The sequence below is a fragment of the Cololabis saira genome, chromosome 15, assembly GCF_033807715.1.
Source record: "Cololabis saira isolate AMF1-May2022 chromosome 15, fColSai1.1, whole genome shotgun sequence".
Lineage (NCBI taxonomy): Eukaryota > Metazoa > Chordata > Actinopteri > Beloniformes > Belonidae > Cololabis > Cololabis saira.
This window is the reverse complement of record NC_084601.1, coordinates 42,151,742-42,667,978: the sequence shown is the minus strand read 5'-3', so window position 1 is coordinate 42,667,978 and position 516,237 is coordinate 42,151,742. Positions and strand designations below refer to the sequence as shown.

General features: G+C 42.6%; 11 protein-coding genes, 27 non-coding genes and 3 pseudogenes across 42 annotated transcripts; 22 read left to right on the top strand and 19 right to left on the bottom strand.

Annotated features, from left to right (window-relative positions):
- Positions 1–20,041: 20,041 nt before the first annotated feature.
- On the bottom strand, positions 20,042–31,909 carry LOC133460961 (zinc finger protein 501-like). Its single transcript, XM_061741672.1, has 3 exons — positions 31,862–31,909; positions 29,307–29,453; positions 20,042–21,756 (listed from the first exon to the last, which is right to left on the bottom strand). Exons 1-3 carry the CDS (start codon positions 31,907–31,909, stop codon positions 20,731–20,733), a joined length of 1,221 nt encoding a protein of 406 aa, XP_061597656.1. The 3' UTR covers positions 20,042–20,730.
- A 263-nt stretch (positions 31,910–32,172) lies between these two features.
- LOC133460764 (zinc finger protein 665-like) lies at positions 32,173–47,452 on the top strand. The gene is made up of 3 exons (XM_061741531.1): positions 32,173–32,318; positions 33,480–33,578; positions 45,005–47,452. The coding sequence occupies exons 1-3, from the start codon at positions 32,247–32,249 to the stop codon at positions 46,538–46,540; spliced, it is 1,707 nt and encodes a 568-aa protein (XP_061597515.1). The 5' UTR covers positions 32,173–32,246; the 3' UTR covers positions 46,541–47,452.
- A 7,698-nt stretch (positions 47,453–55,150) lies between these two features.
- trnai-aau (transfer RNA isoleucine (anticodon AAU)) lies at positions 55,151–55,224 on the top strand. Its single transcript has one exon. It is a non-coding gene; the product is annotated as a tRNA-Ile (tRNA).
- Positions 55,225–59,331: 4,107 nt separating this feature from the next.
- trnat-ugu (transfer RNA threonine (anticodon UGU)) lies at positions 59,332–59,405 on the bottom strand. The gene has a single exon. It is a non-coding gene; the product is annotated as a tRNA-Thr (tRNA).
- Positions 59,406–60,083: 678 nt separating this feature from the next.
- On the top strand, positions 60,084–60,155 carry trnaw-cca (transfer RNA tryptophan (anticodon CCA)). The gene has a single exon. It is a non-coding gene; the product is annotated as a tRNA-Trp (tRNA).
- Positions 60,156–60,501: 346 nt separating this feature from the next.
- trnas-uga (transfer RNA serine (anticodon UGA)) lies at positions 60,502–60,583 on the top strand. Its single transcript has one exon. It is a non-coding gene; the product is annotated as a tRNA-Ser (tRNA).
- A 12,139-nt stretch (positions 60,584–72,722) lies between these two features.
- Positions 72,723–72,795, bottom strand: trnak-uuu (transfer RNA lysine (anticodon UUU)). Its single transcript has one exon. It is a non-coding gene; the product is annotated as a tRNA-Lys (tRNA).
- A 432-nt stretch (positions 72,796–73,227) lies between these two features.
- Positions 73,228–73,301, bottom strand: trnai-aau (transfer RNA isoleucine (anticodon AAU)). Its single transcript has one exon. It is a non-coding gene; the product is annotated as a tRNA-Ile (tRNA).
- Positions 73,302–78,164: 4,863 nt separating this feature from the next.
- Positions 78,165–102,787, bottom strand: LOC133460780 (zinc finger protein 239-like). 3 transcript variants are annotated; one of them, XM_061741554.1, is made up of 4 exons: positions 102,628–102,787; positions 97,261–97,407; positions 87,389–87,593; positions 87,102–87,141 (listed from the first exon to the last, which is right to left on the bottom strand). In XM_061741554.1, exons 1-3 carry the CDS (start codon positions 102,673–102,675, stop codon positions 87,438–87,440), a joined length of 351 nt encoding a protein of 116 aa, XP_061597538.1. In that variant the 5' UTR covers positions 102,676–102,787; the 3' UTR covers positions 87,102–87,141; positions 87,389–87,437. The 3 variants fall into 3 exon arrangements, with proteins under 3 accessions (XP_061597536.1, XP_061597537.1, XP_061597538.1); XM_061741552.1 differs by lacking the exons at positions 87,102–87,141; positions 87,389–87,593 and adding an exon at positions 78,165–79,357; XM_061741553.1 differs by having other exon boundaries at positions 87,079–87,593.
- A 225-nt stretch (positions 102,788–103,012) lies between these two features.
- Positions 103,013–118,540, top strand: LOC133460960 (zinc finger protein OZF-like). Its single transcript, XM_061741671.1, has 3 exons — positions 103,013–103,051; positions 104,458–104,556; positions 116,685–118,540. Exons 1-3 carry the CDS (start codon positions 103,013–103,015, stop codon positions 117,708–117,710), a joined length of 1,164 nt encoding a protein of 387 aa, XP_061597655.1. The 3' UTR covers positions 117,711–118,540.
- A 7,137-nt stretch (positions 118,541–125,677) lies between these two features.
- On the bottom strand, positions 125,678–128,533 carry LOC133460959 (uncharacterized; annotated as a pseudogene).
- Positions 128,418–160,478, bottom strand: LOC133460765 (zinc finger protein OZF-like). Of its 2 annotated transcripts, XM_061741534.1 has the most exons (3): positions 160,283–160,478; positions 141,727–142,804; positions 128,418–128,537 (listed from the first exon to the last, which is right to left on the bottom strand). In XM_061741534.1, exons 1-3 carry the CDS (start codon positions 160,394–160,396, stop codon positions 128,533–128,535), a joined length of 1,197 nt encoding a protein of 398 aa, XP_061597518.1. In that variant the 5' UTR covers positions 160,397–160,478; the 3' UTR covers positions 128,418–128,532. The 2 variants fall into 2 exon arrangements, with proteins under 2 accessions (XP_061597518.1, XP_061597516.1); XM_061741532.1 differs by lacking the exon at positions 128,418–128,537 and having other exon boundaries at positions 140,390–142,804.
- Positions 136,154–136,225, top strand: trnaw-cca (transfer RNA tryptophan (anticodon CCA)). The gene has a single exon. It is a non-coding gene; the product is annotated as a tRNA-Trp (tRNA).
- trnas-cga (transfer RNA serine (anticodon CGA)) lies at positions 136,573–136,654 on the top strand. The gene has a single exon. It is a non-coding gene; the product is annotated as a tRNA-Ser (tRNA).
- trnat-agu (transfer RNA threonine (anticodon AGU)) lies at positions 137,354–137,427 on the top strand. The gene has a single exon. It is a non-coding gene; the product is annotated as a tRNA-Thr (tRNA).
- A 255-nt stretch (positions 160,479–160,733) lies between the features above and the next one.
- On the top strand, positions 160,734–178,357 carry LOC133460958 (zinc finger protein 501-like; annotated as a pseudogene).
- Positions 178,358–205,754: 27,397 nt separating this feature from the next.
- On the bottom strand, positions 205,755–225,250 carry LOC133460782 (uncharacterized). Of its 2 annotated transcripts, none has more exons than XM_061741557.1 (5): positions 225,005–225,250; positions 223,415–223,708; positions 223,161–223,292; positions 222,610–222,635; positions 205,755–205,950 (listed from the first exon to the last, which is right to left on the bottom strand). In XM_061741557.1, exons 1-5 carry the CDS (start codon positions 225,132–225,134, stop codon positions 205,864–205,866), a joined length of 669 nt encoding a protein of 222 aa, XP_061597541.1. In that variant the 5' UTR covers positions 225,135–225,250; the 3' UTR covers positions 205,755–205,863. The 2 variants fall into 2 exon arrangements, with proteins under 2 accessions (XP_061597541.1, XP_061597542.1); XM_061741558.1 differs by lacking the exon at positions 205,755–205,950 and adding an exon at positions 215,356–215,624.
- A 42,635-nt stretch (positions 225,251–267,885) lies between these two features.
- LOC133460957 (zinc finger protein 665-like) lies at positions 267,886–273,592 on the top strand (annotated as a pseudogene).
- A 7,953-nt stretch (positions 273,593–281,545) lies between these two features.
- trnak-uuu (transfer RNA lysine (anticodon UUU)) lies at positions 281,546–281,618 on the top strand. The gene has a single exon. It is a non-coding gene; the product is annotated as a tRNA-Lys (tRNA).
- Positions 281,619–282,204: 586 nt separating this feature from the next.
- Positions 282,205–282,278, bottom strand: trnat-ugu (transfer RNA threonine (anticodon UGU)). The gene has a single exon. It is a non-coding gene; the product is annotated as a tRNA-Thr (tRNA).
- Positions 282,279–282,825: 547 nt separating this feature from the next.
- On the bottom strand, positions 282,826–282,899 carry trnai-aau (transfer RNA isoleucine (anticodon AAU)). Its single transcript has one exon. It is a non-coding gene; the product is annotated as a tRNA-Ile (tRNA).
- Positions 282,900–283,361: 462 nt separating this feature from the next.
- On the bottom strand, positions 283,362–283,435 carry trnat-agu (transfer RNA threonine (anticodon AGU)). The gene has a single exon. It is a non-coding gene; the product is annotated as a tRNA-Thr (tRNA).
- A 726-nt stretch (positions 283,436–284,161) lies between these two features.
- On the bottom strand, positions 284,162–284,233 carry trnaw-cca (transfer RNA tryptophan (anticodon CCA)). Its single transcript has one exon. It is a non-coding gene; the product is annotated as a tRNA-Trp (tRNA).
- Positions 284,234–287,852: 3,619 nt separating this feature from the next.
- Positions 287,853–299,016, bottom strand: LOC133460956 (zinc finger protein 665-like). The gene is made up of 4 exons (XM_061741670.1): positions 298,996–299,016; positions 298,561–298,707; positions 289,219–289,391; positions 287,853–289,134 (listed from the first exon to the last, which is right to left on the bottom strand). Exons 1-4 carry the CDS (start codon positions 299,014–299,016, stop codon positions 288,054–288,056), a joined length of 1,422 nt encoding a protein of 473 aa, XP_061597654.1. The 3' UTR covers positions 287,853–288,053.
- A 4,735-nt stretch (positions 299,017–303,751) lies between these two features.
- On the top strand, positions 303,752–514,721 carry LOC133460955 (zinc finger protein 665-like). Its single transcript, XM_061741668.1, has 6 exons — positions 303,752–303,772; positions 304,124–304,180; positions 408,709–408,855; positions 430,391–431,412; positions 433,549–434,170; positions 513,066–514,721. Exons 1-6 carry the CDS (start codon positions 303,752–303,754, stop codon positions 514,296–514,298), a joined length of 3,102 nt encoding a protein of 1,033 aa, XP_061597652.1. The 3' UTR covers positions 514,299–514,721.
- On the top strand, positions 349,052–349,123 carry trnaw-cca (transfer RNA tryptophan (anticodon CCA)). The gene has a single exon. It is a non-coding gene; the product is annotated as a tRNA-Trp (tRNA).
- Positions 349,480–349,561, top strand: trnas-cga (transfer RNA serine (anticodon CGA)). Its single transcript has one exon. It is a non-coding gene; the product is annotated as a tRNA-Ser (tRNA).
- Positions 350,267–350,340, top strand: trnat-agu (transfer RNA threonine (anticodon AGU)). Its single transcript has one exon. It is a non-coding gene; the product is annotated as a tRNA-Thr (tRNA).
- Positions 353,993–357,171, bottom strand: LOC133461373 (zinc finger protein 665-like). The gene is made up of 2 exons (XM_061742261.1): positions 357,141–357,171; positions 353,993–355,387 (listed from the first exon to the last, which is right to left on the bottom strand). The coding sequence occupies exons 1-2, from the start codon at positions 357,169–357,171 to the stop codon at positions 354,093–354,095; spliced, it is 1,326 nt and encodes a 441-aa protein (XP_061598245.1). The 3' UTR covers positions 353,993–354,092.
- Positions 380,187–380,258, top strand: trnaw-cca (transfer RNA tryptophan (anticodon CCA)). The gene has a single exon. It is a non-coding gene; the product is annotated as a tRNA-Trp (tRNA).
- Positions 380,611–380,692, top strand: trnas-cga (transfer RNA serine (anticodon CGA)). The gene has a single exon. It is a non-coding gene; the product is annotated as a tRNA-Ser (tRNA).
- trnat-agu (transfer RNA threonine (anticodon AGU)) lies at positions 381,402–381,475 on the top strand. Its single transcript has one exon. It is a non-coding gene; the product is annotated as a tRNA-Thr (tRNA).
- On the top strand, positions 381,943–382,016 carry trnai-aau (transfer RNA isoleucine (anticodon AAU)). The gene has a single exon. It is a non-coding gene; the product is annotated as a tRNA-Ile (tRNA).
- Positions 382,967–383,040, top strand: trnat-ugu (transfer RNA threonine (anticodon UGU)). Its single transcript has one exon. It is a non-coding gene; the product is annotated as a tRNA-Thr (tRNA).
- On the bottom strand, positions 385,339–385,411 carry trnak-uuu (transfer RNA lysine (anticodon UUU)). The gene has a single exon. It is a non-coding gene; the product is annotated as a tRNA-Lys (tRNA).
- On the bottom strand, positions 385,929–386,002 carry trnai-aau (transfer RNA isoleucine (anticodon AAU)). The gene has a single exon. It is a non-coding gene; the product is annotated as a tRNA-Ile (tRNA).
- Positions 436,054–436,125, top strand: trnaw-cca (transfer RNA tryptophan (anticodon CCA)). Its single transcript has one exon. It is a non-coding gene; the product is annotated as a tRNA-Trp (tRNA).
- Positions 436,455–436,536, top strand: trnas-cga (transfer RNA serine (anticodon CGA)). Its single transcript has one exon. It is a non-coding gene; the product is annotated as a tRNA-Ser (tRNA).
- trnai-aau (transfer RNA isoleucine (anticodon AAU)) lies at positions 437,340–437,413 on the bottom strand. The gene has a single exon. It is a non-coding gene; the product is annotated as a tRNA-Ile (tRNA).
- On the bottom strand, positions 443,118–444,587 carry LOC133460778 (E3 SUMO-protein ligase ZBED1-like). Its single transcript, XM_061741550.1, has 3 exons — positions 444,238–444,587; positions 443,852–444,008; positions 443,118–443,508 (listed from the first exon to the last, which is right to left on the bottom strand). The coding sequence occupies exons 1-3, from the start codon at positions 444,565–444,567 to the stop codon at positions 443,144–443,146; spliced, it is 852 nt and encodes a 283-aa protein (XP_061597534.1). The 5' UTR covers positions 444,568–444,587; the 3' UTR covers positions 443,118–443,143.
- Positions 478,448–484,643, bottom strand: LOC133460776 (zinc finger protein 239-like). The gene is made up of 2 exons (XM_061741547.1): positions 484,508–484,643; positions 478,448–480,431 (listed from the first exon to the last, which is right to left on the bottom strand). The coding sequence occupies exons 1-2, from the start codon at positions 484,622–484,624 to the stop codon at positions 479,574–479,576; spliced, it is 975 nt and encodes a 324-aa protein (XP_061597531.1). The 5' UTR covers positions 484,625–484,643; the 3' UTR covers positions 478,448–479,573.
- Positions 514,722–516,237: the final 1,516 nt, after the last annotated feature.

Genomic DNA, 516,237 nt, shown 5'->3' with positions numbered 1-516,237 from the left:
GAATTTCAACTAAATTATTGAGTAAATGATCTGAGATTTTTTTAGGTTTATTAATTTATTTTGGTTCATCATTGTTCAGATTAAGTCCCATTATTTACTGGCTCCTGTGTGTTTCTGTCAACAATGTCCATCCAGCTGTTGGGACATAGTGTGTGTGATGTCATTAGTGATGTCATCAGTGATGTCATCAGTGATGTCATCAGTGATGTCATCAGAAATGCTACTTGTGGAGTGATCAGTGATTGATCAGTGATTGATCATGGCGTGAAAGCTGCTTCCATCATGAACACATCCCTTACTTGTGATTCTTGAATATTTCTGAGTTGTTGACTGCAGTAAAGAATCAGGGGTGAGGGTTGGATCCCACAGATCCACCAGAAAGCTTAGCTGTGGTAGGACGTCCACCAATGATGACGATCAAAACTCAGCCATGAAGGGTTTACTGTATATATCGCTACGACTGGGTATCATTACTACAGAAACTTGAAAATCTTGTTACTGTAATGTGAGGAAGCTCAGAGGTTGATCTGCAAAGACAAAGGTTCAATGTGCAAAGATAAAGAGATATAAACATGCTGTATCCAGTGCAAACAAGTAATACATGTGATATGAGGTGTGATGATTGACAGAGTTCAGAGTCTTGATTAAGTGTTTCTTGATTAAGAAGTCTTATGACCTGGGAGAAGAAAAAAAGTAAAATGTTTCAGTTAATCAGCCGGTTGTTTTTAACCCCGTCTGCATGAACCTCTGGGAGCTTCTGTGTCAACATTGATGCTATTGGAAGTTCAGTCAGAAAGACTTCTGGATGAAAATACGCCGTCAGTAGTTACACAAGCACCAAAGAACAACTTCTTCCAGGAACCAAACTGACTTTAATGCTGGAGACGACGGCTTCATTCCAGGAAATAAAAACACCTCACAGTTTGATTGATGAAGAAAACTAATGATCATTGATCATCACTGTGTCTCTGATCTGTGCAGCAGCAGCTGCCTCACCAGCTCTGGACCAGAAAGGTTTTTACACGCAGCAAACCGATGACGGAAAGGGAAGGTCTTAACGCAAAGTTCTTCTTTTCTATGTTTTGGGGGGGGGGGGGTGTTAAGGGGTGTGGTCCGGAAGGCGAAGAGCACCCAAGGGTAAATATAAATGTGTTAAAAACGGGATATAAGAGTAAGTGCTATAAAAGAAAGTGCTATCAAAAAGTGCTACAATAAATGTTAATAAAAACAGGTTAGTAGAAAAAACACACTAAAAATCACAATGTAGGGTGCCCTTTCCTAATGTGGTGACATCCCAAGGTGGTAGGTTGGGGAACAAAAGAAAATAAATATATAAATATTTTAATAAAATGATGGGGGAGGGGACCCGGATCTCACAGGCCAGTAGGGGGCAAACGCCCCGGGGGCATGGTTGAGCTTTTAAGTGGATAATTCCTCATTTAAGCCCCCCGGTGCAGCAGTCCCCAGCCTATGGATCCGTGAAGACCCACCTGGTACAGCACTTTCAATCACATCCCACGAACCACCTATCAATAACTGGTCAAAATGACCATTGGACGGACGGACAGAGGAGGAGGGCGGAGAGGATCTGACGGCCCTTCTCAATGTTATATAAGTGTTGTGTAAGTCGTGTATAAATGGAATGCTTTATCTCTCCAACGTAGATTTTATTGCATAGTGTGCAGGTGATGGCATAAACTGCGTTGGTGGTCTGATGGGAAAGGGAACCTAGAATGGGATATTTTTTTTTGTGTAGGGGTTGTAGATGAATTTCCTTGCTTTGTAAAAGTGACTGTAGGGGAGAGGAGGGGTTGGTTTATTGTTGGAAAAAAGTGATCGAAACCAAAACATCCTGATGGTTCCGGTGTTTTCTAAATGCGGATATGGGTCTGGTTTGGTGTAGGATGGGGTGGAGAGATTGAGTAACAGAAAAGTTGGGTTTGATAATCCTATCTAGTTGAGTGACATGGTGAGAGAAGGTGGAAACAAAAGGGATGAGATGAGTTGGAGGGGGTTTAGGGTTAGGGGGGATAGATGGAGGTAGAGGGTTGGAGTTAGGGTAGGGGTGGATAGATGGGGAAGGGGGTAGAGGGTTAGGGTTAGGTTAGGGGGAGAAAGGGGGAAGGAGGTAGAGGATTAGGGTTGGCGTGAAGAGATAGGGAAGGGGATAGAGGGTTAGGGTAGGGGTTAGGGTCAGGGTAAGGGTTAGGGTTATGGTTAGGGTTAGGGTGGAGAGATGGGGGTAGAGGGTTAGGGTAAGGGTTAGTGCTAGGGTCAGGGTCAGGGTAAGGGTTAGGGTGGAGAGATGGGGAAGGGGTAGAGGGTTAGGGTTGGGGTGGAGAGATGGGGAAGGGGGTAGAGGGTTAGGATTAGGGTTGGGGTTAGGGTTAGGGTAAGGGTTAGGGGGGAGAGATGGGAAAGGGGGTAGAGGGTTAGGATTAGGGTTGGGGTTAGGGTTAGGGTTGGGGTTAGGGTTAGGGTAAGGGTTAAGGGGGAGAAAGGGGGAAGGAGGTAGAGGATTAGGGTTGGCGTGAAGAGATAGGGAAGGGGATAGAGGGTTAGGGTAGGGGTTAGGGTCAGGGTAAGGGTTTGGGTTATGGTTAGGGTTAGGGTGGAGAGATGGGGGTAGAGGGTTAAGGGCTGTATATACTTGCCGTTCAGAACGCGTACGCGCGACGCAGGATACGTGTGACGTCACGTCACGCGTATCCTGCGTATCCTGCGTACATTTGACGCGTCGACGTGCACGTTCTCAAAAAGACACTGAACCCGTACGCGACCTACAGTTCTCGCTCTGGCCGCTAGTATCGCTGTTCCCGGTCTGATCCCAGCTGGCACGATTATGCTGCTCTCCCCTGGAGAAAGTTCCCCGTGCATATATTTATGCAATATTTAACTTCCCCCCAGGGTTTCCGTTGTCCGGTAAAATATGCCGAAGTCCGGTATTTTATAATCTCTCCGGTCAAAATACTCACTGGTGCTGCGGGACTAGAGTCCCCGGGAGTACCGCGGATGGCGAGCCCCGGCCGCCGAGCCCCGGCCGCCGAGCCCCGGCCAACTCCCGGCGGCCGAGCCCCGGCGGCCGAGCCCCGGCGGCCGAGCCCCGGCGGCCGAGCCCCGGCGGAGGTACGCGCCGAGCCTCGGTGCCTCCCGGAGCCGGGAGGAAGCGGAGCCGGGAGCCAGGAGTCAATTGACGGGACTTATTTTATTTTAAATACTCTGTTTTTCAATAAAAATACTATTGAATGACTTGCAAATGAATGAATGAATGACTTGGAATCATATTAGGAACAATACATTTTTTTACCATGTTAATCTTTCTTATATATTGACATCTACTTCTCCATATGAACCTAAAATTAACTGGATTTATTGTTTCGTCATTCTTGTTGAGATGGGTGAGGAGAATGCTGGATAAATTAGTCTGGAAAGACTATCCACTTTTGATAATAAGCAATAATAATAAGATAAGATAGTCCTTTATTACTCCCTCAACGGGGAAACTCACGTAGCAGAAGTACACACACACACAGGGAAGGGGGTAAAACAGTAATATAAATAAGTAATACACATTAAAAAAAGAGTAATAATAATAATAATAATGTTGTGGTTTTCTTTAGCTTCAGAGATCATTATTCATTCACACACATTCTCCCCGGTGGTAGCTCCGTCTGTAGCCGCAGCTGCCCTGCAGACTGACGGGAGCGTGGCTGCCATATCGCGCCAAACGGCCCCTCCGACCACCACCAAACATTCATACACATTCAAACACATTCACACGATGTTATAATCTCCTACATCATCCAATATTGTCCTGTAAAAGTGTTCGTTTTTCTAATCTGCTACCGCTGCTGCTGCTACTACTTCTGCTACTTAATATAAGTAGCTTTTCCAACTGTTGCTCTGCTTACTGCCCCCTATCGGTCACCATCGGTATGACAGGCTCTACTCGGGTGGTACGCGAGGTACGCAGTGGAGCATGAACAGACACGTTCGCAGAGTACGCAGGATACGCAGCCACCTGCGTAGAGTATATTCCCGCCTTTAGGGTAAGGGTTAGTGCTAGGGTCAGGGTCAGGGTTAGGGTAAGGGTTAGGGTGGAGAGATGGGGAAGGGGTAGAGGGTTAGGGTTGGGGTGGAGAGATGGGGAAGGGGGTAGAGGGTTAGGATTAGGGTTGGGGTTAGGGTTAGGGTAAGGGTTAGGGGGGAGAGATGGGAAAGGGGGTAGAGGGTTAGGATTAGGGTTGGGGTTAGGGTTAGGGTTGGGGTTAGGGTTAGGGTAAGGGTTAAGGGGGAGAGATGGGGAAGGGGGTAGAGGGTTAGGGTAAGGGTTAGGTTAGGGTCAGGGTCAGGGTCAGAGAGATGGGGGAGGGTCATGTTCTGGTAAATCCTCCTTTGCTAGGGTTGCGGGTCTAAATATTTTGAAATCCTCAGTGATTGGTCCGTTGGTTCGCTGTGGGTGGAGCTTGTGGTTTTATTCTGCATTTTGTGGTCGTGTCTTGTGTATAAGTTTATGATGCTTGGGTTTTTTAATGTGTTTAATAGTTATGTTTTACTGTTAATCCTGTGTGGAATTTCCTGTTTGCAGTTGTTATCCAAGTTGGTCCCGGTCGGCTGGGCTGTGATTGGTCCGTTAGTCCGTGATGGGCGGAGTTGGTCCTGGAGTTGGTGGAACTGTGAGTAAAGAGGCTGGTTGATTTCATGGCTACGATGCGTGCAGGTCTGTTGTTAAATCATATATTCACAGGTGTATATCATCATTAACTGGTATTTAACTGATATTTAACTGGTATTTAACTGATATTTAAAGGATTTTAACTGATATTTAACTGGTATTTAACTGATATTTAACTGATATTTAACTGGTATTTAACTGATATTTAACTGGTATTTAACTGATATTTAACTTATATTTAACTGGTATTTAACTGGTATTTAACTGATATTTAACTGATATTTAACTGATATTTAACTGGTATTTAACTGGTATTTAACTGATATTTAACTGATATTTAACTGGTATTTAACTGATATTTAACTGATATTTAACTGGTATTTAACTGGTATTTAACTGGTATTTAACTGATTTTTAACTGATATTTAACTTATATTTAACTGGTATTTAACTGGTATTTAACTGATATTTAACTGGTATTTAACTGGTATTTAACTGATATTTAACTGATATTTAACTGGTATTTAACTGATATTTAACTGATATTTAAAGGATTTTAACTAATATTTAACTGATATTTAACTGATATTTAACTGATATTTAACTGATATTTAACTGGTATTTAACTGATATTTAACTGATATTTAACTGATATTTAACTGGTATTTAACTGGTATTTAACTGGTATTTAACTGATATTTAACGAATATTTAACTGATATTTAACTGGTATTTAACTGATATTTAACTGATATTTAACTGATATTTAACTGGTATTTAACTGGTTTTTAACTGATATTTAAATGATATTTAACTGGTATTTAACTGATATTTAACTGATATTTAACTGGTATTTAACTGATATTTAACTGATATTTAACTGGTATTTAACTGGTATTTAACTGGTATTTAACTGGTATTTAACTGGTATTTAACTGATTTTTAACTGATATTTAACTGATATTTAACTGGTATTTAACTGGTATTTAACTGGTATTTAACTGATATTTAACGAATATTTAACTGATATTTAACTGATATTTAACTGATATTTAACTGGTATTTAACTGATATTTAACTTATATTTAACTGGTATTTAACTGGTATTTAACTGATATTTAACTGATATTTAACTGATAATTAACTGGTATTTAACTGATATTTAACTGATATTTAACTGGTATTTAACTGATATTTAACTGGTATTTAACTGATATTTAACTGATATTTAACTGGTATTTAACTGGTATTTAACTGATATTTAACTGATATTTAACTGGTATTTAACTGATATTTAACTGGTATTTAACTGATATTTAACTGGTATTTAACTGATATTTAACTGGTATTTAACTGATATTTAACTGGTATTTAACTGATATTTAACTGATATTTAACTGATATGCAGCGGTACAACGTTCCTCTGGCTTCATTGCTCTGTCAGCACTAAAACTTAATTGCACCTTTCTGTACTTTACACCTTACTGAACCTCCCTCGCTGCTTTCTGTCTTGCTACCACTGGTCTCATGTACCTGTGTGCATGTCCGGGGGTTTTTGTAAGCAGACTGTTTTATGTATTGTATATACTCTGCATGCCTACTATGCTGGAGCTTCTGCTTTGCATATTTAATACCCCTCATTTTTATTGTTTTGCTTGTCTTGCATTATGAGCATCCGTATTGCATGTTTAAACTTTACCTGACAATGTAATACAAAGGTGACCTGAATGATGTTCTGGCTAACATTATTCATTTTATTTTTTCGCTAACATTATTTTAGTTTTTCTTCTTTCTTTTTATTATTGTTCTGCATGCCTATAAATGAATTGTATTTTTAATCTTACATTTCTGTTTTGACTTTGACTGTTCTGTTTTGAACATCTGTCCAGGGACTACAGATGAAAAATAGCCTCTTTAGTAACTCTGGCACATTTACAGCAATGTTTATTAATGTGCATTGTCCCTGTCAAATAAACCAATAAAATAAATAATAAAATAAAATTTGCACTTAATACATGTATCAGGGTTGTTTTCATTAAACTTGTACAGTTTGACTGGGGTTATGTCCGCATCAGACATTTATACTGAATAAGTTTCAGGTTGTATTAATTGTTTGTTTCTGAGCGTTCCAGTCTTTAGTGATATTAAATCTGCTACGTCTTCCATCCAAAATCACAACAGTTAAATATCAGTTAAATATCAGTCTTTAGTGATATTAAATCTGCTACGTCTTCCATCCACAATCAGTTCATGTTTGAAGATTCATCGACCCGGATACGAGTGAATCAAACAGGGATGAAATTAAACGTTTATCATAGCAGTGTCCTATAATTAATGTTTCTAATGAGGAAGCTTTGAAGGAATTTATGTTTATGTTCATGTTCTGGATCTCTGGAAAGCGTCTAGAGACATCTGTTGTATTAGACGCTATAGAAATAAAATTTAATTTAATTTAATTTGAGCTCTCCAGGATTCTAACGGAGCTGATGGAGCTGATGGAGCTGTCCAGGGTTCTGATGGAGCTGATGGAGCTCTCCAGGGTCCTGATGGAGCTCTCCAGGGTTCTGATGGAGCTCTCCAGGGTCCTGATGGAGCTCTCCAGGGTCCTGATGGAGCTCTCCAGGGTTTTGATGGAGCTCTCCATGGTTCTGATGGAGCTCTCCAGGGTTCTGATGGAGCTGATGGAGCTCTTCAGGGTCCTGATGGAGCTCTCCAGGGTTCTGATGGAGCTCTCCAGGGTCCTGATGGAGCTCTCCAGGGTCCTGATGGAGCTCTCCAGGGTCCTGATGGAGCTCTCCAGGGTTCTGATGGAGCTCTCCAGGGGTCTGATGGAGCTGATGGAGCTCTCCATGGGTTCTGATGGAGCTGATGGAGCTCTCCAGGGTCCTGATGGAGCTCTCCAGGGTTCTGATGGAGCTCTCCAGGGTCCTGATGGAGCTCTCCAGGGTCCTGATGGAGCTCTCCAGGGTTCTGATGGAGCTCTCCATGGTTCTGATGGAGCTCTCCAGGGGTCTGATGGAGCTGATGGAGCTCTCCATGGGTTCTGATGGAGCTGATGGAGCTCTCCAGGGTCCTGATGGAGCTCTCCAGGGTTCTGATGGAGCTCTCCAGGGTCCTGATGGAGCTCTCCAGGGTCCTGATGGAGCTCTCCAGGGTTCTGATGGAGCTCTCCATGGTTCTGATGGAGCTCTCCAGGGTCCTGATGGAGCTAATGGAGCTCTCCAGGGTTCTGATGGAGCTCTCCAGGGTTCTGATGGAGCTCTCCATGGTTCTGATGGAGCTCTCCATGGTTCTGATGGAGCTCTCCAGGGGTCTGATGGAGCTCTCCAGGGTTCAGATGGAGCTCTCCAATGTTCTGATGGAGCTCTCCAGGGTTCTGATGGAGCTCTCCAGGGTTCTGATGGAGCTGATGGAGGTCTCCATGGTTCTGATGGAGCTGACGGAGCTCTCCAGGGTTCTGATGGAGCTCTCCAGGGTTCTGATGGAGCTGACGGAGCTCTCCAGGGTTCTGATGGAGCTCTCCATGGTTCTGATGGAGCTGATGGAGCTCTCCATGGTTCTGATGGATCTCTCCATGGTTCTGATGGATCTCTCCATGGTTCTGATGGAGCTCTCCATGGTTCTGATGGAGCTCTCCATGGTTCTGATGGAGCTGATGGAGCATGAGATTAAAAAGGAAAGAAAAAAAGAAGAAAAATGAACAAAAGAAGAAAAAAAGGGAAAAATTAAGAAAAAAAGAGGGAAAAAAAAGTTACAAACATTTGTGAAAATGCTCCAGCAGATTAGTGGATAAAACAGAGCGGTCACGTGGTTCATGAAGCCCCGCGAGTTCCTATACAGTCTATTATACAGCTGATAATGAATCACTGTGAATACAAAAATGTCAGTTACGTGTATTGAATGGCTGGATGACTAAACCAAAAGCGTAATTTGACAAACTTTTCTGTTATTTTGGGGGAAGGGAAAACTTTGCTTCATGGATTGCAGATACATTAGCAATTGCACTGTAATCTGGTAATGCATCTCTTGTGTAGCTACATGAGATTCATGTAAGTGATTTATTAATACTCCCTTACACTGGACAATGATAAATTATGGTTTTCAGTTAAATATTTGATGATACAGATGTATTTATCTGTAGTACGATGCTGCAGATGTTCATCAGTCTGTGGTCAGTGTGTTAATGCTGCATTTAAATACAGTCTGATGTATTTAAATGATGAATGTGACAATAAGAGCAAGTGTCTGTCTGTGAGCAAGTAAACTAATTAAAAGACAATGTATGAAGGCTCTTAAATCACAGAAAAATATGTTTGGCATTACAGAAGGACAATTTTATTTAACAGTGACTGTATTCCAGCATTAGGACAGCAGAACAAAGGTGGGGCTACGAAATATCTCACATTACAAGTGGAACACAAGCTGCTTTTACACACTTACAGAGAATATGAGCATATATTTTATTAGAATACTGTGAAAAGTGCTTGACGCCACGTCCTGCTCATCAGTGTAGTGTTTGACCCACTCTGACTCCTCCAAAGGGGAACAATTTGAAAAAAAGAGGCGTATCTGGTGTAAAATTTGGCTTTATTAAAATATCCTCTAGCAATATCAACCAAACCTGTGGGAAACAGAAAGAAGAGAAAGTAATCTAGTATCCGAGCATTCACTATCTTAATGTCTATAAATTCATCAATAGCAACAAAATAAAAGTGTCTATTAAATATATACACCACTACAAAGTATTCATCTACACTGTGTTCACAATTTATTAGGCCAGTTGTATTTTTGAGGTTTAATTTTATTATTTAACAACTGCAGTGCTCTCAGTCAATCAGAAATGTTAATAATAATCAAGGTTAGGTTTGTTAAATTCATTATTGTATGTAGAACAGTGATTACACCATGGCATGATGACGACTAGTTGTGTTAGTGGAGCAGGAAAATAAATTATATTTCTATTTGCAGATCAAGGATGAGATGGAGCAGGATCCTCGTCTTCCCAAGGATAATCTGCAAAACTGACTTTAATAATCTGTTGATTTTTGTCTGTTCAAATAAATGTTATTGAATTGAAATGACTAGAAATCTTGGGCTGGAGATCCTGGACCTGTGAGGGAGAAACACGTTCATATACGTCCACTGTTCTCTGATAAAAGAAAAGCAAGACAAGCAGATGATGACAGGGCGGTCACTTTGTTCCCGTTCCTGGAGGTGGAGACGGCGTCGCTTTAGGAACAGAAACCCTGCAAGAAGAAAACATGACTGGCATACACAACTAAGAAAAGGAACAGCCACAGAATGATTTTGCTGCTCATGTTATTTATAGCTACCCACTTGTGGAGTCTATTGACAGCAGAAACTTCACAAGGCTCTTTCAGGATTACCTTTAAAATAATAAACTCAACATCCCATATAAACATGTAATATTCATTTTAAATCAGAGGTTAACAATATCATTAATTCAGTGGTAACCGGTGATCTACTGCGTGTTTAAACCAATGTGTTGGCATATTAAATGTATGAATTTAAAAAACACTCCTTTATCTGCTCTCTTCTTTCTTCTTCCTCTACAGCTGATGGAGGGATCTCTGCAAACACTCCTTTATCTGCTCTCTTCTTTCTTCTTCCTCTACAGCTGATGGAGGGATCTCTGCTTACACTCCTTTATATGCTGTCTTCTTTTCTTCTTCCCTTTACAGCTGATGGAGGGATCTCTGCAAACTCTCCTTTATCTGCTCTCTTCTTTCTTCTTCCTCTACAGCTGATGGAGGGATCTCTGCAAACACTCCTTTATCTGCTCTCTTCTTTCTTCTTCCTCTACAGCTGATGGAGGGATCTCTGCAAACACTCCTTTATATGCTGTCTTCTTTTCTTCTTCCCTTTACAGCTGATGGAGGGATCTCTGCAAACTCTCCTTTATCTGCTCTCTTCTTTCTTCTTCCTCTACAGCTGATGGAGGGATCTCTGCTTACACTCCTTTATCTGCTGTCTTCTTTCTTCTTCCCTCTACAGCTGATGGAGGGATCTCTGCAAACTCTCCTTTATCTGCTCTCTTCTTTCTTCTTCCTCTACAGCTGATGGAGGGATCTCTGCTTACACTCCTTTATCTGCTCTCTTCTTTCTTCTTCCTCTACAGCTGATGGAGGGATCTCTGCAAACTCTCCTTTATCTGCTCTCTTCTTTCTTCTTCCTCTACAGCTGATGGAGGGATCTCTGCAAACACTCATTTATCTGCTCTCTTCTTTCTTCTTCCTCTGCAGCTGATGGAGGGATCTCTGCAAACACTCCTTTATCTGCTCTCTTCTTTCTTCTTCCCTCTACAGCTGATGGAGGGATCTCTGCAAACACTCCTTTATCTGCTCTCTTCTTTCTTATTCCTCTACGGCTGATGGAGGGATCTCAAACACTCCTTTATCTACTCTCTTTTTTCTTCTTCCTCTACAGCTGATGGAGGGATCTCTGCAAACATTCCTTTATATGCTCTCGTCTTTCTTCTTCCTCTGCAGCTGATGGAGGGATCTCTGCAAACATTCCTTTATTTGCTCTCTTCTTTCTTCTTCCCTCTACAGCTGATGGAGGGATCTCTGCAAACACTCCTTTATCTGCTCTCTTCTTTCTTCTTCCTCTACAGCTGATGGAGGGATCTCTGCAAACACTCCTTTATCTGCTCTCTTCTTTCTTCTTCCCTCTACAGCTGATGGAGGGATCTCTGCAAACACTCCTTTATCTGCTCTCTTCTTTCTTCTTCCTCTACAGCTGATGGAGGGATCTCTGCTTACACTCCTTTATCTCTGGAAACACTCATTTATCTGCTCTCTTCTTTCTTCTACAGCTGATGGAGGGATCTCTGCAAACACTCCTTTATCTGCTCTCTTCTTTCTTCTATAGCTGATGGAGGGATCTCTGCAAACACTCCTTTATCTGCTCTCTTCTTTCTTCTTCCCTCTGATGGAGGGATCTCTGCAAACACTCCTTTATCTGCTCTCTTCTTTCTTCTTCCTCTACAGCTGATGGAGGGATCTCTGCAAACACTCCTTTATCTGCTCTCTTCTTTCTTCTTCCCTCTACAGGTGGGGATGATGAGAGTGTCCTGGACGGATGAGTCGTGTCCTGATGGTCCACAGAGTTGAAGCAGAACCAGTTTCTGTGGACAGACTCTGACTGGACCGTGATGACGACGCAGATGAAGATGTATATAGTTTCAGCTCAGTTTGTTTCTGTCTTCCAGCGTTTTACAAACTTCTCAGATATTCATGTGTAGGAGCAATTTATTATGTTGTGCAGGTATTTGCTTTTCCACTTGGGTGCAGTATGATTTCAGTTCCTTTCTTTTACCCCAAGCCTTGCCCCAGCTGCTGTTGATCAGAAGTGTTGATTAGTTTGAGTTGAGTGGTGTTGGGAGACACACACAGTTTTTACACGGCAGCCAGAGAGACAATAGAAACACTTTTATTTGTTCTGTCAATTTACCTTGTTGTTCCAATAAACGGGAACCTCACCCAAAGATATTACTTTTGCAACCTTTCCTTTTTATTCACTCTGGAGTCGAGTCAAGAACAAACCATCCCAAACCACCATCAGGTGGCAAGTTTTGTTTTTTGAGTAGTCACCACATCATGTATTTCATGTTCATTCAAAAAGCCTTTTATAATCATTACGTTGTTAAAACACAGGAAAACAAAATTAAAGTGCTGCTCCCTAAAAACCAAGTTATATTCATGTCCCGACCACATCAGTGCACTCCCCATCCCACCAATAAATACCTAAAATAGGAAATAAAAACATATTGAGACCATCATTTATTAACAATCAACAGAAACAGAATACAAACATATTATTCACAGGTTTTTGCAAATCAGCTGATTATTAAAGTTGGTAGAAAAAAAGGAAGAAAAACCAAGTAAATGTAAACCAAGTAACCAAGTAAACAGATCAGATCCTGTGATTTGTTTTGATTTACATTTTTACATTTCATCCTGAGTTTTCCTGTTGTTGTCATTGTGTTTTCAGCTTCGTCTGGTTTTTAAAGTTTCTGTCTGAGTCACTGATTAAGAGAGAATTGAAAAGATCAGTGAAAATAGCTGCATTTGTACATGAAACGTGAAACACAAATTAACTTGACTTTGTCAATTCATGTTTGTTCCAGAAACATTCTCAATGTTTTCTATTCTCTTGTATCCAGTTGAGGCTTATTGAATCACCCCAATGTCTGTTTGTGGATATTAAGATGATTTTTGAGACTTCAAGTAAAAATCATTGAGTAAAAGTTGGATCAGTTTACTGTTGTTAAAAAGTCTTTGTGATTAGTCTCAGTACCAGGAAGGTCACCAACCATCACAGCTTTTACAGTATTTTCTGGAACAAACTCCGAGAATCTTTAATTGTTCAAAGCAAAGTTCATCTCTGCAGCCCATTTTACACAAAGATCAATAAAGATTCCACAAACTGCTGATCTGCTGGGATCTTCACACACAACCATCTCTAGTTTACAGTACTGATTCACCGATACATCCTGTTGGTTCCATCAGTTAGAACAAAATTAATGGATAGATATTAAAAAATATAAGATCACAAACATACTGAGTGGATTCAACGTTTCTGCAATGAAAGACAACTAAATTTAAATGTAAGTACGACAGATACTTACACTTTTTTTTTCAACTTTCAACCGGCTTTCAACGCGAGCGACGGGAAGAAAATAGAATCAGGGCGTGCGACAAAAGTCCAGCTCAAAACGACGCCGCGTCGCTCGCAACCAGTATAGACAGTGCAATAAAAAATAAAGCAATGGAACTGTTTTTGACGCTGACTCTCGCTCGCGTCGCATGCAGTGTGTATATTTGCAATATACTGTGGACATCTGAATAAAAACCTCATAAATAGATTGAATCAAAGCGCTCTCCAGCTCTGCGTAGCCTTTTTCTCCTCAGATGATGCCGAGCACAGAATCTTCTGACGCTCATTTCTGAGCATTGCAGGAGACACATCTGCTGCAACGTGCAGGAAATGTCATTGTGCGTCAAACCGCTGTGGAACAAGTCCTTAATCAATCTTTAAAAAATAATCCTTAATCTGTTGTTTCAGCGCCGCTATGGTTGCCATGGTTACCCGAACTGCAGCATACAGAGCCATTTTACGTAAACCCGACCAATAAAATATTAAAATCAAACTTCCCCTGGAGAGAATTGTCACAGGAATGCCTGTTAAATATCCAGAACTAAGTTCACTCGGTTGTAAATGCCAGCTTCCGGTGCACGAATATGAATAAACGGTTGTTTTTGGTTCGTTTTTTCGTTCCTGTTGACTAGTGATTTCATTTTTCTTATATGAAATAGAAAACGAAAATAAAAGCGTATTTTGAATCTTTGTTAAATCATATTAACACAGAAAAAGAAAAAATGCAGTGTATTCAATATTTGTTTTTTGTTTTAAAAGGAAAATCAAATAAACCAATCGTTTTTTGTTTTTTGATTCCCACTCATGACGGAAAAATCCAATGACCAAAAGATACACGGACCCGATTTGCATTTTAATTTCCGTATTCAACACTGCTTATTCTTGTACTTAATTCAAATTAAAAAGAAAAAGACGTTTGAGATTTAATTTTCAAATCATGCCTCAGCAAATAGGTCAGTGTATCTTTTGGTCATTGGATTTTTCCGTCATGAGTGGGAATCAAAAAACAAAAAACGATTGGTTTATTTGATTTTCCTTTTAAAACAAAAAACAAATATTGAATTACACTGCATTTTTTCTTTTTCTGTGTTAATATGATTTAACAAAGATTCAAAATACGCTTTTATTTTCGTTTTCTATTTCATATAAGAAAAATGAAATCACTAGTCAACAGGAACGAAAAAACGAACCAAAAACAACCGTTTATTCATATTCGTGCACCGGAAGCTGGCATTTACAAAGCAAGCGCGCGAATGAGCTGTTCTTTACCAACCAAGAGCGCACATCAGCAGCATGTCTCTTTAAACAACAAATGACCACAGTCCCGTTGCTGCTTTGACCTGGTGTTTACTGTTGCTATGACAACTGTAGCTACATCTGGGGGCGTAATGTCAGTAAATACGAGTAAAATACATGCCTCGCGTATAGTGTGAATGCGCCGCAGAAAACACAGGGGGGGGGAATAGTAGCCTAGAGTGGCTGGCTCGAGTGGGACGGGGTGGTACAGAACAACTTCCCCTGGAGAGAATTGTCACAGGAATGCCTGTCAAATATCCAGAACTAAGTTCACTCGGTTGTAAATAGGGTGGGTGTGATGGCAGCTAGTTTGAGGATTGGGGGAACGGTTCCAGTGGTGAGGGAAGAATTAATTATTTTGGTAATCATGGGGGAAATGGATGGCAGACATGCTTTGACAAGCAGGGTGGGGAGGGGATCGAGCTGACAGGTGGTGGTTTTGGCTTTACGAATGAGTTCTGAGATGGTGTGTTCTGATACCGGAGTGAAATTGGTGAGAGGACTGGAGAGGGGTTGGTTGGTGGTGGTTATCCATGGTGGGTCATTTGTGGGAGAGCGTGTTGAGGCCAGTTGATGGTGAATGATGTTGATTTTGGAGCTGAAGAAGTCCAGGAAGGCGGTGCACTGGTCAGTGGAGATGTCTGGAGGGAGGGTTTTTGGAGGCTGAAGTAAGCGGTTGACGGTTGAAAAAAGGACTCTATTGTTTCCTGTGGCAGAATTAATGAGGTTGGAGTAATATGATGATTTGGCGGTATTAAGTGCATTTTTGTAGAGCTGAAGGTGATCGGAGTACATTTGGATGTGCACAGTGAGTCCGGTCCTTTTGCAGAGTCGCTCCAGTTGACGGCCTGTGGATTTGAGCTGGTGGAGGTCAGGGGTGAACCAGGGGGCAGAGTGGGTAAATGAAACTGAGCGGGTTTTAAGTGGAGCCAGGGCAGTGAGAGAGGAGGAGAGACAGTTATTGTAGTGTTGTACCAGATCGGCAGTGGAGGAGGATGAGGGGGGATTGGGGAAGCAGCTGATAAGGGTAGAGAGATCTGTGGGGTTGATGTGTTTGATGTTTCTGAAGGAGATGATCCGTTGTTCTTTGACTTTGTGCAAATGGGTGTGGATGTCATAAAGAATGGCTTTGTGGTCCGAGATGGGGAAGTCCATGATAGTGAGGTTGGCGGGAGTTATGTCTGTGCAGCAGATTAAATCGAGAATGTGACCTTTGCTATGTGTTGCGAGGTTGACGTGTTGTGTGATACCAAGGCAGTTTAGAAGTGATGTGAAGTCGTTTGCTAGGGTGCAGGATGGGTCGTCAATATGAATGTTGAAATCGCCATGGAGGATAACAGTAGGGGACATTGTGCATACAGATGTTAACAGTGATGAGAATTCAGTAAGGAAAGCAGCGGAGGGTTTTGGTGGTCTGTAGATGGTAATGATGATGATGGGTTTGGGTCCAGAGAGTTTTACAGCTAGGCATTCAAAGGAGGAGTGTTGGGGGACAGTGAGAGCAGTGACTTTTATGTTTTTACGGTAGATGAGAGCCAGCCCCCCCCCCCCCCCCCCTTCCAGTGGCGCGGGGTTTACTAAAAAAGGAAAGGCCAGGTGGGGTGGTTGCATTTAACTGAGTGAAATCATTCGGCTGTTGCCACGTCTCTGTGAGGCAGAAAATGTCCAGAGTTTTGTCGGTGATGAGATCAGAGATGAGAAGGGCCTTATTGGTTAGTGATCTGATATTGAGAAGACAGAGTTTGAGACAGGTGAGTGGTATATATGCAGCTGCTTTGGGCAGGGGAGAGAGTACACTGTGATTGACAGGATTGATATGGCGGTCTGTGCGGGGAGGGGGGCGTGGCTCCTTGAAAGTCACATGGAAACGGAGGGGTCTGACAGTTATAATGGTATCGATTGGGCGACCGACAGCAGGGGGTGTAATGACAGCAGGGGCCTGTAGGAGGAGCGATTCACAGATGGCAATGGATGTAGTGACAGCAGAGGCCTGTAGGAGGAGCGATTCAGAGATGGCAATGGATGTAGTGACAGCAGGGGCCTGTAGGGGGAGTGATTCACCGAGGGAGGGGGGAGAAGAAGAAGGCACTGGTGGCACGGGGGAGTGGGCGTGGCATGTAAATAGTCATGCATGAGTGTCCTGTATGTAGTCAATGGTGTGTACAGTGCGCTGTATGTTTTTTGTAAGCATGCGGCTGCCTAGCTTGCTCGGGTGAAGTCCATCGTGCCGGTAGAATGATGATGAGATGCTGTAAATGGCATTTGTTTCACTGAGAAATGGGCAAGTTAAATTGTGGCACTGGAGTTTCAATTTATTGAAACATGTTTGTTTTTGTTAAAAAAAAAACAGAAAAGAAAAGGAAAAACTGAATCTATAATTTCATTTGCACTGATCACACAGCTTATTGTTATACCTGAATGTTTACATTTACTTTATGCTGTATGCAGTAAATGTTTCCCTTATCCACTGTTATGTAGTTGATAGTTTAAACTTTACTTTATATCCCAGTGGAAGCCAAGGAACGATGCTGGAATGTTGTTGTTGTTGTACGCAAGTGTGTTGAGTTAAAGAATCTGTGTACAGTTTGGACTAATTGCCCATTATGCCAGCATGCCATGCTGTGACTGAATATGTACATACTCTGTTCTGTAGGCTGCTGTACTAGCTGCTGTTCTGTAGGCTACAACTTGATTGATTTTCACAGCACACAGTTGGCTAACTTTATTTTCTGGTTTTCTCAGTGTTCAGGGAACAGTACTATACTGCATTTCACAGACCAAGTGTCAGCATTTTATATTTTTTATTTTTACTGCAAATGGCCTTCTCTTTCGTTGCAAATAAATATGCCAAAGTGGGACAAAGAAAATGTTGATGTTCATTATTTTATAACCAGTAATAGTATGTTACACACTGTTTTACAGTTTTAGAGTGTTTTGGTAAAAATTTACCTAATTTTTACATTAAAAATGTATATTTTTTAATGCCCGCGGAATATTAACTTTCAAGCCGCGGAATCAAGAATTCCTCTCCGCGGAATTTAAACTTTTTCTTTGCAGATTCCTGGAGGGTCTAGACCAGGGGTCGGCAACCTCAGGCACGCGTGCCATGATTGGCACGCGGCGGCATAATCATTGGCACACTGGAAAAGGCCCGTTACGCGTAACCATAAATCAGCCTTTATTCACCGCACTACCCGCCCGTGAGCTCATGAAATAAACTCCTAAAATAAAGAGTAAAAAGACAAGTAAAAGATGGGGGATTACTTGTAATTTTCCTACGTTTGTAGTTTCTAAACAGAAAACAAGCTTGATATTGTGATATTTAAATGTTCTTCTATTTTCTTCCTGCTGCTCGCATTGAAAGCCGGGGGAAAGCGCTGTAGGATACAGTCATGATGAGGAACGGCTGATCCAGTTAGTTGAAATGAGAAGTTATCTTTATGATTCCTCCTCATTTCAGCACAAAAACCTCAATAAAGTGGCAGAAAGAAATACTATCCTATTATCATATAGGTCCCGGAACATCGGGAGGGAGAGAAAAGGTCCTGTAAGTGGGGAAATAAACCAACAATTAATAACTGCGTGTGGTGACGCAATCAAACAGCGAACAGCGTGGAATGAGCGGCGTGTTCGTGGTGTTAAATGCAGCAAACATGTCAGTATGTCAGATCATTACTGGGATGTGGGGAAAAAGCAGAGGACACGAGAAATGATCCAGCTCAGTTTAAAACACATTTTTCAGCGGGACAAAAAAGCAGCAGCACTGCTGTGTTGCAGGTAGGCTGTGCAGAGATGAGTATGGGCTTGCCACCCGCCCCTTGAAATACGGAATTGTTACGTAATTGGGAATTAAAAGTTGCGTTCCGTATTGAACCAATACGGAACCCCTTTGCGCTCCGTTGCCTAGTAAGCCTCATTTATGGTTCCGCGTTAAATCGACGCAGAGCCCGCCGTAGGGTACGCGGCGACCCGCAATGTACGGCGTAGGTTCTGCGTTGGTCTGACGCGGAACCATAAATCAGCCTTTACCTCTCACTGCTGCTCACTGCACCGACACACGGGACTTTAAACAAAAAAAAAGTCAAGTCAAGATGTCTCCAGAGGCTCCAGACACCCCACCTCGTCCTAAAGAGCAAACACAGGTCTCCCGGAGGTGTGTCAGGCAGTATGCTGCAGGGACCTCCACAAACGTAATATAACATCCCAGAGGAGCCAGGCATCTGTTGCACAGTTCCTCATAACTGAATCATCCCCTGAGCTTGATATGGTGTGATATGGGACATAATTATGCTCTTATTTATTGGTCATAATATACAGGTGAAGGTCGGAAAATAAGAATATATTGCTAAACTTAATTAGTTTCAGTAAATTCAACTAAACGTGAAACAAATATATTATTTCCCACTACATGCAAAGTGAGATATTTCAAGCCTTTATTTGTTATAATTTTAATGATTATGGCTCACAGCTTATGAAAACCCCAAATAAAAAATCTCAAAAAATTTGAATATTTTATGAAATCAATAAAGAATTAAATAATCAAAATTATAACAAATAGTTCAGTGGAGCTCCTCATCACTGAACTTTGAGCAGATCTGTTCGGAGTTCCACACCACAGTTCTGAAAGACAAGGAGCTGCTTGTCTTTTGTCGTTTTGTCAATTAATTTAGGTGTGAAAGGGGGATTCTGGCCATTGTAGAAGTTTAAGATATGATTATCTTGATTTCAAGATTTATTCATGCATGAAGAATTACCCATGATGCATCATTCTTTGCAAAAATTCAGATTTTTTGTGTGTATTCTTGCATTGATAAAAGATGTGATTATGGAGCTTTGAGACCACCAGAATGCACCATTTTGAGTCTATTTTTCAAAATTTTCCAGGGGGGCATGCCCCCGGACCCCCCTAAAGGGTTTGGGCGCGTTGCGCCCTCACTCCGCGTCAAGAATTTACCTCTTTTTTTAGGACAAGCTGTTCTGATGCCTGTAAAATATGCTTGCATGTGGCCTGTATAGAATATAATTCCAGGTGTGTTGGAAATGTTTTTGTATTTTGTGTCATACCTTAATGTAACTTTGTTTTAGCCTACTGTTGATTATGGCACATTCATTGACAAGAAAATTTCACACTGGCACTCCATGTCAAAAAGGTTGCCGACCCCTGGTCTAGACAGAGCAGAGGAGAAGAGAGCTTTTCCTTTTATAGCTGGCCCAGGAAGTCAAGGCCCCCCCTGTGGCTTGGGGTCTGTGTCCAATCAGGGGCTGTTCCTTATCACTGCAGGTCCTTAGATGCAAATCCTGGTTGAGCTTTGCGTCCATGGGGTTTCCTTTCTTCCAAACCATGCGGTCAGGTATCATAAACTCGAGGCTGGTCTCACCCAAATGCGCATTCACCAAAGTTTGTGGGGGCGTGGCTTTGGACGGAGCGCTGACGGGAGGGGGAGGAGGGGGCGGGGCTTAGAGGAGGTGCCAATTTCAAATCCTGCTAGCTCTCAGAAGTTGCATATTACAACTTTAAATAGTGTTTATATAGAGGGAAATGTAACTGCAAATGGCAATGATCACCCAGGTATCCGCAAATTTATACTCACGTATACCACAATATGTTTACACTGTGTCAAATGGTTAATATTAATTTGTGTAACTTCAATACATCAAGATTTTTGACATCTAACAACAAGGGTCTATGTGAAAACATGGTATTGAGTTCAAGGGGAAGGAGACATTTTTTTTACTTCTTACTTCTTTTTGAACATGTCAAAACTGCTGCTGCTTCAAAAAAAGAATCTCTTGCATTCATTGTTCAAGTATGTTCGAGCATTTCGGTTACTTACACTACCATCATGTTCAAAATAAAGACTTTTGAATTGAGTTCTTCTATTTCATTTTCTAAATCTGGTTATAACTGAACAGCTCTTACAGCTGTAAGAATCTGCTGGGTTTTTTTTTTTAAATATTCAAAATCTTTCCCACAATCAAACCACCACAATTATTTCTTTCAAACTAAATTAACTTAATTGGTGCATGTTAACTGAACTCTCAAAATAAATGATATCAGCAATAATCACAAATGTACAATTTTTATCCAGTGTGAATACGTTGATGTCTCGTCAATTGATCATGCCGGGCAAAAGCCGCTCCACACTGATCACACCTGTAAGGCTTGTCTCCAGTGTGAATACGTTGGTGACTCGTCAAATGACCTTGATGGGCAAAAGCCGCCTCACACTGATCGCATCTGTAAGGCTTTTCCCCAGTGTGAATACGTTGGTGAGTCGTCAAATGATGTGGCCGGGCAAAAGCCGATCCACACTGATCGCATCTGTAAGGCTTTTCCCAAGTGTGAATACGTTGGTGAGTCGTCAAATGATCTGGCCGGGCAAAAGCCGATCCACACTGATCGCATCTGTAAGGCTTTTCCCCAGTGTGAATACGTTGGTGACTCGTCAAATGAGCTTGCTGGGCAAAAGCCGCTCCACACTGATCACATCTGTAAGGCTTGTCTCCAGTATGAATACGTTGATGTCGCTTTAGGTCACTTTGCTGGACAAAAGCAACTCCACACTGATCACACCTGTAAGGCTTGTCTCCAGTGTGAATACGTTGGTGACTCGTTAGGTGACTTTTATGGGTAAAAGCCGCTCCACACTGATCACATCTGTAAGGCTTGTCTCCAGTGTGAATACGTTGGTGAGTCGTTAGTGCACCTTGCTGGGTAAAAGCCGCTCCACACTGATCACATCTGTAAGGCTTGTCTCCAGTGTGAATACGTTGGTGAGTCGTTAGAGCACCTTGCTGGGTAAAAGCCGCTCCACACTGATCACACCTGTAAGGCTTGTCTCCAGAGTGAATACGTTGGTGACTCGTCAAATGACCTCGCTGGGTAAAAGCCGCACCACACTGATCACACCTGTAAGGCTTGTCTCCAGTGTGAATACGTTGGTGACTCGTCAAATCACCTTGCCGGGCAAAAGCCGCTCCACACTGATCACATCTGTATGGTTTATCACCAGTGTGAGTTTTCTTATGGATCTTCAGGTTTGATGAAGTGGTGAAGACTTGCTTGCAATGACGACAGCAGTATCTTTTGGGTCTTCCTTTATGATTCTGTAACAGAGAAGATGACTTACATTATCTTGGATGCATTATCAAAAGCCTTTTCAGTTACAAAAACATTTTTATCTGTGAGCTGAGCTGGATTTGCGCGCGACTTTTGAGACTCCCCTGACGTGACTCGATTCACAAATGCATTTTTTTTTTAACACGGAAGGATCTGCAACCAATCAGATATCTTCCTTTGTTTCAGCCAATCATAAGAGCGCACCCCACGTGGGGGACGATTTACTCGTAAACCAATCAGTATCTGCCACATAGTGTGGGGCACACTGTAATTGAGCCATGTGGATAAATCCTCACATCTCCATCCAGAACTTCTGTACCGGTGTACAAAACCATGAAGCATGTATATGATTATCAGGGCTGTTCTCTGTACACTGTGACCAGATATTAGAGGTTGCAAAACCCATCTGGAACATCCTTTGTCCTCTATAATGTATTCTGTAAAGAACTTTGTACTGTATAAGTTGCAAGTTTGGATTCTTCGTCATAATGAAATTATTTAAACATATTTGTGACCAAGAGATTTGGTTATTGTTAAGAGAGAGGTCAGCCGCCCTTTTGGAAATCGGAAGAGAGACTATCTATTTTGGACATTAACCTGTAGCGTTTCGATAGTAATTTTGGGGTGTTTAGATTAAGTAACTATTTTCTTAGCGGGAAGTTGCAGATCCAGTTGGTTGAGTTTATTTTTTTTATTATTATGGACTTAAGTTGTTGGTATTCTAAAACTTTGTTACTGCTAATTCCATATTGAACAGTGAGTGTGTTAAATGGTACAAAATGTCCACTTATGATTATATGTTGTAGATACTTTATTCCTTGGTCTCTCCATTGAGTAAAGTTTACCATCTTTACATTTTCTTGATTGTTCCAGATGGGTGTGCGATCACATGGAAAAAATTGAGACTTGGGCTATTTTAAGGAAGTCCCACCAGGCTGTCAGAGTTGAGCTAATATAAATGCTTTTAAAGCATTCATGATGTGTAATATTTTGACTGATAAATGGTAGATCTGAGATTTCCAAATCATTGCAAAATACTTGTTCTGAATCCAGCCATTGACTATCTAGTAAGTGGTTTTTGCACCATTTTAAGATATACTGTAACTTATTAACTAAGAAATAATACTGGAAGTTGGGTAAGTCTAAGCCTTTGGATTTTTGTAATGTCTTTAAGCTAATACGTGGTGTTTTATTTTTCCACAGGAATTTTGACACGAAAACTCTGACAGCCTAGGGGAGATGTTTATGCCTAGATATCTAATGTTTCCTGATTGTAATTTAGTAGTTGCTGTATTCTGGAAATTGCAGTTGATGCACAAAACTGTGGATTTGGACCAGTTGATAGAGTAGTCAGACAGAGATGAAAATCCATCTATAAGTGCAATTGTCTGTGATAGTGAGGTTTGTGAGTTCTGGAGGAAGACTAGTACATCATCAGCATAAAGACTTATTTTGTGATATAATGTTTTACATTTGGGCAGCACGGTGGCTTAGTGGTTAGCACTGTTGTCTCACAGCAAGAAGGTCCCCGGTTCGACTCCCAGGCCCAGCAGGGTCTTTCTGTGTGGAGTTTGCATGTTCTCTCCGGGTACTCCGGTTTCCTCACACAGTCCAAAAACATGCATGCTAGGTAAATTGATCATTCTAAATTGCCCAGAGGTGTGAGTGTGAGTGTGCATGGTTGTTTGTATATAAGTGGCCCTGCGATGGACTGGCGACCTGTCCAGGGTGTAACCCCTGCCTCTCGCCTGGAAATAGCTGGGATAGGCTCCAGCAGACCCCCGTGACCCTGCAAAGGATAAAGCGGGTATAGAAAATGGATGGATGGATCTTTTACATTGTATCCCTTTAATATTTAGGTTTTTGCCTAATAGCAGCTGCTAAGCGCTCAATACCTGTTAATAGTGGGGGAGAAAGATGACAACCCTGTCTGGTACCTCTTTGCAAGTTAAAGCTTGTTCAAATTTGTCCTTACCTATGCCTTGAGAGAGCTATATAATATCTTTATCCAGATGAAAGATAAAAGATCCAAATGCCAAATCCAAATTTGTGTAAAGTTGCCAATAGAAATTTCCAACAATTACCCAATTGAATGCTCTTTTTGCCTCTAGAGATATAATTGTAGATTCCTGTTTATTGATATTGGAATGATCTATAATATTGAGTAGTTTACGAGTATTAGTAGAAGAGTGTCTACCCTTAATACAGGGATTAAAGCAAAAAAAATATTTTTGACTGAAAAAAATTTTTCAGGCCAGTTCACATTTCCCCGCCATCTATGCACTGCACCTATTATGAAAAACAGGTTTTCTCTTGCTTTAATATATATAAAGTAGTCTCCCCTCATCCTGCCAATTCACAGAAGGAGGAAAGCAACCAAATTCTGCAGTGTCTGTACAGCCGCCCGGATGAGCTGTCCAGTGTGATGTGGATCTACGAGCCAATAAGATTCTGCTCCCGTCGTTACGTAATGACGGGAGCGATTTACATAGGTTAGCCTCCGATGCGTGAAACGCACACAACTAACTCCGCTGGCCGGAGCTTCCGTCATTTTTTCGTAACGGTGTATCGCGTCATTCAGGGAGCCAATCAGCACATGCCTCATTATAATATGACTGGGATGTTGCAGGCATGGCTCAGAGGCTGAATTTCTCATTTATTTAGCAAAAACAATCAAAAGCTTGTTTTTAAGACACTCAATGCCTGTTCAAAATAGGTACTAGATGCCATAATAGGTCCCCTTTAAGAATGGCCCCTTTTCTGCCGTGTGGTCGCTTCCCAAAAGTTTCAAGTAAAAAAGTTAAATGTTGTATTAGCCCTTCGGTTTTCTAATACAGCATTTAAGGTGTAAGGACACTTTAACCAACACTATTTAATCACTTGAGACCAATAGCATTTTACTGAAGGAAGGTGATTTTGAGCAGTTTTATTATTGTCAGTTTGCTTTTAATTTATAGTCCACATCAATTCATGCAGTCCTCTCATTAAAGCCTTAGGCCTGTTCTCCTAGATCTGAGTCAACCTGGTAAGCTCGCATTTCTTCATCCAGTTGACCAGCTGCTCTGATGTCACTGCATTTGGCAAGGCTTCAAAGTAAGATATTTCAAGCCTTTATTTGTTATAATTTTGGTGATTATGGCTCACAGTTTATGAAAACCCCAAATAAAAAATCCCCAAAAATTAGAATATTTTATGAAATCAATAAACAATTCAACCATCAAAATGAACATGTCTTGCTTTGCATGTATTGAGACTATGTAATATATTCGTTTCACCTTTTAAATTGAATTATTAAAATAAATAAATAAAAACTTTTACACCATATTCTAATGTTCCGACCTTCACCTGTAGCTATATTTATATTTACTATAGGAGCATAGGCTATTTCAGTTGCTATATAGTTGTCCGTCTGTACAGTCGTGCAAGTTCAATGTTATTAAAGCACTTTAAATCAAAGCATTTAGTTTTTTTTTAAATGAAATAAATACATTCCTATGCCGTTTAGAAATTTTAGGGATGTCCCTTTTTTGGCTCCTGCGCAGCGCTGCTGAAATCAGGCGTTCTTTATTTCTATTATTGAAAAGGTGGTAACCCTAGAGGCGACCCGCCGGGGGCCGCGTGAACGGGTCCCCGACGGGCGTCGCAGCTGGGGAGATCCGCGAGAACGGCCCGGTGCGCGTCCAGAGTCGCCGCCGCCAACCGCCGTACCCGATCCCCCCCGCCGGCCCGCCTTCCGCGCGGCACCGGACACCGCCCCGCAGAAAGACCCCCGCCCGACGACGCGCCAACGCCGCTGGACGAAGGCCCCGCGCGACGGGCAGAACGCCGCGCCGTCGGCGGCGGGGAGAGGAGGGCGACGGGGCGACTCCTCCCCCAGACTACCCCCTTGATCCAGCACGCCCTCCTATTTCTGATTGGCTAATACCAAGGCTCTGGCTTGCTTAATTGGTTTACAATAACGTCAGTTTAATGCCTAAAGGCTGATTTATGGTTCCGCGTTACACCAACGCAGAGCCTACGGCATAAGGTATGCGGGACGGTGCACCTCGCCGCGTACCTTACGCCGTAGGCCACGGCGTAAGGTACGTCGTCGATTTAGCGCAGAACCATAATTCAGGTTTAACATGATAACGCACGTGCAAATGTTTTTTTGTTCTTTCTTTTTTTTCCTCCTAATTTTCGAATTGACGGAAATCCGTCTAGAGACGGAGAACTTTAATCCCTGCTTAAGAAAACCTGTTTGATCCGGGTGTATAATAGAAGGTGTAATTATTTTCAGACGTTTGGAAAGAGCTTTACTGATTATTTTGAGATCTACATTTATAAAGAGATATTGGGCGGTAGCTCGATGGGAGCATAGGATCCTTATCTGGTTTCATCCATCCATCCATCCATCCATTTTCCGCCGCTTATCCAGAACCGGGTCGCGGGAGCAGCAGTCTCAACAGAGATGCCCAGACTTCCTTCACTCCAGACACTCCATCCAGCTCTTCCGAGGGGCGTCCGAGGCGTTCCCAGGCCAGCCGAGAGACAGTCTCTCCAGCGTGTCCTGGGTCTTCCCGGGGGTCTCCTCCCGGACGGACATGCCTGGAACACCTCCCTAGGGAGGAGGGACATGCCTGGAACACCTCCCTAGGGAGGCGTCCAGGAGGATCCGGTACAGATGCCCAAGCGACTTCAGCTGACTCCTCTCAATGTGGAGGAGCAGCGGCTCGACTCCGAGCTCCTCCCGGGTGACCGAACTCCTCACCCTATCTCTAAGGGAGCGTCCAGCCACCCTGCGGAGGAAACTCATCTCTAAGGGAGCGTCCAGCCACCCTGCGGAGGAAACTCATCTCTAAGGGAGCGTCCAGCCACCCTGCGGAGGAAACTCATCTCTAAGGGAGCGTCCAACCACCCTGCGGAGGAAACTCATATCGGCCGTTTGTATCTTGTCCTTTCGCTCACTACCCAAAGTTCATGATCATAGGTGAGGGTAGGTGCGTAGATTGACCGGTAAATCGAGAGCGTCACCTTTCGACTCAGCTCCTTCTTCACCACGACGGTCCGGGACACCGACCCCGAGATACTTGAACTCCTCCACCTGATGGCAGGACTTCTCCACGCCACCCTTTCCCGATGGAGAACCATGGCCTCGGTCTTGGAGGTGCCGATTCTCATCCCTGATGCGTCGCACTCGGCCTCAAACCGCCCCAGCACATGCTGAAGGTCCCGGTCCGATGAAGCCAACAGGACAACGTCATCTGCAAAAAGCAAAGACGAAATCCTGTGGTCCTTGAGTCTTGTTAAAGACAAGAAAGCCCTTAAACTGTTTTTCTTTACTAGAAAGATATGATTTAATATGATATGGCCCTTGTGAGTTATTTTTTATTTTATTTTTTTTATTTCATTTTTATTTTATGTTGTACAATAATTAGATTCTCAGTGTATATTTTGTAATACTGATGTTGCTCAACCCAAGGCAAAAGTTTGTAATTCTGATATGTGCCTTGTTTGTTTGTATCTATGTTTCAATAAAAAAAAAAAAATTCTTATGTCAAACTAAGTTGAGGATTAAAGTGAAGATTGTGTATGAATTAGCAGGAAACATCAAGATGAGAATATGTTTTCTCATATTCTCTCCTTCAAGAGTCACGTAAACAAAATTACAAAAACGGTGAAATTTAACCTCGCAAATTTTAAATCAATTAGACCCTCATTAACAACTGAGGCAGCCAGAGTCTTTATGCACGCAATGGTGTTATCCCATATTGAATATGGCTTCACAAACTGGTCTTTTACCAACAAAACCATGCTCAACCAGGCGGAATCTTTGTATAAGAGAGCGATAAAAATACTGGACAAAAAACCCATAACACATCATCACTGTCAGATACTTAAAAAATATCAACTCCTTAGTTTTGACAACCTCACTACTTTTAAATATGCCTGTGCTACATTCAAGATCCTAAAAGGTTTAGCACCGCCCCCACTGTCTGTCTACATAAGACAAAACGAAAACGCTAGCCATACAACCAGGGCAACCTCCAGAGGTGATTGCATAATCCCATTCAGACGCACTGCACATTATAGTATTAATGGTATATTTATAGTGTATTAATGGTGTATTTATAGTGTATAGTGTATGCACAGGGGCAGACCGTACTGTCAGTCGAGGGTAGCCGCATCTGGAACTCATTAGCTGTCGTAGTAAGGGACTGCAACACATTTGCCACATTCAAGAACAGCTTAAAGAAATGGCTATTAAGTAAACAGGACTGTAACCATGACCCTCGGTAAAGATTCATTTGTCACCTTGTCACTTTACTGCATAATAACATCATAGTGTTAATAATGCACTTTGCCACTTTATTTAAACACTGACAATCTGATTGTAAACAAGAGGTGATGCTTCATGCCATCACCTCTTGGTCTGCTATTTTTCTATGTAAATGATTACTCAGCTGACTAGTAATTATCTACCTCTTCTTACTTTTTCCTTTTTTTTTTACCCTCTCACCCCTCCCCAGTTATGTTGTACTTCATGTCCCTTTTTTTTCTTCCCTTTCTCTTCTCCTTCCGGCCCCATCTCCACAATCTGTTTACTCTACAACTGGCATAGAACCTTAAATTCCACAACTGAACAATACATGTGATCTGGTTTTGCTGCAGCCCATTCCATCTTCACTCTCCCCTCCCCTTCCATCCTCCTTGTCTTTCCCCCATTATAGCACTTTAACTTTAAACCCTCAGCACTTTAATCGTAACCAGCACTTTAATTTGCTCTGGCACTTTACCGCCTAAACTTTTAACTGCTAAATGTGAAATGTGTGTAATGTATTCACTATTGCAATATATGTAAATGTCTAAGATCGTGTTAGTAAGATTGATGTGTCAGGTTGTTCTCCTGTTCCTTCTATCTTAAATAGAAGCAAAATAACAAGAACAGAAACTTTTTGCACGCTATATTTGTATTTGTTCTAACTTGTTGTTTAACTTGTCTTTCTTTTATATTTTTAGCCGGGGGACTGCCAATGGAAACTAGCTCTGTAGCTAAAATTGGGTGCATTTGCATTTTTAATTCTAAATGTATATGAATGTACACTGTCCCTTCCCAAATAAACTGAATTGAATTGAATTGAATTTTCAGATAGAAAGTTTGGGCAAGTTAACCTGCATGGGGACCTTTCTCCAGCAGAGAGCAGCAGAATCTGGGCAAAGGAAACGGCGCCAGCGACCTCCGTCGTCACTTGTGTCCAGCTGTTATCAGACCGGGAACAGCGCCACTCGCGGCCACAGCCAGAACTGCAGGTCGCGTACGCGTTCACTGTCTTTTTGAGAACGTGCACGTCCACGCGCCAAATGAACGCAGGATACGCGTGACGACAACGACGCGTACGCGTTCTGAACTGCAAGTAGAACTGAGCCCTAACTGATGACGGTTGGATTCTTCCTGATGTTGGTCCTCAAAGGCCTTCAAGAAAGCAGCTCAGCGTGAAGTCAAGACACTAAACTGTGGTGTTTGTTTCAAGATAACGGAGCCTGGAAGCAGGTTTACCTTCCTCTTCCTCAGCTTGGAGTCGTTGAGCTCCTCCTTGTCGGTAATCTCCTGCTTGGGCGGCAGAAGTTCCAGCTCCCTCTCCTTGGTTTCTCTCAGCAGCTGCTCGGCGGTGATCTGCACCTCGGCAGGAGCTTCGTTCTTCACCTGAAACACCACAAACACCCTGAAATATCTCTGCAGGAGCTTTGTTCTTCACCTGAAACACCACAAACACCCTGAAATATCTCTGCAGGAGCTTTGTTCTTCACCTGAAACACCACAAACACCCTGAAATATCTCTGCAGGAGCTTTGTTCTTCACCTGAAACACCACAAACACCCTGAAATATCTCTGCAGGAGCTTTGTTCTTCACCTGAAACACCACAAACACTGCTGCTGTAAGACAACGGAAACCTCCAACCTCAGTATGTGTTATATGTCCTTGAATAATGTTTGATGGGTGATGTTTCATAATATCCTTGAATAAAGTTTGAGGTTTTTTATCTGTGCTGTATTTATTTGTTCCAAGGGACTGCAGACGCAAATGATCCTAAGGCTAACTCTGGTGCAATGCATCACATGTTTACATTTATGTTTTTAATTGCACATGGTCCCTCTCAAATAAGATTTAAGTAAGTAAGTAAACTCTCTGGTCCTGGTCTGGGTTTAGGGGGTCTTGACTCCAAGTTTACCGACGACTGATATGTTTTCTATGCTGTTGACTGCACATTAGTGCCCCCCCCACCAACTTTGAAACATGTTTTCTCCAGATTTCAGGCAGAAGAACCCGGATGTGATCAAAGTTCTGCTGAAACAAAAACTAACCAAACTAAACTAAACTCTGCCAGAAGTCTGGATTAGGGTCGCCACCCGTCCCGGAAAATACGGAATTGTCCTTTATTTGAGAAAAAATGTTGCGTCCCGTATTGAACTAATACGGGACGCGATTCGTCCCGTATTTTCATTAACGCCCCGTCTGTCACACACACATCAACACTAAATTTAACAATAATCAACTAAATAAAACACAGGAAACATTAAGGCCAGCAAAATCTTTGTGGCGGGACAACAGGACCTGCTGCGTCTGTGCCAGATCTTTATATATTATTATTATTATTATTATTATTATTATTATTATTATTATTATTATTATTATTATATGTGTGTGCCAGACAGCGGGGAGGACTCGGGCTTCACCTCCAGGTCGGGGTTGGGAATTAAAAGTTGCGTTCCGTATTGAATCAATACGGACATTTATTATGCTCTTATTTATTGATGTCATAATATACAGATGAAGGTTGGAACATTTGAATATATTGAAAAACGTCATTTGTAGTAAATTTAACTAAAGGTGAAACAAATATATTATTTCCCACTACATTCAAAGTGAGATATTTCAAGCCTTTATTTGTTATAATTTTGGTGATTATGGCTCACAGTTTATGAAAACCCCAAATAAAAAATAAATTAGAGAATATTTTATGAAATCAATAAACAACTTCATAATCAAAATTATAACAAATAAAGGTTTAACATATCTTGCTTTGCATGTTATAAGACTAGGTAATATATTAAGTTTCACCTTTTAAGTTGAATTATTGAAATAAATTAACTTTTACACCATATTCTAGTTGAATTATTGAAATAAATTAACTTTCACACCATATTCTAGTTCAATTATTGAAATAAATTAACTTTCACACCATATTCTAGTTCAATTATTGAAATAAATTAACTTTCACACCATATTCTAGTTCAATTATTGAAATAAATTAACTTTCACACCATATTCTAGTTCAATTATTGAAATAAATTAACTTTCACACCATATTCTAGTTCAATTATTGAAATAAATTAACTTTCACACCATATTCTAGTTCAATTATTGAAATAAATTAACTTTTACACCATATTCTAGTTCAATTATTGAAATAAATTAACTTTTACACCATATTCTAGTTGAATTATTGAAATAAATTAACTTTTACACCATATTCTTCACCTGTATATTCTACATCTGGGCTGATGTGGACAGACAGACAGACAGACAGACAGACAGACAGACAGACAGACAGGCATGCCTGCCTGCCTGCCTGCCTGCCTGCCTGCATGCATACATACATACATACATACATACATACATACGAGGATATTTCAGTTACTATATGGTTTTTCTGTCTCTACAGTCATGAAAGTTCAACGCTATTAAAGCACTTTAAACTTTAAATCAAAGCATTTCGTTTTTTCATATAAAATAAACACATTTTTATGCAGTTTAGAAGTTTTGGGGCTTTTTTTTTGCTCCTGCGCTGCTGAAATCAGGGCGTCCCTTATTTCTATTTGTGAAAGGTGGAAACCCTAGTGTGGATTAAACTAATTAAACTGAATTAATCCATCAATAAGAACTGATTCCACTAATTCATATGAATGTGAGCCCGACACCAGCCCCAGTTTGACACAGAAACAGTTTAAAACGCTAAGACTTCATGACTAAAACCCGTGCCCTGTCCAAACCCTGCTTAGCTTAGCTTAGCTTAGCTTAGCTTAGCTTCCCTAAGCTCCGGGTTTCGTACCTTCGCCACCTCGGGGATCCGCTGCTTCCCTGCCGCGGTGGACGCCATGATCCTCGGTGTGTCGGGGGTTCGAGCCCCGGAATATCAAACCTGAGCGGGTCAAACAGCAGCTTTTAACGATACATGGTGGTCTTTATATCTATATCTTTATATATTTATATCTATGTATCGCAGCAGCTCCACGGGGCGTCCTAGTTTATATGTCTATGGTTTGTAGAGCAACATTTGCTAATAAAGTTTTTTAAATAAAGGCTCCATAACGCGGAAGTGCTGCCGCCATGATTTCCAACGGAGTCCTATGGAAGCGTCGCCTCTGTTTTATCCACTGCTCTGGTTCAGACCAGAGAAACTCCCGTTACATTGAAGATTGAAACATTTTGGAAGAATGGAGAAGGAGAAAGACCAGGACCAGGACCAGGACCAGGACCAGGACCAGGACCAGCAGGACCAGGACCAGGTACGTTTTTGTTTGAAACCTTTAAAGTTTATTTAGTGAGTCTAACAATGTTGCAAGTGTTGAGCCGCAGCCACGTGTTGAACATGGTAAAGGTGTAACTTCAACTCTGAGGTCTAACATCAACTGTAAGACCACATTGTCTTCCAGTTGACCACATGGCCCGAAACAAAGAAACCGAGACAATGACCCATCTGGTTTCAAACAGAGCACCAGCATCACTCATACGTAGTTTTTGAAAACTTAATCTACACTTATTTTTTATGCCATCTTCTTCCTTCAGGATTATTTTGTAACCCAAACCATATTCATCACCAAGAGATAGAGAACTTTTATTTATTTTTTTATTTTATTTTTATTTTGTGCATGTAAAAAACAACAATTAAAGAGAAGATAAGAAAACAAAACAAATAATTTCATACTTTTAACACTTACTATCTTAATTTACATGTGCAAAAAGCAGTAGGAAGTGTTACATATTTAATTCTATACCCCCATTCACTAATCATTTATTAACATGTATTTATAATAACTAACTATACTATAATTATACTCACACACTTACCTATACATACATACACACATTTGAGTATTTCTATATATTTGTACACACATGACAATATAAATATTTATATAAATATACTTATTTACACCATACTATCTCTATATTAACTCCATCTGCGCTATATCTATATATATATATATATATATATATATATATATATAAAATATAATTTATATAACATAATATGTGTGTGCGTGTGTGTGTGTGTGTGTGTGTGTGTGTGTATATGTGTATATATATATATATATATATATATATATATATATATATATATATATATATATATATATATATATATATATAAAGGCGCTAAACCCCTTCCTCTTTGTACCTTGTGAAAATCATGTTTTTATATTTGTTTTAAACTGGTTTAATGCTCACTGGCGTCCGTGCACTCAGTATGCTCTGGCGACTGTTTACCTTTGGAGAATACGCACGTGGGTAACTCTGATTGCATTGGCTGACAGGAATTATCGACCCTTCTTTCAAAAGTTTACAGTCAATAGAAGAGAGAGGCGTTCTCCAAAATAAATCAGACCAAGCTTTCCGGGGAAGAAAGACGGCCGGCTCCCTCCTGACGTTTCAATTCTGCTTCCCAGGTTTCCAGAGGAGAGTTAGGAGGATTCAACTCCGTGAGGCAAAGCTCCAATCTTGTTGCAGCGGTCTCAGGACCTGAGGCCCGTAACACTGACACCAAGGTAAGGTCCAAGAGACACCGGCCATCAGCAGGCCCACAGAGCCAGGGGGGGCAGGTCTAGAGATGGAGGATATCATCACTGTTCTGGTCTCACCAGCGTTAGGTTACCCAGTCAGTTAAACACAGAGTCCAATAAATCCAGTTGAAGCTGGGACTTGTTTTGGAAGCTTTACTGAACCACAGTGTGAAACTGCAACCCAAAATATTACAAAATATATGTATATTAAATATAAGTACAAAAGGTAGGCAACAGGTAAGTATAACATACCTTAATTACACACAGGTAAGTAAATTAGCTACGTTTGCCTGTACTGCATTTAACAGGAAGAACATATCAAATATGTACTAAATACTACTTCTAAACATACAACGTGGCTGTAACTCACAAATAATGCACTCTAAATGTTAATATAAACCTTATAAACACATGTACTTACAGACATTGCATCTTAGTGAGGCATAGAAAAAGATAGAGAAGGGAGAAAAACACAGAAACCTGTTACGTCCGCTCCACTTCCTGTCTAAACTGGAAATGACGTAACCGGAAATGGGGTAAGTATTACGCGATTTTACCATGAACAGCCACAAAGGGCTCCAAACAACAAAATAGAAACCGCTTATCAGTCTACTGAGTCCTTAAAGAGCATATTGCAGGTTGGAGACCTGTGAATCAATGTGTAGGAAAATAATGTAGGAACTGAATTTTCATTGAAATACGCATAAATATGTACTACAGTGACCTCCTGAGTTGTTTTTGTGAGAGTATTTTACTTCTGCATCTGAGAAAGCTGAACCGGAAGTGACGTAGCGCCGGGGTGTGCGGTGAATTCAACAATAGGAAAAATAATGGATCTTAATGTTAGTTGTGACACTGAAGAGGTTGTGAATGTGTATTCACACCAATATGACGGGCCACAGCCTTATAATTACGAACCCGTTAGGGCCCCCACGTTCTTTTGATTGACAGCTGAAACTCGCTTTTTAAAAGGCTGATTTATGGGTCTGCGTTACACCAACGCAGACCCTACGGCGTAGGGTACGCAGCGACGCACCGAACGCTGCGTGCGCCGCGTAACCTACGCCAGAACCATAAATCAGCCTTTATTCACCGCAGCACCCGCCCGTGCGCTCCTGAAAGAAACTCCGAAAATAACTCCTAAAAGATGGGTGAGTACTTGTAATCTGTCTACGTTTGTACTTTCTAAACAGAAAACAAGCTTATTATCTTCTCTTTTTTCTGATTAAATGCATCCGAAATAGCCGGGTATTTTTAAAACCGAATATTTCCCCCCCTTCGTTTATAAAATAATTTGCATCCACATTACATCGTTGTTAAAAAAAAAAAAAAACCTTCCACACATAACCGAAGATCTGCGTTTTCGACCACATTCATAGGCATTCCAAACCTGTAGATAATCTGTTCTTCCAGCCTTCGGGCCTCCGCTGCGCAGCTACACCGGAATCCGCGTCCCCTTCTCTGTAACGAGCCCGAGTCCCCCGGGGTGTCCCACCACAGAGCTGCCGCGTTAAATCCATGCAGCCCTACGCTGTAGGGTACGCCGTAGGGCTGCGCGTCGCCGCGTACCCTACAGCGTAGGCTCTGCGTCGGTGTAACGCAGTAAACGGTGGTCAAGAGCAGAGACCATTTATTTAATAAATAGCTTGGAGAACAGATGGTGGATCATCTGTAGTTCTGTAGTAAACAAAGGTCGTACGTTAGACGTCAGACTCAGAGCAGATTTGTTGTTGTTTTGGAGCATAATGTGACGTTTGAAAACGCAAAACTCCGGTTGTCTCTGTTTACACTCATCTACATAAACAGAGTTTTCAAAAATCTTCACTTTGCCCAGAGTTTATTTAAACATTAGTTTATTTGCGTTTTCATGTGAATGACAGGTCCAAACGTAGGAAAATATCTTTGGTTTAGCAGATACCGGCTACCTGTGTACGGGGTCTGCGCAGTCAGATGGGGCAGAGCTGTGGAGACGTCTCCCTGCTGCTACGTCATATGACGCAGTGTTCGGAAAAAAAAAAAGCGTTTACAGGAGCTTTGCTAAAATCAGCCACTTTTTCCTCTGAATACGTGCCCTTATGTCTTGTAAAACATATTAAATCCTACATTAACTTCTCACATAGTCATTTTCACATAAGGTCAGGTATAATTTTTTGAAAAAACCCTAACCTGCAATATGCTCTTTAACAATCACCACATTTTTTTTAATCAATTTTGATTTATGTCAATTATCAATGTTAACAAACACATTTAAGACGAATTCCTCAGATCTACAGATCAGGAAATAAACTGTCAAATAGAAAATAATAATAGCAATAATTAGAGATGCACGATCAGGATTTCTTTGAAGGCCGATCACTGATCTCGAAAATCAGTATCTGCCGATCCCGATGTTGCCGATCACCGATCACAGCGTGAAATCCATAAATTCGTCAATATTGTTGTCTCATGTACACAACACTGACATTGTATTATTAGGTATAAAAATTAGGAGATGAGAAAGTATCATGAATTGACTGTTTTATTTCAGGCTGAGGCAATATGCAATATTTCACCCGCTAGAGCAGGGGTGTCCAAAGTGTTTTCTAAAGTGAATGAAATCACTGGGTTAAAATTATGTTCTCCTCTTATGTGGCTGGGGGTCTCCATTTCCCCAATATTCGTTTTGATTTGGGTTTTTGGATATGGAGATTTCAATATCTTTCCTTATCACACCAGCTGATTAGATGACGCAGTTGAGCGGCATGAAAAGACTCTTTTAGGTTTGGGAGTGCCATTCCCCCTTTGTCTTTAGACAATTATAAAGTGGTATAGCGTATTATGGGTCATTTGCCTCCCCCCACACATCTTTATGCATTTATCCCATTTGTTAAATTGTTCTTTTGATATCACAACCGTTAAAGATAAGAACACTTATAGCAAACGTGGCATGATGTTCATTTTAACCACATTTATCCTCAATCAATTAATCCCATAGGTTGGATAGGTGATCCAGCTGATAATGTCTTCCCTTATGTTTTTATCAATGTGTTCATATTTGCTTCTATATAATTTAGAAAGGTCTTTTATGCCCAAATATTTAATTTATTTAGTTTCCCAGTTTATCTGCCATTCCCTCAGTTCTTGATTAGGCGAGCAATTAAACATGAGAAGTTAGGTTTTAAGTATATTTACTTTATAGCCCGAATATAAACCAAATCTTTCTAGAATTTGTGTAAGCTGCTTGAATGAACAACTGGGTTTTTTAATAAATCATAATATCATCTGCAAACAAACTTATATGTTTTTGTTAATTTATATCTATACCTTTTATTGAAGGGTCTTGTCTAACCATCTGGGCCAACGGCTTAATGTGCAGAGCAAACAGTGTTGGACTAAGGCAGCAGCCCTGTCTAGTTCCTCTTTCTAAGGTCAATCTTTCTGACAAAGAGCCATTCACTTTCAGCCTAGCTGTGGGTTTGTTATATATAGACCTGGTACACGGAATTGACTTATTATTAAATCCCAATTTTTCCAGAGTTACAGTGGGGAGAACAAGTATTTGATACACTGCCGATTTTGCAGGTTTTCCCACTTGAAAAGCATGTAGAAGTCTGTAATTTTTATCATAGGTACTCTTCAACTGTGAGTGACAGAATCTAAAAAAAAAAATCCAGAAAATCACATTGTATGACTTTTAAGTAATTAATTTGCATTTTATTGCATGACATAAGTATTTGATACATCAGAAAAACAGAACTTAATATTTGGTACAGAAACCTTTTGTTTGCAATTACAGAGATCAGACGTTTCCTGTAGTTCTTGACCAGGTTTGCACACACTGCAGCAGGGATTTTGGCCCACTCCTCCATACAGATCTTCTCCAGATCCTTCAGGTTTCGGGGCTGTCGCTGGGCAATACAGACTTTCAGCTCCCTCCAAAGATTTTCTATTGGGTTCAGGTCTGGAGACTGGCTAGGCCACTCCAGGACCTTGAAATGCTTCTTACGGAGCCACTCCTTAGTGTCCCTGGCTGTGTGTTTCGGGTCGTTGTCATGCTGGAAGACCCAGCCACGACCCATCTTCAATGCTCTTACTGAGGGAAGGAGGTTGTTGGCCAAGATCTCGCGATACGTGGCCCCATCCCTCCTCCCCTCAATACGGTGCAGTCGTCCTGTCCCCTTTGCAGAAATGCATCCCCAAAGAATGATGTTTCCACCTCCATGCTTCACGGTTGGGATGGTGTTCTTGGGGTTGTACTCATCCTTCTTCTTCCTCCAAACACGGCGAATGGAGTTTAGACCAAAAAGCTCTATTTTAGTCTCATCAGACCACATGACCTTCTCCCATTCCTCCTCTGGATCATCCAGATGGTCATTGGCAAACTTCAGACGGGCCTTGACATGCACTGGCTTGAGCAGGGGGACTTTGCGTGCGCTGCAGGATTTTAATCCATGACGGCGTAGTGTGTTACTAATGGTTTTCTTTGAGACTGTGGTCCCAGCTCTCTTCAGGTCATTGACCAGGTCCTGCCGTGTAGTTCTGGGCTGATCCCTCACCTTCCTCATGATCATTGATGCCCCACCAGGTGAGATTTTGCATGGAGCCCCAGACCGAGGGAGATTGACCGTCATCTTGAACTTCTTCCATTTTCTAATAATTGTGCCAACAGTTGTTGCCTTCTCACCAAGCTGCTTGCCTATTGTCCTGTAGCCCATCCCAGCCTTGTGCAGGTCTACAATTTTATCCCTGATGTCCTTACACAGCTCTCTGGTCTTGGCCATTGTGGAGAGGTTGGAGTTTGTTTGATTGAGTGTGTGGACAGGTGTCTTTTATACAGGTAACGAGTTCAAACAGGTGCAGTTAATACAGGTAATGAGTGGAGAACAGGAGGGCTTCTTAAAGAAGAACTAACAGGTCTGTGAGAGCCGGAAGTCTTACTGGTTAACAGGTGATCAAATACTTATGTCATGCAATAAAATGCAAATTAATTATTTAAAAATCATACAATGTGATTTTCTGGATTTTTTTTTTTTAGATTCTGTCACTCACAGTTGAAGAGTACCTATGATAAAAATTACAGACTTCTACATGCTTTGCAAGTGGGAAAACCTGCAAAATCGGCAGTGTATCAAATACTTGTTCTCCCCACTGTAAGTATACAAATACCAAATTAACTATCAAATATTTAATACTGATATCGGTCTATAATTTTGGCAATAGTCCTTATCGTTAAGGGGCTTGGGAAGAAGTGAAATTATTTCTTCAGTCCAGGAGGGAGGGGGGGGGGGTTATTATCACTCATAACCCAATTGAAATTACTGTGGAGTAGTGGTGTTAGTTCTTCACTAAAATTTTTATACCACTCAGAGGGAAATCCATCGCTACCAGGTGCTTTATTTGATTTTAATTTGCCAATTGCTTTCCGATTTTCATTGATTGTTGTCCTTGTTACTTTTTGTGCCTATTGAAGGTAGGTCTGGGGAGTTGAGGAAAGTTTTAATATTTTCCTGGTTCAAATCTGACTATTCAGTTTAGAGTTCTTTGTAATAATCTTTAAAGATATTTTCAATTTCTTTTGGTTTATATTTGGGCTGATTTGTTTTGGGGTCATACATTTTATTGACTGTAATTTCTGCTTGTTGTTTTCCTAAACGTCTCGTCAATAATTGAATTGCTTTGGGACCTGATTCATAATAGTTCTGTTTTAAATATCTTGCTTTCATTTCTATTTCATATTGTAGTTAGGGCTGTGCGATATATATCGAGTATAGTCGATGTATCTCGGCTTGTACTCTGTGCGATGTACAAATTGACTATATCGTGAATATTCGAGTATATATTGTCACGTATTTGCTTTTAGCCGCGGGCAATTAAATTACAGGCTTTTCGCACGCTCTCGTCTCTCCTTCTCAGAGACATAAAACAAGCGCACCTAGTTACATACGTCAGTTACAAACTGTCGTGCGTGCATCGTTATACGAACAGCAGCTGGTATCGGTGCTAGGGTTGCCACCTTTCAGAAATAGAAATAAGCCCTGATTTCAGCAGCGCAGGAGCCAAGAAAAAGCCCCAAAACTTCTAAACTTTATATAAAATTTTATTTTATATGAAAAAAACAAAATGCTTTGATTTAAAGTTTAAAGTGCTTTAATAGCATTTAACTTTCATGACTGTAGAGACAGACAACCATACTAGCAACTGAAATATCCTCCTATTAGGGGTGAAACTGTTCACAAAATCCACGGTTCGGTTCACATCACGGTTTTGTGGTCACGGTTTTCGGTTCGGTTTAGTTTCCTTTGTTTAAAATCAACACAAAAACAATGTCAACATATTTCAACTCTGAAATTTCTAATTGAAAGATGAGTTTTCTTCAGTCTTAAAAATAAAAGTACAGTGTTTGAAATACAAAGAAATAATGCTGGATTTCTTATAAAAACGTATCACCGCGCCATCTAAAATAACAAAATAAATAATTTTTCCACTTGAAATTAAAGTGTCACTGTGCCATCTAAAATAAAATAATCAGTTTGCCACTTGAAATTTAAGTGCAGCATACACCAAAACTAACACATACACTGCACTATTCAACACTGCTTTGCTCATATTTTCATGTTCTTTTGCAAGAAGATCAATTTGTCCACATTCTCTGCTAAGAGACGAGATCTACTTGCAGTGACAATGTCCCCTGCAGTGGAAAAAATTCGCTCACTTGGTACAGATGTACCTGGGACTGCAAGGTAACGTCGTGCTAACTTAGCAATGTGAGGATACTTATGTTCGTTGCTTTTCCACCAAGCAAGTGGATCTGCATCCACAGGAATGCAGCCTGTGACCCTGTATGCTGTGATTTCCTCCTTAATGATGTGGGACAAAGGCTTGGTGGCTCTCTCCTCTGTTGTAAAGAGCTCTCCAAAGAGCTCTGCCATAGCAGATTTTTTAAGGGGAGGAGATGACATCCCTGATGCCTCTGGCTCTCCAGCTGAGGATGAACTGGCCATCTGGGCTTCTCTGGGTTGACCCTGCATAATAAAATGACAAATAGCAAAGTTGTTTTAAAAATATTGATAACAATACTTTCATAGCAGCAAAGACACAAAAATCATTCTCTTCATTGTTTCTCATCATTGTTTAGTTTAAAAAAATAGAGAAATTGTTATGATGATAAAATAGGTAAAAATTAGTATAAATTCAGTTATAATTACAAAATAAAATAAAAAAAAATACCTTCAATTTCCATGATCTCTCTGGTGACATCACGGTAGATCTTCTGAACAGAGGCTTCTTCCAAGTATGGCAGGGACTGGAATCTTGGATCCAGTGCTGTGGCTCTGTGCAGATAGTCCTGAAGTTCAGGGTTCCCATATCTGCCCTCCAGGTCTTTAGTGATGGCTGCCTTAACATCTTTGGAGGTGGAGCTGTCCTCTTCACTTGGTGTCATGGATTTCAGTATCATCTTCTGCAGAGGGATGATCATGGACACTGAGGGAGATGTTTCTGTGCTCATCAGTGTCGTCACAGTCTTTAGAGGTTTGAGAATCTTTATCAGATCCTCTGCCAGTTTTGCCTCACTGTCAGTCAAAACGGCAATGTCCTTGACATTCTTCTTCATATCCTTGTCCATCAGAGCAGAATAGATGGCAGCCTGCTGTTCTACATAACGCTCTAACATGTCATATGTTGTGTTCCAGCGTGTTGTGACATCATGAATTAATTTGTGAGCTGGTAATTCCAGCATCGCCTGTTTGAGTTTGAGGGCATGGCTGGCTGTTGTACTCTTATGGAAAAATGCTACCACCTTCCTAACTCTACCCAGGAGTCGGGATACCTGATTTACTGATACTGCATTCTTGGCTGCAAGATTAACAGTATGTGCAAAGCAGCCAATTTGTGGCCCCAGTCCAGCTGTTACATTGACTGCATTCACCATATTTTTTGCATTGTCTGTAGTAACAGGGATTGTGCTGCTGCCCCTTTCCAACTTCCATTCTGTCAGTGCTTCTGTCAGTGCTTCAGAGAGATGCTGGCTTATATGGCTGTCATATAGGGGGCGGGTCTGTAAAACGGAACTTTTTAGCTCCCACTCTGAGGTAATGTGATGGACAGTTACAGTCAGGAAACTTTCAGTAGCCCTGGAGGTCCATCCATCGGTAGTAAGGGCTACACACGCTGCTTCAGACAACTCTTTAACAATTCCTCTTCGTGTCTCTTCATAAAGTGCGGGTATTACCGTGTTGCTGAAGTATTTTCGGGAGGGGACGTTGTATCGTGGCTCAAGCGCTTTTAACATGCGCTGAAATCCCCCACCCTCCACCACGGCATAAGGCTGCATATCTTTAGCTATAAAACACCCCACTGCTTCGGTTATAGCTTTTGCCTTGTCGGACTTTTCATTTAAAGGTAGTTTAAAAGCTGCAGGGAGTACAAGTTGTTCTGTACCTCTCCTCTTTGTGCTGTCCAGTGACAGAGTGGGGTGATGTCTCTTCATGTGAGTCAACATGTTGGACGTGTTGCCGGCAGCGTAAATAACGCGGGTCGAACAATGCTTGCACACGGTGGTACTTTTGTCCACAACTTTCTTGCCGGCCTCGTATGTCACCCCAAACCCAAAGTGCCTCCACACTGCAGAGCGATATTGTGCTGCCGGTGCGTCTTCTATTTATGTTTTAACGCCGCCACTAGCCATCTCCACAACTCAGCTGCTAAACTTCTTCTTCGTGTGATTATTGCCGGCTGAGACAAGCAACCGCTACAACTGCATTCCGCCACCCGCAGGTGTGTCCCTGCTACTACACTCCATTACTTCCATTATGAAAAACTGATAAAGTTTCGCATGCATATGAACCGAACGGCACGCACCGAACCGAAGCAGTTGTACCGAACGGTTCGGATTATTTTCCCTAATATAGACACATACACAGGCAGTTTACAATGATAAGTTAAATTACAGTGCTCCACCAGTGGGGATGACCTGAATGAAAGTGGAAAAATAGAGGGACTTACCGTATTTTTGCGACCATATGGCGCACTGTGTGGAAAGGCGCACCCTCAGTTTTGTGTGTCATTTTTGGTTTTAAAACACACATACGGCGCACCGACCCAAAAGGCGCCGTCTAAGGAGACGGAGCTGCAGACACGCGCGCTGCAAAACACACACGCGCTAAAAATACAGCGGAAGCAAAACTTAGTTTGATATTTTGTTTCACTTTTCACATCAATCAAACCCTTCAAAGGTTCATATTCTGTTTCTGCATTAAAGAATTTAAAAAAAACCACCGGGTTGCTGCACATAAACCTGTCTCAGCCACTGATCATCTCCTCATCCATCCAGCCCTTTTCATTTCACTCTGGCTGGAAAAGTCTCTTTAGGGAACGCTTTTCTTTTAAAAATCCCGACCGTGGCGGTCCCGGGTCCCGCTCCCCGTCTGCTCCCTCGCGCTGGACCGGGTCCGCTCCCCGTCTGCTCCCCCGCGCTGGACCGGGACCCGGGACCCGGGTCCCGGGTCCCGGGTCCCGCTCCGCCCCCCCCCGCGCTGGTCCCGCGGCGGTCCCGGGTCCCGGGTCCCCCGCGCTGGACCCGCTCACACACGCGCTGTCGGGGATCCGGTACCGGGTTGTAGCCTATCCGACAGGAGCTCCGTTAATTCAGCTGCGCCTGTCCGAATTTCCAGACCTGTCTCGGCTTCTTGATCATCATCCCTTCATCCAGCCCCCTCTTTCATTCACCCTTATAATGACTCCGGCTGGAAATGTCTTATGCAAAGTTTTTCTTTTAAAAATCACCACAGTTTCTGTCCATCAGCTGCGCCAGGCCAGCGCCACATAAACCAGTAAGTGTGTGTCGCGTCGCGAACACACACGCGCATGTCGGGATCCGGTACCGGGTTTGTAACCGACAGATTTGGCTGCAAATTTCGGAGGGTGAAGCTGATCTGACCTGAGACAGACCCCAGAAATCCCTTCTCGTAAAGCGGCCAGGAACCAGGTGATCGGACCGCTTGGGGAACCAGGAAGTCGGCTGCAGCAGCGCGCTGCTCCAGCCGCTGCTTTAACCGGGGAAAGTCACCGGTTCCGACCGGCCAGGACTGCAGGAGCCCACATGGACTTGTAGCAGGGGCTCCCGGGGAAAGAGCACTGGATCTGCAGCGGGGATGCGGCGATCGGACCCCGCAAACCCACGGCAGGTGCTTCCTCGGTTCCCGACATGCAAAACACACGCGCTGCAGAACACACACACACAAGTGTGCTTATTTAAATAGAGCGGAGCAAAACTTAGTTTGATTGTATTTTATTTCACTTTACACATCAAGCAAATCCTTAAAAGTTTTCATCATCTGTTTCGCATTAAACAGCTCAGTGGAGTCTCATTCACGTCGCAACTCACGGGGGCTTCACCCGCCCCCTTCTCCCTTTACCGTTCTCATGGTGGCCGGCCTTTCATTACCGTAATTCAGGTAATAGACACGGCGCACCGTTTCAAAAGGCGCCCGGCACATTTAAAAAAAAAAAAAAAAAAAAAATGTGCGCCTTATGGTCGCGAAAATACGGTACTCAGATTGTTACGCATCACATAGTCCAGCTCAGGTGGTAGAGCGGGTCGTCCAATGATCGGAAGGTTGGCGGTTCAAATCCTGCTCTGTCCCAGTTGCTGTCGTAGTGTCCTTAGGCAAGACACCTTACCCACCTTGCCCCAGGTGTGTTTGAGACCGCAGCAGAGCAGTTGGCTGTCATCCTGCTCTATGTCGCGATGGGGACAATCTATAGCAGCCAGTTACAAGCTTGGAACATACACGCGCATGTCGTCAAGAGATTCATTTACCGAAATATCTGGAGTAAAGTTGGTGTCGACCCATCAGCACCATGACTGCTGTGTTTGCCCTGCATCTTCAGGCGAGCACAGACATAAATGTTACACAGTTGTTTCCACTTGCTTGTATATTTTCATATCTGTACCAAGGACTGCCAATTTGCCGCCCGCTAATTTGACACGGATGTTTGTCACTGTGCAGTGGCAATGTCGATCATAAATATGAGGATGACAGCTCCTGCTCAGCCAGCCTCTCTCAAAAGAATTCAACAATTTCCCGACTTCCACGTCAAGTCACTCATGTTCAACTGGTCCTCTGAGCTGGACCAGCACCACTCGTGGGCGAACCGAGGACTGCAGGTTGCAGAGGCGTTCAGTGTTTTTTGGACAATGCAGATGTGTAAAACGAATCCAGGATACGCGTGTCGGCCATGCAAGTACATTCGCCCCCCTTAAGTCTCATCTGAAGGTCTCATACTGTTAAGGACCAGTCATAACAGAATATGTTTAACATCATTCCTCATAAGATAAACTTAATTGTTTCACAGCAAAGAACACGAAATGCAGCACTTCATTTGAACTGAAACGGCCAAAATAATCTAAGTCATCTTCTCTGTTTTTTCAGAATCATAAAGTCAAAGGAAGACTCAAAAGATACTGCTGTGACCAGTGCAAGGAAGTCTTTATTACTTCATCAAACCTGAAGATCCATAAGAAAACTCACACTGGAGATAAACCGTACAGCTGTGATAAGTGTGGGGCGGCTTTTGCCCGGCAAGGTGATTTGACGACTCACCAACGTATTCACTCTGGAGACAAGCCTTACAGCTGTGATCAGTGTGGAGCGGCTTTTACCCACAAAGGTACTCTAACGAGTCACCGACGTATTCACACTGGAGACAAGCCTTACAGCTGTGATCAGTGTGGGGCGGCTTTTGCCCGGCAAAGTCAACTAACGAGACACCAACGTATTCACTCTGGAGAGAAGCCTTACAGGTGTGATCCGTGTGGAGTTGCTTTTGCCCAGCAAGGTGCTCTAGCGAGACATCTACGTATTCACACTGGAGACAAGCCTTACAGGTGTGATCAGTGTGGAAAGGCTTTTGCCCTGCAAGGTGTGCTAACGACACATCAACGTATTCACACTGGGGAAAAGCCTTACAGATGCGATCAGTGTGGAGCGGCTTTTGCCCGGCAAGTTCATTTGAAGACTCACCAACATATTCACACTGGGGAAAAGCCTTACAGGTGTGATCAGTGTGGGGCAGCTTTTGCCCGGCAAGATCATTTGACGAGACATCAACGTATTCACACTGGGGAAAAGCCTTACAGATGCGATCAGTGTGGAGCGGCTTTTTCCCAGCAAAGTGGTCTAATTAGTCACCAACATATTCACACTGGAGACAAGCCTTACAGATGCGATCAGTGTGGAGTGGCTTTTGCCCGGAAAGGTGATTTGACAACTCACAAACGTATTCACACTGGGGAAAAGCCTTACAGATGCGATCAGTGTGGAGCGGCTTTTGCCGACCAAGGTGCTCTAACGAGACATCAACGTATTCACACTGGGGAAAAGCCTTACAGATGCGATCAGTGTGGAGCGGCTTTTGCCGACCAAGGTGCTCTAATGAGACATCGACGTATTCACACTGGAGACAAGCCGTACAGATGCGATCAGTGTGGAGCGGCTTTTGCCGACCAAGGTGCTCTAACGAGACATCAACGTATTCACACTGGAGACAAGCCTTACAGGTGTGATCAGTGTGAGGCGGCTTTTGCCCGGCAAGATGCTCTAACGAGTCACCAACGTATTCACACTGGAGACAAGCCTTACAGATGTGATCAGTGTGAGGCGGCTTTTGCCCGGCAAGATCAATTTACGAAACATCAACGTATTCACATTGGAGACAAGTCTTACAGATGCGATTATTGTGGAAAGGCTTTTGCCGAGCAAGGTAATTTGACGAGTCACCAACGTATTCACACTGGAGACAAGTCTTACAGATGCGATCATTGTGGAAAGGCTTTTGCCCAGCAAAGTACTCTAACGAGTCATCAACGTGTTCACACTGGAGACAAGCCCTACAAATGCGATCAGTGTGGAGCGGCTTTTGCCCTGCAAGGTCATTTGACGAGACATAAACGGATTCACACTGAATAAAAAGTGTACATTTGTGATCAGTGCTAAAATCATTTATTTCGAGAGTTCAGTTAAAAGGCACCAATTTAGTTTAGTTAATTTAGTTTGAAAGAAATAATTCTGGTGGTTCGATTGTGGGAAGGATTTTGAATATTTTTTTAAAAAAGCAGCATATTCTTACAGCTGTAGGAGCTGTTCAGTTATAACCAGATTTGGAAAATTAAGTACAAGAATTCAATTCAAAAGTCTTTATTTTGAATATGATGGTGGTGTAAGTAACAGACATGCTCGAACATACTTGAACAATGAATGCAAGAGACTTTTTTTTTTGAAGCAGCAGCTTGTTATTGGATGTTGAGAGGCGGAATATGTTTGGTGTCCTGGAATGCCCTTAATTCAACTTTTCATATTAATTATGCTCATGTATCATGCTTGTTTATTAATTATGCTCATGTATTATGCTTGTTTTTGAATTAGGACATTTCCAGGCCAAGAGGTGGAATGATGGAAGAAAAAACAAGTTTTGTGTCCTGAAATGTCCTTAGTTCTCAAAACTGTCATATCAGCTATGCACCTGTTGTTTAATGTAACTGTGAGAGAGGCGCTTGTTCACACGGGAAGCTCAGTCCCGTGTGAACCAAGGCTTAGCGTGAGAGCTTGCGGGCGGGGGTTGAAGGGGCCCTTTCGCTCCCCCTCCGCGAGCTGTCATATAAAGACGGAGAAAGACGGAAGTCGGGTCAGAGTCAGCTGCGGGTCTAGTGCACGGACGCCGAGCGGGTTGATGGCTGCTCTGCCCCTGGACTGTTCCGGCTCTCCAGTCCTTTGTGTGTCGAGGTAAGAGTTATCAAGCCTAGCCCCTGTGTAATTGTTTGTTGCTCTGCCATTTGCGGGGGATAACCTGACACAGTTATCCTAGCAAAGGGCAGTTGTGTGTGAGTCTTCTTTTTTTTGCTTGCTTTTCTGGCTGGTAATAAATGTATTCATATCTTATAGCAAAAGCGAGCGTGTGTCTGATTCATTTTTGCACAGCCGACCGCTCTCGAATTCTAAGTGAGATTTCTCCCAAAACAGATGTCAAAAATCTTAATGTATTGAGAAGTTACACAAATTAATATTAACAATTTTACACAGTGTAAACATATTGTGGTATACATGAGTATACATTTGCGGATCCCTGGGTGATTATTGCCATTTGCAGTTACATGTCCCTCTATATAAACACTATTTACCCTGTATACCCTGTATTCATCTATACATAAAAGCATACATTATTTACCGTGTACAATCTTATTCATTACGGGCATTCTCACACAAATATTTCTAGATGCATTAAAGCATATATATATATATATATATATATATATATATATATATATATAAAATACACAGATACACACATTTCCACATACATATACACCCACAAGTCCAATCCACCCCACCATCCCCTCACCCAGCGCAGAATGAGGAATTCAGCCGTCCCGATCGGCCAGCACAATACAAATGATGAGAAAAGATATGAGAAATATTTGTTGGGCCACAGTCCGATATGAACTATGGATTGTGTGATTGTATGAACAGTTGAGGCCTTGGGTCACCTTTTGAGGCCCAGTTCTGGGACCTCAGGCTGAGACCAGCCTCGAGTTTATGATACCTGACCGCATGGTTTGGAACAAAGGAAACCCCATGGACGCAAAGCTCAACCAGGATTTGCATCTAAGGCCCTGCAGTGATAAGGAACAGCCCCTGATTGGACACAGACCCCAAGCCAGAGGGGGGGCCTTGACTTCCTGGACCAGCTATAAAAGGAAAAGCTCTCTTCTCCTCGCTCTCTTCCCCTCTGCTCTGTCCGTTTCGCAGCGAGTGGCCCGCAAGTTTTCTGAGCCCAAAGAGGAGCCGAACCAGGGACCCTGCAGGCCTCGACGTGAACGCCTTTGGACCGACCTGGAGCTGAAGGAGGCCCAGCTGCTGTGCCCATGTATTCCCCTCATCCACACTCTCTCTCTCTGGTCCAGATGAGGACCAGAGAGAGAGCCGCTCTTTATCAGGATCCCCTGCTGAGCGTAACTACTCTTTGTTTCATCAAGAAACACTGACCGGCCGGATCAAACCACTTTCTCTTCATTTACAAAGATTCACGTAAGAGGCTGTTCTGTGTCTGGGCAGAGAAACTTAGTAACACATTTTAAAAGTTAGTTTTACGTTGTGAGCCGGACTGGTGATCCCGTCACAACTGTGCTCATTAGTTGAGTGTGTTTGTTTATCCTATTGTTTTCTCCCCTAATTCTGCTCCTACTACCTCCCCCACCCCCCTTCAGGTAATCTGAAGTTTTGTGTACATGTTTAGTTAGTTAGTTGTTTTTGGGTAGTTTAGCCATCACAATTTATCCGAAGTGTTATTTTACCATCTTCTCGACACTTGTGTAAATAAATTCTGATTAATTTGAATGAGAGAAGTTGTTTGTGCTTATTTGTCACAACTGTTGTTGCCAAGGCCTTTGTTCAAACTCCTCCCTTCACTATTATTCTGAAGAATAATCTACCTTGAGACTGATTTTTGCTGTTTAGTTATCTTTTTCTTGATTTAAATCAGGTGGTGCCCCGTTTTGATTAAGTCATTTTGATAATTCAATTTGATAATCTACTTTATTAATTATTAATGATTGTCCTTCGACAATCATTAATAATTCTTTGATAACTGAACCAGCACCCCCCCCTGTGGCACAACATCAATGATATTAGAAATAAATGTATCGCTTTATATAAGTTGTTCTTTTTCTGGTAGAATAAAATATCATCCAGCACTGAGATGTCATAGGTGTGAAAAAAAAACCTTGAGAAAAAAACATTTTTTCCCTCTTTTTATAGCAGGCAGTTAATGTTTCTTTTTCCTGTAAAGTTGGACATTTTAAAGTGTAAGTGAATTATTACTTAGGTGAATTACTTTCCTTTTCAACAAAATTAATTTCTGCATGAGACCCAATGCAAGAAAGAGATGGTCGACCTTCCTGTCCTGAGCACCAAGAACAGGACTGGAGTGGTTTTCCAAGTCCAAATAATAACACTGTAAAGTCTCACGTTTCCACCAAGTTTCAAACAGGGCGTTTCACGTGTTAGGCTAACGTGATAACCGCTACACTACAGAAACTGACATGCTTTGACCTGCAAAGTCGGCGGGCATAACAAAAGAAATCCTGTAAAAAATTCTGCTACAAGTCTTGAAAGCAAGATGGATACTGCAGGTTTTCTCCTGGCTGCTCTGAAAGACTCATTCTCTGGGATATATTTTATCTCTTCCTTTTCTTCAAGTCTTGACTTTTGAAGTTATCTTCATATGAATCATATTAGAAATAAATGTATGGCTTTATATACATTGTCCTGTTGTGGTACAATAAAAAAACATCCACCACAGAGATGTCATGGGTGTGAAAACAATCAAGAAAAAACTTTTCTAAATCTTTTCTAAAGTCAGCTAGTTAATGTTTTTTTGTTCTAAAGTTGCACATTTTAAAGTGTAGGTGAATGGAGAATGACTGACTTTTGGTCAGTTGTGGAACTGCAACAAATTTCATTTCTGCATGAGACCCAATATGAGAAAGAGGTGCTCAGCCTTCCTGTCCTGAGCACCAAGTAGAGGACTGGAGTGGTTTTCCAAGTCCAAATAATGCTATTGCAAAGTCATACATGTTTCTACCCAGTTTTGAACAGGGGCCCTTTCGCGTGTTAAGAGAACTTGATAACCACTACACTACGGACACTGCCATGCCCTGAAATCGGCGGGCCAAGACACTGTTACGTCCCAGACTAGGGGAACAGAGGCGCAACATAAAAATGAGGCAGCGAGAGACGGTTTACAACAAAAAGGCTGTATTTATTTTTGCACAGCTCAAGGTTTTCAATAAAAAAAGTTAAAATCCGTGCTAACTGGGTGAGCACAACCAAAACAAAATGACGAAACGAAAAATGAAGCTTCTCTTCGGGGTAAACCTAGGCCAAAATAACAAACAAAAGAAACTACCTTCTCAACCAGACTACCTAAGCCCTGGGTCGAAACAAAAGATCAAACAAAATTACAATCTCTGAGCCTAACTTCCTAAACTAACAAAAACAGGAGAAAAAGGGGATCAAGTTAAATGGCGGTTTACCCTTACTGCTTTGGTATAAAATAAAAGACAGGCTACAGCCAGTTACAAAACCACACAGCTAACTCAAGCAAGAACTGCTCACAAGCAGACAGCAGACTAACACAGATTATCAAGCACAGAACACAGCGAGGAGGATTGCCACACTGAACAGTAGCAGCCCTCCAACCTGACTGAGGTGTGCTGCTTTTGAGGTGGACCAGCTGCTTTTGAGGTGGACCAGCTGCTTTTGAGGTGGACCAACTGCTTTTGAGGTGGACCAGCAGCTTGTTGTCAGTTCGCCAGTCTCATCTGCCCCAGCTGCGGAGGACCAATGGCTGCGGCAGGAGGCGGGACCTGTCAATCTGAACTGTCAGTGGGAAGAATAAGATGGATCAAAAAAAGGAGTGCTCACTCGCCCAAAAATACAGAAACAAAATATGCTGTAAATTCAATTACACACTAAATCGCAGGCCCTAACGGCTGGGGGCCGTAACAAGACTGATTGCTAAAATGCCCACAGCAAGATGGATACTGCAGGTTTTCTCCTGCATCCTCTGAGAGGCTCATGCTGAGGGACATATTTTATCTCTTGCTTCTCTCTGAACTGCGGAAACTGACATTCTTTAAAATCAGTGTGCAAAGTTTTAAATTCCATGCAAATAATCTCTGGTTGCCACATTTTCCCCGACAGCAAGATGGATGCTGCAGGTTTTCGATTACCTGCTTTGAAAGACTCATGTTGCGGGACATACCGTGGGGCAAAAAAGTATTTAGTCAGCCACCAATTGTGCAAGTTCTCCCACTTAAAAAGATGAGAGGCCTTCAACTATGAGACACAGAATGGGGGGAAAGAATCCAAGAAATCAAATTGTAGGATTTTTACTGAATTGATTGATACATTCCTGGGTAAAACAAGTATTTCGTCACCTAAAAACAAGCAAGATTTCTGTCTTTAACAGACCGGTAATTTCTTCTTTAAGAAGCTCCTCTGTCCTCCACTCGTTACCTGCATTAATGGCCCCTGTTTTAACTGGTTATCAGTATTGATAACCAGTAACACAAGTATTGAGATTAACTTTTGTTATTTATCAAATACTTATTTTAAACTATAATTTGCAAATACATTCTTTAAAAATCAGCCAATGTGATTTTCTGATTTCTTTTTTCATTTTGTCTCTTATGGTTGAGATATATCTGTGATGAAAATTACATATATATCTATACCTTTCTTATCTTATTAAGTGGGAGAACTTGCACAACCGGTGGTCTGACTAAATACTTTTTTGCTCCACTGTTTATATATGTGTTTATATATATATATATATATATATATATATATATATATATATATATAATACACATACTTTGATCTACTTCCAAATCATGTTTCTCTAGTTTGCCCTCTATGATTAGATTTGTGTTAATTAAACAACCTCAGACCACATCAGAAAAGGCTCTGTGGTGCAATGGTAGTGCGTCTGACTCCAGATCAGAAGGTTATGTGTTCAACTCACATCACATTATGAACTTTCAGTTTTTTTTATTTATCCATCCTCACGAGCAGTGGTGGCTTGTCAATAGGGGGCGCTAGGGCGCCACCCCCAATAAAATTACAGGAAAAAATATAGACACAGTACACATAAATTACATAAAAAAAAGTAATTATCACATCTGTGCACTCATAAAATGTGTCTGACTTTTAATTTTTCAAGCCTTCCCATCCCATACTGGGTTTATTCAGAGTTGTTTTTTGTGCAGACTGAAATACATAGGTTTAAATGGCCAAATGAGTGTGTATTGTATGTTCTTAAACTTTTCTTCCATGTGACTTCATGCTGGTCTCTAATCGGTTACTCAAAGACTCTCCTCCGTGGCCAATCAGCGTGTTTTCTGTCATTCTTCATCCAATCTGATTGATTCATGAGCTGTCAATCAAAGTCACACCCTGACAGTGTAGACGTGCGACTGCATCTGTCACTCGCTACAAACGGAGTCACAACGACAAGACAGGAGACAATGGCAGCAGAAAAACTAAATTTGGTTGTTTCATTACAAAATAATAATTTCACCAGGCGTTTGCCGGAGGAAAAGAACCCTAATCTTAACCAGTGTGGACTAAGTAACGCCGTTAGTTTTGTGGTAACTAATACTCTAAAGCATTACTTTTTAAATTCAGTAACGCAATTACCGTTACCAAACGGTGCGTTACTCCGTTTTTTCTGGCTACAGTGAAGCTTTTTTTCCCCACATGCGGAGACCAGAGGAAACGTAGCGGCCATGCGTTCAAAAACATGACGGTCATGGCGAGCCAAGAAAATGCGAGTTTCGCAACGTGGAGATATTGTCATTACAGTAATCCCTGGTTTTTCACAGGGGTTACGTTACAAAAAGAACCCGTGGTTAGTGAAATTCCTTGTATAATTATTATAGAAGGCTTCAAATTGCGGAGATCAGCACCGCTTTGCACGTATTCCACAGCTCTTCTTTACCGCTGCATCCTGACTCGCGCTGTAGCGTCTTTTTCTTCTAAAGCCGCGGTGCAGGTGTGTTTCTTTGAGAGAAGAAAATAGTTATGGGTCGTTGTTGACGCTCTTTTTTCATTCTGGGCAAAAAGATTCTTATAAACTGACATGCCACCATGGATTATATCTGAGACTGTAATGAACGATTCATCAAAGGTTCTTGAGCTGCTGCTGAAGCTCATTGGCCGTTCTCATCTTGTTGCTAAGCGACCAACGTTATTGACACAGGAAGTGAAGAAGCGGGGAGATTGTTTAGCCAATCAGAATGCAGAACACGATGCACAATGTAAATCCATACAGAACCTGCTGAAATGAAGGCTAGGGGGGCATTAAATGGGAGCATTTAAAATTATGTTTTTATTTAAAGTAACTAAAAAGTTACTTTTCATAGTAACGCTTTACGTTTTGGTTTAATTAACTGAGTTACTAACTGAGTTACTTTTTAATGCAGTAATTAATAATAACTAGTTACTATTTTTCAGTAACTAGCACAACACTGATCCTAACTCTAATCCCCACTCGCCAATGCCCCCCCCCAAAATGTTTTTATCACCAGCTGCCACTGCTCTGTACAGTTTGTTTTTTTTACTTTTAGTGCAAATAATTTAGTTTCTATCTCCATCAGGAGCTCTTCTCTGCACTCCGACATCTTGTTCGTAGCGTTTTTTTAAAAACACTGGGAAAAAAACAACCAAACGAGGCGTGTACCTGGTACCTTAAGCCAGTGTTCCCCAACCTTTTCTGAACCGCGGACCGGTTTAATGTCTGACAATATTTTCATGGCCCAATCTAAAGGTGTAGCTGATAAAAACTAAATAAAATGACAAGGTCAGCATTAAAAACTGTGGTATTTTCGCTATAGTAATAATAATAATAATAATAATAATAATAATAATAATAATAAATAATAAAACAATTTTTGAAAAAAATAATTGAAATAATGGAAATTGTAAATTACCTATAATATCAGTATTTCTATAATTGTGTTTTTATGTTTTTTTTCTCATTAACGTTATTTAAAGCCAGGCTTTTATTTTATTGTTATATATTAAGGAGACCAATATTTAGTGCTTTTATTTTGAAGGTATCTCGCCGAGACCTTGTAAACATCCAGCGCTTCAGACTTTAAAGGTAAAAGTTTAACAGCAGTAGAAAGTGTGTCTGAAAGACTAAGCGAGTGTCGGGAATGCTAAATTGGAGCCTAACTGACACTGCTGATGAGGATTTGTGCAAATTTTATACCGTATTTATGTCCAGCTTGAGTTTGGTCGCTCATGTATTGTGGAAGCTTTATTGCCGACCGAGCGAGCAGCTCGGTCTGTATTTAAGTTAAATTAAACTTATATGAATGTAGAAAGGCTAACTATTTTATTTTATTTTATTATTTATAGCTCTTATGGTGTGTTTGCAGTGTATTTACTGTACATTCAAGAAATAAAAACTTTGTGAACCCTCAGTTTGAGAGTCAACCATCATCAGTCGGAGATTCTACAGAAATTATTTTTTCTTTCTGTGCGGCCCGGTACCGGGCTGTACCCCGGAGGTTGGGGACCATTGCCTTAAGCTAGCGCTTCCTCAGTTAGCTTGCTCTCACACGTGTCCGGCGTTACAGCGTTTTTCTCCAGAGTTGGAAAGGTCTTTCGCCGTGAAATAATGTCCATTAATCATCTCCAAATTGTTACAGCACTCACTGGGACGACTTGGTGCATAAGACGTGGACTTTATTTCAGCGGAAGACAGGGTAAAACCATACGGTTGCTCTGAGGCATTCAGTACATTTCTCTGCTTTTTTCCCTCAACTCTAAAAACCAACAAAGAACAAGGGCTTCTTCTCTGGTGCTAACCAGCACTATCATGTTAGTGACACAGTTGCTCTGCTGGCGTTATCTAACAGGCGCTACACATGTAACTCAAGGTTTTGTAATCAAGGCCTGGATCTCTACGTACACATACCTAGATATATATGAAAAAGAACCATGTCCCATGAAGGCCGGTTAGCTCAGAAGGTCAGAGCGTGGTGCTAATAACGCCAAGGTCATGGGTTCAATCCCCATACTGGCCAAACTGGTTACCAGTTAAACTCTGGGGATCTTACAATGTTTCAGATTTTAAAGATCGTATGTTTCGTTCTTGTCTTTACGTGGACCAAGAATTATTCACGTCTGAAGGATCACCTGCCTTGACGAAAAGAGGAAATAAAGATGACTTTTAAACATAAGGAATGTAATAAGTTTATAAAGCGAGGGGAAGTTTATTTGTAATAGACATTCCATGTACAATTCAAAGTGCTTTACATTAAAACATTTGAATAATGAGGATAGAAATATGTCAGTGATAAAGAATTATCATCCAACAATAAAAAAGGCTCTAGATGCTCTGGTTCTGCAGGTTCTCTGACACGTTGTGGTGGTCGAGTGGTAAAGGCTTTTGATTGCTTTATATTTGTAAAAATATGAAGAAAAGAAGAAACTAAATATTCAGACAATAACCTGAGTAGCTCATGTAGCCCAGGCTTCATAAGCTGTAGGATAATTAAAAGAAAAAAAGAGTAAAAGTCAGTTTAGTCTGAATGAGTGTATGAGAGGGATATCTGGCATTTATAGGGTTAACTCCACCACGCAGAGCAGAGAGCAGTGCGTCATGACGTCACGGCTGGTTAAAAACTGAGTGAAATTGTCAGAATCCACCGCGAGTAGAACCCACAGAGTTCACGGGCGATGATACAAGCTCGGCGGTGAGTTTATTGGGCATTTTGACGGAGTTAGCGTCGAGCAAACGTGGGTTAGCCACCAGTGCTAATTTAGCTGCTAAATGCTAAGCTCCCGTGTGAATGTATGGACGAGAGAATGTGTGTGTGGTTTGTGAACACCGTGTATCGGCTGTGCCGCGTGTGTGCCGCGTGTGTGTGTGTATTGTGTGCGTGTGAGGAAAAAAAAAAGGAGAAATTAATTTTATTTCTTTATTTCATCATTTTACCCAAAGAATTGATGCTAAAACGGTTTAATTTGAGTTAGAGAAATTTCATTTGATTTACACTGGATTTACACTGGTAAAAATAGATCTGTAAGAAAAAGTGATATATTTTTTTATTATTATAAATAAATACTTTTGTTTATTTAAATTCATACATAGGTTATATTTATGTTATTTTATTTATCTTGACTAAGAATTTATGACCTATACTAAGTTCATTTAACTGAAATGAATGAATATGACCTGTTCTATAGGTCAGGTTTTTTGAGAGGATGTGATTTGGTGACACTTGATGTCGGAAGAGAGGACATCAGCGACACCAGTAGTCGACGCTAGAGAGAGAGAGAGAGGATACCAGCACTGGATAGCCACCAGGCGGCTTCCAGATACCTGTTGGGTCAACGGATCCAGAGAACCAGATGGCGAGCCGGAACAGAGGAATGCAGGGCAACTGAACCTACTTCCCAAACCTGCGGTGTGGTAGGACAGTGAGACACACCAAGATTAAAGGGCCCCAACGAAATAAAACCACTGAGCTCATAACAAAGAAAGAAAAGACCATACAGACTGAACACAACACTATTTTTTATTTTCTTTTATTTCGCGCGCAGTTTGTTATTTTTCTTATTCTATTGATATTGTCATATTGTTCTGTTGTTGACCAACAATATATTTTGAAACTAAAACTTGTGTGAGTGTATTCAATGTTGTTGTTCCATCCTGGGCTCCATGAGTGTTAACTTTAGACTTCTGATAACTAGTCCAAACTGAACAGAAACTGAAACCAAATATTAGCACATGTAACTTTATTAGGCAAACAGGGGTTACACTCAGCTCAGAGCATCAGACCTTTAATCTGAGGGTCCAGGTTTCAAGTCCCTGTTCAGGTGGATAAACTGCTGACCACAATTTCTAACTCTTAAGAAACAACCGGATTATTTTCAATGTCCATCTCAAGCTATTAAATAAAAAACAAAGGGTGAAATACAGAGACAAAGCTCTCTTGCAAGACCTCGGTAGTTCGGATTCAGAGCATCACACTCTTAATCCATGGGACCTGTATTTTTCCAAACAATAACTGTGCCCAACTCTGCCCAAACTTGACAAACTGCTCGATCGATTGTAGAAGGATGCAAAGGACAACTCAAATCTTCTTACTCCTAAGTTTTTATTTTCTTGAAGATGGGTTTAGTTTGATGTTTTAAATGGGGATAATCAAATAATGGGATGGGACAAAGAAGAGTAGTAGTAGTAGTAGGTTGATAACCTTTAAGATAAACAGAAAAGACATTAATTAGACTCAATTTAAACAACAATCAGTAAGCATTTTTCCTTTAAGATTTCTAAATAATATGTCACTCAGTGTTACTCAAACATTTAAATTAACTTCTCAAAGTTAATTTCTTAACTCAATAGTTTCTCAAATGATCAATATTAACTAAACATAAAGTAACATCATGTTTGACTACTTTCAATAATCTATACATGCTTAAATTAACATAAACAAATTAAGTCAACTTAAATTGCATTGGATTTACTAAACTAAAAAACCCAATCACATCCACATTCAAACTGGTTCTTTCTACCAGTTGTGTCTTTCAATGGATCAGGTGTGTGGTCAGGAGTTGTTACCAGGAGAGAGATGGAGCTAACCGAGACCAGACCAAACATTTCCTGCCATGCCTTCCTGTGCACAGGTGAACATGGCCCCAATTAGTGACTTCCTGGGAGCAGCAGTACTGTGTGTGGTCGCCCTCTGCTGGTTTGGAGTATGAAACTTGGTATTTGACACAACAATAACGGAACAATGTTAATGGCAGCAAAGTGGGACTTGTTCACTCTGAGCCACATGTAGATGATATCAGTGCCAGGACTGAGTGTGTGAGTGACTACATCACCTTCTGTGTGGAAAACATCATCTCCACCACAACACAAAGGTGTTTACCCGACAATAAACCCTGGATCACCAGTGACCTGAAGGAAATCCTCAAGCAGAAGAAAAGAGCCTTCAGGGAGGGAGACAGAAGATTACTGAGGTCAGGACAAAAACTAGTGAAAGTCCAGACTAAAGATAAGGAGGAGGAAGCCGGAGAACAAGCTGCAGCAGAACAATGTGAGAGATGTGTGATCAGGGATGAAGAAGAACAGGCTTCAGGCAGAAGGAGAACCAGATAGATGGAGGTCTCATCTTCCAGCTCATTCATGGTTTTTCTACTGCTCCATCATCGTCTCCTCCGGCACCAGGAGATGCTGGACCCGTCCACCTCCCACCTGTCTGTCTCTAGCATTCTCCTGCTACTTCACCGCATGTTTAGCTGAAACCCAGCTGCTATCTCCACTCCAAGCAAAAGAGAAACATCTTTTATCTGATTATGATCAGAGTATTGTTGTCCATGTAGACAAAGGTGTTGACTGTTAGAACTCATGTTCATAATGACTGCTGAGTTTCCCCCAAAAGAGAGAACTTCACTCTTAACTCCCTCTCATGTTTGCTGCATGGGCTGGAATTGAACCGAGGTCAACTGCTAGCAGATATGCTGACCACTAAACCACCAACGCTGCAGGAGACGTCACAGTTTACCAGCCACATGAGCAGGTGAGCAGTCATGATGTCAGGAAAGTAACTGTTGTTGATGGTTTCTTCAAAATCCCAAGCTACTTACCTCCATTTGTCCTTCACCTTATACAACAACTTCTACATTAACGGTTGCATGTTTGCATGTATATTCAGTTAGACACGTGTTGTATGTCATCCATTGCTTTACAACATCCTCTTAGAAAGAGACCATAGACTTGGAGAGGTTTGATAATGACAACTGTCATTGACATTTGAATGAACAGCTCTCTCTTCGTACCTACTCCTGACTGGATTACAGCTTTCTCAAGAACCCTGGCAGTGACGGTCAGCCAACGACTGTTCCCTTATGAGCAACAATTATCATCTCAATATGAATGAGGCCTGTTAAAATTTCATGAGAGTTCAGTCTGCTTTTACTGCTTAGGAAATGTTAGAAGAAGCACTTGCTACACTGAGAAACATTGTAAGTGTTTGTGTTGACAAACAGTTTCCTCCCAAACAGAGGAGAAGGTGAAGACTTTATCCAACCATGTGGAAAACACAGAAATTGGGTAAATTTTTCCACAAAGCCTGTGGTTTTTATCATTACAGGAGTGATATACTTAATTGTTAGTTTAAAGGCTCTGCTGGGATTTGAACCCAGGATCTCCTGTTTACAAGACAGGTGCTTTGACCAACTAAGCCACAGAACATCCAACGATGTCTTCAGCTTGTTATACAAACCCTGTTGACACAAAAGTTCTTCTCACAATGCTGTAAATACTTCCACTCTCATGTAAATACTGCAATCACCCATGTATACACTATAATTGAAATCTGTGTAAATCATATGGTCACATCTCATCTGTTCATAATATATATTATCATTCATTCATGTCTGACCTGAGCTTGTTATACAAACCCTGTTGACCGGCAAATCGGCAGATGAATTAGTGTTACTTTTTTTGTAATCACTGCCCTCTCCTCCTCGTACGCATCGAAGAGGAACTTACTGCTCCATTTTTCAACCCTCGATAGATGTCTTTATAAAGTCACCGGGAACACGCACAACTCATTCATTCATAACCGGTTTGTTGGAACCAACTGAGCGGGTTTAGTCGTCATGGGTTCAAGTAACCTCAAGATGAGACTTTAACTCAGTGTTTGTTAAACCTCCTTCCAGGAATAATTACCCCCCAGGACGACTGATCCGATAATTTGCAAATACATTCTTTAAAAATCAGCCAATGTGATTTTCTGATTTTCTTTCATTTTGTCTCTCATATATATACACACACACTTACTTTGATCTACTTCAAATCATGTTTCTCTAGTTTGCCCTCTATGATTAGATTTGTGTTAGTTAAACAACCTCAGACCGTGTCAGAAAAGGCTCTGTGGCGCAATGGTAGCGCGTCTGACTCCAGATCAGAAGGTTGTGTGTTCAACTCACATCAGGGTCATAATGAACTTTCAGTTTTTTTATTTATCCATCCTCACGAGTTCACCAACCAGACAAACTTTAGCTGCAACAGAAAACTTTGATATGCACCTGGAATTGTTCAAGTCTGCATAATCACCTGACTTGATGAAAAGAGGAACAAAAGATAATCTTTAAAAAATGAATTTCATTTGTTTATCAGGAGACACAAGGCAAGTTTATTTGTATACCACATTTCATGTACAATTTAAAGTGATTTAATAGCAACATTTAAGATAAAAATATGTGTCAAAGTGATAAAATAAAATCATCCAGTTTTAAAAAGTCTCTAAATTGTCTGATTCTGCAGATTCACACATATAGGAGTGGTTGTTGTGGCCGAGTGGTTAAGGTGATGGACTTGAAATCCATTGGGGATTCCCCGCGCAGGTTCAAATCCTGCCAACAACGATCGATATTTGAATGGGGAAAAAAAGGCTTTTTAAATCTTGTCTGTCTTAACCTCAGACAAAACTGTGATTCAAAACTCATCCATCAGGGGCCTCATGTACAAAGAGTGTACGTGCACCACTTTCTACGCTTACGGTTGGATGTTCAAAAAGGGATTGAATGTGAAAAGTTGTGGTCCCTCACGCACACATGAATTCTGGCGTATGCACATTTCTGAGGTTTTGTATTATGGTGACACTCAGCAGGGCTCCAGACTAACTTTTTTCACTAGGAGCACAGTAGCCCCTAACTGAAATTTTTTAGGGGCACAATCAGACATTTTAGGAGTGCACATCGTTTATTGACACGCTAACCAAATTTTTACATTTCTACTACATTTTAGTGTATTAGTAATACGTATTTCATAATAGATTAATGAATTCAGGGATTAAAGCATAAAAAAATATTTTTGACTGAAAAAATTTTTTTCAGGCCTGTTCCTATTCCCCCACCATCTATGCGCTGCACCACACTTTAAGAATGGCCCCTTTTTTGCCGTGCAGTCGTTTCCCAAAGGTTTGAAGTAAAAAAGTTAAATGCTGTATTAGCCCTTCTGTTTTCTGCTTTCTATCACCATTTGATTCGATCCGATCCGATATTAATGTGGGTTAGTGTTATTAAAAAGGCTTTTTGAGCTATTGCCTGAATTATACGACTGTAAAATAACTAGTGAAATAATAATTTCACAAAAATTATTGTGAAATAACTAAAAAATAAATAACTCAAATGGGTCTTTCAATATCCATTTAAAGTGCAAAAAAGAAGGAAATATCAACAGCTCATGCAGTAAACAAATCATTTTAGCTTGTCTAATTTATTCTGTCACCAGACACACAGCTGTGTTGGGCCGCACCCAGTGATCATGTGGACACTTATAAAATGTATGAACATTTTGTGATTATGAGGACCTGTAAAACCAGACTTTGCCCCTTCTTCCTGAAGTCCTGCGACCCCCTGCTGCTAACTCCTGGTTATCTCGGCCTGGGTCGAGATAGTCCGTTTACGACTCCCACTGCATGGCCGGAGATCAAAACAAGGACCCAGCAGGGTTTCTGCCAGGGAAAACAGACTTCCTTGGGGTTTTGCGACACCCCCTGGGGGGGAGCCGGATGCAGCGGAGCGCAAAACCAGACCTCAAAATGGTACTGCTTCTTTGAACCCCCCTTTTCCGCTTTAATGTGCCTCATAAAATGGCGCCGTTGCCTGAACTACCACCCCCAGCATGCCTTGCGGGGGGGGGGTGGCGCCTACAAGCGCGCGCATCCAATCGCAATGAGGCACCGATGACGTCACCGCAGCGCGCGTAGGATCAAAACCCCTGCCGCTGCTCCTTTTCTCTCTCTTCCGATCAACCTCTCTTCCTGAGCAGCAGGACCAAAGGATCCCATCTCCCTTCTCTCCCCCCGGCTGGGGGGAGGCGGAAGGCCCGCAACGGACCGGGCCTGCGGAGCTCCGGCCCCCTTTTCTCCTCTCTTCTCAACTTCATCTCATCGGCGCTGGATCTTCGGCCCCAGGCCAAAAGATCCCACCTCTCTCTCCCCCCGGGCTGGGGGGAGGCAGGAGGCCTGCTCGGACCGGGCCCTGCGGGGTCCGGTCGTTGAAGCGGCGGTCCCCCGGGGAGCCTCCGGCTTCCACTAACTCTGTCCTCTAAGTTCACAGATCCAAGCTTCCGACGCCCACGCGCTCCCGGCAACCAGATCGGGACACAGCTGCGACTCAGACTGAACCCCGCCTTCCCGCTCCGAGCCCCTGTCTGCGAACCGGCGCAGGGATCGGGGACGGACGGCCGGCGTCTCGCCCGGCGTGAGCTCTCCCGGGGCCCGGACGGCCGCGCGTCGGCGACCGGCGCAGAGAGGGAAGCACGGCAAGGAGAGACCGGTCCCCCCGCCGCGCCTAGGAATGCGTGTGAGCCTCCGTTTGGTCCGGAACCACGGCCCGGCACGAGGCGGCCCCGCCGCTGTCTAATCCGTTTCAGGGGAAGGGGCGGCCCAGTCACAGAACCCGCAGGCATCCGATCCGGATCCCCGAGGAAACGTGAGCCCCGGAACGGTAGATCAGTAGGACTAAGAACGGTTCAGAACTGTGTGAAGTCGGGATCTCTGTTTATCAGTAACTTAAGAACGTGTTACAGAGCTAAATCTGTGTTCAGAGTTGAGATTACATCATCATTGTTATCATTATCATGTTTGATTATTTGGTAGTCGTTGTTTTCTGCCGTAGGCACGTTTTAAATGCTGCGTTCGCCATCCGGTCCGATTGCACGTGGCCCAGAGGGCGCGCCCATCTTTAAAAGACCACAGGAGCCACGTTTGAACTGTAGATGTTCTGTATCTTCGTTGTTATTGCTTGATTTCCTTTTTTTTCATTCCATGCATTTAACGTTTATGTTTCATTTTATTGATTGTTGTTTTTCTTATTAGTTAATGGTTTTATAATAATGTCGTGTGCCATCAGATTTATTCGGGTACTTATTTACATCTCTTTTGATACCCGTATGTAAATAAATTCTGATTGATTTCTTTATGAGTGGTTGTGTTATTTCATGCAAGATTTGGTCACAAATTGATTTGTTTAAGCAGAGCCTAGTGTTCGGATATCACGCCTTCACTGTTATTCTGTAAGATTTGCTGTTCTGCAGGATAATTCAAATCATAATGAGACTGATTTTCTGCTGTTAGTTATCGAATCCCACCGGAAGTAAGGCCCCGGCGGTGGTGCCCCTACGAGAATTATCATTTTTGATAATACAATTTGATAAATAGTCAACTTTATTAATTATTAATAATTCTTTAATAGAATTATCATTAGCCTTGATAACTGGACAGCCAAGCTACCTATGAGTTGCACAACATAAATGGTGCCCCGTGTGAGGCTCTCAATAGAAACATCTGTGACCAAGTTTTGTATGAAATAACAGAACATTAATTTGATCGGGAAAGAACATATTTTTATTTTTATTCCCCTCTCATTATCTGATTCCTACGGTTATTTTAAAACATCCCTGTTCTAATGGCAACCTCGCCTCACTAAAGGGTGATTGCTTTGTTAAGTTCTTTAATTTTATTAATTTGAACTTTTATTTTTCATCACACGATTATTAATCTTGTGATTGATTTCCTCTGCAACCTTGCTTCACTGAAGGTAATGGTTGGGTTTGCTTTAAGTTCTGTTAATTTTATTAACCTGAACTTTTTCTATCACTCAATGTTTGTGAATCTGTTTGAGTAATTTCCTCTTGCAACCAGGTTCCATGGAAACTAATGGTTGGCTCGCTGTAAATTCCTGATTTTTATTAATCTGAATTTTTATTGAGGGATCACTATTTTATTAATCTCTGATTAATCCCCTTTTGCAACCATACTTAACTGAAGGTGATGGTTGACTTAAGTTCTTTAATTCTATTAATTGAACTTTTGCTGATTACCCCATGTGAGTTATTAATCTTCTCAGATTAATCTCTACTGTGTTTTAAGTTGAATCTTTAATTTAAAGTTATTTAAAGATTCCTCCCTTTTAATTCACTTTATTAATTCCTTTCAGTTGGGTCTTGCTTCTAAGGTTATAACCAATACCCCAGTCTCTCAGGGTTTGTTATCGGTTTAATTTCTTCTAATCTGGGTGATAACGTGAGCTGACTTCGTTAATAAGTGTAATCTCTTGCCAGAATCCCAAGCGAAGCGCTGGGGCCTGGACCGTGAGCTGAGGTGTGGTTATTAATGGCAGAGAGCTCATCGCAGTGGACAGAGAACCAGCAGAGGTGACCAGGCTGATGGAGATGGACCGACAGGCAAGTCTGTTCTTAGGCTGGACCCAAAAAGGTGGCGAGCCCGGTCATCTCATCCCCTGAGCCCCCTGGTCAGACGCCACTATGAGTAAGCCGATAAATGAATTACCCGAAAGGAGCTGCGGCCCTTCCCAGTTTTCACTGTTACTGACGCTGAAGAAGCAGCTCAGCGTTTTCTTAAAGTAAACCAGAGAAGAACAACCAAGGCGCAGACGCCGTACCTTAGAGCGAGGGGGGTCCCACGTTTGACCTTTTTTAGCCAAAGAACACTGAACAGCTGCATTACCTTGTATGCAGCGGCCCCCTCACAATTTTTCTGACCCAGAAGTGGAAGTCCGCTCCACACCTGGAAAGGGGGGTAGGATACCTTGTGGCGTTAAAGAAAAATTCACGCCTACACACAACTTTCAGGCTTCCACAGCCAAACATAAGTTAATGTGTGTTTTTGTCGCCTAGCAATTAATCAAAGAGTGGTTAAATTGTTGGCTTTTGATTTTAGGTACAGTGTACATCCTGAAACCTAACTAACCCCTCCTTTTATCTTTCATCTACCGCACTTTAAGAGTGATATCACTGTGTTAGGTAAATGAATGATGTTATTGCTTTGAATATGTTTTTCTTTTCATATTTTTGTGCATTGCTCGCCTAGTGGACTAACCAGGCTAGCCTCACGCCCCCAACCAGAGTTTATGACCACATGGACTGGTGCACCATTGTTAGATTCGACAACCAGACCCTGCATTCCGGTTTTCGATTCGAAGGGGGGATTGTTGGGCCGCACCCAGTGATCATGTGGACACTTATAAAATGTATGAACATTTTGTGATTATGAGGACCTGTAAAACCAGACTTTGCCCCTTCTTCCTGAAGTCCTGCGACCCCCTGCTGCTAACTCCTGGTTATCTCGGCCTGGGTCGAGATAGTCCGTTTACGACTCCCACTGCATGGCCGGAGATCAAAACAAGGACCCAGCAGGGTTTCTGCCAGGGAAAACAGACTTCCTTGGGGTTTTGCGACACCCCCTGGGGGGGAGCCGGATGCAGCGGAGCGCAAAACCAGACCTCAAAATGGTACTGCTTCTTTGAACCCCCCTTTTCCGCTTTAATGTGCCTCATAAAATGGCGCCGTTGCCTGAACTACCACCCCCAGCATGCCTTGCGGGGGGGGGGTGGCGCCTACAAGCGCGCGCATCCAATCGCAATGAGGCACCGATGACGTCACCGCAGCGCGCGTAGGATCAAAACCCCTGCCGCTGCTCCTTTTCTCTCTCTTCCGATCAACCTCTCTTCCTGAGCAGCAGGACCAAAGGATCCCATCTCCCTTCTCTCCCCCCGGCTGGGGGGAGGCGGAAGGCCCGCAACGGACCGGGCCTGCGGAGCTCCGGCCCCCTTTTCTCCTCTCTTCTCAACTTCATCTCATCGGCGCTGGATCTTCGGCCCCAGGCCAAAAGATCCCACCTCTCTCTCCCCCCGGGCTGGGGGGAGGCAGGAGGCCTGCTCGGACCGGGCCCTGCGGGGTCCGGTCGTTGAAGCGGCGGTCCCCCGGGGAGCCTCCGGCTTCCACTAACTCTGTCCTCTAAGTTCACAGATCCAAGCTTCCGACGCCCACGCGCTCCCGGCAACCAGATCGGGACACAGCTGCGACTCAGACTGAACCCCGCCTTCCCGCTCCGAGCCCCTGTCTGCGAACCGGCGCAGGGATCGGGGACGGACGGCCGGCGTCTCGCCCGGCGTGAGCTCTCCCGGGGCCCGGACGGCCGCGCGTCGGCGACCGGCGCAGAGAGGGAAGCACGGCAAGGAGAGACCGGTCCCCCCGCCGCGCCTAGGAATGCGTGTGAGCCTCAGTTTGGTCCGGAACCACGGCCCGGCACGAGGCGGCCCCGCCGCTGTCTAATCCGTTTCAGGGGAAGGGGCGGCCCAGTCACAGAACCCGCAGGCATCCGATCCGGATCCCCGAGGAAACGTGAGCCCGGGAACGGTAGATCAGTAGGACTAAGAACGGTTCAGAACTGTGTGAAGTCGGGATCTCTGTTTATCAGTAACTTAAGAACGTGTTACAGAGCTAAATCTGTGTTCAGAGTTGAGATTACATCATCATTGTTATCATTATCATGTTTGATTATTTGGTAGTCGTTGTTTTCTGCCGTAGGCACGTTTTAAATGCTGCGTTCGCCATCCGGTCCGATTGCACGTGGCCCAGAGGGCGCGCCCATCTTTAAAAGACCACAGGAGCCACGTTTGAACTGTAGATGTTCTGTATCTTCGTTGTTATTGCTTGATTTCCTTTTTTTTCATTCCATGCATTTAACGTTTATGTTTCATTTTATTGATTGTTGTTTTTCTTATTAGTTAATGGTTTTATAATAATGTCGTGTGCCATCAGATTTATTCGGGTACTTATTTACATCTCTTTTGATACCCGTATGTAAATAAATTCTGATTGATTTCTTTATGAGTGGTTGTGTTATTTCATGCAAGATTTGGTCACAAATTGATTTGTTTAAGCAGAGCCTAGTGTTCGGATATCACGCCTTCACTGTTATTCTGTAAGATTTGCTGTTCTGCAGGATAATTCAAATCATAATGAGACTGATTTTCTGCTGTTAGTTATCGAATCCCACCGGAAGTAAGGCCCCGGCGGTGGTGCCCCTACGAGAATTATCATTTTTGATAATACAATTTGATAAATAGTCAACTTTATTAATTATTAATAATTCTTTAATAGAATTATCATTAGCCTTGATAACTGGACAGCCAAGCTACCTATGAGTTGCACAACAGCTGGACATGAAGCATCAGGGATTTTTCAGGTATGTCATGACAAACTGTGTGTCCAATACCAGAAGAAAACAAACAAACAAACAAACAAACAAGCTATGAACAAGGTATGAACTTCATTGAACTTATATAACATTTTGAAATTTAAGCTGAAATATACAAAACACTGAACACTGGTTTTGCACGGGTGGGGGTGTGTCTGAGTGTGTCTGAATGTGTATGTGTGTGTATGAGTGTGTATGAGTGTGTACTTGTCCGTGTGTAACGTGTTTGGCCATTCAATGATCTGCAAGTTTTGCCCGCACACAGTTGACTGGACACGAAAAGATACATGCGAAAAAAGATAATTTACTTTAACGGCGACGTCTGTAGGTGTAATAATCATAATTTTGTATTACAGTATGACGCGCTCTCCTCGCGTGCTGCGCGAGTGAGGTCCATTTACAATGCAGGTGGTTGTCTGTGAGCGGAGATTAACGCACATGGCAGCATAAACACAGGCTCAAACAGCAAGTAATTTCCAGCATTAACAGTCCTGCTCAGCCCGCCGTCTGTACGGGGTAACTCGTGGTTCTGTATTTTCTGCACTGGTTTCTCAGGCGGCCGCTTCGACATGTTTGTTTTGTTCACGAGGGCAGCGGGGGCGGGCGGGGGAAAGAAGCGCAGTGTCCCCGGCTCTTAGTGACCCTTTTTTCAGCATTTTTTCAAAAGAAAACTTAATTTAGTTTGAGTTTTTAAAACCAGCGCTTTGTTAACGCTACCGCTGCTCTTTGACGCCGTGTTCATTGTTTGATAGTTTCACACCACGCACATATGTGAATTAAATGACGTGACTACCGCACATGAAGGGCATGACAGTCCCCACATCACTAAATAAGTTACACAGGAGTCGAAATGCAACAATTTCACAATTAACCAAATGGTCTGAACATAAAACTAAAGGTTGGTGCAAAACAATGTATACCGCAAATCACACTGTCAGCCTTGGCTCTGTTAGAGGACACTGCTGATGGCAGGATGCAGTACGGAGTCTTTAGGGACCACTCTGCTGGTCCAGGATGAAGACTGGATCATGAGCTAATTTTATTCCATGCAAGGATTCACAATTAAATCCATGCACTCTTTGTACATGAGACGCCAGGTGCTGGAAGCCAATCTGGCCTTGCAGCAGAAGATGCTGAAACATCCAAATGAGGTTCTGGAGAGACATGTTCCTGATCACTAAAGATTCAAAACTGTTCTCACAGATCTCATCACCGCACTGGTGTTCAGATAAAATGAATACTAGAGGAAACATTGTACACTAAGCTAGTTTCAGAAGTCAGAAGAAAGTGGGATATGTGTCCTACAACATTTCATTTAACAACATTTAAAAGAGGGTTGTCCATTCAATCAGAAATGTTCGACCTGATTCAAAAGTAACAGTGAGGATTTAGGGTTTCTTTCAGATCACCTACATGAATAACAAAGTTTATAAGGATACACTGAATTATCATAAAATTGGTTACCTGGAAGGGCGTGCCTAATCAGACCTCTCTGAACAGCTTGGTATAGAGATTTTGAGTTCCAGCGTGAATATGACCTTTCAGCTTAGTTTTGCAGTGATTCACTACATGTTCAAACATCCTAGGTGGGACTTGGCCCCACAATTCCTGTTTTAGGAGGCCAGTTCCTTGTCCACTAGGCCACTATGACTTCAGCGGTAGCTTGGTCAACTTTTGCATTTCCACATATAAGAGGCCCAAAGCCAGGAAACTTACCCAGGAACAGTGCACTCTCCCTGCATGTAGGACCCTGGAAGGTGCACATTCCTGGTGTTGGGCCACAGTCCTACGTGAATTATACGACTGTGTGAGTATGTGAAGAGTTGAGGCTTTGGATTAGCTTTAAGGCCCAACTACCACTTTAGCATGAAGGGCGACTAGCCACGAGCTGGCCCCTCCAGGATCGTTGACCGAAGAAGCGTCTTGTCTGGAGCGCTGCAACTGGTGGCCCACGAGTGTTCCTAGCCTCAAGAGGAGCCGAACCAGGGACCCTGCTGCTGTGCCCACGCTGCAGAACCCTCATCCACAGCACGGATAACGGGAGAGAGTGAGAGCCGCTCTTAATCAGGATCCCCTGCTGAGCGTAATCACCCGGCTGTTCATCAAGGAACGCTGACCTGCCAGACCAAATCACCTTTTCTTCATTTACAAGGATCCACTTAAGGGCTGTTTTGTGTCTGGGCAGAGAAACTTAGTTAACACAAGCTTAGTTTCACGTTGTGAGCTGGATCGCTGACCCCGTCACAACCATGTTGTTAGTTTAAGTGTGTTTATTTACTTTATTGTTTTCTCCTCTACTCCTCTCCTACTAACTCACACACACACTCTTATCTTGGTCATAAACCCCCAAGCTTGTTTGAGTCATGTGACACACACACACACACACACACACACACACACACACACACACACACACACACACACACACACACACACACACACACACACACACACACACACACACACACACACACATGTAATCTAACACATGTAATAAGTTTTGTGTTCATGATTAGTTAGTTGTTGTTTTTGGGTAGTTTAGCCAATAGAATTTATCAGAAGTGTTGTTTTACCTTCTTCTCCTTCCTCCTCTTCTCCACTTGTGTAAATACATTCTGATTAATTTGAATGAGAGAAGTTGTTTGGGCTTATTTTACACAATTTCAATTTGATAATCTACTTTATTAATTATTAAAGGAGCTTGAGGCAGGATTTATGAAAAAAGCTTTCTAGTAATAATGTCAATGAAGCGTTCCAAACCAAAAAGAATGAGCATATCTCTCAGTTGCCTTGAACAGGCTGTGTGCTGCAAAATGCGCTGCATTTCCGGACCGGAATTTCCCGCGCTGTCCTGCGGATGTGACGTCAAATGACGCTGCATGTGAGTTCTCCCCTGCCGGCTTCGCTGTTGGCTGCAGTAACCCCGACGACTGTTGTGGCGCTAATGAGTCTCATTTCTTATTCTTGCATCAAGCTCCTTTAAGGATTGTCCTCCGACGATCATTAATTACTCTTCGATAACTGAACCAGCACCCCTCTGTGGCACAACATCTTTGAACATTGGCTTTGAAGTTACCTTCAAATCAATCATATAAGAAATACATGTATGGCTTTATATAAGTTGTCCTGTTGTGTTAGAATAAAAAAAATTATCCACCACAGAGATGTCATGGGTGTAAAAAAAAAACGATTGAGAAAAAACTATCAGTTCCCTTTTTTTATAGCAGGCAGTTAATATGTTTCTTTTTTTCCTTTAAAGTTGGACGTGTAGCTTAATGGAGCATGACTGGCTTTTGGTCAGCTTTGGAACTACAACAAAATTAATTTGTGCATTTAAAGGAGCCTCATGCTCCTTTAAATGACCCGCTTCAGTAGAAGCTGTCCCAATCTGATCACATCTGTACGGCTTATCTCCACTGTGAACACGTTGGTGAATTATTAAGGAACCTGATGTGATAAAAGCTACCCCATACTGATCACATCTGTACGGCTTCTCTCCACTGTGAACACGGTGAGTTTTTAAAGGACCTGATGTGGTAAAAGCTACCCCACACTGATCACATCTGTACGGCTTCTCTCCAGTGTGAACACGTTGGTGACTTTGTAAACCATCTGATCTGGCAAAATTATCCCCATTCTGATCACATTTGTACGGCTTCTCTCCAGTGTGAACATGTTGGTGAGTCATTAAAGCAACTGATGTGGTAAAAGCTACCCCCTACTCCACACTGATCACATCTGTATAGCTGGTGAGTTATTAAAGCACTTGATGTGATAAAAGCTACCCCATACTGATCACATCTGTACGGCTTCTCTCCACTGTGAACACGTTGGTGAATTATTAAGGAACCTGATGTGATAAAAGCTACCCTATACTGATCACATCTGTACGGCTTCTCTCCACTGTGAACACGGTGAGTTTTTAAAGCAACTGATGTGGTAAAAGCTACCCCACACTGATCACATCTGTATGGCTTCTCTTCAGTGTGAACTCGTTGGTGAGATATTAAAGGACCTGATGTGATAAAAGCTACCCCACAATGATCACATTTGTACGGCTTCTCTCCAGTGTGAACACGTTGGTGACTTTGTAAACCATCTGATCTGGCAAAATTATCCCCATTCTGATCACATTTGTACGGCTTCTCTCCAGTGTGAACATGTTGGTGAGTCATTAAAGCAACTGATGTGGTAAAAGCTACCCCCTACTCCACACTGATCACATCTGTATGGCTAGTGAGTTATTAAAGCACTTGATGTGATAAAAGCTACCCCACACTGATCACATCTGTATGGCTTCTTTCCAGTGTGAACACGTTGGTGAGTTATTAAAGCAACTGATGTGGTAAAAGCTACCTGACACTGATCACATCTGTACGGCTTCTCTCCAGTTTGAACATGTTGGTGACTTTGTAAACCATCTGATCTGGCAAAAGTTGCCCCACTCTGATCACATTTGTACGGCTTCTCTCGAGTGTGAACATGTTGGTGACATCTTAGAGTACCCGATTCAGTAAAAGCTACCCCATACTGATCACATCTGTACAGCTTCTCTCCAGTGTGAACACCTTGGTGAGTTATTAAAGCAACTGATGTGGTAAAAGCTACCCCACACTGATCACATCTGTACGGCTTCTCTCCACTGTGAATACGTTGGTGAGTTATCAAAGCAACTGATGTGGTAAAAGCTACCCCATACTGATCACATCTGTACGGCTTCTCTCCACTGTGAACACGTTGGTGAGTTATTAAAGCAAGTGATGTGGTAAAAGCTACCTGACACTGATCACATCTGTACGGCTTCTCTTCAGTTTGAACATGTTGGTGAGTTATTAAAGGTCTTGTAAACAGGAGATCCTGGGTTCAAATCCCAGCAGAGCCTTTAAACTCACAATTAAGTATCACTCCTGTAATGATAAAAACCACAGGCTTTGTGGAAAAATGTATCCACTTTCTCCTCTGTTTAAGCCTGCTCTTCTTCATCCCTGATCACACATCTCTCATGTTGTTATGGTGCAGCTTGTTTTCCAGCTTCCTCCTTGTTATCTTTAATCTTGACTTTCAGTAGTTTTTGTCCTGTCCTCAATAATCTTCTGTCTCCCTCCCTGAAGGCTCTTTTCTTCTGTTTGAGGATTTCTTTCAGATCACTGGTGATCCAGGGTTTATTGTCGGGTAAACACCTTTGTGTTGTGGTGGAGATTATGTTTTCCACACAGAAGGTGATGTAGTCCCTCACACACTCAGTCCTGGCACTGATACCATCTACATGTGGCTCAGAGTGAACACGTCCCACTTTGCTGCCATTAACATTGTTACGTTATAGTTTGGAAAATTACAGGTCGATTGGATTAAGAGTCTGATGCTCGACATCTGAGCTACCGAGAGAGCTTTGTCTCTGTATTTCACCCTTTGTTTTTTATTTAAAAGCTTGAGATGGACATTGAAAATAATCCGGTTGTTTCTTAAGAGTTAGAAATTGTGGTCAGCAGTTTATCCACCTGAACAGGGACTTGAAACCTGGACCCTCAGATTAAAAGTCTGATGCTCTACCAGCTGAGCTACTCAGGTTACAGTCTGAACATTTTGTTTCTTCTTTTCTTCATATTTTTACAAATATAAAGCAATCGAAAGCCTTTACCACTCGGCCACAACAACCTGTCAGAGAACCTGGAGAACCAGAGCATCTAGAGCCTTTTTTATTGTTGGATAATTTTTTATCACTGACACATATTTCTATCCTCATTTTTCAAATGTTTTTATGTAAAGCACCTTGAATTGTACATGGGATGTCTATTACAAATAAACTTCCCCTCGCTTTCTAAACTTATTAAATTTGTTATGTTTAAAAGTAATCTTTATTTCTTCCTTTCTTCCTTTCTTCAAGGCAGGTGATCCTGCAGATGTGAATAATTATTGGTCCACATAAAGTTAACAATGAAACATACAATCTCTAAAATCTGAAACTTTGTAAGATCCCCAGAGTTTAACTGGTAACCAGTTTGGCCAGTATGGGGATTGAACCCATGACCTTGGCGTTATTAGCACCACGCTCTGACCTTCTGAGCTAACCGGCCTTCATGGGACATGGTTCTTTTTCGTATATATCTAGGTATGTGTATGTAGAGATCCAGGCCTTGTTTATCACCTGTTAGATAACGCCAGCAGAGCAACTGGGTCACTAACATGATAGTGCTGGTTAGCACCAGAGAAGAAGCCCTTGTTCTTTGTTGGTTTTTAGAGTTGTGAGAAAAAAGCAGAGAAATGTACTGAATGCCTCAGAGCAACCGTATGGCTTTACCCTGTCTGCCGCTGAAATAAAGATTCAGATTCAGATTCAGCTTTATTTGTCCTTTGCAAGGAAACTTGTTTTCACCCCCGTACGCCACACACAACCTCAAGATACATAAATACATACATTACATCACCCACCCATACACATTAAACAGGAACACACATTTAGCGACGCAATCTATTTAGTTCTGTTATAGCAGAGGGGACGAAGCTTCGGCTGAACTTGACCCTCTTCCAGGTCAGGGACCTGGAAGTCCACGTCTTATGCACCAAGTCGTCCCAGTGAGTGCTGTAACAATTTGGAGGTCCCACCGAGATGATTAATGGACATTGTGTCACGGCGAAAGACTTTTCTAACTCGGGAGAAAAACGCTGTAACGCCGGACACGTATGAGAGAAAGCTAACTGAGGAAGCGCTACCTTAAGGTACCAGGTACACGTCTCATTTTGTTGTTTTTTTCCCAGTGTTGACAGTTAAAAAAAACGCTACAAACAAGATGTCGGAGTGCAGAGAAGAGCTCCTGATGGAGATAGAAACGAAATTATTTGCACTAACAGTAAAAAAAAACTGTACAGAGTCTGTGAGCTTTGTAAAATAACAGGGGGAGGCAAGGTAGGAAGGAAAGTATACTATATTATTATTATTATTATTATTATTATTATAGAAATTGGATGGATGAATGGGATCTGGGGCCCTCCGTTGTCGGGCCCGCGCGAGTGTCGCCCTGTTGGGGGGTTCCCTCTCTCCGGGCCCGTCTCCGGTACCCCTCACTGCCCGTGCGGCGGGGCGCTACTTTGGTCCTGGAGGGCCGCTTTCGTAGGGGCGGGTGCGCCTGCCTTCCTTTCTCTCAGATTCAGTCAGGGCAGAGCAGGTGATCCTTAACTGCCTACTAAGGACCAATCTTCATCCCCCAAAAATGGCTGAAGTTTCCATTATCATTATACCCTCAGACAATTAGTCAATGGAGAAAAAGTGTGGTTTAGCTGGATGACTTATTCAAGTAAAGATGCAGTGTACTGCTTATGCTAAAAACTATTCTCCAAAAAGTCCTTAAAACAGGCAGCTGATGGACAGTGGGATTGGGTCAACATCCCCTCAATCCGAATTAAAATCTGGAGGTCATTGTAACATGGTGAAATGAGAGATATTCTCACATTATAGAGATGTAGTCAGTATTATCCACTCACTGGCATTAAGGAACTTGGCTCTGAGGGGATCGTTTGACACAAGGCCAACGATGGGAACTTTCTTAAATAAGTTGAACTGCTAGCTTAATTTGATCCTGTGTTGAGAAATCATATGAGACGCATTGACAGTGGAGCAGAGCACATCACATACGTGGGTAAAACGATTCAAAATGAATTGATAGCCTGTGTAAGTGATAAAATAATTGACACAATGGTGTCAAAAATCCAAGATTAAAAATTCTATGTCATAATATTGGATTGCACCCAGGGGTGAAAGTAAGCGATCCGAAAGATTCTGTGCTGGTACGCAGTACCGGGAAAAAAAACACACAAATTGCTGACAATAATCTTTGTATACAGCAGGTCTCGAACCCTCGATCTCTCACACCAAAGACGGCGACGCTCAGCCATGACTCAGCTCCGCCTTTTTTGACTGACTGAGTGACGAGAGACGAACATAGCGATATAATCTGACTGAGTCCTGACCTGTTTTTTCGTGTTTTTTTCGTAATTTTTAAGATATTTGTACGATATAAATATTAGTAAAACCCCACTATTTGTCCTTTTGTGAATTGCGTATTACAGTCTTTACTTCTTAAACACACACACTGCATGGAAGGGACCATTTGATTTATTGTTCATGTAACGTTACTTTTTTATTTTTTCACGACCAAACCACGCACTTTATTTATGTCATTTGCACCGACGGACAAGGACAAAAAATAAATGATTCCACCAAAATTCCAAAGATTTTTTTGGTTGGCTGACACATAATCACACGCCAAATAATCACAAATATGATATTTGTGATTAGTTTTCATTCCTCGTTTCAGGAAAAAAAAGTGTCAAAAATGTTGAAGTAACTTTTTTTTTTATGTTTTAATTGTTTTGCTTTGATGAAAAAAATGCTTAAGAAGTTATTTTCCATTTCAATGCACACATTGTAAGAGACATTTTGCTCATCTTTTACTCTTTTTTCATTTATGTGCCCAATGTTCTGAAAAGACAGAGACTTGTATTTGTATTTATTTATTTAGCACAATTTAAAAAATAGTGCAAGGAGGGAACGAAGCCCAGAGGGCTTGTACAGAGTTCCACTCCCATCATCTACTGTAAACAGAAAATTAAATGTACATAGACTTGTTATCTGCTCAGCTGCTGATGAATTTAACTGTGTTTCTTCTAATTTTAAACAAAACAAATTCTTATGATTTTGAAAGTTTTGTCAACATTTACAAATTATTCTGTGACAATCCTTGGTCCGGACTGGCCTTTATTTACACCATTTAAATAAATCATTTGCTATAGGCCTACACAGTGTTGTGTTTCTAATTTCTACACCATACAGGCGTTAAAAAAATTTAATGCATGTTCAGGGATGAAGAAGCTGGTGGTGGGAGGAGAACAAGCCATGAAGGTTGGGGTCGTAGTACCAGCAATAACCTTAATCTACTTTCATCCCTGATTGCACCCCAGACGTAAGTCATCAAGAATAAATGTCTGTTATGTCCACAATTAATCTTGGTGAAAATCCAGACAACAAAGTTAAGAACTGATTTATTTAAATTCATTTTTAAATGCAGAACAAAGACAAAAACTGTGGGAAACGTAACCGAAAAGTAAACATTTCACTTTAAACAAAAAAAAAAAAAAACAAATATTACAAAGAAGAAAAGGCTAATTTAAAACAGTATTTAACAGAATAATACCTTTCGTATGAGAACAGAACTAAACTAATGTCTATCAGGCTGTCTCACCTTTGTGTAAAACATACAACGCAGTTAAAATGGTCATAAAAACATTTTGTCACTCTCGGTAGAGTAAAATATTTCTCATATCTTTTCTCATCATTTGTATTGTGCTGGCCGATCGGGACGGCTGACTTCCTCATTCTGCGCTGGGTGAGGGGATGGTGGGGTGGACTGGACATGTGGGTGTACATGTACGTGGAAATGCGTGAATCTCTCTGTCCGTCCATATCCATATATATATATATATATATATATATATATATATATATATATATATATATATATATATATATATATATATATATATATATATATATATATATATTTATTAGGACTGTCCAAGTTAGTGCGTTAACGACACGTTAACTTAACGTTCTCTTAACGCCGACAATTTTTTTTAACGCACACGATTAAAAAAAAAAATAAAAAGGTGCATATCATTTCAGGCGCTTGACGGCACCCGTAGTTCGAGGAAAAGTTTGGTGAACTGAAAGATGGAGAATGAAAAGCGACTTTTGAACAGCAAGTTCACTTTCAAAAAGATGCCAGATGGTTCGCTGGACAAGACTGAAGTTATTTACATGTACCATCGATTTGAAATGAATTACCACCGAAGTACGTTGAGTCTCAAATACCAGAGAGCGCAGCGCTGCTCCGCTCCCCCCCCCCCCCGTCAAAATCAGACAACGCTGTAGCAGCTTGCAAAAAAGGACGAGTCAAATCAAACTGCATTTGTTAAGCCCTTTTCTTACAAAATAAGAAATGCAACGCAAAGCGCTTTACATAAAACATAAAACTCAACAATGCTCCCCGCCGCCACACACACACACACACACACACACACACACACACACACACACACACACACACACACACACACACACACACACACACACACACACACACACACACACACACACACACACACACACACACACACACACACGCACACACGCACACACACACACGCACACGCACAGACGGGCGCACACTGCGATTCGCACTGAGGATTCAGGTGAGGAAATGGCTGAGTTACTCCTGTTCCGTTACATGTGCACTTTATTTCTTTGTAATTCAGTTTTTGTATCCCCCTGTTTTGATCCCACTTAGGACAGGGGATATTTTTGAGCCTTTTATTTTCCTCCATATGAGAGACATAATTACAGGGAAATTTTAACTGACCAATGCACTTCTTGTACAATGTTTGTGATGCATATGGTTCATTGTTTTACACTGAGCTGCTTAAAACAGGAATCTTAAGTTAGTCTTTACAAGTGTAAAGTTGAGACTACATTGTGTTTGTATTTATGAAGGAATGTTACATTCAGGTCAAAAGATTTTTTTGTGGAAATTGAATAGACATTGGCATAAAGCAGCATATTTGCCCTTTCACAGGTTGTTAACAGTATTAAAAACATTTAAAAAATACCTTGAGGTAATTTAGAACAGCACAAAATGTGTGAATAAATATGAAATAAATATGCGATTAATCGCAGTTAATTACAGAAATCATGGATTAATTAAGATTAAAAATTTTAATCGTTGGCCAGCACTAATATATATATATATATATATATATATATATATATATATATATATATATATATATATATATATATATATATATATATATATATATATATATATATATGCTTTAAAACATCTTGAAATATTTGTGTGAGTAATGAATAAGATTGTACACGGTAAATAATGTATGCTTTTATGTATAGATGAATACAGGGACTCATGGTAAATAGTGTTTATATAGAGGGAAATGTAACTGCAAATGGCAATGATGACCCAGGTATCTGCAAATTTATACTCATCTATACCACAATATGTTTACACTGTGTAAAATTCTTAATATTAATTTGTGTAACTTCTCAATACATCAAGATTTTTGACATGTAATAAGGGTCTATGGTATTGAGTTCAAGGGGTAGAAGTTTTTTTTTTTATTTCTTCTTACTTCTTTTTGAACATGTCAAAACTGCTGCTGCTTCAACAAAAAAAAAAAATCTCTTGCATTCATTGCTCAAGTATGTTCGAGCATGTCTGTTACTTACACTACCATCATGTTCAAAATAAAGACTTTTGAATTGAATTCTTGTACTTCATTTTCATCTGGTTATAACAGCTGGTTGAATAGCTCTTACAGCTGTAAGAATATGTTGCTTTTTAAAATATAACGACCAGAATCATTTCTTTCAAACTAAATTAACTAAACTAAATTGGTGCATTTTAACTGAACTCTCAAAAAAATGATATCACCACTGATCACAAATGAACAATTTTTATCCAGTGTGAATACGTTGGTGTCTCGTCAAATTACCGGGCTGGGTAAAAGCCTCTCCACACTGATCACATCTGTAAGGCTTGTCTCCAGTGTGAATAAGTTGATGTCTCGTTAGAGTACCTTGCCGGGCAAAAGCAACTCCACACTGATCGCATCTGTAAGGCTTGTCTCCAGTGTGAATACGTTGATGTCTCGTCAAATGACCTTGCTGGGCAAAAGCAACTCCACACTGATCACACCTGTAAGGCTTGTCTCCAGTGTGAATACGTTGATGTCTCGTTAGAGTACCTTGCTCGGCAAAAGCTGTTCCACACTGATCACACCTGTAAGGCTTGTTACCAGTGTGAATACGTTGGTGACTCGTCAAATGACCTTGCTCGGCAAAAGCCATTCCACACTGATCACATCTGTAAGGCTTGTCTCCAGTGTGAATACGTTGATGACGAATTAGAGCACTTTTATGGGTAAAAGCCGCTCCACACTGATCACAGCTATGTGGTTTATCACCAGTGTGAGTTTTCTTATGGATCTTCAGGTTTGATGAAGTGGTGAAGACTTGCTCGCAATGATCACAGCAGTATCTTTTAGATCTTCCTTTATGATTCTGTAACAGAGAAGATGACTTACATTATCTTGATTGCATTATCAAAAGCCTTTTCAGTTTCAAGTATGTAGCTTGAACAGTCTCACAAATTCACAAATGCAAAGGACAAGATTCACAAATTCACAGACCGATTCACAAATGCACAGAACAATTCACACGTGTGCAGGACAAGATACACAAATGTATTTCTTTTTTAACTTTGTTTTTATTAGGCAACTTCATATAGAATACAATAGCCACGTATTACAACTGTTTCCTTATACAAAGATGGTTATTACTGTTATTATTATTACTATTACTATTATTATTATGTATAGTATATCTTAGGGGTGTAACAGTATTTGTATTCGTCCCGTCCCGTCACGGTACGGGCGTCACGGTTCGGTCCACGCAGTCATACGACAAATATGTCTGACTGAGTTAAAAAAAAAAAATCAATGTCTGAGTCAGTCCCTAGGTGGCGGTAATGCGCCTAAAAGCTGCCAGCAACCGCCATTACGGAAAAAGACGAAGAAGAAGATGCAACAAACGAGGGGACCTATTATGAAAAGCACGTTTTTTCTTGTTTTAACAATAAAAGTGGTCTCCCCTCAACCTGCCAGCAGAGGGAAGATGAAATCCCATGAAAATCTGCAGGGTCTGTTCACTGAATCCTCCAGTGTCATGCGACTTCTGCGAGCCGTTCAGAATCTGCTCCTGTCGTGAGTCACGACGGGAGGTCGGGGTTGCTCCCCCCCCTCCCCCACCCCCACTATAGATACAAGCCCCACACACACACACACACACACACACACACACACACACACACACACACACACACACACACACACACACACACACACACACACACACACACACACGCACTCACAGTACGTATACACACACACAGTACGTATACACACACATACACACACACATTTACATACACACACACAGCCACACAAACATATACACACATACAGAGACATGTACACGCACGCACGCACACAGTACGTGTATACACACACAAAGACATGTACACACACACAGCCACTCAGTCACATACAGTACGTACACACACACACACACACACACACACACACACACACACACACACACACACACACACACACACACACACACACACACACACACACACACACACACACACACACACACACACACACACACACACACACACACACACACTAGTTTTTGGGGTAAGTTAGCGGTAGCTTAGCTCAGACTGTGATTTGGGTTGATTGCTGCATACAAACCCCACTGGGTTTGTATGTATATATTTATGTTTGTATATATCAAATATAGCAATAATGCACATATATACACCTTTGCTTTTTACCTGCATGGTATCAATCATTAATATGTGTGCAGACAAGGTTATAAAAAAAAAAAAAAAAAAAGGAATGTCTACTGGAAGCATCTGAAACGGCTAGAGCAGCTCAGGTAGGACATTCATATGTATACTCTCTATTCGACCCAGGAGAGAAAGAGGGAGTGCTGACCACCGGTGTAAGTCATCACTAATAGTTTGTATTAATTTCATGTAGTTGGTCTCATATAATTTGTCCAGGCATAGAGGAATACAAATCCCAAGATATTTGATGCCATTATCAGGCCATCTAAATTCCCTCTGAGTCTTAACTGTCTGTGGGATTTTGCTACTGATGTCTAACGCCATCGTTTTGTCCACGTTTATTTTATAGCCCGAAAAATACCTGTAATTAGAAATAACAGATTTTAGATATGGGATTGTCGTTGCCGGTTCTCGCAAATATAGTAACACATCATCGGCATATAAAGAAAGTTTGTGTTGTTCACCATCGATTTTAATGCCCTTTATATTGACGTCATGCCTGATCAACTGTGCAAGCGGCTGAATGCTGATTGCAAACAGTAGAGGCGATAGCGAGCATCCTTGTCTGCAGCCCCGTTCTAAAGTAAATCTGTCAAAAAGAAAGCCATTGGCCTTAACCGCCGCCTGCGGACCATTATATAACGTTTGTACCCATTTTATGAAATTGGGGCCAAATTTAAATTTCTCCAGAGTTTGTACCAAATATTGCCAAGAAACGCGGTCAAATGCTTTCTGTGCATCGAGAGATAGCAACATCACTTCCTGTCTCCTCACCGACGGGTGGGTCATTTTGTTTAGTAGTCTGCGGATGTTGTCCCCATAATATCTCCCCGTAATGAAGCCTGTCTGATCAGGGTGGATAATACTAATGATGACGTTTACCCGTTTAGCTAGGATGGCTGTCAACATACGCATATCTGTATTCAAGAGTGAGATGGGTCTATATCACTGGCATTTAGTCGGGTCCTTACCCTCTTTGTGTATCACTACTATTGTTGCTTCTCTCCAAGAAGGGGCCATGCTGCCACATTGTAATGCATGATGATAGGCATTAAGTAGTAGGGGAGAAACAACGTCCTTGAAAGTCTTATAAAACTCATTAATTAATCCGTCCGGGCCCGGGCTTTTATTATTTTTCAGTATGGAGATTACTTGCAGCAGTTCCTCTACCGTAATTGGGCGATCTAACTCTTTCGCAGAGTCTTCTGATAACTCTGGCAATTTGATGTTTTCCAGGAAACGTTTTAGTTCGTCATTGTCTGTGCACGTATCTCTGTTTTTATACAAAGTTTTATAAAATTCTGCAAATGAGTTTGAAATCTCGTCTGGTTTCGTTAATGTCGACTCACCTGATTTTAGTTTTTGTACTATATTAAAAAGTCTGTTGTTTTCTCAGCCTCAGGGCCAATAATCTACTGGCTCTGTTTCCAGACTCGTAGTATTTTTGGTTAGTGAACCTCAGGTTGCCCTCAATCTTTTCAGAGGGGTGGTGGTTGAGGTCTCTTCTTGCTTGTTTGAGAGTATTTAATACATCCAAATTGGGTGTGCTTTTATGCTGTCTTTCCAAACCTCTTATTTTTCCCTCTAGTTCCTGGCGCTTTGCTTCTCTCTTCTTCTTTCTCGCACTGGCATATGAAGTAATACAGCCCCTCATGTACGCTTTAGCACAATCCCATAGTATAAGAGGTGACGTTTCAGGCGATGTGTTTATTTCAAGGTATTTTTTTAACTCAGAATTCACAAACGTAACAAAATCCTTGTCATTCAGGAGGGAAGCGTTTAGCCTCCATTGTTTGGTTGTGAATCGGTGTCCTATATCCCAATCTACTGAAATTGGTGTGTGGTCTGAAATAGTGATCGGGTATATGGTTGTATCCATTATCCTATGCATTTCAGCTTTAGGGGTGAAGAAATAATCGAAATCGAGAATAGGACAGATGTCTATTAGAAAACAAAGTAAAGTCTTTAGCGCCAAGATATTTGCTTCTCCAAACGTCTGTTATCCCTGTCTCTGTAGACAGATATTTTAACATTTTGTTCATTCTAGAGGGAGGGGTTTTTGGGTATGGGTTGTTTATCCCGAAATTATGACATCACACAATTATAATCACCCCCTTTCAAAAGTACGCCGGAGCTATATTGCAATGTTATATCAAAAATTGTCTTAATAAATTCAGGGTTGTCTTCATTGGGGGCGTATACATTCATAAGTGAAGTTTTTGTGCCATCAATGGAGCCATTTATTAAAATATACACGAATCCGGCGACCGGTTTGTGTGCGCCGCCATCTTGCGGCGGCGCCATTGCTGCGGTGGCAGGTGTCAATCTGCCACCGCAGCGCTGTTATTGTAACATGGCGCTACAGCATCATTTTAGCTGGATTGATGATGTTAGACAGTGGCCTTCCATAAATAATGAAGGTATCTTAAATTAATGCTGATGTTAATTTATAAATAATGATTTGTTTGAGCGATAAGCAGGAAAGAATAGAGGAATAGGGAGATAAGGGAGTGTATGATTAAACACTGTAATATAGCTCTCTCCACCTCCTCTCCTTACGAGGCACGTCTGCACAATTAAATATTACCTGTTTATGTTTTGTTTAATTTTAGGTATCCAAGAATATTTTATTGATCGCCTGGCGTCCGATGACGAAAAAAAACGCAATTACAGGTCTCTAATTGAAGGGCAGAACTATCTCAGCTCCGGATGATACATAATACATACATAACCCCAATCTGCAGATAAAACTAGTTTGTTGAGGAAAAAATATTAACTCTATTTGTAGCTGCAGAAGAAAAAAATAATCTCACGAGGAAAAGAAAAATATTGCTCACGCCTCTTCAGCATAAAAAAAAAAGAAAAGAGAAGTAAGAGTAATAAAAAAGATGTACTGTATGTTGTACTATTATACTAATTTATTGAAACACATGGCGAGTCAAACATTTACCAAAGCAGCTGCCAAACACTAAACAAGGTAGTAAGACGGTGGTTCTGCAGAACTGCGGCAGTAAATCCTCATCGGAGCTTCATTCTTTAGTAGTGATTTCATATGAACCCAAACCGTTAATAATCATTATTTTCTCCATATACCGCTCCCTGGCTTCCTTGTTTAAGGTATCCCAGTAAATTCCAGTTCCTTTCCAGCAGTTTAACATCTTTTTTTTGCGTTCCGTCTGTTCACTTGGTGAAACAGAAAAGTAGTTTTTAAAGTCCATCCCTTCTTCATTCACTATCAAAACAAATGCACGTGACGGGACAGGAGTGTTCCGATGATACAAATACATTAAGAGAGCCTGGCAGGGAGCGGAGTAATAGATCCATACGTATATATGTCTATGGGCTGGAGCGGAGGAGCGCAGCCGCCACCGCAGTAATGGCGGCCCGCTCGACTTCCGGGTTTCGCCGGATTCGTCTATACCTTCCCTCTGAATCCTTAGTACGTGAATCTAGTTTAAAGTTGACCAGTCTATGTATAAGAATTGCTAACTCCTCTTTTCTTTCCAGATTTATGAGACGAGAAAAACCCTTTGTCAGCCTACAATTTTTTTAATTTTTCATGTTCAATATCTGATAAGTGTGTTTCCTGTAAGAGTGCTACCTGACATTTATATTGCTTTAACTGGTTAAGGATTTTCTTCCTTTTCACTGGGTTATGTAAACCCTTGACGTTGTAGCTCAAAACCCTCAGCCAACCCATCTATCGTCATGTTAGGTTGGATATCTAAGGCATTTTTTCCCATATTCAATATTGATATCGTTGGGAGCCTCTGTAGAGGGGAGCGGGATGCAAGTGAGGCACACACGGGAAGGACTGCGTTTGGGTATAATACTAGTATTGGAGGTTTGATGATATAAATGACTGTGGTTGGAGAGAAGAGAAGTACCAAAAGATTATTAGCAAACATAGGGCATGCGTATTGAAATTAGAGAAATCTTCATAAAAAAAACAATAAAATAAAGGCATGAAGTTGCTGTTGCCGAAAATATTTCAAAACGAACCCCTCGAAATATGGGGGAAAGAACACTCAAAGCCATAACGAAAAGAAAACAAATGCCAGAAACTAAAGGCATCTGGAACCAAGGAATCACCGGGACCTAGTCCCAGGCCGCAGGACAAAGCCAGCAGCTAAAGGCGGGAATATACTCTAAGTTGCTGCCTGCGTACCCTGCGTACGTGTCTGTTCGGCTCCAAGCGTACCTCGCGTACCACACGACGAGAGCCCGTCATACCGGTGGTGACCGATAGGGGGCAGTAAGCAGAGCAACAGTTGGAAAAGCTACTTATATTAAATAGCAGAAGTAGTAGCAGCAGCAGCGGTAGCAGATTAGAAAAACGAACACGTTTACAGGACAATATTGGATGATGTAGGAGATTATAACATCGTGTGAATGTGTTTGAATGTGTATGAATGTTGGTGGTGGTCGGAGGGGCCGTTTGGCGCGATATGGCAGCCACTCTTCCGCCAGTCTGCCCCAGGGCAGCTGAGCTGTGGCTACAGACGGAGCTACCGGGAGGATGTGTATGAATGAATAATGATCTGGGTGCTCTTGAAGGAGCTATATAAAACCACTGCATTATCATTATCATTATCATTATCATTATTATTATTATTACTACTCTTTATTAATTTGTATTACTTATTTATATTACTTTTTTTACCCCCTCCCCTGTGTGTGTGTGTGTGTGTGTGTGTGTGTGTGTGTGTGTGTACTTCTGCTACGTGAGTTTCCCCAGTGAGGGAGTAATAAAGGACTATTTTATCTTATCTTATTATTATTGCTTATTATCAAAAATGGATAGTCTGTCCAGACTAATTTATCCGGCATTCTCCTAACCCATCTCAACAAGAATGACGAAACAATAAATCCAGTTAATTTTAAGTTCATATGGAGAAGTAGATGTCAATATATAAGAAAGATTAACATGGTAAAAAACTATGATGATGTTGAATGTGATCGATTTCAATATTATGAATGGTGTCTTGAAACTGAAATAGTTACAATCTTTCCTTACAAATAGACATTCCATCTGGTTTATTGTTCCTAATATGATTCCAAGTCATTCATTCATTCATTAATTTGCAAGTCATTCAATAGTATTTTTATTGAAAAACAGAGTATTTAAAATAAAATAAGTCCCGTCAATTGACTCCTGGCTCCCGGCTCCGCTTCCTCCCGGCTCCCGGCTCCCGGCACCCGGCACCCCCTGGCCGAGCCCCGGCCGGGGCTCCGCCGGGGCTCGCCATCCGCGGTACTCCCGGGGACTCTAGTCCCGCAGCACCAGTGAGTATTTTCACCGGACATTTTGACCGGAGAGATTATAAAATACCGGACTTCGGCATATTTTACCGGACAAAGTCCGGCAATTACCGGACAACGGAAACCCTGAGGGGAAGTTAACCTGCATGGGGAACTTTCTCCAGGGGAGAGCAGCATAGTCGTGCCAGCTGGGATCAGACCGGGAACAGCGATACTAGCGGCCAGAGCGAGAACTGCAGGTCGCGTACGCGTTCAGTGTCTTTTTGAGAAGAGTGCAAGTCGACGCGTCAAATGAACGCAGGATACGCAGGATACGCGTGACGTGACGTCACACGTATCCTGCGTCGCGCGTACGCGTTCTGAACGGCAAGTATATATAGCCCTTAAAGGAACACAAGTTTGACGGGTTTCACGAAACCCAAGGGTTAGAACAAAGAGCTATGGATGATCCCACAGAGCAGGAAGTGGTAGAAAAAATAAAGGTACTAATGAAGCTAAAACGAAGGTTGTGAATGTACTATTCTACATATAAATGCACTTAAAGGAGACATATTATGGCATTTAATGTATATTTTAAACAGACCTTGAATGTCTTAAAAACAATCTAAAGCTTGTTTTTTCTACATAAATCAGAAATTCAGCCTGTGGGCCGTGTCACTAGTACCGCTTCTGACCTCTTTTTCTGTGCTCCATTTTCAGGGTGGTGGGGGTTATGATAATGAGGCTCTGCGCTGATTGGCTGCTTGAATGACGTGTAGGATGGGAGGGAACAAAGCGTTGCTCCGGGGAGAAGTGCTGCTGCTGCGTAGCAAAACGTGTCCACGGTTCTGCGTTAAATCAACGCGTACCTACGCCGTAGGCTCTGCGTTGGTGTAACGCGGAACCATAAATCAGCCTTTAGTCCCCTCGTCTTCACACTAATTCACACAGGAAGATTGAATTTAATTCTAAACAGGTACACCACGGTTATTTACTCCGATTCCTCATCATTTCACTTCTTATGTTACAAGACAAATGAATATTGTTAACTGTAAAGAAATCACAACACTGAATTTTCCCAAATGGCAACTTTATTGTTAAAATATATAAATAAAATGTATGCACTATTGCTGGCTCAGGAAGGGCCGCGCGTCTTCTGAATGTGAACAGCTCCAGCTGCTTGAAAGATCTGAAACCACAGAAGAAAAATGTATTACGGTACTAATAGAGCCCCGCGCCCGGGGGAGCCGGCTGGTTCGGATCTCCGGGCTCGGAACTCCGGGTTCGGAGCTCCGAACCCGGAGTTCCTCGACGGGCCGGTCCGTGAGCAGCTCCGGCAGCTCCGTATGCGGCGCCGGGGCTCCGGAGCTCAGCTAAATACTTAGCCCATGCAAAGATCATACAAATATAAATGACATAAAAAAAACGGAACTTACCGCTGACTCGTGTGCAGTTGCCGGGTCCGTGCTGTGGGATCTGATCCTTTTATGAGGGTAAATGTCGATGCAAAACCTTATTTCCACTCTCCCTCGCTGTGGAAACAGTCACCGCTGCTGAACAATGGAGGAGCTCCAGCGTGCGTAGAGAGCTGGTTGTGGGCGTGGCTTCAGCAGCGGAGGCTGAACCTATGAAAATGAGCGCCTATGGTGACGTCACCATAGGCGCAGATTCAGAATGGCTCAAAAAAAGGTCACGTGACACTGGAAGACTCAGTCAGGGGGGGGAGCAGGCCCTGCAGAATTCCATGGTATTTTATTGGCCCTTTTGCACTAGTATCGCTTCTCCTCGGTTCTACCCGCCACGGCCCCGTTTTGCGCTTTTGCATTCGGGCTGAGACGGGTAGAGCCGCTCCAAGCCGATACTATTTCTGTAACCATTCTGGCGAGGTTCTATCTCAGGGCTGAGCAGGGACTATTTCCGACGTCACCAACCTAAGCGCCAGTGATTGGTCGGGGGCGGGGCCGTCATCACCCTCCGTGCCACTGATTGGTCGGGGGCGGGGCCGTCAGACGTTTGAATCAGGAAGCGGGAGTCAGAGCGAGAGCGACCCGCGGCGATTTTATTATAAAGTGTATTATAAAGGTGCAGATGTTCATAAACCTGGTGACTGACGAGAGAATTAAAAAAGCGATGTAGACGGGCTGTTTTACTCTCAGCCGCTCGCGGCTCCAGCTGATTTCTGATCAGCGCCGACATGAACAAAGCGGTTGCGCAATCGAGTACGTCACAGCAGCTTCACCCCAACCTGCCCACTTCTCCCCTGGCTGTGGAAAAACAAACGAGTAGAGGCGGGTAGAGGCGTGACGAGCCGAGTAAGTCCTAGTGCAAAAGTGCCATATCTTCCCTCTGCTGGCAGGGTGAGGGGAGACCACTTTATATATGTTAAAACAAGAAAAAACGTGTTTTTCATAATAGGTCCCCTTCAAAGCCAATCTCGTAAGTAAAATACCATTATCATCACTATTATTACTTTTTTTATTGTTATTATTTCTTTATTATTATATTTTATTATTTATTTTATCTTCCCCCCCCCCCCCCCCACCCTAAATTAGCCTTAGGACTGTCAGAATAATGATTTCTTTATTATCATTAAGGGATATCTGTACAATAGAAAAGGTCAATAGCAGTATTTTGCAGAAAAGACAGAAGAAAGAGGAAGAAAAACAACAACAACACACACACACACACACACACACACACACACACACACACACACACACACACACACACACACACACACACACACACACACACACACACACACACACACACACACACACACACACACACACACACACACACACACACACACACACACACACACACACACGCAACGGTTGGTACATTCAGGGTCACATCCTGGTACTGGTTATATTAGAACAGACGCACCTGCGCCCTCTCGCCTCCAGGTCACACCCCAGCCCAAGCTAATGAAGGGGACACAGAAGATAGACGAGCAGTCGAACACATAACACACTCCCACGAGTCCGCACGAGCGGGGGAACGAGCACGCGCACGACGTATCGTTATCGTGACCTCAATATCGTGTATCGTACCGTATCGTGAGATTAGTATATCGTTACACCCCTACAAATCAGAAACAGGATTTGTTTGAACATTACAATTTGTTCTCTTACTGCCTTCACTCAAAAAACCAAGGATCTTACCAAGAAGTTTTCTTATTTCTAACCTAAAAATGCCATTACACCTGATAACACACATCACTTAAAAGGTTAGGTGTTTTTACCACGTGTTTCAATTGAACTTTCATTTGTGTCCAACAAATTTTAAGTTCTAGTTAAGTTTTAAAGTCTTAGATTTTGAGTTTTGCCAGTGTTCAAAATAAATTTATGAGACCTGCTGTATTGGAGCACATTTTCTTTTAGTTAAAACTGTAGCGGGAACAGATGTTTAGAGGAACCTATGTATGTACCGGGTTAGAGGGGGAACATATAGAAGAACAGACCAGAAGAATATAACGTGGATTAAAAATAAAAGTTAAGCACTGAGCTACATGTGTCTCCCGTCTGGGCCATTGCAGACTGAGCATGGCATGTTACTAAAACCAAACAAATCATCGCCCTCTTTCTTCTTCCTTTACGTGCGCGGCGTCAGCGCGCTGTGCCACATTAAATGTAGTCCGGATAAATACCGGCTTTGAGCTGCAAAGCACAAGCTCCTCTACTTCCGCTCCGCGACTTAGTGAGTGACGTAATAATCGCGCGACACAACAAATCGATAATGGAATTCGTTGCCAAAGCTTTTAATAATCGTTTTTTATTGATTTTATGGATTCGTTGTTACAGCCCTAATTATAATAGAGTTATAAAAGCCATAGCAGTTTCTCTGAGGTCGATGGTTAAAGAAGACATTCGTCACTCTCAGGTCTCTCCTGAACTGAGACAGCTCTGCATTAAAGGTTTAGATTTTTGTGACTTTAAATGTACTAACAAAGTCATTATACATACATACACACACATATATATATGTATATATATATATATATTAGGGGTGGGGGAAAAAAAAAAAAATCGATATTTCAATATATTGTTGTGCTCTCTGTTTCAATAAATAATCGATATACTGTCGGCTAATATCAATATTTTATTACAACACACATAATGGTTTACGCGGTTCTCACCGCACTATTGTTCAAGCTCTGCCCCGCCCGCCCCCGCTGCCCTCGTGAAAAAAACAAACATGTTGAAGCGGCCGCCTGAGAAACCAGCTCAGAAAATACAGAACGACCGGTTTACTCCGTACAGACAGCGGGCTGAGCAGCACTGTTAATGCTGGAAGTTACTTGCTGTTTGAGCCGGTGTTTATGCTGCCATGTGCGTTAATGTCCGCTCGCACAGACAGCCAGCTGCGTTAAGAAACGGACCCCGCTCGCGCTCCACGTGAGGAGAGCGGCTCGTACTGTAATACAAAATTATTCCACCTATTACAGACGCCGTTAAAGTAAATGATCGTCCGTCTTTTTGTGTTGTAACGTTTATGCTTTCACTCTGTAAGTGATCCTCGCTCGTATCCTTCCGTGTCCAGTCAACCATGTGCTGGGAAAACTTGCAGATCATTGAATCACCAGACACGTTAAGCTTGATTTATGGTTCCGCGTTACACCAACGCAGAGCCTACGCCGTAGGGTACGCGGCGGCGTGTACAGTACGGTGCGTGTCGCCGCGTACCCTACGGCGTATTGTTATTTCACTAGTTATTTTACAGTCATATAATTCAGGCAACAGCGCAAACATTTTTTTTTAATAACACTAATCCACATCAATATCGGATCAAATGGTGATAATTGATTCTGAATCTTAAGAATCGGATCAATTCTTGACATTTTAATAGATACCCAGCCCTAGGAGGCAGTGAGGTACTGTGCAAAATTAAGTTGCTTACTGACTTTTCAGTATTAGAAACAAAGCAGTGCACTGTCCTGGTTTATATAAAACATGTTATTAATGTTCATGGACTTTAATTTGTCCAGCTGTACAGTGTTTACATTTACAAGCCTAGGAAACAGTGAGGAAATATACAAATGCACTTTCTTGTATGAAGTTTTGGCATTGAATAAATGCATAACTACAGACTTTTTCCTTTTTATATTCCGTCAGAGTAACTCCAGTAACAGTGGACGGTTTACTGTTGGCCATAGACTATGTGCTGCCCGAACGCTGGCACCGGGACAGATGATCCGCATCGTGGATGAAGGGCCACGATCCCACCTACATCGACTCAATAGGTGTTCCCCGCGGAGTACCTGACGAGTACAAATTGGTTGACCAAGTCGCCACAGGATTTGAAAGCCTACCTTTAATCTCCGCTTTGTTTCTCATTGTACCAAATAAGAATGCGGACCGCATTAATTACATCCATTACAATGTACAACGTCTAGGAAACTATACCGCGGATGGGTTTGAGGCCGTGCATGAAGAGTTGTCCACAACCTCATTGATGTCATTTCAGAATCGAATAGCATTGGACATGCTGCTGGCGGGAAAAAGGCGGAGTGTGCACTCTGTTTGGTGAACAATGCTGCACTTTCATCCCGAATAATACCACCTCGGACGGAAGCCTGACTAAGACCATTCAAGGACTTCAAGCCTTAAACGCTAAAATGAAGGAACATTTAGGGGTAAATACCTCCATGTGGGAGGATTGGCTGAACGTGTTCGGACGTGTTTGGAGTAGCCTCGGCGCTCACATCCATAGCGGTGTTTGCAGCTATCCTAACACTGTGTGGCTGCTGTTGCATTCCGTGTCTCCGAGCTCTCCTCAACAGGTTGATCGTGACGGCCCTTGGGCCCCAACCGCCAGAATCACTACAGGAGACATATCCCCTGCTGGCCACGGATTCCTCAACAACGGACAACGAGGACGACAACGAAGGAGAAGAGGATGATGACATCGACGACCACCCGCACCTGCCGGACCTGTTCCCTGATCTCGGGACTCATGGAGATGATGAACATTGCTGATCTCTGAGTGTAGATGTGTGACTACAACAGAAATGAACTCCTAGTTGAAAATCTTCTGAGAAGACTAGTTTGTGATGTGAAGTATAAGGTGTTGTATAAGCATGCATGATAAACAGGAGGGAAATGTTGGAACTATTAATAAGTTATCATGCTTGCTATTAACAGGACGTATGATGATTTGCTTACGCCTGTGACGCACTGATAAAACAATGCTGTGTTTAAGTATTATAAGTGCTGCACAAGAAGTTTCCGGATATCAGCATAAAGCAGATATCTGCGGAGAAGAGGAAACTTCTTGTTGCTAAACAAATGAGAACAAGCCTGACTCAATACCTGAATCCGCTGACTGCGACCACTCCTTTTTCCCCTCCCTTTAAGGGCGCAGTCAGCTCTGTAAACTAGGGTACACCCAGAGTAAATAAAAGCAAATAAGCAGCAGAGACAAATTAGAGTATGTTGGAGATCTTACAAATCTCGACTGCTCTCCTTGCAAGTAAATTCTAACGTGTTTGTGTCTTTCTTTGTCTCCAGAGAGTTTGATGTTACAAATGTTACGTGCCTAAACCTAACACACACATATATATATATATATATATATATATATGGTGTTTTTGTTGAAGACAGGAATTTGGACTTTGTCCTTAATAATTTGGTGTTATTGGGAAAGTTCTTCATTCACGAATGTAGATTTTTTTAAGATCAAACCATGTTTGACCCAGTGGAGAAATGAGCTAGAGCTCTTAAGTTAGTCCTTGAGTCTTGTTAAAGAAAAGAAAGCCCTTAAACTCTTTTCTTTACTTGAAAGATATGATTTAATATGAGATTGCCCTTGTGAGTTATTTTTTATTTTTATTTGTTTTTATTTTATGTTGTACAATAATTGGATTCTCAGTGTATATTTTGTAATACTGATGTTGCTCAACCCAAGGCAAAAGTTTGTAATTCTGATATGTGCCTTGTTTGTATCAATAAAATAAAATAAAAACAAAAAAAAACAAAAACATATTCTGTTGTCAAACTAAGTTAAGGATTAAAGTGAAGATTGTGTATGAATTATCAGGAAACATCAAGATGAGAATATGTTTTCAGATAGAAAGTTTGGGCAAGTTAACCTGCATGGGGACCTTTCTCCAGCAGAGAGCAGCAGAATCTGGGCAAAGGAAACGGCGCCAGCGACCTCCGTCGTCACTTGTGTCCAGCTGGTATCAGACCGGGAACAGCGCCACTCGTGGCCACAGCCAGAACTGCAGGTCGCGGACGCGTTCACTGTCTTTTTGAGAACGTGCACGTCCACGCGCCAAATGAACGCAGGATACGCGTGACGACAACGACGCGTACGCGTTCTGAACTGCAAGTAGAACTGAGCCCTAACTGATGACGGTTGGATTCTTCCTGATGTTGGTCCTCAAAGGCCTTCAAGAAAGCAGCTCAGCGTGAAGTCAAGACACTAAACCAGTGATTCTTAACCATAGGGCCGCGGCCCACACTTGGGCCGCGAGCGCCATCTAGTGGGCCGCCAAAAAAAATTCAGTTTTGTACGTGTGGGCCGCGAGGGCCGCGGGACTGCATAGCAACTCCCGACCAAATGAGGAGAAGAAGACACTCAGCTAGCTGTACGTGTAATAGTAAGAGAAATGGTGTGTCTTTACAGAGAAAATCCTTCATTTTGCACAGAGTAGGTTTAGATCCGCCAGGATTAGGGATCGATTAATTGGGTCTGCGCCCAGAGCGAGCGAGCACGGCGTGCTCATTTATCCCGGCGCGTGCCCGCGGCCGGGGAGGTCGGCTGAGGCTGCCGCTCGGGCGGTGGGCTCCGTCGTTACTGCTGAAGGATGGTAGATGTAGATGCGTGGGCTGTCGTGTCTGCTGGACTGGACTGTTCGGGCTTTCGAAAAAGCATCGGAAAGTAACTGCTGCAGCGCGACCAGAGAGCTGCGGTGCGGGCTGTGCCCGTCGCAGCTGATCAGGCTCGGATGAAACCCGACACACTGAGTCCTGACAACTTATTAATGTAAATAACTTAAAGTAAAATCAAACTAAGTTTTGTCCTCGCTGTATTTTTAAATATGCAACCCGGAATGGACAAATTCATCCTGTTCAGTCTTCCCACTGGGACAAAACCAGTGTCTCATACGTTCAGAGACCGTGGCATTCAAAGTGCGAAAGTGAAACGCCACTGAAAGAAAACACAAAGTTTTTCATCAAACATATCCACTCAAGTCTGAACTGAAGTCACAGAAAAATAAACTGACCATCTTAAAACATCCTGAGCATGTTTGGGTCCAGATACAGCTGTGAAGCAGCTTTCTCCACAGTGAACACAATTAAAACTAAATATTGTTTCAGGCTCATCAATGAGCACCTCCACATGCATATGAGAACGTGAACCTGAACCTTAAATTGTTAAGATGTGTTTATATTAATTTAGTATAAAAATGTGTTGAGACAATTAACAAAGAAAAGGGGAAATTCAAACTGCTGGTAGAGAAATAAAATAAGATAGCATTTGAAAAATAAAATAAAATCTACTTTATTTTTAAGAGAAAAAAATGTTTAATTCAAGTTAAACATGTTAATTGGCAAATATGTACTTTTTTTAATATAACAGTCAGATGCAGATGTTGATACAACTATGAGGCTACTTGAATATATATACACACACACACACACACATACATATATATATATATATATATATATATATATATATATATAATGATGTTCTGGACCTTCGCTTGAGTAAATTTTCTCCAAATGGACCTCTTAAAGTTGAATACCCCTGCTATACAGTGTTTATATTTAATGGGCCCCGGGCCACTCTGTACTGAAAAAATTGGGCCCCAAGGTCAGAAAGGTTAAGAACCCCTGCACTAAACTGTAGGGGTGTAACAATATATCGTGCCACGAAATTTTGCGATAGAAAAACGTCACAATACGTGTCGTGGAGGTGACAAAGTGTATCGCGATATTGGGTTATTAATATTAATCTGTTGTGTTGACTAGTAATGCGCATCCGACCGCGACCGCGGCCGCGCCTCGACCCGCGGACCAAAATCTTCCTCCGCTCAGAAGAAACTAGTCCCGTTTTGCAGCCCCGATCACGGGACTCTTGCAGGGTTTTGAGCTCTGAACTTTTACTTATGCAAGTCTGGTGTAGAGTTAAGCCTTACCTTATTAAATTAAACCTTTTTCGGGTCGTGAGTAGGATATAAACGGGGACAACTTCTGCTGAGTTCCAGTGTACTTTAATGTCCCTCAACAGCGTAGGATTTTAGAACATCAACACAGCACCTAGTGCTATCTCACTCCACCCAATCTAAAACCTACTAAACGCTACAGATAAACTGACTAGTGTCATTAAAGTCCCTGATTTACAGAATATAAAGAATATATTTATGAAATAATGAACCCTGAATTACCAAAATAACCTTCTTAACAAAAATAAATCTCCTCTTACACTTATAAGGTGAGCATGAATCAATCTTTTTTATGATGTAAAATTGTATGTATTTCATCTTCTCCCGCTTTATCCGTTACCGGGTCGCGGGGGCAGCAGCCTCAGCAGGGATGCCCAGACTTCCCTCACCCCAGACACTTCCTCCAGCTCTTCCTCCAGCTCTTCCGGGGGGAGTCCGAGGCGTTCCCAGGCCAGCCGAGAGACATAGTCTCTCCAGCGTGTCCTGGGTCTTCCCCGGGGTCTCCTCCCGGTGGGACATGCCTGGAACACCTCCCTAGGGATGCGTCCAGGAGGATCCGGTACAGATGCCCCAGCGACCTCAGCTGACTCCTCTCAATGTGAAGGAGCAGCGGCTCGACTCCGAGCTCCTCCCAGGTGACCGAACTCCTCACCCTATCTCTAAGGGAGCGTCCAGCCACCCTGCGGAGGAAACTCATCTCTAAGGGAGCGTCCAGCCACCCTGCAGAGGAAACTCATCTCTAAGGGAGCGTCCAGCCACCCTGCGGAGGAAACTCATCTCTAAGGGAGCGTCCAGCCACCCTGCAGAGGAAACTCATCTCGGCCGCTTGTATCCGCGATCTTGTCCTTTCGGTCACTACCCAAAGTTCATGACCATAGGTGAGGGTAGGGGCGTAGATTGACCGGTAAATCGAGAGCTTCGCCTTTCGACTCAGCTCCCTCTTCACCACGACGGTCCGGTACATCGACCGCATAACTGCGGACGCTGCACCGATCCGTCTGTCAATCTCACGCTCCATTGTTCCCTCACTCGTGAACAAGACCCCGAGATACTTGAACTCCTCCACCTGAGGCAGGACTTCTCCCCCCACCCGGAGAAGGCACACCACCCTTTCCCGGTGGAGAACCATGGCCTCGGTCTTGGAGGTGCTGATTCTCATCCCTGCCGCGTCGCACTCGGCCTCAAACCGCCCCAGCACATGCTGAAGGTCCCGGTCTGATGAAGCCAACAGGACAACATCATCTGCAAAAAGCAGAGATGAAATCCTGAGGTTCCCAAACCGGATCCCCTCCGGCCCCTGGCTGCGCCTAGAAATCCTGTCCATAAAAATTATGAACAGGACCGGTGACAAAGGGCAGCCCTGCCGGAGTCCAACATGCACTGGGAACAAGTCTGACTTACTGTCGGCAATGCGAACCAGACTCCTGCTTCGATCATACAGAGACCGGACAGCCCTTAATAGAGGGCCCCGGACTCCATACTCACTCAGCACCCCCCACAGAATGGCACGAGGGACACGGTCAAATGCCTTCTCCAGATCCACAAAGCACAAGTAGACTGGTTGGGCAAATTCCCATGAACCCTCGAGCACCCTGCGGAGGGTATAGAGCTGGTCCAGTGTTCCACGACCGGGACGAAAACCGCATTGTTCCTCCTGAATAAATTGTATGTATTTATTTACTTTTATTTATTTATTTAAGTTGTTAAATTTCTGGAAAAGAAAAAAGTCAAATCATACATGAGAGTGTATGAGAGAACTATTCATTTTGTGCCAAAATATTTGTACGAAATTTGTATGAAACTGAAGATGCATAATGCAAACCTGACATTTATTTTTAGTTCAGTTTGTGGAAAATGGTTGGCCTGGCTTTCTCTTTAAAACTTAAACAGTTATAAAGCATTACAAACAGTAACAATAGGGCAAACGCACAGCATTGTTTTGTATTTTGTGTCTTTCAAATAAAAGTCATATGTTCCTCATTCAAGGTTGTTAAAAAAAATACTGCTATAATATCGTTATCGTGACCTCAATATCGTGTATCGTACCGTATCGTGAGATTAGTGTATCGTTACACCCCTACTAAACTGTGGTGTTTGTTTCAAGATAACGGAGCCTGGAAGCAGGTTTACCTTCCTCTTCCTCAGCTTGGAGTCGTTGAGCTCCTCCTTCACGGTAATCTCCTGCTTGGGCGGCAGAAGTTCCAGCTCCCTCTCCTTGGCTTCTCTCAGCAGCTGCTCGGTGGTGATCTGCACCTCGGCAGGAGCTTCGTTCTTCACCTGAAACACCACAAACACCCTGAAATATCTCGGCAGGAGCTTCGTTCTTCACCTGAAACACCACAAACACCCTGAAATATCTCTGCAGGAGCTTTGTTCTTCACCTGAAACACCACAAACACCCTGAAATATCTCTGCAGGAGCTTTGTTCTCCACCTGAAACACCACAAACACCCTGAAATATCTCTGCAGGAGCTTTGTTCTTCACCTGAAACACCACAAACACCCTGAAATATCTCTGCAGGAGCTTTGTTCTTCACCTGAAACACCACAAACACCCTGAAATCTCTCTCCACCCACTTTTATGCTCCCTGTGTCTTTTCAGAATCCAAAGAATTGAAAGGACAATCAGGATCTTGTGTTTCATGCCGTCATCCTGAGTTTAAAAAAAGCAGTAGTGCCAAGTAATGTAGCAAAACCAAAGCTGGAGTTATGATGGGAGACATTCCTTGGTTTGAGGATTTGAAACACTTAGCGCCGCTCCTTTTAAGAGTTCCACCTCCGACCAAACGGGACAGCTAATCACAACAATGTTCATGCTGCTGCTGTAAGACAACGGAAACCTCCAACCTCAGTATGTGTTATATGTCCTTGAATAATGTTTGATGGGTGATGTTTGATAACATCCTTGAATAAAGTTTAGGTTTTTTATCTGTGCTGTATTTATTTGTGCCAAGGGACTGCAGATGCAAATGATCCTAAGGCTAACTCTGGTGCAATGCATCACATGTTTACATGTATGTTTTTAATTGCACATGGTCCCTCTCAAATAAGATTTAAGTAAGTAAGTAAACTCTCTGGTCCTGGTCTGGGTTTAGGGGGTCTTGACTCCAAGTTTACCGACGACTGATATGTTTTCTATGCTGTTGACTGCACATTAGTGCCCCCCCCACCAACTTTGAAACATGTTTTCTCCAGATTTCAGGCAGAAGAACCCGGATGTGATCAAAGTTCTGCTGAAACAAAAACTAACCAAACTAAACTAAACTCGGCCAGAAGCAGGTTCCTACACATTTTTCAAGGTCAAATTCAAGTACTTTCAAGGGTCATTTTCAAAATCTTCAAGCACCTTATCGCTGGGGTAAAATATATATACTATATAATTTTTTGCGCTTTTTATCACAATTATGTACATTGTATTGTGCTGTAAACATCTAGTTATGTTTCATCTTACTGATTTTATTTCTCCTTGTAATAACTAAACTATACAGTCTGATCGCAATTTGGTGAAAGACAGAGTTATAATTTCAAGCACTTAAACTAAAATTCAAGGACTTTTCAGTCCTTTATTTGAGAAAAAATGTTGCGTCCCGTATTGAACTAATACGGGACGCGATTCGTCCCATATTTTCATTAACGCCCCGTCTGTCACACACACATCAACACTAAATTTAACAATAATCAACAAAATAAAACACAGGAAACATTAAGGCCAGCAAAATCTTTGTGGCGGGACAACAGGACCTGCTGCGTCTGTGCCAGATCTTTATATATTATTATTATTATTATTATTATTATTATTATTATTATTATTATTATATGTGTGTGCCAGACAGCGGGGAGGACTCGGGCTTCACCTCCAGGTCGGGGTTGGGAATTAAAAGTTGCGTTCCGTATTGAACCAATACGGACATTTATTATGCTCTTATTTATTGATGTCATAATATACAGATGAAGGTTGGAACATTTGAATATATTGCAAAACGTCATTGGTAGTAAATTTAACTAAAGGTGAAACAAATATATTATTTCCCACTACATTCAAAGTGAGATATTTCAAGCCTTTATTTGTTATGATTTTGGTGATTATGACTCACAGTTTATGAAAACCCCAAATAAAAAATAAATTATAAATAAATTAGAGAATATTAGATAATATTTTATGAAATCAATAGACAATTGATTTCATCAAACTCATAACAAATAAAGGTTTAACATATCTTGCTTTGCATGTAATAAGACTAGGTAATATATTAGTTTCACCTTTTAAGTTGAACTATTGAAATAAATGTACTTTTACACCATATTCTAGTTGAATTATTGAAATACATTAACTTTTACACCATATTCTAGTTGAATTATTGAAATAAATTAACTTTTACACCATATTCTTGTTCAATTATTGAAATCAATTAATTTTTACACCATATTCTAGTTCAATTATTGAAATAAATTAACTTTTACACCATATTCTAGTTCAATTATTGAAATAAATTAACTTTTACACCATATTCTAGTTGAATTATTGAAATAAATTAACTTTTACACCATATTCTAGTTGAATTATTGAAATAAATTAACTTTTACACCATATTCTAGTTGAATTATTGAAATAAATTAACTTTTACACCATATTCTAGTTGAATTACATTAACTTTTACACTATAGTCTAGTTGAATTATTGAATTACATTAACTTTTACACTATATTCTAGCGGAATTATTGAAATAAATTAACTTTTACACCATATTCTAGCGGAATTATTGAAATAAATTAACTTTTACACCATATTCTAGTTGAATTATTGAAATAAATTAACTTTTACACCATATTCTAGTTGAATTATTGAAATAAATTAACTTTTACACCATATTCTTCACCTGTATATTCTACATCTGGGCTGATGTGGACATACATACATACATACATACATACATACATACATACATACATACATACATACATACATACATACATACATACATACATACATACATACATACATACATACATACATACATACATACATACATACATACATACATACATACATACATACATACATACATACATACATACATACATACATACATACATACATACATACATACATACATACATACATACATACATACATACATACATACATACATACATACATACATACATACATACATACATACATACATACATACATACATACATACATACATACATACATACATACATACATACATACATACATACATACATACATACATACATACATACATACATACATACATACATACATACATACATACATACATACATACATACATACATACATACATACATACATACATACATACATACATACATACATACATACATACATACATACATACATACATACATACATACATACATACATACATACATACATACATACATACATACATACATACATACATACATACATACATACATACATACATACATACATACATACATACATACATACATACATACATACATACATACATACATACATACATACATACATACATACATACATACATACATACATACATACATACATACATACATACATACATACATACATACATACATACATACATACATACATACATACATACATACATACATACATACATACATACATACATACATACATACATACATACATACATACATACATACATACATACATACATACATACATACATACATACATACATACATACATACATACATACATACATACATACATACATACATACATACATACATACATACATACATACATACATACATACATACATACATACATACATACATACATACATACATACATACATACATACATACATACATACATACATACATACATACATACATACATACATACATACATACATACATACATACATACATACATACATACATACATACATACATACATACATACATACATACATACATACATACATACATACATACATACATACATACATACATACATACATACATACATACATACATACATACATACATACATACATACATACATACATACATACATACATACATACATACATACATACATACATACATACATACATACATACATACATACATACATACATACATACATACATACATACATACATACATACATACATACATACATACATACATACATACATACATACATACATACATACATACATACATACATACATACATACATACATACATACATACATACATACATACATACATACATACATACATACATACATACATACATACATACATACATACATACATACATACATACATACATACATACATACATACATACATACATACATACATACATACATACATACATACATACATACATACATACATACATACATACATACATACATACATACATACATACATACATACATACATACATACATACATACATACATACATACATACATACATACATACATACATACATACATACATACATACATACATACATACATACATACATACATACATACATACATACATACATACATACATACATACATACATACATACATACATACATACATACATACATACATACATACATACATACATACATACATACATACATACATACATACATACATACATACATACATACATACATACATACATACATACATACATACATACATACATACATACATACATACATACATACATACATACATACATACATACATACATACATACATACATACATACATACATACATACATACATACATACATACATACATACATACATACATACATACATACATACATACATACATACATACATACATACATACATACATACATACATACATACATACATACATACATACATACATACATACATACATACATACATACATACATACATACATACATACATACATACATACATACATACATACATACATACATACATACATACATACATACATACATACATACATACATACATACATACATACATACATACATACGAGGATATTTCAGTTACTATATGGTTGTCAGTCTCTACAGTCATGAAAGTTCAGTGTTATTAAAGCACTTTAAACTTTAAATCAAAGCATTTAGTTTTTTCATATAAAATAAACACATTTTTATGCAGTTTAGAAGTTTTGGGTCTTTTTTTTTGCTCCTGCGCTGCTGAAATCAGGGCGTCCCTTATTTCTATTTGTGAAAGGTGGAAACCCTAGTGTGGATTAAACTAATTAAACTGAATTAATCCATCAATAAGAACTGATTCCACTAATTCATATGAATGTGAGCCCGACACCAGCCCCAGTTTGACACAGAAACAGTTTAAAACGCTAAGACTTGATGACTAAAACCCGTGCCCTGTCCAAACCCTGCTTAGCTTAGCTTAGCTTAGCTTAGCTTAGCTTAGCTTAGCTTCCCTAAGCTCCGGGTTTCGTACCTTCTCCACCTCGGGGATCCGCTGCTTCCCTGCCGCGGTGGACGCCATGATCCTCGGTGTGTCGGGGGTTCGAGCCCCGGAATATCAAACCTGAGCGGGTCAAACAGCAGCTTTTAACGATACATGGTGGTCTTTATATCTATATCTTTCTATATTTATATCTATGTATCGCAGCAGCTCCACGGAGCGTCTACGTTTATATGTCTATGGTTTGTAGAGCAACATTTGCTAATAAAGTTTTTTAAATAAAGGCTCCATAACCCGGAAGTGCTGCCGCCATGATTTCCAACGGAGTCCTATGGAAGCGTCGCCTCTGTTTTATCCACTGCTCTGGTTCAGACCAGAGAAACTCCCGTTACATTGAAGATTGGAACATTCTGGAAGAATGGAGAAGGAGAAGGACCAGGACCAGGACCAGGACCAGGTAAGTTTTTGTTTGAAACCTTTAAAGTTTATTTAGTGAGTCTAACAATGTTGCAAGTGTTGAGCCGCAGCCACGTGTTGAACATGGTAAAGGTGTAACTTCAACTCTGAGGTCTAACATCAACTGTAAGACCACATTGTCTTCCAGTTGACCACATGGCCCGAAACAAAGAAACCGAGACAATGACCCATCTGGTTTCAAACAGAGCACCAGCATCACTCATACGTAGTTTTTGAAAACTTAATCTACACTTATTTTTATGCCATCTTCTTCCTTCAGGATTATTTTGTAACCAAACCATATTCATCACCAAGAGCTAGAGAACTTTTATTTATTTTATTTTTATTTTGTACATGTAAAAAACAACAATTAAAGAGAAAATAAGATAACAAAACAAAGAATTTCATACTTTTAACACTTACTATCTTAATTTACTGTGCAAAAAGCAGTAGGAAGTGTTACATATTTAATTCTATACCCCCATTCACTAATCATTTATTAACATGTATTTATAATAACTAACTAACTATACTATAATTATACTCACACACTTACCTATACATACATACACACAGTTGAGTATTTCTATATATTTGTACACACACGCCCATATAAATATTTATATATATATACTTATTTATACCATACTATCTCTATATTAACTCCATCTGCTCTATATCTACCGGTATGTATGTATGTACATTTTATATATATATATATATATATATATATATATATATATATATATATATATATATATATATATATATAATTCTATGTGTATGTGTGTGTATATATACACATACATACATTTATATATATATATATTATATTCACTCTTATAATTAGCAGCCCATTTCTGTACATAAATATAAACCAGTCTACCCAATAGTGTTATATCAGGCCCCTAAAGGCGCTAAACCCCTTCCTCTTTGTACCTTGTGAAAATCATGTTTTTATATTTGTTTTTAAACTGGTTTAATGCTCACTGGCGTCCGTGCACTCAGTATGCTCTGGCGACTGTTTACCTTTGGAGAATACGCACGTAATAATAAATTAAACTTGTAATGCACTTTACATTCAATGAATCTCAAAGTGCTACACTTAAACTATTAATCATTCATACACATTCTCAACGGTGGTGGTAGCTACGTTTTGTAGCCACAGCTGCCCTGCAGACTGATGGAAGCGTGGCTGCCATACTGCGCCAAACAGCCCCTCCCACCACCACCAACATTCATACACATTTAAACACTGATTGCATTGGCTGACAGGAATTATCGACCCTTCTTTGAAAATTTTACAGTCAATAGAAGAGAGAGGCGGTCTCCAGAATAAATCAGACCAAGCTTTCCGGGGAAGAAAGACGGCCGGCTCCCTCCTGACGTTTCAATTCTGCTTCCCAGGTTTCCAGAGGAGAGTTAGGAGGATTCAACTCCGTGAGGCAAAGCTCCAATCTTGTTGTTGCGGTCTCAGGACCTGAGGCCCGTAACACTGACACCAAGGTAAGGTCCAAGAGACACCGGCCATCAGCAGGCCCACAGAGCCAGGGGGGGCAGGTCTAGAGATGGAGGACATCATCACACTTTTGTTCTTTATCAATTTTGATTTATTTCCATTATCAATGTTAACAAACACATTTAAGACGAATTCCTCAGATCCACGGATCAGGAAAGAAACTGTTAAATAGAAAATAGTAATACCAATAATTAGAGATGCACCGATCAGGATTTTGAAGGTTGATCACCGATCACAGCGTGAAATCCATAAATTTGTCAATATTGTTGTCTCATGTACACAACACTGACATTGTATTATTAGGTATAAAACTTAGGAGATGAGAAAGTATCATGAATTAACTGTTTTATTTCAGGCTGAAGCAATATTTCCCCCTCTAGAGCAGGGGTGTCCAAAGTCGGTCTCGAGGGCCGCAGTCCTGAATGTTTTAGTTGTTTCCTGCATCAACACACCTGATTCTAATTAACGGTCGTCACCACCTCGTCATCAAAATCTGGATAGTTCTGTTGATGACCAAGCTCATTGTATCACGTTTTGATTAAAAAAAAGGGACACATCTAAAACGTGCAGGACACCGGCCCTCGAGGACCGACTTTGGACACCCCTGATCTAGAGACTCTTAGAGACGATTTAGACTCGGCTTACAAAGAGTAAGTGTAGCTTACTAGCTTAAGCTTTCCTGTGGTAATAATTATGTACAACTTGTGCAGCAACACAGACAACAGCAGACATGTCACTCTCTAAAAGTTGAATTTAAAACAGAAAGCTTAAGTTGAATTATTAAGCTTTGTGAAAGTTTTAGCGGTAGCATCCGCCGCATGTGAGGAAACTCTTGTGAGTGAAGCAAAACTCTTGCCACTAGAACTCCACATGTCACTCGTGAAGCGACTGACACGGCTTTGGACTGTAAATAGTCTGGTAAAACTCCGACAGGATTTCATCAGTGAAATGTTTACGACGCGGCAGCGTGCACCGCGGATCCAAGCTAACGTGTTTAAACCCGATGTCTTCTACAACAGAAAGCGGCTGATGAGCAAAGCATATGAATTCATTACCTTACAATGTAGTTCTTTATTTTTCTTGCTGTCGTTTACATGTCTGTGTTACGTTCAGAGGAGTTAGCGGTGTGGCTGCACCTCCTTTTCTTTCTCTGCCTTAGCTGCAGCCAACTTTGACAACTCAATATACTCCTTCGTATGAAAAACTTTGAAATGTCGTATCAGCTTCGTTGTGTTGAAATTCTTTTGTAACATTCCTCCCCGGGGTGTCTTCTCTCCACACACCTTGCAAACTGCAAATTGGTTGTCCTTTTCAGACATTGTAAAACTCCCATACCGGCGAGGCCGACGCCTCCTCAGGACAGCTCGGTCTGAGATAAGATAAGAAATAAGATAATAAATCCTTTAATAGTCCCACAGAGGGGACATTTGCAGATTACGGCAGCAAAGAGGCATCAATAGAAATAGTTATCACACAGTAATAATAACAAACTACAAACAGGAAACTGGTATATACAATAATAATAAGAAGGAGAAGAAAAATAAATAATAAGAAATACTAGTATATAAAGAATAAAAAATAACAGATGAATATTTACAGATGTTATTTACATAATTGCACGTTGTAGAGAATGATATTGCACATTATTTTCCGGTATGTATATCTATTGTCAGGTTGTTATGTTTGTGGTCTACTGTGAGAGGTGCTGGTTGTGTAGTCTCACAGCTGCAGGGAGGAAGGACCTTCTGTAGCTCCTTCACACATTTAGGGTGAAGGAGCCTGTTGCTGAAAGAGCTCTCCAGCGCTCTGAAGGTCCTTCATGGGGTGGGAGTCCTTCTCCATCATGGATGACAGCTTAGCCATCATCCTCCTCTCTCCCACCACCTGTACTATGTCCAGAGAGCAGCCCACGACAGAGCCGGCCCTCTTGATGGTTTTGTCCAGCCTCCTTCTGTCTGCAGCTGTGATGTTGCTGCCCCAGCAGACCAATCCGATATGTGGGAACGCACGCGCAAGCGGCGTTGGTTGTTGTAAACGTCATCAGATCGGCCGCTCTGAACTATTATTTTCTGATCTCCGATCAAAACCGATAGAGCCATTATCGGCCCGATAAAGAGGATAAAACAAATTCATACAAAAATTTCCCCCAGAAAACTTGTGGCCCAGTGGTAGGGTGACTCCGGCGGCGCACCGGCCTGCCCCTAACCTACTGATGGAGCCCTACGTATATGTAACAGATTCATTAATGAAGCAGTAGAATTTAGAAGACATGATTCCATAAAGCCTTGCCTAAATGTTTAAAGTTAAATGGAAATCTAAATACATTACCATAATCATGTATTATTATATAACATGTTTTAACAGCAGCCAAATTAGATTGAGACTGCTTATGTTTATATTTATGTTCATGTTCTGGTTCTCTGGAAAGCGTCTAGAGACAACATCTGTTGTATTAGACGCTATATAAATAAAAATTGAATTGAATTGCTCAAGACACTTGAAATGCTGTTCAACCAATCACATAAATAAAAACAACTGTTTGCACTAAAAAGGACCACTATCTGGTGTAGCCTTATTAGGGCTCTCTCTCTCTCTCTCTCTCTCTCTCTCTCTCTCTCTCTCTCTCTCTCTCTCTCTCTCTCTCTCTCTCTCTCTCTCTCTCTCTCTCTCTCTCTCTCTCTCTCTATCTGAGAAACGCCTCTTTTTCCGGTCAGTTGCCATGACAACGTGACACTCACTGATCAACTGTTTGGACCTGAGTGAAAACTAACGCGAGCTGAAAAATCAAACGACGGATCATTGTCACGTGTGGTGAAAGCATCTTAGCTCACAGAAGCTCTGTGCTAACAGCTACCAGTCATGCTACAGCGGCTGGCTGAGCCTTGTGAAGCCGCAGCTCGGTTCTCATTAACTCGGTGCGGACCTCTCGGTCAGCTGGTGGAGCAGCGGTTTGATGAGCATGACGTCTGTGACTAGTCCCGTTATGCGCGACAATGCTCAACGAAGTTGTGACGTTACCAGGTGATGAAAAAGACATCTGGTCATTTGTTGATGGAGTGCGAAAAATTAATTTAATGAATTTAATAAACAGATCAATAAAACAGCCACCCGTCCCCGCCAAATCTCACACCTACGTTTCTGCGAAAGTTGGCAGCACTGTGTTATCTGGGATTTTAAAACCAAACAACAAATAAACCGTTTGGGATGTAAGAAACAAAAAGACATGCACTCACTTACCACCACATGCTTTCGTATTAGATGTTGATGTCTTGAATGCTGAAAGCTCCGTTCTGCCGGGCAGGCACATTTTACACTGCATTATAATGTTGTTGCCTTTTGTGCGTTTGAACGCGAATAAGTCTTCCAAGTTTGGCCAAGGGTTTTTGTGGTTTTTGTGGCTGGTTTCTGCCCACATTTAATTTTTTCACCATAAATTTTGTACTCAGTAACGTGAGGGGGTTCAAATGTAGCGAAGTAAAATACTTGGGTCAAAATGTACTCGAGTAAAAGTAAAAATTACATATTTCAAAAACTACTTAGAAAATTACAAATTACTCATAAAAAGTACTCAATTACAGTAACGTGAATAAATGTAATTTGTTACTTTCCAACCTTGTGCAAAACACTTGCTCTGAGTCCAGCCATTGACTATCTAAAGGATTTTTTTGACCATTTTACAATATACTGTAGTTTATTGGCTATGAAGTAATACTGGAAATTAGGTAACTCTAAACCTCCACATTCTTTGGATTTTTGCAATGTCTTTAAACTAATACGTGGTGTTTTATTTTTCCACATAAATTTTGATACATATGAGTCTATTGATTTAAACCAGGAAAGAGGGGGTTTGAATGGTATCATTGACAAAAAATAATTTACTTTTGGTAAAACCATCATTTTAATGGTGGCAATTCTACCCATGAGTGAAATGGGAAGAGAGCTCCATCTGGAAAGATCATCTTCTATTTTCTTTATAAGCTGAACATAATTTAATTTTATTAACTCTGACAGCCTAGGGGAGATGTTTATACCTAAATATCTAATGTTCCCTGATTGTAATTGAGTATTGGTTATATTCCTAAAATTGCAGTTAACACACAAAACAGTGGATTTAGACCAATTAATGGAATAATCAGACAGAGATGAAAATCCCTGAGTGCAATTGTCTGTGATAGTGAAGTACGTGAGTTCTGGAGGAAGAGGAGTACGTCATCTGCATAAAGACTTATTTTGTGCTCTAATACTTTGCATTGTATACGTTTTAATATTTTGATTTGTCTAATGGCTGCTGCTAAAGGTTAAATAAATATTGCAAATAGTGAGGGAGAGAGAGGGCAACCCTGTCTAGTGCCTCTTTGCAAGTTAAAACTTGTAGAGATTTGATCATTTGTCCTTACACGTGCCTTCGGCGGTAGCTCGATGGAAGCAAGGGATCTTTGTCCGGTTTTAATAAAAGACTAATATTAGCAGAATTCATATTTAAGGGTAAGCTTTTATTCTCCCTAACATTTAAGATCATTTTATAAAATGTTGGTGCTAATATGCTCCAGAATTCCTTATAGAACTCGGCTGGGAAGCCGTCTGGGCCCGGAGCTTTATTATTGGGCATATGTTGAAGAACTTCATGAAGTTCTCCTATTGAGAGCGGTGAGTCTAAATTCGTAACCTGTTCCTGATGTAACTTCGGCAGATTAATTTCTCCAAGAAACTCATTGATGAATTGGTCAGATGGTTCAATTTGTGACGAGTATAGTTTATAGTAGAAGTCTCTAAAAACTGAATTTATTATACAGGGATCATGTGTAACATCCCCTGACTGGTCCTTAATAGATGTTATGGTTGCTTTTTCTTTGTTTATTTTTAATTGATTGGCTAAATATTTTCCCGATATGTTAGCATGTGTAAAGTTTTCCAGGCGAAGCCTTTGTACTGGTTTTGCGTCAATTATTTTATTTAATTCTATTTTAGTTTTCCTTATTCTATTAAGGATATGTTCATCTGCAGAGGGTCTGGAAGGCCTCCTCTAGCATTTTTATTTCACATTCTAAATCTTTTGTTTTTAAGTTATCTTTCCTTTTCTTATTTGAGGAAAAGGAAATTATTTTGCCTCGCATTACTGCTTTTCCCCCTCCTTGAACCGCCACCTTACCGTGGTGGAGGGGTTTGAGCACCCGAATGATCCTAGGAGCTATGTTGTCCGGGGCTTAATGCCCCTGGTAGGGTCTCCCAAGGCAAACAGGTCCTAGGTGACGGGTCAGACAAAGAGCGGTTCAAAGCCCCTTATGAAGCAAGAAACAACAAGGAAGTGTACGTCGCCCGGACTGGCGTTACCGGGGCCCCACCCTGGAGCCAGGCCTGGGGTCGGGGCTCGCAGGCGAGCGTCTGGTGGCCGGGTCTTGGCCCACGGGACCCGGCCGGGCGCAGCCCGAACGAGCGACGTGGGCCCGCCCTCCCGTAGGCCCACCACCCGCGGGAGGGTTCATAAGGGGAAGGTGCCGTGTGATTTGGGTGGCAGCCGTGGGCGGGGGCCCCGGCGACCCAATCCCCGGACGACGACTCTGGTTTTAGGGACATGGAATGTCGCCTCGCTGGGGGGGAAAGAGCCTGAGCTTGTGCGGGAGGCTGAGAGGTATCGACTAGAGATAGTCGGGCTCACCTCCACGCACAGCCTGGGCACTGGAACCCAACTCCTTGAGAGAGGTTGGACTCTCTTCCACTCTGGAGTTGCCCATGGTGAGAGGTGGCGAGCTGGTGTGGGCTTGCTAATAATAATAATAATAATAATAATAATAATAAATTGTATTTATAGAGCGCATTTTCACCTGAAGAACAAGTCTCAAAGCGCTTACAATAAAGATTAGAAAAAAAGAAAAAATAGAAAATAAAAGAGAAATAAAAATAAAAAATAAAAATAAAATAAAAAAGCTAAATTAGCAAAAAAAAGCACAAGGACATTCTAAAAGACCAGGACATCAGGGATAGGCTTTCTTAAAGAATAACGTTTTTAAGTTTCTTTTAAAACAGTCTGTGGTCTGGGGGGCCCTCAGGTGGTCAGGCAGGGCGTTCCAGAGCCTTGGGGCAACTGCCTGGAATGACCGATCTCCCATTTTTTTTTTTAGCTTTGTTCTGGGGGGGTGGAGGTAGTGTTTGTCAGCTGAGCGGAGGGTTCTTTGGGAGATTTGGGGTGAGATGAGGTCCTTCAGGTAGGCGGGTGCATTTCCATGAACACAGTGGTAGGTGAGCAGGGAGATTTTATATTCAATTCGGTGATGGATGGGAAGCCAGTGGAGGGAACGGAGGATGGGTGTGATGTGTTCATGTTTTCGCACCCTCATCAGGATCCTGGCAGCGCTGTTTTGAATAAGCTGGAGCTTTTGAAGGCTCTTGCCAGGAATCCCGATGAGGAGTGCATTGCAGTAGTCGAGCCTGGAGGAGACAAAGGCGTGGACCAATTTTTCTGCGTCTTGAAGAGTCAGAAATGGGCGTAGCTTGGCGAGGTTTCGTAGATGGTAAAAGGAGGTTTTGCAGAGGTGTTTGATGTGGGATTCAAATGCCAGATGGGGGTCGAACTTGACACCCAGATTGGTGACTGTTTTGGAAAGTGGGATGGTTTGGCCAGAGAAGGAGATGCTGGTTATGGATGATGAGAGTAGCTGGTGGGGAGTACCGATGAGAATTGCTTCAGTTTTAGAGCTATTTAGCTGTAGATAGTTGTGGTTCATCCACGCCTTTATCTCCTCCAGGCAGATGGAGAGTGCAGATGGTGAGGGTGTAGTTTCAGAGGAGGTGGAACCAGTTTTAACGTACAGTTGTGTGTCATCGGCATAACAATGAAATGAGAGTCCGTGCTTCCTAATGATGTGACCAAGAGGAAGGATGTAGAGGATAAAAAGGGTTGGACCGAGCACCGATTGCTAATAGCTCCCCAGCTCAGCCGCCATGTGTTGGAGTTCTCCCCACTTAACGAGAGGGTCGCTTCCCTGCGCCTTCGGGTCGGGGATAGGTCTCTCACTGTCGTTTCGGCCTACGGGCCAAACGGCAGTGCAGAGTACCCGGCCTTCCTGGAGGCCCTGGGAGGGGTACTGGAAAGTGCCCCAACTGGGGACTCCATCGTTCTGTTGGGGGACTTCAACGCTCACGTGGGCAGCGACAGTGTTACCTGGAGAGGTGTGATTGGGAGGAACGGCCTCCCCGATCTGAACCCGAGTGGTGTTTTGTTGTTGGACTTCGGTGCTAGCCACAGTCTGTCCATCACGAACACCATGTTCGAGCATAAGGGTGTCCATCAGTGCACGTGGCACCAGGACACCCTAGGCCGGAGGTCAATGATCGACTTTGTCGTCGTGTCATCTGACCTCCGGCCGTATGTCTTGGACACTCGGGTGAAGAGAGGGGCTGAGCTGTCAACTGATCACCACCTGGTGGTGAGTTGGATCCGCTGGCAGGGGAGGAAGCTGGTCAGACCTGGAAGACCCAAGCGTATCGTGAGGGTATGCTGGGAACGTCTGGCAGATTCCCCTGTCAGGGAGGTCTTCAACTCCCACCTCCGGGAGAGCTTTGACCGGATTCCGAGGGAGGCCGGAGACATTGAGTCCGAATGGACCATGTTCTCCACTTCCATTGTTTACGCGGCCGTCCGGAGCTGCGGCCGTAAGGTCTCCGGCGCCTGTTGCGGCGGCAATCCCCGAACCCGGTGGTGGACACCGGAAGTAAGGGATGCCGTCAAGCTGAAGAAGGAGTCCTACCGAGCCTGGCTAGCTCGGCGGACTCCCGAGGCAGCTGACGGGTACCGGCAGGCCAAGCGGACTGCGGCCCGGGTGGTCGCGGAAGCAAAAACTCGGGTCTGGGAAAAGTTCGGGGAGGCCATGGAGGAGGACTACCGGTCGGCCTCGAGGAAATTCTGGATAAACCATCCGGCGCCTCAGGAGGGGGAAGAAGTGCTCCGCCAACACTGTTTACAGTGGAGGAGGGGAGCTGTTGACCTCGACTGGGGACATCGTCGGGCGGTGGAAGGAATACTTCGAGGATCTCCTCAATCCCACTGACACGCCTTCTGTCGAGGAAGCAGAGGCTGAGGATTCAGAGGTTGACTCATTCATCACCCAAGCTGAAGTCACTGAGGTAGTTCGGAAGCTCCTCAGTGGCAAGGCACCGGGGGTGGATGAGATCCGCCCTGAGTACCTCAAGTCTCTGGATGTTGCGGGGCTGTCGTGGCTGACACGCCTCTGCAGCATCGCATGGCAGTCGGGGACAGTGCCTCTGGACTGGCAGACCGGGGTGGTGGTCCCTCTCTTCAAAAAGGGGGACCGGAGGGTGTGTTCCAACTACCGGGGAATCACACTCCTCAGCCTCCCGGGGAAAGTCTATTCCAGGGTGCTGGAGAGGAGAATTCGGCCGATAGTCGAACCTCGGATTCAAGAGGAACAATGCGGTTTTCGCCCTGGCCGTGGAACGCTGGACCAGCTCTACACCCTCCGCAGGGTGCTCGAGGGCGCATGGGAGTTTGCCCAACCAGTCCACATGTGTTTTGTGGACTTGGAGAAGGCTTTCGACCGTGTCCCACGTGGCATCCTGTGGGGGGTGCTCAGAGAGTATGGGGTCGGAGGCCCTCTGCTGAGGGCTGTACGGTCCCTGTATGACCGGAGCAGGAGCTTGGTTCGCATTGCCGGCAGTAAGTCAGACCTGTTCCCGGTGCGTGTTGGACTCCGGCAGGGCTGCCCTTTGTCACCGGTTCTGTTCATTATTTTTATGGACAGAATTTCTAGGCGCAGCCAAGTGCCGGAGGGGGTACGGTTCGGGAGCCACTTGATTTCATCTCTGCTTTTTGCAGATGATGTCGTCTTGTTGGCTCCCTCGAGCCAGGACCTTCAGCATGCACTGGGGCGGTTTGCAGCCGAGTGTGAAGCAGCTGGGATGAGAATCAGCACCTCTAAGTCTGAGGCTATGGTTCTCGACCGGAAAAAGGTGGCTTGCACCCTCTAGGTTGGGGGAGAGTTCCTGCCTCAGGTGGAGGAGTTCAAGTATCTTGGGGTCTTGTTCACGAGTGAGGGGAGAACGGAGCGCGAGATCGACAGGCGGATTGGTGCGGCGGCCGCAGTAATGCGGTCATTGTATCGGTCCGTCGTGGTGAAGAGGGAGCTGAGCCGAAAGGCAAAGCTCTCGGTTTACCGGTCGATCTACGTTCCCACCCTCACCTATGGTCATGAACTCTGGGTCATGACCGAAAGAACGGGATCCCGGATACAAGCGGCCGAAATGAGTTTCCTCCGCAGGGTGGCGGGGCGCTCCCTTAGAGATAGGGTGAGGAGCTCTGTCACCCGGGAGGAGCTATACATTAGAAATACATAAATTCAGGCTTTGAATTGGCAAGACTAATATTAAATATCTACCCTCTGAGTCAATGTACAGTAAAATTTACTCTCGTATTAATGAGAATCGCTACCCCTCTTTGTCTGGAGTTGTAACAGGCTGAGAAAACATACGGAAACAGTGCCGTGGCCAATATATCTGCTGAAGCTTTAACTACAGTAGGTGGGTTTCTTGTAGTAGGACAATGTCTGCCTGCAGGGTTTGTATCTGATTTAGAAGTTTTAATCTCTTTGATCTGTTCCCGGCTCCATTTACATTCCAAGTGACAAACTTTAATTTATCCATAATCCAATCATTGAAAGTAACATTATATGTAAATGGTAATGTTGCATGAGGAACTCTTGCATATGTGTGTGCCATGTTATTCTAAATGTATAATATGTGTAGTTGTACCAATTTACCAAACAGAAAGTGCAGCAGAGTCAGACATAGAGGGAAAGAAGAGAAAAGGGAACATTTATAAAAGGAATGGGGAAATTGGGGTGAGGTGGGGGGGGGGCGGATAATTCTAATCATAATAAAAAAAAATAGAGAAGAAAAGGAAAGAAAAAAGAAACGATCACCAATGTGTGCCTATGACTTACTGAGACTAGCAGAGCAAGAATTATTAATACAATAATATGTGCCGAAAGTGTTTATGAAGCTATATCTAATCTAATCACCAAGTGTTTATGAAGCTATATCTAATCTAATCACCAAGTGTTTATGAAGCTATATCTAATTTAATCACCATTTAGTGAGAAAGAAAGAGAAAAGAAGAAAGTAAATTTGGACTCATCTTTTAGCAGAGCCAGGGAGTGATGTTGGGGTCGCGGTACATTTGTCCGTTCACTTACAGCTTGTCCACGGTGATGACAGCACGAGCTCCCTCCGTAATGAGCTTCTTCCGGATCGGGAAGAGGACTCGGCGACAGTCCAGGATCTCCCGGGGGAACTGGTATTTCACGGAGAACGGCAGTCCGCGTAGCTGGGGTCCACGGCTTCTCACCTGTTCCTTCTGCTTATAGTGTTCAAATTTGGCAACAATGGGTCTAGGTCTCTGGGCTTCCGATCTTCTTCCTCCTAGGCGATGGACGCGGTGAAACGTGATGGAGTTCACCTGATCTTCTGGAAGTTTCAAGTGGGTTCGGGTGAAATCCTGGACGGTTGGTTCAGGATCTTCATCAGACTTCTCCGGAATGCCAGCAAACACTAGGTTGTCCCTCATGCAGGACTCAAAGCTATTCATCCGGGCGTCGATGGACAGCAGGGCGCCTGTGGTGGTGTTACCTGGGGGTGATATGGCTCCAGATGATTTGTCATCTCGGGATCTCTTGGACGATGATGCGTTCAGGGTAGCTCCGTCTTTTTTACGCATGACAATCCTATTATAATTTTCTTCCATATACTCCTCCAGAGAATCTTAGGTCTCTACCTGATCCAGATTATTTATACGTATATAACCTCTCTGTCAAATAAGTTTTCGCTAATGTATTCTTGCTATTTGTTTGATAACCGGAATGTATTTTTCAGCTCGACATTGAATGCTGCTGTCTCGTGCTCCTCGTGCTCCTACCACATCTCGCAAGAACTCAGCCTCCTCGCGAGAACTCAGCCTCCTCCGACAACTCAGCCACCGCTTCTAAACAATGGCGGAAGCTCCGGCTGGCGGAGATAGTTGAGGGCGTGGTTTCACGCAGTGGAGGCCGACCTATGGAAATCAATCCTGTCGTTACGTAACGACAGGAGCAGAATCTGAACGGCTCGTAAAAGTCACATGACACTGGAAGGATCCTCCGGGCGTGGTGAACGGACACTGCAGAATTTGGTTTATTTACTCCTCCTCTGTGTTGGCAGGGTGAAGGGAGACCACTTTATATATGTTAATAAAGGAAAAACGTGTTTTTCATAATAGGTCCCATTTAAATCATATCAGTTATGAGATAATGTCTGCCTCCACTAAACATCATTCGGCAGAACTGCATTCTCTCTGGTCCCCGATTATAGGCTTCGTTGCCTAGTGGGGGCGGGTGGATGGTGATACATATATAAATATCTCAGCTGTTTCTCATCATCATTTGCTGCATCGGAGGGACTTGGAGCTCTCCAGTCTCCCGGTGGCTCTGGTTGAACGGCTCGACAAACCATCTCCGATCGTGCTGTTTTCTTTACCGAGATCACAAGAAAAGCAGAGCAGTGATCTCCTCTCCATCCCTTGTTGCTGTCGTGTTTATTTATCTTTACTCCACCAACTCTAAATATTGAATCACTTTTCTAAGCCAACGGCGCGACGCAGCTCAAACAGCAGGTGCTCCGCCCCTTTAATCTGATTGGTTTACGAGTAAATCGTCCCCCACATGGGGTGCGCTCTTATGATTGGCTGAAACAAAGGAAGATATGTGATTTGTTGCAGATCCTTCCGTGTTTAAAAAAACTGATTTGTGACATCAGGGGAGTCTCAAAAGTCACACGCAAATCCAGCGTAGCCTACGGACAAAAAAAAGTTTGCAAATCAGGTTATATTTGTGTGTGCATCAAAAATACATGTGTGTATCTTGTCCTACGCACGTGTGAATTGTTCTGTGAATTTGTGAATCGGTCTTTGAATTTGTGAATCTTGTCCTGTGCATTTGTGGATCGGCGTGTGCATTTGTGAATCTTGTCCTGTGCATTTGTGAATTATGAGACTCTTCTAGCTCCATACTTGAAACTGAAAAGGCTTTTGATAATGCAGCCAAGCTAATGTAAGTCATCTTCTCTGTTACAGAATCATAAAGGAAGATCCAAAAGACACTGCTGTGATGATTGCGAACAAGTCTTTACCACTTCATCAAACCTGAAGATCCATAAGAAAACTCACACTGGTGATAAACCATACAGCTGTGATCAGTGTGGAGCGGCTTTTACCCATAAAAGTCACCTAACGAGACACCGACGTATTCACACTGGAGACAAGCCTTACAGGTGTGATCAGTGTGGAGCGGATTTTATCCGGCAAGGTGATTTGACGAGTCACCAACGTATTCACACTGGAGACGAGCCTTACAGGTGTGATCAGTGTGGAGCAGCTTTTGCCGAGCAAGGTGCTCTAACAAGACACCAACGTATTCACACGGGAGACAAGCCTTACAGATGTGATCAGTGTGGAACGGCTTTTGCCCAGCAAGGTAATCTAAAGCGACACCAACGTATTCACACTGGAGACAAGCCTTACAGATGTGATCAGTGTGGGGCAGCTTTTGCCCAGCAAGGTCATTTGTCGAGTCACCAACGTATTCACACTGGAGACAAGCCTTACAGGTGTGATCAGTGTGGAACGGCTTTTGCCCGTCAAGATGCTCTAACGAGTCACCAACGTATTCACACTGGGGAAAAGCCTTACAGGTGTGATCAGTGTGGAGCGGCTTTTGCCCACCAAGGTCATTTGACGAGACACCAACGTATTCACACTGGAGACAAGCCTTACAGATGCGATCAGTGTGGAGTTGCTTTTGCCCATCAAGGTGCTCTAACGACTCACCAACGTATTCACACTGGAGACAAGCCTTACAGGTGTGATCAGTGTGGAGCGGCTTTTGCCCAACGAGGTTCGCTAACGAAACACCGACGGATTCACACTGGAGACAAGCCTTACAGATGCGATCATTGTGGAAAGGCTTTTGCTGAGCAAGGTAATTTGACAAAACATCAACATATTCACACTGGAGACAAGCCTTACAGGTGTGATCAGTGTGGAGCGGCTTTTGCTTGGCAAGGTGCTCTAACGAGTCATCAACGTATTCACACTGAATAAAAAGTGTACATTTGTGATCAGTGCTGATATCATTTATTTTGAGAGTTCAGTTAAAAGGCACCAATTTAGTTTAGTTCATTTAGTTTGAAAGAAATAATTCTGGTGGTTCGATTGTGGGAAAGATTTTGAATATTTTTTTTTTTTTAAAAGCAGCAGATTCTTACAGCTATTAGAGCTGTTCAGTTATAACCAGATTTAGAAAATGAAATACAAGAACTCAATTCAAATGTCTTTATTTTGAACATGATGGTAGTGTAACTAACAGACATCCTCGAACATAGTTGAACAATGAATGAAAGAGATTTTTTTTTGAAGCAACAGCAGTTTTGACATGTTCAAGAAGAAGAAGAAGTAAAAAAAACTTCTCCTACCCCTTGAACTCAATACCATGTTTTCACATAGACCCTTGTTATTATATGTTAAAAATCTTGATGTATTGAGAAGTTACACAAATTAATATTAACAATTTTACACGGTGTAAACATATTGTGGTATACATGACTATAAATTTGCGGATACCTGGGTGATTATTGCTATTTGCAGTTGCATGTCCCTCTATATAAACACTATTTACCCTGTATTCATCTATACATAAAAGCATTTTTTTTTATTAACATACAGTACTAACAGTGACGTGTGTGTGTGTGTGTGTGTGTGTGTGTGTGTGTGTGTGTGTGTGTGTGTGTGTGTGTGTGTGTGTGTGTGTGTGTGTGTGTGTGTGTGTGTGTGTGTGTGTGTGTGTGTGTGTGTGTGTGTGTGTGTGTGTGTGTGTGTGTGTGTGTGTGTGTGTGTGTGTGTGTGTGTGTGTGTGTGTGTGTGTGTGTGTAGAATGAGGAAGTCAGCCGTCCTGATCGGCCAGCACAATACAAATGATGAGAAATATTTGTTGGGCCACAGTCCGATATGAACTATGGATTGTGTGATTATATGAACAGTTGAGGCCTTGGGTCAGCTTTGAGGCCCAGTTCTGGGGCCTCAGGCTGAGACCAGCCTCGAGTTTATGATACCTGACCGCATGGTTTGGAACAAAGGAAACCCCATGGACGCAAAGCTCAACCAGGATTTACATCGAAGGCCCTGCAGTGATAAGGAACAGCCCCTGATTGGACACAGACCCCAAGCCACAGGGGGGGGCAGAGTCGGCGGCAGAACAGATCTAATTGGGGGGCACGTAATAACCAGCGGGGGGGCACAAACTGCCATTCAAGAACGCAATATGATGTAAATGCTTAAAAGGAACCCTGGCTATTGAGACATGTAGTCCCTAATTAGCCACAATTGTTCTCTTATACTAAAATATGTTGTTAGAAACACATAAAATAATCTAATTGCTTTAAAAATCTACAATGTTTATCACATATTTTGACCTGCGGGAGGCGCCATGTTTTACCTGCGCAATGCATTCTGGGGGCGATGACGTAGAGCGGTGGCTCTGGGAAGATAAGCCGCGTTAGTTTAACTGGGACAGGTATCCAAAACATAGATGAGCAGCATCTCCCGGCCGTGGAGGCTGACGAGGGAGCCCATAAGACGTCTCGGTTCAGGCAAACTGGATCAAAGTTCTGTGATGCACGGGAGATCTGCAAAGACGCCGGTGGGCAATATGCACGTTTGGGTGGGCATAGCCCACCCCTGCCACCCCCCTAAAACCGGCTTTGGTGCTGGGTGATGACAGACCAGAGGCTGAGGGGACTGGCCCGGGACTTTGACGAAACGGGAGGCGCAGACTTCGCTTCAAATAGGCAAGAACATCTTTATTTAATTTAATGACGCCAGATCTGGCTGGGGTTTTTATTGTAGCATCGGTTATCTGCTAGTTGAAACGTGTGGTCTGTTAGTCTATCTGAGTTTTATGGTGTTTTTGTACTTCATGCTGTATGGTGCAGCACTTTCTTTTTTATTTTTTATTTTTGTAGGTGCGCCTTCACCTTAATGTTTAGCTGTGTTTTCATCTGTGTTTCTGGTGCGCCGTCACCTGTTTAGCTGTGTTTTGATCTGTTTCTGGGTGTCAGAACAGTGTACGGGGGTTAGCAGGAGCCACCGTCTGACGTCACTACCCAGAATGTAAACAACAATGGCGACCTACGAGTTAAATTATATTTTCAAATTTTATAAAAACGAAGACATCAACAAGGTTTTTTATATCACATTGTTATAATTGATACCAACACTTATCTTTTAAGACCTACATGTCTTAATAGCCAGGGTTCCTTTTAATATGAGTTTACCATAAAAGATCACAGCAAACCAGTTTCAATTACACAACATACTGCAAAATCTCTTAATACACACACACACACAAGAGTATTGTGCACCCAAACTGCAAAAAAACAACACACACACACACAGGTAATCTGAAGTTTTGTGTTCATGTTTAGTTAGTTATTTTTGGGTAGTTTAGCCATCAGAATTTATCCGAAGTGTTGTATTACCATCTTCTTGACACTTGTGAAAATAAATTCTGATTAATTTGAATGAGAAAAGTTGTTTGTGCTTATTTTACGCATATTTGTCACAACTGCTGATTGCAAAGGCCTGTGTTTGAACTCCTCCCCTCACTATTATTCTGAAGAATAATCTACCTTGAGACTGATTTTTGCTGTTTAGTTATTTTCCTGATTACATCAGTCATTTTGATAATTCAATTTGATAATCTACTTTATAATTATTAATGATTGTCCTTCGACAATCATTAATGACTCTTTGATAACTGAACCAGCACCTCCCCTGTGGCAAAACATCAATTATATTAGAAATAAATGTACGGCTTGATATAAGTTGTCCTGTTGTGGTAAAATGAAAAATCATCCACCACAGAGATGTCATGGGTATGAAAAAAAAACATTGAGAAAAAACAATTTTTCCCTTTTTTATATAGTTTCTTTTTTGACAGTTATGGAACTGCAACAAAATTAATTTCTGCATGCGACCCAATGCAAGAAAGAGATGGTCGGCCTTCCTGTCCTGAGCACCAAGTAGAGGACTGGAGTGGTTTTCCAAGTCCAAATAATAACACTGTAAAGTCTCACGTTTCCACCAAGTTTCAAACGGGACGTTTCAGGTGTTAGGCTAACGTGATAACCGCTACACTACAGAAACTGACATGCTTTGACCTGCAATGTCGGGGGGCATATGAAAAAAAATCCTGTAAAACATTCTGCTACAAGTCTTGACAGCAAGATGGATACTGCAGGTTTTCTCCTGGCTGCTCTGAAAGACTCATTCTGCGAGAAATATTTTATGTCTTCCTTTTCTTCGAGTCTTTGCACATTGACTTTGAAGTTATCTTCATATGAATCATATTAGAAATAAATGTATGGCTTTATATAAGTTGTCCTGTTGTGGTACAATAAAAAATCATCCACCACAGAGATGTCATGGGTGTGAAAAACGATTGAGAAAAAACTTACTAAACTACGGACACTGCCATGCACTAAAATCGGCGGGCCAAGAGACTCTGATTGCTAAAATGCCCACAGCAAGATGGATACTGCAGGTTTTCTCCTGCATGCTCTGAGAGGCTCATGCTGAGGGACATATTGTATGTCTTGCTTTTCTCTGAACTACAGAAACTGACATTCTTTGAAATCAGTGTGCAAAATTTTAAATTCCATGCAAATAATCTCTGGTTGCGACATTTTTCCGACAGCAAGATGGATATTGCAGGTTTTCGACTGCCTGCTTTGAAAGACTCATGTTGCGGGACATACCGTGGGGCAAAAAAGTATTTAGTCAACCACCAATTGTGCAAGTTCTCCCACTTAAAAAGATGAGAGAGGCCTTCGACTATGAGACACAGAATGGGGGGAAAGAATCCAAGAAATCACATTGTAGGATTTTTACTGAATGAATTGATAAATCCCTGGGTAAAACAAATTGGTCACCTACAAACAAGCAAGATTTGCCTTTTGCCTTTAACAGAACTATAGTGGCTGATAATGACCCCAATTGATCAATCAACCGGCAGGCTAAGCATGGGAGATACTAAAACTGTCCGACGCGCACATTAATATAATAATCCACTGTCCAAACAATAAACTCAAGTTTAAAAGGGGTTTACTATTTCAGTGCATCAATTATCACAATACAATCAAATACTTGTAATAAATATGTGCAAAATAGCTTGAACAATGAGCCAATGATGAGTGTGAGTTGTTATCAAAATACGTAGTGCGGTCAACAAAGTATGCTCTCTCCCAGCTCACCCCACCTCCATAATCCAGCCAGCCTGCAGACGCGAGCGGAAGAGAAGCCTTATTTATAGACGCCTAAAGACCACCCACAGAGACACTCCTACGACAAGGAGCCACTGAGGTGCCTTCATTCATTAAACCCATCACCCAATCCAGTGCTCAATACTAATAGATTCGGCTCCTACAAGAACTGTAACTTCTTCTTTAAGAGGCTCTTCTGTCCTCCACTCGTTACATGTATTAATGGCACCTGTTTTAACTGGTTATCAGTATAAAAGACACCTGTCCACAACCTCAAACAATCACACTCCAAACTCCACTATGGCCAAGACCAAAGAGCTGTCAAAGGACGTGAGAAACTAAATTGTAGACCTGCAGCAGGCTGGGAAGACTGAATCTGCAATAGGGAAGCAGCTTGGTGTGAAGAAATCAATTGTGGGAGGAATTATTCAAAAATGGAAGACATACAAGCATGCGCGGGTTAATGCACAGGCTTCCCTAGGCTGCAGCCTAGGGGCCCCACGTGTGGAGGGGCCCCGATTGGTCAGACTATTTTTAGAAATGTTAAATACACTGCAATGAAAAAGTGACTTCTATCGGTCCGTGGGGTGATAAACAAGTAAAAAAAGCACTGATTGGGAAAACATGGGTCACTTCTATACAATCAGCTCATTGATTGGATTTGCCGTTCTTCCGTCACAATACTGTCGCCTGTCAATCATACAGCGGAAAAATGTCGAACAAGAAAGTCAGTGGCGCTCAGAAACGGAAAGTGACAAGGAACAAGGAATTATTAATGAAAATTCCAAAGCTGACGGGGTATTTTAAGTCTGGTGGTTGTCAGGGTCAAGATGTGGAGGGAGATGACGCTGACCACGACCACCGCGCCTCGTCTTCGTTGGAATGTCCGACAGTCTCCTAGTCTAAGACCGAGGCGTCGAGAGCAGAGTCGGCAGACTCAGCGGGTTGTGCTTCTGGTGTCCCGGGAGTTAGCCACGATGTGCTAGCCTCCACTAATCCCTCTGCGAGTGTTTCACCTGTTGCTGCAGAGAGTGCAAAATACGGCAGCAATCCTGCCGCTACCTGGAGCTCGGATCCTGCGTGCTGGGAGACAATTGATGAAGGTATGAGGAAATACTGATTTAAAATGGGGCCTGAAACCTGTCAGAATAAAGATGCAGATGTGGCTGTATCTGAAAGACAACACAAACACCAAAAAAGATACTTTTCTAAAACGTTGTTTAAAAGGAAACTGGCAAATGGCGAAAGTGTGGAAAGAGAATGGTTGCTGTATTCCCCCTCAAAAGGATCTGTATTTTGTTTCGCATGCAAATTATTCGGTGACAGTGATTTTCAGTCAGCTTTCACGACTGGCTACAGTGACGGGAAGAACGCAACCACACGCCTCGCTGAACATGAAGGATCGAAGAGCCAAAAAAAGGCCATGGTAGCCTATGTTACACGCTGTGCTGATGCTGAATGCATTGATACTGAACTAAAGAAACAATTTGACAGTGAATGTGAATACTGGACGGAAGTTTTAAAGACGGTGGTTGTGGTGGTTAAGTTTTTGGCGGAGCGAGTACTACCATTCAGAGGACACAGTGAAATTTTTGGACAAGCTGATAACGGGAATTTGGGAGTTCTGGAAACCATCGCTGAGTTTGACCCATTTCTGAAAGCCCATATTGAAAAATATGGCAATGCTGGTAAGGGAACACCTTCCTATTTGTCTTCAACAACATGTTTGGAGTTTATTGAGCTGATGGGGGAGTGGGTCCTTGCAGACAAACCAGGCAAATAAAAGTGGCAAAGTTCTTTTCAATAAGTGTCTATTCCACGCCAGATGTGACCCACATTGATCAGCTGACATTCATCATGAGATATGTGTCACCCGATGGCAGGATTGAGGAGCGTTTTGTTAAGTTTCTACCTATTCAAAGTCACTCAGGAGAGTCACTTTGCCGGTCTGTTATTGGTGTTTTGCAGGACATGGGTATTGATATAAATAACTGCAGAGGCCAATGCTACGATAATGACGCCAACATGTCCGGCACTTTCAGTGGCCTTCAATCACGCATTAAACAGATTAACCCTTTGGCTGAATGGGTACCGTGCGCTGCACACACACTTAATTTAGTCGGGGTTAACAGTGTGAACTGCTGTCTTGAGAGGGAGGAATTTTTTTACTTCGTACAGACACTTTTTAATTTTTCCTCCAAATCCACATCCCGTTGGCAGGTTATTACAGCGGGTTCACAGCCCAATGATAACCACAGAATAGAAACTTTAAAAAGTCTGTCTGACACGAGATGGTCAGCACACGCACAAGCGACAAAAGCACTGCACCAGAACTATGCGAGGATCCAAGAGTCCTTGTTGATGTTAAGTGATGACTCCAGCCAAAATCTTACAACTCGAAATGAAGCAAGGGCATTGTACATTGTATCGTCTGGTGTAAAATATAATAAAGAAACGTCTCGTAATGTGCAGCGTTGTACAGTGATATAAACATTGTATATAAATATAGTCAGATAAAAATCACATTACCGTTCCCGCTGTATGTTTAACCCATGGATGTAAACACTGTGGTTCAGTCAGCAGCTCCACCTGCAGGTTTGGAGCACTTCTGGTTGTACCGGTTATGAAGCATTTTTCTTTTGAAGATGGTTTCTTGTTTTGTGCTTTGCATTGTTTCTCTATTTGCAGCAGCGTTTGATGATGCTGCATTTGTCTTTGTTTTTTGCAGCACGTTTTTTCATTTGCACCACGTTCCTCTTTTTGTACCTCGTTTTGAGTTTGTGAATTTGAATCGTTTCTGTACTTTTGTACTTTTTACATTTGGAAAAAAAATAAGAACATTTTGAAAAAGTGCATTAAGGCCATTTTGAAACTATTACAGCTGGTCAAAAACAACATTTAGGCAAGAAACTGTGAGGTAGGCACCTGTGTCAATGCAAGCTAGACTTGCAGTTTTCTTCTTAAATAGTCCTGTGAGGTAGGCTTGTGTTCTCACGTCTTATTGTAGCTCCAGTGGAAGTCTGTGTAAGTGTGAACGGTCCTGATTAAAATCTTGTGGATCCAGGAGAGATGACCGTCAGTTTTTTAGCCGCTGTTCCTTCTGCAGCATAATTCCAGTGTTGCCACTGTCAAACAATAACAAACAAATACGATAGAATCAGGACAAGATCAAGATCATGTACAATATACCAGCCAAGCTAATGTTTATAAAGCTAATAATACCAGTTCTCTTGCAGCTTAATGTGGCAATGCCAGACTGTTAAAACAACCCATGGACAGAGAGCAAGATTAAAGAGAACTCACAGTTCTATGAAGTCCCATCCAAAATCAAGGAGTTTCTTCAGTGGAGACGTGTGTGTTGACTGCAGAAAACTTCTTGTGGACGATCACACCTTTCTTCTTGGAGACAACCTTGCCCCTTTTGGCCTTTGTCCCTCTCTCTGGATTTATACCAATGAAGCGCCTGAAATCTAAATAGTCTAAGATCAGAGTGGGGTTGCAATGATATACTGTTTTGTGTACATTCAATTAAATTCAATCAATTGTTTTTTTTTGTCTTCTTCATTGCACAAATAGAGTGGACCCGAATGACAAAGTGACATCATACGGAATTATAATAAAACCTTAGTCCAATAAAACACCCAGTGTGTGTGTGTTGTGGCTTCAAATGTACCAATACCATTTTATGCTAAAAAATACAAACACATTAATTTAGTTGTAACAATATAGTGATGACAAGGAATGATGGGGTTCTTACCTCTGAATGAATTCCAGAGTACAAGCTGCCTCATCTTGATACTGAAGATTGAATATGTAGTAGATTGCAAACACAGCAGCAAGTCCCGTTACAAACGTTTGTGTGATGCACTCAGAGATGACACGGCCCTCCAGGGTGATCCTCCAACCTCCAACCACGACTTTCCCTGCTGCACCTGAAACTTCACGTCATAGCAACATGAGAATGCATCTCATTTACATTTGTAAACTCAAGATGATATGCAAAATGCGCCTATCAATGACTGAAATGAAATGTATACCATGAAGTATTAGGCGAGGACTTGCAGGAGGACTGAGAGTTGTCTGGACGTCAGCTGCAGTGGCAGAAACCTGTAGGGAACAAATACATACATACAAGATTTTTAAGAAAACATTATAAAAAGACAAATAATTAGTAAACACTAGGTGAGAGTAACCTAGAGGTGAATTAGCTTCTGATGTACCTACAGTCAAACAGATTGCAAACAAGGGTAACAATTTTACACATTAAAGGTATTGTGACATCATTTTTAACATGCTTTTAACACTATTAAAAGTCTTGGCCAACATCCCTCAAATGTGTCTAAAAGAGTGTAACAAGAAAAACTTCACTCTAGTACTCCATTCTGTCCTTTTTATGACAGTGTTTTTTTGTGCCGTGAAAAATGCTTCCTTTTTCCCCTTTCCTGTCAATCATTGCCCCGCTCCTCCTCCAAACCTCCTCCAACCAACCGCTACACACTTCTGCCGTCTTCACACACACGCGCGCACACCGACCACAAACACCGACACACAGCCCAGACAGGGCGACTAGACAGAGCACAGCAAACAATCACAAAAATAAAGGCATGTAAATAAAGTGTCCCCTTATCTTAAGTCCAGTCAGTGGCCGCGGGTCTTCTTAGCTGTTTTCCTCCGCTGATGAGAACAGAAGAGGCTCTAACAGCTCCGTGTTAAGCCTGATTTATGGTTCCGCGTTAAATCGACGCAGAGCCTACGCCGTAGAGTTCAGCGTACGGTGCGCGTCGCCGCGTAACCCTACGCCGTAGGCTCTGCGTCGGTGTAACGCGGAACCATAAATCAGCCTTTATGGTGCGCTGGAGAGGAGAGGAGGCAGCGAGCTGGGTGGAGGGGGCGGTGATTTAGCGGCCCTTTACGTCACGGCCCGCCACCAAACCAGGTGCGCCGTTTTTGCACAGTTATGCGGAAAATCCCAGAAAGCACACAATACACTGAATGTTAAAAGTTCGTTGTTTTTTGGGTGTAATTGATGTCAAGACACCCAACACAACACAAAAAATCAAGAAAAATTTGTTTTTCATGTCACAATACCTTTAAAGTATGTTAACAGGTACTGCAAATGTCTAAAAGTAGTATGAAGCCTTTTGTGGCTCCAGAGCAAACATTATCTGATAAACTGCCTCCAGTGAGTCACTCTTTAAAACACAGAGTTAGAAATAAAGAAGAAAACTCACATCTGCAAGAAGGAGCAGGCCGGTTAGGTCCTCTCCAAAGTGTGCCATGAGCAGCTGAACAACACGAAGTGCCACATTATCTTCACCATTAGAGATGACATCCTTGACATCTGTGTTAGTAGGTTTTTCCCTGAAGTATTGTGTGATGGCTTTTCCACATTCCTCCATACTGAGTTCCAAGCTACGAAGCACATTGATGTCTGTGAGCAACTCAAAATGTGCGTATACCTTGGTGTGAAAAGAAAAGGCCATTTGCTTTTGAAATCTTCCATGTCAGGTGATGGAAGTGTATTTATGTGGCGACGTTGTAGAGAGAATGTGAGCTCCATTAGATGTTTAACCTCGGCTCTTTCTGCTCCACCTGCACCCTCGTGTCTGTAAACCTCCTCCAGTCTCTGCCGGTGCTGCTCCAGAGTCTCATCAGTTTCTTCTGGGGGGAGCTCTGGCTGAAATCTTGTACATCCATAGGTGTCAGTTGGACCTCTCTTGTATGTGGAGGATCGGTGGTTTGAAAAGCTTCCATTACGGTTCACATTCTCAATGCGGTTTTTCAGTTGAATCAAAAGTGAGGTGTAACCTCCCCCCAGAAGTGACCCATCTGGAGTCATATCAGCAAAACTCTTTGGGTACTGTCTGAGGATATTTGGAACTACAGTTAGACACTGTGCACGAGTGGGGTTAGCTTCACACCTTCTCATTTCATCTGTGAGTACTCGTACCATCTGGCGTCGCGCCACTGGATTTGGTCTCTTTCCATCTGAAATAGCAGAACGAATTTCCTGTGGCATTTTTTCCCAGGGGACCTGGAAAGTTTCTGGCCATGTTTTCAGTATCTGAGATGTGGAAGGTCTGTTGCTTGGATCGCTGTTTCTTGCCTGGGTTGAACACGATGCAACGGCCGATAGCCGTGACGGGGTAGAATGAGGCGTAGTGCATAATGATGGTAATGAAGACTCAGACGCCGACCAATTACTACTCAGAGATGACGAAGTTGGAGTGGTTTGTAAATTTAATATAACTGTCTCGGTTTCTAAAAAACAAACAAAAAAACTAGATTAATTTAGATTATGGTCATTTCCTATACCTGTACCCTATGTTACTGTGGTATCAGCCTGATACAAGATTTTTAAGTATTAGTCCATCCCCACTTGAATGCCACACTAAATTAGCCATACATTACCTAATTTGAATGCATCCAGGAGTTTCCGGCACTGGATAACAGGTAGCAGATCAGCAATGTCTTCCTGCTGGACATATTTTAAGTCTTCTTTTGACTCCAAGCCCGAGCTCTGAAGTTTCGATATTATTTGCCGCTGAGTCTCAGATTTGGCAAGATCTTGCAGATGATCTCTTTGATTTCTTCACTCAAACCCGCCATCATTCTGGAAAAGAGGGAAAGAATGGTGAAGAATTATCATTGGTGTGCCATGGACAGTGTCATAGTTGAAATATGGCTGTGATGAAAATTACAGCCCTCTCTCCTATCTTATTCAGTGGGAGAACTTGCACATCTGGTGGTCTGACTAAATACCTTTTTGCCCCACTGTGTGTGTATGTATGTTGGTGTATGTATATATATTAGGGCTTTGCGATTAATCAATTTTAAATCTAAATCGGATTTATCAATCACAATCGATGTAAAAAAAAGGAAAATCGGAAAATGGATTTTCCTTTTTTGCAGCTGGCTGCATTACAGACAGACCTCGTCTAGTCTTCTTTGTTTGGTCAAGAAAATTGTAAATGTTGTCACTTTACTAAACTCAAGGAGGATTTACAGTATCTTTCAATTGCACTTCATTCCCAATAGGGAAATTTGTATTATATATTATATATATATATATATATATATATATATATATATATATATATATATATATATATATATATATATATACTGTGACGGCCCCTCCATCCACTAGTTGTCCCTCCCTTTTCTGCTGCTGTGTTTTCCTTTGCAGGAAGCAGGGTGGAGAGGTCGCCTGATTAGGTTATGACCCAGGTATTTAAAAGGCTTCACTCCTGCTTGGCTCTCTCTCTGGTCTGGTCGGGCACAGCTGCTGCTGTTTGGATTTTGTTTGTTTTTTCCACACATTCATACATGCTCACACTACTGATTACTGACTTATCTTAGTTCATTATCTTTTGTTAATAAATTTACTTTTATTATACTGTCATCCTCGTCTCGTCTCCCTCCTTGTCGCTGCCTATGACCTATATGGCTGTGACATGTGGGGGCTCGTCTAGTTAATTCGGTGACGTCAGATCAGCTGTAGCTGTAGTAAGCGGTGCGCCTGGTTTTTATGAATGAGTTACGCAGCCGGTTTTGTTGGGAGACGTTTGACTAGCGTGGTAAGTCTGTTTGTTTTGGTTTGGGTAAGCGGCCAAGTCTGTTCTGAGGAGATTGTTTTGTGCCAGGCTGTGTTGTGCTGGTGTTTTTTAGGCACTGAGTTTGTGGGGTCCTGTGTGTGCCCAGCCGTATTAAGTCGCTGTTGCTTCTGTCCCTGTAAGGCTTAAGAGCGAGTTCCCTTTGGAGTTCGTTTGGGGGGGTGTTAGTGTGGTGGGAAAGTGGCTGGAGCAGTTGTCTCGGGGGCACATCCGCAGCTGCAGGTGAGTTGCCATTTAGTGGTTGCTTTGCCGGGCTGACGGGCTTTAGTGCGTAAATACCCACCACCAAATACCTGAAGACTAGGGGGGAGCTTAGCTAGATTCTGGTTAGGCAGTTAGAGGGACGGGGCTACCGTGACGTTTTGGCTGTGGGGGGACTGTGTGAGCTCAATGTTCTACAGGTTAAGCACTGCAGGTTGTCTTTTTTGCATTGGTTTGTATAGTCTGTGTTTGGACTGGTAATTGGGCTGGTTGATAACCATGGCTAGTGTGGAGGATTTTTTGAAAGCTCCATCAGGGGAGTCTTTGGAGTACTACACACGTGATCAGTTGTTGAGGATTGCTGACCATTTCAGGTTGGAAGTGAGTGATAAACGGAGTAAGGATAGCATTAAAGCTATTATTAAGGCTAATCTGTCTGATGTGGGTATTATCAATCCTGGTAAATTGCAGGCTGCCGGTCCTGTGGTGGAATCTGTTGTGTCTGCTGATGCTGGGTTAACTTTTGAACAGAGAGAGAGATTGCTTCTGCTGCAGACTGAACTCAAAAGGCTGGAGGTGGAGGCGTGTAGACTGACCTCAGGTGGCGCTGATGCAGGCCGTGCTCTTTCAGCTGTTCCTGGTAGATCAGCCTCTAGTTCTTTTGATGTTGCCAGTAATTTGCGTTTAGTTCCCCAGTTTTGTGAGCGGGATCCAGATATATTTTTTTCGCTGTTTGAGCGTGTTGCTGAGGGTAGAGAGTGGTCAGATTTAGATCGCACACTGCTTTTGCAATGTGTTTTAACTGGTAAAGCGCAGGAAGCCTACTCTGCTCTCTCAGTAGGTGAAAGTAAGGTGTATGCAACTGTGAGCTCTGAGTTGCCTTTTTCTGAGGAAACTAGTACTTGAGATTATGTTCTGATGCGAGGGATGGGGTTAACGGTGTTGCCGGTTCCATTGCATCATCTAGTGTTGAACTGTGGGTTGGTTCGGGGTGACGTCACCATGGGTGTGCGCCCTGCACTGCCGATTGAGGGTGTGGACATTATTTTAGGTAACGACCTTGCTGGTAGCCGTGTGTGGGCTGATGGTGTGCCACCTCCACCCATAGTAACATCTTCACCTGTTGTTACAGGAAAACTAGATGAGAGTGCTCAATGCTTTCCTGAGGTTTTTACAGCCTGTGCAGTGACTCGAGCTATGTGCCGTGCAGAGTCAGAGTCTGAGCCTGAACTTGAGGGTGGGGGACCAGGGGAGAGTGAGATTTTCTCTGTGGACATCCCTGACTCTTTGTTGTCTGTTTCTCGCAGTGACCTGCTGGTGGAGCAGAGGGCAGATCCCTCTCTGAGCCAGTTGTTTGACCGAGTTCTCACTGTTGAGGAGGCTAGGAGCGCAGTACGTGGTTACTTGCTGCAGGATGGATTGTTGGTGAGGAAATGGTTGCTGCATGGGGAAAACTTTGTTGGTGACCCGGTCTGGCAGATTGTTGTTCCTTCAAAGTTCCGCAGTGAGGTGCTGAGGGCTTCTCATGATCAGTCTGGGCACCTGGGAGTCCGCAAAACGTATGATTACATTCTGCAATACTTTTTCTGGCCTCAGTTAAAGAGGGATGTGTCCAGGTACATTAAAACATGTCATATATGTCAGATGACAGGAAAGCCAAATCAGAGTATTAAGCCAGCTCCTCTGTGCCCTATTCCAGCAATAGCGCAGCCATTTGAACATCTGATTATTGACTGTGTTGGTCCTTTACCTCGTTCCAAGTCTGGTAGCAACTATTTGCTTACAGTAATGTGTCAGAGCACAAGGTATCCAGCTGCATATCCATTGCGTACCATTACTGGTAGGTCTGTGGTGAAGGCTCTGACACAGTTCATTTCCACCTTTGGCATCCCAAAAGTAATTCAGAGTGATCAGGGCTCTAATTTTTCATCTCATTTGTTTGCTCAGGTTCTGAAACAGTTACATGTTAAACATAACCAGGCTTCTGCGTACCATGCTCAGAGCCAAGGGGCTCTGGAAAGATTTCACCAGACCCTGAAGTCTCTGTTGCGTGGCTACTGTGTTGAATTGAATCAGGACTGGGAGCAAGGGCTGCCGTGGCTTCTGTTAGCTGCTCGAGAGGTTGTGCAGGAAAGCACCGGTTTTAGCCCAAATGAGCTTGTGTTTGGACACACAGTGCGTGGGCCACTTACTCTGTTGCATGATGCTGTGGGGCAATCAGAACCACCTAGTAATTTGATTGACTATGTCAATGGTTTTCGGCACCGATTGTACGTGGCTGGGGAGATGGCTAGGGAGAAGTTAAACTCTTCCCAGGGGAAAATGAAGCGTCTTTATGACCGCCAAGCTGAGCACCATCAGTTTAGTCCTGGTGATCAGGTACTTGCATTGTTGCCAATTGCCAGTACCCCTTTTCAAGCCAAGTTTACTGGCCCGTTTACAGTTTTACGCCAGCTGTCAGACCTAAATTACCTGTTGTCGACACCACGGCGTAGGAAATCAACCCAACTTTGCCATGTAAATTTACTGAAACCTTATTACACTCGGGAGTCACAGTTCTCTGCATCTAGTGGTGAGCGGCAGAAAGAGTCTGTTAAATCGGTGGCTGCTGCTGTGGGAAGTTATGTGTTTCTATCTGTGCCAGAGGATGATGGGGTTACTCCACCGGATGAGTGTGTTGCGTGGCAGGCTAAAGAACTCTGAAACCTTGAAAAATCTGGAGTTTCTGTTTGGTCATCTGTCTGAGGAGAGGGGCGCTGAGTTGTCGGCTCTGATTAATGGTTATAGTACAGCGGATTACCAAAAAACTGTGCACTTTTTGAAAAAAGCATGAAACTTCTACCACTGTTAGATGATACCATGAGGTTTATTTTCAGATGTGGAGGACAGTCAGATCTGACCCCTGAGGCCCTGGAGAGGTCAAATTCAAAACGGCCGCCAAAAATATTGAAAAATGCTTAACTTCGGAACCAAGCGCAGTAGAAGAACATTTAAGATGTCATTTCCCACTAATTTCTAGGTGCCTATTCAGTTGGTGATACTTTTGAGACCAATTGAATTCAACAAAATGCCTTCAGATCAATGTCAAGGTCAATTTATCCAGACAAAGGGAGGCGAAAGACGGAGAAAGGTGGTTTATTTCCCAAATAATGAAAGTAACAAGTGATTTTTTTTATGATGACAAGAATTATTATAATAACTTATATTAATACAGCACCTGTCATAAAACCTACTGTAAGGTTGCATAACAATCAAACAAACAATCAATAATGGATCACATAATGGAAATCAAATTTCTTAGTCATGAAGGACTAAACCCTAACACAATCTCCCGAACAAAAACAGAGATCAGTACACGCAAGTGCAGCTTTGACACATGTGACACCCTTTGCGGCAGTTACACCGGATCAGCTCATGGCAAGATTTTGATGCTTCAGGGAGAGCTGTCCAGAATGGCTGCCACCCAGTGGATTCTTTTCTCCAACCCCAGTCAGATGGGTCTGGGATGTTTGGATCCAAGACCAGTGACTGGTTCCATAGGTTGGCCTGAAAGCAAGTCCTCTTGATGTGCTCCTTGAGGGCTGCCTGGGTTGGAGGGATGTTCTCCAAAGTCCTGGACTTCTGGGAGAAAAGATATTTCCTGGCATCGTTTACCTCCATGCATGCACTGGTTTGGTCATACATCAGCACCACAAATCGTTCGATCAGTGACCTTGATCCTTCACTGACCTCACTTGGCATGGCCAGGAGTTCCTGCAGAGCATCAGTGACCTCTGGGAAAGAATTCCAAGTCTCCCAGGCTGTCTTCTTTCCTCGGCCAGCAAATGCAGACACAGTGTCACACCCAGTGAAAGCATGAAAGACGGGGAGAGTCAGGCACTTGGCAGGAATCATTGTGGCAACAATTTGGTGAATAGGAATGTACCTGAAGCTCGGTCCAACACCAAAGGCAACCCACAGCTCATCAGGAGCTATTTTGCTGAAAGAAGACACTGCCAATACAACCACATCTGTATCAACTGTACGTATGGTCACCTTCTTACAACCCTTCTGCACAGCATCTGCCGCATGCAGAAGTAGCCGAGTGTCAGCCTCCTCTTGCAGGCATGGGGCAAGGCAGGCCACACATGAGTGTAAGTAAGAGAGCAGAGCACTCCAGTTCCATCAGTTGCATACTGTTCCTTGCCCTGTGCAACAGGCAGGCGAATGGCTTCTCGTGTCAGGAAAGAAAACAACTCTGTTTTGTTGTCATCGCATCGAAGGAAGTCCTTCCAGTTCTTGGGCATCGCATTAAGGGATGCCACTCTTCTCCTCATGCCCTTCCCCCTTTTATGCCTTGTTGAGGCTTTCAGACTGGCAGATAAGTATACATCCCAAACAAGGTCAACACGGGAGCTTACATCAAGTTGAGCAGAGATGTATGGTGCAAAAACAGTTTCACCATACTCTTGGAATGTTCTTGATGTATTTGGATTCAGCATTTGAACCACAGCTGCACCATCTAAAATAACTGCATCAGCCACGGGGACACTCTTGTTTTCGGGCAGATTTGACTCCAGACATCGAAGCAGATCAGCTTTAACCCCAAGCCGAAGTTTTCCTCCACTTGACAGAGCTGGGGTGCTGCCTGGTTTTCATGGGAAAAGAAATTGTTGATGTCGCCATCTCTTGTTTGACACGAGATGTACATCCTTGAAAAAAGACCACAGTCACTCTTCAGTGCAGCAAGTTGTGCCTTCTCTTTTGACTTGACCTTGACAGGTGGCCTGCTGAACAGTGGCAACTTGTTCTTTGGAAGAGGATGTGTGATAGGTGTTGTAGGAATCATTACTTGTAGCTATCAAGATAGGTGATATCCTTTAAATTAGAAAGCTGAAATTTATGCTGTGTTCAATCATTCAACTGACTTAGCTCACAAATTACTACGTAATTTTAAACATTCACAACATTACTGATAATGTTCAGTTTACCTGTTAGAGGTTTGTCAGAATATTCATGTCATAATATTCCTGCCAGAAGTTGTCTCTCCTCCAGACTGTAACGTTAGTTGTTAGCTTCAGCTGCTCAGGTGTCATCCACCCTACTGACAACTCTAATGGAATTAGCTACTGATAGAGGGCCACCTGGACCTGGAGGTAGTTCTAATGCTAGAAATAAAATCACTACACATCATCATAGTTAATAATAACAGATAGTAAAAAGTTATAGGGCATATGGATACAAATACATATTTATTGCGTTTTTTACATATTTTTTTTTTACCTTGACCTTAAATAAAATGCATTTTCTTGAATTCTATTGGTCTCAAAGATATCACCAGCTGACTGGGCACCCAAAAATCAGTAGGAAATGACACCTTAAATGTTATTCTACTGCGCTTGGTTCCAAAGTTAAGCATTTTTCAATATTCTTGGCGGCCATTTTGAATTTGACCTCTCCAGGGCCTCAGGGGTCAGATCTGACTGTCCTCCACATCTGAAAATAAACCTCATGGTATCATCTAACAGTGGAACAGTAGAAGTTTCATGCTTTTTTCAAAAAGTGCACAATACTTCTTGTTTTGGGGGATATGCCGCTGTACTATTATCTGTGTCTGTTGTTGCAAACTTATTGTTTAGATATCCGCCACATCAAATGAGTTGATACGTTGTGGCTGATGCTCTATCCAGAGCACCTTATTCTTAATCATGTAACTGTGCCATTTATTGTTTGATCTCTCCGGTCTTCTGTGTCTTTCTTTTCGCTGTCGCTCTTAAATGCTTTTCCAGGCGCCGGAATTGCTGGGTTGCAGCGTGGGGGTTGGTTTGCTGACCGGGGAAGGCAACGAAATTGGTCAGTTTGAATTGTACTGCAATTTATTAATTTCATGTAACTAGTGACGGTGGTTAAGTGTTTTAGTTTTGTGCAATGTAGTTGTGCCCTTTCCGGGGTTCCAGTGGGAACCCCGTTTTTATGGGGGGGGGGGTGACAACCCCTCCATCCACTAGTTGTCCCTCCCTTTTCTGCTGCTGTGTTTTCCTTTGCAGGAATCAGGGTGGAGAGGTCGCCTGATTAGGTGATGACCCACAACTGGGTCCGGTGTGGGTCTCTCTTTAAAACGCTTCACTCCTGCTTGGCTCTCTCTCTGGTCTGGTCGGGCACAGCTGCTGCTGTTTGGATTTTGTTTGTTTTTTCCACACATTCATACATGCTCACACTACTGATTACTGACTTATCTTAGTTCATTATCTTTTGTTAATAAATGTACTTTTATTATACTGTCATCCTCGTCTCGTCTCCCTCCTTGTCGCTGCCTATGAGCCGGGCTGTGACAATACACACACACTTTGATCTACTTCAAATCATGTTTCTCTAGTTTGCCCTCTATGATTAGATTTGTGTTAGTTAAACAACCTCAGACCGTGTCAGAAAAGGCTCTGTGGCGCAATGGTAGCGCGTCTGACTCCAGATCAGAAGGTTATGTGTTCAACTCACATCAGGGTCATAATGAACTTTCAGTTTTTTTATTTATCCATCCTCACGAGTTCACCAACCAGACAAACTTTAGCTGCAACAGAAAACTTTGATATGTACCTGGAATTGTTCAAGTCTGCATAATCACCTGACTTGATGAAAGGAGGAACAAAAGATAATCTTTAAAAGAACCAATTTCATTTGTTTATCAGGAGACACAAGGCAAGTTTATTTGTATACCACATTTCATGTACAATTTAAAGTGATTTAATAGCAACATTTAAGATAAAAATATGTGTCAAAGTGATAAAGTAAAATCATCCAGTTTTAAAAAGTCTCTAAATTGTCTGATTCTGCAGATTCACACATATAGGAGTGGTTGTTGTGGCCGAGTGGTTAAGGCGATGGACTCGAAATCCATTGGGGATTCCCCGCGCAGGTTCAAATCCTGCCAACAACGATTAGTATTTGAATGGGGAAAAAAAGGCTTCTTAAATCTTGTCTTAACCTCAGACAAAACTGATTTAAAACTCATCCATCAGGGGCCTCATGTACAAAGAGTGTACGTGTGCCACTTTTTACGGTTGGATGTTCAAAAAGTGATTAAATGTGAAAAGTTGTGGTCCTTCACGCACACATTAATTCTGGCGTATGCACATTTCTGAGGTTTTGTCTTATGGCGACACTCACTGGGGATGCAGTGAAGTCCAACATATGAGGAAAAGTGACTTCAACAACAAGTTCACTACCACACATTAAGGGCACGACAGTCCCCACATCACCAAATAAGTTACACAGGAGTCGAAATGCAACAATTTCACAATTAACCACATGGTCTGATCATAAAACTAAAGGTTGGTGCAAAACAATGTATACCTCAAATCACACTGTCAGCCTTGGCTCTGTTAGAGGACACTGCTGATGGCAGGATGCAGTACGGAGTCTTTAGGGACCACTCTGCTGGTCCAGGATGAAGACTGGATCATCAGCTAATTTTACTCCATGCAAGGATTCACAATTAAATCCATGCACTCTTTGTACATGAGACGCCAGGTGCTGGAAGCCAATCTGGCCTTGCAGCAGAAGATGCTGAAACATCCAAATGAGGTTCTGGAGAGACGTGTTCCAAAACGAGACGAGGTAACTGAGAGGTTACAGAGGCCCTGTGGCTTAGTTGGTCAAAGCACCTGTCTAGTAAACAGGAGATCCTGGGTTCAAATCCCAGCAGAGCCTCTAAACTCATCTGTCTTTGGAGGAGAGAAAGATTAGAGATGTTTCATTCATTCATAGTTCAACCGTGGTGGTGAAATGGTAAAATGACATGTAGCTTAATAAAGAAAGAAAATCACATTGAAGTTTTCTAAACCGAAGTTAGTCAAAGTCAAAGTAGCTTTATTATCGATTCATCACATGTCAGACATACAAAGAATAGAGGACGTTTCCCACTTCCCTCGGTGAAACATATAAAGTGCGCAGGCACAACAGATAAAGATTTAAAAAAGAGTTCACATATACACTACACACAAACGCTGTTAAATACAGAAAATGCACATTTCAAATATTTTTCAAACATGAGCAACGAGAGGCTCCTCAGTCTCTCTGTGAGCGTCGTCGCTCTGACGGATCTGGTCCTGTTGACGACTAAAAAAAGGCTCCACGGAGCAACTTGTAACAGGCAATGCTATCAGAATACGATGCAAACAGTTAATCTTGGATAAAACATCTTTGTCGCAGGAGTCTAAGACTTCAATAATGGACGGGAACTCATGTCCGCCATCCACCTTCCGTTTGATGAGTTGTCTGAAGGCTGATTTATGGTTCTGCGTTACACCGACGCAGAGCCTACAGCGTAGGGTACGCGGCGACGCACACCGTACGTTGTGCGTCGCCGCGTACCCTACGCCGTCGATTTAACGCAGAACCATAATTTAGGTTTAACAGTCCAGCTGCCGCGACACATCGCCTGTTTTACATGCAAAAATAAGATTTTTTATTTTGAATTATTTTGAACATCATGATTACATACTAATAGCCTAGATTTAGAATACAACATGTTAGTAAGACTATACCAAAAAACAAAAAAAAAAGCATCACATTTTTGGGTGTGCCAGCCGTCTCTGTGGGTGGCACTGGCACACCCTGGCACACCCGTGGCTACGCCACTGGTTTGTGGGCATTATTACATTGGCGGGCGTTACACACGTAATCTTAAAGTGAAGCGTAGAAGAAGTTATATTCTTCTACCACTGCATTTGCACCTAGCTTGTGGCCTCTACTTTATTCATTCTCGCAAATATGCTCAATTGGCTGAAATCAGGGAAAATATCAGGTGGGACATCTAAAATCAAAGTTAGTGATGAAGGAGGAGAGGAACCAAGACAGAGTGAGGAATCGGAGAAAACAGAGGAGATAATCGCAACGGATCCGGGAGAAGAAAAAGCGTGAGAATCAGAAAATGATCAGGAGGTCTGAGGACGTAGCAGGCGGGTCAGGAGGTCTGGGGGCGTAGCAGGCGGGTCAGGAGGTCTGGGGACGTAGCAGGCGGGTCAGGAGGTCGGTCTGCGGGCGTAGCAGGCGGGTCAGGAGGTCTGTCTGGGGGCGTAGCAGACGGGTCAGGAGGTCTGTCTGGGGGCGTAGCAGACGGGTCAGGAGGTCTGTCTGGGGGCGTAGCGGGCGGGTCAGGAGGTCGGTCTGGGGGCGTAGGAGGTCGGTCTGGGGGTGTAGCAGGCCGGTCAGGAGGTCGGTCTGGGGGCGTAGCAGGCGGGTCAGGAGGTCGGTCTGGGGGCGTAGCAGGCGGGTCAGGAGGTCTGTCTGGGGGCGTAGCAGGCGGGTCAGGAGGTCGGTCTGGGGGCGTAGCAGGCCGGTCCGGAGGTCGGCCTGGGGGGCGTAGCAGGCGGGTCAGGAGGTCGGTCTGTGGGCGTAGGAGGCGGGTCAGGAGGTCTGGGGGCGCAGCAGGCGGGTCAGGAGGTCTGGGGGCGTAGCAGGCGGGTCAGGAGGTCTGGGGGCGTAGCAGGCGGGTCAGGAGGTCTCGGGCGTAGCCGGGTCCTCGGTGCTGGCTGAGGGGGTTCTGGGACCACCGCCGGAGCCAGAACAGGGGGCGATGCGTCCAGGACCACTGCCGGAGCCGGAACAGGGGGCGATGCGTCCAGGACCACCGGCGGAGCCGGAACAGGGGCCAATGCGTCCAGGACCACTGCCGGAGCCGGAACAGGGGGCGATGCGTCCAGGACCACCGCTAAAGCCGGGACAGGGGGCGATGCGTCCAGGACTACCTCCGGAGCCGGAACAGGGGGCGATGCGTCCAGGACCACCTCCGGAGCCGGAACAGGGGGCGATGCGTCCAGGACCACCGGCGGAGCCGGAACAGGGGCCAATGCGTCCAGGACCACCGCCGGAGCCGGAACAGGGGGCGATGCGTCCAGGACCACCGCTGGAGCCGGAACAGGGAGCGATGCGTCCAGGACCACCACTAGAGCCGGAACAGGGGGCGATGCGTCCAGGACCACCGCCGGAGCCGGAACAGGGGGCGATGCGTCCAGGACCACCGCTGGAGCCGGAACAGGGAGCGATGCGTCCAGGACCACCACTAGAGCCGGAACAGGGGGCGATGTGTCCAGGACCACCGCTAGAGCAGGAACAGGGGGCCATGCGTCCAGGACCACCGCTAGAGCCGGAACAGGGGGCAATGCGTCCAGGACCACTGCCGGAGCCGGAACAGGCTGGGACTGCCGCCGCCGTCTTTTCTCCTGAAACTGGAGACTCCTGGGCCCATTTCAAGCCAGGTGTGTTCCCCAGAAAGGGGGAAGAGACTGGGGTGGGTCCGGGACCACCTCGGGAACAGCAACAGGCTGGCGCTGGCGGCATGTCCCTGTCCCCTTCAACATACGGTGGTAGGACGCCACTTGGTCACCGTAAAAGAGCTCCCACAGATCCATGTTCTTTCCTGGTGGGTCCATGCTGGCTGGGTTCATACTTTTGGCCAGATTGTACTGTCACGGCTCAAAAGTCAGAGAACCCAAATGAACAACATCAAACGGAGTATCAGAGTCCAAGAGGCTTTAATCAGGTCAGAGGTAGGCAGGAGTCAAAAACCGGGAAGACAGGCAGATCAGGCAGACAAATCCAAAGGAGCAGGCAAAAATCCAAAAACCGGGAATCAGGCAAAGTCACAGGCAAGCAGGCAGAAACAGACAGAATCAGGAATGCTGGAAAGCTAGGCATGAACGCTAGACAATCTGGCAACTGGCATGTGGAAATGGGCCGGTATATAAAGGGGAACTGATGATCATGGGAACCAGGTGTGCAGATGGGCGGGGAAGCACAGGTGAGGGGAAAGAGAAGATGTCTGGTTGATGAGGGTGGCAGGATCTGGAACGACAGGAGAGTGATCATGGAAAAAACCTATCCCCAACTGGGAAACCATGACAGGTTGTAGAAGATGAATTCAGCAGGTTTCCTTCTGTGATGTCCGACTGGTGAAATGAATGGTGATGACTTCCTGTCCACTACATAATCTGTGCGAAAGTCATGGAAAGACGTATGAAACATCATAGGATGAACCTGCAGTAGCAACACTTCAGCCAGTGGTGGCAGTGGCTCGGGGTGGAGAGGAGGAAGAGATGTTAGAGATGCGCTAATGTAGTGTTTGTGGAATAGTTAATGCTATAATTAGATTACATTCTGTATCTCAGAATGGTGTAACAATAAATTTGTGCTTTTTGCAGATATATGGATTTTGTCCATCCATCCATCTTCATCCACTTGATGTGGGACTGGTTAGCGGGGGCAGCAGTCTGAGCAGAGATGTCCAGACTTCCCTCACCCCACACATTTCCTCCAGCTCTTCTGGAGGGATCCAGAGACGTTCCCAGGTCAGCCAAAAGACATTCCCTCCGGTGTGTCCTGGCTCTTCTCCTGGTGGGACATGCCAGGAACACCTTCCCAGGAGGTGTCCAGGGGGCATCATATGTTAGTCTTTCAAGTTTTAGGTATGACGTTGTCTGATTATTTTGCTTTTTGTGCTGAGGTGTTTTTTGCAATTCCACACTTCATACTGATCAAATCTTTAGAGTTTATCACTCGTGTGAGTACGTTGGTGCTTCTTTAGCTGACTTGATGTGGTAAAAGCTGCCTCACACTGTTCACATCTGAACGGTTTATCTCCAGTGTGAATACGTTGGTGAGTCCTTAGATGACCTTGTTGGGTAAAAGATGCTCCACACTGATCACATCTGAACGGTTTATCTCCAGTGTGAATACGTTGGTGAATCCTTAGACTATCTAGTCTGGAAAAAGCTGCTCCACACTGATCACATCTAAACGGTTTATCTCCAGTGTGAATACGTTGGTGAATCTTTAGCTTTCCTGACTCAGTAAAAGCTGCTCCACACTGATCACATCTAAACGGTTTTTCTGCAGTGTGAATACGTTGGTGAATCTTTAGCTTTCCTGACTCAGTAAAAGCTGCTCCACACTGATCACACCTAAATGGTTTTTCTCCAGTGTGAATACGTTGGTGAGTCATTAGATTACCTGATGTGGTAAAAGCTGTTCCACACTGATCACACCTAAACGGTTTATCTCCAGTGTGAATACGTTGGTGAGTCATTAGACTACCTCGTTGGGTAAAAGCTGCTCCACACTGATCACATCTGAACGGTTTATCTCCAGTGTGAATACGTTGGTGAGTCCTTAGATGACCTTGTTGGGTAAAAGCTGCTCCACACTGATCACACCTAAATGGTTTATCTCCAGTGTGAATACGTTGGTGAATCTTTAGCTTTCCTGACTCAGTAAAAGCTGCTCCACACTGATCACATCTAAACGGTTTTTCTGCAGTGTGAATACGTTGGTGAATCTTTAGCTTTCCTGACTCAGTAAAAGCTGCTCCACACTGATCACACCTAAATGGTTTTTCTCCAGTGTGAATACGTTGGTGAGTCATTAGATTACCTGATGTGGTAAAAGCTGTTCCACACTGATCACACCTAAACGGTTTATCTCCAGTGTGAATACGTTGGTGAGTCATTAGATTACCTGATGTGGTAAAAGCTGTTCCACACTGATCACACCTAAACGGTTTATCTCCAGTGTGAATACGTTGGTGAGTCCTTAGATTGCCTTGTTGGGTAAAAGATGCTCCACACTGATCACACCTAAACGGTTTATCTCCAGTGTGAATACGTTGGTGAGTCCTTAGATTGCCTTGTTGGGTAAAAAATGCTCCACACTGATCACACCTAAACGGTTTATCTCCAGTGTGAATACGTTGGTGAATCTTTAGCTTTCCTGACGCAGTAAAAGCTGCCTCACACTGATCACATCTAAATGTTTTTTCTCCAGTGTGAATACGTTGGTGAGTCCTTAGATGACTTTGTTGGGTAAAAGCTGCTCCACACTGATCACACCTAAACGGTTTATCTCCAGTGTGTATACGTTGGTGAGTCATTAGATGACTTGATGTGGTAAAAGCTGCTCCACACTGATCACAACTGAACGGGTTATCTCCAGTGTGAATCATCTTATGTTTTCTCAGACCTGATGAAGTGGTGAAGACTTTCTTGCAGTGATCACAACGGAAACTTGTGGGTCTCTCTTTGCCTTTATGTTTCTGTAAGTACAGAGAAGAAGAATTAAATCATCTTGTTGGCCGACTCACAAAAGCTTTTCAGTTTCTATAAAGTGCTGTCCGTCTAAAGTGCTGTTATTGACAGCCAGAAACCTTCTGATGAAACATCTCAGTACGTCAAATCAAAAGTGTAAATGGTTAAAGCTACTAACACGAAAACCATCAAAATAGTTCATTAATAGGGATGGGTATTGATAAGATCTTCCAACCATTTTTCATTCTGCTTAACAATTCGGTTTTTATCGATTCTCTTATCAATTCTCATTTGGGAAAAAAAGAGTAAAGAAAGAAAAAATTCCTACAGATACAATAGGGCCTTCGCACTGTAAGTGCTCGGGCCCTAAAAATGTCATACATTCTGGATTCATCGAGCTTCTCTCAGATCCCGGGGGAGGCGGGGGACATCGAGTCCGAGTGGACCAAGTTTGGGCGGTCCTGGAGGCAAAAACCCGGGTCTGAGAGGAGTTCGGTGAGAGCATGGAGGAAGACTTTCGGTCGGCCTCGAGGAAATTCTGGAGGACCGTTCGGCGCCTCAGAAGGGGGAAGCAGTAAGACCGCAAGCTGGATGCGATTCTTGAACAGAATCGCAGGCTAGCGGCGGTCTTTGAGCTCTTTGGCAAGATGGATCTTGGAGAAGTTGGAAGCTCGGCTTGGCGGGAATTGATCACAATTCGTCTGTTTGGAGTCGCCATTGAGGAACCAGAGACTTAAGGCAGACGGAAAAGGCAAGGCAAATTTATTTACTGGAGTCTGCCTGTTTCTTTTAAATATAATTGTTGATTCTATAATGTGACCTTGACAGGGCAGCTTGGCCCGCTGCACCAGTCACAATCTCCCTGGTGGAATGAAAACAAGGGACTCTGCCCCCACTAGCCCTCCCCTCTCCAAGGAACATCCGTGGACCTGGATCAGAACTGTACCGGGTCTGTGGACCTGTTTCAGAACTGTACCGGGTCTGTGGACCTGGATCAGAACTGTACCGGGTCTGTGGACCTGGATCAGAACTGTACCGGGTCTGTGGACCTGGATCAGAACTGTACCGGGCCGTCTGATAACATCAAGGACATTGGCTGAGAGCAGCTCTGGGGCGAAGTTTCACAGACTTACCGCTCACACACACTTGCTGATAACCACACCTCCCTCAACTCAACGCCATTCCTCGGCCCCCCCTCTTATCACCCCCCCCACACAGTCAACAGGTTTGAGAGCCGCGCTGAGACTCGTGACTCATGTCTCATGTTATTTGTTTTGTCTGTTATCTTGATGGGTTGTACTGGTCCAAATTTCACGGTGCTGGGACGCCAGTCCAGTGACAATAAAGGCTTTCTGACTCTAATTCTCCTGGACGCCTCCCTAGGGAGGTGTTCCAGGCATGGAAGAGACCCGACAGCCCTTAATAGAGGGTCCCGGACTCCATACTCACTGAGCACCCCCCACAGAATGCAGGGGTGATAGTAAAAAAAAATCCTGAGCCTGAACTTTTTTTCCCTGGGAGGTAAGCGAGCCCCTAAGCCAAGATATATGCCCCGATCAACACAATTGTCATTTTTTGTCCTCTTAAAGTGTAAGTCTGGTGTAAATTAACCCATGGTCCTGTTGTTGAGGCTCACCACATGCAGCCCATAGAAAACAGAATGAGTAAATTGAACAACATAGGCCAGGGGTGTGATTCCCTGGGACAACATTTTGATAAATAGTTCATTAAATTGAATGGCCTATTTTACTGTCATGAGGAGGAAAGATTGTAGAAAAACATTAATGTCCACACTAGTATAAATACAGGTTTGCTTGGCCTCACAACATGATGCTGTTTACAATGAGGTGGCAACACTTATGATTCTAATGTAAGGCTGAACGATTTTTGAAAATAATCTAATTGCGATTTTTTTCCTCAATATTACGATTGCGATTTAATATGTGATTATTTTTTTTCAAGGTCCTGTTCTCATGTCTTTTTCAACTACACAAGCAATAAATCAGTCTGTTTCAAGTAGATTTTCACTTGAAATAAGCAGTGGCGATTTTGGTCGCTAAATTTTGGTGGGGCCATGCTGGAAAATCTTATGCAATCAGTATCAAGTGAGAGAAGGGACCACAGCACCTTTGACCACAAAATTGCAGCTGAATAATGCCATCATCACACAAACAGTGCCAATCTAACGACATATATTATAATATCAATAGCGCTACCAAATGGGCAGTGTTCAACAGCTCATATCAAATACTCAAGATCGAAACAGCAACGTGACAATAATAAGAACACAATGCACAAGCACGACCGTGCACGAGCATGGCGTGTACGGCGCACATACAATACACAGCAATTAATATACAAAGTCACCACACAGAGTTTACCACAGCCAAACAGCCATTTCAGCACCACAGACAGGTAAACAGCTCCATCAGCGTCGGGGAGCCCACGTGAGGTTGTGTCCCCCCCACACCTCCACACCCACACATGTATCGCCAGTTGCGCATTACACAAAGTCCACTATAATTCAAAGAATATAAGTACATGGTCAGTTCCACTATAAAAATCTGTTAGACTCACCGGAACTCACAAGGAAAGCAGTAGAGCGCCTTTTTTGACGAGCTCCCGGTTAACCAGAGTTTCCTTTTGAACCATTCCTTATTAAATGTCCTCGTTTTGTCTTTTCCGGCTTGACAAATGGTTAAATCATCCGGTCGATGTGGTCCCAAACGTTTTATTTCCAACTTCTGCTCAATTGATAAAGTGCTAAATCGCACACGCACCAAATAGTCAACTTCATTCATTTTGAAAGAATGAAACGTCACCTATCAATCAAAGTACGTAGCCGGCGTACGGGCGCGTCGCCGCGTAACCTACGCCGTAGGCCTGCGTTGGTGTAACGCAGAACCATAAATCAGCCTTTATTCTGGCGCGGTTTGAAAAAGACAAGCGAGTGATTATGTACATTCACTGAGTGAATATTAGGGAAGTAAAATATTTATTTCTCGCTAGAAATAGTTTTTTTTTTATTCAGTCCGCAAATGACGGCGAAAAGCATTCTGGGAAATTCTGGGAACAGCCAATCACAGAGTGAGCTGTTTGACCGCCGGCCGACGCCGATTCAACATGTCTGCTTCAGTTCAGAGCATGGTTCAGAGCAGCCAATGAGAGGCGCTCTGGGGCCCTGAGCTCGCGGCCCCACTGTCGAAGCTAATGTGTGCGCTGTACACGCGCACGCGCGCGCGCGCGCAGCAGTTCACCAGTTAACAACATTACAGGCAGAGGGGACAGCTCCGCTGTGCCCCACCGAGCGGAAACAGAGGAGGGGCTGGATCAGGCAGGGCGAACTATTTAGACACAGTTTGACAGTTACACTACAAAAAGTGTCAGCAGATGAAATTAAGTTGCATCAAATGAAAACTGCGGACATTTCATTGGAGACAAATTTATTATGAACTTGTGTTTAATTTTTTTTTTTTTTTTTTTTTTTTTTTTTTTTTTTAATATTTTTATCCCGGTTTTTTCCCCCATTTTTATCACCCAGTGCTCCTACCTCCTACAGTCCTGTGCATTGCCATCCTCTACCAACCCCGGGAGGGCCCTGCACTGAGCTCAGGTCTCCTCCTTAACCTGAGGAGTGAGCAGGCCGCATCTTTTCACCAGACAGGGTGGGGTTTCTCCGGCCGGACGTAGCGCGTGGAAGGATCACGTTATTCCGGCCGGATCCTCCCCACCCCATCTGGCGCCCCGGTTGGCCAGAGGGGGCATGTGTAGCCCAGGACTGTGTGCATGTTTTTGTGAGGGTAGCTCACACTAGCTACCCAGGGGAACACGGGGAGAACATGCAAACTCCACACAGAAAGATCCTTTCGCCAACTGAACTTATGTTTAATGACACATAATCTTCCCCTGCGCAGCAGCGCACTCTGGTGGGGCCGTGCCCCACCGGCCCCTAATGCAAAGACGCCACTGGAAATAAGTAGAAAAATCTGCCAGTGGAACAAGATTGTTTTGCTTGTAATAAGAAGATAAATCTTGTCCCAATGGCAGATTTTTCTACTTATTTCAAGTGAAAATCTACTTGAAACAGGTGAAAATGGTCAAACAAGTTATTTCTCTGGTGTTATTTTTCTGGTGATGACTCTAAATGTTGAAATAGCAGTAAAACCACATTAATTGATGAAATGACATATAAGGGATGGAAAGGAGGGATGGCAGTTTTACAGGGGGGATGATTTGGACCGTTTTTATTTCAGGGGGGGGATGATTTGGACCGTTTTTATTTCAGGGGGGGATGATTTGGACCGTTTTTATTTCAGGGGGGGATGAGGGTGCCATCACATCACCCCTCATCCCCCCTCAACTCGAGTAGCCTACTGCTCACACGGAACTCAGAACTTCTTCATAAATAACTCCCAGAGAGAAAAAAAAACACCAGCAAGCTAACAAACAAACCAATAAAGCTCTCAGAGTTAACAAAACGAACCAGCAGCGATGAACAACTCGCAGCTGTTTTAACCTCTCATCCTCATGAGCGGGCTGCAGGTGTGGTTTAAGGCTTATTTATGGTTCCGCGTTACACCAACGCAGGTCCTACGCCGTGGGTTACGCGAACTACGGCGCACCCTACGGCGAAAGCTCCGCGTCGATTTAACGCAGAACCATAAATCAGGCTTCACAGCCCGACTCACTGTGCGCCCGGTTCATACTCCTCGCCGCGCGCAGCTCTCGCCGACTCCGCGCTCATATATTTAATACATTTATAAAGCCCATATATTTATTAAGTCTCACTTGGCCGAGCCCTAACGCTGGGGCCATGGTAGATTTAGGTTACACGCGGACACGCCGCACTGTTGACTTTTCCCTGCCGGCTCTGCTCACTCGCTAAACAGTCCCCACACAGAGTCCAGCGGCGCTACGTTCCGCCGCGCGGCGCTCCCAACGTTGTGTGCGCTACTCACCGGTATTACGGTATATGAAAAATTCATATCATAAGAAAAATAAACGGCAAACCTGATTTTTTTTTTCTCGCAAACACCTCGGTATGCCGGAAATCCGGCGTGACGCCGGAGCGCTATCACCCCTGAGAATGGCACGAGGGACACGGTCAAATGCCTTCTCCAGATCCACAAAACACATGTAGACTGGTTGGGCAAATTCCCATGAACCCTCGAGCACCCTGCGGAGGGTATAGAGCTGGTTCAGTGTTCCACGACCGGGACGAAAACCGCATTGTTCCTCCTGAATCCGAGGTTCAACTATCGGCCGTAATCTCCTCTCCAGTACCCTGGCATAGACTTTCCCGGGGAGGCTGAGAAGTGTGATCCCCCTATAGTTGGAACACACTCTCCGGCCCCCCTTTTTAAACAGAGGGACCACCACCCCGGTTTGCCACTCCAGCGGTACTGTTCCCTTCCTCCATGCGATGTCGCAGAGGTGTGTCAACCAAGACAGCCCTACGACATCCAGAGACTTGAGGTACTCAGGGCGAATCTCATCCACCCTCGGTGCCACTGAGGAGCTTATGAACCACCTCAGTGACCTCGCCTTGGGTGATGGATGAGCTCGCCCCAGAGTCCCCACCCTCTTCTTCCTCAGTGGAAGGCATGTCAGTCGGGTTGAGGAGATCCTCAAAGTATTCCTTCCACCGTCCGACAATGGCCCCAGTCGAGGTCAACAGCTCCCCACCCACACCATAAACGGTGCCGGCAGAGTTCTGCTTCCCCCTTCTGAGGCGCCAAAACGGTCCGCTAGAATTTCCTCGAAGCCGACCGAAAGTCTTCCTTCATGGCCTCCCCGAACTCCTCCCAGACCCGGGTTTTTGCCTCCAGGACCGCCCGAGCCGCGGCTCGCTTGGCCTGCCGGTACCTATCTACTGCGTCAAGAGTCCCACAGGCCAACATAGCCCAGTAGGACTCCTTCTTCAGTCTGACGGCATCCTGTACTTCCGGTGTCCACCGCCGGGTTCTAGGATTGCTGCCACGACAGGCACCGGAGACCTTACGACCACAACTTTGAGTCACCGCGGTGACAATGGAGGCAGAGAACATGGTCCACTCGGACTCAATGTCCCCCGCCTCCCCCGGGATCCGAGAGAAGCTCTCCCGGAGGTGGGAGTTGAAGATGTCCCTGACAGAGGGCTCGGCCAGACGTTCCCAACAGACCCTCACAATCCGTTTGGGTCTGCCCGGTCTGTCCAACCTCTCCCTCCGCCAGCGCATCCAACTCACCACCAGGTGGTGATCAGTTGACAGCTCAGCCCCTCTCTTCACTCGAGTGTCCAAGACATACGGCCGAAGGTCAGATGAAACGACAACAAAGTCGATCATTGACCTCCGGCCTAGGGTGTCCTGGTGCCACGTGCACTGGTGGACACCCTTATGCTTGAACATGGTGTTCGTTATGGACAAACTGTGACTAGCACAGAAGTCCAACAACAAAACACCACTCGGGTTCAGATCGGGGAGGCCGTTCCTCCCAATCACGCCTCTCCAGGTATTCCTGTCATCGCCCACGTGAGCCTTGAAGTCCCCCAGTAGAACAATGGAGTCCCCAGTTGGAGCACTATCCAGTACCCCTCCCAGTAGAACCATGGAGTCCCCAGTTGGAGCACTATCTAGTACTCCTCCCAGTAGAACAATGGAGTCCCCCGTTGGAGCACTATCCAGTACCCCTCCCAGTAGAACAATGGAGTCCCCAGTTGGAGCACTATCCAGTACTCCTCCCAGGGACTCCAAGAAGGCCGGGTAGGGGAGAACGGGGTGATTTGAGCCTGTGGGGAAGTTGAGCCACCCCTTGTTTATGAACAACCATAGACAAATTTGGTCACGTGACCACGTGTGTTTGAAGAGTCATCCATTGTACTCACCCTATGATGGAGAGAGGCTGATCGAGTAAGTGGTAACCATATTTAAGTTCAAAAAACTTTTTTGCCGTTCTAAGTGAATTTTTCATGTTCAAGGAGTCGTGATTCTTGCGTCTGAACAATTAAAGCCAAGTTTGAACAAATCTCACATATGTGTTAGTGGATTAGGAAGTTATAATATGAGGCTATACTTTAAGCATGATGTTAGCTCTAAACTGCTGGATGATACAAGTTTGTTAAAATGGCAGGGGTGGGGTAATTTTAGCCAAAAGGCCTGGGGGATGTTGAGCCAGTCAGTGGCTCAACTTCACCCACTTATTATTATTATTAGGGCCCGAGCACCTTCAGTGCGAAGGCCCTATTGTATCTGTAGGAATTATTTGTATTTTTTTTATTATTATTTTTCTGACAAAAGGAGGGCCTTTTTGCCCCCCTAAACGTGCCCAAAAAGTCACCAAATTTTGCACCCAAGCCAGGCCTGGCGAAAAATTTGATATTTTATGGTTTGCATTAATGGGCGTGCAGGGCTCCAGAGTGCGACCTATTAGGTCGCATATGCGACCTAATTTATTAAGGTGCGAGTTAAAATTTAATGAGGTCGCTCCGGTGCTACTTGCAAGAGGACTAGTGGAAAAAAAAAAACATTTTATTTTTTTTTCACTCGGCTGTATTAGTGCATTAATGGAGTGGTTGATAATACAATCTTACTTTCTGGCTCATTTCTGCAAGTCCTATTTCTCCGCTCTCTCTGTCTGACTGCACCTGGTACGGTCTGCGCACGTTACGTGCACAGCAGTGCACGCGCGCGTACACGCAGCGCGCTCAAAAAGGTAAACAAAGCAGATGCAGTATGAAGCGGTCTATAGTCGATTATTTTAAGAAGAAAAATGTGCCGGAGGAAACAAACGAGGCTGGTGGAGGAGGAGAAGGAGGAGAAGAAGGGTTAGCAGAGGGAGCGACACGAATCATGGATTCTTCTTCTTCTGATGAAGAGAGCGACAGGTTGGCGAAACAGGCGGGGGAGAGTGGGGAGAAGAAAAAAAAAGTACAGCTTTCTGGCCAGTTCCCATGGTTAAGATACGAGGGACAGGTCCAGGCCCGGTTCTACGAGGGTGCATAAGCATTGCACCCTCAGTTTATGTGTTTGCTCAGTTGAAAAGACGAAAAGAAAACTGACAAATGCGCGCACGTTAAGCCTCATTTATGGTTCCGCGTTAAATCTACGGCGACGCGCACTGCACGCACCGTCCCCGCGTATCCTACGCCGTAAGAACTGCGTTGTTGCAACGCGGAACCATAAATCAGCCGGTGTACGTCACTCATGCGTCCAGCAGTTTCCTGCAGCAGCAAGACTCTCTGCTGCTCCGTTAACACAAAGTAACATGGATATTCAGAAGTGGTTCAAGCACAACCACGCCAGCAAGTTTACAGGACTGTCTCAGAAAATTAGAATATTGTGATAAAGTTCTTTATTTTCTGTAATGCAATTAAAAAAACAAAAATGTCATACATTCTGGATTTATTACAAATCAACGGAAATATTGCAAGCCTTTTATTATTTTAATATTGCTGATTATGGCTTACAGTTTAAGATTAAGATTCCCAGAATATTCTAAATTTGTGAGATAGGGTATTTGAGTTTTCTTAAACTGTAAGCCATGATCAGCAATATTAAAATAATAAAAGGCTTGCAATATTTCAGTTGATTTGTAATGAATCCAGAATGTATGACATTTTTGCATTACAGAAAATAAAGGACTTTATCACAATATTCTAATTTTCTGAGACATTCCTGTATATTTATGGTTATATTTATTTTTGTTGCTATGTTTTATTTTCTGTTGCTAGATTGTCTGATGGGTGAGGTAGGCCAGACTAAATGTAGCATTTTCTTGGTTCTGCAGCGATATTGCTGCAAAAATGCACTTTACCATAAAGTCACCTTAATTAGCCTAACATTAGTTAGTACATTAACATTACTAAGCATTTATATAAATTATATTATCCAACTTTTAATTTATTAACTAACTCATCACATTAATTAGCCTAACTGTAGGCTATATGTGTTTCCTATACATAATGATTGTTAATCTGTAAACAGTTAATTAATCCTTAATAATGTAACTAATGTTAGCAATGAAAAATATGGTGCTACCTAATTTGTTTTGGTGCTACTAAATGAAAAGCTAGGTGGCACCAGTGCTACCTGGGAAAAAGTTAGTCTGGAGCCCTGTGGGCGTGGCAAAATGGCTCAGCAGCGCCCCCTTGAAAACTTTGTGCCTCAACCCCCACGATACGGTTTGACGTACATGCACGAAAATCAGTACACACCTGTATCATGACGCAACTTAAAGAAAAGTCTCTTGTAGTCATGCCCGAAACCGAACAGGATGTCGGCCATTTTGAATTGGTCGTGTCATTTTGGCGAAATTTATGCCATTTCTTCGGCAGTTAATACGGCCCGAACCGTAACGAGCCCCCAAGTGTGTTATACATCAAAATGTGCGTCTCCATCCTCCGACACCACGCATTACTTTTCTCTTTCAAAAGTGTTACCGTGGCGACGCTAGACGCCAAAAAGCGCGCCACCCTTCATCTGATTGGTCCATATTTGATAGTTCCCCAAAAGTCACCAAATTTTGCATGCAAGACAGACTTGGCGATAAATTTGATATTTCATGGTTTGCATTAATGGGCGTGGCCTAACGGCTCAACAGCGCCCCCTAGAATACTTTTCTCTGCCATAACTTTTGAATGGTTTGACATAGGAAGTTGTGGGTGGTGTCATGGGACTCTGTAATGAGTCCTCAAGCTTCGTTGGCCTTAATTAGCCCCGCCCCTTCTTCTGATTGGTTGTCCCGATTTTCTGCTATAACTTTTTAATGGTTTGACATAGGAAGTCGTGGGTGGTGTCATGGGACTCTGTAATGAGTTCTTAAGCTTCGTTGGCCTTAATTAGCCCCGCCCCTTCTTCTGATTGGTTGTCCCTTTTTTCTGCTATAACTTTTGAATGGTTTGACATAGGAAGTCGTGGGTGGTGTCGTTTCTGATATGCTTATGGGGGGCGGTGGCCGTGAGTGCGAGGGCCCGTTCATCGCTGCTTGCAGCTTTAATTATTATTATTATTATTATTAAAGTATTATGTTACTGTAATATGTACATTGCATTCTTACATTTTATCACCGAAATGATGTGACATTTTGAATTTTAGACCAGAAACCATCATGCCACGCCACTATAAACGGAAGACAGACAGGGCTTCAACTCCTCTTTTGACAGATTTGGACAGAGCAGTGGCAGAGGTACAGAATTGGAAGTCCATTCGTCAGGTGGCAAGGGACATGAAGATCGAGAGGATGACTTTAAAGCAGGGGTAGCCAACCTTCTTAAAACTGAGAGCTACTTCAAGGGCACTGAGTAATGCAAAGGGCTACCACTTTGATAAAACACTGCTGAAATAAGAAAGTTACACAGTTTACCTTTAATTTAACATTATTATTAAAGAAGACACTAATCGTTAATGATTCATAAAAAATAATTATTCAGAATGATTAAACAAGGTAGGAAACAGATACATTTCAACATGCAATATTTCATTTCTTATATACCTTTCCAAAAGTTTCATTTTCAAATGATCACTTCCACAACAATTTGCAGGAAATCTTTTTCAATTTTCACAAGCCACTAACAGTTTTTATCAAATCATGAACTCTGAAGCATGTTTGTACAAATGATCAGTCATGTAAGATTTAACAAAAATGGACTCCTTTTAAAATAAATCTTGTGATATTTTACTGAAAAGTCTCTCCACGTTGTGCCGCTTAAGCCTGATTTATGGTTCCGCGTAAAATGGACGCACAGCTTACGGCGTAGATACGCGGCGCTGCGTCCCCTACGCCGTAGGTTCTGCGTTGGTGTAACGCGGAACGTGAAATCAGCCTTTAGCCGTTGCATCGCAAATGAGAGACACACAGTTTTCTTTCACGTTAGTAAAAAAGAACTCTCCCTTCCATTCACTGTGAAAATGATACGTTTTCTTCCTTTGTGGTCGCTGCGGGCCAACCCGGTGCCCATGGGCTTAACATCTAAAACATGCTGGATAGGGGCTCTCAAGGACCAGGATTCGGCACCCCTGATATATATCAACTTTTAACCTTTTATAGGACGTGATTGGTTCATGAGTTTTAGGATGCACCACCATCTGTCATGCCGCACTCCTGAAGCAACCTCTCTCGGAAGAGCCACTGCCTTTAATAGGCACAATGTGGGGGAGTTCTTCGATAACCTCACTTTTTACCTGCAATAGACAAGGCCTACCACATAAACTGACTAAATCTGCAACCTCAAACTGCTTCAAGCTTCTTTGATTAACAGCACTAATTTTGAATGTTATTTCAGGTACAGTTTCCCTCCACACATGATCTATAACATGGATGAAACTGGTGTTAAAACAGTGCAGACACCGAAGCAGATTGTAACAGAAATGGGGAAGAAGCCAGTGGGTTCTGTAACATCTGCTGAAAGAGGGGAGCTTGTCACTGTGGCCTGTGCAGTAAATGCCACTGGAAATGCAGCCCCACCCATGTTCATCTTTCCCCGTGTCCGTTTCAAGGACCACTTCATTAGGGGATCACCAGCAGGATCCATAGGTGAGGCAACATAATCTGGATGGATGAATGAAGAAGCCTTTGTCATCTTTCTGGAGCACTTCATACATCACACAAACTGCTCTATTGATCACCCAGTTCTGCTGATTCTTGATAGTCATGAATCTCACATTTCACTGAAGGCTGTGAAAACTGCAAAGGAAAATGGTGTTGTCATGCTCACTCTGCCACCTCACCCCTCCCATCGCTTGCAACCCTTAGACAAAACAGTCTATGGACCACTGAAGACCTACTACAATAGAGCCATGGATGGTTGGATGCGTACAAACCCTGGTAAAACCGCAACAATGTATGACATTCCAGGACTTGTGAAGGAAGCATCCATTTCAGCAATGACACCAAGGAACATCATCTCAGGATTTAAAACAACAGGCATATTCCGTTTTAGCAGGGATACCTTTCCAGATGAAGATTATGCCCCATCCATGGTCACAGACAGGCCAAATCCCGAGGAGCCAGCAAACAGAGCTGACCTGCCTGTAAAATCAACTCATGCCATGAGTCCTGATTGCTCAGCAGTTCCAGACCTAGAGATGCCACCTGCTACTTTATCTGAACCATTGAACAGAATCATCAGTCCTGAACACTCATCCACAAGTGATGCTACTGGTTCTCCTGCCCATTTGGGGTATGTGTCCCCAGAAGACATACTTCCCTTCCCTAAAGGCACACCAACTAAACCTAGAATAAAAAGGAAGAAAGTGAAAACTAAAATCTTGACCGACACTCCAGAAACCCTGGAGCTGGAGAAGGCACACAATGACAGAGCAAATAAAAAGACTGAAAAGCAGAAGAAAAAGACTCTGAAAGGGTCGAAACAAATCAGAACCAAGAAAAAAACTGTTTTCTACAGTCGCTCAGATGATGATAGTGACAAGAATCTGTCTGCTGGTGACTTCGTCATTGTGAACTTTGCAGGTAAAAAAAATAATCCTATAATTACATTGGAATGGTGGAGAACGTTGAGGGCACTGACATCAGTGCAAAGTTTCTGAGGCGAAGTTGTGATGGTTCTGTGAATGAAAAGCCCAACTTCACATTCAAAGAGAATGATGAAGGACTCATCCCTAGAGGTGTTGTGCTCATGAAACTCCAAAAACCGCAAAAATTTGGGGGAACAGCCAGAAGGGAGAAGACGTTCGTATTCCCATGCAGCATTGACAAGTGGAATGTTGAGTCGTAGCCTTGAAGTTCATTTTTTTCTTCATTGTTAACAATAAAACATTTAAGGAGTCATTTGGTGTTGAATTTGTCTTGCTTTGATATGGCATTAAATGAGGTGAAAATGTTAAGTTTTACTTCAACATAATCAGTGGCACAATTTACCCCCCTGTGGCTCAACTTATCCTCTCCCTAGGCTCAACTTACCCCTCACCGGGGGCAAGTTGAGCCAAGAGACCACTTTTTTTTGAAAAGTCATATTTTGAAAACAGTTAATTTTAGATCAAGGGTGATTATTCCCATGGATGCACCACATCCTGAAATATATGTACATATTTTAGTTGGAGACATTACTGGCATGCCCTCACTTTAAAGATGCCTTAAGTAAAAACTGGCTCAATTCACCCCGCTCTCCCCTATATGGAGAAAATAATGATTATTAACGGTTTGGGTTCATATGAAATCCCTATCAAAGAGTGGAGCTCCGATGAGGATTTACTGCCGCAGTTCTGCACAACCGTCGTCTTCGGCTACCTTGTTTAGGAGTGTTTGGCAGCTGCTTTGGTAAATGTTTGACTCGCCATGTGTTTCAATAAATTAGTATAATAGTACAACATACAGTACATGTTTTGTATTACTTTTATTTCTCTTTTCTTTTTTTTTGACTGCTATATCATGCTGAAGAGGCTCCGAGGCGTGAGCAATATTTTTGTTTTCCTCGTGAGATTATTTTTTTCCTCTGCAGCTACAAATAGAGTTAATATCTTTTCCTCAACAAACTGGTTTTATCTGCAGATTGGGGTTAATCGCAGCGCAGAATAACCCACAACACAGTAACGGGTTACCATGGTTACAGAATAACCACAACACAGCAACGGGTTACCATGGTTACAGAATAACCACAACACAGCAACGGGTTACCATGGTTACAGAATAACCACAAAACAGTAACGGGTTACCATGGTTACAGAATAACCACAACACAGCAACGGGTTACCATGGTTACAGAATAACCACAACACAGCAACGGTTACCATGGTTACAGAATAACCACAACACAGCAACGGGTTACCATGGTTACAGAATAACCACAACACAGCAACGGTTACCATGGTTACAGAATAACCACAACACAGCAACGGTTACCATGGTTACAGAATAACCCACAACACAGCAACGGGTTACCATGGTTACCATGGTTACAGAATAACCCACAACACAGTAACGGGTTACCATGGTTACAGAATAACCACAACACAGTAACGGGTTACCATGGTTACAGAATAACCCACAACACAGTAACGGGTTACCATGGTTACCATGGTTACCATGGTTACAGAATAACCCACAACACAGTAACGGGTTACCATGGTTACAGAATAACCACAACACAGTAACGGGTTACCATGGTTACAGAATAACCACAACACAGCAACGGTTACCATGGTTACAGAATAACCCACAACACAGCAACGGGTTACCATGGTTACCATGGTTACAGAATAACCCACAACACAGTAACGGGTTACCATGGTTACAGAATAACCACAACACAGTAACGGGTTACCATGGTTACAGAATAACCCACAACACAGTAACGGGTTACCATGGTTACCATGGTTACCATGGTTACAGAATAACCCACAACACAGTAACGGGTTACCATGGTTACAGAATAACCACAACACAGTAACAGGTTACCATGGTTACAGAATAACCACAACACAGCAACGGGTTACCATGGTTACAGAATAACCCACAACACAGTAACAGGTTACCATGGTTACCATGGTTACAGAATAACCACAACATAGTAATGGGTTACCATGGTTACAGAATAACCACAACACAGCAACGGGTTACCATGGTTACAGAATAACCCACGAAACAGTAACGGTTTACCACGGTTACCATGGTTACAGAATAACCACAACACAGCAACGGTTACCATGGTTACAGAATAACCACAACACTGCAACGGTTACCATGGTTACAGAATAACCACAACACAGTAACGGTTACCATGGTTACAGAATAACCCACAACACAGTAACAGGTTACCATGGTTACAGAATAACCCACAACACAGTAACGGGTTACCATGGTTACCATGGTTACAGAATAACCCACAACACAGCAACGGTTACCATGGTTACCATGGTTACAGAATAACCCACAACACAGCAACGGTTACCATGGTTACCATGGTTACAGAATAACCACAACACAGCAACGGGTTACCATGGTTACAGAATAACCACAACACAGTAACGGGTTACCATGGTTACAGAACACCCCACAACACAGTAACAGATTACCATGGTTACAGAATAACCCACAACAAAGCAACGGTTACCATGGTTACAGAATAACCACAACACAGCAACGGTTACCATGGTTACAGAATAACCCACAACACAGCAACGGTTACCATGGTTACAGAATAACCCACAACACAGCAATGGTTACCATGGTTACAGAATAACCCTCAACACAGCAACGGGTTACCATGGTTACAGAATAACCCACAACACAGTAACGGTTACCATGGTTACAGAATAACCACAACACAGCAACGGTTACCATGGTTACAGAATAACCCACAACACAGTAACGGGTTACCATGGTTACCATGGTTACAGAATAACCACAACACAGCAACGGGTTACCATGGTTACAGAATAACCACAACACAGCAACGGGTTACCATGGTTACAGAATAACCCACGAAACAGTAACGGTTTACCATGGTTACCATGGTTACAGAATAACCACAACACAGCAACGGTTACCATGGTTACAGAATAACCACAACACAGTAACGGTTACCATGGTTACAGAATAACCACAATGCAGTAACGGGTTACCATGGTTACAGAATAACCCACGAAACAGTAACGGTTTACCATGGTTACCACGGTTACAGAATAACCACAACACAGCAACGGTTACCATGGTTACAGAATAACCACAACACAGCAACGGTTACCATGGTTACAGAATAACCACAACACAGTAACGGTTACCATGGTTACAGAATAACCCACAACACAGCAACGGGTTACCATGGTTACAGAATAACCCACAACACAGCAACGGGTTACCATGGTTACAGAATAACCCACAACACAGCAACGGGTTACCATGGTTACAGAATAACCCACAACACAGTAACGGTTACCATGGTTACAGAATAACCACAACACAGCAACGGTTACCATGGTTACAGAATAACCACAACACAGCAACGGTTACCATGGTTACAGAATAACCACAACACAGCAACGGTTACCATGGTTACAGAATAACCCACAACACAGCAACGGGTTACCATGGTTACAGAATAACCCACAACACAGTAACGGTTACCATGGTTACAGAATAACCACAACACAGTTACAGGTTACCATGGTTACAGAATAACCCACAACACAGCAACGGGTTACCATGGTTACCATGGTTACAGAATAACCAAAACACAGCAACGGTTACCATGGTTACAGAATAACCCACAACACAGTAACGGGTTACCATGGTTACCATGGTTACAGAATAACCAAAACACAGCAACGGTTACCATGGTTACAGAATAACCCACAACACAGCAACGGGTTACCATGGTTACAGAATAACCACAACACAGCAACGGTTACCATGGTTACAAAATAACCACAACACAGTAACGGGTTACCATGGTTACAGAATAACCCACAACACAGCAACGGGTTACCATGGTTACCATGGTGTTTTAACTTTAGATTATGTGTTTTAACTGTAGATTAACTGTGTTTTGCTATTTAGTCATGCTGTCTTTGTATGTTTGTATAGATATACGTATTATATTTATATCATAGTTATATTATATTTATGATAGAGCTTACATTTGGTATTAAACAGGTTATTTTTGTAAAAATTATATATATTTATTTATTTATACAAATTAGTGTAGAGTATAAAGCGTAAATACAGGCATATAATTTATGTTTAGTTGTGGAAAGGGGGTGGGATTAAATAAGTTTATACTTCCTCCCACTCCTTTTCCAACATGTAACTCTTATCTTTTTTCTTGTTTTTTTTATATATATACATGTTCGAAATAAATAAAAACGAACGAACGAAGATTGTGTGTTTTAACTTTAGATTATGTGTTTTAACTTTAGATTGTGTGTTTTAACTTTAGATTATGCGTTTTAACTTTAGATTATGTGTTTTAACTTTAGATTGTGTGTTTTAACTTCAGATTGTGTGTTTCAACATCACAATAAAACACTAACGGCTGAATTAAAAAATTAAAAAAAAAAAAGAAAAAAAAAGTGCAATACCATTCTCTGCAACGTGCATAAATAACATCCGTAAATACCCATCTGTTTTTCTTTTTGTATACTAGTATTTTCTTATTTATTACTATTTTTATTCTCCTTCTTCTTATTATTATTATTGTATATACTGTTTATAGTGTTTTTTATTTTTTATTATTATTATTATTGTGTGATATTGTGTGATATTGATGCCTCTTGTGTTTTGCACTATCCCCTTTGCTGCTGTAATCTGGAAATTTCCCCTCTGGGGGACTATTAAAGGATTTCTTATTCTTATGTTTCTGCGTTAAATCGACGGCGTAGGTTGTGCGTCGCCGCGTACGCTACGGCGTAGGCTCTGCGTTGGTGTGACGCGGAACCATACATCAGCCTTAACTGATGGTCCGTGTTTCCTCCACATTCACACATTCAGACGGAAACACGTTTAAAACACGTTTCTGACCTGCAGAACCTGCAGAACCTGGACCTGAAACTGACCTGCAGACCAGAGGAAGATCCCGCTCTGGTCCTGATGCTGGACTCCTGGACCTGGACCTGGTCCTGGTGCTGGTCCTGGTCCTGGTCCTGGTCTTTCTCCTTCTCCGTTTGCATTCCTCCAAAATGTTCCAATCTTCAATGTAACGGGAGTTTCTCTAGTCTGAACCAGAGCAGTGGATAAAACAGAGGCGACGCTTCCATAGGACTCCGTTGGAAATCATGGCGGCAGCACTTCCGGGTTATGGAGCCTTTATTTAAAAAACTTTATTAGCAAATGTTGCTCTACAAACCATAGACATATAAACTAGGACGCCCCGTGGAGCTGCTGCGATACATAGATATAAATATAGAAAGATATAGATATAAAGACCACCATGTATCGTTAAAAGCTGCTGTTTGACCCGCTCAGGTTTGATATTCCGGGGCTCGAACCCCCGACACACCGAGGATCATGGCGTCCACCGCGGCAGAGAAGCAGCGGATCCCCGAGGTGGCGAAGGTACGAAACCCGGAGCTTAGGGAAGCTAAGCTAAGCTAAGCTAAGCTAAGCTAAGCAGGGTTTGGACAGGGCACGGGTTTTAGTCATGAAGTCTTAGCGTTTTAAACTGTTTCTGTGTCAAACTGGGGCTGGTGTCGGGCTCACATTCATAGGAATTAGTGGAATCAGTTCTTATTGATGGATTAATTCAGTTTAATTAGTTTAATCCACACTAGGGTTTCCACCTTTCACAAATAGAAATAAGGGACGCCCTGATTTCAGCAGCGCAGGAGCAAAAAAAAAAGCCCCAAAACTTCTAAACTGCATAAAAATGTGTTTATTTTATATGAAAAAACTAAATGCTTTGATTTAAAGTTTAAAGTGCTTTAATAGCGTTGAACTTTCATGACTGTAGAGACAGAAAAACCATATAGTAACTGAAATATCCTCCTATGTATGTATGTATGTATGTATGTCCACATCAGCCCAGATGTAGAATATACAGGTGAAGAATATGGTGTAAAAGTTAATTTATTTCAATAATTGAACTAGAATATGGTGTAAAAGTTAATTTATTTCAATAATTCAAGTAGAATATGGTGTAAAAGTTAATTTATTTCAATAATTCAACTAGAATATGGTGTAAAAGTTAATTTATTTGAATAATTCAACTAGAATATGGTGTAAAAGTTAATTTATTTCAATAGTTTAACTAGAATATGGTGTAAAAGTTAATTTATTTCAATAACTCAACTAAAATATGGTGTAAAAGTTAATTTATTTCAATAATTCCACTAGAATATGGTGTAAAAGTTAATTTATTTCAATAATTCAACTAGAATATGGTGTAAAAGTTAATTTATTTCAATAGTTTAACTAGAATATGGTGTAAAAGTTAATTTATTTCAATAACTCAACTAAAATATGGTGTAAAAGTTAATTTATTTCAATAATTCCACTAGAATATGGTGTAAAAGTTAATTTATTTCAATAATTCAACTAGAATATCGTGTAAAAACGAATTTATTTCAATATTTCAACTAGAATATTGTGTAAAAACGAATTTATTTCAACTAGAATATGGTGTAAAAGTTAATTTATTTCAATAGTTTAACTAGAATATGGTGTAAAAGTTAATTCATTTCAATAATTCAACTTAAAAGGTGAAACTAATATATGACCTAGTCTTAATAAGACTAGGTCATATATTAGTTTCACCTCAGTTTAGTTTGGTTAGTTTTTGTTTCAGCAGAACTTTGATCACATCCGGGTTCTTCTGCCTGAAATCTGGAGAAAACATGTTTCAAAGTTGGTGGGGGGGGCACTAATGTGCAGTCAACAGCATAGAAAACATATCAGTCGTCGGTAAACTTGGAGTCAAGACCCCCTAAACCCAGACCAGGACCAGAGAGTTTACTTACTTACTTAAATCTTATTTGAGAGGGACCATGTGCAATTAAAAGCATAAATGTAAACATGTGATGCATTGCACCAGAGTTAGCCTTAGGATCATTTGCGTCTGCAGTCCCTTGGAACAAATAAATACAGCACAGATAAAAAACCTCAAACATTATTCAAGGATATTATCAAACATCACCCATCAAACATTATTCAAGGACATATAACACATACTGAGGTTGGAGGTTTCCGTTGTCTTACAGCAGCAGCATGAACATTGTTGTGATTAGCTGTCCCGTTTGGTCGGAGGTGGAACTCTTAAAAGGAGCGGCGCTAAGTGTTTCAAATCCTCAAACCAAGGAATGTCTCCCATCATAACTCCAGCTTTGGTTTTGCTACATTACTTGGCACTACTGCTTTTTTTGACTCAGGATGACGGCATGAAACACAAGATCCTGATTGTCCTTTCAATTCTTTGGATTCTGAAAAGACACAGGGAGCATAAAAGTGGGTGGAGAAAGATTTCAGGGTGTTTGTGGTGTTTCAGGTGAAGAACAAAGCTCCTGCAGAGATATTTCAGGGTGTTTGTGGTGTTTCAGGTGAAGAACAAAGCTCCTGCAGAGATATTTCAGGGTGTTTGTGGTGTTTCAGGTGAAGAACAAAGCTCCTGCAGAGATATTTCAGGGTGTTTGTGGTGTTTCAGGTGAAGAACAAAGCTCCTGCAGAGATATTTCAGGGTGTTTGTGGTGTTTCAGGTGAAGAACAAAGCTCCTGCAGAGATATTTCAGGGTGTTTGTGGTGTTTCAGGTGAAGAACGAAGCTCCTGCAGAAGTGCAGATCACCGCCGAGCAGCTGCTGAGAGAAGCCAAGGAGAGGGAGCTGGAACTTCTGCCGCCCAAGCAGGAGATTACCGTCAAGGAGGAGCTCAACGACTCCAAGCTGAGGAAGAGGAAGGTAAACCTGCTTCCAGGCTCCGTTATCTTGAAACAAACACCACAGTTTAGTGTCTTGACTTCACGCTGAGCTGCTTTCTTGAAGGCCTTTGAGGACCAACATCAGGAAGAATCCAACCGTCATCAGTTAGGGCTCAGTTCTACTTGCAGTTCAGAACGCGTACGCGTCGTTGTCGTCACGCGTATCCTGCGTTCATTTGGCGCGTGGACGTGCACGTTCTCAAAAAGACAGTGAACGCGTACGCGACCTGCAGTTCTGGCTGTGGCCGCGAGTGGCACTGTTCCCGGTCTGATACCAGCTGGACACAAGTGACGACGGAGGTCGCTGGCGCCGTTTCCTTTGCCCAGATTCTGCTGCTCTCTGCTGGAGAAAGGTCCCCATGCAGGTTAACTTGCCCAAACTTTCTATCTGAAAACATATTCTCATCTTGATGTTTCCTGCTAATTCATACACAATCTTCACTTTCATCCTTAACTTAGTTTGACAACAGAATGTTTTTTTTTTATTGAATCATAGATACAAACAAACAAGGCACATATCAGAATTACAAACTTTTGCCTTGGGTTGAGCAACATCAGTATTACAAAATATACACTGAGAATCTAATTATTGTACAACATAAAAATGAAAATGAAAAATGAAATAAAAAAAATAAAATGAAAAATAACTCACAAGGGCCATCTCATATTAAATCATATCTTTCAAGTAAAGAAAACAGTTTAAGGGCTTTCTTGTCTTTAACAAGACTCAAGGACTTACTCATGCCATCTTTCGGGAACCACAGGATTTCGTCTTTGCTTTTTTTGATTCCGTAGGTACTCAGTATTCAGCCAAGTCTTTACATTTTATTCGGCTTCAGTTTCGGCCTCCAATTTTCATTTCGGTGCTTCCCTAGTTTTTTCGGTGGGTACCACTGGTAGCATTCTGGACTTTTGTTTAATAATGTTGAACTTGACTCCTCAGTTGTCTATATTTTACTGTTTTGTTTTTTATTTTATGCTTTTACTATTTCAATAAATGAAAATGAATATGAATATGTTATATTATTACTATATTTAAGACCAGTGTATACGATCGTGGCTACGACGTGACCACCAACAACACCCCTCCCGGTTGGCTACTTATTTAATATGGCTGGCTAGTCTGTGCCTTAGTGGAAAGCCCTGACTTGACAAACTTTATCCTCAGTAATGCATTCAAAATGTAAAACATTCAATTGTGACAGAGAAGGTGGGCCTGCATGATCATATGTAATTGGATTAACAGGAGCTGCAGTTGATGCGGGGGACACCACTATTTTCTGTGGGCCACACAGTTCTGACAAGGAGGTGACAAAGAATGAATGAACATATTAGCAACAGTGAGGCTGTCAGTAACTGTGGCTTGTGTATCAGGTACTTGGGCTTTGTTAACAATAGTGTTTATGTTGACTTCAAGGGGACCATTTGCAGCCCGCTCTTTCCCAGATAATTTGTCGATGCACTTCCAAATCAGTTTACCATTTCCTTTTGCTTGCGATATAACGTCCAAGAAAAAGTTTTTCTTAACTGACTTATCACTTTATTTCTCAGGCTTTTAAAAATAAATGTGTCTGTATTCAGTCTAGATTTTAAAAACTTTTTAAGGGCAGCATCTCTTTCCTTCATTAAAAGTAGTGATGCATCGATTGTTCGGTAACCGAAATTGTTCGGCCGAAAATGGCAAAAAAAACACTTTCGGTGTTCGGTGGAATAAGTGGGAAAAAAACCGAACAATTAATAACAGCGTTGTAATATAAATAGACTGGCCGCTCCGTAACTGTTGCGCACCACATAAATCGTTGGCCAACCAAAAACTAACCACATAAGAATTTAACTAACATTCACCAGCAGGTGGAACCAAAACAACATAAATCAATCTATTACAGGTGCGTTTAGATGAGGAAATCAAACGTGGAAGAGCGTGGAGTGAAGTGGTGCAATCATGTCAGCAGTGTGGAAGTATTTTAGAGTGGCAAAGAATAATACAAGATTGGCTGTTTGCAATGAATGTTCTGCTCAAATATCTAGAGGGGAAACATCTGCAAAGTCTTTCAGCTACAAGTTTGATTTATCATTTGAAATGATAAAAAACCCTGAGCGCTTTAATGCATTTTTATTGTTTTAAGGCCTATGTTACAATGTTCAGTCAGTTAAGCCTAACGTAAGCTCAAAGATGGCCAAAAAATGTATTTTGCTAATTTATTTATTTTAAGTTATTGTTCTTTGCTGGTATAATGTCTGCTGGAATATTTAAGAAATGCTGGGAAATTAAAAAATGTTCAGTTTTTTATGTTCAACAAATGTTTTCTACCTTGTAATTTTGTAAAAGATTTTTTTCTTTTAAAAGCATGCCTAAATCAAATTTAATTTAATTTTTGCAATGGTGAAAAATATCTGCAAAATAAATGAAAAACTGCGAAAAACCATGTTCGGTATTGTTCGGTATTCGGCCAAGTGTTTATTATTATTTAGGTTTCGGCCACAAATTTTCATTTCGGTGCATCACTAATTAAAAGCCATATCCCCTCACTGAGCCAAGGTAATTGTTTTCTGCTTTTAGATCTTCGCAGTCCAGTTTTGGTGAATTTAGATAAAATAGTGGTGGTGTGCTCCTTCAAATTGCCACATGCCAACTCAGCGTCCTGGCCAGAAACAAGGTCATTATGAACAGTATTTTTAATTTCCATATCCAATAGCTCCAAGTCCCGTTTAGGAATAAAAGAGGTAAATACTTTATTCCTGTTTTGGTTTCTCCAATGGGTCTTCAAAAGTTTTCTTGAGACAAGAGTGAGGTTAAGGTCTGATAACCCCGTAATTAAATTATAAGTTTTGTTAATACGATCCACTTTATTTGTGAAAATCAAGTCCAAGAGAGTTTTAGAGGAGCTAATTATTCTGGTTGGGGTCTTCAACATTTGAGTTAATAGTCTAGGCAGAATTTCTGAAAATGTGCTTATTTAAAGTGCTGAAGGCATTTTGTGAATATTTATAATATACAACATTTCTAGGGGTATTAAAGAGTGCTGAATCCAAATCTGCTGTATATGAAGCTCAAAAATGTCCCAAAATGCTTCAAAATTGAGAAATCCAACATGGCCGCCACTGCCAGGCTGAAATCTATTTTTCAGTATATCTTTTTGACTAAACAAGGTACAAACATGAATTTAAAAGTGCTTTTGTAAGTTTTCTTACATGGGCAATTCGATGCCATATTCAGAATTGAGATGTAAGAGATGTTTTTTTCACACTTCTCAGAACGGCTGATCGGAAACATGAGACAGCTAACAGGTAAAGTCATGTCCAGTGTATATTTTGATAATGTGACATGTTTTATGTAGTTTAAATAATCGCAGCATTTTTGATCACTAAAAGAAGCCTAACTAGCTAATGTTAGCTAGCTAGTTGCTGGGATTAGCTAACGTTAGTGGCTAGCTAACATTACTGGCTCAATGAGCTAGCTAAATAAATACATATCGATGTCTTAGACTTTGCATTTGTATTCTAAGAAAACTCACTCTTTCTTGTAGGTCTGAATTAGTCAATTGGCGACAGAAACCATGGCTGAAGCAATAGATTATACCCAAGAAAGCTTAATGTCCTCGGACCCACAGTTATGCATCATATGCCAGGAAGACAATAAGCAAAATCTCATGACAATTAGTAAGGATGGCCTCCAGTCAGCTGACACTATAAGACAACTCCGGATGAAATTACATCATGACAATTTCCGAAATGCAACCAATTGACTTACTGAGATACTTCAAGGAGAGTTGCCTCAGCAATTCTTATGGCATAGGAACTGCCGAGCTAAATACATGAATAAACGTGAAATAGAAAGGAAATTGAAGGCAGAATCGAAAAAGGATACCAAACAAAGTTCGTCTGCACCCACCCCAACTCCGCAAAATGTTAGTCTACGGAGCAAAATACCTCCAATAGATTGGAAGCAGTGTATCTTTTGCCACCAAGATCAGAAAGAAAAACTACATCTCATACAAGAAATGAAAGTCAGCAGCAGAATCCTACAAGCAGTAAATTGTGATTCATTCTTAAGAGTGCGACTAGATTGAGTAAATGATCTTATAGCTGCAGAAGGAAGTTATCACATGACTTGCAAAAACAGGTTTGAACGTAGGACCAAACGCATGGAGTCACTTCCGAGCACGGAAATGCCATTAGAGTGGATCTGCCACGAACTTGAACAATCAGCAAAGCAAGCGGATATTCTGGATCTTGTACATGTGTGGGACCGGCACTCTACACTAGCTAATGAGGCTCAATTAGATATACCATCTAGATTTCTAAGCCGAAGGAACTCCTTTAAGGAACAAATAGCTGATCGTCTTGAGGGCATATACGACTTTGTTGTACTGCATGATCAGCCTCGAAATGAACCTTGTACTGTCTTGGTTCCATCCAAATACCCGGCACATACCAGTATCAGCAATGGTGAAAGATGACACCTCCACTATTCATAGAGTCATTCCTACATTCAAACATAAGGATCAAGATATGTTCCTGAACATGGTCCATGTGGCATTGCACATCCGAAGAGATATGATCTCACATCCAAAACAAGAGGGGATAGACATCAGTGAAAACAGAGCAATAGACAGCATACCCAAGAGTCTGTACATGTTCCTCAACTTGTTACTAGGTGGTCAGCGCCTGCTGGGGGATGACGTTGAAGATTATGATAATAACACAGCCAAACGACAGCTTAATTCAATTCAATTCAATTTTATTTATATAGCGTCTAATACAACAGATGTTGTCTCTAGTCGCTTTCCAGAGACCCAGAACATGAACATAAACCCCCGAGCACATATTACATGAACAATGGCAGGTAAAAACTCCCCTAGTGGGAGAAAAGCCTTAAGCCAAACAGTGGCAAGGAAAAACTCCCCTTTAGGAGGGAAGAAACCTTGAGCAGGACCAGGATCATAAGGGGGGACCCTCCTGCCGAAGATCCTCAGCATTGCACAGGATCTTATGTACACAGTTAGTGGAGACAAGTTCCTCACTCCGAAGCACATAGGACTGGCCAGTACCCTTCATCAAGCTAAACGTTCGAAGGAGTTGGTGAACATGTTTCACCAGGCAGGTCATGTTATGAGTTACCGTGAGGTAATCAAACTTGACACTGCACTGGGTAAGACGACCTTGGAAACCATGGGGGATGATGGTGCCGTTGTTCCACAAAATCTGATATAGGGTCGCTTTGTTCATTTCTCAGCGGACAATGTTGACATCAACGAATACACTCTGGACGGAAAAGGGACATTCCATGCCACTCAAGTGGCCACCTGGCAATGTGGTCCACCTGAAGGTGATCTCCTTGAAGGAATTGATCTTTACTCCAAGTCAGAAACCCTCAATATCCCCAAGGCAATGACGAATATAGTACCTGCACCAAAGAGGAATCACAGAGCGGACTGTAGTAGCAGACTGTTTCACACAGCCATCTGAACAATGATGCATAACTGTGGGTCCGAGGACATTAAGCTTTCTTGGGTATAATCTATTGCTTCAGCCATTGGTTTCTGTCGCCAACTGACTAATTCAGACCTACAAGAAAGAGTGAGTTTTCTTAGAATACGAATGCAAAGTCTAAGACATCGATATGTATTTATTTAGCTAGCTCATTGAGCCAGTAATGTTAGCTAGCCACTAACGTTAGCTAATCCCAGCAACTAGCTAGCTAACATTAGCTAGTTAGGCTTCTTTTAGTGATCAAAAATGCTAAAAATATATACTGCGATTATTTAAACTACATAAAACATGTCACATTATCAAAATATACACTGGACATGACTTTACCTGTTAGCTGTCTCATGTTTCCGATCAGCCGTTCTGAGAAGTGTGAGAAAGGCTAAGCTTGAGCGGTGGGGTGATATTGGGGATGGCAAAGGTTCCATTCCAGCACATTTGATACATTTTACCTCAAAACAAAATACAAAGTAAGTAAAAGTAGCCTAATTATAATGATAATAATTGAGTAATTATTCATAGTTAAAAACAACATTTTTTGCAATATCTAAGCAGTTTCTTCACATTACATCTCAATTCTGAATATGGCATCGAATTGCCCATGTAGGAAAACTTACAAAAGCACTTTTAATTCATGTTTGTACCTTGTTTAGTCAAAAAGATATACTGAAAAATAGATTTCAGCCTGGCAGGGGCGGCCATGTTGGATTTCTCAATTTTGAGGCATTTTGGGACATTTTTGAGCTTCATATACAGCAGATTTGGATTCAGCACCCCTTAATACCCCTAGAAATGTTGTATATTATAAATATTCACAAAATGCCTTCGGGGTTCTGATTTTGTGAAAATTGACCCTGTCTATAAGTTAAACTGTTTGGCAATCATTCTTCTCAGAGCATGCTTTATCGAACCAGTTTAAATTAAAATCACCCATTAAAATAGTTTCTCTATTGTTGCAAGCTTTCAATATATCTTTCAATATGTCAAAAAAAAGCAGAGTTCTTCTCATTTGGTGGCCTATACAGCACAACAACATTGAATGACATCTCAGGGGACAAAAACATTGTGACTCCTACACACGCCAGATCATTTGAGGGAAATTGTTTACATCTGATACTGCTTTTAACATACAAGAGTACCCCACCACCTCTTTTGTGGGTCCTGTCTCTTCTGAATAAATTGTAGTTTGGCATAGTATAGACACCTGCAGGAGTATTCTTGCCCAGCCATATTTCTGAAAGCCCCAAGTAATCAAGATTAGTCATTCAATACTTTTTCCAGTTGTTCTGTTTTAGATGGAAGACTCCTAATATTAATATGTCCACCAAAAACCCCTTTAGGTTTAGCATCCGGGTCCCAGAGAATCTTTGCATGATTTACAGTTTGGAACAGTTTCGTCTGTTGTTGAATATATTTTACCTTGGCGTCAATTGGTTTCTTGGTCCACACAGGCCGAAGATTAGTTTTCGCTTTGGCAGGCAAGTAGATGTGTCCTCCGGGTTGTGGTGTGCTGCTGGTTCCCCGTGCACAGTTGTAGAGCTTGCCAGTTTCACTTATTGGCAGATTGGTCAAAGTACCATCATGTGCTAAAACGTTATAGGTCCAAACAAGAAGGAACAGTACAATTATTTGTGAAACACAAAGGGCCTGAATGGGGCCCAACAAACCACTTTTGCCCTGGGCGGCCATCTTGAGAATTAAAACAATGTCCAAAAATTAACCAGTTTAAAAAACAAATATAAAAACATGATTCTCATGAGGTACAAAGAGGAAGGGGTTTAACGGCCTTTAGGAGCCTGCAAAATACACTATTAGGTGAATGGGTAGATCTGTGTTTATTTATGTACAGAAATGGGCAGCAGCCTGCGTGCGTGCGTGCGTGCGTGCGTGCGTGCATGCGTGCAGGGTGCGATTTGTGAAAAAACCAGAGGGGGGGGGGGGGGGGGGGATAATTTGGAGAAACTTTTTTTTTCAGAAAAATTACCACACAACGGGCCAGCGGTATAAAACTTGTTTCTTGTGTAAACCTTACACTTAAGCTACATAACGTAGGCAGTAGGCCTATTTTGAACATGAACTGAACCACTGCATTTGCAGAAATATTTTCTTCCAATATTGTTTTGAAATGTGCCAAATGAAAATAAACAAAATATTTTTTTAATTCTTTCTCTCGATATCAGTTTAACAGAAAACATGAAATAATGTGCTGTCAAAATGTTTTTTTTTTTTTTTTTGTATTTGTCTTTTGTGGTTAATCGGGCATAGGTCAGATTCCGAAAACAGTTAATTTTTTCATTCATTTGACTGACTACATCTTTTATTTTGGCGGGCCGGAAGTCGCACTTTTGGAATGCAAGAAAATCCGGTTAGTTTTCAAAATAAAACTGCTTTCTGTGGGCGCGATGCGTCTGACTCGCTCCCGGTATCAAAATCACAGCACAAGCAGAATGAACACGGACTCTGTGTATTTTGGTTGTTATTACTTGTTAATAATTACGATGTAATGGTGAAAATACTTTGGGTCGGAGGGATACATTTAGTCCCCACCGAGGATAAAAATAATTCAGCAGAGGGTAGGACAAACCAGAGGGTAGTGTAAACCAGAGGGGGGTGAAATCCCCACCATCCCCACCGGCTATATATATATATATATATATATAATATATTTCTCTTTTCTGCTCCTCTCCCTTATCTATCTGCCCTGCTACTGCTTTTTGTCCTGTCTTGTCTTCAGAGTCTCTCCTTTTCACTCCTCCGAAATTCTACAATCATGGAATTGATTAACTGGTCTCTCAGCAAAATTGACCACATTTTTGCGATGAGAAGTCGGGGGGTAAGGGAGCCCTCTTGCCCCGATGGGACATTTTTTGCTGGATACACAATGGATTCCTGGAAACATTGGAAACCGTTGTGTTTGGCAATTAGGGCTGCAACGATTCGTCGACGTTGTCGACAAAAATCGATAATCAAAATTGTCAACGACGAAATTCCATTGTCGACAATTGTCGCCAGACGTGTTTTTCCAACGGAGTGAGGCATCTCACTTCAATACAGTCTCTGCCGAGAGTCGCGCATGCGCAATAACGTCGATTCCGAGCCGAGCGGTTGCGGTTAAAACAAAAACAAAATGATGTCGTCCCCGACAGGACCTGCGCGCAGTAAAACCTCGAAAGTGTGGGAGCATTTTAGCCTAGATACGGCAAACAAAAAAATTACTTGCAAGGTTTGCAAAGTCGACCTTGCGTATCACGGAAGCACGTCAGTGATGCACGAGCACCTGAAAAGAAAGCATGTCGGGGTTCTGAATGAAACTGGCCGCCTTGGTAAGATATTAAGCGTATTTTGGCTTTAAAAGAGAGCTTTAACGTTATGCTTGACTGTGCCTGATAAGTATTTTAAATTAAATGCATGCAGTCCGAAGAAGAGAGCCACCATGGACAACTTTCTGCAGAGGAGGCAGACGTGTACCCCGCAACAGGCGACGGTCCTCACGGACTCTGTACTGCAGATGCTGATCAGCGATATGAGACCGCTCTCCATGGTTGATGGTGACGGGTTTCAAAAAATGTTACAGCAATTCAACCCAGAGTACGTCTTGCCATCCAGGACCCATTTTACTCACTTAATGGAGAGGAAATATGAGACAACGTTTCTGAAGGTAATTGTTTCAAACACACACACACACACACACACACACACACACACACACACACACTTCATATAAACAATCACAAATTTCATTTAAAAGCAATTATATATTTATATTTATATAAAAAATATATAAAATAGCTGAAATACATAACTTAATTTTGGTAAAATCATAGAGTAGCTGCAATAATTAAATATGTAAAACCTTTATGTTGAATATTTTCTGTTTACATGTAGGTTTTTGCACATAAAATATTTACAAAAATCAACTTTTGTGTTTAAAGGTAAAGGATATCCTTAAAGAGGTCAACAGCTCCCTCACACTGACTGCTGATGTGTGGACCAGTCGTGCCACAGAGGCATATCTTGGAGTTTCATGTAATTTCATCACCAAAGACTGGCAAATGAAGACCTTGAACCTCGCCACTCTACCTCTGGAGGAGAGGCATACTGCTGCCAACATCATGACATGGATGGAAGAGGTGGTAGAGAAAATTGACATCTTGCCAGGCAAAATTAAAGCAGTAGTTCATGACAACGGGTCCAACATGGTGGCAGCAGTTCGACTGCTGGAAGAAAAACACGGTTGGTCTTCAGTCCGCTGTGCTGGGCACACCCTCCAACTTGTAGTCAACAGTGCCCTCAAGGAGCCCAGCATCAGCAAAGCTGCTGGTGCTGCAAGACACCTAGTGGAGCACTTCAGGAGAAGCGAGCTGGCAAATTCCAAACTGAAGACGAAGCAGCAGCAAATGAACACCCCAGAGCACAAGCTGATCCAGGATGTCAGTACTAGATGGAATAGTACCTACTACATGGTAGAGAGACTCCTGGAGCAGCGCTGGCCAGTTACTGCAACTCTCTCAGACCCTGAGGTAACTCCAAGAGGAAAGCATTACTTCGACCTGAAGCCAGAGCAGTGGGTGCTGCTTGAAGAGCTGGTGCAAGGGTTGCAGCCGTTTGAATGTGCTACAGTTTACCTCAGTGGACAGGAGTATGCTACTGCTTCATGTCTTCCACAGCTGGTCAAAGGGCTGCAACGGTCCATACAGCAAACCCAGTTTGAGACAAGCTCAGGAAAAGCCTTTCGAACCATTGCAGGAAAAGGAATAAGTGAGAGATGGGAGAATCTTAACACTGTCTCTGCAGAGACAGACAACCAACTTGTTCTTGCAGCTGCCATCAACCCAAGATTCAGAAACCTGAAGTTTATCTCACCTGAAGATGGCACAAGGGTGCAAGGTACAGTCGAAGTTCTTGCTATAAAAGAAGCAAAGGCCGAGACTAGGATCAAAGATGACCCTGAGCTACAGCAGAAGAGGGGGCGTGTCCCAGGGGGAAACTCAGCGCTGGATAACCTGCTTCAGTCTGACACAGACAGTCTGAGTGAGGAAGAGGAGGAAACCCAGGAGGACAAAAACATCCAAATGGTGAGGAGGGAAGTCCAGATGTTCTTCACAGAGCCACCAATAGCCAAAAAGGATGACCCTCTCAGCTGGTGGAGAGAAAATGAGGGGCGTTTTCCCACACTGTCAAAGTTAGCAAGATCTCTTCTGTGCATTCCTGCAACATCCACCCCGGCAGAGCGAATCTTCTCAGCAGCAGGAAATATCTGCTCTCAGAAGAAAGCAAGCCTGACACAAGACCATGTGGATATGCTGACTTTCCTCTGTATGAATAAACTGTGAACAAGTTTCAGTCTGTTAAGAATTGAAAACTTCTCTTGCAACTGTGCAGTTGACCACTGAATGTTCTTCACAAAATGCACTTAATTTGTTTTGTTTACTGTTTTACTGCTGCTAATATGCCTGCCCTTGGTTTGCAGGAAAAAAAAGTTTACTTGATTTTGTTATTTATATTATTTAGTTTTATTTATATTTTAAATAACATTTGCCTGTCCTTTAAAATATTAAAAATGACAGAGGTTTATTTATTTTTGCATTTGTCTATTCTGACTGAAAACTGCCTGTCCTTGAGATAGGACATTTTATTTACTTTTTCTATGCAGCAAAGTTTAATAAAATATCTTTTTCATTAAAGTACCCATCTTTCTTGTTTTTATTATCATTTCCCACATAATTAAAGCAACCTCATACTAAATGTAATTTTTTTTTACTAATTATCCGATTAGTCGACTAATCGTTTCAATAGTCGGTGACTAGTCGACAATTAAAATAGTCGTTAGTTGCAGCCCTATTGGCGATCCTGTCTGTCGAGGACATTGAAGATGCTTCATAATTGGATTTATGATAGAAGGATTTCTCCTAATCGGAGGGGGGGAAATCCTGGTCTACCGACAAACGCGTAAGTCGTCGACAGCTGTTTTGGCCCTTTCCGAGCTGCCGGACGTGGGGGGATAAGCACGGCGATCAACACTCAGACTTTAACGCTGGAGGAGCAAAGCCGTAAACTGGATGCGATTCTTGAACAGAATTACAGGCTAGCGGCAGTCTTTGAGCTCATTGGCAAGATGGAGAAGACCTTGGAAAAGTTGGAAGCTCGGCTTGGCGGGAATTGATCACAAATTTGTCTGTTTGGAGTCGCCATTGATGAACCAGAGACTAAAGGCAGACGGAAAATTACTGAGTCTCTCTGTTCTTTGCAATATAATAGTTTATTCTATAATCTGGCCTTGACAGAGCGGTTTTGGCCGATCGCTCTAGTCACAATCTCCCTGGTGGAATGTAAACAGGGGACTCTGCCCCCACTAATCCTCCCCTCTCCAGGAACATCTGTGGACCTGTTTTCAGAACTGACTGAACCCCCCCCCCCCAGTCTCCGGGTTTCGAGCGCCACTAAGCCGCGGCGATCACTTGGATGTAATGTGCCGGGATCCCTCCACCAACCCCCCCACCCCCACATGCAAGTCTTGTGATGATGTTTGTTGCTTTGTGTGCCGAGGTGTTTTTTTACACCTTGACACTGTATATTATACTCGGTGTGAAGATGTTTTTTTTTCTCCCCTCCCTCTCCTTTTTTGGCACATGTAAATCAAGATAGCAAGTTTTAAAGGATGAAATTCTTTGTTTTGATGTTTTGTTTTCTTAAACTTCTCATGAAGTGTATTTATTTATTTTTACATGTACAAAAATAAAATAAATCAAATCAAAAAAACCTGGCTCACTTGGTTCTCACTGCCTTATGTATCGCAAAGAAAACCATTCTAATGAACTGGAAACAAAAATCCAATCCATGTATTAATCAATTTAGGAATCTTCTGTTAAATCATATCAGTAATGAGATAATGTCTGCCTTCACTAAACATCATTCGGCAGAACTGCATTCTCTCTGGTCCCCGATTCTAGGCTTCATTACCTAGTGGGGTCGGGTGGGTGGTGATACATACATAAATATCTCCGCTGTTTCTCATCATCATTTGCTACATCGGCAGGACTTGGAGCTCTCCAGTCTCCCGGCGGCTCTGGTTGAACGGCCCGACAAGCATTCTCCGATCGCGCTGTTTTCTTTACCGAGATCACAAGAAAAGCAGAGCAGTGATCTCCTCTCCATCCTGTGTTGCTGTCTTGTTTATTTATCTTTACTCCACCAACTCGGAAGTATTGAATCACTTTTCTAAGCCAACGGCACGACACAGCTCAAACAGCAGGTGTATCCGCCCTATAATCTGATTGGTTTACGAGTAAATCCTCTCCCATGTAGGGTGCGCTCTTATGACTGGCTGAAACAAAGGAAGATATCTGATTGGTTGCAGATCCTTCTGTGTTAAAAAAAGCCGCATTTCTGAATCGAGTCAAGTCAGGCGAGTAGAGTCTCAAAAGTCGCACGCAAATCCAGCGCAGCTCACAGACAAAAAAAAATGTTTGTAAATCAGGTTATATTTGTGTGTGCATCAAAAATACATTTGTGTATCTTGTCCTAAGCACGTGTGAATTTTGTGCTTTTGCATTTGTGGATGGGCGTGTGCATTTGTGAATTTTGTCCTGTGCATGTGTGAATTATGAGACTAGCTCCATACTTGAAACTGAAAAGGCTTTTGATAATGCAGCCAAGATAATGCAAGTCATCTTCTCTATTACAGAATCATAAAGGAAGACCCAAAAGATACTGCTGTGATGATTGCGAGCAAGTCTTCACCACTTCATCAAACCTGAAGATCCATAAGAAAACTCACACTGGTGATAAACCATACAGCTGTGATCAGTGTGGTGCGGCTTTTACCCGACGAGGTCATCTAAAGAGTCACCAACGTATTCACACTGGAGACAAGCCCTACAGCTGTGATCAGTGTGGAGCGGCTTTTGCCGAGCAAGGTACTCTAACGAGACATCAACGTATTCACACTGGAAACAAGCCTTACAGATGCGATCAGTGTGGTGCGGCTTTTACCCGACGAGGTCATCTAAAGAGTCACCAACGTATTCACACTGGAGACAAGCCCTACAGCTGTGATCAGTGTGGAGCGGCTTTTGCCGAGCAAGGTACTCTAACGAGACATCAACGTATTCACACTGGAAACAAGCCCTACAGCTGTGATCAGTGTGGAGCGGCTTTTGCCGAGCAAGGTACTCTAACGAGACATCAACGTATTCACACTGGAAACAAGCCTTACAGATGCGATCAGTGTGGAGCGGCTTTTGCCCGGCAAGATGATTTGACGAGTCACCAACGTATTCACACTGGAGACAAGCCTTACAGGTGTGATCAGTGTGGAGCGGCTTTTACCCAGCAAGGTCATTTGACGAAACATCGACGTATTCACACTGGACACAAGCATTACAGATGCAATCAGTGTGGGGCGGCTTTTGCCCGGCAAGGTCATTTGACGAGTCACCAACGTATTCACACTGGAGACAAGCCTTACAGGTGTGATTAATGTGGTGCGGCTTTTACCCGACAATATCATCTAAAAAATCACCAACGTATTCACACTGGAGAAAAGCCTTACAGGTGTGATCAATGTGGTGCGGCTTTTACCCGACAATATCATCTAAAAAATCACCAACATATTCACACTGGAGACAAGCCTTACAGGTGTGATCAGTGTGGAGCGGCTTTTACCCAACAAGGTACTCTAACGAGACACCAACGTATTCACACTGGAAACAAGCCTTACAGATGCGATCAGTGTGGAGTCGCTTTTGCCCAGCGAGGTAATTTGACGAAACATCGACGTATTCACACTGGAGACAAGCCCTACAGGTGTGATCAGTGTGGGGCGGCTTTTGCCCGGCAAGATCATTTGACGAGTCACCAACATATTCACACTGGATTCAAGCCTTACAGGTGTGATCAGTGTGAAGCGACTTTTGCCCGGCACGATCAATTGACGAGACATCAACGTATTCACACTGGATAAAAATTGTACATTTGTGATCAGTGCTGATATCATTTATTTTGAGAGTTCAGTTAACATTCACCAATTAAGTTAATTTAGTTTGAAAGAAATAATTGTGATGGTTTGATTGTGGGAGAGATTTTGAATATTTTTTTTTTAAAAAACAGCAGATTCTTAGAGCTGTAAGAGCTGTTCAGTTATAACCAGATTTATAAAATGAAGTACAAGAATTAAATTCAAAAGTCTTTATTTTGAACATGATGGTAGTGTAAGTAACAGACATGCTCAAACATACTTGAACAATGAATGCAAGAGATTTTTTTTTTGAAACAGCAGCAGTTTTGACATGTTCAAAAAGAAATAGGAAGAAGTAAAAAAAACTTATCCTACCCCTTGAACTCAATACCATGTTTTCACATAGACCCTTGTTATTAGATGTCAAAAATCTTGATGTATTGAGAAGTTACACAAATTAATATTAAGAATCAAACCACTTTCTCTTCATTTACAAAGATTCACGTAAGAGGCTGTTCTGTGTCTGGGCAGAGAAACTTAGTAACACATTTGAAAAGTTAGTTTTACGTTGTGAGCCAGACTGGTGATCCCGTCACAACTGTGCTCATTAGTGTGTTTGTTTATCTTATTGTTTTCTCCCCTAATTCTGCTCCTACTACCACCCCCCCCCCCCCCCCCCTTCAGGTAATCTGAAGTTTTGTGTACATGTTTAGTTAGTTGTTGTTTTTGGGTAGTTTAGCCATCAGAATTTATCCGAAGTGATTTTTTTACCATCTTCTTGACACTTGTGTAAATAAATTCTGATTAATTTGAATGAGAGAAGTTGTTTGTGCTTATTTGTCACAACTGTTGTTGCCAAGGCCTTTGTTCAAACTCCTCCCTTCACTATTATTCTGAAGAATAATCTACCTTGAGACTGATTTTTGCGGTTTAGTTATCTTTTTCCTGATTAAATCAGGTGGTGCCCCGTTTTGATTACGTCATTTTGATAATTCAATTTGATAATCTACTTTATAAATTATTAATGATTGTCCTTCGACAATCATTAATAATTCTTTGATAACTGGGGGCTTCTGGCTTAGCTGTACATGGGGTGAGACGTGATTAGCGGAGCTCCTGCAGAGTTAATTTTAATTCAACATTTATAGGCACTTTTTGCATCACTCCCACGGCTTTGGTTTTAACTAAATTATTTTCAACGCGGTTACTTCGACAACTTACCACGGAAATGCCTCCAAAGTCCATTAAAGCGGGGAATAACCCTCCAGCTAACCCGCGGCCTGCTGCTCATGCCGTCTCCTCGCCCCGCGGTGATTCTCCTCCTCCGGAGAGCACCTGCGCTGCGCAGGTTCCAGCTGCGGAGTTCAGCCGGCTTAAAACCGAACTCCTCTCCGCTCTCCGCAATGATGTTGCAGCTATATTTCGGTCAGAGCTTCAGGCAGCACTTACCGAGAATTTAACGTCCATTAAGTCCGAGCTGCTTTCTTTTAAAGCCGATCTTTCTGGCAGTATTTCCTCCATGAAGGCGGACGTCGCGGGTCTCGCGACCACGGTCGCTGGGATCGAGCTCTCGCTCTCAAGCTGCTCAGACGACATCGTTGCTCTCCAGAAAAAAGTGGATCACTTGTCGAAAGAATATGTGAGGCTGGAGGACAGATGCGAGGATTTGGAGTCAAGGTCTCGTCGGCAGAACGTACGGATTATTGGCGTCCCGGAGGAGGATCCTGACTCTTCATCTGCAGCCGGTGTTTCCAGGCTATTGGCGGAAGCCTTCTCCCTCGACGCAGAGCCGGTGGTGGATAGAGCCCACCGCACCCTCATGCCGAGACCGAAGCCCGGGGAGCGGCCCCGCGCAATAGTGGCAAGGCTCCATTATTACACCGACTGCGCTGACATCCTGAGAAAGGCGAGAGAGCGGCAGCAGATCAAAGTCCGGGGTATGAGCATCTCCGTGTTCCCGGATCACACAGCCAAGACAGCGCGGGCGCGCGCTGCCTTTAATGACGTGCGCCGTCAGCTGCGGGAGATTGAAGGAGTCCGGTATGGATTGCTGTATCCCGCACGGCTGCGTGTAACCCATGACGGCCAGCAGCGGGACTTCACGTCGCCAGATGAAGCCCTGACATTCATCAGGAAAATAAAAAAAGTGACTACCAGCTAATTTTCTGGGACGATTTATCCAGCTTGATGTCCGTGCGGGACTCTGGCCCGGGGTGAGTGACTGAGTCAATTCAGAAAATGGGACTTTATACTTTACTTTATTAATTTTTTATTTTTTATTTTTTATTTATTTATTTATTTTTTTTTCTTTTCTCTTCTAACTATCAATGGGAACAACACCGTTTTAAATTGATGGCCTAATCATTTCTCTGGTATGATGCCTTGATTAGAAAATATGCACACACCCCTGTCTTTGCTTAAATTGTGTGCATGTGTGTGCGTGTCTGTGTGGGTGTGTGAGTGCATATATGTATATATTATTGTTCTATAGGCCAAAGATCTCCTTAATTTACGTTTGTTGTTACCCTGACAAGACAGCGATCGTCAGAATGCCTCAGATTGATGGTTTCATATGCCTCATATTTTATTTTATTTTTTTTTTAAGGTTTTAACTCTGCAGGAGCTAATTTTGTTTTTGTTTTTGTATTTAGCTTTACAGTCGAAAGCATCTCTTTTCGAGAATGGCTTCCTTTGAAGCCAGCACGGCTGTTTCCATCGTTTGGGGATGGGATCATCTAATGTGCGTTGGGTGGGTGGGCGGGGGTTATGGGATGTTGGCTTTTTGTCTCTGTAGGTATGTATATACTCCTGAGTTTTGTTTGTTTTGGTTTTCCCTTTTACCTCTTTTCCTTATATCTCCTCTGGTGGTGGGTGAGTCGGTCTTATTTTCTCTCAGAGAATGCCTATGAACGATCGTAATCTGCGCAAGCCTGATACTGGATCAAACATTACATTCACTAGCTGGAATGTGAAAGGTGTGAATAATCCAATTAAGCGATCAAAGATTTTTTCACATTTGAAACGCCTGGACACTGACATAGCTTTCCTTCAGGAAACTCATTTGCGAAATAAAGATCATTTCAGACTCAAACGAGCTTGGGTGGGTGATATTTTTCATTCAAATTTTGATTCTAGGTCTAGAGGAGTAGCAATTTTGATCAACAAAAGAGTCAATTTCTCCGTCTCCAGGACAATATCCGATAAGAATGGTAGATATCTTATTGTTGCGGGCACTCTATACTGTAACCCTGTATTGTTGGTGAATATATATGCCCCTAATTTTGATGACCCCAATTTTACGGATAGGCTGTTTGGCAACCTCCCTTTCTTAAATACGCATATTACAATACTGGGCGGTGATCTGAATTGTGTTATTAATCCTTCTTTGGACCGTTCGAATCCTCGTACTTTGACTCAATCCTCTATGTCAAAATCTATTACCGATTTTACAGTCAAGAACGGGCTTGTTGATCCGTGGAGGGTCTCACATCCTGGAGATAAGGAATTCTCTTTTTTTTCACAAGTACATCAGTCATATTCACGTATTGACTATTTTTTTGTTGATGGCTCTCTTCTCCCCAAAGTTACTTCTGTCGTATACCACCCAATTGTTATTTCGGATCACGCCCCTCTAACTTTGAATATAACATGGTCTGAGCGCCCCCGTTTTTCTTCTCCCTGGAGGTTTAATCCATTGCTTTTATCCGACGATGCATTTAATGTTTCTATATCTGCTTCAATAGATGATTTCATTGCATTAAACAAAAGAGATTCTACCAGTTTTTCGCTAGTATGGGAATCACTCAAAGCATATTTGCGAGGACAGATTATCTCTTATTCAGCATACGCCAGTAAAATCCGCAGGGCTAAATTACAGGAGCTCACATCTAAAATTCAGGACACAGACAGACTAAACTCAGTTAACCCGAGTCCGAGTTTACTGAAACAACGGCTTGATTTGCAGTCAAAATTCGATCTTATAGCGACAGCCGATTCTGAACGGCTCCTATTACGCGCTCATGCCAACTATTATGAACACGGCGATAAACCAAGCAGGTTATTGGCTCACCAATTAAAAAGGCAAGCAACGTCGAGACTGATTCCCAGCATTAGAGATTCTAATGGCACACTTACCACCGATCCAATCGCCATCAACACAATTTTTAAATCATACTACTCCTCTCTCTATGAGTCAGAATCTCCACTTGACACAGCAGAAATGACCTCCTTTCTTGATAATATCACTGTCCCTACTATTAATTTGGATGTGGCTAATGGCCTCGATGCTCCTTTCAGCTTGCAAGAAATTGCTGCCGCCATTGAAGCTACGCAAAGCGACAAGGCCCCTGGTCCCGATGGGTTCGGAGCTGAGTTTTTCAAAAAATTCAAAGACAAATTAGCCCCCCTTTTACTTTCAATGTACAATGAGTCCCTTGATCATGGCTCATTGCCTCCCTCTTTAATGCAGGCGTCCATTGCCCTCCTTTTGAAGAAGGACAAGGACCCTGAATCATGCACTTCTTACAGGCCCTTGTCTTTACTGAATGTAGATGTCAAAATTTTAGCCAAAGCACTAGCAATTCGTCTTGATAAGATCCTTCCTAGCATCATATCTGAGGAGCAGAATGGTTTCATCAAGTAAGGTAAGTAAGATGGCGCCGCCTATGGCAGCCACGGTTTTTCGCTCTCTGTTTTTCTTCTGCTTTTTGTTTATTTTTCCTGTTTTCTGCTGCCCCTCACGGGTCACCTTCAGCAGAGAAGAGCTATTTAATATTAGGAAGTCCTCTACCGGCACATCTTGCCCAATTTTCTCTGATCCGGACAGCTTTAAGGAGATTCTGATCGGAGCAGCAGCCGCTGTTTACCGGCTCTACAGGAGACGCAAGCGGGGGAAGCGCGCCGGAGCCCTCGTGCGTCTGAGAGAGAGGGGATTCCGAACCGCGCTCCCCTCCATTCACCTGGGAAACGTCCGATCCCTTACTAACAAAATAGATGAGCTTCTTATGCTCATCACAAGGAAGCGGGATTTTAGCAGATCTGCCGCCTTTTGCTTCACGGAAACCTGGCTCAGTGATCTCGTCCCGGACAGCGCAGTACGGCTGCCGGGATTCCAGCTCATCCGAGCGGATCGCTGCAAGGAATCATCAGGGAAACGAAAAGGCGGCGGGATTTGCCTCTATATAAACGAAGGCTGGTGCACAGATGCCACAGTGCTAAAAGTTTCTTGCAGTCCTCACTTAGAGACACTTTTTGTGAACTGCAAACCATTTTATTCACCGCGGGAGTTTTCATCCTTTGTTCTGGTCGGCGTTTACATTCCACCCGACGCGTGTGTGGCTGAAGCCACTCAGTGTCTCGCCGATCAGATAACAGACCTGGAGAAAAAACTCCCGAACTCATTTTTTATTGTTTTGGGGGACTTTAACAAAGCAAACCTCACTCACGAACTCCCGAAATTCAGACAACACGTCACGTGTCCCACCAGGGACACGCGGACTCTGGACCATTGTTACACCGTCATAAAAAATGCATACCGCTCTGTTCCCCGCGCAGCTCTTGGTCACTCTGACCATTGTCTGCTCCACCTCATCCCTACCTACAGGCAGAAATTAAAGACCTCGAAGCCTGTAGTTAATACTGTTAAAAAGTGGACTGAGGAGTCAAAGCTGGAGCTTCAGGACTGTTTTCAGATCACCGACTGGAGTGTCTTTGAAGCTGCGGCCTCAGATCTCCATGAACTGACTGATACTGTTACATCCTATATCAGTTTCTGCGAGGACATGTGTGTGCAGACCAAGACGTTCTGCACATACAATAACAATAAATCCTGGTTCACTCCGACCCTCAGAAAACTACGCAGAGACAAGGAGAAGGCCTACAGGAGCAGCGACCGAGCCCTGTTCAGGCAGGCCAAAAACACACTGACAAGAGAAATCGGGAAGGCGAAGCGATCCTACGGCGAACGGCTGCAGAATCGCCTCTCTGCCAACCCTGACCCCTCGTCTGTGTGGAGAGGCCTGCAGAACATCACGGGGTTCAAAAGACCAGCTCCACGCCCTGCAGGCAACCACAAACTCGCCAACCAGCTTAACAGCTTTTACTGCCGGTTCGACTCATCATCATCACCATCATCATCATCACCATCATCATCACCTTCATCATCTTCATCATCATCATCACCTTCATCATCTTCTTCATCATCATCATCACCTTCATCATCATCACCATCATCACCATCATCATCACCTTCATCATCTTCATCATCATCATCACCTTCATCATCATCATCATCATCACCACCTCCCCCCCCCTTACCCTCCCCCCCTGCGGCTCCACCATCACCATCCCCCTCCTCCCCCCCTGCGGCTCCACCTCCACCACCCCCCCCCTCCCCCCCCACTGCCCACCTTTTCACACCTCACCTCAGCCAACCCCCCCCACCTCTGTCTACCCCCCTCCCCCCACCCAAGACCCTGCCTGCACTGAAGATCTCAGTGGAAGACGTGTGCCGGCTGTTCAAAAGGCAGAAGATCAGGAAGGCTCCAGGCCCGGACGGCGTGTCCCCTTCCTGCCTGAGAGCCTGCGCCGAGCAGCTGGCTCCCACCTTCACACGGATCTTTAACCGGTCCCTGGAGCTGTGTGAGGTGCCCTCATGCTTCAAACGCTCCACCATCATCCCAGTCCCCAAGAAACCCACCATCACAGGTCTAAATGACTACAGACCCGTCGCCCTCACGTCTGTGGTCATGAAGACCTTTGAGCGGCTTGTGTTGAGCCACCTGAAGGACACTACAGGCTCCCTGCTCGACCCCCTGCAGTTTGCCTACCGGGCAAACAGGTCGGTGGATGACGCAGTCAACATAGGACTGCATTACATCCTGCGTCATCTCGACACCTCAGGGACTTATGCAAGGATCCTGTTTGTGGACTTCAGCTCTGCGTTCAACACGATCGCTCCCGCAATCCTCCACCAGAAGCTCACCCAGCTCACCGTGCCTGCCCCCACCTGTCAGTGGATTACCAGCTTCCTGAGTGACAGGAGGCAGCAGGTGAGGCTGGGGAGCATCACATCCAGCACCCGTACCATCAGCACTGGCGCCCCCCAGGGGTGCGTCCTCTCACCACTGCTCTTCTCCCTATACACTAACGACTGCACCTCAGGGGACTCGTCTGTGAAGCTCCTGAAGTACGCGGACGACACCACCGTCATCGGCCTGATCCGGGAAGGTGACGAGTCCGCGTACAGACGGGAGGTGGATCAGCTGGTCCACTGGTGCGGTCGGAACCACCTGGAACTGAACCCGCTCAAGACTGTGGAGTTGACAGTGGACTTCAGGAAAAACCCACTGCCACTCCTCCCCCTCACCATCCTCAACAGCACCGTCTCCTCCACAGACTCCTTCAAGTTCCTGGGGTCCACCATCTCCCGGGACCTGAAGTGGTCCACCCACATCAACTCCATCAGGAAGAAGGCGCAGCAGAGGTTGTACTTCCTGCGGCAGCTCAGGAAGTTCAACCTGCCACAGCAGCTGCTGATCACATTTTACACTGCAATAATCCAGTCTGTTCTCTGCTCCTCCATCACCGTCTGGTTTGGATCAGCCACCAAACTGGACAGGCACAGACTGCAACGGACCATCAGGACTGCAGAGAGGATAGTTGGGACTAACCTCCCATCTATCGACGACCTGTACCGGTCCAGGACCAGGAAACGGGCAGGTCGAATCTCTGCAGACCCCTCACACCCGGGACACCGCCTGTTCCAACTCCTCCCCTCTGGACGGCGCTACAGAGCACTGTACGCCAAAACCTCCAGACACAAAGACAGTTTCTTCCCGCAAGCGGTTGCTCTGATGAACTCCCACAAATAATAAGTCTCAGAGTAACCAAACACGTGCAATAAAAATCATCCAGCACCCTCTTTAATAATCATGTCTGCCTCACTCTGCTGCACCTCTCACTTTTGTACTTCCTTTTGTATAATTTTTTGTATTTTTTGTATAATTTGTCTGTTAAAATTGTATATAGGTTATACTTATACTTTATTCTTATACTTATTCTTATTTTTATTCAGAACTATCCTTCTTTTATCACTACCTCAAACTGCTGCACCTTAAAATGTTAAAATGTTTATATGTATATAGTAATACCACATTTGTTTATTGTTTATTTTTTTTTACTACCAAAGAGCGAAATAACCGAATCAAATTCCTTGTTGGACAATGTTCGAACCTGGCCAATAAAGCTGATTCTGATTCTGATTCTGATTCAAGGGACGCCAGCTCTTCTATAATGTTCGTACACTTCTTAATGTGATTCTCTCTAAAGATTCTTCTCCACTCCCTGAAGTTGTTATCGCAATTGATGCTGAGAAAGCTTTTGATCATGTCGAATTTAACTATCTTTTTGCAACACTTCATAAATTCGGATTTGGACACAGGTTTATATCGTGGATTAGACTTCTTTACACTTCCCCTCAGGCCAGCATTCACACCAATGACAACTACTCCACTTATTTTACATTATCACGTGGCACGAGACAGGGCTGCCCTCTCTCCCCTTTGCTATTCGCTCTATCCGTCGAACCACTTTCAATTGCTTTAAGAACTCTTCCTCTATTTCGCGGAGTCTCTAGGTCCAATGTGGAACTTAAATTGTCACTTTATGCAGACGACCTCCTTTTATATGTATCTGACCCTTTAACCAGCATCGCACCAATATTATCTCTGTTGAAGAATTATGGATCCTTCTCCGGCTATAAGGTCAATCTTCACAAGTGTGAATGCTTCCCCATAAACTCCTCTGCTTTACAACTCAAACAATCTGATATCCCCTTTAAACTCAGCCCGTCGGGCTTTAGATACTTAGGGATTAATGTGACCCGCACTCTGCCCTCTCTTTTCACCGCTAATTTTTCCTCACTGGTAACTCGAGTGAAGGCGGACTTACAGAGGTGGAACTCCCTACCATTGTCACTGATAGGAAGAATTAACACAGTGAAAATGACTGTATTGCCTAAATTTCTTTTTTTGTTCCAATGCACTCCTTTATTTCTACCAAAATCTTTTTTTAAATCACTTGACCAAATTGTTTCCAACTTTTTATGAGCCGGTAAGACACCCAGAGTGAGGTATTCGCTTCTCCAAAAATTTAAATTTAATGGGGGTCTAGCACTACCAAACTTTATGCTTTACTATTGGTCAGCGCATATTCACAAACTAATTTATTGGCTTCAGTCTCCTGAGTTATTATGGTGCAGATTGGAGGCTCAGTCACTCTCTTCATCCTCTGTAACGGCCCTACGCTCCTCCTCTTTACCATTGAATCCCTCTAAGTTTACAAATAGCCCTGTGGTGCTTTCCTCCCTTAAGATTTGGTCACAGTTTAGGCGCCACTTTAAATTTGCTTCTCCATCCATCTATACACCTGTTACTAAGAATCATCTGTTCCCTCCATCACTAATAGACACCACTTTTATGATTTGGTACAACCGGGGCATTAAGCACTTCAGGGATCTATATAAGGATGGTATCTTTTCCACATTTTCAGATCTGAGGTCAAAGTTCAATTTGCCTGCCTCCCATTTGTTTCGCTACTTCCAGCTTCGACACTGTGCCTCTGCTCTGTTTCCATGCTTCCCTTCCCTTCCTGCGAACCAACCGTGGGATGATCTTCTAACTATGAAACTCAGTCAAAAGTCTCTAATATCTAAGATATATGCACTGTGTATGACATTTGATGATCATTCTGTAGATAAAGCTCGGGAGGGTTGGGGACGAGAGTTGGGCCTTGACTTCACAGGGGAGCTGTGGGATAAAGCTATCCGTAGCATACGATCTAGCACGCCTTGCGCTAGATTTGAACTTATTCAATTTAAGGTGCTGCATAGAGCCCACCTATCAAAATCCCGATTATCGGAAATATATCCGAATGTTGCAGACCTATGCGACAGATGCCAGGGTTCTCCCTGCAATTTAAGTCATATGTTTTTCTCCTGTCCTAGGTTACAGAAATTTTGGAGTGATTATTCTGTGATCATGTCTAAAGTTCTGGGTAAAAAAGTTGTTATGGCCCCTCTCTTAGCAATATTCGGACTCTCCATTGACTCCTCACATATCAGCCCCACACAGTCAGAAGTATTGGCTTTCACATCCCTTTTAGCAAGACGTCGTATCTTACTTCTATGGAAATCCCCCAAGTCCCCGTCTATTTCTATTTGGCTTAGTGATGTTATGTTTTTTCTTAAATTGGAGAAGGTGAGATACTCTGTAAAAGGCAACGCAGCTAAATTCGTTCGCAAATGGCAATCTTTCATTGACCACTTTACCGCGTTGAAGACTCTACCCACCGACTGACCCCCCCCTCCCTTAATTTTCTTTTCATCTCCTTAATTTGTTTTTTTATGTTTTATTTATTTCCAGTTAATGGGATATCACTTATGGGCATCTACATTCACCACTGCATTTGTTTTTTGTATGCACTTTTGCTCATACATTACTTTCCTCCTTTGATCATTTCTTGCTCATCTGTTTATTTATTATTTAACGCTACAGAGACTCTGTTCCTTAGTTAGGTTTTGTGTGTTTAAAAAAAAAAAAAAAAAAAAGGAGACAATGTATAATGCGTGTGTTTGACTACAGATTTCCATGTTTTCATTGTATGTTGTTTCCTATAAAAAGATCAATAAAAAAAAAATAAACTAAAGAACAGTGATAACTGAGTGTTTCAACTAAAAAATGATTTCCTGTGACTACAATGTCCACTCTCGCACTGAATCTCCCCTTTGATGACCATAAATCCAGAACAGGCAGATTAAAGTCTAGAGTCCAGAATAGGAGATTCACTGTTGACTCTCGTATTCCCCTGTCTGTGATCCTTCTTGTATCTAAACTTGATGTGATACAATTAAGGCACGGAAACCTTGTTTTCTTTTGTTTTGTTCTTGTAAACGTGAATCCATATTTGATTTAAATGTATTGATAGTTTTCAGTCCATGATAAAAGCTGTTTGACCCACATTTTTTTAATTAATTACTTTATTAATTTTGTAATTATTTTATCAAGTTCTTATGTTTGTTATTTGTGTTTTAGAACAAGCAGCTAGGCTGAGAGAACTGGGGTCCGTTTCACAAAGCAGGTTTAGTGACAACTCTGAGTCTGTTAACCCTGAAATGAGGGAAACTCTGAGTTTTCCGTTTCACAAAGGGAGGTAACTCCAACCAGAGAAAGAGAGGTAACTCTAGCCCGTTTCACAAAGAGAGGTAACTTAAGCTCTCGGTCAGTTACCGTAGTAACAGACTCTCTGAACCTAACCTGGTCACTAGCAGGTTAACCTCAATAAAGCCTGAGTTTCTCTCTGTCTCCTCCCTCAGTGGCGTCAATTCAGCCAATGGGTCTTTACGCAATACACATCTGTTTTCTGCACCACGGACAGCAAGAGCAGAGTTAGAGAGCAGAAAAAGCGTATCTGACAAACGCAATTTAACTCATTCGGTTCACTTTATTCTCTATGTCAGTGCAACAATATCACAGGGACATCCCAGTTTAACTTCAAACAGTTAAAGTTCCAAATGCAAAAAGGAGAGGGAGGGAGCAGAAGAGACAAAGAGAGAGAGAGTAAAAAATGTCAAATATTTCCCTTAAACAGATTTATAAGAGGGTAGGGTGATTTGATATCTTACCTTAAAATGAACTTGCATAATCAATCCATCAGTGGCTACAGCCTCGTTAATAACAGCCTCGTTAATATCTTCTGCTGCTGGGGCAACATTGGACCATCACTTGCCTTCTTTCTTTTCTTTTTGACCACAAGTGTTGGGAAAGATAATACCTAGTGAAATCCATCATGTTGTTCAAACTTACACATTGACACCTTTGCTGCAGCTGTTTTTTTTTTCCGAAATCTGCTCTCATACTCGCCATACGCACGTATTAACACTTCTAACTCCAGTGGCGTGAAGTATGTGGATCTTCAGATGCAAACTAATGTTTCCTCAAAGGGGTTTAGTAAATTGAAATGTTAAATAAAGTTTAAAAAAAAAAAAGAAAAAGTAGGTGGATCTTTTGTTGTCGCCGGTTGCCATGGTGAATCCTTGTATCAGGGCTCTATAGATACTGGCTTTTTATAGTTGTGGTGCACGCGCGTAACTCCAGGTGAAACTACTTAGAGTTGAGTAAATTAACTCTAATCTGCTGTTCTGGAACCGAAAACTCAGAGTTCCCGATCTCAGAGTAGATCAACTAAGAGTTCAGGATTAGACTCAGAGTTTGTTGAACCTGCTTTGTGAAACGGACCCCTGGAGGGATAAAAAACTGAGCTGAAGCAACAATACCATGGTACACGTTGTATATCTAGCACTGACACAAATAGTTTTTAAATTACGTATTAGCACCATGGAGGCACTAAAAGGTACTTATATATAATAACTTCATTCACATGCATTAATATTTTTTTCTTTCAAAACAATAAACTAACTGCTTTGAACCACTGATTTTCATTCATTAATTTTGCTGTGATTTTGTCAAACTGTTAATTCTGATGTTTTTAATGTTTTAGAGCAGGCAGCTGAACTGCTCACCATTAAAGCCAGAGCAGACACAACAGAAAACCATGTGAACGCTCTGACAAGAGAAGGAGAAGGTTTGTAATTTCCAGAATTAGATCAGTACTGATACAACTTGAACATCATTCTCTGTAATCTAACACTTGTGTTTCTCTCTCAGTGAAACGAGTAGCTTTCTCAGCATCTTTGCTCGCTTCTGGCTCAGAAACTATTGGACCATTTAACGCACTCACCAACCTGATCTTCAAAAACGTTGTTACAAATGTTGGAAATGCGTATAACCCAAACACAGGTACTCACATTTATGCATGAAAATTACATATTTTTACTATAACTTGTTGATTTAATTATTTTGGCTTGTTTAATCTATATTACTGTATAATCTCTATTAATATGTGCAGTAGAAATGTTCACAGCTCCAAATCTAGTGGTTTGGTTGTGACTTATCTCTAATATTCACATCACATTAAGGGAGCCCTGATCCCTTAATGCCAAACCAAAATTATTTATATTTTTTGTGACCCAAATCCTTTATCTTTTAACCCTAACCCACATGATCACAACTAGGAGTTAAGGAGAAAATTGGACTCTAGAAAACATGTTTTGGAGTGACTCGTGGAGTTGTGGTCTCTGGTAAGTAAGTCAGTGAACAGAAGCTCCGTTTGTGACATGTGTGACAAACTGACCTCTCCGCTACTCGTCACAAGAGAGCTGCAGAGTAAACTGAGCAGAGTACCCAAAACGTCAAAGAGTTGTTGGTAGAAACTGAGGAGAGAGAAGGACTTGAGGGGATTCTCAGGTTCGAGGAACAGTCTGCAGTACGCAGTCGTCTCCTTAGTCACTAGCAATGTCTTATAACTTGGAGAGTTTTCACCACTGCTGCACATAACCATGCGTGACGGTGGTAAAGCCATTTCTTTTGTCTTTACTATATGCTTCATTTATGAAATGTCAGGATGAATTGGGACTTAAACTGATCACATACCTGGGGGATGGAGGGGGTGGGGGAGGGGGGATTCTAGGGGGCCATGATTGATATTTTAAATGTCTGTAACAAATGACGTGTCACTAATCGTGTTAGTCACCTCTTTCCCGGATTCTCAATGCATTTATGGTCCCTGTCTTTCCCCTATCCTACTATAAAAAGCCACATAAAGTATTTGCAATAAAGTAAGCAGTCAGGAAATGGGTAGAGATATGGAGGAAGATATGGTGCCTGCACACCCCACTGAGCTATGAATTTACACTTTTATAATTCATTCCGAGTTAATTTTACGCAGTATTTGTTACTCCAGAGTGATTGTTTCGAAGATTTGAGATTTTTGAAAATTACATAAATGAGCCCCTATGTGTATACATTACCATAGTAACCATTAGGGGTGTAACAATATTTAGTGCCAGGAAATTTCGCGATACAAAAACGTCACAATACGTGTCGTGGAGGTGACAAACTGTAGTGCGATATTTGGTTATTAATATTAATCTATGGTGTTGACTAGTAACGCGCATCCGACCGCACCTCGACCCGCAGACCAAAATCTTCCTCCGCTCAGAAGAAAGTTTTGCGGTCCCGATCACGGGACTCTTGGGGGGTTTTGAGCTCTGAACTTTTAAGTCTGGTGTAGAGTTAAGCCTTACCTTCCATCCATCCATTCATCCATCCATCCATCCATCCATCCATCCATCCATCCATCCATCCATCCATCCATCCATCCATCCATCCGTCCATCGTCCGCCGCTTATCCGTTCCTGGGTCGCGGGGGCAGCAGCCTCAGCAGGGATGCCCAGACTTCCTTCACCCCACTTCCTCTAGCTCTTCCGCAAATTCCCATGAACCCTCGAGCACCCTGCGGAGGGTATATAGCTGGTCCAGTGTTTCGCGACCGGGACGAAAACCGCATTGTTTCTCCTGAATCCGAGGTTCAACTATCGGCCATAATCTCCTCTCCAGTACTTTGGCGTAGACTTTCCCGGGGAGGCTGAGAAGTGTGATCCCCCTATAGTTGGAACACACTCTCCCGTCCCCCTTTTTAAACAGAGGGACCACCACCCCGGTTTGCCACTCCAGTGGTACTGTCCCCTTCCTCCATGCAATGCCGCAGAGGCGTGTCAACCAAGACAGCCCTACGACATCCAGAGACTTGAGGTACTCAGGGCGAATCTCATCCACCCCCGGTGCCACTGAGGAGCTTACGAACTACCTCAGTGACCTCGGCTTGGGTGATGGATGAGCTCGCCCCAGAGTCCCCACTCTCTTCTTCCTCAGTGGAAGGCATGTCAGTCGGGTTGAGGAGATCCTCGAAGTATTCCTTCCACCGTCCGACGATGTCCCCAGTCGAGGTCAACAGCTCCCAACCCACACCGTAAACGGTGCCGGCAGAGTACTGCTTCCCCCTTCTGAGGTGCCCAACGGTCCTCCAGAATTTCCTCGAGGCCGACCAAAAGTCTTCCTTCATGGCCTCTCCGAACTCCCACGGTAACGCTTTTCACTGAGAAAAGTAATGCGTGTCATCGCAGGATGGAGACGCACATTTTGATGTATAACACACCTGGGTGCACGTTATGGTTCGGGCCGTATTAACTGCTGAAGGAATGGCATAAATTGCGGCAAAATTACACGATGAATTAATAATGGCCGACTTCCTGTTGGGTTTGGGCCATGGCCCCAAGAGACTTTTCTTTAAGTTGAGACATGATACAGGTGTGTACCGATTTTCGTGGATGTACGTCAAACCGTATTGTGGGGCTTGAGGCACCAACCGTTTTCTGTATGGACCAATCAGATGAAGGATGGCCGCGCTTTTTGGCGTCTGTCGTCGCCACGGTAACGCTCTTCACTGAGAAAAGTAATGCGCGTCGTCGCAGGATGGAGATGCACATTTTGATGTATAACACACCTGGGTGCACGTTACGGTTCGGGCCATGAAGCGGCCAAAGGAATGGCATAAATTGCGCCAAAATTACACGATTAATTCAAAATGGCCGACTTCCTGTTTGGTTTCGGCCATGGCACCAAGAGACTTTGACATGATACAGGTGTGTACCGATTTTCGTGCATGTACGTCAAACCGTATTGTGGGGCTTGAGGCACAAAGTTTTCTAGGGGGCGCTGTTGAGCCGTTAGGCCACGCCCATTAATGCAAACCATTAAATATCACATTTTTCACCAGGCCTGGCTTGGCGCAAAATTTGGTGACTTTTGGGGCACGTTTAGGGGGGAAAAGGGCCCTTCTTTCATCGGAAAAATAAAGAAGAAAGAAAGAAGAATTCCTACAGATACAATAGGGCCTTCGTACTAAGTGCTCGGGCCCTAATAATGGTTCAGGAGGATGAGATACTACCCTGCTTAAATAACAGATGTGATTTGCAATCTGAACGTAACATTGTATAATTATTGTGCAAATCACATATGTTGTTGTGGGATTGGGTTGTGTTAATATAAAGGTGGCTGTTAATTCTTGATCTTTATATTGGACTTAAAAACAACTGTAAATGCTCCACAGGGCTTTTCACAGCACCGGTGAGAGGAGCCTACCACTTTGAGTTCTACATTGGTGCACATGGACATGCTTCAGATCCTACTGGTGCTGTGCTGGTCAAGAATGGAGACCATGTTTTTATAGCTTATGAACATCAGACTTCAGGGTTTTCTAGTTCTTCTAATGGTGCAACTTTGCTATTAGAAGTTGGAGATGTTGTGTTTATGCGCCAGTGGAAAAACAACAGGATTTATGACAATCAGAATCACCACACAACCTTCAGTGGTAATCTACTTTTCATCATGTGATCAGTAACAGTTTCTTATTTTCCTTTTCACTCAGTGAACGTCATGTAGTTCTATACGAGAAATCAGTATAGTCACTAAATATTTTGACCCAAACACACTCTTACTATCATAAAAAGTGTTTTTACTTTCAGAAATTTCTGCATTTCCATAACTGTACACTATAAAATACAGTGATGAAATGTTCTAGGAAGATGTTCCTATGATATTGATTTAGAGAAGTGGAGAAATGTATAGAAACATGTTAGAAGTTACCAAGGCTTGTTGATTGTTCTATCTCACAATGTTAGATACCCTTCCTGTATCCAGATCAGCTTTAGAAGCCACTAACATGGACCACAGTGTCCACTGACCTGTACCTGGTGTACCGAATGAAATCACGTGGCCTGTGAGCTGTTACATACATGTGCTTGATGTACAAGATGTGGTTTAAATATACACTTAAATTTTGTTTAGGGGAAATTAAAGAGGGAAACTGACCACCTACGATCAATGAGGTTATTTTTTAAATCGACTGATTTAATATGTTCAAATGTCAACATTGTTGTTTCAAATTAAAGCTTTAAGTTCTGTTCATATTAATCATGCAATACCAATATTTGACATACAACAGATCACTGAAGCTGAAGTAGTTAATGTCATCAGCTCACTAAATAACTCCAAGGCCAAGGACATCCATGGACTTGATACCATCTTTTTAAAAGAACATAAAGATTCACTCGCCTATCCAATCACACACTTAAAGGAGCTTGAGGCTCCTTTTAAGAAATGAGACTCTCTAGCGCCACCCTTCACCACCACGGCCGTTGGGGGTACTGCAGCCAACAGTGAAGCCGGCACGGGAGAACGGGGAGAACGAGCATGCAGCGTCATGTGACGTCACATCCACAGGACAGCGCGGGAAATTCGGGACCGAATTGCAGCACATTTTGCAGCAACAGCCTGTTCAAGGCAACGGAGAGATACGCTAGAGGAAACATTCTTTTGGGTTTGGAACGCTTCATCTGACATTATTACTAGAAAACTTAAAATGTATACGGATTTTTTTCATAAATCCTGCCACAATCCGGCCTCAAGCTCCTTTAATTAACACATCCATACAACACTCAGTTGTTCCATCCGCCTGGAAGCTGGCCATAGTCAATCCCATCTTCAAATCTGGAAGCAGGACAGATATGAATAACTACAGGCCGATTAACATCCTTCCAGCCACCTCAAAAATAATGGAAAAATAGATACTGACACAGCTCACTGAACACTTGAACCTTGGCCATACTCCGTTGCACCCCGCCCAATTTGGCTTCCGGGCACATCACTCGACAGAATCAGCTATAAATCTGTTAGTAGAAAAAACTAAAAATGACCTGGATAAGTCAGCATGTGTTGGTGCAGTATTCCTGGACCTGAAAAGGGCATTTGATACAGTGGATCATCCAGTGCTTTTACAGTTTTTCACAATTGTTTAAACACATTTATTGGAACATCAGACACAATGTGCACAACCTGAAACTCATGTTTCAGGTGGCTGAACCAATCCTGCTGAACTCCAAGCACATTTACTGCTCTAGACTCAAATTCCCATTCCATACCACACATTTCTCACAACACTACACACAATTCCCAATATCCTGCACACTTTTCCTGAATTCCCTCTCTTGCTGATCACACAGAACACACAGTCAATCACATTTCTAAACTCCAAAGGCTGTTGTGCAATATGCAATCAGCAATTTGCCACTGTTACAACCAAAAACGTAATAACGGCCAATAACGTAATAACTGCCAATAACGTAATAATTTTGGCCATTTCAAATGTAATAAAGCCAATAGTGTAATAATGTGCCAATAATGTAATAAAACTTTTGAGCCAATAACGTAATAACTTTTTGCCGATAATGTAATAAGGCATTACATTATTGGCTGGTTATTACGTTATTGGCCTGGTATTAAAAAAAACCTTTCAAAATGTAATAACTGGTGCTGATAATGTAATAACACATAAATATGACAGCAGCTCTTGGAAATAAAGTTTTTTTTTGCAGTTTTTGGGCAGTTAGTGCATTATTATTTATTTCCAATCCCAAAATCTGAACTGCAGTGTACAATACACAGGATAGAACATGAACAATCAAAATTAAATCAAAACTGTTCCTTCTCAAATGAAAAGTAGCTTTCACTCATATTCACAAAATATGGAGCAATACAAACATCTATACAGCTGCTTTATCATTACCGTAAAATAACAAAAAAACAACAACAACAACTTTGAAACGTCACTTTAGCCAACATGGGGCCTGTAAGCTCAATGTGTTGATGTAGTTTTTAATTTTCAAACATGAAAAACAAAGTTAGACATCTGAACCCTGCAAAGCATTAATTTTAGATCTCCAACAGCTGGTTTCAGTAGTGATCTATTTGTTGACTGGTTAACAGAAGTGTGTTACAAGCGTCCTGAGGCGTCTCTGTCTTCTTCTTCTTGTTTTTATTATTGTTTATTTCCAATCAAAAAATCTGAACTGCAATATATAATATACATACAGCAAAAACATGAACAAAAAAAAAAAAACTGTTCCTCCCCAAATGAAAAGTAGCTTTCGCTCATTTACAAATGTGAAAAAGAAACTTAAAATAGTTGACAAAGGAGGAATCATAACAGACAACTGGCATTACTTCTTCCAGTATATGTCTTTGATTTTGTACTGCCCGAAAGTCAGATGAGTAAGGACTATCCAGGCTTTCATCCATCGGCTGTCCTTGCTAAACAACTCCTTTATTCTTGTGCTCAGACCACTGTTGCGTCCAGCAGCCTGTACAGCTTCATAACTGCTGCACCTTAAATGTTTATAATTTTGTACATAGAAATTCCACTTTTGTCTATTGTTCATTTGTTTATTTAACACCTTAACACCATAGAGAGCAAAACTACCGGAGTCAAATTCCTTGTTGGACATTGTTCGAACCTGGCCAATAAAGCTGATTCTGATTGTGATTCTGATTCTGATAACACTAATAGAACAGTCATCTTCTTTCTCTAGTTCTAGGCTCTCCTCAAGTGTTTCTCTGATATAGAGGTTGGGATGAAATGGTGCCGATAGTGCCTGGAATAAGTGTGAGACCCGATTAAATGTCCCCAGCATGGACATATCTTGAATTAAAGCAAATTCAATAATTCTTGATAGAATCTCTGGAGGCAGGTATTGGCCTACCAGCTCATTTCCAGCACCCTCAATGTCATTGTCAACCAAAGGGTTAGCCATAGACTGTTGATCAGAATTAGCTTCAGTTTGAAACAGAAAGCCAGGTTCATCAGCTATACAAGCAGGTTCATCAGATATAGAGGGGGGGTCGGGATTGTTACAACCAATAGTGTAATAATGTGCCAATAATGTAATAAAACTTTTTTTTTATTACATTATTGGCACATTATTACACTATTGGCTTTATTACATTTGAAATGGCCAAAATTATTACATTATTGGCAGTTATTACGTTATTGGCCGTTATTACGTTTTTGGTTGTAACATGCCACTGAATTCATATTCATTGATGAAGCGGGTTCAACCTTGTAAAAAGAAGGCGCAGAGGGAGGAATATCATCGGCCAGCGTGCCGTCACAGAGGTCCATGGCCAACCTGGAGGGAACATAACAATGTGTGCTGCCATCAATTTGATTGATTTGATTTGATATGTTTATTTGGTCACGTTATAGAAGTCAGTAGTCAATACAAAGTAAATACATAAGAAAAATAAATAAATGTTGCTCAATCACCACGGCGTCCTCCATCACCGCCACCCTTGGCCCCTACGACACTGCACTTCTTCTAGCATTCCTACTCATACTGTAAAATATTACGTATTTGTTGTTACAGTAAAGAATTGTGTGTTGTTTTCTATTTGAGTAGCCTATACATAAGAATACTATATGGTGATATATTACATCCAACAGCTGAAGGTGTAACACTGAACATACAAATGCATGATTCTACTGAGCATTCATATAGTGTTTTCCATTCATACTATAGTGTCTTCCATTCTGCACATCAGTGTTCAGTGGGTGCTTAGAAATGTCTACTCAAATGATGTATGTGTTTGGCATTTGAGAAGGAAATACCATTTAGTGAACAGTTAACACTGTTTTGAAGGGAAAGTGTGCTTTTGCACGAGAAGTGTAGGATTTTGCATTTTGTGTGTGAGTTTTTTAATTTGGGTTTAGAGTTTTGAGAAAGTGAGGTAGTCTATCAGGAAATGTGTTTAAACAATTGTGAAAAACTGTAAACAGACATCTATTTCTGAAGCTGAATGGTGAAATCCATCCATATTGATTTTAAACCTGCAACCTTGCACTCTTCCAACTGATCCATCACAATCACACTGCACCCTCTACTGGACATAAACTGGAATTACAGTAGAAAAAAAAACATCCTTGCAGTTAATTTACTATAATAAAAAGAGAAAAGGAAAAAAAAACCACGTACATAAAAAACAAAAAAACACAAGTATTACATGGACTGTCCGTACAATTACTTACCACCATAACAAGACATATTGTCTGTAAAACACAAGTTAATGGGTGTTAATCCACACATTTCAACTGGGTGTCCAGCTTTTATTTGATTTTATTTCATCTTTTTGTAATCATATGTTCATCATTTAAGTTATTATCTTATCAAAATGTTTGCACTTTATAAAGCAAATTGTGATTTTATCTGTGAAAAATTTTATTACAATACAGTTTTTCTCTATTGCTTAAAAACATTTCACGATACTGCCCTCACTTTTCACAAAACTCTAAACACAAAACACTTTTCTAAAGCTACGTACACTAAACCTCACAGTTTCTTTTCAAAAACAACCCATCACACCAAAACAGTTGCTCACATGCTCAAAAACCAACCCATCACACCAAAACAGATGCTCACATGCTCAAAAGCAAACCCATCACACCAAAACAGTTGCTCATATGCTCAAAAGCAAACTCTGACACCAAAATACCACTCAAGGCTTGCAGAAATGTAAACACTACTGAGCATCATTAACCACATTACCAAAAAAAATGAAAACACAATTTTCAGTGTGAGACTGTTCTTTTTACAGTTTCACAACTGCCAGGATGCATTTGAGCAACCCTTATTTATTCTCAAATATGTTTTGGGCATTACAGTTTTTTCTGAATCCTTAAGTACATTTTTTGCAACATTGGCTATTTTTGCTAAACTCTACACACAAATGAGAAAACCTTTCACCAAATTATCAAAACTTTATAGTTCTCTTGTAAAAGCAAACACAGCTTGATTAACTCTACACACCTTAGTAAAAATGGTGTTTTCATATCAGACAGTAAACACATGCCATCATTTACTAAGCACATAATGTGCCAACTACACACTGATGGTATGAATACAAAACACATCTGGCTTTTTTCTTTTTCTGTGCACAAGGTGGCTAGGTCAGTTTGAGGTCATACTTTTGTCATAGTTCTGTAAACACACAGGGATCCAAACTTCAAGTATTGGTGTTTACTGTATTACAGTACGTTTGGAAATTGACACAGTGTGTTGTATGTTGACACCGAAATCATGGGGCGTCATCACGTCAGGCTGGGTCGGGCCACAGGACCTCATCAACGTCACAGGCAATATTGTCCATAGCCAAACAACGTGGGAAGAATGCCCTGGCATGCCGCACCCAGCCTTGGAACACCTCCACAGCCACATCATCACAGGCCAGGTCCATAGCCCTGAGAAGGTTCATTCTGGTGTAAGGTTGGCGGTCATAGACCTTCCACCGCCATGATGAGAAGAACTCCTCTATTGGGTTTAGGAACGGAGAGTAGGGTGGCAGACACACATCCTTCTCCTCTCCCTCCTTGGCCTGCTCCTCTTTGGACTGCTTCTTGTCCTCTTTGGCCCACTCCTCGGCCCGCTCCTCTCCCTCCTCGACCTGCTCCTCTCCCTCCTCGACCTGCTCCTCTCCCTCCTTGACCTGCTCCTCTCCCTCCTCTGACACGAACTCCTCTTCTTCTGTCTTGATCATCCATTTTTGTTTTTGAGCCTTCAGCTAACTGCACTGACTTATATAGGTGTGGTCACATCATTTGCAATAGGTGTTTTCAATTATGAGTAGTTGTGTTTACTGATTGAAACCAGGTATGTTCATTGTGTTCAAGTTTTGCTGATTGTGGGTAGCATTTTGCATCACATGAGCTTCACAATGCATATTGGAGCAGAGTTATATGCAAAATGTGTTTTAGCATGGTAAAATGTGTTTAGAGTTTTGAGAAAAAGGGGAAGGGTTTTGTGAACAGTGTCTACAGGTGAATTGTGTTTGTGGTTGTGGCAAAAGGGGGGTAGTTTTACTAAATGTGTTTAGGCAACTGGTCATTTGGTTTAGAGTACTGGGTTTTGTGTTTTGGCAATAGAGAAAAACTGTAAAGTTTACTTCCTGTTTCCAGGTCACTGATGCTACTAAACGGTAAACGGTTATTCCGGGTTTGTGTTTGTTTGACATGGAACGTTCCCATGATGCATTCCTTTTTATAAAATTGTTAAATCTATGAACTTTTGGAATATAAACACATTTCAAACACTAACACCGTTCTTATATAACGTACAACAATGAGTGTGTATATAAATGGAGCCTAGAATGATCAAAGAGAGCAACATCTCATGCCAGTGTCCAGCTGGGGGAAGAACGCGCCACCATGAGAAGTATTTCCTGCCATAAACACACCATAAATACCACTGGGAGTTATTAGTTATGTTGTGGGTGGAAGGTTCTGAACGTGGTCAGTTGTCCAGTTTAATCTCAGTGCAGTGACCAGCCGAGGATAGCGTAGAAATGATAGCATAGCAAGACACATAGCAGCTAAAAAGAGGAAAAAAGAGATGCACGTTGTTGCATGTCAGTGTTTGACATTTCCCCCAGTTTGTGTTTCTGTTTTGTCCCGCCTGTCTTCCATCTGCCCTGATTGTTCACACCTGTGTCTCGTTACCCCCTTGTGAATATCTGGTATTGTCATTCCCTTGCTCCTTGTGGTTCCGTACTGTTTCCTTCCTCCATGTGTCCTGCCAAGTTTTCGGGTTTTGCTCTACTGTTTTTTGTTAATCTTGCTCTGCAGCGTTTTTGGTTCTTGCCTTTTCTTAAATAAACCCTGTTTTTTCTGAACTCCTGCCTCTCGCTCTCCTGCATTTGGGTCCTCAACCATACCAGCCTGACAGAACGGAACCACCAGTATGGACCCAGCGGGAGAGAGTTTTGCCTTCTGGGACATCGTGTACCGGGAGGCGGAACTCTCTATTCCTGGTTGGCGGCACCCGGAGGAGCTGGAATCCCCGGACGAGCTGGAATCCCCCTTCTGGGGAACACGCCTGGCTCGGGGAGGGCCCAGGAGCATTCAGGCTCTGGAGCGATGCCGGCGACGGCGTCAGCGCCAGCCCCAGCTAGCCCCTGCTCCCAGACCCCCCGCAGCCAGTGCCCCGGACCCGGGTTCCCCATCAGCCAGCGCCTCATATCCTGTGTTCCCCGCCAAGTCAAAGTTCCCCGCCAAGTCGTCAAAGTTCCCCACCAAGGTCTGCCCGGCCTCGTGGGCGACCCCCGGAGCTGTCTCGCCGGTCTGCCCGGTCCCGAGGACGGCCCCCAGAACTTTGGCCATCTGTTGCCTTTTTTTTTTTTTTGAAATAAACCCTTTTTGCTGAACTCCTGCCACTCGCTCTCCTGCATCTGGGTCCTCAACCAACCACTCCGTGACATTCTGCACAACTTTAAGGCCTTAACAGCAGACAGAAGGAATAAAATGAAATTCAAACTGCACCGCATGATCTATGAGGAAACCTGCCAACAGGCAAAAGAGCAGCAGGGCTAATGTTTTGTTTATAAAAATTGTTCTCCCATGTTGTTTTTTCAGGAAGTTCATGAATGTTAAAATAGTTCTATGTTCAACACTTAATGCTTCCTTTTTTCATGGATGAACTGAATGATTAAAGCAGCACAACGTAACGTTCAGCTTTTGTTGAGTTTGGCGGCTCCTTTGGACAAAAGCGGTAGTGCTTTACCAGAAAGAACACTACATTTCCCATGAGCACCAGCGCGTACTGCCGGAAAACTCCTGTCCCCGTTGCATGCATTTGTTTTGAGAGAAGACGGGACGGACTTTCAAAACTATTTTTCTGTTTCACCAAGTGAACAGACAGAACGCAAAAAACAAGATGTTAAACTGCTGGAAAGGAACTGGAATTTACCGGGATAGAATAGACTTTATTGTCATTGTGCTCAGGTTACAACGAGATTGGTTGGGATGTTCCCACCAAAGTGCAAAGGAAGCAAAAATAAGAGGAATAAATAAGTATGAAAAGCACAGAATAAAAACATAAAAGCAATACAAACAATGTCTGGATAAAGTGCAACAAACTGTGACCTAGACATCACTCCCACATCATTCAGAAAAAAATACACCTGTTCTGTTTTGTTCTGTTTTGTTGTGTATTATTTAACAGTCTGATAGCACAGGGGTATTTTTGAGTCTGTTTGTCCGCTGCTTCAGGACTCTGTACCTCCTGCCAGAGGGCAGCAGGTCAAAAAGACTGTGCCCGGGATGAGATGGGTCCTGCAAAATCATTTTTGCCCTTTTCAGCCCCTGAGAGTCTGCATTGTCATTTAGGGAGGGCAGGAGGCGGCCGACGATCTTCTGGGCCGCTTTTATGACCCCCTGCAGAGCTGTCTTGTCCTTCATAGTGAGGCCGGCATACCACACTGTGATGACAAAAGTCAGCACACTCTTCACTGTCGACCGGTAGAAGCACCGCATGAGCTCGGGCTGCACGTTGCACTTCCTGAGCAATCTCAGGAAATGCAGTCTGTGCTGGGCTTTGCTGACCACCGCTGCTGTGTTGGTGTGCCATGCCAGGTCATCAGACACATGGACTCCCAGGAACCAGAAGGAGGAAACTCTGTCCACACACACCCCATTGATCTGCAGCGGGACGTGGTCAGCTCTCTTCTTCCTCCAGTCCATCACCATCTCCTTGGTTTTGCTAGTGTTCAGCAAGAGGTTGTTCGCTGAACACCAGGTCACCAGGTCACCAGTCTCTGGACCTCCTCCCTGTACGCTGTCTCGTCACCACCAGAGATGAGACCCACCACTGTTGTGTCATCGGCGAACTTGACAATGACGTTGGAGTGGTGGAGGGGGGCACAATCGTGTGTGTACAAAGTGAACAGGAAGGGGCTGAGCATGCAGCCCTGGGGAGAGTCAGTGCTGAGTGTTCGAGCGGGTGAAATGGAGATTTAATTCCTCGGCCAGTGAGGCGTCTGCACTAGCAGCCTCAGATATCCTGCTCTTGTAGTTGGTCAGATGTTGTAAGCCCTGCCACACTTGCCTTTGGTTGCCGTCCGCCAGATGGTTTCCCACCTTCCTCTTATAGTCCCTTTTGGCTGCCTTAATACCCCTCTTTAGGTTTGCTCTGGCTGCCCTGTAGGCATCCTGGTCACCAGTTTTAAAGGCAGAATTTCGGGCCCTCAGCAGGGACCGCACTTCTGCTGTCATCCAGGGTTTCTGGTTGTGAAACACACTGATCTGTTTATTCACTGTGACGTTGTCAATGCAGGTCTTAATAAAAACAAAACAGTTTCAGTGTATTCATTTAATACGTCGTTAGTAGCTCCAGCTCGTCCATCTTGTTGACAACAGATCTGGCGTTGATCAAAATAATGCTAGGGAGCGCCGGTCTGAAGGGTTGCTTCCGTAGCCTGGCTAGTATGCCCGCTCTGCAGCCACGCTTCTGCCTCCGCTCCCTACGCTGTCGGCGCCGCCTCTTCGGTGGGACAATAATCCATGGAGAGCCCGGTGGTCTCGCTATGTCCGGCGGTATGTGGTGAGATTGAAACCCACTTGTGATGTTGATGCGACACGCTAACCCGATGCTTTGCAACTCCGCACGGGTATATCTGAGTCCATATGTTGTATCACACACACATACATGCCCACAGATCCACACATACAAAATGCAGATCCACACATACAAAATGCAGATCCACGCATACAAAGTGCACTGAGGTCGGGAGCTCCGAGCCGCCGCGTCCATGCGCGCCGCCATCCTAAAGCCATACTGAACACTAACTAGAGGTTTACTAAACACTAACTAGAAACTTTACTAAACACTAACTAGAGGTTTACTAAACACTAACTAGAGGTTTACTAAACACTAACTAGAGTTTTACTAAACACTAACTATAGCCTGGTTCCCAATGCGGGGCCAGCGCGCCGCATCCCCGGGGCAGATCCGGCTGAAATGCCGGTGGTCTTTCCCCGGGAGCCTCTGCTACCAGTCCCGGGTCAGAGCCCCGTCATTCCCCGGCGGGTTGGACCGGGATCCGCCGCTCAGAACCTCCGGTTAGGAACCCCGGATCCTCCGCTGTGGGGATGCGGGGCGACGACGCAGCGATCTCGGGCTAAATTTTCCTGCTTCCCGGCTGCTTTGGGAGCTGGGATTTCTGGACTCCGTCCCAGGTCGGATCAGCTTCACCCTCCGAGATTTTCAGCGATATCTGTCGGTTACAAACCCCGGTACCGGATCCCCGACATGCGTGTGTGTGTGTTTCGCGGCACGAAAGACGGGACCCGCGCCGGGGAGAGATGGGACCAGCGCGGTGGAGATCCACACAACGGGTATGAAAAGTCGTCATTTATTGTTGTGCTTGCCTGCCACTCTGATGGACAGAAACGCCTATGGTGATTTTTAAAAGAAAAACTTTGCAGAAGACGTTTCCAGCCGGAGTCATTATAAAGGCGAATGAAAAGGGGCTGCTGGATGAAGGGATGATGATCAAGTGGCTGAGACAGGTCTATGTGCGGCGACCCTGTGTTTTTTTTTCACACATCATGCGAGGGTTAACGTGTCTGCTGGGACTGTTGTTCGGGCTTTTGCAAAAGCCGGCATTTCCGAGGGGCCGCACGGCACAGAAAGTGACTGACACCGAGGAAATTGGGACTGGCACAGCTGAATTAGCGGAGCTCTTTAATGCAGAAACCGAGGATGAGGACTTTGAAGGGTTTGATTAATGTAAAAATGAAATAAAGTACAATCAAACGAAGTTTTGCTCCCGCTCTATTTTTAAATAAGCACATTTGCGTAGTTGTGTGTGTGTGTGTTCTGCAGCGCACGTGTGTGTTTTGCCGCGCCCGTGTGTGCAGCTTCGTGTCTGTAGACTGCGCCTTTTGCGTAGGTGCGCCGTATGTGTGTTTTAAAACCAAAAATTACACACAAAACTGAGGGTGCGCCTTTTCACACGGTGCGCCGTATGGTCGTGAAAATACGGTAAGCTACTATCAGGTCTTGCAAATATCGCTGAGCTCAACCGTTTTGGGTTTTGTACGCAAGTAGTAAAATTCTGAATTTTACAGGTAGCCATTGGAGCGACGCTAACACTGGAGAGACGTGGTCTCTCCTGCTGATTCCTGTCAGTACTCGTGCTGCTGCATTCTGGATCAGCTGGAGGATATTCAGCAAATTACTTGGACATCCTGCTAATAACACATTACAGTAATCTACTCTAAAAGATAGAAACGCATTAATTAGTGTTTACATGTCACTCTGCAAGAGTTCCTAATCTTTGTGACATTATGGAAAATGCTATTTTACAAACGTGATTAATATATGCATGAGACTATCAGGAATAAAGACGTGAGAGATGATCCCAGTTTAGGAGATTTAATATATCGTTAGCATGCAAGTGGGTAAAACATACATCAGGCGCCTCGATGCAGGAGTGACACCGAGTAAAAGCTGCATGGTATTTCTGAAGATCACAAAATGATGAAGACTAAACACTAGGATTCTCATAAACAGCCCCGGTGACCCCAGAGCTGAGCTTTCAGAGACAAAACATGCGTCTGCTGCTCTGTACCCAGGCTAAGGCTAATGTTTCCATCACGCACAGCTGATTTATTGATCTGTGGATCGGACAGAAGCAGGCAGGTCTTCATCGTTGTCATAGTTCACCACATCATCATCATCTTCATCCCTGTTCACCTGTGGAAACATCCAACAGAGTTCATGGGTCATGAGACAACACTGCTCCTCCCTCCTTGTCTTGTGTCTCCCGTCTCTTGTGAGGCTGCTCTGCTGTTCCTGGTTAGGAGGTGTGTTATCGGGGCAACGGTTGACACACCTGAGCAGTTACCGGGGCAACGGCTGACACACCTGATATATACACACACACACACACACACACACACACACACACACACACACACACACACGTTGGGCCTCGCCCATATGCTCATGTGAACTCTGAACTTATAAATGTATGAACATTTTGTGAATGTGTATATTCAACTTTGAAACTGCTCAGCCGAAAATCGGCTGTAATGTGCCTCCTAAAATGGCCGCCTTGCCATGAACTACAACCCCCAGCATGCCTTGCGTGGGGGGGGCGGCACCTACAAGCGGCGCACATCCAATCGCAAACGAGGCACTGATGAAGTCACCGCAGCGCGCGTAGGATCAAAACCCTGCAGCTGCTCCTTTTTCGCTCTCTTCCCCACAACATCTCGTCCTGGAACAGCTGGATCTTTGGCTCCGGGCCAAGATCCCATCTTTCTCGCCCCCCCGGGCTGGGGGGAGGCAGGAGGCCCGCATCGGACGGGGCCCGCGGGGTCCGGCCGTTGAAGCGGCGGTCTCCGGGAGGCTTCGGCTCCCACTAAACTCTGTCCTGTTTAAGTTTTACAGATCCGAGCTCACGCCGCCCACGCTCCCGGCCATCAGATTGGGACACCGCTGCGACTGAAGCCCCCTTCCCCGCTCCGAGCCCCTGTCTGCTGATCGCGCAGGAATCGGGACGGTCTCCTGGTCGGACGGCCGGCGTCTCGCCCGGTTGTGAGCTTTCCCGGGGCCCGGACGGCCGCGCGTCGGCGACCGGCGAGCAGGGAAGCACGGCAAGGAATGACCGGTCCCCCACCGCGCCTAGGAATGCGCGAGAGCCTCCGTTGGTCCGGAAGCACGGCCCGGCACGAGGCGGCCCCGCCGCTGTCTAATCCGTTTCAGGGGAAGGGACGGAACGCGAGAGCAGTGCCGATCCTGGCTCCCAGGGGGCCCTAAGCAGGAATTCCCGCGGCGATTTGGGCCAATTTGGGCACGATTTGGACTGATTTTGGCCAGTGTTTTTGCAGGGTTTCTCTCACCTTAAAAACAGTTCAAATCCATATTCAGAGTAGGTAGACAAACACATCAGAATGAGGTAGAAACATTTATTGAATATTACACCAAAACACAAAAAATGTGGTGCAAATCTTTCTCAGCAAACTTTCTTTTTTTTTTTTTCTTTCTTTTTTTTTTTTTATTGCTTCTGGGGAGGTTCCTGGAACAACATATTCTGAGATTGGAGTATGTGGCCAAATACAGATATATGTAATACTGAGGCTCTCGGTCATAGTTTGAGAACCACTGACACTGACATAAATAATAAACTGTTAATAAGCCTACAGGCTGACTGAACATAGCTCTTAAAATAAAGTAGTAACAGTAAACAAATACAAATAAAATAACACAGCTCCGAAACATGAAATTAGCTTTTTCAGCTACAAAAATTGTAAACACAAGCCTAAAGGCTATGAATGTCTCAGGACAGTAGAGTATATCTATCTCTCTCTCTATATATTATTATGATTATAAAGAATAATTTAAAATCAAACTGAATATGTAAACTGCATTTGCTGATTAACTAAATGTTTCTGTATGTGAAACTAAGGTGCATTCTTCTGTCTTTTCACTGAAAGTACCATGCTGTAACAGGCACGAGATAAGAGAGGCCCCCGGCAATAAACTAAGGGGGGCCCCAAGCCACCCCCTTTCTCAAGTGTAATAAAACTTTCTCAGGAGAGAGACCGGCAGATCTGGCGGGACGTTTGAGAAGCAGGCTACAGGAGCGCTGCTCTGCTCTGCCGATCTCCCTCATGAGGCCTTCTTTAATTCTATCCCAGTCTGTTGTCTTTATTTACCTTTTCCAGCTCAATTAAAGAACCCGGCGTGATGAATTTGATCACAACAATTTGGGGGCGTCGTCCGGGATTGAGAAACAGGAAAGAGGTAATTATGAAAAAAAAACAAAAAACAGCTGGTTGCGGAAAAAGGCGAGGACACGGCCCGCGCGGCAAATTCAGGGTAAGCAGACCGTTTATCTGCATTGGATATACTCAAATCAAGACCGTGTCCAAAGTCTTAAGTAAACACCCAGCTGCTGAATTTAATAACTGCTAAATTTAAGGAATGATAACTGCTGAATTAAGAATTGCTAAATTTAAGGAATGACAACTGCTAAATTTAATGAAAAAAGGACAAAAAACTGGAATAGAAGTTAAGAGGAATATTTGTTAAGGGTTTAAGTCCCAGGATGTTATTAGAAAGGGTTTATTAACGGTTAGAGTCCGAGGATGTCGGGGTTAGGCCCTTTAGAGGGACAGGATTATGGGAGAATCCTGTTACCGTAGACATTCTGAAGTCTCGGGCGTGGCTGCCCCCCCGTGACGTCGACGGGCGCACGTATTTTTGCTGGGTTAGAGTCCCGGGATTGAGACCACCCAAATTCTAAGAAGCTGCCAAAGAAACTTAAAAAAAAAAAAAAGTTGATGGTATGCATTGAGGATGGAATAGGATTTTGGAAACTGTAGAGATGTTTTAAAATGCCCAAGAAACTTTAAATGTTGAGGGAATTTGGCTTTGTGAAGATATTATAAGATCTAAGTTGACATGAGCCTGAAAAATAGAAATATAGATGGTAAGATTGTGAATTATATGTAAAAAATTCACCAGAAACTGCTGGCCTGGCTATGAGAAAGGAGGGGCTGCGCTTGTGGGTGAAGCGCCTGCATTTATGTGTGTGTGTGTGTGTGTGTGTGTGTGTGAGACAGAGACTGCGTGTGTATGTGTGTGTGTGTGTGTGTATGTGAGAGACAGAGATAGGGTGTAAGTGTGTGTGTGTGAGAGATAATGTGTGTGTGTGCCTTTGTGCATTGTACGTTATGTTCATGACATTTTGTGAACAGTTGAAATATATTCTGTCATTTTAAGAGAAAGAAAAGTATGATTTAATTGACTTCGTAGTTGGTTTTAAAATGGGGAAAAAGGTAAAAGAGAGATTTTGGAAGTTGCAGGTTCAGATGCCATGGTCGTAAAAGTCCTCTGTCAGATCATGACCTGCTTTGATCGTTAGCAGATTTTATGGTGCTTGGAGATGCAGAGAAGCAGAGATGCAGCCTGTTGCTCCGATGGAAGGAGGAGGGGCTGTTTGGGTCTTTCGGCAGCACAGATAACCAGTAAAGCTTTAAAAAAGCTAGAGATTATGTTGATAATAATCTTATTTAGGGGTTGAATAGGTGACAAATTTTAGAATATATTTGGATATTATAAGATAAAAAGTTAAGAAGTAAAAGGTTTAAATTCATATGAGCCTCTCTCTGTTGACTTGGTTAAAATAATATGAACAATGAGCTTCTTTAAATGATACATTCTGTGTCTATAAAGGAGACTTTTTATCTGTTAAAAATACATGAGCTTCAGCTTCTCTGTTGACATTTTTTAAGATAACATTAACAATGAGCTTCTTTAAATGATGCATTCTGTGTCTAATAAAGAAGACTTTTTATTTGATAAAGCATATATGAACTTCGAGAGAGGACTTTTTGGGAGTTTGTTTGTTTAGGTTAAGAATGTTTGTCTGTGTACTGGAGCGCCCCCCCCGTCTTAGTTGATATAAAGTGTTGATGAATACAGATTTTAGAATCTGTGATAGTAGGGACATTGTAATTTCTGTCTGTAATTTGTATAGTTGAGGTTACTGTCATTTTTGGGAAGGAGAAGTGCTTTTGCAATTTTTATTTTATTTAGGAAAAGGACCAGATTGAAATGATAAATTACAGATATGCGTTAGAGGTTTTACAATGTTATTTAGGACTTTTCTATGGTTATTAATATTAGGACAGTCAGTGGATAATTTACTTTTACATTTTTTGAACAGGGTTTGTCGCTTTCTGTTTACTGTAACTGTTGCTGAGAGAGGAAAAATATATAAAGATTATTTTCTTTTTACAAACATTGGTTAGTTCTCCATTAGCGAACCAAGGATTTTTTAAATAAATTCGGATTAATTTGAACAAGAAAAGAGGAGATTGGGAATTTAGAAGGAGTGAAAACTGAAACGCCACCTGGAACACAGGGAGGGGGTCGAAAAAGATAACGAAGGAATGTAGGGGTACGGACAGACCAGACCATGTCGTAAACATGTTGGGTGAAACAGAAACAGAAAAAAAAAAGAGGGGAAACTTTCAGCGCCAGGCACGGGGTCAGTGGGCTGGGGTCAGCCCAACAGATACTGTTAGTAAATCAGCATTAAACACACACAAATTTTATGAACCACCTTGAGCACCCAACCTCCACTACCACATACCATAGAGGGATGGGTGGACAAGGAGGGGCCCGGGGGATTTGGCGAGGGGGTTGCCATAGAGACCCAGGAAAAGACACGCCCCACAAAGAGACAACAGGGGACTGGCTGCTTCGGAGAAAAAACAGACTTTACCATTCACATGCCCCCTCAGGATGAGGGTGGGGCGCAAACCCTGAGACATTTTTTTTTTCTCGTATCACCGCAAGCTCCTTGTGACCTGATGGGGACAGACCAACTGATCACTTGGGGGTGATGATTCAGTGTGGTCCGGATGGTTGGACGCTAACCTTTCTGGACGGAGGTACAAAACAATGCGTCGGTTATCCATCCAGCGGACATTGCATGTTATCTCCTCAGCCAGGTCTGGCTGCAGAAATACAGTATGTGGACTTTGTTTGAACCAGAAACATTGGTTACTCCTGGCCCGATATACGGTCTATCAACAGTGGCGCCCCTGAGTCACACCTGGTGTCCTTACGCTTGTTCCCCCAATCCTTTACATATCACATTATTTTACGATACACCTAATGGTAACATGATGCCTTGCACTCACATTATGACACGACTAAGGTGGTATGAAATTATTAAAAGGCTTGCCCTCATGTATCATTGGTTTTGCGTCTAGGACATTAAGCTAAGGATTTAATGCCTCCAAAGCAAAATTATAATTACCACCCAATAGTTGTACGACATGGTGAAACAACTAGGCGTTAGGATTTAGATTTTTCTGTAACAGATCACCAACAAGTGATCTTGTTTCAGAAAAGGGGGAGTAAGGTTGGTAATTATGTGACGTGTAAACACGACCCTACATGTATACAGCATGTAGCAGTTAAAGAAATTAATCAAAAGAAATTAAGAAAATGAAGCACCAAATATTTCGTACACACACGACGGACAGCACAGGGGGAAAAACACACAAGCGCATGCAAAGAATCGTTCGTGACGATAAAGTCAGGGAAGACTTAGTGAAAACACCATTTGACAAAGCGATTAATTTGTTTGTAGACGGATACGGTTTTAGATACTGGAACGAAGGGTTACAATTAGCATATGCGATAGTAAACGAGGAAGACGAAATATGGGTAACAGTAGATGCTAGAAGGAAAATAGGAATTAGAATCAGAATCAGAATCAGATTTATTAGTCAAGTTTGAATATTGCCCAAGGAATTTGGCTCCGGTTATTTCATTTTCCACTCGGATTTGAAAGTAGGAACAGTAAATAACAAATGTACGGTAAATAAAAGTGTGGCATGTATTAAAATATATACGATTAAAAAAGTGAAAGGTGTAACAGTATAGAGGTAGACATGGTAAAGACAGCTCGTAATAAGAAATATAAATAGTAAGTGGCCTTGAGATGGGAAACGGAGATTGGGATGAGTTGAGTTAAACCTGAGACCACCTGATATATTGTACAAGCATTATGGGAGTAGTTATTGTCTTTAAGGTAAAGAATACCAGAATGGGCAAACAGATGGCGATTAGGTAAATTAAATTCAGTCCAGGAATGGCACGAGTAATTTTTCTTTTTTTGTAAAAGGTCAAATTTTTTAGATAGCTGGGATAAGTATTACAGTAAATAATGGTACAGGAATTTAGATGTTGTCCAAACAAAGGTTTATAAAGAATAAGAAGAGCAGAGCGTGGAAGCAGGTGTCTCGCTTTGAAAAGCAGACCGGCATTTTTTAGATTCTTAGATATTTAGTTTTGCAAAAGTGATCTATGATGATGATTAGAGTTTAGACAGTCATCAATGAGGACTCCAAGGAACTCTGTAGTGTCTATTTCCTTTATTTCTTTATCATTTATTTTGATCTGAAAGGTCAGATTTTCCGTATCCTTTTGTTTCTTTATTGAAACTGAATGATATATAATTTGTTTATTAATATTAATAGAGGTTTTGTTCATTTTTGATCCAAATATCCACCTTAGAAAGCACATTGTTAAGGAGATTTTGAATTTCATGGATGTTGTTATGTGATACAAGAAGGGTTGTTTCATTGAGCATTCCTAGAAAACATGTCAGTGTTTAGCCCCGGAGGCAGATCATTGTCAACTTTATTCTGTACGAAGATATGTCTTTATGTAACATTCAACAGTGAACTATGGAGGAGTTTAATAAGAAGGAATATGTTTTTCAGTTATTGTAATAATTCATTTGATCATCAACCAGTATTTTGGGGCAAATATGCCGTAGTTTCATGAGAGTGAATGATTTTTACTTTTTGTTACGTAGAAATGTCACTTTTCTATAAAGGAAATGTTAATCGTGTGTACAATCCTGAGTACCCCCTCAACGCGTAAAGGATTTAACAGAGTAATTTTCATGTCTGGATTGTTGAAGTGGGTGTACATACAGTGCCCAGAGGGAAAGAAATCAGTAATGTTCATAAATAAGCAATTATTGCTCCACACCTATCTGTATGAAATTGTAGGATAATGTATTGAATCATCTGGAGTTGAGTATTGTGTAGTGGGTGACATCAGGAAGGCGTTTGGGAAACGCTGGATGGGACATGCGAATATGGAGACTAAATTGGCATAAATCTGTGCACAGACCAAAATGACATGGGTCAACGCGGGCCACGGACTGACCCGTACAAACTACAGACTGGACGACTTTTTCTAGGGCCGCAGAATGCGCCCTACTTGAAGGAGACTGACGAATAACAATTTGGTCAGAAAGCTCACTTCTCCGAACTGCAAAGTTTGGTATCTGCTTACTCCAAACAGGTCGGAGACGGACGGACGGACACGGACCTCACAGACAGAACCGGTTCCCCTGTGAGTCATCAAGAGACAGTGGTCGGAGCCAAGGTGGACAGGACCCAGAATGGACCTCCCACGTCATCCGACTCCACAGGAAAGGTGACACGTGGTGTCAACGATCGCAGTGGGCAACACTGGACCCCCCCCACGAAGATTAGGACCCCAGATCCGGCTGGATCTGGCACGGCAGCGTTCATAAGGCCTTAGCTCAAGAAAGGGGCAGAATAATCCCCTGAGCAGGGTCCACCGGGTGTTCAGAATAGTCTACCTCTGACCCTGAAGAGGAACAATAAAGAAGAAAGAAGATACATAGGGTGATCTCTGATTAGAGATCAAAAGGGGGAATATTATGATTATAAAGAATAATTTAAAATCAAACTGAATATGTAAACTGCATTTGCTGATTAACTAAATGTTTCTGTATGTGAAAGTAAGGTGCATTCTTCTGTCTTTTCACTGAAAGTACCATGCTGTAACAGGCACGAGATAAGAGAGGCCCCCGGCAATAAACTAAGGGGGGCCCCAAGCCACCCCCTTTCTCAAGTGTAATAAAACTTTCTCAGGAGAGAGACCGGCAGATCTGGCGGGACGTTTGAGAAGCAGGCTACAGGAGCGCTGCTCTGCTCTGCCGATCTCCCTCATGAGGCCTTCTTTAATTCTATCCCAGTCTGTTGTCTTTATTTACCTTTTCCAGCTCAATTAAAGAACCCGGCGTGATGAATTTGATCACAACAATATATATATTAAAAAACACTCACAGCTGTGTGAATAGCTAAACTTTGGTTCTCTATAGCATGCATGGACTTTTCTGCATCAGGGCCACACGATTCATGTGTAGAACATAAATGTTTACACTGGAAAGGTTTTTTCCTCAGTGTGGGTATGTTTTTGCCTCTTTAGGTCAGATGACTGAATGAATGAAAATGTTTACAGTGGAAAGGTTTTTCTTTTTCATGTCAGATGACTCATGACTGCATTAAACTCTAGTCACAACGTTTACAGTGGAAAGACTTTTCTTCAGTGTGGATAGTTCGGACACCAGTCTATCTGGAATGCCTGGAATAAATTGTGAAAAATGTCACAGTTAAGCAAATGCACACACATTTATATATACAATCCTAATTGTCTTAATCTGTTATTAATTAAAGTGTGAAAAACATTTGGATGTTTGAGTCAAAAACCCACCTCAAAATGTTGCTCTTCTGCACTTTCTGGAGGCAAAATCATCAATGAGGTCATCATAGGACAGACCGTTTCCCACTTCCTGATTTATGCTCATGATGGCCAGACCACTCAAACGTTCCTGTGACATGGTGGATCTCAGGTAGGTTTTGATTAGCTTTAATTTTGAGAAGCTCCTCTCTGCTGATGCTACGGTTACTGGTAGGGTGACTGCAATTCTTAGGGCTATCCAAAGGTTAGGATAAATATCATCCAGGTTTTTCTCACTGAGAAATGAAAGTAGCTGAAAGGCAGTCATGTCTTTTGATGGCAGATCTGCTAGATCCTGAATCTCTTGTGCGAGGTCCCGTCCACTGATGTCACAGTCATCTTGAAAGCTTAGGGACTTTTCAAGTTCCATGCAGTGGGCCTTTAAAGATTCACTGGACATCTCAGAGGCAGCTGTGAAGTTCAGCAGCACCCCATATTTGTCTCTCACCTGGTTGAGTGTTTCAAATCTCTCACCCATGGATGTCACAGCAGAGTCGACCACCTTGTTGAAGAAGTTGACTTCCAGTTTTTTCAGTGCATCAGTGAATGGTTCATCAGGAGCCTCATAGCTGAAATGCCTCTTGGTGCTTTTTAGTCGCTTCGCTTTCAGCACAGCGGCAACATTAATTTCTTCACAAAGATCTTTGGCTGTCGTCTGGGCGCCAGTGAATCCGTTTTGCCGGTATGCAGAGAGGGAAGCCTTTGCTTTTGAAATTGAACTCATTGCCACATCGAGCTGCATCGAGGCTTTCTGGAGATGCTTGTTCACAGTGTGTGTCATGAACAGTATGTCATACCATACGACACAGCAAATCAAGAAACGGTAGGACCCAACTTCTTCTGCAAGGGCTTGTGCCTCGATCTTGGCTGCAGAATCACTGGTGGTCTCTCTGGCTTCCAGTAACGCCTCTCGGACCTCAGAAGCCTGATACCTGACTGCCTCCACACTTTTGATCCTACTCTCCCACCTGGTGTCACTCCAAGACTTCACAGTTATCTTCACATGTTTCTTCAAAACACTCCATCTTTGTGTGCCAGCTGCAAAGAAGGTGAAGATCTTTTGCAGGTACCCAAAGAAACCATTTGCATCTTCTGAAGATTTGGCAGCATCTGCAATTACAAGGTTTAGTGTATGTGCTCCACAAGGCACAAATACAGCTCTGGGGTTGATTCGGAGCAGTCTGGCTTGTACTCCTTGGTGCCTGCCCTTCATGTTAGCTCCATTGTCATAGGACTGGCCTCTGCAATCTGCAAAAGGAATCTTCAGCTCCTCCAGTCTGTTTAGGATGACATCAGAGAGATTCAAGCCTGTGGTTTCCACTACATTCACAAAGCCGAGGAAGTGCTCCTTGATCTGTCTTTTCCTCTTTTTCCTTTTTTTCAGGAATGCTGACAATTCTCAGAATAATAGACATCTGCTCCTGGTGGCTAATGTCTGGTGTACAGTCCAAGATAATGGAGAAGTATTTTGATTGTCTTATTTGAGCCACAATTGTTTCCAGTATTTTCCCATTCACAATCTGGATGAGCTCATTTTGTGTTCTGCACCCAAGGTAATGATTGTGCGTCTTTCCATCTTTAATTTTGCCCAGATGGGTTTGTAGAACAGGGTCAACTGCTGCCATTAACTCAACCTCTTTCAAAAAGTTTCCATTATCTGGCTGGTATAATGGTTGTGATGAACCCCTGAATGCAATGTTTCTTTGGGCCAGAGACTGGGTGATAAGTAGTAACCTTTTAAGGACATCTCGCCATCTCTTTCTTTCAGCCTCCAGAAGTGTTATTTGAATATGGTCAAGTGTCTTTCCCTGACGTAGGCGTATATCAAGTTCTCTCCACTTGATCATGTTATTTGTGTGCTCAGAACTTCCCTCATGGCTTTGTAGAACAGAATTTATGCTTGACCAGTCATTCACACCCCGATTTATTATGTTGTAGTCTTTTGTAGAAAAGAGCTTACAGCAAAAGCAATACACTGCATTGTTTATAGTGGAGTATGAAAGCCAACACCGAGTCACTTGTTCCCCATTTGCCAGTCGTCGCTTTAATAAGCCTGTATGAAATGCTCTTTTTGGCTCTTTTTGGTCTCTGGGGTAAGTAAAATCTGGTCCTGGATTGATTGGACCTCTGCGCACTAATTCAGTCCTAATAGCGTCTGTTAAGACTGGGGGCCAATCTGCTGGGTCAGTTGATGGCGTGACAACTGGATCTGAGGCAGTGGCCGTGGATGCCTCTGTGGCATTTCCCTCTGCCTCTTCTGCAACACTAATATCTGACTCAGAGTCAGGACTGCTGTCATGTGATGCATACTGTATAGACTCTGCCTCTTCACTCACAGGCTCTACATCCTCTCTCAGATCAGGGTCTGTGCCTCCCTCTGTCTCTGCAACACTAATATCTGACTCAGAGTCAGGACTGCTGTCATCTGATGCATGCTGTACAGACTGTGCCTCTTCTTCACTCACATGCTCTGCCTCACCATCACTCACATCTGACTCACTTGTATCTGGCTGTGGCTGTTTTGTGGCTTTAGTCACAAACTTAAGCATAGCTCCTGGAAATTATAGATACAAAAAGAGAGCGACAAACAAACAATAAGATAACTGAACTGTTAAAAGGAACCCTGGCTATTAAGACATGTAGTCCCTAATTAGCCACAATTGTTCTCTTATACTCTTATATGTTGTTAGAAACACATAAAATAATCTAATTGCTTTAAAAATCTACAATGTTTATCACATATGTTGACCTGCGGGAGGCGCCATGTTTTACTTGCGCAATGCATTCTGGGGGCGATGACGTACAACGGTGGCTCTGGGAAGATAAGCCGCGATTAGTTTAACTGGGACAGGTATCTAAAACATAGATGAGCAGCTCTCTCCCGGCCGTGGAGGCTGACGAGGGAGCCCATAAGACGTCTCGGTTCAGGCAAACTGGATCAAAGTTCTGTGATGCACGGGAGATCTGCAAAAATGATCAAAGTCGTGCGCATCTTACCAGTGCATTAGGCTACGGCGTCAACGGCGTAGGCTCCTGCGTAGACGGCGTAACCGCAGGAGCCTACGTAGCCGTAGTCGGCGTAGCCGTGGCTCTATGAGCCTGCAGCGCTACGCCATCCGCTCCGCTCTCCGCTCTCACCGGGATGGAGCAGCGGTGGGGAGGATGCAGGTTTGGGTGTGCATAGCCCACCCCTCTCCCCCCTAAAACCGGCCTCGGTGCTGGGTCCACCGTTTGATGACAGACCAGAGGCTGAGGGGACTGGCCCGGGACTTTGACGAAACGGGAGGCGCAGACTTTGCGTCAAATAGGCAAGAACATCTTTATTTAATTTAATGACACCAGATCTGGCTGGGGTTTTTATTGTAGCATCGGTTATCTGCTAGTTGAAACGTGTGGTCGGTTAGTCTATCTGAGTTTTATGGTGTTTTTATAGTTCATGCTTTATGGTGCGGTACTTTTTTTTTATTTTATTTTACTTGTTTGTAGGTGCGCCGTCACCTTAATGTTTAGCTGTGTTTTGATCTGTGTTTCTGGTGCGCCGTCACCTGTTTAGCTGTGTTTTCATATGTTTCTGGGTGTAAAACAGTGTACGGGGGCTAGCAGGAGCCACCGTCTGACGTCACTACACAGAATGTAAACAACAATGGCGACCTACGAGTTAAATTATATTTTCACACACACACACACACACACACACACACACACACACACACACACACACTTGGCATAGTAACAGAATGCAAGCTAATTTTATGCAAATTTGAAATGTATAATATAATAAATAATAATATATAATATTGTTATATATATATATTATATTATTATATATTAGCTAGGTTAATCCAAGTATAAAAATATCCGTCTAGGATAAAAACTGTATATGGCCCACTGGGATAGGTACCCCAAGGCTCTGGTCATACTCATACAGATACAACAAAGTTACAGCAAAACGACAAAAAATCATGCTGTAGATTGTGCATGATTTTCTTGTGTACAACACTGTGGCAAGTTCACCACAACAATGGGGAATTCCACCCATTTTCATTCATACCTCCATGGTGTCCCCCCACAGATTGGAGGTATGTCACTGTTTTATTATTATTTCCACAATTCAACTTCCAAAGTTCCACACCACCACACAACATCATTCTCTAAGCCAATATCTACCGTATCTTAATTACATGATGACATAGTAAAATATAAAAAAATGGTGGAATTCCTCTTTAAAAACAAAAACACTGTCTGCAACAGTGCAAGTTGCATGGAAGTCACGTTGGCTGGTTACCTGACTGTTGTTGACGCAGCTCATCATTCCGTTGCTTCTTTTTCTTTTTTTCGCACCCTGAAGGATATATCCTTTTCATTTTGCAGTCTGCAGTGTTGGTGTTACTGTTACTACTGTAACTCTGAACTGGTTTTTCTTTTTAGCGCCGGCTCAGTCGCCGGCTCGTAAACGTAAACAAACAGCTGCTGGCTGCTGCACCGTGCACGTGAGATTGAACGTCAAGTTACGTTTTTGGATTCACAATGCACCACTGCGCAAATACCGTAGCAGCAGCTGTGGCGAGGGTTCTGTCTGTAGTACTCAGATAGTGGGAGGATCCTATAGTACGTTCTTTGCCTAAACTCCGCAAATTCGCTCAGGCAATTGGGGGCCCCTGGCCGTCGGGGGCCTTACGCAATGTGCGTACTCTGCGTATAGGAAGGGGCGGGGCTGCGCGAGAGCCTGACTGGGAAGTTCCCCAGCAGGACCGCGACCCGCAGTCGACAAAGCCCGCAGGCACCCGATCCGGATCCCGAGGAGACATGAGCTCATGAGCCCCGGTGATCAGTAGGACTTAAGAGCGGTTCAGAACTGTGTGAAGTCGTGATCCCTAGTTATCAGTAAATTGGAGCGTTTCAGAGCTAAATCTGTGTTCCGAACTGAGATTACTGCATACGCCATCATCATTATTATCATTATTTGGTAGTCGTTGTTTTCTGCCGTAGGCACGTTTTAAATGCTGCGTTCACCATCCGGTCCGATTGCACGTGGCCCAGAGGGCGCGTCCATGCTTAAATACCACAGAGTCCTGCCATCTTTAAACACTGCAGCCATCTTTGTGCAGCCACAATGTTTTAAACCGTAGATGTTCGTTGATATCATCTTTATTATTGCTTTGATTTCTTTTTCATTCCATGCATTTAAGTTCCATTTCATTTTTATTGATTGTTGTTTTTCTTAATTAATGGTTTTATAATAATGTAGTGTGCCATCAGGATTTATTTGGGTATTTATTTACATCTGCTTTGATACCCGTATGTAAATAAATTCTGATTGATTTTTAATGAGTGGTTGCTGTTGTTTCATGCAATTTGGTCACATTCTGATTGTTTGAGCAGAGCCAGTGCTCGAATCTCACCCTTCAATTATATTATACTATACTTAAACCTTAATCATCTGAGACTGATTTTCTGCTGTTAAGTTATCATTTTTCCCTGGATTAAGGCCCCGGGGTGGTGCCCCATGCGAGAATTATTATCATTTTCCATCCATCCATCCATCCATCCATTATCTTACCCGCTTTATCCCTTGCGGGGTCACGGGGGTCTGCTGGAGCCTATCCCAGCTCATTTTAGGTGAGAGGCAGGGGTTACACCCTGGACAGGTCACCAGTCCATCACAGGGCCACATATAGACACACTAGACAGACATTATTATCATTTTGATAATTCAATTTGATAAATAGTCGACTTTATTAATTATTACTAATTATTAATAAAATTATTAATAGCCTTCGATAACTAATCAGCTTAGCTACCTGTGTGGCACAACACACACACACACATATATATATATATATATATATATATATATATGTGCCCCTGTGAACTCTGAGTTTATGAATGATTATGTATTCATGATTGGGTGAACATTTTCAGAACAGTAAAGGCCGAAAGCTATAGTCAGTTTTATGACCCCCTGCTGCCAACTTCTGGTCATCTCGGCCCGGCCCGAGATAGCAAGTTTATGACCCCTAGAGGGGGGGGTCAAAACAGATCCAAGCAAGGAAAGTTTCTGCCAGGGAAACAGACTCCCTGGGGATTTACGACACCCCCTGGGGGGGAGCCGGATGCAGCGGAGCCCGAAAACCAGACCTCAAAATGGTACGGCTTCTTTGAATTCCCCTTTTCGGCTTCAATGTGCCTCTTTGAACAGGCCGCCGTTGCCTGAACTACAACCCCCAGCATGCCTTGCATGGGGGGGGGTGGTGCCTACAAGCGGCGCGCATCCAATCGCAATGAGGCACCGATGACGTCACCGCAGCGCGCGTAGGATCAAAACCCCTGCCGCTGCTCCTTTTTCTTTCTCTTCTCAACTTCATCTCGTCCTGGAACAGCTGGATCTTTTTGGCTCTGGGCCAAAGATCCCACCTCTCTCTCCCCCCGGGCTGGGGGGAGGCAGGAGGCCCGCACCGGACCGGGCCCTGCGGGGTCTGGCCATTGAAGCCGCGGTCCCCCGGGAGGCTCCGATTTCTCACTAAACTCTGTTCCTCTTTAAGTTTCTGCAGATCTGAGCTTCGGATGCCCACGAGCTCCCGGCATCAGATCGGGACACAGCTGCGACTGATCGCTCCGACTGAACCCCCCCTCCCCGCTCCGAGCCCCTGTCTGCTGACCGCGCAGGGATCGGGGACGGACGGCCGGCGTCTCGCCCGGCGTGAGCTCTCCCGGGGCCCGGACGGCCGCGCGTCGGCGACCGGCGCAGAGAGGGAAGCACGGCAAGGAGAGACCGGTCCCCCCGCCGCGCCTAGGAATGCGTGTGAGCCTCCGTTTTGGCCCGGAACCATGGCCCGGCACGAGGCGGCCCCGCCACTGTCTAATCCGTTTCAGGGGAAGGGACGGCCCAGTCGACAAACCCGCAGGCACCCGATCCGGTTCCGAGAGGAAGCGTGAGCCCATGAGCAGCAGATCAGTAGGACTAAGAACGGTTCAGAACTGTGTGAAGTCGGGATCTCTGTTTATCAGTAACTTAAGAACGTTTTCAGAGCTAAATCTGTGTTCAGAGCTGAGATTAGATAGATAGATAGATAGATAGATAGATAGATAGATAGATAGATAGATAGATAGATAGATAGATAGATAGATAGATAGATAGATAGATAGATAGATAGATAGATAGATAGATAGATAGATAGATAGATAGATAGATAGATAGATAGATAGATAGATAGATAGAACTTTATTCATCCCCAGAGGGAAATTCAACCGTCCAGCAGCTCATCAAAACGTAAACATAAAAAATCAACCACACAATAAAAACACATTCATAATATTAAAATAAATATGAAATATAAGATTTTTAAAACAAATATCAAGTAAAGTGCAAACTAAAATATAGTCCAGTTGTGGCAGAGGTGAGTGTGTGAGACTGAGTTCAGGAAGAGTTAAACAGTCTTATTACATCATCATTGTTATCATTATCATGTTTGATTATTTGGTAGTCGTTGTTTTCTGCCGTAGGCACGTTTTAAATGCTGCGTTCGCCATCCGGTCCGATTGCACGTGGCCCAGAGGGCGCGTCCATGCTTAAATACCACAGGAGCCCGGCTCCTCTAAACACTGCAATATTTTAAACTGTACATGTTCGTGATATCATTTTTATTATTGCTTGATTTCTTTTTTTTTCATTCCATGCATTTAACTTCCATTTCATTTTATTTATTGTTGTTTTTCTAGTTAGGTAATGGTTTTGTAATAAGGTAGTTTTGCCATCGGGATTTATTGGGTATTTATTTACCATCTTTTGATACCTGTATGTGAATAAATCCTGATTGATTTTTTTTAATGAGTGGTTGTTGTTATTTCATGCAAGATTTGGTCACAAATTGATTTGTTTAAGCAGAGCCTAGTGTTCGGATATCACGCCTTCCCTGTTATTCTGTAAGATATAGTAAGATTTGCTGTTCTGCAGGATAATTCAAATCATAATGAGACTGATTTTCTGCTGTTTAGTTATCACAAATTCCACCGGAGTAAGGCCCCGGCGGTGGTGCCCCGAGGATTTTATTTATCATATTGATAATACGATTTGATAAATAGTCAACTTTATTAATTATTAATAATATTCATTTATAGCCTTGGATAACTAATCAGCCAAGCTACCCTGAGTTGCACAACAATATATATATATATATATATATATATATATATATATATATATATATATATATATATATATATATATATATATATATATCAAATATTAGTGAAGATACTCACATTCTGCTGCATTGGCAACTGAACACCTGGAACAAAGAATGTTGACAAGATAACACATTTATTATCTTTATTATCTCATCATTATTAATAATAATATAACTTCTGATTAACTTGTTCATTAATAATTGTGTTGTGTTGCACCAATCCCAAATTCCTCGTGTGAAAACTTGGCAATAAACCCTTTTCTGATTCTGATTCTGATAAGTCTCTTATGTTACATTTCCAGTGATGCTGGAGGGAAGAAATAGTTTCTACTTCCTCTTTTCTCTACATGTGCAGCTTTGACGTCTTCTCTTCAAGTCTAGTTCAGATCATTTTATCCTGCAGTCGTTCTTTCAAAACCAGCAGTTGAAATCCAACATCTCAGACTCTCACTGACTCTCAGATCCAAAGGACGTCGCCCACCAGTCTCCCGCCATTTTCACAAACAATAACATCCTAAACTGCTTTATTCCAGTTTGAGAAAATGCTGTTTGTTGATTTTGTTTCAGAGTTTAACTCAATCTAACTTCAGAAACTAAATAACAGCCTGACAGGCAGGTCAAACACACCTGTTTGATTTTTGGGATTGTTCCTTTTAACTTTCATCCTGTAAATGATAAACATCACGATGCTGACCAGAACCACCATCAGCCCCCTGACCACCCATCCAATAATCAATCCGGTATTGATCAGACTGGAATCTGGAATCAAATGATTCAACAAAATGGTCAGAAAGTCAATATTAACACTTTAACTGGTTAAAAGTGTAAAGTCTGAATGATGACATCCAGTTTTTATTATCTTCATGATTTCAGGGTCTTACCTGTAAAGTCCAGCGTGTATTCAGCATCTATCTCCACTCTGTCTCCTTCAACAACCTGGCAGGTGAATCTTCTCTTGGAGCCTCTCTGATGTTTCACCATCAGATCAGAAACACAGTTGTTCTGTCCTCCAGACACAAACCCATCCCCTTCACCAAGCAGCACACTTCCTGTCTCATCCACCCAGATGATGCTGTTCTGCTCACAGGGACCGAAGTAACTGTTTCTCAACAGAGAACAGCGTAATGTCACATCTCCATCCCTTCCTGGATCCACATCTGGTGGAGATGAAGAGACTGGAAGGAGACAGAAAATTGTTATTTCAGCCACTTGAATACGAGAAACTCCTAATTTTACTGATCCACTTTTACTGAGTGATTCTCTGACGGAAACATCAAATATTTCAACGTGTAAATAAACGTCAGGTGTTTGTGGTCCAGTTCCTCTGAGAGGATCCATCATGTTGAGGATGATCCCAATTTAAAATTGTATTACTTGCATATAAAGCCCAAAACGGCTTAGCTCCGCATTATTTGAAAGACCTGATAGTGCCTTATGTTCCTGGCAGAGCTCTCTGTTCTCGGAGTTCAGGTTTACTCGTAGTTCCTAGAGTATCTAAATGTAGATTTGGAGGGCGGGCGTTCTGCTATCAGGCACCATTACTATGGAACCAACTTCCAATCTGGGTTAAGGAGGCTGACACCACCTCCACCTTTAAAACTAAACTTAAAACATTCTGTTTAGTAAAGCCTATAGTTAGTGTTTAGTAAACCTCTAGCTGGTGTTGGTAAATCTCTAGGTAGTGTAAACTCTAGTGTGTTAGAGTCAGTAGTCATAGTTGCAGCTATAGAACAAGACTATAATAGTTAGTCTCAAATATAGCTTGGTGGTAGATATGCTGCTATAGGCCTATGCTGCAGGGGGCACCGACATGATCCACTGGGCGGTGCCTCTCACCCTTCTTCTCCTCTCCTTTTCCCTTCCTCTCTTCTCCATTACCATTTTATTTATTATAAATATCTCATAGCTATCATTTTTGTCCATCGTTCCTGTAGTTTCTTGTGCCGGCCCCCCTTTTCTCTCTTTTGTGCATGTTTGCAGGCCGGAGCCTCGGGAGCTGCGTTCTGGCCTGCGGCCCCACCCCCCCCCCCCCCCCCATCCCCGGCCATCCCGTTGCTGCTTCCACCTGCCTGCTGTGCTGTTGCCGTCCCTGACCCCCCAGTCTGGCCCTCGGCAGGAGGGTCCCCCCTTATGAGCCTGGTCCTGCTCAAGGTTTCTTCCCTCCTAAAGGGGAGTTTTTCTTGCCACTGTTTGGCTTAAGGCTTTTCTCCCACTAGGGGAGTTTTTACCTACCATTGTTAATGTAATAACTGCTCGGGGGTTTATGTTCATGTTCTGCATCTCTGGAAAGCGTCTAGACACAACATCTGTTATATTAGATGCTATATAAATAAAATTGAATTGAATTGAATCCCTAACAGACCAGACGTTCATGTCGCTGACAAATCCACACAAGCTTTTCACAGCGTTTCACTCAGAGTTGATGAGGATTCAAACTGACAGTGTGGATGTTATTAAGTCAAAACACTCACCTGTTAAAACAATCAGATACACAGATGCTTGGGAGTAACCACGATCATTTTTAATCCCACGGATGTAATAACCAGCATCTTCAGCAGTGATGTTGTTGATGATCAGAGAGCAGTTTCTGCTCAAACTCATCCTGTCAGCTCCAGGTGACGTCTTCACAGTATTTCCATTTTGAACCTTGATGTCTTCCTCTGGATTTTGAATCTTGTAATAAATCCAGTCAACATTAGAACATGGGTAATATGAAGAATCAATGTTAGATGGTAAAACGACGTCATCTCCAGCTCTGTGATGGAGAACGATGTCACCACTGATTCCTGCTGCAGAGAAAAACACTTCACACATCAACCTGACCCAAGAAACATATTTAACCTACATATGTTTGTCAGCACAGAGAAGAAACTTCAACACATACAATTTCTGGTGAAACATTCAGAGTTATGTAACGTTCTCTTTAACTGGTGTTATTGTAACAGAGATGAGTTTTATTAAAGAAAACACATTTAGTGAAACAGCAACGTTCAACGGTACACGAAAACTTCAGAGTGGTTTTTACAGTCTTTTTAAATCAAATTAAACCCTAAAACATGAGTCAGAGTTGATCTTTACCTTCAAAGTGAAGCAGTAAAGTGATGAAGAGCTGCAGTCGTGGCGTCATTCTGTCTGCTGGATGAAATGATGCTTCTCTCTGCTGCAGGTCTGTATGTGATGATGGAACTTCCTGTTTCTGGGTGACTTAACCACTAAAACCATCTTCAAAGTATCCCCTCCGCCCCTGACGTGTCTTTGTTCGCTGGAATACGTGACAACGAGCCAAAGTTACAGGAAACAACCCGGAATTGTTTAAAAGTGAACATGCAAAGATGTTTCTGTTGAATATTTACTTTCTTACACTTCAGTTGACCCTGAAGGTGGATTTGTTGTAGAAGAGTGATAGATTTGGTTTCCAATAAAATAATAATAATTTAAAAAAAGAGCAAAACTTTCTTGTTTGAACGAACTGAAATCAGTGACCTGAGGGCGTGAACGTGGTTCTCCAACAACGACCCGGTCCTTCACTGAAAAACTTAAACTTAACCACATGTTCTGGTGGTTTTCTCTGCTGCAGGTGTGTGATGCTGTTATTTCCTCTTTGTGGGTCACAAAAGACTAAAACTGTCTTTGGAAAAACACAGAAACAAATTAAATGTCTGCAAAAGCAGCATTTAAAAGATCCTTGTTTTTAAGTCTAATTGTATTAGACTGAACATTCAGTTTTTGTCTTTTCTTTGTTGCAGTTCAACTTAAAATATGTTCTTGTTGTTTCTGAGAGGTCATTGTTCACCTGGGAAACAAAACATGTACCTTTTCATGTTTGTCCTGTTAGAGGTTTATTTAAATATGAACTTGTATTTCGTGATGTTTGTATTTCGTGATGTTTGTGCTAGTATTGCACTGGTACAGCTAGTACCAGTGCAATACCAGTTTAATACACGCTTAAAACCAATTCAGTACCAGTGCAACACCAGTTAAATACCTGTACAATACCAGTCCAGTACCAGTGGAGTACCATTGCAGTACCAGTTATGTACCAGCGCAACACCAGTGCAATAACAGTCCAGTACCAGTGCAATGCCAATTTAACCCCAGTGCAATACCAGTGAAATACCAGTTTAATGCCAGTTCAGTACCAGTGCAATACCAGGGCAGTACCAGAACTCAGCTAAACAGTCTTAACAGTGACACTCATGAAAGCCGGGAGCTGGTCCTGCCCTGACAGCAACCACCAGTGTAGAATCTCATAGAAAAACCCTTCAAACCTTTAAACTATTTCATAACATCCTAACACCAGGAACAAGTTTGTAGAAAGATGGTAATGCTGCAGAGAAGAGGTCCGTCCACTAGGTGGTGCTGCAGAGCGATTGTTCTGGTCCTGAACCTCACAACACCTAAAGATGGAGCTTCTTTAAAGCCTGAATTAATATTCTGCGCTACACCAACGCACAGCACACACCGTTGCCGTGACGCCGTCCTGACAAAACATCCGTCTGCTGCTCTGTACCCAGGCTAATGCTAATGTTTCCATCACACACAGCTGATTTATTGATCCATGGGTCGGACAGAAGCAGGCAGGTCTTCATCGTTGTCATAGTTCACCACATCATCATCATCATCTTCATCCCTGTTCACCTGTGGAAACATCAGAGTTCATGTGTCATGAGACAACACTGCTCATAGACACTGACCGTCCGAGTTCTGTGATTTGGTATGGAGATTGTGAAGGGGGTGCTGAAGAGAACATATTGGGCAGGACTTCAGAGCAGTCATTAGAGAGGACAGGCAGTTTGTGTGCCCAGTTGAACTCAGTAAAGTAATGGCTGAAGCCAGTGGCGGTTTTAGACCCTTTTTGGTGGGGCTGAAGCCCCCCCAAAATTTGATCTCAGCCCCCCCAAAATTAAGAGGACATTTTTCCTTTTCCAACGATACCAATATTGTGTTTGTACAATTTAAAACTGCATTATTTTGGGGATGATGCAGCCGCCCCTCTCTGCCTGCAGTCACTGCACTGTGTCCAGCAAAGTCCCGCCCACAGCTCCATCTGATTGGTTACACACAGAGACAGGCACGGGAAACAGCCAATCAGCGGTGAAGGCTGTGCATGCTCTGTGCTCACACAAACAGAGGAGGGGAGAATAAGTTTAGCCGGGTAGAGAAGCTCCGGAGAGGATATCTATGTTTCCAAGGTAAGTTAAGGCAGCAGACTCTCCCGAAATTGTAATAAACATCCCAGTCCTCTACAACTCACAACTACTAGTAACTGTGTGCCCAGTAACGTTATGTAACGTGTCTGTTAATCACCTGAAATAAGGTTGCTGATAATATTGACATGAAAATAGTCCGTGATAGTAGAAGTGATCGGATTTGATGTCTTTCTTCACTGGAAATCGTCATATGTGTAACATGGGCACTTTCTGGACAGTCGCTGCGGATTAAATGGTGACTTTTTCATTATTTTAATAATCAACCTAAGCTTGACCCTGTCACACATGTGTTGCTAAAACAACACATGTGTGGCTGTTTTAGCAAAATATCTGTTGAGCATGTGCAAAACTGCTTAAAAAGGCCTTATAGTGCCTGGGTGCCTCTGTTTTACACTTGTAAATGATTTAGTCTGCATTTATTGCACGTTTCACTCACGTTTGGTGTTTTTATCAACACGGCAACACATCTGTGGACGTTCGGCGACGGATGTGTTGATTTTTACGTAACACTCATTTCTGGCCGGACTGAACGGTGAATGTTTTACTGTTTGTATTCTCTTCATTTTAATCCACTGTAAACTGCACATTGATGAAATACTGATCAGATTTGATGTCTTTCTTCACTGGAAATCGTCATATGTGTAACATGGGCACTTTCTGGACAGTCGCTGCAGATTAAATGTTGACTCTTTCATTATTTTATTAAGCAACCTTTTAGTCTTTAAGATCTTATCTTATGCTCTTCAAAAGAAGACTGCAAATTACTGCTCCCTTGTATTTTTTTCCCATAGTTCACTAACGCTTTCAGCTAGGAGGCTGAAATTCTAGACTTTGCATCAGCAGGTGATTGTCATCCACTGTCCCCAGTTTCAGATTCGTGTGACCTTCGCAAGTGCCATAGGTCACCATGTCCGGTGTCTTTTTGGGGCTTTTTTTGTGTGTTTTCTGATTAATTCACCAACGCTTTCAGCTAGGAGGCTGAAATTCTAGACTCTGTATCAGCAGGTGAGTGTCATCCACTATAATAATTATAGACCTGTTAGCATCCTCCCTGCCACCTCAAATGTGATTGAGAAATGGGTACTTACCCAACTTACCGACCATCTAAATTTAGGTCATACTCCACTACACCCCGCACAATTTGGTTTCCGGAAACATCACTCGACGGAGACAGCCATTAATCTTTTTTTTAGAGAAAACCAGGCATTATCTGGACAGGACGTCATATGTTGGAGCGGTTTTTCTAGATCTAAAAAGGGCATTCGACACGGTAAATCATACGGTTCTGATAGACAAACTTTCTTCTTTTAACTTCTCAGAAAAGTCCACCATGTGGGTAAAATCTTACTTAGAGGACAGAAAACAGTCTGTGGCAGTGGAAGGGACTAAATCCCCACACCTTAAGTGTAAAATGGGGGTCCCACAAGGGTCGATACTAGGGCCACTGCTCTTTTCGCTCTATATCAATGATATGCCACTTGCGTGCAAAAATACTCATCTACAACTTTATGCAGACGATGCAGTAATATTAACATCTTCGAAATCTATCCAAGAGGCCGCCAATATTTTAACAACAGAATTATCCCACATCTATAGTTGGCTCAAGAAATCATGTCTCACCCTAAACACCAAGAAAACCGTCTGCATGTACTTCTCAAAAACACCGAAGGTCATATCCCACTCTGGTATTTTCTTAGGAGGAGAGGAGCTTGAAGTCGTAAAGGAGTTCAAGTATTTAGGAGTCATCCTAGACTTTACCCTCTCCTTCAAGAGACACGTAAACAAAATTACAAAAACGGTGAAATTTAACCTAGCAAATTTTAAATCAATTAGACCCTCATTAACAACTGAGGCAGCCAGAGTCTTTATGCACGCAATGGTGTTATCCCATATTGAATATGGCTTCACGAACTGGTCTTTTACCAACAAAACCATGCTCAACCAGGCGGAATCTTTGTATAAGAGAGCGATAAAAATACTGGACAAAAAACCCGTAACACATCATCACTGTCAGATACTTAAAAAATATCAACTCCTTAGTTTTGACAACCTCACTACTTTTAAATATGCCTGTGCTACATTCAAGATCCTAAAAGGTTTAGCACAGCCCCCACCGTCTGTCTACATAAGACAAAACGAAAACGCCAGCCATACAACCAGGGCAACCTCCAGAGGTGATTGCATAATCCCATTCAGACGCACTGCACATTATAGTATTAATGGTATATTTATAGTGTATTAATGGTGTATTTATAGTGTATAGTGTATGCACAGGGGCAGACCGTACTGTCAGTCGAGGGTAGAACTCTGGAACTCATTACCTGTCGTAGTAAGGGACTGCAACACATTTGCCACATTCAAGAACAGCTTAAAGAAATGGCTATTAAGTAAACAGGACTGTAACCATGACCCTCGGTAAAGATTCATTTGTCACCTTGTCACTTTACTGCATAATAACATCATAGTGTTAATAATGCACTTTGTCACTTTATTTAAACACTGACAATCTGATTGTAAACAAGAGGTGATGCTTCATGCCATCACCTCTTGGTTTGCTATTTTTTTATGTAAATGATTACTCAGCTGACTAGTAATTATCTACCTCTTCTTACTTTTTCCTTTTTTTTTCCTACCCTCTCACCCCTCCCCAGTTATGTTGTACTTCATGTCCTTTTTTTCCCTTTCTCTTCTCCTTCCGGCCCCATCTCCACAATCTGTTTAACCTACAACTGGCATAGAACCTTAAATTCCACAACTGAACAATACATGTGATCTGGTTTTGCTGCAGCCCATTCCATCTTCACTCTCCCCTCCCCTTCCATCCTCAGAGACTCACCTTGTGATACAAAGTCTAGCATTTCGCCCCCTAGCTCAAAGCTTTAGTGAACTTTGCAAAAAAAAAGACACGAAATGGGCCCGATTGTCTGCAATGGAGCACAATGAAATCTTTCAGTTTTTTTTCTAAACAGGTCAATACTTACTGGTGATGCAGACGGCTGACGTCATTGGTGACTGATTTTATTTTGTCGCCTTGTGTATTCACACCTGTGCCCACTCTGCTGAGTGGCTGCTCGCTGAAAAAAGGTTCACGAGTTGAACGTTTTACACATATGATTCAGAAGAAGGTTTTACCCGAAATGTCACAAAGCTCTGTAGAGTAATTTCGGGGTAAAACCTTCTTCTGAATCGTATGTGTAAAACATCCCAAGGTCCCTGGTCTCCTGGTCGGGTCCGACTTGGGGTCTGTGGGGGACTGCGGGACCCTCTCCCAGGCCGGGGTCCCCTCCAGTGCAGAATCTGCCGTCGCACTCCCTCTTCTGCACCCACTCCGTTGCCTGAAAAGCATGAAGGATACAAAGTGAATTAGTGACATGAACACCGATCCTGGTCAGAACTTCCATATTCTTCCAGGCTTACTGTTAATGTCCTGTGTCTGTGTGTGTGTGTGTGTGTGTGTGTGTGTGTGTGTGTGTGTGTGTGTGTGTGTGTGTGTGTGTGTGTGTGTGTGTGTGTGTGTGTGTGTGTGTGTGTGTGTGTGTGAAATAGACAGAAAGAGAGCACTGACTTCTATTGAATTGTGCTACACTGTTAGAGAAAAGTACTTACTGTTATTCCTTCACAGTCCTGGGTCTCTGAGTCCGGTCCCTGGTGTCCGACTCCGGGTCTCTGTGGGGGACTGCGGGACCCTCCCCAGGCCGGGGTCCCTCCATGGTACACGGCCCCAGCGTCCTCTTCTCTCCCACCAGCCCACACACACAAAGTGTGAAACATTGTTCCATATAAAAGAAACTAAACTTTGTCGTCTGAGAAATCAGAAATCACCACAATCTTTCTTTAAAAAAGTACAAAGACACTGAGGCAGTTAAAATTAAAACCACTTTAATATAACTAATGTAACACACAAAAATTATGTACATAATGTACAAAAGACACAGTCCAATTTGGATGTTGGTTCACTCATCCAACCAATCCAGTGCTGCTCCTTCTCCAGCAAACGACTTCCTTTTAACGCCGTAGTTGAAAAAAAGCTCTTCGTCAACTGAAATGTCCCTTGTGGCCTTAAAAAGGATGATGTCCCTCTGCCCTTCTGCGAACTTCATCCTCACGTGGAAGGGCTTCAAGTTTATCCGCTTCTTTTTGGAGTGGTTGATCCTCCTCCCGACCGTGTCCACCTCGGGATGACACTCGCACGGGAAGGTCTGCGCGTCGATGCAGAAGTCCGGGCCAAAAAACATGTAGCCCATCTCATCAGACAACTCCTTTAACATCTTCTGTCCCTCGGCTTTGGAGATCCTCTTCCCGTGGTAATCACAGAGGATCGAGCCTTCGGGAAACACGCGGGTGGCAACCACTCCTGCAATCAAAAAGACAGGATATTAATGGGCTTGTTCAATTATATGAGTATATTCATATTAGAATTTGACTTTGCTTACAAGACTGTACAAACCTTTTCCTTTCTCGCCCCCAAAATCCTTAATGGCCACACCTGTCCATTTCTGGGTGTTCACCATGGCCATTAACCTTTTATCGCTCTCCACCTGGATCTTCTTTGGTGGTGTCCACTTTGCCTGAATCTTCGTAAAAGTGGGATGGTTAGACGCCCATCCCTCCTGCCGGATCATCTTGTCCACCCTGTGCTGAGTCGGAGGACCTCTTGTAAATTTTCCTGTCAAAGAAAAAAACATTTAAATGAATATTCAGTTTTTATAATTGCAGTTCTTCCAGAACATATGAATTCAGATTAACACTGATTAAGTATTTACCACTTACCAGAGATATATTCTGCCCGCAGGGCTTGTTGAAGGGCCCGCCACTTGTCGTAAAATGGCCGGTGAAGAGTTACTCCAGCATCTTGACGCTGTTTCACACTAGGAGCACTGTCGTTCAGGGTGACAGGGAAGCTTTTCAAAAACTTGTTGAAGTCTTCTGCCTCGTCTTCCCTCTCACCGGCCGCTTCCTCTCTGCTCCTCTTCAGTCCCTGAGCAGAACCCTGCTGGGCGGATTCGTCAGAAGAGGAGCTGCAAGATTGATATGATTTCAAGGTTAAACAGTGACAAACAGATGGACAGACCTCTGCATGCGCTGTGAGACAGAATACTTGAATGTTGTGTGTTTCAGATGACGACACATACCTTGCCAAGGTGCTGAGCAGGTTGCTTGTGGTCACAATGGCATTCATCGTCTTCATCCGGTAGTGCTGGTTGGCCACAGACGTGGAGTGGGCCATGTAGTGCGCCACACCAGCTTTCTGCTCGTCAGTGAAGCACTCACTGGACTCAGTTTCGATGGACCTCCTGACGGTTTGGCTGGTCACGTTCGGGAGATTGCAGCTGCAATGGAGCAGAAATATCAAATGACACTCCGACTCGCACAATTAATTCTTTCAGTTTTTCTTAACAGGTCAATACTTACTGTGTATGCAGACGGCTGATGTCATTAGTGACCGATTTTATTTTGTTGCCATGGGCGTTAACAAAGAACTTGTCCTTGTTGTCCGTACTGTTTACGATGTGCTCAGCCCGGATCCACACGTAATATGCGTCAAGCATCTGCAAAGAAAATAAATAATCTTATAAAAAAATGTATCATTTATCATATGTGTCACGTTAATTACTGCCTTTAGCTATCTTAATGGCCCTCCTTCAGCTGCTGCTGCTGCTGTCTGATTCAGCAGAAACACTGTATTCTTGTGTTTGTAACACAGAACATCTACAGCCTGCTCTCACCCTCTGCCTCTAGTTCCCCACAGCCTGCTTTGAGTTTGTTTATGTGGTAAGACGCACTTAAGTGCTTATTTGTGAGTGCGCAGCCTTGACCAATGGCGTGCGTCGCCGGCCTATTTAAGGGGAGGTGATGGCGAACCCGGAAACAAAGCGTGACTCTTCGCCCCCGCCCACTGCGGGTTCCGGTCGGTTCCTGTCTCGTTCCTCATCCACCTGTGGCTTTGGCCGGCTCGTGTCAGAAGCGGATCTTGTGGCAAGAATTCATGCAACTGGTACGTAGTCGGCTGGTTACGGCATGCTGTGACGGCACTCTTTGGTTACTTTTGTCTAATTTACTGCCGACCTGCATCTGATCACTTTTTCTAGCACGTCCGTTGTTCAGCGTCCTTTCAGTCGGTCGCAGCTGCGCCTTCTGAGGATGATTGGCTCGCTGGGAGCGTCTGCAGCGCAGACGACTCGTGAAATGCAGCGAGCTGCTTTAGAATAAATTAAGAAGCCTTACATCGCCTGGTATGTGTCTTTTTTTTATGAATCCCGGTCTTGCTGCAGTTATTTGTGGCATCAATTAAGTGTTGTGTACGTCCCCAGGTGTTGCTGGTTTTTGCCCCACTGCCGTTCTTGCCAGCGTTCTTGTCTACGGGAAAAACCCAGAGCCGTGGTCTGGCTGGACTGACACGGCCGCTCACGTGAAGAGGCTGCAAGACCTTCGAGCATCCAAGACTTTTTGATATACTAAGTTTTTAGCAATTGTGCGTGTGTGTGTGAGAGAGAGTGTGTGTGTGTGTGTGTGTGTGTGTGCGTGTGTGTGTGTGTGTGTGTGTGTGTGTGTGTGTTTGGAGCGTGGTGTGAGGGATATTCTTCTTTTGGGTTAATTTGTGTTCTTTTTGTTGCCCCTGCCTTAAACCTATTGGCAGGAGGTCCATTGTATAACTGCAGATAACCAATAAGGTTTTTTTTGGGCCGGGCTTATTGTGTTTTCTTTTTCTTTCCATATCTGTTATTTGTTTTGGGGCTCGAGAGCTTGTTGAGTTCATACGTCGTGTGGTTGGTAACCACATTGGTTAATTTCTTTATTTTTCCATTACTTTTGTGCTGTTTACATTTGGTTTTGTATGTTTGTCCTTGATTGTTCATCTCCTAATACCCTTTATTTTGGTTTCCTTGCTTTCCAGGTGCTGAGCGTCCACGGCGGGGTGGCAAGCCAAATCCTTTGGGTGATGGTGCTTTATTTTCCGTGTGTGTGAATTTCACGTATGCTTAGTTTTCCTTAGTTTGCTGTGCCTCTTGATTTATATTATCCTACGTTTGCAGTTCTTGGTTTATTTAACTTACTTTCTTTTGGTTTATAGTTAGTGTGACACGTGTGTCTGCATGGTGTGAATCTCTGGACCATTGATCCATTTCTCTGGTAGAGGATCCCCTCATCCCTGCCCCAAAATACGGGGGTGTGATTGTATTATATATTGTATTTTTTTAAAAAGAATCCTGTTTTTTTTACAGACATTAAATAAAATAAGAATTTGTATTTTCACAACCGTTTGTCTCTAGTGTATTGGTCATCCCAGAATCTCACGTGCGCCCTTAAACCGTGTAAGGCCACACAGGCTAGGTAGCCTCAACAATTACTATTAAGTCAAATTCAATATCAACCACCATCAGGGGACTATTTAAAGCAAAACATTATCTTTATTTTATTAATTTATTGATTTTCAAATAAAATAGATGAGATAAGCACTAATCTACAAAACATAAGATCCCTATTTGGCTATGTTGGTCTTAATTATCACTTCTAAAACAGGAAAAATAAGCAACAACAATGTAGGTTATATTTTTCTTCAAAGGAGGATTATAAATCACTTCAACTAAATGATATTACTGGATCAACATTAGCCTACCGGTATGTCCAGTGTTGAGTCCCATCAGTGTCAGTCCCACAGGTGTTCAATATCCCCCACTACTCCATTTCCACTTCAGCAAGGAAAACTTCAACTTCAGTTGGTGTCGCAAAAAGTTTACGCTCTCCTTGAAATCTGATCTGCAGCTTAGCGGGGTAGCGGCTGGTATATTCAATGCTTTTCTCTCGGAGTTTTTTCTTGACGTCTTTGAACTGGATCATCCTGCGCTGGATCTCGACGCTGTAGTCTGGATAGAAGGAGATGCGCTTGTTGTCCAGGTACACCGCACCCTTCTCTCTGGATAGACGGAGCACCTTCTCCTTTTCCCTGTAGTTAAGGAATTTAGCGATGATGGGTCTGATCCGGTCCGAGGGTCTTCCCAAGCGGTGAGCTCTCTCCAGGGTGATCGGGGAGGTGAAGCGGTCATTCCCCAGCAGGTGCGGGATGATGCGCTCCAGATATCCAACCATGTCGTTCCCTCAGATTTCTCCGGCACGTTTATAATCTTTATATTTGATCTTCTGTTTCGGTTCTCCAGGTCCTGATTTTTCTTTTAGAAAAGCGATCTCCTTTTTTATCTTTTCTATTTGAGAGCAAGTGTCTGTTAAATTATCCTCATTTGCACTAATTCGGGTCTCCATTCCGTCAACCCGTTCGGCCAAAGTTGAAATTGACAATTCAACTTTAGACAATGAGGTTTGAATGTCTGTTGTCTTTTTGTCTATATGACAAGTAAGATCTATTTTGATTTCCCGAATTGCTCTCAACAATGAATCCAGTGTCAGCTGTTCCTGATCAGCAGCCATCACGCCGTGAGGGAAATCTCAGCCGATAGTTCGTATGACACCACCCACGACTTCCTATGTCTTCATATTGTTGTATAAAGTTCTTAAACTTTGAGTTTTACCCCTTCAGATGAGAGAGAAAAGGTCCAATAAATGGGGAAAGTTAATTTCCCTTTCGGAGCTGAGTTAGTGAAAGTAAAATAGTGGTGATTGTTGGGGACCGGGAGCTCACGGACACACGTCCACCCTCACTGATTACATCCCCCCCAAATAAAACTCCTCTGCCATAACTTTTGAAAGGTTTGACACAAAGAGTCGTGGGTGGTGTCATCGGACTCGGTATTGAGTCCTTGATTATAATTTTTGAAAATTAGCCCCCCCCTTCTTCTGATTGGTTGTCCATTTTTTCTGCTATATCTTTTGAATGGTTTGACATAGGAAGTTGTGGGTGGTGTCATTTCTGATATGCTTATGGGGGCGGTGGCCGTGAGTGCGAGGGCCCGTTCATCGCTGCTTGCAGCTTTAATTGTATTTGTTTTCGTAATTCTTAAGATCCTTTGTAACCAAGATAATTTAAAAACTTGAATCAATTGTAATTGGATCAATTGTAATGTAGACTTTGTGTTTGAGATGGAATTAATTGATTTGACTTGATGTAAACCACTCCCACAACAATCTTTCTAGGTCTGTTTTCATTGCTGAGCTCTGCCAGGGGAAACTGAACTGCTCGTATGGTTGTACTCAGACTGTTTGAGTTTGAAGCCACAACCACAGGTATCCTTGCAAAAATACACGATGCGCTGCAGAGTGATGACCCTCTCATCCTGACTGATGCCCAGGGAAATGAGATTGTGGACTCTGAAGGGACAAGAGGTACTAATTGAAAAAATGAATGATTACATAATAAATAAAAATACTTTGTTTGATCAACTATATGCCCCATCTACTACAATACTGTGCTCTCTTTGTCTCTTAACTTTTTGACCCACAAAGTATTCTGTTTTGCTGCAAATGTGTCTACATTATATCTGTTAAATGATTTGTCTTCCTCTCTTGCTAGGCTCCAAACATTGGAAGCAAAATGCAAACAAGTTTCTTGCTGTCCCAGAGCAGATCTTCCATGAGTTCCAGCAAGGAACAAAGGGAAAGAAACCGAGGTAAACATTTTAGTTACTGCCTATTAATATTTGTCTTTCATTTTGTTTTTATTAACATCTCTCTTAGAAAAAGGGTTATCTGAAGAGAACTGGTGAATATTGTCTGATTTCTTATTTGTCCCTCCTCGTAGTCATAAAGATATGGACTCCACCAGTCTGCAGGAGGTCCAGGATAAAATAGAAGAAGTGATCTTGGCTGCTCAAGGACTGAGTGAAGTCACCACAGTCATGAAGGACCTGTCAACACATGCCAGCAACACCAGGGGTGCCATGCTGGTTCTGACCCACACCATGAACACACATGAAGGATGCCAAAGGTCTGTAACATCATGTTCTGTTTGATCTATATTAAAGTCTACCTTTAAACAGGATCAAATTGAATGTCGAAGTGAATCAAGCATTAATTCACTTTTGCATGTTAAAGTGAAACTGTCCCTTGCCAAACTTTTAAACATATGTAATATATAGGTAAAGAGAAGATAATATATTGAACTCTAATCTTGCATGTGTATTGTCCTTTTTATTTTCTTCATCAAACAGGGCTAATGGAAGAACCTGTGATGGCCGTGTGCTGCAAAAGCTTTGTTGGCTGCAAAAACTGCGTTGACCAGTGGATGCTGACGTCCGACCAGTGCCTCAAATGCAGAGCAGATGAGTTCTCTGTCCATGCACACAGGCTGATCGGTCTGGACAATGTTCTCTCCATACTGGGTGGTGTAATTAAGATGTGATTGGTTTAAGCTTGATTACCTCTGTTACAGTACGTCTGGCTAATTGCCTTGTTCAAAGCCAGTTGGGATTTTGCACTTGTTCAATGGCTGTAGAGGATACAGAATATTTTTATTTTTATATATTTTTTGTATTTCATGTTGCACTTTAGAAAAATGTTCACTGGGTGGGGAACATAGTGTAATGTTTAACATTGCTATTGTAGCAAGTGTTCAATTTAGTTGCAACATCTTAAGCCTTAGAGGTTAAAGGAAAATAATAAAATATACATTATATCCACAACCAACTTGTCTTTATTTGACATGTTCTTTTTTTTTTTTATATATATATTATATAATATTTAATATATAATATTTCACAACAATTCATCTGCAGAAGGGTTTTTAAACTATTGTTAAATTGTCGTTTTCTTTCGCCCTGTTTCTTTTTTTTTAATTTTCTTTATTATCATTCTCACATCTTACATTACACAGCTGGTGTACAATTGGTTTACTATTATTGTCAGGGAAAAAGAAAAACATCAGCATGTCAAAACATAGCTGTTGCCCTATAGTTGTGTAATGTTGAAAGAAACAAAACCTGCGTATATCTATATTTTTTAAGGTAAAAAGAACAAACAGAACTAACCAAAGACAAACATACACACCAAAAAAAAAAAAAAAAAAAAAAAAAGGGAACAATGATGAATCAAAACGGGATGTATGGGCTTGTAACAGCGACTTAATTCAGTTGCAGGGAGACCAAACTACGATATTATAAGGGTTTGGATATACACACACATAGAATTATGTACGTATAAAACGCATGAAACCTGGCAGTTCATCAAACCAACAGAGAAATGATCGAGAAAGTAAGTGAGTGGAGAAAAGTAATTCAGTTTCTAGATAATTGTGACTTTTGTGTATAGGAGACCCATTTTGACCATGACCTTGTGAATTTATCCATTTGTAGCCGAAGTGAGAAAGTAATCCTTTCCATTTTATATATTTCATTGACAATATCAGTCCATTCCTCCATCGTGGGGGGGTCAGGATGCAGTATTTGACATGTTCATGCATATTGTTGCGTAATGTTTATCAGATACAGCAATGCATCCTGAAAAGGTACAAAGCTATAGTTTACCACGTTGTCTAATAAAACTGAAATATCAGGGTACTCCTCAGCGAAATGTTGTTCTGCTGATATTTTGTCCTCCTCAGTTGAGACCATGGATGTATTATAGAACTGGATGGGACATCAAAAATGGCCGCCCATTCATTTCAATGCATTTTGCTCACTCAGCGTATACGCTGAAAAAGTTCCTGACTTCAGGGTTTACTTCCGTGTTAACGGGCCCATAGAGCATGCTCAGTTGAGTCACCTCCCATGATGCTCTGGGGCCTCCCATCATGCCCCGGGGCAATGACGTGGGTATTAATATAATATGTATTAATATAATATATGAATTAATGTATATTATTACATGTATAGTATTACATATATTATTAATGTATTAATATAATATAATTACATAATATATATTAATATAAACATCCATGAATGCACGGACACGGCCGTGACGTCACGCCCAGAAAGAGACTTTTCTTTTACTTTTCTGGCCGTTATAAAACATTTTTGACGGATATAAAGTCCATGACTTAAAAATATAGAATACAAAGATTAGTAATTGCCGGTGATTACAGCTGGAGGTTCCTGTGAACAGTTTTAGAGGCTTCTCTTTTACTATTGCGGTCTATGGGAAAAAAGCTTTCTGGACCCCGTGGGATTTTTTGTTGCAGTACCGCGGTTGGAACTGGGGGAAATTGGCGCGCCTTCTGAGCGCGAGATTACTAATAATTGCTAATAAATCCAAAAAGCTCCTGTTTGGTCTCATCTGTCCAAAGGACATTCTCCCAGAAGCGTTGTGGCTTGTCAACATGCATTTTTGCAAATTCCAGTCTCGCTTTTTTATGGCACATCAACTCTATGGTGAAACATGGAGGAGGCTCAGTAATGTTTTGGGGCTGCTTTGCTGCATCTGGCACAGGGTGTCTTGAATGTGTGCAAGGTAAAATGAAATCTGAAGACTATCAAGGCATTGTGGAGAGAAATGTGCTGCCTAGTGTCAGAAAGCTTGGTCTCAGTCGCAGGTCATGGATCTTCCAACAGGACAACGATCCAAAACACACAGCCAAAAACACCCAAGAATGGCTGAGAGAAAAGCGTTGGACTATAAAGTTCCTTCCATGAGCCCAGATCTGAATCCCATTGAACATCTGTGGAAGGAGCTGAAACATGCCATTTGGAGAAGACACCCATCAAACCTGAGACAACTGGAGCAGTTTGCTCATGAGTCGGGGCCAAAATACCTGTTGAAGCTGCAGAACGCTCATTGACAAATACAGAAATCCTTTAATTGCATTGATTGCCTCAAAAGGTTGTGCAACAAACTATTAAGTTATGGGTACCATCATTTTTGTCCAGCCCTATTTCATTAGTTGTTTTTTTTTTTTTAATAATTATGCTAATCAACAATTCAAAAGTAATGGCTGATTTTGATTATTTAATTTTTCAATTTTTTTTTATTTATTGTTACTTTTGAAGTTTCAAGTGATTTCAGTGAGAATTGTGGGTTTTTCCTTCTTTAACTGAGGGGTACCAACAATTTTGTCCACGTGTGTATGTACCAACATTTTACTTTAATGCATGTCCTCTAATTACAGTATGTTTTACTAACTCATTGTGCAGGTGATTTGTAGAATGTGTTAGTTATTTAATTGAAGGTGTTTTCTGTTTCTCTGATTCAACAGGTTCACACCTGTTGAGCTTGCATTCCTGGCCGAATACATGAAGACCATGGCCCCGGTGGAGAAGGCCCTGGATGTCCTGCAGGGCGAGAAGACCAACAATCACAATACTCAAGAATAAGCTCCAAAACCTCCACTTTTCCACCAAGTTCTTTAGGCCTTTAATTGATGCCAACTAATATGAATCCTTTATTTTTATTACAGAAAAGACTTCGAGTTATTTACAATACGCATTACAGAGAACACACCAACAGATTATTTATTGAATCAAGATTAACTGAAACTCCATGATTTGGTTCAGTTACAGACACTCACAATCATGTAACAGCTAAATATAAATTATTAACAGAAAACTTACAATACATGTTTACTTTCAGTTCAAATAATGAAGATAGTCGTAGAAAATGTAATTTTAAACATTTATTTGCCCGAACAACGTTAAAGCAGATGAGTGTTTCTGTTGTTGGAATTAAGTTATGGAATTAATTACATTATGATTTAAAGGGCTGTATAAACATATCTCAGTTTAAATATAAATTGAAAGAGAAAAAAATAGCAATGTATGGATGAAATAGTCAAAATGTATAATATATGCATATGGAAACAGACAATCTATCTTTTATTTTCTTGTTTTTCATTCCTTGTGATGTTAACTAAGTAATTGTGCAGAAATCTGTTATTATTTTTCAGTTTAGTTTTGAGGGAGGGGCAGGTAGAATAAGATTTTCTTCTTCCTGCTCCTTTCTGGTTATGGAATAAGCTTTTGATTGTGTTGTCATTTTACTTGTTTGTTTCTTTTGTTTGCATATTTCCATGATCGGAATAAATAAAAATGAAATGAAATGAAATGAAATGCTCTACTAAAAGGCATTGAGAAGCGTTTCGGACACGTCCTCACAGAACCAGAGCGGATCGCTGCTGCAATTCTCGTGCCCAAATTCAAGACCAGCTGGACAAGTGACGACTACACCCTGAGACTCTGTAAGTGCTGCTTTTTTTAACAATAATACAGGTGGGTGGGGTACATTCATGGCTGAAACTGTTGGCACCCTTCAGGATTATTTATTTATTTTTGAAGTTTTTTAAATAACCATATCAGGCTTTTATTATCCAAAGCAGCTGAAATGCAATGCGTTGTACAATTTGTTGTAATGTCAGTGTTTTTGTCTTTTCCCCATATTCATTAGACCTTGACTACATCACTGGCGCCCCCCAGGGGTGCGTCCTCTCACCACTGCTCTTCTCCCTCTACACCAGGGGTCGGCAACCCGCGGCTCTAGAGCCGCATGCGGCTCTTTAGCGCCGCCCTAGTGGCTCCTGGAGCTTTTTCAAAAAGGTTTGACCTTTTATTCTTTTTTTTCTCTTTTTTCCTTTTTTCTTTTTTTCGATTTTTATCTTCTTTTTTCCTTTTCTTTTTTTTCTTCCTTTTTTTCTCTTTTTTCTTCTTTTTTTCCTTTTTTTCCTTTTTTCTTCCCTTTTTAATCTCGACATTTCGACTTTTTCCTCGAATGTACTTCAACATTAATCTCGACATTACGACTTTTTTCTCGTCATTTCGACTTTTTTCTCGATATTTTGACTTTTTTCTGATATTTTGACTATTTCCTCAACATTTCGACTTTTTTCTCAACATTGACTTTTTTCTCCAAATTTTGAATTTTTTCTCGACATTTCCACTTTTTTCTCAACATTTCGACTTTTTCTCGAAATTTTGACTTTTTTCTCAACATTTCGACTTTTTTCTCAACATTTCGACTTTTTTCTCGAAATTTTGACTTTTTCTTGATATTCCGCCTTTCGCCATTTGTCTTCATTCTAAGGCTTATACAAGACTTTTCATTTTTTGCGGCTCCAGACATATTTATTTTTTGTGTTTTTGGTCCAATATGGCTCTTTCAACATTTTGGGTTGCCGACCCCTGCTCTACACTAACGACTGCACCTCAGGGGACTCGTCTGTGAAGCTCCTGAAGTACGCGGACGACACCACCGTCATCGGCCTGATCCGGGAAGGTGACGAGTCCGCGTACAGACGGGAGGTGGATCAGCTGGTCCACTGGTGCGGTCGGAACCACCTGAGCTGAATCTGCTCAAGACTGTGGAGTTGACAGTGGACTTCAGAAAAAACCCACCGTCACTCCCCCCCCTCACCATCCTCAACAGCACCGTCTCCTCCACAGACACCTTCAAGTTCCTGGGGTCCACCATCTCCCGGGACCTGAAGTGGACCTGAAGTGGACCTGAAGTGGACCTGAAGTGGACCTGAAGTGGTCCACCCACATCAACTCCGTCAGGAAGAAGCTCAGCAGAGGTTGTACTTCCTGCGGCAGCTCAGGAAGTTCAACCTCCACAGCAGCTGCTGATCACCTTTTACTCTGCAATAATCCAGTCTGTTCTCTGCTCTTCCATCACTGTCTGGTTTGGATCAGCCACCAAACTAGACAGGCACAGACTGCAACGGACTATCAGGTCTGCAGAGAGGATAGTTGGGACTAACCTCCCATCTATCGACGACCTGTACCGGTCCAGGAACAGGAAACGGGCAGGTAGCATCTCTGCCGACCCCTCACACCCGGGACACTGCCTGTTCCAACTCCTCCCCTCTGGACGGCGCTACAGAGTTCTGTGTGCCAGAACCTCCAGACATAAGGACAGTTTCTTCCCACAAGCGGTTGCTCTGATGAAGTATCACATATAACAGTCTCAGAGTAACCAAACACGTGCAAAAATAAATAAATAAATCATCTAGCACCCTCTTTAATAATCATGTCTGCCTCACTCTGCTGCACGTCTCACTTTCGTATTTCTCTTGTATAATTTTTTTTTGTATTTTTTGTATAATTTTTCTGTTAAAATTGTAAATAGGTTATACTTATTCTATTTTTATTCAGATTGTTACCAGTTTTAAATTAAAAATTTTAAATTACCAGAGTCAAATTCCTTGTTGGACAATGTTCGAACCTGGCCAAATCTGATTATTATTATTATTATTATTATTGTTATTAATTAATTATTATTATTATTATTACTATAGCGAAAATACCACAGTTTTTAATGCTGACCTTGTAATTTTATTTAGTTTTTATCAGCTACACCTTTAGATTGGGCCATGAAAATATTGTCAGACATTAAACCGGTCCGCGGTTCAGAAAAGGTTGGGGAACACTGGCTTAAGGTACCAGGTACACGCCTCATATTGTTGTTTGTTTTCCAGTGTTTTTAAAAAAACGCTACGAACAAGATATCGGAGTGCAGAGAAGAGCTCCTGATGGAGATAGAAACTAAATTATTTGCACTAAAAGTAAAAAACAAACTGTACAAAGCAGTGGCAGCTGGTGATAAAAAATTTTGGGGGGGGGCACTGGCGAGTGGGGATTAGAGTTAGGATCAGTGTTGTGCTAGTTACTGAAAAATAGTAACTAGTTATTATTATTTACTTCATTAAAAAGTAACTCAGTTACTTAGACCAAAAAGTAATGCGTTACTATGAAAAGTAACTTTTTAGTTACTTTAAATAAAAACATTATTTTAAATGCTCCCATTAATGCCCCCCTAGCCTTCATTTCAGCAGGTTCTGTATGGATTTACATTGTGCATCGTGTTCTGCATTCTGATTGGCTAAACAGTCTCCCCGCTTCTTCACTTCCTGTGTCAATAACGTTGGTTGCTTAGCAACAAGATGAGAATGGCCAATGAGCTTCAGCAGCAGCTCAAGTATGGAGCTAGAACAGTCTCATAATACACAAATGCACAGGACAAGTTTTACAAATGCACAGACCAATTTGCAAATACACACACCGTTTCACACGTGCACAGAACAATTCACACGTGCGTAGGACAAGATATACAAATGTATTTTTGGCGCACACACAAATATAACCTGATTTACAAACGTTTATTTGTCTGTGAGCTGCGCTGGATTTGCGCGTGACTTTTGAAACTCCCCTGACGTGACTCGATCCACAAATACGTTTTTTTTTTAACACGGACGGATCTGCAACCAATCAGATGTCTTCATTTGTTCCAGCCAATCATAAGAGCGCACCCACGTGGGGGACGCAGAGCAGTGGATACAGCACGACTTACTCGTAAACCAATCAGATTAAAGGGGTGGATACACCTGCTGTTTGAACTGCGTTAGCGCCGTTCGCTTAGAAAAGTGATTAATATTTCGAGTTGGTGGAGTAAAGATAAATAAACAGCAACAGGAGATAAAAGATAAATAAACAGGATGGAGAGGAGATCACTGCTCTGCTTTTCTTGTGATCTCGGTGAAGAAAACAGCGCGATCAGAGATGGTTTGTTGGGCCGTTCAACCACAGCTGTCGGGAGAGCTCTTAGTCCTGCCGATGCAGCAACTGCCTCTCTCATCTTTTTAAGTGGGAGAACTTGCACAATTGGTGGCTGACTAAATACTTTTTTGCCCCACGGTATGTCCCGCAACATGAGTCTTTCAAAGCAGGCAGTTGAAAACCTGCAGCATCCATCTTGCTGTCGGGAAAATGTGGCAACCAGAGATTATTTGCATGGAATTTAAAATTTTGCGCACTGGTTTTAAAGAATGTCAGTTTCTGTAGTGCAGAGAGAAGCAAGAGATAAAATATGTCCTTCCGCATGAGTCTCTCAGAGCATGCAGGAGAAAAACCTGCAGTATCCATCTTGCTGTGGGCATTTTAGCAATCAGTCTTGTTTTTTGGATTTAGTGTGTAATTGTACTTATATTTTGTTTCTGTATTTTTGGGCGAGTGAGCACTCCTTTTTTTGATCCATCTTGTTCTTCCCACTGACAGTCCAGATTGACAGGTCCCGCCTCCTGCCGCAGCCATTGGTCCTCCACAGCTGGGGCAGATGAGACTGGCGAACTAACAACTAGCTGCTGGTCCAGCTCAAAAGCTGCTGGTCCACCTCAAAAGCTGCTGGTCCACCACAAAAGCTGCTGGTCCAGCTCAAGAGCTGCTGGTCCACCTCAAAAGCAGCTGGTCCACCTCAAAAGCTGCTGGTCCACCTCAAAAGCTGCTGGTCCACCTCAAAAGCTGCTGGTCCACCTCAAAAGCAGCCCACCTCAGTCAGCTTGGAGGGCTGCTACTGTTCAGTGTGGCAATCCTCCTCGCTGTGTTCCGTGCATTCGATATCTGTGTTAGTCTGCTGTCTGCTGAGCAGTTCTTGCTTGAGTTAGCTGTGTGGTTTTGTAACTGGCTTTAGCCTGTCTTATATTTTATACCGAAGCAGTAAGGGTAAACCGCCATTTAATTCTATCCCCTTTTTCTCCTGTTTTTGTTAGTTTAGGAAGTTAGGCTCAGAGATTGTAATTTTGTTTGATCTTTTGTTTCGTCCCAGGGCTTAGGTAGTCTGGTTGAGAAGGTAGTTTCTTTTGTTTGTTATTTAGGCTTAGGTTTACCCCGAAGAGAAGCTTCATTTTTCGTTTCGTCATTTTGTTTCGGTTGTGCTCACCCAGTTAGCACGGATTTTAACTTTTTTATTGAAAACCTTGAGCTGTGCAAAAATAAATACAGCCTTTTTGTTGTAAACCGTCTCTCATTTTTATGTTGCGCCTCTGTTCCCCTAGTCTGGGACGTAACAGTGTCTTGGCCCGCCGATTTCAGTGCATGGCAGTGTCCGTAGTGTAGTGGTTATCAAGTTCTCTTAACACGCGAAAGGGCCCCTGTTCAAAACTGGGTAGAAACATGTATGACTTTGCAATAGCATTATATGGACTTGGAAAACCACTCCAGTCTCTACTTGGTGCTCAGGACAGGAAGGCCGACCATCTCTTTCTCATATTGGGTCTCATGCAGAAATGAAATTTGTTGCAGTTCCACAACTGACCAAAAGCCAGTCATTCTCCATTCACCTACACTTTAAAATGTGCAACTTTATAACAAAAAAACATTAACTACCTGACTTAAAAAAAAAAAAAGTTTTCACACCCATGACATCTCTTCGGTGGATGTCTTTTTTAAAATTGTACCACAACAGGACAGTTTATATAAAGCCATACGTTTATTTCTAATATGATTCATATGAAGATAATTTCAAAGCCAATGTGCAAAGACTTGAAGAAAAGGAAGAGATAAAATATTTCTCAGAGAATGAGTCTTTCAGAGCAGCCAGGAGAAAACCTGCAGTATCCATCTTGCTGTCAAGACTTGTAGCAGAATTTTTTACAGGATTTTGTTTGTTATGCCCGCCAACTTTGCAGGTCAAAGCATGTCAGTTTCTGTAGTGTAGCGGTTATCACGTTAGCCTAACACGTGAAACGTCCCCTTTCTGAAACTTGGTGGAAACGTGAGACTTTACAGTGTTATTATTTGGACTTGGAAAACCACTCCAGTCCTCTTCTTGGTGCTCAGGACAGGAAGGCCGACCATCTCTTTCTTGCATTGGCTCTCATGCAGAAATTAATTTTGTTGAAAAAGAAAGTAATTCACCTACACTTTAAAATGTCCAACTTTACAGGAAAAAGAAACATTAACTGCCTGCTATAAAAAGAGGGAAAGAAATTTTTTCCTCAAGGTTTTTTTTCACACCTATGACATCTCTGTGGTGGAGGATTTTTTATTCTAGGTAGTAGGAGCAGAATGAGGGGAGAAAACAATAAGATAAACAAACACACTCAACTAATGAGCACAGTTGTGACGGGATCACCAGTCCGGCTCACAACGTAAAACTAACTTTTCAAATGTGTTACTAAGTTTCTCTGCCCAGACACAGAACAGCCTCTTACGTGAATCTTTGTAAATGAAGAGAAAGTGGTTTGATTCTTAATATTAATTTGTGTAACTTCTCAATACATCAAGATTTTTGACATCTGACGTCTATGTGAAAACATGGTATTGAGTTCAAGGGGTAGGAGAAGTTTTTTTTACTTCTTCCTATTTCTTTTTGAACATGTCAAAACTGCTGCTGTTTCAAAAAAAAAAATCTCTTGCATTCATTGTTCAAGTATGTTTGAGCATGTCTGTTACTTACACTACCATCATGTTCAAAATAAAGACTTTTGAATTTAATTATTGTACTTCATTTTATAAATCTGGTTATAACTGAACAGCTCTTACAGCTCTAAGAATCTGCTGTTTTTTAAAAAAAAATATTCAAAATCTCTCCCACAATCAAACCATCACAATTATTTCTTTCAAACTAAATTAACTTAATTGGTGAATGTTAACTGAACTCTCAAAATAAATGATATCAGCACTGATCACAAATGTACAATTTTTATCCAGTGTGAATACGTTGATGTCTCGTCAATTGATCGTGCCGGGCAAAAGTCGCTTCACACTGATCACACCTGTAAGGCTTGAATCCAGTGTGAATACGTTGGTGACTCGTCAAATGATCTTGCCGGGCAAAAGCCGCCCCACACTGATCACACCTGTAGGGCTTGTCTCCAGTGTGAATACGTCGATGTTTCGTCAAATTACCTCGCTGGGCAAAAGCGACTCCACACTGATCGCATCTGTAAGGCTTGTTTCCAGTGTGAATACGTTGGTGTCTCGTTAGAGTACCTTGTTGGGTAAAAGCCGCTCCACACTGATCACACCTGTAAGGCTTGTCTCCAGTGTGAATACTTTGGTGATTTTTTAGATGATATTGTCGGGTAAAAGCCGCACCACATTGATCACACCTGTAAGGCTTTTCTCCAGTGTGAATACGTCGATGTTTCGTCAAATTACCTCGCTGGGCAAAAGCGACTCCACACTGATCGCATCTGTAAGTCTTGTCTCCAGTGTGAATACGTTGGTGACTCGTCAAATGACCTTGCCGGGCAAAAGCCGCCCCACACTGATCGCATCTGTAATGCTTGTCTCCAGTGTGAATACGTCGATGTTTCGTCAAATTACCTTGCTGGGTAAAAGCCGCTCCACACTGATCACACCTGTAAGGCTTGTCTCCAGTGTGAATACGTTGGTGACTCGTCAAATCATCTTGCCGGGCAAAAGCCGCTCCACACTGATCGCATCTGTAAGGCTTGTCTCCAGTGTGAATACGTTGATGTCTCGTTAGAGTACCTTGCTCAGCAAAAGCCGCTCCACACTGATCGCATCTGTAAGGCTTGTCTCCAGTGTGAATACGTTGATGTCTCGTTAGAGTACCTTGCTCAGCAAAAGCCGCTCCACACTGATCGCATCTGTAAGGCTTGTCTCCAGTGTGAATACGTTGATGTCTCGTTAGAGTACCTTGCTCAGCAAAAGCCGCTCCACACTGATCGCATCTGTAAGGCTTGTTTCCAGTGTGAATACGTTGATGTCTCGTTAGAGTACCTTGCTCGGCAAAAGCCGCTCCACACTGATCACAGCTGTAGGGCTTGTCTCCAGTGTGAATACGTTGGTGACTCTTTAGATGACCTCGTCGGGTAAAAGCCGCACCACACTGATCACAGCTGTATGGTTTATCACCAGTGTGAGTTTTCTTATGGATCTTCAGGTTTGATGAAGTGGTGAAGACTTGCTCGCAATCATCACAGCAGTATCTTTTGGGTCTTCCTTTATGATTCTGTAATAGAGAAGATGACTTGCATTATCTTGGCTGCATTATCAAAAGCCTTTTCAGTTTCAAGTATGGAGCTAGTCTCATAATTCACACATGCACAGGACAAAATTCACAAATGCACACGCCGATCCACAAATGCAAAAGCACAAAATTCACACGTGCTTAGGACAAGATACACAAATGTATTTTTGATGCACACACAAATATAACCTGATTTACAAACATTTTTTTTTGTCTGTGAGCTGCGCTGGATTTGCGTGCGACTTTTGAGACTCTACTCGCCTGACTTGACTCGATTCAGAAATGCGGCTTTTTTTAACACAGAAGGATCTGCAACCAATCAGATATCTTCCTTTGTTTCAGCCAGTCATAAGAGCGCACCCTACATGGGAGATGATTTACTCGTAAACCAATCAGATTATAGGGCGGATACACCTGCTGTTTTAGCTGCGTCGCGCCGTTGGCTTAGAAAAGTGATTCAATACTTCCGAGTTGGTGGAGTAAAGATAAATAAACAAGACGGCAACACAGGATGGAGAGGAGATCACTGCTCTGCTTTTCTTGTGATCTCGGTAAAGAAAACAGCGCGATCGGAGAATGCTTGTCGGGCCGTTCAACCAGAGCCGCCGGGAGACTGGAGAGCTCCAAGTCCTGCCGATGTAGCAAATGATGATGAGAAACAGCGGAGATATTTATGTACGTATCACCACCCACTCGCCCCCACTAGGTAATGAAGCCTATAATCGGGGACCAGAGAGAATGCAGTTCTGCCGAATGATGTTTAGTGAAGGCAGACATTATCTCATTACTGATATGATTTAACAGAAGATTCCTAAATTGATTAATACATAGATTGGATTTTTGTTTCCAGTTCATTAGAATGGTTTTCTTTGCGATACATAAGGCAGTGAGAACCAAGTGAGCCAGGTTTTTTTGATTTGATTTATTTTATTTTTGTACATGTAAAAATAAATAAATACACTTCATGAGAAGTTTAAGAAAACAAAACATCAAAACAAAGAATTTCATCCTTTAAAACTTGCTATCTTGATTTACATGTGCCAAAAAAGGAGAGGGAGGGGAGAAAAAAAACCATCTTCACACCGAGTATAATATACAGTGTCAAGGTGTAAAAAAACACCTCGGCACACAAAGCAACAAACATCATCACAAGACTTGCATGTGGGGGTGGGGGGGTTGGTGGAGGGATCCCGGCACATTACATCCAAGTGATCGCCGCGGCTTAGTGGCGCTCGAAACCCGGAGACTGCGTTGGGGGGGGGGGGGGGGGGGGGGGGGGGGTTCAGTCAGTTCTGAAAACAGGTCCACAGATGTTCCTGGAGAGGGGAGGATTAGTGGGGGCAGAGTCCCCTGTTTACATTCCACCAGGGAGATTGTGACTAGAGCGATCGGCCAAAACCGCTCTGTCAAGGCCAGATTATAGAATAAACTATTATATTGCAAAGAACAGAGAGACTCAGTAATTTTCCGTCTGCCTTTAGTCTCTGGTTCATCAATGGCGACTCCAAACAGACAAATTTGTGATCAATTCCCGCCAAGCCGAGCTTCCAACTTTTCCAAGGTCTTCTCCATCTTGCCAATGAGCTCAAAGACTGCCGCTAGCCTGTAATTCTGTTCAAGAATCGCATCCAGTTTACGGCTTTGCTCCTCCAGCGTTAAAGTCTGAGTGTTGATCGCCGTGCTTATCCCCCCACGTCCGGCAGCTCGGAAAGGGCCAAAACAGCTGTCGACGACTTACGCGTTTGTCGGTAGACCAGGATTTCCCCCCCTCCGATTAGGAGAAATCCTTCTATCATAAATCCAATTATGAAGCATCTTCAATGTCCTCGACAGACAGGATCGCCAATAGGGCTGCAACTAACGACTATTTTAATTGTCGACTAGTCACCGACTATTGAAACGATTAGTCGACTAATCGGATAATTAGTAAAAAAAAATTAAATTTAGTATGAGGTTGCTTTAATTATGTGGGAAATGATAATAAAAACAAGAAAGATGGGTACTTTAATGAAAAAGATATTTTATTAAACTTTGCTGCATAGAAAAAGTAAATAAAATGTCCTATCTCAAGGACAGGCAGTTTTCAGTCAGAATAGACAAATGCAAAAATAAATAAACCTCTGTCATTTTTAATATTTTAAAGGACAGGCAAATGTTATTTAAAATATAAATAAAACTAAATAATATAAATAACAAAATCAAGTAAACTTTTTTTTCCTGCAAACCAAGGGCAGGCATATTAGCAGCAGTAAAACAGTAAACAAAACAAATTAAGTGCATTTTGTGAAGAACATTCAGTGGTCAACTGCACAGTTGCAAGAGAAGTTTTCAATTCTTAACAGACTGAAACTTGTTCACAGTTTATTCATACAGAGGAAAGTCAGCATATCCACATGGTCTTGTGTCAGGCTTGCTTTCTTCTGAGAGCAGATATTTCCTGCTGCTGAGAAGATTCGCTCTGCCGGGGTGGATGTTGCAGGAATGCACAGAAGAGATCTTGCTAACTTTGACAGTGTGGGAAAACGCCCCTCATTTTCTCTCCACCAGCTGAGAGGGTCATCCTTTTTGGCTATTGGTGGCTCTGTGAAGAACATCTGGACTTCCCTCCTCACCATTTGGATGTTTTTGTCCTCCTGGGTTTCCTCCTCTTCCTCACTCAGACTGTCTGTGTCAGACTGAAGCAGGTTATCCAGCGCTGAGTTTCCCCCTGGGACACGCCCCCTCTTCTGCTGTAGCTCAGGGTCATCTTTGATCCTAGTCTCGGCCTTTGCTTCTTTTATAGCAAGAACTTCGACTGTACCTTGCACCCTTGTGCCATCTTCAGGTGAGATAAACTTCAGCTTTCTGAATCTTGGGTTGATGGCAGCTGCAAGAACAAGTTGGTTCTCTGTCTCTGCAGAGACAGTGTTAAGATTCTCCCATCTCTCACTTATTCCTTTTCCTGCAATGGTTCGAAAGGCTTTTCCTGAGCTTGTCTCAAACTGGGTTTGCTGTATGGACCGTTGCAGCCCTTTGACCAGCTGTGGAAGACATGAAGCAGTAGCATACTCCTGTCCACTGAGGTAAACTGTAGCACATTCAAACGGCTGCAACCCTTGCACCAGCTCTTCAAGCAGCACCCACTGCTCCGGCTTCAGGTCGAAGTAATGCTTTCCTCTTGGAGTTACCTCAGGGTCTGAGAGAGTTGCAGTAACTGGCCAGCGCTGCTCCAGGAGTCTCTCTACCATGTAGTAGGTACTATTCCATCTAGTACTGACATCCTGGATCAGCTTGTGCTCTGGGGTGTTCATTTGCTGCTGCTTCGTCTTCAGTTTGGAATTTGCCAGCTCGCTTCTCCTGAAGTGCTCCACTAGGTGTCTTGCAGCACCAGCAGCTTTGCTGATGCTGGGCTCCTTGAGGGCACTGTTGACTACAAGTTGGAGGGTGTGCCCAGCACAGCGGACTGAAGACCAACCGTGTTTTTATTCCAGCAGTCGAACTGCTGCCACCATGTTGGACCCGTTGTCATGAACTACTGCTTTAATTTTGCCTGGCAAGATGTCAAATTTCTCTACCACCTCTTCCATCCATGTCATGATGTTGGCAGCAGTATGCCTCTCCTCCAGAGGTAGAGTGGCGAGGTTCAAGGTCTTCATTTGCCAGTCTTTGGTGATGAAATGACATGAAACTCCAAGATATGCCTCTGTGGCACGACTGGTCCACACATCAGCAGTCAGTGTGAGGGAGCTGTTGACCTCTTTAAGGATATCCTTCACCTTTAAACACAAAAGTTGATTTTTGTAAATATTTTATGTGCAAAAACCTACATGTAAACAGAAAATATTCAACATAAAAGTTTTACATATTTAATTATTGCAGCTACTCTATGATTTTACCAAAATTAAGTTATGTATTTCAGCTATTTTATATATTTTTTATATAAATATAAATATATAATTGCTTTTAAATGAAATTTGTGATTGTTTATATGAAGTGCGTGTGTGTGTGTGTGTGTGTGTGTGTTTGAAACAATTACCTTCAGAAACGTTGTCTCATATTTCCTCTCCATTAAGTGAGTAAAATGGGTCCTGGATGGCAAGACGTACTCTGGGTTGAATTGCTGTAACATTTTTTGAAACCCGTCACCATCAACCATGGAGAGCGGTCTCATATCGCTGATCAGCATCTGCAGTACAGAGTCCGTGAGGACGGTCGCCTGTTGCGGGGTACACGTCTGCCTCCTCTGCAGAAAGTTGTCCATGGTGGCTCTCTTCTTCGGACTGCATGCATTTAATTTAAAATACTTATCAGGCACAGTCAAGCATAACGTTAAAGCTCTCTTTTAAAGCCAAAATACGCTTAATATCTTACCAAGGCGAGCCCGTTTCATTCAGAACCCCGACATGCTTTCTTTTCAGGTGCTCGTGCATCACTGACGTGCTTCCGTGATACGCAAGGTCGACTTTGCAAACCTTGCAAGTAATTTTTTTGTTTGCCGTATCTAGGCTAAAATGCTCCCACACTTTCGAGGTTTTACTGCGCGCAGCTCCTGTCGGGGACGACATCATTTTGTTTTTGTTTTAACCGCAACCGCTCGGCTCGGAATCGACGTTATTGCGCATGCGCGACTCTCGGCAGAGACTGTATTGAAGTGAGATGCCTCACTCCGTTGGAAAAACACGTCTGGCGACAATTGTCGACAATGGAATTTCGTCGTTGACAATTTTGATTATCGATTTTTGTCGACAACGTCGACGAATCGTTGCAGCCCTAATTGCCAAACACAACGGTTTCCAATGTTTCCAGGAATCCATTGTGTATCCAGCAAAAAATGTCCCATCGGGGCAAGAGGGCTCCCTTACCCCCCGACTTCTCATCGCAAAAATGTGGTCAATTTTGCTGAGAGACCAGTTAATCAATTCCATGATTGTAGAATTTCGGAGGATTGAAAAGGAGAGACTCTGAAGACGAGACAAGCAAGCAGTAGCAGGGCAGATAGATAAGGGAGAGGAGCAGAAAAGAGAAATATATTATATATATATATATATATATATATATATATATATATATATATATATATAGCCGGTGGGGATGGTGGGGATTTCACCCCCCTCTGGTTTACACTACCCTCTGGTTTGTCCTACCCTCTGCTGAATTATTTTTATCCTCGGTGGGGACTAAATGTATCCCCCACACCCAAAGTATTTTCACCATTACATCGTAATTATTAACAAGTAATAACAACCAAAATACACAGAGTCCGTGTTCATTCTGCTTGTGCTGTGATTTTGATACCGGGAGCGAGTCAGACGCATCGCGCCCACAGAAAGCAGTTTATTTTGAAAACCAACCGGATTTTCTTGCATTCCAAAAGTGCGACTTCCGGCCCGCCAAAATAAATAATATAAAGATGTAGTCAGTCAAATGAATGAAAAAATTAACTGTTTTCGGAATCTGACCTATGCCCGATTAACCACAAAAGACAAATACAAAAAAAAAAAAAAAAAAACATTTTGACAGCACATTATTTCATGTTTTCTGTTAAACTGATATCGAGAGAAAGAATTAAAAAAATATTTTGTTTATTTTCATTTGGCACATTTCAAAACAATATTGGAAGAAAATATTTCTGCAAATGCAGTGGTTCAGTTCATGTTCAAAATAGGGCCTACTGCCTACGTTATGTAGCTTAAGTGTAAGGTTTACACAAGAAACAAGTTTTTATACCGCTGGCCCGTTGTGTGGTAATTTTTCTGAGAAAAAAAAGTTTCTCCAAATTACCCCCCCCCCCCCCCCCCCCCCCCCCCCCCCACCCCCCCCCCCCCCCCCCCCCCCCTCCTCTGGTTTTTTCACAAATCGCACCCTGCACGCATGCACGCACGCACGCACGCAGGCTGCTGCCCATTTCTGTACATAAATAAACACAGATCTACCCATTCACCTAATAGTGTATTTTGCAGGCTCCTAAAGGCCGTTAAACCCCTTCCTCTTTGTACCTCATGAGAATCATGTTTTTATATTTGTTTTTTAAACTGGTTAATTTTTGGACATTGTTTTAATTCTCAAGATGGCCGCCCAGGGCAAAAGTGGTTTGTTGGGCCCCATTCAGGCCCTTTGTGTTTCACAAATAATTGTACTGTTCCTTCTTGTTTGGACCTATAACGTTTTAGCACATGATGGTACTTTGACCAATCTGCCAATAAGTGAAACTGGCAAGCTCTACAACTGTGCACGGGGAACCAGCAGCACACCACAACCCGGAGGACACATCTACTTGTTTGCCTGCCAAAGCGAAAACTAATCTTCGGCCTGTGTGGACCAAGAAACCAATTGACGCCAAGGTAAAATATATTCAACAACAGACGAAACTGTTCCAAACTGTAAATCATGCAAAGATTCTCTGGGACCCGGATGCTAAACCTAAAGGGGTTTTTGGTGGACATATTAATATTAGGAGTCTTCCATCTAAAACAGAACAACTGGAAAAAGTATTGAATGACTAATCTTGATTACTTGGGGCTTTCAGAAATATGGCTGGGCAAGAATACTCCTGCAGGTGTCTATACTATGCCAAACTACAATTTATTCAGAAGAGACAGGACCCACAAAAGAGGTGGTGGGGTACTCTTGTATGTTAAAAGCAGTATCAGATGTAAACAATTTCCCTCAAATGATCTGGCGTGTGTAGGAGTCACAATGTTTTTGTCCCCTGAGATGTCATTCAATGTTGTTGTGCTGTATAGGCCACCAAATGAGAAGAACTCTGCTTTTTTTTGACATATTGAAAGATATATTGAAAGCTTGCAACAATAGAGAAACTATTTTAATGGGTGATTTTAATTTAAACTGGTTCGATAAAGCATGCTCTGAGAAGAATGATTGCCAAACAGTTTAACTTATAGACAGGGTCAATTTTCACAAAATCAGAACCCCGAAGGCATTTTGTGAATATTTATAATATACAACATTTCTAGGGGTATTAAGGGGTGCTGAATCCAAATCTGCTGTATATGAAGCTCAAAAATGTCCCAAAATGCCTCAAAATTGAGAAATCCAACATGGCCACTGCCAGGCTGAAATCTATTTTTCAGTATATCTTTTTGACTAAACAAGGTACAAACATGAATTAAAAGTGCTTTTGTAAGTTTTCCTACATGGGCAATTCGATGCCATATTCAGAATTGAGATGTAATGTGAAGAAACTGCTTAGATATTGCAAAAATAGTTGTTTTTAACTATGAATAATTACTCAATTATTATCATTATAATTAGGCTACTTTTACTTACTTTGTATTTTGTTTTGAGGTAAAATGTATCAAATGTGCTGGAATGGAACCTTTGCCATCCCCAATATCACCCCACCGCTCAAGCTTAGCCTTTCTCACACTTCTCAGAACGGCTGATCGGAAACATGAGACAGCTAACAGGTAAAGTCATGTCCAGTGTATATTTTGATAATGTGACATGTTTTATGTAGTTTAAATAATCGCAGTATATATTTTTAGCATTTTTGATCACTAAAAGAAGCCTAACTAGCTAATGTTAGCTAGCTAGTTGCTGGGATTAGCTAACGTTAGTGGCTAGCTAACATTACTGGCTCAATGAGCTAGCTAAATAAATACATATCGATGTCTTAGACTTTGCATTCGTATTCTAAGAAAACTCACTCTTTCTTGTAGGTCTGAATTAGTCAGTTGGCGACAGAAACCAATGGCTGAAGCAATAGATTATACCCAAGAAAGCTTAATGTCCTCGGACCCACAGTTATGCATCTTTGTTCAGATGGCTGTGTGAAACAGTCTGCTACTACAGTCCGCTCTGTGATTCCTCTTTGGTGCAGGTACTATATTCGTCATTGCCTTGGGGATATTGAGGGTTTCTGACTTGGAGTAAAGATCAATTCCTTCAAGGAGATCACCTTCAGGTGGACCACATTGCCAGGTGGCCACTTGAGTGGCATGGAATGTCCCTTTTCCGTCCAGAGTGTATTCGTTGATGTCAACATTGTCCGCTGAGAAATGAACAAAGCGACCCTATATCAGATTTTGTGGAACAACGGCACCATCATCCCCCATGGTTTCCAAGGTCGTCTTAGCCAGTGCAGTGTCAAGTTTGATTACATCACGGTAACTCATAACATGACCTGCCTGGTGAAACATGTTCACCAACTCCTTCGAACGTTTAGCTTGATGAAGGGTACTGGCCAGTCCTATGTGCTTCGGAGTGAGGAACTTGTCTCCACTAACTGTGTACATAAGATCCTGTGCAATGCTGAGGATCTTCGGCAGGAGGGTCCCCCCTTATGAGCCTGGTCCTGCTCAAGGTTTCTTCCCTCCTAAAGGGGAGTTTTTCCTTGCCACTGTTTGGCTTAAGGCTTTTCTCCCACTAGGGGAGTTTTTACCTGCCATTGTTCATGTAATATGTGCTCGGGGGTTTATGTTCATGTTCTGGGTCTCTGGAAAGCGACTAGAGACAACATCTGTTGTATTAGACGCTATATAAATAAAATTGAATTGAATTAAGCTGTCGTTTGGCTGTGTTATTATCATAATCTTCAACGTCATCCCCCAGCAGGCGCTGACCACCTAGTAACAAGTTGAGGAACATGTACAGACTGTTGGGTATGCTGTCTATTGCTCTGTTTTCACTGATGTCTATCCCCTCTTGTTTTGGATGTGAGATCATATCTCTTCGGATGTGCAATGCCACATGGACCATGTTCAGGAACATATCTTGATCCTTATGTTTGAATGTAGGAATGACTCTATGAATAGTGGAGGTGTCATCTTTCACCATTGCTGATACTGGTATGTGCCGGGTATTTGGATGGAACCAAGACAGTACAAGGTTCATTTCGAGGCTGATCATGCAGTACAACAAAGTCGTATATGCCCTCAAGACGATCAGCTATTTGTTCCTTGAAGGAGTTCCTTCGGCTTAGAAATCTAGATGGTATATCTAATTGAGCCTCATTAGCTAGTGTAGAGTGCCGGTCCCACACATGTACAAGATCCAGAATATCCGCTTGCTTTGCTGATTGTTCAAGTTCGTGGCAGATCCACTCTAATGGCATTTCCGTGCTCGGAAGTGACTCCATGCGTTTGGTCCTACGTTCAAACCTGTTTTTGCAAGTCATGTGATAACTTCCTTCTGCAGCTATAAGATCATTTACTCAATCTAGTCGCACTCTTAAGAATGAATCACAATTTACTGCTTGTAGGATTCTGCTGCTGACTTTCATTTCTTGTATGAGATGTAGTTTTTCTTTCTGATCTTGGTGGCAAAAGATACACTGCTTCCAATCTATTGGAGGTATTTTGCTCCGTAGACTAACATTTTGCGGAGTTGGGGTGGGTGCAGACGAACTTTGTTTGGTATCCTTTTTCGATTCTGCCTTCAATTTCCTTTCTATTTCACGTTTATTCATGTATTTAGCTCGGCAGTTCCTATGCCATAAGAATTGCTGAGGCAACTCTCCTTGAAGTATCTCAGTAAGTCAATTGGTTGCATTTCGGAAATTGTCATGATGTAATTTCATCCGGAGTTGTCTTATAGTGTCAGCTGACTGGAGGCCATCCTTACTAATTGTCATGAGATTTTGCTTATTGTCTTCCTGGCATATGATGCATAACTGTGGGTCCGAGGACATTAAGCTTTCTTGGGTATAATCTATTGCTTCAGCCATGGTTTCTGTCGCCAATTGACTAATTCAGACCTACAAGAAAGAGTGAGTTTTCTTAGAATACAAATGCAAAGTCTAAGACATCGATATGTATTTATTTAGCTAGCTCATTGAGCCAGTAATGTTAGCTAGCCACTAACGTTAGCTAATCCCAGCAACTAGCTAGCTAACATTAGCTAGTTAGGCTTCTTTTAGTGATCAAAAATGCTGCGATTATTTAAACTACATAAAACATGTCACATTATCAAAATATACACTGGACATGACTTTACCTGTTAGCTGTCTCATGTTTCCGATCAGCCGTTCTGAGAAGTGTGAAAAAAACATCTCTTACATCTCAATTCTGAATATGGCATCGAATTGCCCATGTAAGAAAACTTACAAAAGCACTTTTAATTCATGTTTGTACCTTGTTTAGTCAAAAAGACTAAACAAGCCTGGCAGTGGCGGCCATGTTGGATTTCTCAATTTTGAAGCATTTTGGGACATTTTTGAGCTTCATATACAGCAGATTTGGATTCAGCACTCTTTAATACCCCTAGAAATGTTGTATATTATAAATATTCACAAAATGCCTTCAGCACTTTAAATAAGCACATTTTCAGAAATTCTGCCTAGACTATTAACTCAAATGTTGAAGACCCCAACCAGAATAATTAGCTCCTCTAAAACTCTCTTGGACTTGATTTTCACAAATAAAGTGGATCGTATTAACAAAACTTATAATTTAATTACGGGGTTATCAGACCTTAACCTCACTCTTGTCTCAAGAAAACTTTTGAAGACCCATTGGAGAAACCAAAACAGGAATAAAGTATTTACCTCTTTTATTCCTAAACGGGACTTGGAGCTATTGGATATGGAAATTAAAAATACTGTTCATAATGACCTTGTTTCTGGCCAGGACGCTGAGTTGGCATGTGGCAATTTGAAGGAGCACACCACCACTATTTTATCTAAATTCACCAAAACTGGACTGCGAAGATCTAAAAGCAGAAAACAATTACCTTGGCTCAGTGAGGGGATATGGCTTTTAATTAGTGATGCACCGAAATGAAAATTTGTGGCCGAAACCTAAATAATAATAAACACTTGGCCGAATACCGAACAATACCGAACATGGTTTTTCGCAGTTTTTCATTTATTTTGCAGATATTTTTCACCATTGCAAAAATTAAATTAAATTTGATTTAGGCATGCTTTTAAAAGAAAAAAATCTTTTACAAAATTACAAGGTAGAAAACATTTGTTGAACATAAAAAACTGAACATTTTTTAATTTCCAGCATTTGTTAAATATTCCAGCAGACATTATACCAGCAAAGAACAATAACTTAAAATAAATAAATTAGCAAAATACATTTTTTGGCCATCTTTGAGCTTACGTTAGGCTTAACTGACTGAACATTGTAACATAGGCCTTAAAACAATAAAAATGCATTAAAGCGCTCAGGGTTTTTTATCATTTCAAATGATAAATCAAACTTGTAGCTGAAAGACTTTGCAGATGTTTCCCCTCTAGATATTTGAGCAGAACATTCATTGCAAACAGCCAATCTTGTATTATTCTTTGCCACTCTAAAATACTTCCACACTGCTGACATGTTTGCACCACTTCACTCCACGCTCTTCCACGTTTGATTTCCTCATCTAAACGCACCTGTAATAGATTGTTTATGTTGTTTTGGTTCCACCTGCTGGTGAATGTTAGGTAAAATTCTTATGTGGTTAGTTTTTGGTTGGCCAACGATTTATGTGGTGCGCAACAGTTACGGAGCGGCCAGTCTATTTCCTTATATTACAACGCCGTTATTAATTGTTCGTTTTTTTTCCCACTTATTCCACCGAACACCGAAAGTGTTTTTTTGCCATTTTCGGCCGAACAATTTCGGTTACCGAACAATCGATGCATCACTACTTTTAATGAAGGAAAGAGATGCTGCCCTTAAAAGGTTTTTAAAATCTAGACTGAATACAGACACATTTATTTTTAAAAGCCTGAGAAATAAAGTGATAAGTCAGTTAAGAAAAGCAAACTTTTTCTTGGACGTTATATCGCAAGCAAAAGGAAATGGTAAACTGATTTGGAAGTGCATCGACAAATTAGCCATATTAAATAAGTAGCCAGCCGGGGGGGGGGGGGGTGTTGTTGGTGGTCACGTCGTAGCGACGATCGTATACACTGGTCTTAAATATAGTAATAATATAACATATTCATATTTATTTTCATTTATTGAAATAGTAAAAGCATAAAATAAAAACAAAACAATAAAATATAGACAACTGAGGAGTCAAGTTCAACATTATTAAACAAAAGTCCAGAATGCTCCAGTGGTACCCACCGAAAAAACTAGGGATGCACCGAAATGAAAATTGGAGGCCGAAACTGAAGCCGAATAAAATGTAAAGACTTGGCTGAATACTGAGTACCGAATAGCCTACGGAATGCGGTTGTTCACAGTTTTTCATTTATTTTGCCATTTTTTTCACAATTGCATAGATAAAATTGCAATAACATTATTAACAACAAAAACAGTAAACTAATGAGTTGAGCCACTGTCAAGCAGCTGGCGATGCTGTTGCTTAAATGGACCAAAAGGTGGCTCTCTAACATCACATGCGCATGATCAATTAATGCAGACAGCGCGGTGCCGGGAAAGCGGGTTGTGACTGGTTGTCGTGCACTTTGCTGCAGCCTGTTTTGCTCGAGAAAGTATACCCACAGCTGATCACCGTGATCAAGCTTAATTTGATCGCGATCACAAATCGAGATCGTATAATCGCCCAGCCCAAGGACAACGTCATCTGCAAAAAGCAAAGACGAAATCCTGTGGTTCCCGAAAGATGGCATGAGTAAGTCCTTGAGTCTTGTTAAAGACAAGAAAGCCCTTAAACTGTTTTCTTTACTTGAAAGATATGATTTAATATGATATGGCCCTTGTGAGTTATTTTTCATTTTATTTTTTTATTTCATTTTTATTTTATGTTGTACAATAATTAGATTCTCAGTGTATATTTTGTAATACTGATGTTGCTCAACCCAAGGCAAAAGTTTGTAATTTCTGATATGTGCCTTGTTTGTTTGTATCTATGTTTCAATAAAAAAATAAAAAAAATTTCTGGTGTAAAACTAAGTTGAGGATTAAAGTGAAGATTGTGTATGAATTATCAGGAAACATCAAGATGAGAATATGTTTTCAGATAGAAAGTTTGGGCAAGTTAACCTGCATGGGGACCTTTCTCCAGCAGAGAGCAGCAGAATCTGGGCAAAGGAAACGGCGCCAGCGACCTCCGTCGTCACTTGTGTCCAGCTGGTATCAGACCGGGAACAGCGCCACTCGCGGCCACAGCCAGAACTGCAGGTCGCGTACGCGTTCACTGTCTTTTTGAGAACGTGCACGTCCACGCGCCAAATGAACGCAGGATACGCGTGACGACAACGACGCGTACGCGTTCTGAACTGCAAGTAGAACTGAGCCCTAACTGATGACGGTTGGATTCTTCCTGATGTTGGTCCTCAAAGGCCTTCAAGAAAGCAGCTCAGCGTGAAGTCAAGACACTAAACTGTGGTGTTTGTTTCAAGATAACGGAGCCTGGAAGCAGGTTTACCTTCCTCTTCCTCAGCTTGGAGTCGTTGAGCTCCTCCTTGTCGGTAATCTCCTGCTTGGGCGGCAGAAGTTCCAGCTCCCTCTCCTTGGCTTCTCTCAGCAGCTGCTCGGTGGTGATCTGCACCTCGGCAGGAGCTTCGTTCTTCACCTGAAACACCACAAACACCCTGAAATATCTCTGCAGGAGCTTTGTTCTTCACCTGAAACACCACAAACACCCTGAAATATCTCTGCAGGAGCTTTGTTCTTCACCTGAAACACCACAAACACCCTGAAATATCTCTGCAGGAGCTTTGTTCTTCACCTGAAACACCACAAACACCCTGAAATATCTCTGCAGGAGCTTTGTTCTTCACCTGAAACACCACAAACACCCTGAAATATCTCTGCAGGAGCTTTGTTCTTCACCTGAAACACCACAAACACCCTGAAATATCTCTGCAGGAGCTTTGTTCTTCACCTGAAACACCACAAACACCCTGAAATATCTCTGCAGGAGCTTTGTTCTTCACCTGAAACACCACAAACACCCTGAAATATCTCTGCAGTTATTGCTATTGTTATTGCTATCTCTGCAGCTCCAACCTCAGTATGTGTTATATGTCCTTGAATAATGTTTGATGGGTGATGTTTGATAATATCCTTGAATAAAGTTTAGGTTTTTTATCTGTGCTGTATTTATTTGTGCCAAGGGACTGCAGATGCAAATGATCCTAAGGCTAACTCTGGTGCAATGCATCACATGTTTACATTTATGTTTTTAATTGCACATGGTCCCTCTCAAATAAGATTTAAGTAAGTAAGTAAACTCTCTGGTCCTGGTCTGGGTTTAGGGGGTCTTGACTCCAAGTTTACCGACGACTGATATGTTTTCTATGCTGTTGACTGCACATTAGTGCCCCCCCCACCAACTTTGAAACATGTTTTCTCCAGATTTCAGGCAGAAGAACCCGGATGTGATCAAAGTTCTGCTGAAACAAAAACTAACCAAACTAAACTAAACTCTGCCAGAAGTCTGGATTAGGGTCGCCACCCGTCCCGTAAAATACGGAATTGTTCTTTATTTGAGAAAAAATGTTGCGTCCCGTATTGAACTAATACGGGACGCGATTTGTCCCGTATTTTCATTAACGCCCCGTCTGTCACACACACATCAACACTAAATTTAACAATAATCAACAAAATAAAACACAGGAAACATTAAGGCCAGCAAAATCTTTGTGGCGGGACAACAGGACCTGCTGCGTCTGTGCCAGATCTTTATATATTATTATTATTATTATTATTATTATTATTATTATTATTATTATTATTATTATTATTATTATTATTATTATTATTATTATGTGTGTGTGCCAGACAGCGGGGAGGACTCGGGCTTCACCTCCAGGTCGGGGTTGGGAATTAAAAGTTGCGTTCCGTATTGAACCAATACGGACATTTATTATGCTCTTATTTATTGATGTCATAATATACAGATGAAGGTTGGAACATTTGAATATATTGCAAAACGTAATTCGTAGTAAATTTAACTAAAGGTGAAACAAATATATTATTTCCCACTACATTCAAAGTGAGATATTTCAAGCCTTTATTTGTTATCATTTTGGTGATTATGGCTCACAGTTTATGAAAACCCCAAATAAAAAATAAATTAGAGAATATTTTATGAAATCAATAAACAATTCCATCATCAAAATTATAACAAATAAAGGTTTAACATATCTTGCTTTGCATGTAATAGGACTAGGTAATATATTAGTTTCACCTTTTAAGTTGAATTATTGAAATAAATTAACTTTTACACGATATTCTAGTTGAATTATTGAAATAAATTAACTTTTACACCATATTCTAGTTGAATTATTGAAATAAATTAACTTTTACACCATATTCTAGTTGAATTATTGAAATAAATTTGTTATTACACGATATTCTAGTTGAATTATTGAAATAAATTAACTTTTACACCATACTGTAGTTGAATTATTGAAATAAATTAACTTTTACACTATAGTCTAGTTCAATTTTTGAAATAAATTAACTTTTACACCATATTCTATTTGAATTATTGAAATAAATTAACTTTTACACCATATTCTAGTTGAATTATTGAAATAAACTTTTACACCATATTCTAGTTGAATTATTGAAATAAATTAACTTTTACACAATATTCTAGTTAAACTATTGAAATAAATTCGTTATTACACGATATTCTAGTTGAATTATTGAAATAAATTAACTTTTACACCATATTCTAGTTGAATTATTGAAATAAATTTGTTATTACACGATATTCTAGTTGAATTATTGAAATAAATTAACTTTTACACTATAGTCTAGTTCAATTTTTGAAATAAATTAACTTTTACACCATATTCTAGTTGAATTATTGAAATAAATTAACTTTTACACCATATTCTAGTTGAATTATTGAAATAAATTAACTTTTACACCATATTCTAGTTGAATTATTGAAATAAATTAACTTTTACACCATATTCTAGCTGAATTATTGAAATAAATTCGTTATTACACGATATTCTAGTTGAATTATTGAAATAAACTTTTACACCATATTCTAGTTGAATTATTGAAATAAATTAAATTTTACACCATATTCTAGTTGAATCATTGAAATAAATTCGTTTTACACAATATTCTAGTTGAATTATTGAAATAAATTAACTTTTACACCATATTCTAGTTGAATTATTGAAATAAATACACTTTTACACCATATTCTAGTTGAATTATTGAAATAAATTTTACACCATATTCTAGTTGAATTATTGAAATAAATTAACCTTTACAGCATATTCTAGTTGAATTATTGAAATAAATTAACTTTTAAACCATATTCTTCACCTGTATATTCTACATCTGGGCTGATGTGGACATACATACATACATACATACATACATACATACATAGGAGGATATTTCAGTTACTATATGGTTTTTCTGTCTATACAGTCATGAAAGTTCAACGCTATTAAAGCACTTTAAACTTTAAATCAAAGCATTTAGTTTTTTCATATAAAATAAACACATTTTTATGCAGTTTAGAAGTTTTGGGGCTTTTTTTTTGCTCCTGCGCTGCTGAAATCAGGGCGTCCCTTATTTCTATTTGTGAAAGGTGGAAACCCTAGTGTGGATTAAACTAATTAAACTGAATTAATCCATCAATAAGAACTGATTCCACTAATTCATATGAATGTGAGCCCGACACCAGCCCCAGTTTGACACAGAAACAGTTTAAAACGCTAAGACTTCATGACTAAAACCCGTGCCCTGTCCAAACCCTGCTTAGCTTAGCTTAGCTTAGCTTAGCTTAGCTTCCCTAAGCTCCGGGTTTCGTACCTTCGCCACCTCGGGGATCCGCTGCTTCCCTGCCGCGGTGGACGCCATGATCCTCGGTGTGTCGGGGGTTCGAGCCCCGGAATATCAAACCTGAGCAGGTCAAACAGCAGCTTTTAGCAGCGGCTACAACAACAACAACAACACGTGGTGCTAACCGCGGCTCCCACAATGCACCGCGGCCGCACCTCACGTAAATCATGGTGGCAGCACTTCCGGGTTATGGAGCGTTTATTTAAAAACTTTATTAGCAAATGTTGCTCTACAAACCATAGACATATAAACGTAGACGCCCCGTGGAGCTGCTGCGATACATAGATATAAATATATAAAGATATAGATATAAAGACAACCATGTATCGTTAAAAGCTGCTGTTTGACCCGCTCAGGTTTGATATTCCGGGGCTCGAACCCAGGGGAACAGGGGAACTATTTTTTTTGCTTGTAATGAGAAGATAAATCTTGTCCCACTGGCAGATTTTCCTACTTATTTCAAATGAAAATGTACTTGAAACAGTGAAAATTGTCAAATAAGTTATTTTTCTGGTGATGACTCTAAATGTTGAAATAGCAGTAAAACCACATTCATTGATTAAATGACATAAGGGATGGAAAGGAGGGATGGAAGTTTTACAGGGGGATGATTTGGGCCGTTTTTATTTCAGGGGGGGATGCCATCCCCCCTCATCCCCCCTCAACTCCAGTACTGATCTTAACATTGTCTTACTATTAATTTAATTGTGTACAGTGTTAAGACATTTATGAATTTTTATTGATTTTTTTAAAGCAAAAATAATGACTACCACTGCTTAGCCAGCCGTGTAGTATTAGGCCTACTGGATGCACTGACTATCAGACTGAAGCTGAAAACACTCCATCTGAATTGCATACACTGTAAATCCATGCAGTAACGTGAACTTTGCGTTACCTTCGAAGCTGAGGCTTTGCAGCGCTGGTTAAAGCCGCAACGCAACGCAACAGATTACCGTGTTTGTAATGTAACGTTACCAGTACAGCATCATTAACTACAACTAGCAAAGTTACTTTACTTAGCAGATAAAGTAACGTTAGCTGAGCATGAGCTCGCCAGCTCCACTTACCGTTCTTTGTGCAGCTTCAGATGTCGGACGAAGTTGGAAGTTGTTGCCTCTCCGTCTGTAATCTTCGACCCGCATGTTTTGCACACTGCAATTCGTTTTTTGTTCACTACCTCGTATTTTTTGTACCCAAACGAAATTACCTTCGGTATCATTTTTAAAAACTGGCGCTTTGGTTTCAATTTCTTCTTCATTGGTTGTCCTGCAATTTGATTGGCTGCTGTCGCAACGTGGCTCTAATCTGATTGGATGCTGCGCCAGCTCGCACACACACAAATGCACACACGAACGCACACACACAGAGAGAGAGAGTGAGAGCGCGTTCGTTATTAACATACTTTTTAATCTTTGTGTTTTGGTGAAAGTAGCAAGTCTTCTCGAGTCAAAGGGCCCAAGTCCAAGTGAAGTCACGAGTCATTGTTGTTAAAGTCCAAGTCGAGTTGCAAGTCTTTTAACATTTTGTCAAGTCGAGTCTAAAGTCATCAAATTCATGACTCGAGTCTGACTCGAGTCCAAGTCACATGACTCGAGTCCACACCTCTGGTATACAGTGTTTCCCCTAGAATTTTTTTCAGGCCCGGTGGTACCCACCGAAAAAATCCTAAACAGACGAGGCGCGTGGGACGGCATATTGGACATGTAGCAATATAACAAAGTTTTACATTAAGAATCATTGTAGGCTAGGGCTGCAACGATTCGTCGACGTTGTCGACAAAAATCGACGATCAAAATTGTCGACAATGAATTCCATTGTCGACAATTGTCGCCAGACGTGTTTTTCCAATGGAGTGAGGCGTCTCACTTCAATACAATCTCTGTCGAGTCGCGCATGCACAACAACGTCTCAGTGCAGCTGCGGGTAATAAAACTTTGATAAAAAATTTAAAAAAAGTTTGGGAGCATTTTAGCCTCGATACAGTGAATAAAAAGATTATTTGCAAGGTTTGCAAAGCCGACGTTGCTTTTCACGGGAGCACGTGGGTAATGCATTTGAAGAGAAAGCACATTGGAGTGTTGAACGAAACGGACCCGCCTTGGTAACATATTAAACGTATTTTGGCTTTAAAAGAAAGCTTTAACGTTATGCCTGACAAAGTATTAAGTTAAAGGAGCTTGAGGCCGGATTGTGGCAAGATTTATGAAAAAAATCTGTATACATTTTAAGTTTTCCAGTAATAATGTCAGATGAAGCGTTCCAAACCCAAAAGAATGAGCCCTCTAGTGTATCTCTCCGTTGCCTTGAACAGGCTGTGTGCTGCAAAATGTGCTGCAATTCGGTCCCGATTTTCCCGCGCTGTCCTGCGGATGTGACGTCACATGACGCTGGATGCACGTTCTCCCCGTTCTCCCATGCCGGCTTCACTGTTGGCTGCAGTACCCCCAACGGCTGTCGTGGTGAAGGGTGGCGCTAGAGAGTCTCATTTCTTAAAAGGAGCCTCAAGCTCCTTTAAGTCAGATATTTGGAGAAACTGCGTTTAGTGTCTGTGGCGCATCTTGGAAGAGAGACGCACGGGACCGCAGTCGGTCAGAAACATTCTCTCCCTCCACAGCAATGTAGTGGCCAAGCGATTCATTTGTTAAATTAATTCGTTTCATTCTAAACTTTGTTTATTTTATGTTATTTATTAGTATTATTTGAGCCACTCACAGCTACTCTCGTTGCTATAACCTCAATCACATAATTGATGCAGCGCGAAAGGAGAAAAAAGGCTTGTGTGCTGATGACAATGATGGATTTGCATCTAACTTTCAGTCAGGTGCCTATGAACTGTCAATTATCCATCAAACTCCACAATGATCATGTTAACATTAGATCAGATAGATTTGTCTGGACATTTCTCTTGCGGGACTGGAGAAGACACTAAATCAATGCATCTTTATTGTGCGCCATGCGGGCATGAATTCATTTTCAGTTTTGCGGGAGGGGCGGGAGTGGAACACTGATTGAGCTTCTTTTTTTGGTAAGCAATAATGATGAAAATAACACAGACAATAGATTGTCTTTCCACTAGAACCACTAAAGGTTAATTTTTCCCCCAGTCAAATGCATGTAACTCTGTTATAACCAAACGGGAAAAAAAATCTTCTACAATGTTTAAATTATTTATAACTGATATAATCTCAATTGTGGATAGGGATGTTTTGTGGCATATGCCGTCAGCACAAGCTTTTTATAGAGATCCCTCTGAAATATATAGAAAAGATGTGCTCAATGCTCATATGGGGTCAGACCAGCACACTTCAGCCTTTCAGGCCGATGACACTTTGGTTAAAGGTTAGATCAAGACTAATGATTTCATTGAAGTGATATCATTCACCAATATAGGCCTACAATGATTTTTAATGTAAAACTTTGTTATATTGCTGCATATCACATGTCCAATATGCCGTCCCACGCGCCTCGTCTGTTTAGGATTTTTTCGGTGGGTACCACCGGGCCTGAAAATTCTAGGGGAAACACTGATTTAGTTTTAATTATGTTCATTGTGGAGAAAGCTGCTTCACATAATAGGTTGTCAGGACTGCGCGTGTCGGATTTCATCCGAGCCTGATCAGCTGCGACGGGCAGAGCCCGCAGCTCTCATGGCCGTGCTGCAGCCGTGTCACTTTCCAAACGCTTTTGCAAGCCCGAACAACAGTCCAGTCCAGCAGACACATCAGCCCTGCATCTACATCTACAATCCCCCAGCAGTAAACGACGGAGCCGCCGCCCGAGCAGCACCGACCTCCCCGGCCGCGGGGACGCATCGGGATAAATGACCACGCCGCGCAAGCTCTCAAAATAAGTTTCGGCTCACACGGGACCGAAATCCTGTGCGAACCAGGCTCTTTCTCACAGAAAAACAGGCATTTGCTATGATAAACAGCAGGTGCGTGGCTGACTAAAAACTAAAGCTGTGTTTTGGGAATCCAGGGCATTTTCAGGACACAACATTTATTTTTTTCTCCCTTCACTATTACACGTACAGCTTGCTGAGTGTCTTCTCCTCATTTGGTTGGGAGTTGCTATGCAGTCCCGCGGCCCCCGCGGCCCACACGTACAAAACAGATTTTTTTATGGTTAAGAATCACTGATCTAATAGACCTTTGGTTTGTACAAGATTTGTAAATGACATAGTTTTGTAAATTTTGGAGTGAGTGTGCACCGGATATGGGCTGGACGGGGCAAGGGCGGGCCTCTGCATAAGAACGGGTTAACTAAACAAAAATATGTTTTATCCGATTACTCGATTAATCGATGGAATTTTCAGTAGAATACTCGATTACTAAAATATTCGATAGCTGCAGCCCTAATCTTACCCGATACCATTCAAACCCCCTTCCTTCTTGGTTTAAGTCACTGGATTTATACGTGTCAACATTCCTGTGGAAAAATAAAACACCACGTATTAGCTTAAAGACATTACAAAAATCCAAAGACTGTGGAGGCTTAGACTTACCCAACTTCCAGTATTATTTCTTGGTTAATAAGTTACAGTATATCTTAAAATGGTGCAAAAACCACTCCCTAATCAATGGCTGGATTCAGAACAAGTGTTTTGCAATGATTTGGAAATCTCATCAGTCAATCAGTCAAAATATTAGATATCATAAATGCTTTAAAAGCATTAATATTAGCTCAACTCTGACAGCCTGGTGGGAATTCCTTAAAATAGCCAAAGTCTCACTTTTACCATGTGATCGCACACCCATCTGGACAACATATAATCATAAGTGGACATTTTGTACCTTTTAACACACTCACTGTTCAATATGGAATTAGCAGTAACACATTTTAAGAATACCAACAACTTAAGTCCATAATAATAAAAAAAAAACTCAACCAACTGGATCTGCAACTTCCCGCTAAGAACATGGTTACTTAATCTAAGCACCCCAAAATTACCATCGCGACTACAAGTTAATGTCCAAAATAGATAGTCTCTCTTCCGATTTCCAAAAGGGCGGCTGACCTCTCTCTTAACAATGACCAATTCTCTTGGTCACAAATATGTTTAAATAATTTCACTATGACCAAGAATCCAAACTTATACAGTATAAAGTTCTTTACAGAATACATTATACAGGACAAAGGATGTTCCAGATGGGTTTTGCGACCTCTAATATCTGCTCACAGTGTACAGAGAACACCCCTGATAATTATATGCATGCTTCATTGTTTTGTGCACCGGTACAGAAGTTCTGGATGGAGATGTGAGGATTTATCCACATGGCTCAATTACAGTGTGCCCCACACTATGTATACTAGGTCACTTGAGCACATCCACATGGAATCTAACCTGGCTCACTTGCCTTATGTATCGCAAAGAAAACCATTCTAATGAACTGGAAAAAAAAAATCCAATCTATGTATTAATCAATTTAGGAATTTTCTGTTAAATCACATCAGTAATGAGATAATATCTGCCTCCACTAAACATCATTCGGCAGAACTGCATTCTCTCTGGTCCCCGATAGGCTTCATTACCTAGTGGGGCGGGTGGGTGGTGATACATACATAAATATCTCTGCTGTTTCTCATCATCATTTGCTGCATCGGCAGGACTTGGAGCTCTCCAGCCTCCCGGCAGCTCTGGTTGAACGGCCCGACAAACCATCTCCGATCGCGCTGTTTTCTTTACCGAGATCACAAGAAAAGCAGAGCAGTGATCTCCTCTCCATCCCTATTTTGCTGTCTTGTTTATTTATCTTTACTCCACCAACTCGAAATATTGAATCACTTTTCTAAGCCAACGGCGTGAGGCAGCTCAAACAGCAGGTGTTTCCGCTCTTTAATCTGATTGGTTTACGAGTAAATCGTCCCCCACGTGGGGTGCGCTCTTATGATTGGCTGAAACAAAGGAAGATATCTGATTGGTTGCAGATCCTTCCGTGTTTAAAAAAAAACGCATTTGTGAATCGAGTCACTTCAGGGAAGTCTCAAAAGTCACACGCAAATCCAGCTCAGCTCACAAACAAAAAAAGTTTGTAAATCATCTTATATTTGTGTGTGCATCAAAAATAAATTTGTGTATCTTGTCCTACGCACGTGTGAATTTGTGAATCTTGTCCTGTGCATTTGTGGATCGGTGTGTGCATTTGTGAATTATGAGACTGTTCTAGCTCCATACTTGAAACTGAAAAGGCTTTTGATAATGCAGCCAAGATAATGTAAGTCATCTTCTCTATTACAGAATCATAAAGGAAGACCCAAAAGATACTGCTGTGATCATTGCGAGCAAGTCTTCACCATTTCATCAAACCTGAAGATCCATAAGAAAACTCACACTGGTGATAAACCATACAGCTGTGATCAGTGTGGTGCAGCTTTTACCAGACAAGAGCATCTAAAGCGACACCAACGTATTCACACTGGAGACAAGCCTTACAGATGCGATCAGTGTGGAGTTGCTTTTGCCCAGCAAGGTCATTTGATGAGTCACCAACGTATTCACACTGGAGACAAGCCTTACAGATGCGATCAGTGTGGAGTCGCTTTTGCCCAGCAAGGTCATTTGACGAGTCACCAACGTATTCACACTGGACACAAGCCTTACAGGTGTGATCAGTGTGGAATGGGTTTTACCCAGCTAGGTCATTTGACGAGACATCAACGTATTCACACTGGAGACAAGCCTTACAGATGTGATCAGTGTGGAGCGGCTTTTGCCCAGCAAGGTGATCTAAAGCGACACCAACGTATTCACTCTGGAGACAAGCCTTACAGATGTGATCAGTGTGGAGCGGCTTTTACCCAGCAAAGTCACCTAACGAGTCACCAACGTATTCACACTGGAGACAAGCCTTACAGATGCGATCAGTGTGGAGTGGCTTTTGCCCGGCAAGGTGATTTGACGAGTCACCAACGTATTCACACTGGACACAAGCCTTACAGGTGTGATCAGTGTGGAGCGGCTTTTGCCCGGCAAGGTGATTTGACGACTCACCAACGTATTCATACTGGAGACAAGCCTTACAGATGCGATCAGTGTGGAGCAGCTTTTGCCCAGCAAAGTAACCTAACGACTCACCAACGTATTCACACTGGAGATAAGCCTTACAGGTGTGATCAGTGTGGGGTGGCTTTTTCCCTCCAAGGTCATTTGACGAGACATAAACGTATTCACACTGGAGACAAGCCTTACAGATGCGATCAGTGTGGAACGGCTTTTGCCCAGCAAGGTGATCTAAAGCGACACCAACGTATTCACTCTGGAGACAAGCCTTACAGATGTGATCAGTGTAGAGTTGCTTTTGCCCAGCAAAGCCACCTAACGAGTCACCGACGTATTCACACTGGAGACAAGCCTTACAGATGCGACCAGTGCTGAGCGGCTTTTGCCCAGGAAGGTTATTTGACGAGACATCAACTTATTCACACTGGAGACAAGCCTTACAGATGTGATCAGTGTGGAGTGGCTTTTGCCCAGGAAGGTTATTTGATGAGACATCAACTTATTCACACTGGAGACAAGCCTTACAGATGTGATCAGTGTGGAGTGGCTTTTGCCCAGGAAGGTTATTTGATGAGACATCAACGTATTCACACTGGATAAAAAGTGTACATTTGTGATCTTTGTACGCTGATCATTTAGTTGTTTTTTCACCATATGGTGCTGGTCTTCAACAGCTACTGAGGGTCTGCTCACAATATGGCCTCGACTTTGACATTCTCTATAATGCAAAAAAAAGCAACATAATGATCGTCAGGACCAAAGAGGACAGCAAACTGTCATTTCCTGACTTCTTTTTGTCAGGCACTGTCCTCAAAGTGTGCAATGAGATTAAATACTTGGGACACTACATTAATGACGACCTGTCCGATGATGGGGACATTTATAGACAGTGTTGTGCATTGTATGTGCAAGCGAACACACTTGTACGCAAATTTGGTGCGTGCTCTGTACCTGTGAAGGCTGCACTTTTTAGAGCCTATTGTACCCCCATGTATACTGCTCACTTGTGGCGTCGCTATAAAAAGACCAGTATGCAGAAACTGTATGTAGCCTACAATGATGGGATGAGGCTGTTGCTCAAGGTTCCACGCTGGAGCAGTGCAAGTCAGCTGTTTGTCAGTGTCGGTGTTTTCAAACTGACTAACCCTGCACAGAGCTCAGTCAGGTTCTTCTCCAGAATCTGGAATCATTGGCGTCTCAGCCTTTATGTAAATGTCATGTGATATGTGATTACTGTGGATTTTATCCTTATTTTTTGTACCCTTTGTCTGTTGTGCTATGGACCCTGTGTCCTTAATAAAGCTTATTATTATTGCTGATATCATTTATTTTGAGAGTTCAGTTAAAAGGCACCAATTTAGTTTAGTTAATTTGAAATAAATAATTCTGGTGGTTAGATTGTGGGAAAGATTTTTTATATTTTTTTTTTAAAAAGCAGCAGATTCTTACAGTTGTAAGAGCTATTCAGTTATAACCAGATTTAGAAAATGAAGTACAAGAATTCAATTCAAATGTCTTTATTTTGAACACGATGGTAGTGTAAGTAACATGCTCGAACATACTTGAACAAAGAATGCAAGAGATTTTTTGTTTGAAGCCGCAGAAGTTTTGACATGTTCAAAAATAAGTAAGAAGAAGTAAAAAAAACTTCTCCTACCCTACTGAACTCAATACCATGTTTTCACACAGACCCTTGTTATTAGATGTCAAAAATCTTGATGTATTGAGAAGTTACACAAATTAATATTAAGAATTTTACACAGTATAAACATATTGTGGTATACACAAATATACATTTGCCCATACCTGGGTGATTATTGCCATTTGCAGGAACATGTCCCTCTATATAAACACTATTTACCACGAGTCCCTGTATTCATCTATACATAAAAGCATACATTATTTACCTTGTACAATCTTATTCATTTCGGGAATTCTCACACAAATACTTCTAGATGCATTAAAGCATTTATATGTATATATATATATATAATAAACAGATGCACGCATTTCCACTTACATATACACCCACAAGTCCAGTCCACCCCACCATCCCCTCACCCAGCGCAGAATGAGGAAGTCAGCCGTCCCGATCGGCCAGCACAATACAAATGATGAGAAAAGATATGAGAAATATTCTACTCTACCAAGAGTGACAAAATGTTTTTATGAGCATTTTAATTCAATTCAATTTTATTTATGTAGCGTCTAATTCAACAGATGTCGTCTCTAGACACTTTCCAGAGATCCAGAACATGAACATAAACATAAACCCCCGAGCAATTATTACATAAAAAATGGCAGGTAAAAACTCCCATAGTGGGAGAAAAGCCTTAAGCCAAACAGTGGCCAGGAAAAATTCCCCTTTAGAAGGGAAGAAACCTTGAGCAGGACCAGGCTCATAAGGGGGGACTCTCCTGCCGAAGGTCAGACTGGGGGAGTCGGGATGTCAGCAGCACACAGCAGTCATGTGGAAGCAGCAACGGGATGATCAGAGGAGAGGGAGGGGGGGGGGGGGCGTCAGCAGCACACAGCAGACATCCACGTAGGCAGGTAGAAGCAGCAATGGGATGATCGGGGATGGGTGGGGGGGACCGGGACCGCAGGCCAGAACGCAGCTCCCTAGGCTCCGGCCTGCAAACATGCACAAAAGAGAAAAAAGGGGGGCCGGCACAAGAAACTACAGGAACGATGGACAAAAACAATAGCCATGAGATATTTATAATAGATAAAAATGGAAATGGAGAAGAGAGGAAGGGAAAAGGAGAGGAGAAGAAGGGTGAGAGGCACCGCCCAGCGGATCATGTCGGTGCCCCCCTGCAGCATAAGCCTATAGCAGCATATCTACCACGAAGCTATATTTGAGACTAACTATTATAGTCTTGTTCTATAGCTGCAACTATGAATACTGACTCTAACACACTAGAGTTTACACTACCTAGAGATTTACCAACACCAGCTAGAGGTTTACTAAACACTAACTATAGGCTTTACTAGAACAGACAGAGACAGAGAAAGGTTTTAAGTTTAGTTTTAAAGGTGGAGGTGGTGTCAGCCTCCTTAACCCAGATTGGAAGTTGGTTCCATAGTAATGGTGCCTGATAGCAGAACGCCTGCCCTCCAAATCTACATTTAGATACTGCACTCTGAGAGCGGGGAGCTCTGCCAGGAACATAAGGCACTATCAGGTCTTGTAAATACTGCGGAGCTAAGCCGTTTTGGGCTTTATATGCAAGAAATAAAATTTTAAATTGGATTCTGAATTTTACAGGTAGCCAATGGAGCGACGCTAACACTGGAGAGACGTGGTCTCTCCTGCTAATTCCTGTCAGTACTCGTGCTGCTGCATTCTGGATCAGCTGGAGCCTATTCAGAAAATTACTTGGACATCCTGCTAACAACACATTACAGTAATCCAGTCTAGAAGATACAAACGCATAAACTAGTTTTTTTTTTGCATCACTCTGCGAGAGGATTTTCCTAATTTTTGCAATATTACGGAGCATGGAAAAATGCTATTTTACAAACCTGATTAACATATGGTTTAAACGACAAATCCTGATCGAAAACAACACCAAGGTTTCTCACAGTTGCACTGGAAGCCATAGCAACACCATCTAATCCCTTCCTAAAATGCTCTGGACCAAGAATGATAACCTCTGTTTTATCTGAATTTAGAAGCAAGAAATTTATGGACATCCAGTCCTTGATGTCCCTAAGACATGCCTGAAGTTTAACTAACGGTTCTGTTTCATCCGGCTTCATAGACAAGTAGAGCTGCGTATCATCAGCATAACAATGAAAGTGTATGCCGTGATTCTGGATTATACTTCCCAACGGCTGCATGTATAAACTGAACAAGATTGGCCCTAGCACTGAACCCTGCGGAACACCATAACAGACCCTTGACTGTTCTGAAGAAACCTCATGTACATGAACAAACTGGAACCTGTCAGATAGATATGATTTAAACCAACGTAGAGCTGTCCCTTTAATCCCAACAACATGCTCTAACCTGTGCAGTAAAATGCCATGATCTATAGTGTCAAAAGCAGCACTGAGGTCCAGTATAACCAATATGGACACTAATCCCTTATCTGAGGCCATAAGGAGGTCATTCGTGACTCGAACCAGTGCTGTCTCTGTGCTATGATGCATTCTGAACCCTGACTGAAAGACTTCAAACAGATCATTTCTTCACATAACTGGCTTGAAACTGCCTTTTCCAGAATTTTAGATACAAATGGAAGGTTGGAAATTGGCCTATAATTAGCTAAGGTGTCTGGGTCAAGAGAAGGTTTTTTAAGTAAAGGTTTAATTACTGCCACTTTGAAAGCCTGTGGTACATATCCTAAGCTTAGGGATAGGTTGATTTGGTCCAGTATTGTCGCACCAATAAGAGAAAAAGCATTTTTGAATAGTCGAGTCGGGATGGGGTCTAACATACATGTGGTAGACTTAGCTCTATTGACGAGTGAAGTCAGCTCAGGGAGGTCTATAGGATCAAAACAGTCTAGAGTCAAGTCAGAGCCTAGGGAAGTTGATAAAGCTGAAGAAACGCCCACAACCGGCTGGCTGATTTCTTCTCTAATTCTCGTGATTTTACTGTTAAAGAAGCTCATAAAGTCTTCACTACCGCCCGCGGGCCCCCTCGGCCGCCGCCGGGGGGGGGGGGTCCCAGGCGGTGGGGTCCCAGGCGGTGGGGTCCCAGGCGGTGGGTTGCCTCCCTCCTACTTCTCCCCTCTGTGGGGTTGCTGGTGGCCTGGGTTCCGGGTACTTCCGTGTCGGCCTCTGGTCTCGCGGGTGGCGGGGTTGCTCCCCCCCCTCCCCCACTATAGATACACTTCAGGTGGAGCTTTGTTTGGTTTATTACACACACACACACACACACACACACACACACACACACACACACACACACACACATGATCATATACATACACGCATACACACACATAGACATACACACTGGCTTGTTCACCTGCATGCTTGCTCTGTAGTTTTTGGAGTTAGGTAGCGGTAGCGATAGCTTAGCTCAGACTGCGATCAGATCTCAAGATTTGGGTCGATTGCTGTTCGTGTTTTGGTTGGCTCCGTGCCGGTTTCGTGTTTTGTTTGTGGTTTTTTGTTGCAGATTTCCAGTGCTTGACGTGTGTTTCTGTGTGTTCCTGCTTCCTGGATTGGCAGTGGATGTCGTCACCCCCCCCCCAAAAAAAAAGAAAAAAAAAAAAACCACTGGGTTTGTATGTGTATATTTATGTATGTGTACGCATATGTATGCGTATATATATGTATATATATTAAAATATAGTAATAATGCACATATATATACCTTTGGTTTCTACCGTCATGGTATCAATCATTATTATGTTTGCAGACAAGGTAAAAAGAAATAAAGACAGTAATGTACCAAATATAGTGCTATTTTACCAGAAAACAATCTACGATCAGGGACTCAGATCCTACAGGGCCAGACGTTCCCCCTGCTGAAGCCAGTACATGTCCAGGCCCGTCTGAAGTTTGCTAGAGAGCATTTGGATGATCTAGAAAAGGATTGGGAGAATGTTATATGGTCAAATGAAACCAAAATAGAACTTTTTGGTGGAAACACAACTTGTCGTGTTTGGAGGAGAAGGAAAGCTGAGTTGCATCCAAAGAACACCAAACCTACTGTGAAGCAAGGGGGTGGAAACATCATGTTTTGGGGATGTTTTTCTGCAAAGGGACCAGAGGGGTATTCCAGGAAGCGGGTTAAGTGAAAAGTCTGAGTTTGTTTTCAGTTCCAGAAAGCGATTTAACTCAAACTCTGAGTCAGTTACTATGGCAACTGAGCCTCTGAACCTAACCTGCTCGCTAGCAGGTTTACTTCAATAAAGCCTGAGTTTCTCTCTGTCTCCTCCCTCAATTCAGCCAATGGGCTTTTACGCAATACACATCCGTTTTCTGCACCACGGACAGCAAGTGGCAGAGATAGAGAGCAGAAAAAGCGTATCTAACAAACGCAACGTATTTTATTCACTATGTCAGTGCAACAATAACACAGTTTAACTTCAAACAGTTAAAGTCCAAATGCAAAAAGGAGAGGGAGGGGGGGGGGGGGGGGGGGGGTTAGAGAGAGAGAGAGAGAGAGAGAGAGGGAGTAAAAAAAAAAGTCAAATATTTCCCTTAAACAGATTTATAAGAGGGTAGGGTGATTTGATATCTTACCTTAAGATGAACTTGCATAATTAATCCATCACTGGCTACAGCCTCGTTAATAACAGCCTCGTTAATATCTTCTGCTGCTGGGGCAACATTAGACTCATCACTTGCTTTCTTTCTTTTTTTTTTAATTGCGTGGTTGTCTGCTTCCTTTTCATTTTTGTAAGTCGTCAGGGACGCTGGGACATTCAAGATATGAGGGGGATACAAGTGTTGGGAAAGATAATACCTAGTGAAATCCATCATGTTGTTCTGATATGCATTTGTAGTTATTTTATATGTATTAAGTAATGGGATAAATCAATACAAATAGACACAGAGTAAATCCATAAATGTGTTAAAAAATTAAAAAAAACCTTTATTATTATTAATGACCACAGAGCCAGGCTGGTGGAATTTGTTTCTCTGCATTTAACCCATCTCTAATTAGACTAGAGAGCAGTGGGCTGCCATGTAAACGGTGCCTGGGGAGCGGTTGGGGTTGAGGGCCTTGCTCAGGGGCCCAGGGTGGTTGACCTGGGTTGCATTCTGGGGGCTTGAACCTGGTCCTCCAGACTCCAGTCCACTTCTGCAGCCACTAGGCTACCACTCCCCCGTTTATCGGGTTGTATTTTTTTCTACTTATTACTTTACATTTTCCCCTGAAGCCGAGGTGTTGCGGCTGCCCCTGATCTAAATGACAATAAAATTTTATTCAATACCATTCCACCACTGTTTTCATCTGTAATATTATAAGACAGTGTGCTTAAATGTTAAATGAATGCTGCATTCAAACTTACACATTGACTGCAGCAACTTTCTCCCACGCCAATTCTGTCCTCTTGTTTCGTGTTTTTTTTTCTGAAATATGCTCTCATACTCGCCATACGCACGTATTAACACTTCTAACTTCAGTGGCGTGAAGTATGTGGATCTTCAGATGCAAACTAATGTTTCCTCAAAGGGATTTTGTAAATTGAAATGTTAAATAAAGTTTAAAAAAAAAAAAGTGTGGATCTTTTTATCGCTGGTTGCCATGGTGAATCGTAGTATCAGGGCTTCATTGATGATGGCTTTTTATATCCCTCACGCACGCGCTTAGCTCAAGCTTCACAAACTCAGAGTTGATTGAACTAACTCCGCTGTTCTGAAACCGAAAACTCCGACTTTCCTATCTCAGGATAAGTCAACTCGGAATTCAGGTTTAAACTCGGAATTTGTTGAACCTGCTTCCTGGAATACCCCTCAGGACGACTGATCCGATAATTTGTAAATACATTCTTTAAAAATCAGCCAATGTGATTTTCTGATATTTTTTTTTTTTCATTTTGTCTCTCATATATATACACACACACTTAAAACCATAAAACTAAAGGTTGGTGCAAAACAATGTATACTGCAAATCACACTGTCAGCCTTGGCTCTTTTAGAGGACAATGCTGATGGCAGGATGCAGTACGGAGTCTTTAGGGACCACTCTGCTGAAAGCTGAAATAAATGTGTGTTTGTTTGAATCAGAAACATTAGTGTGAGGTTTGCTCCTGTACTTAGCTCACAGCTAACCTGCCTGGACCATTCTCACCAGTGTAGCGACACACCGGTTATCAATAAAGCAGTTCACACAAGTGTCCGCTCAATCACCTGTTGTTTTCCTGTAACTTGTAGAAAACCTGCAGCACAGCTCCACAAAACCATTTTCAACTGTGGTAAAACCAGTTCACCACCCTCCGTTCTGGTTGTTCCCTCTTAATCATCATTGTTCTCCATTGTTCTTGTCATTTGTTGTGCTGGTCTCCCTGCTCCTTTTCTTTTCTGTGCATGTTTGCAGGCCAGAGCCTCAGGAGCTGCAGTCCCCGCTCTGACCACCTGTCTGTATAAATGTGTAAAAAGGTCAGAACGTGGTGCTAATAAAGCCAAGGTCATGGGTTCAATCCCCATACTGGCCAATCTGGTTACCAGTTAAACTCTGAGGATTTTACAAAGTTTCACATTTTAAAGATCGTATGTTTCATTGTTAACTTTACGTGGACCAAGAATTATTCACGTCTGCAGGATCACCTGCCTTGAAGAAAGGATGAAATAAAGATGACTTTTAAACATAATGAATTTACTAAGTTTATAAAGCGAGGGGAAGTTTATTTGTAATAGACATTCCATGTACAATTCAAAGTGCTTTACATTAAAACATTTGAAAAATGAGGATAGAAATATGTGTCAGTGATAAAGAATTATCATCCAACAATAAAAAAGGCTCTAGATGTTCTGGTTCTGCAGGTTCTCTGACAGGTTGTTGTGGCCGAGTGGTAAAGGCTTTCCAATGCCTTATATTTGTAAAAATATGAAGAAAAGAAGAAACTAAATATTCAGACAATAACCTGAGTATCTCAGCTGGTAGAGCATCAGACTTTTAATCTGAGGGTCCAGGTTTCAAGTCCCTGTTCAGGTGGATAAACTGCTGACCACAATTTCTAACTCTTAAGAAACAACCAGATTATTTTCAATGTCCATCTCAAGCTATTAAATAAAAAACAAAGGGTGAAATACAGAGACAAAGCTCTCTCTAGAACTCGTGTTCATAATGACTGCTGAGTTTCCCCAAAAAGAGAGAACTTCACTCTTAACTCCCTCTCATGTTTGCTGCATAGGCTGGAATTGAACCCAGGTCAACTGCTAGCAGATATGCTGACCACTAAACCACCAACGCTGCAGGAGACGTCACAGTTTACCAGCCACATGAGCAGGTGAGCAGTCATGATGTCAGGAAAGTAACTGTTTGTTGATGGTTTCTTCAAAATCCCAAGCTACTTACCTCCATTTGTCCTTCACCTTATACAACAACTTCTACATTAACGGTTGCATGTTTGCATGTATATTCAGTTAGACACGTGTTGTATGCCATCCATTGCTTTACAGCATCCTCTTAGAAAGAGACCATAGACTTGGAGAGGTTTGATAATGACAACTGTCATTGACATTTGAATGAACAGCTCTCTCTTCGTACCTACTCCTGACTGGATTACAGCTTTCTCAAGAGGCTCTGCTGGGATTTGAACCCAGGATCTCCTGTTTACAAGACAGGTGCTTTGACCAACTAAGCCACAGAACCTCCAACGATGTCTTCAGCTTGTTATACAAACCCTGTTGACACAAAAGTTCTTCCTCTGGAGCAGCTTGATTCCACCTCACTGGGATATATTTAGTTCACAAACCTGTTCCACTACTGTCCTGGCTTTATGTGAAGTAACAGAGCTATGAAGGAGGTGAAACAACGCTTTTATAGTTACCATATATGGTTACCTGCCCTGAAATGGGTTCAGTTAAAGCAGGTCTTGTGTGTTCCAGCAGCCACTGACTCTTTGCACTATTCTGCACAACGGTACGTGATATAATTGCACTGGACTACCTCCTCACACTGCTGTAAATACTTCTACTCTCATGTAAATACTGCAATCACCCATGTATATACTATAATTGAAATCTGTGTAAATCATATGGTCACATCTCATCTGTTCTTAATATATATTATCATTCATTCATGTCTGACCTGCACCTTATAACAATATTTATTCATCTGCACTATGTACATACACACACATATATATATATATATATGTATATATCAAAGATAACCCGTGTTTTAGTGGTGAACATTCTGGCCAGTATGGGGATTGAACCCATGACCTTGGCGTTATTAGCACCACGCTCTGACCTGCTGAGCTAACCGGCCTTCATGGTGACGGTTTCTTTTTCGTATGTATGTATGCATGTATATGTTTGATCCATCCTGGTTTACAACATCTTGAGTTACATGCACAGTCTCCCGAACCAAGTAGAGACTTTTTTAAGTGAGGTCAAACTTGGGAAGTAACTGACTGTCAGACACATCACGTAAAGAAATACACATTTGGTCAAAAAGAATTGCAGGAGTACCCCACCTTGTGGCACGAGTGAAGAACAGCAAAGCATTAAAGTGACTAAAAGGAGAAGAACCAGACATTACCTCCCTCTCAAGCAGTCCACATCTCTTAGAAGAACTTTAAGTGTGAATTAACTTTGGTTAAGAAATCTTCAATGTGATTTTCTTCCTTTATTAAGCTACATGTCATTTTACCATTTCACCACCACAGTTGAACTATGAATGAATGAGACATCTCTAATCTTTCTCTCCTCCAAAGACAGATGAGTTTAGAGGCTCTGCTGGGATTTGAACCCAGGATCTCCTGTTTACTAGACAGGTGCTTTGACCAACTAAGCCACAGGGCCTCTGTAACCTCTCAGTTACCTCGTCTCGTTTTACCCCCCCCCCAATTTGTGTAAATTGGATACACAAACTATCATTTTACAGCTTCTAACTATAAAGTAGTAAAATCCGCTTTTATACACCAAAATATGTTCCCCTAAATCTCCTGAAGTCAAGAGAGATAATCCAACCTAAGACATACTAGGACCTGAACACAGCACCTTGAACAGCTCAGCCATCATACCAGACATGCCTTTCATAGCAGAAGCTCTCAGAAGTGATAGGCATCATGGAAGAGCACATGAGTAAGATCTACATCCAGCAGAACCAGGGGTGTGGTGGGGGAGGGGTTCTATGATCCTTCAATGAGTGACAGCAGCCTGGACCTTGCACCCACAGAATAACGACATTTTTCAACAATAAACTTTTTTACTTTTTTTTAACACTTTTTAAAACTGGATGATTTTACTTTATCACTTTGACACATATTTTTATCTTAAATGTTGCTATTAAATCACTTTAAATTGTACATGAAATGTGGTATACAAATAAACTTGCCTTGTGTCTCCTGATAAACAAATGAAATTCGTTTTTTTAAAGATTATCTTTTGTTCCTCCTTTCATCAAGTCAGGTGATTATGCAGACTTGAACAATTCCAGGTTCATATCAAAGTTTTCTGTTGCAGCTAAAGTTTGTCTGGTTGGTGAACTCGTGAGGATGGATAAATAAAAAAACTGAAAGTTCATTATGACCCTGATGTGAGTTGAACACACAACCTTCTGATCTGGAGTCAGACGCGCTACCATTGCACCACAGAGCCTTTTCTGACACGGTCTGAGGTTGTTTAATTAACACAAATCTAATCATAGAGGGCAAACTAGAGAAACATGATTTGAAGTAGATCAAAGTAAGTGTGTGTTTGTATATATATGAGAGACAAAATGAAGAAAAAAATCAGAAAATCACATTGCCTGATTTTAAAAGAATGTATTTGCAAATAACGGATCAGTCGTCCTGGTCCCTTTGCAGAAAAACCTCCCCAAAACATGATGTTTCCACCCCCGTGCTTCACAGTAGGTTTGGTGTTCTTTGGATGCAACTCAGCTTTCTTTCTCCTCCAAACACGACAAGTTGTGTTTCCACCAAAAAGTTCTATTTTGGTTTCATTTGACCATATAACATTCTCCCAATCCTCTTCTGGATCATCCAAATGCTCTCTAGCAAACTTCAGACGGGCCTGGACTTGTACTGGCTTCAGCAGGGGGAACGTCTGGCCCTGCAGGATCTGAGTCGCTGGCGGCGTATTTGTTACTGACGGTTCCTTTGTTACTCTGGTCCCAGCTCTCTGCAGGTCATTCACTAGGTCCCCGTGTGGTTCTGGGATCTCTACTCACCGTTCTTGTGATCATTTTTACCCCCCGGGTATAATATAGAAGTATAATTATAATCTACAATTACCAGGTAATATTATGGAAACAACACACGCTTTCTTTTACAGTCCAGTTTCACTTTAATTACTGAGTAAAAGCCAGGTAAAAATGTCTGTACTTATTGGGTAAATACTTAGGAAATATAATTACTGGGCAAGTAACTACAAGGTAAGTACATGCCAATTGCCAGGTAAAACATGGTAACTATCAGGTTAATTACAAGGTCAAAAGAGTCATTTACACCCTCGGGGGTACATGCACCAATCCATTGATAATACATAAATCAATAATGAATGGGTAAATACCCGGTAGTTATCCATGAAATGTAAAGTAAATACAAGGTAACTACATGGTCATTGAAGTGTAATTAGCTGGTAACTACCTCAAATATAGGTTATAATTTCCTGGTAGTTTGCAGAAAAATACTTAGTAATTACCTGGTACTTACTTAGACATAATTCATGTAATTTCAGAGTAATTACATGGTAAATTGACTGGTAGTTACCAATATTAACCTAGTAAATACCTGTAATTTCCCTCATAGTTCCCTATCTTTTTAATTACCTAGTAATGTTTAGTTTAAACAACCAGGTATTTACTATGTAATTACATAGTAAATACACATAATTACACGGTACAAGAAAATACGTAATAATTACCTAGTACTTACTGGGTAAATTACCCGGTAGTTACCATGTAATTACCTTGTAAATAGAAGGTACTACTAGGTAATTACAGTGTAATTACCCTGGTATTACCTGGTTATTACTGTACTGTAAAAGAAAGGGTTACCGATATATCTGTAATTTTCCTCACAGGTATATCTCAACCATGAGAGACAAAATGAAAAAAAAATACAGAAAATTACATTGGCTGATTTTTAAAGAATGTATTTGCAAATTATAGTTTAAAATAAGTATTTGATCAATAACAAAAGTTCCTCTCAATACTTTTGTTACTGGTTATCAATACTGATAACCAGTTAAAACAGGGGCCATTAATGCAGGTAACGAGTGGAGGACAGAGGAGCTTCTTGAAGAAGAAGTTACCGGTCTTTGAAAGGCAGAAATCTTGGATGTTTGTAGGTGACCATATACTTATTTTACCCAGGAATTTATCAATTCATTCAGTAAAAATCCTACAATGTGATTTCTTGGATTCTTTCCCCCCATTCTGGGTCTCATAGTTGAAGGCCTCTCATCTTTTTAAGTGGGAGAACTTGCACAATTGGTGGCTGACTAAATACTTTTTTGCCCCACGGTATGTCCCGACACATAAGTCTTTCAAAGCAGGCAGTTGAAAACCTGCAGCATCCATCTTGCTGTCGGGAAAATGTGGCAACCAGAGATTATTTACATGGAAATTTAAATGTTGCACCGTAGTTTGTCCGTAGTGTAGTGGTTATCACGTTCTCCTAACACGCGAAAGGGCCCTGTTCAAAACTGGGCAGAAACATGTATGACTTTGCAATAACATTATTTGGACTTGGAAAACCACTCCAGTCCTCTACTTGGTGCTCAGGACAGGAAGGCCGACCATCTCTTTCTCACGCAGAAATGAATTTTGTTGCAGTTGTTGCAGACCAAAAGCCAATCATTCTCCATCCACCTACACTTTAAAATGTCCAACTTTATAACAAAAAAGAAACATATTAATTACCTGCCTTTAAAAAAAAAAAAGAAAAAAAATATTTTCTAGATTGTTTGTTTTCACACCCATGACATCTCTGTGGTGGATGTTTTTTTATTGTACCACAACAGGACAACTTATATAAAGCCATACATTTATTTCTAATATAATTAATATGAAGATAACGTCAAAGCCAATGTGCAAAGACTCGAAGAAAAGGAAGAGATAAAATATTTCTCAGAGAATAAGTCTTTCAGAGCAGCCAGGAGAAAACCTGCAGTATCCATCTTGTTGTCAAGACTTGTAGCAGAATGTTTTACAGGATTTTTTTTGTTATGCCCGCCGACTTTGCTGGTCAAAGCATGTCAATTTCTGTAGTGTAGCGGTTATCACGTTAGCCTAACACGTGAAACGTCCCCTGTTTGAAACTTGGTGGAAACGTGAGACTTTACAGTGTTGTGATATTTTTACTTGGAAGGCCGACCATCTCTTTCTTGCATTGGGTCTCATGCAGAAATTAATTTTGTTGCAGTTCCACAACTGTCAAAAAGAAAGTCATTCACCTATACTTTAAAATGTCCAACTTTACAGGAAAAAAGAAAGATTAACTGCCTACTATAAAAAAAGGGAAAAATTGTTTTTTCACACCCATGACATCTCTGTGGTGGATGATTTTTTATTCTACCACAATCGGAAAACTTATATAAAGCCATACATTTATTTCTAATATGATTGATATTGTGCCACAGGGGAGGTGCTGGTTCAGTTAAAGAGTCATTAATGATTGTCGAAGGACAATCATTAATAATTTATAAAGTAGATTATTTATCAAATTGAATTATCAAAATGACTTAATCAAAACAGGGCACCAACTGATGTAATCAGGAAAATGATAACTAAACAGCAAAAATCAGTCTCAAGGTAGATTATTCTTCAGAATAATAGTGAAGGCCTTTGCAAAAACAGTTGTGACAAATATGCGTAAAATAAGCACAAACAACTTCTCTCATTCAAATTAATCAGAATTTATTTTCACAAGTGTCAAGAAGATGGTAAAACAACACTTAGGAAATGCGTGCATCTGACTTATTACACACACACACACACACACACACACGCATCTAGAAATATTTGTGTGAGAATGCCCGTAATGAATAAGATTGTACACGGAAAATAATGTATGCTTTTATGTATAGATGAATACAGGGTAAATAGTGTTTATATAGAGGGACATGTAACTGCAAATGGCAATAATCACCCAAGTATCCGCAGATTAATACTCATGTATACCACAATATGTTTACACTGTGTAAAATTGTTAATATGAATTTGTGTAACTTCTCGATCGATCAAGATTTTTGACATCTAACAACAAGGGTCTATGTGAAAACATGGTATTGAGTTCAAGGGGAAGGAGAAGTTTTTTTACTTCCTACTTCTTTTTGAACATGTCAAAAACAATCTCTTGCATTCATTGCTCAAGTATGTTTCTTTCAAACTAAATTGACTAAACTACATTGGTGGATTTTAACTGAACTCTCAAAATAAATGATATCACCACTGATTACAAATGTACACTTTTTATCCAGTGTGAATACGTTGATGTCTCGTCAATTGATCTTGCCGGGCAAAAGCCGCTCCACACTGATCACACCTGTAAGGCTTGTCTCCAGTGTGAATACGTTGATGTCTCGTTAGCACACCTTGCTCTGCAAAAGCCGCTCCACACTGATCACAACAGTAAGGCTTGAATCCAGTGTGAATACGTTGATGTCTCGTTAGAACACCTTGCTGGGCAAAAGCGACTCCACACTGATCACAGCTGTAAGGCTTGTCTCCAGTGTGAATACGTTGGTGACTCATCAAATGACCTTGCGTGCCAAAAGCCACTCCACACTGATCGCATCTGTAAGGCTTGTCTCCAGTGTGAATACGTTGGTGACTCATCAAATGACCTTGCGTGCCAAAAGCCACTCCACACTGATCGCATCTGTAAGGCTTGTCTCCAGTGTGAATACGTTGGTGAGTTGTAAGATTACTTTTCAGGGCAAAAGCCGCTCCACACTGATCACAGCTGTATGGTTTCTCACCAGTGTGAATACGTCTGTGTTTCGTTAGATCACTTTGCTGGGTAAAAGCCGCCTCACACTGATCACACCTGTAAGGCTTGAATCCAGTGTGAATACGTTGGTGTCTTGTCAAATGACCTTGCTCAGCAAAAGCCGTTCCACACTGATCACATCTGTAAGGCTTGTCTCCAGTGTGAATACGTTGATGTCTTGTTAGCACACCTTGCTCTGCAAAAGCCGCTCCACACTGATCACACCAGTAAGGCTTGAATCCAGTGTGAATACGTTGGTGATTCGTCAAATCACCTTTCCGGGCAAAAGCCACTCCGCACTGATCACATCTGTAAGGCTTGTCTCCAGTGTGAATACGTTGATGTCTCGTTAGAACACCTTGCTGGGCAAAAGCGACTCCACACTGATCACAGCTGTAAGGCTTGTCTCCAGTGTGAATACGTTGGTGACTCATCAAATGACCTTGCGTGCCAAAAGCCACTCCACACTGTACGCATCTGTAAGGCTTGTCTCCAGTGTGAATACGTTGGTGAGTTGTAAGATTACTTTTCAGGGCAAAAGCCGCTCCACACTGATCACAGCTGTATGGTTTCTCACCAGTGTGAATACGTCTGTGTTTCGCTAGATCACTTTGCTGGGTAAAAGCCGCCTCACACTGATCACACCTGTAAGGCTTGTCTCCAGTATGAATACGTTGGTGAGTTGTAAGATTACTTTTCAGGGCAAAAGCCGCTCCACACTGATCACAGCTGTATGGTTTCTCACCAGTGTGAATACGTTGGTGAGTCGTAAGATTACCTTTCACGGCAAAAGCCGCACCACACTGATCACAGCTGTATGGTTTATCACCAGTGTGACTTTTCTTATGGATCTTCAGGTTTGATGAAGTGGTGAAGACTTTCTCGCAATCATCACAGCAGTATCTTTTGGGTCTTCCTTTATGATTCTGTAACAGAGAAGATGACTGACATTATCTTGGCTGCATTATCAAAAGCCTTTGCAGTTTCAAGTATGGAGCTAGAACAGTGTCATAATTCACAAATGCACAGAACAATTCACACATGCGTAGGACAAGATACACAAATGTATTTTTGATGCACACACAAATATAACCTGATTTACAAACGTTTTTTTATTTGTGAGCTGAGCTGGATTTATGTGTGACTTTTGAGACTCCCCTGACGTGACTTGATTAACAAATGTGTTTTTTTTTTTTTTTTTAAACGAAAGGATCTGCAACCAATCAGATGTCTTTGTTTCAACCAATCATAAGAGCGCCCAGCACGCTCTTATGGGGGACGATTTACTCGTAAACCAATCAGATTAAAGTGCGGATACACCTGCTGTTTGAGCTGCGTCGCGCCGTTGGCTTAGAAAAGTGATTCAATATTTCGAGTTGGTGGAGTAAAGACAAATAAACAAGACAGCAACACGGGATGGAGAGGAGATCACTGCTCTGCTTTTCTTGTGATCTCGGTAAAGAAAACAGCGTGATCGGAGATGGTTTGTCGGGCCGTTCAACCAGAGCCGCCGGGAGACTAGAGAGCTCCAAGTCCTGCCGATTCAATTCAATTCAATTTTATTTATATAGCGTTTAATACAACAGATGTTGTCTCTAGATGCTTTCCGGAGATCCAGAACATGAACATAAACATAAACCCCTGAGCAATTATTACATAAACAATGGCAGGTAAAAACTCCCATAGTGGGAGAAAAACCTTAAGCCAAACAGTGGCAAGAAAAACTCCCCTTTAGGAGGGAAGAAACCTTGAGCAGGACCAGGCTCATAAGGGGGGGACCCTCCTGCCGAAGGCCAGACTGGGGGAGTCGGGAACGTCAGCAGCACATAGCAGTCATGTGGAGTGCAGCAAATGATGATGAGAAACAACTGAGATATTTATGTATGCATCACCACCCACTCGCCCCCACTAGGTAATGAAGCCTATAATCGGGGACCAGAGAAAGGCAGTTCTGCCGAATGATGTTTAGTGGAGGCAGACATTATCTCATTACAGATATGATTTAACAGAGGATTCCTAAATTGATTCATACAAAGATTGGATTTTTGTTTCCAGTTCATTAGAGCGTTTTTCTTTGCGATACATAAGACAGTGAGAACCAAGTGAGCCAGGTTAGATTCTATTTGGATGTCTCCCAGGTGACCTAGTATGCATAGTGTGGGGCACACTGTAATTGAGCCATGTGGATAAATCCTCACATCTCCATTCAGAACTTCTGTACCGGTGCACAAAACCATGAAGCATGTATACAATTATCAGGGGTGTTCTCTGTACACTGTGAGCAGATATTAGAGGTTACAAAACCCATCTGGAACATCCTTTGTCCTCTATAATGTATTCTGTAAAGAACTTTGTACTGTATAAGTTGCAAGTTTGGATTCTTGTTAGGGCCCAAGCACTTACAGTGCGAAGGCCCTATTGTATCTGTAGGAATTCTCGTTATTCTTCTTTCTTCTGATGAAATGAGGGCCTTTTTGCCCCCCTAAACGTGCCCCAAAAGTCACCAAATTTTGCACGCAAGCCAGGCCATGGTTTGCATTAATGGTCGTGGCAAAATGGCTCAACAGCGCCCCCTAGAAAACTTTGTGCTTCAAGCCCCACAATACGGTTTGACGTACATGCACGAAAATCGGTACACACCTGTATCATGGCGCAACTTAAAGAAAAGTATCTTGGCCCCATGGCCGAAACCGAACAGGAAGTCGGCCATTTTGAATTAATCGTGTCATTTTGGCAAAATTTATGCCATTCTTTCGGCAGTTAGTACGGCCTGAACTGTAACGTGCACCCAGGTGTGTTATACATCAAAATGTGCGTCTCTGTCCTGTGACAACACACATTACTTTTCTCTTTCAAAAGCGTTACCGTGGCGACGCTAGATGCCAAAAAGCGTGCCAACCCTTCATCTGATTGGTCCATATTTAGATAATTTCACTAAAAGTCACCAAATTTTGCATCCAAACCAGGCCTGGCGATACATTTGATATTTCATGGTTTGCATTAATGGGCGTGGCCTAATGGCTCAACAGTGCCCCCTAGAATACTTTTCTCTGCCATGACTTTTGAATGGCTTGACATAAAGACGCGAGGGTGGTGTCATCGGACTCAGTATTGAGTCCTTGACCATAATTGGTGAAAATTAGCCCCGCCCCTTCTTCTGATTGGTTGTCCCTATTTTCTGCTATAACTTTTGAATGGTTTGACATAGGAATTCGTGGGTGGTGTCATTTCTGATATGCTTATGGGGGACGGTGGACATGAGTGCGAGGGCCCGTTCATCGCTGCTTGCAGCTTTAATTCATAGTGAAATTATTTAAACATATTTGTGACCAAGAAAATTGGTTATTGTTAAAAGAGAGGTCAGCCGCAAATCGGAAGAGAGACTATCTATCTTGGACATTAACCTGTAGAGATTCGATAGTAATTTTGGGGTGTTTAGATTAAGTAACTATTTTCTTAGCTGGAAGTTGCAGATCCAGTTGGTTGAGTTTATTTTTTTTTATTATTATGGACTTAAGTTGTTGGTATTCTAAAAATGTGTTACTGCTAATTCCATAGGTACAAAATGTCCACTTATGATTATATGTTGTAGATAATTTATTTCATTGGTCTCTCCATTGAGTAAAGTTTACCATCTTTTTATCATTTTTCAAAATGTCTTGGTTGTTCCAGATGGGTGTGCGATCACATGGAAACACTAATGGTCGGCATTCAGGTCATGGTTTTCCAGTTCCTTTCATGGTTTTCCTGAGCCTTAGCTTAACAGTGCCATTAGTTCGTTCCACTAGGCCTGCATTTTGTGATTTATTTTTTTATTTATTTAAAAGGGACAAAGCACATTGATTGACATGAGTTCACATGTAAATGCGCCAGATTTAGCCATACAGGCTAATTTACATCTGCATTCCCTGGCAGGTTGATGGCATATGTAAAAACACAAACTAAAACCTTAAAACACAGAGTACAAACATTTAGTAAAACCATGACACTCCGAATAATGACAGACAACATAAAAGAATTATAGCTAACAAACACATTAGCTCACATAAAAGCACATAAACACAAACAGGTATAAAAACAATAAACTGAGCCCTATACCAGATTATGACAGCATGTTTGATTGTCTAGTAACCACTGTTTTATGTTTTTAGAGAATGAATGAAGAGATGTGATGTTTCTTAGATGTACGGGTTTAGTGTTCAAGGTACAAGCTGCTCGACACGAAAAGGCCGACTGCCCAAAGGCACTTTTCCTATGTGCAGCTCTACAATCTCCTCTGGTGGCAGCTCTGGTAGATGAGTTTTGAATTTGTTTAATAAACTCATTGAGAGGAGGGGGGGCCAGACCATGAAGAATTTTATAAACAAGTAAAATGTCTGCAAACTTAACCATATTTCCCCAGTTTAAAAAAACATATTTAGTTAAAATATTACAATGATGATATAAATTAGACTTATTGTCCAATGTTTTCAAAGCCTGCTTATAGAGTTTTTCCACTGACTGTAACACGGTCCTACCTGTCTGCGACCAGCTGGTAAGACAGTAGTTCATGTGCGAGAGAATCATAGCGTTGATGTATAATTTTGCAGCCTCAGTTGTTAAATTATTCCTGATGTGTTTAAAATTTACCAGATTAAATTTAATTCTATTCACAACTTTTTTAACTTGGGTTTTAAATGTGAGTTGTGAATCTATTACAATGCCTAAATATTTGATCTCATGGGCTATTGATAATCTTTTCCCTGCTACAAAAACATCTGGATCTCTATTTGCAGACTTTGAAAAACATACATACAGTTTTATCAACGTTGAGGAGTAAACGAGAATTTGTCAACCAATTAGTGATATTGATCATTGAGGCTGTTAGTTCCTCTGCAGCTTCCTTCTTATTTTTAGCATGTAGATAAATGACTGTGTCGTCAGCGTACATCTGACAAATTACCGTAGGTGGACAATAGTGATAGTGATAGGCACAGTGGTTCTTCAGGTTGATACCTAGATGTTTAGCCATGTTTTGGACTACAGTGTTCACAAAGTGTGCACCATTATCACTCCAAATTAATCTTGGAATGCCATGTTCTAGAATTTTGTGTTTGCAAACGGCTTTAGCTACTGTGAGTGCGTTAGCTGTTTTGCACTGAACTATTTCAACCCATTTGGATAAGGAGTCAATTAACACTAGGCAATACTTGTATTGCCCACTTCTGGACAGCTCAATGAAATCCATACGGATAACTTCAAATGGATAGGTCCCTTGGGGACACTGACCTCTTTTAGGCCTCATATTGTCTTGCGTGTTGTATCTGCAACATGTTAGGCAGCTCCTACAAACATTTTTTAAAGGGTATTTAGTTTAGTCCTGGTGATGTACCATACCCTGCCTCCCTCCCGTTGTATTTACAAAAGTCTTTTAAAAAAAAAAAATGAAACAAATTTTGGGATAAATTCCGATGCTAAACTACACATAAAAAAAACTCACTAAACATTAAACACAAACTTCAGATCATCTATATGTGGGTTTGTGTGTCAGTGCATATATGTAAATTATTTCTCCTCAAACTACACTAACCAAACTCAATTGGTGCATTTCAAATGAACTCCCAAACTAAATGATGGCAGCACTGATCACAAATGTATATATTTTTTCAGTGTGAATAGGCTGGTGTGCACTCAGAGTTCCTCTTTTTCGAAAAGGATTGTTCAACGGGTTTGTTTCTTCTCCATACAACCCTTTCTGTCTAAAATGTCACTGATATGCATTTGACAGTAGGCTAATGAACATGCCCTTTTACTGTATTCTAAAAATACAGCAGTGCTCATTTTACGGGATGAAACCCAAACTGTTGAAGCTGTCAATCATCAGTACGTGATTTTACGACAGACAAAATAAAGAAAAAGGATTGACATGTTTCATACTTGTGTAAAAGTCAAATCCAATCATACACATCTCATACTCACAATGGCAAGAATAACATTTCTATACAATCAAAACATACAAAGACCTGGTCAAATACAGTATTGCAAAAATAATCTGCAACCATTCGAATGGTGAATTAACCCAATTTGACAATTCTATGACACCACGTTGGGTAAGTCTAAGCCTCCCCAGTCTTTGGATTTTTGTAATGTCTTTAAGCTAATACGTGGAGTTTTATTTTTCCACAGGAATTTTGAAACGTATGAATCCATTGACTTAAAGCAAGAAGGAGGGGGTTTGGATGGTATCATTGAAAAAAGATATTTATTTTTGGTAAAACCATCATTTCGATGGTGACAATTCTCCCCATCAGTGAAATGGAAAGAGAGTTCTATCGGGTAAGATCATCCTCTACTTTTCTTAAGAGCTGAACATAATTTAGTTTTATTAACTCTAACAGTCTAGGGGAGATGTTTATGCCTAGATATATAATGTTTCCTGATTGTAATTTAGGAGTGGCTGTATTCTGGAAATTGCAGTTGATGCACAAAACTGTGGATTTGGACCAGTTGATAAAGTAGTCAGACAGAGATGAAAATCCATCTATAAGTGCAATTGTCTGTGATAGTGAGGTTTGTGAGTTCTGGAGGAAGATTAGTACATCCTCAGCATAAAGACTTATTTTGTGATCTAATGCTTTGCATTGTATGCCTTGAACATGTTGGTTTTGCCTAATAAATATCGCAAATAGTGAGGGAGAAAGAGGACAACCCTGTCTGGTACCTCTTTGCAAGTTAAAGCTTGTTGAAATTTGATCGTTTGTCCTTACACATGCCTTGGAAGAGCTATATAATATCTTTATCCAAATTATAAAAGATTTACCAAACAAATTTGTGTAAAGTTGCCAATAGAAATTTCCAATTTATCCTCCAGCTCTCCCGAGGGGAATCCGAGGCGTTCCCAGGCCAGCCGGGAGACATAGTCTCTCCAGCGTGTCCTGGGTCTCCTCCCGGAGGGACATGCCTGGAACACCTCCCTAGGGAGGAGGGACATGCCTGGAACACCTCCCTAGTAGTGCTGGGCGGTATGACCAAAAATTTATATAACAGTATTTTTTTTTTCATGCACAACTGGGTGTTAACCACATTTTCTAATGATTTGGAAAGGAATTGCTGGAGTAAATTGGCTTAAAATGGCCTATTTTACTGTCATGAGGACGAAATATTGTAGAAAAACATTAATGTCCACACTAGTATACAGGTTTGCATGGCCTCACAACATTTTTTTCCTCAATATTGCGATTGCGATTTAATATGCGATTATTTTTTTCAAGGTCCTGTTCTCATGTATTTTTCAACTACACAAGCAATAAATCAGTCTGTTTCAAGTAGATTTTCACTTGAAATAAGTAGAAAAATCTGCCAGTGGAACAAGATTTTTTTGCTTGTAATAAGAAGATAAATCTTGTCCCACTGGCAGATTTCCCATTGATGAAATGACATAAGGGATGGAAAGGGGGGATGGCAGTTTTACAAGGGGGATGATTTTGACCGTATTTATTTCGGGAGGGGTGATTTTGACCGTTTTTATTTCAGGGGGGGATGCCATCACATCACCCTTCATCCCCCCTAAACTCGAGTACTGCTCACAGGGAACTCAGAACTTCTTCATAAATAACTCAAAAATCACAGAGAAAAAAAAAAAAACACCAGCAAACTAACAAACAAACCAATAAAGCTCTCAGAGTTAATAAAACAAACCAGCAATGAACAACTCGCAGCTGTTTAACTTCTCCTCCTGATGAGCTGACGAGCTGCAAGTGTGGTTTAAGGCTGAATTATGGTTCCGCGTTACTCCAACGCAGGCCCTACGCCGTAGGTTACGCGACCTGCAGCGTAACCTACGGCGAAAGCTCTGCGTCGATTTAACGCGGAACCATAAATCAGGCTTCACAACGCGACTCACTGTGCACCCGGCTCGTGCTCCTCGCCGACTCCGCGCTCATATATTTAATAGATTTATAAAGCCCATATATTTATAAAGCCTCACTTGGCCGAGCCCTAACGCTGAGGCCATGGTAGATTTAGGTTACACGCGGACACGCAGCCCTGTTGACTTTTCCCTGCCGGCTCTGCTCACTCGCAACGTGACCAGATCACGTGACTGGTCAAATCGCAGCCTTTGCGGTTAGAAAATCTCGTTTCGGAACAAGTTCCCCTGTGTCATGTTCTGGAACAGTTGTGGGAATTTCGTTTTCAGCCATCTTCACCCACATGTGTCCGCTGTAAACAATGCAACTGCTAAACAGTCCCCTCACAAACAGTGTCCAGCGGCGCTACGTTCCGCCGCGCGGCGCTCCCAACGTTGTGTACGCTACTCACCGGTATTACGGTATATGAAAAATTCATATCATAAGAAAAATAAACACCGGTATTCGGTATGAACCGGTATACCGTCCAGCACTACTCCCTAGGGAGGATCCAGGAGGATCCGGTACAGATGCCCAAGCCACCTCAGCTGATCCTCTCAATGTGAAGGATCAGCGGCTCGACTCCGAGCTCCTCCCGGGTGACCGAACTCCTCACCCTATCTCTAAGGGAGCGTCCAGCCGCCCTGCAGAGGAAACTCATCTCGGCCGCTTGTATCCGCGATCTTGTCCTTTCGGTCACTACCCAAAGTTAATGAGCATAGGTGATGGTAGGGGCGTAGATTGACCGGTAAATCGAGAGCGCTTTTCAACTCAGTTCCTTTTTCACCACGACGGTCCGGTACACCGACCGCATAACTGCGGACTAGGGCTGTAACTAACAATTATTTTAATAATCGATTAATCTGTCAATAATTTTTTTGATTAATCGATGAATCAGATAAAAACTAAACAAAAAAACATTAAATTCCAACCATTCGAAAACAAAACTGGCAGTGCAAATTCAAAGTGCAGATAATCTTCAGAAGGTTCACAAACAGATTGCTCCTTGAACATCCCTGAGCTTTTAAAGGATTAATTAAAAAAAAAATAAATAAATTGACTAACACAAAAAACATACACATGTATGCTTTACATCTGCCAAATATATAAAAATTAGTGCACAAAAGAGGTATACTTTGTTTAAAAAGGGACTTGAGCTGTCAGAACAATAAATAAATTTAAAAAAATTAAAAAAATACAAATCAGAAACAGGATTTGTTTGAACATTACAATTTGTTCTCTCACTGCCTTCACTCAAAAAACTAAGGATCTTACCAGGAAGTTCTTATTTCTAACCTAAAAATGCCATTACACCTGATAACACACATAACCTAAAAGGTTAGGTGTTTTTCCCACGTGTTTCAATTGAACTTCCATTTGTTTTAAGTTAAAATTTTTATAAGATTTTGAGTTTTGGCAGTGTTCAAAATAAAATGATGTATTGGAGCACATCAGACACCAGTGCTGCTTGTTTTATCCATGAATGACTACAGATCTAAATTTTCTGCCTTTTCTTTTAGTTAAAACTGTAGCGGGAACAGATGTTTAGAGGAACCTATGTATGTACCGGGTTAGAGCGGAACATATAGGAGAACGGACCACAAGAATATAGCGTGGATTAAAAATAAAAGTTAAGCACTGAGCTACATGTGTCTCCCGTCTGGGCCATTGCAGACTCATTGCCTGAGCACGGCATGTTACTAGAACCAAACAAATCTGCGCCCTCTTTCTTCTTTTTATGTGCGCGGCGTCAGCGCGCTGTGCCGCATTAAATGTAGTCGAAATACCTCAACATCAGCTCCGCGACTTAAGGCTGATTTATGGTTCCGTGTTACACCAACGCAGAGCCTACGGCGTAGGGTACGCAGCGGTTGAGTCGCCGCGTACTCTACGCCGTAGGCACGAATGAACGCAGGATACGCGTGACGACAACGACGCGTACGCGTTCTGAACTGCAAGTAGAACTGAGCCCTAACTGATGACGGTTGGATTCTTCCTGATGTTGGTCCTCAAAGGCCTTCAAGAAAGCAGCTCAGCGTGAAGTCAAGACACTAAACTGTGGTGTTTGTTTCAAGATAACGGAGCCTGGAAGCAGGTTTACCTTCCTCTTCCTCAGCTTGGAGTCGTTGAGCTCCTCCTTGACGGTAATCTCCTGCTTGGGCGGCAGAAGTTCCAGCTCCCTCTCCTTGGCTTCTCTCAGCAGCTGCTCGGCGGTGATCTGCACCTCGGCAGGAGCTTCGTTCTTCACCTGAAACACCACAAACACCCTGAAATATCTCTGCAGGAGCTTCGTTCTTCACCTGAAACACCACAAACACCCTGAAATATCTCTGCAGGAGCTTTGTTCTTCACCTGAAACACCACAAACACCCTGAAATATCTCTGCAGGAGCTTTGTTCTTCACCTGAAACACCACAAACACCCTGAAATATCTCTGCAGGAGCTTTGTTCTTCACCTGAAACACCACAAACACCCTGAAATATCTCTGCAGGAGCTTTGTCTGTGTCTTTTCAGAATCCAAAGAATTGAAAGGACAATCAGGATCTTGTGTTTCATGCCGTCACCCTGAGTCAAAAAAAGCAGTAGTGCCAAGTAATGTAGCAAAACCAAAGCTGGAGTTATGATGGGAGACATTCCTTGGTTGGAGGATTTGAAACACTTAGCGCCGCTCCTTTTAAGAGTTCCACCTCCGACCAAACGGGACAGCTAATCACAACAATGTTCATGCTGCTGCTGTAAGACAACGGAAACCTCCAACCTCAGTATGTGTTATATGTCCTTGAATAATGTTTGATGGGTGATGTTTGATAATATCCTTGAATAAAGTTAAAGTTTTTTATCTGTGCTGTATTTTTTTGTGCCAAGGGACTGCAGACGCAAATGATCCTAAGGCTAACTCTGGTGCAATGCATCACATGTTTACATTTATGTTTTTAATTGCACATGGTCCCTCTCAAATAAGATTTAAGTAAGTAAGTAAACTCTCTGGTCCTGGTCTGGGTTTAGGGGGTCTTGACACCAAGTTTACCGACGACTGATATGTTTTCTATGCTGTTGACTGCACATTAGTGCCCCCCCCACCAACTTTGAAACATGTTTTCTCCAGATTTCAGGCAGAAGAACCCGGATGTGATCAAAGTTCTGCTGAAACAAAAACTAACCAAACTAAACTAAACTCTGCCAGAAGTCTGGATTAGGGTCGCCACCCGTCCCGTAAAATACGGAATTGTCCTTTATTTGAGAAAAAAGTGTTGCGTCCTGTATTGAACTAATACGGGACGCGATTTGTCCCGTATTTTCATTAACGCCCCGTCTGTCGCACACACATCAACACTAAATTTAACAATAATCAACAAAATAAAACACAGGAAACATTAAGGCCAGAAAAATCTTTGTGGCGGGACAACAGGACCTGCTGCGTCTGTGCCAGATCTTTATATATTATTATTATTATTATTATTATTATATATGTGTGTGCCAGACAGCGGGGAGGACTCGGGCTTCACCTCCAGGTCGGGGTTGGGAATTAAAAGTTGCGTTCCGTATTGAACCAATACGGACATTTATTATGCTCTTATTTATTGATGTCATAATATACAGATGAAGGTTGGAACATTTTAATATATTGCAAAACGTCATTCGTAGTAAATTTAACTAAAAGGAGAAACAAATATATTATTTCCCACTACATTCAAAGTGAGATAATTCAAGCCTTTATTTGTTATGATTTTGGTGATTATGGCTCACAGTTTATGAAAACCCCAAATAAAAAATAAATTAGAGAATATTTTATGAAATCAATAAACAATTCCACCATCAAAATTATAACAAATAACGGTTTAACATATCTTGCTTTGCATGTAATAAGACTAGGTAATATATTAAGTTTCACCTTTTAAATTGAATTACTGAATAACTGTTACACCATATTCTAGTTGAATTATTGAAATAAACTCGTTTTTACACCATATTCTAGTTGAATTATTGAAATAAATTAACTTTTACACCATATTCTAGTTGAATTATTGAAATAAATTAACTTTTACACCATATTCTAGTTGAATTATTGAAATAAATTAACTTTTACACCATATTCTAGTTGAATTACTGAAATAAATTAACTTTTACACCATATTCTAGTTGGATTATTGAAATAAATTAACTTTTACACCATATTCTGCTGTGCTGAGCTGGTCCAGTGTTCCACGACCGGGACGAAAACCGCATTGTTCCTCCTGAATCCGAGGTTCGACTATCGGCCGTAATCTCCTCTCCAGTACCCTGGCGTAGACTTTCCCCGGGAGGCTGAGAAGTGTGATCCCCCTGTAGTTGGAACACACTCTCCGGTCCCCCTTTTTAAACAGAGGGACCACCACCCCGGTTTGCCACCCCAGCGGTACTGTCCCCTTCCTCCATGCAATGTCGCAGAGGCGTGTCAGCCAAGACAGCCCTACGACATCCAGAGACTTGAGGTACTCAGGGCGAATCTCATCCACCCCCGGTGCCCGGCCACCGAGGAGCTTACGAACCACCTCAGTGACCTCGGCTTGGGTGATGGATGAGCACGCCTCCGAGCCCCAACTCTCTGCTTCCTCAGTGGAAGGCATGTCAGTCGGGTTAAGGAGATCCTCAAAGTATTCCTTCCACCGTCCGACAATGTCCCCAGTCGAGGTCAACAGCTCCCCACCAGCACCATAAATGGTGCCGGCAGAGTACTGCTTCCCTCTTCTGAGGCGCCGAACGGTCCTCCAGAATTTCCTCGAGGCAGACCGAAAGTCCTCCTCCATGGCCTCCCCGAACTCCTCCCAGACCCGAGTTTTTGCCTCCAAGACTGCCCGAGCCGCGGCCCGCTTGGCCTGCCGGTACCTGTCTACTGCGTCAGGAGTCCCACCGGCCAACATAGCCCGGTAGGACTCCTTCTTCAGTCTGACGGCATCCTGTACTTCCGGTGTCCACCACCGGGTTCTAGGATTGCCGCCACGACAGGCACCGGAGACCTTGCGTCCGCAGCTTCGAGCCGCCGCGCTGACAATGGAGGCAGAGAACATGGTCCACTCGGACTCGATGTCCCCCGCCTCCCCCGGGATCCGAGAGAAGTTCTCCCGGAGGTGGGAGTTGAAGATGTCCCTGACAGAGGGCTCAGCCAGACGTTCCCAACAGACCCTCACAATCCGTTTGGGTCTGCCCGGTCTGTCCAACCTCCTCCTCCGCCAGCGCATCCAACTCACCACCAGGTGGTGATCAGTTGACAGCTCAGCCCCTCTCTTCACCCGAGTGTCCAAGACATGCGGCCGAAGGTCAGATGAAACGACAACAAAGTCGATCATTGACCTCCGGCCTAGGGTGTCCTGGTGCCACGTGCACTGATGGACACCCTTATGCCTGAACATGGTGTTCGTGATGGACAAACTGTGACTCGCACAGAAGTCCAACAGCAAAACACCACTCGGGTTCAGATCGGGGAGGCCGTTCCTCCCAATCACGCCTCTCCAGGTATCACTGTCATTGCCCACGTGAGCGTTGAAGTCCCCCAGTAGAGCGTGCTGAGTGAGTATGGAGTCCGGGGCCCTCTACTAAGGGCTGTCCGGTCTCTGTATGATCGAAGCAGGAGTCTGGTTCGCATTGCCGGCAGTAAGTCAGACTTGTTCCCGGTGCATGTTGGACTCCGGCAGGGCTGCCCTTTGTCACCGGTCCTGTTCATAATTTTTATGGACAGGATTTCTAGGCGCAGCCAGGGGCCGGAGGGGATCCGGTTTGGGAACCTCAGGATTTCATCTCTGCTTTTTGCAGATGATGTTGTCCTGTTGGCTTCATCAGACCGGGACCTCCAGCATGTGCTGGGGCGGTTTGCGGCTGAGTGCGACGCGGCAGGGATGAGAATCAGCACCTCCAAGACCGAGGCCATGGTTCTCGACCGGAAAAGGGTGGCATGCCTTCTCCGGGTGGGTGGAGAAGTCCTGCCTCAGGTGGAGGAGTTTAAGTATCTCGGGATCTTGTTCACGAGTGAGGGAACAATGGAGCGTGAGATTGACAGGCGGATCGGTGCAGCGTCCACAGTAATGCGGTCGATGTACTGGACCGTCGTGGTAAAGAGGGAGCTGAGTCGAAAGGCGAAGCTCTCGATTTACCGGTCAATCTACGCCCCTACCCTCACCTATGGTCATGAACTTTGGGTAGTGACCGAAAGGACAAGATCGCGGATACAAGCGGCCGAGATGAGTTTCCTCCGCAGGGTGGCTGGACGCTCCCTTAGAGATAGGGTGAGGAGTTCGGTCACCCGGGAGGAGCTCGGAGTCGAGCCGCTACTCCTCCACATTGAGAGGAGTCAGCTGAGGTGGCTTGGGCATCTGTACCGGATGCCTCCTGGACGCCTCCCTAGGGAGGTGTTCCAGGCATGTCCCACCGGGAGGAGACCCCGGGGAAGACCCAGGACACGCTGGAGAGACTATGTCTCTCGGCTGGCCTGGGAACGCCTCGGACTCCCCCCGGAAGAGCTGGAGGAGGTGTCTGGGGTGAGGGAAGTCTGGGCATCTCTGTTGAGACTGCTGCCCCCGCGACCCGGTAACGGATAAAGCGGGAGAAGATGAGCGATGAGATGAGTGAGTGAGACCATATTCTAGTTGAATTACTGAAATAAATTAACTTTTACACCATATTCTTCACCTGTATATTCTACATCTGGGCTGATGTGGACATACATACATACATACATACATACATACATACATACATACATACATACATACAGACATACATACATACATACATACATACATACATACATACATACATACATACATACATACATACATACATACATACGAGGATATTTCAGTTACTATATGGTTTTTCTGTCTCTACAGTCATGAAAGTTCAACGCTATTAAAGCACTTTAAACTTTAAATCAAAGCGTTTAGTTTTTTCATATAAAATAAACACATTTTTATGCAGTTTAGAAGTTTTGGGTCTTTTTTTTTGCTCCTGCGCTGCTGAAATCAGGGCGTCCCTTATTTCTATTTGTGAAAGGTGGAAACCCTAGTGTGGATTAAACTAATTAAACTGAATTAATCCATCAATAAGAACTTATTCCACTAATTCATATGAATGTGAGCCCGACACCAGCCCCAGTTTGACACAGAAACAGTTTAAAACGCTAAGACTTCATGACTAAAACCCGTGCCCTGTCCAAACCCTGCTTAGCTTAGCTTAGCTTAGCTTAGCTTCCCTAAGCTCCGGGTTTCGTACCTTCGCCACCTCGGGGATCCGCTGCTTCCCTGCCGCGGTGGACGCCATGATCCTCGGTGTGTCGGGTGTTCGAGCCCCGGAATATCAAACCTGAGCGGGTCAAACAGCAGCTTTTAACGATACATGGTGGTCTTTATATATATATCTTTATATATTTATATCTATGTATCGCAGCAGCTCCACGGGGCGTCCTAGTTTATATGTCTATGGTTTGTAGAGCAACATTTGCTAATAAAGTTTTTTAAATAAAGGCTCCATAACCCGGAAGTGCTGCCGCCATGATTTCCAACGGAGTCCTATGGAAGCGTCGCCTCTGTTTTATCCACTGCTCTGGTTCAGACCAGAGAAACTCCCGTTACATTGAAGATTGGAACATTTTGGAAGAATGGAGAAGGAGAAGGAGAAAGACCAGGACCAGGACCAGGACCAGGTCCAGGACTGTCCAGATTCCATCTTTTCCTCTGCTGGTCTGCAGGTCAGTGTTCGGGTCCACGTGGCCGCTCCTTCTGGGTTTTTCTGTCTGCTAATCAGTACTGGAGTTGTAAAAAAGAATCAGGGGGGATGGTGGATTTTATCATATTGGGACAGATAATTTGTGCTGATTACAAATAATATAATATATTACAAATAATAGCAGTGACCAAAACACCTGCAGAAATACTGCAGGAATGACATAGCAGCAGTTAAATGCAGCCTTCTGTAAGCTTTAAATATCCACTGGGCTTACATCAAATACATCAAAACACAACAATAAAAAACAGTTTTCCGAACTTATCAATATGACTCTGTCCTTCACAGGATAAGTAAAATGGATCACTGCAAAAACTCTAAATCTTAACAAGAATATTTGTCTTATTTCTAGTTAAAATGTCTCATTTTAGTAAAAAAAAATCTCATTACACTTAAAACAAGACTCATCACTGGAAAAAACAACAATTTTCACCTGTTTCAAGTAGATTTTCACTTGAAATAAGTAAAAAAATCTGCCAGTGGAACAAGATGTTATTGCTTGTAATAAGAAGATAAATCTTGTCCCACTGGCAGATTTTCCTACTTATTTCAAGTGAAAATTGTCAAATAAGTTATTTTTCTGGTGATGACTCTAAATGTTGAAATAGCAGTAAAACCACATTCATTGATGAAATGACATAAGGGATGGAAAGGGGGGATGGCAGTTTTACAGGGGGGATGATTTGGACCGTTTTTATTCAGGGGGGGATGTTTCTTTATTATGGAAGCAAAGATAAAATTAACTTTCAATCAAAAATCAGAAAGGAAAAACTATACAAACTGTAATTATGTTTTTTTTAATTGCATGTTTAAAAAAACATATTTAATTGAAATATAAATACAAAGTTTTTGTTTGAAACCTTTAAAGTTTATTTTGTGAGTCTAACAATGTTGCAAGTGTTGAGCCGCAGCCACGTGTTGAACATGGTAAAGGTGTAACTTCAACTCTGAGGTCTAACATCAACTGTAAGACCACATTGTCTTCCAGTTGACCACATGGCCCCAAACAAAGAAACCGAGACAATGACCCGTCTGGTTTCAAACAGAGCACCAGCATCACTCATACGTAGTTTTTGAAAACTTAATCTACACTTATTTTTATGCCATCTTCTTCCTTCAGGATTATTTTGTAACCCAAACCATATTCATCACCAAGAGCTAGAGAACTTTTATTTTATTTTTTTATTTTATTTTTATTTTGTCCATGTAAAAAACAACAATTAAAGAGAAGATAACAAAACAAAGAATTTCATACTTTTAACACTTACTATGTTAATTTACATGTGCAAAAAGGAGTAGGAAGAAGTGTAAACTTATTTAATTCTATACCCCCATCACTAATCATTTATTAACATGTATTTATAATAACTAACAGTGTTGGGCAAGTTACATCCAAAATATAATACATTATATATTACTAGTTACTGTCATTTGAAAGTAATTAGTTACATTACAATATTACTATATCTGAATTGTAATGCGTTACACTACTTGTGTATTACTTTTGAGTTACTTTCAACAAAATAGCAAAAAAAGATAAATCTTGTCCCACTGGCAGATTTTTCTACTTATTTCAAGTGAAAATCTACTTGAAACAGGTGAAAATTGTCAAATAAGTTATTTTTCTGGTGTTATTTTTCTGGTGATGACTCTAAATGTTGAAATAGCAGTAAAACCACATTCATTGATGAAATGACATAAGGGATGGAAAGGAGGGATGGCAGTTTTACAAGGGGGGATGATTTGGACCGTTTTTATTTCAGGGGGGATGATTTGGACCGTTTTTATTTCAGGGGGGGGATGATTTGGACAGTTTTTATTTCAGGGGGGGATGATTTGGACAGTTTTTATTTCAGGGATGATTTGGACCGTTTTTATTTCAGGGGGGGATGATTTGGACTGTTTTTATTTCAGGCGGGGGTGATTTGGACCGTTTTTATTTCAGGGGGGGATGATTTGGACAGTTTTTATTTCAGGGATGATTTGGACCGTTTTTATTTCAGGGGGGATGATTTGGACCGTTTTTATTTCAGGGGGGGTGATTTGGACCGTTTTTATTTCAGGGGGGATGATTTGGACAGTTTTTATTTCAGGGGGGGGTGATTTGGACCGTTTTTATTTCAGGGGGGGGTGATTTGGACCGTTTTTATTTCAGGGATGATTTGGACCGTTTTTATTTCAGGGGGGGATGATTTGGACAGTTTTTATTTCAGGGGGGGATGATTTGGACAGTTTTTATTTCAGGGGGGGATGATTTGGACCGTTTTTATTTCAGGGGGGGATGATTTGGACCGTTTTTATTTCAGGGGGGATGATTTGGACCGTTTTTATTTCAGGGGGGGGTGATTTGGACCGTTTTTATTTCAGGGGGGGTGCCATCACATCACCCCTCATCCCCCCTCAACTCGAATACTGCTCACACGGAACTCAGAACTTCTTCATAAATAACTCCCAGAGAGAAAAAAAACACCAGCAAGCTAACAAACAAACCAATAAAGCTCTCAGAGTTAACAAAACGAACCAGCAATCAACAACTCGCAGCTGTTTTAACCTCTCCTCCTGATGGGCTGCAGGTGTGGTTTAAGGCTGATTTATGGTTCCGCGTTACACCAACGCAGCCCATACGCCGTGGGTTACGCGAACTACTGCGTACCCTACGGCGAAAGCTCTGCGTCGATTTAACGCGGAACCATAAATCCGCTCTCACAGCGCGACTGACGGTGAGCCCGGCTCGTGCTCCTCGCCGCGCGCAGCTCCTCGCCGACTCCGTGCTCATATATATTTAATAAATGTATAAAGCCCATATATTAATAAAGCCTCACTTGGCCGAGCCCTAACGCTGAGACCATGGTAGATTTAAGTTACACGCGGACACGCCGCACTGTTGACTTTTCCCTGCCGGCTCTGCTCACTGGCTAAACAGTCCCCACACAAACAGTGTCCAGCGGCGCTACGTTCCGCCGCGCCGCGTTCCCAACGCTTTTTTCTGTTGTCGGGATGTCTCGCGGACGCGGTGTTGGTGAATTCTTTAAAAAACAACAGCTAAACGGGTTAAAATGCGTTGTAACGCGCGTTACTTAGATTGTAACGAGTAAAATATTGCCGAAAATTTATTAGTAATGCGTTATATTACTGCGTTACAGCAAATATTAATACATTACTGTAATTGCGTTACTTTTGTAACGCGTTACCCCAACACTGATAACTAACTATACTATAATTATACTCACACACTTACCTATACATACATACATACAGTTGAGTATTTCTATATATTTGTACACACATGACAATATAAATATTTATATAAATATACTTATTTAAACACTACTATCTCTATATTAACTCCATCTGCTCTATATCTACCGGTATGTATGTATGTATGTATGTATGTACACATATATATATATATATATATATATATATATATATATATACACACACCCATACATACATATATATGTGTGTGTGTGTATGTATGTATATATATATATATATATATATATATATATATATATTATATTCACTCTTATGATTAACAGCCCATTTCTGTACATAAATATAAACCAGTCTACCCAATAGTGTTATATCAGACCCCTAAAGGCGCTAAACCCCTTCCTCTTTGTACCTTGTGAAAATCATGTCTTTATATTTGTTTTTAAACTGGTTTAATGCTCACTGGCGTCCGTGCACTCAGTATGCTCTGGCGACTGTTTACCTTTGGAGAATACGCACGTAATAATAAATTAAACTTTAAACTATTAATCATTCATACACATTCTCAACGGTGGTGGTAGCTACGTTTTGTAGCCACAGCTGCCCTGCAGACTGATGGAAGCGTGGCTGCCATACTGCGCCAAACAGCCCCTCCGACCACCACCAACATTCATACACATTTAAACTCTGATTGCATTGGCTGACAGGAATTATCCACCCTTCTTTCAAAAGTTTACAGTCAATAGAAGAGAGAGGCGGTCTCCAAAATAAATCAGACCAAGCTTTCCGGGGAAGAAAGACGGCCGGCTCCCTCCTGACGTTTCAATTCTGCTTCCCAGGTTTCCAGAGGAGAGTTAGGAGGATTCAACTCCGTGAGGCAAAGCTCCAATCTTGTTGCAGCGGTCTCAGGACCTGAGGCCCGTAACACTGACACCAAGGTAAGGTCCAAGAGACACCGGCCATCAGCAGGCCCACAGAGCCAGGGGGGGCAGGTCTAGAGATGGAGGACATCACCACTGTTCTGGTCTCACCAGCGTCAGGTTACCCAGTCAGTTAAACACAGAGTCCAATAAATCCAGTTGAAGCCGGGACTTGTTTTGGAAGCTTTACTGAACCACAGTGTGAAAGTGCAACCCAAAATATTACAAAATATATGTATATTAAATATAAGTACAAAAGGTAGGCAACAGCTAAGTATAACATACCTTAATTACACACAGGTAAGTAAATTAGCTACGTTTGCCTGTACTGCATTTAACAGGAAGAACATATCAAATATGTACTAAATACTACTTCTAAACATATACAACGTGGCTGTAACTCACAAATAATGCACTCTAAATGTTAATATAAACCTTATAAACACATATACTTACAGACATTGCATCTTAGTGAGGCATAGAAAAAGATAGAGAAGGGAGAAAAACACAGAAACCTGTTACGTCCGCTCCACTTCCTGTCTAAACTGGAAATGACGTAACCGGAAATGGGGTAAGTATTACGCGATTTTACCATGAACAGCCACAAAGGACTCCAAACAACAAAATAGAAACCGCTTATCAGTCTACTGAGTCCTTAAAGAGCATATTGCAGGCTGGAGACCTGTGAATCAATGTGTAGGAAAATAATGTAGGAACTGAATTTTCATTGAAATACGCATAAATATATAGTACAGTGACCTCCTGAGTTGTTTTTGTGAGAGTATTTTACTTCCGCATCTGAGAAAGCTGAACCGGAAGTGACGTAGCGCCGGGGAGCGCGGTGAATTTCAACAATAGGAAAAATAATGGATCTTAATGTTAGTTGTGACACTGAAGAGGTTGTGAATGTGTATTCACATCAATATGACGGGCCACAGCTTTATAATTACGAACCCGTTAAGGCCCCCACGTTCTTTTGATTGACAGCTGAAACTCGCTTTTTAAAAGGCTGATTTATGGTTCCGCGTTACACCAACGCAGACCCCACGGCGTAGGGTACGCGGCGACGCACCGAACGCTGCGTGCGCCGCGTAACCTACGCCGTAGGCTACCCCGTCGATTTTACGCGGAACCATAAATCAGCCTTTATTCACCGCAGCACCCGCCCGTGCGCTCCTGAAAGAAACTCCGAAAATAACTCCTTAAAGATGGGTGAGTACTTGTAATCTGTCTACGTTTGTACTTTCTAAACAGAAAACAAGCTTATTGTCTTCTCTTTTTTTCTGATTAAATGCATCCGAAATAGCCGGGTATTTTTAAAATACGGGTATTTCCCCCCCTTCGTTTATAAAATATTTTGTATCCACATTACATCGTTGTTAAAAAAAAAAAAAAAAAACCTTCCACACAGAACCGAAGATCTGCGTTTTCGACCACATTCATAAGCATTCTAAACCTGTAGATCATCTGTTCTTCCAGCCTTCGGGCCTCCGCTGCGCAGCTACACCGGAATCCGCATCCCCTTCTCTGTAACGAGCCCGAGTCCCCCGGGGTGTCCCACCACGGAGCTGCCGCGTTAAATCCACGCAGCCCTACGCTGTAGGGTACGCCGTAGGGCTGCGCGTCGCCGCGTACCCTACAGCGTAGGCTCTGCGTCGGTGTAACGCAGTAAACAGTGGTCAAGAGACCATTTATTTAATAAATAGCTTGGAGAACAGATTGTGGATCATCTGTAGTTCTGTAGTGAACAAAGGTCGCACGTTAGACGTCAGACTCAGAGCAGATTTGTTGTTGTTTTGGAGCATAATGTGACGTTCGAAAACGCAAAACTCCGGTTGTCTCTGTCTACACCAGGTCTACACGCATCTACATAAACAGAGTTTTCAAAAATCTTAACTTTGCCCGGAGTTTTTTTAAACATTCGTTTATTTGCATTTTCATGTGGATTTCATGTGGTCCAAACATAGGAAAATATCTTCGGTTTAGCAGATACCGGCTACGTGTGTACGGGGTCTGCGCAGTAAGATGGGGCAGCTGTGGAGACGTCTCCCTGCTGCTACGTCATATGACGCAGTGTTCGAAAAAAAAAAAAGCGTTTTTGGGAGCTTTGCTAAAATCAGCCAGTTTCCTCTGAATACGTGCCCTTATGTCTTGTAAAACATATTAAATCCTACATTAACTTCTCACATAGTCATTTTCACATAAGGTCAGGTATAATTTTGGAAAAAACCCTAACCTGCAATATGCTCTTTAAAACAAGAAAAAAACGTGTTTTCAAAATAGGTCGCCTTTAATACAGACGCCATTGTGAAAACTTCGCCCCAGAGCTGCTCCTCAGCCATTGTCCTTGATGTTATCAGACGGCCCGGTACAGTTCTGAAAACAAATCCACAGATGTTTTTAAGGGGGGGGGCTTGTGGGGGCAGAGCCACTTGTTTACATTCCATCAGGGAGATTGTGACTGGAGCAGCGGGCCAAGCTGCCCTGTCAAGGTCAGATTATAGAATCAACAATTGTATTGAAAGAAAGGAAACAGGCGGACTCCAGTAATTTTCCGTCTGCCTTAAGTCTGTGGTTCCTCAATGGCGACTCAAAACAGACGAATCTGTGATCAATTCCCGCCAAGCCGAGCTTCCAACTTCTCAAAGGTCTTATCCATCCTGCCAATGAGCTCAAAGACTGCCGCCGTATATGTATGTAAATGTGTATATGCTGCTGCTGCTTCCACATGCCTGCTGTGTGCTGCTGAGGTCCCCGACTCCCCCACTCTGGCCTTCGGCAGGAGGGCCCCCCCTTATGAGCCTGGTCCTGCTCAAGGTTTCTTCACTCCTAAAGGGGAGTTTTTCCTTGCCGCTGTTTGGCTCAAGGCTTTTCTCCCACTATGGGAGTTTTTACCTGCCATTGTTTATGTAATAATTGCTCGGGGGATTATATTTATAATTATTACAACATCTGTTGTATTAGACGCTATATAAATGAAATTGAATTGAAAATTGAATTGTATATGTATGTACAGTTGTGTGAAAAAGTGTTTTTCCCCCTTCCTGATTTCTTATTTGCTTTTTGCATGTTTGTCGCACTTAAATGTTTCAGACCATCAAACAAATTTAAATATTAGACAAAGGTAACACAAGTAAACACAAAATGCATTTTTTAAATGAATGTTTTTATTATTAAGGGGAAAGAAAAATCCAAACCTACGTGGCCCTGTGTGAAAAAGTGATTGCCCCCTAAACCTAATAACTGGTTTGGCCATTCTTAGCAGCAACAACTGCAATCAAGCGTTTGCGAACTGGCAATGTGTCTTTTACAGGCTGTGGAGGAATGTTGGCCCACTCATCTTTGCAAAATTGTTGTAATTCAGCCACATTGGAGGGTTTTTGATCACGAACAGCCTTTTTAAGGTCATGCCACAGCATCTCAATCGGATTCAGGTCGGGACTTTGACTAGGCCACTCCAAAGTTTGCTTTTTCTTAAACCATTCAGAGATGGACTTGCTGGTGTGTTTTGGATCATTGTCCTGCTGCAGAACCCAAGTGCGCTTTAGCTTGAGGTCACGAACAGATGGCCGGACATTCTCCTTCAGGATTTTTTGGTAGACGGCAGAATTCATTCATGGTCTTCCAGGGCCTGAAGCAGCGAAACAGCCCAGACCATCACACTACCACCACCATGTTTTACTGTTGGTATTAGGGCTGGGCGATATAGCGAGTATAGTCGATGTATCTTGGCTTCTACTCTGTGTGATGTACAAAATGACTATCGTGAATATTCGAGTATACATTGTCACGCATTTGCTTTTAGCCGCGGGCATTAAATTACAGGCTTTTCACACTCTCGTCTCTCCTTCTTAGAGACATAAAACAAGCGCACCCTGTTAGATACGTCAGTCACGTGCTGTCGTGCGTGCATCGTTATACGACCAGCAGCTGGTGTCAGGCGCTGCTGTCCGGTCCACCGGTCAGTTCCACCCCACTTTAACTTAACTTTAACTTTCCCAACTTTCCCTGTTTGAAAGTTGGGAAAAGCCGTGAGCTCATCCTGTTTGCTACGCGCGACGGACTCTTTTCCAAGCAAACTGGGACGGTTTAGTAAAGACGGGAGGGGACGTTTTCTCCTCACACGACGCGCACGGCTCTCCGGAGAGACGAGGGGCCGCTCATTGCGACATGCTTCCGCACGCAGCCGAGCCTTTCTCTTCCAGAGCTGAGAAACATCACCTCGTGTTGCTTAATAGCTTAAATTCAATCGGGTAAATTGGAAATTTCTATTGGCAACTTTACACAAATTTGGATTTGGCAAATCTTTTATCATCTGGATAAAGATATTATATAGCTCTCCCAAGGCATGTGTAAGGACAAACGATCAAATTTCAACAAGCTTTAAAGGGGACCTATTATGAAAAACACGTTTTTTCTTGTTTTAACATATATAAAGTGGTCTCCCCTCACCCTGCCAGCACAGGGGAGACAAAATACCATGAATTTCTGCAAGGTCTCTGACCCCCGCTGGACAGAGTCCCCCAGTGTCACGTGGTTTTTTTTGAGCAGATTTCCATAGGTTCAGCCTCCGCTGCTGAAACCACGCCCACAACCAGCTCTCTCCGCTGCTGGAGCGGTTCTTCCTTCAGCCAGTCGGACGCGGCGCCGCAGCGGAGCGGATCCGGGTTAAATCATCCAGGTTCCCGGGTGGTTTGGGAGCTGGGTCCTTGGGGGTCTGTCCCAGGTCGGACCAGCTTCACCCTCCAAGATTTTCAGCAAAATCTGTCGGTTTGATCACCGGTAACGGGCAATGCGCTGCGGATGCGCTCCGGAGCCGATCTGTGTGCCCGCCGTGGGGTTGGGGCGCCAGCGCGCAGCATCCGCCGGGCAGATCCGGCTGAAATCCCGCTGGTCGGTCCCGGGGAGTCCCTGCTACCAGTCCAGGCCGGTTCCTGCGGTCCCGGCCGGTCGGAACCGGTCAGATTCCCCGGTTAAAGCCGCGGTGATGTGCGCTGCTCCAGCTTACTTTCTGGTTCCCAAAGCGGGGTTTCCGACTAAATTGTCCAGGTTCCCGGCCGCTTTGGGAGCAGGGATTTCTGGGGTACGTCCCAGGCTGGATCAGCTTCACCCTCCGAGATTTTCAGCCAAATCTGTCGGTTTGATCCCTGGTAACGGGCGATGCGCCCCGGAGCCATGCTGGGTGCCCGGCGTGGCTCCGGGGCAGCGTTCAGCATCCGCCGGGCAGATCCGGCTGAAATAGTGCATAAATGTTATTTATATACAACTCATATTTTATTTTTTTAACAATAAAGTTGCCATTTGTGAAAATTCAGTGTTGTATTTATTTACAGGCTCGGGCTGCTCTGGCGGAGCAAGGTTTATGCTCCTCCCCTGCTACACGTCATTCAGGGAGCCAATCAGCACAGAGCCTCATTATCATACCCCCCCCTTCCCTTAGAATGGAGCACAGAAAAAGGGGTTACAAGCGGTAAAACTATAGACATGGCCCACAGGCTGGATTTATGATTTATGTAGAAAAAACAAGCTTTAGATTGTTTTTAAGACATTCAAGGCCTGTTTAAAATATACATTAAATGCCATAATAGGTCTCCTTTAACTTACAAAGAATTTCCAGAAAGGGTTGTCCTCTTTCTCCCTCACTATTTATTGAGCCCTTAGCAGCTGCTATTAGGCAAAACCAAAATATTAAAGGCATACAATGCAAAACATTAGATCACAAAATAAGTCTTTATGCTGATCATGTACTAATCTTTCTCCAGAACTCACAAACCTCACTATCACAGACAATTGCACTCATAGATGGATTTTCATCTCTGTCTGACTACTCTATCAACTAGTCCAAATCCAGTTTTGTGCATCAACTGCAATTCCCAGAATACAGCCACTACTAAATTACAATCAGGAAACATTAGCTAATCCACAGGACCTGCCAAACTGTGTGTCTGCCTCTCGGCTGCCATCTTGGATTGGGCTGGCTGTTAGGTTAATAAAACTAAATTATGTTCAGCTCTTAAGAAAAATAGAGGCTGATCTTACCCGATGGAACTCTCTTCCCATTTCACTGATGGGGAGAATTGTCACCATCGAAATGATGGTTTTACCAATGTTAGGTCTAAATCAACTTTAAACCAAGTTCGTAACGAAGAAAGACACCAGAGACTTCCGGAATGATCTTTAATGTGCTTCTGCAGAAGAGGGAAGCGAGGTAGGAATGCAGAGTAAACAAGACTCTCAGACTCCTGACAGCAAATGTTTCCCACAGTTCCTCCTCTGCATGATGCTTTTATTGAGAACCTTGAGAAACAGAAACTGACCGTTATGGACAGTGGGAGGAAGAGATAGGGGGCCTGTACTACGAAGCAGGATTTGGGGTTAGCGAGGTAACTTCAGGTTTAACCCTGGGTTTTCAGGACTACGACGGTGGTTCACTTCTCACCGGGGTACATCGCCATGGTAACTTATGCTGAACAGCTAACCTGCTCCGGAGCAGGTTATGTTCGAGATACAGATCGCCGGGTATAAAAGCACCGCCCACTGACCAATCAGCTCTCTTGGAAAATGGCATGCCCTTTCGAAGAGAATCCAGTGGAGCTCGATGCGCGGATCGTGAGAGGATCCCTCCGAAGAGAACGCGTATTCAGGGACCGCCAAAACCCCTTTGCTTTCCCTGATGAGTACCTGTATGAACGATCCAAAAAAAAAGGAAAAAAAGAAAAAAGAGGTGGAGGACAAAATAAAAAATAAATCAATCAATGAATAAATAAAACAAATCATCACCCAAAATCCGATGTACAGTCAATCCAAAACTAATACCAATTAAATAAATAAATCAAGAAGAAATCAAAAAGAAGATGCATTTGTAAGGGGATAGCAAAAAAGGGATTTTCAATTTCGTCCCTCGAACATTCTGAGAAGTCACTTTAAAATACTAAATACCCCCCTCCTGAAAAAATAAAAAATTAAATAAAATAAATAAAAAAAAACTATTCTTTGGTACAGCATCAGCACAAGTTATCGGTCAACAACAATAGTTATAGAACCAATATATACAGGACTATCTCAGAAAATTAGAATATTGTGATTTTCTGTAATGCAAACACAAAAACAAAAAAATGTCATACATTCTGGATTCATTACAAATCAACTGAAATATTGCAAGCCTTTTATTATTTTAATATTGCTGATCATGGTTTACAGTTTAAGATTAAGATTCCCAGAATATTCAAATATATTGTAATGTGTGACAGACAGGGAGGAGACGGCTCGTACTTTCTTGCCAGTTTATTACCGAGCAGGAAAACAAACAACCAGGTTCTCTGACAATCCCAACGGCAGACTAACACTCTAACGTCTAACGTCTCCGGTAGAACTTAAAACAACCCCTTAACAAGAACAACAGAAGAAGGAAACCCTGGAGTTCTAAACCTCCCGGTGACAGGCAGAGAGGGTCGCTACACTATGTTTATATCCCTATGAATTTACGCATTTATGCAGTCAGCGATCTTTTGCCAGCTGTCTTTCCTGCATTTTGCAGCTGCAACTGTGTTGCTTTTTGCCTGTATTATATGCCTATACTCATCATATTTCCGTAAAATTATTGTTTGCTCTTCGCTACTGAAATAAGCGGCTCTGACAGCGGACTTCTCCATGCTTGCGATTGGTCATGCGCTGAAAACACCGCCCCTTTTATGTGCACGCGCTCATATCCAGATTGGAGAAACCTGGGTTGATATACCCAGTTGATAACCACCGTCGTGTGACCGCTTAGCGTGATTGCAATTGTCCGGGTTAGTGAATCTGGATAAGGAAAAGATATCCTGGGTATGTTGAACTTGCTTCGTAGTACAGGCCCAGGGTGTGATTGAATTATGACATTTCATAGAGTGATTGAATCAGGACATTCCAAACCCTGAGTAGATCAGGAAGTGGCGGTTGTGACATCTGTTGACAAATCATGTGACAGCTTTCAGAAGGACAAAAACAAGTTTAACCTTACAACCAAAAATAAATATTTTTTCAATGATACCATCAGAACCCCCTCCTTCTTGGTTTGAGTCTCTGGATTCATACGTGTCAAAATTCCTGTGGAAAAATAAAACACCACGTATTGGCTTAAAGACATTACAAAAATCCAAAGACTGTGGAGGCTTAGACTTACCCAACGTCCAGTAATATCTCTTAGTTGATAAGTTACAGTATATCTTAAAATGGTGCAAAAATCACTCACTAGATAGTCAATGGCTGGATTCCGAAGTGTTTTGCAATGATTTGGAAATCTCAGATCTACCATTTATCAGTCAAAATATTACACATCATGAATGCTTTAAAAGCATTAATATTAGCTCAACTCTGACAGCCTGGTGGGACTTCCTTAAAATAGCCCAAGTCTCACTTTTTCTATGTGATCGCACACCCATCTGGAACAACCAAGACATTCTGAAAAATGATAAAAAGATGGTCAACTTTACTCAATGGAGAGACCAAGGAATAAAGTATCTACAACATATAATCATAAGTGGACATTTTGTACCACCTAACACACTCACTGTTCAATATGGAATTAGCACTAACACATTTTTAGAATACCAACAACTTAAGTCCATAATAAAAAATAAAAAAAACTCAACCAATTGGATCTGCAACTTCCCACTAAGTATAGTAGTTACTTAATCTAAAAACCCCAAAATTACTATTGAAACTCTACAGGTTAATGTCCAAAATAGATCCGATTTCCAAGTGGGCGGCTGATCTCTCTTTTAACAATAACAAAATATCTTGGTCACAAATATGTTTGAATAATTTCACTATGACCAAGGAGATTATCTTCAGTCCACCAACTCGAAATGTTGAATATCTTTTCTAAGCCAACGGCACAACGCAGCTCAAACAGCAGGTGTATCCGCCCCTTTAATCTGATTGGTTTACGAGTAAATCGTCCCCCACGTGGGGTGCGCTCTTATGATTGGCTGAAACAAAGATATCTGATTGGTTGCAGATCCTTCCCTGTTAAAAAAAACGCATTTGTGAATCGAGTCACGTCAGGGGAGTTTCAAAAGTCACATGCAAATCAAGCGCATCTCACAGACAAAAAAACGTTTGTAAATCAGGTTATATTTGTGTGTGCATCAAAAATACATTTGTATATCTTGTCCTACGCACGTGTGAATTTTGTCCTTTGCATTTGTGAATGACGACACTGTTCTAGCTCCATACTTGAAATTGAAAAGGCTTTTGATAATGCAGCCAAGAAGTAAGTCATCTTCTCTGTTACAGAATCATAAAGGAAGACCCAAAAGACACTGCTGTGATGATTGCAAGCAAGTCTTCACTACTTCATCAAACCTGAAGATCCATAAGAAAACTCACACTGGTGATAAACCATACAGCTGTGATCAGTGTGGAGCGGCTTTTGCCCAGCAAGGTCATCTAAAGAATCACCAACGTATTCACACTGGAGACAAGCCTTACAGATGTGATCAGTGTGGGGCGGCTTTTGCCCAGAAAACTGCTCTAACGACTCACCAACGTATTCACACTGGAGACAAGCCTTACAGATGTGATCAGTGTGGAGCGGCTTTTGCCCAGCAAGGTCATTTGACGAGTCACCAACGTATTCACACTGGAGACAAGCCTTACAGATGCGATCAGTGTGAGGCGGCTTTTGCCCATCAAAGTGCTCTAACGAAACACCGACGGATTCACACTGGAGACAAGCCTTACAGATGCGATCATTGTGGAAAGGCTTTCGCCGAGCAAAGTGCTCTAACGAAACACCGACGGATTCACACTGGAGACAAGCCTTACAGGTGTGATCAGTGCGGAGCGGCTTTTGCCCGGAAAGGTTATTTGACGAGTCACCAACATATTCACACTGGAAACAAGCCTTACAGGTGTGATCAGTGTGGGGCGGCTTTTGCCTTGAAAAATAATCTAACGAGACACCAACGTATTCACACTGGAGACAAGCCTTACAGGTGTGATCAGTGTGGAGCGGCTTTTGCCCAGCAAGGTCATTTGACGACTCACCAACGTATTCACACTGGAGACAAGCCTTACAGGTGTGATCAGTGTGGAGCGGCTTTTGCCCAGCAAGGTGAACTAACGAAACACCGACGGATTCACACTGGAGACAAGCCTTACAGATGCGATCATTGTGGAAAGGCTTTTGCTGAGCAAGGTCATTTGACAAGTCACCAACGTATTCACACTGGAGACAAGCCTTACAGGTGTGATCAGTGTGGAGCGGCGTTTGCCCAGCAAGGTCATTTGACAAAACATCAACGTATTCACACTGGAGACAAGCCTTACAGGTGTGATCAGTGTGGAGCGGCTTTTGCCCGGCAAGGTGCGCTAACGAGTCATCAACGTATTCACACTGAATAAAAAGTGTACATTTGTGATCAGTGCTGATATCATTTATTTTGAGAGTTCAGTTAAAAGGCACCAATTTAGTTTAGTTAATTTAGTTTGAAAGAAATAATTCTGGTCGTTAGATTGTGGGAAAGATTTTGAATATTTTTTTTAAAAAAGCAGCAGATTCTTACAGCTATAAGAGCTGTTCAGTTATAACCAGATTTAGAAAATGAAGTACAAGAATTCAATTCAAATGTCTTTATTTTGAACATGATGGTAGTGTAAGTAACAGACATGCTCGAACATAGTTGAACAATGAATGAAAGAGATTTTTTTTTGAAGCAGCAGCAGTTTTGAAATGTTCAAGAAGAAGAAGAAGAAGTAAAAAAAACTTCTCCTACCCCTTGAAGTCAATACCATGTTTTCACATAGACCCTTGCTATTATATGTCAAAAATCTTGATGTATTGAGAAGTTACACAAATTAATATTAACGATTTTACACAGTGTAAACATATTGTGGTATGCATGACTATACATTTGCGGATACCTGGGTGATTATTGCCATTTGCAGTTACATGTCCCTCTATATAAACACTATTCACCAGGAGTCCCTGTATTCATCTATACATAAAAGCATTTTTTTTTAATTAACATACAGTACTAACTGTGTGTGTGTGTGTGTGTGTGTGTGTGTGTGTGTGTGTGTGTGTGTGTGTGTGTGTGTGTGTGTGTGTGTGTGTGTGTGTGTGTGTGTGTGTGTGTGTGTGTGTGTGTGTGTGTGTGTGTGTGTGTGTGTGTGTGTGTGTGTGTGTGTGTGTAAGTAATGAGGAAGTCAGCCGTCCCGATCGGCCACCACAATACAAATGATGAGAAAAGATATGAGAAATATTTGTTGGGCCACAGTCCGATATGAACTATGGATTGTATGATTGTATGAACAGTTGAGGCCTTGGGTCAGCTTTGAGTCCCAGTTCTGGGGCCTCAGGCTGAGACCAGCCTTTTATGATACCTGACCGCATGGTTTGGAACAAAGGAAACCCCATGGACGCAAAGCTCAACCAGGATTTACATCGAAGGCCCTGCAGTGATAAGGAACAGCCCCTGATTGGACACAGACCCCAAGCCACAGGGGGGTGCAGAGTCGGCGGCAGAACGGATCTAATTGGGCGGCACATAATAACCAGCGGGGGGGCACAAACTGCCATTCAAGAATGCAATATGATGTAAATGCTTAATATGAGTTTGCCATCAACGATCACAGCAAACCAGTTTCAATTACACAACATACTGCAAAATCTCTTAATACACACACACACACACAAGTGTATTGTGCACCCAAACTGCAAAAAAACAACACACGCACACACAGGTAATCTGAAGTTTTGTGTTCATGTTTAGTTAGTTATTTTTGGGTAGTTTAGCCATCAGAATTTATCCGAAGTCTTGTTTTACCATCTTCTTGACACTTGTGAAAATAAATTCTGATTAATTTGAATGAGAGAAGTTGTTTGTGCTTATTTTACGCATATTTGCAACTGCTGGTTGCAATGGCCTGTGTTCGAACTCCTCCCCTCACTATTATTCTGAAGAATAATCTACCTTGAGACTGATTTTTGCTGTTTAGTTATTTTCCTGATTACATCAGTCATTTTGATAATTCAATTTGATAATCTACTTCATAATTATTAATGATTGTCGAAGGACAATCATTAATGACTCTTTGATAACTGAACCAGCACCTCCCCTGTGGCACAACATCAATTATATTAGAAATAAATGTACGGCTTGATATAAGTTGTCCTGTTGTGGTAAAATGAAAAATCATCCACCACAGAGATGTCATGGGTGTGAAAACAAACGATTGAGAAAAAACGTACTAAACTACGGACACTGCCATGCACTAAAATCGGCGGGCCAAGAAACAGAAACTGACATTCTTTGAAATCAGTGTGAAAAATTTTAAATTCCATGCAAATAATCTCTGGTTGCGATATTTTTCCGACAGCAAGATGGATATTGCAGGTTTTCGACTGCCTGCTTTGAAAGACTCATGTTGCGGGACATACCGTGGGGCAAAAAAGTATTTAGTCAACCACCAATTGTGCAAGTTCTCCCACTTAAAAAGATGAGAGGTCTTCAACTATGAGACACAGAATGGGGGGAAAGAATCCAAGAAATCACATTGTAGGATTTTTACTAAATGAATTGATAAATCCCTGGGTAAAACAAATATTTGGGCACCTACAAACAAGCAAGATTTGCCTTTTGCCTTTAACAGAACTATAGTGGCTGATAATGACCCCAATTGATCAATCAACCGGCAGGCTAAGCATGGGAGATACTAAAACTGTCCGACGCGCACATTAATATAATAATCCACTGTCCAAACAATACACTCAAGTTTAAAAGGGGTTTACTATTTCAGTGCATCAATTATCACAATACAATCAAATACTTGTAATAAATATGTGCAAAATAGCTTGAACAATGAGCCAGTGATGAGTGTGAGTTGTTATCAAAATACGTAGTGCGGTCAACAAAGTATGCTCTCTCCCAGCTCACCCCACCTCCATAATCCAGCCAGCCTGCAGACGCGAGCGGAAGAGAAGCCTTATTTATAGACGCCTAAAGACCACCCACAGAGACACTCCTACGACAAGGAGCCACTGAGGTGCCTTCATTCATTAAACCCATCACCCAATTAGACCCTCTAGGAATCCGCGATTCCGTGATCGCAGAATTTTTCGCGGATTTCACGGCTGTCCGTGGATTTACAGACCTTCCGTGGATTTCAATGTCTGGTGCAGAAAAATCACTTTTACTGGGGTTAATTTTGCATATGTCCGCGCTGAATATGCGAATTATGCGGGGCTCGCTTGATTTCACCGCATCATCGCCGCACATTTTCGCATAAAGTTTGGAAAAAGGGGGGAGTGTTGTGAGTGACATGTCGGGACGCCCGGTCGCGACGTGCGGGACCCGCCCGGGGACCTCCGCACCCCTCGCAGAAACCGCCACCCCCCAAACAGCAGCTCTCACCCGCGGGGGTGAGAGGAAAAAGGGAGTGCCGTCTCCGCGGCTGCCGGGGGACTCTGGATCCGCGCTGACCACGCACCACTGCGCCGGCGGAGTCCCCCTCGTCCCCCTCGTCGTGCCGGTGCGCCCGGCAATCACCCGAGCACTGAGCCGCGGGCTGGAGAGACGGCCGGCCCCCAGGCCACCTCCGCCCCTCTCCTCTCCACCTGCGCTCTCCTTTTTTTTTCCGCCTACGACCTCAGATCAGATCAGACAGCCCGCTGAATTTAAGAGGGAAGAGCTCAGCGCCGAATCCGCAACTTCCTGCATATTTCGCATATTTTGCAACTTTCCGCATATTCCACGACTTCCCGCATATTCCGCAATTTCACCGCATAAGAGCACATAAAAAACCCGCACATTTAATCGCATAATCAATGATTTTAGCCCGCAGAATCAAGGATTTTAGCCCGCAGAATCAAGGATTTTAGCCCGCGTTTTTCTGGAGGGTCTACCCAATCCAGTGCTCAATACTAATAGATTCGGCTCCTACAAGAACTGTAACTTCTTCTTTAAGAGGCTCTTCTGTCCTCCACTCGTTACCTGTATTAATGGCACCTGTTTTAACTGGTTATCAGTATAAAAGACACCTGTCCACAACCTCAAACAATCACACTCCAAACTCCACTATGGCCAAGACCAAAGAGCTGTCAAAGGACGTGAGAAACTAAATTGTAGACCTGCAGCAGGCTGGGAAGACTGAATCTGCAATAGGGAAGCAGCTTGGTGTGAAGAAATCAATTGTGGGAGGAATTATTCAAAAATGGAAGACATACAAGCATGCGCGGGTTAATGCACAGGCTTCCCTAGGCTGCAGCCTAGGGGCCCCACGTGTGGAGGGGCCCCGATTGGTCAGACTATTTTTAGAAATGTTAAATACACTGCAATGAAAAAGTGACCTCTATCGGTCCGTGGGGTGATAAACAAGTAAAAAAACCACTGATTGGGAAAACATGGGTCACTTCTATACAATCAGCTCATTGATTGGATTTGCCGTTCTTCCGTCACAATGCTGTCCCCTGTCAATCATACAGCGGAAAAATGTCGAACAAGAAAGTCAGTGGCGCTCAGAAACGGAAAGTGACATGGAACAAGGAATTATTAATGAAAATTCCAAAGCTGACGGGGTATTTTAAGTCTGGTGGTAGTCAGGGTCAAGATGTGGAGGCGGATGACGCTGACCGCGACCACCGTGCCTCGTCTTCGTTGGCTAATGAGGAATGTCCGACAGTCTCCTAGTCTAAGACCGAGGCGTCGAGAACAGAGTCGGCAGACTCAGCGGGTTGTGCTTCTGGTGTCCCGGGAGTTAGCCACGATGTGCTAGCCTCCACTAATCCCTCTGCGAGTGTTTCACCTGTTGCTGCAGAGAGTGCAAAATACGGCAGCAATCCTGCCGCTACCTGGAGCTCGGATCCTGCGTGCTGGGAGACAATTGATGAAGGTATGAGGAAATACTGATTTAAAATGGGGCCTGAAACCTGTCAGAATAAAGATGCAGATGTGGCTGTATCTGAAAGACAACACAAACACCAAAAAAGATACTTTTCTAAAACGTTGTTTAAAAGGAAACTGGCAAATGGCGAAAGTGTGGAAAGAGAATGGTTGCTGTATTCCCCCTCAAAAGGATCTGTATTTTGTTTCGCATGCAAATTATTCGGTGACAGTGATTTTCAGTCAGCTTTCACGACTGGCTACAGTGACGGGAAGAACGCAACCACACGCCTTGCTGAACATGAAGGATCGAAGAGCCAAAAAAAGGCCATGGTAGCCTATGTTACACGCTGTGCTGATGCTGAATGCATTGATACTGAACTAAAGAAACAATTTGACAGTGAATGTGAATACTGGACGGAAGTTTTAAAGACGGTGGTTGTGGTGGTTAAGTATTTGGCGGAGCGAGTACTACCATTCAGAGGACACAGTGAAATTTTTGGACAAGCTGATAACGGGAATTTGGGAGTTCTGGAAACCATCGCTGAGTTTGACCCATTTCTGAAAGCCCATATTGAAAAATATGGCAATGCTGGTAAGGGAACACCTTCCTATTTGTCTTCAACAACATGTTTGGAGTTTATTGAGCTGATGGGGGAGTGGGTCCTTGCAGACAAACCAGGCAAATAAAAGTGGCAAAGTTTGTTTCAATAAGTTTTGATTCCACGCCTGATGTGACCCACATTGATCAGCTGACATTCATCATGAGATATGTGTCACCCGATGGCAGGATTGAGGAGCGTTTTGTTAAGTTTCTACCTATTCAAAGTCACTCAGGAGAGTCACTTTGCCGGTCTGTTATTGGTGTTTTGCAGGACATGGGTATTGATATAAATAATTGCAGAGGCCAATGCTACGATAATGACGCCAACATGTCCGGCACTTTCAGTGGCCTTCAATCACGCAGATTAATTAAACAGATTAACCCTTTGGCTGAATGGGTACCGTGCGCTGCACATACTTAATTTAGTCGGGGTTAACAGTGTGAACTGCTGTCTTGAGAGGGAGGAATTTTTTTACTTCGTACAGACACTTTTTAATTTTTCCTCCAAATCCACATCCCGTTGGCAGGTTATTACAGCGGGTTCACAGCCCAATGATAACCACAGAATAGAAACTTTAAAAAGTCTGTCTGACACGAGATGGTCTGCACACGCACAAGCGACAAAAGCACTGCACCAGAACTATGCGAGGATCCAAGAGTCCTTGTTGATGTTAAGTGATGACTCCAGCCAAAATCTTACAACTCGAAATGAAGCAAGGGCATTGTACATTGTATCGTCTGGTGTAAAATATAATAAAGAAACGTCTCGTAATGTGCAGCGTTGTACAGTGATATAAACATTGTATATAAATATAGTCAGATAAAAATCACATTACCGTTCCCGCTGTATGTTTAACCCATGGATGTAAACACTGTGGTTCAGTCAGCAGCGCCCCCTGCAGGTTTGGAGCACTTCTGGTTGTAGTGACTGGTTATGAAGCATTTTTCTTTTGAAGATGGTTTCTTGTTTTGTGCTTTGCATCGTTTCTCTATTTGCAGCAGCGTTTGATGATGCTGCATTTGTCTTTGTTTTTTGCAGCACGTTTTTTCATTTGCACCACGTTCCTCTTTTTGTACCTCGTTTTGAGTTTGTGAATTTGAATCGTTTCTGTACTTTTGTACTTTTTACATTTGGAAAAAAAATAAGAACATTTTGAAAAAGTGCATTAAGGCCATTTTGAAACTATTACAGCTGGTCAAAAACAACATTTAGGCAAGCAAGTGTGAGGTAGGCACCTGTGTCATGCAAGCTAGACTTGCAGTTTTCTTCTTAAATAGTCCTGTGAGGTAGGCTTGTGTTCTCACATCTTACTGTAGCTCCAGTGGAAGTCTGTGTAAGTGTGAACGGTCCTGATTAAAATCTTGTGGATCCAGGAGAGATGACCGTCAGTTTTTTAGCCGCTGTTCCTTCTGCAGCATAATTCCAGTGTTGCCACTGTCAAACAATAACAAACAAATACGACAGAATCAGGACAAGATCAAGATCATGTACAATATACCAGCCAAGCTAATGTTTATAAAGCTAATAATACTAGTTCTCTTGCGGCTTAATGTTGGCAATGCCAGACTGTTAAAACAACCCATGGACAGAGAGCAAGATTAAAGAGAACTCACAGTTCTATGAAGTCCCATTCAAAATCAAGGAGTTTCTTCAGTAGCGTGGAGACGTGTGAGTTGACTGCAGAAAACTTCTTGTGGACGATCACACCTTTCTTCTTGGAGACAACCTTGCCCCTTTTAGCCTTTGTCCCTCTCTCTGGATTTATACCAATGAAGCACCTGAAATCAAAATAGTCTAAGATCAGAGTGGGGTTGCAATGACATACTGTTTTGTGTACATTCAATTAAATTCAATCAATTGTTTTTTTTTGTCTTCTTCATTGCACAAATAGAGTGGACCCGAATGACAAAGTGACATCATACGGAATTATAATAAAACCTTAGTCCAATAAAGCACCCAGTGTGTGTGTGTTGTGGCTTCAAATGTACCAATACCATTTTATGCTAAAAAATACAAACACATTAATTTAGTTGTAACAATATAGTGATGACAAGGAATGATGTGGTTCTTACCTCTGAATGAATTCCAGAGTACAAGCTGCCTCATCTTGATACTGAAGGTTGAATATATAGTAGATTGCAAACACAGCAGCAAGCCCCGTTACAAACGTTGGTGTGATGCAGTCAGAGATGACACGGCCCTCCAGGGTGATCCTCCAACCTCCAACCACGACTTTCCCTGCTGCACCTGAAACTTCACGTCATAGCAACATGAGAATGCATCTCATTTACATTTGTAAACTCAAGATGATATGCAAAATGATCAATGACTGAAATGAAATGTATACCATGAAGTATTAGGCGAGGACTTGCAGGAGGACTGAGAGTTGTCTGGACGTCAGCTGCAGTGGCAGAAACCTGTAGGGAACAAATACATACATACAAGATTTTTAAGAAAACATTATAAAAAGACAAATAATTAGTAAACACTAGGTGAGAGTAACCTAGAGGTGAATTAGCTTCTGATGTACCTACAGTCAAACAGATTGCAAACAAGGGTAACAATTTTACACATTAAAGGTATTGTGACATCATTTTTAACATGCTTTTAACACTATTAAAAGTCTTGGCCAACATCCCTCAAATGTGTCTAAAAGAGTGTAACAAGAAAAACTTCACTCTAGTACTCCATTCTGTCCTTTTTATGACAGTGTTTTTTTGTGCCGTGAAAAATGCTTCCTTTTTCCCCTTTCCTGTCAATCATTGCCCCGCTCCTCCTCCAAACCTCCAACCAACCGCTACACACTTCTGCCGTCTTCACACACACGCGCGCACACCGACCACAAACACCGACACACAGCCCAGACAGGGCGACTAGACAGAGCACAGCAAACAATCACAAAAATAAAGGCATGTAAATAAAGTGTCCCCTTATCTTAAGTCCAGTCAGTGGCCGCGGGTCTTCTTAGCTGTTTTCCTCCGCTGATGAGAACAGAAGACGCTCTAACAGCTCCGTGTTAAGCCTCATTTATGGTTCCGCGTTAAATCGACGCAGAGCCTACGCCGTAGAGTTCAGCGTACGGTGCGCGTCGCCGCGTAACCCTACGCCGTAGGCTCTGCGTCGGTGTAACGCGGAACCATAAATCAGCCTTTATGGTGCGCTGGAGAGGAGAGGAGGCAGGGAGCTGGGTGGAGGGGGCGGTGATTTAGCGGGCCCTGACGTCACGGCCCGCCACCAAACCAGGTGCGCCGTTTTTGCACAGTTATGCGGAAAATCCCAGAAAGCACACAATACACTGAATGTTAAAAGTTCGTTGTTTTTTGGGTGTAATTGATGTCAAGACACCCAACACAACACAAAAAATCAAGAAAAATTTGTTTTTCATGTCACAATACCTTTAAAGTATGTTAACAGGTACTGCAAATGTCTAAAAGTAGTATGAAGCCTTTTGTGGCTCCAGAGCAAACATTATCTGATAAACTGCCTCCAGTGAGTCACTCTTTAAAACACAGAGTTAGAAATAAAGAAGAAAACTGACATCTGCAAGAAGGAGCAGCCCGGTTAGGTCCTCTCCAAAGTGTGCCATGAGCAGCTGAACAACACGAAGTGCCACATTATCTTCACCATTAGAGATGAATCCTTGACATCTTTGTTAGTAGGTTTTTCCCTGAAGTATTGTGTGATGGCTTTTCCACATTCCCCCATACTCAGTTCCAAGCTACGAAGCACATTGATGTCTGTGAGCAACTCAAAATGTGTGTATACCTTGGTGTGAAAAGAAAAGGCCATTTGCTTTTGAAATCTTCCATGTCAGGTGATGGAAGTGTATTTATGTGGCGATGTTGTAGAGAGAATGTGAGCTCCATTAGATGTTTAACGTCGGCTCTTTCTGCTCCACCTGCACCCTCGTGTCTGTAAACCTCCTCCAGTCTCTGCCGGTGCTGCTCCAGAGTCTCATCAGTTTCTTCTGGGGGGAGCTCTGGCTGAAATCTTGTCAATGCGGTTTTTCAGTTGAATCAAAAGTGATGTGTAACCTCCACCCAGAAGTGACCCATCTGGAGTCATATCAGCAAAACTCTTTGGGTACTGTCTGATGATATTTGGAACTACAGTTAGACACTGTGCACGAGTGGGGTTAGCTTCACACCTTCTCATTTCATCTGTGAGTACTCGTACCATCTGGCGTCGCGCCACTGGATTTGGTCTCTTTCCATCTGTAATAGCAGAACGAATATCCTGTGGCATTTTTTCCCAGGGGACCTGGAAAGTTTCTGGCATGTTTTCAGTATCTGAGATGTGGAAGGTCTGATGCTTGGATCGCTGTTTCTTGCCTGGGTTGAACACGATGCAATGGCTGATAGCCGTGATGGGGTAGAATGAGGCGTAGTGCACAATGATGGTAATGAAGACTCAGACGCCGACCAATTACTACTCAGATGACGGAGTTGGAGTGGCTTGTAAATTTAATATAACTGTCTTGGTTTCTAAAAAACAAACAAAAAAACTAGATTAATTTAGATTATGGTCATTTCCTATACCTGTACCCTATGTTACTGTGGTATCAGCCTGATACCAGATTTTTAAGTATTAGTCCATCCCCACTTGAATGCCACACTAAATTAGCCATACATTACCTAATTTGAATGCATCCAGGAGTTTCCGGCACTGGATAACAGGTAGCAGATCAGCAACGTCTTCCTGCTGGACATATTTTAAGTCTTCTTTTGACTCCAAGCCGGAGCTCTGAAGTTTCGATATTATTTGCCGCTGAGTCTCAGATTTGGCAAGATCTTGCAGATGATCTCTTTGATTTCTTCACTCAAACCCGCCATCATTCTGGAAAAGAGGGAAAGAATGGTGAAGAATTATCATTGGTGTGCCATGGACAGTGTCATAGTTGAAATATGGCTGTGATGAAAATTACAGGCCTCTCCTATCTTATTCAGTGGGAGAACTTGCACATCTGGTGGTCTGACTAAATACCTTTTTGCCCCACTGTGTGTGTATGTATGTTGGTGTATGTATATATATTAGGGCTTTGCGATTAATCAATTTTAAATCTAAATCGGATTTATCAATCACAATCGATGTAAAAAAAAAGGAAAATCGGAAAATGGATTTTCCTTTTTTGCAGCTGGCTGCATTACAGACAGAGCTCGTCTTTTCATCTTTGTTTGGTCAAGAAAATTGTAAATGTTGTCACTTTACTAAACTCAAGGAGGATTTACAGTATCTTTCAATTGCACTTCATTCCCAATAGGGAATAATATATATAATATATATATATATATATATATATATATATATATATATATATATATATATATATATATATATATATATACTGTGACGGCCCCTCCATCCACTAGTTGTCCCTCCCTTTTCTGCTGCTGTGTTTTCCTTTGCAGGAAGCAGGGTGGAGAGGTCGCCTGATTAGGTTATGACCCACACCGGGCCCAGGTATTTAAAAGGCTTCACTCCTGCTTGGCTCTCTCTCTGGTCTGGTCGGGCACAGCTGCTGCTGTTTGGATTTTGTTTGTTTTTTCCACACATTCATACATGCTCACACTACTGATTACTGACTTATCCTAGTACATTATCTTTTGTTAATAAATTTACTTTTATTATACTGTCATCCTCGTCTCGTCTCCCTCCTTGTCGCTGCCTATGACCTATATGGCTGTGACATGTGGGGGCTCGTCTAGTTAATTCGGTGACGTCAGATCAGCTGTAGCTGTAGTAAGCGGTGCGCCTGGTTTTTATGAATGAGTTACGCAGCCGGTTTTGTTGGGAGACGTTTGACTAGCGTGGTAAGTCTGTTTGTTTTGGTTTGGGTAAGCGGCCAAGTCTGTTCTGAGGAGATTGTTTTGTGCCAGGCTGTGTTGTGCTGATGGTGTTTTTTAGGCACTGAGTTTGTGGGGTCCTGTGTGTGCCCAGCCGTATTAAGTCGCTGTTGCTTCTGTCCCTGTTAGGCTTAAGAGCGAGTTCCCTTTGGAGTTCGTTTTGGGGGGTGTTCGTGTGGTGTGAAAGTGGCTGGAGCAGTTGTCTCGGGGGCACATCCGCAGCTGCAGGTGAGTTGCCATTTAGTGGTTGCTTTGCCGGGCTGACGGGCTTTAGTGCGTAAATACCCACCACCAAATACCTGAAGACTAGGGAGGAGCTTAGCTAGATTCTGATTAGGCAGTTAGAGGGACGGGGCTACCGTGACGTTTTGGCTGTGGGGGGACTGTGTGAGCTCAATGTTCTACAGGTTAAGCACTGCAGGTTGTCTTTTTTGCATTGGTTTGTATAGTCTGTGTTTGGACAGGTAATTGGGCTGGTTGATAACCATGGCTAGTGTGGAGGATTTTTTGAAAGCTCCATCAGGGGAGTCTTTGGAGTAATACACACGTGATCAGTTGTTGAGGATTGCTGACCATTTCAGGTTGGAAGTGAGTGATAAACGGAGTAAGGATAGCATTAAAGCTATTATTAAGGCTAATCTGTCTGATGTGGGTATTATCAATCCTGGTAAATTGCAGGCTGCCGGTCCTGTGGTGGAATCTGTTGTGTCTGCTGATGCTGGGTTAACTTTTGAACAGAGAGAGAGATTGCTTCTGCTGCAGACTGAACTCAAAAGGCTGGAGGTGGAGGCGTGTAGACTGACCTCAGGTGGCGCTGGTGCAGGCCATGCTCTTTCAGCTGTTCCTGGTAGATCAGCCTCTAGTTCTTTTGATGTTGCCAGTAATATGCGTTTAGTTCCCCAGTTTTGTGAGCGGGATCCAGATATATTTTTTTCGCTGTTTGAGCGTGTTGCTGAGGGTAGAGAGTGGTCAGATTTAGATCGCACACTGCTTTTGCAATGTGTTTTAACTGGTAAAGCGCAGGAAGCCTACTCTGCTCTCTCAGTAGGTGAAAGTAAGGTGTATGCAACTGTGAGCTCTGAGTTGCCTTTTTCTGAGGAAACTAGTACTTGAGATTATGTTCTGATGCGAGGGATGGGGTTAACGGTGTTGCCGGTTCCATTGCATCATCTAGTGTTGAACTGTGGGTTGGTTCGGGGTGACGTCACCATGGGTGTGCGCCCTGCACTGCCGATTGAGGGTGTGGACATTATTTTAGGTAACGACCTTGCTGGTAGCCGTGTGTGGGCTGATGGTGTGCCACCTCCACCCATAGTAACATCTTCACCTGTTGTTACAGGAAAACTAGATGAGAGTGCTCAATGCTTTCCTGAGGTTTTTACAGCCTGTGCAGTGACTCGAGCTATGTGCCGTGCAGAGTCAGAGTCTGAGCCTGAACTTGAGGGTGGGGGACCAGGGGAGAGTGAGATTTCTCTGTGGACATCCCTGACTCTTTGTTGTCTGTTTCTCGCAGTGACCTGCTGGTGGAGCAGAGGGCAGATCCCTCTCTGAGCCAGTTGTTTGACCGAGTTCTCACTGTTGAGGAGGCTAGGAGCGCAGTACGTGGTTACTTGCTGCAGGATGGATTGTTGGTGAGGAAATGGTTGCTGCATGGGGAAAACTTTGTTGGTGACCCGGTCTGGCAGATTGTTGTTCCTTCAAAGTTCCGCAGTGAGGTGCTGAGGGCTTCTCATGATCAGTCTGGGCACCTGGGAGTCCGCAAAACGTATGATTACATTCTGCAATACTTTTTCTGGCCTCAGTTAAAGAGGGATGTGTCCAGGTACATTAAAACATGTCATATATGTCAGATGACAGGAAAGCCAAATCAGAGTATTAAGCCAGCTCCTCTGTGCCCTATTCCAGCAATAGCGCAGCCATTTGAACATCTGATTATTGACTGTGTTGGTCCTTTACCTCGTTCCAAGTCTGGTAGCAACTATTTGCTTACAGTAATGTGTCAGAGCACAAGGTATCCAGCTGCATATCCATTGCGTACCATTACTGGTAGGTCTGTGGTGAAGGCTCTGACACAGTTCATTTCCACCTTTGGCATCCCAAAAGTGATTCAGAGTGATCAGGGCTCTAATTTTTCATCTCATTTGTTTGCTCAGGTTCTGAAACAGTTACATGTTAAACATAACCAGGCTTCTGCGTACCATGCTCAGAGCCAAGGGGCTCTGGAAAGATTTCACCAGACCCTGAAGTCTCTGTTGCGTGGCTACTGTGTTGAATTGAATCAGGACTGGGAGCAAGGGCTGCCGTGGCTTCTGTTAGCTGCTCGAGAGGTTGTGCAGGAAAGCACCGGTTTTAGCCCAAATGAGCTTGTGTTTGGACACACAGTGCGTGGGCCACTTACTCTGTTGCATGATGCTGTGGGGCAATCAGAACCACCTAGTAATTTGATTGACTATGTCAATGGTTTTCGGCACCGATTGTACGTGGCTGGGGAGATGGCTAGGGAGAAGTTAACCTCTTCCCAGGGGAAAATGAAGCGTCTTTATGACCGCCAAGCTGAGCACCGTCAGTTTAGTCCTGGTGATCAGGTACTTGCATTGTTGCCAATTGCCAGTTCCCCTTTTCAAGCCAAGTTTACTGGCCCGTTTACAGTTTTACGCCAGCTGTCAGACCTAAATTACCTGTTGTCGACACCACGGCGTAGGAAATCAACCCAACTTTGCCATGTAAATTTACTGAAACCTTATTACACTCGGGAGTCACAGTTCTCTGCATCTAGTGGTGAGCGGCAGAAAGAGTCTGTTAAATCGGTGGCTGCTGCTGTGGGAAGTTCTGTGTTTCTATCTGTGCCAGAGGATGATGGGGTTACTCCACCGGATGAGTGTGTTGCGTGGCAGGCTAAAGAACTCTGAAACCTTGAAAAATCTGGAGTTTCTGTTTGGTCATCTGTCTGAGGAGAGGGGCGCTGAGTTGTCGGCTCTGATTAATGGTTATAGTACAGCGGATTACCAAAAAACTGTGCACTTTTTGAAAAAAGCATGAAACTTCTACCACTGTTAGATGATACCATGAGGTTTATTTTCAGATGTGGAGGACAGTCAGATCTGACCCCTGAGGCCCTGGAGAGGTCAAATTCAAAACGGCCGCCAAAAATATTGAAAAATGCTTAACTTCGGAACCAAGCACAGTAGAAGAACATTTAAGATGTCATTTCCCACTAATTTCTAGGTGCCTATTCAGTTGGTGATACTTTTGAGACCAATTGAATTCAACAAAATGCCTTCAGATCAATGTCAAGGTCAATTTATCCAGACAAAGGGAGGCGAAAGACGGAGAAAGGTGGTTTATTTCCCAAATAATGAAAGTAACAAGTGATTTTTTTTATGATGACAAGAATTATTATAATAACTTATATTAATACAGCACCTGTCATAAAACCTACTGTAAGGTTGCATAACAATCAAACAAACAATCAATAATGGATCACATAATGGAAATCAAATTTCTTAGTCATGAAGGACTAAACCCTAACACAATCTCCCGAACAAAAACAGAGATCAGTACACGCAAGTGCAGCTTTGACACATGTGACACCCTTTGCGGCAGTTACACCGGATCAGCTCATGGCAAGATTTTGATGCTTCAGGGAGAGCTGTCCAGAATGGCTGCCACCCAGTGGATTCTTTTCTCCAACCCCAGTCAGATGGGTCTGGGATGTTTGGATCCAAGACCAGTGACTGGTTCCATAGGTTGGCCTGAAAGCAAGTCCTCTTGATGTGCTCCTTGAGGGCTGCCTGGGTTGGAGGGATGTTCTCCAAAGTCCTGGACTTCTGGGAGAAAAGATATTTCCTGGCATCGTTTACCTCCATGCATGCACTGGTTTGGTCGTACATCAGCACCACAAATCGTTCGATCAGTGACCTTGATCCTTCACTGACCTCACTTGGCATGGCCAGGAGTTCCTGCAGAGCATCAGTGACCTCTGGGAAAGAATTCCAAGTCTCCCAGGCTGTCTTCTTTCCTCGGCCAGCAAATGCAGACACAGTGTCACACCCAGTGAAAGCATGAAAGACGGGGAGAGTCAGGCACTTGGCAGGAATCATTGTGGCAACAATTTGGTGAATAGGAATGTACCTGAAGCTCGGTCCAACACCAAAGGCAACCCACAGCTCATCAGGAGCTATTTTGCTGAAAGAAGACATTGCCAATACAACCACATCTGTATCAACTGTACGTATGGTCACCTTCTTACAACCCTTCTGCACAGCATCTGCCGCTTGCAGAAGTAGCCGAGTGTCAGCCTCCTCTTGCAGGCATGGGGCAAGGCAGGCCACACATGAGTGTAAGTAAGAGAGCAGAGCACTCCAGTTCCATCAGTTGCATACTGTTCCTTGCCCTGTGCAACAGGCAGGCGAATGGCTTCTCGTGTCAGGAAAGAAAACAACTCTGTTTTGTTGTCATCGCATCGAAGGAAGTCCTTCCAGTTCTTGGGCATCGCATTAAGGGATGCCACTCTTCTCCTCATGCCCTTCCCCCTTTTATGCCTTGTTGAGGCTTTCAGACTGGCAGATAAGTATACATCCCAAACAAGGTCAACACGGGAGCTTACATCAAGTTGAGCAGAGATGTATGGTGCAAAAACAGTTTCACCATACTCTTGGAATGTTCTTGATGTATTTGGATTCAGCATTTGAACCACAGCTGCACCATCTAAAATAACTGCATCAGCCACGGGGACACTCTTGTTTTCGGGCAGATTTGACTCCAGACATCGAAGCAGATCAGCTTTAACCCCAAGCTGAAGTTTTCCTCCACTTGACAGAGCTGGGGTGCTGCCTGGTTTTCATGGGAAAAGAAATTGTTGATGTCGCCATCCGAGGCCGGCTCTACGCAGGGGCAAGAGGGGGCAGTGCCCCCTTAAATAAATGTGTTGCCCCCTCAAATCAAAATTTTAGAAGTTGAGAAATCACATTTTAATATACTCACAAAATTAATATACATTACAAGTTGACAAAATACTCTGCAGTAGCGGAAAAATCCGCCGAAAAAGGGGCACACACGACACAGTGTCTGCTTTCCTCTCATCTCTCTGTCCCTCCGCTGTGCCGTGTCTCCGCAGCACAGACACACACACGCACACACCCCTCAGCCTAAACATCCAATCACTGTTGCAGTATGCAAATGAGCCCAGACGTAGCCTGACAGTGTGGTGTCAGGTTTCAGCACGGCCACGGAGTGGGTTAAGCCTGATTTATGGTTCCGCGTTACATCGACGCAGAGCCTACGGCGTAGGCTCTGCGTCGATTTAACGCGGTACCATAAATCAGGCTTTAGACTTAGAAAAAACAGCAGCGTTACAAGCACAGAGTAGATGTGCCCCCGTCCACTGCATGTGACAAACTGAAGACAAGTGACCTGTGTCTGACGGACCCCTACGTGAAGCCCCGCCCCAGTCTATAGTTCTGTACTGGTTTTTTCTTATAATCAGCGTTGTTTTTTTTTTGTTAGTCTTTTTACAAAGCAAGCTTGCTTATTTTCTGCTCCAGCTTCCAGCAGCTCACAAAGAAAAAGTTAAAGCTGTGTAATGCATCCTTTCTTCGGAGCTTTTAAAAGGTGTAGTGCTGCTAGTAGTAGCAATGATGCTGCTGCTACTACATCAGAGACAGCAGCTAGCAATACTGTACCTTTAGCATCAGCAAGCACTGCTTCTGCACCAGCTCCCTCCATCCCCCCAACAAGTGCTCCCCCAAAGCAGCCTGCTCAGCTACCCAGTGACTTAAATAGCAATGAACCATCTCAGCCAATACTGGGTAGCTACCCAAAGCGTGCATTTGGTACAACATTGAGATCATTCAATCCTGCCTGGTACCGCACACGACCATGGCTAGAGTATTCTGTGGTGCGAGACGCCTGCTTCTGTTTCCCCTGTCGGAAATATGGCAGCGCTGTTAATGAGAGGGATGTTGCTTTTACCTTAACTGGTTTTAACAACTGGAAAGCAGCACTTGATCGAGACAAGGGGTTACAGAGGCATGTGTCCAGCCACAACCATGTGCATGCTTCAACTGTATGGACTCAGCACAAAAGCAGAGAGGCTACAGGGGGAACTGTTGACTCCCTGTTGGTTGGTAAAACACAACTTGAAAAAAACCATTACTATGTCAAGAGTGTGGGGAGTGCTGTTAAGTTTCTCTGTGTAAATGAGTTGGGGCTCCGTGGAACTGCAGAAACTTTGAGGCATGATGCAGCTGACGACGACATTGCTTCAGGTCTCTTTCTAAAGCTGATGGAGTATACCTTAGAGAAGGACGAGAAATTAGCAAGCATTGCTAAGGGTATCCCAAAGAATGCAAAATATACATCTAAGGATATCCAAAATGAAATTATAGAAACACTGGCAGACATGGTGCTTGGAGAGATCAGGAAAAAATATGAAAATGCAGATTCTGCGGGGTTCTGCCTCAAAAGTGATGGGACCAGAGACAGGTGCAATGTGGAAAATTTGTCTGTGATGATTCGCTTTGTCAGCAATTCCATGCCAGAGGAGCATCTTATTGGGTTGCTTGACTTGCATCAACTTGATGCAGAGTACATCACCTCTGAGATACTGACACACCTTTCTGATGCTGGCTACAGTGCTGACAACATACGTAGTCAGTGTTATGATGGGGCTTCTGTGATGAGTGGGGTAAGAGGTGGTGTACAAGCTCTGCTCCAAAAGAAGCTTGATAGATATGTCCCATATATCCACTGCTTCAACCACCAACTGCACCTAGTAGTTGTGCATGCCATGCAGAGTGAACCATGTGCAAAAAGATTTTTTGACCTCTCTAGTTCACTCTACAAGTTTTTTCAGCACCACCATGTGTCCAAGAAATATGATGCACCTCATCTTAAAAGGCTGCTTGAAATCCGATGGACAAGCCACTATGAGGTGACAAGGTGCATTGTTGAAAATCAAGACCATATTCTCAGTATCCTATCTGAGATGACAGAGGATGATGCTGCTGCAGTTGACCTGTGCACTGAGGCATCAGGCCTGCAATGTCAAATTAAGAGGCATCACTTCTTTGAGACTGGAAAGTTTCTAGTGCGGGTGCTTGGTGTCTTGAAACCAGCAAATGCAATTCTACAGGCTCAGTCTGTGGATATGTGCAGTGCCTCTGAGGTTGTAGGTGCAGCACTGGAGTCCCTAAAAAACATTCGGGAAGATGATTATTGGGCAGAGTTATCTCAGGTGGTGGCAGGAGATGATTCACATCCTCCAAAGAGAAGGAGAACAATGAGCAAACACCTTGGTCAAAGTGTTGTTCTCTCAACTGTGGGCCATACAGACTCTGATGATCCTACCCTTAATCCCCATCAATCTCTGAAAAGATCTCTGCTCAACATCCTTGACAGGGCCATTTCAGAAATGGAAACTAGATTTTCACAGAGAAATGTTGACTTGATGAAAGCCATATCTAGTCTTGCACCCAAATCTAGTGCATTTCTAGATTCAACACAGTTGCACCCTCTGGCTGTGCTGGCTGGCACAGTGGCAGACAATGCAAGTCTGAAAAATGAAATCCTTGTGGCAAAACAGATGTTGCTCAAGAAATGTCCAAATGAATCAGACCTGTCCACTGTGTGTAAACACCTGCAGGAATACAGGGAAGCCTTTCCTGAGTTGCATAAATTGTATGTAACAGCCCTGGTAATTGGTGTGTCTTCAGCAGCATGTGAGAGTTCCTTCTCCACATTGTCACGGGTTCTAACCCCCTATCGTCGCACCATGTTACACAAGAGAAAGAGGAATCTGGTGATCTTGGCCCATGAGAAGTCTATCACAAATAACTTGGACATGGATGAGTTTGTGAGAGTTTTTGCAAAGGGAAACAGGAGACTGCCGTTGTAGAGTGGAGTGGAGGGAAAAAAGAAGAGTGGAGAGGAGTGAGAGAAATGAGAGAGGAGTGGAGAGAAAGGAGTTTTTTGAGCTGTTAAGCTGCCAACAAAAAAACAAAAAAAAACAAAAAAAAACAACAAAACAAAAAAAAACAAAAAAACAAAAAAAACAAAAAAACGAAAAAAAAAAAAGTTCTACTGTATATCTGTTGTGTTTTATATATTTGTTTGAGAAGATTTTTTATTATTATTCATAAGACTACCTTTCAGTTTTGTAAATATTGACTATAGTCTGTGAGGTTAACATATACCGGTATTTGAGAATTAGGCCATCCAGTTAAAATAAATGTTGTTGGTTGATAAAATCTGGATGAAGGATGTTTTATTTTATTTCATTTTATTCATTTATTTTATTTTTATTTTTCAGTTTCCCCCCCCTGAGGGATTGCCACCTTATTGTGGTCAGGGGGTTTGCGTGCCTCAGTGACCTTAAGAGCTATACCAGCAGGAGCTTAGTCTTCAGGTGGGACACCCAAGTTGGACAGGTCTGAAGGTAGAGGCCTGACAAAGTGCAATCCGCTTCTCCAGGTTGGGGTTGGACACATAGCAAAAGACCCATTTCAATGAAGAAAGCATCGTTACTATAAGCACAGAAAAAAAAGTCGTGGAGCATGATGTGTACACATGATGCCCCCTTCACATTTCTGACTGCCCCCTCATATATGCATGCCTAGAACCGGCCCTGTCGCCATCTCTTGTTTGACACGAGATGTACATCCTTGAAAAAAGACCACAGTCACTCTTCAGTGCAGCAAGTTGTGCCTTCTCTTTTGACTTGACCTTGACAGGTGGCCTGCTGAACAGTGGCAACTTGTTCTTTGGAAGAGGATGTGTGATAGGTGTTGTAGGAATCATTACTTGTAGCTATCAAGATAGGTGATATCCTTTAAATTAGAAAGCTGAAATTTATGCTGTGTTCAATCATTCAACTGACTTAGCTCACAAATTACTATGTAATTTTAAACATTCACAACATTACTGATAATGTTCAGTTTACCTGTTAGAGGTTTGTCAGAATATTCATGTCATAATATTCCTGCCAGAAGTTGTCTCTCCTCCAGACTGTAACATTAGTTGTTAGCCTCAGCTGCTCAGGTGTCATCCACCCTACTGACAACTCTAATGGAATTAGCTACTGATAGAGGGCCACCTGGACCTGGAGGTAGTTCTAATGCTAGAAATACAATCACTACACATCATCATAGTTAATAATAACAGATAGTAAAAAGTTATAGGGCATATGGATACAAATACATATTTATTGCGTTTTTTACATATTTTTTTTTTACCTTGACCTTAAATAAAATGCATTTTCTTGAATTCTATTGGTCTCAAAGATATCACCAGCTGACTGGGCACCCAAAAATCAGTAGGAAATGACACCTTAAATGTTATTCTACTGCGCTTGGTTCCAAAGTTAAGCATTTTTCAATATTCTTGGCGGCCGTTTTGAATTTGACCTCTCCAGGGCCTCAGGGGTCAGATCTGACTGTCCTCCACATCTGAAAATAAACCTCATGGTATCATCTAACAGTGGAACAGTAGAAGTTTCATGCTTTTTTCAAAAAGTGCACAATACTTCTTGTTTTGGGGGATATGCCGCTGTACTATTATCTGTGTCTGTTGTTGCAAACTTATTGTTTAGATATCCGCCACATCAAATGAGTTGATACGTTGTGGCTGATGCTCTATCCAGAGCACCTTATTCTTAATCATGTAACTGTGCCATTTATTGTTTGATCTCTCCGGTCTTCTGTGTCTTTCTTTTCGCTGTCGCTCTTAAATGCTTTTCCAGGCGCCGGAATTGCTGGGTTGCAGCGTGGGGGTTGGTTTGCTGACCGGGGAAGGCAACGAAATTGGTCAGTTTGAATTGTACTGCAATTTATTAATTTCATGTAACTAGTGACGGTGGTTAAGTGTTTTAGTTTTGTGCAATGTAGTTGTGCCCTTTCCGGGGTTCCAGTGGGAACCCCGTTTTTATGGGGGGGGGGTGACAACCCCTCCATCCACTAGTTGTCCCTGCCTTTTCTGCTGCTGTGTTTTCCTTTGCAGGAAGCAGGGTGGAGAGGTCGCCTGATTAGGTTATGACCCACACCGGGCCCAGGTATTTAAAAGGCTTCACTCCTGCTTGGCTCTCTCTCTGGTCTGGTCGGGCACAGCTGCTGCTGTTTGGATTTTGTTTGTTTTTTCCACACATTCATACATGCTCACACTACTGATTACTGACTTATCTTAGTACATTATCTTTTGTTAATAAATTTACTTTTATTATACTGTCATCCTCGTCTCGTCTCCCTCCTTGTCGCTGCCTATGACCTATATGGCTGTGACATGTGGGGGCTCGTCTAGTTAATTCGGTGACGTCAGATCAGCTGTAGCTGTAGTAAGCGGTGCGCCTGGTTTTTATGAATGAGTTACGCAGCCGGTTTTGTTGGGAGACGTTTGACTAGCGTGGTAAGTCTGTTTGTTTTGGTTTGGGTAAGCGGCCAAGTCTGTTCTGAGGAGATTGTTTTGTGCCAGGCTGTGTTGTGCTGATGGTGTTTTTTAGGCACTGAGTTTGTGGGGTCCTGTGTGTGCCCAGCCGTATTAAGTCGCTGTTGCTTCTGTCCCTGTTAGGCTTAAGAGCGAGTTCCCTTTGGAGTTCGTTTTGGGGGGTGTTCGTGTGGTGTGAAAGTGGCTGGAGCAGTTGTCTCGGGGGCACATCCGCAGCTGCAGGTGAGTTGCCATTTAGTGGTTGCTTTGCCGGGCTGACGGGCTTTAGTGCGTAAATACCCACCACCAAATACCTGAAGACTAGGGAGGAGCTTAGCTAGATTCTGATTAGGCAGTTAGAGGGACGGGGCTACCGTGACGTTTTGGCTGTGGGGGGACTGTGTGAGCTCAATGTTCTACAGGTTAAGCACTGCAGGTTGTCTTTTTTGCATTGGTTTGTATAGTCTGTGTTTGGACAGGTAATTGGGCTGGTTGATAACCATGGCTAGTGTGGAGGATTTTTTGAAAGCTCCATCAGGGGAGTCTTTGGAGTAATACACACGTGATCAGTTGTTGAGGATTGCTGACCATTTCAGGTTGGAAGTGAGTGATAAACGGAGTAAGGATAGCATTAAAGCTATTATTAAGGCTAATCTGTCTGATGTGGGTATTATCAATCCTGGTAAATTGCAGGCTGCCGGTCCTGTGGTGGAATCTGTTGTGTCTGCTGATGCTGGGTTAACTTTTGAACAGAGAGAGAGATTGCTTCTGCTGCAGACTGAACTCAAAAGGCTGGAGGTGGAGGCGTGTAGACTGACCTCAGGTGGCGCTGGTGCAGGCCATGCTCTTTCAGCTGTTCCTGGTAGATCAGCCTCTAGTTCTTTTGATGTTGCCAGTAATATGCGTTTAGTTCCCCAGTTTTGTGAGCGGGATCCAGATATATTTTTTTCGCTGTTTGAGCGTGTTGCTGAGGGTAGAGAGTGGTCAGATTTAGATCGCACACTGCTTTTGCAATGTGTTTTAACTGGTAAAGCGCAGGAAGCCTACTCTGCTCTCTCAGTAGGTGAAAGTAAGGTGTATGCAACTGTGAGCTCTGAGTTGCCTTTTTCTGAGGAAACTAGTACTTGAGATTATGTTCTGATGCGAGGGATGGGGTTAACGGTGTTGCCGGTTCCATTGCATCATCTAGTGTTGAACTGTGGGTTGGTTCGGGGTGACGTCACCATGGGTGTGCGCCCTGCACTGCCGATTGAGGGTGTGGACATTATTTTAGGTAACGACCTTGCTGGTAGCCGTGTGTGGGCTGATGGTGTGCCACCTCCACCCATAGTAACATCTTCACCTGTTGTTACAGGAAAACTAGATGAGAGTGCTCAATGCTTTCCTGAGGTTTTTACAGCCTGTGCAGTGACTCGAGCTATGTGCCGTGCAGAGTCAGAGTCTGAGCCTGAACTTGAGGGTGGGGGACCAGGGGAGAGTGAGATTTCTCTGTGGACATCCCTGACTCTTTGTTGTCTGTTTCTCGCAGTGACCTGCTGGTGGAGCAGAGGGCAGATCCCTCTCTGAGCCAGTTGTTTGACCGAGTTCTCACTGTTGAGGAGGCTAGGAGCGCAGTACGTGGTTACTTGCTGCAGGATGGATTGTTGGTGAGGAAATGGTTGCTGCATGGGGAAAACTTTGTTGGTGACCCGGTCTGGCAGATTGTTGTTCCTTCAAAGTTCCGCAGTGAGGTGCTGAGGGCTTCTCATGATCAGTCTGGGCACCTGGGAGTCCGCAAAACGTATGATTACATTCTGCAATACTTTTTCTGGCCTCAGTTAAAGAGGGATGTGTCCAGGTACATTAAAACATGTCATATATGTCAGATGACAGGAAAGCCAAATCAGAGTATTAAGCCAGCTCCTCTGTGCCCTATTCCAGCAATAGCGCAGCCATTTGAACATCTGATTATTGACTGTGTTGGTCCTTTACCTCGTTCCAAGTCTGGTAGCAACTATTTGCTTACAGTAATGTGTCAGAGCACAAGGTATCCAGCTGCATATCCATTGCGTACCATTACTGGTAGGTCTGTGGTGAAGGCTCTGACACAGTTCATTTCCACCTTTGGCATCCCAAAAGTGATTCAGAGTGATCAGGGCTCTAATTTTTCATCTCATTTGTTTGCTCAGGTTCTGAAACAGTTACATGTTAAACATAACCAGGCTTCTGCGTACCATGCTCAGAGCCAAGGGGCTCTGGAAAGATTTCACCAGACCCTGAAGTCTCTGTTGCGTGGCTACTGTGTTGAATTGAATCAGGACTGGGAGCAAGGGCTGCCGTGGCTTCTGTTAGCTGCTCGAGAGGTTGTGCAGGAAAGCACCGGTTTTAGCCCAAATGAGCTTGTGTTTGGACACACAGTGCGTGGGCCACTTACTCTGTTGCATGATGCTGTGGGGCAATCAGAACCACCTAGTAATTTGATTGACTATGTCAATGGTTTTCGGCACCGATTGTACGTGGCTGGGGAGATGGCTAGGGAGAAGTTAACCTCTTCCCAGGGGAAAATGAAGCGTCTTTATGACCGCCAAGCTGAGCACCGTCAGTTTAGTCCTGGTGATCAGGTACTTGCATTGTTGCCAATTGCCAGTTCCCCTTTTCAAGCCAAGTTTACTGGCCCGTTTACAGTTTTACGCCAGCTGTCAGACCTAAATTACCTGTTGTCGACACCACGGCGTAGGAAATCAACCCAACTTTGCCATGTAAATTTACTGAAACCTTATTACACTCGGGAGTCACAGTTCTCTGCATCTAGTGGTGAGCGGCAGAAAGAGTCTGTTAAATCGGTGGCTGCTGCTGTGGGAAGTTATGTGTTTCTATCTGTGCCAGAGGATGATGGGGTTACTCCACCGGATGAGTGTGTTGCGTGGCAGGCTAAAGAACTCTGAAACCTTGAAAAATCTGGAGTTTCTGTTTGGTCATCTGTCTGAGGAGAGGGGCGCTGAGTTGTCGGCTCTGATTAATGGTTATAGTACAGCGGATTACCAAAAAACTGTGCACTTTTTGAAAAAAGCATGAAACTTCTACCACTGTTAGATGATACCATGAGGTTTATTTTCAGATGTGGAGGACAGTCAGATCTGACCCCTGAGGCCCTGGAGAGGTCAAATTCAAAACGTCCGCCAAAAATATTGAAAAATGCTTAACTTCGGAACCAAGCGCAGTAGAAGAACATTTAAGATGTCATTTCCCACTAATTTCTAGGTGCCTATTCAGTTGGTGATACTTTTGAGACCAATTGAATTCAACAAAATGCCTTCAGATCAATGTCAAGGTCAATTTATCCAGACAAAGGGAGGCGAAAGACGGAGAAAGGTGGTTTATTTCCCAAATAATGAAAGTAACAAGTGATTTTTTTTATGATGACAAGAATTATTATAATAACTTATATTAATACAGCACCTGTCATAAAACCTACTGTAAGGTTGCATAACAATCAAACAAACAATCAATAATGGATCACATAATGGAAATCAAATTTCTTAGTCATGAAGGACTAAACCCTAACACAATCTCCCGAACAAAAACAGAGATCAGTACACGCAAGTGCAGCTTTGACACATGTGCACCGTCCAGTGCACCCTTTGCGGCAGTTACACCGGATCAGCTCATGGCAAGATTTTGATGCTTCAGGGAGAGCTGTCCAGAATGGCTGCCACCCAGTGGATTCTTTTCTCCAACCCCAGTCAGATGGGTCTGGGATGTTTGGATCCAAGACCAGTGACTGGTTCCATAGGTTGGCCTGAAAGCAAGTCCTCTTGATGTGCTCCTTGAGGGCTGCCTGGGTTGGAGGGATGTTCTCCAAAGTCCTGGACTTCTGGGAGAAAAGATATTTCCTGGCATCGTTTACCTCCATGCATGCACTGGTTTGGTCGTACATCAGCACCACAAATCGTTCGATCAGTGACCTTGATCCTTCACTGACCTCACTTGGCATGGCCAGGAGTTCCTGCAGAGCATCAGTGACCTCTGGGAAAGAATTCCAAGTCTCCCAGGCTGTCTTCTTTCCTCGGCCAGCAAATGCAGACACAGTGTCACACCCAGTGAAAGCATGAAAGACGGGGAGAGTCAGGCACTTGGCAGGAATCATTGTGGCAACAATTTGGTGAATAGGAATGTACCTGAAGCTCGGTCCAACACCAAAGGCAACCCACAGCTCATCAGGAGCTATTTTGCTGAAAGAAGACACTGCCAATACAACCACATCTGTATCAACTGTACGTATGGTCACCTTCTTACAACCCTTCTGCACAGCATCTGCCGCGTGCAGAAGTAGCCGAGTGTCAGCCTCCTCTTGCAGGCATGGGGCAAGGCAGGCCACACATGAGTGTAAGTAAGAGAGCAGAGCACTCCAGTTCCATCAGTTGCATACTGTTCCTTGCCCTGTGCAACAGGCAGGCAAATGGCTTCTCGTGTCAGGAAAGAAAACAACTCTGTTTTGTTGTCATCGCATCGAAGGAAGTCCTTCCAGTTCTTGGGCATCGCATTAAGGGATGCCACTCTTCTCCTCATGCCCTTCCCCCTTTTATGCCTTGTTGAGGCTTTCAGACTGGCAGATAAGTATACATCCCAAACAAGGTCAACACGGGAGCTTACATCAAGTTGAGCAGAGATGTATGGTGCAAAAACAGTTTCACCATACTCTTGGAATGTTCTTGATGTATTTGGATTCAGCATTTGAACCACAGCTGCACCATCTAAAATAACTGCATCAGCCACGGGGACACTCTTGTTTTCGGGCAGATTTGACTCCAGACATCGAAGCAGATCAGCTTTAACCCCAAGCCGAAGTTTTCCTCCACTTGACAGAGCTGGGGTGCTGCCTGGTTTTCATGGGAAAAGAAATTGTTGATGTCGCCATCTCTTGTTTGACACGAGATGTACATCCTTGAAAAAAGACCACAGTCACTCTTCAGTGCAGCAAGTTGTGCCTTCTCGTTTGACTTGACCTTGACAGGTGGCCTGCTGAACAGTGGCAACTTGTTCTTTGGAAGAGGATGTGTGATAGGTGTTGTAGGAATCATTACTTGTAGCTATCAAGATAGGTGATATCCTTTAAATTAGAAAGCTGAAATTTATGCTGTGTTCAATCATTCAACTGACTTAGCTCACAAATTACTACGTAATTTTAAACATTCACAACATTACTGATAATGTTCAGTTTACCTGTTAGAGGTTTGTCAGAATATTCATGTCAGAATATTCCTGCCAGAAGTTGTCTCTCCTCCAGACTGTAACGTTAGTTGTTAGCCTCAGCTGCTCAGGTGTCATCCACCCTACTGACAACTCTAATGGAATTAGCTACTGATAGAGGGCCACCTGGACCTGGAGGTAGTTCTAATGCTAGAAATAAAATCACTACACATCATCATAGTTAATAATAACAGATAGTAAAAAGTTATAGGGCATATGGATACAAATACATATTTATTGCGTTTTTTACATATTTTTTTTTTACCTTGACCTTAAATAAAATGCATTTTCTTGAATTCTATTGGTCTCAAAGATATCACCAGCTGACTGGGCACCCAAAAATCAGTAGGAAATGACACCTTAAATGTTATTCTACTGCGCTTGGTTCCAAAGTTAAGCATTTTTCAATATTCTTGGCGGCCATTTTGAATTTGACCTCTCCAGGGCCTCAGGGGTCAGATCTGACTGTCCTCCACATCTGAAAATAAACCTCATGGTATCATCTAACAGTGGTAGAAGTTTCATGCTTTTTTCAAAAAGTGCACAGTTTTTTGGTAATCCGCTGTACTATAACCATTAATCAGAGCCGACAACTCAGCGCCCCTCTCCTCAGACAGATGACCAAACAGAAACTCCAGATTTTTCAAGGTTTCAGAGTTCTTTAGCCTGCCACGCAACACACTCATCCGGTGGAGTAACCCCATCATCCTCTGGCACAGATAGAAACACATAACTTCCCACAGCAGCAGCCACCGATTTAACAGACTCTTTCTGCCGCTCACCACTAGATGCAGAGAACTGTGACTCCCGAGTGTAATAAGGTTTCAGTAAATTTACATGGCAAAGTTGGGTTGATTTCCTATGCCGTGGTGTCGACAACAGGTAATTTAGGTCTGACAGCTGGCGTAAAACTGTAAACGGGCCAGTAAACTTGGCTTGAAAAGGGGAACTGGCAATTGGCAACAATGCAAGTACCTGATCACCAGGACTAAACTGACGGTGCTCAGCTTGGCGGTCATAAAGACGCTTCATTTTCCCCTGGGAAGAGTTTAACTTCTCCCTAGCCATCTCCCCAGCCACGTACAATCGGTGCCGAAAACCATTGACATAGTCAATCAAATTACTAGGTGGTTCTGATTGCCCCACAGCATCATGCAACAGAGTAAGTGGCCCACTGTTCAGTTTACCTGTTAGAGGTTTGTCAGAATATTCATGTCATAATATTCCTGCCAGAAGTTGTCTCTCCTCCAGACTGTAACGTTAGTTGTTAGCCTCAGCTGCTCAGGTGTCATCCACCCTACTGACAACTCTAATGGAATTAGCTACTGATAGAGGGCCACCTGGACCTGGAGGTAGTTCTAATGCTAGAAATAAAATCACTACACATCATCATAGTTAATAATAACAGATAGTAAAAAGTTATAGGGCATATGGATACAAATACATATTTATTGCGTTTTTTACATATTTTTTTTTTACCTTGATCTTAAATAAAATGCATTTTCTTGAATTCTATTGGTCTCAAAGATATCACCAGCTGACTGGGCACCCAAAAATCAGTAGGAAATGACACCTTAAATGTTATTCTACTGCGCTTGGTTCCAAAGTTAAGCATTTTTCAATATTCTTGGCGGCCATTTTGAATTTGACCTCTCCAGGGCCTCAGGGGTCAGATCTGACTGTCCTCTGTTGTGTTCTTAAACCAGCATTGAAGCAGTAATTATCTCCAGACCAACTGTGCAGTAAGAACTCTGTTTATTAAACTCTTCTTCGGCAGCCAACTCAGTGAATACAAATACAGCCTGGCGCCACAGCGCCCCCTCATGGTAACATGTCTCAAGAACTCCCATAGAAATAAACCATATTGGTAATCAACATACAATAATACCACATCTCCCCTTTCTAGAGAACAAAGTGTAGACTACCTTTGTCTCATCAGACCTTAGAGGATTATTCTGCCTCTTTTGAAGAAAGGTCTGTTCCTGTCTAAATCTTGAACAGAAGAACCTGTAAACATAGACTTTGTAGTGGTTATTCAATCTAATGTAATCAAACAATTACTGTTTCTTACATTCTCCAGCATTAACTTAAAGTGCTCAAAACTACCCAAAATAACAGTAATATAAATGTCCATAACATACAATAAAATAGAGGTTCCTTTTTTTTTTTCAATATTCTTATTTCAGGTTTTATATTTTCTGTGCATGTCAGTTTACAAGTTAAGCCTACTAGGTTTAACGATGGCTCTCCCAGACCTAGTTCTGGGAGTAGGAGTCCCTGCAGGTGAGACTTGGGGTAACATAGCAGGTGACCCGGATGCCTGTGTTGGAGATGACTCTGGCATCTGCTGCGGCGGTGATGAACCTCTGTTTTGTGTAGGTGAGTGTAGAGGTATTAGGTGCTGACGGTTTCGTCTCACCACCCCCTGTGGTAAACCCACCAAGTATGACCTCGGAGTAGTGTGGTGCTGGAGTACAGTTCCAGATAACTTCGCGTTGGTTACCCATACCCGCTGTCCTGGTGACAAGTCACTGAGGGCTTGGGCACGGTGACGCCTGTTGTAGTTTCCAGCATCTGCCAACTCTTTCTCCTTTTCTTTCCTGGTGAACGTGACACTGTCAGGCAGTGCAGGATCCAGCTGAGAGGGAAGAGTCGGCACCGTAGTGCGAAGACGTCGGCCCATAAGGAGCTGAGCCGGACTGTACCCACTCTGGAGAGGTGTGGCCCTATAAGAGAGTAGAGCCAGATAGGGGTCTGCTGATTTCTTCAGGAGATTTTTCACAGTCTGGACCGCCCGTTCCTCCACATCTGAAAATAAACCTCATGGTATCATCTAACAGTGGAACAGTAGAAGTTTCATGCTTTTTTCAAAAAGTGCACAATACTTCTTGTTTTGGGGGATATGCCGCTGTACTATTATCTGTGTCTGTTGTTGCAAACTTATTGTTTAGATATCCGCCACATCAAATGAGTTGATACGTTGTGGCTGATGCTCTATCCAGAGCACCTTATTCTTAATCATGTAACTGTGCCATTTATTGTTTGATCTCTCCGGTCTTCTGTGTCTTTCTTTTCGCTGTCGCTCTTAAATGCTTTTCCAGGCGCCGGAATTGCTGGGTTGCAGCGTGGGGGTTGGTTTGCTGACCGGGGAAGGCAACGAAATTGGTCAGTTTGAATTGTACTGCAATTTATTAATTTCATGTAACTAGTGACGGTGGTTAAGTGTTTTAGTTTTGTGCAATGTAGTTGTGCCCTTTCCGGGGTTCCAGTGGGAACCCCGTTTTTATGGGGGGGGGGTGTGACAACCCCTCCATCCGCTAGTTGTCCCTGCCTTTTCTGCTGCTGTGTTTTCCTTTGCAGGAATCAGGGTGGAGAGGTCGCCTGATTAGGTGATGACCCACAACTGGGTCCGGTGTGGGTCTCTCTTTAAAACGCTTCACTCCTGCTTGGCTCTCTCTCTGGTCTGGTCGGGCACAGCTGCTGCTGTTTGGATTTTGTTTGTTTTTTCCACACATTCATACATGCTCACACTACTGATTACTGACTTATCTTAGTTCATTATCTTTTGTTAATAAATGTACTTTTATTATACTGTCATCCTCGTCTCGTCTCCCTCCTTGTCGCTGCCTATGAGCCGGGCTGTGACAATACACACACACTTTGATCTACTTCAAATCATGTTTCTCTAGTGTGCCCTCTATGATTAGATTTGTGTTAGTTAAACAACCTCAGACTGTGTCAGAAAAGGCTCTGTGGCGCAATGGTAGCGCGTCTGACTCCAGATCAGAAGGTTGTGTGTTCAACTCACATCAGGGTCATAATGAACTTTCAGTTTTTTAATTATCCATCCTCACGAGTTCACCAACCAGACAAACTTTAGCTGCAACAGAAAACTTTGATATGTACCTGGAATTGTTCAAGTCTGCATAATCACCTGACTTGATGAAAAGAGGAACAAAAGATAATCTTTCAAAAAAAGGAATTTCATTTGTTTATCAGGAGACACAAGGCGAGTTTATTTGTATACCACATTTCATGTACAATTTAAAGTGATTTAATAGCAACATTTAAAAAAATGAGGAGAAACATATGTGTCAAAGTGATAAAGTAAAATCATCCAGTTTTAAAAAGTCTCTAAATTGTCTGATTCTGCAGATTCACACACATAGGAGTGGTTGTTGTGGCCGAGTGGTTAAGGCGATGGACTCGAAATCCGTTGGGGATTCCCCGCGCAGGTTCCAATCCTGCCAACAACGATTAGTATTTGAATGGGGAAAAAAAGGCTTCTTAAATCTTGTCTTAACCTCAGACAAAACTGATTTAAAACTCATCCATCAGGGGCCTCATGTACAAAGAGTGTACGTGCACCACTTTCTACGCTTACGGTTGGATGTTCAAAAAGTGATTGAACGTGAAAAGTTGTGGTCCTTCACGCAGATGTTAATTCTGGCTTACGCACATTTCTGAGGTTTTGTCTTATGGCGACACTCAATGGGGATGCAGTGAAGTCCAACATATGAGGAAAAGTGACTTCAACAACAAGTTCACTACCACACATGAAGGGCACGACAGTCCCCACATCACCAAATAAGTTACACAGGAGTCGAAATGCAACAATTTCACAATTAACCACATGGTCTGAACATAAAACTAAAGGTTGGTGCAAAACAATGTATAACACTAATCCCACTGTCAGCCTTGGCTCTGTTAGAGGACACTGCTGATGGCAGGATGCAGTACGGAGTCTTTAGGGACCACTCTGCTGGTCCAGGATGAAGACTGGATCATCAGCTCATTTTACTCCATGCAAGGATTCACATTTAAATCCATGCACTCTTTGTACATGAGGCGCCAGGTGCTGGAAGTCAATCTGGCCTTGCAGCAGAAGATGCTGAAACATCCAAATGAGGTTCTGGAGAGACGTGTTCCAAAACGAGACGAGGTAACTGAGAGGTTACAGAGGCCCTGTGGCTTAGTTGGTCAAAGCACCTGTCTAGTAAACAGGAGATCCTGGGTTCAAATCCCAGCAGAGCCTCTAAACTCATCTGTCTTTGGAGGAGAGAAAGATTAGAGATGTCTCATTCATTCATAGTTCAACCGTGGTGGTGAAATGGTAAAATGACATGTAGCTTAATAAAGAAAGAAAATCACATTGAAGTTTTCTAAACCGAAGTTAGTCAAAGTCAAAGTAGCTTTATTATCGATTCATCACATGTCAGACATACAAAGAATAGAGGACGTTTCCCACTTCCCTCGGTGAAACATATAAAGTGCGCAGGCACAACAGATAAAGATTTAAAAAAGAGTTCACATATACACTACACACAAACGCTGTTAAATACAGAAAATGCACATTTCAAATATTTTTCAAACATGAGCAACGAGAGGCTCCTCAGTCTCTCTGTGAGCGTCGTCGCTCTGACGGATCTGGTCCTGTTGACGACTAAAAAAAGGCTCCACGGAGCAACTTGTAACAGGCAATGCTATCAGAATACGATGCAAACAGTTAATCTTGGATAAAACATCTTTGTCGCAGGAGTCTAAGACTTCAATAATGGACGGGAACTCATGTCCGCCATCCACCTTCCGTTTGATGAGTTGTCTGAAGGCTGATTTATGGTTCTGCGTTACACCGACGCAGAGCCTACGGCGTAGGGTACGCGGCGACGCACACCGTACGTTGTGCGTCGCCGCGTACCCTACGCCGTCGATTTAACGCAGAACCATCATTTAGGTTTAACAGTCCAGCTGCCGCGACACATCGCCTGACGGGGGGTTTTACATGCAAAAATAAGATTTTTTATTTTGAATTATTTTGAACATCATGATTACATACTAATAGCCTAGATTTAGAATACAACATGTTAGTGAGACTATACCAAAAAACAAAAAAAAAAGCATCACATTTTTGGGTGTGCCAGCTGTCTCTGTGGGTGGCACTGGCACACCCTGGCACACCCGTGGTTACGCCACTGGTTTGTGGGCATTATTACATTGGCGGGCGTTACACACGTAATCTTAAAGTGAAGCGTAGAAGAAGAAGTTATATTCTTCTACCACTGCATTTGCACCTAGCTTGTGGCCTCTACTTTATTCATTCTCGCAAATATGCTCAATTGGCTGAAATCAGGGAAAATATCAGGTGGGACATCTAAAATCAAAGTTAGTGATGAAGGAGGAGAGGAACCAAGACAGAGTGAGGAATCGGAGAAAACAGAGGAGATAATCGCAACGGATCCGGGAGAAGAAAAAGCGTAAGAATCAGAAAATGATCAGGAGGTCTGGGGACGTAGCAGGCGGGTCAGGAGGTCTGGGGGCGTAGCAGGCGGGTCAGGAGGTCTGGGGACGTAGCAGGCGGGTCAGGAGGTCGGTCTGGGGGCGTAGCAGGCGGGTCAGGAGGTCTGTCTGGGGGCGTAGCAGACGGGTCAGGAGGTCTGTCTGGGGGCGTAGCAGGCGGGTCAGGAGGTCTGTCTGGGGGCGTAGCAGGCGGGTCAGGAGGTCGGTCTGGGGGCGTAGGAGGTCGGTCTGGGGGCGTAGCAGGCGGGTCAGGAGGTCGGTCTGGGGGCGTAGCAGGCGGGTCAGGAGGTCTGGGGGCGTAGCAGGCGGGTCAGGAGGTCTGTCTGGGGGCGTAGCAGGCGGGTCAGGAGGTCGGTCTGGGGGCGTAGCAGGCCGGTCAGGAGGTCGGCCTGGGGGCGTAGCAGGCGGGTCAGGAGGTCGGTCTGTGGGCGTAGGAGGCGGGTCAGGAGGTCTGGGGGCGCAGCAGGCGGGTCAGGAGGTCTGGGGGCGTAGCAGGCGGGTCAGGAGGTCTGGGGGCGTAGCAGGCGGGTCAGGAGGTCTCGGGCGTAGCCGGGTCCTCGGTGCTGGCTGAGGGGGTTCTGGGACCACCGGCGGAGCCAGAACAGGGGGCGATGCGTCCAGGACCACTGCCGGAGCCGGAAAAGGGGGCGATGCGTCCAGGACCACCGGCGGAGCCGGAACAGGGGCCAATGCGTCCAGGACCACTGCCGGAGCCGGAACAGGGGGCGATGCGTCCAGGACCACCGCTAAAGCCGGGACAGGGGGCGATGCGTCCAGGACTACCTCCGGAGCCGGAACAGGGGGCGATGCGTCCAGGACCACCGCTAAAGCCGGAACAGGGGGCGATGCGTCCAGGACCACCTCCGGAGCCGGAACAGGGGGCGATGCGTCCAGGACCACCGGCGGAGCCGGAACAGGGGCCAATGCGTCCAGGACCACCGCCGGAGCCGGAACAGGGGGCGATGCGTCCAGGACCACCGCTGGAGCCGGAACAGGAAGCGATGCGTCCAGGACCACCACTAGAGCCGGAACAGGGGGCGATGCGTCCAGGACCACCGCTAGAGCAGGAACAGGGGGCGATGCGTCCAGGACCACCGCTAGAGCCGGAACAGGGGGCAATGCGTCCAGGACCACTGCCGGAGCCGGAACAGGCTGGGACTGCCGCCGCCGTCTTTTCTCCTGAAGCTGGAGACTCCTGGGCCCATTTCAAGCCAGGTGTGTTCCCTAGAAAGGGGAAAGAGACTGGGGTGGGTCCGGGACCACCTCGGGAACAGCAACAGGCTGGCGCTGGCGGCATGTCCCTGTCCCCTTCAACATACGGTGGTAGGACGCCACTCTGTGGGAGCTCCCACAGATCCATGTTCTTTCCTGGTGGGTCCATGCTGGCTGGGTTCATACTTTTGGCCAGATTGTACTGTCACGGCTCAAAAGTCAGAGAACCCAAATGAACAACATCAAACGGAGTATCAGAGTCCAAGAGGCTTTAATCAGGTCAGAGGTAGGCAGGAGTCAAAAACCGGGAAGACAGGCAGATCAGGAAGACAAATCCAAAGGAGCAGGCAAAAATCCAAAAACCGGGAATCAGGCAAAGTCACAGGCAAGCAGGCAGAAACAGACAGAATCAGGAATGCTCGAAAGCTAGGCATGAACGCTAGACAATCTGGCAACTGGCATGTGGAAATGGGCCGGTATATAAAGGGGAACTGATGATCATGGGAACCAGGTGTGCAGATGGGCGGGGAAGCACAGGTGAGGGGAAAGAGAAGATGTCTGGTTGATGAGGGTGGCAGGATCTGGAACGACAGGAGAGTGATCATGGAAAAAACCTATCCCCAACTGGGAAACCATGACAGGTTGTAGAAGATGAATTCAGCAGGTTTCCTTCTGTGATGTCCGACTGGTGAAATGAATGGTGATGACTTCCTGTCCACTACATAATCTGTGTGAAAGTCATGGAAAGACGTATGAAACATCATAGGATGAACCTGCAGTAGCAACACTTCAGCCAGTGGTGGCAGTGGCTCGGGGTGGAGAGGAGGAAGAGATGTTAGAGATGCGCTAATGTAGTGTTTGTGGAATAGTTAATGCTATAATTAGATTACATTCTGTATCTCAGAATGGTGTAACAATAAATTTGTGCTTTTTGCAGATATATGGATTTTGTCCATCCATCCATCTTCATCCACTTGATGTGGGACTGGTTAGCGGGGGCAGCAGTCTGAGCAGAGATGTCCAGACTTCCCTCACCCCACACATTTCCTCCAGCTCTTCTGGAGGGATCCAGAGACGTTCCCAAGTCAGCCAAAAGACATTCCCTCCGGTGTGTCCTGGCTCTTCTCCTGGTGGGACATGCCAGGAACACCTTCCCAGGAGGTGTCCAGGGGGCATCATATGTTAGTCTTTCAAGTTTTAGGTATGACGTTGTCTGATTATTTTGCTTTTTGTGCTGAGGTGTTTTTTGCAATTCCACACTTCATACTGATCAAATCTTTAGAGTTTATCACTCGTGTGAGTACGTTGGTGCTTCTTTAGCTGACTTGATGTGGTAAAAGCTGCCTCACACTGTTCACATCTGAACGGTTTATCTCCAGTGTGAATACGTTGGTGAGTCCTTAGATGGATTTGTTGGGTAAAAGATGCTCCACACTGATCACATCTGAACGGTTTATCTCCAGTGTGAATACGTTGGTGAATCCTTAGACTATCTAGTCTGGAAAAAGCTGCTCCACACTGATCACATCTGAACGGTTTATCTCCAGTGTGAATACGTTGGTGAATCTTTAGCTTTCCTGACTCAGTAAAAGCTGCTCCACACTGATCACATCTAAACGGTTTTTCTGCAGTGTGAATACGTTGGTGAATCTTTAGCTTTCCTGACTCAGTAAAAGCTGCTCCACACTGATCACACCTAAATGGTTTTTCTCCAGTGTGAATACGTTGGTGAGTCATTAGATTACCTGATGTGGTAAAAGCTGTTCCACACTGATCACACCTAAACGGTTTATCTCCAGTGTGAATACGTTGGTGAGTCATTAGACTACCTCGTTGGGTAAAAGCTGCTCCACACTGATCACATCTGAACGGTTTATCTCCAGTGTGAATACGTTGGTGAGTCCTTAGATGACCTTGTTGGGTAAAAGCTGCTCCACACTGATCACACCTAAATGGTTTATCTCCAGTGTGAATACGTTGGTGAATCTTTAGCTTTCCTGACTCAGTAAAAGCTGCTCCACACTGATCACATCTAAACGGTTTTTCTGCAGTGTGAATACGTTGGTGAATCTTTAGCTTTCCTGACTCAGTAAAAGCTGCTCCACACTGATCACACCTAAATGGTTTTTCTCCAGTGTGAATACGTTGGTGAGTCATTAGATTACCTGATGTGGTAAAAGCTGTTCCACACTGATCACACCTAAACGGTTTATCTCCAGTGTGAATACGTTGGTGAGTCATTAGATTACCTGATGTGGTAAAAGCTGTTCCACACTGATCACACCTAAACGGTTTATCTCCAGTGTGAATACGTTGGTGAGTCCTTAGATTGCCTTGTTGGGTAAAAGATGCTCCACACTGATCACACCTAAAAGGTTTATCTCCAGTGTGAATACGTTGGTGAGTCCTTAGATTGCCTTGTTGGGTAAAAAATGCTCCACACTGATCACACCTAAACGGTTTATCTCCAGTGTGAATACGTTGGTGAATCTTTAGCTTTCCTGACGCAGTAAAAGCTGCCTCACACTGATCACATCTAAATGTTTTTTCTCCAGTGTGAATACGTTGGTGAGTCCTTAGATGACTTTGGGGTAAATCCACAAAGAATAGATTGCGCCCGCAAATAGCGCTGTGAATTGCGCTGCATTAGCGCCCGCAATTTGCCCCGCTTTAAGGTCCTATTCATAAAAGATTTTGCTCTAATGATATACCGGCGCAAACACGCCCATAAAGTTTTGCGGCTGAGTGCAATTTGCACTTGTCTGAGTGAGCGGAGCTGTTTCCAGTGTTCTCCGTATTTCAGCACACAGATTGGTCCATAATGAAAACTGCAGAGAGCACAATAGCCTCAACTTTCACGTATTTGTACTAGTATTTCGCATGCAGATAGATAGATAGATAGATAGATAGATAGATAGATAGATAGATAGATAGATAGATAGATAGATAGATAGATAGATAGATAGATAGATAGATAGATAGATAGATAGATAGATAGATAGATAGATAGATAGATAGATAGATAGATAGAAAAGACCTCAGTGTCTGTATGACATAAGCTAATGAAATGTCAAATGTTAAGAGGCTGTGCGCATTTACGCACAAGGCACAGCACCAGTAACTTCATTAACACTGGATCGGGATCAGATCAGGATCTAATGGTAATTCATGTTCTTTGTTTTGCTACACGTATGAAAGCTGTATGTGTACACTCACTGTATGAAAGCGATACGAAAACGGCCCCGCAGCCCCGCTTCACCCCCCGCTCCCCCTCCTCCTGTCCCGTCTCCCCTCAGAGCTGCTCAGGGCGGGTTTATGGTTCTGCGTTCCTTTAACGCAGAGCCTACGGCGTAGGTGCGCGTCGCCGCGTACCCTACGCCGTAGGCTCTGCGTCGTTTTAACGCGGGACCCTAATTTAGGCACCATACACCTGCACGTAAAGGTTTCACAAACTCATATATATGAAACAAAAATCTGAGTCCCTTTAGGGGCTCCGTGGGGCTCCCTAAACCCAGCCCCTCATTTGTTCTGTCCTAAAGTGTGAGGAGGTTCCCCGCATGTCACCACGGCAGCAGCAGCAGCAGCACCAGAGTCCTGACTGACTGAGCTTCACACAGAGGGACACGATCAGCGCTATTTTAATTTTTAATAATTTTATTATTATTAATTTTATTATTTTAAGTCTGATATATGTTGTGATATGTGATGACATTATTAAGCTGTTAAACACACACATTCTAGATTATGTTTATATGGTGGAATTGTTTGTAATAAAGCAGCCCCTACTGTATGGATGAATCCTGAGCTCCTGTTATTTTTATTTTTAAATCCGAGATAAGTCCACAACCCCACTTGATCTGACTGTGTACAGTCATGTCTGACTGTAGATTTCACCCTTAATATCATTCAGTATCACACAGGCTTGAATGACATTGAGAGAGAGAAACAGCGAGACGGGGAGTGAGGAGTTTGCGCGCAGTTTAATACACGCTTCTGAAAGACGGTATTTGCTCCACTATTTTTGCGTGTGGCAAATAGCCCTGGCCTTTGTGAATTAGGTGCTTTTTGCAATGAGGCTTATTTGCATAGAAAGGGGGCAATTTTGCGCCGAATTACCTAATTTGCATGCATGCAAATGGTACCGGCGCAGACTGCCACTATTTGCTTGGCAGCGCAGTTTGAGGTGCAATTCGCCCTTTGCGGGTGCTTTGTGAATTAGACGCTCTCTTTTTGTCTCATTTGCACCGGTTTAGCGGCCGCAAAAGCCGCGCAATCCTTTTGTGGATTTGGCCCTTTGTTGGGTAAAAGCTGCTCCACACTGATCACAACTGAACGGGTTATCTCCAGTGTGAATCATCTTATGTTTTCTCAGACCTGATGAAGTGGTGAAGACTTTCTTGCAGTGATCACAACGGAAACTTGTGGGTCTCTCTTTGCCTTTATGTTTCTGTAAGTACAGAGAAGAAGAATTAAATCATCTTGTTGGCCGACTCACAAAAGCTTTTCAGTTTCTATAAAGTGCTGTCCGTCTAAAGTGCTGTTATTGACAGCCAGAAACCTTCTGATGAAACATCTCAGTACGTCAAATCAAAAGTGTAAATGGTTAAAGCTACTAACACGAAAACCATCAAAATAGTTCATTAATAGGGATGGGTATTGATAAGATCTTCCAACCATTTTTCATTCTGCTTAACAATTCGGTTTTTATCGATTCCCTTATCAATTCTCATTTGGGAAAAAAAGAGTAAAGAAAGAAAAAATTCCTACAGATACAATAGGGCCTTCGCACTGTAAGTGCTCGGGCCCTAAAAATGTCATACATTCTGGATTCATCGAGCTTCTCTCAGATCCCGGGGGAGGCGGGGGACATCGAGTCCGAGTGGACCAAGTTTGGGCGGTCCTGGAGGCAAAAACCCGGGTCTGAGAGGAGTTCGGTGAGAGCATGGAGGAAGACTTTCGGTCGGCCTCGAGGAAATTCTGGAGGACCGTTCGGCGCCTCAGAAGGGGGAAGCAGTAAGACCGCAAGCTGGATGCGATTCTTGAACAGAATCGCAGGCTAGCGGCGGTCTTTGAGCTCTTTGGCAAGATGGATCTTGGAGAAGTTGGAAGCTCGGCTTGGCGGGAATTGATCACAATTCGTCTGTTTGGAGTCGCCATTGAGGAACCAGAGACTTAAGGCAGACGGAAAAGGCAAGGCAAATTTATTTACTGGAGTCTGCCTGTTTCTTTTAAATATAATTGTTGATTCTATAATGTGACCTTGACAGGGCAGCTTGGCCCGCTGCACCAGTCACAATCTCCCTGGTGGAATGAAAACAAGGGACTCTGCCCCCACTAGCCCTCCCCTCTCCAAGGAACATCCGTGGACCTGGATCAGAACTGTACCGGGTCTGTGGACCTGTTTCAGAACTGTACCGGGTCTGTGGACCTGGATCAGAACTGTACCGGGTCTGTGGACCTGGATCAGAACTGTACCGGGTCTGTGGACCTGGATCAGAACTGTACCGGGCCGTCTGATAACATCAAGGACATTGGCTGAGAGCAGCTCTGGGGCGAAGTTTCACAGACTTACCGCTCACACACACTTGCTGATAACCACACCTCCCTCAACTCAACGCCATTCCTCGGCCCCCCCTCTTATCACCCCCCCCACACAGTCAACAGGTTTGAGAGCCGCGCTGAGACTCGTGACTCATGTCTCATGTTATTTGTTTTGTCTGTTATCTTGATGGGTTATACTGGTCCAAATTTCACGGTGCTGGGTACCCTGGCATAGACTTTCCCGGGGAGGCTGAGAAGTGTGATCCCCCTATAGTTGGAACACACTCTCCGGCCCCCCTTTTTAAAGAGAGGGACCACCACCCCGGTTTGCCACTCCAGCGGTACTGTTCCCTTCCTCCATGAGATGTCGCAGAGGTGTGTCAACCAAGACAGCCCTACGACATCCAGAGACTTGAGGTACTCAGGGCGAATCTCATCCACCCTCGGTGCCACTGAGGAGCTTATGAACCACCTCAGTGACCTCGCCTTGGGTGATGGATGAGCTCGCCCCAGAGTCCCCACCCTCTTCTTCCTCAGTGGAAGGCATGTCAGTCGGGTTGAGGAGATCCTCGAAGTATTCCTTCCACCGTCCGACAATGTCCCCAGTCGAGGTCAACAGCTCCCCACCCACACCATAAACGGTGCCGGCAGAGTTCTGCTTCCCCCATCTGAGGCGCCAAAACGGTCCGCTAGAATTTCCTCGAAGCCGACCGAAAGTCTTCCTTCATGGCCTCCCCGAACTCCTCCCAGACCCGGGTTTTTGCCTCCAGGACCGCCCAAGCCGCGGCTCGCTTGGCCTGCCGGTACCTATCTACTGCGTCAAGAGTCCCACAGGCCAACATAGCCCAGTAGGACTCCTTCTTCAGTCTGACGGCATCCTGTACTTCCGGTGTCCACCGCCGGGTTCTAGGATTGCTGCCACGACAGGCACCGGAGACCTTACGACCACAACTTTGAGTCACCGCGGTGACAATGGAGGCAGAGAACATGGTCCACTCGGACTCAATGTCCCCCGCCTCCCCCGGGATCCGAGAGAAGCTCTCCCGGAGGTGGGAGTTGAAGATGTCCCTGACAGAGGGCTCGGCCAGACGTTCCCAACAGACCCTCACAATCCGTTTGGGTCTGCCCGGTCTGTCCAACCTCTCCCTCCGCCAGCGCATCCAACTCACCACCAGGTGGTGATCAGTTGACAGCTCAGCCCCTCTCTTCACTCGAGTGTCCAAGACATACGGCCGAAGGTCAGATGAAACGACAACAAAGTCGATCATTGACCTCCGGCCTAGGGTGTCCTGGTGCCACGTGCACTGGTGGACACCCTTATGCTTGAACATGGTGTTCGTTATGGACAAACTCTGACTAGCACAGAAGTCCAACAACAAAACACCACTCGGGTTCAGATCGGGGAGGCCGTTCCTCCCAATCACGCCTCTCCAGGTATTCCTGTCATCGCCCACGTGAGCCTTGAAGTCCCCCAGTAGAACAATGGAGTCCCCAGTTGGAGCACTATCCAGTACCCCTCCCAGTAGAACCATGGAGTCCCCAGTTGGAGCACTATCTAGTACTCCTCCCAGTAGAACAATGGAGTCCCCCGTTGGAGCACTATCCAGTACCCCTCCCAGTAGAACAATGCAGTCCCCAGTTGGAGCACTATCCAGTACTCCTCCCAGAGACTCCAAGAAGGCCGGGTAGGGGAGAACGGGGTGATTTGAGCCTGTGGGGAAGTTGAGCCACCCCTTGTTTATGAACAACCATAGACAAATTTGGTCACGTGACCACGTGTGTTTGAAGAGTCATCCATTGTACTCACCCTATGATGGAGAGAGGCTGATCGAGTAAGTGGTAACCATATTTAAGTTCAAAAAACTTTTTTGCCGTTCTAAGTGAATTTTTCATGTTCAAGGAGTCGTGATTCTTGCGTCTGAACAATTAAAGCCAAGTTTGAACAAATCTCACATATGTGTTAGTGGATTAGGAAGTTATAATATGAGGCTATACTTTAAGCATGATGTTAGCTCTAAACTGCTGGATGATACAAGTTTGTTAAAATGGCAGGGGTGGGGTAATTTTAGCCAAAAGGCCTGGGGGATGTTGAGCCAGTCAGTGGCTCAACTTCACCCACTTATTATTATTATTAGGGCCCGAGCACCTTCAGTGCGAAGGCCCTATTGTATCTGTAGGAATTATTTGTATTTTTTTTATTATTATTTTTCTGACAAAAGGAGGGCCTTTTTGCCCCCCTAAACGTGCCCAAAAAGTCACCAAATTTTAGACCAGAAACCATCATGCCACGCCACTATAAACGGAAGACAGACAGGGCTTCAACTCCTCTTTTGACAGATTTGGACAGAGCAGTGGCAGAGGTACAGAATTGGAAGTCCATTCGTCAGGTGGCAAGGGACATGAAGATCGAGAGGATGACTTTAAAGCAGGGGTAGCCAACCTTCTTAAAACTGAGAGCTACTTCAAGGGCACTGAGTAATGCAAAGGGCTACCACTTTGATAAAACACTGCTGAAATAAGTTGTGATTGGTTCATGAGTTTTAGGATGCACCACCATCTGTCATGCCGCACTCCTGAAGCAACCTCTCTCGGAAGAGCCACTGCCTTTAATAGGCACAATGTGGGGGAGTTCTTCGATAACCTCACTTTTTACCTGCAATAGACAAGGCCTACCACATAAACTGACTAAATCTGCAACCTCAAACTGCTTCAAGCTTCTTTGATTAACAGCACTAATTTTGAATGTTATTTCAGGTACAGTTTCCCTCCACACATGATCTATAACATGGATGAAACTGGTGTTAAAACAGTGCAGACACCGAAGCAGATTGTAACAGAAATGGGGAAGAAGCCAGTGGGTTCTGTAACATCTGCTGAAAGAGGGGAGCTTGTCACTGTGGCCTGTGCAGTAAATGCCACTGGAAATGCAGCCCCACCCATGTTCATCTTTCCCCGTGTCCGTTTCAAGGACCACTTCATTAGGGGATCACCAGCAGGATCCATAGGTCAGGCAACAAAATCTGGATGGATGAATGAAGAAGCCTTTGTCATCTTTCTGGAGCACTTCATACATCACACAAACTGCTCTATTGATCACCCAGTTCTGCTGATTCTTGATAGTCATGAATCTCACATTTCACTGAAGGCTGTGAAAACTGCAAAGGAAAATGGTGTTGTCATGCTCACTCTGCCACCTCACCCCTCCCATCGCTTGCAACCCTTAGACAAAACAGTCTATGGACCACTGAAGACCTACTACAATAGAGCCATGGATGGTTGGATGCGTACAAACCCTGGTAAAACCGCAACAATGTATGACATTCCAGGACTTGTGAAGGAAGCATCCATTTCAGCAATGACACCAAGGAACATCATCTCAGGATTTAAAACAACAGGCATATTCCCTTTTAGCAGGGATACCTTTCCAGATGAAGATTATGCCCCATCCATGGTCACAGACAGGCCAAATCCCGAGGAGCCAGCAAACAGAGCTGACCTGCCTGTAAAATCAACTCATGCCATGAGTCCTGATTGCTCAGCAGTTCCAGACCTAGAGATGCCACCTGCTACTTTATCTGAACCATTGAACAGAATCATCAGTCCTGAACACTCATCCACAAGTGATGCTACTGGTTCTCCTGCCCATTTGGGGTATGTGTCCCCAGAAGACATACTTCCCTTCCCTAAAGGCACACCAACTAAACCTAGAATAAAAAGGAAGAAAGTGAAAACTAAAATCTTGACCGACACTCCAGAAACCCTGGAGCTGGAGAAGGCACACAATGACAGAGCAAATAAAAAGACTGAAAAGCAGAAGAAAAAGACTCTGAAAGGGTCGAAACAAATCAGAACCAAGAAAAAAACTGTTTTCTACAGTCGCTCAGATGATGATAGTGACAAGAATCTGTCTGCTGGTGACTTCGTCATTGTGAACTTTGCAGGTAAAAAAAATAATCCTATAATTACATTGGAATGGTGGAGAACGTTGAGGGCACTGACATCAGTGCAAAGTTTCTGAGGCGAAGTTGTGATGGTTCTGTGAATGAAAAGCCCAACTTCACATTCAAAGAGAATGATGAAGGACTCATCCCTAGAGGTGTTGTGCTCATGAAACTCCAAAAACCGCAAAAATTTGGGGGAACAGCCAGAAGGGAGAAGACGTTCGTATTCCCATGCAGCATTGACAAGTGGAATGTTGAGTCGTAGCCTTGAAGTTCATTTTTTTCTTCATTGTTAACAATAAAACATTTAAGGAGTCATTTGGTGTTGAATTTGTCTTGCTTTGATATGGCATTAAATGAGGTGAAAATGTTAAGTTTTACTTCAACATAATCAGTGGCACAATTTACCCCCCTGTGGCTCAACTTATCCTCTCCCTAGGCTCAACTTACCCCTCACCGGGGGCAAGTTGAGCCAAGAGACCACTTTTTTTTGAAAAGTCATATTTTGAAAACAGTTAATTTTAGATCAAGGGTGATTATTCCCATGGATGCACCACATCCTGAAATATATGTACATATTTTAGTTGGAGACATTACTGGCATGCCCTCACTTTAAAGATGCCTTAAGTAAAAACTGGCTCAATTCACCCCGCTCTCCCCTATATGGAGAAAATAATGATTATTAACGGTTTGGGTTCATATGAAATCCCTATCAAAGAGTGGAGCTCCGATGAGGATTTACTGCCGCAGTTCTGCACAACCGTCGTCTTCGGCTACCTTGTTTAGGAGTGTTTGGCAGCTGCTTTGGTAAATGTTTGACTCGCCATGTGTTTCAATAAATTAGTATAATAGTACAACATACAGTACATGTTTTGTATTACTTTTATTTCTCTTTTCTTTTTTTTTGACTGCTATATCATGCTGAAGAGGCTCCGAGGCGTGAGCAATATTTTTGTTTTCCTCGTGAGATTATTTTTTTCCTCTGCAGCTACAAATAGAGTTAATATCTTTTCCTCAACAAACTAGTTTTATCTGCAGATTGGGGTTAATCGCAGCGCAGAATAACCCACAACACAGTAACGGGTTACCATGGTTACAGAATAACCACAACACAGCAACGGGTTACCATGGTTACAGAATAACCACAAAACAGTAACGGGTTACCATGGTTACAGAATAACCACAACACAGCAACGGGTTACCATGGTTACAGAATAACCACAACACAGCAACGGTTACCATGGTTACAGAATAACCACAACACAGCAACGGGTTACCATGGTTACAGAATAACCACAACACAGCAACGGTTACCATGGTTACAGAATAACCACAACACAGCAACGGTTACCATGGTTACAGAATAACCCACAACACAGCAACGGGTTACCATGGTTACCATGGTTACAGAATAACCCACAACACAGTAACGGGTTACCATGGTTACAGAATAACCACAACACAGTAACGGGTTACCATGGTTACAGAATAACCCACAACACAGTAACGGGTTACCATGGTTACCATGGTTACCATGGTTACAGAATAACCCACAACACAGTAACAGGTTACCATGGTTACAGAATAACCACAACACAGCAACGGGTTACCATGGTTACAGAATAACCCACAACACAGTAACAGGTTACCATGGTTACCATGGTTACAGAATAACCACAACATAGTAATGGGTTACCATGGTTACAGAATAACCACAACACAGCAACGGGTTACCATGGTTACAGAATAACCCACAACACAGCAACGGGTTACCATGGTTACAGAATAACCCACAACACAGCAACGGGTTACCATGGTTACAGAATAACCCACAAAACAGTAACGGTTTACCACGGTTACCATCGTTACAGAATAACCACAACACAGCAACGGTTACCATGGTTACAGAATAACCACAACACTGCAACGGTTACCATGGTTACAGAATAACCACAACACAGTAACGGTTACCATGGTTACAGAATAACCCACAACACAGTAACAGGTTACCATGGTTACAGAATAACCCACAACACAGTAACGGGTTACCATGGTTACCATGGTTACAGAATAACCCACAACACAGCAACGGTTACCATGGTTACCATGGTTACAGAATAACCCACAACACAGCAACGGTTACCATGGTTACCATGGTTACAGAATAACCACAACACAGCAACGGGTTACCATGGTTACAGAATAACCACAACACAGTAACGGGTTACCATGGTTACAGAACACCCCACAACACAGTAACAGATTACCATGGTTACAGAATAACCCACAACAAAGCAACGGTTACCATGGTTACAGAATAACCACAACACAGCAACGGTTACCATGGTTACAGAATAACCCACAACACAGCAACGGTTACCATGGTTACAGAATAACCCACAACACAGCAATGGTTACCATGGTTACAGAATAACCCTCAACACAGCAACGGGTTACCATGGTTACAGAATAACCCACAACACAGTAACGGTTACCATGGTTACAGAATAACCACAACACAGCAACGGTTACCATGGTTACAGAATAACCCACAACACAGTAACGGGTTACCATGGTTACCATGGTTACAGAATAACCACAACACAGCAACGGGTTACCATGGTTACAGAATAACCACAACACAGCAACGGGTTACCATGGTTACAGAATAACCCACGAAACAGTAACGGTTTACCATGGTTACCATGGTTACAGAATAACCACAACACAGCAACGGTTACCATGGTTACAGAATAACCACAACACAGTAACGGTTACCATGGTTACAGAATAACCACAATGCAGTAACGGGTTACCATGGTTACCATGGTTACAGAATAACCCACAACACAGCAACGGGTTACCATGGTTACAGAATAACCCACGAAACAGTAACGGTTTACCATGGTTACCACGGTTACAGAATAACCACAACACAGCAACGGTTACCATGGTTACAGAATAACCACAACACAGTAACGGTTACCATGGTTACAGAATAACCCACAACACAGCAACGGGTTACCATGGTTACAGAACACCCCACAACACAGTAACAGGTTACCATGGTTACAGAATAACCCACAACACAGCAACGGGTTACCATGGTTACAGAATAACCCACAACACAGTAACGGGTTACCATGGTTACAGAATAACCCACAACACAGTAACGGTTACCATGGTTACAGAATAACCACAACACAGCAACGGTTACCATGGTTACAGAATAACCACAACACAGCAACGGTTACCATGGTTACAGAATAACCCACAACACAGCAACGGGTTACCATGGTTACAGAATAACCCACAACACAGTAACGGTTACCATGGTTACAGAATAACCACAACACAGTTACAGGTTACCATGGTTACAGAATAACCCACAACACAGCAACGGGTTACCATGGTTACCATGGTTACAGAATAACCAAAACACAGCAACGGTTACCATGGTTACAGAATAACCCACAACACAGTAACGGGTTACCATGGTTACCATGGTTACAGAATAACCAAAACACAGCAACGGTTACCATGGTTACAGAATAACCCACAACACAGCAACGGGTTACCATGGTTACAGAATAACCACAACACAGCAACGGTTACCATGGTTACAAAATAACCACAACACAGTAACGGGTTACCATGGTTACAGAATAACCCACAACACAGCAACGGTTACCATGGTGTTTTAACTTTAGATTATGTGTTTTAACTGTAGATTAACTGTGTTTTGCTATTTAGTCATGCTGTCTTTGTATGTTTGTATAGATATACGTATTATATTTATATCATAGTTATATTATATTTATGATAGAGCTTACATTTGGTATTAAACAGGTTATTTTTGTAAAAATTATATATATTTATTTATTTATACAAATTAGTGTAGAGTATAAAGCGTAAATACAGGCATATAATTTATGTTTAGTTGTGGAAAGGGGGTGGGATTAAATAAGTTTATACTTCCTCCCACTCCTTTTCCAACATGTAACTCTTATCTTTTTTCTTGTTTTTTTTATATATATACATGTTCGAAATAAATAAAAACGAACGAACGAAGATTATGTGTTTTAACTTTAGATTATGCGTTTTAACTTTAGATTATGTGTTTTAACTTTAGATTGTGTGTTTTAACTTTAGATTCTGTGTTTTAACTTTAGATTATGCGTTTTAACTTTAGATTATGTGTTTTAACTTTAGATTGTGTGTTTTAACTTCAGATTGTGTGTTTCAACATCACAATAAAACACTAACGGCTGAATTAAAAAATTAAAAAAAGTGCAATACCATTCTCTGCAACGTGCATAAATAAGATCCGTAAATACCCATCTGTTTTTCTTTTTGTATACTAGTATTTTCTTATTTATTACTATTTTTATTCTCCTTCTTCTTATTATTATTATTGTATATACTGTTTATAGTGTTTTTTATTTTTTATTATTATTATTATTGTGTGATATTGATGCCTCTTGTGTTTTGCACTATCCCCTTTGCTGCTGTAATCTGGAAATTTCCCCTCTGGGGGACTATTAAAGGATTTCTTATTCTTATGTTTCTGCGTTAAATCGACGGCGTAGGTTGTGCGTCGCCGCGTACGCTACGGCGTAGGCTCTGCGTTGGTGTGACGCGGAACCATACATCAGCCTTAACTGATGGTCCGTGTTTCCTCCACATTCACACATTCAGACGGAAACACGTTTAAAACACGTTTCTGACCTGCAGAACCTGCAGAACCTGGACCTGAAACTGACCTGCAGACCAGAGGAAGATCCCGCTCTGGTCCTGATGCTGGACTCCTGGACCTGGACCTGGTCCTGGTGCTGGTCCTGGTCCTGGTCCTGGTCTTTCTCCTTCTCCGTTTGCATTCCTCCAAAATGTTCCAATCTTCAATGTAACGGGAGTTTCTCTGGTCTGAACCAGAGCAGTGGATAAAACAGAGGCGACGCTTCCATAGGACTCCGTTGGAAACATGGATCTATAATAATAACTGGATCGGACGTCAAAAATGGCTGGAATGGTTGGAAATCATGGCGGCAGCACTTCCGGGTTATGGAGCCTTTATTTAAAAAACTTTATTAGCAAATGTTGCTCTACAAACCATAGACATATAAACTAGGACGCCCCGTGGAGCTGCTGCGATACATAGATATAAATATAGAAAGATATAGATATAAAGACCACCATGTATCGTTAAAAGCTGCTGTTTGACCCGCTCAGGTTTGATATTCCGGGGCTCGAACCCCCGACACACCGAGGATCATGGCGTCCACCGCGGCAGGGAAGCAGCGGATCCCCGAGGTGGCGAAGGTACGAAACCCGGAGCTTAGGGAAGCTAAGCTAAGCTAAGCTAAGCTAAGCTAAGCAGGGTTTGGACAGGGCACGGGTTTTAGTCATGAAGTCTTAGCGTTTTAAACTGTTTCTGTGTCAAACTGGGGCTGGTGTCGGGCTCACATTCATAGGAATTAGTGGAATCAGTTCTTATTGATGGATTAATTCAGTTTAATTAGTTTAATCCACTCTAGGGTTTCCACCTTTCACAAATAGAAATAAGGGACGCCCTGATTTCAGCAGCGCAGGAGCAAAAAAAAAGCCCCAAAACTTCTAAACTGCAGAAAAATGTGTTTATTTTATATGAAAAAACTAAATGCTTTGATTTAAAGTTCAAAGTGCTTTAATAGCGTTGAACTTTCATGACTGTAGAGACAGAAAAACCATATAGTAACTGAAATATCCTCCTATGTATGTATGTGTGTGTGTGTGTGTGTGTGTGTGTGTGTGTGTGTGTGTGTGTGTGTGTGTGTGTGTGTGTGTGTGTGTGTGTGTGTGTGTGTGTGTGTGTGTGTGTGTGTGTGTGTGTGTGTATGTATGTATGTATGTCCACATCAGCCCAGATGTAGAATATACAGGTGAAGAATATGGTGTAAAAGTTAATTTATTTGAATAATTCAACTAGAATATGGTGTAAAAGTTAATTTATTTCAATAATTCAACTAGAATATGGTGTAAAAGTTAATTTATTTCAATAATTCAACTAGAATATGGTGTAAAAGTTAATTTATTTCAATAATTCAACTAGAATATGGTGTAAAAGTTAATTTATGTCAAACCTTTATTTGTTATAATTTTGATGATGGAATTGTTTGATTTCAATTATTCTCTAATTTATTTTTTATTTGGGGTTTTCATAAACTGTGAGTCATAATCACCAAAATTATAACAAATAAAGGCTTGAAATATCTCACTTTGAATGTAGTGGGAAATAATATATTTGTTTCACCTTTAGTTAAATTTACTACGAATGACGTTTTTCAATATATTCAAATGTTCCAACCTTCATCTGTATATTATGACATCAATAAATAAGAGCATAATAAATGTCCGTATTGGTTCAATACGGAACGCAACTTTTAATTCCCAACCCCGACCTGGAGGTGAAGCCCGAGTCCTCCCCGCTGTCTGGCACACACATATAATAATAATAATAATAATAATAATAATAATAATAATAATAATAATATAAAGATCTGGCACAGACGCAGCAGGTCCTGTTGTCCCGCCACAAAGATTTTGCTGGCCTTAATGTTTCCTGTGTTTTATTTAGTTGATTATTGTTAAATTTAGTGTTGATGTGTGTGTGACAGACGGGGCGTTAATGAAAATACGGGACAAATCGCGTCCCGTATTAGTTCAATACGGGACGCAACATTTTTTCTCTCAAATAAAGGACAGTTCCGTATTTTCCGGGGCGGGTGGCGACCCTAATCCAGACTTCTGGCAGAGTTTAGTTTAGTTTGGTTAGTTTTTGTTTCAGCAGAACTTTGATCACATCCGGGTTCTTCTGCCTGAAATCTGGAGAAAACATGTTTCAAAGTTGGTGGGGGGGGCACTAATGTGCAGTCAACAGCATAGAAAACATATCAGTCGTCGGTAAACTTGGAGTCAAGACCCCCTAAACCCAGACCAGGACCAGAGAGTTTACTTACTTACTTAAATCTTATTTGAGAGGGACCATGTGCAATTAAAAACATAAATGTAAACATGTGATGCATTGCACCAGAGTTAGCCTTAAGATCATTTGCGTCTGCAGTTCCTTGGAACAAATAAATACAGCACAGATAAAAAACCTAAACTTTATTCAAGGATATTATCAAACATCACCCATCAAACATTATTCAAGGACATATAACACATACTGAGGTTGGAGGTTTCCGTTGTCTTACAGCAGCAGCATGAACATTGTTGTGATTAGCTGTCCCGTTTGGTCGGAGGTGGAACTCTTAAAAGGAGCGGCGCTAAGTGTTTCAAATCCTCCAACCAAGGAATGTCTCCCATCATAACTCCAGCTTTGGTTTTGCTACATTACTTGGCACTACTGCTTTTTTTTAACTCAGGGTGACGGCATGAAACACAAGATCCTGATTGTCCTTTCAATTCTTTGGATTCTGAAAAGACACAGGGAGCATAAAAGTGGGTGGAGAAAGATTTCAGGGTGTTTGTGGTGTTTCAGGTGAAGAACAAAGCTCCTGCAGAGATATTTCAGGGTGTTTGTGGTGTTTCAGGTGAAGAACAAAGCTCCTGCAGAGATATTTCAGGGTGTTTGTGGTGTTTCAGGTGAAGAACAAAGCTTCTGCAGAGATATTTCAGGGTGTTTGTGGGGTTTCAGGTGAAGAACAAAGCTCCTGCAGAGATATTTCAGGGTGTTTGTGGTGTTTCAGGTGAAGAACGAAGCTCCTGCCGAGGTGCAGATCACCGCCGAGCAGCTGCTGAGAGAAGCCAAGGAGAGGGAGCTGGAACTTCTGCCGCGCAAGCAGGAGATTACCGACAAGGAGGAGCTCAACGACTCCAAGCTGAGGAAGAGGAAGGTAAACCTGCTTCCAGGCTCCGTTATCTTGAAACAAACACCACAGTTTAGTGTCTTGACTTCACGCTGAGCTGCTTTCTTGAAGGCCTTTGAGGACCAACATCAGGAAGAATCCAACCGTCATCAGTTAGGGCTCAGTTCTACGTGCAGTTCAGAACGCGTACGCGTCGTTGTCGTCACGCGTATCCTGCGTTCATTTGGCGCGTGGACGTGCACGTTCTCAAAAAGACAGTGAACGCGTCCGCGACCTGCAGTTCTGGCTGTGGCCGCGAGTGGCGCTGTTCCCGGTCTGATACCAGCTGGACACAAGTGACGACGGAGGTCGCTGGCGCCGTTTCCTTTGCCCAGATTCTGCTGCTCTCTGCTGGAGAAAGGTCCCCATGCAGGTTAACTTGCCCAAACTTTCTATCTGAAAACATATTCTCATCTTGATGTTTCCTGCTAATTCATACACAATCTTCACTTTCATCCTTAACTCAGTTTTACACCAGAATATGTTTTTATTTTTTTTTATTGAAACATAGATACAAACAAACAAGGCACATATCAGCCAGCAGCACCTGAATGCAACACGGCTGCGGTCGCACGTGTTGCTACAGGAGGATGGACGCCGGCGGCAGCGGCACGGGGCCCGGTGGTTGGAAACTACGCAATGATTTATGGAAATATTTTAAATATAACCAAGCAGAAAGAAAGACTGAATGTATCGTGGAGGGAGACAGCAATAAATGTGGCCACAAACTCGGGGGAAAGAACACCACCAACCTCAAGCGGCACCTGAAGACTCGCCACACGGATATTTTTTCAAAGGTAAGTTAGACCAAGTCCTGTTAACATTTCATATACATACAGTGTTACTCCACAATCGACTTGTTATCAATTTCATATTATCAATTGCTGACTTGAGTCTAAAATTATCTTGGTTGTGCTGCTAACCCAGACTTAAATTAATTTAGTTGTGCTGACATCAATTTAGTAGCTTGTGTGTGTTACTGGTAGCCGAGTGGCTGATTTCACCACGCGAGTACGAATGACAGCTAGCTTAACCGCAGTCTGTGTAGTACATGACGGGGTTCTGGTCGGGCTGCAAGTGTAATAAGTCATATTTACCCATGTTTTAGTGACTGTCTGAAACGTAGACAAAAATATAGCATTTGAGACGTGTTGCTGTTCCCCACGTGTCTAAATGAATAGCACACTTAGCTCTTTTTGTAACGTTAGCAGCATGTTTAACCATGTTTACATCCAGTGACGGTGTGGTCCTCTCTGCGTTCATTTTCCATCACCACATTGATATGTTAAATTGGTCGAGTTATATGTACAGCTTTATCATATGTAGAGTCTGCTAGCTTTAGGCTAAAACAGAATATACCGTTCTGGGCTAAAAGCTGCGACCATGACCTATGCCGTTTGTGGTGCGCTTACAATAAAGTTGGATGGGAAAACGCACACAAAAAAAACAATCTCAACAGTACAAATGCATTATAATTTTTGCTATTGCTCAGAAATAAATCTCAGAAGGCTTAAGTACATACTATGTGTCAGTCATGTGGTTAATAAGCTATTAAAACGTATTTTTGTTTTGCTTGTTTGATAGTTAAGGCCATTCCATTTTTTTAACATTGTAGTATTTTTGTCAGGAATGATGCGTTGAAACACATGATGATGTTCGTAATATGTAGGTACATTGTGTGTTTATATACCTACATTTGTAGACCTCTACAGGAGGTGCACTTTGTATACAGAGAGAGTTTTTTTATTCCCCTCTTTGTTTTTTCCTCATCCAGATCCTGGAGACCAGAACTCCTAAAGAGAAACCTGGTGCTCCTAAGAGCGACAGGGCACAGTCATCTATCCTAGCAGCCTTCGCCGCACAATCCAAACATAAGCCAGACTCGCTGGAACAACGTGCCAAAGAACAGGCGATCGCTCTTTGGATTGGACGTACTGGTCTCCCTGCTTGCACAGTTGAGGATGAAGATTTCATCCTCATGGAGACCTTTTAATAAGAGGCTGACCATACCCAAAAGAACAAAAATAAACAACTTAGTTGACAAGATTTATAATGACGAAAAACAAAAGTACAAAGAAAGGCTTGCCACAGCACGCAAAATAACAATTGTGCTGGACATATGGACCAAAAAAGGACTTACAGCCTCATTTCTGGCAGTTAGTGCATGCTTTTTTGCAATGTGGAAAACAAAGCACAACACATATTGTTGAGACTTGACCAGATCGCCCACCCTCACACTGCAGAGTGTATAAAAACCTGTGTTGATCGATGCATAGAGGACTGGGGAATACCACAACACAAAATTCTGACAGTCATAACTGATAATGGAAGCAACGTGATTGCAGCATTCAAAGCTAATGAACCGGACCAGCTCCGAGGATGAATCCATCGACATCAGTGAAACTGAAGACTCTGAGGTGATGATTATTTCAGTTCAGCTGTTAATTAACATTTTCAGTCTGTCAGTCCTACCAATGTACTATAACCTATGCTAGGTTATAGTACCTTTCAGTAATTATTTATTTTGCATGGTGTTTAAAATTAATTGTCTTTTTTTTCTATCTGTGTTTTTGTCTTATCTGTCTAGGTTTGGAGCCGTAGATAGGACCCCCTGTGTTGTTCACACACTGCAACTCGTGGTGAATATGATCCAGAAAGATTTGAGTGTCAACCAACTGCTGAGCAAAGTTAGAGTGCTTGTCAAGCTCTTCCGCAAGTCATCGGTGGCAACTGAGCGACTGCTGCAGCTGTGTCATCTAACTGTGGTCAAAGACTGCCCTAATAGATGGTCCAGCACATATCTGATGATGTCACGGCTTCTCCAAATCAAGGACTCAGTAGTTCAGGTCGGGATGGGATGAGCTGGGACTATCTACTACCAAGTGAGTGGCAGAGGCTGACTGCTCTAAGAGATTTACTCTTCCCCTTCGCTGAGCATACCCAGATGCTCCAGAGCGACACACAGTCCCTATCCCTTGTGGGGCCTGCCCTTCTGGACCTGCAGGGTCACCTGTCTGAGTTCCCCCATGCCCAGGGTTCTAGCTTCAAGGACTTAGCTTCCCTGGCAGAGAAGATGAAAGCAAACATGGACAAGCGGTTCAGCTGCTTTCTAGATCACACTGACTCTAAGTTTTCATCCTCACTGCTGCTGCATGCTTCCTCGACCCAACAGTTGCACCTGAAGCGCTCCTTGAAAACGATGACGAGCAATTTGAGGCGCTTTTGGAAAAAGCAGAAGATTACATTGCTCAATCGGTGCCACCAGTAGTACGGGAGGAGGAGGCTGAAGATGAGGAGCCAGAGGAGGAGGAGGAGGAGGAGGAAGAAGAGTCCAAAGAGAGACCACAGACTAGAAAGCGGCCAAGATTCAAATTCTTGTCAAAAGCAAGCCGGCCATCCAGGTCTAGCCTTCCAAAGTCGTGTGTCAAGGAGGAAATGAGAAAATTCAAGGAGCAGCTGTCATAGCCCATAAACCAAGAGACTGCCTTTGAATTTTGGGCTGCACAGGGAGATTCTGTTTATCCAATCCTAAAATCTATCCCCTGGGATCTTCTGGCCATGCCAGCATCTCAAGCATTTGCTGAGAGAGTGTTAAGCATTACAGGTGACCTCAGTCGTGGCCGCCGGAATAGAGCAAGAGTAATTTTAGAGCTAAGCGCTTTCCCCAAACTTTATCGAGGTCGGTAGGCTAATTTTGCTGTTACTGGGATATTTGTTTTTGTTGTTAGACTGCACATCTCCTCCAGGCTGCTGAGGGACTGTGCACACCAGCTCTATGCTGTGCTCCTGCACATCTTCAACCTGAGCCTCAGTCTGGAGAGAGTTCCACTCCTGTGGAAGACCTCCTGTGTGGTTCCGGTTCCAAAGACCAAACAACCAAGGGAGCCCAACCACTTCAGACCAGAAGCCTTAACCTCCCACCTGATGAAGACCACGGAGAGGATTCTGCTCGGCCACCTGAGACAGCAGGTGGTTGATGTGATGGACCCCCTGCAGTTCGCGTACCGGCCTGGCATCGGTGTGGATGATGCTGTCATCTACCTGATGCACAGGTCACTCGCGCATCTGGAGAGCGCCGGCAGCACTGTGAGAGTCATGTTCTTTGACTTCTCCAGTGCTTTTAACACCATCCAGCCATCGCTGCTCAGGGGGAAGCTGGAGGAAGCAGGAGTGGACTGTCACCTGGCTGCATGGACCATCGACTACCTCACCAACAGGCCACAGTACGTGAGGCTCCGCAACTGTGTGTCTGATGTGGTGGTCTGCAGCACGGGGGCCCCGCAGGGTACAGTGCTCGCTCCATTCCTCTTCACACTATACACCTCAGATTTCCACCACAACACGGACTCCTGTCATCTCCAGAAGTTCTCCGATGACTCCGCCATCGTGGGTCGCGTGTCCAGGGGAGACAATCTGGAGTACAGGGGGGTCATCGCTGACTTTGTCTCATGTTGCGAACGGAATCATCTGCAAATCAACACCAGCAAGACGAAGGAGGTGGTGATCGACTTCGGCAGGAACCCTCTTTAAAAGTGCAATAACCACCTCACGTATTTTTGTAAATATTTTGTAAATATTATTATATTATAGTTTATTTGGTGTTTACTACTTTTTTTTCTCTTTTACATAGTCCTTTTTCTACTTTTTATATTGCTCTTTTTTATTATTTAACTATTTATGGTTATTTCTATTTTAAATCTTTTGTATAAAGCGTGTGTGTGTTTTGGCTGCTGCACGACTGAATTTCTCCTCTGGGAGATCAATAAAGTCTACTATTCTATTCACATGGAGTATATTGAGTTTTCAAAGTTGGCTGCTGCTTAGGCAGAGAGAAAAAAAGGAGCGTGCAGCAACGGCACTAACTCAGCTATAACACCTGTAACAGAGACTTATAAACGACAGGAAGAAAAATAAAGAACTACATCATAAGAAAATGAATTCATATGATTTGCTCATCAGCCACTTTCAATTGTAGAAGAGATCGGGTTTAAACACGTTTGCAGCTTATATCCGTGGTGCGCGCTGTGCACGCTGCCGTGTCGTAAATATTTCACTGATGAAATCCTGTCGGAGTTTTACCAGACTATTTACAGTCCTAAGCCTCATGTAGGACGACAGTCGTGTCAGTCGCTTCACCAGTGACATGTGGAGTTCTAGTGTGAAGAGTTTTGCTTCACTCACAAGAGTTTCCTCACACGCGGTGGATGCTACCACTAAAGCTTTCACAAAGCTTAATAATTCATAATTCATTTTTATTTTAAGATTGAATTCCTCTTTCCACAGGGAAACTAAGGTTTATAGTCTGCAACTTGTATCAACTTTTAGAGAGTGGCATGTCTGCTGTTGTCTGTGTTGGTGCACATGTTGTACATAATTGGTACCACAGGAAAGCTGAAGCTACTAATATAAGCCTAGTTTACACCTAATCTCCAAATTTTTATACCTAATAATACAATGTCAATGTCATGTACATGAGAAAACAATATTGACAAATTTATGGATTTCACGCTGTGATCAGTGATCGGCAAAATCGGGATCGGCCGATACTGATGTTTTCGAGATCGTGATTGGTGATCGTCCCTCAAAATCCTGATCGGTGCATCTCTAGTAAATATTGGAGAAAATACTTTTTATCTTTTCTTTTTTTTAACTAAAGCTGATTAAAACTGGACTAAAACCTTTTTTGAGATTCCGTCGACTAAAACTATCACATATAGAAATGACTAAAATGTGACTAAAACTAATAAGCATTTTCGTCCAAAAGACTAAGACTAAATCTAAAATGGCTGCCAAAAACACTGATCCGTATCAATGGCGGTCCTGGAGGCGGACCGGCGGTTCTGGGCTTCTTCTCCCGCTCCGAGGGGGCGGGGGGGGAGTAGGCTCGGCCCGACGGACCCCGGCGCGAGTTTGGCGTTGGGGGTGTGTGGCAGGGTGGAAGAGCTGCAGCCACTCAGGCTGACGGGACACAGGTGTGGCTCGTCAGCCTCTCCACCCTGCCAGCCTTATAAGAGGAAAAGCTGCTGCTGAGACTGGTGGTCAGACTGAAGCTGAAGCTGCTGAGAGACATAAAACAAGCGCACCTACTTACACGTGCGTTTGACTAAGTTGTGATTTCCCCCTTTTTGCATGAAAGTTTAAAATGAGCATATATTAATGAAGTATGAACAAGAATGTTTTAATGTAGACGTATAGAATCATCATACTGGTGTGATTGTATGCATCAAAGTGTTAATTCAAGGCTAAGACAAAATATCGAAATATATATTGTGTATCGTGACATGGCCTAAAAATATTGAGATATTAATAAAAGGCCATATCGCCCTGTCCTACCGCTAAGGATAGTAGTTACTTAATCCAAAAACCTCAAAATTACTATTGAAACTCTACAGGTTAATGTCCAAAATAGATAGTCTCTCTTCCGATTTCCAAATGGGCGGCTGACCTCTCTTAACAGTAATCAAATCTTTTGGTCTTGTTTAAATAATTTCACTATGATCAAGAAGATTATCTTCATTTCATCAACTCGAAATGTTGAATCACTTTTCTAAGCCCAACGGCACAACGCAGCTCAAACAGCAGGTGTATCCGCCCCTTTAATCTGATTGGTTTAAGAGTAAATCGTTCCCCACGTGGGGTGCGCTGTTATGATTGGCTGAAACGAAGGAAGATATCTGATTGGTTTCAGATCCTTCCGTGTTAAAAAAAACGCATTTGTGAATCGAGTCACGTCAGGGGAGTCTCAAAAGTCACATGCAAATCCAGCGCAGCTCACAGACGAAAAAACGTTTTTAAATCAGGTTATATTTGTGTGTGTGCATCAAAAATACACTTGTATATCTTATCCTACACACGTGTGAATTTTGTCCTTTGCATTTGTGAATAATGACACTGTTCTAGCTCCATACTTGAAACTGAAAAGGCTTTTGATAATGCAGCCAAAAAGTAAGTCATCTTCTCTGTTACAGAATCATAAAGGAAGACCCAAAAGACACTGCTGTGATGATGGCGAGCAAGTCTTCACCACTTCATCAAACCTGAAGATCCATGAGAAAACTCACACTGGTGATAAACCATACAGCTGTGATCAGTGTGGTGCGGCTTTTACCCGACAGTATCATCTAAAGAATCACCACCGTATTCACACTGGAGACAAGCCTTACAGGTGTGATCAGTGTGGAGTGGCTTTTGTCCGGCAAAGTAACCTAACGAGACACCAACGTATTCACTCTGGAGACAAGCCTTACAGATGCGATCAGTGTGGAGTTGCTTTTGCCCATCAAGGTACTCTAACGGGTCACCGACGTATTCACACTGGAAACAAGCCTTATAGATGCGATCAGTGTGAGGCGACCTTTGCCCATCAAAGTGCTCTAACGAAACACCGACGGATTCACACTGGAGACAAGCCTTACAGGTGTGATCAGTGTGGAGCGGCTTTTGCCCAGCAAAGTAATTTGACGAGACACCAACGTATTCACACTGGAGACAAGCCTTACAGGTGTGATCAGTGTGAGGCGGCTTTTGCCCAGCAAGGTCATTTGACGAGACACCAACGTATTCACACTGGAGACAAGCCTTACAGATGCGATCAGTGTGGAAAGGCTTTTGCCCAGCAAGGTGTTCTAACGAAACACCGACGGATTCACACTGGAGACAAGCCTTACAGATGCAATCAGTGTGGAAAAGCTTTCGCCCAGCAAGGTGATCTAACGAAACACCAACGTATTCACACTGGAGACAAGCCTTACAGATGCGATCATTGTGGAAAGGCTTTTACCGAGCAATGTCATTTGACGAGACATCAACGTATTCACACTGGAGACAAGCCCTACAGGTGTGATCAGTGTGGAGCGGCTTTTGCCGAGCAAGGTACTCTAACGAGACATCAACGTATTCACACTGGAAACAAGCCTTACAGGTGTGATCAGTGTGGAGCGGCTTTTGCCGAGCAAGGTACTCTAACGACTCACCAACGTATTCACACTGGAAACAAGCCTTACAGCTGTGATCAGTGTGGTGCGGCTTTTGCCCGACAATATCATCTAAAGACTCACTCACGTATTCACACTGGAGACAAGCCTTACAGGTGTGATCAGTGTGGTGCGGCTTTTACCCGACAATATACTCTAAAGAATCACCAACGTATTCACACTGGAGACGAGCCTTACAGATGTGATCAGTGTGGAGCGGCTTTTGCCCAACAAGGTTCTCTAAAGAGACATCAACGTATTCCTCATCTGGACCAGGAGAGAGAGAGAGCAGCTCTTTATCAGGATCCCCTGCTGAGCGTAACTACCCTTTGTTTCATCAAGAAACACTGACTGGCCGGATCAAACCACTTTCTCTTCATTTACAAAGATTCACGTAAGAGACTGTTCTGTGTCTGGGCAGAGAAACTTAGTAACACATTTTAAAAGTTAGTTTTACGTTGTGAGCCGGACTGGTGATCCCGTCACAACTGCGCTCATTAGTTGAGTGTGTTTGTTTATCTTATTGTTTTCTCCCCTCATTCTGCTCCTACTACCACCCCCACCCCCCCTTCACGTAATCTGAAGTTTTGTGTTCATGTTTAGTTAGTTGTTGTTTTTGGGTAGTTTGGCCATCAGAATTTATCCGAAGTGTTGTTTTACCATCTTCTTGACACTTGTGTAAATAAATTCTTATTAATTTGAATGAGAGAAGTTGTTTGTGCTTATTTTACGCATATTTGTCACAATTACTGGTTGCAATGGCCTGTGTTCGGACTCCCTCCTCCTTTACTATTATTCTGAAGAATAATCTACATTGAGACTGATTTTTGCTGTTTAGTTATCATTTTACTGATTACATCAGGTGGTGCCCTGTTTTGATTAAGTAATTTTGATAATTCAATTTGATAAATTATCTCCTTTTATTAATTATTATTGCCACGGCTGCCCCAAGAAGCACGCCTCCTCCATAGCTATTCAATAGCAATGGAGGAGGCGTGCCTCTGGCGCAGAGAAAACACGAAAAGTAAAAACTTAGACACGTGAGCCTTAAGCCCGAATCGAGTGGTATGACTTTTATTAGGGATTGGTGCACACGTTTTTCTGCAACGTGCAAAAACGTGCGCTTTAGAAAGTTGTTGGCCCTGAATTTAACTACAGTCCTGTCAATTTTCAGAGCGATGGCACAAATAGTTTTTGCACGAAGTGCAAGAACATTTCCAAATTTCCAAACTAATGGGGAGATTTTCCCATGTATGTTTATGGCGCAGAATGTCATAGTGTGGATGGGATGAGGTTAAAAAAAGCCAAAATCCACCTTTTTTCTGAGTCACCTAACTTTCCCATACTTGCACGTAGAAATGTCATTCAAACTTAAAACGGAGGAAAACTTCTCCTCTCTCTTCTAACCTGACACTTTTCAAGATATGATCACTCAAGCGAGGACTGGAAATCACCTTTTTGTCAAATCCAGAGTGGAGCTGTCATTTGCTAGAGTGGGAGAGACAGTAAAAAAATGACCTTAATTTTTATCTGTAACTCGAGGTCACGGCCAAACCGTAAAAAGGAGACCAATAATCTTTGGTCAGAATGTAGACATAGGTGTTGGGATTCAAAAATTTGACTTTGACAGGCCGGTTATGTACAACATTTAAACGGGGGGGGGCTATAGCGGCGCAAATTCCTGCCTCGGTCTCCATTGACTGTAATGTAATCAAAAGTTTTCTTCAAAAAAAACTCACTTTGTTTTCGCACTGCCGTTACTAACACATTTTAAGGAATATCTGAATAAAATTAAGATTGTCCGAATCTGCCGAGTTCTGTGTCTCTCACGATGTCTTTGTTTTTCTGCTAGGAGCTACGGTTTTCTCACAAATCTGAGTTATTTGAGAACTAGTCACAAAATCTGGGTTTTTCTCACAGCCAAACCGGAAGGTTCTAAGTCGAGGTTTTGTTGCCGGGGTAACCAGAATTCAGCTGCTGACTCATTCAGCCAAAGATCCTCTATACAGTTATACAGACCGTGTCAGAAAAGGCTCTGTGGCGCAATGGTAGCGCGTCTGACTCCAGATCAGAAGGTTATGTGTTCAACTCACATCAGGGTCATAATGAACTTTCAGTTTTGTTTTATCCATCCTCACGAGTTCACCAACCAGACAAACTTTAGCTGCAACAGAAAACGTTGATATGTACCTGGAATTGTTCAAGTCTGCATAATCATCTGACTTGATGAAAGGAGGAACAAAAGATAATCTTTAAAAGAACCAATTTCATTTGTTTATCAGGAGACACAAGGCAAGTTTATTTGTATACCACATTTCATGTACAATTTAAAGTGATTTAATAGCAACATTTAAAAAAATGAAGATAAAAATATGTGTCAGTGATAAAGTAAAATCATCCAGTTTTAAAAAGTCTCTAAATTGTTTGATTCTGCAGATTCACACATATAGGAGTGGTTGTTGTGGCCGAGTGGTTAAGGCGATGGACTCGAAATCCATTGGGGATTCCCCGCGCAGGTTCAAATCCTGCCAACAACGATTAATATTTGAATGGGGAAAAAAAGGTTTGTTAAATCTTGGATGTCTTAACCTCAGACAAAACTGATTTAAAACTCATCCATCAGGGGCCTCATGTACAAAGAGTGTACGTGCGCCACTTTCTACGCTTACGGTTGGATGTTCAAAAAGTGATTCAACGTGAAAAGTTTTGGTCCTTCACGCACACATTAATTCTGGCTTATGCACATTTCTGAGGTTTTGTCTTATGGCGACACTCACTGGGGATGCAGTGAAGTCCAACATATGAGGAAAAGTGACTTCAACAACAAGTTCACTACCACACATGAAGGGCACGACAGTCCCCACATCACCAAATAAGTTACACAGGAGTTGAAATGCAACAATTTCACAATTAACCACATGGTCTGAACATAAAACTAAAGGTTGGTGCAAAACAATGTATACCGCAAATCACACTGTCAGGCTTGGCTCTGTTAGAGGACACTGCTGATGGCAGGATGCAGTACGGAGTCTTTAGGGACCACTCTGCTGGTCCAGGATGAAGACTGGATCATGATTTAATTTTATTCAATGCAAGGATTCACAATTAAATCCATGCACTCTTTGTACATGAGACGCCAGGTGCTGGAAGCCAATCTGGCCTTGCAGCAGAAGATGCTGAAACATCCAAATGAGGTTCTGGAGAGACGTGTTCCAAAACGAGACGAGGTAACTGAGAGTTTACAGAGGCCCTGTGGCTTAGTTGGTCAAAGCACCTGTCTAGTAAACAGGAGATCCTGGGTTCAAATCCCAGCAGAGCCTCTAAACTCATCTGTCTTTGGAGGAGAGAAAGATTAGAGATGTTTCATTCATTCATAGTTCAACTGTGGTGGTAAAATGGTTAAATGACATGTAGCTTAATAAAGGAAGAAAATCACATTGAAGTTTTCTAAACCAAAGTTAATTCACACATAAAGTTCTTCTAAGAGATGTGGACTGCTTGAGAGGGAGGTAGTGTCTGGTTCTTCTCCTTTTAGTCACTTCTATGACTTTAATGCTTTGCTGTTCTTCACTCGTGCCACAAGGTGGGGTACTCCTGCAATTCTTTTTGACCAAATGTGTATTTCTTTACGTGGTGTGTCTGACAGTCAGTTACTTCCCAAGTTTGACCTCACTTAAAAAAGTCTCTACTTGGTTCGGGAGACTGTGCATGTAACTCAAGATGTTGTAAACCAGGATGGATCAAACATATACATGCATACATACGAAAAAGAAACCCTCACCATGAAGGCCGGTTAGCTCAGAAGGTCAGAGCGTGGTGCAAATAATGCCAAGGTCATGGGTTCAATCCCCATACTGGCCAGAATGTTTACCACTAAAACACGGGTTCTTTCTTTCTTCAGAATATAGTGGTTATAGAGAAAGGATGGATGTTCCATCAAGTCATTTCTGTGAGGATCTGCTATGAAGGGCATTTCTGGTATGATGGCTGAGTTGTTCAGGTCGTAGTATGGGGGAACATATATTGGTGTATAAAAGTGGGTTTTACTACTTTATAGTTAGAAACTGTAAAATGATAGTTTGTGTACCCAAATTAGATTAGATTAGATTCAACTTTATTGTCATTGCACATGTCAAAAGTACAGGGCAACGAAATGCAGTTAGCATCCAACCAGACGTGCTTATGCAGTGAAATAAACACAATGCACAGTATATACATATATATATACACACACACACATATATATATATATATATATATATATATATATATATATATATATATATATATATATATATATATATATATATGTGTGTGTGTATGTACATAGTGCAGATGAATAAATATTGTTATAAGGTGCAGGTCAGACATGAATGAATGATAATATACATTATGAACAGATGAGATGTGACCATATGATTTACACAGATTTCAATTATAGTGTATACATGGGTGATTGCAGTATTTACATGAGAGTGGAAGTATTTACAGCAGTGTGAGGAGGTAGTTGGCAAAAAGTCCAGTGCAATGATATCACGTACCGTTGTGCAGAATAGTGCAAAGAGTCAGTGGGTGCTGGAACACACAAGACCTGCTTTAACTGAACCCATTTCAGGGCAGGTAACCATATATGGTAACTATAAAAGCGTTGTTTCACCTCCTTCATCGCTCTGTTACTTCACATGAAGCCAGGACAGTAGTGGAACAGGTTTGTGAACTAAATATATCCCAGTGAGGTGGAATCAAGCTGCTCCAGAGGAACAACTTTTGTGTCAACAGGGTTTGTATAACAAGCTGAAGACATCGTTGGAGGTTCTGTGGCTTAGTTGGTCAAAGCACCTGTCTTGTAAACAGGAGATCCTGGGTTCAAATCCCAGCAGAGCCTTTAAACTAACAATTAAGTATATCACTCCTGTAATGATAAAAACCACAGGCTTTGTGGAAAAATGTATCTAATTTCTGTGTTTTCCACATGGTTGGATAAAGTCTTCACCTTCTCCTCTGTTTGGGAGGAAACTGTCAACACAAACACTTACAATGTTTCTCAGTGTAGCAAGTGCTTCTTCTAACATTTCCTAAGCAGTAAAAGCAGACTGAACTCTCCTGACATTTTAACAGGCCTCATTCATATTGAGATGATAATTGTTGCTCATAAGGGAACAGTCGTTGGCTGACCGTCACTGCCAGGGTTCTTGAGAAAGCTGTAATCCAGTCAGGAGTAGGTACGAAGAGAGAGCTGTTCATTCAAATGTCAATGACAGTTGTCATTATCAAACCTCTCCAAGTCTATGGTCTCTTTCTAAGAGGATGTTGTAAAGCAATGGATGACATACAACACGTGTCTAACTGAATATACATGCAAACATGCAACCGTTAATGTAGAAGTTGTTGTATAAGGTGAAGGACAAATGGAGGTAAGTAGCTTGGGATTTTGAAGAAAGCATCAACAAACAGTTACTTTCCTGACATCATGACTGCTCACCTGCTCATGTGGCTGGTAAACTGTGACGTCTCCTGCAGCGTTGGTGGTTTAGTGGTCAGCATATCTGCTAGCAGTTGACCTCCGTTCAATTCCAGCCCATGCAGCAAACATGAGAGGGAGTTAAGAGTGAAGTTCTCTCTTTTTGGGGGAAACTCAGCAGTCATTATGAACATGAGTTCTAACAGTCGACACCTATGTCTACATGGACAACAATACTCTGATCATAATCAGATAAAAGATGTTTCTCTTTAGCTTGGAGTGGAGATAGCAGCTGGGTTTCAGCTAAACATGCGGTGAAGTAGCAGGAGAATGCTAGAGACAGACAGGTGGGAGGTGGACGGGTCCAGCATCTCCTGGTGCCGGAGGAGACGATGATGGAGCAGTAGAAAAACCATGAATGAGCTGGAAGATGAGACCTCCATCTATCTGGTTCTCCTTCTGCCTGAAGCCTGTTCTTCTTCATCCCTGATCACACATCTCTCACATTGTTCTGCTGCAGCTTGTTCTCCGGCTTCCTCCTCCTTATCTTTAGTCTGGACTTTCACTAGTTTTTGTCCTGACCTCAATAATCTTCTGTCTCCCTCCCTGAAGGCTCTTTTCTTCTGTTTGAGGATTTCCTTCAGGTCACTGGTGATCCAGGGTTTATTGTCGGGTAAACACCTTTGTGTTGTGGTGGAGATGATGTTTTCCACACAGAAGGTGATGTAGTCACTCACACACTCAGTCCTGGCACTGATATCATCTACATGTGGCTTAGAGTGAACAAGTCCCACTTTGCTGCCATTAACATTGTTCCGTTATTGTTGTGTCAAATACCAAGTTTCATACTCCAAACCAGCAGAGGGCGACCACACACAGTACTGCTGCTCCCAGGAAGTCACTAATTGGGGCCATGTTCACCTGTGCACAGGAAGGCATGGCAGGAAATGTTTGGTCTGGTCTCAGTTAGCTCCATCTCTCTCCTGGTAACAACTCCTGACCACACACCTGATCCATTGAAAGACGCAACTGGTAGAAAGAACCAGTTTGAATGTGGATGTGATTGGGTTTTTTAGTTTAGTAAATCCAATGCAATTTAAGTTGACTTAATTTGTTTATGTTAATTTAAGCATGTATAGATTATTGAAAGTAGTCAAACATGATGTTACTTTATGTTTAGTTAATATTGATCATTTGAGAAACTATTAAGTTAAGAAATTAACTTTGAGAAGTTAATTTAAATGTTTGAGTAACACTGAGTGACATATTATTTAGAAATCTTAAAGGAAAAATGCTTACTGATTGTTGTTTAAATTGAGTCTAATTAATGTCTTTTCTGTTTATCTTAAAGGTTATCAACCTACTACTACTCTTCTTTATCCCATTCCATTATTTGATTATCCCCATTTAAACCATCAAACTAAACCCATCTTCAAGAAAATAAAAACTTAGCAGTAAGAAGATTTGAGTTGTCCTTTGCATCCTTCTACAATCGATCGAGCAGTTTGTCAAGTTTGGGCAGAGTTGGGCACAGTTATTGTTTGGAAAAATACAGGTCCCATGGATTAAGAGTGTGATGCTCTGAATCCGAACTACCGAGGTCTTGCAAGAGAGCTTTGTCTCTGTATTTCACCCTTTGTGTTTTATTTAATAGCTTGAGATGGACATTGAAAATAATCCGGTTGTTTCTTAACAGTTAGAAATTGTGGTCAGCAGTTTATCCACCTGAACAGGGACTTGAAACCTGGACCCTCAGATTAAAAGTCTGATGCTCTACCAGCTGAGCTACTCAAGTTATAGTCTGAATATTTAGTTTCTTCTTTTCTTCATATTTTTACAAATATAAGGCATTCGAACGCCTTTACCACTTGGCCACAACAACCTGTCAGAGAACCTGGAGAACCAGAGCATTTAGAGCCTTTTTTATTGTTGGATGATAATTCTTTATCACTGACACATATTTCTATCCTCATTTTTCAAATGTTTTAATGTAAAGCAATTGTACATGGAATCAATCAATCAATCAATTACTTTATTTGTCCCCAAGGGGGCGATTAGTTTCGCAACAGGAGAAGCACACAATGGTAAATATACATAAAATATACAATGTCTATTACAAATAAACTTCCCCTTGCTTTATAAACATAGTAAATTCCTTATGTTTAAAAGTCATCTTTATTTCCTCCTTTCTTCAAGGCAGGTGATCCTGCAGACCTGAATAATTCTTGGTCCACATAAAGTTAACAATGAAACATACGATTTTTAAAATCTGAAACTTTGTAAGATCCCCAGAGTTTAACTGGTAACCAGTTTGGCCAGTATGGGGATCGAACCCATGACCTTGGCGTTATTAGCACCACGCTCTGACCTTCTGAGCTAACCGGCCTTCATGGTTCATTTTCCTTTTTCGTATATATCTAGGTATGTGTATGCAGTAACGGCTGGTGATAAAACATTTTGGGGGGGCGCACTGGCGAGCGGGGATTAGGGTTAGGATCAGTGTTGTGCTAGTTGCTGAAAAACTTACTTAAACTTACTGATGGGCAAATGCAGATATTACTGGGGTCCTTGACATGCCAGTTTGTGATCTAAATATGCTGTTATATCGTTATTGAATGCACTGTGTTGTTTTATTTGTTGCATTGATTGACTGATTGTGCCTATATTTTCAACACTGTGTCTAGTTTTATGTTTTACACTATGCAATACGTTTTACACTGTACAATATGTTTTTTTATACAGAACTTTGTATTCTTTTCTTTATCCTTTTGAAGAAAAAAAAGTCTTTGACAGATCACCTGTTTTGGCATAATTGTTACAAGGTGGTGGTGGTGTGTGAGGGGGTATATGACTTCCTTCACCCCAGACACTTCCTCCAGCACTTCCTCCAGCTCTTCCTCCAGCTCTTCCAGGGGAGTCCGAGGCGTTCCCAGGCCAGCCGAGAGACATAATCTCTCCAGCGTGTCCTGGGTCTTCCCCGGGGTCTCCTCCCAGTGGTACATGCCTGGAACACCTCCCTAGGGAGGAGGGACATGCCTGGAACACCTCCCTAGGGAGGAGGGACATGCCTGGAACTCCTCCCTAGGGAGGCGTCCAGGAGGCATCCGGTACAGGGAGGTACGGGATGCCATTGATAATCCATGAATCAATAATGAATGGGTAAATACCCGGTAGTTATCCATGAAATGTATAGTAAATACAAGGTAACTACATGGTCATTGAAGTGTAATTAGCTGGTAACTACCTCAAATATAGGTTATAATTTCCTGGTAGTTTGCAGAAAAATACTTAGTAATTACCTGGTACTTACTTAGAAATAATCCATGTAATTTCAGAGTAATTACATGGTAAATTGACTGGTAGTTACCAATATTAACCTAGTAAATACCTGTAATTTCCCTCATAGTTCCCATCTAATGTCTTTGTTATTACCTAGTAATGTTTAGTTTAAACAACCAGGTATTTACCATGTAATTACATAGTAAATACACATAATTACATGGTACAAGAAAATACGTAATAATTACCTAGTACTTACTGGGTAAATTACCCGGTAGTTACCATGTAATTACCTTGTAAATAGAAGGTACTACTAGGTAATTACAGTTTAATTACCATGGTATTACCTGGTTATTACTGTACTGTAAAAGAAAGGGTTACCGATATATCTGTAATTTTCATCACAGGTATATCTCAACCATGAGAGACAAAATGAACAAAAAAAAAATTCAGAAAATCACATTGGCTGATTTTTAAAGAATGTATTTTCAATTTATAGTTTAAAATAAGTATTTGATCAATAACAAAAGTTCCTCTCAATACATTTGTTACTGGTTATCAATACTGATAACCAGTAAAAGCAGGTGCCATGAATTCAGGTAACTAGTGGAGGACTAAGGAGCCTCTTAAAGAAGAAGTTACCGGTCTCTGAAAGGCAGAAATCCTGCATGTTTGTAGGTGAACAAATACTTGTTTTACCCAGGAATTTATCAATTCATTCAGTAAAAATTCTACAATGTGATTTCTTGGATTCTTTCCCCCCATTCTGTGTCTCATAGTTGAAGGCCTCTCATCTTTTTAAGTGGGAGAACTTGCACAATTGGTGGCTGACTAAATACTTTTTTGCCCCACGGTATGTCCCGCAACATGAGTCTTTCAAAGCAGGCAGTTGAAAACCTGCAGCATCCATCTTGCTGTCGGGAAAATGTGGCAACCAGAGATTATTTGCATGGAATTTTAAATTTTGCACACTGATTTCAAAGAATGTCAGTTTCCGTAGTTCAGAGAGAAGCAAGAGATAAAATATGTCCCTCAGCATGAGCCTCTCAGAGCATGCAGGAGAAAACCTGCAGTATCCATCTTGCTGTGGGCATTTTAGCAATCAGAGTCTCTTGGCCCAGTGATTTCAGCGCATGGCAGTGTCCGTAGTGTAGTGGTTATCACGTTCTCCTAACACGCGAAAGGGCCCTGTTCAAAACTGGGCAGAAACATGTACGGTGGGGAGAACAAGTATTTGATACACTGCCGATTTTGCAGGTTTTCCCACTTGAAAAGCATGTAGAAGTCTGTAATTTTTATCATAGGTACTCTTCAACTGTGAGTGACAGAATCTAAAAAAAAAATCCAGAAAATCACATTGTATGATTTTTAAGTAATTAATTTGCATTTTATTGCATGACATAAGTATTTCATGACCTGTCAACCAGTAAGACTTCCGGCTCTCACAGACCTGTTAGTTCTTCTTTAAGAAGCCCTCCTGTTCTCCACTCATTACCTGTATTAACTGCACCTGTTTGAACTCGTTACCTGTATAAAAGACACCTGTCCACACACTCAATCAAACAAACTCCAACCTCTCCACAATGGCCAAGACCAGAGAACTGTGTAAGGACATCAGGGATAAAATAGTAGACCTGCACAAGGCTGGGATGGGCTACAGGACAATAGGCAAGCAGCTTGGTGAGAAGGCAACAACTGTTGGCACAATTATTAGAAAATGGAAGAAGTTCAAGATGACGGTCAATCTCCCTCGGTCTGGGGCTCCATGCAAAATCTCACCTGGTGGGGCATCAATGATCATGAGGAAGGTGAGGGATCAGCCCAGAACTACACAGCAGGACCTGGTCAATGACCTGAAGAGAGCTGGGACCACAGTCTCAAAGAAAACCATTAGTAACATACTACGCCGTCATGGATTAAAATCCTGCAGCGCACGCAAGGTCCCCTTGCTCAAGCCAGTGCATGTCAAGGCCCGTCTGAAGTTTGCCAATGGCCATCTGGATGATCCAGAGGAGGAATGGGGGAAGGTCATGTGGTCTGATGAGACTAAAATAGATAGACCCTCCAGAAAAACGCGGGCAAAAATCCTTGATTCTGCGGGCTAAAATCATTGATTATGCGATTAAATGTGCGGGTTTTTTATGTGCTTTTATGCGGTGAAATTGCGGAATATGCGGGAAGTCGTGGAATATGCGAAATATGCAGGAAGTTGCGGATTCGGCGCTGAGCTCTTCCCTCTTAAATTCAGCGGGTTGTCTCGTCTGATCTGAAGTCGTAGGAGAAAAAAAAGGAGAGCGAGGGTGGAGAGGAGAGGGGCGGTCGCAGCCCGGGGGCCGGCCGTCTCTCTCCCTCCAGCCCGCGGCTCAGTGCTCGGGTGATTGCCGGGCGCACCGGGGGACGAGACAGAGCTCCGTCACCCCACGCGGCCGCCGCCAAGATCCCCCAAGTGGATGGAAGCGTGCGTCCGCCTCCGCCGGCCCTCGCAGGCGCAGTGGTACGTGGTCAGCGCGGATCCTGAGTCCCCCGGCAGCCGCGCCCACCGCGCAAGCGGGGGGCTCGGCGGAGACGGCACTCTCTTTTTCCTCTCACCCCCGTGGGTGAGAGCTGCTGTTTGGGGGGTGGCGGTTTATGCGAGGGGTGCAGAGGTCCCCGGGCGGGTCCCGCACGTCGCGACCGGGCGTCCCGACATGTCACTCACAACACTTCCCCCTTTTTCCAAACTTTATGCGAAAATGTGCGGCGATGATGCGGTGAAATCAAGTGAGCCCCGCATAATTCGCATATTCAGCGCGGACATATGCAATTATCGCGGGAAATATTAACCCCAGTAAAAGTGATTTTTCTGCACCAGTGTTGGGCGTCGCCCATATGCCCATGTGAACTCTGAACTTATAAATGTATGTGAACAATTTCAGGATTATGAAGACCAGTAAAGCCAGACTTTGGCCCTTCTTCCTGAAGTCAGAGTTTATGACCCCCTGCTGCTAACTTCTGGTTATCTCGGCCTGGATCGAGATAGTCCGTTTACGACCCCCGCTGCATGGCCAGATCAAAGCCGGATGCAGCGGAGCCCGAAAACCAGGCCTCAGAGGGGGGTACTGCCTCTTTGAACAGACCGAAAAGCTATAAATACCAGCAACCCCCCTTTGCCTGAAACCCGCTTTAATGTGCCTCCTAGAATGGCCGCTGTGCCATGAACTACAATCCCAGCATGCCTTGCGGGATGGGGCGGCGCCTGAGAGCGACACACACCCAATCCCGAGCGAGGCATCGATGACGTCACCGCAGCGCGCGTAGGATCAAAACTCTGCAGCTGCTCCCTTTTTCCCTCTTTTTCGATCAACCTCTCTTCCTGAGCAGCTGGATCTTTGGCTGCGGGCCAAGGATCCCATCTCCCTTCCCCCCCCCCCGGCTGGGGGGAGGCGGAAGGCCCGCAAAGGACCGGGCCTGCGGAGCTCCGGCTCCCGTTGACTCTTGGTCTCAACTTTTCATCCGGAGCTCCGACTCCCACTTCACGTGTCCCCGGTCCCTGGGAGCTGGAAAGGGGGGAAGAGCCGCTTCGAAGCTCGGCCCCGATCCAGGGTGAGACCCGTTCCTCTTTCCTAACTTCTCTCTCTGCTCTTGAGTTCACCTGAAAGGACCTGTGGCCAGCCTGCCCCGCGCAGACCGAGACGCATCCCGCCGCCCCGTCCGGGGGCCACGCGCTCACCAGCCCGACGGTAACCCGCACGTCCCAGAAGTGGACCGGCCCCGCGCGCACCCGAGACGACGTGATAGCCTCCGGACCGGGGGGGAACGCCGGCTGCTTCACGCTGCACCACCGTCCTCTTTTGATTCCAGAGTCGGGAGGAGGAGCGGTAGAGGCGGGAGACCCGGCAGGAACCCCTGATCGGCACCCGGAGACCCGAGGAGGCGTGAGGTTTTGAGACCTGGGTTATCAGTAACTTAAGAGCGTTTTCAGAGCTAAATCTGTGTTCAGAGCTGAGATTACATTATCATCATGACTGTTGTCATTAATTTGTAGTCACCACTTTCTGCTAGTCATTCATGTTTTAAAGCGCTGTTTTCTGCCGTAGTCACGTTTAAAACACCGGGAGTAACATCCGGTCTAGATTTGCACGTGGCTTAAAGAGGGTTCCGCCATCTTTAAATACAACAGGAGCCCCGGCTTCTTTAAACACTGCAGCCATGTTTGAACTGTAGAGGTTCTGTATCATCTTTATTATTGCCTTGATTTCTTTTTTTTTTCATTCCATGCATTTAACTTTCATTTCATTTTTATTGATTGTTGTTTTTCTAGTTAATGGTTTTATAATAACGTAGTGTGCCATCAGAATTATTTGGGGTGTTGCGTTTATCATCTTTGATACCCGTATGTAAAAAAATTCTGATTGATTTTTAATGAGTGGTTGTTGTTATTTCATGCAAGATTTGGTCACAAACTGATTGTTTGAGCAGAGCCAGAGTTCGGATCTCACTCCTTCAATTGTTATTCTGTAAGTGATAGTAAGATTTACTGTTCTGCAGGATAAACCTTAATTTCTGAGACTGATTTTCTGCTGTTTAGTTATCATTTTTCCCTGGATTAAGGCCCCGGGGTGGTGCCACTACGAGAATTATTATCATTTTGGTAATTCAATTTGATAAATAGTCAACTTTATTAATTATTAATAATTCTTTAATAGAATTATCATTAGCCTTCGATAACTGACCAGCTTAGCTACCTGAGTTGCACAACACCAGACATTGAAATCCACGGAAGGTCTGTAAATCCACGGACAGCCGTGAAATCCGCGTAAATTTCCGCGACCACGGAATCGCGGATTCCTGGAGGGTCTAAATAGAGCTTTTTGGTCTAAACTCCATTCGCCGTGTTTGGAGGAAGAAGAAGGATGAGTACAACCCCAAGAACACCATCCCAACCGTGAAGCATGGAGGTGGAAACATCATTCTTTGGGGATGCTTTTCTGCAAAGGGGACAGGACGACTGCACCATATTGAGGGGAGGATGGATGGGGCCATGTATCGCGAGATCTTGGCCAACAACCTCCTTCCCTCAGTAAGAGCATTGAAGATGGGTCGTGGCTGGGTCTTCCAGCATGACAACGACCCGAAACACACAGCCAGGGCAACTAAGGAGTGGCTCCGTAAGAAGCATTTCAAGGTCCTGGACTGGCCTAGCCAGTCTCCAGACCTGAACCCAATAGAAAATCTTTGGAGGGAGCTGAAAGTCCGTATTGCCCAGTGACAGCCCCCAAACCTGAAGGATCTGGAGAAGATCTGTATGGAGGAGTGGGCCAAAATCCCTGCTGCAGTGTGTGCAAACCTGGTCAAGAACTACAGGAAACGTCTGATCTCTGTAATTGCTGTAAGGTTTCTGTACCAAATATTAAGTTCTGTTTTTCTGATGCATCAAATACTTATGTCATGCAATAAAATGCTAATTAATTACTTAAAAATTATACAATGTGATTTTCTGGATTTTTTTGATAAAAATTACAGACTTCTACATGCTTTTCAGTGGGAAAACCTGCAAAATCGGCAGTGTATCAAATACTTGTTCTCCCCACTGTATGTATAATATATATATATATATATATATATATATATATATATATATATATATATATATATATGCATGCTTTCATGCATCTAGAAATATTTGTGTGAGAATGCCCGTGATGAATAAGATTGTACACGGTAAATAAAGTATGCTTTTATGTATAGATGAATACAGGAACTCATAGTAAATAGTGTTTATATAGGGGGACATGTAACTGCAAATGGCAATGATCACCCAGGTATCCGCAAATGTATACTCATGCATATCACAATATGTTTACACTGTGTAAAATTGTTAATATTAATTTGTGTAACTTCTCAATACATCAAGACTTTTGACATCTAATAACAAGATGTGAAAACATGGTATTGACTTCAAGGGGTAAGAGAAGTTTTTTTTTACTTCTTCTTACTTCTTTTTGAACATGTTAAAACTGCTGCTGCTTCAAAAAAAAATATGTTGCATTCATTGTTCAACTATGTTCGAACATGTCTGTTACTTACACTACCATCATGTTCAAAATAAAGACTTTTGAATTGAATTCTTGTACTTCATTTTCTAAATCTGGTTATAACTGAACAGCTCTTACAGCTGTAAGAATCTGCTGCTTTTTTAAAAAAACATTCAAAATCTTTCCCACAATCGAACCACCAGAATTATTTCTTTCAAACTATATTACCTAAAGTAAATTGGTGCTTTTTAACTGAAGCCTCAAAATAAATGATATCAGCACTGATCAAAAATTTACACTTTTTATCCAGTGTGAATATGTTGATGACTCGTTAGAGCACCTTGCCGGGCAAAAGCCGCTCCACACTGATCACACCTGTAAGGCTTGTCTCCAGTGTGAATACGTTGATGTCTCGTCAAATGACCTTGCTGGGCAAAAGCCACTCCACACTGATCACACCTGTAAGGCTTGAATCCAGTGTGAATACGTTGATGTCTCGTTAGAGCACCTTGCCGGGCAAAAGGCGCTCCACACTGATCACATCTGTAAGGCTTTTCTCCAGTGTGAATACGTTGGTGAGTCGTCAAATGACCTTGCTCGGCAAAAGCCTTTCCACAATGATCGCATCTGTAAGGCTTGAATCCAGTGTGAATACGTTGATGTCTCGTTAGAGCACCTTGCCGGGCAAAAGCCGCTCCACACTGATCACATCTGTAAGGCTTTTCTCCAGTGTGAATACGTTGATGTCTCGTTAGGGCATCTTGCTGGGCAAAAGCCGCTCCACACTGATCACATCTGTAAGGCTTGTCTCCAGTGTGAATACGTTGGTGAGTCGTCAAATGACCTTGCTCGGCAAAAGCCTTTCCACAATGATCGCATCTGTAAGGCTTGAATCCAGTGTGAATACGTTGATGTCTCGTTAGAGCATCTTGCCGGGCAAAAGCCACTCCACACTGATCGCATCTGTAAGGCTTTTCTCCAGTATGAATACGTTGGTGAGTCGTAAGGTGACTTTGCCGGGCAAAAGCCGCCCCACACTGATCACACCTGTAGGGCTTGTCTCCAGTGTGAATACGTTGGTGACTCGTTAGAGCATTTTGCCGGGCAAAAGCCACTCCACACTGATCACATCTGTAAGGCTTGTCTCCAGTGTGAATACGTTGGTGACTCGTCAAATGACCTTGCTGGGCAAAAGCTGCTCCACACTGATCACACCTGTAAGGCTTATCACGCGTGTGAGTTTTCTTATGGATCGTCAGGTTTGATGAAGTGGTGAAAACTTGCTCGCAATGATCACAGCAGTATCTTTTGGGTCTTCCTTTATGATTCTGTAACAGAGAAGATGACTTACATCAACTTGGCTGCATTATCAAAAGCCTTTTCAGTTTCAAGTATGTAGCTAGAACAGTCTCATAATTCCCAAATCAGAATCAGAATACTTTATTGTCAGTGTACCTGGGTACTGTGAGATTTGAAGCAGCATCACCTCTCCAGTGCAAGACAAAAAGCAGTAGTGCAAACAATAAGAAATATAAAGCAATAAGAAATATAAGAAATATAAGTAATATAAAAAAGGTTAAGGTGCATTTGAATCGTTTTTTTTGTGTTTTTTTTTTTACAGATGACAGTATATACATATGTAGGAATATTGCACCCGGGAGAAGTATTGGAGAGTTAAAAAAGACAGTAAAGAGGATAATTCACAAGTTGTTCAGGGTGATTATGGCTTTGGGGAAAAAACTGTTTTTGAGTCTGTTTGTTTTTGACCTGATGACACTGTAGCGTCTTCCTGAAGGCAGCAGGTCAAACAGGTCGGAGCCGGGGTTGGAGCTGTCTTTAATGATGTTAGTGGCTCTGCTGAGGCAGCGGGAGGTGTAAATGTCCGTCGGGGGGGGAGAGGGCAGCCGATGATCCTCTGCGCTGCTTTCACCTCTGGAGCCTATCCCTGTCCGCAGCAGTGCAGCTGCCATACCAGACTGTAATACAGTACGTCAGCAGGCTCTGGATGGATGAGAGGTAGAAGGTCAGCAGCAGGTTGGAGTCCAGCTTGTATCTCCTGAGGACCCTCAGGAAGTGCAGCCGCTGCTGAGCCTTTTTTGTGATGGCGGTGATGTTCTAAGACCAGGAGATGCTGTCGGAGACGAGGAGGGGCTGGGTCGGTGTTGTTTCCTGAAGTTGACGATGATCTCCTTGGTTTTCCCGGTGTTCAGAGTGAGGTTGTTCCTGAGCACCAGGCTCTCAACTTTAGGACCTCCTCTCTGTAGGCTGCCTCGTCCCCCTTTGAGATGAGTCCGACCACCGTAGTGTCGTCAGCAAAATTCACTATCAGGTTGTTGTTGTGGGTCGGACTCCAGTCATTGGTGTAGAGGCTGTACAGGAGGGGGCTCAGCACACAGCCCTGTGGAGAGCCGGTGCTCAGCAGGCGGGTGGAGGACAGGTGGGGGCCGAGTCTCACATTCTGGGGACGGTTGGTGAGAAAGTTTTTTATCCAAGTGCATGTGAGAGGGGGCAGGCCGATGGTGGTCAGTTGTGAGATGAGAATGTCCGGGATTATAGTGTTGAATGCACACGCTGTCCACAAATGCAAAGGACAAAATTCACAAATGCATAGAACAATTCACACCAGCGTAAGACAACATACACAAATGTATTTTTGATGCACACACAAATATAACCTGATTTATCACACGCTGGATTTGCGTGTGACTTTTGAGACTCCCCTGACGTGACTCGATTCACAAATGCGTTTTTTTTAACACGGCGATTTACTCGCAAACCAATCAGATTATAGGGCGGATACACCTGCTGTTTGAGCTGCGTCGCGCCGTTCGATTAGAAAAGTGATTCAATATTTAGAGTTGGTGGAGTAAAGATAAATGAAATAGACAGCAACACGGGATGGAGAGGAGATCACTGCTCTGCTTTTCTTGTGTTCTCTGTAAAGAAAACAGCGCGATCAGAGATGGTTTGTCGGGCCGTTCAACCAGAGCCGCCGGAAGACTGGAGAGCTCCAAGTCCTGCCGATGCAGCAAATGATGATGTGAAACAGCGGAGATATTTATGTACCGGGCGGTCCCGGTGTTCGGATCATGAGCCCAAAGCCCCAACCACTAGGCCACTCCACTCCCACTAGGTAATGCAGCCTATAATCGGGGACCAGAGAGACTGCAGTTTTGCCAAATTATATTTAGTGGAGGCAGACATTATCTCATTACTGATATGATTTAACAGAAGATTCCTCAATTGATTAATACATATTGGATTTTTGTTTCCAGTTCATTAGAATGGTTTTCTTTGCGATACATAAGGCAGGGAGAACCAAGTAAGCCCGGTTAGACTCCATGTGGATGTCTCCCAAGTGACCTAGTATGCATAGTGTGGGGCACACTGGAATTCTGTAATTGAGCCATGTGGATAAATCCTCATATCTCCATCCAGAACTTCCGTACCGATGCACAAAACCATAAAGCATGTGTATAATTATCAGGGGTGTTCTCTGTACACTGCGAGCAGATATTAGAGGTTGCAAAACCCTGGAACATTCTTTTTCCTGTATAATGTATTCTGTAAAGAACTTTGTACTGTATAAATTGCACGTTTTGATTCTTGGTCATAGGGAAATTATTTAAACATATTTGTGACCAAGAGATTTGGTTATTGTTAAGAGAGAGGTCAGCCGCCCATTTGGAAATCGGAAGAGATTATCTATTTTGGAGATTAACCTGTAGAGTTTCGATAGTAATTTTGGGGTGTTTAGATTACCGTATTTTCGCGACCATATGGCGCACTGTGTGGAAAGGCGCACCCTCAGTTTTGTGTGTCATTTCTGGTTTTAAAACATACATACGGCGCACCGACCCAAAAGGCGCCGTCTACGGAGACGGAGCTGCACACACGCACGCTGCAAAACACACACGCACGCTGCAAAACACACACGCGCTAAAAATACAGCGGAAGCAAAACTTAGTTTGATATTTTATTTCGCTTTTCACATCAATCAAACCCTTCAAAGGTTCATATTCTGTTTCTGCATTAAAGAATTTAAAAAAACCACCGGGTTGCTGCACATAAACCTGTCTCAGCCACTGATCATCTCCTCATCCATCCAGCCCTTTTCATTTCACTCTGGCTGGAAAAGTCTCTTTAGGCAACGCTTTTCTTTTAAAAATCCCGACCGCGGCGGTCCCGGGTCCCGCTCCCCGTCTGCTCCCCCGCGCTGGACCGGGTCCGCTCCCCGTCTGCTCCCCCGCGCTGGACCGGGTCCGCTCCCCGTCTGCTCCCCCGCGCTGGACCGGGTCCGCTCCCCGTCTGCTCCCCCGCGCTGGACCGGGTCCGCTCCCCGTCTGCTCCCCCGCGCTGGACCGGGTCCGCTCCCCGTTGCTCCCCCGCGCTGGACCGGGTCCGCTCCCCGTCTGCTCCCCCGCGCTGGACCGGGTCCGCTCCCCGTTGCTCCCCCGCGCTGGACCGGGACCCGGGACCGCCGCGCTGGACCCGCTCACACACACGCGCTGTCGGGGAGCCGGTACCGGGTTGTACAGGAGCTCCGCTAATTCAGCTGCGCCAGTCTGAATTTCCAGACCTGTCTCAGCTTCTTGATCATCATCCCTTCATCCAGCCCCCCCTTTTCATTCGCCCTTATAATGACTCCGGTTGGAAACGTCTTATGCAAAGTTTTTCTTTTAAAAATCACCATAGGTTTCTGTCCATCAGAGCAGCAGGCAAGCGCTACATAAACCAGTAAGTGTGTGTCGCGCCGCGAAAAACACCCGTGCATGTCGGGATCCGGTACCGGGTTTGTAACCGACAGATTTGGCTGCAAATTTTGGAGGGTGAAGCTGATCAGACCTGAGACAGACCCCAGAAATCTCTGCTCGTAAAACGGCCGGGAACCAGGTCATCGGACCCGCTTTGGGAACCAGGAAGTCGGCTGCAGCAGCGCGCATCACCGCGCTGCAGAACACTCACACACAAGTGTGCTTATTTAAATAGAGCGGAGCAAAACTTAGTTTGATTGTATTTTACACATCAAGCAAATCCTTAAAAGTTTTCATCATCTGTTTCCGCATTAAACAGCTCAGTGGAGTCTCATTCACGTCGCAACTCACGGGGGCTTCACCCGCCCCCTTCTCCCTTTACCGTTCTCATGGTGGCCGGCCTTACATTACCGTAATTCAGGTAATAGACACGGCGCACCGTTTCAAAAGGCGCCCGGCACATTTAAAAAAAAAAAAAAAAAAAAAGTTGCGCCTTATGGTCGCGAAAATACGGTAAGTAACTATTTTCTTAGCGAGAAGTTGCAGATCCAGTTGGTTGAGTAATTCCATATTGAACAGTGAGTGTGTTAAATGGTACAAAATGTCCACTTATGATTATATGTTGTAGATACTTTATTCCTTGGTTTCTCCATTGAGTAAAGTTTACCATCTTTTTATCATTCTTCAGAATGTCTTGGTTGTTGGTTGTGTGCGATCACATTTAAAGATATACTGTAACTTATTAACTAAGAAATAATACTGGAAGTTGAGAAAGTCTAAGCCTCCACAGTCTTTGGATTTTTGTAATGTCTTTAAGGTAATACGTGGCGTTTTATTTTTCCACAGGAATTTTGACACGTTTGAATCCAGTGACTTAAACCAAGAAGGAGGGGGTTTGAATGGTATCATTGAAAAAAGATAATTTATTTTTGGTAAAACCATCATTTCGATGGGTGACAATTCTCAATCAGTCCATCAGTGAAATGGGAAGAGAGTTCCATCGGGTAAGATCATCCTCTATTTTTCTTAAGAGCTGAACATAATTTATTTGTATTAACTCTGACAGTCTAGGGGAGATGTTTATGCCTAGATATATAATGTTTCCTGATTGTAATTTAGTAGTGGCTGTATTCTGGAAATTGCAGTTGATGCACAAAACTGTGGATTTGGACCAGTTGATAGAGTAGTCAGACAGAGATAAAAATCCATCTATAAGTGCAATTGTCTGTGATAGTGAGGTTTGTGAGTTCTGGAGGAAGATTAGTACTTCATCAGCATAAAGACTTATTTTGTGATATAATGTTTTGCATTGTATGCCTTTAATATTTTGGTTTTGCCTAATAGCAGCTGCTAAGCGCTCAATAAATAGTGAAGGAGAAAGAGGACAATCCTGTCTGGTACCTCTTTGCAAGTTAAAGCTTGTTGAAATTTGATCATGTTTGTCATTACACATGCCTTGGGAGAGCTATATAATATCTTTATCCAGATGATAAAAGATTTGCCAAATCCAAATTTGTGTAAAGTTGCCAATAGAAATTTCCAACGTTTACCCAATTGAATGCCGTTTCTGCCTCTAGAGATATAATTGTAGATTCCTGTTTATTGATATTCGAATTATCTATAATATTGAGTAGTTTACGAGTATTAGTAGAAGAGTGTCTACCCTTAATAAAACCTGTTTGATCCTGGTGTATAATAGAAGGTGTAATCATTTTCAGACGTTTGGAAAGAGCTTTGCTGATTATTTTGAGATCTACATTTATAAAGAGATATTGGGCGTTAGCTCAATGGGAGCATAGTATCCTTATCTGGTTTCATCTATCCATCCATCCATTTATTTTCCGCCGCTTATCCGGAACCGGGTCGCGGGAGCAGCAGTCTCAACAGAGATGCCCAGACTTCCTTCACCCCAGACACTTCCTCCAGACACTTCCTCCAGCTCTTCCGAGGAGAGTCCGAGGCGTTCCCAGGCCAGCCGATAGACATAGTCTCTCCAGCGTGTCCTGGGTCTTCCCCGGGGTTTCCTCCCGGAGGGACATGCCTGGAACACCTCCCTAGGGAGGCGTCCAGGAGGATCCGATACAGATGCCCAAGCCACCTCAGCTGACTCCTCTCAATGTGAAGGAGCAGCGGCTCGACTCCGAGCTCCTCCCGGGTGACCGAACTCCTCACCCTATCTCTAAGGGAGCGTCCAGCCACCCTGCGGAGGAAACTCAACTCTAAGGGAGCGTCCAGCCACCCTGTGGAGGAAACTCATCTCGGCCGCTTGTATCCGCGATCTCGTCCTTTCGGTCACTACCCAAAGTTCATGACCATAGGTGAGGGTAGGTGCGTAGATTGACCGGTAAATCGAGAGCGTCACCTTTCGACTCAGCTCCTTCTTCACCACGACGGTCCGGGACACCGACCCCGAGATACTTGAACTCCTCCACCTGATGGCAGGACTTCTCCACGCCACCCTTTCCCGATGGAGAACCATGGCCTCGGTCTTGGAGGTGCCGATTCTCATCCCTGATGCGTCGCACTCGGCCTCAAACCGCCCCAGCACATGCTGAAGGTCCCGGTCCGATGAAGCCAACAGGACAACGTCATCTGCAAAAAGCAAAGACGAAATCCTGTGGTTCCCGAAAGATGGCATGAGTAAGTCCTTGAGTCTTGTTAAAGACAAGAAAGCCCTTAAACTGTTTTCTTTACTTGAAAGATATGATTTAATATGATATGGCCCCTGTGAGTTATTTTTCATTTTATTTTTTTTTTATTTCATTTTTATTTTATGTTGTACAATAATTAGATTCTCAGTGTATATTTTGTAATACTGATGTTGCTCAACCCAAGGCAAAAGTTTGTAATTCTGATATGTGCCTTGTTTGTTTGTATCTATGTTTCAATAAAAAAAATAAAAACATATTCTGATGTAAAACTAAGTTAAGGATTAAAGTGAAGATTGTGTATGAATTAGCAGGAAACATCAAGATGAGAATATGTTTTCAGATAGAAAGTTTGGGCAAGTTGCATGGGGACCTTTCTCCAGCAGAGAGCAGCAGAATCTGGGCAAAGGAAACAGCGCCAGCGACCTCCGTCGTCACTTGTGTCCAGCTGGTATCAGACCGGGAACAGCGCCACTCGCGGCCACAGCCAGAACTGCAGGTCGCGTACGCGTTCACTGTCTTTTTGAGAACGTGCACGTCCACGCGCCAAATGAACGCAGGACACGCGTGACGACAACGACGCGTACGCGTTCTGAACTGCAAGTAGAACTGAGCCCTAACTGATGACGGTTGGATTCTTCCTGATGTTGGTCCTCAAAGGCCTTCAAGAAAGCAGCTCAGCGTGAAGTCAAGACACTAAACTGTGGTGTTTGTTTCAAGATAACGGAGCCTGGAAGCAGGTTTACCTTCCTCTTCCTCAGCTTGGAGTCGTTGAGCTCCTCCTTGTCGGTAATCTCCTGCTTGGGCGGCAGAAGTTCCAGCTCCCTCTCCTTGGCTTCTCTCAGCAGCTGCTCGGCGGTGATCTGCACCTCGGCAGGAGCTTCGTTCTTCACCTGAAACACCACAAACACCCTGAAATATCTCTGCAGGAGCTTTGTTCTTCACCTGAAACACCACAAACACCCTGAAATATCTCTGCAGGAGCTTTGTTCTTCACCTGAAACACCACAAACACCCTGAAATATCTCTGCAGGAGCTTTGTTCTTCACCTGAAACACCACAAACACCCTGAAATATCTCTGCAGGAGCTTTGTTCTTCACCTGAAACACCACAAACACCCTGAAATATCTCTGCAGGAGCTTTGTTCTTCACCTGAAACACCACAAACACCCTGAAATATCTCTGCAGGAGCTTTGTTCTCCACCTGAAACACCACAAACACCCTGAAATATCTCTGCAGGAGCTTTGTTCTTCACCTGAAACACCACAAATACCCTAAAATATCTCTGCAGGAGCTTCGTTCTTCTCCTGAAACACCACAAACACCCTGAAATATCTCTGCAGGAGCTTTGTTCTTCACCTGAAACACCACAAACACCCTGAAATATCTCTGCAGGAGCTTTGTTCTTCACCTGAAACACCACAAACACCCTGAAATATCTCTGTAGGAGCTTCGTTCTTCACCTGAAACACCACAAACACCCTGAAATATCTCTGCACCCACTTTTATGCTCCCTGTGTCTTTTCAGAATCCAAAGAATTGAAAGGACAATCAGGATCTTGTGTTTCATGCCGTCATGTTCATGCTGCTGCTGTAAGACAACGGAAACCTCCAACCTCAGTATGTGTTATATTTCCTTGAATAATGTTTGATGGGTGATGTTTGATAATATCCTTGAATAATGTTTGAGGTTTTTTATCTGTGCTGTATTTATTTGTTCCAAGGGACTGCAGATGCAAATTATCCTAAGGCTAACTCTGGTGCAATGCATCACATGTTTACATTTATGTTTTTAATTGCACATGGTCCCTCTCAAATAAGATTTAAGTAAGTAAGTAAACTCTCTGGTCCTGGTCTGGGTTTAGGGGGTCTTGACTCCAAGTTTACCGACGACTGATATGTTTTCTATGCTGTTGACTGCACATTAGTGCCCCCCCCACCAACTTTGAAACATGTTTTCTCCAGATTTCAGGCAGAAGAACCCGGATGTGATCAAAGTTCTGCTGAAACAAAAACTAACCAAACTAAACTAAACTCTGCCAGAAGTCTGGATTAGGGTCGCCACCCGTCCCGTAAAATACGGAATTGTCCTTTATTTGAGAGAAAAAATGTTGCGTCCCGTATTGAACTAATACGGGACGTGATTCGTCCCGTATTTTCATTAACGCCCCGTCTGTCACACACACATCAACACTAAATTTAACAATAATCAACAAAATAAAACACAGGAAACATTAAGGCCAGTAAAATCTTTGTGGCGGGACAACAGGACCTGCTGCGTCTGTGCCAGATCTTTATATATTATTATTATTATTATTATTATTAATAATAATAATAATAATGTGTGTGCCAGACAGCGGGGAGGACTCGGGCTTCACCTCCAGGTCGGGGTTGGGAATTAAAAGTTGCGTTCCGTATTGAACCAATACGGACATTTATTATGCTCTTATTTATTGATGTCATAATATACAGGTGAAGGTTGGAACATTTGAATATATTGCAAAACGTCATTCGTAGTAAATTTAACTAAAGGTGAAACAAATATATTATTTCCCACTACATTCAAAGTGAGATAATTCAAGCCTTTATTTGTTATAATTTTGGTGATTATGGCTCACAGTTTATGAAAACGCCAAATAAAAAATAAATTAGAGAATATTTTATGAAATCAATAGACAACTCCATAATCAAAATTATAACAAATAAAGGTTTAACATATCTTGCTTTGCATGTAATAAGACTAGGTAATATATTAATTTCACCTTTTAAGTTGAATTACTGAAATAAATTAACTTTTACACCATATTCTAGTTGAATTATTGAAATAAATTAGGTTTTACACCATAATCTAGTTGAATTATTGAAATAAATTCACTTTTACACCATATTCTAGTTCAATTACTGAAATAAATTCAATTCAATTCAATTCAATTCAATTTTATTTATATAGCGTCTAATACAACAGAGTTGTCTCTAGACGCTTTACAGAGACCCATACCCAGAACATGACCCCCGAGCAGTTATTACATAAACAATGGCAGGTAAAAACTCCCCTAGTGGGAGAAAAACCTTAAGCCAAACAGTGGCAAGGAAAAACTCCCCTTTAGGAGGGAAGAAACCTTGAACAGGACCAGGCTCATCAGGGGGGACCCTCCTGCCGAGGGCCAGACTGGTGGGTCAGGGACGGCAACAGCACAGCAGGCAGGTGGAAGCAGCAACGGGATGACCGGGGGTGGGGACCGCAGGCCAGCACACAGCTCCCGAAGCTCCGGCCCAATCAGCAAGTCCCAGGTTGGGGTGCAGGGTCAGGAAAAGACTTGTGCTCCGTAATGCAAGCTACAAGCCACCCATGGCCACCTGCAGGACAAAAGAGAGAAAAGGGAGGAGAAGGGGGGGGCAGCAACGGGATGACCAGGGGTGGGGACCGCAGGCCAGCACGCAGCTCCCGAAGCTCCGGCCCAATCAGCAAGTCCCAGGTTGGGGTGCAGGGTCGGGGAAAGACTTGTGCTCCGTAATGCAAGCTACAAGCCACCCACGACCACCTGCAGGTTCCGGTGTCCGGCAAAGGATGCTGCAACATGGACAAAAGAGAGAAAAGGGAGGAGAAGGGGGGGCCAGCACAAGAAACCACAGGAGCGACTCTGACACACTAAAGTTTACACTACCTAGAGATTTACCAACACCAGCTAGAGGTTTACTAAACACTAACTATAGGCTTTACTAAACAGAAATGTTTTAAGTTTAGTTTTAAAGGTGGAGGTGGTGTCAGCCCCCTTAACCCAGATTGGAAGTTGGTTCCATAGTAGTGGCGCCTGATAGCAGAACGCCCGCCCTCCAAATCTACATTTAGATACTCTAGGAACTACAAGTAAACCTGCACTCTGAGAACGGAGAGCTCTGACAGGAACATAAGGCACTATCAGGTCTTGCAAATAAGGCGGAGCTAAGCCGTTTTGGGCTTTATACGCAAGTAATACAATTTTAAATTGGATTCTGAGTTTTACGGGTAACCAATGGAGCGACGCTAACACTGGAGAGACGTGGTCTCTCCTGCTAATTCCTGTCAGTACTCGTGCTGCTGCATTTTGGATCAGCTGGAGCCTATTCAGCAAATTACTTGGACATCCTGCTAACAACACATTACAGTAATCTAGTCTAGAAGATACAAACGCATGAACTAGTTTTTCTGCATCACTCTGTGAGAGGATTTTCCTAATCTTTGCAATATTACGGAGATGGAAAAAGGCTATTTTACAAACCTGATTGACATATGGTTTAAACGACAAATCCTGATCGAAAATAACACCAAGGTTTCTCACAGTTGCACTGGAAGCCATCGCAACACCATCGCAAATAAATTAACTTTTACACCATATTCTAGTTGAATTATTGAAATAAATTAACTTTTACACCATATTCTAGTTGAATTATTGAAATAAATTAACTTTTACACCATATTCTAGTTGAATTATTGAAATAAATTAACTTTTACACCATATTCTAGTTGAATTATTGAAATAAATTAACTTTTACACCATATTCTATTTGAGTTATTGAAATAAATTAACTTTTGCACCATATTCTATTTGAATTATTGAAATAAATTAACTTTTACACCATATTCTTCACCTGTATATTCTACATCTGGGCTGATGTGGACATACATACATACATACATACATAGGAGGATATTTCAGTTACTATATGGTTTTTCTGTCTATACAGTCATGAAAGTTCAACGCTATTAAAGCACTTTAAACTTTAAATCAAAGCATTTCGTTTTTTCATATAAAATAAACACATTTTTATGCAGTTTAGAAGTTTTGGGGCTTTTTTTTGCTCCTGCGCTGCTGAAATCAGGGCGTCCCTTATTTCTATTTGTGAAAGGTGGAAACCCTAGTGTGGATTAAACTAATTAAACTGAATTAATACATCAATAAGAACTGATTCCACTAATTCATATGAATGTGAGCCCGACACCAGCCCCAGTTTGACACAGAAACAGTTTAAAACGCTAAGACTTCATGACTAAAACCCGTGCCCTGTCCAAACCCTGCTTAGCTTAGCTTAGCTTAGCTTAGCTTAGCTTCCCTAAGCTCCGGGTTTCGTACCTTCGCCACCTCGGGGATCCGCTGCTTCCCTGCCGCGGTGGACGCCATGATCCTCGGTGTGTCGGGGGTTCGAGCCCCGGAATATCAAACCTGAGCGGGTCAAACAGCAGCTTTTAACGATACATGGTGGTCTTTATATCTATATCTTTATATATTTATATCTATGTATCGCAGCAGCTCCACGGGGCGTCCACGTTTATATGTCTATGGTTTGTAGAGCAACATTTGCTAATAAAGTTTTTTTAAATAAAGGCTCCATAACCCGGAAGTGCTGCCGCCATGATTTCCAACGGAGTCCTATGGAAGCGTCGCCTCTGTTTTATCCACTGCTCTGGTTCAGACCAGAGAAACTCCCGTTACATTGAAGATTGAAACATTTTGGAGGAATGGAGAAGGAGAAGGAGAAAGACGAGGACCAGGACCAGGACTCCGGAGAAGAAGATGAGGTGAGGCCGCATAAAAATGTGTTTATTTTATACGAAAAAACGAAATGCTTTGATTTAAAGTTTAAAGTGCTTTAATAGCGTTGAACTTTCATGACTGTAGAGACAGAAAAACCATATAGTAACTGAAATATCCTCCTATGTCTAATTCAACTAGAATATGGTGTACAAGTTAATTTATTTCAATAATTCAACTAGAATATGGTGTAAAAGTTAATTTATTTCAATAATTCAACTAGAATATGGTGTAAAAGTTAATTTATTTCAAAAATTCAACTAGAATATGGTGTAAAAGTTCATTTATTTCAATAATTCAACTAGAATATGGTGTAAAAGTTCATTTATTTCAATAATTCAACTTAAAAGGTGAAACTAACATGCAAAGCAAGATATGTTAAACCTTTATTTGTTATAATTTTGATGATGGAATTGTTTGATTTCATAAAATATTCTCTAATTTATTTTTTATTTGGGGTTTTCATAAACTGTGAACCATAATTACCAAAATGATAACAAATAAAGGCTTGAAATATTTCTCTTTGAATGTAGTGGGAAATAATATATTTGTTTCAACCTTTAGTTAAATTTACTACGAATTATGTTTTGCAATATATTCAAATGTTCCAACCTTCACCTGTAGATTATGACATCAATAAATAAGAGCATAATAAATGTCCGTATTGGTTCAATACGGAACGCAACTTTTAATTCCCAACCCCGACCTGGAGGTGAAGCCCGAGTCCTCCCCGCTGTCTGGCACACACATTAATAATAATAATAATAATAATAATAATAATAATAATAATAATATATAAAGATATGGCACAGACGCAGCAGGTCCTGTTGTCCCGCCACAAAGATTTTGCTGGCCTTAATGTTTCCTGTGTTTTATTTTGTTCATTATTGTTAAATTTAGTAGTGATGCACCGAAATGAAAATTTGTGGCCGAAACCGAAACCGAAAATAATAATAAACACTTGGCCGAATACCGAACAATACCGAACATGGTTCTTCGCAGTTTTTCATTTATTTTGCCAATTTTTTCACCATTGCATAAATCAAATAAATTTGATTTAGGCATGCTTTTAAAAGAAAAAAATCTTTTACAAAATTACAAGGTAGAAAACATTTGTTGAACATAAAAAACTGAACATTTTTTAATTTCCCAGCATTTCTTAAATATTCCAGCAGACATTATACCAGCAAAGAACAATAACTTAAAATAAATAAATTAGCAAAATACATTTTTTGGCCATCTTTGAGCTTACGTTAGGCTTAACTGACTGAACATTGTAACATAGGCCTTAAAACAATAATAATGCATTAAAGCGCTCAGGGTTTTTTATCATTTCAAATGATAAATCAAACTTGTAGCTGAAAGACTTTGCAGATGTTTCCCCTCTAGATATTTGAGCAGAACATTCATTGCAAACAGCCATTCTTGTATTATTCTTTGCCACTCTAAAATACTTCCACACTGCTGACATGTTTGCACCACTTCACTCCACGCTCTTCCACGTTTGATTTCCTCATCTAAACGCACCTGTAATAGATTGATTTATGTTGTTTTGGTTCCACCTGCTGGTGAATGTTAGTTAAATTCTTATGTGGTTAGTTTTTGGTTGGCCAACGATTTATGTGGTGCGCAACAGTTACGGAGCGGCCAGTCTATTTATATTACAACGCCGTTATTAATTGTTCGTTTTTTTCCCACTTATTCCACCGAACACGAAAGTGTTTTCTTGCCATTTTCGGCCGAACAATTTCGGTTACCGAACAATCGGTGCATCACTAAAATTTAGTGTTGATGTGTGTGTGACAGACGGGGCGTTAATGAAAATACGGGACAAATCGCGTCCCGTATTAGTTCAATACGGGACGCAACACTTTTTTCTCAAATAAAGGACAATTCCGTATTTTCCGGGGCGGGTGGCGACCCTAATCCAGACTTCTGTCAGAGTTTAGTTTAGTTTGGTTAGTTTTTGTTTCAGCAGAACTTTGATCACATCCGGGTTCTTCTGCCTGAAATCTGGAGAAAACATGTTTCAAAGTTGGTGGGGGGGCACTAATGTGCAGTCAACAGCATAGAAAACATATCAGTCGTCGGTAAACTTGGAGTCAAGACCCCCTAAACCCAGACCAGGACCAGAGAGTTTACTTACTTACTTAAATCTTATTTGAGAGGGACCATGTGCAATTAAAAACATAAATGTAAACATGTGATGCATTGCACCAGAGTTAGCCTTAGGATCATTTGCGTCTGCAGTCCCTTGGAACAAATAAATACAGCACAGATAAAAAACCTAAACTTTATTCAAGGATATTATCAAACATCACCCATCAAACATTATTCAAGGACATATAACACATACTGAGGTTGGAGGTTTCCGTTGTCTTACAGCAGCAGCATGAACATTGTTGTGATTAGCTGTCCCGTTTGGTCGGAGGTGGAACTCTTAAAAGGAGCGGCGCTAAGTGTTTCAAATCCTCAAACCAAGGAATGTCTCCCATCATAACTCCAGCTTTGGTTTTGCTACATTACTTGGCACGACTGCTTTTTTTAACTCAGGATGACGGCATGAAACACAAGATCCTGATTGTCCTTTCAATTCTTTGGATTCTGAAAAGACACAGGGAGCATAAAAGTGGGTGGAGAAAGATTTCAGGGTGTTTGTGGTGTTTCAGGTGAAGAACAAAACTCCTGCAGAGATATTTCAGGGTGTTTGTGGTGTTTCAGGTGAAGAACAAAGCTCCTGCAGAGATATTTCAGGGTGTTTGTGGTGTTTCAGGTGAAGAACAAAGCTCCTGCAGAGATATTTCAGGGTGTTTGTGGTGTTTCAGGTGAAGAACGAAGCTCCTGCCGAGGTGCAGATCACCGCCGAGCAGCTGCTGAGAGAAGCCAAGGAGAGGGAGCTGGAACTTCTGCCGCCCAAGCAGGAGATTACCGACAAGGAGGAGCTCAACGACTCCAAGCTGAGGAAGAGGAAGGTAAACCTGCTTCCAGGCTCCGTTATCTTGAAACAAACACCACAGTTTAGTGTCTTGACTTCACGCTGAGCTGCTTTCTTGAAGGCCTTTGAGGACCAACATCAGGAAGAATCCAACCGTCATCAGTTAGGGCTCAGTTCTACTTGCAGTTCAGAACACGTACGCGTCGTTGTCGTCACGCGTATCCTGCGTTCATTTGGCGCGTGGACGTGCACGTTCTCAAAAAGACAGTGAACGCGTCCGCGACCTGCAGTTCTGGCTGTGGCCGCGAGTGGCGCTGTTCCCGGTCTGATACCAGCTGGACACAAGTGACGACGGAGGTCGCTGGCGCCGTTTCCTTTGCCCAGATTCTGCTGCTCTCTGCTGGAGAAAGGTCCCCATGCAGGTTAACTTGCCCAAACTTTCTCAGGGGAAAGAACACCACCAACCTCAAGCGGCACCTGAAGACTCGCCACGCGGATATTTTTTTAAAGGTAAGTTAGACCAAGTCCTGTTAACATTTCATATACATACAGTGTTACTCCACAATCGACTTGTTATCAATTTCATATTATCAATTGCTGACTTCAGTCTAAAATTATCTTGGTTGTGCTGCTAACCCAGACTTAAATTAATTTAGTTGTGCTGACATCAATTTAGTAGCTTGTGTGTGTTACTGGTAGCCGAGTGGCTGATTTCACCACTCGAGTACGAATGACAGCTAGCTTAACCGCAGTCTGTGTAGTACATGACGGGGTTCTGGTCGGGCTGCAAGTGTAATAAGTCATATTTACCCATGTTTTAGTGACTGTCTGAAACGTAGACAAAAATATAGCATTTGAGACGTGTTGCTGTTCCCCACGTGTCTAAATGAACAGCACACTTAGCTCTTTTTGTAACGTTAGCAGCATGTTTAACCATGTTTACATCCAGTGACGGTGTGGTCCTCTCTGTGCGTTCATTTTCCATCACCACATTGATATGTTAAATTGATCGAGTTATATGTACAGCTTTATCATATGTAGAGTCTGCTAGCTTTAGGCTAAAACAGAATATACCGTTCTGGGCTAAAAGCTGCGACCATGACCTATGCCGTTTGTGGTGCGCTTACAATAAAGTTGGACGGGAAAACGCACACAAAAAAACAATCTCAACAGTACAAATGCATTATAATTTTTGCCATTGCTCAGAAATAAATCTCAGAAGGCTTAAGTACATAGTATGTGTCAGTCATGTGGTTAATAAGCTTTTAAAACATATTTTTGTTTTGCTTGTTTGATAGTTAAGGCCATTCCATTTTTTTTTAACATTGTAGTATTTTTGTCAGGAATGATGCGTTGAAACACATGATGATGTTCGTAATATGTATGTACGTTGTGGGTTTATATGCCTACGTTTGTAGACCTCTATAGGAGGTGCACTTTGTATACAGAGAGAGTAATTTTATCCCCCTCTTTGTTTTTTCCTCATCCAGATCCTGGAGACCAGAACTTCTAAAGAGAAACCTGGTGCTCCTAAGAGCGACAGGGCACAGTCATCTATCCTAGCAGCCTTTGCCGCACAATCCAAACATAAGCCAGACTCGCTGGAACAACGTGCCAAAGAACAGGCGATCGCTCTTTGGATTGGACGTACTGGTCTCCCTGCTTGCACAGTTGAGGATGAAGATTTCATCCTCATGGAGACCTTTGATAAGAGGCTGACCATACCCAAAAGAACAAAAATAAACAACTTAGTTGACAAGATTTATAATGACGAAAAACAAAAGTACAAAGAAAGGCTTGCCACAGCACGCAAAATAACAATTGTGCTGGACATATGGACCAAAAAAGGACTTACAGCCTCATTTCTGGCAATTAGTGCATGCTTTTTTGCAATGTGGAAAACAAAGCACAACACATATTGTTGAGACTTGACCAGATCGCCCACCCTCACACTGCAGAGTGTATAAAAACCTGTGTTGATCGATGCATAGAGGACTGGGGAATACCACATCACAAAATTCTGACAGTCATAACTGATAACGGAAGCAACGTGATTGCAGCATTCAAAGCTAATGAACCGGATGACCCCACCAGCTCCGATGATGAATCCGTCGACACCAGTGAAACTGAAGACTCTGAGGTGATGATTATTTCAGTTCAGCTGTTAATTTACATTTTCAGTCTGTCAGTCCTATCAATGTGCTATAACCTATGCTAGGTTATAGTAACTTTCAGTAATTATTTATTTTGCATGGTGTTTAAAATTAATTGTCTTTTTTTTCTATCTGTGTTTTTGTCTTATCTGTCTAGGTTTGGAGCCGTAGATAGGACCCCCTGTGTTGTTCACACACTGCAACTTGTGGTGAATATGATCCAGAAAGATTTGAGTGTCAACCAACTGCTGAGCATAGTTAGAGTGCTTGTCAAGCTCTTCCGCAAGTCATCGGTGGCAACTGAGCGACAGCTGCAGCTGTGTCATCTAACTGTGGTCAAAGACTGCCGTACCAGATGGTCCAGCACATATCTGATGATGTCACGGCTTCTCCAAATCAAGGACTCAGTAGTTCAGGTCGGGATGGGATGAGCTGGGACTATCTACTACCAAGTGAGTGGCAGAGGCTGACTGCTCTAAGAGATTTACTCCTCCCCTTCGCTGAGCATACCCAGATGCTCCAGAGCGACACACAGTCCCTATCCCTTGTGGGGCCTGCCCTTCTGGACCTGCAGGGTCACCTGTCTGAGTTCCCCCATGCCCAGGGTTCTAGCTTCAAGGACTTAGCTTCCCTGGCAGAGAAGATGAAGGCAAACATGGACAAGCGGTTCAGCTGCTTTCTAGATCAGGGGTTCTTAACCTTTCTGACCTTGGGGCCCAATTTTTTCAGTACAGAGTGGCCCGGGGCCCGTTAAATATTAACACTGTATAGCAGGGGTATTCAACTTTAAGAGGTCCATTTAGAGAAAATTTACTCAAGCGAAGGTCCAGAACATCATAATAAATATATATATATATATATATATATATATATATATATATATATATATACATTCAAGTAGGCTCATAGTTGTATCAACATCTGCATCTGACTGTTATATTAAAAAAGTACATATTTGCCCATTAACATGTGTAACTTCAATTACACATATTTTTTTCTCTTAAAAATAAAATAGATTTTATTTTATTTTCCAAATGCTATCTTATTTTATTTCTTTACCAGCAGTTTGAATTTCCCCTTTTCTTTGTTAATTGTCTCAACACATTTTTATAATAAATGAATATAAACACATCTTAACAATTGAACAGTTTTGCAGTTTTTATTTCTTCCCCTTAATCTTATGTCCCCACTTTCTGTCGTTCAGTGAGAGAACTGAGCTCTAATTTCTCCTGACAGGACTTTAAATCTGGTCTGGATGGTGTCAGAATCTCATGCACATGTGAAGGTGCTCATTGGTGAGCCCGAGCGTCACCGACCTCCCCGGCTGCGGGGACGCGCCGGGATAAATGATCACGCCGCGCTCGCTCGCTCTGGGCGCAGACCCAAGTAATCGATCCCTGATCCTGGCGGATCTAAACGTACTCTGTGCAAAATGAAGGATTTTCTCTATAAATACACACCATTTCTCTTACTATTACACGTACAGCTAGCTGAGGGTCTTCTTCTCCTCATTTGGTCGGGAGTTGCTTTGCAGTCCCGCGGCCCTCGCGGCCCACACGTACAAAATTGATTTTCTTTCACGGCCCACTAGATGGCGCTCGCGGCCCAAGTGTGGGCCGCGGCCCTATGGTTAAGAATCACTGTTCTAGATCACACTGACTCTAAGATTTCACCCCTCACTGCTGCTGCATGCTTCCTCGACCCAACAGTTGCACCTGAAGCGCTCCTTGAAAACGATGACGAGCAATTTGAGGCGCTTTTGGAAAAAGCAGAAGATTACATTGCTCAATCGCTGCCACCAGTAGTACGGGAGAAGGAGGCTGAAGATGAGGAGCCAGAGGAGGAGGAGGAGGAAGAAGAAGAGTCCAAAGAGAGACCACAGACTAGAAAGCGGCCAAGATTCAAATTCTTGTCAAAAGCAAGCCGGCCATCCAGGTCTAGCCTTCCAAAGTCGTGTGTCAAAGAGGAAATGAGGAAATTCAAGGAGCAGCTGTCATAGCCCATAAACCAAGAGACTGCCTTTGAATTTTGGGCTGCACAGGGAGATTCTGTTTATCCAATCCTAAAATCTATCGCCTTGGATCATCTGGCCATGCCAGCATCTCAAGCATTTGCTGAGAGAGTGTTGAGCATTACAGGTGACCTCAGTCGTGGCCGCCGGAATAGAGCAAGAGTAATTTTAGAGCTAAGCGCTTTCCCCAAACTTTATCGAGGTCGGTAGGCTAATTTTGCTGTTACTGGGATATTTGTTTTTGTTGTGACACTGCACAAGGGGTAGTAAGACCCCCTCTCTAATTCATGTAGTTAAACATTTTTTGTGATTTTTATTATTTTATTACTTTGTTTTAGAATGTTTGCACAAGTTAAACATGCACTGGGGTTGTATGGTTATTTTTTTTTACAACATTTTGTTTTGCAACTTAATTGCACTGGCAGACAAGGTCAAGTTGAGTGCATGTTACTCATCCATTTTTGGGCATGTCTTTGCACAATTTTAATAAATAAATAAATACAATTGCCAAAGTATGTTTTTGTTCTTGACCCTTTTAATCCTTATTGTAGATCAGAAAGTATTTGCTGTTCGGTGGAAAACTTGTATGTCTAAAACCATTCCTTTTAATTATTGTAAATATTAGAGATGCACCGATCGATCAGCCCCTGATCATGATCGGGCCGATAATCGGTTTTGATCGGAGATCGGAAAATAATATTTCAGAGCGGCCGATCTGATGACGTTTACAACAACAAACCGCCGCCCGCGGATGCATTCCCGCATCTCAGACCGAGCGGTCCTGACGAGGCGTCGGCCTCGCTGGTGTGGGAGTTTTACAATGTCTGAAAAGGACAACAAATTTGCAGTTTGCAAGGTGTGTCCAAAGGACGAGTAGGAATGTTACAAAAGAATTTCAACACAACGAAGCTGATAAGACATTTGAAAGTTCTTCGCTGAGGCGGGAGCTGAGGAGGACCAAGGCGAGGAAGGCTGCTGGTCCTGATGGCATCTTCTCCAGGCTGCTGAGGGACTGTGCAGACCAGCTCTATGCTGTGCTCCTGCACATCTTCAACCCGAGCCTCAGTCTGGAGAGAGTTCCACTTCTGTGGAAGACCTCCTGTGTGGTTCCGGTTCCAAAGACCAAACAACCAAGGGAGCCCAACCACTTCAGACCAGTAGCCTTAACCTCCCACCTGATGAAGACCATGGAGAGGATTCTGCTCGGCCACCTGAGACAGCAGGTGGTTGATGTGATGGACCCCCTGCAGTTCGCGTACTGGCCTGGCATCGTTGTGAATGATGCTGTCATCTACTGTGGTGGCAAAAATTGTTGTTCAAAAAGAATGTCAGGACACCTCAGCTGTCTTTCGAAGATTTAATGAAAAGAGGACAAACATTCAATTGAACGGAGCCACACAGTCCAACCGGTCACATGAACCGACAGTCCTGAGTGCGCTGAAGAAGATTAGGGACAGGTTATTTTATAGTTTGGAACTGGAAAAGACAAAACATCACCCATCACCCTGGCAACCGTGTCATGATCTGTGTCAAAGGAACATGACCTCGCCACAGGAATGAAAACAGGCAACAGACAGTGTTATACCAAAATTTTCCATTACATTCCACCCCTTTTAGCATTGTATGCTAAACCATAATAAAATAGGAAATTTTGCACTGACCTACCCCGCGACCAATATGCTCTGCCGCGCACCAGCCAAACGCTAGCACACCCCTTCTCCAACGCGGGAGTTACAGAAACCCCGACAGAGGATCATAGGTCACGGGTACAGAAGAGCCAAAACCTCTCCCTCCACTAGGCAAAGGGGAGAGTCAAAAGACTCAATCTGTCTAGCTACCCTATCATAGATAAGGAAGGAAAAAACCCCCGTAGGGGAAAAACCAAACATGGAATATAAACTAATCTACTTCAAACAATACCAAAACAAATCACATTCAGCACAATAGTCCATGAAGGGAAAAGGAGAAGAGAAAAAATCAAAGGCACTGTGTGACTATGCAGTTCAAGGATAAAATGAGATAACATGTAAAATAATAATAATAATAATAATAATAATAATAATAATAAAAAAAATGACAAAATTCTCCACATGTCCTGGCAAAACCCTCCATGTTTTAACCCACCGTACCACGGGGCTAATGCTTGATTCCCTCACGACCTGTCAACAGGACATAACAGCTCATAATCAGTTCAAAACAGCATAAATGAAAAAAAAACATCATCAACCTGAGGAAGGATTAATGCAGAATATAAATTAAAGTAGCTCTGGATCCTCCATGGAAGGAGGAACCCACTCATCATTGTGGTCCATCTCCTGGGCAAACCGTCCAGGTGCGGTGGGAATGGCAGAAGCTACTAGTTTCTTCACCCATGGCACAATAAAATACAGAAAAACACACAAACCCAAAAGAATAGTCAGTTCAGGGGCAAAGAGGTTGAACAGTGCAGTTTCCCACCCTGAAATGGAAAACAAGGACCTCCTCTGCAAATGCAACAATTCATTCAGGTGTCCGACAACATGTGTCACATCGATCTCGTTGGTCAGCTGCCTCGTCACAGTGGTCATGGTACGGAACCATATGTTGTCCTGTAGCTGCAACGCCGTGTTGGTCATGTTGTTCGTGTAAACAGCAGCCCTTCTCACCAGCCAATGAGGGGCAAGTGCCGCCTCAGAATCGTGGTCTGGGGGAGGTGAGATTGTCGTGCATTTGGTCTGTGACGTGTGATCGTGCAGGCTCTCCAACAGCAGCAGAAGCAACCTCACCCCTAAGGAGACGACCAGCAGGACGCTGGTCGCCACCCTTAGGCCGCATCCGAACTGCCTAAGGGGATGCCACGGCTGTGGCCTCTCGATCAGGTGCATGGCGTGCGCGTGGATCAGGAACCCGTCGGCAGTGGCTGGCGTGGATCCACGTGGTACGTCTCTCTGCAACCTCGACTGCTGTCTCCGTCACCAGAAGCACTTGGAACGGTCTGTTCCACCTCCGAGCTTTCCAGTGTTTACGTCTGAAGTCTTTGACCACGATGTAGTCTCCACTCCGAGGTCATGGAGTTTCGTCTCTGCCGGTCTGGGGAGGGCCGCCTTAACCTGCTTGTTAATATCAGACAAAACAGACGACAAGGTTGCACAATATCGTAACATTTCGTCTTCACAAAGGCCAGTCTCTTGCTGCTGCCTCTTAAACAGGCCCAATCCCTGTTTAAAGGTCTCTTGAAACAGGATTTCAAAGGGGCTCAGGCCATTTTTGCTTCTCTGGCGCGCCACATTAGCACCACATTAGGCTGGGTGGTAGGCGCAATGTTGTCGTATATCTACGCCCATGTACTCACCGACCTGTTTCAGTGCCGCGCTCACAAACTGAGCGCCATTGTCTGAACTGATTTTTTCGCCAGAATCCCCCGGGAATCCCTGGAAATTATCAGGTTCATCAAAGCCTTGGCCACTGCGGCGGAGTCCTGTCTTGTTGTGGGAAAAGCTTCAATCCATTTAGAAAACATGCAAATGATAACCAAAAACAAACTTTTTGCCTTCACTATGTGTAAGTTCAATGAAATCCATCTGCAAATGTTGAAACGTCTGTCTGGTGGGGGCGAGTTGTGAACCCCCTCTCGTGAACCAGTGTCATCGTATACCCTCGTATTGCGAATTTCACTCACCATCCCCCACCCCTTGACACATGAAACCTTGTGTCAATTAAGCAAAGTGAGGGAAAAAATTCTTGGGGAGACATGGCCAGCCGTCGGGCCCCATTCACACCCTGTTAATTACCCTGCAGTCCGCATCCTCCCAGGACCATATTTCAGTGTGCAAAGCCCTTAGTTACAATTCACCAATCTCAACCGAGGTCACAGCCGAGGACGGAAGTAGCAGGGAGACAGATCGTACTTTGAGAGACAAAGGTTGTTTGGACGCAGTTTCCTTTGCAGCTGCGTCAGCTTGAACATTTCATTGAGAGACAAAATCAGATTGTTAGTGTGAATTGCAACCTCACTCAAATTCAGGTCTTGGGGAACAAAGACAACATCATTACAACAGCATCATCACTCAAATTCAGGTCTCGGGGAACAAATGGATGTTAGCGTTGCGAGTGGTTCTCCATCATCCGCTGTTGGCAAAAGGGTAAGGGTTAAGAACTTGCTGTAGCACTTGAAGTCATGTAACCCCCCTTTCCGTCCACAGTCTGGACGAAAAGTCGTGAACAGTCAGGCAGTCCAGGTAGTGGAGGCGTCTGTAACGTCAGTTTCAGGTCAGTGAAGGCGTCGTCAGCCTCGTCAGTCCAGGTACCAGGGTCTGATGCTCGTAGGCCTTCTCCATGGGCAATTGCTGCCAATGGTGCCTCAATTTCCGCATAATGCGAGACCCACTGTCGACAATACCTCGTGGAGCCCAGAATTTACATAATTTGTTTCTTAATGACCAGTTCTGGCGTTTCTCCTTTTGAATGGCCTTAATCCTGCCAGGTGAGAGGGATCTGCCCTCCCCCGAAATGACATGACCCAGAAACGCAACCCTTGTGGCAACAAACTGCAATTCGGACAGGGGTTGATGCCCCTGTTCAGCCAAAATGGGTCAACAGGTCCAGAGAAGCTTTAACGCACTCGTCTCAGGACTCACTCGCAACCAAGATAACAACAACATACTGCAATAAGCACTTCCAAACTGCCCCTCAGAGCCAATGACAGTAGGCTCATGAACACTATATGGGTCAACGACATGGCATGCATATTTTGGTGTCCGGGTGCATTATTTCCCTTTAAAATAATGTTAATCAATTTACATTTTGGCATCTCAAACCCCCAAAATGTCAAATGGTACAACCAATGTAAAACCAGGAAAATGTGATTTTATCATAAAACTCTCTATTCTATTTAAAAATGATATGTATGAACTTGACAGCCAAGGTAGCCAATACAGGTGTCCAAGTAGAAGCCCGTCTAATTTAAAATTAGCTGTAAAAGTCAGGTGGCACAACTGATGTCAGGTGGTGCGACCACATAAAACATTCATTTAAACCAATAAATAATAGGTTAAAGTGAACGAATGGTTGACAACTATGATGTGAATAGATATTGTATTAAATGCATTCATTTGTATATTTGTATAATTATTATTCCGTCTTTAAATGTAAAATTGGACGCTAAAGATACTAAATACCTGGTCACTGGAATGCAATAATCTTAAAATATTGTAGATACAACAGAGTTCTTTTAAAAATACTTTCTGCGGAAGCCTTATTTGTCATTGACCCATATCCAAAAAAAAACACAGGGCACTCATTTTACGGGACGAAACCCACTCCTGACGAAACCGTCAATCAACAGTACGTGACTTCACGACAGACAAAATAAAGGAAAATGATTGATATGTAACATGCTTTTCACAATCATACACAGCTCAACGGCAAGAATCCAATTTCCATACAACAAAAACCAGGGTCGTTGCCCTATAGATGTAGGTTTAAAAACACTAAAATACCTTTGTTTGAAGCTTTCACATACATGTACGTGTACACTACATTTCAAATGTTTGGAAAATGGCCAAAAATATCTTTATTTTAAGTATTTTAAAAATGGGCTACTCAAAGGCCTTATACGTCCTTGACCCACAATCCGGTTCAAATACAGTATCACAAAAGTAACCTGCAACCATTCGAACAGTAAATCAACCCAATTCTGACAATTCCACATCATCAATTCCCCACACAGGGAAAAGAACGAGTAAAAAACTATTTTACTTGTATCAATTTAACAAAAAAAAAAAAATGTCAACAGAAAGGAAAACGAGACAACATCTCTCTCCCATCCACGCAGCCTCACGTGAACGCTCCCTGCGTGAACGCGCAGTCAGACAAGCGACACGGAGCTTACACACCCACACACACCCACGCGTTTACACACGCACACACAGAGCGCAGGCGCATCAGCAGGTAATGCTGAATTTCACATACATTTCACAACCTCAACATCTCTGTTTATGTTTTTCAGGCCCATGTCAACATAGTAAAGTATCAACATAGTATCTTCACGAAGCCACGCCATCAACATCCAAGTTTATCTGGCAATTTAAATCCCTAGCTAAAAAAGGGGGGGTCCCAGACCCCCGAAGGTCCCTGACCTTCAACTCAACCCCTCAGCGGGACTCAAACCCACTTTAATGCATTCACAGGAATCCCAATTCAATAAACAGTTCCAGTCATGAACACTAGACAAAAACATTGGACAGGAGAACCATTAGCCAAAACAGGCAAACAAAAATTCCCATTCCACTAGATCCATCGAGAGGAGTGTCTCTTACATCAGTTACCCCTCCTCCCTGCTAGTCACCGGGTCTCCCAGACTCCTGCTGGTCACCACGGCTGCTCGACCCCAGGTCGAGCCGACCCCACACGAGTGAACGTATAACATATTACCATCAAAACAAACGTCTAACAGTTTACCATCAAAACAACAGTGTAACATTTTACCATCAAAACAACAGTGTAACATTTTACCATCAAAACAACAGTGTAACATTTTACCATCAAACAACAGCAAACAAAATTTTACCATCAAACAACAGCAAACAAAATTTTACCATCAAAACAACAGCAAACAAAATTTTACCATCAAAACAACAGCAAACAAAATTTTACCATCAAAACAACAGCAAACAAAATTTTACCATCAAAACAACAGCAAACAAAATTTTACCATCAAAACAACAGCAAACAAAATTTTACCATCAAAACAACAGCAAACAAAATTTTACCATCAAAACAACAGCAAACAAAATTTTACCATCAAAACAACAGCAAACAAAATTGACTGTTAGGATGGACTGGAATGCCGAGCAAAAAATAAATAAAACTAAAACGTTCTACCGGAACCTGACAGTAAATAGTGTGTGAATTCAGGTCGAATCCATTTCACTTCTAGTCCATTTATATCACCTCATCTTATTTGTACCTCATTTTTAATTAACCGGGAATGAGGCGTTCCAGTCTGGCATGTGATGCAAGAGTTTTCCTGCTGCAGAATAAACAAAAAGTCCCCCGCAACAATGTTCTAACAGCCGAAAGTATTATAATGAAGACCTTAACTCACTAACAGTTCGGCATGAGTAAAATTACCGATACTTATTTAATTTTACTATTGCATTCACGTAACTTGAAGTTCTTTATTTATTAATAACCACGTCTGAGAAGATACTAATCACGGGAAAGCAGCTACAACAGCATTGGGGTGTGTACCCACACGTCATGAATAACCTCTCCTGACACAATACTCAATTCCAACGTCTATTAATAAATTACGTTATAATCTTAAATCATAACCTAATCTTAAACAGACAAGTGCTGATTTCCCTTCCCTTTTGACATTAAACATAAAATCCAGACCTATTAAATGAAAAACAAGGTTCTTGTGTGTATGTGTATTTAGTATTCAGGTGCTCACGTGTTCTGCAGACCTCACAGCACAGCCGGCCTCTGCGTTTCCACCGGACACCTCACCGGCTCTCCTCGCCACCCCTAGACAGTCCGGCCCCCCTTTTCGCGTGGCCCTTCACTGTGTTCTGCCCCCCCGCTGCACTCTTTCAGCCTTTTGCAGCAATAGTCTCACAATTTTCCTGGCGAAACGCAGGCTTTCTGCCAGTCAAAAATGTCCTTGAGACAACCAGTCTTCCCAGCACTTTTCCTCATCTCTCCGATGGGTGAAACGGGTGAAGATGGGGGAGGGGTGCTCCCACGGGTGGAGTTGGGGGCAGTGGGGGGCAAACGGACGCAGCTGGTTGAAGTCCAGGCGCTGGTGAGCTCTGCCTGAGGTCCCGGCGCTAGTTGGGGGGGCGGGTGGGGCGGGGGGCGCAGAGTCCAGACCGGGTCCAGCTTCACACACTGGGGCACAGTCTGTTTGGGTGTCTGCCTCACTCAGCAACATTCCAATCTATCTAAATTTGTTTTTCATTTTTCTTTTTAGCGAGTGATAACTGGTCTAACCTGCAAAGCCTCCAGCTGTTTAACGCTCAGGCTTCCTGTTTCTCGTGTTTTCTTTATTTTGGGAATTTAAGTTGTCTGACCCACAGCTCCGACAAAGGTTGTGGGTTCTATTCTTTTCCATAATTAACTATCATATATCTCACATTTAGTGCTGAAAAATCTGGTCCTTCGGAAAAATTACTCCCAGAAGGCTTATTGAAAAACTGGCCTCCACAACTGATTATTTGATCCTCTCAGACATGTTGCGAGTCTAAATTTTCAGAAGGAGAGAGGAAAAAAAAAAAAAAAAAAAAAAAAAAAAAACAACACCATGGCTAACCAAGGTCTTCCGCTTATCAGGGTTTGTGACGTCACAACAGCCGGAAACACTCGCGCAGCTCTTTCACAGAGAAAGTTGGATTAAAAATATATTAGAACAAGTCACGGTTCAGATTTGACTGGAGTCCTGCATCTTTTAAATCCTACAGAAGAGTAGTACTTCGGATTACCCGTTTGCTTCCAAATGCTGCATCTTTTAAATCCTACCAGGTATACTTCGGATTACCCACTTAACTCAAACCGGATTCTAGACGCAGAAGCCCACGACATAATCAACAGGAAAACATTCCAACTCCAATTATTTCTCAAAATTATTTGTTATTCTCCAGACAGTCAAGATTGTTAGCCAGACATTAACAGACAGCTCAGAGCACAAACACAAAACCTCCGCTCCTTCTAGGATTGAATGAGGCATCCTAGCCGCCCCCAGACCCCGTCTGGCATACTCGGATTCCCCGAATCCAGAGCCCTCAAGTTCCCGACTTGAAGTAGTCTTCCACTCTCAAACCACGGCTACAGAAGCACTCGTGATCCGTCACGTCTGGCGACCTACAGCCGATGTCGCACCGAAGAGCGAGTCTTTTCCTCTCGCAAACTGAACGGGGTCCCAGTAACAAAACAGCCCAGGTACTCAAACCCTGGCTTAAACAGCCCAGGGGCTTTTCCTCTCGCAAACTGAATGGAGTCCCATTACAGCCCAGGTACTCAGACCCTGGCTGGACCAGCCCTCCCCGGTACCAAATACTTGGACTACTGGCAACATCAGCTGAATAGGCAGAGAGGAGACGTTAGCGCGCACCTTATTTCGGCCGTTTTCTTTCCAAAACTCACCCAAAAGAACAGCGAGGCGTTTCTGAAGCCACCGGGTTCGTTCGACCCCAGTCGGTGCGGGGACCTTCCCAACCCCCCTCCGGACGAGAGGCCCTCTTCTCGACCTTCACTTGATGGGGGAGTACGAGGTTGTTGCATGCTTAAAACACCTTCGATTCCGGAGGAGAGAAGGAAAAAATCCGGCACAGATGAGGTCCCTTCGTGGTCGCCAAATTGTGGTGGCAAAAATTGTTGTTCAAAAAGAATGTCAGGACACCTCAGCTGTCTTTCGAAGATTTAATGAAAAGAGGACAAACATTCAATTGAACGGAGCCACACAGTCCAACCGGTCACATGAACCGACAGTCCTGAGTGCGCTGAAGAAGATTAGGGACAGGTTATTTTATAGTTTGGAACTGGAAAAGACAAAACATCACCCATCACCCTGGCAACCGTGTCATGATCTGTGTCAAAGGAACATGACCTCGCCACAGGAATGAAAACAGGCAACAGACAGTGTTATACCAAAATTTTCCATTACACTACCTGATGCACAGGTCACTCGCGCATCTGGAGAGCGCCGGCAGCACTGTGAGAGTCATGTTCTTTGACTTCTCCAGTGCTTTTAACACCATCCAGCCATCGCTGCTCAGGGGGAAGCTGGAGGAAGCAGGAGTGGACTGTCACCTGGCTGCATGGACCATCGACTACCTCACCAACAGGCCGCAGTACGTGAGGCTCCGCAACTGTGTGTCTGATGTGGTGGTCTGCAGCACGGGGGCCCCGCAGGGTACAGTGCTCGCTCCATTCCTCTTCACACTATACACCTCAGATTTCCACCACAACACGGACTCCTGTCATCTCCAGAAGTTCTCCGATGACTCCGCCATCGTGGGACGCGTGTCCAGGGGAGACAATCTGGAGTACAGGGGGGTCATCGCCGACTTCGTCTCATGGTGTGAACGGAACCATCTGCAAATCAACAGCAGCAAGATGAAGGAGGTGGTGATCGACTTCGTCAGGAACCCTCTGCCTCTTGCACCGGTGAACATCCAGGGGCTGAACATTGAGACGGTGGAGGAGTATAAGTACCTGGGTGTTCACCTCAACAACAAACTGTCCTGGTCACACAACACCGACGCCCTGTACAAGAAGGGCCAGAGCCGACTCCATCTGCTGAGGAGACTGAGGTCCTTCGGTGTGTGCAGGGAGCTCCTAAGGACTTTCTATGACTCTGTGGTAGCGTCTGCTATCTTCTTTGCAGTGGTCTGCTGGAGCTGCGGGAGCTCGGAGAGAGACAGGAAGAGACTGAACCGACTGGTCAGGAGGGCTGGCTCGGTTCTTGGTTGTGCTCTGGACTCTGCCGAGGCGGTGGGTGAGAGGAGGATGCTGGTCAAGCTGAACTCCATCATGGACAACCCCTCTCACCCCCTACATGACACTGTGGGAGCATCAGCAGCTCCTTCAGCCAAAGACTGCTCCACCCGCGCTGCAAGAAGGAACGCTACCGCAGGTCCTTCATCCCCACAGCCATCAGACTCTATAACAAGAAACTGTAGCCACCCATGTGCAATAAACCTATCTCTTTAAAAGTGCAATAACCACCTCACGTATTTTTGTAAATATTTTGTAAATATTATTATATTATAGTTTATTTGGTGTTTACTACTTTTTTTTCTCTCTTTTACATAGTCCTTTTTCTACTTTTTATATTGCTCTTTTTTTATTATTTAACTATTTATGGTTATTTCTATTTTAAATCTTTTGTATAAAGCGTGTGTGTGTGTTTTGGCTGCTGCACGACTGAATTTCTCCTCTGGGAGATCAATAAAGTCTACTATTCTATTCACATGGAGTATATTGAGTTTTCAAAGTTGGCTGCTGCTTAGGCAGAGAGAAAAAAAGGAGCGCGCAGCAACGGCACTAACTCAGCTGGAACACCTGTAACAGAGACTTATAAACGACAGGAAGAAAAATAAAGAACTACATCATAAGATAATGAATTCATATGATTTGCTCATCAGCCACTTTCAATTGTAGAAGAGATCGGGTTTAAACACGTTTGCAGCTTATATCCGTGGTGCGCGCTGTGCACGCTGCCGTGTCGTAAATATTTCACTGATGAAATCCTGTCGGAGTTTTACCAGACTATTTACAGTCCAAAGCCTCATGCAGGACGACAGTCGTGTCAGTCGCTTCACCAGTGACATGTGGAGTTCTAGTGTGAAGAGTTTTGCTTCACTCACAAGAGTTTCCTCACACGCGGTGGATGCTACCACTAATAATTCATAATTCATTTTTATTTTAAGATTGAATTCCTCTTTCCACAGGGAAACTAAGGTTTATAGTTTGCAACTTGTATCAACTTTTAGAGAGTGACATGTCTGCTGTTGTCAGTGTTGGTGCACATGTTGTACATAATTAGTACCACAGGAAAGCTGAAGCTACTAATATAAGCCGAGTTTACACCTAATCTCCAAATTTTTATACCTAATAATACAATGTCAGTGTCGTGTACATGAGAAAACAATATTGACGAATTTATGGATTTCACGCTGTGATCAGTGATCGGCAAAATCGGGATCGGCCGATACTGATGTTTTCGAGATTGGTGATTGGTGATAGTCCCTCAAAATCCTGATCGGTGCATCTCTAGTAAATATTGGAGAAAATACTTTTTATCTTTTCTTTTTTTTAACTAAAGCTGATTTAAAACTGGACTAAAACCTTTTTTGAGATTCCGTCGACTAAAACTAGACTAAAACTATCGTATATAGAAATTACTAAAATGTGACTAAAACTAATAAGCATTTTCGTCCAAAAGACTAAGACTAAATCTAAAATGGCTGCCAAAAACACTGATCCGTATCAATTTGTCTCTTATTGGAAAATGTCACCGTCTTGCTATTGCCGTTGGTCTTAAAACTCCGCCCCCTCAGCGGTTCTGCAGCAACTGTTTTTTTCTGGCCCGAAGCCAGTTCTTTGTCAGTGGAAACAGAAAGCCCGGTTCCAAACTCAGCACTGGCCCAGAACCAGCCCTGGAACCTGTTTGGTAAAAAAGGTGTAACAGGGACGAGGAGAGCAAGACAGAGAGCGAGACACTCCCTACAAGGACTACTGACTGAGCCTAATCACCCAGCTGTTCGCCAAACCAGGAGGAAACCATTGTATGCCATGGACAAATTCATTGCTTACAAAGCCATCCCCGAAAGAGATCGTTTTTTTTCTGGGCAAAGAAACTTAGTTAATGCATTTAAGTGTGTGTGTGTGTGTGTGTGTGTGTGTGTGTGTGTGTGTGTGTGTGTGTGTGTGTGTGTGTGTGTGTGTGTGTGTGTGTGTGTGTGTGTGTGTGTGTGTGTGTGTGTGTGTGTGTGTGTGTGTGTGTGTGTGTGTGTGTGTGTGTGTGTGTGTGTGTGTGTGTGTGTGTGTGTGTGTGTGTGTGTGTGTGTGTGACGAAGATAACACAAGTAAACACAAAATGCAGTTTTTAAAGGTTTTTATAATTAAGGGGAAAGAAAAATCCAAACCTAAATGGCCCTGGGTGAAAAAGTGATTGCCCCCTAAACGTAATAACTGGTTGGGCCATTCTTAGCAGCAACAACTGCAATCAAGCGTTTGCGATAACTGGCAATGAGTCTTTTCCAGCTGTGGAGGAATTTTGGCCCACTCAACTTTGCATAATTGTTGTAATTCAGCCGCATTGGAGGGTTTTTGATCATGAACAGCCTTTTTAAGGTCATGCCACAGCATCTCAATTGGATTCAGGTCGGGACTTTTGACTAGGCCACTCCAAAGTCTTCATTTTGTTTTTCTTAAACCATTCAGAGATGGACTTGCTGGTGTGTTTTGGATCATTGTCCTGCTGCAGAACCCAAGTGCGCTTTAGCTTGAGGTCATGAACAGATGGCCGGACATTCTCCCTGCTTAAATGCTTAAATTCAATCGGGTAAATTGGAAATTTCTATTGGCAACTTTACACAAATTTGGATTTGGCAAATCTTTTATCATTTGGATAAAGATATTATATAGCTCTCCCAAGACATGTGTAAGGACAAACGATCAAATTTCAACAAGCTTTAACTTGCAAAGAAGTATCAGAAAGGGTTGTCCTCTTTCTCCCTCACTATTTATTGAGCCCTTAGCAGCTGCTATTAGGCAAAACCAAAATATTAAAGGCATACAATGCAAAACATTAGATCACAAAATAAGTATTTATGCTGAGGATGTACTAATCTTCCTCCAGAACTCACAAACCTCACTATCACAGACAATTGCGCTTATAGATGGATTTTCATCTCTGTCTGACTACTCTATCAGCTGCTCCAAATCCAGTTTTGTGCATCAACTGCAATTTCCAAAATACAGCCACTACTAAATTACAATCAGGAAACATTAGATACAGTTAGGTCCATAAATATTTGGACACTGACACAATTTTCAGTATTCCAGCTCTGTACAACACCACAATGGATTTGAAATGAAACAATCAAGATGTGCTTCAAGTTCAGACTTTCAGCTTTAATTTGAAGGTATTTACATCCAAATCAGGTGAACGGTGTAGGAATTACAACACATTTTATATGTACCTTCCACTTTTTAAGGGACCAAAAGTAATTGGACAACTAACATAATCATACATCAAATTGTCAATTTTTAATATTTTGTTGCAAATCCTTTGCAGTCGATGACAGCCTGAAGTCTGGAACCCATAGACATCACCAGACGCTGGGTTTTGTCCCTGGTGATGCTCTGCCAGGCCTCTGCTGCAGCCGTCTTCAGTTCCTGCTTGTTCTTTGGGCATTTTCCCTTCAGTTTTGCCTTCAGCAAGTGAAATGCATGCTCAATCGGATTCAGGTCAGGTGATTGACTTGGCCATTGCAGAACATTTGACTTCTTTGCCTCTTTGGTTGCTTTCGCAGTATGCTTCGGGTCATTGTCCATCTGCATTGTGAAGCGCCGACCAATGAATTTTGAAGCATTTGGCTGAATATGAGCAGATAATATTGCCCGAAACACTTCAGAATTCATTCTGCTGCTTTTGTCAGCTGCCACATCATCAATAAATATAAGAGAAGACTTCACCAGAGGAAATACAGAGGAAATACAGATGGGTTACACAAGGTAAACCGTTGGTGAGCCTCAAAAACAGGAAAGCCAGATTAAAGTGAACAGTTCCTTCCCTTCTCCATACTCTTCTCTTTCCATCATTGTGGTACAAGTTGATCTTTGTCTCATCTGTCCATAAGATGTTGTTCCAGAACTGCATTGGCTCTTTTAGACGTTTCTTAGCTAACTTTAATCTGGCCTTCCTGTTTTTGAGGCTCACCAATGGTTTACACCTTGTGTAACCCATCTGTATTTCCTCTGTATTTCCTCTGGTGAAGTCTTCTCTTATATTTATTGATGATGTGGCAGCTGACAAAAGCAGCAGAATGGATTCTGAAGTGTTTCGGGCAATATTATCTGCTCATATTCAGCCAAATGCTTCAAAATTCATTGGTCGGCGCTTCACAATGCAGATGGACAATGACCCGAAGCATACTGCGAAAGCAACCAAAGAGGCAAAGAAGTCAAATGTTCTGCAATGGCCAAGTCAATCACCTGACCTGAATCCGATTGAGCATGCATTTCACTTGCTGAAGGCAAAACTGAAGGGAAAATGCCCAAAGAACAAGCAGGAACTGAAGACGGCTGCAGCAGAGGCCTGGCAGAGCATCACCAGGGACGAAACCCAGCGTCTGGTGATGTCTATGGGTTCCAGACTTCAGGCTGTCATCGACTGCAAAGGATTTGCAACAAAATATTAAAAATTGACAATTTGATGTATGATTATGTTAGTTGTCCAATTACTTTTGGTCCCTTAAAAAGTGGAAGGTACATATAAAATGTGTTGTAATTCCTACACCGTTCACCTGATTTGGATGTAAATACCTTCAAATTAAAGCTGAAAGTCTGAACTTGAAGCACATCTTGATTGTTTCATTTCAAATCCATTGTGGTGTTGTACAGAGCTGGAATACTGAAAATTGTGTCAGTGTCCAAATATTTATGGACCTAACTGTATCTAGGCATAAACATCTCCCCATGACTGTTAGAGTTAATAAAACTAAATTATGTTCAGCTCTTAAGAAGAATAGAGGATGATCTTACCCGATGGAACTCTCTTCCTATTTCACTGATGGGGAGAATTGTCACCATCGAAATGATGGTTTTACCAATGTTAGGTCTAAATCAACTTTAAACCAAGTTCATAACGAAGATAGACACCAGAGACTTCCGGAATGATCTTTAACGTGCTTCTGCAGAAGGGGGAAGCAAGGTAGGAGTGCAGAGTAAACAAGACTCTCAGTGAGGACTCAGTGACAGCAAATGTTTCCCACAGTTCCTCCTCTGCATGATGCTTTTATTGAGAAACTTGACAGAAACTGACCGTTATGGGCAGTGGGAGGAAGAGATAGGGTGTGATTGAATCAGGACATTCCAAACCCTGAGAAGATCAGGAAGTGGCAGTTGTGACATCTGTTAACAGAAGGACAAAACCAAGTTTAACCTTTAATTAACCTTTCAACCAAAAATAAATATCTTTTTTCAAGGATACCATCAGAACCCCCTCCTTCTTGGTTTAAGTCAATGGATCCATACGTGTCAACATTCCTGTGGAAAAATAAAACACCACGTATTAGCTTAAAGACATTACAAAAATCCAAAGACTGTGGAGGCTTAGACTTACCCAACGCCCAGTAATATTTCTTAGTTAATAAGTTACAGTATATCTTAAAATGGTGCAAAAATCACTTACTAGATAGTCAATGGCTGGATTCAGAAGTGTTTTGCAATGATTTGGAAATCGCAGATTTACCATTTATCAGTCAAAATATTAAAACATCATAAATGCTTTAAAAGCATTAATATTAGCTAATCTCTGACAGCCTGGTGGGACTTCCTTTTAAAATAGCCAAAGTCTCATTTTTTCCATGTGATCGCACACCCATCTGGAACAACCAAGACATTCTGAAAAATGATAAAATGATGGTCAACTTTACTCAATGGAGAGACCAAGGAATAAAGTATCTACAACATATAATCATAAGTGGACATTTTGTACCATTTAACACACTCACTGTTCAATATTAATTAGCACTAACACATTTTTAGAATACCAACAACTTAAGTCCATAATAAAAAAATTTAAAAAAACTCAACCAACTGGATCTGCAACTTCCCGCTAAGTAGGGCTGGGCAATATATCGAATATACTCGATGTATCGCGGCTTCTACTCTGTGCAATGTACAAAAGGACTATCGTGAATATTCGAGTATACATTGTCACGCATTTGCTTTTAGCAGGGCATTAAATTGCAGGCTTTTCTCACTCTCTCGTCTCGTATCGTCTCTCCTTCTCAGAGACATAAAACAAGCGCACCTACTTACACGTGCGTTTGACTAAGTTGTGATTTCCCCCTTTTTGCATGAAAGTTTAAAATGAGCATATATTAATGAAGTATGAACAAGAATGTTTTAATGTAGACTTATAGAATCATCATACTGGTGTGATTGTATGCATCAAAGTGTTAATTCAAGGCTAAGGCAAAATATCGAGATATATATTGTGTATCGTGACATGGCCTAAAAATATTGAGATATTAATAAAAGGCCATATCACCCTGTCCTACCGCTAAGTATAGTAGTTACTTAATCTAAAAACCCCAAAATTACGATTGAAACTCTACAGGTTAATGTCCAAAATAGATAGTCTCTCTTCCGATTTCCAAATGGGCGGCTGACCTCTCTTAACAGTAATCAAATCTCTTGGTCTTGTTTAAATAATTTCACTATGACCAAGAAGATTATCTTCATTTCATCAACTCGAAATGTTGAATCACTGTTCTAAGCCCAACGGCACAACGCAGCTCAAACAGCAGGTGTATCCGCCCCTTTAATCTGATTGGTTTAAGAGTAAATCGTTCCCCACGTGGGGTGCGCTGTTATGATTGGCTGAAATGAAGGAAGATATCTGATTGGTTGCAGATCCTTCCGTGTTAAAAAAAACGCATTTGTGAATCGAGTCACGTCAGGGGAGTCTCAAAAGTCACATGCAAATCCAGCGCAGCTCACAGACAAAAAAACGTTTGTAAATCAGGTTATATTTGTGTGTGCATCAAAAATACACTTGTATATCTTATCCTACACACGTGTGAATTTTGTCCTTTGCATTTGTGAATAATGACACTGTTGTAGCTCCATACTTGAAACTGAAAAGGCTTTTGATAATGCAGCCAAAAAGTAAGTCATCTTCTCTGTTACAGAATCATAAAGGAAGACCCAAAAGATACTGCTGTGATCATTGCGAGCAAGTCTTCACCACTTCATCAAACCTGAAGATCCATAAGAAAACTCACACTGGTGATAAACCACATAGCTGTGATCAGTGTGGTGCGGCTTTTACCCGACAAGATAATCTAACGACTCACCAACGTATTCACACTGGAGACAAGCCTTACAGCTGTGATCAGTGTGGAGCGACTTTTGCCCGGCAAGATGGGCTAACGAGACATCGACGTATTCACACTGGAGACAAGCCTTACAGATGTGATCAGTGTGGAGCGGCTTTTGCCCGGCTAGGCGATTTGACGACTCACCAACGTATTCACACTGGAGACAAGCCTTACAGATGCGATCAGTGTGGAGTGGCTTTTGCCCATCAAAGTAATTTGACGAGACACCAACGTATTCACACTGGAGACAAGCCTTACAGATGTGATCAGTGTAGAGCGGCTTTTGCCCAGCAAGGTGCCCTAACGACTCACCAACGTATTCACACTGGAGACAAGCCTTACAGATGCGATCAGTGTGGAGTGGCTTTTGCCCATCAAAGTAACCTAACGAGTCACCAACGTATTCACACTGGAGACAAGCCTTACAGGTGTGATCAGTGTGGAGCGGCTTTTGCCCGGCTAGGTGATTTGACGACTCACCAACGTATTCACACTGGAGACAAGCCTTACAGATGTGATCAGTGTGGAGCGACTTTTGCCCAACAAAATGATCTAAAGCGACACCAACATATTCACACTGGAGACAAGCCTTACAGATGTGATCAGTGTGGAGCGGCTTTTACCCAGCAAAGTTCTCTAACGAGACACATACGTATTCACACGGGAGACAAGCCTTACAGGTGTGATCAGTGTGGAGCGGCTTTTGCCCAACAAGGTAACCTAATGACTCACCAACGTATTCACACTGGAGACAAGCCTTACAGGTGTGATCAGTGTGGAGTGGCTTTTGCCCGGCAACGTCATTTGACGAGACATAAACGTATTCACACTGGATAAAGAGTACATTTGTGATCAGTGCCAATATCATTTATTTTGAGGCTTCAGTTAAAAGGCACTAATTTAGTTTAGTTAATTTAGTTTGGAAGAAATAATTCTGGTGGTTCGATTGTGGGAAAGATTTTGAATAGTTTTTAAAAAAAGCAGCAGATTCTTACAGCTGTCGGAGCTGTTCAGTTATAACCAGATTTAGAAAATGAAGTAAAAGAATTCAATTCAAATGTCTTTATTTTGAACATGATGGTAGTGTAAGTAACAGACATGCTCAAACATACTTGAACAATGAATGCAAGTTTTTTTTTTTTTGAAGCAGCAGCAGTTTTGACATGTTCAAAAAGAAGTAAGAAGAAGTAAAAAAAACTTCTCCTACCCCTTGAACTCAATACCATGTTTTCACATAGACGTCAGATGTCAAAAATCTTGATGTAATGAGAAGTTACACAAATTAATATTAATAATTTTACACGGCGTAAACATATTGTGGTATAGATGAGTATAAATTTGCGGATACCTGGGTGATTATTGCCATTTGCAGTTACATGTCCCTCTATATAAACACTATTTACCAGGAGTCCCTGTATTCATCTATACATAAAAGCGTACATTATTTACTGTGTATAATCTTATTCATTACGGGCATTCTCACACAAATATTTCTAGATGCATTAAAGCATAAATATGTACATATATATAATAGACAGATACACACATTTCCACGTACATATACACCCACAAGTCCAGTCCCCCCCACCATCCCCTCACCCAGCGCAGAATGAGGAAGTCAGCCGTCCCGATCGACCAGCACAATACAAATGATGAGAAAAGATATGAGAAATATTTGTTGGGCCACAGTCCGATATCAACTATGGATTGTGTGATTATATGAACAGTTGAGTCCTTGGGTCACCTTTGAGGCCCAGTTCTGGGGCCTCAGGCTGAGACCAGCCTCGAGTTTTTGATACCTGACCACATGGAACAAAGGAAACCCCATGGACGCAAAGCTCAACCAGGATTTGCATCTAAGGCCCTGCAGTGATAAGGAACAGCCCCTGATTGGACACAGACCCCAAGCCACAGGGGGGGCCTTGACTTCCTGGGCCAGCTATAAAAGGAAAAGCTCTCTTCTCCTCGCTCTCTTCTCTGCTCTGTCTCTTCCCTCCAGGATCGTTGACAGGGACCCTGCAGGCCTCGACGTGAACGCCTTTGGACCGACCTGGAGCTGAAGGAGGCCCAGCTGCTGTGCCCATGTATTCCCCTCATCCACACTGGTCCTCATCTGGACCAGGAGAGAGAGAGAGCAGCTCTTTATCAGGATCCCCTGCTGAGCGTAACTACCCTTTGCTTCATCAAGAAACACTGACCGGCCGCATCAAACCACTTTCTCTTCATTTACAAAGATTCACGTAAGAGGCTGTTCTGTGTCTGGGCAGAGAAACTTAGTAACACATTTTAAAAGTTAGTTTTACGTTGTGAGCCGGACTGGTGATCCCGTCACAACTGTGCTCATTAGTTGAGTGTGTTTGTTTATCTTATTGGTAACCCCCCCCCCACACACACACACACACACACACACACGCACACGCACACACACACACACAGGTTATCTGAAGTTTTGTGTTCATGTTTAGTTAGTTATTTTTGGGTAGTTTAGCCATCAGAATTTATCCGAAGTGTTGTTTTACCATTTTCTTGGCACTTGTGAAAATAAATTCTGATTAATTTGAATGAGAGAAGTTGTTTGTGCTTATTCTACGCATATTTGTCACAACTGTTTTTGCAAAGGCCTTCACTATTATTCTGAAGAATAATCTACCTTGAGACTGATTTTTGCTGTTAAGTTATCATTTTCCTGATTACATCAGTTGGTGCCCTGTTTTGATTAAGTATAATTCAATTTGATAAATAATCTACTTTATATATTATTAATGATTGTCCTTCGACAATCATTAATGACTCTTTGATAACTGAACCAGCACCTCCCCTGTGGCACAATATCAATCATATTAGAAATGTGTATTGCTTTATATAAGTAGTAAGTAAAGTAAAGTAGTAAGTAAAAGACACTGCTGTGATGATGGCGAGCAAGTCTTCACTACTTCATCAAACCTGAAGATCCATGAGAAAACTCACACTGGTGATAAACCATACAGCTGTGATCAGTGTGGAGCGGCTTTTGCCCAGAAAACTGCTCTAACGACTCACCAACGTATTCACACTGGAGACAAACCTTACAGATGCGATCAGTGTGGAAAGGCTTTTACCCAGCAAGGTGATCTAACGAAACACCGACGGATTCACACTGGAGACAAGCCTTACAGATGCGATCATTGTGGAAAGGCTTTTACCGAGCAATGTCATTTGACGAGACATCAACGTATTCACACTGGAGACAAGCCCTACAGGTGTGATCAGTGTGGAGCCGGTTTTGCCGAGCAAGGTACTCTAACGGGACATCAACGTATTCACACTGGAAACAAGCCTTACAGGTGTGATCAGTGTGGAGCGGCTTTTGCCGAGCAAGGTACTCTAACGACTCACCAACGTATTCACACTGGAAACAAGCCTTACAGCTGTGATCAGTGTGGTGCGGCTTTTGCCCGACAATATCATCTAAAGACTCACCAACGTATTCACACTGGAGACAAGCCTTACAGGTGTGATCAGTGTGGTGCGGCTTTTACCCGACAATATACTCTAAAGAATCACCATCGTATTCACACTGGAGACGAGCCTTACAGATGTGATCAGTGTGGAGCGGCTTTTGCCCAACAAGGTTCTCTAAAGAGACATCAACGTATTCCTCATCTGGACCAGGAGAGAGAGAGAGACGCTCTTTATCAGGATCCCCTGCTGAGCGTAACTACTCTTTGTTTCATCAAGAAACACTGACCAGCCGGATCAAACCACTTTCTCTTCATTTACAAAGCTTCACGTAAGAGGCTGTTCTGTGTCTGGGCAGAGAAACTTAGTAACACATTTTAAAAGTTAGTTTTACGTTGTGAGCCGGACTGGTGATCCCGTCACAACTGTGCTCATTAGTTGAGTGTTTTTGTTTATCTTATTGCTTTCTCCCCTCATTCTGTTCCTACTACCACCCCCACCCCACCCCAAACACACACACACACACACACACACACACACACACACACACACACACACACACACACACACACACACAGGTAATCTGAAGTTTTGTGTACATGTTTAGTTAGTTGTTGTTTTTGGGTAGTTTAGCCATCAGAATTTATCCGAAGTGTTGTTTTACCATCTTATTGACACTTGTGTAAATAAATTCTTATTAATTTGAATGAGAGAAGTTGTTTGTGCTTATTTTACACATATTTGTCACAATTACTGGTTGCAATGGCCTGTGTTTGGACTCCCTCCTCCTTTACTATTATTCTGAAGAATAATCTACATTGAGACTGATTTTTGCTGTTTAGTTATCATTTTACTGATTACATCAGGTGGTGCCCTGTTTTGATTAAGTAATTTTGATAATTCAATTTGATAAATTATCTCCTTTTATTAATTATTATTGCCACGGCTGCCCCAAGAAGCACGCCTCCTCCATAGCTATTCAATAGCAATGGAGGAGGCGTGCCTCTGGCGGAGAGAAAACACGAAAAGTAAAAACTTAGACACGTGAGCCTTAAGCCCGAATCGAGTGGTATGACTTTTATTAGGGATTGGTGCACACGTTTTTGTGCAACGTGCAAAAACGTGCGCTTTAGAAAGTTGTTGGCCCTGAATTTAGCTACAGTCCTGTCAATTTTCAGAGCGATGGCACAAATAGTTTTTGCACGAAGTGCAAGAACATTTCCAAATTTCCAAACTAATGGGGAGATTTTCCCATGTATGTTTATGGCGCAGAATGTCATAGTGTGGATGGGATGAGGTTAAAAAAAGCCAAAATCCACCTTTTTTCTGAGTCACCTAACTTTCCCATACTTGCACGTAGAAATGTCATTCAAACTTAAAACGGAGGAAAACTTCTCCTCTCTCTCCTAACCTGACACTTTTCAAGATATGATCACTCAAGCGAGGACTGGAAATCACTTTTTTGTCAAATCCAGAGTGGAGCTGTCATTTGCTAGAGTGGGAGAGACAGTAAAAAAAATGACCTTAATTTTTATTTGTAACTCGAGGTCACGGCCAAACCGTAAAAAGGAGACCAATAATTTTTGGTCAGAATGTAGACATAGGTGTTGGGATTCAAAAACTTGACTTTGACAGGCCGGGTATGTACAACATTTAAACGGGGGGGCTAAAGGGGCGCAAATTCCTGCCTCGGTCTCCATTGACTGTAATGTAATCAAAAGTTTTCTTCAAAAAAAAACTCACTTTGTTTTCGCACTGCCGTTACTCAGACATTTTAAGGAATATCTGAATAAAATTAAGATTGTCCGAATCTGCCGAGTTCTGTGTCTCTCACGATGTCTTTGTTTTTCTGCTAGGAGCTACGGTTTTCTCACAAATCTGAGTTATTTGAGAACTAGTCACAAAATCTGGGTTTTTCTCACAGCCAAACCGGAAGGTTCTAAGTCGAGGTTCTTGTTGCCGGGGTAACCAGAATTCAGCTGCTGACTCATTCAGCCAAAGATGCTCTATACAGTTATACAGACCATTTCAGAAAAGGCTCTGTGGTGCAATGGTAGCGCGTCTGACTCCAGGTCAGAAGGTTATGTGTTCAACTCACATCAGGGTCATAATGAACTTTCAGTTTTTTTATTTATCCATCCTCACGAGTTCACCAACCAGACAAACTTTAGCTGCAACAGAAAACGTTGATATGTACCTGGAATTGTTCAAGTCTGCATAATCACCTGACTTGATGAAAAGAGGAACAAAAGATAATCTTTAAAAGAACCAAGGCAAGTTTATTTGTATACCACATTTCATGTACAATTTAAATTGATTTAATAGCAACATTTAAAAAATGAAGATAAAAATATGTGTCAAAGTGATAAAGTAAAATCATCCAGTTTTAAAAATTCTCTAAAGTGTCTGATTCTGCAGATTCACACATATAGGAGTGGTTGTTGTGGCCGAGTGGTTAAGGCGATGGACTCGAAATCCATTGGGGATTCCCCGCGCAGGTTCAAATCCTGCCAACAACGATTAATATTTGAATGGGGAAAAAAAGGTTTGTTAAATCTTGGATGTCTTAACCTCAGACAAAATTGTGATTTAAAACTCATGGGGCCTCATGTACAAAGAGTGTACGTGCGCCACTTTCTACGCTTACGGTTGGATGTTCAAAAAGTGATTGAATGTGAAAAGTTGTGGTCCTTCACGCACACATTAATTCTGGCTTACGCACATTTCTGAGGTTTTGTCTTATGGCGACACTCACTGGGGATGCAGTGAAGTCCAACATATAAGGAAAAGTGACTTCAACAACAAGTTCACTACCACACATGAAGGGCACGACAGTCCCCACATCACCAAATAAGTTACACAGGAGTCGAAATGCAACAGCTGAGATACTCAGGTTATTGTCTGAATATTTAGTTTCTTCTTTTCTTCATATTTTTATAAATATAAGGCATGCGAACGCCTTTACCACTCGGCCACAACAACCTGTCAGAGAACCTGGAGAACCAGAGCATCTAGAGCCTTTTTTATTGTTGGATGATAATTCTTTATCACTGACACATATTTCTATCCTCATTTTTCAAATGTTTTAATGTAAAGCACTTTGAATTGTACATGGAATGTCTATTACAAATAAACTTCCCCTCGCTTTATAAACGTATTACATTCCTTATGTTTAAAAGTCATCTTTATTTCCTCATTTCTTCAAGGCAGATGATCCTGCAGACGTGAATAATTCTTGGTCCACGTAAAGTTAACAATGAAACATACGATCTTTAAAAACTGAAACTTTGTAAGATCCCCAGAGTTTAACTGGTAACCAGTTTGGCCAGTATGGGGATCGAACCCATGACCTTGGCGTTATTAGCACCACGCTCTGACCTTCTGAGCTAACCGGCCTTCATGGGACATGGTTCTTTTTCGTATATATCTAGGTATGTGTACGTAGAGATCCAGACCTTGATTACAAAACCTTGAGTTACATGTGTAGCGCCTGTTAGATAACGCCAGCAGAGCAACTGTGTCACTAACATGATAGTGCTGGTTAGCACCAGAGAAGAAGCCCTTGTTCTTTGTTGGTTTTTAGAGTTGAGGGAAAAAAGCAGAGAAATGTACTGAATGCCTCAGAGCAACCGTATGGTTTTACCCTGTCTTCGGCTGAAATAAAGTCCATGTCTTATGCACCAAGTCGTCCCAGTGAGTGCTGTAACAATTTGGAGATGATTAATGGACATTGTTTCACGGTGAAATACTTTTCCAACTCGGGAGAAAAACGCTGTAACGCCGGACACGTGTGAGAGCAAGCTAACTGAGGAAGCGCTAGCTTAAGGTAGCAGATACATGCCTCATTTTGTTGTTTTTTTCCCAGTGTTTTTTAAAAAAAACGCTACAAACAAGATGTCGGAGTGCAAAGAAGAGCTCCTAATGGAGATATAAACTAAATTATTTGCACTAACGGTAAAAAAAAACTGCACAGAGCAGTGGCAGCTGGTGATAAAATCATTTTGGGGGGGCGGACTGGCGAGTGGGGATTAGGGTTAGGATCAGTGTTGTGCTAGTTACTGAAAATAGTAACTAGTTACCGTTATTAGTTACTGTGAGATTAATCAATCTTTAAACTTGTTTTGTCCTTACGAAACTGTCACATGCTCTGTTAACAGAAGTCACAGCAGCCACTTCCTGATCTACTCAGGGTTTTGGACTGCCTGGTGACATCTGTCTACTGTAGTGTGATTGACTCAATCACACGTTATCACTTCAACCCATTGTCTACTGTTCACTGTTCACTGCCATATATGGTCATTTCCTGTCAAGTTTCTTAATAAAAGCATCATGCAGAGGGGAAGCATTTAGGAAGCATTTTGCTGTCAGGGGCTCTGCCCCTGTTGCGTTGCTCTCCCCCTTCTGCAGAAGTGTGTTAAAAGACCATTCAAGCCAGTCTCTGTGTCTTTCCTCGTTACAAACGTATGTAATGTTGATTTAGACCTAACAGTTACTTCATTAAAAAGTAACTCAGTTAGTAACTCAGTTACTTAGACCAAAAAGTAATGTGTTACTATGAAAAGTAACTTTTTAGTTACTTTAAATAAAAACATTATTTTAAATGTTCCCATTCCATGCCCCTCTAGCCTTCATTTCAGCAGGTACTGTATGGATTTACATTGTGCATCGTGTGCATTCTAAACAGTCTCCCCGCTTCTTCACTTCCTGTGTCAATAACGTTGGTTTCTTAGCAACAAGATGAGAATGGCCAATGAGCTTCAGCAGCAGCTCAAGAACCTTTGATGAATCGTTCATTACAGTCTCAGATATAATCCATGGTAGCATGTCGGTTTATAAGAATCTTTTTGCCCAGAATGAAAAAAGAGCGACAACAACGACCCATAACTATTTTCTTCTCTGGAAAAAACTAGTGTCCGACCGATCAGCTTTTTTTTCGATTATTTTGATCACCGATTAGGGGGAAATCAAAAAGACCGATAGCCGATATCAGCTGATACGATTATTACCCTTTTTTACCTTTTTGGGAGAAAACAAATTTCAATACAAGAATTCATTTAAATGAATGGTGAGCAATTTATTGCTTTAACTAGAACATTCTTAATACAAAAAGAAAATGCAGTATTTCAGTAAATGATCACATTAGATGCAATCCCTCCACCCCCCCCCCCCCCATCCCTCTTCTTTACACCAGCATTCCTCAATAATGATAAATAAAAACAAAGCTGCATGGGAGAACTTAAATAAGAGGAATCTTCATACTGTAACTCAAACTGTGTAAAGTGTAAACAATAAGTCAAAGAACACCACAAGTCAAACCCTCAGGTTCATAATATTATTGTTTATTTATTTATTGTGGAGTAAATGTCCAAAAATGCATGTTCTGGTCCTGGTTTTACCTGGTTTTACCTGGTTTTACCTGGTTTTACCTGGTTTTACCAGGATGAGCTGCTCTGAGCAGGAGGGGCCCCTTAGAGCACCTTTATATTAAATTGTAGGTGCAGGGACTGCAATGTTTCATCCTCTCCTCCTTTACTTTGCATCACTTTCATTTATTGTTAGAAATATGATGCCATGTCGTCTTGTTTGACTTTGTTTTGATGATAGTGATTAATTTCATGTGGCCACATTTAAGCAACACTTGGTGACGTTTCTCAGCTCTGGAAGAGAAAAGCCTGAATTATGGTTCCTCGTTAAATCGACGCAGAACCTACGCCGTACCATACGGCGTAGCCTACGGCGTAGGGTACGCGGCGACGCGCGCTTACGCCGTAGCTCTGCGTTGGTGTAACGCGGAACCATAAATCAGCCTAAATGCTGGGCTGCGCGTGTCGCGCTGAGCGGCTCCTCAGCTCTCCGGAGCCGTGTGAGGAGAAAACATCCCCTCCCGTCTTTACTAAACCGGTTTGCTTTGAAAAGAGTCACGTAACAACCGCGCGGATGAGCTCATGGCGCAAACAGGCCGAATTTGGAAAAGTTAAAGTGAGCGGCGGTGCCGGACAGCAGCGCCGACACCTGCAGCTTGTCGGGGGCCAATGATAATGCACACACGACAGCACGTGACTGACGTGTGTAACAGGGAGGGTGCGCTTATTTTATGTCTCAGAGAAGGAGAGACGAGACGAGAGAGCGAGAAAAGCCTGTAATTTAATGGAAAAAAAATGTATAATAAAAAAAAAAAATTCAGGCGTGGTGGCTATGATTTAGCAGTGGCGGGCCGCCACTGCTAAATCATCAAAAATGTAAATATGCACTTTATGCAGCCGATTTTCTTAAAAAAAAAAAAAGAAATCAAAATTATTTTTTTTCGATTTTTTTTGGGGGGCCGATATCGATTATTAATAAAATTATGAATATCGATATATGAATAACAGCGGCTCAGAGGAGCAGTGGAATACGTGTGAGGCGGTGCTGATCTCTGCAATTTGAAGCCCTCTATAATTGTAAAAAGAATTTCACTTATCACGGGTTCTTTTTGTAACGTAAACCCTGTGAAAAACCAGGGATTACTGTAATGACAATAACTCCACGTTGAGAAACTCGCCTTTTCTTGGCTCGCCATGACCGTCATGTTTTTGAACGCATGGCAGCTACGTTTCCTCTGGTCTTCGCATGTGGGGAAAAAAATCTTCACTGTAGCCAGAGATAACGGAGTAACGCACCGTTTGGTAACGGTAAATGCATTACTGAATTTAAAAAGTAATTGTTTAGTTTAGTGTTAGAGTATTAGTTATCGCAAAACTAACGGCGTTACTTAGTCCACACTGGTTTAGGGATTAGGGTTCTTTTCCTCTGCCGAACGCCTCGTGAAATTATTATTTGTAATGAAACAACCAAATTTAGTTTTTCTGCTGCCATTTTCTCCTGTCACGTCGTCAATCAGATTGGATGAAGAATGAAAGAAAACATGCTTGATTGGCCACGGGCGCAGAACAGTCTCTTGGCCCGCCGATTTCAGTGCATGGCAGTGTCCGTAGTGTAGTGGTTATCAAGTTCTCTTAACACGCGAAAACTGGGTAGAAACATGTATGACTTTGCAATAGCATTATTTGGACTTGGAAAACCACTCCAGTCGCTCAGGACAGGAAGGCTGAGCACCTCTTTCTCATATTGGGTCTCATGCAGAAATGAAATTTGTTGCAGTTCCACAACTGACCAAAAGTCAGTCATTCTCCATTCACCTACACTTTAAAATGTGCAACTTTAGAACAAAAAAACATTAACTAGCTGACTTTAGAAAAGATTTAGAAAAGTTTTTTCTTGATTGTTTTCACACCCATGACATCTCTGTGGTGGATGTTTTTTTATTGTACCACAACAGGACAATTTATATAAAGCCATACATTTATTTCTAATATGATTCATATGAAGATAACTTCAAAGTCAATGTGCAAAGACTTGAAGAAAAGGAAGAGATAAAATATTTCTCTCAGAATGAGTCTTTCAGAGCAGCCAGGAGAAAACCTGCAGTATCCATCTTGCTGTCAAGACTTGTAACAGAATGTTTTACAGGATTTTTTTTTGTTATGCCCGCCAACTTTGCAGGTCAAAGCATGTCAGTTTCTGTAGTGTAGCGGTTATAACGTTAGCCTAACATGTGAAACGTCCCCTGTTTGAAACTTGGTGGAAACATGAGACTTTACAGTGTTATTATTTGGACTTGGAAAACCACTCCAGTCCTCTTCTTGGGGCTCAGGACAGGAAGGCCGACCATCTCTTTCTTGCATTGGCTCTCATGCAGAAATTAATTTTGTTGAAAAAGAAAGTAATTCACCTAAGTAGTAATTTACCTACACTTTAAAATGTCCAACTTTACAGGAAAAAGAACATTAACTGCCTGCTATAAAAAGAGGGAAAAATTGTTTTTTCTCAAGGTTTTTTTCCACACCTATGACATCTCTGTGCTGGATGATATTTTATTCTACCACTACACAACTTATATAAAGCCATACATTTATTTCTAATATCATTGATGTTGTACCACAGGGGAGGTGCTGGTTCAGTTATCAAAGAATTATTAATGATTGTCGAAGGACAATCGTTAATAATTAATAAAGTAGATTACTCCTATGTGGGATCAATAAAGTTCTTATTTTTGCCGTTTGAGAAAATTAAATATATTATATTTGGTGCCTAACTGTTTCCCACGTAGATTAGTGCGTGTGTGAATGAATAAATGAGACGTAAAAGGTACATTTCTTACTCACATAAAAACAATCCTAACCCTAATAATTTATCAGACTCATGTGTGTGACAGCAGAATTTGGGGTACAACTTTTTTATTTACATTCAAATGTTTATCATTACGAACTGCTGCATGTAAACTAGGGTTGTGAATCTCAGCTTTCAGGAAGATCCGATACGCATCTCGATGCACTGCCAGCGATCCGATACTTTAGAGATAATCTGAATTTTCTGGCGATACGATGCGATACGATTCTCCCTCTTCCCGATGCGATTATATACGATAACCTTTTAGTTCAAATCAATGCGATACGATGCGATATGATGTGATTGATTGCGATACGATGCGATTCAACATGATACGAAAAAGCAAAGGTATTTACATTTTTAAAAAAAAGATTCGATGCAGTATGTTACTCCAAAAAGAATTTGGTTTATTCCTTCAAAAACAGACTACTCTCACTGAGTGTCATATGCAATGTTCATAAAACAAAATACAATGAAATAAAATGTAAACAATATAGCAGTCACAGACTCACTGCTGCCGTAGTGTAAAGAGACTACTCTCCCTGAGTGTCTTGTATGCAATGTTCATAAAACAAAATAATACAATTAAATAAAATGTAAACAATATAGCAGTCACAGACTTACTGCTGCTGTAGTGTAAAGAGACAAAATGTAAACAATATAGCAGTCACAGACTTACTGCTGCCGTAGTGTAAAGAGACTACTCTCCCTGAGTGTCATATGCAATGTTCATAAAACAAAATAATACAATTAAATAAAATGTAAACAATATGGCAGTCACAGACTCACTGCTGCCGTAGTGTAAAGAGACTACTCTCCCTGAGTGTCTTGTATGCAAAGTCCATAAGACAAAAAATAAAAAAATACAATTATCTTTCTGTAAATGCTACTCTCACTATCAACACCTCAATTTGTGATTTATTTCATATGGCTTTTCTTAAGGTTTTTTTTCAGGAAGATTAGTTGGTCCACATGTTCAGGGAGAAGCCGACTGCGCTCTGCTGTTATAATGTCCCCTGCTGTGCTGAACACTCGTTCAGAGGGGACACTTGTTGCAGGGATGGACAAATAGCTCCTGGCCAATTTTGAAAGCAGTGGAAGATCCACTTGGTCTTTCCACCACTGCAACACATCACCATTGACACCTAACCCATCCCTCCCCCTGTATTTTGATATTTCCTCCTTAGCTCTCTCTCTGATGGTCTTCTCTGGTGCTCTAGGAGTGAGGAACGTTCCAAGCAACAGGTCCAAGGCTGACTTCTTCTTTGGAGGCTCTGGCTCACCTAGGGTAGACAAGACAAGATAAAAGAGACATGAGTTACACAACATGTCTACAATAATATATACAGTATAACAAAAGAAAACTAAACAATATACTGGTTAAGTATGATACAATAATCGCAATTAAACAATAGCACAGGCTCACAACTCACTTTTTAATGCTCCAAATATATTTATTCATATGCAGCAGGCTGCTTGAGCCTGTTATTATTATTATTTTTTTACAATATCTCACCCATTTTCAGCATAAGGTCTGCATTACAAGATCATCATCACACCTACTGTATGTTCAAATCAACACAACATTATAAGAAAAAAAACATAACTAGGAGTCCCAAAACAAACCTCTCTCCTCTTCTTCCATCTCCTGCACTTTATTTTCCTCCTCCTCGATCTCCTCCTCGAACTCCTCCTCCGCCTCCGCGTCCTCCTCCCCGTGGCGTCTCCCATCACCTTCTGCGTCTGCTGCCTGGCCATCATCCAGCATACCATCAGCCCTTGCCTGACAATAATCAGCAGAGCAGAGATAAGCTATTATTATTTTAGTACATTTGTGTTGAAAACTAGCACAGGTGCTATATGCCTATATTTTAAGCAATGGATCGGTTATTGGGCAAAGCAGAAATAAATATCATTAGAATACTATAAACTGAAACAGAAACACCTTAAGTGAGACAGAGAAAATAAGAGTGAGACTAACTGCTAAATACTGAGAATAATATATTTCTTACCATATCCTCCACTTCTTCTGCTATCCTCAGGAATATCACGTCCTTTGCAGTGTTGTTCACAAAGTTCAGCTCTTTGAAGCGGGGATCAAGCGCTGAGGCGTTGTCGAGGAAGTCTTGGATGTAGTTGTAACGGGAGTCAAAGTCATTTCTGAACTGGTCTTTCATCTTGCCAATGACTGATAGATCACTGTGCTTTGCTCCAAAGTCTGACCGTAGTTTGGCCAACATTGGGGCAACGATGGAGAGAGTGGGGGTCTTCTCCTCACTGAGGAGCTTAGTTGCCAATTTCAGGGGGGACATCAGTTTGACAATTTCTGGGACAACTTTCATTTCCTCATCTGTGAGGGAAGGCAGTGGTTCTCCCCTTGGCTTGATTTTCCTCAACACCAGTGTCACAGCAGTCTTCTGTTCCCAATAACGCTCCAACATCTCAAGGGAACTATTCCACCTTGTGGAAACATCGTGGATTAGCTTGTGTTTGTCGAGGGCCAAGCTGTGCTGCTGGTCACGGAGAGCATCAGATGCTTTGGAGCTTTTGTGAAAGAATGTTACCACCCTCCTTATTTTCACCAGGATAGGTATAACCTCTTGTACCTTGAATGCTTTTTGCGAGGACAAATTAAGTGTGTGTGCTATGCATCGCACATGGGGCTTCATTTCTGCACCTGACCCAGCCAGTATCATGTTGCTTGCATTGTCTGTGACCAACGCAGGCTTCTTGTCGCCAATCTTCCACTCTCGGGTAACTTCACGTAGCACCTCTGCAAGGTTTGATCCTGTGTGAGCCTCACGGAACACTCTAGTCTGGAGAACGACGTTTCTCATCTCCCACTCCATGTCAATGTGGTGTGCTGTCACAGTTATATAAGAGTCAGTAGCACAAGATGTCCATCCATCCACTGTAAGTGCAACTCTTTGGGCACTCGTCAGGGACACAACAATATCTCTTCTCACTTTGATGTATAGATCGGGGATGTGTGTGTCAGTGAACACAGACCTGTCAGGTATTTGGTACCTCGGTTCCAATACATGCATGAGCTGTCTGAAGCCCTCGTTTTCCACCACACTATAAGGCTGGATGTCTTTGCCTATGAAATATGCGACGGCCTTAGTTATAGCCATAGCGCGGGCAGAGCTTGGTGCAAGAGGACTCGCATAATACGACGTGACACTTTTCTGATCCTGACCTGTTTTGCTTGTACTCGAAGAGTCAGGGGAAGCGGCGGCAGACTTATTGGTGATGTGATGCATTCTTTGTAAGTGGGTCTGCATGTTTGTTGTGCTGCTCGTGTACGGCTTCACAACGCGGCATTCTTTGCAAACGACGTTCGTCTTGTCCAGCTTCCCGTCTTTCTTGTAAAATCCGTAGTGTTTCCAAACATATGATTTAAAGTGTGCAGGTGCGCTAAATATCGTCTCTTCGCTGCTTTTTTCGCGGACTTCCATGCTTGTTTTGGGTTGTTTTGAGTTGTTTTGTATGCGCCTCACGGCTTCCGTCCGTGTTCAAAAAAAAAAAGCGAAATAATAATGGTGCATTCAATGAGCCTGGGAAACACGAAACAGGCTGAAAGTTAACATGTAAAAAAACAACGCTTGTACCGGATTTAGCGCAATTTACTATCGGATATGACCGATGCAAGCAATCCACCGAGATGCATCTAGATTTCACCCGTCAAATGCACCGACACGCAGCGAATGAGCCGATGCACTCGCATCTTGCACGTAGCCGTCGATGCATCGATGAATATCGGATATCTCCAGCACCCTTAATGTAAACGTACTGACTGAGAGCTACGCGCCGACTAGTGGGGTGAAGGCTGTATTGCTACTGTAGCCTGGCGTGAGCCTGTGAGTCGGAGCTCAGGGCAAAGGAAAAGATACGAACAAATCGTTTTACACACAGATCGTTTTACAGATTTGCCGCGGCAGAAGTGTGTCAAAAAATCCACGTGTACAAAGACAATCGAGAGCTCCCGGCTGATTTTTTACGCACACACTAATCTGAATACAAACACACAAATCTTTTTTACGCACACACAGATTGAGATACACACACACAAATAATATTGGAACAATAATACCCCCATAGAAAGCATGGAGGAAGTGACATCCTAACCGAGGGCCCGCCTTGAACTGACAGTTTGCATTTTCAAATTGAATATTGTCCCTAAAAGTGCGTTGTAATATGTAAATGTAAATGCATTTGCCTGGGGGCACTGTTTCTCTTATTGCATTTGAATATTGTCCTCTGTAAATCAGGTTAAATCTTTCAAAATGAAATGTGAAACAGCTTTTCCATTTTCATTTTAATATTGTCATAGAATGCCCTTACAAGTATGTGAAAATGAAAATGAAAATTGAATTATTGCATTTTAATTTAATTTTTGTCCCAAATAACTCATGCATATGTGGAAAATTATAATGCTATTGTGGAATTACATTTGCATTTGAATAAAGTCCCCTATGGGCTTCCATAGTGATCACCAGTCCGGCTCACAACGTAAAACTAACTTTTAAAATGTGTTACTAAGTTTCTCTGCCCAGACACAGAACAGCCTCTTACGTGAATCTTTGTAAATTAAGAGAAAGTGGTTTGATCCGGCCGGTCAGTGTTTCTTGATGAAACATAGAGTAGTTACGCTCAGCAGAGGATCTTGATAAAGAGCTGCTCTCTCTCTCTCTCTGTCCTGGTCCAGATGAGGACCAGTGTGGATGAGGGGAATACATGGGCACAGCAGCTGGGCCTCCTTCAGCTCCAGGTCGGTCCAAAGGCGTTCACGTCGAGACATGCAGGGTCCCTGGTTCGGCTCCTCTTTGGGCTCAGAAAACTCACGGGCCACTCGCTGCAGCACTGCAAAGAAGAGAGCGAGGAGAAGAGAGCTTTTCCTTTTATAGCTGGCCCAGGAAGTCAAGGCCCCCCCTGTGGCTTGGGGTCTGTGTCCAATCAGGGGCTGTTCCTTATCCCTGCGGGGCCTTAGATGCAAATCCTGGTTGAGCTTTGCGTCCATGGTGTTTCCTTTGTTCCAAACCATGCGGTCAGGTATCATAAACTCGAGGCTGGTCTCAGCCTGAGGCCCCACAACTGGGCCTCAAAGCTGACCCAAGGCCTCAACTGTTCATATAATCACACAATCCATAGTTCATATCGGACTGTGGCCCAACAAATATTTTTCATATCTTTTCTCATCATTTGTATTGTGCTGGCCGATCGGGACGGCTGACTTCCTCATTCTGCGCTGGGTGAGGGGGTGGTGGGGTGGACTGGACTTGTGGGTGTATATGTACGTGGAAATGTGTGTATCTGTCTATTATATATGTACATATTTATGCTTTAATGCATCTAGAAATATTTGTGTGAGAATGCCCGTAATGAATAAGATTGTACACAGTAAATAATGTATGCTTTTATGTATAGATGAATACAGGGACTCATGGTAAATAGTGTTTATATAGAGGGACATGTAACTGCAAATGGCAATGATCACCCAGGTATCTGCAAATGTATAGTCATGCATACCACAATATGTTTACACTGTGTAAAATTGTTAATATTAATTTGTGTAACTTCTCAATACATCAAGATTTTTGACATCTAATAACAAGGGTCTATGTGAAACATGGTATTGAGTTCAAGGGGTAGGAGAAGTTTTTTTTTACTTCTTACTTCTTTTTCAACATGTCAAAACTGCTGCTGTTTCAAAAAAAAATCTCTTGCATTCATTGTTCAAGTATGTTCGAGCATGTCTCTTACTTACACTACCATCATGTTCAAAATAAAGACATTTGAATTGAATTCTTGTACTTCATTTTCTAAATCTGGTTATAACTGAACAGCTCCTACAGCTGTAAGAATCTGCTGCTTTTTTTAAAAACTATTCAAAATCTTTCCCACAATCGAACCACCAGAATTATTTCTTTCAAACTAAATTAACTAAACTAAATTGGTGCCTTTTAACTAAAGCCTCAAAATAAATGATATTGGCACTGATCACAAATGTACACTTTTTATCCAGTGTGAATACGTTGATGTCTCTTTAGCGAACCTTGTTGGGCAAAAGCCGCTCCACACTGATCACATCTGTAAGGCCCGTCTCCAGTGTGAATACGTTGGTGATTTTTTAGATGATATTGTCGGGTAAAAGCCGCACCACATTGATCACACCTGTAAGGCTTTTCTCCAGTGTGAATACGTTGGTGATTTTTTAGATGATATTGTCGGGTAAAAGCCGCACCACATTGATCACACCTGTAAGGCTTTTCTCCAGTGTGAATATGTTGGTGATTCTTTAGATGATATTGTCGGGTAAAAGCCGCACCACACTGATCACACCTGTAAGGCTTGTTTCCAGTGTGAATACATTGGTGAGTCGTTAGAGTACCTTGCTCGGCAAAAGCCGCTCCACACTGATCACACCTGTAAGGCTTGTTTCCAGTGTGAATACGTTGATGTCTCGTTAGAGTACCTTGCTGGGCAAAAGCCGCTCCACACTGATCACACCTGTAGGGCTTGTCTCCAGTGTGAATACGTTGATGTCTCGTTAGAGTACCTTGCTCGGTAAAAGCCTTTCCACAATGATCGCATCTGTAAGGCTTGTCTCCAGTGTGAATCCGTCGGTGTTTCGTTAGATCACCTTGCTGGGCAAAAGCTTTTCCACACTGATTGCATCTGTAAGGCTTGTCTCCAGTGTGAATCCGTCGGTGTTTCATCAGAGCACCTTGCTGGGCAAAAGCCTTTCCACACTGATCGCATCTGTAAGGCTTGTCTCCAGTGTGAATATGTTGGTGTCTCGTCAAATGACCTTGCTGGGCAAAAGCCGCCCCACACTGATCACAGCTGTAAGGCTTGTCTCCAGTGTGAATACGTTGGTGATTCTTCAGATGATATTGTCGGGTAAAAGTAGTGAAGACTTGCTCGCAATCATCACAGCAGTGTCTTTTGGGTCTTCCTTTATGATTCTGTAACAGAGAAGATGACTTACTTTTTGGCTGCATTATCAAAAGCCTTTTCAGTTTCAAGTATGGAGCTAGAACAGTCTCATAATTCACACATGCAAAGGACAAAATTCACACATGTGTAGGATAAGATATACAAGTGTATTTTTGATGCACACACAAATATAACCTGATTTACAAACGTTTTTTTTGTCTGTGAGCTGCGCTGGATTTGCATGTGACTTTTGAGACTCCCCTGACGTGACTCGATTCACAAATGCGTTTTTTTTAACACGGAAGGATCTGCAACCAATCAGATATCTTCCTTTGTTTCAGCCAATCATAAGAGCGCACCCCAAGTGAGGAACGATTTACTCTTAAACCAATCAGATTAAAGGGGCGGATACACCTGCTGTTTGAGCTGCGTTGTGCCGTTGGGCTTAGAAAAGTGATTCAACATTTCGAGTTGATGAAATGAAGATAATCTCCTTGGTCATAGTGTAATTATTTAAACAAGACCAAGAGATTTGGTTACTGTTAAGAGAGAGGTCAGCCGCCCATTTGGAAATCGGAAGAGAGACTATTTTGGACATTAACCTGTAGAGTTTCAATAGTAATTTTGGGGTTTTTAGATTAAGTAACTACTATACTTAGAGGTAGGACTGGGCGATATGGCCTTTTATTAATATCTCAATATCTTTAGGCCATGTCACGATACACAATATATATCTCGATATTTTGTCTTAGCCTTGAATTAACACTTTGATGCATACAATCACACCAGTATGATGATTCTATATGTCTACATTAAAACATTCTTGTTCATACTTCATTAATATATGCTCATTTTAAACTTTCATGCAAAAAGGGGGAAATCACAACTTAGTCAAACGCACGTGACTGACGTATGTAAGTAGGTGCGCTTGTTTTATGTCTCTGAGGAGGAGAGACGAGACGAGAAAGAGTGAGAAAAGCCTGCAATTTAATGCCCTGCTAAAAGCAAATGCGTGACAATGTATACTCGAATATTCACGATAGTCATTTTGTACATTGCAAAGAGTAGAAGCCGCGATACATCGAGTATATTCGATATATTGCCCAGCCCTACTTAGCGGGAAGTTGCAGATCCAGTTGGTTGAGTTTTTTTTTTTTTTTTTATTATGGACTTAAGTTGTTGGTATTCTAAAAATGTGTTAGTGCTAATTCCATATTGAACAGTGAGTGTGTCAAATGGTACAAAATGTCCACTTATGATTATATGTTGTAGATACTTTATTCCTTGGTCTCTCCATTGAGTAAAGTTGACCATCATGTTATCATTTTTCAGAATGTCTTGGTTGTTCCAGATGGTTGTGCGATCACATGGAAAAAGTGAGACTTTGGCTATTTTAAAAGGAAGTCCCACCAGGCTGTCAGAGATTAGCTAATATTAATGCTTTTAAAGCATTTATGATGTTTAATATTTTGACTGATAAATGGTAAATCTGAGATTTCCAAATCATTGCAAAACACTTGTTCTGAATCCAGACATTGACTATCTAGTGAGTGATTTTTGCACCATTTTAAGATATACTGTAACTTATTAACTAAGAAATATTACTGGACGTTGGGTAAGTCTAAGCCTCCACAGTCTTTGGATTTTTGTAATGTCTTTAAGCTAATACGTGGTGTTTTATTTTTCCACAGGAATGTTGACACGTATGGATCCAGTGACTTAAACCAAGAACGAAGGGGGTTTGAACGGTATCATTGTAAAAATATATTTATTTTTGGTAAAACCATCATTTCGATGGTGACAATTCTCGATCAGTCCATCAGTGAAATGGGAAGAGAGTTCCATCGGGTAAGATCATCCTCTATTTTTCTTAAGAGCTGAACATAATTTAGTTTTATTAACTCTAACAGTCATGGGGAGATGTTTATGCCTAGATATCTAATGTTTCCTGATAGCAGCTGCTAAGCGCTCAATAAATAGTGAGGGAGAAAAAGGACAATCCTGCCTGGTACCTCTTTGCAAGTTAAAGCTTGTTGAAATTTGATCATGTTTGTCATTACACATGCCTTGGGAGAGCTATATAATATCTTTATCCAGATGATAAAAGATTTGCCAAATCCAAATTTGTGTAAAGTTGCCAACAGGGGTGATAGTAAAAAAAAATCCTGAGCCTGAACTTTTTTTCCCTGGGAGGTAAGCGAGCCCCTAAGCAAAGATATATGCCCCGATCAACACAATTGTCATTTTTTGTCCTCTTAAAGTGTAAGTCTGGTGTAAATTGACCCATGGTCCTGTTGTTCAAGCTCACCGCATGCAGCCCATAGAAAACAGAATGAGACAATTGAACAACATAGGCCAGGGGTGTGACTCCCTGGGACAACATTTTGATAAATAGTTAATTAAATTGAATATTCTGATGACTTTTGTAGATTTTCCAGACAAACCCAATACAAGCCTATATTACAGTAGCATCTTAATTGTGGAGAGCATCAGAGCTCTTGGGACCCTGGGCCTGGTAGGCCTGTTCAGTAATCCATCCCTGCATGCATATTGCTTGTATAGCACACTGATACTACAGCCATACTAAAAAAGGTCAATGGGTGACAATTATAATACCCAAAAGTAAACTAGAAATTGAATGAATCAATGAATATTAGATTTGTTTACAGTATTGTTTAGGAGCCAAACCATTGACAAAAGGGCATGAGCAAGGAGACATTCAATTTTCTGAAAAATATGCACCATTTATTCTAAATATTTTTGAAACAGCTACAGTGCAACAAACAAGTGAAATTAAGAGAACAATAAGTTGCAAGCATTTATAGTGCAATGAGAACAATGAGAAATAAATAAAATAAAATGAAAAAATAAAAAATAAGCAAATACTGTTTACTACACAACACTCAACATTTGTTCATTCAAAATAAGTTGCTATTAAACTGTAAGTTCAGTATAAATTGACCCATAGCCCCTATTTATTGTCCTCTTAAAGTGTAAGTCTGGTGTAAATTGACCTATGGTTCTGTTGTATAAGCTCACCACATGCAGCCCACACACAAAAAATAATGAGACAATTTGGGACAACATAGGCCAAGTTATGTACAGGCTGCTTAAAGCAGACCCATAACTTTGCCTATGTTGTTCGATTGTCTCATTCTGTTTTCTATGGGCTGCATGTGGTGAGCTTATACAACAAAACCATAGGTCAATTTACACCAGACTTACACTTTAAGTGGACAATAAATAGCAATAATTTAAAGTGCTTCAAGAACTGAAAAACAATGAGAAATAAATAAAAAAAATAAGCAAATACTGTTCACTACAGAAAACATCTCCTCCTCAACAACATCTGGCGCTCTAGAGAGATACGGGAAGCAACAAAAATCAGAATATTTAACTCTAATGTTAAATCCGTCTTGCTCTATGGGGCAGAGACATGGAGAACTACTAAGCTTACAATAAACAAACTGCAAACCTTCACAAACAAATGCCTCAGAAGAATCCTGAAAATCTACTGGCCGGACAAGATCAGTAACAACGACCTCTGGATGAAGACACAACAACTCCCAGCAGCAGACGAAATTGGACGAAGAAGATGGAGATGGATCCGGCACACGCTACGCAAACCAGAGTCTAACACCACCAGACAGGCTCTGACCTGGAACCCTCAGGGGAAGAAAAGTCGAGGCCGGCCTAAAAACACCTGGCGGCGGGATCTCCAGGCAGACACCAAGAGACTGGGATGCACCTGGTCGCAGATAGAAAAGAACGCCAGTGACCGTGTACTCTGGAGGTCCCTTGTCGACGGCCTATACCCCAGCAGGGGTGTAAGGCGTAAGTAAGTAAGTACAGAAAACATTTGCCCCTCCATTTATTTTTTCCTTTTTGAGCAGGGTTTTGGGTTAGAAGAACCTTTCCTTTTTAACATGTTTGGTGCAGATGATGCTTTGGGTTGGAAGAGTGGGAAAAAACGTATTGGTGCTGAGGAGGTGGTGGCTGTTGCTGAGGAGGTGGTGGCTGTTGCTGAGGACGTGGTGGCTGTTGCTGAGGACGTGGTGGCTGTTGCTGAGGACGTGGTGGCTGTTGCTGAGGACGTGGTGGCTGTTGCTGAGGACGTGGTGGCTGTTGCTGAGGACGTGGTGGCTGTTGCTGAGGTTAGGGAAGCTGGTGCAAAAAGATGTTGGTTGTGTAGTGAAGAGGGGGCTGTGGCAAATGGAGGACATCTGGCTCGTCCAGAGATGATGGCTGGAGAAGATGAGGGTGTGTCCGGTATCTTGGTGGCTTGTGAAGACGAGTTAGAGACTGGGAGAGAGGAGAGTTTGGGTGGCCATTTCTTTTTCAGGGCCTGGTGACCAGAGGAGGTGGCGACTTGTTTTGATGACGTAGAGGCTGGCACAAAGGAGGATTTTGCTGGCCTTTTGATTTTTCGGGCCTGTTGAACCTGTTTGTTTGCCTCTTTTGAGGCCTGCATCCTTGCTGCCTCACTCAGCCTTTTCTGTCTTAGTGCCTGTTCAGTCTGTTTCTTTTTCTGTAAATGTAATTGGTAGTTTTGAAATGATGAAAGGCAGGCTCGCCTCAGAGGCTGGTCAATGGCCATAGTTGAGGCTGTCTGGTCGCTGACTTTAAGTGTGGACTTGATTACTGCAAGGCTCTCATAAGTTTCCACATTCATGGAGCACCTGTCACCTTCAAGGATATCATTCATCAAATTAAATGAACCTTCTACCAAGGGGCCTGTGAAAATGGACAGAAGAGCTTTAACTAGCTTGCATAAGGTTGGATACCTCACATCTCTCTGCTGTTTTCAAGGAGGCAACATGGCTCCACCAGTCTACGTCCACTCGACAATCGCCTTCATTGTAGCTCTGTCCATGAAGGAGCATGTCGCCATCCAGCTGGTAGGCCCGGCATTCCTCTACCAGCTGACCAATTTCTTCCAGAGGGACAACATTTGGCAAGGCTTCTCCTAAAGCAGTAAAAGCTCCAATGACACCATCAGCTTGCATTAAAGCTGGAGTCAGAGCAGAGAGTGATGAGAGTATGGTGTTGTCCAGGGGAAGGTTTTTTAGCAGAAACTCCGCTGACCTCATATATCCTTCTCTTAGAGATTCATAGATACGATCAACCCATATCATTCCCTCCACACGGGCTTTGTTCATGGCTATGTATCAAAACTTCCCAACAGAGAGCCTCTTGTTTGGCAGTTGCAGATCCCTTCTCCGTACATCAACCTTGACAATCTCCTTGTGACTCAGTGGGACAGCATTTGGTCGCATAAATTTGCCCAGGAGCTCTCTTACAAGGGCCACCATTTCCATGTGCAGCAAATGCACCATAGGCTTTTCATGCTGAAGCTTTTTGGCAAATAGCTGAAATGTTGGAAGGACCCCTGCAAATATAAAAGACAACAATTATTATTATTATTATTATTACTATTAATAATAATAAGTCATTAAAAATCACAACCACTGTTGGGAAGTAACTTAATACAAGTATGATTCTGCATTAAAATACAAATATATAACTAAAGACAGCTGAATTTTAACCAAGCTAAATATTAATAGGGAGGTTTTATCAAAAATACTAATCATACTGCTCAACAAAAGAAAAAACTTTTTGATTTATGATTGCACAAAATGAACCACTAGGTGGCAGTAAATCACTCATCTACGTAAGAGTAGTAGTAGTAGTAGTAGTAGTAGACATCTGAGTAAGGGCATTGTTACCTTGTTACACAGTTCTTCACAGTATTATAGTACACCACAGTTGATGTTATTCTCATTCATTTGATTATTGTTGTTAAACTGACTGTTTAATTTGTATCATGTATACAATGAAGGTCATTAGCAAGAATTACCAGTGGAATTACCACTGCAACCACTTATTAGCTTAAGGTGTTATTTTTAATCTTAAATTTAAGAAACGAGCAATACTCTTATGTTGAGGTGGTGAAGGTCTGTAGCTGTTTTAGCAACTAATGCAAAAGCAACGTAAAGAGTGAGGTGATGGCACTAATCACTGGGTCAACAATGTACTGTACCTTGCTGTAAATGACTGTAAATCATGTAAGTATTTTGATCCATCTATGTCAATATAGATACAGTAAATGTAAACTCTTTCATGTCATAGTAGCCATGGAGTTTGAGCTTGTTGAAGAGGTTAACAACATATCAGGAGTCGATGAGTTGTTTGTTTTCAGTTTGAAACCAGGAACTACCTTATTTTTTGTATTGTGTTCATTATGTCCTCAGATTGATATCCTATGGTTTCTTTTTTTCAGACATAAGTTTTGAACTTTGTCTGAAAAAAAGAAACTATAGGATACCTTGTTTTTTGCTTTTTATATCAGATCAAATATTATGATAACAGATCTAGGCTATGCTAGGCTTAGACCAAGCCTCGTCTTTCTCTTATAACTTGTAAAATCTGTCTTTCAAAAGTAAAATTTCAGCTTTTATCAAGTCTTTTTAGAGACATTATTTAAAAGACTTTAGATTTGTGGAGCTATTGAAAATCCATTCCTAAGAGCTGAATACCTTCCTTTTTTTTATTTTTAAGTACTCCAGCTCACCTACCCTATATGTAATTTTCCATTTTTCACTCTCTCAAACTTCTTTTATCTCCCCCACTAACAGTCTTTTTCCATGTCAGTCATCAAGCCCTACAATGCAATAACCTTTATCTCTTTTTTCTTTCTATTTAGTCAGGGTAATATGACAGAGCGCTCAGATATAAGTGCCTTCATCATGTCATTCAGATCCCAGGATCCTTCCTTCCCTTTTTTTTTTTTTATTATTGCTGTCAAACTTCAAAATTAAATCTTTCTTATATTCCTCTTTAACTCGCGATCTACTAGCTTCTCTATCCAATCATTATGTGCACACTTTTTTGTCTTTTATACATTTTTCACAGCCCCACTTAATATGAGCCTTTTACTGCAGACAAGAAAACATTCAACAATCGTAAAAAAACTGTGCTGAGAAGACTTCATTGTGTTTTACTAAAATATAAGTACCGTATTTTCGCGACCATAAGGCGCAACTTTTTTTTTTTTTTTTTTTTTTTTTTAAATGTGCCGGGCGCCTTAAGAAACGGTGCGCCGTGTCTATTACCTGAATTACGGTAATGTCAGGTCGGCCACCATGAGAAAGTAAAAAGAGAAGGGGGCGGGTGAAGCTGAATGAGACCATCCACTGAGCTGTTTAATGCGAAACAGATGATGAAGACTTTTAAGGATTTGCTTGATGTGTAAAGTGAAATAAAATACAATCAAACTAAGTTTTGCTCCGCTCTATTTAAATAAGCACACTTGTGTGTGAGTGTTCTGCAGCGCCGGCCGGTCGGAACCGTCCACATTCCCCGGTTAAAGCAGCGGCTGCAGCAGCGCGGTGACGGTCGCTGCTGCAGCCGACTTCCTGGTTCCCCAAGCGGGTCCGATGACCTGGTTCCCGGCCGCTTTAAGAGCAGAGATTTCTGGGGTCTGTCTCAGGTCAGATCAGCTTCACTTTCCGAGATTTGCAGCCAAATCTGTCGGTTACAAACCCGGTACCGGATCCCGACATGCGCGTGTGTGTATTCGCGGCGCGACACACAGATTCTCATGTAGGCTATGTGGTGCTGGACTGGCGCAGCTGATGGACAGAAACTTATGGTGATTTTTAAAAGAAAAACTTTGCATAAGAGGTTTCCAGCCGGAGTCATTATAAGGGTGAATGAAAAGAGGGGGACAGGAGACAGGTCTGGAAATTCGGACTGGCGCAGCTGAATTAACGGAGCTCCTGTCGGATACAAACCCCGGTACCGGCTCCCCGACAGCGCGTGTGTGTGAGCGGGTCCAGCGCGAGGGTCCCGGGACGCGGGACCGCCGCAAGACCAGCGCGGGGGGGGGGGGGGGGGCGGACCGGGACCGGGACCGGGACCAGCGCGGGGGGTGGCGGACCGGGACCCGGGACCCGGTCCAGCGCGAGGGAGCAAACGGGGAGCGGGACCCGGGACCGCCGCGGTCGGGATTTTTAAAAGAAAAGCGTTCCCTAAAGAGACTTTTCCAGCCAGAGTGAAATGAAAAGGGCTGGATGGATGAGGAGATGATCAGTGGCTGAGACAGGTTTGTGCAGCAACCCGGTGGTTTTTTAAAATGCTTTAATGCAGAAACAGAATATGAACCTTTGAAGGGTTTGATTGATGTGAAAAGTGAAGTAAAATATCAAACTAAGTTTTGCTTCTGCTGTATTTTTAGCGCGTGTGTGTTTTGCAACGCGTGTCTGTGCAGCTCCGTCTACAGAGACGGCGCCTTTTGGGTCGGTGCGCCGTATGTGTGTTTTAAAACCAAAAATGACACACAAAACTGAGGGTGCGCCTTTCCACACAGTGCGCCATATGGTCGCGAAAATACGGTATGTATTGTTTCAGTGAGTTAACTTAAAATATGAAAACTACAACAAAGTTTAAGTTACAATGTGTTTGCCTAGTCATAACATACCTCTGAACAGGTCGAGCATGACCTTCACTCTTTGAAACTCTGTAAGGAGCACAGAGATTCGTGCCTTTCTCTCTTTGTTAACTTGTGTTGACACTGCTGCTGCCTTCTCTTGCTGAATGACACGTATCCTGGCCTTTTCCTCAACTGAGAGCTCATGTCTCTCAAAAACTTGATACAGAAGCCTTCTGTAGCACACACACATAAATGTCTATTTAAATAAATGTATACACACCTTAATATGCTGCTAATTTTCTACTTCCAGAATAACACCTAACCATTCTAACCATGCCACAAGGACTAAAACTAAAACAAGCAAGACATGAAATGTATTATTAAAATGTTTGCATTTTTGCATTACCTGTATCTGTGCTCCTCATTTGGGTCCAGCACATGATAGTAGTGCACCACGAGCACATCCAGGAGCTCGTTTGTTCTGTTGCACACCTCCAGCATTTGGATAAAATCGGTTGCTGATGGGCCTTATCAAGCTCTTGGGTGGGAGATGGAGTAGACTTTGAAACTGTGCAAAAATCTCCTTCTGTTTAGGTGCCTTCTCTATATCATAATAAATATCAGAGCAAAGATCTTCCACTTCTGAGCCAAACGGTTTCATGAGGGCCTTAGCAGTATTTGACACCATGTGAACAGTGTCTCCTGATATATCCAGGAGATTGGGGTTCTCCATCCTTGCTAAGGTTTCAAGACCAGATTTTTTTCCCCTCATCACAGCACAATTGTCCAAAAGAATGCCAATGACTTGTCTCCATTCCAGCCTATATGCTTGCAGAACATCTTTTAGTTGCACCATCAGTGCTGAGGCAGTTGCAACATTGACCTCTTTGCTGGCAAGGTGCTGTGTTTTCACCCTGCCTGCATCCTCGTCATAAAATCGGACAAGTACATTTAGGATTTTATCCATGTTTTTGTCCGTGGCCTCATCAATGTTAAGTGAAAACATGCTATTTACAGGGCCCTCCATGCACTTGCATGGAGGGCCCTGAACGGGATGACCAGTGTTTGGAACTCCAACCTCCCCCGCCAAATCAGACTCAGCTTCTTCTTCGCGACAGTAGAGTCTGTTCTCCTCTATGGCAGTGAATGCTGGACCCTCAAACCAACCCTAGTGAAATCCCTGGACGGGTGCTACACCAGGATGTTGCGTGCAGTGCTTAACATCAGCAAGAATGCACATGTAACCAACCAAGTCCTATATGAAGGAATACCAAGGGTGAGCGAAAAGGTTGCTGTAAGGAGAATGAGACTTGCAGGGCACTGCCAAAGACACAAAGAACTGTCAGCCAGCAAGCTGGTGCTGTGGGAGCCAACACGCGGGCGCCGGTCAAGAGGACGTCCTACACCAACATATGTGGACATACTCAAGAAGGATGCCGGGGCCCAGAGTACCAGCGAACTGGAAAGTTGTATGGAGAATCGGGATGACTGGAGACAACGATGGACGGCTCGTCTGAGGACGACCTAGTAGTAGTTTAAGCTTGTCAGACAGGTTTCTTTTTAATTCTGGTGAGATGCCGTGTGTCATAAGATAGCCTGCATGGTGCCTCGAGACAGACAGATGTGTAAGGGCGAGTTTATCCTCCGCTAATTTCTTGCACAGCGTGACGAGTGGACGAGTGATCGTAAACGACAGATCATTCTCGGCAATAAAGGAGCACAGCCGAATTTTTAAATCAGCAATGCGATCTGTCATTGAGGGTTGGATATCTGCTGTGGCTGATGCTCCCGGCAAACGTGAGGTGTGTTTAACTGCTCGTGAAGCTGCTTGGTGACTAGCGTTTAACTCGTGCCGTGGCAGCACTTTTTTCCTGCTAGTTCCATATAATATTTTCCTTGCGCACAAAGTGCAGAAACATGCTCCTGGTTGGCGAAGTTTCTGGCACCAGCTCCCAAAGGGCTTTCCGTCTCTGCCTACCTCCTTAATCCAAGACCAACGCCATTTGTTTTTAATGTCTTTCTCGATAACTTTGGTGTCTTCCCCATGCTTCATAAAATTACACTCCATGCCTCCACGCTACCAAACACACACAAACACAGCCGCAGCATGTGAAGTGACTGCTGAATGGTCTGACGCCGTTGACTCGCTGTTTTGGTAGGAAACATCCAGGGCGAGAGAGAGTCCTTCAAAATAAAAGCACCAACCTAATAAAATACGGTGAAACTCTTTCATTTAAGGAATATAATTTACAGGAAGTTCAAGAGCCATTAAGTTGACCGTTTGCTTTTATTGTATTACAAAGTTAATGTCTTTTTTATACGTTTTATGTTGGTGAACACATTTGATGATAAACTTTTATTCCAGACACAAGGGTCCATAAAATACATACAAAAACACACATTACATTACAGACATTACAGAGGTGTACAGTTCCAGACTGTTTTCATTAATAAAAAACATATAAGCATTGTCTCCAGTGTTTCCAAAAACATGATGTAAGCCTTGTATCGCTTAGTGTGATGTCTGTCAAGGCCCTGATTAATTCATTATGAGACTCCACGAGTCTACACATGAATTTATACATAAAATTCCTCAGAACAGCATGAAAGGTTGGCACATTACTAGTCACAAATACCTCACTTGCACTAGTCCATCTTGGGAGCCCCATAAACATTCTGAAGGCATCATTATATGCCACCTGAAGTTTCTTCATTTTAGCACAGCTATAGCGGCACCACAAATGGGCTGTATATAATGGAGTACAATATGTTTTAAAAAGTGCAATCTTTACATCATTTGTACACATATGAAACTTTCTAGATAACATATTGGCTTGTCCGTATAACTTGCCACACTGGCGCTGCACATCATCATCATCACATAAATCATCACTGATGATGTGACCCAGATATTTAAACTTTTTAACCACCTGCAACACTTCACCAGCCAAAAAGAAGGAGGGAAAGGTGAGCTTCTGATCATCCTTAGTTCTTGTGATCATTACTACACTCTTTTTAGAGTTAAACTTTATATCAAATTCCAAGCCATATGCTGAACAGATCCTAAGTAGCTGCTGTAAGCCAGCACTACAAGGAGACAGTACAACTAGATCATCTGCATACATCATATGGTTAATAAGGTTGTCCCCCACCATACATCCAGTTTTACACTCTTTTAACCGTATAGAAAGTTCATCCATATATACATTGAACAGTAGGGGCGACAAAATTCCTCCCTGGCGCACGCCATTTGTCACCGAAAAAGGAGTGGACGTACTCGTTCCCCACTTTGCCTGCATATTCTGGTGTGAATACCAAAACTTTAGGATTCTGATAAGATATAAAGGGACACCACGCTCCTGTAGCTTTAAAAACAATTTACCGTGATTAATGCGATCGAACGCCTGAGAGGCATCCAAGAAACACATAAATATGGTACTGTTACGGCTTCTGTACTGACTGACAATTTCCTTAAGCGAATATATACATAGGTCAGTGCCAAGCTTTTTCTTGAAACCAAATTGGTTGTCAGTAGTTGTTATATATTCATTCAATCTTTCCATCAGAATACCTTCCAGTACCTTGGACATAATACTTGCTAGTGCAATGGGCCTATAGTTATTAATGCTTGTTAGTTTACCAGTTTTGTTTTTAACTACTGGTACTAACAAAACAGCAAGCATAGATTCAGGCAGTATGCCATGCATCAACAATCCAGAGAAACACATAGCAAGTAACACTGAGAGTCTGTGGCTGGCATGCCTCAAATGTTCTGATGATATCTGATCCTGTCCACAGGCTTTGTTCACAGACAGTTTCTCTATGAGATTGCTCACTTCATCAGGTCTGATAGTCATACCATCACTATGAGTAACCTCACCTATATTAAAAACATCACTTGTGACACAATTAAAAATATTTGCATAGTGGCTCCTCCAGAGCTCAGCAATATTTTCAGACCCAGTTGTGCCATCTATACTGGAGGGCATTGGCATTTTACTGTTATTAACCACCTTTACTTCTTTCCAGAAATCAAACACATTATTTTTCTGTAGCTTTTTTGCCATGGAATTAGCCCTCATGGCCTGCTCATTTCGTTTTATATAACGCAAAACATATTTAAACCTGGCATTTGCATGTTTCTTCAGGTCACACTCAGGGCCATTTCTAGGCTTCCCTGCTAGGGTCCAACATTTAAAAGCATCTTTAGCCTCTACATAAAGCTTGTGAACATGACCATTCCAACCCGGTCGGCGGTTATGACGCTTTATCTTTTTTCTTTTAAAAGGTTTGCAACCATTAATTAAACATTTTACTATGTGGTCATACATTTCACACAGGTCACTGTGGTGGCGAACATCTTTACAGTTAATATTTCCACAGGCAATTGCAATGACTGGCAAATCCATTACACTTAAGAAAACATCTGTCAGTGATCTATACTGTGCTAATTCCTCTACAGTTAGAGATGCCCAGTTAATCTTATCACTACCTATCGGACCACCAGGGTTGTCCAGCTCTGGTAGGCCCTTAACATTAATAGTCATGACTATAGGCATGTGGTCGGCTGTGGCCAAATCATACAGGATCTCACACTTATCAATGCTGTCATGAGCATCAGCTGTGGATACACAGTGATCCAGCCAGGATGTTGTGTGCCACGCTTCACTGACATATGTATAACTGCCTACTGGCAGCAGCACCTTGCTAGACAGAGTAACCTTGTTATCTTTACAGAATTGCAATAGATGTTTACCAAACATAGAACTACTATCTGAGATGTCAGCATTATAGTCACCCATGACAAATATACATGTATACTCATTTTCTTTAATATAGGCACTGATAAATGCTAGCCTATTCAGATATTCGTCCTCATTACTGTGGCATTCGTACGGTGTGTACACATTTAAAATAATAAAAACCTTATTATTGTGCTCAACTTTGATGCCAATACACCAGTCCACTTCCAGCCTGACCACACTGACGAGTGAGTCCAGCTTTTTATGCCATAAAATGGCCACTCCACCCGGGATCCTGCCACGCACAATCCGAGTACTTAAATCTGTTGTTGATTCCCCTGCCCCGTGGAAATCATTATGAACAGCATTAAGTTTATCAAGGTCTTGCATAGATATAAAAGTCTCTTGTATACACAAGATATCTGCACTCTCTAGGAGCTTGTCAATAACAACACGCTGTGCTCTGACCACTGCACCCTGTCCGAGGCGCAGTCCACGAGAGTTATATGACACCACTCTCATAGTTCATGCACAAGTTTATCGCGACGTAGCCTCGGGCTCATGCATCCTTGTGACAGGCGGCACCTTAACACCGACCCCAGTAGCAGCAGCCCTTGGCTTCCGTGGCTCATAAAACCGCCGTACATAAGTCCCCTCTGGCCATAACTGTGGCTCATACATCTCGCTTACATCCTTACATTCGGCTGTTATTTTAAAAGAGCTGTACCGGGTTTGTTCGGTGTCTATTTTTACACACGTCACGTCTCTTGACAGCTTGTCTTTCAAATAGCTAGACAGCGTCTCTGTGTCCAAATCAGGTGAGAATTTAGTAGCGAACACACTCACCATCTTAGTCATGACAGCGTGAATGCTCCCCCCCGCACTTGTTCCAACGATGCCGTATGTCTTCTTTTCTCTGGGGAGAATGAGACGAGGCTTGGCTTGTGCTGTAGCTCTTCCATTGGCTTGTTTGCGGGACCCGTTCTTGACCACCCGGCTCCATGCAGGCGAGTTCGCCACACCGCTCTTCCCTGCGGTGCTCGAGGCTATCTCCTCCACAGCGGTGGCGGCATGCTGGGCAAACTCCGCGGACGGTACGGCGCTCCTCTCCACGGTGTTCGAGGCTATCTCCTCCTCAGCGGTGGCTGCGTGCAGGGAAGCATGCGCAGGTACGGTGGTGTTATCCACCGGGACCCATAGTGAGTCCCCCTCTGGCGCGGCGCTCCTCTCCACGGTGCTCGAGGCTATCTCCTCCACGGCGGTGGCACCGCTCTTCCCGGCGGTGCTCGGGGCTCTCACCTCCTTAGCGGTGGCGGCATGCAGGGCCAACTCCGACGAGGAAGCATGCGCAGGTAAGGTGGTGTTATCCACCGGGACCCATAGGGGATCCCCCTCTGGCGCGGCGCTCCTCTCATTGTTGGCAACAGTTTGCTCAATCACACACAAGCGTTTGTTAATGTCCAAAGTTATTAGACGGAGATCCTCGCAGGTATTCGACTGTACACCCACAGCCTGCTTCATAGCGGATACGTCTGCACTTAGGCGCTCAATTTTGCTCACCAGACAGGATACATCTAGGCTGTTAAACGTCAGCGGTGGTAACTCATCCAAATGATGAGACACAAAGCGAGGAACATGTTCTCCAACCTCGTTGAGTAGTTTCAAACAACTCTTGACGTTGTTTGTGTCTTTGCTTGGCCCTCTGTGGTCTACATTCCGCTGTGTACCGGGGCACAGATCAAACAGAGCTCTCTTTGAGCCCTCAATCCATTCGGACCCAAAGTGATTCACAGCCAAAATAACGATGTCATCCTGGTTCACAGTCTTCATTTTGACACTTAGGAAGTTTAGCAATTCATCTTCCACTATAGTTTTGCCATCTACCGTAGTGTATATCTCTGGTTTCTTTCGTGGTTTGTTTGTCGCGCCTCGAGCAGCAGCAGCAGCAGCTGCGGCCGCCATCGTGGGTGGTCTGTGTGCAGGTTATGGACGGAGACTTGTGCATTTATTTTGGTGATTTCGGTTAACAGCCTGGAGCCTGGTGACGCGAGGCTAGAATCAATCTGATTGGCCAAAACCCAAGACCACCCCCTACACTATTACCGATTGGCTTAAGTGTGGCTACTGGTGTGGTTTTGATAGAGTACTATAGAGAGAGAGTGGCGACAACGGAGGTTGAAAAAGCCGGCCGATCACATGGTCCATTGCAGTAAACGGAGTTGTCGCCACTCTCTCTCTATAGTACTCTAGGTTTTGAGTGAAAGCGTCTCTCGGATCTACGCGAACGGCAAACCTGATTTTTTTTTTTTTTTCTCGCAAACACCTCGGTATGCCGGAAATCCGGCGTGGAGCCGGAGCGCTATCACCCCTGTGCCAATATAAATTTCCAACAATTACCCAATTGAATGCTCTTTCTGCCTCTAGAGATATGGCTGTAGATTCCTGTTTATTGATATTCGAATGATCTATAATATTGAGTAGTTTACGAGTACTAGTAGAAGAGTGTCTACCCTTAATAAAACCTGTTTGAACCGGGTGTATAATAGAAGGTGTAATTATTTTCAGACGTTTGGAAAGAGCTTTGCTGATTATTTTGAGATCTACATTTATAAAGAGATATTGGGCGGTAGCTCGATGGGAGCATAGGATCCATATCTGGTTTCATCCATCCATTTTCCGCCACTTATCCGGAACAGAGTCGCGGGGGCAGCAGTCTAAACAGGGATGCCCAGACTTCCTTCACCCCAGACACTTCCACCAGCTCTTCCGAGGGGAGTCCGAGGCGTTCCCAGGCCAGCCGAGAGACATAGTCTCTCCAGCGTGTCCTGGGTCTTCCCCGGGGTCTCCTCCCTGAGGGACATGCCTGGAACACCTCCCTAGGGAGGAGGGACATGCCTGGAACACCTCCCTAGGGAGGCGTCCAGGAGGATCCGGTACAGATGCCCAAGCCACCTCAGCTGACTCCTCTCAATGTGAAGGAGCAGCGGCTCGACTCCGAGCTCCTCCCGGGTGACCGAACTCCTCACCCTATCTCTAAGGGAGCGTCCAGCCACCCTGCGGAGGAAACTCATCTCTGAGGGAGCGTCCAGCCACCCTGCGGAGGAAACTCATCTCTAAGGGAGCGTCCAGCCGCCCTGCGGAGGAAACTCATCTCGGCCGCTTGTATCCGCGATCTTGTCCTTTCGCTCACTACCCAAAGTTCATGATCATAGGTGAGGGTAGGTGCGTAGATTGACCGGTAAATCGAGAGCGTCACCTTTCGACTCAGCTCCTTCTTCACCACGACGGTCCGGGACACCGACCCTGAGATACTTGAACTCCTCCACCTGATGGCAGGACTTCTCCACACCACCCTTTCCCGATGGAGAACCATGGCCTCGGTCTTGGAGGTGCCGATTCTCATCCCTGATGCGTCGCACTCGGCCTCAAACCGCCCCAGCACATGCTGAAGGTCCCGGTCCGATGAAGCCAACAGGACAACATCATCTGCAAAAAGCAAAGACGAAATCCTGTGGTTCCCGAAAGATGGCATGAGTAAGTCCTTGAGTCTTGTTAAAGACAAGAAAGCCCTTAAACTGTTTTTCTTTACTTGAAAGATATGATTTAATATGATATGGCCCTTGTGAGTTATTTTTCATTTTATTTTTTTTATTTCATTTTTATTTTATGTTGTACAATAATTAGATTCTCAGTGTATATTTTGTAATACTGATGTTGCTCAACCCAAGGCAAAAGTTTGTAATTCTGATATGTGCCTTGTTTTTTTGTATCTATGTTTCAATAAAAAAAAAAACATTCTGGCGTAAAACTAAGTTAAGGATGAAGGTGAAGATTGTGTATGAATTAGCAGGAAACATCAAGATGAGAATATGTTTTCAGATAGAAAGTTTGGGCAAGTTAACCTGCATGGGGACCTTTCTCCAGCAGAGAGCAGCAGAATCTGGGCAAAGGAAACGGCGCCAGCGACCTCCGTCGTCACTTGTGTCCAGCTGGTATCAGACCGGGAACAGCGCCACTCGTGGCCACAGCCAGAACTGCAGGTCGCGTACGCATTCACTGTCTTTTTGAGAACGTGCACATCCACGCACCAAATAAACGCAGGATACGCGTGACGACAACGATGCGTACGCGTTCTGAACTGCAAGTAGAACTGAGCCCTAACTGATGACGGTTGGATTCTTCCTGATGTTGGTCCTCAAAGGCCTTCAAGAAAGCAGCTCAGCGTGAAGTCAAGACACTAAACTGTGGTGTTTGTTTCAAGATAACAGAGCCTGGAAGCAGGTTTACCTTCCTCTTCCTCAGCTTGGAGTCGTTGAGCTCCTCCTTGACGGTAATCTCCTGCTTGGGCGGCAGAAGTTCCAGCTCCCTCTCCTTGGCTTCTCTCAGCAGCTGCTCGGCGGTGATCTGCACCTCGGCAGGAGCTTCGTTCTTCACCTGAAACACCACAAACACCCTGAAATATCTCTGCAGGAGCTTTGTTCTTCACCTGAAACACCACAAACACCCTGAAATATCTCTGCAGGAGCTTTGTTCTTCACCTGAAACACCACAAACACCCTGAAATCTTTCTCCACCCACTTTTGTGCTCCCTGTGTCTTTTCAGAATCCAAAGAATTGAAAGGACAATCAGGATTTTGTGTTTCATGCCGTCATCCTGAGTCAAAAAAAGCAGCAGTGCCAAGTAATGTAGCAAAAACAAAGCTGGAGTTATGATGGGAGACGTTCCTTGGTAGGAGGATTTGAAACACTTAGCCTCCGCTCCTTTTAAGAGTTCCACCTCCGACCAAACGGGACAGCTAATCACAACAATGTTCATGCTGCTGCTGTAAGACAACGGAAACCTCCAACCTCAGGGGTGTAGGTGGTGGTGGTGGTGGTGGGGGGTAAGTAGGGATTGTTGAGTTTTATGTAAAGCGCTTTGCGTTGCATTTTTTATTTTGTAAGAAAAGCGCTTAATAAAGTTTGATTTGACTGGTCCTTTTTTGCAAGCTGCTACAGCGTTGTCTGCTTTTGACGAGGTGGGGGGCGGAGCGGAGCGGCGCTCTCTGTTCGTGTGTTTGGCTGCAAGTGGTATTTGAGACTCGACGTACTTCGAAGGTAATTCATTTCAAATCAACAGAACATGCAAATAACTTACCATCTGCATCTTTTTGAACGTGAACTAGCCGTTCAAAAGTCCCTTTTCATTCTCCATCTTTCAATCCACCATATTTTTCCTCAGGCTACGGGTGCCGACGAGCGTCAGAAATGATACCATGCCTTTTTTTTTTTTTTTTTTTTTTTTTTTTAAAATCGTCCGTTAAAAAAAATTGACGGCGTTAAGAGGACGTTCAGTTAACACGTCGTTAACGCGTTAACTTGGACAGCCCTAATATATATATATATATATACAGTTGAGGAAGATTTTATTAGCCCCCTTACAAAATAGTGCTTGTTTTCTAAGTGTTTTCCAAGTGATATCAACCAGAGCAAAATAAACTGAACACAGCTTTTTGTAGACTTCGTAGTTTTATTTTGGATGCTTACACTATTTTATATTCCACTCAGAAATGAAGATATTGTACAAAACACAAAAACTACCAGGGTCAAAATTATTAGCCCCCCACCCTAATAGTCAACTGTGTATCCTTTTTGCTGTATTACTGCTGCAGACGTTTGTTGTAGTTTACAACAAGTCTCTCACACTTCATTTCAGGAATCCTGGCCCATTCTTCTTTGGCAAATCTCTCCAGTTCCTCTAGATTTGATGGGTGCCTGGCATGGACATGTTTCTTTAGGTCACCCCACAGATTTTCTATTGGATTTAAGTCAGGGCTTTGTGCAGGCCATTCAATGACTTTCCCTTTGGTCGTCTGGAGATAGTTCTTCACCAAGACGGAGGTGTGTTTAGGATCCTTGTCATGTTGGAAGATGAAGTGACGTCTCAGACCCAGTTTCACAGCTGACTGCCTAAGGTTCTCTTTCAAAATAGCCAAATATTTTTCTTTATTCATGATTCCATCCACCTTGACAAGATTTCCTGTTCCAGATGCACTGAAGCATCCCCACAGCATAATACTCCCACCACCATGCTTCACTGTGGGGATGGTGTTCTTTGGGTTGAATGCCTGTCCTTTTTTTCTACAAACTTAAGCAGTGTCCCTGTGGCCAAAGAGCTCTAGTTTAGTCTCGTCAGACCATAAGACACGCTTCCAGTATGAATAATCTTTCTCCAGGTTGTCTCGAGCATACTGAAGTCTGGCTTGAAGGTGCCTCTTCCTCAAAAGTGGGTTTTTCTTGGTCTGCACCCTCGTAGGTCATTCCTGTGCAGAGCTCTAGTTATGGTCTTCTTCGAGACAATGATTCCTGATGTGGCCAAGTAATTGGAAGTTAATCTGGGGTCTCTAGACACGTCTCTCACCAGTTTCCTCTCCAGTCTCTCTGAAATCTTTCTCTTTCTACCTGTGCCAGGCTTGTTCTGCACTGTCTTGCTGTCTTTGGAGCGTTGAATGATGCCTCTCACTCCAGTCCTTGACACCTGGAAACAGTTGGATATCTTCGTATATCCCTCCCCTGCTTTGTGGGCATCTATAATTCTTATTCTGAGGTCCACACTGATCTCCTTTGTTTTTGGCATGTTGCTTCCTCAACTGCCAGCTCCATAATGAGGCTTTTATACCATGTTTTGGCTTGAGTTAATTAACTTAACTGAATTGAGTGCAATCACCTGTTTGACCTGATTACCTGTATGCACATCACCTGTGAAGGTTAAGCACATCACTGCATAAAAGTGGCTTGTGTGATGACTTAATAAATGGTAATTTCTTAAAGGGGGCTAATAATAATGTCCCTGGTCATTTTAGCTTTTTCTTACATAATAATGTTTTGGTGCACAAATATAAATGTTTTGGCCCATATAATGACAAATTGTATGTTCAGGAATGCTCTGTTAGAACCGCCTTGCTCTGCTAAAAAGGATCTTGCCAGAAACTTGAAAAAAACTTAAAATTCCATAGGGGGGCTAATAATCCTTAACCACACACACACACACACACACACACACACACACACACACACACACACACACACACACACACACACACACACACACACACACACACACACACACACACACACACACACACACACGTGAATACGTGTGTAAGTAAATATATACATAGATATAGAGCAGATGGAGTTAATATAGAGATGTATGGTATAGTATGGTATAAATAAGTATATTTATATAAATATTTATATGGGCATGTGTGTACAAATATATAGAAATACTCAACTGTGTGTATGTATCTATAGACACGTGTGTGAGTATAATTATACTATAGTTAGTTATTATAAATACGTGTTAATAAATGATTAGTGAATAGGGGTAGGATTAAATAAGTTTACACTTCTTCCTATTCCTTTTTTCACATGTAAATTAAAATAGTAAGTGTTAAAAGTATGAAATTCTTTGTTTTGTTATCTTATCTTCTCTTTAATTGTTGTTTTTTACATGTACAAAATAAAAATAAAATAAATAAAAGTTATCTAGCTCTTGGTGATGAATATGGTTTGGGTTACAAAATAATCCTGAAGGAAGAAGATGGCATAAAAATAAGTGTAGATTAAGTTTTCAAAAACTACGTATGAGTGATGCTGGTGCTCTGTTTGAAACCAGATGGGTCATTGTCTCGGTTTCTTTGTTTGGGGCCATGTGGTCAACTGGAAAACAATGTGGTCTTACAGTTGATGTTAGACCTCAGAGTTGAAGTTACACCTTTACCATGTTCAACACGTGGCTGCGGCTCAACACTTGCAACATTGTTAGACTCACAAAATAAACTTTAAAGGTTTCAAACAAAAACTTTGTATTTATATTTCAATTAAATTTTTTTTTTAAACATGCAATTAAAAAAAACATAATTACAGTTTGTATAGTTTTTCCTTTCTGATTTTTGATTGAAAGTTAATTTTATCTTTGCTTCCATAACAAAGAAACAAAAATCCCTTCACACTTTTGTGTAGTTTAGAGTCTCGTTTTGATGAAAACTTGTCTGTGTTTCAGTGGTTGGACGGAGGCAACATTCATGCTTTTCCGTCTCTTTATTTGGGAGTTATTGACCGCAGAAGTGGGAATCTACGAATATCTGTCCAACTTTCTGGGACCAAAAAGCTCCAGACTGCTGCGTCTGTGCGCGCCGCCACATTTACAAACATTCAAGCGCAGAAACGTTTCTATGTGCAGTAAAAAACAGGTCATGTGTTTGATTTATCTGTGGTTTAGTTCAAACACGCTGATGCAGATTCAAATACAGCGTTTGGATCATCATTAGCAGCAGAGGTGGTAGTAACGAGTTACATTTACTCTGTTACATTTACTTGAGTAAGTTTTGGGAACTTTTGTACTTTTAGGAGTAGTTTTGAATCACTATACTTTTTACTTTTACTTGAGTAGATTTGTGAAGAAGAAACTGTTCCTCTTACTCCGCTACATTAGACTACGTTGAGCTGTTACTTTTCTTTTATCCCTTTTATCCGCGTACGCGTCAATCTCATGACATCACTGGGTGATTCTTTGGGAAAAATGTTTGTTTTTGCATGTTTTGTCACATTTACACAGACTCAAACACACAGAGTTTCTATGAGTTCATGTTTGTTCTAGTTCTGCTGGTTAAAAAAGAAAAGTACTTGAAATTTTGTGCTACTTGTGCTTAATTTATTTTTTTATTTATTAAAGTACTTGAATTTACTTTAAGCGTATTTTAATGTAAGCATTTTTTTTAATTAATTTTAATTAATTTTATTATTTTATTTATTTAATTTCCCTGAAGATGATTATTTTGTACTTTTGTCTGTTGGAATGGTTGTGTTAAAAAAATAAATCAGACGTTACTCAACAGTTACTCAGTACTTGAGTAGTTCTTTCACCAAGTACTTTTTTACTTTTACTCAAGTAATTATTTGGATGACTACTTTTTACTTCTACTTGAGTCATATTATTCTGAAGTAACAGTACTTTTACTTGAGTACAATTTCTGACTCTCTACCAGCTCTGATTAGCAGACAGAAAAACCCAGAACGAGCGGCCACGAAAACTGACCTGCAGACCAGCAGAGGAGAAGATGGACCCTGGACAGTCCTGGTCCTGGTCCTGGTCCTGGACCTGGACCTGGACCTGGTCTTTCTCCTTCTCCATTCTTCCAAAATGTTCCAATCTTCAATGTAACGGGAGTTTCTCTGGTCTGAACCAGAGCAGTGGATAAAACAGAGGCGACGCTTCCATAGGACTCCGTTGGAAATCATGGCGGCAGCACTTCCGGGTTACGGAGCCTTTATTTAAAAAACTTTATTAGCAAAAGTTGCTCTACAAACCATAGACATATAAACGTAGACGCCCCGTGGAGCTGCTGCGATACATAGATATAAATATATAAAGATATCCACCTTATTCCTGGAGCCTCTACTGTAGAAACTGCTGTGGGAGTAACTTCCGGTTAGCCGCCGGAAGTTCCGTAACGCCGTTGACTAACCATGGCAGCTGAGCATGAACAGCGGTTTATTTTAAAGCAATTTGCTTTCAATCTAGCAGAGAAGTTACGGTTTTTTTTTCTGACATTTAATGTTTAACATGTTTATCAACCGTAGCATTTACTAAAATGTCCTTGCGGAGCTCGGGTACGTCGTTTTGTGGAGGAAAACCTGCATCATACTTTGTGGCTCGGATCCGACAGAGGAGGGACGGGAATCCTCAGAGGATTGACAGGAATATCATGAGAATATCAGGTATGATTTCAGGTTAATGTCATGAGAATATCAGGTATGATTTCAGGTTAATGTCATGAAATATCAGGTATGATTTCAGGTTAATGTCATGAGAATATCAGGTATGATTTCAGGTTAATGTCATGAGAATATCAGGTATGATTTCAGGTTAATTTCATGAGAATATCAGGTATGATTTCAGGTTAATGTCATGAGAATATCAGGTGTGATTTCAGGTGTATGGAGGACACAGCATTGTTGTATTTGTCCGGTAATGACAACCTTTAGTATTATTTATTATTATTTTCTGTGCAGTTAAAATACAAAGTGTGTTTATGGCACGGACTGCAGGGCAGCATTAGAATAAAAATACAATAGTTTCACTACAGACATGTTGATAAGAAAAAAGTTTTTTGTTAATTAAATTTTAAATCTTAGCTGTGATCAGTACTCGAGTTGTAAAAATAAATCAGGGGGGATGGTGGATTTTATCATATGGGGACAGATAATTTGTGCTGATTACAAATAATATAATATATTACAAATAATAGCAGTGACCAAAACATCTGCAGAAATACTGCAGGAATGACATAGCAGCAGTTAAATGCAGCCTTCTGTAAGCTTTAAATATCCACTGGGCTTACATCAAATACATCAAAACACAACAATAAAAACACTTTTCTGAACTTATCAATATGACTCTGTCCTTCACAGGATAAGTAACATGGATCACTGCAAAAACTCACAATCTTAACAAGAATATTTGTCTTATTTCTAGTTAAAATGTCTCATTTTAGTAAAAAGAAATCTCATTACACTTAAAACAAGACTCATCACTGGAAAAACACCAATTTTCACCTGTTTCAAGTAGATTTTCACTTAAAATAAGTAGAAAAATCTGCCAGTGGAACAAGACTTTTTTGCTTGTAATAAGAAGATAAATCTTGTCCCACTGGCAGATTTTCTTACTTATTTCAAGTGAAAATTTACCTGAAACAGGTGAGAATTGTCACATTTTTTGTGGTGATGACTCTAACCAGAATGTTAAATGTTAATGTTGAAATAGCAGTAAAACCACATTCATTGATGAACTGACATAAGGGATGGAAAGGGGGGGTGGCAGTTTTACAGGGGGGATGATTTGGACCGTTTTTATTTCAGGGGGGATGCCATCCCCCTCATCCCCCATCAACTCCAGTACTGGCTGTGATAATGTACCGGTATTTTCCTAAACTTCTGGAGGGCTTAGGTGATGTGGTTGCAGGTGGGGGGTTGTGGGTCTTCCCCCAGGTACATTTGATGAGGGGGCTGGGGGTGTTATAATGGTAGGGAAACCCCTAATGTATCATATCTTATCTTAATAATTGTGTACTGTATTGCTCCCTCAGATGAGCCTGACCAGATGGATCAGAACGAGGAGCTGTGATCTACACCAAAGCTTCCTGTGATGCCCAAACACAGTGGTCAGACCCAGGGATGGAGGACCACACATATTCTATTATTTACGTGCTGGAGATGAGGTGATGGGCGACCGTGGTTTCACAGTTAGAGACTTGCTGGAGGAGCGTAGGGTGAGGCTGATCATTCCAGCATTCACACGCAAAGGATGCCAGCTGACCAGTGAGGAGGTCACTCACACACGCCGCATTGCTCACGCCCGCATTCATGTTGAATAAGGAACCTGGAGGTGTACAAGATTCTTTCTCAAACAGGACCAAATTAACTTTGTGCCCAAAATTGACAAAATGCTCAAGATTTGTGCTGGTTTAGTGAATTAAAGAGCTGAGTTTATTTCAAGAGAAAAGTGAGAAGACATTTAATATTGCACTTAAACATACTTACATATTTCATTCATTTAACATTTTCTGAAAACAATTTAGGTACCGTTACACTTACAGTATCTTTAACACATAACACTCAACAGGTTAAGTGCTGTATGTAGTTTGTAGAGCTGCACTTACATATTTCATTCATTTATCATTTTCTGAAAACAACTGAGGTCCAGCTGCAATTGTTATTTTTTTGAGGAAATAAAAGTCCAAATAGTGTAATTTCAGCTTTTCAGGTGTGAATATTTTCTGGTTTCTTAAGTCCTCCGACAGTAAACTGAATTTCTCTCACTTAAGACACAAATGTAATGTGCTTTTGTTAAACAATATTTTTGTGTTAAAATGTTTTGATTCATGTCCCAATATTGTATGTCCTAATATGTCAGGAGGGGATCTTTCAGGTTCTGTTTTTAATAAAACTGAAAACAAAAATGAAGTCTGTTGTACTGTACTCCCCCTAGCTTTATACAGAGGGGCAGAGCTGAATCTTCTTTGTACTAAATTCATCTACAAATGTTGGAAGTATGTGAAAGTTCTGGAGGTGTTTCATGTGTGTATCTGAAGTCTTTGTCAAATGAAATGTGGAACTCCAGGTGCTCAGTTGGTGTCCAGATAAGCAGCTTGCAGCTCTGCAGCCCCAGGCACATCACTGCCAGCTGGACCTGAAAGAATAAATATAAAAGAAGCTTACAGTTTGTCTTAATGTAGGTTCACAAGTAGCCTACCTGTCACATTAGTTCATAGATTATAAGCAGTACTCGAGTTGTAAAAAAAAAAATCAGGGGGGATGGTGGATTTGATCATATGGGGACAGATAATTTGTGCTGATTACAAATAATATAATATATTACAAATGATAGCAGTGACCAAAACAGCTGCAGAAATACTGCAGGAATGACATAGCAGCAGTTAAATGCAGCCTTCTGTAAGCTTTAAATATCCACTGGGCTTACATCAAATACATCAAAACACAACAATAAAAAACACTTTTCTGAACTTATCAATATGACTCTGTCCTTCACAGGATAAGTAAAATGGATCACTGCAAAAACTCAAAATCTTAACAAGAATATTTGTTTTATTTCTAGTTCAAATGTCTCATTTTAGTAAAAAAAAAATCTCATTACACTTAAAACAAGACTCATCACTGGAAAAAACAACAATTTTCACCTGTTTCAAGTAGATTTTCACTTGAAATAAGTAAAAAAATCTGCCAGTGGAACAAGATGTTATTGCTTGTAATGAGAAGATAAATCTTGTCCCACTGGCAGATTTTCTACTCATTTCAGGTGAAAATTGTCAAATGTTATTTTTCTGGTGATTACTCTAAATGTTGAAATAGCAGTAAAACCACATTCATTGATGAAATGACATAAGGGATGGAAAGGGGGATGATTTGGACCGTTTTTATTTCAGGGGGGATGCCATCCCCCCTCATCTCGAGTACTGATAAGTAACAATATTTACCCACCTGGAGGAGTATCCACTTTGCCCATTGGGAAGAATGAGATACTTCTCATCTTCTAAGCATTTCTTCACTTCTTCAGGTCGTCCTCCCATCCCTCAACAGCAGTAGGCAGAGGTAAGATGATATTGTCCCGTTTGAGCTGTGACAGGTGGTGTTTCCACATGTTTTATATCCCCAACGCTCGGAGAAAGAGGGTTAACGCGTTCACTCAGCATGTAAACAAACGCCGGTTCTGGCAGCACCGGAAGTAGCACCCACAATTCGCGCAAAGCCTCATGGGGCGTAGGAATAAGGTGGATAAAAAACATTTCCTCCACATATATTCCTATTTCCCACAAAATTATCAGTGTTCCAAACACTTCTTATGGACCGCAAGTTCTGCATATGCTATAAGTCCCACTGGACTATTCTCTTGGTACTCAGACCAACCATGGCACTCTGGCCATTCTCTCTTTAATGTTACCCGAGATATTAAACCTTTTTTAGAAGAGCGAGTCAAATTCGAAGGCAGGAGAAGCAAAGCATCATCACAACACAATCAAAGTCAAGTGTTATGAAATTGCAAGCGTTCCTAAACATCTCTACAATAACGTTCTCAATATCCTCTGCTCACAACCACACAGCGGACTTACCTAAAATTTTGGGATGACGTCAACCTTTCTCTGGTACTCCAGTTCACAGACTTTCGACAACCCCCAGCAACAATAATTTGGGATTTTGTAAATGGACCCCTTTTACCTCTGAGTAATTTGGATAAAAGTCACTGGTGTGTCGTTGGTCTGGAAAGAGGAGTTTCCATCGAAGGTCTATTGTCATCCGGGTCACAGCACCAAATTGTTGAATAATATAAAATCCAGTTCAGGAATCCGCTGTGAGGTTGAGAGTTTTATTTCAGTAAACCGGCGGTGGGCAGGACCAGCACAGATCGTGTCTGAAGTTGGTATGCCGACCCAGAGAGGTTTGACAACAGGGCTTTTATACAAAAACTTCAAAGCACAGACGGCAAGAATCAACAACCCAAAGGTGAAAGACAAGGAGCAATTAAAAGCTATTTACAGTCAGATGTGATCATTCAGTTTGGAACTACCCCATAGTAAGTCAGGAAGTCCATCATATGGCATCCCTGAACCCCTGAACCCCTGCAGGGATGACGCCTTGCAGGTGGCTTCAGCCTCATACCCCTGCTTGAGACACATTGTCACGGAATTTCCGGCTTCCTGCACCCCTGCTGAGACGGCACCATCGAAGTGGCTTCGGCTTCCTGCCCCTGCAGAGACGAGGACTTGATCCATGGGAAGCTGACATTCAGGTCGACCAGGGTGCTGTCACAATGCCTCATCACATGGAATTTTTAATTTTGCACACTGATTTCAAAGAATGTCAGTTTCTGTAGTTCAGAGGGAAGCAAGCGTTAAAATATGTCCCTCAGCATGAGCCTCTCAGAGCATGCAGGAGAAAACCTGCAGTATCCATCTTGCTGTCAAGACTTGTAGCAGAATTCTTTTACACGATTTTCTTTGTTATGCCCGCCGACTTTGCAGGTCAAAGCATGTCAGTTTCTGTAGTGTAGCGGTTATCAAGTTAGCCTAACACGTCAAACGTCCCATTTGAAACTTGGTGGACAATTGAAACTTTACAGTGTTATTATTTGGACTTGGAAAACCACTCCAGTCCTCTTCAGGACAGGAAGGCCGACCATCTCTTTCTTGCATTGGCTCTCATTGCAGTTCCACAACTGTCAAAAAGAAAGTCATTCACCTACACTTTAAAATGTCCAACTTTACAGGAAAAAAGAAACATATTAACTCCTTGCTATAAAAAAAAGTGAAAAATTGTTTTTTCTCAATGTTTTTTTTTTCACACCCAAGACATCTCTGTGGTGGATGATTTTTTATTCTACCACAACAGGACAACTAATATGAAGCCATACATTTATTTCTAATATGATTGATGTTGTGCCACAGGGGAGGTGCTGGTTCAGTTAAAGAGTCATTAATGATTGTCGAAGGACAATCATTAATAAAGTAGATTATCAAATTGAATCAAAATGACAATCAAAACAGCTGATGTGATCAGGAAAATGATAACTTAACAGCAAAAATCAGTCTCAAGGTAGATTATTCTGCAGAATAATAGTGAAGGGAGGAGTCCGAGCACAGGCATTTGCAACAGCAGTTGTGACAAATATATGTAAAATAAGCACAAACAACTTCTCCCATTCCAATTAATCAGAATTTATTTACACAAGTGTCAAGAAGGTGGCAAAACAACGTTTTGGAAAAATTCTGATGGCTAAACTACCCAAAAACAACAACTAACTAAACATGAACACAAAACTTCAGACTACCTGTGTGTGTGTGTGTTGGGTGGGGGGGGTTGGTAAGAGCAGAATGAAGGGAGAAAACAATAAGATGAACAAACACACTCAACTAATGAGCACAGTTGTTTTTTTTTGTTTTTTTTTACCTTGTCTGCACACATATTATTGATTGATACCATGACGGTAGAAACCAAAAGTGTATATATGTGCATTATTACTATATGTAATATATACATATATATACGCACACATATGCGTACGCATACATAAACATACACATACAAACCCAGTGTTTTTTTTTTTTTTTTTTCGGGGGGAGGGGGTGGGGGGGGGTGACGACATCCACTGCCAATCCAGGAAGCAGGAACACACGGAGACACACGTCAAGCACTGGAAATCTGCAACAAAAAACCACAAACAAAGCACGAAACCGGCACGGAGCCATCCAAAACACGAACAGCAATCGACCTAAATCTTGAGATCTGATCGCAGTCTGAGCTAAGCTATCGCTACCGCTACCTAAACCCAAAAACTAGAGAGCCAGCATGCAGGTGAACAAGCCAGTGTGTATGTCTATGTGTGTGTGTGTGTGTGTATGTATATGATCATGCATGTGTGTGTGTGTGTGTGTGTGTGTGTGTGTGTGTGTAATAAACCAAACGATGAGCACAGTTGTGACGGGATCACCAGTCCGGCTCACAACGTAAAACAAACTTTTAAAATGTGTTACTAAGTTTCTCTGCCCAGACACAGAACAGCCTCTTACATGAATCTTTGTAAATGAAGAGAAAGTGGTTTGATCCGGCTGGTCAGTGTTTCTTGATGAAACAAAGGGTAGTTACGCTCAGCAGGGGATCTTGATAAAGAGCGTCTCTCTCTCTCTCCTGGTCCAGATGAGGACCAGTGTGGATGAGGGGAATATATGGGCACAGCAGCTGGGCCTCCTTCAGCTCCAGGTCGGTCCAAAGGCGTTCACGTTGAGGAATGCAGAGTTCTGGAGCCTAAGCCTGAGGCCCCAGAACTGGGACTCAAAGCTGACCCAAGGCCTTAACTGTTCATATAATTACACAATCCATAGTTCATATGGGACTGTGGCCCAACAAATATTTCTCATATCTTTTCTCATCATTTGTATTGCTGCTGGCCGATCGGGACGGCTGACTTCCTCATTCTTCGTTGGGTGTGCGTGTATCTGTCTATTATACATATATATGCTTTAATGCATCTAGAAATATTTGTGTGAGAATGCCCGTAATGAATAAGATTGTACACGGTAAATAATGTATGCTTTTATATATAGATGAATACAGGGTAAATAGTGTTTATATAGAGGGACATGTACCTGCAAATGGCAATAATCACCCAAGTATCCGCAGATTTATACTCATGTATACCACAATATGTTTACACTGTGTAAAATTGTTATTAATTTGTGTAACTTCTCAATACATCAAGATTTTTGACATCTAATAACAAGGGTCTATGTGAAAACATGGTATTGACGTCAAGGAGTAGGATACGTTTTTTTTACTTCTTCTTACTTCTTTTTGAACATGTCAAAACTGCTGCTGTTTCAAAAAAAAAATCTCTTGCATTCATTGTTCAAGTATGTTCGAGCATGTCTGTGACTTACACTACCATCATGTTCAAAATAAAGACATTTGAATTGAATTCTTGTATTTCATTTTCTAGATCTGGTTATAACTGAACAGCTCTTACAGCTGTAAGAATCTGCTTTTAAAAAAAAAAAATATTCAAAATCTCTCCCACAATCAAACCACCACAATTATTTCTTTCAAACTAAATTAACTTAATTGGTGCATGTTAACTGAACTCTCAAAATAAATGATATCAGCAATAATCACAAATGTACAATTTTTATCCAGTGTGAATACGTTGATGTCTCGTCAATTGATCATGCCGGGCAAAAGCCACTCCACACTGATCACACCTGTAAGGCTTGTCTCCAGTGTGAATACGTTGGTGACTCGTTAGAGCACTTTGCTGGGCAAAAGCCGCCTCACACTGATCGCATCTGTAAGGCTTTTCCCCAGTGTGAATACGTTGGTGAGTCGTCAAATGATCTGGCCGGGCAAAAGCCGATCCACACTGATCGCATCTGTAAGGCTTGTCTCCAGTGTGAATACGTTGGTGACTCGTTAGGTGACTTTTATGGGTAAAAGCCGCTCCACACTGATCACACCTGTAAGGCTTGTCTCCAGTATGAATACGTTGATGTCGCTTTAGATCACTTTGCTGGACAAAAGCAACTCCACACTGATCACACCTGTAAGGCTTTTCCCCAGTGTGAATACGTTGGTGACTCGTCAAATGAGCTTGCTGGGCAAAAGCCGCTCCACACTGATCACATCTGTAAAGCTTGTCTCCAGTGTGAATACGTTGGTGACTCGTCAAATGACCTCGCTGGGTAAAAGCCGCACCACACTGATCACACCTGTAGGGCTTGTCTCCAGTGTGAATACGTTGGTGACTCGTCAAATCACCTTGCCGGGCAAAAGCCGCTCCACACTGATCACATCTGTAAGGCTTGTCTCCAGAGTGAATAAGTTGGTGACTCGTCAAATGACCTTGCCGGGCAAAAGCCGCTCCACACTGATCACATCTGTATGGTTTATCACCAGTGTGACTTCGCTTATGGATCTTCAGGTTTGATGAAGTGGTGAAGACTTGCTTGCAATGACGACAGCAGTATCTTTTGGGTCTTCCTTTATGATTCTGTAACAGAGAAGATGACTTACATTATCTTGGATGCATTATCAAAAGCCTTTTCAGTTACAAAAACATTTTTATCTGTGAGCTGAGCTGGATTTGCGCGCGACTTTTGAGACTCCCCTGACGTGACTCGATTCACAAATGCATTTTTTTTTTAACACGGAAGGATCTGCAACCAATCAGATATCTTCCTTTGTTTTAGCCAGTCATAAGAGCGGACCCTACGTGGGGGACGATTTACTCGTAAACCAATCAGATTAAAGGGCGGATACACCTGCTTTTTGAGCTGCGTTGTGCCGTTGGCTTACAAAAGTAATTCAATATTTCGAGTTGGTGGAGTGAAGCTTGAGTTATGGTTCTGAGTCAAAACAACCCTGTGCCTACGGCGTGTGGTACGCGTCGATGCAGACCACACGCCGTCACTGACGTCACCTCCCGAAAATTGTAACTACACGTCGAGGCGACACAGGCCACACGCAGACGGAGAGGGCTGTGATTGGTTCGCTTGGAAGAAACGCATTTCCAGTTTCCGGTTTGAAGCAGTCGTGAACTTTCAGCGCTCTTTTCTTCGTGTATGTGGGATTTTTTTTGTTTTGGTTTTTTGCACAATAGTTGTCCTTATCTCTTTGATTCACTGTGACCGGAAAAAGTCGGATAAACCATTCAGGAAAAGATCGCTAACTACCGGTCACGGGGGGTACTGAACGAAATGGAGTGATGCCGAAGTCCGAAGGGTTCATGACAGCATTACGGTGACGGCGTGTGCTCTGCGTTGGTTTGACGCAGAACCAGAATTCAGGCTTTAAAGATAAATAAACAAGACAACACGGGATGGAGAGGAGATCACTGCTCTGCTTTTCTTGTGATCTCGGTAAAGAAAACAGCGCGATCGGAGACTGTTTATCGGGCCGTTCAACCAGAGCCGCCGGGAGGCTGGAGAGCTCCAAGTCCTGCCGATGCAGCAAATGATGATGAGAAACAGCGGAGATATTTATGTATGTATCATAACCCACTCGCCCCCACTAGGTAATGAAGCCTATAATCGGGGACCAGAGAGAATGCAGTTCTGCCAAATGATGTTTAGTGGAGCCAGACATTATCTCATTACTGATATGATTTAACAGAAGATTCCTTAATTGATTAATACATATTGGATTTTTGTTTCCAGTTCATTAGAATGGTTTTCTTTGCGATACATAAAGCAGTGAGAACCAAGTGAGCCAGGTTAGATTCCATGTGGATGTCTCCCAGGTGACCTAGTATACATAGTGTGGGGCACACTGTAATTGAGCCATGTGGATAAATCCTCACATCTCCATCCAGAACTTCTGTACCGGTGCACAAAACCATGAAGCATGTATATGATTATCAGGGCTGTTCTCTGTACACTGTGACCAGATATTAGAGGTTGCAAAACCCATCTGGAACCTCCTTTGTCCTGTATAATGTATTCTGTAAAGAACTTTGTACTGTATAAGTTGCAAGTTTGGATTCTTCGTCATAATGAAATTATTTAAACATATTTGTGACCAAGAGATTTGGTTATTGTTAAGAGAGAGGTCAGCCGCCCTTTTGGAAATCGGAAGAGGGACTATCTATTTTGGACATTAACCTGTAGTGTTTCGATAGTAATTTTGGGGTGTTTAGATTAAGTAACTATTTTCTTAGCGGGAAGTTGCAGATCCAGTTGGTTGAGTTTATTTTTTTATTATTATGGACTTAAGTTGTTGGTATTCTAAAAATGTGTTACTGCTAATTCCATATTGAACAGTGAGTGTGTTAAATGGTACAAAATGTCCACTTATGATTATATGTTGTAGATACTTTATTCCTTGGTCTCTCCATTGAGTAAAGTTTACCATCTTTACATTTTCTTGATTGTTCCAGATGGGTGTGCGATCACATGGAAAAAAGTGAGACTTTGGCTATTTTAAGGAAGTCCCACCAGGCTGTCAGAGTTGAGCTAATATTAATGATTTTAAAGCATTTATGATGTCTAATATTTTGACTGATAAATGGTAGATCTGCGATTTCCAAATCATTGCAAAACACTTGTTCTGAATCCAGCCATTGACTATCTAGTAAGTGGTTTTTGCACCATTTTAAGATATACTGTAACTTATTAACTAAGAAATAATACTGGAAGTTGGGTAAGTCTAAGCTTCCACAGTCTTTGGATTTTTGTAATGTCTTTAAGCTAATACGTGGAGTTTTATATTTCCACAGGAATTTTGACACAACAACTCTGACAGTCTAGGGGAGATGTTTATGCCTAGATATCTAATGTTTCCTGATTGTAATTTAGTAGTTGCTGTATTCTGGAAATTGCAGTTGATGCACAAAACTGTGGATTTGGACCAGCTGATAGAGTAGTCAGACAGAGATGAAAATCCATCTATAAGTGCAATTGTCTGTGATAGTGAGGTTTGTGAGTTCTGGAGGAAGATTTGGGCAGCACGGTGGCTTAGTGGTTAGCACTGTTGCCTCACAGCAAGAAGGTCCCCGGTTCCCAGCAGGGTCTTTCTGTGTGGAGTTTGCATGTTCTCTTCGTGCTTGCGTGGGTTTCCTCCGGGTACTCCAGTTTCCTCACACAGTCCAAAAACATGCATGCTAGGTAAATTGATCATTCTAAATTGCCCAGAGGTGTGAGTGTGAGTGTGCATGGTTGTTTGTATATATGTGGCCCTGCGATGGACTGGCGACCTGTCCACGGTGTAACCCCCTGCCTGTCGCCTGGAAATAGCTGGGATAGGCTCCAGCAGACCCCCGTGACCCTGCAAAGGATAAAGCGGGTATAGAAAATGGATGGATGGATGTTTTACATTGTATCCCTTTAATATTTAGGTTTTTCCTAATAGCAGCTGCTAAGCGCTCAATACCTGTAAATAGTGGGGGAGAAAGATGACAACCCTGTCTGGTACCTCTTTGCAAGTTAAAGCTTGTTCAAATTTGCCCTTACACATGCCTTGAGAGAGCTATATAATATCTTTATCCAGATGAAAGATAAAAGATCCAAATGCCAAATCCAAATTTGTGTAAAGTTGCCAATAGAAATTATAACTACGGAGATATAACTGTAGATTCCTGTTTATTGATATTGGAATGATCTATAATATTGAGTAGTTTACGAGTATTAGTAGAAGAGTGTCTACCCTTAATAAAACCTGTTTGATCCGGGTGTATAATAGAAGGGGTAATTATTTTCAGACGTTTGGAAAGAGCTTTGCTGATTATTTTGAGATCTACATTTATAAAGAGATATTGGGCGTTAGCTCGTTGAGAGCATAAGATCCTTATCTGGTTTCATCCATCCATCCATCCATCCATCCATTTTCCGCCGCTTATCCAGAACCGGCTCGCGGGAGCAGCAGTCTCAACAGAGATGCCCAGACTTCCTTCACCCCAGACACTTCCTCCAGACACTTCATCCAGCTCTTCCGAGGGGAGTCCGAGGCGTTCCCAGGCCAGCCGAGAGACAGTCTCTCCAGCGTGTCCCGGGTCTTCCCCGGGGTCTCCTCCCGGAGGGACATGTCTGGAACACCTCCCTAGGGAGGAGGGACATGCCTGGAACACCTCCCTAGGGAGGCGTCCAGGAGGCATCCGGTACAGATGCACAAGCCACCTCAGCTGACTCCTCTCAATGTGAAGGAGCAGCGGCTCGACTCCGAGCTCCTCCCGGGTGACCGAACTCCTCACCCTATCTCTAAGGGAGCGTCCAGCCACCCTGCGGAGGAAACTCATCTCTAAGGGAGCGTCCAGCCACCCTGCGGAGGAAACTCATCTCTAAGGGAGCGTCCAGCCACCCTGCGGAGGAAACGCATCTCTAAGGGAGCGTCCAGCCACCCTGCGGAGGAAACGCATCTCTAAGGGAGCGTCCAGCCACCCTGCGGAGGAAACTCATCTCTAAGGGAGCGTCCAGCCACCCTGCGGAGGAAACTCATCTCTAAGGGAGCGTCCAGCCACCCTGCGGAGGAAACTCATATCGGCCGTTTGTATCTTGTCCTTTCGCTCACTACCCAAAGTTCATGACCATAGGTGAGGGTAGGTGCGTAGATTGACCGGTAAATCAAGAGCGTCACCTTTCGACTCAGCTCCTTCTTCACCACGACGGTCCGGAACACCGACCCCGAGATACTTGAACTCCTCCACCTGATGGCAGGACTTCTCCACGCCACCCTTTCCCGATGGAGAACCATGGCCTCGGTCTTGGAGGTGCCGATTCTCATCCCTGATGCGTCGCACTCGGCCTCAAATCGCCCCAGCACATGCTGAAGGTCCCGGTCCGATGAAGCCAACAGGACAACGTCATCTGCAAAAAGCAAAGACGAAATCCTGTGGTTCCCGAAAGATGGCATGAGTAAGTCCTTGAGTCTTGTTAAAGACAAGAAAGCCCTTAAACTGTTTTTCTTTACTTGAAAGATATGATTTAATATGATATGGCCCTTGTGAGTTATTTTTCATTTTATTTTTTTTATTTCATTTTTATTTTATGTTGTACAATAATTAGATTCTCAGTGTATATTTTGTAATACTGATGTTGCTCAACCCAAGGCAAAAGTTTGTAATTCTGATATGTGCCTTGTTTGTTTGTTTGTATCTATGTTTCAATAATAAAACAAAAAACCATTCTGGTGTAAAACTAAGTTAAGGATTAAAGTGAAGATTATGTATGAATTAGCAGGAAACATCAAGATGAGAATATGTTTTCAGATAGAAAGTTTGGGCAAGTTAACCTGCATGGGGACCTTTCTCCAGCAGAGAGCAGCAGAATCTGGACAAAGGAAACGGCGCCAGCGACCTCCGTCGTCACTTGTGTCCAGCTGGTATCAGACCGGGAACAGCGCCACTCGCGGCCACAGCCAGAACTGCAGGTCGCGTACGCGTTCACTATCTTTTTGAGAACGTGCACGTCCACGCGCCAAATGAACGCAGGATATGCGTGACGACAACGATTGAAGTGAGAAAAAATAAGTTTTGTGTCCTGAAGATGCCCTGGGTTCCCAAAACACAGCTTTAGTTTTAGTCAGCCGCGCACCTGCTGTTCATTATAGCAAATGCCTGTTTTTCTGTGAGAAAGAGCCTGGTTCGCACGGGATTTTGGGTCCCGTGGGAGCCGAAACTTGTTTTGAGAGCTTGCGGACGGGGGGCGAATAGGTCTTCCCCCCCCACCCCCTCCGCAAGGTGCTGAGGGAAAGGTATAAAAGACAGGGAAGGCGGAAGTCCAGTGAGAGTCTGCCGTGGGTCGAAGTGCAGGACGCCCGGCGGGTTGAAGGCTGCTCTTATTTGGACTGTCCGGCTCTCCCAGTTCTGTGTCGAGGTAAGAGTTTTAGGCCAGGCCCCTTGTGATGATTGTATGTTGTTCTGCCATTTGCGGGGGGTAACGTGATGCAGAGTTATCCTAGCAAACTGCTGGTTTTGTGGATGTCTTCTATGTAAATGCTTGCTTTTTGCTAATAAATGTATTCATGTCTTATAGCAAAAGCGAGTGTGTGTCTGATTCATTTTGGTACAGCCGACCACTCCTAGAACCTAATTGAGATTTCTCCCAAAACATTTGGCGTTGTCGGCAGGATAGAAGAAAACTGGTTCATGTTTCTTTGAGTGGCTGCGGTATCCAAAATGTTTTTGTAAACAGAAGACTATTGAAGAAAACTGATCAGGATTAGAAGACTGATTGATGTTTTATTGAGAATTTGTGGAGCAAAGATGTTTAAGCATAAAGATAAGTGTGAATTTGTTTTCCTGCGGGACGGAGGGGGACGCCCTGAGTTCCGGGGAGTTCAGAGGCGTATGTGTGCGCCGCTGTGGAGAAACCAGCATGTTTTGAAAAGTGAGCTGGCACAGGCAGAGATTGAGCTGTGTGCAGCGCTGTGCAAACATAAACATGCTGATAGGGAGTGTAACATGGAAGTTTGTGAGCAAGCGTTGGTAACCCGTTCTGATTATTGTGATCAGTGCGATCTTGAGAAGTGGGCTGATCGATATCGAGCCTTGATGTTGGTAAAAGATTTAGACAGTCTGACTGACTGGGGAGCCGTAACACGCCCACAGAGGGGCGTATCCCCACCGAGGCAGCAGCCTCAACAGGTCCGGGGGGGGAACCAGGACGGGGGCCCTCTGTAAAGGTTGTTTGGGGCACTCTGATTAAAGCCAGAGTCCCCTCTGTTGACATTGATCGTAGAAAAGTGATTAAAAGTCTCCTGTGTGAGCACTGGATTAGGTCCTTTTATTGTTTTTGTTCTGAGAGGTAAAAGAATCCAAAACGAGAAAGTACGGGCCACATCCCGATTTGCCAGAGGAATGTTACTAGGAATTTGGCGGAGCCCCACTCATTAGAACTCAAAAATGGTCAGCTGATGACATACGACATGTCACCTTGATATTTGTTGGAATTAATCTGTACAAAAAGTGGGGGCTCTGGTAGGCACAGAAACCTTGTTTTTCATTTTATTGTAATGATGGTTATTATATTTGATCAGATTTAATTACTCTGATCATCGTCCAGTATTTTGGACGGCTGTGCCGTAGTTTCGTGGGAGATAATAATTGTTCAGTTTTTGTTGCCAAGAAAAAAAAAAAACGCCTTTTTTTTTTTCTCCACGAAGTAAAAGTTGATCAAGCAAGTACCCCCTGACTGAGTTAGATTTAACAGGAACATTCAACAGTAGTTTGCAGGTCTGAATTTAATGTAGATTTCTTATAAATTAGTGTCCAAAGGGAAGGAAATCTGCACACTTGTCTGTATAAGATTGTGACGTAATCCACTAAGAGAAGTTGGAATTGAGTATTTGTGTCAAGAGTGACCAATGGTATTGTAGCTGTTTGCCCGTGATTAGAATCTTCTCAGACGTGGTTGTTAATGAATAAATGTATTCAAGTTACGTGAACACAATTGTAAAATTAGATAAGTGTCGATAATTTTGCTCATGCCGAACTGTTAGTGAGTTAAAGTGAGTTATGAGCCATTGTCCTGCTCAAGGTTTCTTCCCTCCTAAAGGGGAGTTTTTGCCTGCCATTGATTGTGTGATAGTTGCTCGGGGGTTTATGTTTGTGTTTGTGTTCGTGTTCTGGGTCTTTGGGAAGCGCCTAGAGACAACGGTTGTATTAGACGCTATATAAATAAAATTTAATTGAATTTAATTGAAAATTGAGTTAAAGGCTTGGTTATAATACTTTTGGCTGTTAAAACATTGTTGCAGGGGCTGATTTAGACTTTTTGTATTATTCTGCAGCAGGAAAACTCTGGCATCACATGCCAGACTGGAACGCCTCGTTCTTGGTTAATTAAAAAGGAGGCGCAAATAAGATTAGGTGATATGATTGGACTAGAAGTGAAATGGATTCGACCGTTTTTGTTGTTGTTCTTGTTAGGGCCCGAGCACCTTCAGTGCGAAGGCCCTATTGTATCTGTAGGAATTATTTGTATTTTTTTTATTATTAGGGCCCGAGCACTTGCAGTGCGAAGGCCCTATTGTATTTGCAGGAATTTTTATTATTATTATTATTAGGGCCCGAGCACCTTCAGTGCGAAGGCCCTATTGTATTTGCAGGAATTTTTATTATTATTATTATTATTATTTTCCTGACAAAGTGAAGGCCTTTTTGCCCCCCTTAACATGCCCAAAAAGTCACCAAATTTTGCACCCTAGTCAGGCCTGGCGAAAAATTTGATATTTAAAGGTTTGCATTAATGGGCGTGGCAAAATGGCTCAACAGCGCCCCCTTGAAAACTTTGTGCCTCAAGCCCCACGATACGGTTTGACGTACATGCACGAAAATCGGTACACACCTGTATCATGGGACAACTTAAACAAAAGTCTCTTGGGGTCATGCCCGAAACCGAACAGGATGTCGGCCATTTTGAATTAGTCGTGTCATTTTGGCGAAATGTATGCCATTCCTTCGAAAGTTAATTCAGCCCGAACCGTAACGTGCACCCAGGTGTGTTATACATCAAAATGTGCGTCTCCATCCTGCGACAACACGCATTACTTTTCTCTTTCAAAAGCGTTACCGTGGCGACGCTAGACGCCAAAAAGCGCGCCCACCCTTCATCTGATTGGTTCGACAGAAAAAACTTTGTGCCTCAAGCCCCATAATACGGTGTGACGTACATGAAGGAAAATCGGTACACACCTGTATCATGTCACAACTTAAAGAAAAGTCTCTTGGCGCCATGGCCTAAACCGAACAGGAAGTCGGCCATTTTGAACATTCTGAATTAATCGCGTAATTTTGGAGCAATATATGCCATTCCTTCGAGAGTTAATTCAGCCCGAACCGTATCGTGAACCCAGATGTGTTATACATCAAAATGTGCGTCTCCATCCTGCGACTACACGCATTACTTTTCTCTTTCAAAAGTGTTAGCGTAGCGACGCTAGACGCCAACAAGCGCACCCCCCCTTCATCTGATTGGTCCATATTTGATAGTTCCCCAAAAGGCACCAAATTTGGCATGCAAGCCAGGCCTGGCGATAAATTTGATATTTCATGGTTTGCATTAATGGGCGTGGCAAAATGGCTCAACAGCGCCCCCCGGAAAACTTTGTGCCTCAAGCCCCACAATACGGTTTGACGTACATGCACGAAAATCGCTACACACCTGTATCATGGCACAACTTAAAGAAAAGTCTCTTGGAGCCATGGCCGAAACTGAACAGGACGTCGGCCATTTTGAATAAATTGTGTCATTTTGGCGAAATTTATGCCATTCCTTCGGCAGTTAATTCAGCCCGAACCGTAACGTGCACCCAGGTGTGTTATACATCAAAATGTGCGTCTCCATCCTGCGACACCACGCATTACTTTTCTCTTTCAAAAGCGTTACCGTGGCGACGCTAGACGCCAAAAGGCGCGCCCCCCCTTCATGTGATTGGTCCATATTTGATAGTTCTCCAAAAGTCACCAAATTTTGCATGCAAGCCAGGCCTGGCGATACATTTGATATTTCATGGTTTGCAATTAAGGGGCGTGGCTAACGGTTCAACAGCGCCCCCTAGAATACTTTCCTCTGCCATAACTTTTGAATGGTTTGACATAGAGAGTTGTGGGTGGTGTCATGGGACTCTGTAATGAGTCCTTAAGCTTCGTTGGCCTTAATTAGCCCCGCCCCTTCTTCTGATTGGTTGGCCCGATTTTCTGCTATAACATTGGAATGGTTTGACATAGAGAGTCCTGGGTGGTGTCATCAGATTCTTTATGGAGTCCTTGACCTTCATTGGCCAGAATTAGCCCCGCCTCTTCTTCTGATTGGTTGTCCCTATTTTCTGCTATAACTTTGGAATGGTTTGACATAGAGAGTCCCGCTTCCTGATTCAAACATCTGCCGGCCCCGCCCCCCGACCAATCAGTGGTGAGTAGGGTGATGACGGCCCCGCCCCCCGACCAATCAGTGGCGAGTAGGGTGATGACGGCCCCGCCCCCCGACCAATCAGTTCCCTGTAATGTGGTGACCTCAGAAATATTCCCGGCTCAGCCCGGTTACAACCTTGGCAGAATGGTTACAGAAAAAGTAATTTTTAAAATAGTAGGGTTTTACTAATATTTATAACTTACAAATATTTAAAAAATTAGAAAAAAAAAGTTCCAGACATTTTATCGCTATATTGGTCTGTCCTAAGCCAGTAGGTCAAATGAAAGGAATAGCTGAGACTTAGCTCAGCCAGATTATTGCAGTCTTTGGTGCCAGAGGTTGGGAGTTCAAGCCTGGCAATATGCCGAAACTTTTGTCAGCAATTTAGTTTTTTTTACATCAAAATGTTCGTCTCTGTCCTGTGACGACGCACATTACTTCTCTCTTTCAAAAGTGTTACCGTGGCGACGCTAGACACGAAAAAGCGCTCGTCCCCTTCATCTGATTGGTCCATATTTGATAGTTCTCCAAAAGTCACCAAATTTTGCATGCAAGCCAGGCCTGGCGATACATTTGATATTTCATGGTTTGCATTAATGGGCGTGGCCTAACGGCTCAACAGCGCCCCCTAGAATACTTTTCTCTGCCATAACTTTTGAATGGTTTGACATAAAGAGTCGTGGGTGGTGTCATGGGACTCGGTATTGAGTCCTTGACCTTCATTGGCCTGAATTAGCCCCGCCCCTTCTTCTGATTGGTTGTCCCGATTTTCTGCCATAACTTTTGAATGGTTTGACATAGAGAGTCGTGGGTGGTGTCATCAGACTCTGTATGGAGTCCTTGACCTTCATTGGCCTGAATTAGCCCCGCCCCTTCTTCTGATTGGTTGTTCCTTTTTTCTGCTATAACTTTTGAATGGTTTGACATAGAGAGTCGTGGGTGGTGTCATTTCTGATATGCTTATGGGGGGCGGTGGACGTGAGTGCGAGGGCCCGTTCATCGCTGCTTGCAGCTTTAATTATTATTATTATTTTTCTTCTGACAAAGTGATGGCCTTTTTGCCCCCCTTAACATGCCCAAAAAGTCACCAAATTTTGCACCCAAGTCAGGCCTGGCGAAAAATTTGATATTTAATGGTTTGCATTAATGGGCGTGGTAAAATGGCTCAACAGCGCCCCCTTGAAAACTTTGTGCCTGAAGCCCCACGATACGGTTTGACGTACATGCACAAAAATCGGTACACACCTGTATCATGGGACAACTTAAAGAAAAGTCTCTTGCCGTCATGCCCGAAACCGAACAGGAAGTCGGCCATTTTGAATTAATCGTGTCACTTTGGCGCAATTTATGCCATTCCTTCGGCAGTTAATTCAGCCCGAACCGTAACGTGCACCCAGGTGTATTATACATCAAAATGTGCGTCTCCCTCCTGCGACCACACGCATTACTTTTCTCTTTCAAAAGCGTTACCGTGGCGACGCTAGACGCCAAAAAGCGCGCCCACCCTTCATCTGGTTGGTTCAGACAGAAAAAACTTTGCGCCTCAAGCCCCATAATACGGTTTGACGTACATGAACGAAAATTGGTACACTCCTGTATCATGTCGCAACTAAAAGAAAAGTCTCTTGGCGCCATGGCCGAAACCGAACAGGAAGTCAGCCATTTTAAACATTCTGAATTAATTGCGTAATTTTGGAGCAATATATGCCATTCCTTCGAGAGTTAATTCAGCCCGAACCGTATCGTGAACCCAGATGTGTTATACATCAAAATGTGCGGTTCCATCCTGCGACTACACGCATTACTTTTCTCTTTCGAAAGTGTTACCGTGGCGACGCTAGACGCCAACAAGCGCACCCCCCCTTCATCTGATTGGTCCATATTTGATAGTTCCCCAAAAGGCACCAAATTTGGCATGCAAGCCAGGCCTGGTGATAAATTTGATATTTCATGGTTTGCATTAATGGGCGTGGCAAAATGGCTCAACAGCGCCCCCCGGAAAACTTTGTGCCTCAAGCCCCACAATACGGTTTGACGTACATGCACGAAAATCGCTACACACCTGTATCATGGCACAACTTAAAGAAAAGTCTCTTGGAGCCATGGCCGAAACCGAACAGGATGTCGGCCATTTTGAATACATTGTGTCATTTTGGCGAAATTTATGCCATTCCTTCGGCAGTTAATTCAGCCCGAACCGTAACGTGCCCCCAGGTGTGTTATACATCAAAATGTGCGTCTACATCCTGCGACACCACGCATTACTTTTCTCTTTCAAAAGTGTTACCGTGGCGACGCTAGACGCCAAAAGGCGCGCCCCCCCTTCATGTGATTGGTCCATATTTGATAGTTCTACAAAAGTCACCAAATTTTGCATGCAAGCCAGACTTGGCGATACATTTGATATTTCATGGTTTGCATTAATGGGCGTGGCCTAACGGCTCAACAGCGCCCCCTGCCATAACTTTTGAATGGTTTGACATAGAGAGTCCTGGGTGGTGTCATAAGATTCTGTATGGAGTCCTTGACCTTCATTGGCATGAATTAGCCCCGCCCCTTCTTGTCATTGGTTGTCCCTTTTTTCTGCTATAACATTTTAATTGTTTGACATAGGAAGTCGTGGGTGGTGTCATCAGATTCTTTATGGAGCCCTTGACCTTCATTGGCTTAAATTAGCCCCGCCCCTTCTTCTGATTGGCTGTCCCTTTTTTCTGCTATAACTTTTGAATGGTTTGACATAGGAAGTCGTGGGTGGTGTCATGGGACTCTGTAATTAGTCCTTAAGCTTCGTTGGCCTTAATTAGCCCCGCCCCTTCTTCTGATTGGTTGTCCCGATTTCCTGCTATAACTTTGGAATGGTTTGACATAGAGAGTCGTGGGTGGTGTCATCAGATTCTGTATGGAATCCTTGACCTTCATTGGCTTGAATTAGCCCCGCCCCTTCTTCTGATTGGTTGTCCCTTTTTTCTGCTATAACTTTTGAATGGTTTGACATAGAGAGTCGTGGGTGCTGTCATTTCTGATATGCTTATGGGGGGCGGTGGACGTGAGTGCGAGGGCCCGTTCATCGCTGCTTGCAGCTTTAATTATTAGGGCCCGAGCACTTGCAGTGCGAAGGCCCTATTGTATTTGCAGGAATTTTTATTATTATTATTATTTTTTTTTTTCTTCTGACAAAGTGATGGCCTTTTTGCCCCCCTTAACATGCCCAAAAAGTCACCAAATTTTGCACCCAAGTCAGGCCTGGCGAAAAATTTGATATTTAATGGTTTGCATTAATGGGTGTGGCAAAATGGCTCAACAGCGCCCCCTTGAAAACTTTGTGCCTCAAGCCCCACGATACGGTTTGACGTACATGCACGAAAATCGGTACACACCTGTATCATGGGACAACTTAAAGAAAAGTCTCTTGGCGTCATGCCCGAAACCGAACAGGAAGTCGGCCATTTTGAATTAATCGTGTCACTTTGGCGCAATTTATGCCATTCCTTCGGCAGTTAATTCAGCCCGAACCGTAACGTGCACCGAGGTGTGTTATACATCAAAATGTTCGTCTCCATCCTCCGACACCACGCATTACTTTTCTCTTTCAAAAGCGTTACCGTGGCGACGCTAGACGCCAAAAAGCGCGCCCACCCTTCATCTGGTTGGTTCAGACAGAAAAAACTTTGCGCCTCAAGCCCCATAATACGGTTTGACGTACATGAACGAAAATCGGTACACTTCTGTATCATGTCGCAACTAAAAGAAAAGTCTCTTGGCGCCATGGCCGAAACCGAACAGGAAGTCGGCCATTTTGAACATTCTGAATTAATTGCGTAATTTTTGAGCAATATATGCCATTCCTTCGAGAGTTAATTCAGCCCGAACCGTATTGTGAACCCAGATGTGTTATACATCAAAATGTGTGTCTCCATCCTGCGACTACACGCATTACTTTTCTCTTTGAAAAGTGTTACCGTGGCGACACTAGTCGCCAACAAGCGCACCCCCCCTTCATCTGATTGGTCCATATTTGATAGTTCCCCAAAAGGCACCAAATTTGGCATGTAAGACAGGCCTGGCGATAAATTTGATACTTCATGGTTTGCATTAATGGGCGTGGCAAAATGGCTCAACAGCGCCCCCCGGAAAACTTTGTGCCTCAAGCCCCACAATACGGTTTGACGTACATGCACGAAAATCGCTACATACCTGTATTATGGAACAACTTAAAGAAAAGTCTCTTGGAGCCATGGCCGAAACCGAACAGGATGTCGGCCATTTTGAATAAATTGTGTCATTTTGGCGAAATTTATGCCATTCTTTCGGCAGTTAATTCAGCCCGAACCGTAACGTGCACCCAGATGTGTTATACATCAAAATGTGCGTCTACATCCTGCGACACCACGCATTACTTTTCTCTTTCAAAAGTGTTACCGTGGCGACGCTAGACGCCAAAAGGTGCGCCCCCCCTTCATGTGATTGGTCCATATTTGATAGGTCTCCAAAAGTCACCAAATTTTGCATGCAAGCCAGACTTGGCGATAAATGTGATATTTCATGGTTTGCATTAATGGGCGTTGCCTAACGGCTCAACAGCGCCCCCTAGAATACTTTTATCTGCCATAACTTTTGAATGGTTTGACATAGGAAGTTGTGGGTGGTGTCATGGGACTCTGTAATGAGTCCTTAAGCTTCGTTGGCCTTAATTAGCCCCGCCCCTTCTTCTGATTGGTTGTCCCGACTTTTTGCTATAACATTGGAATGGTTTGACATAGAGAGTCCTGGGTGGTGTCATCAGATTCTGTATGGAGTCCTTGAATTTCATTGGCCTGAATTAGCCCCGCCCCTTCTTCTGATTGGTTGTCCCTTTTTTCTGCTATAACTTTTGAATGGTTTGACATAGGAAGTCGTGGGTGGTGTCTTTTCTGATATGCTTATGGGGCGCGGTGGCCGTGAGTGCGAGGGCCCGTTCATCGCTGCTTGCAGCTTTAATTATTATTCTTATTATTTTTCTGACGAAAGGAGGGCCTTTTTGCCCCCCTAAATGTGCCCAAAAAGTCACCAAATTTTGCACCCAAGCCAGGCCTGGCGAAAAATTTGATATTTAATGGTTTGCATTAATGGGCGTGGCAAAATGGCTCAACAGCGCCCCCTTGAAAACTTTGTGCCTCAAGCCCCACGATACGGTTTGACGTACATGCACGAAAATCAGTACATGCCTGTATCATGACGTAACTTAAAGAAAAGTCTCTTGGTGTCATGGCCGAAACCGAACAGGATGTCGGCCATTTTTAATTAGTCGTGTCATTTTGGCGAAATTTATGCCATTCCTTCGGCAATTAATACGGCCCGAACCGTAACAAGCACCCAGGTGTGTTATACATCAAAATGTGCGTCTCCATCCTCCGACACCACGCATTACTTTTCTCTCTCAAAAGCGTTACCGTGGCGACGCTAGACGCCAAAAAGCGCGCCCACCCTTCATCTGATTGGTTCAGACAGAAAAAACTTTGCGCCTCAAGCCCCATAATACGGTTTGACGTACATGAACGAAAGTCGGTACACACCTGTATCATGTTGCAACTTACAGAAAAGTCTCTTGGCACCATGGTCGAAACCGAACAGGAAGTCGGCCATTTTGAACATTCTGAATGAATCACGTAATTTTGGAGCAATATATGCCATTCCTTCGAGAATTAATACGGCCCGAACCGTATCATGAACCCAGATGTGTTATACATCAGAATGTGCGTCTCCATCCTGCGACTACACGCATTACTTTTCTCTTTCAAAAGTGTTACCGTGGCGACGCTAGACGCCAACAAGCGTGCCCCCCCTTCATCTGATTGGTCCATATTTGATAGTTCCCCAAAAGGCACCAAATTTGGCATGCAAGCAGGGCCTGGCGATAAATTTGATATTTCATGGTTTGCATTAATGGGCGTGGCAAAATGGCTGAACAGCGCCCCCCGGAAAACTTTGTGCCTCAAGCCCCACGATACGGTTTGACGTACATGCACGAAAATCGCTACACACGTGTAGCATGGCACAACTTAAAGAAAAGTCTCTTGGAGCCATGGCCGAAACCGAACAGGAAGTCGGCCATTTTGAATTAATTGTGTAATTTTGGCTAAATGTTTGCCATTCCTTCGGCAATTAATACGGCCCGAACCGTAACGTGCACCCAGGAGTGTTATACATCAAAATGTGCGTCTCCATGCTGCGACACCACGCATTACTTTTCTCTTTCAAAAGTGTTACCATGGCGACGCTAGACGCCAAAAGGCGCGCCCCCCCTTCATCTGATTGGTCCATATTTGATAGTCACCAAATCTTGCATGCAAGCCAGGCCTGGCGATACATTTGATATTTCATGGTTTTGCATTAATGGGCGTGGCCTAACGGCTCAACAGCGCCCCCTAGAATACTTTTCTCTGCCATAACTTTTGAATGGTTTGACATAGGAAGTCGTGGGTGGTGTCATGGGACTCTGTAATGAGTTCTTAAGCTTCGTTGGCCTTAATTAGCCCCGCCCCTTCTTCTGATTGGTTGTCCCGATTTTCTGCTATAACTTTGGAATGGTTTGACATAGAGAGTCGTGGGTGGTGTCATCAGATTCTGTATGGAGTCCTTGACCTTCATTGGCCTGAATTAGCCCCGCCCCTTATTCTGATTGGCTGTCCCTTTTTTCTGCTATAACTTTTGAATGGTTTGACATAGGAAGTCGTGGGTGGTGTCGTTTCTGATATGCTCATGGGGGGCGGTGGCCGTGAGTGCGAGGGCCCGTTCATTGCTGCTTGCAGCTTTAATTTTTCTTTGTTTTCTCAGTGTTCCAGTGCATCCTGACAGTTAAATTTGGTTTGTTTTGTCACTGATTGCCCAGGGCGATGATGGAACATGCACTGTGATGACACTGGAGAGCAGAACTGGGTGACGATCCCAGTTAGCGAATGCTGTTTGTGTGTAAACTAATCTTGTGTGTCTTATGAAGTTTTGTATGATACAGGAGTGACCTGAACCAACTGGAGATGGCTCTGAACTACGAGTTCCGCCTAAGACGTGGTGGTGCCGGATTCGGGGTCCTGTAAGCGCCACCGGTCAGGGTTCGGCTGAGGCTCGGGCGCGCACGGGTGTGGTGTGGACGGTGAGGATGCCAGTCCTGCCATCATGCCATCACACACGACGGAGACGCGCATGGTGTGACACCCTCCTTGGAGGAGCTGGAGCTGTTCTGGGCGTGTCCAACGCTTTCGATGGGGGATGACCGGAACCGTGTTGTCGAGTGCTGGGAGGTCAACCTCAGGCGCCGTCCATTCCCTTGGACAGGGGATGCTGAAGGTGACGAGGAGGAGGAAGACGAGGAGGAAGAGGACGAGAAGAGACTGCCTGTATAATAAATGGAATGTTGAATTGTCTGATATGTCTAGTGAAGTGTTTGTGAACGTTTCTGATGCTATCAGTACTTCTGGATGTGGTGGCGAACTGTGCATGCTAGATTGCAGCGGGACGAATTAAAGACCAGTTAAATGGATCCAGATGAATGTGACTGATGCGCCAATCTGTAAGCTTTATGTTTTGCCAATAATAGCCAATAATGTGTATGATTTGAAAGCTTGTGATATGACAGATAAGGAGGTTGCCTGTATGACTAGGACTAGATATCATGACCACTATGTGAAAGGTTGCCGCAGACACCGTTCTCTGGATGTTTGAGGGATGCGTACACCTGGCACTGGAACAACCAGACCTTTAGACTTACAAATTTCACGTCAGAATACCATCTGACGGGGTCCGATGGAAGGCACTGAGTTTGCCTTGGACTATCTCCCTGGACAGGTTCAGAGGCGCACTGAATCAGTCTACGGAGCTAAAACAAATTATTAAGTCCCATGGGTCTAACGTGTCCAGACTCCTCGTGTCGACCCTCATCACCGGTGGAGAGGTGGTACATGCCGCTAAGGTGATAGAGCAGAATAACGCACATCATTGGTGGGATATCTTTTCAAGAATGTCTGCAACACATGTGGTGCCTCCACTGTTAATATTGGTTGTTGTATTCTGTGTGCTTACCATGTGTAATAAAGTTTGCATGCCACTATATTCAAAATGCATGTAGATGGTACAGGTTTAGTGGACGTAGTGGAGAAGAGAAGGCACCTTTGATGATTACCATGGTAATTGATGTTTGTTTTTGAATTAAGGACGTTTCCAGGCCAAGAGGTGGAATGAGAAACGGAGTTTGTTTGATGTCCTGGAATGCCCTTAATTCAACTTTTCATATTAATTATGCTCATGTGTTATACTTGTTTGTGAATCGGGACATCTTCAGGCCAGAGGTGGAATGAAGTGAGAAAAAATAAGTTTTGTGTCCTGAAGATGCCCTGGGTTCCCAAAACACAGCTTTAGTTTTAGTCAGCCACGCACCTGCTGTTTATTATAGCAAATGCCTGTTTTTCTGTGAGAAAGGGCCTGGTTCGCACGGGATTTTGGGTCCCGTGGGAGCCGAAACTTGTTTTGAGAGCTTGCGGACGGGGGGCGAATAGGTCTTCCCCCCCCACCCCCTCCGCAAGGTGCTGAGGGAAAGGTATAAAAGACAGGGAAGGCGGAAGTCCAGTGAGAGTCTGCCGTGGTGCAGGACGCCCGGCGGGTTGAAGGCTGCTCTTATTTGGACTGTCCGGCTCTCCCAGTTCTGTGTCGAGGTAAGAGTTTTAGGCCAGGCCCCTTGTGATGATTGTATGTTGTTCTGCCATTTGCGGGGGGTAACGTGACGCAGAGTTATCCTAGCAAACTGCTGGTTTTGTGGATGTCTTCTATGTAAATGCTTGCTTTTTGCTAATAAATTTATTCATATCTTATAGCAAAAGCGAGTGTGTGTCTGATTAATTTTGGTACAGCCGACCACTCCTAGAACCTAATTGAGATTTCTCCCAAAACAACGATGCGTACGCGTTCTGAACTGCAAGTAGAACTGAGCCCTAACTGATGACGGTTGGATTCTTCCTGATGTTGGTCCTCAAAGGCCTTCAAGAAAGCAGCTCAGCGTGAAGTCAAGAGACTAAACTGGGGTGTTTGTTTCAAGATAACGGAGCCTGGAAGCAGGTTTACCTTCCTCTTCCTCAGCTTGGAGTCGTTGAGCTCCTCCTTGACGGTAATCTCCTGCTTGGGCGGCAGAAGTTCCAGCTCCCTCTCCTTGGCTTCTCTCAGCAGCTGCTCGGCGGTGATCTGCACCTCGGCAGGAGCTTCGTTCTTCACCTGAAACACCACAAACACCCTGAAATATCTCTGCAGGAGCTTTGTTCTTCACCTGAAACACCACAAACACCCTGAAATATCTCTGCAGGAGCTTCGTTCTTCACCTGAAACACCATAAACACCCTGAAATAGCTGTTCAGTTTGACATTATTGTCAGGCTATGAGAAAACATTTAATTTTATTAAAATCGAAAAATAATATTTATAGGCTATAAAAATAAGCGTCATTAAAGTAGCCGGCTGGACCTAATCGAGTAGTCGGCTATATGGCCGGCAGCCGGCGCTTGTGGAAAGCCCTGATGGTCCCTCTCAAATAAGATTTAAGTAAGTAAGTAAACTCTCTGGTCCTGGTCTGGGTTTAGGGGGTCTTGACTCCAAGTTTACCGACGACTGATATGTTTTCTATGCTGTTGACTGCACATTAGTGCCCCCCCCACCAACTTTGAAACATGTTTTCTCCAGATTTCAGGCAGAAGAACCCGGATGTGATCAAAGTTCTGCTGAAACAAAAACTAACCAAACTAAACTAAACTCTGCCAGAAGTCTGGATTAGGGTCGCCACCCGTCCCGTAAAATACGGAATTGTCCTTTATTTGAGAGAAAAGTGTTGCGTCCCGTATTGAACTAATACGGGACACGATTTGTCCCGTATTTTCATTCATTATATATTATATTATTATTATTATTATTATTATTATTATTATTATTATTATTATTATTATTATTATTATTATTATTATATGTGTGTGCCAGACAGCGGGGAGGACTCGGGCTTCACCTCCAGGTCGGGGTTGGGAATTAAAAGTTGCGTTCCGTATTGAACCAATACGGACATTTATTATGCTCTTATTTATTGATGTCATAATATACAGATGAAGGTTGGAACATTTGAATATATTACAAAACGTCATTCGTAGTAAATTTAACTAAAGGTGAAACAAATATATTATTTCCCACTACATTCAAAGTGAAATATTTCAAGCCTTTATTTGTTATCATTTTGGTGATTATGGCTCACAGTTTATGAAAACCCCAAATAAAAAATAAATTAAGAGAATATTTTATGAAATCAATAAACAATTCCACCATCAAAACTATAACAAATAAAGGTTTAACATATCTTGCTTTGCATGTAATAGGACTAGGTAATATATTAGTTTTAAGTTGAATTATTGAAATAAATTAACTTTTACACCATATTCTAGTTGAATTATTGAAATAAATTAACTTTTACACCATATTCCAGTTGAATTATTGAAATAAATAACTTTTACACCATATTCTAGTTGAATTATTGAAATAAATTAACTGTTACACCATATTCTAGTTGAATTATTAAAATAAATTAACTTTTACACCATATTCTAGTTGAATTACTGAAATAAATTAACTTTTACACCAAATTCTAGTTGAATTATTGAAATAAATTAACTTTTACACCATATTCTAGTTGAATTATTGAAATAAATTAACTTTTACACCATATTCTAGTTGAATTATTGAAATAAATTAACTTTTACACCATATTCTAGTTGAATTACTGAAATAAATTAACTTTTACACCATATTCTAGTTGAATTATTGAAATAAATGAACTTTTACACCATATTCTTCACCTGTATATTCTACATCTGGGCTGATGTGGACATACATACATACATACATACATACATACATACATACATACATACATACATACATACATACATACATACATACATACATACATACATACATAGGAGGATATTTCAGTTACTATATGGTTTTTCTGTCTCTACAGTCATGAAAGTTCAACGCTATTAAAGCACTTTAAACTTTAAATCAAAGCCTTTAGTTTTTTCATATAAAATAAACACATTTTTATGCAGTTTAGAAGTTTTGGGGCTTTTTTTTTTGCTCCTGCGCTGCTGAAATCAGGGCGTCCCTTATTTCTATTTGTGAAAGGTGGAAACCCTAGTGTGGATTAAACTAATTAAACTGAATTAATCCATCAATAAGAACTGATTCCACTAATTCATATGAATGTGAGCCCGACACCAGCCCCAGTTTGACACAGAAACAGTTGAAAACGCTAAGACTTCATGACTAAAACCCGTGCCCTGTCCAAACCCTGCTTAGCTTAACTTAGCTTAGCTTAGTGTGGCAGGTCGGGTGTTGCTCTGCTCCACCCCCTCCCACTCAATCGGCATCACCTGTGCTTGATTGTTAATCAGCACCACCTGATAAGTACTGCGCTCCTGCAGGTCGCATCCTCTCTCTGGCATTTACCTGGAAAGGACCTGTGTCGGCTTGCTCCAGTTGTTTGGCATGCTCTGTTAGCTTGGTCTTGGCATGATTAGAGTGTGGTCGTTTACAAGGTAAGTGTAGGTGTGTCAACGTTGTGCAACGTGGTGGCACATTATGGTGTAACAACCACCGTGATTTTGTTCTCAGTGTTAGCCGTGTCAGTTGGGTTGCAGCTGGAGGAGGTGTGGTGTCCCCTCTCTGCTGTTTTGCAGACTGGGACTGGATCGTGAGCGTTAAAGCTCTCTTTATCGGTATGCCTGCTCTTCTTTTTATTCATCTCTGTTGGCTATAGTAGCCCTGTGCTAACAGCTTTTGCCCTTTGCTCTGTCCTGCTGTAGCTGTGGAATCTGCAGAAGTTTTCTCTCCTCCTGCGCTCCTAGGATCCACTGCACAGCTTATTGCTGACCATCACAGCCATCCAAGTCAAACCTCTGCGGCCTCCAGCCTTGGTGCAGCCGCTTCATCTTCACTCGTGTCTTCTACGCCATTGTTTTTAATTCTGGTTGCGGCTCTCCACGCACCATAAGACTGAAGCCCCACCGCAATTGTTGTGTTTCTTTGTTTGTTGGTTTATTTCTTTTTGTTTGTTTTCTTTTTTTGAGTCACATCTGGTTATGTTGTTTAGTTTTTGGTTACATTTTTGATTTCGTTATTTAGCTATGGGTTGCCACCCATAGCTGAGTTACTATTTAAGTATTTCTGTTTACCTTAAAACAATTAATTTGTATTCTTTCTGTTGGTCTGCATGTGGGTGTGAATGTTGTGAGTGTTTTAGAATAGGCTATTTTAAATATTTGTATAATCCAACCCTTGAGTGTCACTTCCCCTAATTTTGTTTCTTTTCCCCCTGGACAGGAGCTGGGTAGTGCGTGGCAGACTCCCTGGTGGTGGTCCCCATCTCACATCCCTTAAGTTGCTGTGGCACGTGGTGGTTTGGTTTGTAGTGTTGTGTGTTTTTTTTAGTTTCTTTAATCTGTCCGCCTCCCTGAGTTTGGCCCTGCTCCCCTTTTTTTGTTTATTTTCCCCTTAAACTACTGGTTTTAGCAGACACTCGGGTTGAAAAGAACATGTTCATTTTAAACTATTGTTAAATAAAAGTAATTTATATATCTTTGGAAGTCCGTCTCATGTACTCTTTTAACTTAGTGTAACGAATCTGTGTGACCTCATAGTAGACCGAGTCGAGTTTATTTCCTGGGGTGCAATTCCCCAGGTGGCGTTGTTGGACAACTTCCCCCTCTGCACTACGTCTCGCCACATTAGCTTAGCTTAGCTTCCCTAAGCTCCGGGTTTCGTACCTTCGCCACCTCGGGGATCCGCTGCTTCCCTGCCGCGGTGGACGCCATGATCCTCGGTGTGTCGGGGGTTCGAGCCCCGGAATATCAAACCTGAGCGGGTCAAACAGCAGCTTTTAACGATACATGGTGGTCTTTATATCTATATCTTTATATATTTATATCTATGTATCGCAGCAGCTCCACGGGGCGTCCTAGTTTATATGTCTATGGTTTGTAGAGCAACATTTGCTAATAAAGTTTTTTAAATAAAGGCTCCATAACCCGGAAGTGCTGCCACCATGATTTCCAACGGAGTCCTATGGAAGCGTCGCCTCTGTTTTATCCACTGCTCTGGTTCAGACCAGAGAAACTCCCGTTACATTGAAGATTGGAACATTTTGGAAGAATGGAGAAGGAGAAAGACCAGGACCAGGTAAGTTTTTGTTTGAAACCTTTAAAGTTTATTTAGTGAGTCTAACAATGTTGCAAGTGTTGAGCCGCAGCCACGTGTTGAACATGGTAAAGGTGTAACTTCAACTCTGAGGTCTAACATCAACTGTAAGACCACATTGTCTTCCAGTTGACCACATGGCCCGAAACAAAGAAACCGAGACAATGACCCATCTGGTTTCAAACAGAGCACCAGCATCACTCATACGTAGTTTTTGAAAACTTAATCTACACTTATTTTTATGCCATCTTCTTCCTTCAGGATTATTTTGTAACCCAAACCATATTCATCACCAAGAGCTAGAGAACTTTTATTTATTTTATTTATTTTATTTTTATTTTGTACATGTAAAAAACAACAATTAAAGAGAAAATAAGAAAACAAAACAAAGAATTTCATACTTTAACACTTACTATCTTAATTTACATGTGCAAAAAGCAGTAGGAAGAAGTGTTACATATTTAATTCTATACCCCAATTCACTAATCATTTATTAACATGTATTTATAATAACTAACTATACTATAATTATACTCACACACTTACCTATACATACATACATACATACAGTTGAGTATTTCTATATATTTGTACACACACGCCCATATAAATATTTATATATATATATACCTATTTACACCATACTATCTCTATATTAACTCCATCTGCTCTATATCTACATGTATGTATGTATGTATGTATGTATGTATGTATATTAGGGGTGTAACGGTACACAAAAATCTCGGTTCGGTACGTACCTCGGTTTGGAGGTCACGGTTCGGTTCATTTTCGGTACAGTAAGAAACCAAAATCCAAAATATAAACGTGCTAGTTGTTTATTACACACACACAAAATAACATTGGCTCAGACTTAAAAAAAAATATCTCCCTGATGTGCAAAATTGAACAGTTGCAACACTGAACAGTTTAAAGTTGTTGCTCAGATTAAATAACATTTATAAGGTTTTGACTTATAAACAACAAAATCTTAAATCTTAAAAACAAATCTTTTCTACATCAAATGTGCAAAATTGAACAAATGCAACACTGAACAGTTTAAAGTTGTTGCTCAGATTAAATAACATTTATAACCCTGCATTCACACTGAAAGCGTCAGTGCCTGCAGCGGGGCGGGGGTGGGCGGGGTTTCCAGCTGCGCTGCAGAACTGAAGGGAACAGTGGGAACAGCCTACACATATAGCGTACACATCTTAATTTTCCTATTTCACCATAGATCACACTTTGGGATGCCTTCTTTATATTTTAGCGTTATTTCCGCGTAGATAAGAGTGAGTTTGATGCTCCTTAACAAGTTTGGTCCGCAGATCAACATCAACCCAGCGAGCCCTTGCTCCCGGTGGCTGATTTATGGTTCCGCGTCACACCAACGCAGAACCAATGGCGTAGGGTACGCGGCGACGCACACCGCACTGCGTCCCTACGCCATCGATTTAACGCAACATTTAACGCGGAACCATAATTCAGGCGAAGCTGCAGTCTGTCTGCGCTGATACTGATACACCGGGTCGGAGCGGATTTGGTCGGCTACAACTGTTGCTTGTTGTTTCTCGGTGTGAGCGCAACTGCCTATGTGCAGCTGCAGCAGCGCTCTGCTCCACAACGTGCGGTCCTCTACTTTATATGTCCGTGTGGAAACTCGTTCGGTACGCCTCCGTTCCGAACCGAACACGCTATACCGAACGGTTCAATACAAATACATGTACGTTACACCCCTAATGTATATATCTACTTACACACGTATTCACACACATACATTTTATATATATATAATATAATTTTTTGTGTGTGTGTGTGTGTGTGTGTGTGTGTGTGTGTGTGTGTGTGTGTGTGTGTGTGTGTGTGTGTGTGTGTGTGTGTGTGTGTGTGTGTGTGTGTGTGTGTGTGTGTGTGTGTGTGTGTGTGTGTGTGTGTGTGTGTGTGTGTGTGTGTGTGTGTGTGTGTCCTCCCTTCTGGAATAAAATAGAAAGAAACCAGAGATTAGTTGTTTTTTTATTAACAAATAAAGCAAATAGCATGTTTTAACAAGAATCCAGAATGCTACCAGTGGTACCCACCGAAAAAACTAGGGATGCACCAAAATGAAAATTTGAGGCCGAAACTGAAGCGGAATAAAATGTAAAGACTTGGCTGAGTACTGAATAGCCTACGGAATGCGGTTGTTCACAGTTTTTCATTTATTTTGCCATTTTTTTCCACAATTGCATAGATAAAATTGCAATGACATTATTAAAAACAAAAACAGTAAACTAATATGAGTTGAGCCACTGTCAAGCAGCTGGCGATGCTGTTGCTTTAATTGACCAAAAGGTGGCTCTCTAACATCACAGATTGTGTACTGTGCGTGACTCTGACGCTGGTTAGTAATTAAGGAGTTAAAACTCACTCGCCACTTAGGGGACTCAGTAGCCCGCAGAAACGGCAGTTTTATTACATTTATTAACTGTAGTACCTCTATTATGAGAGGTTATTTCTCACAGTATTAGCCTAAAGGGGACTTAAGGCTGATTTATGGTCCCGCGTGACACCAACGCAGAGCCTACGGCGTCATCTGGTGAGCTCTGCTTGTTGCCTCCGCGTTCCGACACATTCACTCCGCTGAGCGCGCACACGCACGCACGCACGCACACACACACCCATGTCGGGGCCGCGGAGTTTCTGAAGTCGTGCGGTGATGAGTAATTTGTGGTACAAGCAGAGCGAATCACAACTTTAATGAGTGCGGTTCGAATACACAATACATCCATCACGAAGGGCATTTTGTGAATCCATCACACCCTCCTCCTGTACGCTCGGAAGAAGTTGTCTGGGGAAATAAATAAATAAATAACCGCTAACCGTGAGTCCCGGTCGGCTCGAAGCTAAGCTAACGCTAGCCTGTGGTTGTTGTCTTGTAGTTTTATTCTCTCTGGTCACGCTTGCTCCCACCAGTGCAGGGGAGGCAGATGTGACTAGTTTACTGCCTATGGTCATGCAACTTGCCGCGGCATGTCATGCATGATCAATTAATGCAGACAGCGCGGTGCCAGGAAAGCGGGTTGTGATTGGTTGTCGTGCACTTTGCTGCAGTATGTTTTGCACGTGATCGAGAAAGTAGACCCACAGCTGATCACCGTGATCGAACTTAATTTGATCGCGATCACAAATCGAGATCGTATAATCGCCCAGCCCTAATATATATATATATATATATATATATATATATATATATATTATATTCACTCTTATGATTAGCAGCCCATTTCTGTACATAAATATAAACCAGTCTACCCAATAGTTTTATATCAGGCCCCTAAAGGCGCTAAACCCCTTCCTCTTTGTACCTTGTGAAAATCATGTTTTTATATTTGTTTTAAACTGGTTTAATGCTCACTGGCGTCCGTGCACTCAGTATGCTCTGGAGACTGTTTACCTTTGGAGAATACGCACATGGGTAACTCTGATTGCATTGGCTGACAGGAATTATCGACCCTTCTTTCAAAAGTTTACAGTCAATAGAAGAGAGAGGCGGTCTCCAAAATAAATCAGACCAAGCTTTCCGGGGAAGAAAGACGGCCGGCTCCCTCCTGACGTTTCAATTCTGCTTCCCAGGTTTCCAGAGGAGAGTTAGGAGGATTCAACTCCGTGAGGCAAAGCTCCAATCTTGTTGCAGCGGTCTCAGGACCTGAGGCCCGTAACACTGACACCAAGGTAAGGTCCAAGAGACACCGGCCATCAGCAGGCCCACAGAGCCAGGGGGGGCAGGTCTAGAAATGGAGGACATCATCACCACACTTTTTTTAATCAATTTTGATTTATTTCAATTATCAATGTTAACAAACACATTTAAGACGAATTCCTCAGATCTACGGATCAGGAAAGAAACTGTCAAATAGAAAATAATAATGGCAATAATGATAATACTAAAGAGGACAAAACAAATTAATACAAAAACAAACATATAATAACTATTCAGAAAGATTGAACAGAGCCTGTGCACAGTTATGTAGAGTCACTTCTTTCCTTATATGACAACCATTTTCCCCAGTTCGTTACAAAGAGATCTTCTTCCATTTTCAACTTATATGTGAGATGTTCCATCACCAGTATTTCATCTATAACTGACATCCATTGTTTGTTACTGAGGGGATCAGACTTGAGCCGGTTTTTGGTAATGGCCTTCTTCCCAGCCACTAGGAAAATCTTGACCAGATATCTGTCTCCAACATATACCCATCCATCCAAATGTCCAAGGTACAGAGTAAGACAGGATCACATATCCCAGTACATTACAGAGAACTGAGTGAACATTCCCCCAGAAGGGCTGTACATTCATACATTTCCAAGATATGTGTGTGTGATCTGGATCCATGTGGTTACACAATCTCCAGCATGGTTGGTGGGTATTTATCTGTTTAGCTCTGATTTTAGGTGTGATAAAATATCGAATTAAGTTCTTCCAATTAAATTCTCTCCATCTCAGAGACTGTGTAGTATTTTGGATTGTTTTCCACAACTCATATAATTTGCCCTCTGGAATCTCTTCACCCAGCTCCCTTTCCCACTTTGCTTTAACATACAATGTTGATTTTATTCTGGAGTCCATTAAGCAGCCATATAAAACAGATGGCATGGCTATATGCCCTAGCCAGTAGTTTTATGATAGGATGTATTTTATATTCATATTTTTGATATAATAGTCCCTCATTTGCAGGTATCTAAATAAGTCCTGATTAGTTAGATCGCAACCGGTAAAGATAAGAACACTTATAGCAAACGTGGCAGGATGTTCATTTTAACCACATTTATCCTCAATCAATTAATCCCAGTGGATAGTTTATCCATCTATTAATGTATTCCCTTACATTCTTATCAATGTGTTCATATTTGCTTCTATATAATTTAGAAAGGTCTTTTATGCCCAAATATTTAATTGATTTAGTTTCCCAGTTTATCTGCCATTCCCTCAGTTCTTGATTAGGCGAGCAATTAAACATGAGAAGTTAGGTTTTAAGTATATTTACTTTATAGCCCGAATATAAACCAAATCTTTCTAGAATTTGTGTAAGTTGCTTGAATGAACAACTGGGTTTTTCAAATAAATCATAATATCATCTGCGAAACAAACTTATATGTTTTTGTTCATTTATATCTATGCCTTTTATTGAGGGATCTTGTCTAACCATCTGGGCCAACGGCTCAATGTGCAGGGCAAACAGTGTTGGACTAAGGCAGCAGCCCTGTCTAGTTCCTCTTTCTAAGGTAAATCTTTCTGACAAAGAGCCATTCACTTTCAGCCTAGCTGTGGGTTTGTTATATATAGACCTGATACACGGAATTGACCTATTATTAAATCCCAATTTTTCCAGAGTTAAGTATACAAATTCCAAATTAACTCGGGGGGGGTTTATCATCACTCATAACCCAATTGAAAGTACTGTGGAGTAGTGGTGTTAGTTCTTCACTAAAATTTTTATACCACTCAGAGGGAAATCCATCGCTACCAGGTGCTTTATTTGATTTTAATTTGCCAATTGCTTTCCGATTTTCATTGATTGTTGTCCTTGTTACTTTTTGTGCCTATTGAAGGTAGGTCTGGGGAGTTGAGGAAAGTTTTAATATTTTCCTGGTTCAAATCTGACTATTCAGTTTAGAGTTCTTTGTAATAATCTTTAAAGATATTTTCAATTTCTTTTCGTTTATATTTGGGCTGATTTGTTTTGGGGTCATACATTTTATTGACTGTAATTTCTGCTTGTTGTTTTCGTAAACATCTCGTCAATAATTTCATTGCTTTGGGACCTGATTTATAATTGTTCTTTTTTAAATATCTTCTATTTCATATTGGAGTTAGGGCTGTGCGATATATATCGAGTATAGTCGATGTATCTCGGCTTGTACTCTGTGCGATGTACAAATTGACTATCGTGAATATTCGAGTATATATTGTCACGTATTTGCTTTTAGCCGCGGGCAATTAAATTACAGGCTTTTCGCACGCTCTCGTCTCTCCTTCTCAGAGCCATAAAACAAGCGCACCTAGTTACATACGTCAGTTACATACTGTCGTGCGTGCATCGTTATACGACCAGTAGCTGGTGTCGGCACTAGGGTTGCCACCTTTCAGAAATAGAAATAAGCCCTGATTTCAGCAGCGCAGGAGCCAAGAAAAAGCCCCAAAACTTCTAAACTTTATATAAAATTTTATTTTATATGAAAAAAACAAAATGCTTTGATTTAAAGTTTAAAGTGCTTTAATAGCATTTAACTTTCATGACTGTAGAGACAGCCAACCATACTAGCAACTGAAATATCCTCCTATTAGGGGTGGAACGGTTCACAAAATCCACGGTCGGTTCACATCACGGTTTTGTGGTCACGGTTTTCGGTTCGGTTTAGTTTCCTTTGTTTAAAATCAACACAAAAACAATGTCAACATATTTCAACTCTGAAATTTTTAATTGAAAGATGAGTTTTCTTCAGTCTTAAAAATAAAAGTACAGTGTTTGAAATACAAAGAAATAATGCTGGATTTCTTATAAAAACGTATCACCGCGCCATCTAAAATAACAAAATAAATAATTTTTCCACTTGAAATTAAAGTGTCACTGTGCCATCTAAAATAAAATAATCAGTTTGCCACTTGAAATTTAAGTGCAGCATACACCAAAACTAACACATACACTGCACTATTCAACACTGCTTTGCTCATATTTTCATGTTCTTTTGCAAGAAGATCAATTTGTCCACATTCTCTGCTAAGAGACGAGATCTACTTGCAGTGACAATGTCCCCTGCAGTGGAAAAAATTTGCTCACTTGGTACAGATGTACCTGGGACTGCAAGGTAACGTCGTGCTAACTTAGCAATGTGAGGATACTTATGTTCGTTGCTTTTCCACCAAGCAAGTGGATCTGCATCCACAGGAATGCAGCCTGTGACCCTGTATGCTGTGATTTCCTCCTTAATGATGTGGGACAAAGGCTTGGTGGCTCTCTCCTCTGTTGTAAAGAGCTCTCCAAAGAGCTTTAGATGACATCCCTGATGCCTCTGGCTCTCCAGCTGAGGATGAACTGGCCATCTGGGCTTCTCTGGGTTGACCCTGCATGATAAAATGACAAATAGCAAAGTTGTTTTAAAAATATTGATAACAATACTTTCATAGCAGCAAAGACACAAAAATCATTCTCTTCATTGTTTCTCATCATTGTTTAGTTTAAAAAATAGAGAAATTGTTATGATGATAAAATAGGTAAAAATTAGTTTAAATTCAGTTATAATTACAAAATAAAATAAAAAACAATACCTTCAATTTCCATGATCTCTCTGGTGACATCACGGTAGATCTTCTGAACAGAGGCTTCTTCCAAGTAGGGCAGAGACTGGAATCTTGGATCCAGTGCTGTGGCTCTGTGCCGATAGTCCTGAAGTTCAGGGTTCCCATATCTGCCCTCCAGGTCTTTAGTGATGGCTGCCTTAACATCTTTGGAGGTGGAGCTGTCCTCTTCACTTGGTGTCATGGATTTCAGTATCATCTTCTGCAGAGGGATGATCATGGACACTGAGGGAGATGTTTCTGTGCTCATCAGTGTCGTCACAGTCTTTAGAGGTTTGAGAATCTTTATCAGATCCTCTGCCAGTTTTGCCTCACTGTCAGTCAAAACAGCAATGTCCTTGACATTCTTCTTCATATCCTTTTCCATCAGAGCAGAATAGATGGCGGCCTGCTGTTCTACATAACGCTCTAACATGTCATATGTTGTGTTCCAGCGTGTTGTGACATCATGAATTAATTTGTGAGCTGGTAATTCCAGCACCGCCTGTTTGAGTTTGAGGGCATGGCTGGCTGTTGTACTCTTATGGAAAAATGCTACCACCTTCCTAACTCTTCCCAGGAGTCGGGATACCTGATTTACTGATACTGCATTCTTGGCTGCAAGATTAACAGTATGTGCAAAGCAGCCAATTTGTGGCCCCAGTCCAGCTGTTACATTGACTGCATTCACCATATTTTTTGCATTGTCTGTAGTAACAGGGATTGTGCTGCTGCCCCTTTCCAACTTCCATTCTGTCAGTGCTTCTGTCAGTGCTTCAGAGAGATGCTGGCTTGTATGGCTGTCATATAGGGGGCGGGTCTGTAAAACGGAACTTTTTAGCTCCCACTCTGAGGTAATGTGATGGACAGTTACAGTCAGGAAACTTTCAGTAGCCCTGGAGGTCCATCCATCGGTAGTAAGGGCTACACACGCTGCTTCAGACAACTCTTTAACAATTCCTCTTCGTGTCTCTTCATAAAGTGCGGGTATTACCGTGTTGCTGAAGTATTTTCGGGAGGGGACGTTGTATCGTGGCTCAAGCGCTTTTTTAACATGCGCTGAAATCCCCCGCCCTCCACCACGGCATAAGGCTGCATATCTTTAGCTATAAAACACCCCACTGCTTCGGTTATAGCTTTTGCCTTGTCGGACTTGTCATTTAAAGGTAGTTTAAAAGCTGCAGGGAGTACAAGTTGTTCTGTACCTCTCCTCTTTGTGCTGTCCAGTGACAGAGTGGGGTGATGTCTCTTCATGTGAGTCAACATGTTGGACGTGTTGCCGGCAGCGTAAATAACGCGGGTCGAACAATGCTTGCACACGGTGGTACTTTTGTCCACAACTTTCTTGCCGGCCTCGTATGTCACCCCAAACCCAAAGTGCCTCCACACTGCAGAGCGATATTGTGCTGCCGGTGCGTCTTCTATTTATGTTTTAACGCCGCCACTAGCCATCTCCACAACTCAGCTGCTAAACTTCTTCTTCGTGTGATTATTGCCGGCTGAGACAAGCAACCGCTACAACTGCATTCCGCCACCCCCAGGTGTGTCCCTGCTACTACACTCCATTACTTCCATTATGAAAAACTGATAAAGTTTTGCATGCATATGAACCGAACGGCACACACACGCACCGAACCGAAGCAGTTGTACCGAACGGTTCGGATTATTTTCATGAACCGTTCCACCCCTAATATAGACACATACACAGGCAGTTTACAATTATAAGTTAAATTACAGTGCTCCACCAGTGGGGATGACCTGAATGAAAGTGGAAAAATAGAGGGACTTACTCAGATTGTTACGCATCACATAGTCCAGCTCAGGTGGTAGAGCGGGTCGTCCAATGATCGGAAGGTTGGCGGTTCAAATCCTGCTCTGTCCCAGTTGCTGTCGTAGTGTCCTTAGGCAAGACACCTTACCCACCTTGCCCCAGGTGTGTTTGAGACTGCAGCAGAGCAGTTGGCTGTCATCCTGCTCTATGTGGCGATGGGGACAAGCTATAGCAGCCAGTTACAAGCTTGGAACATACACGCGCATGTCGTCAAGAGATTCATTTACCGAAATATCTGGAGTAAAGTTGGTGTCGACCCATCAGCACCATGACTGCTGTGTTTGCCCTGCATCTTCAGACGAGCACAGACATAAATGTTACACAGTTGTTTCCACTTGCTTGTATATCTTCATATCTGTACCAAGGACTGCCAATTTGCCGCCCGCTAATTTGACACGGATGTTTGTCACTGTGCAGTGGCAATGTCGATCATAAATATGAGGATGACAGCTCCTGCTCAGCCAGCCTCTCAAAAGAATTCAACAATTTCCCGACTTCCACGTCAAGTCACTCATGTTCAACTGGTCCTCTGAGCTGGACCAGCACCACTCGTGGGCGAACCGAGAACTGCAGGTTGCAGAGGCGTTCAGTGTTTTTTGGACAATGCAGATGTGTAAAACGAATCCAGGATACGCGTGTCGGCCATGCAAGTACATTCGCCCCCCTTAAGTCTCATCTGAAGGTCTCATACTGTTAAGGACCAGTCATAACAGAATATGTTTAACATCATTCCTCATAAGATAAACTTAATTGTTTCACAGCAAAGAACATGAAATGCAGCACTTCATTTAAACTGAAACGGCCAAAATAATCTAAGTCATCTTCTCTGTTTTTTCAGAATAATAAAGTCAAAGGAAGACTCAAAAGATACTGCTGTGACCAGTGCAAGGAAGTCTTTATTACTTCATCAAACCTGAAGATCCATAAGAAAACTCACACTGGAGATAAACCGTACAGCTGTGATCAGTGTGGGGCGGCTTTTGCCCGGCAAGGTGATTTGACGACTCACCAACGTATTCACTCTGGAGACAAGCCTTACAGGTGTGATCAGTGTGGAGCGGCTTTTACCCACAAAGGTACTCTAACGAGTCACCGACGTATTCACACTGGAGACAAGCCTTACAGCTGTGATCAGTGTGGGGCGGCTTTTGCCCGGCAAAGTCAACTAACGAGACACCAACGTATTCACTCTGGAGAGAAGCCTTACAGGTGTGATCCGTGTGGAGTTGCTTTTGCCCAGCAAGGTGCTCTAACGAGACATCTACGTATTCACACTGGAGACAAGCCTTACAGGTGTGATCAGTGTGGAAAGGCTTTTGCCCTGCAAGGTGTTCTAACGACACATCAACGTATTCACACTGGGGAAAAGCCTTACAGATGCGATCAGTGTGGAGCGGCTTTTGCCCGGCAAGTTCATTTGAAGACTCACCAACATATTCACACTGGGGAAAAGCCTTACAGGTGTGATCAGTGTGGGGCAGCTTTTGCCCGGCAAGATCATTTGAAGAGACATCAACGTATTCACACTGGGGAAAAGCCTTACAGATGCGATCAGTGTGGAGCGGCTTTTGCCCAGCAAAGTGGTCTAATTAGTCACCAACATATTCACACTGGAGACAAGCCTTACAGATGCGATCAGTGTGGAGTGGCTTTTGCCCGGAAAGGTGATTTGACAACTCACAAACGTATTCACACTGGGGAAAAGCCTTACAGATGCGATCAGTGTGGAGCGGCTTTTGCCGACCAAGGTGCTCTAACGAGACATCAACGTATTCACACTGGGGAAAAGCCTTACAGATGCGATCAGTGTGGAGCGGCTTTTGCCGACCAAGGTGCTCTAATGAGACATCGACGTATTCACACTGGAGACAAGCCGTACAGATGTGATCAGTGTGGAGCGGCTTTTGTCGAGCAAGGTGCTCTAACGAGACATCAACGTATTCACACTGGAGACAAGCCTTACAGATGTGATCAGTGTGGAGCGGCTTTTGCCCAGCAAAGTACTCTAACGAGTCATCAACATGTTCACACTGGAGACAAGCCTTACAAATGCGATCAGTGTGGAGCGGCTTTTGCCCTGCAAGGTCATTTGACGAGACATAAACGGATTCACACTGAATAAAAAGTGTACATTTGTGATCAGTGCTAAAATCATTTATTTTGAGAGTTCAGTTAAAAGGCACCAATTTAGTTTAGTTAATTTAGTTTGAAAGAAATAATTCTGGTGGTTCGATTGTGGGAAGGATTTTGAATATTTTTTTAAAAAAGCAGCAGATTCTTACAGCTGTAGGAGCTGTTCAGTTATAACCAGATTTGGAAAATTAAGTACAAGAATTCAATTCAAAAGTCTTTATTTTGAATATGATGGTAGTGTAAGTAACAGACATGCTCGAACATACTTGAACAATGAATGCAAGAGACTTTTTTTTTTGAAGCAGCAGCTTGTTATTGGATGTTGAGAGGCGGAATATGTTTGGTGTCCTGGAATGCCCTTAATTCAACTTTTCATATTAATTATGCTCATGTATCATGCTTGTTTATTAATTATGCTCATGTATTATGCTTGTTTTTGAATTAGGAAATTTCCAGGCCAAGAGGTGGAATGATGGAAGAAAAAATAAGTTTTGTGTCCTGAAATGTCCTTAGTTCTCAAAACAGTCATATCAGCTATGCACCTGTTGTTTAATGTAACTGTGAGAGAGGCGCTTGTTCACACGGGAAGCTCAGTCCCGTGTGAACCAAGGCTTAGCGTGAGAGCTTGCGGGTGGGGGTTGAAGGGGCCCTTTCGCTCCCCCTCCGCGAGCTGTCATATAAAGACGGAGAAAGCCGGAAGTCGGGTCAGAGTCAGCTGCGGGTCTAGTGCACGGACGCCGAGCGGGTTGATGGCTGCTCTGCCCCTGGACTGTTCCGGCTCTCCAGTCCTTTGTGTGTCGAGGTAAGAGTTATCAAGCCTAGCCCCTGTGTAATTGTTTGTTGCTCTGCCATTTGCGGGGGATAACCTGACACAGTTATCCTAGCAAAGGGCAGTTGTGTGTGAGTCTTCTTTTTTTTGCTTGCTTTTCTGGCTGGTAATAAATGTATTCATATCTTATAGCAAAAGCGAGCGTGTGTCTGATTCATTTTTGCACAGCCGACCGCTCTCGAATTCTAAGTGAGATTTCTCCCAAAACAGATGTCAAAAATCTTAATGTATTGAGAAGTTACACAAATTAATATTAACAATTTTACACAGTGTAAACATATTGTGGTATACATGAGTATACATTTGCGGATCCCTGGGTGATTATTGCCATTTGCAGTTACATGTCCCTCTATATAAACACTTACCCTGTATACCCTGTATTCATCTATACATAAAAGCATACATTATTTACCGTGTACAATCTTATTCATTAAGGGCATTCTCACACAAATATTTGTAGATGCATTAAAGCATATATATATATATATAATACACAGATTTCCACATACATATACACCCACAAGTCCAATCCACCCCACCATCCCCTCACCCAGCGCAGAATGAGGAAGTCAGCCGTCCCGATCGGCCAGCACAATACAAATGATGAGAAAAGATATGAGAAGTATTTGTTGGGCCACAGTCCCATATGAACTATGGATTGTGTGATTGTATGAACAGTTGAGGCCTTGGGTCACCTTTGAGGCCCAGTTCTGGGACCTCAGGCTGAGACCAGCCTCGAGTTTATGATACCTGACCGCATGGTTTGGAGCAAAGGAAACCCCATGGACGCAAAGCTCAACCAGGATTTGCATCTAAGGCCCTGCAGGGATAAGGAACAGCCCCCGACTGGACACAGACCCCAAGCCACAGGGGGGGCCTTGACTTCCTGGGCCAGCTATAAAAGGAAAAGCTCTCTTCTCCTCGCTCTCTTCCCCTCTGCTCTGTCCGTTTCGCAGCGAGTGGCCCGCAAGTTTTCTGAGCCCAAAGAGGAGCCGAACCAGGGACCCTGCAGGCCTCGACGTGAATGCCTTTGGACCGACCTGGAGCTGAAGGAGGCCCAGCTGCTGTGCCCATGTATTCCCCTCATCCACACTGGTCC

Bases quoted from the DNA above. Each gene is read 5' to 3' on its own strand.
- LOC133460778 (XM_061741550.1), bottom strand. From the start codon at position 444,567: ATGAAAGTTGTCCCAGAAATTGTCAAACTGATGTCCCCCCTGAAATTG. The intron at 444,009-444,237 runs GTAAGAAATATA...GATTATTGTCAG, and splicing joins CAGAAGAAGTGGAGGATATG to GCAAGGGCTGATGGTATGCT. The intron at 443,509-443,851 runs GTTTGTTTTGGG...TGTCTACCCTAG, and splicing joins GATGGAAGAAGAGGAGAGAG to GTGAGCCAGAGCCTCCAAAG.
- LOC133460765 (XM_061741532.1), bottom strand. From the start codon at position 160,396: ATGCAAACGGAGAAGGAGAAAGACCAGGACCAGGACCAGGACCAGCAC. The intron at 142,805-160,282 runs GTCAGTTTCAGG...CTGTACTTACAG, and splicing joins GATCTTCCTCTGGTCTGCAG to AAACATAAAGGCAAAGAGAG.
- LOC133460782 (XM_061741557.1), bottom strand. From the start codon at position 225,134: ATGAGTTTGAGCAGAAACTGCTCTCTGATCATCAACAACATCACTGCT. The intron at 223,293-223,414 runs GTAAGACCCTGA...ATTTGATTCCAG, and splicing joins ATACACGCTGGACTTTACAG to ATTCCAGTCTGATCAATACC. The intron at 222,636-223,160 runs GTGTGTTTGACC...TCTTTGTTCCAG, and splicing joins CAATCCCAAAAATCAAACAG to GTGTTCAGTTGCCAATGCAG.
- LOC133461373 (XM_061742261.1), bottom strand. From the start codon at position 357,171: ATGATTCACACTGGAGATAACCCGTTCAGTT. The intron at 355,388-357,140 runs GTGATCAGTGTG...GTCATCTAAGGA, and splicing joins TGGAGATAACCCGTTCAGTT to CTCACCAACGTATTCACACT.
- LOC133460780 (XM_061741552.1), bottom strand. From the start codon at position 102,675: ATGGCGTCCACCGCGGCAGGGAAGCAGCGGATCCCCGAGGTGGAGAAG. The intron at 97,408-102,627 runs GTACGAAACCCG...GTGGTGTTTCAG, and splicing joins GGATCCCCGAGGTGGAGAAG to GTGAAGAACGAAGCTCCTGC. The intron at 79,358-97,260 runs GTAAACCTGCTT...TCTCTGTTACAG, and splicing joins CCAAGCTGAGGAAGAGGAAG to AATCATAAAGGAAGATCTAA.
- LOC133460960 (XM_061741671.1), top strand. From the start codon at position 103,013: ATGGAGAAGGAGAAGGACCAGGACCAGGACCAGGACCAG. The intron at 103,052-104,457 runs GTAAGTTTTTGT...TCTGCTTCCCAG, and splicing joins AGGACCAGGACCAGGACCAG to GTTTCCAGAGGAGAGTTAGG. The intron at 104,557-116,684 runs GTAAGGTCCAAG...TCTCTGTTACAG, and splicing joins CCCGTAACACTGACACCAAG to AATCATAAAGGAAGATCCAA.
- LOC133460764 (XM_061741531.1), top strand. From the start codon at position 32,247: ATGGAGAAGGAGAAAGACCAGGACCAGGACCAGGACCAGGACCAGGAC. The intron at 32,319-33,479 runs GTACGTTTTTGT...TCTGCTTCCCAG, and splicing joins ACCAGCAGGACCAGGACCAG to GTTTCCAGAGGAGAGTTAGG. The intron at 33,579-45,004 runs GTAAGGTCCAAG...CTGTTTTTTCAG, and splicing joins CCCGTAACACTGACACCAAG to AATCATAAAGTCAAAGGAAG.
- LOC133460776 (XM_061741547.1), bottom strand. From the start codon at position 484,624: ATGGTTCTCCATCGGGAAAGGGTGGCGTGGAGAAGTCCTGCCATCAGG. The intron at 480,432-484,507 runs GTGACGCTCTTG...TCTCTGTTACAG, and splicing joins AGAAGGAGCTGAGTCGAAAG to AATCATAAAGGAAGACCCAA.
- LOC133460961 (XM_061741672.1), bottom strand. From the start codon at position 31,909: ATGGCGTCCACCGCGGCAGGGAAGCAGCGGATCCCCGAGGTGGCGAAG. The intron at 29,454-31,861 runs GTACGAAACCCG...GTGGTGTTTCAG, and splicing joins GGATCCCCGAGGTGGCGAAG to GTGAAGAACGAAGCTCCTGC. The intron at 21,757-29,306 runs GTAAACCTGCTT...TCTCTGTTACAG, and splicing joins CCAAGCTGAGGAAGAGGAAG to AATCATAAAGGAAGACCCAA.
- LOC133460955 (XM_061741668.1), top strand. From the start codon at position 303,752: ATGATCCTCGGTGTGTCGGGT. The intron at 304,181-408,708 runs GTCAGTGTTCGG...GTGGTGTTTCAG, and splicing joins TTTCCTCTGCTGGTCTGCAG to GTGAAGAACGAAGCTCCTGC. The intron at 431,413-433,548 runs ATAAAGAGTACA...GAAAACTCACAC, and splicing joins CATAAACGTATTCACACTGG to TGGTGATAAACCATACAGCT.
- LOC133460956 (XM_061741670.1), bottom strand. From the start codon at position 299,016: ATGAAACACAAGATCCTGATT. The intron at 298,708-298,995 runs GTCCTTTCAATT...GTGGTGTTTCAG, and splicing joins TGAAACACAAGATCCTGATT to GTGAAGAACGAAGCTCCTGC. The intron at 289,135-289,218 runs GTGTGATCAGTG...GAAACCATACAG, and splicing joins ACTGGAGACAAGCCTTACAG to CTGTGATCAGTGTGGAGCGG.